At 37.9% G+C, this 576716-nt stretch overlaps 2 protein-coding genes, 2 long non-coding RNA genes and 1 pseudogene across 9 annotated transcripts; 3 read left to right on the forward strand and 2 right to left on the reverse strand.

The window, feature by feature from the left end:
- Window positions 1–98171: 98171 nt before the first annotated feature.
- MMRN1 (multimerin 1) lies at window positions 98172–175609 on the reverse strand. Of its 3 annotated transcripts, XM_019926421.3 has the most exons (10): window positions 170428–170526; window positions 169529–170248; window positions 163894–164731; window positions 141069–141188; window positions 138331–138437; window positions 126798–126899; window positions 125296–125469; window positions 114272–116257; window positions 100546–100698; window positions 98172–99304 (listed from the first exon to the last, which is right to left on the reverse strand). In XM_019926421.3, exons 3-10 carry the CDS (start codon window positions 164478–164480, stop codon window positions 98883–98885), a joined length of 3651 nt encoding a protein of 1216 aa, XP_019781980.2. In that variant the 5' UTR covers window positions 164481–164731; window positions 169529–170248; window positions 170428–170526; the 3' UTR covers window positions 98172–98882. The 3 variants fall into 3 exon arrangements, with proteins under 3 accessions (XP_019781980.2, XP_073661690.1, XP_073661689.1); XM_073805589.1 differs by lacking the exons at window positions 169529–170248; window positions 170428–170526 and adding an exon at window positions 175525–175609; XM_073805588.1 differs by lacking the exon at window positions 169529–170248 and having other exon boundaries at window positions 170428–170503.
- Window positions 119876–120683, forward strand: LOC117312452 (ras-related protein Rab-5B pseudogene; annotated as a pseudogene).
- LOC141278826 (uncharacterized) lies at window positions 148970–199404 on the forward strand. Of its 2 annotated transcripts, none has more exons than XR_012332180.1 (4): window positions 148970–149674; window positions 184302–184351; window positions 186891–187035; window positions 199383–199404. It is a non-coding gene; the product is annotated as an uncharacterized lncRNA (long non-coding RNA). The 2 variants fall into 2 exon arrangements; XR_012332179.1 differs by lacking the exon at window positions 148970–149674 and adding an exon at window positions 168629–168748.
- A 15576-nt stretch (window positions 199405–214980) lies between these two features.
- Window positions 214981–220398, reverse strand: LOC109548533 (uncharacterized). The gene is made up of 4 exons (XR_004526773.2): window positions 220199–220398; window positions 219279–219421; window positions 218975–219083; window positions 214981–215344 (listed from the first exon to the last, which is right to left on the reverse strand). It is a non-coding gene; the product is annotated as an uncharacterized lncRNA (long non-coding RNA).
- A 2175-nt stretch (window positions 220399–222573) lies between these two features.
- Window positions 222574–354367, forward strand: SNCA (synuclein alpha). Of its 3 annotated transcripts, XM_019926419.3 has the most exons (6): window positions 222579–222713; window positions 224185–224330; window positions 233849–233890; window positions 243670–243812; window positions 351538–351618; window positions 353778–354367. In XM_019926419.3, exons 2-6 carry the CDS (start codon window positions 224210–224212, stop codon window positions 353808–353810), a joined length of 420 nt encoding a protein of 139 aa, XP_019781978.1. In that variant the 5' UTR covers window positions 222579–222713; window positions 224185–224209; the 3' UTR covers window positions 353811–354367. The 3 variants fall into 3 exon arrangements, with proteins under 3 accessions (XP_073661691.1, XP_019781978.1, XP_073661692.1); XM_073805590.1 differs by lacking the exons at window positions 351538–351618; window positions 353778–354367 and adding an exon at window positions 250728–253166 and having other exon boundaries at window positions 222574–222713; XM_073805591.1 differs by lacking the exons at window positions 222579–222713; window positions 351538–351618; window positions 353778–354367 and adding exons at window positions 222761–223079; window positions 250728–253166.
- Window positions 354368–576716: the final 222349 nt, after the last annotated feature.

Here is a 576716-nt window from a genome sequence, read left to right on the forward strand (position 1 = left end):
CCCTCCTGCTCCTACCCTGGAGGATCTCTTAACATCCTAAGGATTTCAGGTCCATCAGCCTCAAGAGTTGTATGATATCACAGGTGTAAATTGCCTGACTTAAAAAAATCTAATTAATCAACTATACTGGAGACCTTAATAGCTGGGAATTGACTAATATCAAGCTATTGGCTTGATAGTCAATATCAATTGATAGTCAATATCAATTAGTCATTATCAATTGACTAATTGACAAGCTATTCTTACAGCCTGTTCCTGCCCAGGTAGGGAAAATCCTATTCTTTACCCCCTGACACCTGAAAGTATCGGCTGTTCCTTTTCTGATCCTTAAGAAACGGGTGCAGGCACAGGTGCAGGTACTCTACATCTGGAATATAGATTTCTAGTATTAATAAAATGTTTCTTAATCCCTTCAGATGGAAAAGCTTCTTATTCTGTATACATATATACACAGGTAATTGATGGCATGGAACAATTAAATTGAAGGGACTTTTAAGTGACTTTTTTTTTTTTTTTTTTTTTTTTTGCGGTACGCGGGCCTCTCACTGCTGTGGCCTCTCCCGTTGCGGAGCACAGGCTCTGGACGCGCAGGCTCGGCGGCCATGGCTCACGGGCCCAGCCACTCCGCAGCATGTGAGATCTTACCGGACCGGGACACGAACCCGTGTCCCCTGCATCGGCAGGCGGACTTTCAACCACTGCGCCACGAGGAAAGCCCTTAAGTGACTATTTTTGTGTGCAAGCCTACACTCTAAATTTTGTGAGAAAACACAAATATTTAAATGGTCCATGTGCATAATTCAGATTCACTATAAAAACATGGTAAATGAGATACCACTTTATCTTGAATCTTAAATTGATATTCAAATTGAGATATTCCATAGAATTGCCAATTTAAAAAAATAAGCTTGGCTAGTAAAGAAAACTATGTCTTTGAAGAGAAGAATGTTAAAGTGTTTCATTTAAGACAGTTTAAATTTAATAACCTCATTTATTCCTTATTTCCATTGTGATGGAAATCGCATATGCAGGCTTTGTGATTCACACCTGGCTAGATGCAAAGATAGAGACAGGTTCGCCTGCAGAAGTGCCACTGTATTTCTATAAACATTTAAGGGTCCCTCTTAAGACAAAAGACAGATTTTTCTTCAAATCTCAGAAGCATTTCCTATGAACACCAAGTCTTAAGCATCCATTTAGGCAAAATTCGTACAATTTTGATAGCACGCTAGATGTTAAGGAACGCACAGGATTCATTATTATTTGTGGTTTTGTCTCTTTTATTCTTAAAAATAAATACTTAAATGGTACTTTTGTTATTCCTCTTACTGCTCCCTTATCCCACCCCCATTCTAATCAGTAATTATTTACTATTTTTCAAGAATTCTCTTAGGATTCACAGAAATGCAGAGAATTTCTATGAATATGACTTCTTCCAGTGGCCCCCAATAAAAAGGATAAAACTAGCTTCTTCAGTTTTACTGCATGATTTCCATACTCCTAATTTCAAGAAAACATATAATGCTACTTTATGGGGGGACTGTAGAGCCAACATTCTTGGTGGTTTTTCCACATTTTTTATTTAATTAATTTATTTTTTTAACATCTTTATTGGGGTATAATTGCTTTACAATCGTGTGTTAGTTTCTGCTTTATAACAAAGTGCATCAGTTATACATATACATATGTTCCCATATCTCTTCCCTCTTGCATCTCCCTCCCTCGCACCGTCCCTATGCCACCTTTCCAGGCGGTCACAAAGCAGCAAGCTGATCTCCCTGTGCTATGCGGCTGCTTCCCACTAGCTATCTACCTTACGTTTGGTAGTGTATATATGTCCATGCCTGTCTCTCGCTTTGTCACAGCTCACCCTTCCCCTTCCCCATATCCTCAAGTCCGTTCTCTAGTAGGTCTGTGTCTTTATTCCTGTCTTACCCCTAAGTTCTTCATGACATATTTTTTTTTCTTAAATTCCATATATATGTGTTAGCATACGGTATTTGTCTTTCTCTTTCTGATTTACTTCACTCTGTATGACAGACTCTAGGTCTATCCACCTCATTACAAATGGCTCAGTTTCGTTTCTTTTTATGTTTAATATTCCATTGTATATATGTGCCACATCTTCTTTATCCATTCATCCGATGATGGGCACTTAGGTTGCTTCCATCTCTGGGCTATTGTAAATAGAGCTGCAATGAACATTTTGGTACATGACTCTTTTTGAATTATGGTTTTCCCAGGGTATATGCCCAGTAGCGGGATTGCTGGATCATATGGTAGTTCTATTTGTAGTTTTTTAAGGAACCTCCATACCGTTCTCCATAGTGGCTGTATCAATTCACATTCCCAAAAGCAGTGCAAGAGTGTTCCCTTTTCTCCACACCCTCTCCAGCATTTATTGTTTCTAGATTTTTTGATGATGGCCATTCTGACTGGTGTGAGATGATATCTCATTGTAGTTTTGATTTGCATTTCTCTAATGATTAATGATGTTGAGCATTCTTTCATGTGTTCATTGGTAGTCTGTATATCTTCTTTGGAGAAATGTCTATTTAGGTCTTCTGCCCATTTTTGGATTGGGCTGTTTGTTTTTTTGTTATTGAGCTGCATGAGCTGCTTATAAATTTTGGAGATTAATCCTTTGTCAGTTGCTTCATTTGCAAATATTTTCTCCCATTCTGAGGGTTGTCTTTTGGTCTTGTTTATGGTTTCCTTTGCTGTGCAAAAGCTTTGAAGTTTCATTAGGTCCCATTTGTTTATTTTTGTTTTAATTTCCATTTCTCTAGGAGGTGGGTCAAAAAGGATCTTGCTATGATTTATGTCATAGAGTGTTCTGCCTATGTTTTCCTCTAAGAGTTTGATAGTTTCTGGCCTTACATTTAGGTCTTTAATCCATTTTGAGCTTATTTTTGTGTATGGTGTTAGGGAGTGATCTAATCTCATACTTTTACATGTACCTGTCCAGTTTTCCCAGCACCACTTATTGAAGAGGCTGTCCTTTCTCCACTGTACATTCCTGCCTCCTTTATCAAAGATAAGGTGACCATATGTGTGTGGGTTTATCTCTGGACTGTCTATCCTGTTCCATTGATCTATATTTCTGTTTTTGTGCCAGTACCATACTGTCTTGATTACTGTAGCTTTGTAGTATAGTCTGAAGTCAGGGAGCCTGATTCCTCCAGCTCCGTTTTTCTTTCTCAAGGTTGCTTTTGCTATTCGGGGTCTTTTGTGTTTCCATACAAATTGTGAAAGTTTTTGTTCTAGTTCTGTGAAAAATGCCAATGGTAGTTTGATAGGGATTGCATTGAATCTGTAGATTGCTTTGGGTAGTAGAGTCATTTTCACAATGTTGATTCTTCCAATCCAAGAACATGGTATATCTCTCCATCTATTTGTATCATCTTTAATTTCTTTCATCAGTGTCTTATATTTTTCTGCATACAGGTCTTTTGTCTGCTTAGGTAGGTTTATTCCTAGATATTTTATTCTTTTTGTTGCAATGGTAAATGGGAGTGTTTTCTTGATTTCACTTTCAGATTTTTTATCATTAGTGTATAGGAATGCAAGAGATTTCTGTGCATTAATTTTGTATCCTTCAACTTTACCAAATTCATTGAATAGCTCTAGTAGTTTTCTGGTAGCATCTTTAGGATTTTCTATGTATAGTATCATGTCATCTGCAAACAGTGACATCTTTACTTCTTCTTTTCCTATTTGGATTCCTTTTATTTCCTTTTCTTCTATGATTGCTGTGGCTAAAACTTCCAAAACTATGTTGAATAAGAGTGGTGAGAGTGGGCAACATTGTCTTGTTCCTGATCTTAGTGGAAATGCTTTCAATTTTTCACCATTGAGGATGATGTTGGCTGTGGGTTTGTCATATATGGCCTTTATTATGTTGAGGAAATTTCCCTCTATGCCTACTTTCTGCAGGGTTTTTATCATAAATGGGTGTTGAATTTTGTCAAAAGCTTTCTCTGCATCTATTGAGATGATCATATGGTTTTTCTCCTTCAGTTTGTTAATATGGTTTATCACATTGATTGAATGCATATATTGAAGAATCTTTGTATTCCTGGGATAAACCCCACTTGATCATGGTGTATGATCCTTTTAATGTGCTGTTGGATTCTGTTTGTTGGTATTTTATTGAGGATGTTTGCATCTATGTTCATCAGTGATATTGGCCTGTAGTTTTCTTTCTTTGTGACATCCTTGTCTGGTTTGGTATCAAGGTGATGGTGGCCTCGTAGAATGAATTTGGGAGTGTTCCTCCCTCTGCTATATTTTGGAAGAGTTTGAGAAGGATAGGTATTAGCTTTTCTCTAAATGTTTGATAGAATTCACCTGTGAAGCCATCTGGTCCTGGGCTTTTATTTGTTGGAAGATTTTTAATCACAGTGTCAATTTCAGTGCTTGTGATTGGTCTGTTCATATTTTCTATTTCTTCCTGATTCAGTCTTGGCAGGTTGTTCATTTCTAAGAATTTGTCCATTTCTTCCAGGTTGTCCATTTTATTGGCACAGAGTTGCTTGTAGTAATCTCTCATGATCTTTTGTATTTCTGCAGTGTCAGTTGTTACTTCTCCTTTTTCATTTCTAATTCTATTGATTTGAGTCTTCTCCCTTTTTTTCTTGATGAGTCTGCCTAATGTTTTATCAATTTTGTTTATCTTCTCAAAGAAGCAGCTTTTAGTTTTATTGATCTTTGCTATCGTTTCCTTCATTTCTTTTTAATTTATTTCTGATCTGATTTTTATGATTTCTTTCCTTCTGCTAGCTTTGGAGTTTTTTTGTTCTTCTTTCTCTAATTGCTTGAGGTGCAAGGTTAGGTTGTTTATTCGAGATGTTTCCTGTTTCTCAAGGTGGGCTTGTATTGCTATAAACTTCCCTCTTAGAACTTCTTTTGCTGCATCCCATAGGTTTTGGGTCATCGTATCTCCATTGTCATTTGTTTCTAGGTATTTTTTGATTTCCTCTTTGATTTCTTCAGTGATCACTTCGTTATTAAGTAGTGTATTGTATAGCCTCCATGTGTTTGTATTTTTTACAGATCTTTTCCTGTAATTGATATCTAGTCTCATAATGTTGTGGTCTGAAGATACTTGATACAAGTTCAATTTTCTTAAATTTACCAAGTCTTGATTTGTGACCCAAGATATGATCTCTCCTGGAGAATGTTCCATCAGCACTTGGGAAAAATGTGTATTCTGTTGTTTTTGGATGGAGTGTCCTATAAATATCAGTTAAGTCCATCTTGTTTAATGTATCATTTAAAGCTTGTGTTTCTTTATTTATTTTCATTTTGGATGATCTGTCCATTGGTGAAAGTGGGGTGTTAAAGTCCCCTACTATGAATGTGTTACTGTCAATTTCCCCTATTATGGCTGTTAGTATTTGCCTTATGTATTGAGGTGCTCCTATGTTGGGTGCATAAATATTTACAATTGTTATATCTTCTTCTTGGATCGATCCCTTGATCATTATGTAGTGTCCTTCTTTGTCTCTTCTAATAGTCTTTATTTTAAAGTCTATTTTGTCTGATATGAGAATTGCTACTCCAGCTTTCTTTTGGTTTCCATTTGAATGGAATATCTTTTTCCATCCCTTCACTTTCAGTCTGTATGTGTCTCTAAGTCTGAAGTGGGTCTCTTGTAGACAGTATATATATGGGTCTTGTTTTTGTATCCATTCAGCCAATCTGTGTCTTTTGGTGGGAGCATTTAGTCCATTTACATTTAAGGTAATTATCGATATGTATGTTCCTATTCCCATTTTCTAAATTGTTTTGGGTTCGTTATTGTAGGTCTTTTCCTTCTCTTGTGTTTCTTTCCTAGAGAAGTTCCTTTAGCATTTGTTGTAAATCTGGTTTGGTGGTGCTGAACTGTCTCAGCTTTTGCTTGTCTGTAAAGGTTTTAATTTCTCCATCAAATCTGAATGAGATCCTTGCTGGGTAGAGTAATCTTGGTTGTAGGTTTTTCTCCTTCATCACCTTAAATATGTCCTGTCAGTCCCTTCTGGCTTGCAGAGTTTCTTCTGAAAGATCAGCTGTTAACCTTATGGGGATTCCCTTGTGTGTTATTTGTTGTTTTTCCCTTGCTGCTTTTAATATGCTTCCTTTATATTTAATTTTTGACAGTTTTATTAATATGTGTCTTGGAATATTTCTCCTTGGATTTATCTTATATGGGACTCTCTGTGCTTCCTGGACTTTATTAACTATTTCCTTTCCCATATTAGGGAAATTTTCAACTATAATCTCTTCAAATATTTTCTCAGTCCCTTTCTTTTTCTCTTCTCTGGAACCCCTACAATTCGAATGTTGGTGCATTTAATGTTGTCCCAGAGGTCTCTGAGACTGTCCTCAGTTCTTTTCATTCTTTTTTCTTTATTCTGCTCTGCAGTAGTTATTTCCCATAGTTTTTAAATAAAGAGGTTATTCATAATATGTGTTATTTGGTACTAGTTCCCTCTTGCACAAAATCAATGACTATGTATCTTTACTACATGTAAGGATCCCGGCTCTGTAATTAAGGTCTTCAGTGGTCATGGACTTCATCCTAATGGAGGACATTTCTTTTTTAGTTTATATAACTTCGCATTATAGGATCTGGTCTGTTAAATTTCTGACTGCATATGACTTAGACGCTTTGGGTATTCACAATGCTTTTGATGATTTTGGAAAAAGAAAGTGCTGGAAGGAGAGGAACAACAAATTATAATGTATCTGAGTATTTAAGTCTTGGCTCTGTGGCTGAATAGCAAATTATTCAACTATTTTTAACTTCAATTTATTCACAGTGGTGATAATAATAATTCCTCATGTTTTCTAAGAGGACTATTTTACAAAATAAGTAAGATAATATATGTGAAAATGATTTTTTAAATTGTTAAAGGATACACAGATATAAAGTGGCCTCCTCATTCTGTATTTCCATATGGGACAAAGTACATATAGTTTGACTAATCATTCACATCTTCAAGAAGAGTCGGGTCCTAAAAAATTATTGAAGTGTGGTTATATATTGATCAGGTTCCACTTTGTTATGCTGCATAATAAACTCAAATCACAGTGACTGAAAACAAAAGGTTTATTTTTCTCTCAAGGTACGTGTCCTTTGAGAATTGTCTGTGAGCTCCAGAGCGGCCAGCGTAGACACCTTCTGGAACATTGTATGATCAGGTTAAAAGGAAAGAGGACGACAGAGAACCCTCTATGCTCTGCCATAAAATTGGCACACACTATTTCCATTCACATTCCTTGGCCAGAACTAGTCGTATGATTCACCCAACTATGAGGGCCACAGGACATGCAATCCTATAAGGAGCCTAGAAAGTGGAGAGCAGGATTGTAACTAGATTGACTCCCCAGCTTACAGAAACTAATCCCATATCTTTCTTCCAAGTATTTTCCCCTTCACATAGTCAACCTGCATATCACGTTTGTAGGAGCTTAAAGATTTGTTAATTGGATTCAGCATTATAATCATGTAAACACCCACAGGATGATAGAAAGTTAAGGTATTTTATTTTCCAAAAGGCCTCTCTGTTTTAACAAATGGCTCTTAAACAACAACAATAAAACAATAACAAACAAAATTTCAGAAAACTGTTAATGAATCCTTACTCTCTACTTTTAGGAATCTGGGAATTTCACTTGTCTACTCCTGAAGGAGATATTTTTAAGCAAGTGAGTCTCGCCTTCCCAGTGCGGGTCACAACAAATAGTTTGTCCTCTTTACGAAACAGGAAGCTGGAATAGATGTGTTCAATTCTTACTTTCATTTAAAAGGTTGAACACAGCACCACTCCACAGATTTGTGAAGGCGTCTGAGAGTACCAGCTCTGACTGGGAGCTTGGACGTTGCCAACTCAGGCAGTCAATTAAAATACTGACTTCAAAGAATAGAATAAGAAGGTAAAATGGAACAAAGTTACTGCTTTCATTTCTCTGCTATTGTTCCAGCTATTGTTTACCCAGATGGTTCATACAAAGCAGGGGTTTTTTTTTTTGCGGTTTAAAATAGAGTTTTTTATCGCTTCTCGGCCTTTTGGCTAAGATCAAGTGTAAACTAGAGTTTTTTCTTTTGCTGTTTTATTTAAAAATATTGTTCACTTGATAAATTTTTTCAAAAAGAAAATCATGTGATAGTAATTTGTTCCTTAATAAGCACCCTCTTTCATAGTTTTTAAATTTTTGTCATTTTTCAAAGGTGAACATAAAACCAACAAGCTAAGTACAAATAATATTTGTGGAAAATTGTTCAAGACGAAGGTTGACTATTTTTTTCTCCCAAGGAATATGTAATATGGCAAGAGTATCCCTACTTCCATGGAAGCAATGGTAGTTGATTGGTATCCAGGACAGTGGTCTCTAGTCCTCTAACAGCCTATTATAACAATTTAAGAGTCCACATAGTTTTATAGGACTAGGCCAAGTGAAGGCAAAAGTTCACAAGTTAAATATGGTATGTAATATTTGGAGACAAATTATGAGGGTGTGGGTGAGATAAATATTATGGCTCAGTGAATATACATGACAGACACAACAGAAAATGTTAAAAAGGAGGTCTCTCTGTTTCTAAATAGCAAAACAAACAAGTATCACAAGTATTCACCTCTAGCTTCCTTTTCAAAGTCTAGCTTCACCTATGGTCAATAGCTTGGCTAGTTCAATATGTATAAATTTGCATTTAACAAAATGTGAAGATGTTAAGTGTTTTAAATTAAAAAAATTTTTTATTGAAGTATAGTTGATTTACAATGTTGTGTTAGTTTCAGGTGCACAGGAAAGTGATTCAGATATCTCTCTCTCTAACACCTTACAAAAAACCCGAACGAACTTTTTGGCCAATCCAATATATACTTTTTTCAGATTCTTTTCCATTATAGATTATTACAACATATTGAGTAGAGTTCCCTGTGCTATACAGTAGGTCCTTGTTTTTTATCTATTTTATATATATTAGTGTGTATCTGTTAATCCCAGACTCCTAATTTATCCCTACCTCCCTCCCCTTTGGTAACGACAAGTTTTTCTATGTCTGTGAGTCTGTAAATAAGTTCATTTGTATCTTTTTTTTAGATTTGTATCTTTTTATTTATTTTATTTATTTATTATTATTATTATTTTTTGCGGTACACGGGCCTCTCACTGTTGTGGCCTCTCCCGTTGCGGAGCCCAGGCTCCGGACGCGCAGGCTCAGCGGCCATGGCTCATGGGCCCAGCCGCTCCGCGGCATGTGGGATCTTCCCGGACCGTGGCACGAACCCATGTCCCCTGCATCAGCAGGCGGACTCTCAATCACTGCACCACCAGGAAAGCCCTGTATCTTTTTTTAGATTCCACATGTAAGTGATATTATATGATATTTGTCTTTGACATACTTCACTCAGCATGATAATCTCTAGGGTCCATCCATGTTGCTGCAAACAGCATCATTTCATTCTTTTTTATGGGTGAGTAATAAACAGTATGGTAATGGCACAAAAGCAGACATATAGATCAATGGAACAGAATAGAAAGCTCAGAAATCAACCCACGCACTTACGGTGCCTCGGCCTGTTAGGAACTGGGCCACACAGCAGGAGGTGAGCAACAGGCCAGTGAGCGAAGCTTCATCTGGGGCTCCCCATCGTTCGCATCACCGCCTGAACTGTCACCCCACTCCACCCCGGTCCATGGAAAAACTATCTTCCACGAAATCGGTCCCTTGTGCCAAAAAGGCTGGGGACCGCTGAGTTAATCTATGACAAAGGAAGCAAGACTATACCATGGAAAAAGACAGTCTCATCAGTATGTGGTGCTGAGAAAACTGGACAGCTACGCGTAAAAGAATGAATTTAGAACATTCTCTAACACCCTACGCAAAAATAAACTCAAAATGGATTGAAGACCTAAATGTAAGACCTGATACTATAAAACTCCTAGAGGAAAACATAGGCAGAATGCTCTCTGGCATAAATCAAAGTGTTTAAAAATTAATAGAATTGCCCTTTTAATCAAGATACATCTGTCTAAGTTTAACATAATGCCAAAAAGTCTGTAAAAAGAAAAACCCTCATTTTTACAATAAATTTTTTATTTTCTTAGTATTACTTACTATTGAGGATCTCATTACTCACTCAGGTTTATAGATCCCTAAGAGCTCTATGCTAACCTCAAGTGTTTTAAAAATACTTTTGTTTGCTTTTTGATGAATAATTTAAAAATTAATGTAAATATACTCTTTTTCATATGGGAAGGCACCTAATGACAAATTTCCAGTTTGTTTTCTTGAGAAGTTAGATTTAAACTATCACTAATATGGAAATGATTAGCTTTTTATGATGAATTAGATAGGCAGAAGTGAAGTCAATGGATGATTCCTTGGGAAAGATAGAGGGTAGTCAAAGGAGATGAACAACATGCCCAGTTTCTCATTCCAAACTCCTATCAAATTAACTTACTACTTCTCCCAGGGGAAGAGCTAATGTGAGGGTAGAGAAAGGCTGGCAGGGTTACTCAGTATAGTTCCCTCCTTATGAAAGAAAAACGGAAAAGTAACAGATATAGGGAAAAGGCATCAGCCACTGCCACATCCAAACTTCATGTGAAAAACAGAGCAAACACCCCCCATTTGAACAACTTTCTGTGCATGAAAATACCTTACCAAGAGCTACAAATATAGGTGAGGGATTACAGCACCTAAGTGAAGCATAGAAATAAGGAAAGATTCATTGATGAGGGTAGGAAAGATAGGTTAACCCCCCCCCCCATAGCTTCCCCTAGCCCAGACAGGCCAGTACAGAAACAGACATCCTCCTGGTGGGAGGAGAGTGAAGTGGGCACCCAACTTCACCACAGAGCCCAGCCCTGGAGCACTCTAGCATAGGCTGACTCCTTCTGAAAACAGTATGACATTTCCTCAAAAAAAATTTTTTTAATTAAATATAAAATTATGATAGGATCCAGCAATCCCAGTTCTGGGTATATGTCTGAAGGACATAAAATCACTATCTTGAAAAGATATCTGCACCCCCATGTTCACTGTAACATTATTCACAATAGCCAAGATATGGAAGCAACTTAAATGACCATCAACAGATGATGGATGAAAAAGATGTGGTATATATATGCAGTGGAATTTTATTCAACCATAAAAATGAAGAAAATTCTGCTTTTTATGACAAAATGAATAGAACTTGAGGGCATTATACTAAGTGAAAAAAGTCAGGCAGAGAAAGAAAAATACTGTATGATCTCACTTATATGTGGAATCTAAAAACCCCAAACACATAGAAATAGAAACAGGAGCTGAGGGTGGGAGGTGTGTAGAATGGGAAGGTGTTGGTCAAAGGGTACAAACTTCTAGTTCTAAGACGAATAGGTTGTGGGGACCTCATGTACAGCTTGGGGACTCTGGTTAACAATACTGCACTACATACTTGAAAGTTGCTAAGAGAGTAGATCTTAAATGTTCTCACTATAAAAAATGGTAAGTATGTGAGGTGATGGAAGTGTTAACTAACCTTATTGTAATAATTATTCCACAATATACACGTGTATCAAATCATCACGTTGTATACCTTAAACTTGTATATGATATATGTCAATCATATCTCAATAAAGCTGGGGGAAAGAAAAACAATTTCTTGCACTCACATATTACATTCTAATGTAGAAAAATTTTTCCAGTGACTAAATTATTTGTGTGTGTTGTCCAGAGCATTTCCTTCCCAGGGTAAAGTTAGTACCAGGAATTCTAAGTTAGTAATCAAAATATGGTTTTGTGAATATAAACAGAAAAAAGAGAGAGAGAGGATACTAAGATTCATTTCACTTAAGCCACAGGTAAAGCCTAAGAAATTATTTGTGCTTTAGAACAAGTGTACTCTCTCATGACTAGTTTAATGATGTCTTTGGGTTTAAGATTTCTCTATCTTGATCATTCCTGGATAGAAAAACATGGCCAAATCCTTGCAGATTCCTCTGTTTGGGATCCAGGTGAAGCATTTCAATTATAACACCTTTATTTTTTCCTTCATAGCATTATAGCAATTGTAATTATTTATTTGTATTACAAATTGTTTAGTATCTAGCTCTTTCATTTAACTCTATGGCCCATGAGGATGAAGACTGTATCTGTTTTGAACTGTATACTCAGCACCTCGCTCAGTGCCTGGCACAAAGTAAGCTTTCATTTAATCTTTCTTAAAATAGTGATTGAGTAAATTCATCTCTCACCCAAGTCCTAGGGAGAAGATAGGTAATAGGCAGTGGTAATAGACTTCCTTGTGTCAATCTCAAATTTCTAAAGAAAGATTAAAAAATGTATTTCATAAGTAAGTCAGATGTCCTTTGTATATTCTAGGCAATATTTAGATTAGCCACAATAACTTTCCTAGAACTTGACTAGAAATTGTACACATTGCCTGAATTATAGCTTTTGCCTGTATCAACTATATGTCTTGTAAGCTCCTGATTTCAGTTACCAGAAAATTTATTTTATTCCTAGGGAAGCAGGAATAATATGTTCTCTTTTATGCTGTCAGAAGGAGCTGGTTTTGAGGGTGGAATGCAAAGAGTCTATTTTTCTTTTCCCAGAGCTTATTTCTAACCCCTGGCAATACAGCTAGCTTTAAAAAAAAATTAAGCCTTGGTAATAGTGTTTGCAAGGAGCATGTCTAAACTGTTTAAGAGAATAAAATCTAAAGATGTTATTAATAATAAGTCATGATAAATGAGAAACTGCATAAATCATTCCCCTTTATCTATTAAGTTAGTGTTTCTCAGGACATTTGATATCACTTTGTTAACCTACTTTTGATATCTATATGAACATAATAAAACCATAATTCTTTAAACTATTTTTTTACGATTCTGAATTCCATCAATTCACTGTTCTTTCTCTTTCACTAGTGTAAATTAGTAAAAATTTTACTGTAATTTTACTATTAAGGCCAAAACAATGATTATTTTATTTCTGTATTTATTATATCATGACATTATTAGACAATAATATTAATAGAGGAAAAGTATTTTATTTCCCATGATCAGATTATTGAGAAATTCTTATATTCAGACATTGACTTCATAAAAGGTTTTCTATGAAAACACTTTTATTGAAACATAAAATTCAATAGACCAAACATATATATAGCTTTAGAATTAAATGATTTAACTTGGATTGTAATTAATAAGCTGATATTTATTTTTCATAGCATTTGCTATTAGCCAACATTTTATTTTAATATGTATGTATATATAATATGCATGTATATAATATACAGACTTAATTTTAATTAATATATCAACCAGTTATATGTCACATTAAAAATTCCCTAGTAAGACTTTTGTGGCCTTTCTAAGTTGGATAATTACAAAAGACATTTTCAATTTCTCTTGACTATATTAAATAAACGAGGTTTACACTAATTTGCTCCATGTAGTCAATTAGCCTAGTTAAATTTCTCATGGATAATAACATGAGATTTATTGGAATATTCTAAAAGATGCATATAGAGTTGCACATATTCAAGAACATTCTTATTTTTTGCCCCACTACACGATCATGCCAATGACAGATATCACAGTTCAGCAGCCAGGGCTTTGTGGCAAAAACAGCAAGACTATATATTATAATCTAGTTAAAATAGTAAAATTGCTAGTTTCCTCTGATTAAAAAATTGCAAGCTTGTCTCAGCTATGGGGAGGTAAATGCTGCTCAACTCAAGAATAGCAATGCATGGAAGTATAATAAATTCTCTACACGAAAATAAATTATCCTTATTAGGAAACGTTCTTTTCATTGTTTCTATTTATTATTTCACTTTGTAATGAATACTGTAGTCAATTTGCAATGCAATGAACAGTTTTATAATACTAGTGAGAAGAATACAGGCACAGTTTTAAAAAACATAATTTTACATAATATATTTTATTGTCTAGAAATAAACAAATTTTCAGTTTTAGAATTTATCACCCACCTCTTTAGAAATTTAGTCTTTTCCACCTTTCCAAACACATGTGCAGGAGTCTGCATCTTGTTGAGTGTTGTAGTACTAAAACATTTGCAGTATTTGCAAGGCACCATTGTCTCCTGCTAAAACATTAATGCTAAGTAAATACACAGAAGAATGAAAGCACTAAGTCATTGAATTATGGTTGTAAACATGCCTTTAGCGGAGGAGGCATGGTCAAGAAAGCTGCTTAGATTGAATATGTCCTTGTTAAACCTATTTGGATGAAAAAATGAATACTATGATTGGGTTAGCTTGGGCTGTGTCTTAGTCCTTTTGGGCTGCTACAACAAAATACCATAGACTGACTGGGTGGCTTATTAACAACAAACATTTATTTCTCACAGTTCTGAGGCTGGAAGTCTGAGATCAGGGTGCCAGCATGGTCGAGTTCTGGTGAGAGTTCTCTTCCTGGCTAGCAGACTGCTGTCTTCTCCCTGTGTCCTCACAAGGCGGGGGTGGGGTGTGAGGGCAAGAGAGAAAGAGAGAATGAGGGAGAGAGAGAGAGAGAGAGAAAACAAGCTCTCTGGTGTCTCTTCTCATAAGGGCACTAATCCCATCATGGGTGCCACACCATCATGACCTCATCCAACCCTAATTACCTCCTGAAGACCCCATCTCCAAATACCACCACACTGGGGCTTCAACATTAAATTTTGGAAGGCATAAACATCCATCCCATAATAATGATATATTCCAAGGAAATTGGTTAAGGAAAAGACACATATCATTTAAGAGAAAGAGAGGGAGGGATTGAGGGATGGATCTCTGCCGCTTATAATGAAGAATGATTCTATTTGCAAGCAATTGATACCTCTCATCAATAACAATGTAATGACAGGTGATGCTAGATATATATGTGTTTCATGCCTGATAGAAAAGATAGTGAGATTTAGTAAATAGGAAATTCACAAACTTGTATCAGCTCTACCATGTAAAGAGCACTCATTAGTATTTTAAAATAACTAAAGTTGTTTTTTTAATTTTTTAAGACTATATTTCTAAATGAATTATCTATCTACTCCAGGGATTACTAGCAGCAACGCTCTTTAACAAAATCTTAAGGCCTTTCTACCCCAGCCTTCAAATTGAGTGGAAATAAATATAACAACATTTTTAAAATAGAATTTTGGAACTAGAATGCCTATATTATCTAGTAGGAAGCTAAGACTCTTATATCCACTTGAAGATGTTAATTATGCTTTCCAGGAGTCTTTTCTTGTTAAAGAAGTAGGAAAAATAGGGCAGTGAGAAATAGCCCATGGAAGAAAAGCAATCAAGTGGTAATAAAGAAGAAAACAGGCAAATGCCAAGAAAAAGAACTTTCCCATAAATTAAATAATTTTCTTTGTCTGAAAGTTAAATAAAATCAACTTGTCTCTTTGGATTCTTTGCTTTAATTCCTTAGAAAATAGAATTCTGAATAGGTATCTGATCAAGTGTATTTGGTAAAATTATTGTATATCATATTATTATTTACTTTTTTTTTTTTTTTTTTTTTTGCGGTACGCGGGCCCCTCACTGCTGTGGCCTCTCCTGTTGCAGAGCACAGGCTCTGGACGTGCAGGCTCAGCGGCCATGGCTCGCGGGCCCAGCCGCTCCATGGCACGTGGGATCCTCCCAGACAGGGGCACGAACCCACGTCCCCTGCATCGGCAGGTGGACTCCCAACCACTGTGCCACCAGGGAAGCCCTATCATATTATTATTTAATAAAATAAGAATTAATTTAGTGTTTCTATGTGTAATTTTCTTGTAAATCAAAAACTAGCAAAGTTATACACTGTTTTATTAAATGTGTTTGTCTTTATGTTTGACCCATGTTTTGCTTTTCTTCAGATTCAGAATAAATTCTGTTCAGATATGGCTTTGCTATATTAGGTAGTATATGTGGTAACCTATAGCTTTACTTTCCAACATTATTATATTCTGGTTTATAAAATGGTAGACTTGGGACTTCCCTGGTGGTCCAGTGGTAAAGAATCCGCCTTCCAATGCAGGGGACATGGGTTCGATCCCTTGTCAGGGAACTAAGATCCCACATGCCTCAGCACCACAACTACTGAACTTGCATGCCTCAACAAGAGAGCCCACGTGCCATAAACTACAGAGACCACATGCCCTGCAGCCTGTGCAACACAACTAGAGAGAGAAAACCCACATGCCACAACTAGAGAGAAGCCTGTGCACCACAGTGAAGAGCCCACGCCGCAACAAAATATCCCACATGCCTCAACGAAGACCCCGTGTGCTGCAACTAAGACCCGACACAGCCAAAAAGAAAAAGAAAAAAAAGAAAATTAAAAAAATAAAATAAAATGGTAGACTTTATATGACTGGAAATCAACTAAGCGAATTAAACAAATTTAAAAGAAAGGTGGAATTCTCATAATTACGTTGTTGAAGAAATAATAATTGTCAGGATTAGCAAAACTAGAATATAAGTTTTCAGGGTTTCATTTAAAAGTGTAGAAAAATTAGGAATATTGGACAGTTTTCCTAAAGAATAAGTATGGTCATATTTCCAGAATTGAGCACTATATTTTAAGATAAAATATTAAGAATTAGACAAAGAAGAACAGCATTCCAGCTGTGATTTTTATGTCTCATGCAACTGTGGCCCACCCGCCCCAAGCATCAGTGATTTGGACACTGGGCGTTCTTGGCTCTGTAATATACTTGTTGGAAAATGTTAAGGCAATTAGCAGAGGCAATCTCAAATGAGAAGACCCAAGAGAATTATGTCAGTGAGGCTGTTGAATAAAACATATCATCTTAAAATCATTGCTTATTTTTTCTGTATAATACTAGCACAATTAAAAGAACATGCTCAATTTTGCCTGGAGTGAGCTATTTTTAGTCCCTCAATTAATCTCTATTCCAATAGTTATTATCATTTCCATAGCAATTTTTAACACAAGTGCTTTATAACAATCTTTAGAAATTTCTCTTTTCTGTGATTTATGAGGTAAAAGCTAATTCACATAAGATTCACAGGAAAATACAACAAATTATACAGAACCTACATCTCATGTGGAAACCACCTGCGGTTAGCTTTGCCACAAGCCAACATAGGTTGCAGTTCTTGCTGAATCAAGAGAAGGGTGACTAACTTATGGAGGGTCACATCTGGAGTGAGCCAAAAATCCAGGCATAAACCTCTGTCCTCAATATCCATGATCTTGTGCCCCCTGAATAATGTCATAAATATTCAGAATCCAATTGGCAATAAAACCACAGTGTGAACACATACAATTAAATATAGCATCAGAACTGCCAGATATCACTTAGTCTTGCATAATGCACGGCAACTAGGACATAATTGGAAATGAGATTTGATCCCCAAAGGCCAACGGAAACCGGAGCCTCAGCTCCAGGGTTGGGTAATGCCCTCTTGAGGATTGACTTTCTGTTACCTGCATCAGGTTAGATTGTTATAAGCAATAGACTGCTTCTCTGGTGGGATTTCGAATACAAAATTGAAATAGAAGTAATAATCAACGTACATACATGCCAATGGCTATTTTTTTTTTTTTTTTTTAGATCTTGGGGGGTAGGAGTTTATTAATTAATTTATTTATTTTTGCTGTGTTGGGTCTTCGTTTCTGTGCGAGGGCTTTCTCTAGTTGTGGCAAGCGGGGGGCACTCTTCATCGTGGTGTGCGGGCCTCTCACTATCATGGCCTCTCTTGTTGTGGAGCACAGGCTCCAGACGCACAGGCTCAGTAGTTGTGGCTCACGGGCCTAGTTGCTCTGCGGCATGTGGGATCTTCCCAGACCAGGGCTCGAACCCGTGTCCCCTGCATTAGCAGGCAGATTCTCAACCACTGCGTCACAGGGAAGCCCTGCCAATGGCTATTTAAAAGTCAAGCTCATTCATTAGAAAAGTCTCAAAACTCTTAGAAATGTGACTCTTAAAAATTCTCAAAGGCAATTCCTTCCCAGGCTCATAACTATTTTTTCTCCCCTATCAACTCCTCTCTTTTATCTTTACTTCTCGGAAGCTTCCGGGGTGCTAGTTCCTGAATCAGAGGCTCTCCCAAAAGACCTGCTTTGGCTCTCTCCTTTCTCTCACTTTACATCAGTAGGAAAGATTTGTCTATATAAATACGATAAATCTCTTTCCTCTTCTTTTCCATTTTAATGAGAGAAAAAGATTGGGAGAGTAGGAATTGTATAGTGATATTCTAGCTGTTATTTTCTCACTAAAAAATATAATCTTTTGGAAATCATTTAATTTTTCTTTGTTTTCATATAAAATGCCCCATTTCTGGGGGAGAAATGGATGTCCTCTACTTAGGAAGCAAAATGTGCTGAGCAGGGCAAAAAGTAAGGTATCTGGGCGTGGCATATACTAATATCACCCTCTATTCTAGTCACTAAAAATGAAAAACACTTGAAGATTCCCAACTCTCCTCATAATTTTCTCCCTAATGGATTATTGTAAAAGATACTAATACAATCCATATTAAATGGAAAAGAAGGAAGGAAAGAAAGATGGAAAATAATATATTCAAGCCCACAATTGTCTTAAAAAGCTGAATTCAGCAAAGTACTATTGACCCATGTGACATGAATCTGTTTCCAAAAACATCTTTCATGTTCCAAACCTTAAGTTCTCAGCTGCCATTACCACCTGGCATCTTGTTTTACCCATCTTTACACCTTTTATTTAAAATACAGAGAAAAGCTTCCAGTTTGACAGAGAATTGCCCAATCCACATAGAATGTAGTAAAGGATGGTCAAGTTCTGTGAGTTCATGGCCTCCTGACACAATCTCCAGGATCAGTCCTTTTCTGCTTCAGAACGCTGGGGCAGGTGTTGGCACACAAGCTTATGTTGCTCCTAAACCCACCCAGTAATGACCGCTGTTCTCCTAGCTTGTTTCCTTAAGTCTCTTTAGTACCAGTCAGACACAACACCCGGAAATTCCTCTGTATGTGCATAGTTCCCCCAATTCCCAGTGTCCTCTTCCTTTTTACTACTATATAGTTGAGTTCTACCACTATGTTTCCACCTTGGTCTCTATTTCTAAGTTTTCACTACTTTCACTCATGATGCCTCAGTCCCTTTGAGGGACTGGAACTCTATTTAGGTTTAATGACTGAATCGCTGTCTCCTGGATCTGGAGACTGAGATGGTACCAAGTCCCCTAACTGGGACCATGATAAGCGGATAGATTTTCTAAATGGAAATATTTACAATTGAAATTCTGCTGCCTGAGACTCATTATTTAATCTTTATTAACATAAGGATTATAGTCTATCTAGGAATCACTATTTCAGGTGAATCGTATCATTAATAAGATATCTCTCTCTGATTCCCTCATCTGATTCTACACAGTCTAGACTGTAAAATCCTTGAAATAGAGAACTATAGCATTCTTTTTTTTTTTTTACACTGCAGAGCCTGGCACGGTTAATGCTGTAGCTGAAGGCATGAATGAATTAATTCCCCACAGGGCAGGCTGAATCATGGTTCTCCAAAGATGTCCCTGTCTTAATCCCTGGAACCTGTGAATACATTATGTTACATAGAAAAAGAAAAAAAAAGGACTTTTCAGATGTAATTGAGGCTATGGACCTTAAAATAAGGAGAGTAACCTAGATTATCCAGATGGGCCCACTCTAGCCACATGATCCCTTAAAAGCAGCAAACATTCTCTGGCTGGAGTCAGATAGATACAGTGGAGAAGAAAGGCAGAACAGGAACAGCAACAGGTAAAGTCAGAGATTTCAAGTGTGAGAAGGATTTGATATAGGTGGCTGTTTGCATGAACTAGATAGAGGCCTCTAGGAGCAAAGGTTGTTGCTGATAGGAAACTAGGAAATGGAGATCTCAGTCCTGCAACCTCAAGGAACTGAATTTGGCCAACAACATGAATGAGCTGGGAAATAGAGTCCTCTGCAGATCCTCCAGTAAGAAATGCAATCCTGGTGAACTTCTTGATTTTAGCCTAGTACGACCCATGTGAGTCTTTTGATCTACAGAAACTGTGAGATAATTAAGCTGTGAACTTAAGTTTGTGGTTATTTTCTATAGCATCCATAGAAAACTAATACACCTCATTTTGGGGTTTCTCTGGTGTAATTCCCTAGTGTGGGTCGTGTTTTAAATCTATCCTTCTCCATGTATTCTTGGATATTATGCCTAAGAGGAATTGCTGTTAGAGGGGCTAAAGATATCCCCAATGCAGGCCAATTTATTATAAAATGTTTCTTTCCTTTTAACACACTCATCACAGATGAAAACTAAGCTTCTCTAAATACACCAAATTATTACAGCGTTCACTCCTTGATGCTTTTATTCCAGCAGTTGTCAAAGCTTAAAGTATATAAAAATCACCTAGAGGGCTTGTTAATACACAGATTGCTGGGCCCCAATCCCAGAGTTTCTGATTCAGTAGCTCAGGGCCCAGAGATTTTCATTTCTATAACAAGTGCCCAGGTGATGCTCATGCTGCTGGTTAAAAGAACATCCTTTGAGAACCACTATTTACTAAAATCAAATGATTTCTTTTGTTCATAAAATATTAACCTATTTTATTCATGCTCCTTTTTATAAACCTATTTCCATACATAGGAAATATTCATCTGGGTATGTACCCTTCCATAAGAGAGTAGAAAAAACTCAAATTAGCAAATTTTTCTGATGATGAAGTAGGCCACTGAAATTATTTGGAGATTAGTTATGACAATATTTCTGAAGAGGGAGGCTATTGGCATTTAAGGTAGGGTAATTCCTCATTGTGTCAAATTTTATTAAAGTCCAGTGTATTGCTTTAGTCCTTGTCCATCAAATGCCCATAGCATTCCCCAGTCATTGCGATAACCAACAATGTTCCCACACATTTCCAAATGTCCCTGTAAAGGGTGTAGAACACTAACGGAGAGCCATAAATCTATGTTATTCAAGTTTTTTTTTTTTACATCTTTATTGGAGTATAATTGCTTTACAATGGTGTGTTAGTTTCTGCTTTATAACAAAGTGAATCAGTTATACATAACATATGTTCCCATATCTCTTCCCTCTTACGTCTCCCTCCCTCCCACCCTCCCTATCCCACCCTCTAGGTGGTCACAAAGCACTGAGCTGATCTCCCTGTGCTATGCGGCTGTTTCCCACTAGCTATCTACCTTACGTTTGGTAGTGTATATATGTCCATGCCTGTCTCTCGCTTTGTCACAGCTTACCCTTCCCCCTCCCCATATCCTCAAGTCCCTTCTCTAGTAGGTCTGTGTCTTTACTCCTGTCTTACCCCTAGGTTCTCCATGACATTTTTTTTCTTAAATTCCATATATATGTGTTAACATATGGTATTTGTCTTTCTCTTTCTGACTTACTTCACTCTGTATGACAGACTCTAGGTCTATCCACCTCATTACAAACAGCTCAATTTCATTTCTTTTAATGGCTGAGTAATATTCCATTGTATATATGTGCCACATCTTCTTTATCCATTCATCCTATGATGGACACTTAGGTTGTTTCCATCTCCAGGCTATTGTAAATAGAGCTGCAATGAACATTGTGGTACATGACTCTTTTTGAATTACGGTTTTCTCAGGGTATATGCCCAGTAGTGGGATTGCTGGGTCGTATGGTAGTTCTATTTGTAGTTTTTTAAGGACCCTCCATACTGTTCTCCACAGTGGCTGTACCAATTCACATTCCCAAAAGCAGTGCAAGAGTGTTCCCTTTTCTCCACACACTCTCCAGCATTTATTGTTTCTAGATTTTTTGATGATGGCCATTCTGACTGGTGTGAGATGATATCTCATTGTAGTTTTGATTTGCATTTCTCTAATGATTAATGATGTTGAGCATTCTTTCATGTGTTGCTGGGAAAACTGGACAGGTACATGTAAAAGTATGAGATTAGATCACTCCCTAACACCATACACAAAAATAAGCTCAAAATGGATTAAAGATCTAAATGTAAGGCCAGAAACTATCAAACTCTTAGAGGAAAACATAGGCAGAACACTCTATGACATAAATCACAGCAAGATCCTTTTTGACCCACCTCCTAGAGAAATGGAAATTAAAACAAAAATAAACAAATGGGACCTAATGAAACTTCAAAGCTTTTGCACAGCAAAGGAAACTATAAACAAGACCAAAAGACAACCCTCAGAATGGGAGAAAATATTTGCAAATGAAGCAACTGACAAAGGATTAATCTCCAAAATTTATAAGCAGCTCATGCAGCTCAATAACAAAAAAACAAACAACCCAATCCAAAAATGGGCAGAAGACCTAAATAGACATTTCTCCAAAGAAGATATGTTATTCAAGTTTACATGCCATTCTTCCCTAATATTAGTAAGGATTTTCATATTTTATTCCCATATTTTATTCCCAAGTACTGGTTATTCTAAATATTTTAATTAATGGAAAATATTACTCTACTAAATTCCTGAGGCCACAACCAAGAAGAATATGTGGCTGGTACCATGAATTGGCTCACTCAGAAACACATTCCTTCCACTTTTAAGTGTGCAGAGGCTGGGAAGTAAAGGCCACACTTACCAGACTCCTTGAAGTTTCTCTGTGTGACTTAATTTCCACCAATAGCTACATCCTCTTGACCTGGAATCAGAAGAAGGACATCTATGAAGAGGAACTAACCAGGAAGCATCAATTTTATTCATACACATTATAGTAATAGTGATATATTTTGAAGTCAGAAACTGTAGCAATAGCTTCCTAATTTACTAGTCAACTCCCTGACTCCACAGATTCCCACCATTTCCAGGCTAGTAGACTCCTGAACTGTCCACCTCTACTGTACGGATTTAGGACCCTTTCCTGGAAGCTGTATGACTTTGGGATTCAAACCTCAAAGTTCAGCTTTAAATCAGTTTCTTTAGCATTCCCCCAAAGTCTGGAAGTCATTTCAGAGCCAGGAATAAATCCTCTTATTTTCAAACTAGCTACCAGGGAATCTGCTCTCTACCACAAAACTCCACTCAATACAGAATACAATTAGAACTAAATATTAGTGAAGAGAAAACCCATGGGTGTTAGTTTGTTTGTTTTGAAATCTAGAATCAAGGTAATTCAAAGGTAATTATTCCCAGATGCACGCATGGAACAAAAATGTTATAACAGGTACATAATATTTCTTCTGGATGGAAATCTAGTGGCAGTTCAGGAAGTCAAGAATAAAAAATATTTGACTGTGAGTGAGGTTGGAATTATAGATAAACAAATTAGCTTTCATCTTGGTAACTTCTCTTTATTCTCCCTCTACTTCAAGCTGTCAAAGTGGAACATATCCTGTCATTGAAGAACGACCTATTTGGCTTTTTCAGACCTTTCAGTCAAAATGCAGTTCTAATTAGAATTGAAGATGTATCCAGATAGAATTTACCACTTTTTATTAGTGTCCCACAGTATTTAAGAATATGGAAGGAAAGAGTTAGATTGCATGTCTGGATGAATAAGGACGCTGAACTAAATCATTGAAAGTGAAGTTTGGTGCAAAGGTAGCCGTGAGAGCTTATCCAGACCCACCTGCCTCAGCCTAAAACAGATATACACGCCATATACACAGGCACAACCCCTGGTCACTAGGGAGGCAGAGACATTCTGGTGAGGTTCTTGAGCATTCTAAATATTAAAAGACTGACTTATCAGCCAATCTAGTGTTTAATGGGAGGTGTTATGCTATGACGGTATCTGGTTTTCCCTTATGAATCAAAACCCAACATTTAATGCTGGCTTTTTCCATAGGGGGCCGGCACCAAGAAAGCATTAAATTATATAATGTTTAACTTCATTATTTTTTCATTATGTTTGCTCTTCTTCCTATTTTACTAATATTCTAAATTCATCATTTATAATACACGCAACTATCCATTTCTAACTCTTCCTTTTTTTCCACTTTACACACTCAAACACACACACACTTACACCACAGTTACGCTCACAGGAAGACTTTCTGTGCATAACATCACAAAAGATTTGGGGCTTGAAAATGTACACTATTGCAATGCAAACTAAGCTGAATATTAAACATCATTTTTTAAAATCACTATAGATATTTCCGGAACTCATGCCTTAGCTTCCCACCATTCTGTTTGGCTTTCTTGTTGACTCTTCTGCTGTTGTTCTGGTTCTCCTTTCATCTTTCTCTTTTCCAGACTCATTTTCTGTTTTTTCCCTCCTCTTTTCTTCAGTGTTCCTTCCCTTTCTTCTCTACCTCACTCAGAGGTCCCCCTCCCCCAAAACCAAACCAAACCAAATAGTAACAATAAATCCTTAATTTTCTTACATACTCAGTGTTCTTTGGTTCCTACCCTTAAATTCAGCAGACTTTTGCATATTCTAAGAATTTATCTAAAGAATTCCAAGATCTCCATCTTATATTCTTTGATAATTAGGGTTGGGAGTTTGGAGGGTTGGTGTATGAGGATGGCGTAGAAGGATTCAAGGAGGGTGTCATGTTTTCCAGTTACAGAGGGATTTATCCTTCAGTTATTGGTGTTGGAATAATATAAATATTTTTCAATTGTACGGTGAGAAATATTTCAAATTAGAGAATTAGGGGGAAGGTATATAACTACAGGCTTTATATTGCAAAAACATCAAATTAATTTTAGCTGATATTGGTTGAGTGATTTCTTCCATTGTGTTTCTTTCCATAAGCAGCTCCAATCAAATCTTCTTATCTATCTGTGTATATGTTCTCATATCAAGCAAGTTCTAAAAGGGTATTAATATCTTAGTTTATTATTCTAATGCTGTAATGCTTTATAAAGTTTACTTGTTTTTTTCTGGTTTCTCGCTTCAGTGTATCTATCGCCACCCTGTAATTTCTCATGACTTATATTGTTGCCAAAACCATTTTGTTTTCTAATCACACAACTTGACAGTACGTCACTCTTCTTCACTTCAATACTCCAATCCAGCTGCATTTGGAATCCTCACAGATAATGAACATGAACTTAATAGACATGCTCCTCAAGTCTGGTACGAGAAGGGAAAATTAAACTATCTCATTCAGGAATTGAAATTATTAACTGTGAATTTCCTCACTTGTCTCATTTAATGAGGTAATTCATGTGCCAGCACATTTAAAACTATACAGTATTATGCAAATGTTGGTTATTATTTACAATAATAATAATAACATTGTTTTCCTCACGTAATACATTTTACATCAAAGAGAAATAAAACTTAACAATATGGACTTTTCTATTAGGTGCATACAATAAATGACCTTGACTGTCAAAAATGTCATTATCATTGAAAGGAAAACATCAATCAAAAGAAACAATAATATTTGAGCAAGTTATTCTTTTGCCTCTATGGCTACCTTGGTAAGCATTTTAATTTTTTAGAGAGATTTTGAATTAGCTTTTCTCCAAAGCCTTTAAGACAACATATATAAAAGTAAATAAACCTTAACCATTATAAAATTTTGAATGTTGAAACACAGAAGGGAAATGGGGAAGAAGGAAAGTAATAAAAAGCAACCAGTATGGGACATAGTATTCAAGAATCCTGCTAACATGGTAAATGTCAGTAAATAAAGCAATACCACCGTCTACTTCCTGAGTGAATATGTTTTTTGTGAATATTGCTTTCCGGTTCTTCTCAGGCAAAAGAGTAAGTGAGAGACTCGGGTTGGACCCTACGTGAGAACTGATTGCTTAAGGCCTTTTTAAGTCTCTTTGAAAATGAATTGGTCAATACAAGCCCCCTGTGTTTATTAGGAGGAAGGGAGGCAGTCAGGCCTCTGAGCAGAAGCAAAAGCAGGTGGTAAAGAGTAAACAATTCCCTTCCCCACCCCCCACTGTCCCCCTGATGCAAGACTTAGAAAGGTGAGGAAAATGTGAGTTCTCTTGATTTCAAATAGTTTCTATACCAGGAAAAGCTGGTGTTAAGACCCTTTCTAAAAGTTACAGGTGTTAGCATTCAAATGCAGTCACACAGCTACTGGCTGCCTTGGGATGGAAGTCATCCTCAGAAGGAATGTGTCACAGATTTTCCCTAAATCCCCAAACCGAACATCAGCTGTGGCTAAGCTTTTCCATTTTTCTTCCTGGATGTGAAGATCTCTCAGCTCACGCCCATGATTATCACTTTGTCACTTAAATCAATTGAAAGTAAAACTGGAAAAAATAAATGTCATCAGCAATTGCTTTACTGTGAATAAGGCTTGTCATACTGGATACAAAGAGATAACCAGGGTCCTATCAGGCCTATTTCCACTGGCTTAATCTCCTTAGAATTTGGGGCCTCCAAGTCCGCTCAAAACAGTTCTGCCGAGAGCAACCTAAGGGAAGCCCTATATCTGCCTTAATCCAGACAATTTTTATGCTAAGTATTTCTTCAGCAAAAACACAATGTGTGAGAGACTATTAATGCCCATCTCTTGCTGATCCCAAAATAGAAAACTGACTGCTCTCTCACTGCCCTGCATCTTCCTCTGGATTTTTCTCACATCTTTTATTTCTGGGGCCTCTGCTCCAAGAAAATATACATTTCAAAATATATAAAATCTCCTTCAGTACACCTTGAATTCCATGTTGAAATATTTAGGTAGGCTTTATTGATTTTTACCAAGTTAGTAGAATTCTTGAACACTGTGTCCTGTACTAGAGGCTTTCTTTCTCTGACACTTTTTGGGCTCACTCTGTGTGCATTCCTGTTCATTCTAATAGCAACCAGGTGGGGTGCCTATTATTAGCTGTAGTTTTTTTGAGATGAAGGTTATTTTACTTACTTGAGGTCACAGAGCTAAGAAATGAGGAAGCCAAGTTAAGACCACATTGTCTGACTACAAGGCTAGGCTGTTTCCTATAATTAGGTTGCCATCCAGAAATTTGGGCTACAGTTTCCATAAGCACTTGATTATAAAGAACCTAATAACTGGATAGAGATTGGGAAAGTGAATTTATTAAGGAAATATGGTTAGATGGTGTACATGAATTTAAATTCAAATCAGTTGTCAGGACTACATGTATCCAAGGAAACCATTTCACAAACAAAATTGTATGCACTTGATATCTCACAGTGTCTACTAGAAAACAGGGCACTTAGTAGTGACTTAATAGATGTAACATAATTGGCGTGACCTTCGTATTTTAATTGTATAACTAATATGCCTGGTGCCACTCCTTTCTGTTCCATTTCCCCCATCTATAGACATTTTGTCCACCCATATTCACCACTTACAACCCAATTCAGGAATTTCTCTCTGTTCCCTCATATCTTCATTACATGTAGGCCCACCCCTTGCTAACTTATCTTTATCTAACTCCCTGAAGTAGCTGTAAAGCCTAGAATTTCTATCCCAATCTAAAACTCGCTAAAAACAGATCATAAGGCATTGGCTTGACAGATCCATTTCCTGGTTCGGAGCAGATACTCAATATGTATTTGTGGAGTGGCTTTGGGGCCAGAGGTGACCCACTCCAGCCAGACTGCTAGGCAAGGGAAGATGAGTTAATTCAACACTTAAACATATTTTTTTTCCTAGCCAGTCAGATAACTGTGTTCAGGAATTATGATTTGGGTACACTGTTCTTATTTTACCAATGCTAACAAAGAAAAGAAAAAAATATGGGCAAAAGAGAAAATATAACAAAACCACTACATAAAAATTGAGACATTACAGTATGTGAAAACCGACCAGAATAACATAAAGTGGTTAGTGACGGAGGCAATTCAAAATCATTTTCTCAGAAGAACAAAATGATACTTGCAATTTTGAGGCAAATATTTTTGTATATTCTTATATGGCTATAGAATTGCTACCTGCTTTTTCTGTAAAATAGATTTACAATTTTTCACGTTCGAGGTAATATTTATAAATCCTAAAATGATTAGTTTAGTCTAAGATTAGGTTCTCAAACTGTTCATTCCCCAGAGTCCTAGGGTCCTAAAGAAGGGAACGCCTACAAGAGGACAGTTTGGGGGTGGACATCAAACTCTACAGTCATATGTCTCAAATGTGTTCCACATAGAAATCTATCCAAAAGAGGTTTGTAAAAAATGATCTTGCTGCTAGTATTTTAATCCAATTATGGAAGTTGTTTTTCCTTAAAATGTTATTCAAATGTTCTTAAACACTTAGTGGATTGTAATTCTCTTACAGATTTAAAGACCTTTTTAGTTTGCAGTTAGTGAATATTTAATAAAATATTTAATAACATTTTAATAAAATTTAATGATATCAAACTGAGTCTGATATTTCGGAAAATATTACGTAGTCTATGTATTATAAATGTGTTTCTAAACTTACGTATTCAACACTTGCTAAATCTTAGAACTTAACAGATTTCATTAATTCTGCATCAAACTGTCCGTTGTATATGGCAATGACAGCTGAGCATGACGGTGAAGAATCCAGACTCTGTAGAGCCAGTTACTTAGGGGACTTTGGTTGTGATGACTGATTTTATGTGTCAACTTGATGGGCCATGGGGTACTCAGGTTAAACATTATCTCTGGGTGTGTCTGCGAGGGTGTTTTTGGATGAGATTAGCATGTGAATCCGCAGACTCAGTAAATTGCGCTCCCCAGTGTGGGTGGGCGTCACCCAATCTTTTGAGGGCCTGAACAGAACAAAAAGTGAAGAAAGGAGGAATTTGCCCCTTGTTTTTCTGCTTCACTGCATGAGCTGTAACATCTCCTCTCATCTTCTTTTGCCCTTGGACTGGAACTTATACCATTGGCTTCCCTGGTTCTCAGGCCATTGGACTTGGACTAAATTACATCACCACCTCTCCTAGGTCTCCAGCCTGTAGACAACAGACCTTGAGACTTCTCGGCTTCCATAATTGTGTGAGCCAGTTCCTCATAATAGATCTCCATATATTTATCTTTCCTATTGGTTCTGTTTCCCTGGAGAACCTTGACCAACACATTTGTCAATTATTTAACCTCTCTATGTCTTAGTTTACTCATCTGTAAAATGGTAATACCATTTCCCATATAGGGTTATTGAAAACTTCAATAAGAGTATATGTAAATCATTCTTAGAATTTAATGGATGACTCAGAACAGTGTCTTCCAAGTATAATAGCCATCATTTTGAGAGTGTTTGCTATGTGCCAGGCAAGTAAGAGTTAGCTGTTTTATCATTTGTTTATTTATTCAAAAGAAAATGATGACACTGTGATAATTTACTTGTCAATAACCATTGGCAGCCGTGTATTAAGCAGTGTTAGAGCAATCAGGCACAGGTGAGATTACAAGTAACAAGGCAATAATGTCTTTTGTGATAAGGAATGTTTAGCTGAAGATTTGTGGTTATTAGCCATTAAATAGCTTTGCATGTGCTTTGGTTCTAATTTACTTTATCTTTTAAGAAAATGTATTCTACAGGAAATTCCTCTTCAAAATAAAATCACACCTTTGTATGAAATGGGGGAAAATTTTTAGATGATAGGTCAGTTGTCTTGCATTTAGTTGAACAAAGGTGATTTTGCTTTATAGCACAAGCATTTTTCTTCTCATTATGGTAAGTAATGTGGCATTTTTTTTGGACATCTATCTCAACCTTAGAATCACATTATTATCTCATTACTTTTCACAGTCTCTGTGAGAAAGTCAACATTATCAACTTTCACAAGGGAGAAACCATATGGCAAAAAGTCTTAGTAATTTATCCATTGTTTCAAATCAAAGAGAAAGGCAGAGTCTTTAATTCAAGTAAGGTGGTTATACTCTTAGTATTGTCACTTTGTAAGTATTACAAACTAATAATTACTTTTCTTCTTGGAAACTAGTATAGATGTATGTATGGGTCATCAATAAGAAACCTCTAGATTGTTCTCCTTTTTTCACTGCAGAACATTTGGCTATGACTGACCATGCTACATGTATGCCTATCCACCCACCTCTCTATATATCTATTTATCTGTCTTTCTATCCTTCTATTACCAATATTTTCATTTTTTTCTTACTTAAAATGATAAATCTGAATATGTTGAAAACTTGATTTTAATTTATATTTGTCTGCAATATTTTATATTTCTTCTTTGCCTTTTCCAAAACAAACAATATTTTTGGTCCATTTTTATTTGCTTTCTTCCGTATTCAACTCAACATGAATCCGTTCCATGCAGTAATTTTCTAAATTATTCCAAGTACGTCGAAATTTCTGCCTTAATAGACCTCATATAAAACTTCCTTCTATCAAGAAATAAGAGGTTTTCAGCTTTTCCTTTACAAACTCTGTTTCTCCTTTCACATACAGAGAAATGTTCTTAGGTAAACTTTTTTGTTTGCACACTTCTCAGCAGAGGCTTCGTTCAGTTGGATGGATGGTCAGATGGAAATTATTTTTGAAGAGTCCCCAGTTAGGGTTACCAGGAAGACAAAGAGCTTCTGTGGGTGCATAGGAAGCCAGAGACAAAGAAATAAATGCGTTATCGTGAACATACTGAAGGACCAACGAGATGTGGACAATTAGGCCAATGTATTTTTATCCCTCTTTTGCCATCCTAGCCTCCCCCTACCTTCCAGAAGGTAAAAGTGATTGAGTAAAAGATAAAGCAAAACACAGTGTTCTACTTAACTTAAACAGGATTTTCCCAGGATAATGAAATTACAGCTTTCTCATTATTTCACATGAACCATTAAGAGCTCTCAGACATACTTGAATTTGTGTTAAGAATTCCAGATCATGCATCAGGGATGTTTCTAAGGCACAACCTCTGTTATTTACTGCTATGTTACTAGAGAGTAGGAACTCTGTCTGCTTTGCTCGTATTTTATAGACTCATCACTGCCATTCAAAGCGGTTTTTCATGACGGTGATGACACATTCTCTTCTTTACGTGTTTCATGCTTGCACTATCAGTCACGTGCATTCCTTCCCTTCAAAGAACTCTGTGGTGCTGAAAACTATTACTGAAAATCCCTAAACCCACTTGACCTAACCCTCTTAACACAAAAGAGTGTCTTTCAATGAAGACTAAGTATTTAATAATAAATAAAGATAGAAAAAGAAAACACTGCTGCTTTATTGGCTGTATGCATTCATGTGCAAAACTATATATGAATGAAAGCAGGAAAGAGTCTGGTTTTCTTTTTGATAAAACAAGAGAAAATGTCCTTACGTTTTCTGTCTCTTGCAAGCACTTTTTTCCTGGCTCACTGAATGGAGGTTAAGGGAAAAGGAAACAGTGTAACACACCCTGTGTATGGGTTACTTCGATTGCCTAAATTTTATTTTATGTAATTCATAAAGTTTTATTTTTTAAGTTGAATATAAATTTATCATGTAATAATTGTTTATTGTGTTTAATTCAGAGACATATCCTGATAAATACTTATTAATTTTGTTATTCTAAGGATTTAAATTTATATATATATGTGTGTATATATACACATATATATATAAAAAAAATATTCCTTGCTCTTTTGCACATTTAACTGGAATCTGGGCATGAAATAAAAATGTTTGTTACATTGTTGGGGAAAAAGCCTTGGAAATTATAGTCATGTAGCCTTTTAATAAAAAATATTGAAAATTATTTTAACTGATATGCTCTAGAATCAATTAGAATTGTATATTTGATTAATCATTTGGTTAAAGAAAACCAGTCTAAGTAAATCACCTGAGGGAGGTAACATTTTAGACTATCATGTTGGCTTATAGTATACCTATTGATTGACAGGATAAACCTGATAAGAGCAAATTAGAAAATGCAAATGACATTCAATGGAAGATGAAACCTCAAGACTTTGGAATTAGAGTGGCAATGATACATATGGTTTAAAATTTTTTCAGACTTCTTTTATTATAAGTTTTCGTCATAATAATCCTGCTTTGTGGGTTAAAACTACTTTTAGACTCTGGCTTTCATTTTCACATGTAAGGAGCTTGGAGGTTGTCACTGTGTCCTAACAGCAAGTAAAAAGCTGAACAAACAGACAAATCAACATCTCTTCTTGGATCTGTCAGAGAAGTGAGGTCCCAGGGCAAACCACTGCCCCCCAAACTGGAGAGACAGATGGGCTGGATACAAAAAGGCACAACTTATTGGAACAGAAATACACAAGTAAATACCTTTGCAGGAACCAATGCTGGGGAAGGAAAACCTATTGTAATTGAAGAATCATTGGAGGCTCAGATGGGACAGGTCTGTGAGTCAAAAAGCAAACAAACAAAAGGTAGTTCTTTGAAAAGAGCAATAAAATCAATAAGCCTCTAGCTGTGCTAAGCAAAAAAGAAAGAAGACACACATTATTAATACCAGAAATGAAAGAGAGAATGTCACTACAGATCCCATGGACATTAAAAGGATAATAAAGTGACACCATGAACAACTCTATGCCCACAAATTTGATAACCTAGATGAAATGGACCAACTTCTTAAAAGATACAATCTGTCAAAACTCAGACAAGAAGAAATAGACAACGTTAATAGGCCTCTATTTATTAAATAAATTAAATCAACAATTAATAACTTTCTAAGACAGAAGGCACCAGACCCAGATGGGTTCACTGGTGAATTCTACCACATATTTAAGGAAGAAATTATACCAATTCTCTACAGTCTCTTTCAGAAGATGGAAGAGAGAGAATTTTTCCTACCTCAAAATCAGACAAAGACATTGCACGAAAAGAAAAACACAGATCAATATCTTTCATGAACATAGATGTAAAAATCCTCTACAAAATATTAGCCAGTTGAATCTAACAATGTATAAGAAGAAGTGTAGGCCCAAAGCAAGTAAGATTTATCCCAGGTGTGCAAGGCCGGTTCAACATTCAAAATCAATAAATGTAACCTATTACATCAACAAGCTAAAGAAGAATAATCATATGATTATATCAACAGATGCAGAAAGCACTTATCCATTCATGATAAAAGCTCTCAGTAAACTAGAAACAGAGGAGAACTTTCTCAACTTGATAAAGAATATTTGCAAAAACCCTGCAACTCACATTATACTTATAGTGAGAAACTTGAAGATTTCCCACTAAGATCAGGAAAAGGCAAGTATGTCCCCTCTCACTGCTGCTCTTTAACATCATACTTGAAGTCCTAGTTAGTGCAATATGACAAGAAGAGGAAATAAAAAGTATAGAGATTGAGAAAGAAGAATAAAACTATCTTTCTTCACAGATGATGGTCATCTATGTAGAAAATTTAAAAGAACAGGTAAAAAATACTCCTGGAACTAATAAGTGATTATAACAAGGTTGCAGTATACAAGGGTAAAAGTCAATCATTTTCCTATATGCCAGCAATAAACATGTGGAATTTGAGATTAAAAATGCAATATCATTGACATTAGGACCAAACAAATGATATACTTAGGTATAAATCTAACAATATATGTACAAGAGCTACATGAGGAAAACTACAAAACTCTGATGAAAGAAATCAAAGAAGGGCAAAATAATAGGAGAGATATTCCATATTCATGGATAGGAAAACTCAATATTGTTAAGATGTCCAGTCTTAACAAATTGATCTATAGGTTCAATACAATTCCAATCAAAATCCCAGCAAATTATTTTGTGGATATTGAATAACTGATTCTATAGTTTATATGGGAAGGTAAAAGACCCCAAATAACCACATAATATTTAAGGAGAAGAACAAATTTGGAGCACTGACACTACCACACTTCAAGACTTACTATAAAACTACAGTATTCAGCACTTACTGTAAAGTTAGTTTAGTGTGGTCTTGGTGAAAGAATAGACAAATAGATCAATGGAACAGAGTAAGGAACCAAGCTACAGAAATTTAGTCAATTGATTTATGACCAAGGAGAAAGGCAATGCAATGGATAAAAGATAGTCTTTAACAAGTGATGTTGGAGTAGCTGGACATGCACATGCAAAAAAAAAGGAAAAGAAATGAATCTCTTTGGAACATACTCAACTCTCAGTTAAATATTTGCATCTCCTTCGTAAAAATTTTTAACAGAAAAACTCTCTGTGGCCATATGTCCTACACACTGTATTCAAGGAGATTTTCACTGATAGAAAGACAAGCTAATACAACCAATGTTTTATCTATTCTCATGGCCTTTTGTGTCTCCCAGGAATCTCTTTGGCTCACAGGTTACTCTGACAATAGAAGGTCTTCAGTGAGCAATGCTAGTTTCTTGCCAGAGCCAGCATCATGAGCATGTGACCTATGCAGTCTCATTTGGTTTAATACTTATCTGTCTCCATCTCAAAATTCTTAATTTTTGAACAAGGAACTCCATATTTCCATTTCACATTGGGCACCACAAATTAATGCAGCTGACTGTAGATGTTTGCTGTGTATTACATTACCCAAATAACATGGAATGTGTGTGTGTGTGTGTGTGTGTTGTTTTTAGAACAAGTAAATGACTTTTTAAACGAATTACCAAAGAAACATAGCAAATAATTAAATTATACTAGCAGTGAATACATTTCAGGTTTTGTGTTTGTTTTGTTTGGTTTTGGTTTTGGTGTATTACAATTCTACATCTTCTTTTAAAAAGCAGAAATAGGAAAAACTCAGTTTAGATAGATAAGGGGAGAGAGTAGATTCATTTTCAAAAGTAAAAAGAGTAAAGCTCTGGAGTTACACTACTTATGTCCAAATACAGGATACATCATTTATAAGCTGTGTGACTTTGGGTAAATTAGTTAACCCTCTCTGTATCTCAATTTTCCCATCAATGAACAGAGATAATAGTAATACTTATTTTGTGCGGTTCTCTGAGGAAAAATGAGTAAAACAGTGCAATGTTTGGCAGAGGAAGGGCTTACTACTGAGATATTATTATCCCCAAATGCCTAAATCCACTAGTACAGTGGCTTGTAGGTGCTAAAATAAATATTAATTGAATTGTTATATTAAAAAAAACTAAAAAGACATTGAGATGTACCCAAGAAAAAAATTTTACTGACAAAATTATATAATGCATTTTCCTCTGTGTTTTATTTGATACGTTAGTCTTTCAACAGTGATCCAGTAAATAGAGACCTTAGAATATTGACATTTTTATTGCCTATAAAGCCCTTGGATTTCCTTAAAAGAAAGTATACATACATTTTTGGACATCAGACAGTATTATTGATGCTCTTTAAGTAATTTCCATCAGTTTTTAAAGCATAAAAAAACAAAAGGATATAAAAAATAACCACTAATCTTGACCAAAGTGTTATTTTTAGATATCAAATGTATAAAGTTGACTCAGATATACAATTAGAAATTGAAATGTTTTTGTGTGTGGCCTGCATCTACTCTGTATAGAATAAAAACAACTTAAAACCGTGTGCTAGGAAATATGAAGACGTTTCTTCAGGGCCCACTTGATAAAGGGTGCTGGGGAACTGGTGATCAGTGGACCTTTCTCCGTGGGTATGTGATTTGCTATAAAGGCTTTGAAAGCACAAAGCCTCCAAGGCAAATGAGAATAATAATCATAATCCCCGTCATAAGCCTAGTAACACAGGGGTGATTCAATGTCACTCTCTGGGGAAGAAATAGGTTGTTTCTGTTTCATACAGAGGAAAAAACCCTACATCTTCCTCAACTATGGCATTAAATATATGGCTAAAGTTGGGTTTCAAGCAGAGACTGGTAAATTGAAGAGAGATAATTAACTGCTTCTCTGAGGTATAAGCATTTACCACATGCAGTGGTGGTTATATTGACTAAGCATCTAGTTTGGTATTAGCACATTTTAGCTTCTGAATAGATATGATCTTCCTTTTGTTTCCAACACGCTAGCAACCACCTAATTAGGTCCTATCGTCACACCTCCCATCATCGCTACTAACAATGCCCTTCTGTCAACCTCAAGGTATATATACTCTCCATCTTTTAAATAGCAGACCTCCACGAACCTGCAACCTTCTGGTGGCCAGCAGAAAGTTCACCTATAGCTGGGGATCTCCAAGATGCTTTCTCTGCCTTCACCCAGCTCCATTTCTTTAATTCTAATAAATTGATTAAAACAAATTTCTTGCCAAGGGATACAGCACTTCCATGTGTATGCAAAGTACTCTGGAATTCAGTATTTATTTATGTAGTTATCACAAGCCCATTCTCACCCATATTTTTCTCATCTGACCATTGTTTAGGAAGGAAAGTATTAAACTGATCTCATTTATTCATGTTAGCTCTTGTAAGGATTTTATCACATTGTAATTATAACATATGTATTGTACTGTTTAATCATTAACACAAAATAATTACCATAAAAGCAACCAAATACCCACTTCCATATAAGAGGTTTAGTTTGCATCAAGGCAGATTTGAGATAGGACAGAAATAAATATATGTCCATAGTATTCACCCACTTCCAAAGTGAGTAATACCTCAAAAGTAATATGATTAATAAAAAGCTACCCAGGTAACTAAAGAAAGTATTCTTTTTTTAGCTCTTTCAGGTGCAGGTATTAATTGACTTATCCACTTCGGATTGTTTTCACACAAACTAAGAGGTTAAAAATAAAATATGAATAATAATAATTTAAAAATAAATTTATTGGTTAGAATGATAAATGCATTCATTTAATTGGTGTAGTAACAATGTTTATGTTCTAGTTCTCTTTCTCTATTTCAGGATAAATCATATCATGGAAAACCCCAGTAGGTTCACACCTTAAGGAACCACCACAAGTTTCTTGTTTTTGCCCACTACCTTATTGCTAAAGGAGAAGTCAATTGCTGCACATTTGAAAACGTCTGTAGGAGCCAGAGCAGTACAAATTTTAAATAATTTATGTTACACTAACAATTTAAGCAAGCCGTAGAAATTTGAAACAGATTTTGCTTTTGTTCTGTTCTTTTGTTTCAGGAAGTAAAGTAAACTGAGACTTAAAGAAAGATGATAGGTTGGTCCAGTTCCATAGTGTAAATTACAAAAAATTAGGAGCACTGAGTCCTGGTCCGATACCTCCTCCTTAAGGCCTCGTTGCTGCATGCATGCCATAGTAATAGCGTATTAATTTTCCATGATACTGGCCAGATTTTAAAGTAAAATGATATATACCTAAGGTATTAGCTATAAATTCAGCAAATTATGATTCTGTAATCCAGTTGAGCAAAAGGAGAAAGAAAGACAGAAAAGGTAGACAGATGAGGATGGAGAGAGAAAAAACAAGTAATGTTACCGGAGAAGCATTGTTTTGACCCTGATGTTTGTCAGCTAGGAAGGAAACCATACATGACTTATGTACTCACAGTGTGTACAGTCTGTTTCTTTGTGAGGCACTTAACCTTCCTGATTATTCTGTGTTCTTACAATTTATTTCTCTCTTTTCTACTCAGCATTCCAGTTCGTGGATGTTAGACAGATTCAAGTTTTTAAGACTGTAGAGTCTCTATTTTATCAAAGAGAGAGAGAGAGACATTAACATATTATGGGCTACAAGCAGTAGGTCTTTTTAAAGATCATAATTAAGCATTATTACTTATAATTATATATGTAGATGTTAACTAAAGCTATATATAAATATGTAAATTTTAAAACATGGCTTAAGATTTTTGGACCTGACGAAATGTTTGGTATCATTAATAGTAATCTCAGTGACCTTACAATTGGGGTTGCAATTGGAATTGGGCTCTATTGGAAAAGACTTTACTTGGAAAAAATAACTCTTTATGGAGGGAGTTATTGGGGTTCCCAATCAGGAAAGACTTTATTTGGAAAAAGCCCTCCTATGAATGGAAATAGTCTCATATTCTCAGGGTGTTTTTGCTTCTTTTGTCTGGAACCGTGTCTCTCCTCCTAGGACAATAACTTTTTTTTTCCATTTTTTAAAATTATTATTTTTTTAACATCTTTATTGGGGTATAATTGCTTTACAATGGTGTGTTAGTTTCTGCTTTATAACAAAGTGCATCAGCTATACATATACATATATCCCCATATCCCCTCCCTCTTGCGTCTCCCTCCCACCCTCCCTATCCCACCCCTCTATGTGGTCACAAAGCACCGAGCTGATCTCCCTGTGCTATGTGGCTGCTTCCCACTAGCTATCTACCTTACTGTTTGGTAGTGTATATATGTCCATGCCTCTCTCTCGCTTTGTCACAGCTCACCCTTCCCCCTCCCCATATCCTCAAGTCCGTTCTCTAGTAGGTCTGTGTCTTCACTTTTGATTATCTTTTGCTAGAAAAACTTAAAAATAGCAGAATCTAAGCTTTGAACTGAACTCTTACATTATTAGTAATATTTTTCTGTGTTTAAGTTTCAAATAACTTATTTTTTAAAGGAAGTCCAAAGTGTCCTGATTTATACATCTCAATAAAAACAATCACAGTGGCTCTTCTTCCACATATACTAAAGTTTAGACTAACCTGTAAAGACTAGTTCGCATCTTGACCTAATGCCTTAGAATTTTTTAAAAGTCGATATAACATTTGAACATCCATTTGTGAGTTCTTGGATTGGTTTTGGTGCAAGTCAGGCTGTACAGTGGCTTATACAAAATCCTTAAAATTTACGCTGCTGGAGATAGATATCAGCACATGAGCCTCTGACTTCTGCTTTTCTACATTACTTTTCCATTTTAAAAGCATAGCCTTTCGATGTGTGCAGGCACAACATATCTGCAGTTATATAATTACATGATGCATATGCATAATGTTGAAATTACAGATGCTCCACTGTGCCCACATAGCTGACAGTGTAAAAAATGCTACCATTCGATCCGTTCGTTGTAAGCAGCCAGAAGATTTAAATGTTCACGACTGTTGTTAAGCCATTAACCAACATGGTCAACAGACTGATTTTTATCACTCCTTCTCTCAGAAACATTTCAATAACTGTCCAATTAAATTCGATGTGTTTGTTATAGCAACTTTAGGCTAAAACATAGATGATTGGTTGTTTGAATTTTTGCTAATTCTACAAATAAATGAACACGTAAATAAATATTAGTTGCCCACTTCTTTGTTAATTCTAAGTCCGGAATTGAATACTAAAAGCAGAAAGGCCAGATCAAAATATGACCAAAACAAAATTAGCAGTAAAATCCCTCCGAAATTTCACAGCGCAAAAATAGATATATTAAACTGATGTTCTGGTTCAGTGGCAGTAGTATTCCAGTGTCTCTTGGTTTTCATTCAGGCATTAGACTTTTCAAAGAAAATCTTAGTGTGTTGTTTGTGTTGTTTTCTTTTTTTCAGTTAGACTCAGTTCCAATAAGGTAATATGTTATAGAACCTCAAATGAGGCTTCTTAAAAATTTCCTTTTTGTAGATTAGAAGAAACAAAGAAGGATATGTGTATGTGCCCTCTGCTGGCAAAGTTAAGATCAGAGTCTCTTTCTAGAGACAGAAATGAAATCCTGGAAGCAGAACAGCACATTATATTCAGTCATTTTACAGACGGAGCAAAACAGATTTGAATTAATTCAGTAAATGTCTTGAAAGAACTGCAGGCAAGTTTGGTATTGCAGTTTATAGCAAACGCTAAATGAAGTTATTGGGAAATAACAATGTTATTTTTTTACTGTTCAAAATTTTGTATTAATTTGTTTAAAAATAATGAAGCTTACACATCTAATTTGGTTAATTCCATCAAAGTTCTAGGAGACAAAGTAAAGCTAAATTACTTTGCAAGATGAATTTAAGCTTTGTAAGCCTCTGACAATAGCTACAGTCCATTTGTCTCTCAATCTTAAAACTAGATAAATTTGGTATTCCTGGAATCAATAGAATATTGATCTTTTAAACTGAGTTGAACTGATTTACCATTTCCGTCTTTTTAAAGTCTTGGAAATAAATCCGTATAAGCTCATCAATTTGAAAAAGCAAAACTTTAAAAAAATATATAAAGATACAGAAAATAAAATTAATCTGCCCCAGGAATTTTGTAAAACATCGACAGACAAATGTCCCCTGAACTGAAAACACTTAGAGAAAATATAAATGAATAATAGGGACGTGATCAATGCATTAATGTCAACTTCAGGAGAATGTGACAAATGGTGTCTTGGAAGAGTTGATTTGGGGACACTTCTCATCAAGTGTCTGGATGATAAAATACAGAACATATTTTTAAAATCTGAAAGTGGCATAGATTCAGTCCCAGTTTGGAAAATGGTGCTTTGGAAGTAAAAGGTGCCTCAGGAGTTCATTCACTCAAAGTCCCTTATTTTGCTAATGAGAAAACTGAGGCCCGGAAGATTAAGTAAGGTCACAAAGATTGCAAGAAACCATAGTTTAATAAAGAAATAATCACATACAGGATGTAGTTCAATAAAGACAACTGTGGAGCTGTGCATTAGGAGGGAAAACAAAAATACCCCATAAATCTGGCAGAGAAAAATGGCTATGATCATATAGTTCATGACAAGTTGACCATGAAGCATTAGTCTGAGAGTACAGCATAACATTTTTTCTTAAAAAAACCCCAACCCAACAATATTAACAGATTGGAGGGAATTCAGAAAGGAGGGAAATGTATAGCAAAAAACATGTAAATGGGAATCTATTCCTATGCTGCTACCAAATAGTTAAGAAGTTTAATCAGTTACTTAATCTATTTGACCCTCAGTTCCTAAATATATAAAATAAACAGGTCAATTAGGTGATCATTCCCTATCATTAGCTTTTTAGGAACTATGCTCTACTGGCTGGTATACCTAATGAAAGTGGATTTCCTGAGGGCACATACAATAATACATTATTTTTAATTAAAAATTACATAAATTTGAAGAATAGTCACAAAACTAATGTTAGAAAGAAACTGGGGAATTTTAGAGAATTAGGTTTAAGGGATAAGAAATAGGAGACGAGAAACGTGTGGTAGTTACGGCATCACAGAGTTGTATAACTGGGATATCAGATACTACAATCCTTTCATTTGGAATATGAAGAAATGGGGAATGGGAAAGTTAAATGATATGATTATAGTTGAAAGTTAACAAATGACAGAGAAGTAGAATCCAAGTCTAAGTCACTTACATTGCCCCTAATAAAGTAGCAAGCTGTGTTGCATTACTGTGGCTAGAATGATAGGATTGAGGAATAGGGACCTTAATTCCAAAGCATTCTCTCCGCCTCTTTTAGGAGGGGATGTTTAGTAATGTTAGTTAATGTTTAGTATCTAGCAGTCTGGATACTCAATGGAAATTGACAATCTTATATTTTAATTATTTTTTTAAATTTTCACTTCACTTTCATATTTTCTTAATGATGTTGGATATTTCTCCCTGTTAGGTATACCTGTGGTTAATTTTTGAACAGTAGTTAAGATTTTCTAAGAGAGTAATGGCTTCTATTTATAGAAGTACTGAGTTTACTATGTAGCCATACTAGTAGTCAATGAATCCGAGTGGAGCACAGTAACACGGATGTTCATCAGTGGGTTTATTTCTCAGTGGCCTAACATCTTTAACAGACAACAAGTTTATTCAGGTTTCATGTTTCTATTTCCTCAAAAAATATTATCTACCAAAAAGTAATGTTGAGGAGACAGGCAATGATTTTAATATATGTGGAAAATATACGTATGATAAACAAAATCTCCTGAACAAAGGAGCATGCCTTTCTTGATAAGTAAAAAATGATAAAAGACCATTTGCCAGATGGAAGGGTAATACTGCAAGATGTAAAGTGTCTTGAGACAGAGGAAATACGACAAGGGTTATGACACAGTTGGATCAGAAAAAGAACCATGCAGATGGGGGCTAAGTTCTGAAGAATATAACAAAATAGGGTCAAGCTGTGTACCCAATAAAGGGAATGGAACTCAAGGGGTGACAGCTTAGCGTTAGATGGCAAAAAAGGAAAATTACGGATATTACCACTGGTATTCACATTCTGTATGAAGATGTTGGAAAGGCTGAAAGCCAAATCTGAAACAACATGTAAAACCTATTAACAGCAAGGGGTGCCTCACTGAGGCAGGAACAGATCTCCACACTTGCAGGTTATCTACTCCATTTGCAGTGAACCGTAAACTGTGGTGAAATCTAAGTAACACTGAGGTAAAGGGAAGTAATGGCTGCTGTGTGGGAATGTGCATCTTCCACTTAATAGTATATACAGAGGTGAAATTTCTAATATAGCTAGACTTCCTCTTGGCACAGTCATTTCTTTAGGAGGGATTTGGTTGTGGGGCATGCTCTGTAGTAGTATACTTTGAGAAAGAGATGTTGCTAGTAGCTAGTTTTAGAGGGTCTTTTCCAGTTTGCTGTGTGAAGAAAATGAGACTGCTTTTTAACCTCATTTCAAATATCCAAGAAGTGCTCTGGGGACCCACAATTGGCCATCCATGTCGGAATATTATAGGCAGTTGCATGCTTTATTAAGATTAAGGATTCTGGGTTTTATTCCTTTTTTTTTTTTCGTTGTCTAGGTTATTTTGGTTTTCTATGAAATTCAGTGGTGCAGAGTAGTTAGTTATCATACTATTCATGCTAGTGAGTTTCATTTTTCTTTAGAAATAAATTAGAATGTTCAAGAAAGGTAAGTGTCTATAGTCAGAAGTGATTTTTAATTTTAAAAAATTAAATTAATTTTAGCAAGCAACCATACATAATGGGAAAAACCCACAGCCTTGTGTATTTAGGCAATCTATTTTTACAATGTACTTTTCCTTGGTAGATAAATCCTGGAGGTATTGGAAAACTTTAGAACCAAAGTTCTGTAGATTTTGATCAACAGCACTAATTGTTTCAAGAACCTCCGATTTGTTCCTGCATTGTTCCTTACCATACTTCATTGACAGTTTCCAGACAGCAGCTTGATCACACTCTCCACCTGGTCTGTCTTTGTCCGTACATCCACCCCATTCCCTAACAGCTGAGCATTTCTCTACTCACACGTATAGAGCTGTGCGTGAGAGGATGGGCTCTGGATGAGGTAACTGTCTCACAGGAGTGGCACAGTACGTGGGTGCTCCCAAACTTTAGGCTCTTCATTTGAAGCTCTATTTCCAGGCAATTCAGGAAAATCTTCACTCCCCTGAGAAGAAACAAAATGAACTTCATATTTTAGTACACTCTCGTCCATAATACTCTAATCATGTATATAATGAACTATAAAATTATAATTAACCTGCCTATCTTAGTCTATTTGAGTTACTAACATACAATTACCGTAGATTGGGTGGTTACAACAACAAACATTTACTTTCACTGTTCAGGAGGCTGGGAAGTCTAAGATCAGGGTGCCAGCAGACTCAGTGTTTGGTGAGGGCTTTCTTCCTGGTTCCTAGGTGGCCATCTTCTCACTGTGTCCTCACATGGTGAAAGGGGTAATGGAGATCTCTGTGGTCTCTTTTATAAAGGAACTAATCCCATTCCTGAGGGCTCCATCCTCATGACCTAATCACTTCCCAAAAGACCCACTCCATCACACTGGAGACTAGGTTTCAATATATAAATTGCGGGGGGGCGGGGGGGCAGCAGGCATGAACATTCCATCCATGACACCACCACTACTGTTTACTTTGGCCCACAGTGTCTAGATTACAAATTACTTTTTCCTGTCTGTTCTTGAGATTTTCCTCTCAATATTTAAATGGCTGGAGATATTCTACAAACAAAGACAGAGTCTGATTCGCCTGTTTGGGTTAAGTGCCCAAACTTTGGATTGAGTTAAAGTCTTAGCAAGACCATACACAGTGGGGTTGTGCCAGTTCCCTGAAATGAATTTTGGCTGCTTTTACCGGAAGAAGAGAGAAAAGATGTAGGGGAAACCTAAAAAACACAGCTTGTACATAGCAATCTTCTCGCTGTGTCTTCACCTGGTCATCCCTGTATTGTCTGTGTCCTAAAATCCTTTTCTTAGGACACCAGTCATATTGTATTTGGGTTCACCCAGGTTACCTGATTTTACCTTAATTAACTCGTTAAGGCTCTATCTCCACATACACTCACAATCTGAGGTATTGAATTTTAGGAAGTCAACGTATACATTTTGGAAGGTTCACAACTTGGCCCATAACAAAGTTTACTTAAAATAATATCTCTTTGTAAAAGCATTAGAACAACTACTAACTCTTTAATATATCAGAAGACAATATATTAAATGTTTCTCACAGAATCACCAAACTGTATATCCTTATGTGATCTTGGAGATAGCTCAGTCCAACTCCCCATTTAACATGGAAGAAGTGGAAGCCTGGCTCATGGATGTGACTTGTTCAGATTTACTCTGCTGTGTCACTCCATAGCAAGTGCTTAATATTTACCTCATTTACTGATTATCTCAACACAATTTAGTGCGCATCTATTGGATTTTTGACACTGTGATATGTGCTGTGGAGTTTGCGGCAGGCACAGGCAGAAATAGTCCTAGCCCTCATGGAGCTTACAGCCTCAGAGGATGTACAAATACTACAAAATAATCGTGTCAAAAATATAAAGCACACCTGTGATAAATAATACAAGAGAACTCCATAGTGCTGTGAGAACCTACAATAGGGTGCCTTACTTGACTTGATCAAGAAGGTCTTCTAGCAGAAGTAAACTTGAGCTCAGGGCTGAATTATGAGTAGGAATTAACCAAATAAGGGAGAGAACCTTGTAAGTAGAAAGGCCCCATGGTGGGTGGTCTACAAAGCCCCCATTACCTCTTAGACATTTCTCCAGTGTCCCCTTCCCCACTCAGTATCAGTTACACTGTCCTCCCTGCCATCCTCTGAGAAGGCTGAGCTTGTTTCCTCAACCCTTAACGCTCTAGCCCTCATCCATGCCATATCTCCTCAGACAGCTCCTTAACATACATCAGGGGGACGCTCTCAATGAAGTCTCTCCTGACCACCATACTTTCCATAACACTATAATCTGCTCCACTCTATCCTCCAGTACTGCTTTATGTGGCGTGATTACTCTTTTTTCTTCTCCCCATAAGATATCACTTTTCCACATAGTTCATAATTTATTTATATGTAAATATTTATCGTGTATTAACTGACTTCAGCTAGAACATAGGCTCTGTTGAGGGCAACAATATTTGTCTGCCGTATACCAAATTTTTCTGGTGTATACCAAATACCACAGACAGATACATAGTAATCATTCAAAAAATACTTACTGGTTGAATTGACTGATTTATTGATTGCTGAAGGAAGGCTTGTGTCTGGAGCATGAAGTTTAGAAAGGAAGTTAGGGGCCAAACCTGGCAGTCTTGTGATGTAACTGAGGTAGAGATAGAGAGAGAAAGGGAGGGGCAGAGAGAGACCATGAAAAGATTTTAGGAAGTGGAACATGAGCAGATATAAATTTTGAAAAAGTTCCTCTGGGATTAGTCACTGTAATAATCCCGGCGAAGGCTATCAGCTTGGGTTAGGGTGACAGAGGGCAAGGTGGAAAGCAGAGGATGGAGTCAAGAGAACTTAGGAGGTAAAATGCTGTGTCCATGAGGAAAGTACGTCTAGCCAAGAATGCATCTTTTTTCTCGATTCCTAGCCCATGTTCTTTCTATTACAGAGGAAGAGAGAGAAAAGAGCATAGACTTTATATTCAGTAGGTCCTCAGCTTAAATCCTGATTTCAAAACATGCTAAGTAACTTTGGACAAGTAACTTAACCCCTGAGACCCTCGAATTACTGTCTATGCAAAAGGAATAATACTCGCTACCTGGCAGATTTTCTGTAAATGTTAAATTAGAAAATGTAGTTAACAAATAGAAGCTATTCTTAGTAACCTCTTTCCCTGAAGAATAACTTTCTTTAGGAAAAAAAAAAAAGCTGTCTTACAAAGTTTGAGTTGCATTTTGGCTTTTCTTCAAAATGTCACTCATGAATGTTGCAATATTAAATGTCTTGTTGTTACTACTGTAAGAGAGAGCATCTACTGTCATTGTCACCTTCAGCAATGCTCTGTTTATGGTACTCTATTGCAGTACTGGCCTCCACTTGTCACCTCCCACACTGACTCCAGGCTTGGCCATATGACTTGCTTTGGCCAATGCAATAGCAAATATGACGTAAGCAGAAAAGCTTGAAAAGCACTTGCACTGTGGGGTTTCCCTTTTTGCTGGTCCTGCGATCACTGTGATTGTCCCCCGAAAAGAAGTCCACTCTAGTCTCCTGGAGGATGAGTGATCACATACAACTGAGCTGAGTTATCTCTGCTATAGCCCCCAAGCCCAAGCACACTTCTGGTGGTCATCCTAGACCAAACAGCCCCAGCTAAGACACTACCTGACCACAGAGATCACCCAAACTGATTCAGACCAGAAGAATTGCCCAGGGGATCTTGTGGCTCAAGAGAAAGAATAGAAGTTTGCTGTTTTTAGGTCACTACGTTTTTAAGTAGTTTATTAGCAGCAAAATCATTTAATTGATGTATCATTGTATCTCCAGTCCGTAGCAAGATCCCTGGAACATAATAGATGATAGATACATACTCCAAGAAGTCTGAATCTTTATTTAATGGCCTTAAAACACTATGTGGTTGGATTAGTTGCTAAAACTTAACGTTTTGAATAAGAAAACACTTTTCTTCAGCGGTTACTATAACATGAATTATCTGATATGATTTTTTTCTGCCTTGGTAACAGTGTGATAAATACTATTTTCTTAAACTTGTGTGTGATTTATAAGCCATAAAGATCAGGTATCATTTTGGTTCTGTGTTAATTTTGAAATTTTAGTTTGCATGAGTTAATTACTAATTATGAAAGACAGGAAAATAGTTTTGCATACCTATCTACATACACACTGAAAACTACATGTATATATGCATATGTGTGTATTTATGTGTGCATATGTGTATGTATGTATGTGTATAGATGCAAGTGGTTAAATTTTACGATGTGAGGATTAAATAAAATTATATGGTTTGGAGAGCAGTCACAGTTGAGACAAAAAGTTGGCTAAAACCAGCTGTGGAGAAATTTGAACATACCTTGAAGACTGACATCCCACTCAAACACCACAGTCCTTAGAGTACTTACTACGACTTATAAGGCCCTACATATAATGTTACTCTCTGACTCCATTTCTAATTACTCATCTCCTCGTTCTCTCCACTATAGCTCTGATGGTCTTCTTTTTGGTCTTTAAACTTGCCAAACATGCTCACCTCAGGGCCTTTGCACTTACTAATTCCAATGCCTGGATACTTTTCCCAAATAGATTTACGGTTAACTCACTCACTTCCTTCAGGTTTTTGCTTAATAACCACTTTCTCAAGAAGACCTTCCCTGGTTGACCTATTTAATTTCTCAACTGCCCTTCAGGATGTCTCTGATTTCTCCCACTTCTCTGATTTTTATTTTCTCCTTAACACTCATCACTGTATCACATACTATATATTTTACTTATTTATCTTCTTTATTGTCTACCTCCCCACACCAGAATATAGCCAAATAAGGATAGGAATTTTACATAAAGGTTTACTACTTTATCCTCAATACCTAGAACAGTGACGGACGTGTAATAAAGTCTACTAACATTTGTTAAATAAACGAAAGACAAGGGTTTTTATTCATAGGTGTTTCAGAGTCTTGTGAATTAGCTGGACATCTTACGGAGCTTTGGTGTAAATGTAAAGATAATTGCAGTTGTATTGGGAGAGGGTCTATGGTTTTCAGCAGATTAACAGATTACTTGGAGCCGGAACCCAAAATGCTGCAAAGAGTTGATCTAAAGAATTTAAAATATTTTTTGAAATGCAGAGTTGAGAGGTATTGAAGTTTTTGATAAAGAGACGAGCAAGAGAAGAATGGTGTTGAAGGAAGATTAAGCAGACAGAATGATGGATTCAAGTCAGGATAGATTAAAGGCAAAGAGACCAGTCAGGAGGTTATTATAGTAAATAAGACAAGAATTAATGAGGTCTTGAACTGGAAGCATGGTTTTGGGGAATGAAAAGAAGCATTCAATCTCATTATGTTCAAATACTGTCAGTAACGGCTACTATGTTACAGTGTGATAGCATTGCTGAAATGGAAATCAAGTATCATAGTAAGAGAAAAATATTCTTTTTTAAAACTAAACAAAAGTTCAAATAGTGGGATTTTGTGGGCTGAGATAACCTCACTGCATTAAAGAGAGAACGCTTTCACCACCAATGCCCCAACCAATTCCAACTTTAATCCAACGGTCATCTTTTCTCTCTGCCTACCAGCGCCACTGTGAATGCTTTTGACTGTCAGAAAGATGATGGGACATTATTTGCTTAGTCCCATTAGAGGTACTGGAATAAGACAAAATACTTACTGATGAGTAACACATTACTTACCAGTTTTTACTCTTTTGATTAGCCATGAATATACTTAAATATTTTCACTTTCGGCTAGAAAATTAATGTTATTTGGAAAATATCTTAATGGAAATTATTTGAAATATTTCACTGAATTGTTCCCTGCAGCAGAGAGAAATAAACATGTCACCTTGAGAACTGACCTCTCACCTTAATTCTAAGTCCTATGTTTTATGTGCATTTTGTGTTCTCATCAATAATTTATCTGTGTAATTTCAGTAGAAAATAATACTTAAAATTATTCATTGGTTAAATTCTCATGGAAAAATTCTTTAAGAATATTGATGCTATCTTTATAAACCACCACTACCATGCTAGATACTCAATTTTGGAAACAAAATGGTAACGAATTACTTTCATTTTCTCAAATTGTTGCAAAAGGGCCACAATATACGGTGAATCATGAGCTAACATAGTTAATAATCAGAAATGAACTAATGGCAATGTTAGCTGCTAGTATTTGAGAAATTGTTAGTATTGCAATGTAATTCAGCAGTTGGGAAGAAGATGCTCTGCACACTTGAATTTCTTTGCACACTGCTGTGAATTTGATGCCCTTCCTGCTCTGTTCCTACAGGCCCAAGTCAGGGGTCCCTTCTCTTCCTTGAGCAAGTCCTAGATTCTTATCTTGCCCCTTGAACTTACCTGTCCAGGTGCTATATTCCTTCGACTTCTGCAATTTGATATGTAACTGATCCAGTGCATATGTCCCCTATACTATGTTCATGGATGTTCTTCCAAAGGAGGTCCCCACCCCTAAACATAGGTATATCCCTTCCTGAATGCCTCTCACTTCAGGCCCTTCTTCTCCACTCTCAATGGTACTTCTCCATCTCAATCGGCTCTTTACATCTATGTCCTAACTGCTTTCTCAGCCCTCAGCATTAAAATTTACCTTCCACGTTGCTGGAAATTTGATCACACTATTAACTTTCTCATTTCCCATTACCTTCACAGGTTGTGCTATTTATTTTTTTCCCTGAAACATCATGCTTTTCTCTCTACCTGCTAAATGCACTCATTCCTTGTCTTAGTTTCACTGACTCCCTTCTCTTGCCTAAGCAGATTCTTTTTTTTAATAAATTTACTTATTTATTTTTAGCTGTGTTTGGTCTGCGTTGCTGCGTGTGGGCTTTCTCTAGCTGCGGCGAGCGGGGGCTGCTCTTCGTTGTGGTGCGCAGGCTTCTCATTGCGGTGGCTTCTCTTGTTGCGGAGCACGGGCTCTAGGCACACGGGTTTCAGTAGTTGTGGCTCGCGGGCTCTAGAGTGTAGGCTCAGTAGTTGTGGCACATGGGCTTAGTTGCTCCGCGGCATGTGGGATCTTCCCGGACCAGGGATTGAACCTGTGTCCTCTGCATTGGCAGGCGGATTCTTAACCACTGCACCACCAGGGAAGCCCCTCCTAGGCATATTCTTCCTTCCTGTGTTTCTACTGAATATTATCTCATTACATAGTAATGGTTAGACAATTTCTTGGTCATCTTTTATCTCCAATGTGTAACATAGTGATTGGTGCATAATTTGGTTTTTACAGTGATAATACCTTTAATCAAATGATGATTCAAATGATGGAAATTCCAGGTTACATATGTGAGAAGGGAAAGTAATGTCTTTCAAACTGTGCCAGATATGTTTAAGGCAGGCTTAATCACTACTATTCAACCGGTACATTTAGGAAACAATCAGCCCTTGGCTGACTCATTGTCTGGGTTCTGGCTCCCGTAGTGAGGCCATGTGGACACCTAGGAACGAAAGATGAGGGAAGGAAAAGTTTTCAGGAATGAATCAAGGAAACTGCTACTTGGCTTCTGCAACCTCATGCATAATGGCTTCTGGAAGTACAGACAGCTGGGCAGCAAAATCACTGGCTCTCAAAGGAGAGAAACAAATGCTAACTATTTTAATCCTTGCTGTGACTATGCAGGTAAAAAAAAACAAACAATAACAGCAAAAACCCAGCCTCTCAACAAAGAGCTACTTGGCTCCCTCTGTACCAAGGAAATGTCAGCAGCCATGACAGCTTCCTTCATCCAGGTACTGCTTTCTGGAACACAAATCTTGGACCATCTCAGGAATTCTTGGCTTCCTGACAAGACTCATCTAATTTCACTGTCTACTCAAGCTAACCATCTGGAAACGAACCTGCTTGCTAAGATGAGCCACCTTGTGTGTACACATCCAGACACACTGGCACTGTAGCCCTGGTCCAAAACCAGGGTTTCTGTATCTTGAACCTAGAAGCATATAATGGGTCCAACTGCTAGAGTTACAGAAAGTGCTCTACATTTCTGGAATGAACCCCTAATACCTATGAACTAATATTAAACTGAATTTCATTTGTTAAAGGGTCAAGTTTCATTAAAAAATGAAATGATTGTTATTTTAAAATAATGGCATTCAAACATTAATGAATGTATGTATTATAGATGCTCTTTAATATATAAACATAGTCTCTGTATTTTTACATAAAACCGAACTTGCAACATACAGTAAATCTACTTTTAAAAACATATTCCACATTTCTAGTTCCCTTTTTATGACTTCTATATCTTATAGGAGACAAGCAATGAAGCCATTTCATTAAGAGTTGTATCGAAAAAAAAAATTGTTACTTTTGTCCTCCCCTTCCCACAATCTCATGAGAATCTGAGGACTATGTGAAAAACAAAGTATTCAGTGATTATTGATTCAATGATTCCCTCTCTCCTTTCCCTTCCTGGCAACATCTGTAAATCATGCTTCATATAAGTTTTGAAAAAAATAAGAGGGACACTAAAATAATTCATATACATAAACATAACAGTATATTATTTGATCTTTACATTTTGCCCAGTATTTATTTTACTATGCTATCATTTGTTTATAAGTTTCAAAAATGGGTCTGTGTAGTTCTAAGAAATAGATTCTAAAATAGGATTACCAGAGCATCACCCAACAGAAATAGCACCAATTAAGGAATCTGTTTATCTAAAATTCATCTAGCTCTACTCCACTAGGAATGGAAAGATAAATCCTTGGCTCTCGTCCTCAATATTTTATAGAACCCTGCTTCCTTCTGAGCACGCTCTGTATTTTTAAAAGCTTGGGATCATATTACAAAGTTACATGGTAACTATATTTCCATTCTATGTAAATAGCTTAACATCTAAACATATTAGCTGAGCAATACTTTCCTTGATAAAGGAAGGAAGGAAGGAAGGAAGCCTAAATCGGAAATTAGAAGAGGATTTGCCACTGTGCTCCCATGCCAAAGCCACACCATCTTCAGTGGACAACAGCAGAAGTGCTCTCATCTTGGGACCTAGTGCCGGCATTTGTGGGTTTTGTTGGCATCACCCAGGTCAACCTCAGCCGGAAGCAGTGGTGATAGAGGTGATAGTAGGTGGCAGTGGTGCTGGTAGAGGCGATGAAGAGGTTTCCTATGGGTTACTCAGAATGGAGGTCTCAGAATAGACGGCTTATCCAAGGGTACACATGAGCCACTTCTTGGGACTCTGCCTAGTATGTGAAAAAGTCTTTGAAGAACATAAAATACTATGTTTTCAAAGAAATAGTTTTACTTAGTCTGAACATGACACCATATTTATACCTAGACTGGAGTAACTAGAAGAAATGGAAATTACATTTGTGAAAAAAGATTTTTTTTCTAGAGGAAATTAGACTGGTAAAAAATAAGACTTATATTTCAAAAAGTGATTTGGGGGGAAAATATTCACACTCAAGGAGGCCACAAAATCCAATGCCAAAAAAATAAAAGCCAATGTCTAGCTTTGAGATCACTTTTACTAGCAGTCAATGTAAGATATTTGTGAGAGATACAAAGACTCTGAGCACTCCTAAAATCACAGTACATTTTCCTCTGCCACAGCCCTTCATAAATGTAATAGTCCCATGAAGTCTACTGAACGGCACTGCTCTTCCAGTTGATAACTTCTTGTAGACTTTTCTTTACAGACATGTATTCATTCTTTCCCCTCTTTAAAAGTTTATATAATAGTTTAAAGCTTATTAGAAGAAAATAAAATCCTCCTTTCTTGAGAGAACTTACGGCTACTGATTAGAACTAAACTTCACTCTTAAAGGGAAGAAAGGACCGGTGAGAGCAGATGCAAACACTTCACCTTTTGCTTACTCATTTCAGCTCAGGTGAGTTTTATAGTAAACTAAACTCAAAGCAATTTCATTTGAACTTCTCAGTGACCTTTCTGAAATTGGGCATTGGCAGCTTGTGGTACTTCCTAGAGGAACTGGCCGTATTTCAAAACACCAGCGTAATTGGCGCTCCTTCCAATAACCTTTTCAGAGTCACAAAGGTAAGTGGAAACAGAGCAAAGCAAATATTCACAATGGTCTTTCTTGGACAAGGTTAAAGTCTTTTTTTGTCTGTTTGTTTTGTTTTATTGCGTGGTTGTTTTTCATAAGAGGGAGCTTTGCCCGTAATTCTGTCAATCTAGAACCTTTTATAAATATGGAGATAGAACAAAGTCAATCCGGCATTACATGTATTTCCTGTATTAGAATCACTATAAGAGACACACACACAGAAAAAGAGTAACCAGATCTGAACACAAAAACGCCCATTTATTAAGTCTCCTCGTGGTCAGAACACTACAAATGATATAGCTACGTGTTGAAAGCAAGAAACATCAGGGTGCTTTTTTATTTTTCTTAACTGGTATGCACGTCATGGGGCCGACAGTGACCGTTCTATTCCTCCATGACCTGCTAATTACTGGAATACACGACAGTAAGTTAATTGCGTATATGTTTTTGTTTAATCCTCGGCATAGGGAGAATTGAATGGCTCTTGCTTCTGGCCCACTGTGTTTTACCATCTGGATGCCCACAAACTGCAGGAAGTGCCCCTTCCTCCCGAAGAAAAAATAAAAGATAAATGCTTTTGAACACTACCTTATGCCTGTTTAAACATCAATTTCTGACTATACACAGTAGCTTCTTCTACCCCTCCCCCTCATTCTGTTCGTTTCCCTCCCTCCAACTATCCTGACAAGAGAAAGAAGGAAATCTTACCTGTACCGCATGCCCATTATGATCCCCGGTGGGGTGCCATTAAATAGTCCCCTTTCTGAGTGGGTCTAATTGGCCGATATATGGTGCTTTCTATTGATGCTTTTTCGTCACTACAGAGTTCGGTGTACTTACGTGTATATAATTCATCACACGAAAGTCACTTTCTTCACCCTTATTGTCCTGCCGTTTAAATAGTTATTCTATATGAATTTCCATGTAATTAACTGGTTTGGTCGCAATTTCAAGCACTTCAGAAAGACAAAGGGAAAACTGAAAAACGCCACATTTGTGAATTGGCTGACATTCAGAAGCATTACTTGTCGTTTCCCTAGACCACCAGATGTCAGCCTAAATTGAAGAACGGAAAAGAAACCCTGTATCATAGTGTTAGTGTCTAGTGTGCCAGATGGAGTTTTGCACAACCCTGCAGGAAGAGTTAGCCAGCAGTACTTAAAATTCAGCGTTAGAAATAGCACAAGTGACACTGCATGCACTGTAGCATTTTTTGATCATGGAACTTAATTGTATCGTAGATCACTGATAGCTTAATGTATGAGGATTGACTTTGTTAATTCAAGCAGTTCAAAAGTCACTGTTAAAGCTTCAGTCCATTTAATTGTATCTGACTTAAGCTTCACTCAGGCTCTCAGAAGACGAATGGCTGCATAGAGGTAATACATTTTTATCTTTTCTGCTGTTTATCCATTTATTTCTACATGTATCATTTACTGTGATTTACATTTCAATGAGCAGTATTAGATATATGAGGCAGATTTTTCTTTTAGCTCTCAGTTGAGCTAAAAAAAAATGCAAATATTAAACCATTTTAAAAATGTGTCACTTTTGATTTCACTACCATGGGAGAACCAACAGCCCTAGAAGGTTAAGGTTTTCTTTTCAAAATTATCATCCATCTCAAACTGAGAGATTACAGGTATTACTTCTTAGGACCAAATTGTTGTGGGCTAATCTAACAGAAGTGGTCTGCTATATTTTTCATTAATATATGCAACATTAAGCATGAGGGAAATGCCATGAACACATGCATTAAGAAAAGCAGTCAGGAATACGTTTAATTTTACTACCTTTTGAATTTAACATGGGAGCATGAATAATATATTACACATGAGCCAGTGCGTGTGTGTGTGTGTGTGTGTGTGTGTGTGTGTGTGTGTGTGAGAGAGAGAGAGAGAGAGAGAGAGAGAGAGGAGAGGAGATGAGATATGTATGTTTTGCCCTGTTGTTAGTTTATTTAGGATTCAATCTTGCTCAAGCTGACTCTCATCACTGATGTATCAGTGAAATGAGGTTTTTCTCCCTCTGTCTCTTCACTTTCTCCTTGAATTTTTAACCCTGATGTTTATTTGAACACCAGTAGCCAGCTTCTTATCTTTTTTCACCCCACTGAGCTATGAAAGCCAAATTCCCTTTGAAGCCAATGATAATAATGGTAATAAAACCTCAGGTTTGCTTATCATTCTGAAAATAAGAGCGCTTAAAATATGCTACAGACACAATCTTGTTAACCTCATAACAAAGTCCTTTTTGACTTAGTGAATGCGAATTTCATAAAGGTTAAAGGCCTGCTCCATGCTTGCACAGTATATCGATGGCAGGATCAAATCAAACTCCTTATTTTATCTCAACGGCGGCTTTGACATCTGAACTTCGTTTAAATCAGATCAGCAGGAAAGAGGGACAAAATAAGAAGCCGGCCCTTTATCCAGTTTTACTTAATCCTTAATAAGGAAGTCTTTTATAGTGATTTTCTGTGGTAGAAAATAAAATCTGAAGACTTAAGTTTGATTATGTCCTACATATTATGTTTGTATATTTTGAATCTCAAACATCTAATCTATATGTCTTCCATTTTTAGCAAATATTATAATAACCCAGAGGCATATTAATCTCTAGCACATTACAAACAGCCTAGGGTACAGATTTTGTATTATTTACAAAATAAAAAATAATCTTCAAATGGTAGAGATACTGCTATCCAAAAGAGGATAGAATATTCTTACTTCTTTCCCAACATAACCACAGCATACATTAAGGAAAAGTATAGATTTGATTTGCTAAATGTAATTTCAGAAATAAATTACAAAGAAAATCACAGGCAAAATGCCCAATACAAGCCTATGTGAATTATTCATGCCCACAGGTGTGGAGGGGACATAGGGGCCCTGTTACCACAGGTGTGATTAGAGACTGAGTCTGAACACATGCTTTCAGGAACAGGGAGGTAACAGTATACCACACATAGTGGTTTTAGTTTTGCTTTTGTTTGTTTTTGTTTTTCCTATCCAAAGTGGCACAAGATGTTGGGGTTTTGCCTTGCCTGTGCTTCCCCAAATCTCAAGTTGAAAAGAAAAGAAAAGAAAGAAGGAAGGAAGGAAGGAAGATAGAAAAGCTTCTTACTTTGTAGAAGTCACAAAATAGTAGATTATAGTTAAACCATTCTGAGTTTCACCAAGTTAATTGTTTATGATTTAGATCACAAATAGTTTTGAGAATTTCCCTGAGGACCTGTTCACTCCCATACTTCAGTTGCTTGATGCAATTGAAAACTGGGATTGAGGAAACTTCTATCCTTTTCCACTCAATTCAGCAACAGCCCAAGTCCACCACAGATAGAAATGCATGACGATTTCCCTCCCTGTCAACATTGTGATATTGACTAACAATCATAGTTCTTTTTCTCCCAACTCTCTGTGTAATCTCTCAGTTTGGGAAAATAGGTCTCAGAATGACTTTCATCCCTTTTGCTCTCTGCTCACCCACCTTTCCCATTATGCATCTTTGCATATATAATCTGCAACTTTCTTTTTCTCCTTTACATACTCAAAGCTATTCAACAAACATTTGCTACTAGGCGCTGCAGAGGGGATTCCAGGTGAGTTAGTCTTCCTAGAGTGCACAGTCCAGCAAGGACAGCAGTGGTTAGTGCTTTATCAAAGTAATAGCACTCCTGCAGGAGCCTAGCAAAGGCAACGATCTCTTCTTTCCTGGATGTGAAAGTGGCTTTGGGAAAGACCCAGCAAAACAGCCTTGAAGCAAGGATAAGATGTTCCCATGTGAATAGTTTGGGAGTGTTTATTCTAGATGTCAAAGGCAGAAATGTATAAAACTTCAGAGGATGTTTGAAGAACGGTATTCACAGAGTATCCTGGAAGAATGATAGCCCTCAACACTGACTTTATCTAATTCTTCTACTTTAGCTTATAAACCTTCTTTTTAAATGTGTTCATTTATTACAACCCCTGTTAAGCACTTACTAGGCATTAGACTCTGGGGGATATGCAAACTTCAAATAGCTGAACATTATAGTTCGATTGTCTTCCATTCTTTAGAAACCTCACAACTTCGTATTTTTATTCACTTCCTTCCATGATTTAGGGAAAGTTAGCAACTCCAACCTTTACTGCCCTTTGGAATCACCTAAAGGACTAAACAACAACAACAACAACAACAACAAAAACACCCCATACCCAGAGACCTCCTTGGACCAATTAAAGCAGATATTTAGGTGATTCTTGTGTAAGGAGCTCTGGTATAGGCTGTCTAAGGAGGATCCTGTTGGGTAAAACCAAGACCCCTGGAAAGAATTAGCAGTACAATCCCCTACCCTGCCCCAGGGCCATGAGCATGGAACAGATTAACCTCCATCCATCTTTTAAAGCCCTGGCTGCTTTTATCTTTCCTGAGTTAGATACTTAGAATATCTGGAATATCTTTCGCTGGGTCCCCATGGACTTCAGGATAAAGTTAAAATTCTTCACAGAGCATTCAAGACCCTTCGCTGATTTCTCACTAGATGTATATTCAGCCTGAGCTGCCGCCATGAACCCACACACACACACACACACACACACACACACACACACACACATCTTTTGCTCAAAGATGTAGACGCACTGGCCATTCTCAGTTTTGAACAGGCTCTTCCTTCTTCTTATCCTTGTCTTATTCCCTCTTTTCACTCCACACCTGTGTATGACTAACTTGTTCTTCTAGGCTCCATGAGCAAGTGTTTCTTGGTCGTGCCCCATTCCTCAGGATGAATTAGACCCTCCCTCTCTCTACTCTTTGTGCTAGGTCCACTGCAGTACTTTTCTCCCTGTGTTATAATTGCTAACTTTTCATTAGTCTCCTCACTAGAAGGTGAGCTCCTGCTGAGTGGGCAGGAGGTCATGTTTACTTCTGAAACCCTTTGTCCGCCACGCTTGACACACAGCAGAGGCTCAACTATGTATTGAAAAAAGAATTTTATGATTTCGTGAAGATGTTACTATTCCATAATATTTCCAGATCCCTGCATTGTCGCTAACTGGTTTTTAAACTCTTGGAACGTTAAGGAGCCAACTGCGTGTAGCACGTTTTGGCTATTGCTAGACATATGCACAGCTTTCTGTGGATAAAACGCTTCAGTTTTAGAGTTATGTTATTTTAAAATTATTCTATATATTTAAAAAAGTTGAAAATGCAGACTCAGAAAATGTTCAGTAGTGTAGTGATTTCTTCTCTACATTTATAAAAACTAACTGGATAACTTTATTTGGAAAAAATTCCATGCTGAGAAGGAAAGATCTTTTCTTTGTGTTTAATTAACTGTTGCTACTTCAGGCTTAAGGTACAGGGAAATGAGAAAAACAAATTTATTTAAATTGGATAAGCAATCTGCAGATCAGTGAGAAAGAACCTGACGTCCTTTGAAGAGCCCTTTTCTTCAGGTTTCTCCCATTAAAAGGGTAGAAGAGCATTGAAATTGCATAAATAATGCTAATTAATATTTAACGAGTGATTGACCAAATGCCAGATGTGAACCTACCGTGACCAAAACCAAGGAAATATCTTTCAGTGGTTTTCACAGTCAATGTCTCTGGGGAATCATTTTTCAAATAGGTTGTTAAAATATTCCTAGTTTTCATAATCAGGCATTTATCTTCTGCTTCTATATTTAGGTGCGAAGTAAGAATCTTTGGGCTCGTAATCAATAAGCCAAAAATTGTGTCTCATGGAAGTACAGCGTTGTGTGCTTCAAAACTACGGGAAAGGGCTTCCCTGGTGGCGCAGTGGTTGAGAGTCCGCCTGCCGATGCAGGGGACACGGGTTCGTGCCCCGGTCCGGAAAGATCCCACATGCCGCGGAGCGGCTGGGCCCGTGAGCCATGGCCGCTGAGCCTGCGCGTCCGGAGCCCGTGCTCCGCAATGGGAGAGGCCACAGCAGTGACAGGCCCACATACTAAAAAAAAAAAAAAAAAAAACTACGGGAAGCACAAAGATTATTTAAACCCTACTGTGCCACTCTGCCATTCTGAACTGCTGCAGAGAAATATTCCTGTTATGTAATGAAACTTTTCTCTTTGGGTCATTTCCTTTCTTACTATTTTATCTCCATCAATTGCTACTTGCTCTCTTAATACCAGGCTCATACTGCCAAGATGTTACAACTGAATTTTTCATTCTTAAATGTTGAAATTGGATTATTCCCCTTCACACTTCTATTTTCCTAAACAAATTTTTGGGTCTCTCCACAGTTTTATTTTCTCCATCTGTCTCAAGCATTTTTATCTTACTCATTTCATATTCTTAACTAGCAAGGGACTTTTGCAGGTTGGATTGGCTGGGAAGCAGACTCTAAGATCCAATTTTTTTCCATAAGGTTTATTAGAGAGTGGACTCTAGATTGACAACTGTGGAAAGAAAAGAGAGGAAAGCAGGACTGAGCAGAGGAAAAGATTGAGTGGCAACATAGCCACATCCAAGTCTTCAGCTCAGTCAGTCAGCTGGTCCCATAGGGAGCACAGGGGCTGAGATGACCCATCATCAGTCCTGAGTTTAAATGTGGGTGTTGCCAAAATTCGGTCTCTGTTCACTGGTGCTGGCTTAAATCTTGGAGACAAACCTTGGGGTGAAGTAGAAAGAAATAGCTTTATTGCTTTGCCAGGCAAAGGGGGCCACAGCAGGCTGATGCCCTCAAAGAATGTGTGTCCTGCCCTGGAGGGCGTAGTGAAGAGTCTTATAGTGTTCAAGGAGCAGGGAGTGGTCAGTTCGTGGACATTCTTCTGATTGGTTGGTGGTGAGGTAATCGGGAGTCAGCATCATCGACCTTCTGGTTCCAACCAGTCTGGGGTCTACTTGCTTGTGGGCAGTTCACATACAGTTCACTTCTCCCACCTGATGGGGGTTTCAGTATCTGCAGAACAGCTCAAAGGACATGGCTCAGAATATTATCTGTAGTCCTGAGGAAGAACTAAAGGTCCTTGACTTTGTTTCATGGCTAAAGTATTATTATTTTGTCTTGCTTGACTCTTTTCCTTTCTTTCTCCATTTTCTCACTTCTCTGATTAAATGTATTCTTTGACCACAGTTTTTCTACAGACAAAAAGCAGGCAGAGGACACGGGTGGGGATCTATTCTGGGAAGGTCTCATATGGTCCTGCTCGGTTACAAGGGGCCAAGGCCTTCATACACAGACCAATCATTAGCTCTGGGCTGCCCTTGGTCACGGAGACTATCTTCACCTGAGCCAATTCCGGGGCTCACAGAGACAACACTACCAACGGCTAGGGGAGAAGTCTTTCCTTCCTGATGGGGGATCTTTGTGCCACACCATAGTGTCCACTACAAGACCAAACTGGTTCAAATGTACCTTTTAGCGAAGAGAGTTAGGCCAATATTTCCTAAGGGAATTTAATGACTATTGCCAACTAAGGTCTTTAGATAATACCCTGATGTGCGACATGAAAGGTCTCCTTTAGAAAACAATTTGAGAGACTGAATTAGGTGGGGGGGGGGGGGGGGCGCCCAGGGGGAAAGAGCAGAGAAAATGAGGTGGGAATGAGAAGGACTGAGTGAGTTCGTTTAAGTGGAACAAAGTGCCAATGAGAAACCCCAAGTGGCATGGGAGCCAAAAGGATTTTAAAGAACATAGTTGTCAACATCTGATTGGAAGTTGTTGCTGTTGCTTCAGTGTCAGCCTCTCTCAGCTCCCTCACTCCCATGAAAGTCTTCAATGAAATTTACTTCATGCACGTGTCCTGCATGAATTATGTAATTTTAGTGGAGGTTAAGGTGTAAGTTTGAGATTCATAAATGGGCTGACAGAGCATATGTGCAAATAGGAGCTCTGTGGATCAGTAGTTTTTAAGGGGTGATAAAATTCCATGGATTTGATACATGTGAAAACATATATAGTAGTTTTAAAATAAATAATGAAATTATAATTCAGAATTTAGCGAAAGAACCGCTTTTTGAACTCATTTCCCTTTGAGATAGTGAAGACACACTAAATATGTTAGTACACACCTGATAGAACCTTACTGCCAGAATGTCTTTTCTTGCATGGATATTTGTGTCAACGATTTATTAAAGGACTAGAGCAACGAAAATTGGATGAGTAAAATCTGTTTGGGGAAGAAAATCATTGCAATTTTAAGATTGAACCTAGAACAATTGGAGGGATAAAAAGCAAACAAAAATCTGCCATTTTCCAAGTACCCATTCTTGGAAGTGGGTACAAGTACAAGTATCCAAGTACTCACCAGGCCTTGAGCAAGGTGTCCTGATCCTAACACAACCTTGGATGGTAGATAGTCTCATTTTGCATGGAGGAGCCCAAGGGTTAGAGAGGTTATGTCACTTGACTGAGGCTATAGAACTAAGATTCAAACCCAGGTTGGTCTGGCTAAAGGCCCATGTTTTCTCAATTGCTGAGAAGTTTTGAAACTTTCTCATTAATTCTGATAAAAAGGAAATGCTCAATCTGACTGACATGTTTCAGCAAAATTCTATGGTACAGATATTATATTATTTCCAAAATCCTATGTAGAATATAAATTATCACAAAATGAGGAAACAGAAGGAGAAAGGACAAAAGGATCCTCATAGAACCATTAGTATGTTGGGCTAAGGTGTTTTCAATGACTAAGTAAGAAGGTATTGGTGATTAGCAAGAATGTCATGGTAATTATATCTGCATATTATTTGAATTTGTTATACAACATCTGCTCTGGTTAGTAAATTATAACCTGTTCATTCCATTATCCAATTCCAAACCCATAATATTTCATCAATGATTATCGACATGATTGTGTTGACCTTGAGAGAGATATCTGAACTCACGTGCCAAACTCATAGTTGTAACCACAGAAACAGCCCCCATATTTGTACATGTGGGCTGACCAGGCAAGCAGCATCATTTACCTAAAGATTTCTGAATCAGATCTGTCTATGCTTATTTCTGTTATTACCTTAAACTTATAGATGTCAGAAATACCTTATTTTTAACGTATCTGTTAATGGCTATAATGGAAAAAAATTTATTCAGTGTGAAGAGCTAATCACACTGTGTCTCTGTATTTGTTAGATAAATTTGTTGTGAATCATCTTGGGTAGGTTTTATGTAAACTGGCTGTTAAAGAATGAATCCATGTGGTATGTAAATACAAGATTATATTTAAATTCTAAATAATTAAAGGTGGAATTTCTAGCATTAGAGGATATAGTCTTTTAAATTGTTATAATAGTCTCTTCTCCAAAGAGGTATTTTTAATAGTTCCTTGGCGCTTCTTACTCAAACTTCTTTTGATTCTTATGTGTTCACCACCACCTCCACTTTAGTACAACTACCCAATATTTTTCCATCCACTCTTCAGAGAACTATTTGGTCATTTTCTTCTAGGTCCATGGACTTTTGGGCTTTGTGACTTTATCTTTTTCTGTTCTGCAACTCATAAAAATTAGTTAGCAAGTGTAACACTAAAATCATTTTGTACCACAAAGCCAACTTCGGTGTCTTCACCAAAAGAAAATGTCACTGCTCAGTTTAGAGAGAGCAGACATGTACAAATCAAATCAGGGCTGTCCCCTGTAGGTTCCAGCATCACACAAAAGCTTGACTCTCCAGTTACCCAGAGTCTGGTCTCAAATATGCTTTCCTTCTAGGCAGGTTTTCAGTAACAGATCCTGTGCCCACAAGACTCTCCCTTGGGCAGAAGCAAGCACAAAGGCGCTTTGTCTTCCTCTTGAACAGGATTCAAGGCGACAGCCCTGGTTTCTTTGCTTGTAGGTTCTCCAAGCTGTTCAGCGTGACAGGAGGAAGCAGAATGTGTCTGTGGTCCTCCCACCTGCCACATTACTCTGAGTCACTTGGGAGCAAACTGTTGGGGACCCTCATCCCACTTCTGAAGTCCAGCTTACAACTCTTAACAGGAGTCTTGAAAGAAGCAAGCTTTCCTTTGGTTATATTTATGTGGTTTACTTGGTGTTATTTCCTGATAAGTACATCATACAGTAAAGGCACATTATTCTGTCTCAGAGGAAGGACACCTTTAGGAAATATCAACACACACAAATTAATATGTTTCCACAGGTTAGAAGAAGAAAAAAACGTTTTTTCTTTATGTTTTACATATGTAAAACGTATGTAAAACGTGTCTTTGTTTCTTACAGAACCAATAAATATTGATTGAGCTCCTGTAAGTGCACATGAGCAGGTGCTGATGAGACTGAAACCCTATGCTTCATACAGGGAAAGTGTGTTCTATCAGTGGACTACAGCCTCTAGGAATTATTCCTTTACTTGTGTTTCCTTGCTTATTTCTGCTATGTTAGGCTTTATATCCTCTATCCTTCCAACTTGTTTGGCAAAAATTGCCAAATGCTGTGTTTTCCCCCTTGTCATTTTCTGAATTTCTGTTTGCCATATTTGATTTTCATTGTTCATAATGTGGTACAGTATTTTTAACATCTCTTTTTAATTCTGAGGGCATACTCTTTATAATGTTTCTCTCCTGTGCTCATGGTTTTAAAATCTTTCAACACTTCTAACTTTTAAAGGTTTTATTCTGTGCTTAGCCACTTTCATGCTTTATTTCTCTCTTTTTTCATCCTTGCTTTTGGGTTTACATTCCTAGACTGTGATCCTGCTGGGCAACCGCCTGTTACAAACTGCAACGCAGGAATCTCCTGGGAACAGCCTGTCAAAATCGTCTACTTGGCGATCGGTTACAATGCTTGGCAGGTGGTGTGTGACTGATCACTGCTTGAGCAGAAATGTATTAAACTGATATGTGGCCACATTACTGTCACCTAAACAGCTGATTATAGATGATAAAGTAGCCGTGGAGCAGAAAAATAAAATTATATGAACAAAAAGCAAAATTACCAGTGAAATCACATAAAATAATGGTAAAGTGTCAAAAGATGGACCAAAACATTCATGTTTCATTGTTCTGAGACTACATTTTCTTGTGCTATGAAATAATTTGGTGTACATATGTGAAACAGCATATAGTGTGGATATACCTGTTCAAACTGTGATTTTTAAAAAATATTTTCTAATTCTCATCTTTGTGTTTCTGTTCCCTAGTCTCTCCCCATGTTCACTGGAACGGACCTAGATACTCTACAGCAAAGCCATTGAGTAGAGGATGAGAATGGAGTGGGAAGTGATAAAAACGACGAGGAATGTTGCCTAGGTCCCTACAGTATAACGGTATGGTATTCTACCTCTGGGCCTTAATAAAGTCAGAAACTATTCTTTTATATATGTTGAATAAAGAGGAGCAAGAAATTCAATTTTGGAAAAATAGCAAAGGAATTATATGAAAAAGAAAATCCTTTTTTGAATAATTTATTCTATTAAATCAATAATATTTAATCACAAAAATGTTTGATTATCCTGGCGAGGATATGGAGAAATTGGAACACTCATATTTTGCTGGGGGAATGTAAAATGGTACAACCACTGTGATAAACAGTTTGGCAGATCCCCCCAAAATTAAAAATAAAATTACCACATGACCCAGCAACATTCCTAGGTATATGCTCTGGAAAACTGAAAACAGGTACCCAAGGAAACACTTGTAAATGAATGTGCATAGCAGCACTATTTACAATAGCTAAAGGTGGAGACGGTCCAAATGTCATCAACAGATGAATGGATATATGCGATGTGGTGTATACAAACAATGGAATATTTTTAGTAATAAAAAGGAATAAAGTACTGAATATGCTACAACAGGGATGAACCTTGAAAATATTATGTTAAGAGAAATACATCAAATGGAAAAAGTCACATTTTTGCATGATTCCATTTATATGAAATATTCAAAATAGATAAATCCATGCAGTCAGAAAGCAAAGTGCTGGTTGCCAGGGACTGAGGAGAGCAGGAAATGGGGAGCGATTTCTTAATGGGCATGATGAAAATGCCCATTTTCTTTGAGGTGATGAAAATGTTTTGAGGTGATGAAAATGTTTTGAAATGGGGTACAGATTGGAGTCACACAACATTGTAAATGTACTACATGCTACTGAATCGATCACTTTAAACTGGTTAAGTTTATGTTTTGTGAATTTCACCTTAATTTAAAAAACAGAGAGAGAGAATCAAGTCTTTTTGGAGATCCAAAGAAAGATAAAATTTTTCCTGACAATGTGAGGAAATGTATATTTCCACAAAAGTTTAATAATCACCTTGCATTTGAATGAATAGATGAAATCGTAGTTTTACATCTTCTCCTGAAGGTTTATTCATCATTTATTTATTTAACAAATATTCATAGAGTGCCTAGTATATTCTAGTTATATTTTAGTATCACTTGGTTCATCCTTCTGGGGAAATTTTCTTTTTTTTAAGCAATGTTTTATTAGGTTTGTGTATAAAAACAAATAATTACATGTCTATTTAAAATCTATTTTCATGTAGTCTTAGACTTTAAGGGGAATTGTCAAAGAACGTTTGCTTAAAAGATGAATAAGTTGGAATTGGAATCCAGCCCAACATTTGTTTTCCTCGCTCCCTCCCTCTCTTTTTCTCTTTCTTACTTCCTTTTTATTTCAAAATTACTAAGTCAAATATATGAGAATTTTTTTTTGTTTTGTTTTGTTTTCTTTTTTTTTTTTTTGCGGTACGCGGGCCTCTCACTGTTGTGGCCTCTCCCGCTACGGAGCACAGGCTCCGGACGCGCAGGCCAAGCAGCCATGGCTCACGGGCCCAGCCGCTCCGCGGCACGTGGGATCCTCCCGGACCGGGGCACGAACCCGTGTCCCCTGCATCGGCAGGCGGACTCTCAACCACTGCGCCACCAGGGAAGCCCGAGAATGTTTTTAAATGATAGCTACAGATGTTTAAAATATTATGTTTTTGATATATATATAGTATATTTGAAAATAGTTGTGTGTGTATTTTTAAAATGTTCCTTTTTTCTATCCTTAGAAGACCAATGATTTTCTAATTCATTTTAGAGCAGAATCCTGTTTTTAAATTTAATCTCATGCAGGAGCTCAATATAGAAAACAGATAAACATGGAGCTGAGCAACTTGAAGCTGCCCCTGCTTTACCCTTCATCAAGTGGCCTCTGACCTTGGAACACAGTTTGAAAACTGCTACTTCAACCAATTCAATATATTTAATGACATTTCTTGTTCCCCTATTTCTATATAATTTGTTGAGCCTGTTACTACAAGAAAGGAACAAATTGCTCATTTTCAGTGATACATGGATTCAGGGATTCCTCCAGAATATTAGTAAATTACTTCTAGTGAAGTAAATTGTACTTTAGTAGCCTGAAAGAGATCATGAAGTTCAGAAGAGAAAACAACCTATGTCTCATTCCATTCTTTCTGTTAGGTTCTGGACATTCTGTACAGTTTGGGTTTTTAAAGGTTTTTGTTGTTGTTTGTTTGTTCATTTTGGTTTTTTGCTTATTCCCATCGGACTAGGTCACGGGTCACATGTTATTGGTCCCTCTTTCTAATTTTTTATTATTAACCTTGAAAATCATCTGCCAGCCATATCTTCATCTAAGCACAGATGATTTTAAAACTTATTCTTGGGGAATGACCAAACAACACATAGTTAATTATAGCAGGAAAAGGCAGGGACCGCATTCATTGATCTAATGACAGCCACCAGGAGAATTCATTCTAGCGAGATGCATCTCCGTAGGGGCTGGAGGAAGACAAAAATTGAGTTTATCGTAGCTGCTTGCATGATAATGCCTTAGGTGTCCTATCAAGACAACTATGTACTAATTAGGAATTCAAAAGCTGACCAATGTTTATTCCTATGGAGTCCCAAGACATCTATCTTCTGCAAGCATCAGAGACTGCTACTCTTTCCAAAACTTGGTAGAGGCCAGGAAATTACAAATGACATTATTTGCTGCCCAATAAAATTATTCAATACAGAATATGTAATTTTGGATAGGTCTAAGTCCTTTCGCCTCCTCGCTCTTTTCCCTCTCACCACCACCAGCAGCATATACTACTTTGACTAATAATTCTGGAAAGTTCATACCCATACCATCCTCCACGCTATGCACCCTCCTCTCCTGCTACCCAACTACTTTCTTGCCAATGTTCAAGAACAGCCTTATCCTATTATCTTTTTGTTGTGTCCGTTTGGCAAAATGACAACCCTAGATCAGTGTAGGTCCACCTTTCTTTTCCCATACAGGAGATACTGAATGGTCATAATTGCATAAATTGATACTGTAGCAGACTCATTGGGTCCAATCCTGATAGAACAAACTCCCATTGCTGACTGTCAGTCATTCTATGAGCAGTTCTCTAAATATTTATTAAATCTCTATCACGTGCCAGGAGCTATTCTATGCTCTGGTGAGGTAGCTGTCAGGAAAACAGGAATGGGTCCCTTCTGTCACAACACATTCCAGTTGAGAAGAGAGAATATAAACGAGTGAACCAGAATAAGAGAAAGTTTCAGTTACTGTTGAGTGCGGTAAAAAGGGTCACCAGGATGATATGATAGAGGTATATATATGGAGAGTGCCACTGTTGGTCATGGTCAGGGAAGGTCTCCTTCTTAGAGGAGGTGACTTGAGTTGAGCCAGCAAGACAAAAAACACAGGAAGGGCATCTCTAGAGCAAATAACTAGATTCATAATAGAACAGGGGCTTTCAAATCAAGGAAATGAGGCCAATGAGCTCACAATCGAATATATAACAGTAAGTAGAGTGAGCAGGACTGATCATACAGGGCTGTAATCCATGCAAATAATGTTCTGAGTACTAGGGGAAAGCCCTTTGAAGGGTCTAAATACTTTTTTTTTTACTGTCTGAGAAAGAGGTTAAGCAAAAGGGGAATGCTAGAATGCACCCTGTGGTACTGCATTAGATAGGAATCAGCGGAACTAATTACAAATAGTTATTTACAAATAGATAGATAGATAAAAAACATAAGTGTATGTATGTGAGTAAAGTTTCAGGGTACATGCATATATTTCCTAGCTCAAACACTGAGAGGGTCTGGAAGCAGTGAGTAGCTCTTTGTCAAAGAGCACACCCAGCATCTAGATCTTGGTTTTGAACACATTCTCCAATAAAAGAACCCAGAATTCCTTGGAGAAGCTGATTCCAGGGCTGTGCTGAGAAAAATGCAAGAGAAGCCTAGAGCATCTCATGGTGCCAGAATGTACAAACCCACGCACAAAAAAGAAAAAACGCTGGGGTCAGATTGAAAGGACATAAGAGCCAACCTGAAGGAGCTCCTAATGGTCATATCTGGACCTATTTAAGCAGCAATATACACAACTACGGTACTGGATTATAATCCGTACGGATCGGGAATCTGTTGATATTTACCAGTACTGATACAATCTGGTTTTGAAGCTTTTTATGGTTGGCCTTTGTTCGAAGCTGATTTTCACTCTTGGTTATTTCTGTGAGGACTTGCACAATGTACTCTTTTTTTTTACACGAGTGATATATACCTGGCTGAGTGCTTGTTGCATCCCCTCCCCACATCTATCCTTTTACTCCTACGGTCCCTTCAAGGTGACTCTGGCTCAGGGAAAGCATTAATCCTGAGCCCCCCTACAGACCTGCAGATATAGTTTTTCTTTCCAATAGCCGCCTCTATCTACTTTAAGATCAGAAAAGCTAGTCATCTCTAATATCTCATTTTAAAACTTTTCCAGATGTGAATGACACTGACGTAGTACCTCCCCAAAACTCTAGGCAGTACAAGTCAAACTCTGAGTAGTCCTCCTGACTACCCACTCGATTTGCTCATGTTAAAAGGCCAATAACCTGACCCTTGCTTCTGCTGGGAGAAAAGGGAAAGGGAGGAGAAAGTGCTGCAGTAGTTCACTAGCTTTCCTCCAAGAAACTCTTTCTCTCCTGTTCATTCAACTTCAGACTTCTAGAATTCAAAGAGGGAATGGCATAGGAAGAAGTATTGGCTAAGTGCACAAAGTTGATTTTTGATCACCTGCTTTACAAGTCCTGCACAGAGGTCTAGCACATGACTATGAAATGTGGAAATACTTGCAAGCTGTGTGTTAATTCTCAAACTGGCAACAAGTTCTCAAACTTTTGGGCCTTCAGCTATCCTCAAGGTCCAAAGAGGCCCATTTTCTTATTTTGAGATAAGAATAAACTTGCCTAATAAGAACTCATTGCCATTTTCCACAAGAGACTTGAATAATTTTCCAAACAATTCTTGTGGGCCTTGGTAGGAGACCTTACCTTATCTGAAAAATGAACTCCAAGAGAAATTACCTCAGTTTTGTCATTTCAGCTACTTTTATCCTTCCCTTCTTTTTCATGGAGTGCCCGAATTAATGGATACAAATAAATCCATACCTAGACACATAGTGAATATTCAGAACACTCTGGACAAAGAGAAACTTCTATAAGCTTTCAGAGAGGAAAAAAAAAAAAAATGGAGGGACACTAATAAAGGGTGAAGGGTCAAAACAACTTTGAATTTCTCCATGACCACATTGAAAGATCACGGACAACATGCTCAGATGGCTGAAGGAAAGTTGTTTTAAATTGAGAATTCGAGATCAAACCACACTCAATCAAGGATGGGGATAGAATAAAGATATTTTAGTCATGTGGGGTAGCAACGAATTATGTCCCTTGTACTCTTTCTGTGAAAGCCAGAGAAGATGATCCATTCACACAAAGGACTGAAACAAGAGAGGAAAACACTGAATAGATTCTGTTTGGAAAGACATGAAAGGAATCCCCACAATGAGAGTACAAAGCGTCTCTGGAAGACAGCTGTGCACCAGGCCAAGAGGGCAATGAGACTAGATTGGAGTCAAAAAATGAAATTGATAGAATGACATAAATCTGATCATTTAGGAGAAGATTTAAACATTTGGCAAAAGGTTTGGGATTGAATTAGTGATGAGCAGAGAGAAAACTAAGCAAACAAAGAAGATAATTAACTCCAGAGAAAACTCGTCTGTTACTAGCATTTGCATAATCATTGTAATGTAAACAAAAATATTAATCTAATCAACCAAATGACATAGCTATATTGGGAGGATTAGTAATGGGATGGTTGTGTATTTGTGGGACTCATCTTCCACAGTAGCAACTGATCAAATGATTCCTAAAACTGAAATATCAAGAAGTAGGAATACCAACATGTTGATGAAAACCATGGAGTTAAATACCACAGTAATCAGTTAAAAGTGATGAACATCATTGCCTATGAAAAGGAGAAATGTGGGGAAAGCGTCCACGGGATTGCTTTGTTACCAGACTTAGGCATTTATTTCTTTTTAAAACTTCTGCATATACCCGGAGAAAACCATAACTCGAAAAGATACATGCACCCCAATGTTCATTGCAGCACTATTACAATAGCCAGGACATGGAAGCAACCTAAATGTCCATCAACAGAGGAATGGATAAAGAAGATGTGGCACATATATACAATGGAATGTTCCTCAGACATAAAAAAAAGAATGAAATAATGCCATTTGCAGCAACATGGATGGACCTAGAGATTGTCATATTGAGTGAAGTAAGTCACACACAGAAAGACGAATATCATATGATATCGCTTATATGTGGAATCTAAGAAAAAGGGTACAAATGAACTTATTTACAAAACAGAGGTAGAGTCACAGATGCAGAAAACAAACTTATGGTTTCGGTGGGGGGATAAAGTGGAGGGGAGGGGTAAATTGGGAGATTGGGATTGACGTATACACTTTACTCTATATAAAATAGATAACTAATAAGAACCTGCTGTATAGCACAGCATAGGTCAATACCCTGTAATGACCTATATGGGAAAAGAATCTAAAAAAAAAAAAGAGTGGATATATGTATAGGTATAACTGATTCATTTTGTTGTACAGATGAAACTAACACAACATTGTAAATCAACTATAATCCAATAAAAATTAAAAAAAAACTTCTGTACACATAAAATTTTAATAACAGTGAAAAGAAAACACAGTAAAAACAAAACATTTACAGGGACTAATGAGGTCTCACCCCTGTCAGTCATGGGACTTACAGTCCAGTAAGGGAAACAGGTAAATAATAACTAAATAAATAAAATAATGGAACAATAGCAAACAGGATACCTGATAGAGAATAACTGGGGAGGTTTCTTTCTTTCTTCCTTTCTTCCTTCCTTCCTTCTTTTCCTTCTTTCTTTCCTTCTTTCTTTCTTTTCTTCCATCCATCCTTTCTTTCTTTCTTTCTTTCTTTCTTTCATTCTCTCTTTCTCTCTTTCTTTCTTTCTTTCTCTCTTCCTTTATTTCCTTCTGTATTGAGTGGTCAGGGACAATATCTCTAAAGAGGTAAAATGTAAGCTGAAGTTAGAATAAAAAGTCATACGTGGTGGGAATTCCCTGGCCGTCCAGTGGTTAGGACTCCGCACTTCCACTGCAGGGGGCACAGGTTCAATCTCTGGTCGGAGAATTAAGATCTTACAGTCCACAAAGCCAAAAAAAAAAACCCAAAAACAAAACCCCTGAAAAAAGTCATACATAGGAATAGCTGGAGGTGGGGTTGGAGGAATGTTCTATGTAGAAAGAAATGTCAGTTAGAAAACTTGACATTTACAGAAACTGAAGAAATTCGTAAGTGTTCATTGTGCATGTGATGAAGTGTTTGAGATGAGTTTGGAGAAACAGGAAGGGGCTAGATTAGGCATGGATTTCACTTATAAAATTATATCTAGAGGAAATTAGGATGCTTAAGCAAGCAAGTAAACTTGTCTAAAGATCAACCTGGCTGCCTAATGGAGAATGGGTTGGACACAGGCAAGATTGGAAGGAGGTAGTCCAGACAAGAAACAATGCTAGCCATGGAAATGGAGAGGCATGACTTAATAGAAAACATATTTGTCATAATGTACAAAATTAGGTGATAGATGTAACATGGTGTTTAAAGGAAAGGGAAGTATTAATGATAACAGGTTTCTGGTTGGAGCAAGCTGGGAGAGGACGGCAGCATTTACTAAGGCAGTGAATGCCAGAGAAAGAACAGATGGGAAGGGGAGCGTGCAAGTAGAAAAGTAGAGTCTTTTCTGCACAATTTAAATTTCAGATGCCTTTAGGTACTGAAGAGGAGCCGTGAATCTCGCAGATGGATTTGTGAATCTGGAGTTCAGACATACGTCAGGGTGCCGTCAGAGATGGGCAGGAGAGCACGGTGATGTAGAAGTCAAAGAGGAAATTGTTTCATGATTGAGAAAAGAAATCAACTATGTTCAATACTGCTGGGGGGAAGGTAAGAAGAGAACAGGTATGTGTCTCTTGTATTTGGCAATATGGAGGATATTAGTGACCTTGAAAAAAAATAGCTTTACCAGAATGGTGGAGGCAGCAATCAGAGCTGTTGAAGAGTGAGAGCTGAGTGAGGAATTAAAAACAGTAGAAAACAGAAAGGGTTATTTCCTAAGAAATATTTGTTGAATGAATTGGATATCCAAACAACTGACTGGTCCCTCAGTAAATGGGAAATGTTGAGTAGGCCACAGGATGAGTTGCAGGATAGGCAATAACAAAGGTCAGGAAAATCCTATATCATAGGAGATTGTAGTGTAAGCCTCATAAGTTAGACATTGGATCAGCTCCAGACTAGTAACAAATGGCTAGTTTTATTTTTCAAGTAAAAAGCATTCAAATAAGTGAAAAAAAAAACAAAATAAAATCAGAGCCAGTCTCTCCACCAGATTCATAGACATCAAGAAACCCAGAGCTCTTAACACCCAAGTAGTACTTTAGAATTTTAGTTCGTAAAAGCAAGCTATTTTGAATGCCTATTGACTCTCACATCTTCGATATGTTTTTGTTAATCATACGATTTTAAAACTGGAAAGATCCTGTGTTAGTTTCATAGGGCTGCTGTAACAAATTATCAAAACCATGGTTGCGGGGCTTCCCTGGTGGCGCAGTGGTTGAGAGTCCGCCTGCCGATGCAGGGGACACGGGTTCGTGCCCCAGTCTGGGAAGATCCCACATGCCGCAGAGCGGCTGGGCTCGTGAGCCATGGCCGCTGAGCCTGCGCGTCCGGAGCCTGTGCTCCGCAACGGGAGAGGCCACAACAGTGAGAGGCCCGCGTACCGCAACAAAACAAAACAAAACAAAACAAACAAACAAAAAACCATGGTTGCTTTAAACAACAGAAATTTATTGTCACAGTTCTGGAGATCAGGACTCTAAAATCAGTTTCTTGGGCCAAAATAAGGTGTCAGCAGACACCTGCTGACACGTGCTCCCTCCGGAGGCTTTAGGGAAGGATCTGTTCCTCCCTTCTTCCAGCTTTTTATGACCCGGGCATTCCTTAGCTTGTGGCTGTATCGATCCATGATCACATTGCCTCGTCCTCTTCTGTACCAACTATCCCTCTGCCTCCTTCTTATAAAGATGCTGTGATTACATTTGGGGCTCACCAGATAATCTGAGATAATCTCCCAATCTCAGGATCATTACCTTAAGCACATCTGTCATACATATTAGCTAACTTTTACACATTCCAGGGTTTATGTTCAGGGGAGAGGGGCATCACTTGGCCGACAACAAGTCCTCAGAGAACATTGAGTGTAACTCTCCTTGTTCATGAGGGAAAAGATGCAGAGTTGAAGGAACCTACACAGACTTACCTAATAACAGGACTGAAGCCAGATGCCAGCCCCTTGCTGCGGAAACCTCACATTGAATTAGAAGCAGAAGGACACTTTTTTTCTGGTGTTGTATAGGCAAACTAGAGAGTCATGAATTACAGAGACTGGAGATCAAAGATTCGAAAAGAAATCATGAGTTTGTGGTTTTATTTGGATGATAAACCGAAAAATTATTTTCAACAGTTGTACAGATGAAGCTTCTCATTTGTGGTGCTAATTCATACTTTAAAATGTTTTGTTAGATTAAGGATGTAGTGACTCCAATTAGTGTTTCTTAACTGGGATGTGTGGGCAATTTTCCTGAGGGTTCTGGAAAATTTTATTCTCTCTCTTTTTTTTTTTTTTGGTTAGACTTGTTCCAACTTTTTTTTTTTGAATGAAATTTTTTTTTCTTCTTTTGAAGAAACAGTGTTTGAAAACAGTGGTGTTGATCAGTGTGTCAATATATTAATCATTCAGATAATGAAACATCATTTCCCCTCACACCAGGAGAGATAGAAATAAGCCTTGTGTGGCCAAGATCCCTCCTGTTGAAGGAGCAGGGAACGTTAGCAGGGTTTTCATGCTTCCGAACCATTTTTTTTTTACAATCACTGCAGTACACTCTTTTCCATTTTATTTGTAGATTTGTTCCACACATAAGGTTTCCTAGCCAAAGGGAGAAAAAAAAGTTAAAAACAATGTCTTGGATGAATAAATCATACCACAGACGGTGCTGAAATGGTAAAACTGCTCTTGTCAGTTATCACTGCAGACTTTTCCAAGTGTCACATCATTCCTATTAGGTGAAAAAACCATATAGTACAAGAGGAAAATATTCAATTCAAATTGCTTATTTGACAGTTACTCAAAATTGCCACAGGGAGGGATGAAGAGATAATATCAGCATATCTTCAAAATAATTGGGTCAGTTCTAATGCTATTTGGAAACCTCATTTGTAAATATCTGTTGAAGAAACTTGTCCATTTCTTAACGTGTTCAGCCCCACCATACCTTGTCTGAAAGCTGAGCCTAACAAACGCCATGTTCTGATTCTCGTTTTATGGTTTTGTTTGCAAGAATGTGGGCTGCCTGGGTCCTTCTGTTCTGGTGGGCTGACTACTGTGGGTGGTCTAGCAGGTGTGGCTGGCCGCCGTCCCAGACCGTGCCTGGTTGTAGGGTCCGGGTCACCAGGTGGCGGGCTGTAAAGCCCAGGGGGCCCGGAGCTAATGCTGCTCACTGGCGGGCAGAGCTGCATCCTGGGGTCTGGTTGCAGGATCCAGGGCTCCCAAACCTGGTGTCGGACCACTGGTTGGTACGGCCAGTTCCTGCCACAGCTTGCTGCCAGATCTGGGGTGTCCTGAAGCTTGTGTGGACCTTTGGTGGGTGGGACCGGGGCTCATCCGGTCCAAAGGCTGGTGCTGGCCTGCTGGTGGGTAGGCGGGGTCCTGCCACCACAGGCTGTGGAGCTGTGGTTGTCCTGGGGCTGGCATGTGCCCTCTGGTTGGTGTGTCTGGTCCCAGAGTCTAGAGAAGGCTTGCTAGTGGCATCAGGCCCCAGGGGATTCTGGAGCTGGTGCCTGCCCGCTGGCGGGCAGAGCTGGGTCCCAGGCTGCACCCTCTGGTAGGCAGCATGGCGTCCTGGGCAGGCTGTGGGCTCAGGGGTTTTCTGAGAAGCCTGTGTGCTGTTGCGTGGGGCTGCGGCCCTGCTCAGTTAGTTGCTTGGCCTGAGGCTAATAGGCTGGAGGGAGGATTCCAAACCATCGCTTGCCAACACCAGTACTGTGGTAGAAGGAGCTCCCCAAGTGGCTGCCGCCAGGGTCTACGTCCCAAGGGTGAGCTCCACTCGCTTCCTGCCTCCCTGGGAGACTCTCCAAGATCAGCAGGTGGGCCTGACCCAGGCTCCTATCAAATGACCTCTGCTAGGGCTTCCCTGGTGGCGCAGTGGTTGAGAGTCCGCCTGCCGATGCAGGGGACACGGGTTCGTGCCCCGGTCCGGGAAGATCCCTTGTGCCGCAGAGCGGCTGGGCCCGTGATCCATGGCAGCTGAGCCAGCGCGTCCGGAGCCTGTGCTCCACAACAGGAGAGGCCACAACAGTGAGAGGCCCGCGTACAGCCAAAAAAAAAAAAAAAAAAAAAAGACCTCTGCTGCCCAGGGTCCTGGAGCACGTGAGATTTTGTGATGCTCTTTAAGAGTGGAGTCTCTGTTTCCCACAGCCCTCTACGTCTCTCGCAAGTAAGCCAGGTGGCCTTCAAAGCCGAACACTGGGCGGGGCCTATCTTCCTGGGGCAGAACTCCCTCACTGGGGAGCCTGATACGGGGCTCAAACACCTTGCTGCTTGAGGAGAACCTCTGCAACTGTAATCATTCTCCCATTCGTAGGTCACCCACCCAGGGGTGTGGGTCCTGACGATACCGTGACTCAGCCTCTCCTCGTCATCTCCTTGTGGTCCCCTCTTTATACCCTTACTGGAGAAGATCTTTTCTGGTATGTTCTTGTCTTTTTCGCTGATAGTTTTTCTGTAAATAGTCATCATTTTGGTGTGCTTGTGAGAGGAGGTGAACTCGGGATCTTTCTGCTGTGCTGTCTTGGGAACGCCCTCCAATCATTAATTTTAATAACAAAATATCAGATTTTTTCTATTGTGATCAGGCTTATCCAACCATTTTTCATGCTTGATTTTAATCACCTGATCAGCCAGTTGTATAATTTTAAATAAGGGTTTTCAACACCCTGGTTAATTAAATAACATCAACCTGAAAATAAAAATCTTACAATGCAGAACCCAAATAGAACTGATTCACAATTATTTTAGTGAGAGTTATGTATTCGTGTAGCATAGTAGGCAAGAGAGTGGATTTTGGAGTCAGACATGGTTCATATCTTTCCTCTGACATCTGGTTCAGATTAGTGAATAGTCTAACATTTCTGAGTCTCTCAGTAACTGCTTATGTAAAATCGGGATAATAATATCTTACTGGTAGGCTAATTTTGAGTTTTAAATGGTTATTGTATATAAGATGCCTTATAATGTCATTTTAAGATACCACGTATGTAAGATTTTAGAGAAGTAGAGTACCAAAATATTTGAAACCTGCAGTGTAGTAGAATCCAGTGAAGTTTCCTGCTGTCACTAAAATATATGAATCAAAATATCCCTATAACTATGGAGTAAATACAATTCCTATGAAAGTGAGAATTATAAAGCACCTTTCAGGTGATGGAATGATTCTCACAATTTTACTTTACAAATGACACTCAGGTACTTAATCAATTTTTCAATTGCTCTTTGAGAGATGAAAAATAAACTCACATATTATCAACGTAATAATGTCAGCTGAAACTGTACTTCAGATGATAGTCTTGGAAGGAAAATATAAATTAGATTCAACAATTCCGGAGCCACTTTTTCTCAAGAATTAAATCCCATGGGTCTTAACGATATCTTTAAAACGAATGGGAAAATGCTTGGCAATATTAACAATAAGGTACCGTATGTACTGCATGAGCAAAGAATAAGCTTTATTTAAGGAAAAACGTATGCTCTATGAGAATGTGAGGACCCATGATTAAGGATTCAAACACAATAGACCTGTCCAACAATGTGGAGGTTGACAGCATGCTGTTATCAGCATACGTGAGCGAATGATTGGTACATTCTTCTGAGAGAGGCAGCCACCATGCTGTGGGAAGATCAAAACACAGATAGAAATTTCTCATTAAGTTTGTTAGGTTGGAGGCAATTGTGTAAGTGTGTTGTCAGCACTCTTGAAAATGCTCTTGTCTAGAAAAGGCAAATTCCTTGGTAGCAAAGTAAATTATATGTCCCCTACAAGCTGTCTATAAGGAATGATCTCTGCATTCTGTTGTTTTTTCAATTCACAGTTAGTGTTTTCCAGGATAGATGAAAACTAATAAAAATTTATTACTGACATAAATAAGTTATACTGACCTTAATATTGTTTCTTCTAAGGGAATTCACCCCACTGGAACATTTATAGATAAGATATAGATGATATAGACATAGATTTAATGTTATCAAACTCTTTTAATTATCTATAACTAAATATATAAATATTAACGCTATATGTCAATTTATGTTAATTGTTATATATTGATGTATTTATTTATGTATATAATCAAAAATACATGTATATGATTGTATAATAATTATATAAATAATTATATATAACATACACGTATAGTTTCCTAGGGCTGCCATCACAAAATTCCACAGACTAAGTGGCTTAAGTAATGGAAATTTATTTCATCAGGAGGCATGAAGTCTAAGATCAAGATGTTCACAGGTTTGGTTCCTTCTGAGGCCTCTCCCATAGGTTTGCACATGGCCTCTTCTTGCTGTGTCCTCACATGGTCTTTCCTCAGTACAGGTGCTTCTCTTATTATGAGGACACCCGTCCGTGGATTAAGACCCACCCTCAAGACCTCATTTTAACTTAATCACTTCTTAAAGACCTTATCTCCAAACACAATTACATTCTGACGTGCTGAGGATTATGATTTCAACCTATGAATTTTGAGGGCGACTTGATTCAGCCCATAACAATACATTTTATATTAATTATGTGTATGACTACATATTAATTATGTTTATAACCACATAATTAATAGACTTTGATTATAGTTGCTAAAAGTTTTACATGAGTAAGTTTAGTGTTCCATTTTCTTTTGTAGAATATCTTAATGTGAAATGGCTCTAGACTCCTTTTAGGTCTCAGCTGCTACAATAGTGGAACAAGATGCCTACCGTCCTGTCAAATGATCCTTGAGTGACACTCCCAGGGAAACTGGAAGTGCTAAGGGGTGGACATTAGCAATCTCAGTGTCAAAAACCTGCCACACCCCTGACGATTCCTGTTAGGCATAGCTTCTGAGCATCCTACCACATGGTGTTTGAACTGGTCCTTGAAGCAAAGCATTCCCTTCTGGGTATGACATTCTACAAGAGATACTAACAAGCCACAGCAAGAATGTAGAGATTATTTTCTATATGACTGTGCATGGCAGAACTAAACTAACTTGTGAAAATGACAGGGAAATGTATTTTACCTCAATATTGGGAACAATCTATGTGGCTTAAAATAGAATGGGCTTCTTATTATGTGGTTAACCCCTTGTCCAATAAGTATCTAGAGGGAGGATAATCCCCAGGCCACCCTCCACGAAATACTCTACTCTTTCAATTTCTACTGTTATTGTAACTGGATCTAACTTGTGCACGTAATTACTGATTTGTTTCCTCCCAGAGAAAAGAAATCTGCAGATAAGTGGAAAGCTTACATCTGATAGCATCAGGGTTTCTGGAAGGTCAAAGACTATGAAATATAATGGGACAGTTATCATCTTATTCTCCTTCAGTTTTTCAATATTTTGAGGATTTTTAACTGTAAAACTAATTTAATAAATTTTAAAAATCAACAAGAGAACTCCTTCTTTTTAGTGATTTTTTTCTATATGAAGCAGTTATGTTATCCTCAATGGAAAAGCAAATATATGCTGGTGCATTATTTTTCTTTTTTTCCAAAGAATTAACTGTGCAGTCCATTGTATGGCTTAAGAGCTATGGTAGCTTAGTATAATATATAAATGGATTTTTTTGGAATAATTTCAAAAAGCTTGACACCCTCTGACTGTGCATCTTCTCTTTGTATTGTCTCTTAATTCATGACAAATCAAATAATGAGACCAAATTAACTGAAGAAATTTTTATTCCCAGTGATTTAGAAAGGACCCTGCTTGGGCAACTGCTCTCCAAAAGAGAAACAGGCATAATAGGGCAGAAGATGGGGGCATGGGGATTGAGAAGAGGGACTGAATTACATTTCCCAGAGTGTTGTGTACCTTGTATAGGATCATGAGTTCAGAAGTTAGGTTTAGCTTGGGCAGAACCAGTTCTAGGAGAAAGGGAAATGGATTTGACCCTGCATTCCTGGCATGAGAGTCATATTGCTACACCTAGCAAGTTATTTGATCCTTCTCTCCCGTATTTGATGTTGAGTTGAATTTTTCCCCAACATTTTGATATAGTAAAGGGAACAAATACCATATAATGAAACAAAAAATTGTGATTTTTCTCCAAATCTGAGATATATAACAAAGATAGTTTATTATTTTTTTTCCTGTGTTTATAATCTTTTTTTTTAACATCTTTATTGGAGTATAATTGGCAGGATGAGAATAAAAATGCAGACCTACTAGAGAATGGACTCGAGGACACGAGGAGTGGGGAGGGTAAGCTGGGACAAAGTGAGAGAGTGGCATGTACATATCTACACTACCAAATGTAAAACCGATAGCTAATGGGAAGCAGCCGCATAGCACAGGGAGATCAGCTCGGTGCTTTGTGAATAAAGATATTTTAAATCTATAAACACATGTTATAGTTCATGTTGATGTTATTACTTTAAATGGAACAAGGTATTTACTTGCTTTATACAACAGCATAAAGATAAGAAAATTCTGAATTTCAGAAAGTAATCTATTACATCTTCTTCTGTCTATGCTCTCATTTTAAGTACCCAACTTTTCCCCCAAACACAGAATGACTGATTTCCTAGGGGTTAATGATACATGTGCATTTCAAAAATAGATGGGAAATCTAGAGTGCAAAATTATTTTCTCCCAGTATTTTTTTTTCAATATTTCAACTTTTCAGATGTATATGTATATGACAAAAGAAACCGTATCTTCTGTGAATGTGTGTCCATTCTCACCTCGTTGCTCTTTTCTCTCTTTGCCAAATCACTAATCTGAATCAGTCACTAGACAACAGAGTCAGTCTCAACCTAGTTCTATTCCCATTTTACTCTATCTAACTGCATTCATTGTCAAGGTGTGTTTGACTGTTTTAATATGCTTATTCTTTCATCAATATTCCTTTGTTCTTTTTTTTCTAAATTTATTTATTTGTTTATTTATTTATTTTTGGCTGCATTGGGTCTTCATTGCTGCACGCGGGCTTTCTCCAGTTTTGGTGAGCAGGGGCTGCTCTTTGTTGCGGTGCCCACGGGCTTCTCATTGCAGTGGCTTCTCCTGTTGCAGAGCACAGGCTCTAGGCTCGCGGGGCTTCAGTAGTTGTGGCACACAGACTTAGTTGTTCCGCGGCATGTGGCATCTTCCCGGACCAGGGATTGAGCCTGTGCTCCCTGCATTGGCAGGTGGATTCTTAACCACTGCACCACCAGGGAAGCCCTCCTTTGTTCTTTATAGGGGTCTACTACTATGATCTGTTTTTACCTCCATGGAACACTTCTGGCATCAAATGTGTGGATTTTCCACACCAAGCAATTCTCCAGTTCTCTGTGGACACCAGCTCAGTTCCTACACCAATTCTGCCACTATCTACCCAGACCCACAGCTTAAGGGATCAGTCCCACATGACTGCCCTCCACCTTTAGATGCCAATCACACGTAGTAGGTCCCCAGGTCACCCACACTCTTGTCTGACTTGGCTACAAACTGGGGGTTTCCACAACCGCCTCCTCAGTTTTAATAATTTACTATAATGGCTCACAGAATTCAGGAAAAAACTCTACTTATTATTACCAGTTTATTGTAAAGGATACTCTAAAGGACGCAAATGAGGAGCCAGATGGAGGCACTGGAAGGGTCCCAAGTGCAGGAGCTTCTGTTTCCATGAAGTTTGGGGTACACCATCCTCCTGGCACTCAAGGATGCATTGACCAACCCAGAAGCTGTCCGAATCCCCTTGTTCAAGGTTTTTCCGGAGGTTCTGTTATCTAGGCATGATCGATTAAATCACTGGCTTATGGTGATTAGATCAGTCCCCAGCCCCTCTCCCATCCCTGGAGGTCCAGCGAATGGGACTGAAAGGTTCAGGTCTCTAATCATATGGTTGGTCCCTCTGGTAACCAGAACCTTATCTGAAAGCTATCTAGGGGTTCCAGCCACCAGTCATGTCATTAACATATACTCAGGTGTACTTGAAAGGGACTTATTATGAATTACAAAAGACAATCTACTCAGCCTTATCATTCAAGAAATTATGAGGGTTTAAGAAGCTCTATGCCAGGAACTGTGGGTAAAAACCAAATATCTATTTCTATTACATCACAACATCACAGTGGATTTAACCACTTTGTAAAATAGCTAATTAGATATTTTCTGACCTTCTGTTTGAGTGAAACATAATTAAATCAAGCATACAGGAATCCAAGTGGATTAAGTTTGAAATCTGTGACTTACCTGTACCATAGACTAAATACTGGAAAAGCTTCAGGTGGGCAACAGAGATAAGTGGAAATCATTTTAGTACTATCTGAATGTTTCTGTTCTACATTAGCTTACTCAAGATATTCTTAATAAAATATTTCCTGTAGTTTTTTCCTTGTATTTGTTTCAAGTGAGATTTTCTGGGAATCTCAAAATCTTTGTTTAAAGTGATATCTCTGAGATTAGAAACAAATATTTTGTTAGATAATAAATTGGAGTGTACAACTCTGAGCAACACTGTACTGATGTCCAAAAAGTTTTTATCATTTTTTTAACTTTAAGATTATTTCATTTATTTTTTGCCATCACCTTTAAGTGAAACTCCAGAAATGCTAATAGTGGATATTTCAAGAGTACTGATTATATGCCAGCTAATATTCTAAATGCTGTATGTCTATTAATTTAATCCCTGCACCAACCCTATGAGGTAAATATTATTACCACTCATTTTACAGAAGATGAAACTGAGGCTCAGAGAGATTAAGTAACTAACCTAAGGGCACACAGCCAGTAAGTGGCAGAGTCAGGTTTTGAGCTAAGCAATCTTACTTGTGAATATTATGCATTCTACCTCCTTAAAAATCTTTTATTTAATTGCTCCTGCTCTGCTTTTTCTTTCGGGTCTTTTCTAGTGTGCTAGAGCGGGGGAAAATATTTTTAATCCAACTTTTAAAACTTCTTACTTTAGATAAATCAAGAAATTTTAGGGAAGCATTTTACCACTACTGAACCAAACAATTCTTAGCAATATAAAATGATTTTCTTAACTTTCATGCAATTTTGATATATTAGAACAGTTTGTGAAGTTCAATAGTTTTAACTTCTATACGTTCTATGTAATCTGTTATCTTGACACTATGGTTAATATAATACCTAAAGAAGATATAAATACTATGGTAAAACTGATATTAAAAAGCCAAATAGGGCTTCCCTGGTGGCGCAGTGGTTAAGAATCCGCCTGCCAATGCAGGGAGCATGGGTTCAAGCCCTGGTCCGAGAAGATCCCACATGCCGCGGAGCAACTAAGCCCGTGCGCCACAACTACTGAGCTTGTGCTCTAGAGCCCGCGAGCCACAACTACTGAGCCCGCACGCACCACAACTACTGAAGCCCGTGCGCCTAAAGCCCGTGCTCCACAACAAGAGAAGCCACCACAATGAGAAGCCCGTGCACCACAACGAAGAGTAGCCCCGCTCACCACCAACTAGAGAAAGCCCGCGCGCAGCAACGAAGACCCAACACAGCCACACACACAAAAAAGAAAAAGCCAAATAATCAGGCTAAAACTTTATTTAGCAGCTTATTTCTACTTCTGAAACTAATATAATGTTATACGTCAATTATATCTCAATTTTAAAAAATTTACCTATATGAGAAATCCTTTTTCATTTCGGCAAGGTTTCTCTTCATATCCTTTTGTAGATAAAACTTTTTTACTTCCCTGCGAGGTTTGTGTCACTATGACCTAAAGAAACGTGAAGAATTAATATAGCGTTTGAAGTTGAACAAATAATTTCCTGTTGCATTTTCTTCTTCATATGCCCTCATTTTCTATGTTTCCCCCAAACACTGATGTATCACCACAGGCTAAGGATACATTTCAATTCAGAAGTATGCTATCCAGTGTGCAAGGGTTTCTTTGTACTTATTTTTCTTTCAGTTTTCAGTCTGTTACATGATGACTATGCAAGTTTCTTCTGGTAACAGGGTATATTTTGTCTTATCCGTTTTCATAAGCTTTCTTACTGTACTAATAATTGCTTTTTATTTCTTTGTTAAAAGTTGAATCCAACAGTAGTTGCGAGCTTGCTATTTGTCTCCTCCCCTTTTCTGTGCCTTCCCCTTTACCCTTCACAATCTTCTTTCCAGCATCACAGTGCTAAGCTCATCATTTATTGAGTACTTACTAGGTGTTAATCATTGCATTTAACGTTTTACATGAATCATCATATTTAATCTGTATACAAATCTTAATAATAAGTAGGAACTATTTTTATGTCTATTTACAGATAAAGAAAATGAGGCACAAAAGAGTCCAGTGCTCATAACTGGAGTTTGAACTCAGTAATCCATGCCCATAAGATCGGCCCCCCAATAAACTGTCTCTCCCATAAAATAGGTGTGACCTCTGGGTTTGACCAACTGACAACTGATTTCAAGCCTTGTTAAAGAAACTCCTGACCATCTTGGCTCCTAAATATATCATTAATTCTAGTCAGAAAATTTGATTTAAGGTAAATAAATAATGAAATTGGAACTTTTAGTTAGCAATATGCAAATAGTCAAGCTGTGGTTTACAAATGGTTTTTATAGCCTTTTATTGGGAGTAGACCCAGTTCCATAGGTTTAATTGTTACACAGAACAGACAGGTTACAGGGAACTCCAATTATATAAGGGAGATTGTTTTTATAAACGTTAAATATTACACTTACTATTTCACACACCTGCATGTATAAATTATGCAAATCTTTATGCATCTTTCTGTTTGAAGTCATTTTAGTTACTTTCTTAGACAACATGAAACATTTGTACTTACCTAAAACATGACCTTATGAACACTTTACTCAGACATTTTTATTCAAGTCAAGTGTTCAGTAAACAAATACTAAATAAATGTCTACTGTATGTTGACCATCGGGTTAGTCCTGTGGGTATTGCAAACAGGAAAAACCAAGATTAACTGTCTGTGAAATAACTTTAATAAATATAACAAATAAGTGAACATTGAAGATTTCTGATTCTGGGATTCCTTTTTTTTTCCCCCCTATAGTAGCGATGCCTGAATGTAGATACCAAATACCAGTGTTTCTTTGTAATGAAAAGCAACACGTATAGGGTTTCAGAAATCTTTTCTTTTTTAAAATTTTGGTTATTTGAGCCATAAGTTTGATTATTTAGAGAGGTCTATAAATTATCCTTTATTCAAAATGTCTATAATTTTAATCATGTTATTTTAGTTGCAATAGGTTGTAAATTTGCAATAAAATAACAGGAAGGCTGTAACAGATGTTCTGTCAGCACGTGTGATTTCATCTGAGACAATCAAGCATTCATCATGCTTAATCTTCATCGATTGAACTCTACTGATTTTCAATAATGTGAGCTCTGTACATTCAAAAGGCTTCGGATACTTAGGAAGAAAATCTTTTGACTGGGACATTTTTTGTTCAGTGGCTAATTTACCCCAAGGATTGCCTCATCTATTATGAATCATGTTATTTAGTTGTGTATTATTTTCATATTACTTGATTATAAAGGTGGCCATATACAGTCCTTTTTTTTGGTCATTCATTCCATATATTTTTTTGCACATGACAAATAGTTCACCTAAATAAGTAGAGTATTTCTCTGCATAAGATAAATATTTCACCTAAATAAGTAAAATTTATGCTTAAACCGGATGCAATTTGTAAATAACGATGTTAAATTATTTCTTTGAAATATACGACCCAGATGGCAGTTTAATTAATTTAGACAGTTACAGAATCCTATTGAACAACACATTAGTAGTAATACTTGCAAAAAAGAAAATACAATTAGGCTTCCCTCAGGTCTATTACACAATAAAATAAATTTCACTGAAAATATAGAATTTCCTGGAGAGTGTTTTGTTTTGAATTATTCTTGGACCTTAGAAAATATGGGGCGAAAAATAAAATAGGGAAAAAAGGGACAGCAGGACTTTATAATCTGTACATTCTTTAAATGATGGTTTATGGAAATGTGTGTAAGAAATGGAGAGTGGGGAGGAAAAAGCAGGACAAAGGAGAGAGCCAAAGAGATCATGAAAGTGAAAGAAGAGGCCAACAGGGGTAAATAGAGAAAACACAGGCAGTTAGAAAACCAAAAGAAGAGGAAGAAAAGAAAGAAGAGGAGAGGAAGAGGCGGAGGGCAAGGGCAAAAGGAAAGGGAAATAGAAGGGACCTGCCAAAGGAGAAGCAGAATCGTGAAAGTTCAAGACCAAAGCTCTTCCTTTCACTCGCAAGGCCAGACATTCTCAGACTAAGGCCCAGACGTTCCTGCAGCTCGCCAAGCTGCTGCGTAATGAGAAGGTGATGTCCTGCCTGGAGGCTTGCTTTCCTAGAAAAGGAGTGGTTGTAGGGGGAGAAATGAATGAAAGCTCCTGCCAATGGGACCTGGGGAGAGGCAATTAGGTCTTGGCTGGTTCTCAGGTCTTGCAAAGGCCGTTCGTCTGCACCTGGAACCGTCTTGGTTGCTGGGTAAATGACAGCAGTTTGAGAGGCTCCTGAGGAAATGTGGGGAGTTGCCGAGAAACACAGGAAGGGTGAATCTAGAGGTCAAAGTAAGATTTAAAGTGGGCAAAAAAAGGTATAGAGTCGCCCTTATTTCTTTGCCTTTTCCAACAAAAGGGTTGGAAAATAAAATAATATACCTTCCAGAATGTCTTTCCATTTATTCTGAAAAAATTGTTATTTTAATCCCGGATGATGTTATATTTCAGGGAGGGAAAATCAGAATTATGTGCTTCTGATACCTGTTCTGAGATTTTATAAAGAACTTCCTCTCCCAAACTCCACCCCTACAGTTAATTATTTATATAATGCATTTGATTATCAAATTCTTTCCTTTTCCAAAAGACATGCAGGCTGAAATCAATGAAATGTTACTTTAGGTGGAAATTTCTTTTATCTTTTAAGAAAAAACAGAGAAATTTGGGGGAGAGATGCATATTATGACATCATTTTATGATCTAACTATCTATCTATCTATCTATCTATCTATATATATATATATTTTTTTTTGTGGTACGCGGGCCTCTCACTGTCGTGGCCTCTCCCATCGCGGGGCACAGGCTCCGGACGCGCAGGCTCAGCGGCCATGGCTCACGGGCCCAGCCGCTCTGCGGCATGTGGGATCTTCCCGGACCGGGGCACGAACCCGTGTCCCCTGCACCGGCAGGCAGACTCTCAACTATTGCGCCACCAGGGAAGCCCCCTTATTTCTGTTTTGATCTTTCTTCTTTCTCTTGTCTCCATACATTTTCTGTCAGAAGCAAGAGGGAAAGGAAATATTTAGGAGCTTTCTCTTTGTAGTTTGTGTTGCTTTTGATTTTACAGTTGTAGGGGAAAAAATGATGTTATAACTTTTTTTTTAACATCGTTATTGGAGCATAATTGCTTTACAATGGTGTGTTAGTTTCTGCTTTATAACAAAGTAAATCAGTTATACATATACATATGTCCCCATATCTCTTCCCTCTTGCATCTCCCTCCCTCCCACCCTCCCTATCCCACCCCTCCAGGCAGTCACAAAGCACGGAGCTGATCTCCCTGTGCTATGCGGCTGCTTCCCACTAGCTATCTATTTTATATTTGGTAGTGTGTATATGTCCATGCCACTCTCTCACTTTGTCACAGCTTACCTTTCCCCCTCCCCATATCCTTAAGTCCATGCTCTAGTAGGTCTGTGTGTGTAGTGATACAAGGGAGGTTAGTAAGTTGGTGTGATGTGTACTTCAAAAAGAGAACGGCAATTCAAGTTCTGCATACTTACTTACTAGTGAAAGTAGTCGTTCTCCCTGAGGTGGTAGCTATTTTGCCTTCTTGCAAATAGTTTCCTCACAAGGTTACTTGCCAAGATAATTTTTCCATTGGTGTGAAGAAGACATAACTTGCTGGCAAAACTGCATCAGTGTATTAAGGATGTATCTAGGGCAAATAAGTAGCTGTTTGTTACAGCCCAGAATGAGAAAATTCGATGCCTTCATCACAGGGCTAAAACCTCTGTCTAACAAAGGTAACAACATTAGCCAAATATAGATGTCACATTTTAAATCTCTACATCAAAAAAAAAAAAAAAAAAAAAAGAAAATCAGGACTAGTTTTGGGGTTGGTGATCACAAATTTGAATATTCAAATTATTTTTGTTCCATTAAAGTAAGTAAAATGAATTTTACTAGAAAATTTTCTTTTAGTAAAATTTACTTAATAAATTTAAGACATTTAATTCTTTTCGGTTTACAGCATGTTCTATGTATTTACTGATCTCAGTGATCTCCCACTAGCTGCAGTGCCAAGAACTTTATTGATGGGCAAATGGTACCCGACCTCGTGGAATTCTATTGTAAGATGCTTTATAGGCATCTTAGTCTGCCCATTTTTCAGAATACACTACAGAATCAGTTTTCAGGTACTGGTACTGCTCTAGTAACAAGGCATTTCTGAAATATAAAAAGATAGGTTCCTTTGTGATACCCAAGAATGCCTTTAGGGATGTTGGTGGTCATTGTTGGTAATGACGATGTTGTGGTTGCTTTCTCAAATATGCTGTACTTTGAGTATACCACATGGGATGAGAGAAGCCAAAATTATACAGACATGCAGTGATGGTCTTTGTTTATTGCTTCCATTCACTGAGTGGGGTGGAGTTCACAGTTTGCTGTTAATAGGGAACTCTGTGAAAGGCTAAAACCCACGTATGACCTGTCAGTTTGCCAACCATTTAAAGGAATGAGAATTAGTGTTTATGAAATAGAATCATGATTCAAAAACTTAATGACAAGCTTCAGAAAGGGCAATGAAAGTAGCATTAAAAAGACATGTAATCTCTGGAGAATCTTTTAAATCTACAGAATAATTTCCACACTATTTAGCTGCCTCCTCAGCAGGATTAGAGAGCTAAACATGTTCGTTAAACAGCAATTCTGCGATGGTGGGATAGGGAATCAGTAGGGGATTGAAAGAGGGTTTCAGATTGCGGGAAGCATCTCTGTAGAGTATTCTGTGTTAAGCACAAGATTACTCTGTGACACATCTTGAAAAGTAGTACATGTGAGTATCTCTAAGAAATTAGGCTAAGAAAAGCACATGTTCTTGACATATATTGGATGTGTAAGTAGCAACTATCTTTGTTAAAGTTTAATATTTTTCCTATCATATATCATTCATCTAGCCACCTCAAATGATTTTTGGAAATGGCTAGGTGGTACAAATAAGTGTATTTTTTTCTCCACATGTTTTCTGGCAAATTATTGTCATCCTTAATTCACAAATTTCATATAGATGAAGAAATAGATATGCAGTCCTCTTTATACACATTGTGTACAATTAAATGCATTGGTGGTGATGATGGTGACAGCAAAGATCAATGGAAGTAAGTTACAAAAAAAATTTTTGAAACTATCTGTAATTTTAGAAACTATCTGTAACTGCCTGTTTCCTGGTAAGAAGGATCTAGTCAAATTCTTCACTAGTGGCTAAAGTAAGCCAAGTAGAGTAGTATTTATAAGAACACTCACCCCTCGGGTTGTGTCATGTAGTATTTTCATTCTTAACCTGAGTGGACTTGATACAGTTTTTGTTTGAATCTAAAAGATATAGGGAATTCAAATGTTTGAATACAAATATTTGGATGTAGATTTAAATACATTGAAAAAAAACACACTAACTCCTAGGTTGCAGTCTTGTAGCATTTTAACTGTAGTCTTCAATGGGCTTGGATGTAAGTATTTATTTGAATCCAACAGAAAATCGTGTTACCACCAGGATCTGCTATGGACTAATATTTTTTAAAATATGGGAATAACATTTTTAAATGTTCTAAATATTACTACGTAATACTAAATATTACTACAAATGACACTTGGTACCAGACCAAAGTCTGGGCTTTGATATTTCATGAAGAAACCCATGAATAAAAGTACTAAAAAGTACTAAAAGTACTAACAAAATCCTAAATTTGGACTTCTTCCAGAGTTTGGGATTGTTTAATCACGATGCCAGCCCAGAGAAATGAACACTACTTTGTTGTTGTTTTTCTCCAAGCACAAGCGCAGTATAGCTCATTGAAGATTCTCACTGAGCTGTGATAAAAGCTCCCAAGGGAAGGTGCTTTATAACACTCCTCTGCTCATTGATGAAACCCTGGCTTTGAAACCACTGGGGCAGCAAACATCTCTGCCTCTTACAGGGAGGATCAACCTAACTAAATGTACAATCTAGGAAGGGCGGGCTATCATTTCTGCTCTAATGCATCCCACACATGCTTGCAAGGATAGAGGATAAGCAAACTATTTTGAATAAGGAGAATTTTATTGCATCAAAAATTGCTTTTGAAGACAAAGATGATTACTCAGCTAGTTTCTAATGTGAAAAAGTTGACAGTAATAAACCATAGCAATTTTTTTTTAAAGTACCAAGTTGTATACCCATTTTCTTTAGACTTGGATAAAAAGTACATGATAAAAATCCTAAGTTGTATATGTATAATATACATAATTTATATATATTAGATAGAAAAATATTTATATTAGATATATATTAGGTAAGTGAAAACCTTAAGTTATATATATATAACATAACTGAATGTATATGTATTATATATAAAATGTTTCTATATAACTGAACTTCTGCAAATTAGAAATTCATTCAATTCAGTAAATTTCTATTTTGAAACAGATAAACAACTTCAAAAAATCCCCTTTAAGAGCATTAAACCAGTCAGCCAAAAATCAATATGGCTTATTTTTAGCATCTTAATGCCCAAATGATATTAGCCCATTCTACCAAAATGAGAAATTTGGTAAGAGACAGTAAGAAAGAGCAATGTAGGCACACTTGGCTTCGAATATGAAGTTTCTTAATTCTTAGAGTGATCCAAAAGCAAGTAATGGAAGTTCAGTCAGAGGTGCAGAAAAAAGAGGGGTTGGTTATTAAAGATACATTTCCTATCCTTATGGAATTACTCACGATTTGGCGGAGTAAATCGCAGCATGACTCTGAATAATGTATTTAAAATGCAGTATCTATCTGTGCTGATTTACTTGATACTTATTTTTACATTATTTAATATATGATTTATCCTGCCTGTCACAAAGTAGGTGTTTATTAAATAATTGATGAATGAATGGGTATGAAATTGTCATCAGTAATTAGAGTCTTAGTATACTTTGGGAGTTTGCTGGGCAAGAAGGTCTGGTGAGAGAGTAGAGCTCTGGAATTCAATCTAGGAAATAATATCCATTAAAGTCTGCTGTCTCCATAGGAAAAATCAAGAAAATCCCAGTGTTATATTTTTTTATACATGGGAAGTTTGATCATGATGATTAGAAATATATTACACAGCTGTCCTACATTTTATTGGGTGGCTTTTTAAAAGATACCGAGACAAGGTCACAGCAACTTAGAAGTGGCTGGAATGCTTTTTGGCTATGGGTGGCAATTTGTCATTTAACTGGGTATTTTTACAAATACGTATGAAAATAAAGAATAATATTAGTAATTAAAACTCCAAACACCGAAGCATCATTTAGTGCTAAATGTTCTAAATTATCTAATTACAAAATCAAAAATTAAATCGTGCAGGGCAATAAAAATATTGTCAAATGATTTACTTCCTTCTGTTCTTGCTAATATTACAGAAAAGGCAGGACATTGAAATCACTGGTATCTGTTGAAGTATATTTGGAAGAAAAAGATTCTGTTTAATCTAGGAGTACTTGAAGAAATTAAAAAAAATTATTTTTATTTATTTTTTAATAGATCTTTATTGGAGTATAATTGCTAACAATACTGTGTTAGTTTCTGTTGTACAACAAAGTGAATCAGCTATATGCATACATATATCCCCATATCCCCTCCCTCTTGAGCCTCCCTCCCACTTGCCCTATCCCACCCCTCTAGGTGGTCACAAAACACCGAACTGATCTCCCTGTGCTATGCAGCTGCTTCCCACTAGCTATCTGTTTCACATTTGGTAGTGTATATATGTCCGTGCCACTCTCTCGCTTCACCCCAGCTTCCCCCTCCACAACCGTGTCCTCAAGTCCGTTCTCTATGTCGAGGTCTTTATTCCTGCTCTCCACTAGGTTCATCAGTACCATTTTTTTTTGTTTTTAGATTCCATGTATATGCGTTAGCATATGGTATTTCTTTTTCTCTTTCTGACTTACTTCACTCTGTATGACAGACTCTATTTCCATCCACCCACCTCACTACAGATAACTCAATTTCATCTCTTTTTATGGCTGAGTAATATTCCATTGTATATATGTGCCACATCTTCTTTATCCATTCATCTGTCAATGGACACTTAGGTTGCTTCCATGTCCTGGCTATTGTAAATAATGCTGCAGTAAACATTGTGGTACATGTCTCTTTTTGAATTATGGTTTTCTTAGGGTATAGGCCCAGTAGTAGGATTTCTGGGTCATATGGTAATTCTATTTTTAGTTTTTTAAGAAACCTCCATACTGTTCTCCATAATGGCTGTATCAATTTACATTCCCAACAACTGTGCAAGAGGGTTCCCTTTTCTCCATATCCTCTCCACTAATTATTGTTTGTAGATTTTTTGATTATGGCCATTCTGAACGGTGTGAGGTGATACCTCATTGTGTTTTTAATTTGCGTTTCTCTAATGATTAGTGAGGTTGAGCATCCTTTCGTATGTTTGTTGGCAATCTGTATATCTTCTTTGGAGAAATGTCTATTTAGGTCTCCTGCCCAGTTTTGGATTGGGTTATTTGTTTTTTGATATTGAACTGCATGAGCTGCTTGTATATTTTGGAGGTTAATCCTTTCTCAGTTGCTTCATTTGCAAATATTTTCTCCCATTCTGAGGGCTGTCTTTTCATCTTGTTTATGGTTTCCTTTGTTGTGCAAAAGCTATTAAGTTTCATTAGGTCCCATTTGCTTATTTTTGTTTTTATTTCCATTTCTCTAGGAGGTGGGTCAAAAAAGATCTTGCTGTGATTTATGTCATAGAGCTTTCTATTTATGTTTTCCTCTAAGAGTTTGATAGTGTCTGGCCTTATATGTAGGTCTTTAATCCATTTTGAGTTTACTTTTGTGTATGGGGTTAGGGAGGGTTCTAATTTCATTCTTTTACATGTAGCTGTCCAGTTTTCCCAGCACCACTTATTGAAGAGGCTGTCTTTTCCCCACTGTATATTCTTGCCTCCTTTATCCAAGATAAGGTGACCATATGTGCGTGGGTTTATCTGTGGGCTTCTATCCCGTTCCATTGATCTATATTTCTGTTTTTGTGCCAGTACCTTACTGTCTTGATTACTGTAGCTTTGTAGTATGGTCTGAAGTCAGGGAGCCTGATTCCTCCAGCTCCATTCTTCTTTCTCAAGATTGCTTTTGCTATTCGGGGTCTTTTGTGTTTCCATACAAATTGTGAAATTTTTTGTTCTAGTTCTGTGAAAAATGCCATTGGAACTTTGATAGGGATTGCATTGAATCTGTAGTTTGCTTTGGGTAATATAGTCATTTTCACAATGTTGATTCTTCCAATCCAAGAACATGGTATATCTCTCCATCTGTTTGTATAGTCTTTAATTTCTTTCATCAGTGTCTTATAGTTTTCTGTATACAGGTCTTTTGTCTCCTTAAGTAGGTTTATTCCTAGGTATTTTATTCTTTTCATTGCAATGGTAAATGGGAGTGTTTTCTTAATTTCCCTTTCAGATTTTTCATCATTAGTGTATAGGAATGCAAGAGATTTCTGTGCATTAATTTTGTATCCTGCTACTTTACCAAATTCATTGATTAGTTCTAGTAGTTTTTTGTGGCATCTTTAGGATTTTCTATGTATAGTATCATGTCATCTGCAAACAGTGACAGTTTTACTTCTTCCTTTCCAATTTGTATTCCTTTCTTTTTCTTCTCTGATTGCCATGGCTAGGACTTCCAAAACTATGTTGAATAGCAGTGGTGAGAGTGGACATCGTTGTCTTGTTCCCGATGTTAATGGAAATGCTTTCAGTTTTTCACCACTGAGTATGATGTTTGTCATACATGGCCTTTATTATGTTGAGGTAAGTTCCCTCTATGCCCAATTCCTGGAGAGTTTTTATCATAAGTGGGTATTGAATTTAGTCAAACGCTTTTTCTGTATCTATTGAGATGATCATATGGTTTTTATTTCTTAATTTGTTAATATGGTGTTTCACACTGATTTGCTTATATTGAAGAATCCTCGCATCCCTAGGATAAATCTCACTTGATCATGGTGAGATCCTTTTAATATGTTGTTGGATTCTGTTTGCTAGTATTTTTTTCAGGATTTTTTCATGTATGTTAATCAGTGATGTTGGTCTATAATTTTCTTTTTTTGTGATATCTTTTTCTGGTTTTGGTATCAGGGTGATGGTGGTTTTGTAGAATGAATTTGGGAGTGTTCCTCCCTCTGCAATTTTTTGGAAAAGTTTGAGAAGGATCAGTGTTAGCTCTTCTCTAAATATTTGATAGAATTCACCTGTGAAGCCATCTGGTCCTGGACTTTTGTGTGTTGGAAGATTTTTAATTACAGTTTCAATTTCATTACTTGTGATAGATCTGCTTATATTTTCTAATTCCTCCTGGTTCAGTCTTAGAAAATTGTACCTTTCTAAGAATTCGTTCATTTCTTCGTGGTTGTCCATTTTATTGGCATATAGTTGTTTGTAGTAGTCTCTTATAATCCCTTGTATTTTTGCAGTGTCAGTTGTGATTTCTCCTTTTTCATTTCTAATTTTATTGATTTGCGTCTTCTCCCTTTTTTTCTTGATGAGTCTGGCTAAGGGTTTATCAGTTTTGTTTATCTTCTCAAAGAATGAGATTTTAGTTTTATTGGTCTTTGCTATTATTTTATTCATTTCTATTTCATTTATTTCTGCTCTGATCTTTATGATTTCTTTCCTTCTACTGACTTTGGGTTTTCTCTGTTTTTCTTAGTTGCTTTAGGTGTAGGGTTAGATTGTTTATTTGAGATTTTTCTCGTTTCTTGAGGTGAGATTGAAGTGCTATAAACTTCCCTCTTAGAACTGCTTTTGCTGCATCCCACAGGTTTTGGGTCGTCGTGTTTTCATTGTCATTTCTTTCTATGTATTTTTAACTTTCTTTTTTGATTTCTTCAGTGATCTCTTGGTTATGTAGTAGTGCACTGTTTAGCCTCCATGTATTTGTGTTTTTTACAGTTTTTTTTTCCTGTAATTGATTTCCAATCTCATAGCATTGTGGTCAGAAAAGATGCTATTTCAATTTTCTTAAATTTTCCGAGGCTTGATTTGTGACCCAAGATGTGATCTATCCTGGAGAATTTCCATGTGCACTTGAGAAGAAAGTGTATTCTGCCACTTTCAGATGGAATGTTCTATAAATATCTGTTAAATCTAGCTGGTCTGTGGTGTCATTTAAAGCTTGTGTTTCCTTATTTATTTTCTGTTTGGATGATCTGTCCATTGGTGTAAGTGGGGTGTTAACGTCGCCTACTCTGATTGTGTTACTGTCGATTTCCGCTTTCATGGTTGTTAGCATTTGCCTTATGTACTGAGGTGCTCCTGTGTTGGGTGCATAAACATTTATAATTGTTATATCTTCTTCATGGATCAATCCCTTGATCATTATGTAGTGTCCTTCTTTGTCTCTTGTAATAGTCTTTATTTTAAAGTCTATTTTGTCTGATATGAGTATTGCTACTCCAGCTTTCTTTTGGTTTCCATTTGCATGGAATATCTTTTCCATCCCCTCACTTTCAGTCTCTATACATCCCTAGGTCTGAAGTGGGTCTCTTGTAGACAGCATATATATGGGTCTTGTTTTTGTATCCATTCAGCCAGTCTGTATCTTTTGGTTGAGGCATTTAATCCATTTACATTCAAAGTTATTATCAATATGTATGTTCCTATTACCATTTTCTTAATTGTTTTGGGTTTGTTTTTGTGGGCCTCTTCCTTCTCTTGTGTTTCCTGCCTAGAGAAGTTCCCTTAGCATTTGTTGTACAGCTGGTTTGGTGGTGCTGAATTCTCTTATCTTTTGCTTGTCTGAAAAGCTTTTGATTTCTCCATTGAATCTGTATGAGATCCTTGCTTGGTACAGTGATCTTGGTTGTAGGTTTTTCTCTTTCATGACTTTAAATATATCCTGCCACTCCCTTCTGGCCTGCAGAGTTTCTGCTGAAAAATCAGCTGATAATCTTATGGGGATCCATTTGTATGTTATTTTTTGTTTTTCCCTTGCTGCTTTGAATAATTTTTCTTTGAATTTAATTTTTGTTAGTTTGATTAATATGTGTCTTGGTATGTTTCTCCTAGGGTTTATCCTATATGGGACTCTCTGTGCTTCCTGGACTTGGGTGACTATTTCCTTTCCCATATTAGGGAAGTTTTCCCCTATAATCTCTTCAAATACTTTCTCAGGACCTTTCTTTTTCTCTTCCTCTTCTGGGACCCCTATAATTCGAATGTTAGTGCACTTAGTGTTGTCTCAGAGGTCTCTGAGATTGTCTTCGATTCTTTTCATTATTTTTCCTTTATTCTGCTCCTTGTCAGTTATTTCCACCATTTTGTCTTCCAGCTCACTTATTTGTTCTTCTGCCTCAGATATTCTGTTATTGATTCCTTCTAGTGTATTTTTCATTTCAGTTGTTGTGTTGTTCATCTCTGTTTGTTTGTTCTTTAGTTCTTCTAGGTCTTTGTTAAACATTTCTTGTATTTTCTCAGTCTGTGCCTCCCTTCTTTTTCCGAGATTCTGGATCATCTTTACTATCATTACTCTGAATTCTTTTTCAAGTGGGTTGCTTATTTCCTCTTCATTTATTTGGTCCTGTAGGTTTTTACCTTGCTCCTTCATCTGTGACATATTCTTTTGCTGTCTCTCTCTTTTTTTTTTGGATGAGTGGGATTGTGTTCCTGTCCTTCTGAGTGTTTGGCCTGAGGATTCCAACAGTGGAGTTTCTAGGCTGTTGGGTAGACCTGGGTCTTTGTGCCAAGATGAGGACCTCCAGGAGGCCTCACTCCGATGAATATTTCCTGGAGTCTGAGGTTCTCTGTTAGTCCAGTGGTTCGGACTTGAAGCTCCCACCTCAGCAGCTTCAGCCTGATCCCTGGCTCATGACCCAAGATCCTGCAAGCCATACGGGGTGACAAAAAAAAAAAAAAAAAGGAGAACAATAAAAAATAAAATTAGACTAGGAAACTAACAGTTATGTTAGAAAGAATATAAAAATAAAAATATAGATGAAACAACAACTGGAAGGTGAAACAAAACCACAATAGTAAAAAAGGAGAAGAAAAAAAATGGGGGGGAAGGCCTTGCTGTGGAGGGTGAGGCCTAAGAAGGGGGTTGGGTGGTGGGCAGGGCCTATACTTAGCACCCACGGGGCTGGAAAAGGCCCTGGGGGGTGTGGAGTGTGGAGCTTAGGCTCAACAGAACAGAAGGGGCCCAGGCGGGTCTCCTGCCTCTGGTCTCAGAGGGTGGGGGACCAGCCTGGGTGCTCATCAGGTTTCCCGGGCTCGAGTGGGTGGGGCAAACATCCTCTGCTCCTCTCCCACTCCTCAGGTCCTGGAGGGCCCCTCCCACCTGCCTCTCTTGTAGATTGTGATGTAATTTCAGGCAGGGACTAAAGAAATTATCAAAACTTTCCCAATATTTTTGAAAATGACACATTTACACAGACTAGAAATTGTCAATCATTTGGCCTTTACTTGTCAGCATCTGGCTCATGCTCTTCCCCAGTGTCCTGAGTGAGGCTCAGCTGTGAAGGCACAGCTATGTTGGCTCAACATGAGACATTCTGATGGGCAATAGTCACTTCACACTTACCTGTAGGGTTCTTCCAGGTTCATTAGGCTGCAGTTTGAAATCTTCTACAGATTATCTGTGATGTGTGTTGTAGTGTGTTCATTCCTTTTTATTGATTGGCAGTCCCCTGCTGTATGGGTATGCCAGAGTTTGCTTAACTATTCATCTATTGCTGGACGTGTGGGTGGAACCTAGTTTTTGGCTATTATGAATAAAGTTACACTGAACATTTGTGTACAACTCTTTGTCCGAACATATGCTTTCAAGTTTCAGCAAATTTGAAAAATTTTTAAGTTTCTGCCATGAGGAGATAATATTTTCACTTTCGAGATTGGCAATATTTTTAAAAATTGTGAGTTTTGATGAGTATGTGTTGGGGGTAATGAGTACTCTTTAAACATGAGCAAACTGGGCCTATGGAGTGGTACAAATCTTTTCAAGGGCACCTTGATAGTACGTTAGAAAATAAAAATATATGCTTATCCTTTGTTCCTGAAATTCTCACAATTTGCTGAACTATTGGGAAAATTACCTTCTTCCTGCCTCTGTTCCTCATAAGTATAAGGAGAATAATACATGATACATATCTCACACGGTTAGTATGTTATACATAGGATTATAGTAAGCATTAGAGTAATTAATTCATGAAAAATGTTTGCCATACCAAAAACTTCTTACTTATTATTTTTAGGATAACTTATAGGAATCTCTTGTTCAAAACTATCTTGTTAAATACATAGGGAATATATGTTTAAGGGTGTTCACTACAATAACATTGTTACAATGAAACATTGGAGATAATGCAAATGGCCTTCATAAGAGATTATTAAATCAATTATGGTACATCTTAGGAGGTAACATACAGAAAGGATGGATGTGGGTGCTGGAGAAGAATGGCTGATTCTAAATACTGCCTCAGTCCTTCCTACTTGTGAAGCTTGGTCCATTCCTTAGTCAATTGCTGTTCAACCATAAAAATGATGATAATAATACCCACCTTATAAAAGCTTTTGTAAGGAATCAGTATAAGTTGCTTAGAAGAAAACCAAAGCAGAGGGAGCATCCCATAAATCCATAAATTGTAGTATCACCATGGCATATATGCACCTGTTATAAGAATAAGGCAGGTCTGCATGTGTTACCACAGGATACTCATTAGAGAAAAGTGTTATTTTTTTCCCCTGTAGATATTGTATGATGGAGGCAGGTAAAATGTCCACTTCTGTATTTTTAGACTTGGGTATAAGTGTTCAAATGTGTCAAGTACTACTTTATTCTCTAATTATAGGAAGGGAACAATAGTTTTTTTTTAAATTTTATTGAAGTATAGTTGATTTACAATGTTGTGTTAGTTTCTGGAGTACAACAAAGTGATTCAGTAATACATATATATATTCTTTTGTCAAATTTTTCATTATGGTTGATCACAGGATATTGAATATAATTTAGGAAGGGAACAATAGTTAAGCATATTTTAAGCTTCTAATTCAGCTTTAAAAATTCTCATTACAAATGAAAATTTTAATATGTAAAATTAATCAACTCAACAGGAAAGAATAAAAATCAAAGTTAAAAGAAACTTCTTGGTCTTTGAGTACTTTATTTGAATTTGTGAATTTAAGAAACATATGTTATATATTTATGTACACAGAGAATAACAAAGTTAAATGTTCTATTGGAAAGACTACTGTGACTGGCAATATTGAGTGATTGTCATTTTATAATATTTCTTTTACACTGAAATGCCTTAACATGAAAAGACAAAAATAGGAATGGTTATGCTAACAAATGCACTTTGTTTTCCATGCCTCTAAATCTCCTTAGGAGCAAGAACTCCATATACAGGTTGTCCAAAAGATAGTCAAATAATTTATGAAATAAACAAACTTGCAGCCTTACTCAGATTTTAAAAAGAAGTTGGTTTTCATTCATGTGGAAAAACCAAAAACAGAGCAAATGTGCATGCAAAGATAAATAAAAACACTGGCTGCTTCTCAGTAAAGGTGACAGTCTGTCTTTCACACTAATTTATGTACGGTATAATAAGTAACCACTAAATGTAGTAGCAGGGGGATATTTGGCTGGAATTGTTCCTTTTACAAGGTGCAACCACACTTCCTGCCCATAATTTAATTCTAATAAGGCATCCCCAGTCAAAACCCTATCACAGCATATCTCACCGTTAATACTTTCAGACTCAAATGCAAGCTTGTCTACTCCATCAACCACTAAAAATCCAGAGATATGAGCACTAAATGACTCAATGGTATACTTAAAAACATACACCCCAAGATAGGGGATTCTGAATTTTCCAGTTCTTGGAGTATATGAGGCTCCATAGTTGACATCCAAGTTATTAAATAAGATAGGACCAGGTGTGGTCATTCCATATGTATGAGATGCAAAAAATGCCACCATCGGTGCATATCTGTAAGATCCTTTTGAAAAATCTGTTAGCGGAAAAAAATGGAAAGAGTTAATTTTCATGTTTTGATCTTGTTCTGTTTATATCTTTATCATTTTATCTCGGTTACAAAAAGCGTTAGTAGAAGAAAAAAGGTCATTCATCAGACTTAACAAGGGCATATGTGTCTGGGTGTTTGCCCCTTTTCTTGCCTGAACTACCCAAAATTGCTTAGCCTCTCTGAGACTGTTTCTCCGTTTAGATCAGGATAGAATGGTGGTAGTAACACTCAATACCTTCCTCATAGAAATGCCTCAGAGATTAATTTGCATGTTGCTTTGATCTCTCCAGAGATGAAGGAATTCAAAGCACTCTGATTATTATGGTATGTCAGAATGTTTTAAAGCCTCTTGCAGGAATTAAAGCTGATATGATGCAGAAACAATTTTTCCAGCACCTTGTCAAACAGTTTCTAGAGGCTAAAACAGAAACCCAATGAAATTGTATGCACTATCGAGAAGTAGACAAAAGCAATCTTCTATGTAATTAATGCCAAATGTACTTACAAAGGCGGAGATTTAAAAACAGACTAAAAAATTTACTCTTTATTATGCAGCACACTATTAAGAAAAGCCTGATCTGCAACATATTTTTTGCTGTCATTTTAAAGAGAATATATTTTAAGCCCTGCACACATTTTCTTGTATAAAAATCAGAAATAGTACGCTCTGGAAGTAAATCTATAGCAACCAATACTTACTTACGAAAGTAAATGGGCAAAAAGGCATCTTGTTCTACTCAATACATCTGAGCATGTTCTAACAGCCCTTAGCCAGTCAAAATGACACTATGAACTTGACCTTCATAGAAGACATACTGCTATTCACTTATTATGGCTTCATTTAAAGGATCAGATCTGATATGAATCAAAGATGTATTCTTTAACAACTTGTTTGAGGAGAAGAAGTTTACACTAGTTCGACATATATATATATATATATATATATATATATGTATTTTCTTTTAAGATGCACTAGGAAAAAAATAAGTGGGGGGGGGGGATTTTCACTAAACTGCCTCTATTATACCAATATTGACAATTTCAACTTGTGTATATCAATGAGTTTACCTGACAAAATCATGTATGTTATTCACTTAATTTGATAAGTAAAAGGAATTAATCCTCAAGTGAGTCCAGATTAAGCAGGTCTAAACATTCATTCGTAAACAGTTCAAAAAATGTTTTTATGACCTTGAGCAAATCCAAGGATGCGTGTACTTTCTTACCTGGAGCTAAAGCATTTTCTTCCACCACCTTGACAGTACAGTTGTCACCAGTAAAAGGATGTCGGCAAGCACAGATAAAGCTAGTTCTTCCATTTATACATGTGCCCCCATTCTGGCATGGGGATCTACTACAGTCTGAATACTCCTCTGTTACTGAAAAAGAATCAAGATAAAAGAGGGTAAAGTGACCTGTTTTCCTGTTGATCTCAAATCATAGTTTGCAGCAGAATTAGAATTAAGGAAAATGCATTCCCAGGCCCAGGACACCCACCAATGTAATCATGGGACTTCATGCAAATCTCTGAACTACCTGAGCGGCTTCTTCTGAAGCCCTTTCCTGCTTTTTGGAAGTGGGACTAATTCTGTGATTCACTGCATTTATGTGTGGTAAATATTAAGATTTTGGTCAACTGTAGAACAGACAGACTATCTGGACACACAATCATGTATATTTGGAACCAGTACATGACAAAAGTAATATTTCAAATCATTGGAGAAAAAAAAAGTCTATTCAATAAATGGTGCTAAGCTAATTGGATATCCATAGAAATATAAATTCCATGTGTGTAAAAATACTAACTGTGAAAAAAACATATATGATTGCATTACAATCAAATAAAAGGAATATCTTTGTTGAGCTTTAAAATTTTGGAAAGCTCTTTCAACACAAACAAAATAAACAAAACCCAGAGGCCATAAAAGAAAAATCCTGACATTTGACCACCTAAGAATTAAAACTCATTTGCAGTGAAAACCACCCATATTTGAATTTCAAAGTGCCAGATTAAGAGAAACTATTTTTTTTAACAGCTACAACAATGTAATGACTAATTATAGCAAATGAAAACTTCTGACTAATCCCAAAGAAAAAGTATGTAAACCTGTAAAAATAGTGAAAAGTGGGCAAATAATATGAACTGGCAAATCATTGAACAAAAACTACAAAAGCTCATTAAAATTTTCAAAGCTTATTCAACCTCACTACTAATTAAGGAATAACAAATTAACACCACCAACATTTTATCAGGTGGCAACATTTAAAAACAAAATAATCATGCAATATGAAGGAAAATGGGCATTCTCATACAATGTTGGTTAGAGCTTATATTGCTGGAACCTTCGAATAGGAGGACACTTTGACCATATTTGACAGAATTAAAAAGGTTCTTTTGCTTTGGAGTCAGAAATTTCTCCTGGCCAGAATATATATTCCAGATACCCTTGCATATGTATACAAAGATAATTATTCAAGAAAGTTCTTTATGATATTACTTGCACTAGTGAAAAATTGTAGGACACCTACATGACCATTGATGAGGGACTTATTAAATGAATTTATAGTATCTTTTCATCCAGGAATATTAGACAGCAGTAAAAGAGTGGGGTAAATCCCCAATATGTTTGATTTGCTGAAGACGGCAAGTTTCAGTTCACTTATTAGGTATAGAATAATTTCAGTTATTTAGGAAGCCTCAAATTGTGAATACGGTTATAAACATAATTCATAATTACGTGGAGAGGAAAGGTTGGAAGAATACATTACTGGCCACAGTTACCACTGTGGCTCCACCTTGTGGAAATAGTGTAAACAGTTTGCAATTCACTCATTTCAAATCATGGTCACTGATGATTTTTAAATTTAGGGTTATTTGTTTTAACATTTGTCTCAAGAGTCAGATCTATAAATATTTTAAATAATTCTACCTCATATTTAATAATTCTAATTCATATAAAATGTGACCAAACTGCATGCCTGTATAATTAGAATTAAAAAAATTTTTTTGAAGTGTAGTTGATTTACAGTGTTATGTTATTAGTTTCAGGTGTACAATATAATGGTGTAATATTTTAACAAACTATACTCCATTTAAAGTTATGATAAAATATTGACTATATTCCCATTTTGAGAAAAATATTTAATGGATCAGTGTCAAGTACAGAGCCTTATAACATACAACCAAAGATTGGTTGGCACTGATTTGTCCTTTGAAACTATTTGTATTTCATTATGCAACCAGCTACAAATCTACTTTTGTATATCATCTGACTCATATTTTTTTACTTTATTACTACAATACTTTAAAAATGGTTAGCTACCTTTATAATAAGTTCCTGTACATATTTGTGCTCAATAGGCAATTTCTTCTTGAATTAACAGTAAAAAATCAGACTCCAATAAAGCATCATTTTCTTTTTGACATCTTTCCTCATCCCTTTTGATAGAATTAATTGTATGAATTCTCTTCTTTGTTGTCTGATGCTCTGAAGTTCTGTTGAATTTATCATACCCTACTGTAATTGCTCACTTGTCCTTACTTCCAATGAGTGTGGGCTTTTGTGAGGTGAGGGCTCAGGTCCTCATTTCTTAAACTTTGTGTCACTAATGACTAGCACAGTGCCTGACATATAGAAGTACTAAATTGTCTTTTTAAAGATGAATAAACAAATTAATGGAAGATGGAGTAGATGACCTCATCCTTAATCTAATACTCTTATCCCTTCACCACATGTTCTAAAACATCATGCAGAGTTCGATGCTATGATGTCACTGGCATGTTTTTCTAGAGACATAGAATTATTTCAAGCAGACTTTCCACAACTTCTACCTTGGGCTTCCATAACCTCTTAAACTCCTTCCAGTCCGTTTATTTTCTTTGTTGGAGATCGTACAATTAGTTAAGTTCTGCCAACTCAACATTCTACTGTCTTGTGCAAAGAGCATAACTAATCTTTTAATATTCATTTCCCTGCTCTGAACATGACTAAAATTCTTTTACCACTGTCTTGGAATGTTTCATAAGTCTCAATTTGTTCTGATCTTTGCTTTCTGTGCCCTAATATGTGCTCAAGTTACACTTTTCTATTAATCCTACTTCCATATTTCATAAATATTCATGTTAAATTTGAACTGACTGAAGAGCGCCTTACATTTTCAATGCACTGTCTTTGCCAGTATTTACCATTCTTTATTTTAATTACTTGCTTAATGTCTGAACTCCGTGAGAAGAGGGATTGTGTTGAATTTACCACTCTGTCCACTCAACCTTTCTTGGCGCTCATTCAGCACTTACTCAATAGGTATTCAATGAATAAAATGAAAGGCCACTTTATATTGATGTCTTCTATTTTTATTTATAGTACCCCTAACATGTCATATATAATATGTTTTACATAACATAATGTTTTACTTTTCTTAATTACTTATTTAAATTATTTTTAAATTTGTAAAGCTTAGTTCTATTTTAGCATCAGTATTTTATTTTTTTATTTCTTCATTTAAACAGTAACGTTATAGAGAGCAGATAACTCTGATGTCTGCTTAGGGCAGAAATGGAGTTTGAAACAGGTTAGTGAGGAGACCTATCACTGCCTCTGGGTGAGTTTTGTCATACACAGGAAAACATTATACAAATCCACCAGTATCTGCTCTAGATACTGTATCCACACAACATTAGAACTTTTCTTTATCTTTCATCCTGATGCCAATGCTCTCTAACATGTTTTCACCCTCATACCGATGGATGCATTAATTTTCAATGCTATTCTGTTGCATCATTTATCAAAATTATACCTATCAAATAATACCTATCCTTCCATTGCTCTAAAAATACTTCATGTCCCTTTTCAACAACTTCTAGAAATGTGAACAGTTGTTTATATCACATTTTCAGATTCATTGCTCTAATCACTCATATTCTGTTCATTGGTGTATAGACAGATGGCAATATTGTTTCCAACCATCTTTACTACTTTTCCTTCAATTGTCAGTTTTAATTTTTGTTCTTCTTTTTAAATCGCATCTGTTTTTCTTGATATTGTTTCTGGGATCTTTTTTCTCAACCTTTCAAATATAATTTAAAGCTCATTTAATCATATCAGCAATCTTTACCAAATGAAGTAGCCCTGTCCCAGATGATTTATTATAACCCTTGTCATTAAACTATTTTCATTTATCTTAAGCCATGACCCAAAAAATTTAATGTTTTTTATTTGATATTATCATCTGTTTTACCTTTTTCTCATAATCTTCAATCAAAAGAAGTATTAAAACAGCAAATATATTGAAATATGCTCAACAACGTTAGTCATTAGGAAAATGCAAAATAAAATCACAATTAGATACAGTAATACACTTAGTAAAATGGTAAAATAAACAACATTGACAGTGCCAAGTGCTGACAAGGTTGTGGAGCAATTAGAATTCTCATACATTACTCATGGAAATAGCAAGTGATTGGCCTGTCCTTATAAAGTTAAAACTGTACTTATCTTACAACCAAGCTATGCTACTGGTACATATTAGCTCAAGAGAAATGAAAACATATGTGTACACAAAAGCCTTTATGTGAATGTTTATAGCAGCTTTATTCAGAATCACCTCAAACTGAAAACAGCCAACATATCCGTCAACTACTAAATGTGTAAACAAACTGTAGTACAGCCATACACAATGGACTACTACTTGGTAATGAAGAGGAATACATGCAACAACATGGATGGATCTCAAACATACTATACTAAGTGAAAGAAGCCAGACTCAAAAGCTTACACACAGTGTATGATTTAATACACTTTGAAAATGTAAGGGAAGAAAACAGATCACTGGTTGCCAGTGGCTGGGAGTGGAGGTAGGGTTTGACTACAAAGTTACGTAAGAGAATTTTGAGGGGTGATAGAACTGTACTTCATCTTCATTGTTGTGGTGATTGCATGACTACACATCTGTCAGAATTCATAGACTGCACATCAAAAACAGTGACTTGAACTCTATGTAAATTATACCATAAAAATCAAACCTCTCCCCAATATTTTTACTTCTATTATTTTGTTTGCACAGGTCTCCTACATCACTATGTCTTCTTGTCTTTTTCTTTTTCTTAAAGACTTTGAGTTCAGAGAATCACGCACTTTCCTTGTTCTGATGGTTCTGATTACTCCTCCCCCAACCCCCGTGCTCTCTTCAAATAAAGGAAATCTCCATGTTTCTGTCTTCAGTTCTTTTCTTTTTCTTTAGCTACCTAATTCACTTCTTTGCCCCCAGATATCACTTCTGTGCAATAATTTCCACTTTTTATCTACAAACCCTCTTTTGGTTCCAGACCTACATTTGTAAATGACTTCTGGACATTTCTGTAGGGATAAGAGATCTTTAAACTCATGTATCACAGAATAAACTTCTCTTCCTGTGTACAACTGTACTTCCTCCTTAACCTTCCTATTTCCATTAATGGAATTGACCAACTTCCCATCACTGATGCTTTATTTAAACTTTGGTGTTATTCTTTATTCTAAGAGTTTGTATTTTCAATTAGCTGTTTTCTACTGAATATATATTCATTTTTAACTAACATTCCTAGTTTCCATTTTGTTCCTTTCTCTATCACTATTTGAAGTCTTAATCTATTCAAGCCAGGGCTGCTGTAATAATTTTCTGACTGATCTGTGGAAGAACGCAAAATAAATCGTAATAATGCACATACGAGGTGATGTCATACTCCTGCTCAAAAATGTTTAATTGTTAACAATAGGATGAATTTAAACATATTATACTCAACACAGTGTGTAAACGGTTGATTGAATAAATGCTCAGCCCAAAGCTACCTCTTCCGTGAGATTTGTCCAAACATCCAGTTCTCAATAAGACACGAAACTCTTATGATAATGAACTCCTATAACATTCATTTAGTGCTTAGTATATGCTGTGGCATGTTTCTTTTCTTTCACGTTCAAAACAGCTTTATAACAGCATAGTGTTCAAAAGCACATGGAAAAAATTTTAAAACTTAAAACATAACAACCAAATATCACATTACTCTGTAGGTACATCTTCCACTGTCAACTTTTGTTACAACAAAATAACAAAGTTTCCATTATATCCCTAGTTGCCTGCAGAATTCACTATTTTTCCCACAGTTGAAGCCTATCCCACCATCTTATTTAATAATACTGCACTTGGCTCCCAACACACTCAGCACATTCCACAAAACTCTGCTTCTCTACCTTTCTCTTTTTTTTCTTTTATGCATAATATTTATCACCTTTTAACATACTATGTAATTTACATTTTTACTTACGTTTTTTTTCTCTATCCTTGCTAGAGTGTAAACTCCAAGAAGATGGAATTTTTTTAAAATGTTATGATGTATCCAAAGCATCTATAACAATACCTGATTTTATTGGCCCAATATTTGTGCTGATGCCTCTCGAATCTAAATATCCATGAAAAATTTTAAATTTAACGCTTGCTTAGGATTATAAAGCCTAGAAAAGAGTTCTTAAAGGACTGTTGATTAACTATAAAAATTGATTTCCTTTTTTGTAAAAGTTAGGTGTGTATTTGAATTCCTATATGACTCTGGCACATTGACACACAATAACTTTCTTTCACTGATTTCTTTAGCTGTCCAAACACTGTGTAATAATTTTTCTGGTAATTTGTTCGAGAGGTGAAGAGACTTGAGTTTTCATTGATCCATAGTATCAACAAAGTGCCATGTGATATTTTCCCCTAAAACAATGATATTCAAAATAAACAGCTTTGAATAATTCAAATTAAATTTATAATAAAATACTTATTATTTCCATTCAGATCCACTTTGAGGCTGTGTATAGTAAAACTGGCAATTACAACTTTTAGGGTATGTTTTTCAAATTTCATACGCAGTTAATATACGGCAAAGCTATTTTTTTATGCTGCAATTTTTTTGTCAAGGTGCGAGTATCATGTCCACTCAGACTGCTGTGCCACATGGTCACAATCTGTGATTTAATAATCCCAGCACCTTCTTTTTCATGTTTGATAATCAATACAGCACAAAATAATACTATCATGTGCAATTTGGAACTTATAGTGTTGTCAGGGACTGGTGGAAAGACATCTATTCAGTGTATTTGATTACAGACCAGTTAATAATCAAATTTGGTGTCAAAACTTTGGTGTCAAAGAAACAGTCTATTGTTGAGAAATAGCTCCTGTGATTCTTGTTAGAAAACGAATCCCAGCATATGCAGTGACTATGTAAATGGAACCTGGTATCCTGTCCCATTTCCTTTTTATTGTCAGACCATGGGTCATAAATTTTGGTTCAGATGTGAGTGTCAAGTGCATGAGTTTCTGACTGTTCACCTTAGGTACCATGGTCACTTTATTGCAAGACATGAAGCAGGAAAGGATTGTTAATTTTGTCAGCATCCTCTCTTCAACTGTCAGCCTTCCATACAAAGGGGCATCCTCTGGAAAACTAGGGGAGTCTTTTCTTCTCCCAGGGAACAATGAACAAAAACTAGTTCATTTAATATTCTTTTCAATACTGATATGTTTTATTGACACAAACTGGGGAGGCTGTCTCCAGAAGACAGGTTTGCTAACCAACTCTGACACAAAGAATATCTTTAATATCATGAGCAGAAAAGAGTCAATATAACAGGCCTGAGACTGCTGCCTTTAGAAAGGCTGACTTGCAAGGATTTTCCCTTGATCTATGCCTGGGAACTTGGCTTGCCTCTATTCTCTAACTATTTAAAAAGTGTCTTTTGCAGTGCCCTGACTCTTCAGACAAGCTATATGGTTTATGCTGAACGTCTACTTTCCTTTTAGAGTATGGAGTTTTGGTATGCGCTCAATAGAGGGTACCTACGTGACCAGCCCTATTATGGAGTGAATGTTTGTGTCCCCCAAAAACTCATAGGTGGAATTCCTAACTCCCCAGGTGATGGTACTAGGAGGTGGGGCCTGTGGGAGGTATTTAGGTCATTTAGGTATTTAGGGTGGTGCCTTCACGAATAGGATTAGTGCCCTTTTAAAAGGGACCCCAGAGAACTCTCTCACTCCTTCCCTTTCTGCCATGTGAGAATAAAACAAGAAGTTGACAGTCTGCAATCCAGAAGAGGGCTCTCATCAGAACCTGACCATGCCGGCCTGATCTCAAAACTGTGAGAAGTGAATTTCTCTTGACTATAAGCCACTTTATCTATGGTACATTGTTATAGCAGTGTGAGCCCCAATAAAACCCTTGAGAGCTTAATATCTGATGGTCTTCTCTGGGCAGAAAAATTGCACACATGTGACTGCATTTTTTGGTGACTGGAAAACAGAACACATAGAAGTACACCCCCTCATGGGAGGGAGAGAGCATAAGAAAGCCTATGCATGGATTTCTCCAGACTCCGCCTGGGTCTTTCCCCCTTGCTGATCCTCTCATCTATTATTTCACTATAATAATCCTTAGCTGTGTGTATAACTAAATGCTGAGTCCCATGAATGCTCTAGCATAGCAAGCTTGTGTGTCATTTTGGATACCTTACAGAACACATCGTAAACTCAATTCAAGTAGCTATCCTTCAAAATTTAATTAGCTTATATTCAATATTTTGTATAGAAGTCAACTTATCCTGAGGTATATGTGAGAATGTTTATTTTTTTGATATGGAAAAGCATATAAAGAGTTGAAATACCTTGGAAAAAACTCTTGTTAACACTTTTGTGGATATTTTTTAGTGCTTGTGAGTACCCATGCATTTTTATACATTTAAGCCTTTATATTTTTAATCCTGTTCTTTTTGATTTATTATGTGGTAAGCATAAGCTCATTTATCAACATATGCTGAGTTTAAAACACAGTGACGTAAATTAAAGATGGAACAATGGAATACGATGAGCATTTAAATTACGTTGCTACGTGGAAATAATTACATATGAAATATTAAGTGAAAATTTTAGAGAAAATAAAATATAAACATCGAATATAGCTGAGAAAATTGTATCATATAGTCCTAACTACCTCAATAATACACTGTATGAAAGTTGATTTCCTTGATTCTCAAACTTTGTAAGGTAGATATGTTATTCTAATTTTATAAATGAGGAAAGTAAGTTTTAGAAAAATAAATGACTTTTACAAATAAACACATTGCTAGGCAGGACTTAAACTTTGTTTTCTTGATTCCAAGTTCAGTGCTTCTTAGTCATCACAACTGCCTCTGTGCTGTGTCACAAAATTTAGAAATGGTTTTAAAGTGATGTAAGACAGTAAAATATTCACTAGGTTCTTATTTTTTCTTTTAAATTGCTTCTATTCACAGAAATGATAATTTAAAAAGTTGTATTTGGTATACTGCCAAATCTGTTACAGAACGTAGTCTTTCTTAAGAAGAGTAGTTAAAGTGACAGTGATGAATAAAAGGTTTATTAAGGAGAGTTAAATATACTTGGTAAATACTGGAGGAACGGTTAAAATAAAAAGTCGATGGTCTCACGAGCAGAAGGAGCATCGTCAGCCATGCTGCTGACATTGTTACAACAATTCAATTCAGGATTCAGCTCCTCTTGCAAGGCAAGCAGCCCGACCTGCTCCGCGGGGACAAATCTGCCAATTGCTTCACAAACAAATCTTCAAAGAGGAAATAAAATCCTCTTGGTGTCTACTGGACTTTTGTTTAGAAACAAGTCAAATATTTAGGGATTCAACCAGAACAGTTTATCAGAATTGGCCTGAGAGGAATCATAATTAGCATAACTGGATGTGGGAATGGCTCAGGAGAAAGTGATATGGAAGAGAACTCTGAATGTTACCTCCCACTGCATCAGCTCAGAGAAGATGTGGTGAAAAACTGATGCCAACTTTCAATGACAACTGCCCACTGGCCATTAACACAGAAAAGCTAAACTGAAAAGTAGCCTTTTCACTTCCTTCTGGTCAACGCAGAAACAAGTGGTAATATTTGGGTCCTCAAGAAAGCAAACTCCCTGGGAATATCAACTCTGGCCATACGGAATATTCAGATATGGCCAGACTCTGAGATAGATATGATTCGTCAAACACAAGCAGAAGGAAGAGAAAGGCAGGTGAATAGACTTCACAATCTACTTCAGTACAGTAGTTGAGCGGAGCCCTGAGTCCAACAGACCAGGAGTCAGGCTCCATCACTTACTAGTTGCATGACCTTAGGCAGGATCCCTTAGTTCATCTCTCTGAGGGTTAGTTTACTCACCTTCAAAATAAGAATAATGATAGCTACCTCATAGGTATTAAATGAAAGAACATATGTAGTATAATTTGTACAGTGCCTGGGATGTAGTCAGTGTTAATACATGGTGTCCAATATTACATCATTATAGTATTACTATTATTAGGCTTCAAAGGAGGTTATCAGTTATTAAAATTAAGATTAAACAGAAAGAGAGTCACAGACATAGAAAACAAACTTATGGTTACCAAAGGGGAAAGGGGGAGGGAGGAGGGATAAATGAGGAGGTTGGGATTAACATATACACACTACTCTATATAAAACAGACAAACAGGGCTTCCCTGGTGGCGCAGTGGTTGAGAATCTGCCCGCTAATGCAGGGGACACAGGTTCGAGCCCTGGTCTGGGAGGATCCCACATGCCGTGGAGCAACTGGGCCCGTGAGCCACAACTACTGAGCCTGCGTGTCTGAAGCCTGTGCTCTGCAACAAGAGAGGCCACGATAGTGAGAGGCCCGCGCACCGCGATGAAGAGTGGCCCCCGCTTGCCACAACTAGAGAAAGCCCTCGCACAGAAACGAAGACGCAACACAGCAAAAATAACTAAATAAATTAATAAACTCCTACCCCCAACATCTTAAAAAAACAAACAAACAAAAAATCCAGACAAAAAACAAGGACCTACTGTATAGCACAGGGAACTCTACTCAACATTTTGTAATAACCAGAAGGGAAAAGAATCTTAAAAAGAACATATATGTATAACCGTATAACTGCATCACTGTGCTGTACACCTGAAACTAACACTATATTATAAATCGACTATACTTCAATTTAAAAAAAGAAAAAACAAGATTAAATTTTAAAAACTATGTTTCTGTGGTTTTTCTTTCTACAAACTGCATTTATTCTGCAAATGATGGTGGCTATAATCTGAATAATATTATTGTGAGATTTGTAAAATCGTGATAAATTACCTTCTGGTGTTAGGTAGGGGAGTAATGTGGCTAGACAGTATTTACAGTATCATAGCAAAGGTCAAAGGAAACACAGCCAAATTTAACTAGTATGGCAGTGTGTCTCACAGTTGGTATCCAAGGAAGTAGTTTATTTTGCAATTGGTTTATTCTTAGAGGAGAATTTAGCCTGAGTCCACTGGTTTCATTATCTTGCATAGACTTTACCTGCTCAGCTGTTCAATGAATACCATCAGTTTTACGACCCATAGAAGCAGAGCCGGCTTAATGAGCACGCATATCTACGCATCCACTTGAAAGGGCCTCACACATTTTTGTTGCTGATCCTGCCGTACAGTGAATATCTGCCCCACACATGAAATTAGGCCAATATACCTTTATTGCCCTGACATCATTATGGGTTATCTTTACAAAGATAAAATAAAGAACTTTTAATTAATTATTAACTTGAGGCCTAGAAAAATTCTACTTACAGTAAATAAAGGAACAAGAAACAATTATATCAAGGCATCATTAAAAAGAGAATCAGTACTAAGTTAATTATTAGCCCATTAAGCCCAATATTGAGTCAACTTGATATAAATGTCTCAATGCAATTTTTATAAGCTCCTAACATGCATTCTTTATACTCTGAAAGTTTATTAGTTCTTATGTTCTACTGAGTCTCTTAACTCAATTAATTTTGAAGCTATTTAAATTTATACTTACTGTAGAGATACGGGTATTTTTTGGTTTAAGGAAAAAAGAATGACCCAGTTTGCCTGGTGTATGATCACATATCCTGCAGAGTTTAACTGAAACTCATTTGCAGTGTCCACAAGAGAACCAAGGATTAAAGTAGTTTGGAGAAAGAGCAACTCAATATTTTTCCTAAAATGATTATTGTAAGAACATCTTGTACTGAAATACTACTTTTCTCTTGGAAACATGTAAGCCTAAATAATTTGTTCTGTGATCCCACATGGTAAGATTAGTCCTCCTGGGTCAGATTAATTTGGAAGGAGTCATAAATAAATACAATAGCTTAAATAGTCAAGAGACAACTCAACTTTGTATTATTCTGTGATTTTTCATATTCTCTGAACATTCAGAGATTAAACATGAAGGGTCATGTTAAGCTAGGATAATGATTACCCTTCTGTAATGAAAAAGCAATAAAATTCAAAATTCATCCAAATGAGTGTATATTTTAACAGCAGACTCATATGAGAGGTTCACTGTATTTCTTTTAATAAGAGTCCGTAGCTATTCTTTTCATTGTGGAAAGATTATTTAATATTACTCATATGCTAGACATCTTAATAAAACACTTCTTTCATACAGAGAGACTATTAAGTAGTTTATATGCACTACACTAAATTCCTCTTTCTTCCCAAATGTGTGCTTCTCTGGTGTTTACAACATCTGTCAATGGTACTTCGACCCTCTCATTTCCCAAATGCAAAACCGCAGAATATTCTAGATCTCTCCCCTCCCCAAGTGCTGTGTATTCAGGCTGTGAAAAGCTCATGTTTTTTTACAGCAATGCAGTCTGCAACATATTTCTACTAATGAGCTCAGAAAAATACCTACTGCAATCCCATCTCATAAAAGGAAGAAGCCGAGACCCAGAGAGGGGAATTACTCAAGGCTACACAGAAACATACGGAAATAACTAGGACCGGAATCATGATTTGTTGTTCCTTAGACCATTAATTTTCCCACAATCTTTCTGTTTCTGTTGATGTTACTTTCATGACACTATTCATACTCATCTCCTCTGATGCAACTACCTCTTCCTAAGATCTGGCTTTCACTGATCTTGCCAATAGTGTCCTAACTGGTATCTCTGATTTCTTCTTTGTAGTCATGCTACACGCTACTCCTAGCTTCGTGCTTCTGAGACACAGTTCTCACCATACCCAATGCTCTGCTTGAAATTTTCAAAGACCGTTCTTTACAAAATCATGTCTACATGCCTTGAATGTATCTCCCCAAAATTTATATGTTCATATCGTAACTTCCACAGTTGCTGATATTAGGAGGTGGGGCCTTTGGAGGTGCTTAGGAGATAAGGATGGAGCCCTCATGAATGGGATTAGTGTTCCCAGAGCTCCCTCACCCCTTCTGCCATGTGAGGACACAGCATGCAATTACTGGAACCAAGTGAACCAGAAAGAGGGCCCTGATTTTGGACTTTCCAGTCTCTAAAACGTCGAGAAATAAATTTCTGTTGTTTCTAAGCTACCCAGTCCGTGGCATTTTGTTAAAGCAGCCCAAAGGGACTAAGATACTTAGCTTGTCATTCAAGGCCTTCTGTGATCTGCCCAAACTAAATAGCTGCTCACTGTACCTTCACTCAGCCAGACAGTCATTCAACAGATATTCACTGAGTTCCTGTTGCATACTGACACTTTGCCAGGTAACACCAAAATGAATAGGATACAGTCTGGTCTTACTCATCAGGGAGCTCATTGTCTAATAGCTTCCTTTAATTACACATGTAAAGAAAAATGTTCTACAAGGGCAAACTTGATTGTTTTATAGGGGTCTTGTCAGAAAAAAAGTTAAGAAATATGTAGAAAAATATTTACACTATAAACAGTTGTTTTGTATTGATGCCTGCTTTATATAGGATAAAATCAGCTTCAAATAATATATCAGGGATCTTTGAATTTCTTAACTATTTACTCAAGTTTAAGTAAGTGTTCTTTATATCTTATGGTCTTGCTAAACCATACAGACCTACTAAATACCACTTAAATAGGAAAAGAGATTAAAAGTTAATTTTTAACAATAGCTTACCAGGAAGTAGAATGTTGTCTGTGTTTCTTTGGGTCCGGCCCATCAGGACAGTGGTCAGATTCACTGTTGGTTTCTTAAGTGTATTGGGTTTCTTCAGCAATGGTTTTATTTGCTTCTGTGACTTGACAATGTTTGCAAGACTACCAGACAATGATTGATTTATATACCGAGTTAAATTAGATAGGGCAATTTGAGTTTTTATTTCAATCACTGATTCCACAAATTCTGTCAGACCTTTCTGAAGAAGCTGAGTATCTGGTATGGAACCTTTTATCTTGGGTATGGTAGCATTCAGTTCTGATATACTTGTAGAAGCATCATGACATATTGTTAAAGCTTCATAGAGAGTCTTGTTAAGTAAAGAGAAATTAATGGAAAGATGAATGGATTTTGCTTCCAGTGCTTTAAATCTGGAATTTAGTACCTGCAGTTGTAGAGCCTGGTCTCTCTCATTTGTAGCCACAAAGCCTTTTTTTAGTGAAACATAATAAGGTATGAGCGTCTTGGTCACTTTAGACTCAACGCCTTGCAACCGAGTTTCAAAATTTTTGGAAATGTTTGTGGCTGAGAGTATTTTTTCCTCCAAATGACTCATAATTTGCTGGTATTTTATCACTTGGGAACTGGTTTCATTGATCATTTGAGAAATCTTTTGAAAGTTGGACAGACTTAGTTTTTCATCTTTAGGAATATTTGCAAGGGCCTTGGCAACTTGCAGAACAAAGTTATATTTCTGATTGTCATTGACCAAAATCTCAATAGAATCATTCAAACGTTGGAACTGAGAAATGAATGTCAAAATAGTCTCCATATTTTGGGTACATTTGTGATGGACCTCAGGATTATACTTTGTTGTATCTAAAGTCTCTTTTAGCATGTAGTTATCTTGAATGAAGTCAATGGCATTATTTATAATAGTTATTGTCTTATTTAGACCGTCTTCCATTTCTAAGGCATGTTCATTGATACGTCTGTCTAAGGAATCCCCACGACTCTGTACTTCATTTCTAAGTAAGTTGTATCTTTTTGTAAGTTCTTTGATAAGCAAATTTAGACTGCTAACAGCAGTCATCAGATTTTCCACTTTTTTCTTTGTAGCTACTACTTCTTTTGGTTGCTCATACGTCATTGTCTCTCTAAAGGATGCTCCCTGCTCGAGCAAGGGTTGAAGAATCTCCATATCGTAAGTCAGATCATTTAGTTGCTCATTCATTTTATCCATCTTAGTGTCCATTGGAAAGAGAACCTCAACCAATGTTTGGTTTAAAACTTGTAAATTCTCTTCTGTGTCCTTAATTTGAAATTTAAAATCATCTCTGCATTTGGATAACATGTGTTCACATTCCTCCCTGACAGATTCTTTCTCCATCTCCAAAGCAAGGGTGAGATTGTTAATCTTGCTATCTTGGGTGTGCAAATCATCGAACATACGCAGCAGCATCAAACCCTGCTTCTTTACAGTCTCATGTAGAGTAGACATGTATTCAGTGACGTTATTGCTAACTGATCCAGCGGCTGGAACACTCTTCTGATTTGATACTTGTTCAGTTGATAAAAGATGCTCCTGCATGTCCTTCATTTTAGAAAGGGTCTTGTTGAGGGATTCATGATACAGAATGCTCCTTGAGCGCTCCTGTTCTAGAGCACCTTCTAAATGAGTCTGCTTTGCTTCTAGTTCTTTAATAGGCTTCTCACATGTCAAAGTCATTTCTTGTCTTACATTCACAATGCGATTTTTTAGATCCAGTATGTCAGTCGAAGTGGGCCTATTTTCTTGCATTAAAACAGACTTTTGCTGGACTGCTGCTGAAACCACGGTTTCATTAACTTGTCGAATTATCTGTCTGGTGTTTTCAAGATCCTCTGAGAGAGTTGATACAGTCTTGAAGAGCTGCACTATGGTCTCCTGCATGTCATTTTGAAAAATTTTAAATTGTTCTCTTACTATATCTTTCACCAGATCATTAATGCTTTTGGATTTTAGACCTGGAGAAAGAAATAATAAACAACAATAAATGATACATGATTTTAATAATGTAAACTTTAGATAGCTCTAAAAAGATAAAAGTTTGAGACTAAACATTAATGACATGAAATAATGAAAATATCTCTTGACTGCATTTACTTATGAAATTTTAAAAAAATTACTAGAGTTCATATAAGGTGGTCACCCTCTTAACTGATAAGTCTGAGGGAAAAAAATCAGTTGCTGGGAACACGCTAGAATCATAGAACTAAGGTTCTCTGGACAAAGGCATAAAGGAACTACTACCGACTTCAGTTAATACACCCTTGTAGGCAATGATTCTAGCCTTAGTCTTGCATAAAAATAAATGGTTTGGGGCTTTCTGCCTTAGTAAATAATACCTGATGTTAGCTCATGACTGTTTATTAGGTTTCTAGTACAGTTGACCCTTGAACAATGCAGGGAATGGAGTGCCGACCCTCTGCACAGCTAAAACTCCACATATAATTTATAGCTGGCCCTCCGTTATATCCAGGATTCCTCTGAATCCACAGTTGCACATCCTTAGATTCAACCAACCGACTGTGGATTCTGTAGCACTATAGTATTTACCACTGAAACAAGTCTGCTTATGTAAGTGGACCCAGGAGGTTCAAACATATGTCGATCAAAGGTCAACTGTAATTAGGTTTCAGAACTTGTGTTTCGAGCTTATAAAATTTAATATATTGGGCTTCCCTGGTGGCGCAGTGGTTGAGAGTCCGCCTGCCGATGCAGGGGACATGAGTTCGTGCCCCGGTCCGGGAAGATCCCACGTGCCACGGAGCGGCTGGGCCCGTGGGCCATGGCCGCTGAACCTGTGTGTCCGGAGCCTGTGCTCCGCAACGGGACAGGCCACAACAGTGAGAGGCCCGCGTACCGCAAGAAAAAAAAAATTTAATATATTGACTGCAGAGACGAAATTTAATGAGGTTCCCAGAGGAGGAACAATATGAAGTAATAATCACAAGATTCAACAATAGTTCATAATAAAAATAAAATAAAAATAATGAGAGGTTTGAGGATCACAAAACTAAGTCAAATGACAGAAATTTAAGATACACATTGACTCTCATAATATGACATTAATTTTTTTTTTTTTTTTTTTTTTTCGGTACGCGGGCCTCTCACTGTTGTGGCCTCTCCCGTTGCGGAGCACAGGCTCTGGACGCACAGGCTCAGCGGCCATGGCTCACAGGCCGAGCCGCTCCGCGGCATGTGGGATCTTCCCGGACCGGGGCACGAACCCGTGTCCCCTGCATCGGCAGGCGGACTCTCAACCACTGCGCCACCAGGGAAGCCCGACATTAATTTTTTAGGTGATTTTATTTATTTTTAGTTTGATAATTCTTTTTTAAAATATTTCTATTGAAATATAGTTGATTTACAATATCATGACATTAATTCTTAACAAAAAGAGGAGAGGAAACTTGCCACTAATGAAGCACATACTAGTTATCTCCCCTTTAGAAAGAATAGACTGATCACGAGCCAGAATTATGGATAAACGTAGCATTAGAAAAAAAAAGGAAAAAGAAAAAAAGGGTCTTGAACTATTCAGAACTACTTAGAACAGGAAATAAATATTCAAACATGTAAAAACATAGAAACAAACCTGTTACATACAAAAACAGAAAATGGGAAAAATAAAACATGCTTGAGGCATATTTATAGTACATGGCAATGAAACAGATATAAATGGAAGATATGTTCATTCAAACATGTAGCCAATGTCTATAAGGTAAAATACAGGCAACATAATACAAAGCATTTTAATCAGGAAGGTCTGTACAATGGAGTATTGTGAAGTAAGTTATGGCTACTATGAAGTCTATTCAAGAAAGATGATTATAGGATAAAAATACATAGTCCCTACATGTCTCTATTTTGTAAGCGAGTTTTAAAAAGTATTTAAGTTGCTTGAGAGACCTCCATAAAACATATTGTGAAAGAGCAATTATACCAAATAGAATGATATATTGCTTGAGGGTCTTGACACTAATTAATGTGGTACAAAGACAAAGCTGTGAATGGATAAATATTTCCTTGGAAATCCTAGACCTTAAAGATGCATGTTTTTAATTGATCTTTAGGGTCTAGGATTTCCAGAGTACAAAAATTTATTTTACATTTCTAAACCTAGTGGAAACTGATATAAACTTAAAAGTCTAGAAACTATAAGTAAGTGAAAATCAACTTGTATGTAATAGAAAAAAATAATAAAAGCACATGAAGTATGAAATAGTAATCAGTGACACACAGCACCAAAGTACTAAGGAAAGGCTTAGAAAAGATTATATAGCTGCAGTTAAGATAAATTATACTGAAACAGTCCTAACTTTTGCATTTACTAACATGAATAATCATACCAAGAAAAGTTTTAAAGTATTTTTATTTTCTAAATTTTAGTTAGCATTTGACATGTCACTCATTTATACAACAAATCTTTGTTGAGTACATTCTAGATGCTACACAGAAAATGAAATTTGGAAAATTAGATTTCTTATGCTTAAAATAGAATATATTAGCTTCACTAAGTGTAAGTGCTATTAACTACTTAATACTACTTAAAGTGCTATTAACTGCTTAATTAACTACTTAATAGCAAAGTTATTTTTATTGCACTTTCTACAGGATCATTTAGTCATTTCCTGTGGGTTAAAATTGTCTTTAATTCTCATGATGAAAACAGCTAGATGAAACACAATAAAATAATTAAGGTTAGGAATCAGACTTCCCTAGGATTTATAACCTCATAATTCTGGCTTAAAATGTTTTTCAAGATTGACAAGGTAAAATAAAACTTAAGCGTAATTAAATTAATTAATTAATTGTGGACAATAACAACAGATTTTAACTACAGCAAGGGAAAAACTACATGATCTGAAAGTCAGAAAAAGAATGAAAATAGGCGAAAACACTGTAATAGGTAAAATTCAGTACAGAATCTTGATCAAATTAACTAGGAAAAAAAGAATCAAAAAAACAATCAAAGTAAAAATTAGAAGGTACTCTCATGCTTTAAAACTTCAGTGGAGGCCGGGTGCCCCGCCCCAGGGAGGGGAGGAGGAGAGGCAAGAGGGTTTGGTTGAGCTGCAGCTGTTTGTCTGTTTGACACGGGCTTGGGCCCTATGGCGGGGGAGACGAGGCCCAGGACTGTTGAAGCCTGGAAGTCCCCTCCCCTCCCCCTCCCCTCCCCTCCCCTCCCCTCCCCTCCCCTCCCCTCCCCCTCCCCTCCCCTCCCCTCCCCTCCCCTCCCCTCCCCCTCCCTCCCCTCCCCCTCCCTCCCCTCCCCTCCCCTCCCCTCCCCTCCCCTCCCCTCCCCCTCCCCTCCCCTCCCCTCCCCTCCCCCTCCCCTCCCCTCCCCTCCCCTCCCCTCCCCTCCCCCTCCCTCCCCTCCCCCTCCCTCCCCTCCCCTCCCCTCCCCTCCCCTCCCCTCCCCTCCCCCTCCCTCCCCTCCCCCTCCCTCCCCTCCCCTCCCCTCCCCTCCCCTCCCCCTCCCTCCCCTCCCCCTCCCTCCCCTTCCCCTCCCCCTCCCCTTCCCCCTTCCCCCCTCTGCCGCTTTGTGGCATCCCCCTCCCTCCACCCTTTCCCACTCTTACAATCTAGCCATGACTAGCAAAAGCACAGCCAGGCCCAGCGGGCAGCCCCAGGCCAGCAAAATATGTCAGTTCAAATTGGTCCCGCTGGGTGAGTCTGCAGTGGGGAAGTCTAGCCTGGTATGACGTTTTGTCAAAGGGCGGTTCCACAAGTACCAGGAGAGCATCACCAGAGCGGCCTTCCTCCCCCAGTCGGTTTGTCTAGAGGACACAACAGTCAGGTTTGAGATCTGGGACACAGCTGGGCAGGAGCGATACCATAGCTCGGCCCCCGTGCACTGCAGAGGTGCCCAAGCTGCAGCTGTGGTTTATGACGTTACTAATCAGGAAACCTTCGCCCGAGCAAAGACATGGATAAAGGAACTCCAGCGACAGGCCAGTCCTAGCATCGTTATTGCCCTGGTGGGGAACACAGCTGACCTGGCCAGCAAGCGCATGGCAGAGTACGAAGAGGCCCAGGCGTAGGCAGATGACAACAGGTTACTGTTTATGGAGACTTCAGCCAAGACAGCTGTGAACCTGAACCATCTCTTCCTGGCGATAGCTAAGAGGTTGCCGAAGGGTGAACCCCAGGATCTGGGGGGTGCAGCAGGCCGAAGCCGGGGTGTGGATCTCCATGAGCAGTCCCAGCAGAACAAGAGCCAGTGTTGTAGCAACTGAGGGGCGGCTAGCGGCAAACAAGGATGGAGCTAGCGCGAGAGCTCAGAACTAACCTCCATCCCCACCGCTCAGCACACAGCCCCTGCGGTAACAGCACACTGGGCCCTGGCTCCCAAGGGCTGCCGCTTGACAGCTCCATCACGGCACTTTGTAACGCTTCAGCAACAGGCAGCTGCTGCCACTGGCTTCCTACCCCTACTCTGGGGCTTGGGGGGCAGATCCCCCAGGACTTACCTTCCAAATCAAACTTTCTTCACTTTGTATTATAGGTGCAAGACCGTGACCTACTTATCTTTCCTCCTCCTCCCCATTTTTTCAGAAAACTCTCTTTTTGTCTCCTTCCCCTTCCCCTTCTGCTTTCGGTCAGTCTCTGTTCTTGATCCTCTTTTTCTTCCCCTCCCCGGGATGGAGAAGGTAGTGAACCCAGGAACTGAGGAAGGAGGTTTGCAGTTCAGTCACATTAGGGGCCCTGGGGGAAAGTAAGCCTCAGAGCAGAGGGGAGTAAGGAAATAGTTCCTTTTTGTTTTTATGCGGCTGGAGTTCTCATATTTGGAAACACTGAGTTGGCCTTGTGGAGGGTGTTTCTAGGTAGAGGCGAGAATGGGAAGGCAAGCTCTCAGGCACCAGGTTGGAGTCTTGTTGGTAGCTAACTGGGCAGAGGTGGAGATGCAGTGTCATCTGTGGCTCAGGAGCTCTTCCAAGGCTTACTGTCCCCTCACCCAGCCTCTTAGGTAGCTTCTCCCCCATAGTGGGGGAGATTCTGGACCCCAGAGTCCTCCAAAGAATCCTCACTGGCTGCGTGCATCTTTGGCTCTACTGTGATCTAAAGGGAGGGACCAGCCTCTGACTTACACACATGCATTTTTTTCTCTGTGGCGCTCAGATGGCCTCAGCCCCAGACACTATATCCCCCCTGCAGTTTGTACTTTAATTGATGGTAGTTCAGTTGTGAGACTGTTTTATGGGGGTTTTGATTGATTTACCTGCCCTCTTAACTTTTTAATTAAGTGGAATCCGAGGTGTATATGAGGTTTGGGGAGGGGCTGTAGAGAACAGTGCCGGTGGCAGCTACCCAAGCCCAGTCTCCATTGCTAGCTTCCTCCAACTCTGATTCTTACTTCACCTATGTTCTGGTCAGCCTGACTCTTGGGTGTACGTTTAATCTTTCCTGAGGAATTAACTGAGCAGCCGGAGAGCAGTCTCAGGATAGCACAGGCCATTGTAGGGGAGTGAAAAGGAGTCAGCAAGATGGAAGAGTTTTCTGTCCTTTCCCAGGGTTCCCATTCAATTTGATCCACCTATTACCATGTCTTTTCTACTTCCCTGTAAATGGGTATGATCTTTATTTCCACTGTACAGTCTGTTCTGCCCCCCCACCTCCCGTCAGGCCCTATTTCTTTTCTCCTTTGTTAGTATCTTCGGTTTGGTCCCTCCATGCTTACCCCCCAAACCCATTACCATGCAACCAGTGGTTTAATCCGCGTACCACTAGGAGGGTAGTACCACAGAGGCCTACTTGTGGCCCCCTAGTACCATAACACCTGTTCCTGTGGACAGGGAACGACTGGCACTGAGGGCCCCTCACAACTGTCTCACATCACCAGAGGATGTTGGTCCTTTATAATCTCTAGTCTCTCTTCACATCCCTCATCAGGTATTTTAAGATGTCTTTGGGAGGCCATCCAGGCAAGAGAGAACTCTAAATCCCTTCTTGTTCTAGCCCAGGGTTTTGAGGAAATTGGAGGGAATAAGAGAGGAGAGGCCATAGTGACCTAGGATTGGAACCTTTTGGCTTGCAGACTGCCTCCTGTCCCAGAGAAGCTGAGACATCCATGAAGCTGAGATTCTGAAGGACCCAGCTTAGGTTCTTCCACTTACACCTAAATTCCCTTTCTTTACCAGGGACAGCCTTAGTTCCCGTGGCCCTGAAACACGTACACATTTTCCCCTCCTTTTCCCAGTACCCACTAGCCCCCCAAAGCAGCCAGTGCATCCTTACAAGTGGAAGAACTACACGGGCTCCCTTAAGTTTCTTAGAAATGAAGCTCTTTCTCTGTGTAGTTTTCCCCATGGAGCAGTAGCGAAGATGTTTCATTGCCTTGGGGCTGGGAAACCATTTCTCCAGGCGTCTTCTCCCCCCGCCCTGCCCCCCTTAGGAACAGGATTGGCCTTAGCTTCTGGGCCTACCTGCTGCCTTCCTTCTACTTTCTATTAGCTCTTCTGCTTTCCTTTGAGCTGTTGGGCTTAGGGAATCTTAGTTTTTATTTCCCAGCTCTTCATTTTTTTCTTCTGATCTTTTTTTTTTAAGGGGGGGTATCATTTTTTCTTTTTTGGCTTCTAAGAAAGCATTTGCCTTTTTTCCCCTTTCCTCCTCTCCCAACATAATGATCGTGGTAACAGAATGCAACTGCTGATTTACCGATGTATTTAATGGAAGTAAAAAAGGAGAAAAAAAAAAACCTTCAGTGGAAAACTACATTGGGCACAGGGTAAAAATCACAGCAGTGTCTGAAAAGGAATCAAACAGATTATTAGCTTAAAAGCTCGTTTCAGGAAAACAAGCTTTTCAGATAATATTTCTATAATTTGTTACTAAAGAAACAACTGTGCAAGAATCTGATTTTGCAAAGATACATCAAAGTGCTTTATGTCAGTGTATGAGTGGGCACATCATTTTAACTCTATTTGATTCTGTTTCATGTGACTCAAGTGCTTCTACTTCCTAAACGATTTGATATTGTATTTGGTAACAACAGACATATTTGATTATCAGACACCTGGGCATGTCGCTTCTGTGGTTGTGAATGCATGGCCTATTCATAAGATTCAGATACTTCTTAAGGTGTTGGGGCATTTGATTTTGAACAGTTTCTCTGGCTACTAGCAGATGAAGCACTGCTTCTCAACTTGGATGTAGAGTAAGGGAGAGAAGGGGTGGTGGTTTCAGGAAAACACAGTGCCTTGGGGGTGAATTTAGTTTTTGTTTCCTGTATAAACATTCATTAACTGCAAGCCATCTGGTTCTTGTAATTGATTGTGCTCAGTAAATGATTAAGGTGTCCTGTTGAAGAGGGAATACTGTTGTTGCTGTGAGTGTGTATTTTTTCCCATGTCTGGGTCGGAATTTTTGTTAGTAGGTTCGCAAACAGCTGTTGACAGGCCTAATTCACTCAGGCTATGATAACCAAATTTTGCTAGACAAATTTCATTACTGTGGTTATAGTCAATTATGTACTGTTCCTATTTCACTTCTTTCTCATGCTCACTTCAGGGAAAATATATTCCTCTCTCATGCTTGCCATGGGTAAGTTTTAGCCATAGGGAGCATGCCAGAAACGTAGGACAGAGTCTTTCAGTTGGTTAATAGCACCAATAATTTACATGATTAAAAAAAAATCATGATTGCTCTGTACTGGTAAAGGATATGGAAATCACCTTTTTATTTCTTTTACATGTGAACCACATAAAATAGAGAAAAAATAACTTGTGAGTGATAGAAATGGGGTGTACAGTGAGTATGTTTTATGCATAAAACAAAGTGAAAGGGACCAATAATCCTGAAACTTGGGAACAAACAATAAGCCCAGTGAATTGAGATGCGCCTACTAACCAAAATACTTGTCTGGAATATCTGTGTGCTACCTGAAACCTCTGCCGAATTAACCCCCCCTGATCCCTTATCAGTTGAGATGGTTTTTCTTTGCAGAAACCTTCCCTGAAGTCTAAGACTGGATTTATTGAAACTATCAAGGGGCCCCACTGTATTGTACAGAACACTACCATGGCAATTTTTCACTATATATTCAGCATACATCTCTCTGGTAGGCAGAAAAATGCTGCCCCACCTAAGATGTTCACACCCTTATGCCCTTAACCTGTGAATATGTTACCTTCCATGACACAAGGGCCTGGACATATGTGATTAAGGTTGAGAACCTTGAAATGAGATTATCCCGGATTATCCAGATGGGTCCAATGTAATCATATGAGTCCTTACAGAGGAAGGAGAAGGCAGAGGAGTGGGCCTGAGAGCTGCCATGAGGGCTCAACAAGGCCACAAGCCAAGAAATGCAGTGGCCTCCAGAAGCTGGGAAAAAGCCAGCTTACAGTCATCAAGAAAATGGAATCTCAGTCCTACAACCGCAAGAAAATGAATTCTGACAACTCAACTTAGCAGGAAATGGATCTTCCTGTAGATCCTCCAGAAAGGAACACAGCCTGCTATTTTTAAGAGCACAAAATTCAGGCAAAACTGACTCACATTTCTATGAATAACAACCTGGTGTGTTTTAGAATATATTTTATTGATTATCTTCCATGAGCGAGATACTTTCTGGGATAATAATGCACTTTAGATTTATCCTCAATATCTTCATCAACATTAAGATAACCATGGATCTAGCTGTCCCTGACAATCATCCCTTAACCTCACCTTTATCTTGAGCTGCGAACCACAATTGGAGCAGATTAAGTACGGCTCATTTTAACTATAAAGGAATACGAGTTAGACTGTAACTAGGTACATAATGTCAATAAGTCAGATGAAATATTCAGACAAAAAGTTGACTATATTAGTAAACAATATTTAGATGCTTCAACTTATTTCAGAAATTGAGGGATTTAAAAGTATCTTATTCAAAAAAAATCTTAGACTTCTCTATCACCCAATCTAAAGCAAAAATCCCAAAATGATGTGAGAAAAGATAAATGAGTCATTTGCTGTTTGTCTCAACTGAATGAATAATTTATTTTACTTTTACCTTTTAGAAAAGATTGAAATTCCCTGCCTTTATCTTCACTGATTTTCCCTTCCAGTGAGGAGTATGTGTTCTTTATATCACTCACGGCCAAAGAAATATTGTCAATCTTCTTCTGCAGAAGGGTCAGTTTCATTGCCTGGTAGTTCATCTGGTCAGTCATTTTTTGTGTCACTGCTGCATATAGAAGAGGAGAAAATGGGAAACGTTTAAACATACATATTTAAAAACCACTTAAATTTCATGATAGATTGAAAGGTCATTCAAATAAGCCATGTTTGCACTTCATATTTGAAAATACAGATTATATGCACTTAGCAAATGGCATCCTGAATTTTATACTAATATTTAGGGGTAGAAATTTGTAAAAAGCATTCTAATATCTTAGATTTCTAAAATGTTTTAACTTTGTCTAGAATTTTCAGTCTCTCTTTTGCTAACCTGAAAGAGTCATTGTTAAACTTTCAATAGATGAGGAAATTGAGGGTCAGAAAACTGAAATACCTTGCTTGAGGTTACAGAGCTAATGCTTTATCTTCTGCTTTCAAATCCAATGCTCCAGCATTAAATAGATGTAACCACAGATATACACACACACATATGTATATATAATACATGTATGTATGTAGTTTGTATCTATATTCTGAGAATTGTATTCTTTACTGAGGTATTCTTTAGAGAGATAGAGAGATTCAGAATTTGGTTAGAATCACTTTATAAAGCAATGATACTTTGCATGCCATTACACATGCATTTCAATAACTCAAGGAGGATTTTACGGTATCTTGTGAAAATACTGAATTTCAATCCCTTAAAAAAATTTGAGTACAGATCCTAAGCTATATTCACCTGCATTCTTAGAGAGATCCCCTTAAATCAGATTTCTCAATTTGAGTGCCTTATTTTGTATGACTAGATATATGCCAAACATAGTGAGATGTTTTTAGCAGTAACCAACTTTATGTTTCTAAGAGATGAGGTTAAGTTTAAGAGGAATGGTAAAATATTTATGATTAGAAAGATGAGAAAATATGTAACATGCCAACTTTAGATCAACACGAGGTCCTCGTTGATTCTGAGCCACATTCTTTGCCCTACTCGGTGAGCAATACCCCTCAGTGATCTCTTGTCAACCAAGGGAAGGGAGCCTTCTTAGCTCCCTTAAAATGATCCATGTCAAGGTTCTTCCATGATTGTACTCTTTGCAGGACAAAAGTCTGATTTAATTTTGGAAACCTGTGATTTCCTTACAACCTAGTATGACAGCATTTTTATTCTCCTTCTGTGTCTGCACACAGAGCTCCAGTAATTACACATGTTCCCTTCAGGCTGGGAACCTGCAGCTCACCCATAGTTTCTCCCAACATGCAAATAGAAAAGGATCGAGAGGTATGTTAATGTCACCATCAAACGTTTGACAGCCAAGTGATGTCTTGTTTGGAAGTCATCATAAATAGTGTTGACAGTGATTGGGTTTAGGGATGACAGTAATTACAGTCTGTGACCTGGGTCACCACAGTCTTGCTGCTGCTGCTCGGGCATCCCTCTGCCACCTGCGGCGTGACTCTCAGCCTGGTTGCTGTGTATCAGCTGCTGTTGTTCCTGGGCTAGAGGGAAGCAAAAAGAGAAGAGAGAGAGTTAAGCACTGGAACCGCCTCATTTTTTTCCAGTCCTGAGCAGCAATATGGCTGCTGTGCATTTTCCCGTGTACTGAAGCTTGACGGTCAGCGATGACTGCAGAATAAGAGGCTCCGCCCCCATCCACAGGGTGATGTGCTCCCACATTGGTGTTGGAAGTGCAAGACTCTAGTTCTGTTTGGAAAAAATAAAATTATTAAGGTTTCCTTTTAGGTGAAAATGGGTGGTAGTTTGGGGAAGCCGTGTAAACCGGGGTACGTAAACTGCCGGCATGATTGAGAGGAACCTTAAAATCCGCTGTGTTAAAAGCTAGAGCAGCTTTCTAAGTGGACTGTCACAGAGATGGCTTGTTTAACAATGCAGTTTCCAACTGGTGGCCACTGGAAGTAAGGGAGAGCTACAGGTTCTTTACTAAAAGAATACCTGCGTAATAGTGCCACTTAAATGGGTTGTTCCCAGATTTTTAAGAAATGCATAGGCTCAAAACCTAAGGACTGCATGTAAAAGTAAACCATTATAGGGCATGTCTCGAGGGGTTCTATCTGTAAAATCAGTGAAATTTCAGAAGAATAGAAATTCTTGTAAAGCAAATTTACTCTATTAAAGAATTGCTTCTCATTTCCCATGAATCAAGTAATATTTTAAATGGTAATATAAGTTTTCATTGGGGAAAACAGTTTAGAGGGAAGATTTATTAAACATATTGAACACATCAAGTAATGTATGTCTGTAATTTGCAGACTTCTAATGAACAAATTTATTCATGGAAGTCTGCATATTAGACATGAGAAAACAAGCGTTTGGTGTCTGACTGTGCTTCTTCCCGTGTGAAATTATGTACCACTGAAACTGCACCTCTGGCACATGTTAATTATGCTCCCTAAGGCATATGTGGCTGGGACAATAATACTAAAGCATCGCTACTCCACAGAAAATATATTTGCCACTAATTTGAGTTAGTCTCTATTGCTAGATTGAATTTTGCATTGCTTTCTTCAGGGCATTGAGCTAAATTCATGAATCTCCATTCATGTCCAAGGTTTTTGCTTTGATTTTGTTTCTTCTTTTTCTCCACTGCATAATAGATGGTCCTGCATAACTGTTGATTTATTTGGTGGAAGAAAACAATCTGTAGCTTGGGGAAAAGTGTATGCATTTGAGGGCTGCAGTAGGTGGTGAGAAGTATTAAACTTCTGCTAGATCCTAGTAATAAAGTTCTTATAGCCCCAATTCCAATGAATTCATACAAATATATCTGCTAAATAATTGTATGGTTTTTAAAATCAAGGTTCCTTCTTAGATGATGTAATAAAGCATTTTCCTGGCAGCTAAAATCTATCTACCCAGGAGGGTTACCAGAGAGTAAAGCAATGATTCTCAAACCAGGCTCTCTGAATCAGCAGTGTCAGCATCACCCGGGAACTTTAAAAAATACAACTTCTGGGCCCCATCCCAGACCTGCTAATTGAAGAAACTCTGGAGTGAGGCAGCAATGTGTGGTTTAACAAGCTCTCCAGCTGATTCCAATGCACACTAAAGTTTGAGAACCACTGGAGTAGAGCATCAAGATACATCTTCCTTAGCAACTTCCCACCTCACTACCTTCCCTGTTTCTCTTAGCAGTGGAAGAGTGTTCAGGATACAGACTTGTCAGTATTACAGCAAAAGGAACAGGTGGGTTTAACAGAATGAACAAATGGGTCTTTTCATTTTTTTACTGCTTACCTTTCTGAGCTAGATCATAGGAAAACAAAAAGGGCTGGTGTATTGAAATGCATACCACGACTTGGTAGGCAGAAGACTTTGTTAGGAAGCAATGTGTAATTATGGTAAAACAAAGACCATATTGTTTTGTGACATACAAACAAGGTTGCTCTTCAAATTTCTTTTTCTATCATTAACTTTTAATGCATATTATGTTTTTGCTTTGTTTGTTTTTTTTTTACGTTTCTTTAGAATAGTGATTTTTCATCATGGGTGGAAATCAGAAGCATCTGTTAACTTTGAAACACTAAGTGTTAATGTTCTCTCCATCCTCCTCCCACCCATCTGAAGATTATGATTCAGTAACTGTTCTGGGGAACTGAGCATGTGTGTACAGAGTTTTTTAAACTCTGCAGGTGATTTCGATGTATGACCCTGGTTAAAAAGCACTAATTTAGAACAAATTTCAAATTTTCTAATTCTAATAAGTAAATTCAATGGTGTAAGGCAGAAAATACCAGATGTTTAAGTTAAAAATTGCAATCCAGAAATTGATCTTCAGAGATTTTTCAACAGCCGTAAGTGCTTGTTGATAGCAAGAGCATATGTTAAAGACTTGATTTATTAAAACTCTAGTGAATGAAAACCTTTAGTCTCCCACCATTCCATAGAGAAGCGGGCCTTTACAAGGAGTAAGTGAAGCGGGGTGGACGTGCAGGATGACTGTCACTGTTCGTGACTCCCTAGTATAGATGATATTATTCTCTCTGTTGTTAGGACACAGGATCCCTGAAGAGGGACTCCTAAGCATGGATGCATGTGAAGTGTCTGAGCCACCTCCCCAGAGATCAAACCCAGAGTCCACTTACAATTGTAGAATGTCTCAGAAATAAAAGGGCCTTTCCACTCAAAGCCTAAGCTATAGCTCCTGACTCCCACCTGGTAACATTCCACATACCCCAACTCCAAAACTGTATTTAGTCAGTATGCACCGGTGTGACCTAGCAATTATTAAAATACTGAAATACAGCCATACCTATTGGCAAATATATAAAGTGTAATAACTGATACAATTAATTAAAAAAATCAAAATATTAACTTATTCCAAGTTAATTGTGGATGCACGATAAAGAATAAAGATATATCTTGTAGGATACATGATAAATGTATGGAATTCCTATTATAATAACATCCGAGAACCGTTTTTCAGAACTAGCAGTTTGTTGGGCCCGTTTCACACACTACATAGAGTTTATGAAACATTCTATGTTTTGGCAGAATCATCAGTTTATCATTATGTGTGATTTATGTAGTAGTTAGAATTTCCAAATTGTTTGGTACTTACTTTAGTTTACTTGCTAGCACTAATTGTCCTCAGCACATAATTTTTGCTAAATATTATTAAAGAATTTATAATCAATTATTGAAAACACTGGAAGAGACAAAAGTTTAAATTTTCAAAGTATTTCTTTTAGATATCATGAGTTGGAATTTTTTGAATCTGAGAAAAAAATGTTTTCAATAATGAAACTAGTCCTGGATTATCTAATATACAGTGCAGAAATCAGTTAGTCTGGGACATCTTTTGATATATAAAATATCAAAGTCAAAAATATCAATATCAATTCAATTTAAAATGTAATTAGTATTTTTGAAATAAAATCAGCTTGATTTTCAATAAAAATTAGTGGGCTATTTTTACTTAATATATAAATGTTGATTTCAAATAATGATATGAATTTGTATCATTTAAAATAAAAATTGGGCTTCCCTGGTGGCGTAGTGGTTAAGAATCCGCCTGCCACTGCAGGGGACACGGGTTCGAGCCCTGGTCCGGGAAGATCCCACATGCCGCAGAGCAACTAAGCCCGTGAACCACAACTACTGAGCCTGAGCTCTAAGGCCCACGAGCCACAACTACTGAAGCCCACATGCCCTAGAGCCCGTGCTCCAAACGAGAGAAGCCAACGCAATGAGAAGCCCGCGCACTGCAACAAAGAGTAGCCCCCACTCGCCGCAACTAGAGAAAGCCTGCGTGCAGCAACAAAGACCCAACACAGCCAAAAATAAATTAATTGATTAATAAAAAAAGTAAACCCTCAATACTAATCTAAATAAAATTGCAATACAAGCCTATATGAAAAAAGTAAAATAAAAATTACTAGACTTATTTGTCCTCATAATGACATTCAATTTCTGTTAAAATTCATTTGTGATCAAGAGAAAAATATTAAAGAACTTCGTGAAATTAGTCTCATGAAATAAGCTTTTGTAATAATAAAAATTTTCAAGTTAAGCAAAGCTTTTGAAATAAAAAACTTCAAAAACACTTTATCAAGTATGTTAATAAAAATCAATAAAATAAAAATATTTAGAAAAAGTTAGAACTTTTAACATTATCATATAATTGAAATAGTAGATCATTTCAGCAAAGAAAAATATTATGGAAGTTACCTGACAAAATAATTCTGATATAAGAATATCATTTCAAATCAGTTTTACGTTTAGCATTTGGAAAACAAGTTTTTTACAAAAAGAAAAAAGAGAATTGGTTTTCAGAAATGACAGTCTAACAGAAATGTCAATCCTTTTTTATCTTTATAAGGGAAAAAAATATTCCCCTTTTTAAACTGGAGATAACTTGAAAACTGATAAAAGATATTTTATATATGAAAAATGTTTATACATACTATTTGACACAAAAATTAATAAGGGATAAACTACATGAGAAAACATAGATTTTCTAATAAATCATATGAAAATGAAATTTTTATGACAAAACTCAAAAGTATAATAAATGTTTAAGTTCCTTGATTTATGATGCCCTAAATTTGACCAAATGATGTTTGCAAAGCTCTATGAATTAATTAAATAGGACATTCCTACAAGAATTTTTATGATTTAGTTAATAATAAATATACTAAATATTTTAAAATGCACACACTATTTAAGGACTGAAAAAAAAGGAATGCAATCACTGTTAACTCAGTAGTGGCCAGTAGATAATTCAGCAGGATGGCAATATCATTGATGTTAAAAGAAATTATAAACATACTGAGATTTCCTGTCACCTAATAGCTCTAAATCTGATGGAGAAATCTCTAAAGGAGATGGACCTGTATTAAATCATCTCTCTGACATCATTTAGCTGGTGTCATCCATGTCAAAAGAAAGAGCACACCAATAATTTGTAGAAATTAATAAGCTGTTTAGAAATTATTTGAATGATACACGATGAGTGATTTGTGTTATGGCTTATATTACTTGGTATATAGTTTATAATATAGATAACATATGCATTAACTTAAGAAAATAAAAAGTAATGCATTCTTAATTTTTGATTTTTATATTAATGTATATATTAATTGATACTGAGTCGGTTGTCAAATGTTTGAATATGACCCCTGCCCCTTCTTACCCCATCCTCATAATCAAGAGGCAGATTGGTTGAGGCAGTCACGATCCTGACTAAGGTGGAACCACCGCAATAAAAATCACGACAGCATTTTACACAGGGTTTATTTCCAGGGGCTCAAAAATCCTACGCTAAAGCTTTATTATAAATCATAAGGCATTATTTTATATTGCATTATCATATTCTAATGAAATTGGGTCTCTTCATCTCTTTACAAAGTATTACATCTTGCATAGTTAATGTAGAGATTATTACATTGCATCTCATTGAATATTCTCCATTTGAAAAGTACTGGCAAAGCAGGGAATCACGCGCACACACACACATACACTCACACAAGAGGAAGTAGGGGGTATTTTACGTGTGCTCCATTCCTATTTGAGGGGGGGTAATTCATCAAGTCGTAGTTCTCGCTTTGCCACTCAGCCCAGGCAAGATCCTGAATGTGCAAGAAGTGAAAACAAACCTAGGTTAGAGGGAAAGGGTCAAGAACAGAAAAGAGGCAAACAAAAAGAATTCAAGAGTAATTTTCTATTGACCTTAGGGTCAAAAGAATTTCAAATAAGTCTTATTCATGCAATCTGGAAAAATCCTATTGCACGGCAAATGAGAGGATAGAAAGTGACATACCAGAGAAAATCAGCAAATTAGAAATAAAAACTAAAAAGAGAAGAAAAAAATTTTAAACCAGTGACAAGTAGGAGAAGAGAAATTAAATAAAGCTTTCAGGAAGAAAAAAAAGAAAGAAACTGAAAGGGATAAAAGATTAACACATATAAGTATTGAGTGGAAGTCTTCAGTTTTCTTGCACACTCGTTTTTGGTGATTCACTCCTCAGTATGTGGAAACAGAATATCTATGAAATAAAAATGAAAATTTCTCCATATTTTTGTAAAGTTTTAAAGAGACTGATTTGAAAGAAAATGTAATTGGAAAAATCCTTTCAATATTGAATTACAAAAACTAATGTGATTATGTGTGTGTGTGCATAAAACTTTCCATTTGCTCTTAGCTATAGTTATTTTTAAATTAATTGTTTTAGGAGGAAATAGGTGAGGAAATTATACTCCTAATTGTAAAAGAAACAACTATTAAGCATCACACAAAGATCTTTGAGATCCAATTGTCATATGAACCTCTTTTCTCTGGAATTCATTGGATGGGGTCTGTGAAAACCTGAAATACCTGTTTAGCAAATTCAATAGTTTGTTATCTTTTCTTAGCTCTGTTTGTTGACTGGAGTTCAATACTTGCATTCATCCCAATTTATTTCTCAGTATTTAGCTGGTGGAGAAGCACTGATAGAATCTCTGACAGCGGAGTCAGTTACTCTCCTGTGATAAAATTCCTGGTTGATCGATGCTCTTTTATTTTTTCATTTAGCAATCTTTCTGTCTTCCCCACGTATTCTCTACCACAGGACTGCCACGATTCTAGGTTTTCCAGGCAATGTATCTTATCTTGCACTTAAGCACAGACCTTTACTTTGTTCCACAGGGCCCAAATTTCTGTCTCTTCTTTTTTGATCCTTTCTAAGATATTGGAGCTGAGACAGAAGGGCATTTATTTAAGTCAAATAATTTCCAGAGATCTTTATGTACTTCTCATTTTAAAAAAAAATTCAATATATTTTAAACATTGGATTTCTTTTTTCTCTTCTCCCAATACAATTACTCTTTTTCCCTTGCACTAGAAACTCTGATCTTGGTGGATCAAGGACTTAGAGAAGCAAGGTCAGCAAGTGTCAAGAGCAACCGTTTTCTTATTAGGTGCTTTTTCTTTCTTTCTTTTTTTTTAATTAGACAGGTATTATTTGTGAGGTGTTTTTTTGTTTCCTTCCAGGCCTTTGAGGCATATCGTGGAAGTCATTAATGGCAACTCAGTAATGAGGAAGCTTGCTCTCTCTGCCTTAGAAACAAACTTTCCTGTGTGGCTTGACAAGACGGGTTTCCAACTGATTCTTTGATATCAACTGAATGCTTGCATGACGATGTTCAGTACATATGTAAAGATTTACCGAGATTTAGTAGTTAAACAGTAGAATGCAGTTTTATGCAACAAAGGTCCCTGGTGTTTTTTGACTAAATGTATCATAATTTTATTGAGCAAAGATGCTTACAGGAGGTAATGTTCTTTTTCAAAGAGGAAAGCATTAATCACCACCGAGGAGAACCAGATATACAAAAATATAAGAAATACAGGGTTTTTTCTGTTTTAAATATTATAACTTTTATGGCATAGTAATTGGAGTAATATTTAAAATAATCTTACTAGAGAAGCCCCATATTTATATTGTTAGTTACAATAGCTCTTACATAATTTATTGAATTAGTGCACACTTGTGAAATGAAATATTTTTATATATTCATAACATATGGCAGGGTTAGTTTATTCCAATTACTGCATAATTGCATTTTTTAACATTCATAATAACTGTGATAGATTTTATAAAGCACAATTTTATGAAATATCTTTTCCCTACATAGAGGATCTGATTAAAGCTGACTGGACTTTGTTTTTTTATTTTTTAACATCTTTATTGGAGTATAATCGCTTTACAATGTTGTGTTAGTTTCTGCTGTATAACAAAGTGAATCAGCTATACATAGACATATATCCCCATATCTCCTCCCTCTTGCATCTCCCTCCCACCCTCCCTATCCCACCCCTCTAGGTGGTCACAGAGCACTGAGCTGATCCCCCTGTACTATGCGGATGCTTCCCATGTGGCACATATATACAATGGAATATTACTCAGCCATAAAAAGAAACGAAATTGAGTTATTTGTAGTGAGGTGGATGGACCGAGAGTCTGTCATATAGTGTGAAGTAAGTCAGAAAGAGAAAAACAAATACCATATGCTGAGTAGATTTTTAAAAAACAGATTTGCAAAGAAGTTTTTTTTTTTCCTCCTCTCTGATCTAACATTTTTTGAACTTAAATTCCTGTACTTTGTGTCATTAGAGCAAAGCCACAATTTCCTTGTACTACTTGAGAACATTTTAGAGACATCTACTGGAAAAGCAAATTATTGCAATTTTTATAAAATTGGCTTAAAAAGTATGTTGTTACTGACATTTCAAAAAACTTTCTCGCATATCATATCACAAATCTAGCTCCCTTTCTGAGACAAACTCGTTGACCCTCAAAAAGATATAACAAATGTAAAATATATAAAAAGTGTTACTTTGCCATTGGACTTAATGCTCCTTTTTCTCCCAGCAAAACTCTATTCACTTAGACTTCTTAAAACTTAGTTTCTTCTTGACAGTATGACTAATATTTTTAATAAACTGATCTAGAACTTATTACCAGAATTTTGATTATCTGAGTTGCAGCAAAAAGAGCATCTGTGGAGGGTTAGTAATATTATAAACAGCATATTGGAGAATAAGACAACGGAATAATTGCCCCATGGATTCTTTTTTAACTCTTTATTTTATATTGGAGTATAGGTGATTAACAATGTTGTGTTAGTGTCAGGTGTGCAGCAAAGTGATTCATTTATACATGTACATGGATCTGTTCTTTTTCAAATTCTTTGGACCCGAATTTTGAATCACAACATCCTTTCCGAACAGGTCGGGGATGGGTCTATAGAGAGAGAGAGAGAGACAGAAAAAGAAAAAGAGAGGGTAGAAAGTGAAGGAGGAGAAATAAACAAGAGTACAGTTGCCAGCAATTCCATTTTATTCCTGATCTACCGATTTTTTTGTATATTTAAAAAGACCTCCCTACTGCAATTTAAATTAAAATGGTTACTTTTTCTATTATGAAATGAATTTTGTTGTGGGGAGGAAACTTGTTGGGGAAACAGGGAGTTGTGAAATTCGTGTAATAGTTTACAAATTTTCTGTGAATAAAATAATTTCCTCTTGTTGTAAAGGACTAGCACTGAAGTAATTATCACGGTAGCTACATAACCAGGTTTTCCAAACCCTTGAGGGCTCTGAAGAGCTTTAAAGGATGGATCAGTCACACTGATTATTCTTGCCATATTTGGAGCTGCTTGTCATATGAGACAGTGTGGAGAGTGCTGTCAAAGGAAACCTGACAATTTTCTCTGCCACATAAGAATAAAAGACTGTTGGCACATATATAAAGTGTGATGAAAAGGGGCGGGGGACCTTGGCACATAATTGGGTAGGAATCAGAAGGAAAATATGTGCACCTCCCCACCCCCGCTCCAAGGATAGATGAGATAATGAAGAATGGCTCAAGGGACAAAGGGACTCAGTAGTTCTTGATACTACCAGTGCATCAACTGCAGTAATAAAGAATTCAACAGCTTTTATGTACTTCAATAAAAGGGAAGATGAGGATGGTCAGGATGCCGTAGGGAGCAACAGTCGGTTCTTTTGGAATCACAGTTGTATTAGAGTTGATTGTATGACAAAATGACACAATGGGCATATCTGCCATCAGAAAATTATTCCTACCATAGATTTCAATAGAAAGAAGTCCTTCCCACAGCAGCTTAATCAGCACATACCTGAATTATGAGTAATTCTAGTTACAGTATTGTGACAGAGAGTCATAGAACTGTTCTGGGACATTTTTGTTAATGGGGATTCAAGATAACGATTTGTGAATCCAGTATTAAAGATATCCACAGGTTGCATCCATTAGAACATGAGGTGTTAGTAAGCAATCAAAGCTAAACTGTTTGAATTCATTTAAATATTTCATATAATACTTTTCTAAAAAAGGGAAAAATAGTACGTAGCAGGTATTCAAAACTGTCAACTCGTCTTGTCTCTTGTGTGTATATTTATAATGATGGAATTCTATGTTTTTCCCTCCTAGGCATATACAGTCCATCATAGTGATTAATAATCGATTAGCAGGTATAAAAGGAAGAAGCATGAAACAACACAGTCCTCATCAGCTGGACACCATGACATTCTTTGACATACAGACTTTGCTTCCTATCTCTTATGTACGATAGGGTGTGGAACGACATTCGAAATTTCTAGAAGCGTATATTGTGAACAAACACTGAATATTTAAGAAATGATCATGGAATTAAAATCCTTTTTCATAAGGAGAGAAATATAAAAATTAATCTTAGACTTTAGAAATATAATTCTAAATACTCTTAACCGTCTGACATACACAGACTATAAACAAATAGGTTTTACCGCTGTGAGTATATCTGTGCACCTCACGGAAATTAGAAATCCTTTGAAAGCAGGATCATATTTGGAGTTTTTCTTTTTTACAATATGGTAAAGTATCTTGTTTGCAAATATTTTCGGTATAGATGATATTTTGTTTAAAACTTTATTTTACCTGGTTATAAATGAAGTACATATTCATGCTGTACTCTGGAAATGTATTAAATTTTTATAACATCTTTGAAATTAAGGCCATATCCAGAATAAATAGCGTTACAGTGAAATTTGCCTATAGATTCTCAACGAATGGGCTAGAAGAACCATATATAATATCCTTAACTAAACTGCAGGTTTTCTAGAGCTTTTATGTTACAACTTTCTTTTTGTAAAATGTGCATCATAATGGTTTCTCCACACTTACATTAATTTTTAATCACAGTCTCTTACACTGCTGATTGAATTCCCCACTACCGCTAATAGCCTTCCTTGTACTATTCATTCATTTAAAATATGTATGCGGAGGCCATATCTTACGTTTCACAGGGAACCTGTTTAAAGCCCAAAGCAAAATAACAGCCACATGGATGCTACGCCACAGCAGGTTACCATGTACTTGATGAGCCTTTTGCCACCAGAAAATCCTTAAAATCTGTTGAAAAAATGGCTCCATTAGGAGATTTTTTTAAAAGCAGGATTATTCATGTCATATTGGTATATTCTTTACAACTGAATTTCATTTATAGACGATATTATTTCCAATAACTGCACTGGAACAAAACTAGAGGGTAATCTTATTTTTACATAAGGTCACTTCTAATGACAGTTTATTTAAACATATACAATTAGGATTTCTGATATTTTAACAAGGCATGTGTCTATGCCATATAGCTAAGAAACAGTAAGGTATGTAGTCAGGTCTCCAATTATTCATCCTGTGAAACCAACACAAAAATGATGAGAGAAGTTAAAGGACAGCTTATGAGATATCACAGCTACTAAATTAGGAAGCTCGAAGAAAGTAACAGTCTTGATAGTTTGGCTACATGTTAATTAACTTTGTTCAAAAGATAAATTGCAACTCTTTTCTTCACTGGAATCAGTCGCTTATTCTTTAGAAGTTTTATGCTTCTCATTGTTATTATGAAATTAAGATTAGAATATACCTTCTAACTGACATTTTGGTCCACTGAATCCAGGACAGCACTTCCATTCTAATGAGGTAACAATTTTATGTTGCATCCTGTACACAGGATTTGATATCTTCTGAGATCTAGAGAGGAAAGCAGTTGGGGGAAAACAGATTATTTGTCTCACATTAAATTATCAATTGGAATAAAAGTGTTTGGGATGATACCTGGAATATAATAAACATTCAGGGACTTCCCTGGTGGTGCAGTGGATAAGACTCTACATTCCCAATGCAGGGGGCACAGTTTCGATCCCTGGTCAGCAGATCCCACATGCATGCTGCAGTTAAGAGTTTGCATGCCACAACTAAGGAGCCCACCTGCCGCAACTAAGACCCCATGCAACCAAATAAATATTTTAAAAAAATAAGCATTCAGTAAGTGTTATCTGTTCTTATTATAATAATCTTCATCATCAATATTATTGTCAAACTTAGATTTCCTTACATTACAAAAAGCATTAAGGTTTATACTTTTTGGTATTTTAAATTTATACCTATCATTATGTTTTCTAAAGACTCTATAACTTTTCCCTTGGTAATGCTTTTCACTAAACCAATGTTAAAACTTATTGTAATTCTAATTTTTAAATAGTTTATGGGAATAATTTTTTTAGTTCTTATTTCTTAAATCATTATAGTTAAAAGGATGTGTTTTCCTCCAGATCAATATCAAATAACTCAAAACAAATCAGATATTCTACTGTGACTTCAACCTGTACTTTCTCATATCTCAAGTTTTTAAATTGTACCATCTATTATTTCTCTCATCTAGTATTTCTCTAAGAGGGAGGTGAGGAAGGGAAGAGGATCTAACATGAGAAAATGTTGTTTTTGAGAAGAAACCATGAAAGGGAAATAAAGAAACTATAACATTTCAAATTAACAATCAATATAAGTAGTGAATGGCCCTAAATTGCAGGCGTTATGTATGTAAATGGAAATCATAAATCCAATTTGGCCATATTAGCCTTATCCTCATGACTTCAACATTTAGCTAATACCTATCAAATGATTCTGTGAAATGGGTATGTATTATCTTGTTTAGTCCTCATATTAGTTCTATGAGGAAAGTATTATTATTATCTTGACGTGCTGATGAGGAACCCGAGGAACAGAGAGATGGAATACTTGCTGCAAGTCCCACATCTAAAAGTTATCGAGCTAGGATTTTAATCCACTCTGCATGGCTTAGCCTCTCCTGTCATTATCTAGAGTTTGTTATGTGTGACTATGGGGCGACCACAGTAGTCACTCTCATGGATTATGTATTATAACAGACTGGGTTTTAGTTTCTGCTATAACCTGATGGGCAATTAATTATGTGTGAAATTATTCCTCAATTTTAAAATGAGCTGTAAGACTCCTTCCATCTCTGAAAGTAGGCTAATCATTCATCTGTGTTTATTTCTGTAAATTATACTCAGCCAATAACTCTGTTCAGTGAAATATCATATCTAGTCCAACAGCTAGTGCTAAACAGGAAGTAAGGTAGCTTGGAAAGGATTCTTTAGAGTTTATTAGGGTGAACTCAAGCAGTTAGTTGCATTATTATTGGATTCAATGTTCCTGCTTTGGCAAACCGGATTGCTGGTGTATGTGGCTCAGACAGAAAGAAAAAGTGACAAACAGTGCATATGCGCTGAAATAGTGAGTGAATGGAGAGAACCATTCAAATGCAGAGAAAGATAAGAAATGAGAATAAAGATACCTATTCCTAGTTTGTTTAAAGAGAGAAAAAAGCTCACCTTGAACTCAGAAGGGCAGTATGATGGGGGTTACTGTAGTAATAGTTTCATTACTAAAGAATTAACAGTGCATTCTTTGTATCTCAGGTTGACTAGGAAATTGTCACAAAGGGAGTAAATGCCAGAAACAGAACTGGAGCTCAGCTCTCCCAAGTCCCTAAGATATGCTTAGTTCTCTGGACCATGAGCCCTAGCTATTTCTTTAGGGACTACGAAACACCTTGATTTTATGTATCCTTATTGCACACTGTTCCAGATTGCCAGTGTGTCAGATTCACTGCCTGAGTTACTTGTATGACTATTTGTATAACATTAGCCATCATGGCCTGAATGACAATTTTAGTTTTTATTGCAGGCATTCCTGAAACACCCCCAGCTGAGCTACTGTGACTGTATGAATTCAGAGAATTTATCAATTACTCAGCCCCACATTTTAGGACAATTACATAATTAAAACAAAAACCCCTAAATAAGTCATTACAATAGACACAAGAAGAAAGGCCCTACTTAGCTGCTTTACCATGCATAATAGCAATTAGTGGCTTGCAAAGTTATGGACTTCTCTTTGGCCTAGTATGAAAGGGAAATTATCAATAGCCCTTTAAAACTGTGTATGAATTTAATGGAATTAAAGGACAGGATTGTTGGTCAGGTCATAGAATAAAAGTAATAGTAAAAATAGAAAGACACATGAGTTAACATTCACTGAAGACTCACAGAGTACCAGGTACCAGGCTAAACATATTACTCCATTTATCTCACATATTCTAAAAACACCCACATGAGGCAAGTATAATTAGTTTCTGCATTTTAACTTATTTAAGATCATACTTCCAGTTTAATGTGATGACCCTACCCTGACCCTCCTATACTTACATGTACCTGGGATGATTAACTTTCTCTATATATTCCAGGCCACACATGATTATGGTACAAGAAGTAGGTATTTTCAAAAAATATTACATACCTCTGAGGACAGGATCCACTGGTCCAGCCACAGGGCCCTCTACCAGCTGGAACATAAGTGACTTGGTTGTCCAGTATCACTGTTGGAGATAATCTGGTATGTACATAAGCACACCAGTTCCTAAGGAAGAGATCATTTTTGTTAGAAAAAAATTGTCAGAAAGAATTCTTTTCATCAAAGTTATTTGCATAGACCTATACTGTCAGCACTGTGTATCAGATACATTGAAAACTTGATATCTGGCTTTAAAATATCTAGAAATGACAGAAAACATATGTTACTTCATTACTGTACTGATGGACAGTAAAGAAGCACTGTAAGGGGAGATTTGAGAAGATGGCGGAAGAGTAAGACGCGGATATCACCTTCCTCCCCACAGATACATCAGAAATACATCTACACGTGGAACAGCTCCTACAGAACACCTACTGAACGCTGGCAGAAGACCTCAGACCTCCCAAAAGGCAAGAAACCCCCCCACGTACCTGGGTAGGGCAAAAGAAAAAAGAATAAACAGAGACAAAAGGATAGGGACAGGACCTGCACCAGTGGGAGGGAGCTGTGAAGGAGGAAAGGTTTCCACACACTAGGAGCCCCTTCGCAGGCAGAGACTGTGGGTGGAGGAGGGGGGAAGCTTCGGAGCCGCGGAGGAGAGTGCAGCCACAGACACGGGTGTGGAGGGCAAAGCGGAGAGATTCCCGCACAGAGGATCGGGGCCGACCGGCACTCACGAGCCCGAGAGGCTTGTCTGCTCCCCCGCCGGGGCGGGCGGGGTTGGGAGCTGAGGCTCGGGCTTCGGTCGGAGCGCAGGGAGAGGACTGGGGTTGGCGGCGTGAACACAGCCTGAGGGGTGCTACTGCGCCACGGCTAGCCGGAAGGGAGTCCGGGGAAATGTCTGGACCTGCTGAAGAGGCGAGAGACTTTTTCCTGCCTCTTTTTTTCCTGGCGCGCGAGGAGAGGGGATTAACAGCGCTGCTTAAAAGAGCTCCAGAGACTGGCGCGAGCCGCGGCTATCAGCGCAGACCCCAAAGATGGGCATGAGACGCTAAGGCTGCTGCTGCCGCCACCAAGAAGACTGTGTGCAAGCACAAGTCACTATCCACACCCCACTTCCGGGGAGCCTGTGCAACCCGCCACTGCCAGGGTCCCGGGATCCAGGGACAACTTCCCCGGGAGAACGCACGGCGCGCCTCAGGCTGGTGCAACGTCATGCTGGCCTCTGCCACCGCAGGCTCGCCCCGCATCAGTACCTCTCCCTCCCCCCGGCCTGAGTGAGCCAGAGACCCCGAATCAGCTGTTCCTTTAATGCTGTCCTGTCTGAGCGAAGAGCAGACGCCCTCAGACGGCCTACACACAGAGGCGGGGCCAAATCCAAAGCTGAACCCCGGGAGCTGTGCGAACAAGGAAGAGAAAGGGAAATCTCTCCCAGCAGCCTCAGGAGCAGCGGATTAAATCTCCACATTCAACGTGATGTACCTGCATCTGTGGAATACCTGAATAGACAACGAATCATCCCAAATTGAGGAGGTGGACTTTGGGAGCAAGATATATTATTTTTTCCCCTTTTCCTCTTTTTGTGAGTGTGTATGTGTATGCTTCTGCGTGAGATATTGTCTGTATAGCTTTGCTTTCGCCATTTGTCCTAGGGTTTTGTCCATCCGTTTTCTTTTTTCTTTTTTTTTACTTAAAAATTTTTTTTCTTAATAATTTTTTACTTTAATAATTTTATTTTATCTTACTTTATTTTATCCTCTTTCTTTCTTTCTATTTTTTCTCCCTTTTATTCTGAGCCGTGTGGATGAAAGGCTCTTGGTGCAGCAGCCAGGAGTCAGTGCTGTGCCTCTGAAGAGGGAGATCCAACTTCAGGACACTGGTTCACAAGAGACCTCCCAGCTCCATGTAATATCAAATGGCGAAAATCTCCCAGAGATCTCCATCTCAACACCAGGACCCAGCTTCACTCAACGACCAGCAAGCTACAGTGCTGGACACCCTATGCCAAACAACAAGCAAGACAGGAACACAGCCCCATCCATTAGCAGAGAGGCTGCCTAAAATCATAATAAGCCCACAGACACCCCAAAACACACCGCCAGACGTGGACCTGCCCACCAGAAAGACAGGATCCAGCCCCATCCACCAGAACACAGGCACTAGTCCCCTCCACCAGGAAGCCTACACAACCCACTGAACCAACCTTAGCCACTGAGGGCAGACAACAAAAACAACGGGAATTACGCGGCTGTAGCCTGTGAAAAGGAGACCCCAAACACAGTTAGATAAGCAAAATGAGAAGACAGAAAAACACACAGCAGATGAAGGAGCAAGGTAAAAACCCACCAGACCTAACAAATGAAGAGGAAATAGGCAGTCTACCTGAAAAAGAATTCAGAATACTGATAGTAAAGATGATCCAAAATCTTGGAAATAGAATAGAGAAAATGCAAGAAACATTTAACAAGGACCTAGAAGAACTAAAGAGGAAACAAGCAATGATGAACAACACAATAAATGAAATTAAAAATACCCTAGAAGGGATCAATAGCAGAATAACTGAGGCAGAAGAACGGATAAGTGACCTGGAGAATAAAATAGTAGAAATAACTACTGCAGAACAGAATAAAAAAAAAAGGATGAAAAGAACTGAGGACAGTCTCAGAGACCTCTGGGACAACATTAAATGCACCAACATTCGAATTATAGGGTTCCCAGAAGAAGAAAAGTAAAAGAAAGGGACTGAAAAAATATTTGAAGAGATTATAGTTGAAAACTTCCCTAATATGGGAAAGGAAATAGTTAATCAAGTCTAGGAAGCACAGAGAGTCCCATACAAGATAAATCCAAGGAGAAACATGCCAAGACACATATTAATCAAACTATCAAAAATTAAATACAAAGAAAACATTAAAAGCAGCAAGGGAAAAACAACAAATAACACACAAGGGAATCCTCATAAGGCTAACAGCTGATCTTTCAGCAGAAACTCTGCAAGCCAGAAGGGACTGGCAGGACATATTTAAAGTGATGAAGGAGAAAAACCTACAACCAAGATTACTCAGCAAGGATCTCATTCAGAGTTGATGGAGAAATTAAAACCTTTACAGACAAGCAAAAGCTGAGACAGTTCAGCACCACCAAACCAGCTTTACAACAAATGCTAAAGGAACTTCTCTAGGCAAGAAAAACAAGAGAAGGAAAAGATCTACAATAACAAACCCAAAACACTTAAGAAAATGGAAATAGGAACATACATATCGATAATTACCTTAAATGTAAATGGATTGAATGCTCCCACCAAAAGACACAGACTGGCTGAATTGATACAAAAACAAGACCCGTATATATGCTGTCTACAAGAGACTCACTTCAGACCTAGGGACACATACAGACTGAGAGTGAGAGGATGGAAAAAGATATTCCATGCAAATGGAAATCAAAAGAAAGCTGCAGTAGCTATCCTCATGTGAGACAAAATAGACTTTAAATAAACACTATTACAAGAGACAAAGAAGGACACTACATAATGATCAAGGGATCGATCCAAGAAGAAGATATAACAATTGTAAATATTTATGCACCCAACATAGGAGCACCTCAATACATAAGGCAAATACTAACAGCCATAAAAGGGGAAATTGACAGTAACACAAACATAGTGGGGGACTTTAACACCCCACTTTCACGAATGGACAGATCATCCAAAATGAAAATAAATAAGGAAACACAAGCTTTAAATGATACATTAAACAAGATGGACATAATTGATATGTATAGGACATGGCATCCCAAAACAACAGAATACTCATTTTTCTCAAGTGCTTATGGAACATTCTCCAGGATAGATCCTATCTTGGGTCACAAATCAAGCCTTGGTAAATTTAAGAAAATTGAAATGGTATGAAGTATCTTTTCCGACCACAACGCCATGAGATTAGGTATCAGTTACAGGAAAAGATCTGTAAAAAAGACAAACACATGGAGGCTAAACAATACACTACTTAATAACGAAGTGATCACTGAAGAAATCAAAGAGGAAATCAAAAAATACCTAGAAACAAATGACAATGGAGACACGACGACCCAATACCTATGGGGTGCAGCAAAAGCAGTTCTAAGAGGGAAGTTTATAGCAATACAATCCTACCTTATGAAACAGGAAACATCTCAAATAAAGAACCTAAACTTGCACCTAAAGCAATTAGAGAAAGAAGAACAAAAAAACCCCAAAGTTAGCAGAAGGAAAAAAATCATAAAGATCAGATCAGAAATAAATGAAAAAGAAATGAAGGAAACGATAGCAAAGTTCAATAAAACTAAAAGCTGGTTCTTTGAGAAGATAAACAAAATTGATAAACCATTAGCCAGACTCATGAAGAAAAAAAGGGAGAAGACTCAAATCAATAGAATTAGAAATGAAAAAGGAGAAGTAACAACTGACACTGCAGAAATACAAAAGATCATGAGAGATTACTACAAGCAACTCTGTGCCAATAAAATGGACAACCTGGAAGAAATGGACAAATTCTTAGAAATGCAAAACCTGCTGAGACTGAACCAGGAAGAAATAGAAAATATGAACAGACCAATCACAAGCACTGAAATTGAAACTGTGATTAAAAATCTTCCAACAAACAAAAGCCCAGGACCAGATGGCTTCACAGGCAAATTCTATCAAACATTTAGAGAAGAGCTAACACCTATCCTTCTCAAACTCTTCCGAAATATAGCAGAGGGAGGAACACTCCCAAACTCATTCTACGAGGCCACTATCACCCTTATACCAAAACCAGACAAAGATGTCACAAAGAAAGAAAACTACAGGCCAGTATCACTGATGAACATAGATGCGCAAATCCTCAACAAAATACTAGCAAACAGAATCCAACAACAGATTAAAAGGATCATACACCATGATCAAGTGGGGTTTATTCCAGGAATGCAAGGATTCTTCAATATATGCAAATCAATCAACGTGATACACCATATAAACAAATTGAAGGAGAAAAACCATATGATCATCTCAATAGATGCAGAGAAAGCTTTTGACAAAATTCAACACCCATTTATGATAAAAACCCTGCAGAAAGTAGGCATAGAGGGAACTTTCCTCAACATAATAAAGGCCATATATGACAAACCCACAGCCAACATAAACCTCAATGGTGAAAAACTGAAACTCCACTAAGATCATGAAAAGACAAGGTTGCCCACTCTCACCACTCTTATTCAACATAGTTTTGGAAGTTTTAGCCACAGCAATCAGAGAAGAAAAAGAAATAAAAGGAATCCAAATCAGAAAAGATGAAATAAAGTTGTCACTGTTTGCAGATGACATGATTCTCCACATAAAGAATCCTAAAGATGCTACCAGAAAACTACTAGAGCTAATCAATGAATTTGGTAAAGTAGCAGGATACAAAATTAATGCACAGAAATCTCTGGCATTTCTATACACTAATGATGAAAAATCTGAAAGTGAAATTAAGAAAACACTCCCATTTACCACTGCAACAAAAAGAGTAAAATATCTAGGAATAAACCTACCTAAGGAGACAAAACCTGTATGCGGAAAATTGTAAGACACTGATGAAAGAAATTAAAGATGATACAAATTGTTGGAGAGATATACCATGTTCTTGGATTGGAAGAATCAACATTGTGAAAATGAGTATACTACCCAAAGCAATCTACAGATTCAATGCAATCCCTATCAAACTACCACTGGCATTTTTCACAGAACTGGAACAAAAAATTTCACAATTGTATAGAAACACAAAAGACCCTGAATAGCCAAAGCAATCTGGAGAATGAAAAATAGAGCTGGAGGAATCAGGCTCCCTGACTTCAGACTATACTACAAAGCTATAGTAATAAAGACAGTATGGTACTGGCACAAAAACAGAAATATAGATCAATGGAACAGGATAGAAAGCCCAGAGATAAACCCACGCACATATGGTCACCTTATCTTTGATAAAGGAGACAAGAATATACAATGGAGAAAAGACAGGCTCTTCAATAAGTGGTGCTGGGAAAACTGGACAGGTACATGTAAAAGTATGAAATTAGAACACTCCCTTACCGTACACAAAAATAAACTCAAAATGGATTAAAGACCTAAATGTAAGGCCAGACACTATCAAACTCTTATAGGAAAACGTTGGCAGAACACTGTATGACATAAATCACAGCAAGATCCTTTTTGACCCACCTCCTAGAGGAATGGAAATAAAAACAAAAATAAAGAATGGGACCTAATGAAACTTAATAGCTTTTGCACAGCAAAGGAAACCATAAACAAGACCAAAAGACAACCCTTAGAATGGGAGAAAATATTTGCAAATGAAGCAACTGACAAAGGATTAATCCGCCAAATTTACAAGCAGCTCAATGACAAAAAAACAAACAACCCAATCCAAAAATGGGCAGAAGACCTAAATAGACATTTCTCCGAAGAAGATATGCAGATTGCCAACAAACACATGAAAGGATGCTCAACATCATTAATCATTAGAGAAATGCAAATCGAAACTACAATGAGATACCATCTCACAGTGGTCAGAATGGCCATCATCACAAAATCTAGAAACTATAAATGCTGGAGAGGGTGTGGAGAAAAGGGAGCCCTCTTGCACTGTTGGTGGGAATGTAAATTGATACAGCCACTATGGAGAACAGTATGGAGGTTTCTTAAAAAACTAAAAATAGAACTACCATACGACCCAGCAATCCCACTACTGGGCATATACCCTGAGAAAACCATAATTCAAAAAGAGTCATGTACCAAAATGTTCATTGCAGCTCTATTTACAATAGCCCGTACATGGAAGCAACCTAAGCGTCCATCAACAGATGAATGGATATAGAAGATGTGGCTCATATACAATAGAATATTACTCAGCCATAAAAAGAAATGAAATTGAGTTATTTGTAGTGAGGTGGATGGACCTAGTGTCTGTCATACAGCGTGAAATAAGTCAGAAGGAGAAAAACAAATACCATATGCTAACACATATATATGGAACCTAAGGAAAAAAAAAAAAAGATGATGAAGAACCTAGGGGTAAGATGGGAATAAAGACACAGACCTACTACAGCATGGACTTGAGGATATGGGGAGGGGGAAGGGTAAGCTGTGACAAAGTGAGAGAGTGGCATGGACATATATACACTACCAAAGGTAAAATAGATAGCTAGTGGGAAGCAGCCGCATAGCACAGGGAGATCAGCTCGGTGGTTTGTGACCACCTTGAGGGGTGGGATAGGGAGGGTGGGAGGGAGGGAGACGCAAGAGGGAAGAGATATGGGAACGTGTGTATGTGTATAGCTGATTCACTTTGTTATAGAGCAGAAACTAACACACCATTGTACAGCAACTATACTCCAGTAAAGATATTAAAGAAAAAAAGCACTGTAAGATAAAAGTAAATTAAGAATAAATCAGAGCTAAAACCAGAATCTCTATTGTTTAGCTATAAGCTAAGTCAAATCCAAAATTGCCCTTATGCAGATATCAATATTAGACTGAGGTAGTGACTCAGACGTAGATCTGTTACTTCCACTGAACAATGTGCAGTAAGATGAAAATAAATAAATGATGTAAGGATCTAAAATGAGGGAAAAAATAACTTATTAGCAGCAGGTGATATGATTGTGAAGAAAGAAAATATAAAGGAGTCTATATGTAAATGATAATAATGAATGAGTTCACCAATTTAGTGAAGATCAATATAAAATGTTTTATAATTAATACAAAAGTTTAGCCATACAGTTAAGATCAGTTATAGTTTGATGTGCTAACAACAAATTTAAGAGAGATACTGTTTATAATAGGAAAAATAACATTGTTCTTGTTAAATTTAACAGCATGTAAAACATTGACCAGCTTAAACTGGTTTTGCATCCTTAAAGAGGACGTTGATTAATCAAACCTTGAGTTATTTTACAGACAGCCCCGGGCATGTGCAAGACAGGAACCCACGTGTGCAGTATAACCCCAGAGCCGAGAATCTTCAGTCTATGGAACTCAGAGAATAGACATGTTGAGGCTTTTATGAAATGAGAAGTTCTTCAACAAGGAAAACCTGGCTCCCGGCAACAGTGGGAGCTTATATGGACTAATTCAAGCCTAGCCAATCAGCTTCCAAGTTTGAAATTTCCCTAATCCCCCTAAACTTCACCGCGAGCCCTGGATGGAGAAGACACATGCGAGAGCCTTGCTTCCTGTTTCCTTGCCGGTCGATCTCGCAGACAGATGCGAGAGCCTTGCTTCCTGTTTCCTTGCCGGTCGATCTCGCAGTAGAGCTTTTATTTTCTCCAAAGCCGGTGCCTTGGTATTGGCTTCTGTGCACATTGGGCAAGGAGCCCTTGCTCGGTAGCAGTGTTGGTCACCACAAAGGGACGTAAATCTCATGACTACCTGCCAAAGGCACCACAGCCCCTGGCAGCGTGCAGGCCCTCGTCACCCACCCTGAGCGGCCACCCAGACCAAACTTGTCTAGAGGGTCAGCTGTCACATTGCTGCTTCCCGCTGCTGCTCTCCAGGCTCCTTGGTGCTACTTTCACTTTTGAGAGAAGAAACTGCACCTGGATCAGACGTCTTTTGGGTGAGTAACATCGTTAAAACGTGCCAGCACGTAAAGTTGTCTAATAACCTTCTCAGGATTGTGAGAAGGGAGGGAGACAATATAAAAGGTTACAGCTGCTGAGGTACTCAAAGGATGGAGTCCTAAGACTTTGGATTTCTTTGTCCATGTTTGTCGATGTCTATTTTGTTAGGATTGGTTAAGAGGGGTTGGCTCGCGGATGACTGTAGCAAAATATTAAACCTGATATTAGTGGGGGTCCTCTGAATCAGGCAGTAAGATATTGCTCCCTGACTAGAAATCTTGCCTTTACGCAGGGGTTGGTTTTTCACCCATGCCTAATATGATCGCCTGGAGGTATCGATACAGGTGTGTGTCCTTAATGGAACCTGCCCCGATTACCATGTTGTGTGAGAGGGTAAAGGAGAAATGAGGGAGTGTAAATCAGGAAAACTCTCCACTGCAGAACGTGTTCTGTGCCTAGGTTAGAGGAATTTCCACCCAAGACGCCTCCTTGGTGTCATTTTGCTCTGGTCATCCTGAGAAAAAGCCCTTCCAAAATGGGGTATGTCGACGATATACCTGCTAATTTAACAGGAAGGGAAAAGAAGAGACATGTGATCATACCAGTCAGTCTAAGGAGTAAGCACAGTAAAAATAAATAGGAAATATAAGAAGTAAAATTAGTGAAATGGGAGCTAAGAGAAAAATCGTCTATTTCCAAATTGGTGGCCAGCATGGAATAAAAAGCACACCTGTGTCTTTAGAGTGAGTTAATGAAAGGCAGAGACTAAAGAAACAAAACAGGTGGGACAATGTTATTAGACAAATAGGGATTTAAGGAAGGTTGAGATTGTTAAGGCAGTAACAGGACAAAGAGGAATTGTGTATAATTACTTGCAGTTGAAATAATAAATATGGTGGTCAGACTTGGCCTACATTTAGCCGACTGTAAAGCAAAGCAAAAAAATCTTCCAAAACACAAACAAAACTTGATAAGAGCTATTTTCAACAGTCTCACTAAGAATTCTCTTACGTATTAAACACATCTGAGAGTGGCTGGAGAGGGCTGAAGTATTTTGAAGATGGAGATAATGTTTTCTAATGGAGATAATATCTAAGAATCAACTGGATATAGAACTCGTATCAGTAAGTTTGTACCTGTCCTTTCTGATAATGTGGCTCTTTTAGCTACGTGCTTTTATTCTATAAATGGTAACGTATTATGTTCTTAATTCTGTATGACTTCCTACTGTATGTGGTATACTGGAGTTACGAAAAAGAAGAAAATGACTTTCTTTTGTAACACTGCCTAGCTCCAACATCGGCTAGAGTCAGGGGGAAAATGGCCTGAGAATGGGTCTTCGAATTACAACACGAACTTACAATTAAGACTTCTTTTGCAAAAGAGGAAAAATGGGAGGAAACCAGCTGTCTCCCTGTTTCTTGCAAGGAAAGAGGCCTTTATACAATTGGACACATTTGGGTTTTTCCTCAGTGAGAGTTTTAACCCTCTGGTATGAGCCAAGCTAGCAGGCATTGAACTGCTTTTAAGTGTGTAAATATGTATGTTAAAAGGAAACTTTTCCAGGAGGAGCAAACCTTGGTGGTGCTAAATACCATGGGCTACGTGGAGGCCTAAATGCATTCTACCTGGAAATTGCCCAGACGTCTAGATTAGCTCGTCTGTGATCTCTGCTGGGGAGGTAAAACGTTTTGATCTTCTCCCATGAAGATTAAACCCCAGCGTGCTCAGAAAGAAGTGAGGCCTTGATTATTTCAGCCTATATCCTCTGTCAAATTCAGCTCTGAGTCTCGGGCAGACTCCCCACTTCACTTTCTTCAAGGGGATACAGTCACCTCTTCCACCCTCCTCCCTGTTGGGTACGTTTTTCAGGGTGGCGAGCGAAACAGAGGCTGGACTTTCCTAGGCTCCTCTGCGGTAGGCAAGTCCACCTCAGCACATGGGGGAGAAATACTAGCAGGATCCTCTGACCAAACTGGCTACAGTCTTGGAGCTGCTTGGACGGATTCCTTGGCAGCTGGGAAGCATGCGTGTAGGCTACAGTTCTGACAACCATCTCCAATGGAAAGCTTTCCAGGGTTCCCTAAGTGAATCCTCAGGTCCAAGCTAGTCAGTCGTCTTGGAGGCTTGGTCCTCAGTGGCTTCTCAGGGAATTCTTATAGCCAAGTTATAGATAGTCCCTGCTATATTGGCTTGCTTCTTTCCAGTAACCGAACTAGGAGATGGAATGGGTTCTTAAACCCTCAGGTTCTTGCTTTCTCTCTCACGCCTCTTGAAGCTGTTTGATTTCCTTCTGCTTTTTTTTTTTTTTTTTTTTTTTGCGGTACGCGGGCCTCTCACTGCTGTGGCCTCTCCTGTTGCGGAGCACAGGCTCTGGACGCGCAGGCTCGGCGGCCATGGCTCATGGGCCCAGCCACTCTGCAGCATGTGAGATCTTCCCGGACCGGGACACGAACCCGTGTCCCCTGCATCGGCAGGCGGACTCTCAACCACTGCGCCACCAGGGAAGCCCCTCCCTCCGCTTTTTGAGGGGAGTGAGGGAAGGTCCTTTTCTAGAGATTTGCAGCCCACAGACTGTTCTCAGCTCTTGCGTTTGAAATCTGGGATATTGACCGAGCTGTGACCTCGGAGTCTCGTGCTCACACACGTGCTCTCTCTCTCCAAACCTCCATTCTCAGAGGGGATGGCTAACCCCTCAGAACTAGCACTAAGGGGGAAAGCCTTTGAGGGGGCAAGCCTCTAGTGTGCCGAGGTGCTTCCTATAAAGGAAGAAGTGGGCTTTGAGTCCCCGGATGTGCCTTCCTTCATCTCCCGTGAACTCAAGGGTTTTCCAGGTGCAGCCAACATTGCTGCATCACACAGACCCCGAGTTTCTGGTAAAGCTGCTGGTTGACACCAGGCCCAATTCATGAAGGCTAGGAAAGGCCTTTCCAGGCTCTTGGTGTATGTCGCCAAATAAGCAAATTTTGAGAATTTGACAATCTCACGTGTTCAGAGGATATAGAGAACTGGAATCTCATATATACTGTTCGTAGAAATATATGGTAAAACCACTTTGAAAAACAATGTTAATATCATGTAATAATGAACATGCGTATACTGACCCAGCAGTTACACTTGTAGATATATACTTTAGAGAAACTCTTGCACATGTGTTCAGGAATCATGTTATCTGAGTATTTATAGTAGCAAGCATTATTCATAACTATCAAAACCTAAAAGTAGTTTAAATGTCCATTTACCATAGAATGGAGAAATACATTGAAATATTTACACATAGGTATTATTCACCAGTTAAACAAATGAACTGTACTATTCAATAACCCAAATATAACTTATAATAAACTTGTGTGATACAAGCAAGTTACAGAAATAATACCATACGATGCTTTTTTCTTACATAAAGCTAAAAAATAAAAGTGAATGATACACTGTTAGGGATACATATGGTAAAATTAGGTATTATAATACATCTATTTCGTATCAAATATAGCACAATTTTAAATGATATGATTAAGAATAACAAATAAATCCTGCCTTACAGAAAGATTTAGCTGAATTGCTCTTCTGATCCACATGTCTTATCAATTAGACCATATTGTAGCCATAACTTTCTCAAGCCCGTTTCTAAAAACCTTTGTTTATATCCATCCATGTATGCTTACTGTCTTCAACATATAAGATAGTAGAGGAATATGAATTGACCACGCTCCAGTGAAGCTGAGAAACTTTAACACATCAAAGTAGGCCATTTGCCACAAAAATGCCGTGATCAGACAAAAACAGCCTTTATTAAAATACCTATTTTTAGATGACATTCTGGTAGAAGCCAACCAAAATCATATAGATACTGTTTAGGAAAACAAAAATCAGCCTCATTTCTGGTTGTAATACCAGTTATTTTATTATAAAACATCCTATACTAAACTGTAGAAAGTTCTTAATAACTATAGATTGAATGATTGGATTATAGCATGATTTTTTTCTCTTTACTTTTCTGTTTCTGTCATTTTTTCCCTATTGTGAATATGTACCTTGTTATGTTAAATTTATATTCTTCCCTCTCATTTGTTTTCTGAGGTTTTTTTATCGAGGGTAGAGACAGAAATGATTTACAAAATCTAGTACTAAAGGAAATGGTACATGACTGTAAAATCAAATCACTATGAGTTCAAATTAATATGAGATGTACGCCACTAAATCAGTGAAACATAAGAACTCTATGCTGCTTAAAATAATAATTATTATTATAATTAAAATAATGCAGAAGTCAACCTAAATGTTAAAAAGCAAAGAAGGAACACATTTTTCCCCAGAGTAGAGTCACTAAAGTTAGTAAACATCTGCTTTGGAATATTTAGGCCTCTTTGGACCACATGCTCCTCTACAAATAAAGCTGACTCAGCCATTCATCTGTCTAAGGCAGATAAATTGAGCACTGTACAGCTTATTGTGCAAGGTTCTCTTGAATGAGAAGTTTGAAAATTCAGCTCCATAAAGGCATGAAAAGACACGTTGGTATATTTTGTTCAAGCGTGGTGATACTTGGCAAAATAATGTGAAACTAAGTACGGCAAAAACAGGAAATAAAAATTTTAAAATTAATAAAGACACCATGATAAAGGGATATTTTAAAAATAGATTTCTCCTGCAAATCCACTGATTATCCTAATTACAGAGAACGTCTAACTTCATCAGAAGCACACATTGTCTGTCACGTGAGCACTGGCTGAATGACTATGGAGGGCACAGGGCGAGGCAGGAAAAAAATACCACCGTCCCTGCATACCCTGGATACTGAAAAAAAAAGAAAAGAGATGGTTGTTAGAAAGACAGACAGACAAACAGAAAGATATTGTTTGTGAGAATAAATCAGTGTCACCTGCAGAGATTGTTTAAAACCCTAAATAGTGAAACCATTTCATGACTAAAATAGTTGAGTAGGCAGAAAAGCAGATTGCCAGGGGCCCAGCAATCTTTGATCCAGTGTAAATTGGAAGAACAAGCCACAGCCAGAGCCCCTGGTGTGACTTGTAATTAGGTTTATGCCACCGATGAAATAAGCTCATCAAGAGATGTTAAAAATGTAAATATAAATTTAAAACTAAATAATCTGAAAATATAAGTTTAAAAACAGAAAATTCAGCATGGTGAAATGGTGACAGGCCAGTATAAAAGCAAATGTAATGATCCCAGACAAGTATTTTGCTTAAATCTAGAGATCCTTTGTACCTTTCCAGAGTGATTATGGCCGACGGAGAGCGGTTTCTTTGAAGTATTGAGCTTTCCGTGGGGTCCGAACACTCCTAACAGCAGATTGCATTTGGGATTCTCTTTAATGGTTGCTTTTGTGCGGCAACATGTACTGAAAAAAGCTTGTATTGATCCTTTGGATTTTCCAAGTTAATAGGTAAAATGTTTGTTTGAAGAAAAAGCAGACATCTTTTGTTATTTATGAACGTGAGCCTGGCTTGCAGAACTTACAAAAGGGAGCAAAGGATTCTATTTTGACAGAGACAACTTGAAGTCTTGTGGATAATGAACTAAGAAAAGCATTGTAAGTAAACAATCACTGTACTTTTGGTTGAAACATTTTAGAAATCCGGTCTTCCAAGGAGCCGTGAAAACACTAAATTAAAAACAAAGATTTCATTAATTGGTCATTTGCCATTTGAAGTGTACCCTGACCAAACCCTGGTCCAAACATATCCATTCTTATCCTGAATTGAGAGTGGACTGAAGCAACAAAGGATTCATTTAAATAATGACCATGACAAGTATTTTCCTTAAGAAATAGAAGATATCAATCTAAGAATTAATGTTATTTATTTATACTAGTCCTTCGAACACAGATTAATAAATTGCTTGTCATCCTGTTCGTAGAAGACAATGTTTAAACATTTATATTCATAACCTGTGATTTGAATTGACACCATAGCATGAAAATACCAAGTCCTGAGGCTATTCACTAGAAATCAAGGTGAACCAGCAACATCCCCTCCATAAACTAGCCAATGATATGTGATTTTCTCTTGGAAGTTGGAGAAGATTTTCTGCTTGGGGAGATGATGTGTTTAAGGACATTTTGACTTTGTTTCCTGTCATCCCGTTATTGAGATGCACTTAGGGATTCAACGAGGAACAAGAGAAAATGAAACAACTTATTAGCCATTAGCTTGTTTGTTCAATGTGGCTTCCTCATCGATACAATGAATATAATAATATTACCTACCTACCTCACAGGATTGTTGTGAGATTAAATGACTTAATATATGTAAAACACTTGCTGCTGCTGGTAATGCCTAGATGATTCAGAGAGCTCAGTAGGATTTTTTATGAAGGGAATAGATACCTATATAGCTATATATATGTATGTATATATCTCCCATTTTGTTTCTGGCCTCGTACACAAGTAGAGGTTGCTTCTTTCTTGTTTCTGTAATGACCTGATAAATTCATCTTAACCATAATTGCTTATGTATATCAGGTCAATAATAAGTTCCAGAAAACCATGACAGAAGACTATTATTGGTGATGTTCAATTCATATGATGAGGCTTAGCTCTCAGAAGAGATATATTCTAAATGTCTTTATAGTCTTAAGTAGTTATGAACAAAAATACTTCCTAAATGTTATGGAATCTTTATAGGAATCTTTATTTTTTTCAATCAAACTAAAAAGAAAAGATGAAATTATTAGTTATTATGAGAGACCAGGATTTACAGGTAGTTCATCAGTCATAAATGAGAAAGGAAGTATACCCAGTGTGAAAGAAATATTAACAGAAATTGGAAGTAAGCATTTAGATATAGTAAAAAGATTCTTAATATGTAAATCACACACAAATAAAGCATCAGACTTTTTATATTTAGTTTTGGCTATTAGTCCAAAAGATAAGTCCATCTTGATACGAATCGCCTTAAGAAAATTACTATTTTCAAATTAAAAAAATATTGTGGTTCATTTTATTTTAGTGTAAATACCTTTATATAGTCCATCCTTTTTCAAAAGTCTATATAATATATAAACTGGGATAGAAGTATTAGTTTTATAAAAGAATCATGTAAATATTTGAAACAAATCTTGAGAGGCAATCATGAAAAGCTCAGATTATGGGGAATTTCTGATACTTTAATTTTCTGGTTAATTTAGGTTTTAAGATGAAACCCCTTTTATATACCAACTTTTGCAATGAAAATCTTTGGTCAGGCACTGATTTGCCTTCCACGGTGGGCACAGTGTAGTATGTAATTGAGTTTTTAATGATATATGCCGTATAGTACCTCAGAGTCACAAGTCATTGTGTACATACAATAATAATACTACTAATAATTTCTCAGTGTAAAATTTTAGGAGAATGAGCTGAGTGTGTCCCCCTCTCAGGATGTGCATGGAGTTTGCTTTTTGGATCCAACCTATTTTCAAAGTTTTAAAGCCAATGACAGTACATTTTTAAGAGGTACACTGAGTTAGATATAAAAATACATATATTATACCTAAGAAACAATTCTTAAAGTTACCTTAATTAAAGTTTTTTCACAAATTTGTTTTCTTTTACCTAACTTTATTTTTTTGTTTCTTTTCCCCATCCTGTTACTTCAACGTATTCAGGGACATTGTAAATTCTATTCCAGTAGGTGTCAGACTTTCCCAGTGTGCAGACCACAGAGCCTCGGGAAAGGCAAGCTAATAGGTGCTGTGATGCTTAATTCTATACTTAAACCAGTTGTTCCTGTAAACTGACTCTTTTAGCATTTCCCGAAATAACACATTTTTAAATTAATATTTTGGTATTTAAAGAAACAGAAGGTGTACAAACGTTTCTTGTTTAATCACCTAGACGGTATAAATTCTGGCATGTATCATACAATATGTGTGTGTATATTCAGCGGCAATTTAGTGAGTAGAAATATCAAAGAAATAAAAAAGGAAACGATTAATGAGAAAAAAGCTGAGATACTGAATATACTTTAGTATTTTCACTGGCAGTAATGTAGTAGATACATTTAATTTCTCAAGGACATAAAAAATACTCTTTAATATAATGGTGTGTTTCTTTTTAGAATTTAACAGCATGTGAGAATAATCCCCTTGGATGCTACTAGGCCACTGATAAGAACTTTGCAAACTATACATGATAAAGACTGAATGTTTGTGTCCCCCCAAAATTCATTTGTTGACATCCAAATTCCCATTATGATAATATTGAGAGATGGGGATTTGGGGAGGTGGTTAGGTATAAGGGATTAGTGCCCTTATAAAAGTGGCCCTAGAGAGATCCCTCATGCCTTCCACAATGTGGGAGTACAATGAGAAGTCGGGAATCTGAAAAAGGCCATGCTGGCAACCTGTTCCTGGGTTTCCAGCTTCCGGAACTGTGAGAAATAAATTTCTGTTGTTTATAAGGAACCCAGTCGCTCATTTTGTTATAACAGCCTGAATGGACTAAGGTGGCATCTGAATTTAATTGACCAGATTTTTCACATGTAAAACCTCATAATTTACAGAATTAAGCAGAAAATTGCATATTACGATAGGCAGCAGAAGTAATTTAATGGTTAGTTTTTGTAATTTTAAACCATTAAATTTTAAAATTTAAATTTTCTATTTACAAGTGGTTTAATAAAAGACTTGTAGAGTTTATCATGTTAGACATATTAGAAATCAGAATCCATTTAACTTGAGCCACCTATTTGTACATAAAGCAAGTTACATAGCTTATAGAAAGAGTAAACAAGTGAAATTCTAAAATAAATAAAGTCAAACTCAGCAAATATAGGATTCATCTTGTTTCATATTCAACTTTTCCCTTCTGGCCCTTTCATTAACATTTTACCATATTTATGGCCATTCTATATGCAAAATCAAATACAATGACAAACAAGTAAGTGGGAAACTCTCTGGATGAGCTCTGATTTCTGCCCTCTCTCCCTCCTCCCTTTCGTTAAAAAAAGAAAGAAAAACTCCTCAATTGAGCATCCGTATTTCTATAGTTCTCATATTTCCCAGACTTATATTTCTAGTGTTTATCTCCGCTGTGAACTCCAAATCCATCCAATAATCAGTCATTCCACAGAGTTTTGTGGAGCTCTCTCTATGTGCATGGCACTATTGTTGGCAGTGAATAGAATAATAATAAGTAAGAAGGTCAAGGGTCCTATTTTCACAGAATGTATTTTGTGGAAAAATATAAAATACACAACTGTCTGCATAAATAGACCCAATAATTTCAAATAAATGCTCTGAAGAAACAATAAGGGTGACAAGATAAGGATGGCAACTTTCCATTCGGTGGTCAGAGAAGGTCTACTTGAGGGAGGGCCATTAAAGCTCAAATTGCATAAGAAAAGGAGCCACTTGTCTAAATGCTGAGGGAAGAGCATTCTCTCAAGAGCAAACAGGAGTTTTCTTGAGATATGTATTAACTTGGCATGGTCAGTAACCAGGAGGAAGGGCAGTGTGGCTGGACGAAATTGAGAGGAGTGAGCTTGGAGCATGGTAGAAAATGAGATCATAAAGATAGGCAGGGGTCATGTCAAGCAGGACCCTGTGTGCATGGTGAGGATTTAGGATTTTATTCTAAATGTATTGGAAAGCTACTAAGTGATTTTGAGCATGTGAGCAAAATACTAAATTTCACAGGTTTTAAAACGTCTCTGAAATCAGGAATATATTTTGAAATCAATGATATATTTTAGTCACTACTAGTCAGACAGTAGTTTTTGTCATTGCCTTAGAAATGTCTTAACCAGTTTCATTTATATCTTCATTTCAAGGAGGCAAAAGTGATATAAAATAAGATAAATAAGATAAATCTGAAAACTTTAAATAATGTCATACTTTCTGATTAGTACATAAAATCACATCACAATAGATGAAGTCTTACATCCAATGAAACGCATTAACCTGAATTAAAGTTTAAATACCTTAAATGTTACAATGTTCTATGTCAAATGTATTCAATAAAAAAAAAGTTTGAAAGATCTCACACTTGTGTGGAGGTAAGAGTGGAAACATGGACAAGTTAAGAGACTAAGTAGTAGATAATGGTGGCTAAGAATAACATGGTGTGGTGAAGGTGGAGAGAAGCTGGCAGATTTGGGGGATATTGGAGGGAACACCAAGAAGACTTCTTGATTGATTATATAAAGGCCGGGAGAGAAAAAGTATAAAGGGCATACCCAAGGTTTCTAGTTATGGAACTAGCCGTTCACTGAGATGAAGATTCAAGTACGTGTGTGCAGGGGTTGGGATTGTGAGAGGAGTTAGGTAGGCAGTTAATGCCAATATCTCGTTTCACCTACTGTCCTCTCAGGGAAAGCTCATAGCCTCCAGGTAGACCACTCATCCTGTTATGTTCTCTCATAAACTTCGTTCAGAATGTTTGTTCATCACCATTTTGATTCAACATCAGCATTTGTGATGTACTGTTTTTCCTCCCCATGCCCTTTTCCCACTGGACTGCAGATTCCGTGAGGACAGAACAGGTGGGAGTTTGTCTTCACTGTTTTACCCTCAGCACAAGCACAATGCTGGGCACATATTAGGTCCTCAGCAAATACTGGTTCAATACCTAAATGCATTAATCCCAATTTCTTCTTTTTATCCTGCCTGTTTCAAAGTGCTTGGTCACTGACCAACACCCACTGTTCCAGACAGGAAACCACAGCTCTGGTGTAGCCAGGAGTTCCTGTGGTGGTAAGATAAGGGAAAGTACAAGATGAGACAAAAATGTGCCAGAAAAATTCTATTGACAGAAGTATTCCTTTTACATAGAACCACTATAAAATTCCAAAAATAGTAAGGAAAAAAAACCCCAAACCTAAGATGAGTTTATCCCAAGTCAACAAGGTTTTATTATACAGAAATGTTTCTTTGGGAAGGGTTCATCTATATATTCACATATAGATCCATAAACTTTACATTCAGTTTGTTAAATACTGTGTACTTATTGTAAACCAAACACCTTACTAGCACTGGAAATACGTCCCTAAACTCAAGGAGATCACAAGTTCACTGTAATTATAACACTGTAAGTGAGGTGATAGAAGAATTCAAAGAGAGCTATATGAACAGTTAGAGGGGCCACATAACTGAGCCTGAGAAAGCTTCCTGGAGGTATTATCATCAGGTGTAAAAGAAGTAGGTGATGGGAAAAGAAGACCATGCTAGCCAGAGGGACAAGCAGGGAACAAAGATAGGTTTAACAAACAGCATATTGTGGACTAGAAAACTACAAATTTTCATGGCCAGAAAGTCACAGAAGATGAGACTGGGGAAGTAGGCAGGAGCCAGATCAAGGATGGCGTTGTATGACTGACTGGGAATGAAATCTGGAATTTATTCTGGAGGCAAAGAATAGCCTCCGAAGCCTGAGAAGTGGGGAAATAAACTGGCCACTCGTATTTTCCCAGTTGGGATAATAGACTGTATTTGCTGAAGGAGTATAATGTACGGATTGAGAGCTACGTCTCTGAAGCCAGCCAGCCTGGGTTTGAATTTTTGTCCTGGGATTTACTAGCTAAGTGACCCTAGTTAATTTTCTTAACCTCTCTATAATGAAATAGTAACAGAATCTTCTTCATGGAATTATGGTTATGATTAAAGGATTGAAAATATGTGAGAGTGTGTGTGTGTGTATACATATACACACACACACACACACACACACTCAGAATAGTACAGTACTAGGAAAAATGCCATAAAGTGTTTGCTATTATCATTATTTGCTAATCAAACAAAAATATGAAAGACCTCTTTTGACCTTACCAAGGCTTATTTGCATCAGCACTGTGGCCATAATAGATGGACCTAAGTTTTCTCTAATACCATTATCAATTGCATGGCTAATGAGTAAGAAGTCTGGGACTTAATGAAGTATTACTTAATGAATGAATACTTAATGAAAAGTATTACCGGGACTTCCCTGGTGGCGCAGTGGTTAGGAATCTGCCTGCCAATGCAGGGGACACGGGTTCGAGCCCTGGTCTGGGAAGATGCCACATGCCATGGAGCAGCTAAGCCTGTGCGCCACAACTACTGAGCCTGCGCTCTACAGGCTGCGAGCCACAACTACTGAGCCCACGTGACACAACTACTGAAGCCCACGTGCCTAGAGCCCGTGCTCCGCAACAAGAGAAGCCACCGCAATGAGAAGCCCGCACACCGCAACAAAGAGTAGCCCCCGCTCGCCGCAACTAGAGAAAGCCCACACGCAGCAATGAAGACCCAATGCAGCCAAAAATAAATAAAGAAATAAATTTATAAAAGAAAAGAAAAGTATTACCAAAGAGAACCTTAGCTCTGTAGGACCTCAGGATGTAGAATCTCTAAGTACAGTTAGTTCTTTTCTCTAGAAATAATTTAAGATTCTTTTCATTGGAAAATGCATGGGATGGAGTTTGGCTTAGCAAGTTACACCTTTAATATCTTGTTTCCTCCTAACATATAATGAATTTTTAAAAATCTGAGATATGTTGGTGCTTGCTTTTTATATAACACATTCCTTGGGAGCAGGAATTATTTTTATTTGAAAAATTCTGTTTCCCCCAAGACCAGCAATGTATAAACAGTCATCAAATAAGTAAGGGTTCATAAGCTTTGACAGTGAGGTCTTTGGATAAAGCAACTAGCATTTATTTAAAAACTAGTATTCACCAAATTATCAATTACTAGTTCTAATTATGAAACAACCATATGCCACTTTCTATATGCTATGTAAAATTTAATTGGTATTTTACTTTCAACTGTTCCCTTCTTTTGGTTATATTTACTAGTCTATTGAAAAATCCCTTTATAATAACATCTCTAAAAGGTTCAAATCATTTCCTATGAGTGCCTAAGACTTCTATATAATTGGTTTAAAAAATTAAATCATAGTCTAACAAAATATGATTAATAGAAATGATATTATACATGACTCAGAAAAGACTCTCAATAAATTACATTTTTTACTTAATAGACCACATTCTGTTGTTCCTAAACATGAGAAAGTTTAATTTATATCTGTTAAAATGTCTGTTTTAGACAGTCTATCTATCCTAAGTTGAACATTTTGTAATCTGTAGCATTTGTTTTTACAGTAAATTGGCATGTTCCAAATTCCACCATGTTAATAAGTTTTTATAAAATCAAATTTACTTTCATGTTTTAAAAAATGCCATAACCTTTGAAATACAGTGAAAAATGGATTTGAATAATAAAGAATACATAAATACAAATCTATTGGCTTATATACTTCCCAGTGTCTCATGTTTATATCAACAACAGTGTTAACACAATGCCTTTCATAGCAGGTGTTATTTGCTATTATTAACTTGAATTATTTTATATAGTCAGGTGTTTAACTGTGAACATTAAATGAATAGAACATTGATGCGCATTTTCCAGGGTTTTGTTTTTGTTTTTTGGTCCTTTTGAAAGACTTCTTTAATGATACTTCTTTAAGCTTTGTCTTATTATTTTGCTTCAACAATTCAAATTGAATTTTCTCTCATTTTAAATCAAAATCAATTTGAAAAATTGGCCTTTCTAGTCAACCCATTCATAATGATGGCATAATTTAGTATAATGGCCCTAGTAAAAGATGACTTGTTGAGTACCTATTCTGTGAGAAGCGTGTGTCTAAGCACATCTCATTAATTTGAATCTTGCATGATAACCCTGCAAAGTTGGTATTTTTATCTGTACTCCTTATACCATATCTGTCTTTTACAAATGAAGAAACTGAGATTCAGGGACATCAATTGACTCGCTCAAGTCAAGGATCTAGACAGTACTGGAGCCAGGATTCCAACCTAGCTCTGCTTAGTTTGAGCTTTCCACAGCGCAGGCTGTTTCAGTTTTTAAATCTGTTCACACCTTAACTGTAATGACATTTTTTCTTTCATGTTGTGTCTGTAGTTCTGAGCACAACCAACATACCCTTGATCTGAATTAACTAACAGTCACTGTGAGGTTACACTGTTTGTTACCGACTATCCCCAGTTAAAGCACCTCTATTAGTAACTTCGACCACTTCAATTACAATAAATCGCTGCGTTTTGTTTGTTCATCTTTTCCCTTTTAGATAAGGTAACACTTAATTACCTCACCTAACTGAAATATGATCTGGTTTCATCTTGGACATGAAATCCTTTTTTGGAAGTGAGACAACTGTTAGCTTGCAATCTTATAAACCTTATAGTTAGAAAGAAAAAAAAAGAATGTTTCTTACTTTCCTCTAGTTGTTTCAAAGCTTGATTTTTGGTAGCTGGTTCTTTGGCTTCCAGGGCTGTCACCTCTGCTGAGGTACGTTTCCCGTGGGGATCGATTTCCAACGCCTCTAACCGAGTTTAGAGAAATGGCTTGTTCATTCGACTTTCTGGCAAAGCTCTGAAGAAATTTCAGGGTGGAGTTGGAAAGGACCACTGACTCTGCTTTAGGACTGAACCTGATGCTCGATTTAGTCGGGAGGGCAAGAGTTTGTAACTTCAGTACCACTTCTGTCTTCCCTGTGGGTGTGAGAGTTTGGTTTCTCACACGCTCGGGAGATGCACTTGTCTCTGAGGGAAGCAATGTCGATTTCAGAAGACTCTCCTCGGAAGTGCTTGCCTCGGGAGCTGTGGCCATCTCCACTGATGTGATCTGGGTGGTTGGCAGCACCGGAAGACTTTGTATTTTGCTTAGAGGAGCCGGAGCAGAGGTCTGGGAGTTCCAGGAGTTCTCATCCTCGGGTGTAGTCCAAGTATGTGTAGTGTTGTTATGCCCAATCCCCCCACTCCATAAACTAGAAAGGAGGATGAATAGCCTTGCTCCTTTCATTTCAGTAGTTTGAAGCTAGAAAGCTCGTGTGAAATCGGGAGGGGGATAAAGTCCTTCTAGCCTCTTCAATGGCTGCTTCCACACTGAATCTGCCAAGACAGAGCTTTGCCAATTTGAGATGTGTAGAGGAAACAGGTTTCTGTGTTTTGCAGTGGACTCAGGAAGTTTGATTTCCTGTTTCTGTAGGTTCTGTGGGATCTGTGACCTCTGGGAGGATGATCTATGGAAGCAGTGAAGGGTGTCTGACGAGGCTAAGGGTAAATGGAAAAACACAGGCCATTATTATCAGGAAAACCCATGAGAGAAACATGAAGTAACTTTCCTTTCCTAGGTTCACTCATATTTCATGTGTTGCTGATTTTGAAGAGAAATTTCACGTTGATAATGGAATTTTGTTTGGATGGGCTGAATCAAGGAGTTTAACCTTTTTTTTTTCTACTATACAAGGAACTTGAGAAAAAGTTTTGTGGTGCTTCCTTTCCACTGTGCCCCATCCAGAGAGCCACATTTTGTTCAAGGACATATACGCATGTGCACGTGTAAACAAAAAGTCATCTGCAACGTCTCTGCTCTTTCACGCATCACAGGCTGAATTGTGAAATATATATATATACAACCTTATTTTTATATATACACTTCAGCTGTAGCATTATTTGAAGTTAATCTCGATGATAATAAAAAAGAAAAGCATACATTATTGAATTATGTGAGTATACAAGAAAATCACTTTAAATTATGCTCTCCAAATTTCTATTAGAACCAATTAATGGAATGAATAATCAGAAATTTACTTCCTCTATTTTCTAATCCTTATCTTCTAGTGGTTGGGGGGTGATTAGTATTTTACCACTAAGGAAGGGATGAAGAAAAAGTGGAGTCACATGAAAATAAACTGGGACCAGTTTTTGTACTTCTTCTGTAGTGCAAAATATAACAGCTGCAGAAAAGAGAGAACTAAATTGATCAAAGACTTTTCTGTGGTTGTTTTCCCAGTAGAGATGCTTCATGGGATTTATGATTTCACTACTCCAACAAATGTCTGATTCTCAGACTTCCATTAAGTTCTCTCATCTGTAAAATATTCCATAGCAAACTTTTCAGACATACAAGTAACAAGCTAGAACAGTTCATCCATCCATATACATTCCTTTCTTCCTTCCTTCATTCATGTGGTAATTACCCAAACCCTCAGTCAGCTTTAGTAAGGTACTCGCTTAGGTGCCGAGATTATAAAGCAAGAATATTCTTGGCTCTCAATTTGCTCGTGGCCTATATACATTATCTGAAGGCTAGATCTCTGTGTAATTAATCTTTCTGTCAACTTCTATGTGTGGCGTTAGGTTCTTGTTAAATATTCAGTCATGGAATGTTTTCTTTCGGAACTGGAAAATTGGAAACCTTGTGACTATTTGGTTATATATTATTGTAGATATATACTCTTGTCTCTAATCCTGGATACAGGACACCGGGGTTTGAAACAAGACCTAGTTTTCCTCTGAACTACTAACTTTTTGGTGTTAATACTCCTTTCTCCCCTTACTCTTTGCCATTCTCTTATACAAGCATATTGTCGACATATTAGAGAGTATATAGTATGAGGTTATTTAAACTACGATACACAGTAGTCAGCAGCAACCCCAGTTGACTTTGGCATGGAGTACAAACATCTGTTTCTCGGCTATATCACAGAACAATCCCACAAACTTTGCGTTAGTAAAAGAGCAGAAAAGTCCAGCACGGACAATCCAGGCAGCAACTAGTAACTAAAAAGAGTGATGAAACGGCATAATTTTCACACAAACATGGTTTTCAGTACTAAGAAAAAGACATTACAGCTTCTTAATCTGGGAAAGACACAAGCAACTATCTTTGGCTTAGAGCAGAATAACAGTTAGAAAAATCCAAGTAAAGTATTTCTGTTTAGTGTACAATTTTAAATCCATTTTCCTAGATTTAGTAAAAGTCGATGAAGAAACCATCTTGAAAGTTTAAGAAACAACCAGAAAAATGACACGTGTAGATGTTTTTGCTTCTGTGATTTGAAAAAAAACATCTTGATCCTGTTTAGGACAAGTGAACTTGAGTGGTAAAGGGTCACTCATTGGATCTATAAGTGATAACAAATGGCTCTCAAATGGTAATAAAAACTGAACTGAGCTAAGCAATTCATTCCTCCTCCCGTAAGGTATTGACCAATAATGATCTTGGTTACTCTTATCCTAGCCTACAAGTGACCTTGCAATCAAAAGCCTAAAGGTTCTGTATCTCATTATCAATTCACTAAGCCATCCTGTGCTATAACTCCTCAGAGAGTCCCCAGCTCATCTGATGGTTTTAGATGTATGGATCGTCCCTTAACTGGAGACGTAATTTATGTCTGTACTTCAGAAACTGTCAGAGAAACTGCTTTCTGAGGCTCATTAATACCTATCAAATAACAGTTAAAAAATAATATTCCTGGGATTATTGCCTAAAGAATACTCAATCATTTTTCTAACTACTCTAAATACTATCCTTGGATTAAACTATATCATCAGATTTTTGTATACCTGGACCCCATCATTCTGCTACATCCCTGTGCCTGCTAATTTTTTATATTAAATTATGTTTTACCCTATTGCCTTTTTTTCCACTGAGTAATTTATAAGAAAGAAACTATGAAACTCATTATATTATGTGCTATCAGGAGGTTTTTATGTCATTTTTCATTGTACCATAAACAAAAGATTGAATACGTATTGCAAAAGTGGTTCTCTCTAGGTGATGGTATAATGGGTTTATTTCAGTTTTCTTTTTCTTATGTATTATTATTATTTTTAAAAATAAATTTATTTATTTTTGGCTGCTTTGGGTCTTTGTTGCTGAGCACGGGCTTTCTCTAGTTGTGGCGAGCAGGGGCTACTCTTCGTTGTGGCGCGCGGGCTTCTGATTGCAGTGGCTTCTCGTTGCAGAGCACGGGCTCTAGTTGCTCAGGCTTCAGCAGTTGTGTACGGGCTCGGTAGTTGTGGCTCGTGGGCTCTAGAGCGCAGGCTCAGCAGTTGTGGCGCATGGGCTTAGTTGCTCCACGGCATGTGGGATCTTCCCAGACCAGGGCTCGAACCTGTGTCCCCTGCATTGGCAGGTGGATTCTTAACCACTGCGCCACCAGGGAAGCCCTCTAATGTATTATTATTTAATTTATTATACATTATTATTTTAGTCTTCTAATCATAAGAAAAAACAAAAATGTTATGAAGTTGAAACAAAAGTACAAATGAGTTAAAAGAGAATCTTAGATTAAGGATTTCCTGGTTTGTAGATGGTGCCACGTATTATTTAAAGCCATTTTTATGGCTGCAAGAGTTATTATCCTTTGTAAAATATTGGGAGTAAGGAATAACTTCCACTAGATTATTAGGACTTCTTAGCAGCTTCTTTCTTTCTTACATGAGAAATTATTATTTTCTTAAAATAGTATGAAACTTTTAAAATAATACTTCACTACACCCCTTCTCCATAAACTGTCACTGTCAGAAGATAATTGCAGAAAACAGTGCTCTAAGCTTTTTTCGATTTTATGTTGGTTGAAAGTATTAAAAACATGTTACACTTATATGTGGACCCAAGGGGGTTATAACCATACGGTAATAGGGCTGGGGGAAGGACTGAAACAGATTTACATGTGGTTTTGATGAGCTCAGCAATGTGCTAAATAAGTTAAATTTGGCATATTAGTTAATTCTCCTAATCATGCCAAGTAAGTATCCAACTCTCATTTTACTGAGGGAAAATCAGGCTCAAAGAAGTTAAGTAACTTCCTAGGGTAACACACTGGTAATCGATAGATATGTATGTCCAATTCTGGTTCTTTCCACCATCTGAAAATATGCCCCCAAAAGAAATAGTAAACATCTAAGTTTACAAAAATCTAGAGAAAATAATTTTCAAATTATCTTAAATTCATTTTCTCTATTGTTTTTAACTCAATATTTAGCTTTTATTTCACAGCTAAAACATATAGTGAGATAATGCTAGTAACATTATGATTTCTATTTGTTCAAATTTATGGAATTAGAGGGGAAGTGTTGTGTTTATAAGTTTGCTTTTAGTCTAATCTTTACTTTTTATTCTCTTTAGTTGGATGCCTTTTTCAATTCCTGTGCAGTATTGTAAGTGATGACATTGCCTTATCCTTGACAGCACAGATAATATGCTCCTTTCATTTGCTAGATTGGAACCTCCAGAACAGTATAAGACTGCTACATCCCCGGCATCTAGAACAGTGTTTGGTAGGCATTCAATAAATATTTATCAAACACATGAATGGATAAAACTATGAATGTAGTTCTATATATCTGTAGTAGCACCTGTCAGGGGTTAGAGAGGAGGATCTATTTCCCCAACTCATAACCACACAAAAGAAAAAAAAAAAGCAATGTAAATAAACACAAGTACTCCCTTTATGAATACAGCTTCAAAAGGTCTCCTAGAATACCCTTTCAATCAGATTACCTCTTGCAAGTCCTTCCTAAGTAAAACTCAGAAAGCCCATTTTTTCTACCTCATCTGTTTTCAAAGTATATTTGAAACAGTTTATTTTGAAACCATTGCAGACACAAGAGGACTATAGAGCAAAGTCTAAGAGCTGTATAAGAAAGGGTAATAACAAAGTAGTTAGGCCAGAAAAATCTCAGGTGTGCAACAAACTGAAATTAAGAGTAAAATTTAGGTCTAAGTAGGCTGGTAGAAAAGGGAATATGGAAGTATAATGAGTCATATAATTCTTAATATTAAATGAGAGAAATGTATTAGTTTGTCAGGAAAAAACACAACATATTTTGTACTAACATAAAAATTTTAACGCTATAATTAGGAACATTAAGAACAAATTGATAAAAGATGACCAAATATCCTTCATGAGCAAATGTTTATATTGGTAGGATGCAAAACTATACTATTGCTTATTTTATATTTCCAATTTAAGTAGAGCAATACACTTGAAAAAGTTAATTTAAAAAGTCTTTAAGCCTAATTTCTTTTGCACATTTTAGAAATAACATTTTCTTTACCTTCATGAAAGTTATGCCTGGTCATTGAGTGATTATCATTAGTGACTTCTGCTTCTGGACCTATGGAATAGACATACTTTTCCCTATTCCTCCTGCTAAGTACATCTAAAAATCCTGGACACTATATGTAAAACAAACATAAGACTCTGAGGTGAAGAAAAGGAGGCAGATTGGCTAGGAGACCCAAGGAACAACACAGCATTGGGTTCTCTGGATTTTCTTTTTGCCTCATACCTCCCAGACTGAGTGCTGGAGAATTTGGCAAACTAGAAACACCAATGGCACGAACAATAAAAAACCCAAGAAAAGCCAAAGGGCCAGAAAGCGGTCAACCTAGAAAGACAGAAATCTTATTAGACAATAACTGCTCTACTAGCACAAAATACCACAGAAAGAACTGTGGTGCTGCCCCGTCCCTGCCTGCAGAGCCTGAATGGAGAGCTTAGGCTTCCGCACTCACAAGGTTTGTAGAAGCAGCCTCAGCCCCCATCCCTTCCCTGGGGTAGTGACAAGAGAAGGCTAACAGAGGAGAACTTAGTCTCCACTAAGTCACTGCCATAACCCTCTGTAGGCTGGGTAAAGGGCAAGAGAATAGAAAAAAAATAACTTTGAGGCCTGCCAGGTCTTCACTGAGCACACTTCCATGGTCCCCCAAAGGTAGGTGATAAGGCAAAAAGTCGGAGAAATATCTTCCGTAGTGTAGAAATCCAGGGGGTGGTTCTGGGGAAGAAAGATAACTCATCAGAGATGAAAAAAATAGATTTTTTTTACTGTAAAGTAGGAGATCTCCCACAGTGTTTTAATCATCTCCTCTTCACTGGTGAGGAAGGAATGCCCACCCTAAGGTTATGGGGGTGGCTGAACACATGACACCCGATACTGGATGAATATATACTCACAGAGCTGGGAAGGAAGATACCACACACCATGCAGAGCGACACAGGGGTTGCACCTGAGAACAGAGCAAACAGCCAGGAGCTGTGAGAGGCAGGCTGTGTAATATTAAGAGTATAGGTTGCCCCCCCGGCTCTCCCTGGCGGATGCAATTGGCTTGTTTGAGTAATTCTACAGGCTGGCAGAGAACTGAAATCCACTACTCAGGGACAAGCAGGAACTGTGTCTGGTCCCCTTGATAAGAATTATTTGGCCAGGGGACCTTATCCGCTGGAGCAGAGTGGGGAAGGGAACTTGTGGTTAGGCCATATGAAGCCCTCGGGGTTTCACATGTCAAGGCAGCATATGATAGTAAACCTTAATTTTAGGTCTTATAACACACAAAGTTCAGAGAGCTTTTTTCTGTATTGCAAAGAATAAAGAACTCTCTGGAGCTTTGTTTCTGCTCAGATCTTAAGCTTAGTTGAAAGGAAAATACTGATCACACCCTCAAAGTATTTAAAAACTATAGTGAGTTAAAACTAATAAAAGATGCAACAACTTGGTTTAGATGAAACCGAGCTCACTACAAATTGGTGTGAATCAGCCTCCATGCTAGAGGCCTGACAGGAGAAAAGGTATGCCCTTCTCTGAGGTAAATATTATTTACTACAGTTCTTTTACACATAATGCCTCTCAAAAATTATGAGACAAATGAAGACACGAGAAAATGTGACCCGTAGTCGAGAAAGAAAACATCGGTAGAAAAAAACCCAGAGAAGGCTCAGATATTAGATGTATTGACAGAGAATTTAACCTAACTTGGCTAGAATGAGGGAAGCATGTCTGAAAGGGAATTTGAGCAGAGACAAAAACTGTAAAGAAAATGGAAATGCTAGAAACAAAAAATATGATATCAGAAATAAAGAATTGATTTGGTAAGCTTAATAGCACTGTGGAAATATCAGAGAAAACAACTGGCTAATTTGAAGACAAGTCAAAAATAAATTGTCGAAACTGAAACACAAAAGAGATAAAGGTGTAGACAAAAGGAACAGTGCCTGAGATCTGTGGAACGTTTTCATATGGTATAACATAGATATAATAGGAATAAAGAAAAGAAAAGAAAGAGATTAGGAAAAAAGATAAAATTTTAAAAGGTAATAGATAAGAATTTTCCAAAATAGGTGAAACACATTAACCCAAACACTAAAGAAGTTCAGAAAACCCTGAGAAGGAAATTGTGCCTGGACATACTGTTGGTAAAATCCTGAAATACCAAAGAACATTTTGAAAGCACTCAATAATTTTTCTAAAAAGTCACAATTACATAAAGGGTACAGCAATTATGGTTGACTTTTCATTAAATACAATGAATGAGAGAAGACAGTGGAATGACGTCTTTAAAGTACTCAAAGGAAAAAAACCAGTTAATTTAGAATTTTATATCTATCTAGTAAAAATATCCATAAAAGTAAAGGAGAAATAAAGATATCTACAATAGGCAAAACCTAAAAGAATTTTTCTCCAGAAGACCCACATGCCAATATGTTTGACAATTTAAATGAAAAAGATATATTATTTTTTTAAAAAACTTACTAAAATTGATAGAATCATAAAAAAATCTAAAAATCCCCATTCATAATAAACTTTCCAATAAAGAAAACTCCAGGCCCAGATGGTTTCACTAGTAGGTTCTATCAAACATTTAAAGAAGAAATATCATGTCTTCATGAGCTCTTTAAAAAAATGAAGTAATATATTCCAACTCAATTCATGAGGTCAGAAAAACACTAGTACAAAATATTACAAAACCAAATACTTCAATAAAAACAAAAGCACAGACTAATGTCCTTCACAGACATGAAAACAAAAATAACTAAATAAGAACACTATGTAAAAGGCTATTATATCATGACCCCATGGCAAAAAAAAGGTAGAAAAATGGAGAAAAATGGTAGAAATTCAGATATTTGAACAAATTAGCTATCCAGAATGTAAAATGAATTCCTGTAAGTAAATAATAAAAAGACAAATAATCCAAATAATAAGTTGGCAAAAGCCTGGAACAGACACATAACAAAAAAGATACACAAATAGCTAATATACACATGCAAAGGTACCCAGCATTTTTTGTTATCAGAGCGAAGCAAAACAAAACTATAATGAGATACCATTCTACCATTAGAAGAACTGAAATTTAAAAAGACAACACCCAATGTTGGAAGGGGGTAAAGCAATCAGAACCCTCATATATTTCCAGTAGAAGTGTGAAATGGTACTACCATTTTGGAGAACTGTGAGACAATTATAAAGTTTAAATATATATCTCACCCTTGATAGAGGAATTTTACATTGAGATATTTACCCGAGAGAAATAAAAACAAAAATCTTTACAAGAGTATTCAGAGCAGCCTTATTCATATTAGTAGCCCCAAACTGGAAACAACCCAAATGTCCATCAAGAGAAGAAGATATAAATGGAGACTGGAATGTCCATACAGTGGAACATTACTATGCAACAAAAAAAGAATGAAGTACTGATATGTGCAGTAACATGGATGAATCTCAAAATCAATATGTTGAATGAGAGATCTGAGATAGAACATATAGTAGAGAACACAGTTCTATCTATATGATATCCAAGAATAGGAAGCACTAATTTATGGTGGTAGAAATCAAACAGTAGTTTTTTCTGGGGGTAGGAGGATTTATTGGAAAAGGACATGAAAGATCTTTCTTAGATGATGTAAATATTTTACATTTTGCTTTGGGTTGTGAGTAATGATTATGCACAATTGTCAAATCACTTAAGAGCTGTGAATTTAAGTGTATGTAATTTACACATTAATTTTTTTAAGTGCAAGAAAAAGAATTTAATAAGCTTGAAATCAAGAACATTTGCCCCTTCTTAGCAGTGTGTTGAACTTTCTTATATTAAGTGTACAATCTTTCCTTTATCAAATACAACAAATCTAATATTTACGTTCATCTGTAGAGCAGAGATGATCTTCAGGGTAAAAGTCAACTTCAACTGAATTGATATTTACCAAAAATTTAGTATGCCTAGAACATGAAAGAAAAAATACAGTAGGACACTGAGAAAATTTTGCTGTTAGAATCAGGACTAAAATCCAGGGTTTGTAAAATGGAGTCAGTAATCCTTCTATACCTAATTTTGTCTTCATACACATCCTCTTACAACCATCTTAGTAAAATTTAGAGCTTAGAAGATTTGTTCTAATTTTATTAAACTGGAAAAAATTTTAAGTGCTTTTCCCAACTAACTAACCATGATATATATATATATATATATGTCATTTATTTTATATATATATAAAATAAGTAGCTGACTAGCAATCCAACAGTTTTTTTTTTGTTGTTGTTGTTTTTTACCGTGACAAAACTCACTTAAAATAGAAAAATGAGAAGCCAATAATATCCTCCCATCTTAGAGGAATTAAAGAATTATGGTCATTCTACAGAAATGTGATTCAAGATGGCGGAGGAGTAAGACGTGGAGATCACCTTCCTCCCCACAAATACATCAAAAATAAATCTACATTCCTATGACTATAGGCAAAGGGACTCTCTGGATTTGCATTGAAGCAGTCAAGAAATGACTTTCCCTTAAGTTTATCAGTACTTCTGCTCCTAAATCCCAGTAGATAAACCTCTCTTCCAAAAACATCTACCCTAACAAAGCACATAGTTTTTCTCATATTTTCATGGACCCCCTTCTCTCCAAATTCTTTAACTATTTCTTTTAGAACCATAGGCAGTGCAGTGTAGAAAGAAGGCAGCATGGCAAATTATCTCAGGTTTGAACCTGAGACCTTCTTTCTCATCCTTGCTCTGTCATGGACTGCTGGTATGATCTTAGACATGTCCCTCGATCCTGCTAAGCTTCAGTTATCTCATCTGTATTCTCCTTCCGATGATTACATGGGTCAGTGCACATGAGACTTTTTATACAATGTAAAGTAATATACTGGTCAAAGTTGGGATGTTACTATATCAAGAAACCAGAGCTATATTTTATCAACCCTATGCTTAATTTCCATTATATTCTCTCTACTCTTGACAAAGTAAGAGCTTCGACCCACCTATTCGTGAATTCCTTTGATCTTCAAGGAAAGATTATTCTTACTCAAAGCACCAGAAAGCCTTCTGTGTGGTTCATCTGTTTTATACATTTTTGTCGGACACATAAATTTTGGTTTTCCTTCTTATGCCAGTAGAAATATTAACGCTGATTTAACTTCTGATAATTATAATAATTGTTAGCTTAGTACGCACTGACTCTGTGCCAAGCATTATCTTAAGTGGCACATAAACTGTGTTGTTTTATTTCTCTCACACCCCCTGATATGTGACTCATAATCCCTATTTTTACCAAGAAGTCAAGTAACCGCCCAAGGCAGGGCAGCTGAAAAGTGACAGAACCGCCATTTGAACCCAGGTCCTTTAACTCTGAGGCTTTGCCCTCTTTCCAGGTTACCCTGATCTCATGTATTAAGTTAGATTCTTAGCTTTTGTCGACACACAGAGGTCAATTTCTGTTATATTAGAGAACTGGTTTAAATAGTTAACACAGAGCTTGGTTTCAAAACAAAAGAAAGCAGTCAAATTTGCAAATGCACCAAACGTCCTTGTCCAAGGTTTCTATATCCAGAGCAATCAAAATATCTGTAAAATTAAAGCCGCAACATTCTATTGTCCGAAAGAGTAACAGTTTCACAGTACAAAGTCTTTTGATTTAGGAGTTGATTTAGTCTATCAGTTAAAGAAATAGCTAAATAATTGTGCCATAAGCAATAATAACATGATAACACTTTTCAACATAAATGCTTTTTTTCAGGCTGTTTTCATATATATTGCTAAGTTCTGCCAAAAAGTTTTTCTCTACACAAGCTCCTACTGGATTATGATAAATGCCACATATTTTAAAGGAAAATTAATGCTTTAAAAAATAAATTTATTATATGTTCCACAAATACTAACACTATTAATACTTAAAATAGACCTGTAATCTCATTGGAGGCAACAGTAGCAAACTTCTGTTTAAAAAAGATTCTTTCAAGCAGAATGTTAATTGAGAAAAAATCCTTGGTAGCTCTTACCTTAAAATTCTTTGCCCAGGGATAGAAACTAGACGGAAGCATGTGGAAACCTCTGCTGGCCTCTTTGTAGGCTGCTTCCAAATAGTCACTTATCTTCAGAACCAGAGAAACAGCAGCTTAAGCAGGGCAAGGGGAAAAACGCCCTTACAATAGCCCTGCCATTATTCTTTCTGTGAGCGCCTAGCAACAGAAGCCCAGAGAGGGAGCAACGAAGGTGCCTGAGGGCACTGACCCCCAGCCTGCCTCCTGTCCTTTCAGCGTTGATGTGAGCCAAAGGCTCTTACTAAAAAGTGTTCTCCAACCTGGAGGTTTAGCCACTGCGATGAAAGTGTTCTTACTAATGCAAGGCTAAGAGGGTTTTCTCCAAAATCTTGATGGCATTATATTTTGTTAATAATATTTAAGCCAATATTGAAAACAGACATAATGTATAAATCTTATTTATTAAGATTTAGACTTAGTTCTACCAGATTTGGAAACAAGAAAAAAAAATGGTGGAAGCTAGGGTAACCTGCTCTAGCTTTTTGTTAGCACCATTACTGCAGACCTGGGTTGCATTACTGAGAGCATTTCTCAGTCAGCCACACCTCACTGATAAAATCTGCTTTAATTCTTTGCTAAGGCATTCTATAGTTTCTCACGCAGCTCCAGAGAGTGGATGGAGAATGAGTTCTTGCGAGTCTGCATCTCTGACAGAATTTTTCTAGAGTGTGGAGAAGTTTCAGTCACCTGAATATCTTTACACTTAGCTTCTGCCTCTGTTTCAGCATTTGTAGCATTTCTTCTGTTGAGTAAATAGATTTTCCTCTGCAAGCTTGTGGGAAGGGCCCTGTGCTTTGTTGTCTTTTGAATTTCTCAGGCCCAATCGTGCACATGATTGCTGATCAGTAAATAATGTGTAGTTCCCTTCTGTAGCTCGAAGCTTTGACATAAGTTTGAGTTCATTCCCATGTATATTTTGATCCCTTGAAGATTTTTCTCTCTCTGATCAGCTGAGAGCTTCACCAACCAAGAGCTTTACTGTTGAAAAAGTCTACAGATTATAGCACATGTAGGTCTCTGTCTAAAACGCTTTTGAAAGTTTAAAGGCATATGGATGGAAGTGTACCTAAATTCCAGTGAGTTTTCAATGTTCTGCTTTGGAGACACACACACGAAAAGTCTATTTAGCAATAAACAAAACAGAAAACAAAAAAACCAACTAGAACAGCATTCTTTTTTTAATTTAAATTCCATTTATAGTTCAAGTATTTGCATGCTTCCTGTCCAAAAATTGTGTATACCTTTTGAAAAGAAAACAAATCGTGTTCTTTTTTCTTTAGTGATGTAAGCATTCCAATAGCTACCCGACTACTATGAAATAGGTAGAACCATAACAAAGTATCATAAATCTCTCATGTGAAATAATCCAAAATTCATTCACAGATTTTATGAAAATACAACATCTAAAAGAGCCCTGCATTTAGCTCTACATTCCACTAACCTATCCTATTTAGAGTCAATCTAGAAAACTTCTGAATTGCTTTATAGGTATCTATCACAAATAGAATGAATTAAATAATAATTAGTCATAGGTAAAGGAAAATATTTTTGCCTTGACACTAACATTTGACTTGAACTTATATTTTAAAATAAGAAATTATTCTTGATTAGACACGTATTTTCACATAAAATTGAAAAAGAGGAAGATATTTAAAATAATAATTGTTGGAGCTTCCCTGGTGGTCCAGTGGTTGACTCCAAACTTCCACTGCAGGGGGGACTGGCCAGGGACCTAAGATCCCACATGCCATGTGGCATGGCCAAAGGATGCATAAATAAATAAATAATAATTTATTAAAATAAAAATATGAAACTATTTTTATAAAAACATAACACAAGTTTGTGATTTCAACAGAGAATATCCTGTGGGTTTGATATACGGTATTGGACATGACAAAATTAAGATTACACTATAAATTATTCTAGTAAAAATATTTTTACTCAAATATTTAAAAAACATGAAAACTCTATATTAATGCATAATTTAACATAAGCATATTATAAATAACATCTATGTAGTATATATATACTATATATAATATCTATACCGCATATACATAATATATACACATATATACATAATATACACATACAGCATGTAGGATATATACATAATTTAGTATATATAGAGATAGTGAGTGTGTGTTTGTATCCCAAATAACTCTAATACAAGGTAAAAGAATGACATTTTTAAAAAAGCAAAAATAAATGAAGAGCTATGGGAGTTATTCAGAGATTACTTTTCATCCATTCATTATTATAAATTCGTGTTTGTGCATAGAGAGAGTGATAGAGATAGAAAGGAGAATCTCTTTATGGAGAATTAAACTTCATGAGGCAAGAGATTTTGTCTTTTTATCTCATCACTGTATCTCTAGAGTGTGGCGTATTTATGTGTTTATTAAATAATTGTTGAAAGCAGTTCTCAAAAGTAATGTCAAGTTTTCTGAAATCTTTTTAATCCCTAAATATCACTTTCTCTACTGTAGCCAGAGGTAACTTATGTACCGTGTTAATCATATCATGTATGCTTTCATGGGTGTTAAATCATCGTCTTCCATTGTGCCTAGAATATCACCCAGATTCTCAGGCACTGAATGATCTTGTTACCACTCCAATCTCATCTCACACCACTCTCTTCTTTGCTACTGTGTCCCAGTCAAGCAGGTGCTCTCTTAGTTCTCAAACTTGTCACTTTGTCACTGAACTTTTTTTTAGACCCCTTGCTTAGAAATCTGTCTTCCTGTTCTTCCAGAGGCTGCTTCCTTCTCAAAATTAATTCTCAGCTTATGTAGTTCCCTCTTGCCTATGAGCATCTCCTTCAATATATATTTCACAATTAGTCATTCATTTACTGTTTATTTCCTTTCTACCACATGTCACAATTAGCTGTTATTTCACTTATTTACTTGTCTTCAGTCATTCTCCCAAATGAGTCACTAAATTCCGTGATGGCAAAGGAACACACCGTCACCTTCATTTGTTTTATCATATTGCCTAGCATGGTATCTAACATATAGTAGGTGCTTAATAAGAATTGTAAATGAGTGGATTAAAATTACCCTCTGAAAACCCATCCCTCTTCATTTGTATTTCTCTTTAAACACTTAATCCTTCCAACCTTACGTTAGAGTTCTTTGGAGTGTAACTGGAAGGTAAGGTCCTCATTTGTCCAGGGCAAAATGTGTTTTGTATTTCCTATTTTATCCTCCATAGCACAGATACTGCTAGCAGTCTGCTATGGTAGATGCTGTGATGTACGACCCAGGCCCCTTTTCAGGAATGGAGAATTTTCTCCCAACTGCTGGAAGACAGCCCTCAACTGTCAGTCTTCTTTGGGAATGTTCTCAGCTGAAGAGAACTGTCTTGCCCAATATCATACTTCCCAGCAACAGCCTGCAGCGAATGACCAAAATTGACATATAAAGACCGACCACTCCCCCTCACTCCAACTATGGACAACTCTGAGTGGGATTGGCTTAAGTCTTGGTTGGGACTGAAGAGCAGCTCAGCTTCTCCCTCTATCCACAGCCATTCCCTTCCCCAACCTTCCGTAAAGTGTTGATCCCAGGAACACTCTCTAATAAACTCCCTTGGAAATAATCTTCATCTCAGATTATGCTTCCCAGGGAACTTGAACTGCAACATCTGCAAATATTTATTTCCCTCTTTTCCATAGTAATAGAACACCTTATTTTTAGCTGTATCACCCCGAATGAAGGCTACACATCCTCATTTTCCCTGCAGTCAGTCACGGCCATGCGGCTAAGTTCAGTGTGTTGTAAGCAGAAATTGTGTGCCTAACTGCCAGAAAATATTTTAAAGGAAAGAAATGCACTTGCATCTTTCTTTACCTCTCCCTCCTTCCTGCTGGATGGACTATCTAGAGATCTGACAATCACCTGTTATCATGAAAATAACGAGAAATCAAAATTCACGCAGGGCAAAACTTTAGGATGGACACACCTGGGTCCCGGACATCATGATTATCGTTCCAATGCTAGGCTGACCATATCCAGACTTCCTGAGTAAGAGAGAGAAGTAAACTTCTATCCAGTTTAATTCACAGTTAATGAGAATTTCCAGTGATGGGCATCCAACTCAAATGCTAACTAACATAGTAACTGACACAGAGCTTCAAACATTGTAGACTGTCTTTGAAAATAATTTTGAAGGTTGACTCAATCAATAAATAAGTAATTATGGAAAAGTTACTATTTTTAAGGCAAGTTTTCACTATGATTATGACTAAAAGATAAAAGAACAAAAGAAGGCAAAAATATCTTAATAATGAGACTTTCTTGAATGGCACCTTAACAATTTATGGTTTAAGACAGAAAAAAAACATCAAATATTATGCTTTGGTTTAAATGACCTTGACTAGGACTATAAAAATATGCATCCTCTTCCCAGTGCCCCAATTTCCCTCTTTGCTTGTGTCTCTATTATAGATATAATTTCATACCTTCTTAGATATATTTGGTAAAGTCTAAGAAAAATGGAGTGTTCTATACAATCCTCTATTAGAATTATTCAGCTTCAAAAAGAATAAATCATGCTAAAAACTTGACATGTCTCTCTGCACTTGGTGAAAATCAGCTGGCTCCTAAGAAACCAGTGTACTAAGAAAATATAACTGAAATTTAATTTTTCATCTTATAATGGGAAAAAAATAAAATTTGGTACTCTAAAAGTTATTTATATCAGAAATGTCATCAAGATAAAATGTCATTATTCAAGGGAAGAAAGAATAGTCATGGGTGTTGAGTCTGGAATCAGTCAAATCTGAGGTCAACTGCCTATCACTTATTTGCTGTATCTTAGGCAAACTACTCAGGTACTTCTGTCTCAGTTTCCTCACCTCTTAAACGGGGTGCACATAATAATGTTTTCTTCACATATCATAGCCTGTACTGAGTTGACGTGGCTCTTTCAGTCTTTTCTAATTCTTGGTATTGATTGGCATAACCCACCTTACCAACTTTATTTACGTCTCCTCCTTAGTCAGCCTAGTCTATTCAGTATCTCCCCATCTTCTGCATCAACTTCTGCTCCTATGTGACTCCCAAACACACAAAGACATGCAGAATGTCTTCATCTTTTTTTATGACTTTGTAATGTCTCCCACTTCAGAAATTAAGGTATAATCCACATGCTATAAAATTCACACTTCTGAAGTCTACAGTTCAGTGGGTTTTAGTATATTCACAAGGTTGTACAACCACCACCGTTATCTATTTCCAGAACATTTTCATCATCCCATAAAGAAACCCCAGCCCGTTAGCAGTAAGTCCCCATTCTCCCCTGAACCCCTAGCAAAAACTAATCTACTTTTTGTCACTGTGGATTTGCCTGTTCTGTATATTTCCTATAAATGGACTCATACAATATGTGACCTTTGGCTGCTTCTTTCTTTTGGAAAACTTAGCATAATGTTTTCGAGGTTCACTCCTGCTGTAGCATGTACCAGTACTTCATTCTTTTCTTAGGCTGAATAATATTTACTTGTGTATATATACTACATTTTGTTTATCCATTCATCAGTTAATGGAGGTTTGGGTTATCTCTCTTTTTTGGCTACAATAAATAATGCTGCTATGAACATATGTGTATAAGTTTGTGTAGACATCTGTCTCAATTCACCTCAGAGTAGAATTGCTGGGTGATAAAGCAACTCTATGTTTTTGAGTAACTGTTAGATTTTTTAAAATTAATTTTTATTGGAGTATTGTTGCTTTACAATGTTGTGTTAGCTTCTACTGCACAGCAAAATGAATCAGCCATACATATACATATATCCCCTCCCTTTTGGATTTCCTTCTCATTTAGGAGACCACAGTGCATTAAGTAGATACTAGGTGTTTTTTCAAAGTGATTACAATATTTTACATTCCCACCAGCAATGTATGGAGGGTTCCATTTTCTCCACGTCCTCAACAACACCTGTAATTTTCTGTCTTTTTTATTATAGTCACTCTATTGGGTGTGAGCATCATTATTTTTGTTTTTTTGGTTTTTGTTTTTGCGGTATGCGGGCCTCTCCCGTTGCAGAGCACAGGCTCCGGACGCGCAGGCTCAGCGGCCATGGCTCATGGGCCCAGCCGCTCCGCGGCATGTGGGATCTTCCCGGACCGGGGCACGAACCTGCATCCCCTGCATCAGCAGGCGGACTCTCAACCACTGCGCCACCAGGGAAGCCCTTGTTTTTGTTTGTTTTTCTTTTCTTTTTTTTTTCATTATTTTGGTATTCCTGCTCTTAAACATATAACACAATAGGAATCAAGGAGAATATTTTTAATTAACTTGTTAACAAATTACTCTAAAATTTTCTTCTCTTTTCTGGGAATGTTCTTTCCCATTTTATTTGCCTTTCCAGATGCTACACATGCTTTTCATTTACTGCCCTTACAGAAGACTTAACCAGTGATTCTAGCTCATAGTTGTTTTGTTGTTGTTGTTGTTTGTTGTTTTTGTCCTGAACTTTGTGGCACTTACTGTCTACACTGCCCACTTATTTACTGCTTTGCAATATTATCTTCTTATTCATACTCCTTATCTTCCCAACTCTATCTGTATGTTGTCTGATGTGTAGAACCATGCCTCATACTTCTGAGTGTCTCCTATAGCGCTTAGCATATTCCCAAATTTATCTAGTAGGGCCAAAGTAAAAGCCTTTGAAGACTGCTTTATTATTAATTCGGGAATATCACAATTTCCTGGTTTTCTCTTGGCTTTTGTTTTTTTCTACATTATTTTCTAAATACTGTAAGTGTTATTTTAGCAATAAAGTTTAGATATTCTTAACTGAAATATTTATGGCCATGCTTTATTCTGTAGCCTTTTAGGATATAAAGCAAAACATTTTTTTGATAAAATGAAAGGAAATATTTCTTTCAAGTAACATTCAGCCCTTTAAAATTGTTTGTCTACTCTAAAACCATTTTTAACAACCTGAGTAATTTTGGTAAGATTTGGTAAATTACTTTCAATATATTTACCATTTGATTTGTGTTTCAGTGAGCCCTTGGGTAATGGTAGGTAAAATAAATAAAATAAAAATTTTTGAAGTTGGCAAAATCATATATTTCTTCATTAATAGATATCTCTGTCGATGTAAACATGGCAAAGAAGAAAATAAGAAAGAAAGAAAGGAAGGAAAATCCTTCCTAAACTTTGTGCTTTCAAAATAACCCAATTCTCTGTTCTTTTGTTCAGAAAACCAGTGGACTCTCCTCCACATGTCCACTTCTTTATCCCCTGGTCTTCCCACACCCCTACCAAGAGGAAGGTTTTTATTGCTTCTCATTTCAGTTGAATCAGATATTCTCAAGCTTGCCTTGACCTGGCTTCTTGGTGACCTCTTTTGGCCAAATACTAATGGTCCGTTCTCAGGCTTCCTCTTATTCCAGTGATCAGCAGCATTTCACATGTTGGTGCCACGATCTTTCTAGAAATGCTCTCTTCACTTGGAACGTGGGAAATAAGACTGTCCTGAATTTTCATCTCATCTCATTGGCCACTCTTTCCCAGTCTGTTTCTTACTCCTCCTATGCTCCCAACATCTAAAGTTAGAGCATCCCCTAGCTTAGTACAGTATATGGTCCCCTTGCATTCCCTCTCCCCATTTAGTACTTAGACGTCATCTCATATCCAAAAAATTTTAATATCACCTATGTCCAGTTGACTCTGACATTTATGTCTCTAATTCAGTATTTTCCCTCTGAATTCCCCACAGCCATAGAAAATTGCCTACTTGAAATCCTCATTTAGATGTCTAATGGGTAATTTCAAAACTGAACTTTTCATTTCTCCATCCCCATGTTAACAAAACAAAACATCTCTAGCTGTTTCACTCGTAGTAAATAACCATAATTCACCCAATTGCTTTCTCTCACGATGCACATCCAATATACAAACAAAAGTGATACTTCTATTTTCAACATATTTGTAGAGTCTAACCTATTCCTATGACCTCCACTATTTCCAACTTAGTATCTAAGTCACAGTCTTCCCTCTCCTAGACCTCTGTGTTTCTCACTTCTACTCTGGCTTCTCTATTATAAGTACTGCACAGCAGTCAGAGTGGAGTTTTGAAACGTAAGTCATATTATAAAACTGCTTTTCAAAACTACACACTGACTTCTTATTACATTCACTATAAAATCCAAATGCTTTGTCATAATCGTCAAGGCTCCTCATGACTGTCTGCCCGATCTCATGGCCTATAATTCTCCATCTGGCTTACTTCTCTTAGCCATATTGATATTCTTCCTGCTACAAAAACACATCAAGTTAATCCTATTTCAGGACTTCTACTTACTGTTTCTCTTGGTTTCATCTCTCTGTGCTTTTCTCTCTTACAGTTATGTCTTTTCTGACATATATCAACTTTTCTAAGGGTTCTTTTAAGACTAATCTATTACATTTATCCCTGTGTATCAGCCATAGTTCCTTGTTGCAAACAGTAGAATTCACTATAGGCAGTTTAAGAAGAAATAAATGTTATAGGATATTAAGTAACACACATTACACCAACACTGCAGCTCATACCAATGATGCTGGGGTCCCACTTGCATCAATATTTTTGGGAAATAAATACCAGAAATGGCCAGTACTGTTCTCCTGGACTGTGTACTACTACATCTATCAAGAAACTCAGTGTCCTGAATGAAACAAATATCTTCAAGGTGTTCAATTCCATATTGAAATCTTACGTTAGTGAATCTGTTTTACAGAATCCAAGATATTGCCTGCATTGCATCCTAGATGAAACGTGGCTGAGAAAGTAAGTTTTCTATTTTCCATTTTGGGAAAGGTCAAAACTCAGTGTAGAAAATTATCAAAATGTAATGCAAGTGCTCAAAAAACTGGTCATCCTTAAATGACACATTCATTGCATATGCAAATGACATATATAAATGTATTTACTGCTTTTATTTTTTACTGCTCTATCACTTTCTGATATTATAGGATATACCTATTTATTGCCAGGTTGTCCACCCATTGAAATACAAGCTCCCTGAGAGCAAAAACTTTGTCTGTTTATATCACTGTATATTCAGCTCCCAGTATGACACTCTTTGATATTCTATGATTCTGTTAGCACGCAGATAGATATACATTTCAACTTGGAATTGAATATAATGAAGATTTTTTTATTCATTTAAGTCATTGAATTTCTTGAAAGATAGAGGTGTCTGTGTCTTCAGGAGCAGTATAAGCAAAGTATCTGGCATCCAAGTTAATCTCACTTTGGCATCCTCAGTTGCCTCATCTGTAAAGTAGAGATCCCGGGAGTACCTGCTTCATAAGATTGTGGTGAAGAATAAATGAAATAACCTAGGACTTAGCAAAAGTCTTTCCATCTAGAAAATGTTCAATAAATATTAGATAAAGTTATTATCAATAATAATATCTATTTTATCTCTATCTTTGTATATTTCTAAGCCAAATCTCCAGCCTAGGGGGGAGAAATAAACCATCCATGTGAGAGATACATCCTTGAGTGAACACAACGACTCATTTTTTAAATTAAAGTCATAAGTTAGTTGAAAGCAAGTATTTTTCTCTATTAAATAATCCATAGAAATTTTGATAGAAAAGAATCCAGGGACTACACTGGATCATAGGAAAGAAAAAACATATCAGACCACCAAAAATTAATTGATGTGGAACATACGTATCAAGTTTATCTGTAAAAGTGGAGGACTGTACAATATTTTACAAGTCAAAGCGTACCTGCGAAGGTGGAAAAACAATTCTAGTTGCAGGAAATTGATGTTATAATATTCAATGTCAGTCAGAGATCAATTTATATTATGAAAAATTTATATGGTGACTTGAATATCTTAGAATTTTCAAATCCCCTCTCCCTCAAACTTGAATGACATGGATAAATTTACCATCAGTCAGCATATGATTGTGGGAAAAGGAGGAGGAAATGATTAAGGTTGAGTTCAAGTTCAGTAATGTGCAATGAAAAATGACACAAAATCATATTTTTCTGGTATTTGAAAAATGGGGTCATCAGCATCAAATAATTTTGAACATTCTCTACACCAACTGGTTTGCTCTTGAAGAGTGTTTAATAGAGAAAGGTAAAACAACACATACATAAAGAGAAAGTACTATCATTGACTTTGAGCCAGAAAGGGATGGAAATGTTTAATTTTTATAAAAACACATGTGTAACCTTTCAGGAAATATTTGAAGGAAAAAGGGAAGGCTTTGTACAAATCCCGACAGATTTTATTGCTAAGTCTTCATGTGACCTAAGTCAAATGCTGCTTTGTAAATGTGTCACAATAATACTGGAACTAAAGCCTACCATTTCTAATTGTAATATGTGGAATAAATGCTTATTTGAAAGAACTCTGAGCCCCCATTTATCCCTGCTGGGATCATTTTCATTTTCTATGCTGTTATCACCTGGTCTGCCTTTTCCATTTTCTTTTCTCTAGCTATTTCATGTAACATTTAAATGTATCTAAGCTTTATGTGTGTAAGCTAAGCACTCTATGATTTAAAAAAAATAATAACACAGCAGATATGAGATTTAGGTGATAGTATAACGAATTAGTTGCCTTAGTAGTAACAATAATAAAAATAATACCAGTGCATTAGTTTTGAGCCTCCTCACTTAAAGTTACAGATGATGCAGAATGTAAGATGCTTACGATTATAATTAACTGCCCAATTCTCTGATTTAGTGCTTAAGAAGATTAAAATACTTTAAAATAAGTAGATTCAAGGAAAAACTATATGAACAGTAAAATGGTCATTTCTATTAAAGAAGTACCACTGAGTTTGGGTATTGGTGTAAAGAAGCCAATTGCAAAACCCATTTCGAAAAATCAGAGAAATTTGGCTATGGGCTGGGTATCCGATAAACAGGAATAATCTGATATAGTTACATGTGATAATGGTTTTTAGGTACTTATGAGTATGGCTTTATTTTTAGAGATACTGATTAAAGTAGAGGGATGCAATGACTAGATCTGGAATTGCTTTAATATATTTCAATAATGGAAAAAAGAATAATGACCAGAATTTTGTCACAATCTTAATACTTTCATTTGGGTATAGGGCATGTGGGAGTTTATTTCATTATTTTCTTTTTTCCTAAATATATTTTTTAAAGGAGGACTGAACGCAAAAGCAATGAAAAATTGCTTAGAAATGCATAAAAAAGAAATGCTGATAGTTTTAAAATTGCCATTTGTTTTGCTTATTTACTTTACTTCTCGTGCAGAAGGTGATTTAGACCAAAGAATTCCACTGTAGGGATTTGTGTCACTGTCTGAACCACTTGATTGCCTTTATAGAATGGTGGATGAGGCCATACAGCTAAGTCCTGACCACATCTGACCACAACTCTCCTCCCTGTGGGCACCACACTGGCCTCCTTGGATGCTCTTACCTCAGCACTGTGCACAGGCTATTTCTTCTGCTAGGAACACTTTTCCCCAGGTAACCACGTAGCTTGCTTCCTTACTCCTTCAGGTCTTCCTTATTTGTCCTACCATTGAGGCATTCACTGATTATTCAATTTTACTTATCTATTTTTGTGATTTTTAATTTGAGGTATAATTGACACATAAAATTGTAAGATATTTAAAGTGAACACCTTGATGATTTGATATAATTATTCTCTGCAAAAGGATTCCCCCATCAAGTTAACACATCCATCACCTCGTAGACTTACCTTTTATGTGTGTGAAAACTTTTAAATTCTACTCTCAGCAAATTTCAATGATACAGTAGTGTTATTGATTATAGTCACCATGTAATACATTAAATCTTATTATTTAATTTAAAATAGCAACACCCACCTCCCCTGCCCTAATAGTTTTTGTTTCTCTATTTTTATCATCTCATATACTATACAATATACTTATAATTTTGTATGTTGTTGACCCCCTCCCAACAAGAATGTAAACTCTTACTCAGCCATAAAAAAGAATGAAATAATGTCATTTGCAGCAATATGGATGGACCTAGAGATTATTATACTGAGTGAAGTAAGCCAGACAGAGAAAGACAAATATCATATGATATTGCTTATATGTGGAATCTAAAAAAAAAATGATACAAATGAATTTATTTACAAAAAAGAAATAGACCCACAGACATAGAAAGCAAAACTGTGGTTACCAAAGGGGAAAGAGGTGGGTAGGGACAAATGAGGAGTATGGAATTAACATATACACACTACTATATATAAAATAGATAACCAACAAGGACCTATTGTATAGCACAGGGAACTATACTCAGTGTTTTATGATAACCTATAAGGGAAAAGAATCTGAAAAAGAATATATATATCTGAATCACTTTGCTGTACACCTGAAACTAACACATTGTAAATCAACTATACTTCAATTAAGAAAAGAATGTAAACTCTATGAAGGCACCCTCCATAGTTCCAGTATTGCTGACTAAGTTAATAGGGCAGATTCTGAAAGATAGAAGAGTAGAAACACAGCAATTGTTATATTTTTGCCAATGTTTACCAGACAAGAATTTGGAGAATGGGAGAGGGTATTAAAGGAAGAAGGGCAGTGTTGCAAATGTGGTTCATCCCAGACAGGCCAAGAAGCACAGAACCATTCTCCTGGTTCAAAAATATCTCAGACAACTTTTCACAGCACAGGATTCCATCTGAGAGATATTTTGGCTGGGTGAAGAATTCTAGGTTAATAGTTTTTTCTTTTAGTACTATAAAGATGTTACTCCAAAGTCTTCTAGCTTGCATTTTGCATTGTTTCTGACAAAAAAAAAGATCTATTGACATCTTTATCTTTGTTCTCCTATATGAACTTATCTGTGTTCTCTGGCTGCTTTTACAATTTTTCTTTATTACTAGTTTTAAGCAATTTGATAATGATATGCACTGATGTATTTTTCATGTTTCCTGTGCTTGCAGTTCTTGGATCTGTGGGTTTAAAGTTTTCATCAAATTTTGGGGAAAATGACCATTATTTCTTCAAATACATCTATATATATGTATTTTTTCTTCCTCTACCTTTAAAGATTTCAGTTACACATATATGTGACCACTTGAAATCATCCCACAGTTCACTGATGCTTTGTTAAATTTTTTTTCACTTGCTTTTCACTCTTTCATTATGGATCATTTCTAGTACTATGTCTTCAAGTTGACTCATCTTTTCTTCTGCAATGTTTAATCTGCCATTAATCCCATCCAGTGTATTTTCCATCTTAGATATTGTTCACCTTGTGTCTTTTTTATATATTCTATGTCTAGTCTATACTTATCATGTTAATCTTAACTCTAGCTTATTAATCATATGGAATACAGTTGAAAGTGTTCAATATCTTTGTCTACTAGATCTTCTGTGTCATTTCAGAATCATTTTAATGGATTTATTTTTCTCATCACATGAATTGTTTTTTATCTTTGCATGCCTCATAAATCTCAATAGTATGTCAGACATTGTAAATTTTTCCTTGTTGAATTCCTTTAAATATTCTTAAGAGTTGTTCTGGGATACAATCAAGTTACTTGGAAACAGTGCGTCCGTTTCAGTTCTTGCTTCTTATATTTGTGAGGCAGAACCAGAAAAGCACTTAGTTAAGGGCTAATTTTTCTTGACTGCTGAGGCAAGACCATTCCTTATACTCTGATGCCTCGTGAAGTAGTGTGTGTATTACACTACTAGTGTGAAGTAGTGTGTATACACTCTGTGTATTAGGAACACACACTATTCCTGGCCCTATGTGTTCTTAGGAGTTTGTTTCCTCTAACTCTTCTGCATGGTTTTCTCCCTGGCCTCAGATTGCTTCCTCAGATGTATATGTTCAGTAGTACTCAACTGAGCACTCGAGGATGACCCTCCGCAGGACTCTGGTGTTTTCTGTTTGTGCAGGTCTCTCTCTCCAGTACTCTGCCCTGCAAACTCTCACTGCCTTTGCTTCTCCAGTCTCCCAATTTCATTCACGTAACTCAAAGAGAACCCTCTGCTCCCTATGCCATGGCCTAGACCCTTTCTCCAGGTAGTAATCTCAGGCAACCATAGGGCTCACTTCATTTGTTTCTCAAATGTATCACTGATCACTGTTGCCTGATATCCAATGTCCAGAAAGCCATTGTTCCATGTATTTTTCGAATTTTTTTAGTTGAATCGACAAGAGGATAAAGCCAATCCCTGTTACTCCATCTTGGATGAAATCAGAAATTTGCTAATTCATCTTCCTTTGGGGTCTATATCTGCTTAGGACATGTAAGACTGAGGACTTGTTTAAACATTTGGATTCGTATACTGATTTGTCAGGTTATATTCAAAATACTCTAGAATTAATTCATTACTGTGAGATTATTACCAATGAATGTCATATACAGCTAAACATAAGAGAAGAAAATAATCTTCATGAAATCTTTCCTTACGTGAGCTATCAGTAGTGTCAAGGAGATGAACATGTTTGTTCATTCTGGAAAAAATAAATGGGATTTTTCTATTTTTTACCATTTCTGCTTTTAGAATAACTATAAGTAAGAATTTAATTCTAAAAAGTAGTTTTACAATTCCACCACAATTTCCATGTAATAACATTAGAAAAGACTCTGACTTAAGCCAAGTTGAAATTACCTACTATGGAATGTTAAACCACCTCTGTAAACAACAGCATAAATAATTTGAAATGTTGCTCAAACTATGGATAGTTTTGTAACATCACAAACCCAAATTGTTCAGAACTTTCCTGGATCTCCTTTTTTTTTTTTCTGGTACATGGGCCTCTCACTGTTGTGGCCTCTCCCGCTGCGGAGCACAGGCTCCGGACGCGCAGGCTCAGCAGCCATGGCTCACGGGCCCAGCCGCTCCGCGGCACGTGGGATCCTCCCGGACCGGGGCACGAACCCGTGTCCCCTGCATCGGCAGGCGGACTCTCAACCACTGCGCCACCAGGGAAGCCCCTGTTTTATTTTTTAACATACTGAAATAAACTCAGGATTTTTTTAGTAATAAATAATCACAGACAACAATCATGTATAATTTGAATTTTCTTTTTCCTCTGCAATACCAACATTCATTTAGTAAGTTGATTTTGCTATTATTAGTACTTAATATCTTCTGGCAACATAAAAACAAAAACTACAGCAATTAAACAGATAATCACATAAAAATATTTTTCCTGTATCATCCAAATAATTAAAATATATTTATATATTCTTATAAAAATTATTTTGTATAAGAATCTACAAATAAATATTTTCAGTGAATGAATAAAGTCATTCTTTAAGTTTTATCTGCTTCTATAATATTAATTACATAGAGTATTTGAAATTTTCTGATATTTTATTAAACAAGAAGGAAATTATATAACTCACATTGCTAAACAAGTTGAATATTTTAAAATACTGAATTTTATTCTTCCAAGTCTAAAATATATATTTATGTATTGCCATAGTTACATGATCGTTCGTAATTATCTTCATTGTTCAGAACAAAAAGTCATTCTCATCTTTAACATTTGTATACAAATTAAGGTTTATTATCTTTTGAAACAATCCTTAGTATCTCCTATATCTGCTATTTTGCTTTTCATTTTTAGTTCATTTTCATTGAACTAAGTATCTTTTTAAATAGTTGTTAACTTTTAAATAGATACTTACATAATATTTATATTTATAGCAATTTCAAAACTATGACACATGTTATACAGTATAAAAGAAATGGCACATGCACTTGAATCCAAGTTCAGAAATATAGTGTGAATAAAGCACCATATTTTTCTCTTTTTAATGGATTGACAACATGAGCTAAATTGATCCTATACTATTTTTTCTTGAAAATTAGAGAAAGAAATTGTAGGTTTAAGGCACATGAAATTTTGTTTTTAAATAACAGATGGCAGTATCAAATTCTATATTCACTACCATTTTTTTCTATTTTTTCTTGTTTTTACTCTTTTTTTTTAAACTGTCTTAACCTCAGAAACACAATTAGCTTTAATTCAGGAAATGCAGTTTTACTGACAATAAGTCTTGAAGAAGAAAAATGTCTGCAATATCTTGAACAAAATACTGTTCTTTCAGAATCAATGACTGACAGCAGTTGAAAAGATGATTGCTCAAATTTTAGAGGCATTAGTATCAAAACAAATGAAGTCAAAGTCATAATCTAATTGATGACACTAATAGCACTGGAATGCTCCACTGTTAAACCAGGATAATCTCCTCGGAGCATCAGTAGGGATTAGGATGGCTTGTGAGGGAAAAGGCTGCACTGAAGAACCGTAGGACTAAGTAGCCACTGGGAAGCCCAAGGCAGTCACAGAGATTTTAAAAGGTAAAATAAAATATAAAATTTGCCAAATCACCTTTTTTTTTCCCCTCAAGAACTATAGTCTAGGGTAGAATATGTGGAAAGAGTTGAGGACAAGGAAGAAAGATTGGAAAAAAGAAAAAAGTTTGTTCTCACAAAACAGAGACAGTCCGGTTTGGTGTAGGAAGAACAGATTCATTTACCATAGAATTTCGCCAAGAACATTAGTTCTTTAGTAGAAGAATTTAGAGTCAGCAACTTCATCCCGTTGGCTCCCCTCTTTTAGTCCATCCTGGAGCTTCAGGTAGCGCCAGAGGTAGCGGTGCCAATTTGAGGTGCTTATCTGTTCATGTGTTCCGTTACATCCCACTTTCAGTATTCCCAGTGATACGCCGTGCTGTCATGCCAGGTGTTTTTCTTAGAACAACATTCTGGAAATTTAGCGTCAAATATTCTCTTGAATGATTATAGTCATCCCACTTGTTTATATCCTTTTTCCTTAAAAACACACTTTTCCTTTCTATTTTCTTTATCACTGAACAGTGGATTATCATATGGCTCTGTTCTCATCACTTGGCAAAGTGTTAATAATTTATCCTTTTCCATGTTTCTTACCTCATTCTTTTCAAATTCTTATTATGCTTGACAGAATAGATTTCGAATATAACTAAACTGTTTTAATCCCCTTCAATGTATTTTTTCTATTTTCTCTTTTCTATGTCAGAATATTGCTGCATGTGTAGCTTAGAAGAGACCTCCACTGCAGTTTATATATTCTGTTTTCCCTTCTCTACTGCATTTATATAAATGGTTTGTTCAAGTATTTTGACTGTACTATAAACAGTGTAAATTTGCTCTGCTGATTTAATCACATCAAGAGTATTAAGAGTTGGGCTTCCCTGGGGGTGCAGTGGTTGAGAGTCTGCCTGCCGATGCGGGGGACACGGGTTCGTGCCCCGGTCCGGGAAGATCCCACATGCCGCAGAGCGGCTGGGCCCATGAGCCATGGCCGCTGAGCCTGCGCGTCCGGAGCCTGTGCTCTGCAACGGGAGAGGCCACGACAGTGAGAGGCCCGCGTACCGCAAAAACAAACAAACAAAGAAAAAACAAGAGTAATAAGAGTTAACTAAATTTATCTATTTTCCCAGAAATGAAAAACAAAAAGCTTTAAGTAAATCACTCCCCATTCTTGGTTGTGCAGAACTCTAGGATGTTATTATACTGGGATGTCATGATGTTTTCAAAAACAAACAAGCAAATGAACCAACAAACCAAGAGAAAACTCAGTAGTGTCTAAGGTAGATTGGGAGCTGAGGACGACCCAGGTAAGGGCAGGGGTGACAGCGCTGACACAGCTGCTGGCATTCTATTAACCATCTAGAATCCACCCAGAGAATAAGAGCAGTAGCAGAAGTAGCAAACCCAAGTGTTTACAGGTGACAGATAAGTACACATGTGAATGAAGAAAGAGCAATCTTTCTTGAAAAATATAGGTATCTAGTGCTACTTTCCTATTTATTTCCACTCTTCATACAGATGTGTCACATTAGGATTCCCTTCAACGGCAAACAATAGAAAAATGCAAAATGTCAATAACAATGGCTTAAATAAGATGGGAATAATTTCTCTCCTGTGGAGAAATTCAGAGACAGTCAAGTGCTGGGATGGCAACTCTATTCCAGAAAGTTCTCAGAGACAGAACTACATCTAATCCACGGCTCTGCCATCTCTAGAATATAGCCCATGTCCTCAGGGTCCAAAATGGAAGTGAGCATCAAAACACAAAGCGATAAAAAAACACAGCACCATATCTGTGTTTCAGGAATTATATGCAGAAATATATAAAGAAGAAAAGGAAGCCAAAAGGTGTGCACCAGCTGTCTTTTATGGATTGTTCCAGAAGCTGTCATGTGGCACTTATGCTAACATTTAATTGGCCAGAACTTAATCTTATATCACACCTAACTGCAAGAGATTATAGAAAATGAACCTTTCTCCACTCTGCCTGGACATTATCCCAGAGCATTTCTCAACACAGAAAACTATGTAACCAATGTCAAAAAACCAGAGTAGAAGTACAAATGCTGTACTAATTGTCTTTCTCATTATTGGTTGTGGCAATCAAATCCAAATGAGTTTGAATGAAACTGGAAAATGGGAAAATGCAGTATACTTTATTGTTATGGTAACTGGAATCGTTGAAATACGTGCATTATTTTCACAGCATAAATGATGCAGTTCTAAGCATGTATTTTGAAAAATTGCTGTAGGGTTTGCTTAATAGCCAGAGTATAAAGGAATATTTGTTTCTCAGTTGGCCAAAATCACAGTTTTGACTAATTTGACAAATTTTTAGCAGCTCTGTAATTTATTTGATTAAATGAAATTTTCATCTTATTTTCACAGTTAGTAATTTGAAATAAAATTTAAAGGTCTAAATGGGAGAAATTTAAATTTGAATGTATTGGTTGAACTACTTTTAATTTTCATTGGTAATTCAGTAACAGAATAAGTCATTTTACTAGGTGTGAGCCAACTCAAGGAGAACATGACCAAGTGCAAGTTCACTAGGTATTTAAAGTAACCTACAGAACTTCCCTGGTGGCATAGTGGTTAGGATTCTGGGCTTTCACTGTGGTGGCCTGGGTTCAATCTCTGATCGGGGAAGATCCCACAAGCCCTGAGGTGCAGTCAAAAAAAAGTAAAAAAAAATAACCTACAGATTAAGGTTATGTTTTTATAGTCCACAAAATGTTACAGTCCATATATTCAGAAAAACATTTTGTTTATTACATATGCATTAATAAGATGTATATATGGGTAAATGGGTATAAAGTTGTGAAAGATAAGGCAAGTTTTAAACTTTTGACCATAGTTGAAACTTTCAGATTTCAAAACAAAATTTTAAATATTTAGTTTTTTGATAAATGCACCATGGTTATATAAAATGTTAACTCTAGGGAAAACTGAGTGACAGATACACAGGAACTCTCAGTACTTTACAACTGTTTTGTAAATTTCATATTTCCAAACAAAAATGTTTTTAAAAATGTCTAGTCTTAAATATACTAGAAACACTTATTCAGAGTTTTATTGGTGTTATGGTTAATATATTAATGATATTAGATACAGAAAGACAGGGAAAATAGTTTGAATGTGACTTGTTTTTAGTCATTCACATTCAGCCTTATCAACTCTACCTCAAGTCAGAGTATATCACCCCCCAGCTTAGATATGGTTACACTCAGCATTTAAACTAAATGGCAGGAACACTGAGATATCAAGGACTCACTATGTGTCAGGAAATGACAAAGTCCCACCTCCTCTTTGCAGCAGCTCCAGGCTGTCTTAGAGAAAGCACACCCTACCTTCACAAGTGGTGATCTACAGCTTCAAAAGGCAAGTGTGGAAGGAAATATTTAATCCAAGGATTCATTAAAATGTTGAAAAAAAGAAAAACTATTTCAGCTTTCCTTATAGCCCAAGTATTTTCCTACCTTCTTTTTCACAATTGAAGCTACCACCGTTCCCCCAGATGCCCAAGAGAAAAACTAATTCAGATTAACGTATGATTTTTGTAGCGCACCTATGGGTTTGTTGTTTATGTTGGGCCACTCCTCTCCATGGAACCCTCCGGTTCAGTTTGCTCTTGATCTGAACTGTCCAGCATCGGCTTCCGCATAGTCCCTACCTTTTGTTGCTCGTACAACTCATTCCACGCAGACCATCAGCTTTTTCTAGTGCATGTCCATATCTCTGGACGTTCCCTGAAACATACACACCCTGCAACATACATACAAACATATTCAAGGATTTTAAGGCCCAACACTGAATCCTGCTTCTACTCAGTTCAACAAATCAAAAGCATACTTTACTCTAGGCTATAGACTAAACACTTTTTTTTTTGGCCACACCGCGGGGCATGTGGGATCTCAGTTCCCCACCATGGATCCAACCCGCTTCCCCTGCATTGGAACGTGCATTGGAAGCACAGAGTCTTAACTGCTGGACCACCAGGGAAATCCCTAAACACTTTTATTCACAGAGATTTAAGACCAAGTTCCTGCACTTGCAAAAGCAGTGGGGGAATTGGCCATCTAACATTATATATTTTTTTGGTATTGTCCAAATTTGGTCTATTTTGGTCCAAATGGACTGTGAATTTTCTAAATCTGTTCTACACACCTCTTTTCCCTTCATTTAAAATGCCTACCCTTTCTCTATCATTTTCTTTACAATTATCCATAAAGGTTGATCTGAAGGATCTCTGTTGTGAATTTTTCCCTAAACCATACAGTAACAAATGATCTCCTCACTTTCTTTTAAACTTTTTTACACTATTACTACATGCCCTATTAAGTTTCAAGATGCAAGAGGCTTGCCTTTACAGTTCCCTAATACCATTTATTTAGTGCTCCTTACAGAATTACTCGTGATGCTGCCTGTGAATACTAGCTTCCAAAGACATTCAAAGGTTGTTCCTGTGTTTTGTTGATGAGGACCACTCCTGCAAGTCTTTGGATATGCAGGGAAATGTCAACCACAGTTGCTTTCCCCCTTAACAGTAAACAGTTAAATTTACTGTTTGGAATTTTATGTTGTGAACTTAGAACAACACATCTTCCGGTCGTGTCTCCTCTTGGACTCTTTAGGATGTAACCGCTAAACTTGCAGAGTGTGATCTCCTTCAATGTTGACTTCACCCTGCCTCTTAACACACCACCACCAGAGGGAGGATTGGGGAAGGGCCAGGGACAGAGCAAGAATAGCAGCCATATTTGTGCCAAAATGTGCCTTCCACCCCCACTCGGCTTAAGACCATTCATGAGAACATGACCTCACCACGTTGAGGAGAAGCAAGAGAGGACCCATGGGTGATGTAGAGCAGATGTCTTGGAAGCCCTCAGAGGAGACAGGTGCAGCTACCCTGGAGTCTGGAGGTATGTCTGACTGGTGACACGGAGCCTGCCGAGTGAGTAGCACAGTGGCTGGAGGGCACACAGGGCAGAGGATGTCTTTCAGCACCTCGGTCTCTCCTAGTGCTGTAGACCAGAGGTGGCATCCTGAAGGAAACGTGGACAGGTGAGAGGGCTTGCAAGAGCTCAGACATATGGCTCAAGACCCTGGAGCCAGCCATAGCTGGTGGCTAGCCCAGAGCCTTGAACTGGTCCTATGTCCAACATGAGTGGGTCACCAAAATAAGGTGTATTAGTGAGATAGATTCTGACTGTGCAATTGGGCACAATCTCACTAAAGAAATGCTTCTCGAAGTGATACTGTGGTGCCCTCCTGAATCTGTCCTGACCATAGGGTCCCAGAACAAAGCTATAAACATGAGCCTCGGGATTCTTCGGGGCATCTGGTCAACTCCACATGGAAGAGGACTAGAGGGTTGGAGAGTAGGGAGAAGGGACTGATCAATAGGAATCCTCTTCTAGGCTGTGAGTGTCCCTTCTGGAAAGCTCTGTTGACAGATCCCAACACTGGAGGGAGAAGGATTTAGAGAATTTTGAGGAAGGTACTCCAAAGGGCAGCAGGGTTAAGGGTACATACAGAGTTCTATCATGAAGAAATTAAAAAATAACATCTTTCCCCGAAGTGGTAATAGGAAGAGGTTGAACAAAGCCTAATAAGGTATCTTTCCCAGTTTTACCATTGTTTAAATTACCCCATCTCTCCTGGGGCAGAGTAAGTGTTAGGGAAGGAATTCAGAATTTAGGAAACATCTCTCCTTATGGAAATGCAAGAAATGTGGGAAAACTGTTTGACCCTAATAATAGAAAGAGCTGCCTTTTCCTTCAGCCGCCAAAATGAAATCTTAAAAGTTCACGTACTTCTCCTCTCACCTGCTAATACCTTGGTCCCAATAATCGGAAGTAAATCTCAAAGCAATATGTATGTAATGAAGAATGTTTCGTTCACCCTCCCCACTCTCCAATCCTTGTTCTCTTCTGATCATCTTATAAGTAATGCCTATGAAACTGACTCACTTAAATCATCATTTTTAGCTCCCTTGCTACCCGTTTGAAGGTTCAGATACCTCAGTTGTACACATTTGCTTCCTATGCCAACAGAGAATGATGCATATGAAAAGCTTCCTAATTAAAAACCACCTGGAAAAATGCTCAATCTTACTTCTTCTCTGCTTTAAATAACCTGTGTTTTAAGATTGATTTCAACCACAGATCTCCCCTGACTCGTGAGAGGAGGTTAGCGTTCAAACTGGAATTTAAAGCATTGTCATGCATTCCTGAGGTATAGCTCCTGCTTCCCCATTTGGGCTCTTTCCACAGACCCTATAAACATGCATTTAAATGAGCCTCTATTATTGTCTACGGAACAAATTGTGGACCATAAGAGTAAAATACCCAGTGTGGTTTAAATATATAAATATGCACAGCAGCTCCGTTTGCTTTTTTTCCCCCCCACCGTGTGCTTTTTATTGGATTAACAACGTGCTGTTACACTGTGATACTGCCAAAAACCCCTGATATTTCAAAGCAGGGAACATTCGTGCTAGAACGAGAGGAGCAGTCGCTCCAGGTTATGTCCATGACCCCTGTGTGAATATGTTGTCGGCTTCATTGCCTAAAGCAAAACAAGAGTGTGTGGAAAAGAACAAGACTCTAGATCAGCCCGACCAGGGTCCTTCGCCCTAACCTATGGCTTTGTGATTCTGTTGCCTTATCTGCAAAGTGAATATCATTATTCGTACCCAATACAGTTCAGAGGATTGAATGAGGTTAATTAATTTAAAGCACTAAGGTCACTGCGTGAGCCATAATAGAATATGAATCAACGCTTACCATTGGTGTTAGCAACCTCTACTTTTATTTGAGTGGTGCAATCGTAGTATGTTTATAACTTAACATATCCACAGGATTAATAGAAAGAAAAACGAATTTTCATAGTCTAGGTGCTAAAAGAAACTTAAATTAAAATAGTAAAATTGTCATTTACTTTAACTTGTGTTTCCTTGACATCAGCGCCTTGGATGTTTCAACCAGCTTAGTTCAGTGGTTTTCTAAGTATCCTTCCTGGGCCAGCGGTGTCAGCATCACCTGGGGAAGGAGCTAGAAATGCACATCCTTGGGCCTCAGCCCAGGCTGACTGAAAAACACTGATTTAGTATATTCAGAGGAAAATCAACCAGAACACTTTACTTAGCATCATGTAGGGAGAAAAGGAAATCTGATATCGACATTTTCTTTATCTTTAAATATTTCTGCTTATAGAAATAAGATCTAACTATATGGTTAAAAATAAAGTTGTAATTTTTTTCACTAGGTATTTTCTCTATTGTATTCAATGTTAAGGGAAATGCTCATCCCTGAACCCTAATTTATACCCAGAATCAGCCTGTTTGCTACCTATATATCTCTCTTCTCACCCCCTCTCCTTCCCTATGGACCCCTAGTCTCCTTTCGGTCCTCATAGAGCTCTTTTCCCCAGAGCCGTTAGCCTGCTCTGCTTTACGTCCATCCAAATATACTCACCAACACAGTCCTCTTCTCCTTCCCATCCAAACAGCTGGAGCCCCCGCTGCTGCCGGAGAACCCAGAGAAGCTCCAAGTGCCAAAGACAAAGTCTCTGTAAGGAATGGAAGATGCTCCGTCTTAGTGGTATTCACACTATTCCTTCCGCCTAGATCGGTATTCGTATTTTTACATCTTCACTCTGTCTCTTCTATCGGTTCGCTGTTTAGTTATCACTTCTCAGGAGTCTTTCTCTGACCACTCCATCAAAAATGGCCACTCCCCTCCCTCCAGGAACTCTCCAATCCATTCTTCTGCTTTATTTCTTTTAAAATTAATTACCTCTACCTTATATTATATAATTCTAAATGAACTGCCTCTGACCTTAGATTGTAAGCAGGTCTTTGCTCCAAACCAGTACATGGCAAATAACAGGCACACAGTGAAACCAGCATTCTAACTTAAAACTTTGAAAAGCCACTTTCTATAAAATTGTCTACACCTTGCTTACTTCAAGTTACAAATAGTTACTGCGTGCCTAATGCCTCTGGGCATTTGACAAAGCACTGGGAAGAAAGAATAACAGGGTGTGTTCCCTGCATTGGAAGTGCGTATACCCCAATAGGCATACGTATTGTAACAGAATAGTATACACAGTGACCTGTGGATGCTAAGGCCGGTTTCACAGATCAGGAAAGGCTTTCAGGAGTATTTTAAGATAACATTTGCATCTAGTTTTAAACTGCTAAATATGTTTCGAGAGACAATACATTTATATGTTGTATAACTATTATAAATAGCATGCTTTGTTCAAATGAGTCCAGATCACATTTTCAATAGCAAAATAAATTTGTCTCATATACTTTCTTTTAAATAAAAAGTTGATTAACTTAAAGCATACCCAGTATATCTTGGAGCCATCTTCTTATTAGAGTTCCTTAACAACCTTACATACTTCCAACACAGAGATCAGAAAGTCATTTGACTTCTCCCTCTCCTTCAGTTCTCAGATCCAAGGTATCTTTAAATCATATCCATGGTATCTCCTATGTTTCTTAAATCTATTTGCTCCCTTTATATTCCCACTGCCAGTGCCTTCTCTTTAGTTCTCATAATTTCTTTCTAGACAATTATAACAACTTCCTAACTGATTTCCCTGAATGTAGGTTTCATCCTCTCTAAACATCTACAGGATAACTTCAGAGTGTGCTCTTTAAGCAAAATGAATCAGATTACATTGATTACATTTCTCCCTTGTTTGAACTCTTTATCATTCTCCCTATCATTAGGATAGACATACATCTCAAATGTTTGTCCCAATGTAGACAGTCCAGTTTTACATCTGTTGTGCTAGTGCAGTTATTTGTAGTGTTTCCTTTTGCTCTTAACAAGTATCTGGTTTGACTAGTAAATTATGTAATTACCCTTTTCCTTGCTTTCATTATTTAGTTTGAATTCTATATTTTGTATATACAAAGTCTTCACTCACAATATGGGTCCTTCTATTAGGAGAGACAAGCTTGATCTCACAGCCTGATTTGTGTGTTGTAAAATCTGAGTACATCAAAATCATGGATTGTGTCTTAAACATTTTTGTACCTCTAATATTCAATACCATGTTTGGCAGTGAATAGGCATTTAATGATGATTCTCAAATTTTGAATAGTTCTATTTAAAATTAAAGCTTTGCATTAGTGACAGTCTACGTGTATCATCCTCGGATTACTGGGTATAGCCAAATGGTTTTTGACCTTCTTTTTAACATGCAGATTTACTCTTTCACCAAACTGTTATTGACCACTTAATATGTACTAGTTGAGCAATGCCCTGGTAATGCTTGGAGCCAGAGAAACTGAAAAAACAGACACGTAACCAAATAAGGGCACAAGTGTTACAAGAAGACGCTGTAATTAGATTCAAGGTACAGTAAGGGCACAAAAGAGGAAGTGATCAAACATGAGGGAATGGAGAAAAAATAATGGCTTTATGAAAGAAAGGGCTCTTGAACGGAATCCTGGAAGATGAGCCATTGTTTCTCTGAGGGACAATTTGGGAGAGGCTATCTAGGGTCAGGGCATGGAGGTATGAAATATGCACACTCGGAAAGGAATAACTATTCAGTAGAACCGGCGGAGGACATAAGAGGAGCTATTGAGGAGGCTAAACAGGTACCCAGAGGCCAAGCCCAGAGAGGATTATTGGCCAGTCCCTATAAACGATGGTCAGTCTGTGATGTCTGTGAGTTGAGGGACGGGCATGAGAATTATGGAAATTCAGAAAGAGCAGCCTGATGGCAGTGTGGTGGCCATATTGAAGGAGGGAGGTACTTGTCTTGGGTGGAAAAAATTATTCCAGAGATCTACAAAGGTGAAACAGGGTATACATTTAGCCTCCACTCTGGAAAGTAGGAGGAGATCGATGATGGACAAAATATTAAGGAGGTAGATTTGAAGGACTTACTAACTGGATATGAAGGGTGAAGAAAGATGATCGTCCAGTAAGTTACAGGTTTTTATTTTGAAGAATTTATGTTTGGTGTATGCTGCCATTCAACAAAATGAGAACATCAGGGTGAGAAATACATTTTAGAGGAGTAATAAATACACAGAGAAAGAGGAGTCTGTAAAGAAGACCAAGAAGAAAAGTAGGAAAAGAATCATAAAAGTACCACGTTGTAGAAACTTAGGGCTGGAGATTTCGAAGTGTAGAGGATTATCAACAGTTAAAAATGCTATAAGCCGGCCATGGATTGTAAGGACTGAAAAGCATAAGAAATATATTAAGATATACACAGCTGAGTTCAATAGTGCCTTTGACAGAACCTTGGCATAATGAGTAAACGTTTATTCAGTTACAACCCACGTTTATTGGAGTTAGTTCTTCTAGGTTTCGAGTTCTGGGCAAGGAACTGCGAATACCGACCTGGATAAGCCAAGCTCCCTTCAAGGACTCCAGAGGGCAAGACAAACTTGTCAACCAAGGTAGCCACTTGACGGAGCCTTGATTGAATATAAATGTGAAGCCCTAAAGATATTCTTTATTGCCTTTAACCATAATGTGCCCATTTTCTCTTTCCGATACCTGAACAGAATCTGGGTAGAAATGATAACTTTCTGACACATTTCAGTTATTAAATTTAGTCCAGGAGACATTAAAGCTTCAGTAGCATAACCACTTCAAACTTCCTCTTCCCCCACGTTAGGCCAGACCTGTAGATCCAAAGACCTGTAGTGAGAAGAGGGAGGATGGTGTCTCTGGAGATACCCCTCCCTCCCTGTCCTTTGGAGTACACAGAGATGAATTTAGGCACTGGTTGCCTGTACATGGTGTGTGCACGTCCCAGGCCCATTTGTTTTCTTCGGATTCTATCAGTTATTTGTAGCCTTTGCCAATACTCGGCTCTCTGCGTAGCATTTGTGGGCAGTGTCACTTATTCCTGGTCTCTTTTCCTGACAGAGGAGAGGTGTCGTCCCTCACGTGATAGCCCTGCTCCACGTGCCTCATTAGTGACTCTCCCAGGAGCCCTATAGCGCCCTCCTGCAACCTCTGTGCTCCATCACTGGATGCATAGGAAGTACGGAGTATGATCTCACTTGCTCCGGGGCTGCTGCAGGGAACTCTAATGGAGAGATGCTTATCCAAGTCTTCTCAGGCACACACCACCACTGTCCCTCCAAGGACTTCAGGTGACATGTGGTTTCCACCTTCAAAAATGTCTAAATCAGAAACGGTAACCATGGCTCCAGTCACCATGTCTACATCCCCCTCTTAACGTAAATGGATCCATGTCAGAAGTCAATTTTCTTGGCCACACCAGGTAAATCTGTAGGTCCTATAGCTCAGCAACCATCCAACAAGGGCAATAGACACAGCCTCTTGTTCTGGACATCTTTTCTTGGAGCAAGTTCCAACTTAGCTGTCCAGATCTCTCCTTATCTCCATGATATAGAATTAAAAGAAATAGTTCTGCTTTAAGTAAATTCTGGAGAAAAGTGTCTAACCCGAGTTGTTGGTGAATCTCTTTAGAATGTGGGTGCTGGCACTGTTTATTCTTCAGCTTGGGGTCTTTGACAAAATTCTGGGAATACGGGAAAGTCACAGTCAATAACCTGTTAAAGAAATAATTCTAAAATGCTATGTTCTATATAATTATATATGAAAAGTATAAGCATATACCATCTATAAAGAATAATACCGAGGAGGCGGTAATTAAAAATAGGGAAGACAAGAGGAAAGAAATTATGCAAATCAGAATAAGATTCCCAGCAAAAGGCAAGTCGGAGTTGGGTTTTCAAGAATGAGTAGGAATTCATTAAGGAGATTATGGTGTTTATGCTAAGAATATTCTTTTAATAATCCATTCTGGCTACCCTATGTAAAGTGGAATTTAGGTATGCGGGATAATATTGTATAACTTAGTTCTGGGAAGCATAAACAGGTCCATGAATTTGGGAAGGTCACTGGGCAGCGATGCTCTGTCACTCTCATTCCCTCTGTGTGGCCAAATGACTTGCCCTTTGATTCTTCTCTTCTCTCTCTGTAAATGGGCTTCTTGGCTCACTCAATCTGCTTGGCCATGACTAATCATGGCTACCTCAACAGGAAAACCAGACTGACCTTCCAGTTTAGTTCCCCAGGGACAACTGACTAACTATTTGTCCTTCTGTCTCTAAAATTCCCTGAAGAAAAGTGCTGACTACCTGGACAGATGCCGCGAATCCACTCCTAATCCAATTACATAAGGCCAATCACTAGAAAGCGGCATAAAGTGGTTCATGGGAGGAGGTTGTGGACAAAGAAGAGTATCTGCTGGGAGGCGTGCATAGAAAGGAAATGGCCAGGCGGCGTTCAGACAAGAAGAAAAGGAACTTCAGACTAATGAAGGATTTCGGCTCAGGTGTAGGTTTAAGGAAGTTCATTGTATGTTTGTATGTTTCCCAATAACTTGGGAACTCCAGGTTAGACAGGATTTCACTGCTAAAGAAAATTTAGGGGACCCAAAAGGATAACGTTTAAAAAGTTATGTTTTATTTCAGGAAAGTGGTGCAGTATAGCAACAACGTTAGAAGAAGTACAGCATCTGAGCCAGAGACTGTCTCCTAACAAGGGGTCCAGAGAGGTCAGGTGTGAGCTCCTCTCCTTCCCCCTCTGAACCAGTGAGTATAAACAAACAGGGGGCATGAACATCACCAAGCTTCACACATTTTTTATGAACACTCTGCCCCATAATAGCTAATTCCAGTGACCCTGGAACTGGCCTTCGTGGGTGGGCTGGAGTAGGAGATCTACCTGCATGTCTCCGACGCCTAGTCAAGGCATGAAATGTGGTGATGAGTAGTATTGTTCTGTAACCATGAGGGTGAGATAAGTTTCAGGGGGTTTGTATCAGCTTGTCAGTATTGTTCGTTAAGAGCTATGCGTTCAATGATTTCCACCTAGTCTCCGTGAGACCCCTGAAGTGGTTACATAACAAGAATATACCTACATGACCAGCAAAGTATGAGAAACCTGACCTAGATTCCATATTACACTCCCTGGTTCAGAGGAATTCTGTGCCCATGTAGGTTGTCGCTAATCCAAGAGAGGCAGTAGACAGCCCTTACAGAGGGGACGACGGTGGGAGCCTGCACTTGACCTTTGTGGACCCCTTATTGGAAGACAGTCTTTGGCTCTGATGAATATACTTACTTTACTGTTCTTGCTATATTGTATCACTTTTCTGCAATGAAGCATAAATTTATAAATATCATTTTAGGTCCTGTAAGGATTTTCTGGCAGCTACAGTTGGTAATGATATTTATTGAATTTTACCCGAGTAACAACAGCTTAGCTCTTCTAAACATGTGCATATTTATGTTACCTAAAGCATAAAGCTTTCCGATAGTGTGTACATTTTTAAGGTTGGTTGATAAACTGGTCTGGACTGCTCCTAACCTAAGAGCATAACCTACTGGATAGTAAATGTCAGTTAGATATGAGGCTTGGGGAAGAAGGCATTTGTAGATAAGAGAAGAAATACTTGCTCATCCTGGTGATGACACCATCGTGAAAGGTCTTGAGCCAGTAGTCTTATATGGAGTTATTACTCTGGGGAAAAAAATCCGACTTTAACCACTTGAAATGTTATCCCTTATAAATTATTCCTTATATGTTATATGTTATTCCTTATAAATAAGGAATATTCCTTATTCCTCCAACACATTCTGTGTTGACTTGAGAAAGTTGCTGGAAGGGGCCGTTTTTCATTTTGATCACTTAAGGTCTAGCTTGAAATCTAGCATTATGAATTCAGTATGTTGACTGCTGGTTCCTCTGAATCCAGCATATTCCCTGGATGAAAACTGTCTGGCACTTTGTCTGGTGGGAGTTGTCCATATCTGAAGTAAACACTGAGTGTTAATGCATGTCAGATCTCCTCTTGCCACTTTGAGATTTTTAACACCTGCTAGCTCTGAAAGTTAAAATGTGAAATCAGATGAAAAAACACTACAATGTTTTTAAAATAAAGAACTGAGGACGCAGTTCAAGAATTTTAAAAGTTCAAGTGTTTTGTCAATAAACAATAAAAAGTAATTTGTTGTCTTACAGAAGGACAACAACAAATATGTGATACAACTGAAACATTCGAGCAAGGGCTCTATTAAATTACTAAAGTCAGTTCAAAGAAACATTAGACCTATGTATTAATATACTTGACTGTTTCTGAAAAGAGTATGAGTTAAAATTTTTCTCAAAGATTGATACTAAATGAAATGTCAAACACAAATGAGGATTTAATTTGGTATTCTTTTTTTTTTTTTTTTTTTTGTGGTACGCGGGCCTCTCACTGTTGTGGCCTCTCCCGTTGTGGAGCACAGGCTCCGGACGTGCAGGCTCAGCGGCCATGGCTCACGGGCCCAGCCGCTCCGCGGCATGTGGGATCTTCCCGGACCGGGGCACGAACCCGTGTCCCCTGCATTGGCAGGCGGACTCTCAACCACTGCGCCACCAGGGAAGACCCTAATTTGGTATTCTTAATGTAAGCATGTACTTTAATTTAGACTGTATGCCAGTTAAAAAAGCAAATGGATCTACTGTGAGACCAGCCATTTAGGAAACGAATATAGCTGAGGAAATTATGACCGTTGTTATGAATTCCTACTCATCACCGTAAACACATGTACTTATATACACGCGTGTATATTTATATGTCCACATACACTTACAGATATACAGATATATTTCAAAGCTATATGTTACATGATTTAAAAAAATGACTATACATTAGTAGGAAAGCAACTCTTGAGCTTTTCACAGATCTTAAAAACAAGCATTTGAGAAATGAATAAAGAGGAGAAGCAAGAGGGGAGAAAAGGGAGGAAGTGGGAGGGAGATGGGGAATGCCCCTGGGATAACAGTGTGATAACTTGGTGCATTCTGAAAACGTTATGTAACAGAGAAGTGACTCATGTTGGCAACTACAAATTGGACTCACAGTTTCATGTCATAACTGTGCTAAGTACCAACCAGGCTAGAAATGCATTCATAGAAAAAGCACTGGGATTGGAGGCAGGAGATCTGCTTCAGATCCGGGGCTGTTACTTGAAGCCCTCTAAGGACTCAGTTTCCTCATGTTCCAAGTAAAAGAAAGAAAGGGACTAATGATTCATACCTCAAAATTTAATGTGAGGGTTAAGTGCTATAATGAAGCAATGAGAATATTGCCTGCGGTCAATGCGTGTTCAAGAAATACTATCCCTTCTCTTTTTCCCTATGAGAGGTGGTGAGTTCTTAATCTGTACATTTTGTTTGTTTTACATCCAGATAGGGAAAGGCAGGAAACTATCTCAAGTTTTTTTTTAAATCTGTGATTTGGAGAAAACACGTTTTCAGTCAAATTATCCTTGTGCATTGACTGTGCTATACTAGATAGTGAGAGCGTTAGTTTTCAGACTTTTGTGCAGGAATAGTAAAACAGAATTCTATACATCAATACGTTTAAGCAGAATTTCCACTGAGCAGTTCTAAAAGAATTAAACTTTTTTGTTCATATCCTCCTAATTCAAATTTTTAAATCAGTTACTGAGGCAGAGACTAAAGATGGCTTTTTCTTGCCTCATTGAAAGAACTACAAAAATAACATTTAAAAAACACTAAAATATTATTGTGCATTTGATTAATTAATGTCTAATATTAATTATTTTAGGTATCAGATAAGACCAATAACCTAAAAACTTTGTTTATTCCATCTGTTTTTTATGTTCCTAAGATAAACTTTTTGTAAACTCTTCTATAATTTTATTTTCACTAGATCAGAATAATCTTAACTTTGTTTTACCTAAATCACTCAGTAGATCGATAAAGTTTTAGTCAGGAAAATGGGAACAATAGTCAGTTTTCAACAGAGGATATTTAATATAAGAATTGGTTAAATTGTATTGAAGGACTGAAAAAGGACATAATAGGATAGCACAAAGATTGCTGAGTGCAAGAAGCAGGTATCGCCCCCGAGACTGGGGCCACAAAGGCCCGAGTTTGGAGTTATGGGAACCTAAAATCTGAAAGCAGGCCTCCTGTCGAGGTGGCATTCACGCTTCTGAGGAGATGGTGCCGCCAGGCTTGTGCTGGCATCACAGGAGCTCAGAGCTGCGATCAGACCCTTGAGGAAATCAAACCCATCAGGAGGAAGCACTGCCTAGTGGCTGGTTCTGAAAAGTCAGAAGCCCAGGAGAAGAGTCCCTCATTGTAGGGCCTCAGACATCTGAGGAGAGGGTGCTGCCCTCCTGGTCCTGGAAACCCAGAGGGGAGCAATGAGGTTGGTTCTGGAAATTAAGAACAAAGCTAGAGATGAGGACCGATTGCTGCTGCTGGAATGAACGAAGATGGCTGGAGTTGGGTGACACTGACGACAGCATCAAGTAAGAAGGGTCAAATCTCTTCTCCCCTGCATCTGCTCTGCCTATAAGGTCCCCATTTGGCAGAATCCAAGCAGAAAGTCATCAGGCAAGGGACCGTGATCTGTGGATCCTAGCCCCAGTACCAGAGAAAAAAGAAAGGAAACATAAACTTGGACTTAACGGCAGTAGCTTTGTAACTGGCAGAGTGACACTTCATAAGTTTAGCAAAATCTTTCTTATCATCACTTTTTTCCAGCAAATTTAGTTACCCAGGTATTAATATGTGCTTTGTTTGTAATACTCCATCAACAAAGAATTGAGTGTCTGGTATTCATGGAAAACAGTGTTGTCGTATAATTTTCAATTCAATGTTAAATATCTTGATTTAAATACAATCAGAGAACTGTTGAATTTTCATCATCTGTTCAATTGATTACCCAAATACGAGGAGGTAGTGCTAAAGTCAGCATTAGTTCTGATAAATTATTGCTTTTTTATCAAAACTCTACAAATATTCATTAATAAGATGTACCTTCTTTGAAGACTCTGTAAAATGATGAACAATTTATTATTATAAACTATTGTTATTAATTATTATTATTATCATCCTCTGCACAAATACTTTGCTTTGGTATTTATTCATACAGCAGAGTCCTGTATCCTGAATCTGCGCAGTGTTGAAATCAAGCTCCTCTATCTACTGCATCCAGTGCTGGAAAATGTGATAGTGATTTGATTAGGCACATAAATATATGCTTTTAGTATATAAAGCAACTAGCCCTTCATGTTGCCAACATTTTTCCTGCTTCTGTAATCGTCTCTGTTCCTGGTGTCTCTTTTTAGCACCTATGAGGCTGAATTTATTTTAAAGTTTCACTTGAGTCACAATTTTGTCACTGAATATACATAGCGGAACACAAAGCACATTCTATCACGGTTGGAAGGACAGGAAATTTGAGAAATATAGTATAAAATTAACACAATAACCAAGAGTATTCTAAGTTTTCCCAAGGAATACATGGATCTACACCCTACTGGATGGCAGCTGTCACATTTTCATTTTCTTTTCAGCGTTTCCAATAATTCTGTCTTTGAAAAGTGTTTTTGTCAGGATTGACAGCTGCAGAACTGAGTCTGGGAAATAAACAATCCAACATCCAGGTAAAAAGAATGAAGAAAGATGAGTGAGTGCTTCAAAGTTGTTCTTTACTATTCTGATGTTTCTTTACCCGATAAAAATAAACAATTTTATCATCTGGATAAGTTTGTTTTATTAATAGGAGAGTAAGAATAATAAAAAAGAGTAAAGTAGAAAACTGGATAAGAAAAGGGAAAGAATTAAATGCCTGAACCAATCTTATTCTAATGAAAATTTTAAATAGCCAAACTAGAATGATACAATATTTTTATTGAAGTATAATTGATTTACAATATTATATTAATTTCAGGTGCACAGCACAGTGATTCAATGGGCTCTATAGATTATAGTCCATTAAAATTATTAGAAGATAATAGGTATAATTACCTCTGCTTTACAATATATCCTTGTTGCTTATCTATTTTGTACATAGTCGTTTGTATATCTTAATCCCATACCCCTAATTTGTTCCCCCGTTGGTAACCACTAGGTTGTTTTCTATATCTGTGAGCCTGTTTCTCTTTTGCATATACATTCGTGTTATTTATTAGATTCTACATGTAAGTGATATCATACAGTATTTGTCTTTCTTTGTCTGACTTATTTCACTAAGCATAATATTCTCTAGGCCCATCCATGTTGCTGCTAATGACAGTATTTCACTATTTTTTATGACTGAGTAATATTCTGATACACACACACACACACACACACACACACACACCACATCTTATTTATTTGTCTGTTGATGGACACGGGTTGCTTCCAAATTTTGGCTTTTGCAAATAGTGCTGCTGTGACCATTGGGGTGCAGGCATACTTTCAAATTAGTGTTTTTATTTTTTTCCAGATATACCCAGGATTGGAATTGCTGGCTCATATGGCAGTTCTATTTTTAGTTTTTTGAGGACCCTCCATACTGTTTTCCATAGTGGCTGCACCAATTGGCATTCCCACCAACAGTGTACAAGGGTTCCCTTTTGTCCACATCTTCTCCAGCATTTGTAAACTTTTTTTTTTTTTTTTTTTTTTGCGGTACGCGGGCCTCTCACTGTTGTGGCCCCTCCGGTTGCGGAGCACAGGTTCCGGACGTGCAGGCTCATCGGCCATGGCTCACGGGCCCAGCCGTGTGTGGGATCTTCCTGGACCGGGGCACAAACCTGCGTCCCCTGCATCGGCAGGCGGACTCTCAACCACTGCGCCACCAGGGAAGCCCGCATTTGTAAACTTTTTGATGATAGCCATACTGACATGTGTGAGGTGTTATCTCGTTTTTATTTGCATTTCCCTGATAATTTTTTGAATAATATTTTGGATCAAAATTAAAATAACATTTAAGTCATCTCACAAATGCAGCAGTCTGCCTTTAGGAAGCTTCTGGAGCAAATTGCCAGGTTTTCAAGATAAGTACTGTCAAAATCAAAGCAGAACCCTGGTCCCTGGCAGGATTCCCTTGGGTAAGTGGACAGTTTCCTGCAAAAGGAAACATTGGAATCCAAGGAGAGACTGAATCCTGTAAACTGGAAATCAAGGGGTGAAGAAGTGCTTGGGGACCTCCTGGATCCTTCCCCTGGACACATATGCCAGGCACCAAAGATAAATGAAAGAGTGGGTCTCATTTGTTCAATAAATAGCCATTGTATGAACTGAATATTTAGTAACACATAGGTCCACAATCAGAACTTCAGCCCAGAAAAATACATGTAAAAGATGAATGCCTTAGAATATAAATGATGCTCTCTGTCATCCTATTTAGCAGTGAACATGCACACCTTCTATTGAATTGTCTGGACAGTTTGGAAATGAAAGTCCTACAGGCTAGAAAGTTTAAGAGCTAATGGATGCTTTTGACCTTCCAGCTGGTTATAATAAGGGTGGTGAAATCAGACAATACATTCTTTATAACCTGATTATAATTCAGTTCTTCAAATTCTCAGTCCTAAACACCAATGCTTTTTAGGTTAACCTGTCCACCACACCTTTTTTAAGAATGAGAGCTGAAACGATGTCATATGATATTGGATAGAACGGTTTTAGAGCCTTCAATTCAAGCTTTGAAACATTAGTTTTGGTTTATTTTAAAATATTTATTTTAAAATATTTATTCTTATTTTGCATATTTATTTTAAAATATTCATAGTGCCAGTTTTTGTTCTTTACCCCCAGATTTTGTTCTCCACCCTCTGAAGCCTGTAAAATACAACACAAGCACTTATGAAGGAGGAGATGCGCTGGTGCTAATTCTATGTATTTTATTCCCTGGCATATTTAATTATGAAAGAGTAGACGAAGGGATTAGTACGTGTAGGAAAATTACAGCCTCCACATCATCCACTGGGGTGATACTGGTTGGTTAATCTCGGGCCAGTCCCATAGTTTCTACAGACTTCAGATTTCCTGGGAAAAGTATGATGACAAGGCTCATTGTGTAGCTACGTAGTTTTATTTGAAAATATGACTGGCATTCTGAAGTATGCTATCTAGAGCTACCGTAACGAAGTGCCACAGAGTGGGTGGCTTAAATAACAGAAATTTATTTCTCATTTTTCTGGGGCTAGAAGTCTGAGATCGATGTGTCAGAAGGGTTGGTTCCAGCTCAGGTCTCTCCCCTTGGCTTATAGCTGGCTGTCTTCCTCCGGTGTCCTCACAGTGTATTCCCTCTGTGTGTGTTTGTATCCTAACCTCATCTTCTAATAAGGCCACCAGTTATATTGGATCAAGCCCACTTCAATGACCTCATTTAAACTTAGTTACCTCTCTCGAGATGCTGTTTCCAACTACAGTCATATTCTGAAGTGCTGGAGGTTAAGACTTCAACATCCAAGTTTGGGAGGGACATGATTCAGCCCATAACACTTGGGATATTAATTCTACTCGTTTTTAGTGCCTTGGTAAATGAAGACCAGTATTTTAGAAAGAGAAAGTCATGAGAAATAAAAAGACAAAACTGAAAGAGAGAAAGGTTAGGGTGAAAAGAGGGAAAGAAAAATCCTGACTGAATGACAGGCTGGCTAATTATGTAAAGCTTCTGCATTCTATCCTCTATGTATTCAGAGAGAGATTTCTGTATTGCTCTTTACCTTCATCAAAGGTCTCAATATGTCAATCAGAATACACAGTTCACATATGGGAAATTTCTTCATGATGCCTTCCCTAAATCCATAGAAAAAGTAAATTTTCATATCTGGCAAGCGTGCAGAAGTTCAACGCCATTCTAGCACTGATAGAATAATTCGAAAGGATTTTAGATGAGACCTGTCATATTATTAGCATCTCTAATTAGCACTCTAAAAGGTATAACAGTCTTTCTACGCAATTAAGCTCTACTCAGAAAGGTGTTAAATTCACTTTTTCCTGGGGAGAGGAACGATGTGGAAGAAATCTTGAGAAGTAGGATTATAGTAATCATGAGGGTATACATCATCCAGGCCAAAAAGCCAATGCTTTAATAGAAAAAAATATCATGTAAAAAATAATTCCATGGATGTTATTAATTAGTTACTATAAGCAGGAATCAATAGAATACATATTCTGCAGTGTCCTCTTGTTTGGGTAGGAGTTAAAGGGCATGCTCCTCTCTGATAGGGAAAAGTGACTTTATCTAGACATTTCTCCTTGGAGAGCAGTCTCGCAGATTCTGACCCTTTCCCCAATGGAGAGAAGCACTTGCCTTGCTTCGCTACTGCTCTCCTCTGCCACTCTGCTGGGTCATTTTTAGGCCATGATAATAAAAGATGCCTGAGAAACTCTGCGCATGTTCAGATAAGTCTCTGTGTACCATTGCAACATGCATCCCATAGCTTTGTAATAAAGATAGGGGACCCTCACCACTGGCAATATTCTCAGTCAAGATTTTAAATTTCCTGAAGAAAAACAGTGTATTTCAAATACACTTAATGTTAAACAACTCTTTAAATTACAGACATATATATATGATTATTAACTAGATATTGTATATATACAAACAACGTTGAAAGCTGTTCAGCTGTTTCAATTGATGGCTCCCAAGATGCAGCTGGCAGTACTGATGCAATTTGATAGATTTTGGGGGAAGCTATTCTAATAGAGCTGACTTTAATGATAGGGAAGGGAAGAGAATTGTCTTGGACAAAATAATTTTTAATGTCTTTAAATATTTTCATCTCTGACAACTTTTGGCTCTTCTAACTTGTTTCAAATTTTCAAACTTCCTTAGATATCTAGTTTAAAATACAACAGCATGTACTATGTATATGTTATGAATGGCTGACTCTACCTCCTTCAGCTTCACTTCTTGATGCCAATCACTTCTTAAAGTTTTAATTTTACAGACAATAAAATTGAATGGTTTTAAATAAATTATTTTGAGAAATTAGTAATATACTCTTGGGCTAATTCTCCTTTGCTTCTAAGTAAAAAAAAAAAAAATTGTTGCTTGACCTTTGTCTTGGTGTTTTTCTGCTTAACTGGAAAAGTTTTTATAACCTCATTGTCTTTTTCCTAAAGTTAGTAGCTCTTCTATGTCCAGAACTAAAATCTGTCTCTCACTTCTGCAAGCAATATTTCACCATATGCAGCATTTGTCTCAGGAGAAGAGCAGTAAAATGATTGATTAGCCTGTTTTTTTTTTTCCCCTAGAATATGCTGTATAAGTTAAGTAGAATCAGTTCTTTCACATACCATCAAAATAATTATTTATATATATTATTTCAATCCATTTTCACCAAGTTGTGAGGTTGGTACAGATAACCCTTATCTTTTCAAGAGCAAAGAGCAAGCAGAGAAAAAGGTCAGCCACAAGCATTTGGGGCTGCATTGTGTGCTGCTTAAGAAGAAAGAATATGGAGACAACACGGCTCATCGTTTACTAGTTGTGTTACATATCACATAAAGAGTAAGTGACCTTACTCTTTACTCTTTATGTGACATATCACATAAAGAGTAAGTGACGCGGGCCTCTCACTGTTGTGGCCTCTCCCGTGGCGGAGCACAGGCTCTGGACGCGCAGGCTCAGCAGCCATGGCTCACGGGCCCAGCCGCTCCGCGGCATGTGGGATCTTCCCGGACCGGGGCACGAACCCGTATCCCCTGCATCGGCAGGCGGACTCTCAACCACTGCGCCACCAGGGAAGCCCATAAAAGGTAATTTTTAATAGGAGAGTCAACAGGTTATCTCATGTTGCTGGACATACTGATATTTTATTTTTTTCCTTTTTCTTATATGCATTTGTGTACTTTAATGAGCATATACTTTTCATGTAACAACAAAAAATAAAGGAGAATTATATTTATAGACTATCATTTCAGTCTGTCCTGTCATGGCAATCCATTGATTTTTAACATATCTTGAGAGTGTTTTTTAATTATTTAAATGTTTCCTACAGGTTAAGACCATAATCCAAGATGATCAAGAAGATTGAATTCTCAATTAATTGATTGTTGCTAAAGACTCTCATACAGAGATAAACTAAGACATTACAGTTTATGTAATGTCCTAGTTTGTAAACAGTTATGTAAACAGAGGTCCCTTTTATATTGAAAGCACCTGGCAAATAACTTGACTACTATTCTTTCTTTACTGTATATAACATCTGCATTATGTGTATATGTGTGTATGTGTTTGTGTATTATATTTTTTTTGTCTACGTCTTGATGATCTTGTAAGTATATGCTATTTCCTTACTTGAAAATCAGCCATACACATTTGAGTAATATCAGTTAGATTTTTTAATATAAATCAGTTTTTCCTTTTTGATGATTACATTATGTGAAGATGTCTGAATATTATTTTTTTCTTTCTTAGACATGTATTTGAAGACATATCTATGAAACATCTAGATTTCCTGTAGAAATTGGACATTTACATATTTAGGCAGTCTATTTCTGCACTTTAAATGTTGGTAATGTAAAATAAAAATACACAACTTTGTTTTTTAATCATTTTCATAAGTTTAATAGCCAGTACTATTTAAAAAATCCTTTTTTGTGGTAACCTGATTACTTGGAGGTTCTTCTTATCCTGATCTAAAAAAGAAACAGAAAGCATTTAGTCCAATATTTTAAGGAGGAAAGTTAAGGGGAATTTAAATGGAAATAGGCTCAGAAAAGAATCTGTGACTTAACGAACAATCATTGTTTACCACAGAGAAGTTGATTTAAAAGGAACTCATTCATAATACTTTATATATGAAAAAATTATTAGACTGAATATATAGATAAGTTCTTGTCCTACTTTTGTGAAGATAATAGAAAAAAACTCGTTATATTAATAAAAATAAATTAAAAATAGATGATTAAATACATGATACAGTGTAATATATTTAGGCAAAATGATATTACAACTGTGTGTTTATTTACACGGATATGTTTTGATGTTAACGTACTTATCAAGTAACCATTAAGAAATAATTTCTTATTTTCTTGTCTTTCTTAATAATATAAATTTCCAATTTTAGGTGGGATAACTAGCTTTCAAAACATTAGTGATGTGCTTTTTATATAGTGTTGAAGAAAATTTCTTAAATGTCACTTCATACTGTTAAATTACCTACGGAGGAAGGTACATCAGATGCCTTGATAATTATGGTATTATAAGAAACATAGTCCTTTTGCTAATTTGTTATGATTTCTCTGTTTATGAAGGCATTAAAACTTGTTTAGGGCTTCCCTGGTGGCGCAGTGGTTGAGAGTCCGCCTGCCGATGCAGGGGACGCGGGTTCGTGCCCCGGTCTGGGAGGATCCCACATGCCGCGGAGCGGCTGGGCCCATGAGCCATGGCCACTGAGCCTGCGCGTCCGGAGCCTGTGCTCCGCAAACGGTAGAGGCCACAACAGTGAGAGGCCCGCGTACCGCAAAAAAAAAAAAACACACAAAAAACCCCCAAAAAACGTCAGTTTAACACATCATACGAAAACATTATAAATTTTCCTGAAACGTTTCTTCATCCATTTATTTTGTGCCTTTCTGCACACAGATGCTGTTGAAAAGTATAAGTCGATCTGTCACTGTCCCATCAGTCTGTCCATTCTTCACTCAGCTGGAACATGAGAGGCTGAGTTTATCTCTGAATCGGATATTCATTCTGAAGCCTTCAGGGTTGGTGTCACAATGAGTCTGGCAAACTTGGAACACCATTTGTTGTAGCATTTTATTTTTCTCCCTTAGAAAATTAACATAATTCAAACAGAACTCTGCCACCACCCCTTTAAAGAAACCAGGTTCCAAGAATGTAAAACTATCAATAAAGACAGTGATATATTTCTATTTCTCTATTTTTGCAGGCTCCTGAAGCAAATTGCCATGAGTGATGTTGTTACTGTAATCTACACATTAAGGAGAGAAAAGAGATATTGGCAGATTTTCTGCTAATGACCTCTATCAATGTCTCTAGACTCCCCACACTCTCATCTCCCCACAACTTCCATCCCTGGTTGGAAATGTTTTCCTTGCCATAGTAAGGCAAAGTTATTGATGGGGAGGCATCAGATACCTCGGGCGTGTTGTGGTGGGAAGGGAGGTTGGGGAGGGCTGGTAATAATGTTGAAAACTTCTGCAAGGAAAAAAGTGTTTCCTAGGGCACCCTAAAATATAGAGGCTAGATAACAATAATTGCTACTTGTATGGAGAAATTCCACTGTGCTTGGTTCTTTCCTAAAAAGCATATTATTTATTCCTTACAGCAATCACACGAGATGTCATCCCCATTTTACAGATACGAAAATTAGAGGTTAGAGAATTGGGATACTTGCTCTCAGTCCTGCTACCAAGTAGTAGAGCCTAGATCAGTCCCTGCATTTAACCTGTACCCAGTTCCTCTACTTTCTGAAGTCTACCATGCTTACTCACTTCTTGAGTTCATAAATATGTTTTCCCTTCAAATATTAAAGTTATTTGAATTTTTTTGTTGGTTTCATTTTTAATTAAAAAAAATTTTAAATTGAAGTATAGTTGATTTACAATGTTTCAGGTCTACAGCAAAGTGATTTAGAATATATATATTCTTTTTTTTTTTTTTTTTTTTTTTTGCGCTTTGCTGGCCTCACTGTTGCGGCCTCTTCCGTTGCGGAGCGCAGGCTCCGGACGCGCAGGCTCAGCGGCCATGGCTCACGGGCCCAGCCGCCCCGCGGCATGTGGGATCTTCCCGGACTGGGGCACGAACTTGTGTCCCCTGCATCGGCAGGCGGACTCTCAACCACTGCGCCACCAGGGAAGCCCAAAAAAATATATATTCTTTTTCGGATTCCTTTTCCATTATAGATTATTACATGATATTGAATATAGTTCCCTGTGCTATACAGTAGATCCTTGTTTTTTAAAATCTATTTTATATATAGTAGTGTGTATATGTTAATCTCAAATTCCCAATTTATCCCTCCCTCTGCCTTTCCCCTTTGATAACCATAAGTTCATTTTCTATGTCTGCGAGTCTATTTCTGTTTCATAAATAAGTTGATTTGCATCCTTGTTTTAGAGTCCACATATAAGTGATATTATATGATATTTATCTCTGTCTGACTTACTTAGTATGATACTCTCTAGGTCCATCCACGTTGCTGCAAATGGCATTATTTCATTCATTTTTATGACTGAGTAGTATTCCATTGTATGTATATGTTGATGGACATTCGGGCTGCTTCCACGCCTTGGCTATTGTAAATATTGCTGCTATGAACACTGGGGTGTGTGTATCTTTTCAAATTAGTGTTTTCGTCTTTTCTGGATATATGCCCAAAACTGGAATTGTTGGATCATATGGCAACTCTATTTTTAGTTTTTAAAGGAACCTCCATACTGTTTTCCATAGTGGCTGCACCAATATACATTCCCACCAACAGGGTAGGAGGGTTCCCTTTTCTCCACACTCTCTCCAGCATTTATTATTTATACACTTTTTGATGATGGCCATTCTGACCAGTGTGAGATGGTACCTCATTGTGGTTTCGAGTTGCATTTCTCTAATAATTAGTGATGTTGAGCATTTGTTCATGTGCCTGTTGGCCATCTATTTGAACTTTTGGATCCCCCAATATTTAAACATCTTTTCTACCTAGCTTGAAAGGCTTTAACCATAGAATCTTGCATGTCTTAATATTCTTAGCACCAAAAGCCACAAGGATATTTAAAATGATGCCCAGTTGAATTTTACATCTTTCACATGGCACCTTCTTGTGGTTACAAATTATGGTCATTCGACATTATTGAGGATATACTACAGTGTTAATAAGTATGATAAATACATCGTGCTGGAATAAATGTCCATTATTTTTTGCTGCACGGGGTATCGCAGAAACAACATGAAGTTTGACCGTGGGGTCAAATTAAATAATCTTCTCTGAACCCTATATGTCCTCTTTATTGTTTTTCATATTTCTTTGGAGTAACCCTGTCTCAAGTGCAACCCCTTTCCAAAATCACACACAATGCCATCCCAACTGTATGCATTAGGCTTTCCCTTCTGTGCCCACCATGAAATGACAAGAGAAGGCTACCAAGATCTCACTACCTCCTGTTTTCCTACATCTACTGAAGATGAGAGGAAGGTGCAGACAGAGAGTGAGAAACAAGAGGCCCAAGAATCCACATTACATTGCTCCTTGTGTTTCACCACAAACATGGAATATTATTCAAAGACAGTAAAGATTGTATTTTCCTTACTTAAACACATTAAATCAATTCTTATCCTTCCTTTAGTATATGGTCACGGGAAGCTTCCGTATTTTTCATGTCGTTCCACTTTGCAGCTCAAGCTTAGCACGTGGCACACCTAAAAAATCAGTTGTTTTATGGGGAAGATAAAGAGAGCCTAGGTTAATCATGCATTTCATAGACTGTTAATCTTTAGCTAAATTACTCTATTAAACTCAGATAAAACAATCCTATTAAAAAGTAGCAAAATATTTAGATTTCATTTGTCAAAGAGAAAAACAAACATGAGTGTAGTCATTAACAAAATACGCACATCAGTAATGCCTCCCAATAGGTTATCCTTCCATATTCCTTATGAGGTACAGGCCATTCAATGAGTTAATTTGGTTTTTTTGTAGTTTGAATTTTAAAGTTATATTCAAACAGTTACAGATTTTCTCAAGGCTATGTTGTCACCTAATGATGAAAAGGAAAAAAATATCTATTAACTTTCGGTTCCCTTCTTTGCCCTTGAGTAGTTCTGCCTCCTTAGGAATGCTGGGCTAAGAGAATACAGGTAGAATATAAGAAATGTCACTATTAATATCACCAGTAATTAAAAGTTTATTGAATGCTTACTTGTTCAAGGCACTTTAAGAGATGAAAAGAGGAGTACGCAAGAGGGAAGAGATACGGGGACATATGTAAATGTATAACTGATTCACTTTGTTTTAAAGCAGAAACTAACACACCATTGTAAAGCAATTATACTCTAAGAAAGATGTTAAAAAAATAATAATGCTAATGTGAAGAGTTTTGAAAGGTAAGAAAAAAAGGAGTAAAATATAGACTTAAAATTTTAAATGACAAAAAATTATTTTATAATTTTTCTTTTTTGTGGGTGATGGAATCATCTTCCTCTATAATTACCAATATAGAAATGGCAACATTTCAAATATGAATGCAGTGTTTTAGAACATAAGTTCTCCTTGATTTCCATTGTCACCTCCAAATTCAAATGCTATTTCTAACAGAACTGGGTCCCACTTTTTACCTCCCACCCTATGCCGTGCCCAATCTGCAAGGTTCTAGAGATTACTGCCAGTTCAGGAGACAATTGTGCCTTTTGGAACAGTTCCTGCTGGACTATCTCAGCTTTGCCACTTAAGAGCTATGCAATTTCTGCATTTTACCAAAATTCTTTGAGCTTCAGATTCTCTGTCTACAAAAGATACATAATAAAACTTAACTTACCCACTTGTTATGATTAAATGATCATACATTAGTCCTTTGCCAAGCATAATGTACCACATAAAGGTGTGGAATCATACCTATAAGAAGCACAAAAATGTAAAAACCGCTCGAAAATCTCTCATTGGTCTGCACAGGGCCTAAAATATCTGTCACTTTACTCACCCCTTTGACTTCTCAAGGAGGTCCCTGTTAACCTATAAATAGGTCATATAATTGAATATTAAATATTCATCAAATATTTATATTAAATAACTAGTTGTGATGGGTCACAATGGAAAACATTTATTATTGGCAGTAATAAAAAACATTCGGAAGCAATAAAACGAAACTTGATTCATGCAACAACATGAATGAACTTCACAGGTATTGTATTAGGCTGAGTGAAAGGAGCCAGAGACATACAAAAAAAATGTTCATAATGTATGGTCTTATTTTTATGAAATTCTACAATATGTACAACTAAAAGGGGCGTGAGGGAACTTGCTGGGGGATGAAAATGTTTTATTTCTTCAAAATGGTGAGGATAACACTAATGCATATGTTTTTCAAAACTGATCTAAAGGAACACTATAAAGAGATGAGCATACCACTGCATGTAAATTTTACTTATATTTTATAAAAGGCCATCGAAACATTATTGTGTTTATTTAAAAATAGTTCTTATATTTTATGGATGCATGCTTAATTGCTTACAGATGAAAAGATATATGCAATTTGGGGGATTTAGTAAAGAAAAATGGGGGAAGGGAGTTGTGGTAAAAATGGGGAGTGGATGAGAATATAGATGAATCATGCATTGGAAAATAGTGGAAGTTGGGTGATATTCCACTGAGAGTTCTTTATTCTCTCTACTTTTGTATATGTTTGAACATTTCCCATAATAAAAAGTTGAAAAAAGAGGGATCATTTTGGTTCATCTCCCTTCACAAGAGAAAACCGAACAGAAGAAGAAGGACATAACTTGTTCAAGCTCTCAAAGCCAGAAAGCAATCCAACTCCCAAGTTTAACCTACTTTCTCTGATCCCAAGGAAACAAAATATAAGCGTTTTGGAAAGGCTACTTTTCAAATGCGCCCACGGATAGTGCAAGGAGTTGTTTAAGCAACAAATATACTTGCTCCCAGTCTCTTTTGGTTTCAAATGGCTGTTTTGTAGATTTAAATTCCTTTTTACTCCCATTTCAGAATGTGAGTGCAAGGATCAGAGAAAGCTTTTTTTTTTTCTTACAAAAAATAAACACAACACAAACAAAACATACAGCAAAGACTTCTTTTCCCCTTCCAGTTCTAAAAGCATCCTCCCATTCCAGGCAAAGAAAGCAGAGGCAGATCTGTTACGGGGAGGCTCTTGGGTCTCCATTCCGGTGTGATCCAGAACACCTGTTTTCCCTCCAGCTCCTTCCAATTAAGCAATGCAAAAATTGTCTTGAAACCCGTGCGAGTGTCTGCCTGTGTGTCTGTGTGTGGGATGCGGTAGCGTGTCAGCACCGAGGACAACGGGAATCAGAAGTCGGAAAGGTGAGTGGTGTGTAGCATCTCCCTTTGCAGAAGGGGCGGAAGAAATTGGATCTGCTGGGTCAGGAGACTCAGTCACGCTGGATTTGTCTCTTCCAGCCAGGCCCTTGAATCTGGAAAGTAAATTCCACTCTGAGAACGAAAAGCCTTACAGCCGCTTGGTTTCGACGGCTGGGGAGACTATTCCTTCCTCGTTCCACTGATGGGAAAATCAGCGTCTGGCAGCCGCTGGTTGGTGGAAAAGAAAATGGTGAGGGTGGGGGTGGGAAGAGGATTTGACGCGCCTCCTCTTGCCTCTTCAACCTGTAACTCTTCTTTACTCGTCTTCTCTCCACCCGCGAGCCCATTTCGGGCTCATGAGAGGTTAAGAGCAAACGTACATCTGGAGGCTCTTTAAACAAAAGCATCGTTAACGTTGTGTCCTACGACCATTAATCAAATTTCAGCGATCCGAGGGAAACATGCTCTTGGCAGTGCCGATGGGAGCACCCTTCCTATGCTGCCTGTCTCCTTCAGCAGCTCCCCGAGAGACTGGCTCTATCTTTGGTGGTCGATCGCCCAGACTTCCACTTCCCCAGGCCGGTTCTGACGTGGGGGTCCCCGTGAGGAACCAGAGGGAAAGGCGGAGACTGGGAAGGGGGGGATGGGAAAGAGGGAGAGACATCAGTCCAAGCCTAACCGCTCCGAATCTCCGCAAGAGCCCCCGTGACTTGAAGTGAGCCCCAGAACACCCCCACCTTCCCGTCTCCCAGGACCTGGCGGGCTGCCGGAGCTGGAGGGCCAGCCTTCCTCCACGGCCCATCCCCAGCCGAGAAGAGGAGTGAAGAGCACGCGGCGGGGAAAGCGGCGAGCGCCGGGAGAGGGGCGGGGAGAGGAGCTGACAAATCAGCTGCGGGGGCGGTGAGCGGAGGAGAAAAGGACGAGGAAGAGGAGGAGACGGAAGGACCGGGAGGAGGAGAAGGAGAGGGGGCGAGCGAGCGCGCGCGGCCACGCGGGGTGAGGTGTGTGCCGGCCTTCGAGCTGACCCGGGGACCGAGCCCCGCCTTGCGCGTCCTTGGCGCTCTTTTCCCTGCCTTCCCTTGAGACCTTCTGTCTTCTTCTCTCGAATCCTCCCGTGCGGGGGACGGGGAGTGGCAATTCGACGCCGGGTTCGCGGGTTGGCGTCCCACGCCCCCAGCCTCTCCTCGCACGGTTATGCTGACAGCCGCCTCCTCTGGGGACCATCCCTCTTCTGGTGCCACCTCCACCCTTCCTGTGCGCTCTTCATCCTCTCTCCTCCCACTTAAATAATATTTGGGAATTGTTTTACATTTTTTAAAAGTGCGGGTGGGGGAAGAATCCGAGTTCTGAGGAGTCGAGGGAATCAGGTAAGTACCTGTGGATCTAAACGGGCAGCTTGGGAAATCATGGAGAAAACCTGGTGGGAGAAGAGTCATTGCGAACGCCCGGGAGGCGGGGTTGGTGCTGCAGTGAGGACCCGCCGTAGTCGAGTCTCTCCCGGAGGTGGGTTCTTATACCTAATGGTGAGCTTGCGGAAAGTAAATCCACCTGGCTTTCCTTCTGCTTCCGGTACTCCCCGCGTCTTGTCCTCAAAGGCTGAGAGGTCCGGCTTCTCAGGGGTAAGCTGTTTCTTTGGGAAAGGCGAGGATGCTCGGTGGAGTATGAGTATTCAACTTTTATTTTCCGCTTTCCTTAAATCCCGCAGCCCGTTCTCTCTTGTTAAGTAAACAAGCTATGCTTGGCAAATCATTAAACGGAAGAGCAAAGCGGGCAAGCCAGCAGGTGGTAAGGGGTTAACAGGTGCGGGCGCCGGGTGGCTGGCGGGATCGGCGCGCGGAGAACGCCCCCTCAGGGAGCTGGCGCGCATCCCGAGACTGCCCGCGGGTGTGAACGCGCGCCTGCTTGCGCAGGGTAGATGGCCGAGGGCAGGGTGCGTGGTGGGGTGGATTAGGGCGAGTGCGGGGGGCGCTGAGGTTCAGCCACACCCAGAGTGAGTAGTTCCCTCCCTTGCCCTCGTCACGTTTGACCTGTTAGCCGCCTTCGGGGATTTATTTTAAGAGTGTCCCTGACCCCGTGCCCCCAGCTCCCTTTACCTTTCCTGTAACCTGTCTTCTAAACGCACTTCTAAGTTCTACTGTTACCCTTTGGACCCTGGGAAGTTAAAAGAGGGGTCCATCTTTTCATGTAATTCCACTTCGGAAGGGCTGTAAGAACAGCTGAGATGATTCATCCTAATCCATGTTTAGGCGGCTAGACTTTTACCAGCCAAGATGGATGGGAGATGCTAAATTTTTAATGCAAAAGCTAAAAAAAAAAAAGGCTGCTTTGTCCGATGGTGGAAATGGAGGTACACTTAAAAGAATCCCACACTTTTGGGGAGTCTACTGATCTTTCAGTGGTTTTTACCTTGGGTGGTTCTAATTTCGTTTTGTTTTACCCAAAAGTTCTCAAAGTGTATTTTGTGTTCTCCAGTGCGGTGTAAAGGAATTCATTAGCCATGGATGTATTCATGAAAGGACTTTCAAAGGCCAAGGAGGGAGTCGTGGCCGCTGCTGAAAAAACCAAGCAGGGTGTAGCAGAAGCAGCAGAAAAGACAAAAGAGGGTGTTCTCTACGTAGGTAGGTAAGACCCAAGTGTCACTTCGTTATTTATTTATGACTGATGGCGTTAGGATGACTGATGTTTTATTTATTTATTTATTTAATTTATTTTTGCTGTGTTGGGTCTTCGTTTCTGTGCGAGGGCTTTCTCTAGTTGTGGCAAGCGGGGGCCACTCTTCATCGCGGTGCGCGGGCCTCTCTCTATCGCGGCCTCTCTTGTTGCGGAGCACAGGCTCCAGACACGCAGGCTCAGTAGTTGTGGCTCACGGGCCCAGTTGCTCCGCGGCATGTGGGATCCTCCCAGACCAGGGCTCGAACCCGTGTCCCCTGCATTAGCAGGCAGATTCTCAACCACTGCGCCACCGGGGAAGCCCTGACTGATGTTTTAAATGCTGGTGTTTCCCGCTTGATTCAGTTTTGCGTCTTCACTTGTCAAAATGATGGACTGAATCAGAGGTATGTGTAGGTAGGTAAATGTGTGTGTGTTTGGGCTATAGTAAAAAGTGGGGCTATTTTGTTTTTCCAGATCATTTAGTTTTGCAATAATACTTAGGACTTGGTTTCTTTTTTAAAATGAATGTTTCTATGCATAAGTAACTATAGCTCCGAGGACAGTTTTTCAAACTCAGTCTTAAAAAATAATCGAGACTATTTTAAGAATCAGACTCGTCCATGGGCCTTTGATTTCTTTTATCATCATGTATAATATATGCTAATTTCAGTGTATTCTAATTTAAAAATAAGACTTTGATATGACCTTGAGATATGTAAAGACAGACCTTCTGTGGCCCTAGAAAGGAAAGGACAAAAAAGTCTTTGGTGGAGTTACTTCTTGCTACCACTTGGTAAGCCGGGGACTAAGCTCAGGAAAGTGGTTGAAGGCTGCTGATATCTCCGAGACATTTATATATTTCATTTGTGTGTCAAGCGATACACACAATAAATGATGAGATTGATGCTTATTATTTCTACTTGTTTATAAATTCCCACCTTGGAGTATTCTTACAGACCCTGACTCTCTTGAACTGTGTTAGGTTGGGTGTTATTTTACAAATCACCTCAAACTCTTTGGGGAAGAAGTAGGCACACGCTCATGCATAGGGATAGACACATGCGCACACACACGCATACACTTACCCACTGCCCATTCTGCCTCTCCTCTTTCTCCTCTGAGCTCTGCCACATTCTCTGGTGGCAGTTGTAGCAACAGTAGCCGAAGGATGAGCAATAAAGTGGAGGATGGCGTATTTAGAATACTCTGCCTGTGTCTGTGGGGTGAAAGAAAGCTACACCGTCTCTCCAACATCGATGGGCTGGAGAAAAGTTATACTTGGAATGATTTTTATGAATCCTTCTCATATTTTTTTCTCACTGTTCGTAGACTCTTTATGTTGGCTTAATCTTACCACAAATCTCTAGTTAAATTACTCTTTACTTCAAAACATATTTTCATTGGATTAAAAGATGTTACAAGAGGGAAAAAATTGATGAGTTAACTTCAAGTTTTTTTGTGAAGTGCGATTATATCTTTTCAGATGGAATTTGGGATACTGAATCAGTGACATGCAGATAATCAATATCTTTATATTTGTCCTCAGTTTTCCAAGTTGTGCAAGTGCATGCTTGCAACTATTCTTTGATTTCAGTTACTTTATAACTTACTAACTTTAAAGATTCTTTTAGTATGATAATATCCACTTTATTAGTTTGTAAGGAGACCAGAAAATACTGAATATTAAGTTAATACATTGCAGTTTTCCAGGTAATAAGCAGGATTATCATCTGGAAAGCGTTGTATTTGTTTTCATTGTCAACTATGAGTTTGGGCAAATAAAATTATTTTACTTTTTAGAGATTAATTCTGTTATTTGTTCTGAGATTATTATATGAAGTTTTAATTTGTTTATGTGACACGTGTTTTTTAAAAATCATCTTCAGTGTTTATTTTGGTATTTAAAACAAGGTGCATTCTATAAACTATCAGTTATGTTTTAAAGTCAATTAAAAGTTGAATACAAATACAGGATGAAGAGTGACCATGTGAAGACATAGTAATATAGTTCAGGTGTTGGCAAGCTTTTTCTGTAAAGGGGTAGATAGTGAATATTTTAGGCTGTGATATATGTTTCATCTGCTCAACTTTGCTCTTACAGTGTGAAAGCAGCCATAGGCGATAATTAGGGTGGCTATGTTCCAATAAAACATTACTTACTAAAACAGCTGGGGAGCTTATCTGGCTCATAGGCTGTAGTTTGCTGACTCCTGATAAAGGAGAAAGAAACATAGATTTGGCGTCAAACTTAAATTCCACTCCAGGCTACACCACTTATTACCTCTAGGATACTGGGGAAGTAACTTAACATATCTGAGCATCACTTTCCTCATATGTAAAAATATGATTTGGATAAATGCAACTACCTTGCAGAGTTTTTGTGAGAATGTCATAATAAAGCAGAACATACGAATAATAATACATACTTTTAAAAAATTAAAGACTTTATTTTTTATAGCAGTTTTTAAGTTAACACAGAAATTGAGAAGAAGGTACAGAGGTTTCCCACGTACCCCCTCCCCCCATACATTCATAGCCCCTCCCATTACCAACATCCTTCACTAGATGGTACATTTGTTACAGCTGGTGGACCTACACTGACACATGATAATCATCCGAAGTCCATAGTTTCCATTCGGGTTTGCTCTTGGTATAATATATTCTGTGAGTTTGGACAAATGTATCATGATATGTATTCATCATTATAATATCTTATAGAATATTTTCAGTGTCCCCCAGCCCACCACTGATCTTTTTCTTTCCATAGTTTTACCTTTTCCAAAATGTCGTATCATTGGAATCACATGTAGTTTGTTCAGATTGGCTTCTTTCACTTAATAGTATGCATTTAAAGTTCTTCCGTGTCTTTTAATGGCTACACCTGGTTGCTTCCAAGTTTTGGCTCTTATGAATAAATCTGCTGTGCAGGTTTTTGTGTGGACATAAGTTTTCAGGTCCTTTGGGTAAATACCAAGGAGCACAGTTTCTGGGTCATATGGTAAAAATATGTTTAGTTTTTAAAGGAACCATCAAACTGTCTTCTGCAGGGGCTGCACCATTTTGCATTCCCACCAGCAATTAATGACAGTTCCTGTTGCTCTAGAGCAATATTTGATGTTGTCAGTGTTCTGCATTTTGGCCATGCTAATACATGTGTAGTGGCATCTCATTGTTATTTTAATCTGCATTTCCCTGATGACATAGGATGTGGAGCATCTTTTCAAATGCTTCTCTGCCATCTGCACATCTTGTTTGATGAGGTGTCTGTTAAGATCTTTGGCCCATTTTTTAGCCAGGTTATTTGCTTTCTTGTTGATTTTTAAGAGTTCTTTGTCTATTTTGGATAACAGTTCTTTTTCAGATATATCTTTCATGAATATTTTCCTGTCTGTAGATTGTTTTCTCATTCTCTTGACATTGTCTTTCACAGATGTTTTTAATTTAAATGAGTTCCGGCTTATTAATGATTTATTTCATGAAGCGTGTCTTTGGTGTTATAGCTAAAATGTCATTGCCATACTCAAGGTTATGTAGATTTTTTCCTATGTGATCTTCTAGGAGTTTTATAGTTTCACATTTTACATTTAAGGCTATGATATACACTGGGTTTTTTGTTTGTGAAGGGTGTAAAGTTGGTGTATAAAATGATTTTTTGCATGTAGATGTCCAGTTGTTCTAGCACCGTTTGTTTAAAAGACTGTCTTTGCGGGCTTCCCTGGTGGCGCAGTGGTTGAGAGTCTGCCTGCCGATGCAGGGGACACAGGTTCATGCCCCGGTCTGGGAAGATCCTGGGAAGATCCCACATGCCGTGGAGCAGCTGGGCTCGTGAGCCATGGCCGCTGAGCCTGCGCGTCCGGAGCCTGTGCTCCACAACGGGAGGGGCCACAACAGTGAGAGGCCCGCGTACCACAAAAAAAAGACTGTCTTTGCTCCATTTTATTGCCTTTTTTCCTTTGTCAAAACTCCACTGATTATATTTCTGTCGGTGTATTTCTGGGCTCTCTTTTCTGTTCCCTTGATCTATTTGTTTATTCTTTTACCAATATCACATTGCCTTGATTACTGCAGCTTTGTAGTAGGTCTTGAAGTTTGCTAGTGTCAGTCCTCTAATTTTGTTCTTCATTACCATTTTGGCTATTTTTGGCCTTTTGCCTCTCCACACAAACTTTAGAATCAGTTTGTCAACATTCACAAAATAACTTGCTGGGATTTTGGTTAAGATTACATTGAACTATAAATCAAGTTGGGAAGAGCTGACATCTTGATAATATTGTATCTTTTATCTATGAACATGGAATAGCTAGCTCTCCATTTATATAGTTCTTTGATTTTGGTATCAGGGCCTTGTAGTTTTTCTCATATAGATCTTGTATATATTCTGTTGAATTTATATGCAGGCGTTGTATTTTTTTGGTGCTAATGTTCGATGGTATTGTGTTTTTAATTTCAAATTCTACTTGTTCATTACTGGTAGATAGGAAGGTGATTGACTTTTTAACTTTGTATCCTGCAAGCTCTCTGTAGTAACTTATTAGCTCCAGGAGATTTTTTTTGTTGATTCTTGACAGTTTTATTTCTTCTTTCCCAGTCTGATACCTTATATTTCCTTGTTTTATTGCATTAGCTAGGGCTTCCTGTATGATGTTGAAAGAAGTGGTGAAAGGGGATATTCTTGCTTTGTTCTTGGTCTTAGTAGGAAAGCTTCTAGTGTCTCACCATGAAGTATGATGTTAGCTGTAGCTTTTTTGGTAGAGATTCTTTATCAAGTTGAGAAAGTTCCCCACTATTTCTAGTTGACTGGAGTTTTTTTTTTTTTATCACAAATAAGTGTTGGATTTTGTCAGATGCTCTTTCTGCATCTATTAATGTGATCATGTCATTTGTCTTTTTGAGCCTGCTGATGTGATGAATTACTTAATTGACTTTCAAATGCTGAACCAGCCTTTCATACCTATGATACATCCCATTTGACTGTGGTATATAATTCTTTTTATACATTGTTGGGTTTGATTTGTTAATATTTCATTGAGAATTTTTCTAAAGCACACTTTTATATATAGGAGCCATGGTTATTACTGTCAAATAAACTCTCTAACAGAATAATTACTTTGTCAATATATTTTCTTTCTATTGTTTCGTCCTTCATTACAAGAACTATTATCAGTAAGTAGCTTGAAAGATTAGAAATGCCTAAGGAAATTTTTCTAATTTCACTTATGGCTGAAGAAGTTTGGCACACGTTTTTCCTAAGCCTCATGAAAAAAGTAACCTCATTCCTTTACAATATTATGCTTTTGACAACTATCTTTTAACTAATTGAAGAATCACCATAAGAATCAGTGTTGGGGCTTCCCTGGTGGCGCAGTGGTTGAGAGTCCACCTGCTGATGCAGGGGACACGGGTTCGTGCCCTGGTCCAGGAAGATCCCACATGCCGCGGAGCGGCTGAGCCCGTGAGCCATGGCCGCTGAGCCTGCGCGTCCGGAGCCTGTGTTCCGCAATGGGAGAGGCCACAACAGTGAGAGGCCCACGTACTGCAAAAAAAAAAAAAAAAAGAATCAGTGTTATTTTTGTGATTTTTTTTCTCCTTTTGTGATATCTTTGTACATAAATTTTCAATCAACCTACTTCAATTTAATGGACAAAAAATTTCTCAATCAAATAGCTTAGAAATTATAAATTAAGAGTCAAATTCAAAAGCAAAAAAAAAAAGTGGTTCTTTTTATAGAATGTCAAGTATTGTAACAGTAAAGGCAAGGTAAATCTTCAAAACCCTTCCAGTGACATTCTGCTCAGGAAGTAGCAGTTGTCAAGACTGTGGATTGATATCAAACTCCCAAGTCACAATAGGCTTCACCTCCACCGTATTCAGATCGTCAACATAACATGCAAAATAGCATAACTGAGTCCTTGCAAAGATGAGGCATGACTTCTGACCTTCTCCACTCTGTAGCTTTGTGAAGTCCTGACAGACAAGAGGGGAATGGGTGTGGGCCACCTCAGCTCAGGGAAGCCATCAGATCTAGTGTCCGTTCAACTGTATCTATTATGAGATCTACCTACCTATCTACCTACCTATCTATCTATCTATCTATCTATCTATCTATCCATCCATCCATCCATCCATCCATCCATCCATCCATCCATGTTACTAGTCACATAGCCACTTGACACCTATTTGGTAGCTATATCTTTTCAATTACAGATTATTCATCAATTAAAGGTTAATCATCAATAACATATACTAATGAACAATTATGACAGCAAAAAAAGTTCATTGGTTTAAGCAACCTCATCAAGACTTTCACATATCTTAATTCAGGATACATTCCGTGATTTAGCCAAAGACCAAATTATCAGTTATAACTGAGGTAGAGAGGAAAGACCACAGGCCAACTGTTAAAAATTTTTTTACTAGTCATTTTTTGAAATAAGGGGTTCGAGGAGTGGCAGGTGGGTAGTGATAAGAACTGTTCTCCTAAATACAACTGCATAGTTCCAGTGTACATGAACTTCAGTTACCACAGTCAGTTAAATAAAACCAGTCCCTAACTGTACAGTTCAAATTTCTATCACCGCAATACATAAACTGTGAGTTATTACATAAAGTATAAACTTTGCTCCTAGCTCTTTAGCCCACAGTCACTACATAAGTAACAGAAACTCATTATTTATGATCCATGGCCAAATCACATGACTTCTTTCAAAGTTTATTTGTGATCAGTCCGCTGTAACAGTCAGTGGCTCTATGATCTGTTATTCAGTTTGTACAGACAGCAAAGCCCATGGTTAAGTTACCTCCTTGCCTCCCAATGATAAACACAGATGATATTTTACAAAGATGCATAATTGAAAGAGAAAATTGACCAAAGAAGGGAATGTCAGCAAAGAAATAAAGTGAAAAATGCTGAAAGTAAAATTTGAATCAGACATAAATGTATTTATAGAAGGAATAGCTGACTGTGAGAATGTGGATACTGCTGCCATTCAGGAGACTGGATATGCAGCCAGAGGAACTTGTCGAAGGTGAAGGTATCAACATAAATGGAAAACGTGTTTGTGATGAGTAGGCTGAAGCTGTCCCAGAGGAAGTGGTGCTATATAAACACCTCACATGAAAGAAACCATCAGAGATATATCATGACATTAAAAATACAAAAGCTAAGATTTTGGAAACTGACCCAAACTTATGAAGGAGTATTACAACTTTCTAAGACCTAGAAAAGATGCTCAGCTTAATATTGAAAGTTATACAATGGGGAGAAGACAAGCACTCATTAGTTTTTTACAAAGAAATAAAACACTTGTCAATGTTTTAAATTACAGTACACAAAATAAGTATTACTTTACTTAGTTTTTAATTTCCCTGTACATTTTTAAATGACTAGAAGAATTTTTAATGTTTTGACAGAAAATTTTAAAGGTCATGGAACAACAGTCATTTTTATCACTGATTCATCAGAATTTTCCTCATTGATTATTAAGATCACTTTCTATAGCTTCACCTCAGCTTGTGTGCAGTCATTTTATGATTCCACAATACTATGCAAAGTGATCATTGCCTGAAAAATACACACACACACACACACACACACACACACACACTTCATATTGCATATATGTAAAATACTATCCTGTAACCTTTAACATATTTAACAACCGCACAATTTCATTTATATGAGTTTATGATATGGTGATTTGTCCTGTGTTTTAAACTGAAAATCTCTTTACAAATATTATATAAGAAAAATAATAACAATTATCACTTACTAAGTACTATGTACTAAACACTGTTTTAAGACCTGTGCATGTATTATTTGCTTTGATCTTCATGTTGATTGTGTGATGTGTATTTGTTTATTATGTAGTGAAGTGAAGATTTAAATCCAGAAAATCAGAATCCAGAGCTCACTTTCTTAACTACAAGGCTGTATTTCATTTTATGCTCTATATTTATTAGAGGTCCTTAAATATATTCAAATTGGAAGTTCTTAAAGATACTTAAATTGCTTTATTAAATGTAGAAACTTAGCTGGACTGTTTTGTACAGTGTAAGTTTAAATATAATGCATGCAAGTTATACTTAATGCCTTATTTATATATTTTTATTAAAAAATTCAATGAAAAAGTTCAATATGATCATGTATATTTATTTAAATCACCTTATTGATCATCATATAATTTATATCATTGATACGTACTTCTAAATAAATTTGGAACTAGAAACTGCCTCAGACCAGTGTTTCTCAGATTTGATCCATGTATTACCTGCATTAGATCATGAGGATTATTAAAAATGCAAATATCTGTACCTGATATTTACTGAATATTGAAACTCTGACTCAGTAGTCAACATTTTTTAACCTTGCTTCCACTTAATTGATTCTGCTGCACTCTCCAGTTTAAGAACCAGCTTCTTAGAGATTATTTAATTAATCTTATATATTAATTTTGTTGGTAAGGATTTTTATTTGATAAGGAACTGAGGCTCTCTTACACTTTTTTCCTGTTGTAAAATGTGTTTACAGTTATTTCTAGTATACTCAGTAAGAACTACTTTATTTGACTTATAGGGTAGTTTTCAAATGAATCTTCATTTTGTTGTTATTCAAAAACATTTTATGAAAAAGCTGGTATCAATTACACTAAAAAAATCCAACATTAAAGGACTTATGAATAAAATTGTTCACAAACTTAGTTTTAATGACACATATTAATAAATTACTTGTGTAAAAGCTTAGTAATGGTCAAGAATTGGGGAAAATTCCTATCTTGCCACTTCTTGAAGCTGGCATTAATCATACTTGAATGATAAAGTACTGCATTCCTTCTAAAGGTTTGCCTGGCTTCGTAGAAAATATGGGCTTAGGGTCATAGAGCCCTTAATTTGAATGTGGTTGTAGCCGGTTATTACCTATGTGACTTTAGGCAAATCATTTAACTTTAATTTGTAATTGCTTCATATGGAATAAAATGGGCATGATATGAAATGGGTATTACAAAGTTTAAATGAGATGAGATGTAAAATACCTTTTACATAATAGGTGTTCAACAAATGTGAATTCTTTCTCTCGCTCTCCCATCTGTTTATGTTTCATGGGTTACCTAATCTCTTTGGTATTGTACTTTGGTAGAACTTCTGCAATTCTGAATGCAAAATCACCTGCCCACCCAGCCCCAGTGTTATCTCAACATTTTTTCCCCCTCTGTAAGTTGATGTGGGAAGTGGGACACAAGGGGTTGAAAAGTCATCACTCTGTGCTAAAATCATAATTGGAAAGTATCCTGTTAGCTTTGCTTTCTTCTATTTGTTGTAGTGATTGCTGTATTTCTTTGTTTTAGATTTTTTTCCCCCCTGAGGATATCTTAACACATGGGCTTCTGAAGATTGAGATACTGTTTTTCCATTAGATGTATTTCAAAGTAGCTCATTAGCAGTAAAGGCGACTTTGACACTTACGGTTTCAATTTCTTTGTTTTTATAGGATCCAAAACTAAGGAAGGAGTGGTTCATGGTGTGACAACAGGTAAGCTTTGTGGAGCTTATATCCAGGGATGATATTGAAAATATCTAGTAAGCAGTATGGCCCTAGCACTGATCATTCAGAATAAATGTAAATAACCACTCTGCCCATAGAGGAGCATTCTAGGGAACATCAGCTTTGTTTAATCTTGATTCTTTTTTTTAATCCTTTTTAAAAATCTTGATTCTTTATTAAATATTTTTAAATAGTTTAAGTATTTGTTGTAGATAAATAAAGCACAGTGTGTGTAACTGTCAAGAATGATGACTGAATTAACCAGTTTAATTGTTTATAGTAGTGTAGATTTGAGTATTCAGACCAACTTAGTGTTCTTGGCAAACCAATAGCATAAATATCACATAAGGATTGCCATTTTCAAGGAATGAATTAAAATTTTCTGTAGTGTATAATGAAATATTCTGACACTACAATATATGAATTATAACATTTCCTTGATGATTCAGAAGACATTTTAGGAAACACCCTTGGGATGATCAGTAAATTACTTATTGTCTCTTTTTGGCCTAATTTCACCAAGATTTTGAATAAGTCTGTAAGTACAGTAAATGAATAGTAAAAATTATGAAAATTATGGTGGTGATAATGAGGAAGAGGAGGAGGATAATGATAGAAACAGAAAAATCAAGGGAAAAATCACAATTTAACAACCTTAAAAGCCCACAGACTTGCTGTGATTGAGTTTCATTTTGTACGTTCTCCAAGCTTTCTGACAGGTGTGGTAAAACAAGAGATATAATCAGAAATATAATTCATATCATCAGAAAACAGTAAACATAACAAGCCTTCAGAAAAATAACATGCTCCTATTGATAAATTATAAAATAGAAATTGGGAAAATCAAACGGGAATATTGGTTTTTTTTGTGTGTGTGTGTGGTATGCGGGCCTCTCACTGCTGTGGCCTCTCCTGTTGCGGAGCACAGGCTCCGACTGTGCAGGCTTAGCGGCCATGGCTCACAGGCCCAGCCACTCCGCGACACGTGGGATCTTCCTGGACCGGGGCACGAACCCATGTTCCCTGCATCTGCAGGCGGAATCTCAACCACTGCGCCACCTGGGAAGCCCCAAACGGGACTATTAATACTGTATTGTGGTTAAGGCCATAAACACTGGAGCAAGACCACTTTAGTTCGAATTTCTGCTTACCCCTTACTAGCTGTGTGATTATTCTGCAAGATTCATAACCTCTATGTGATTCAGTTTCCTCATCTGTAAAAGAATTCAGTGAATGAATATATATAAATATATAGAATACTGAAGGCAAATAGTATATATTATCTAGGTGTTACTTACTGTCACTTTATAGTGGATCTATCTTGAGCTACATTTTTGCAGCTAGTGGAGAAAAGTATTTACATGACTATTTTATACATATTTTTGATAAAAAATTAGGGTATAAAATTAAAACGGGGAGTTCCCTGGTGGCCTTGTGGTTAGGATTCCCAAAATCGAGGCTGTGGACTTTGGGAGCAAATGTAGACTTGGGGTTTACTGTATGCTAAAGACTAGTTTTTGATTTTTATGTTTATCTTAGTATAGTTTTTAGTGCTTGTTATCATTGGTGGATTTGTTTATTGGTATGGTTGCTCTCTCTTTTTATTTTTTTAAAAATTTTAATAATACTTTTTATATTTTATTTTAATAACTTCATTTTATTTTATTTTATGTTTTTTCTTTCTTTCTTTTTTCTCCTCCCTTTTCTTCTGAGCCATGTGGCTGACAGGGTTTTGGTGCTCCGGCCTGGTGTGTCAGGCCTGAGCCTCGGAGGTGGGAGAGCCAAGTTCAGGACATTGGTCTACCAGAGACGTCCTGGCCCCACATAATATCAGTTGGTGAGAGCTCTCCCAGAGACCTCCATCTCAATGCTTAGACCCAGCTCCATTCACTGACCAGTAAGCTCCAGTGCTGGACACCCCATGCAAAACAACTAGCAAGATAGGAACACAACCCCACCCATTAGCAGAGAGGCTGCCTAAAATCATAGTAAGTTCACAGACACCCCAAAACACACCATCAGACGCGGTCCTACCCACCAGAAAGACAAGATCCAGCCTAACCCACCAGAACACAGGCACCAGTCCCCTCCACCAGGAAGCCTACATAAGCCACTGAACCAATCTTACCCACTGGGGGCAGACACCAAAAACAATGGGAACTATGAACCTGCAGGCTGTGAAAAGGAGACTCCAAACACAGTAAGTTAAGCAAAATGAGAAGACAGAGAAATACGCAGCAGATGAAGGAGCAAAGTAAAAACCCACCAGACCAAACAAATGCAGGGGTAATAGGCAGTCTACCTGAAAAAGAATTCAGAGTAATGATAGTCAAGATGATCCAAAATCTTGGAAATAGAATGGAGAAAATACAAGAAATGTTTTAACGAGGACCTAGATGAACTAAAGACCAAACAATGATGAAAAACACAATAAATGAAATAAAATATTCTCCACAAAGAATCAATAGCAGAATAACTGTAGCAGAAGAACAGATGAGTGACCTGGAGGTTAAAATAGTAGAAATAACTACCGCAGAGCAGAATAAAGAAAAGAGAATGAAAAGAATTGAAGACAGTCTCAGAGACCTCTGGGACAATATTAAACACAACAACATTCGAACTACAGGGGTCCCAGAAGAAGAAAAGAAAAAGAAAGGGACTTAGAAAATATTTGAAGATATTATAGATGAAAACTTCCCTAATATAGGAAAGCAAATAATCAAGTCAAGGAAGTACAGAGAGTCCCATAAAGGATAAATCCAAGGAGAAACATGCCAAGACACATATTAATCAAACTATCAAAAATTAAACACAAAGAAAAAATATTAAAAGCAGCAAGGTAAAAGGAACAAATAACATACAAGGGACTCCCCATAAGGTTAACAGCTGATCTTTCAGCAGAAACTCTGCAAGCCAGAAGGGAGTGGCAGAACATATTTAAGTGATGAAAGGGAAAAACCTACAACCAAGATTACCCAGCAAGGATCTCATTCAGACTCAACGGAGAAATTAAAATTTTACAGACAAGGAAAAGCTAAGAGAATTCAGCACCACCAAACCAGCTTTACATCAAATGCTAAAGGAACTTCTCTAGGCAGGAAACACAAGACAAGGAAAAGATCTAAAATAACAAACCCAAAACGATAAGAAAATGGTAATAGGAACATACGTATTGAAAACTACCTTACATGTAAATGGATTAAATGCTCCAACAAAAACTCATACACTGGCTGAATGGATACAAAAACAAGACCCGTACATATGCTGTCTACAAGAGACCCACTTTAGACCTAGGGACACACAGACTGAAAGTGAGGGGATAGAAAAAGATATTCCATGCAAAATAAAAAGAAAGCTGGAGGAGCAATTCTCATATCAGACAGAATAGACTTTAAAATAAAGACTATTACAAGAGACCAAGAAGGACACTACATAATGATCAAGGGATCAATCCAAGAAGAAGATATAACAGTTGTAAATATTTATGCACCCAACATAGGAGCACCTCAATACATAAGGCAAATGGTAACAGCCATAAAAGGGGAAATAGACAGTAACACAATCATAGTAGGGGACTTGAACACCCCACTCTTACCAATGGACAGATCAAAATGAAAAGAAATAAGGAAACACAAGCTTTAAATGACACATTAAACAAGATGGACTTAATTGATATTTATAGGACATTCCATCCAAAAACAGCAGAATACAGTTTCTTCTCAAGCACTCATGGAACATTCTCCAGGATATATCATATCTTGGGTCACAAATCAAGCCTTGGTAAATTTAAGAAAATTGAAATCATATCAAGTATCTTTTCTGACCACAATGCTATGAGACTAGATATACCTTACAGGAAAAAAAACTGTAAAAAATACAAACACATGGAGGCTAAACAATACGCTATAAATAACCAAGAGACCACTGAAGAAACTAAAGAGGAAATCAAAAAATACCTAGAAACAAATGACAATGAAAACAAAATGACCCAAAACCTATGGGATGCAGCAGAAGCAGTTCTAAGAGGGAAGTTTATAGCAATACAGTCCTACCTCAAGAAACAAGAAACATCTCAATTAAACAACCTAACCTTACACCTAAAGCAATTAGAGAAAAAAGAACCAAAAAAACCCCAAAGTTAGCAGAAGGAAAGAAATCATAAAGATCAGATCAGAAATAAATGAAAAAGATATGAAGGAAACAGTAGCAAAGATCAATAAAACTAAAAGCTGGTTCTTTAAGAAGATCAACAAAATTAATAAACCATTAAACAGACTCATCAAGAAAAAACGGGAGAAAACTCAAATCAGTAGAATTAGAAATGAAAAAAGAGAAGTAACTGACACTGCAGAAACACAAAGGATCATGAGAGATTACTACAAGCAACTATCTGCTAATAAAATGGACAACCTGGAAGAAATGGACAAATTCTTAGAAAAGCACAACCTTCTGAGACTGAACCAGGAAGAAATAGAAAATATAAACAGATTAATCACAAGTAATGAAACAGAGACTGTGATTAAAAATCTCCCAACAAACAAAAGTCCAGGACCAGATGGTTTCACAGGCGAATTCTATCAAACATTTAGAGAAGAGCTGACATCTATCCATCTCAAACTCTTCCAAAATATAGCAGAGGGAGGAACACTGCCAAACTGATTCTACGAGGCCACCATCACCCTGATACCAAAACCAGACAAAGATATCAAAAAAAAAAGAAAACTACATCCAATATCACTGATGAACACAGATGCAAAAATCCTTAACAAAATACTAGCAAACAGAATCCAACAGCACATTAGAAGGATCATATACCATGATCAAGTGGGGTTTATTCCAGGAATGCAAGGATTCTTCAATATACGCAAATCAATCAATGTGATATACCATGTTAACAAATTGAAGGATAAAAATCATATGATAACCTCAATAGATAAAGAAAAAGCTTTTGACAAAAGTCAACACCCATTTATGATTAAAAACTTTCCAGAAAGTAGGCATAGAGGGAACTTACCTCAACATAATAAAGGGCATATATGACAAACCCACAGCCACCATTGTTCTCAATGGTGAAAAACTGAAACTGTTTCCACTAAGATCGGGAACAAGACAAGGTTGCTCACTCTCACCACTATCATTCAACATAGTTTTGGAAGGTTTAGCCACAGCAATCAGAGATGAAAAAGAAATAAAAGGAATCCAAATTGGAAAAGAAGAAGTAAAACTGTCACTGTTTGCAAATGACATGATACTATACATAGAGAATCCTAAAGATGCCACCAGGAAACTACTAGAGCTAATCAATGAATTTGGTAAAGTAGCAGGAAACAAAATTAATGCACAGAAATCTCTTGCATTCCTATATACTAACGATGAATAATCTGAAAGAGTTATTAAGGAAACACTCCCATTTACCATTGCAACAAAAAGAACAAAATACCTAGGATTAAACCTACCTAAGGAGACAAAAGACCTGTATGTAGAAAACTCTAAGACACTGATGAAAGAAATTAATGATTCAAACAGATGGAGACATATACCATGTTCTTGGACTGGAAGAATCAACATTGTTAAAATGACTATACTACCCAAAGCAATCTACAGATTCAGTGCAATCCCTTTCAGACTACCAATGGCATTTTTCACAGAACTAGAACAAAAAATTTCAAAATTTGTATGGAAACACAAAAGACCCCAAATAGCCAAAACAGTCTTGAGTAGGAAAAACGGAGCTGGAAGAATCAGGCTCCTGGACTTCTGACTATACTACAAAGCTACAGTAATCAAGACACTATGGTACTGGCACAGAAAAAGAAATATAGATCAATGGAACAAGATAGAAAACCCAGAGATAACCCACGCACATATGGTCACCTTATGCTTGATAACGGAGGCAAGAATATACAATGAAGAAAATACAGACTCTTCAATAAGTGGTGCTGGGAAAACTGGACAGCTACATGTAAAAGAAGTAAATTACAACACTCCCTAACACCATACACAAAAATAAACTCAAAATGGATTAAAGACATAAATGTAAGGCCAGACACTATAAAATTCTTAGGGGAAAACATAGGCAGAACACTCTATGACATAAATCACAGCAAGATCCTTTGTGACCCACCTCCTAGAGAAATGAAAATAACACAAAAATAAAAATGGGACCTAATGAAACTTAAAAGCTTTTGCACTGGAAAGGAAATCATAAACAAGACAAAAAGACAACCCTCATAATGGGAGAAAATATTTGCAAATGAAGCAACTGACAAAGGATTAATCTCCAAAATATACAAGCAGCTCATGCAGCTCAATATCAAAGAAAACAACCCAATCCAAAAATGGTCAGAAGACCTAAATAGACATTTCTCCAAAGAAGATATGCAGATTGCCAACAAACACATGAAAGGATAGTCAACGTCACTAATCATTAGAGAAATGCAAATCAAAACTGCAAAGAGGAATCACCTCACACCTTTTAGAATGGGCATCATCAGAAAATCTACAAACCATAAATGCTGGAGAGGGTGTGGAGAAGAGGGAACCCTCTTGCTCTGTTGGTGGGAATGTAAACTGATACAGCCACTATGGAGAATAGTATGGAGGTTCCTTAAAAAACTAAAAATAGAACTACCATGCGACCCAGCAATCCCACTACTGGGCATATACCCTGAGAAAACCATAATTCAAAAAGAGTCATGTACCACATTTTTCATTACAGCACTATTTAAAATAGCCAGGACATGGAAGTAACCTAAGTGTCCTTTGACAGATGAATGGATAAAGAAGATGTGGCACATATATACACTGGAATATTACTCATCCATAAAATAAACAAAATTGAGTTATTTGTAGTGAGGTGGATGGACCTAGAGTCTGTCATACAGGGTGAAGTCAGTCAGAAAGAGAAAAACAAATACTGTATGCTAACACATATATATGGAATCTAAAAAGAATAAATGGTTCTGAAGAACCTAGGGCCAGGACAGAAATAAAGATGCTGACCTCAAGAATGGACTTGAGGACACGGGGAGCAAGAAGGGTAAGCTAGGACGAAGTGAGAGAGTAGCATTGACATATATACACTAGCAAATGTAAAATAGCTAGCTAGTGGGAAGCGGCTGCATAGCACAGGGAGATCAGCTCTGTGCTTTGTGACCACCTAGAGGGGTGGGATTGGGAGGGTGGGAGGGAGACGCACAGGGAGGAGGTATGGTGATACATGTATATGTATAGCTGATTCCCTTTGTTATACAGCAGAAACTAACACAACATTGTAAAGCAATTATACTCCAATAAAGATGTTAAAAAAATTAAGTTAATCATCAAATAAAAAAAACAAGTATTCAGCTTATGTTTGCTCTGGTCCAATCCAAGGTATATATAAACTGCCCTCTAGGGACCTTCTGTAAATGGGATGTTATGAAGCATGATTTTTATAAGAAATGGATATCAGACCGTTGTAGACTATGCTGTATGAAGGGAGCTTATGTAGAGTAACAGCTTTCTATTTTAATAGTTGAAGGAGAATCCATGCGGTTGAGAAAGCAGATAACCACGTTTCAAGGTTCAGAGCCTGTGGTAAAAATTAAAGAATACAACTAATACTACCATCTAATGGAGGCTGTGGAGAGGTCCTGCAAGGATAACTGTTGACAAAGTCAGAATTTTTGAGTTTTCTCCAGAATGACAAAATGTAAACATGGGTTTTGGGGTTCGTGTGTGTATGTGTGTGTGTGTGTGTGTGTGTGTGTGTGTGTACATGCATGCACATATGTGCATGCTGGAGGTGGAGAGACATACTGGGCAAGGAACAATTATGGTGCAAAACAACAGTTCAGTAGTAAAGATACACCTAAAATTTTATGGGATCACAGGAGGAGGAACAAGGACATTTGTTGGGAGGAGAGGTTTTTTAACATGGAGGTTGACATTTGAGGTTTTAACAAAGGAGTTCGAGGTCAGTGAATAAGCCACTAGATAAATCAAGTCCTACAGAAATCTTTTAAAATGTGTGTATCTTTGCTGTATGTAAACTCTACCATTTTGTAATGTTACTAATTTACTTACTCTTACAGTGATAAAATCTAATAAAATTATAATGAAGTACAAAGTGCATTTTACTGTGCAGTTTATGTGCATTAAACAAGTGTATATGTATGTAAATCTCGAATTATAAAAATAAACTTTTGTGGCTGGCAGAAAAATGAATCTGTAAAAAGATCAAAATTTATATTTGTCTTTGAGATTTTGTAACAAGAAATGTTCATTTTCAAGTAAAATTTTCTATTCATGTTCTTAGAAAAGAAAAAAATGAAAACTTAGCGCCCATCATTCACTATTTTTAAAGCATCAACATTCTGTAAATGTTTAAAAACATGAGATTTCCAGTACAGCTTTTCACTGGCATTTAAACTGAACTTTGCATTGAGAATAGCCATGACTAGTTAGCAGGCATCAACCATATCACCTGCTGTGAACTCTTCCTGGTTTTAGACTCTAGGGTCACATCTGCTTCCCCACATTGCCTTGGACTGAGGAGTGAGGGTCTTTGTCCTTACAGCCTCTTCAGCTTCCTTGACCTACATAGTGTTTTCAAAACCCAGTTGTTTTGTCCACACGATTACTGTTTAATCACTGGCCTCTCCCAACTGGTGACATGAAATCTGTACAATAATCATGTGACTAGCACATAACACTTAACAGCTAACATAGTGCAACTCTTCGGATTCCTCAGAAAAGAAGGCAAATGTTACATAGATATAGGTAAGAATGCAAGACCAAGGCTTTATGAGTATAAATGTTATAAAGTTTAGGTGAAGGGTTGTTTTGTTTCTCTGTTGACCTTGAAATTGTTAACAGTGCAGAATCTCATCTTTTACCTCTTTAACATAAAACTCTTCATTTAATTGAAACAAACTTTTTAATTTCAACTTCCTTTATTTGATATTTGTATGGAGGTAATATAGAAAGATTAAATTAACAGTTATATCAGATACAGTCTTAGAGAAGTTTTGATGTGAGATTAAATCTCTTCTAAGTCTAATCCCGAACTGTTTATACCCTCTTAAAATTTTAACTTATTTTTAAAAATCTACTGAATCACCATATTATATATTTTTAATGAAAAGAAATTGTAAGTGTGCTCAACAAACCATTTCATTTTCATACTTTATGTCTAGCTCTTTTGTTCCCATTAAAATGGTTGAAAATCAGTCTCATCACTAAAACCCCTTCTGTTTCAACTATCTGATGTTTCATAAAAGGATCAAAGTTCCTTCATAATCTTCCCTTACTCTATTGTTTATTTCTGATGGTAACATGTGAGAGCACATATGTGTTCTGTGTCTCAGAAGGTGTGATGAAATAAACATCCTGAGTGAGATCAAAGAATTGGCATTGAAATTGAAATAAATTTCGTGCTAAGTTTGATACAACTGCCCCTGTAAGCATTGCTTGCTGTAAACTTTCCTTAATAAAAAGTAAACCAAACTGAAATTGCTTAGGGTTCTAAATTTGTGATCATTAAGCTTGAAACACCTCTTAATATCTGCATGATTACAACAGACTATCTTAGCAAAGATTCTATCGATATGTTTGGCTAAGCCACGCTCACTTAGAAATCTTGGGAGCTTTTATTTCTTCTTACTCTTTAGTTATCTACGTGTGCAAATATAGGCCTTTAGAAGTTGATGTCTAGTGGAAATGAAATTATTTTAAGTGGCGATCGCTCCATCATCCCTTAATCTGTCATTCTTGATTTATTTCAGTGGCTGAGAAGACCAAAGAGCAAGTGACAAATGTTGGAGAGGCAGTGGTGACAGGGGTGACTGCGGTAGCACAGAAGACAGTGGAAGGAGCAGGGAGCATTGCAGCTGCCACTGGCTTTGGCAAAAAGGATCAGCTGGGCAAGGTATGGCTGTGTACATTTTTTTGTTTTATACGTAAGCTTGTGGATCACGGTGAGTTTTCAGGGCAAGGCACTAGGCAGGAATAAGATGCTTACTTGTGGGAGGGCTGACTGACCTTCCCTCATAAAAAAGTACTACCTTTATATGTGTATTCCTTTTGGAGGTATTCACCCAGATAAATGCCATGAAAATTGTACAATAATCATGATTGTTTTATTTTCTGGAAAAAAAGTTAATGAAATGGACAGTTTAACAAATGCCCAAAAGAACAGTGACATTCAGAAAGAATGGGTGCTTTTATGTTAGCTATGAATCTTGGAATTTCTCTTTGTTGGAATATAGCAAATGCTTTGTGCCCAATCTCTAAATATTCAAAAATGAAGATCTTTTACTTGATTTCTTTATAGTGACATCATCTCTTATTAAAGGGCAGATCTGCTTATTGCATAACAGTTCATTGCCAAATATACGTCTGTGGAAACTGAGAGACTTAAACGACGTTACCAACCAGAGATCATTGTTTTGGGGTGGTTTTTCAGTTCTCAGAATTCTGACTTTGCCTTTCTTGACAAATATGAGACTCTAGGAAGATTATTCAAGAGTTATTATGACTTTCATTTTAAACGAGTAAGCAATAGAAAATGAAGTGTCAACTGGAAGATGAAATTTTACCAATTTCCTGACCGCAGCAGCAGAATGATTCTTTTTTTAACTGAAGTGCAGTTGATTTACAATGCTGTGGCAATCTCTGCTGTACAGCAAAGTGACTCAGTTATATCCATAAATACATTCCTTTTTAATCCTCTTCTCCATTATGGTTTATCCCAACAGATTGGATATAGTTCCCTGTGCTATAGAGTAGGACCTTGTTGTTTATCCATTCTTAATGCGATAGTTTTCACTTACCAACCCCAGACTCCTAGTGCATCCCTCTCCCTGCCCCCCTTCCCCTTGGCAACCACAAGTCAGTTCTCTATGTCTGTGAGTCTGTTTCTGTTTTGTAGATGGGTTCATTCGTGCCATATTTAAGATTCCACATATAAGTGATATCATATGGTATTTGTCTTTCTCTTTCTGACTTACTTCACTTAGTATGATAATCTCTAGTTACATCCATGTTGCTGCAAATGGCATTATTTCATTCTTTTTTTTATGGCAGAGTAGTATTCCATTGTATATAGGTACCACGTCTTCTTTATCCATTCATCTGTCGATGGACATTTAGGTTGTTTCCATGTTTTGGCTATGGTGAAGGGTGCTGTTATGAACATAGGGGTGCATGTAATATTTTTGAATTATAATTTTGTCTGGATATATGCCCAGGAGTGGGATAGCTGGATCACATGGTCATTCTATTTTTAGTTTTCTGAGGAACCTCCACACTGTTTTCCATAGTGGCTGCACCAACTTACATTCCCACCAACAGTGCAGGAGGGTTCCCTTTTCTCCACACCCTCTCCAGCATTTGTTATTTGTAGACTTTTTAATGATGGCCATTCTGGCTGGTGTGAGGTGATACCTCATTATAGTTTTGATTGGCATTTCTCTAATAATTAGTGATGTAGAGCATCTTTTCATGTGCCTACTGGCCATAGATCTTCTTTGGAGAAATGACTATTAAGGTCTTCTGCCCATTTTTTGATTGGGTTGTTTGTTTTTTGTTGTTGAGTTGTATGAGCTGTTTGTATATTTTGGAGATTAAACCGTTGTCAGTAACATGATTAGCAGCAGAATGAGTTTTGCTTTTTCCCTGCCATAGTGCCTCCTTGCTATTCCTTGAACACATCAAGCATACCCTTGCCTTGACTCTTCCCACTGTCTGGAAAGCTCTTCCCCAAGATTATACATTTGCCTCACTCCCTCATCTCCTCAGGTCTTTACTAATCAACACCTTCTCAGTGAGGCCCTCTCTGACCTATTTAAAATTGGAACCATTCTCCTCATCTCTGGTATTCCTAATTTCCCTACTCTTTCTTTCTTTTATTTTTTTTTGGCCAAAGCATTTATCACCTTTAAAAATAATAGCTAACTTATTTTTATGCATATCGTTTATTTCATTTCTCCCATTCTGAAATGTAAGCACCACGACAGCAGAAGATAATAGTTTGTTCACTGATACTTCACAAGTGTCTAGAAGAGTGCCCTGACACATAGGAGACAATTAAGGAATGTTTATTACGTTAAGAAGGGAGAGAAGGAAGGAAATCAGTGATAAGAAAGTGACTTTTATTTCTGTGTCTTTAGTAAATATGTGTGTAGTATAGCAACCGTGGCTCTTCAGCCATCCAAAAGTTATCATCAAAATGCTTTGGAATAGATATCCTGCAAACTATAAGAAAGTATCTTTATTTGCTGACAGACTACTCTGGATTGTTTCCGCTCCATGTAATCCTATGTAGCAGACCTATCTTGATGGGTCATTAAAACATCAATAAACAGGAAGGACTGAAAACCTGTGACATATTGAGATTTTATCCCATGTAGTTACATTTTCTGGAACAATGGATGGTACTTCTGGAAAATCCGGACTGGGCTTCCAGTGAAGTTCTTCAGCTAATACTTGAATGTATGGTTGATGATAGTAGTATTCCTTTGTACAGACTGTGCTTTTCAAGCTATCTTATTACTCATGCTAATAATTATACTAATTCCTATTTCCATCTGAAATTGTAATTCTATGTATAGCTTTATTCCATTTCCAAAGTTCAGAGGGACCCTCAGATTTTAGCACAAACGCAGTTAATGTGTTTTGTGTCCCAGATCCTTGCCAACATCATAGAAACTATGGACCCTCTTCCCAGAAAAATGTACACTCACATACACACACCAAAGGGCTTAGTGGGATCATGGAAGCCCATCAACAGACAGAGCCCATGATTTAGATCAGTTTCCTGATTGTACAAACGAGGAAATTTACAGAGGGGAAGTAAGCAGTCCAAGGTCACATAGCCAATTGTAACAGCCTGGGTACCAGCAGAGCTCTTCCATCTACTAAGGTCATTTCTCCAACCCCTTCCTCAAAATTTACCTTGCTTTTGGCTTTTCATAAATGAAATTTGGACAACTAGGTTTAACTGGGAAAATTCTTTACTTCAGAATATTAAGAAACCAGGGAAGCATGTACCTTCTGCATCCCACCCTCACCCTGCATCTCACCTCACTTAAGGCGAGGCGTACAATGTGAATTGCAAATAAGGCATGAAAATGTTTCATTTCTTACAAAATTGGGCTTGCTTTTTACCTTTCTAAAAATATTGCTCTTTGTTTTAATGTTTTTTAAAGCAGAAACCTAAATGATGTGACAAAATTAACCATTTGGAGATATTTCTCTTATGGGTACTGGTAGGGTCTTACAAATTTCTAATATGAAAATGAAGCCATAAACCTAGAAATTACAGCATAGTTGTAGCCAAAAAAAATTGAACTGGGAGTTTAAATGGCTGATTTTCATCCCTGCTCGGTCACGAACAGGCTAAATGACCTTTTGAAGATCTCCTAAGACTCTTTCTTGTATAATGAGGGATATACTAGAAAATTGTTAAATCCCAATTTAGCAGTAAAGTTCTGAGTTTCTGTAGTAATTCAGGGAAGATGCTACTAAACTTTCATTTTGGCCACATCTACGGGATGCCCAAAATTCCCGAATTTAAACAAAATTGTTGCATTTGTTCGTTATGCAATTTGAAATAATTTAATCCTTCAAACTCTTATCAAAGTGATGCTGGTGAATGGCAGTAAGCTCTTTATTGTTGCTTTAACCGCTTGTTAATGACCCCCATTTTGACACTCATTATTCATTGAAGAAATAATACTTGCTTACTGTGTGCCAGAAACTTTGCTAGATATTGAGGTTAAAATGATAAGAAAACCATACAGTTTTTCTCTTCATTGTGCTTATAGTCTAGTGACAGATATCAGTAGTAATCATCTAATCACCACACAGTAAGTGTGTAGTTATAAACTGTGATAAATGCAATGGAGTACCTAATGCCAAGAATATCTAACTAGAGACCTGACCCAGCTACTGCAGGGTAAGGGGGAGGGGGAGGCAATACAAAGGCTTCCCTGGGGAAGTGATGTTTGAACTGAGATCCAAAACATGACTAGCAGTTTTCAGAAGTGAGAGTTAGAGGAAAAGCGTTCCAGGCAAAAGCATCAGCAAGAGGAAATCTAACGTGGTAGGAGGGGAGCATGGCAAATCAAAGAGGACAGCTGAGACCAGAGAAAATAAGGATGTAGCCGGGCCACGTCACAGTTGGCCATGATAAAGACATTGTTCTTTGTTCTAAAAATAAAGGAACCTATTAAAGCATTTTAAACACTTAATCTGGACGTCAGGTTATAAATTTGCCTGTGGAAATGATGTCTCTGCCTGTAGGGTGGGAAACAGATTAAAAAGAGGAAAGAGAGGAAACCAGGGACCAGTTAGTGGGCTATGATAGAAAGAGGAGATGATTGTGAATACCAAGGTGTTGGTGAGGGAAAAAGAAAGAAATGGATTAATTCAAGGGCTACACAGGAAGTAATATCAACGAGATTCAGGGATGCATTTCACACGGCTTGGTGGAAGAGGAATGTGATAAGCAGGGCTACTAGGTGTTAGCTTGTTGAAGTGGATTCGTGGCTGTGCCGTTCTCTTGGTCATTGGTTTCTCCCTTTGAATATCAGGAACACTGCAAAAGGACTGGCTGCATTGGTGTTCAGCCCGTATGCCCTTTGAGGGTATTTGGCCCATCATTCCCAGATTGATGAGGGGACAAATCTTCCTTCCTTCCTCCCTCCCTCCCTCCCTTCCTTCCTTCCTTCCTTCTTTCCTTCCTTTCTTTTTCTTTCTTTCTCTTCCTTCCTTCCTTCCTTCATTCCTTCCTTCCTTTCTTCCTTTCTCTTTCCCTTCCTTCCTTCCTCCCTCCCTTTCCTTTCTCTTTTCTTTTTTCCTGCCTTTTGTGATTTCTTGTGTTTTTTTTAAACCAAGAGGTCTAGTACTCATTTTTATTTTTCTATTTGCTAAATTCATCTCTTCGGGAATGCTTGTTCTGGTGTACTCATCTCTTTTTTTTTTTTCTTTTTTTTTCTTTTTATTTATTTTTTATTTAAACATCTTTATTGGAGTATAATTGCTTTACAATCGTATGTTAGTTTCAGCTTCACAACAAAATGAATCAGTTATATATATACATATGTTCCCATATCTCTTCCTGCTTGCGTCTCCCTCCCTCCCACCCTCCCTGTCCCACCCCTCCAGGCGGTCACAAAGCACCGAGCTGATCTCCCTGTGCTATGCGGCTGCTTCCCACTATCTATCTACCTTACGTTTGGTAGTGTATATATGTCCATGCCTCTTTATCGCTTTGTCACCGTTTACCCTTCCCCCTCCGCATAGCCTCAAGTCCAATCTCTAGTAAGTCTGTGTCTTTATTCCTGTTTCACCCCTACGTTTTTCATGACATTTTTTTTTCTTAAATTCCATATATATGTGTTAGCATATGGTATTTGTCTCTCTCTTTCTGACTTACTTCACTCTGTATGACAGACTCTAGGTCTATCCACCTCATTACAAATAGCTCAATTTCGTCTCTTTTTATGGCTGAGTAATATTCCATTGTATATATGTGCCACATCTTCTTTATCCATTCATCCGATGATGGACACTTAGGTTGTTTCCATCTCTGGGCTATTGTAAATAGAGCTGCAATGAACATTTTGGTACATGACTCTTTTTGAATTATGGTTTTCTCAGGGTATATGCCCAGTAGTGGGATTGCTGGGTCATATGGTAGTTCTATTTGTAGCTTTTTAAGGAACCTCCATACTGTTCTCCACAGTGACTGTATCAATTTGCATTCCCACCAACAGTGTAAGAGGGTTCCCTTTTCTCCACACCCTCTCCAGCATTTATTGTTTCTGGATTTTTTGATGATGGCCATTCTGACTGGTGTGAGATGACATCTCATTGTAGTTTTGATTTGCATTTCTCTAATGATTAGTGATGTTGAGCATTCTTTCATATGTTTGTTGGCACTCTGTATATCTTCTTTGGAGAAATGTCTATTTAGGTCTTCTGCCCATTTTTGGATTGGGTTGTTTGTTTTTTTGTTATTAAGCTGCATGAGCTGCTTATAAATTTTGGAGATCAATCCTTTGTCAGTTGCTTCATTTGCAAATATTTTTTCCCATTATGAGGGTTGTCTTTTGGTCTTCTTTATGGTTTCCTTTGCTGTGCAAAAGCTTTTAAGTTTCATTAGGTCCCATTTGTTTACTTTTGTTTTCATTTCCATTTCTCTAGGAGGTGGGTCAAAAAGGACCTTGCTGTGATTTATGTCATAGAGTGTTCTGCCTATGTTTTCCTCTAAGAGTTTGATAGTTTCTGGCCTTACATTTAGGTCTTTAATCCATTTTGAGCTTATTTTTGTGTATGGTGTTAGGGAGTGATCTAATCTCATACTTTTACATGTACCTGTCCAGTTTTCCCAGCACCACTTATTGAATAGGCTGTCCTTTCTCCACTGTACATTTCTGCCTCCTTTGTCAAAGATAAGGTGACCATATGTGCGTGGGTTTATCTCTGGGCTTTCTATCCTGTTCCATTGATCTATATTTCTGTTTTTGTGCCAGTACCATACTGTCTTGATTACTGTAGCTTTGTAGTATAGTCTGAAGTCAGAAAGCCTGATTCCTCCAGCTCCATTTTTCGTTCTCAAGATTGCTTTGGCTATTCGGGGTCTTTTGTGTTTCCATACAAATTGTGAAATTTTTTGTTCTAGTTCTGTGAAAAATGCCAGTGGTAGTTTCATAGGGATTGCATTGAATCTGTAGATTGCTTTGGGTAGTAGAGTCATTTTCACAATGTTGATTCTTCCAATCCAAGAACATGGTATATCTCTCCATCTATTTGTATCATCTTTAATTTCTTTCATCAGTGTCTTATAATTGATACCAAAACCAGACAAGGATGTCACAAAGAAAGAAAACTACAGGCCAATATCACTGATGAACATAGATGCAAAGATCCTCAACAAAATACTAGCAAACAGAATCCAACAGCACATTAAACGGATCATACACCATGATCAAGTGGGGTTTATTCCAGGAATGCAAGGATTCTTCAATATACGCAAATCAATCAACGTGATACACCATATTAACAAATTGAAGGAGAAAAACCATATGATCATCTCCATAGATGCAGAGAAAGCTTTTGACAAAATTCAACACCCATTTATGATAAAAACCCTGCAGAAAGTAGGCATAGAGGGAACTTACCTCAACATAATAAAGGCCATATATGACAAACCCACAGCCAACATCGTCCTCAATGGTGAAAAACTGAAAGCATTTCCACTAAGATCAGGAACAAGACAAGGTTGCCCACTCTCACCACTCTTATTCAACATAGTTTTGGAAGTTTTAGCCACAGCAATCAGAGAAGAAAAGGAACTAAAAGGAATCCAAATCGGAAAAGAAGAAGTAAAGCTGTCACTGTTTGCAGATGACATGATACTATACATAAAGAATCCTAAAGATGCTACCAGAAAACTACTAGAGCTAATCAATGAATTTGGTAAAGTAGCAGGATACAAAATTAATGCACAGAAATCTCTGGCATTCCTATACACTCAGGATGAAAAATCTGAAAGTGAAATCAAGAAAACACTCCCATTTACCATTGCAACAAAAAGAATAAAATATCTAGGAATAAACCTACCTAAGGAGACAAAAGACTCATCTCTTTTTGATGAGAGGTATGACCACAGACACCTAAGTGTTTTTGTGAATTTGATCATATGAGTGAAGCCACCCTTAGTAATAATTTCTAGTTATAAGATACTAGATTAAAGGACAAATAGGATGTCCCGAATTTTAAGAATTTTTTGTCATCAAGTATTATTAGCTTCTTTATTTAATACATCAGAATAATACATCTCTGTTTTTACCTATGTACACACAAGAGGTTACCAGCCGTACAAGTCATTTCCTGAAGCTTATTCACCTGATTAGCACAATAGAAACGAGCTACAAATGCATTGGCAGAGGTGTTCAAGTTTTAAGTTCAAACAAACAGTGATGTTATATAAATAAAATTTATGTTTCCCACTTCTATTGAGAACAAATGATCTTCTTGTACCAAGAATATTATAAAAGAAAGGCCCTTGAGTAAGAGTTATTACGTAGTGCGTCTGTGTTTACAATATAGAGCGGTTCACTACGGTGTTTGCTCCATTCCAACCCCTCAGTAGTGCTCTGCATGTGTTTGCTGCTCAAATAAATCCTTACTGAATACATGAGCATCTCTTTAATGCTATCTGGAATGCCCTAGAACAGTTGGATCCTTGGTGTCCCTGAGGTTTATATTTTTGTAATTTTCTGCACATGTAGAGAGTGAAAGCTCTGAATAAGCTATAAAGCCACTGCCTGACAGATATAGTACAGCAGTCAACTTCATTATCACATCCCGTCTAGGCGCTGCCCTATCTACATGGAGATGAATAGGTTTTATGGAAGAAATAAGCTTGAAATATTTATGGCCTCAGATACTTGAAATATTCAGGTTTCATCTGTTTATTTTTTTCTTCAGAATCATAATAAAGTTCCTAATCAGTGCCATTTTGGAAAAATTAGATCATATTATAAACAATTTTTAATATCCCCAGCACAGTTACCCAGAAAATACTGATGTCAGATGGATAGAAGCACGTATGATCTGTAACCCTGCCTTAATTTGTAAGAGGACAGCTCACCAAATGTGTGCTAGGTGACTAAAACAAAGCAGAAATGAAAAAGTTCAGATTTGACACTGTGATCTGTAACATTTAAGGGTCCTTATTTCCTTTGACTTACCAGAGCTGTTGTGTTTAGCTTGATCCAAATTTATTTCTAAACACTTGAGTGTTACGGACCTTCTAACTAAATGATTAATCAGATGATGAATGTTGGCATCAGCTAGCTCCTTTGATGCTGATTTCACAAATAAGCCAAAGGTCACAGGTGACCTTTCAGATTTCTTTGAAGAAGCATACGCATATCACAGACGTGATCTTAGTATTGTTTATAAGAAGGTAATACGAGATGTCAACGTTAGTGAAGTATTTTAATTTACAGTAAACTTTTTCCTTTGATATTTATTAATGATTGATACAATGTATTTTCTCAAATAATTAGAAGTTTGAGTCTTACCTTGTGCTTGACCTTAGAACATAACCAACATGACTGTTAGTTGTATTTAACTAAACTAAAACTTCTGAGGCGCAATGCTCTGCCTGATTTGTGTTTGTGGTGGAAGCAGTGTATACGGCTAATATCACTGTAATCTTAGATGAAAGCATAATGTGGTAAATAAAGAAAAAAACGAATTGACCTAATTGATTTGTTTCAAAATGAATATGATCAGTAATAGTTTGCAATGTGGTATGTAAAAGTCAATATTCTATACTCGTGTGAAAGTCTGCTAGTGTTACGTAAACTGTCTCCACTAAGAAACTCGTCCAGTATGATGGGATTTCTGTGTATTTAATAGTATTTCACTGGGTTCAGGATGGATGAATCACGATTCTTAATGACCCTTAATCTTGTAAGGTTGTAAGTAGGAAAGCACCCTATAATTATATATAAGATTGTAAGGGACATAGGCCTACGGTTAACTTTTCATTAAAATTCAATAGCATTCAGTCATTTAATGGGTACTTTGTATGTGCTGATGCCCAGCTGGGCACCATGGGGAATACAAAGGCGAATGACACGTGGATGGCTCCTGCCTTCAGGAAATGTGCAATCCAGGCAGGCGACCGATGTATTTACCCCTGGGAAGAACGAGCATCTCTGGTCTTTGAGAGCATATATTTGTAACAAGTATATATCCATTATAGGGAAAAAAGTGCTTTCTGTTAGTCATGAGAGAGACTTTTCCTCTCAGTAAATATTATCTTTAAATTTTGTTTTTGTCAGTGGACTGTGAAATTACCGCACACAGAGATAAGAACTACAATATTTTAGCTGTTTAGACACAGCTAAAATATAAAACACTTCCACCTGAATCCTAGGACCAGTGTACGCATTGTGTAATACAACAATAAACAATAAATTTTAAAATTGTCATAGAACAATAATGTGTAAGCATTACAACCCTGCAGTACATACGTGAGTACAGATCCAATTTCAGTCTTCAGAAAACCAATTGTGATGATAGTTTTGTTTGTTAGAGAAATATATTATAAGAAGGGTATGATAGAACTGCTCTAGGGCACACCAACAAATAGCTTTAAATCATATTTGTGCGATTGGTTTATTCCTTCATAAATGCTTAACATGGATTGCAATTTTGCTGAATGCAGTGTGAGAGCAATACCCGTACTTTTATGAACTCATTGTCATTGTGCTTGTGGCTAACGTGTATTGCTACCGTCCCTTCACATGCAGAGATGACATGATATTTTTGATAGTGTTTCGTTAATCAGATACTATTATGTGTCAGATGATTTCAAATTTAGGTGTTTCTTTAAAGGCTCTATTACCATCTGAGCCATATTTCCACCTTGTAATTCAATGAAAAACAACATTAGTAACAATAATGTTAAGTGGCAGGAATAAAAGGAATAAGGTGTGTTTATTTATTATGATATACAGTAATCTTATTCCACACTTCAATGATGATCAACTTGTGTGTTCCTAAAAAGTAAGAATAATTTGATTTTTTTGTCCCTTGAAAGAAAGGCTTTTAGTTTTCTAATTTTCAGGGAGATGTTTGATGGTGGTGTTTGCTTTATCAAGAGACAATAGAAAAAGAGGTCCTAGGTTCTCAAAATATTCAAAATATACACAAATCTAGAACAAAATATGTTTACTTGAATCTTAGAGGAACAGAAATAAGATAAATGAGATGCCGATTTGCATGCAAATACGTAGTTATGGGAACTAGAGTTGGGCGATTCATCGTATCTAATTGTTCTTCTGTGAGGGGAAATGAGTAGTTTGTCAACTCAAATATGAGGTAAGTCTTTTATTAAAAAACTTCATTAAAACTTTACCAAACATTTGTATATCTTACAATTTAAATATTCCCCTTTACCAGGTAATTCTGGTGTCACTAAACAGATGTATTAAGAAAAGTATTATTTAATTCTTACTAAAGCTATAGTGTACATTAATAAAAAGAACACTGAGACAGAAATTATGTTTGTTGAGTAAATAAACGATCGAATGAACAAAAAAAATAGAAAGAATATATATTTTATCTTCCTGATTAGAGGTGGAAGCTATCTTATTTTTCTTGTGTGTTCTTCACAACTACATAGTACGATGAATGTATTTGGAGCTCCAATCATAAGAATGAATTCAGTTGCAGCTTTGGGGATTGTGAAGAATAATGTGAATTTATAATTTAAGAAAATCACGTAGAATTTAACTGTCTATGCTTACAAGGGGATGATGTAAGTCTGAGAAGCCATATTAGCAAATCGTCTCCAATTAGCACTTATACACATTTTATCCTATTTGACTGTTGGGGATCCTCAAAAAAGCAGAAAATTGCCCTTTCATTATACACTGTACTGTTTCTTGCCACACGGGTTTTCTGGTACATACAGCTTTGCCTTAAGCCCCCAGATTTTACTCAGTGGATTGTGTATTATATACTATCTGTAGCAGAAATGGACGAGGCACATCCTTCCTACGTATGTCCCTGAATTTGTGGCTTAATATAATTATCACGCAAAGCATATGATGTCATTAAAAATGCTTCACCTTTAATTTCTAACATTGCAACATACGTAAAATAGGCACCTTTAAAAATAATAATCTCCACTAAATACTAATAACTGCTTATAGTAGCAGTCCTTCTTCCATGGTATTTTTCCTGCAAAGGGAAGGGAACATTTGTGTTTGACGCAGATCACGAGTGTTCTGACTAAAGCTGCTCTCTATCTGTTGTTTCATCTACCATGATAGCCAGCTGGCCTCTATCTTTGTACTGGGTTCCTGGTTTACCCACACCATTGGATTTGGTCAGCTATAGGAGAAGCATGGCTTAGCACAGAGGGCATGTGCTTTACGTCAGGGAACGTGGAGTTGGTCTTGTCTCTTTGGATGACGCCATTTTACCCCTCTGAGCATGGATTTTCTCCTCTGTGAAATAACAGTGTTGGATTAAATGAGTTCAAAATGTTTTGAGTCTTTGTTTAATGGCTTGAATTTTAGGCCAGTTTGTTCAATTTCGCATTGCCAGACTTCTGGCAACTCATTTAACCTTTCTAAACCGAACCTACTCATCTGTAACTGGCCAGTCACTGCACAGAGTCGGAGTGTGAATGAAATGAGGTATGGCAGACAAAAGATAAACAACCAACTGCAATGCATTGTAGTTACAACATTTTGCTAAGAGGAACCTACGTTTTCTCTAAGTTGTGTTAGATATATGATTATAGAAGGTCTCTTCTATAGTTGTTTATATTTCGATGATATTTAACAAGGAAATTGTAAACACAGAAAAGGGAAAAAACGTTCACTGAACAGTCTATTAAATAACATAAAGTCATACTACTATTATTTTGTGTTCGATTTCCCCCCAGTATGGTTCCACGGATTATTACATACATGTTATAATTAGAAAGAAACAATTTTGGGAAACACTGGAGGAAACAAAGTTAAAAATCTCTTTTAAACTAAAGAAAACCTAGAGCCCTAATATGTTGTGTTAGGGATATAGTTGCTGTCTTTCCTATTGCTTTTTTGACGCAAAACCCTTGGAGAGCAGTTCTCGGTATTCTGTGGAACACAGGTTTGAGAGCCCCAGGCTAACTGAAGCTGTCCCCACTCACTCTTTTCCTCCTCTTCTTAATACGCCTTGTTTCTTGGTTCTGGATTAGAGGAATTTAGAGAGATGACCAGGACTCAGCACCCCATATCCAAATCCTCTTCTTTTATACCCATTTTCTGTAAGATCCCTTGGGACAAGGCCAAAGAGAGGACTCTATTCATATGAAGCTTTTGTACCAAATCCTGACAAAGCTCCCAGATGGGGGCAGGTCTAAGTAGTTTGCAACTGTGAAAATTGGTTGAGGCATCTTCTTGGCCCTTTTCCCTTTTACTCAAAGGCAAGGAAGTCCTTCAAAGGGAAGAGGCCAGAGAGGTTCTCCTCAAGCTAATTTTCTAGAATGGGAGCAGTTCCAGAGGAGGAACGCCCCCATGCTCATCTGACTTTGGCACCTTCATGATAAGCGCTAAGGCCTAGTTTAATGTTTAAGGACTTGTATTTAATCTTAGTTTAGTTATTTTTAGTATAAAACAGACTCATTGTATAAATATTCAATCAAATTCAAGATTTATTTGTTGCCAGAGCTTAACATGAGCTCAAAGTTCCCTCTCCCCAAGTTCACTTAAAATGGGATGGTAGGTCTGCAAAGGGTGAAAGGACAAGGGATGGGGGCAGGAATATCCTTGCTCTTGATGGGTTTTGGTTTTCATTCCACACAGCCACTGATGTCCCGGGTGACTGTCTGATGTGGCCTCAATGTGCCCGGCCGGTCCCCTGCTCACCTCAGGCGTCTGGGACAACCATGTCATTGTCTCCACGTTTTGGCTGGCCAGAGCCTGCCAACACTTCTTTCCAAGGCCTGATTTGGACCCATGGGAAACCTAGGAATCCTTCCCACACCAGCCTTAACTCTTAGAAGTCAGGGTATGCAGGGGTGATGGAGATTGAGTCTGAACTTGCCAGTGTTGTACGTCAGCCACCAGGTCTCTGTAGTTGTTGCCTCACACTCTGCCAGCACTGGGAAAGCTCAGCAGGCCCTGTTCCTCAGGCAGCATCCCGCCAGGGAACAAGACACCAGTCTCCTTGCTCACAGACATCCCCAACCTCGCGAGGAGTTGCCTCCACAGAGGAGGGTTCACGGGAAAAGACAAACTGTAATGCTCCACTTCAAATCTGTTCCCCTGAAAATCTCTTTTTTCTTTTTATACTTTACTGATGGAATAAGAAGAAAGGGTCTGGTATTTGAACTTTAATGATTTAGTTTCACTGTCTCAGCTATGAGTCCCTGCACCTTCTACTTGGATGTGGGATAGGGAGGGGACCAGCTGTTAGCTGGGGTTCAGTTGGTGTTACATTTTCAGCAACTTCATGTTAGAAATGTCCTTCCAACAATACGGTTGGTGAAAAATTGATACAAATCGTTCTTGAGGACATGTTGGAAATCTCTATTAAAAGCATTGAACTTATGCATATTCTTTAAATCAACAATTTCATTTCAAAGAATTTAAATGATCATAAACTTAAATATAAGGATGCTCACCTCATCATTGATTATAATATTAAATTTAAAAAAAATACTAGAGGGCTTCCCTGGTGGCGCAGTCGTTGGGAGTCCGCCTGTCGATGCAGGGGACACGGGTTCGTGCCCTGGTCTGGGAGGATCCCTTATGCCGTGGAGCGGGTGGGCCCGTGAGCCATGGCCGCTGAGCCTGCGCGTCCGGAGCCTGTGCTCCGCAACGGGAGAGGCCACAGCAGTGAGAGGCCCGCATACCGCAAAAAAAAAAAAAAAAAAAAAAAAAAAAAAAAATACTAGAAGTGTGACAATAGGGACTTAGTTAAATACATTATGGTTGATCTATACGGTGGTTACTCTGAGCCGTCATCAAAATGTTGGTGTAAAAGAATAATTGATGGAGAGGAAGGAAGCTCTTGCTGCATTAAGTGGAAAGAACATATAATAAAACAATATGAACAGTTTGTATAGTATAACCTGTTTTTATCAAAAACAACCGTGTGTGTTGTACGTGTGTACAAAGATCTGCGGTGAATGCACCCGGCGCTCAGTTTTTCTCAGTGAAGCACTCTTTGCATTTCCAACTGGGTAATTCTTTGCTTTGGGGAACTCTCTCATTCACTGTGGGATGTTTCCCAGCCCTGGGCCTTACTTGTTAAATACTAGTAATGCTCCCCAGGCATCGTACCCTCCAAAAGCCCTCCTTGAGGAAACACTGCAACTGAGTGACTATTTCTGGGTCACGGATTATAGTCATTTTATTGTTTCCCTTTGCTTACTTACACTTCCTTCAATTTCCTTTAATAAGTATGTATTGAATTCATAACAAAAGCATAATAAATGGTATTTGTAATATTCCACACTATTCAACATTTATGTCACTAAGCGTTCTTCTGCTTTAACCATAATGAGACCTTAAAGAGACTAATTTCTTTCCTAGCGCCCTAGTTCCTGCTTACATTTGTTCTACTGATTTAAAAAAATCATCTTAGCTTCATAGATATGAAAATACAGTTGTAGTATGTGCTGTCCATCCTTCACCTGTCTATTTATTCATCCATTCATCTGATTCATATTTATGAGAATTATGCTGTGTGTAAACTCCTGTGCCAGGCATCATCAGAAATATAGAGATGTATAAGACCAATTTCTTATGCTCTAGGCTTTGACATCCAGCTGTTAATCATGATGAGTATATGTAGGAGTCTATTAATGTATTAATATTGTGGACCCTGCTTGAAGATTTCTTCCCCAACCTCCTTCTCTTCCCTTCAAGTTTGAAGGCAGGCTGTCTCTGAGTGAGGTATCATAGCACTCACAGTCTCTTATTATTTCTCAAAATATCTGGTTTAATACACTTCTTCCATTTATTCCTCTTGATCACAATTATCAAACCAAATTAACATACTATCTCAGCAATTCTATTTTGCTATCTAATAATATTGCTTTCCACATCCAAATTTCAAGATAAATTTTAACAAAGATTTTCGAGGAGTAATGGGGTGTTCTGTCCAAGTGAATCGAATCATTTCTTTGTTCTCTCATTTTTGGCAAGTATATCTGATCATTTAGGGCCTTACTCACAATCTGACTTTGCCAAATAGTATAACAAAATCTGATTATAAATATTTTGGGCTCTGAGAAAGCTGTTATCCTCTTATATTCATGTATCCTAAAAACTTGGCCTTTCTCATCTCAATAGGGTTTAGCCACAGCATGCCAAATCCCCAAGTTTACAAATAACCTTTCAATGTTTTCGTTAACCCATCTCATAATATCTAGGAAGTTGTAAAAGTGTCGCTTTTTTGATAGACTTTTTACTATAGTAGGTTTATTTCTGTTGGAATTAGATAACTCCATCCACAATGTTACGTAGGAACAAAGGCCTTGTCCCTGGACCGGGAGGTCCTTACATTCTTTAGACTCTGTAACCTCAGGTATCATCTCGTTAATAGGTACTGCCTTTGGTTAATAGGAACTAGCAGATCTGATCATTCCAAATGCCTAGGCTCACATTTTGAAATAAATGTATATTTTTAGACCTAAGGTTTATTGAAATGTAACAAGGATTGAACCATTAATGTATGTATTTGGAAGTAGAATTCAGTTGCAAATAGAAATTAGTTTTTCACACTTAAAAAATATAGGCAACTATAAGAAAGAAAATTAAGGCTGTAAGGGGGTAAAAAATTCAACAAAGTGCCTATTTTTTAGGTGATAAATATCCTGGAACTGTTTGAGAAAAAAAGTATATTTCTTATATCTAACAAATATTTGTGTTTTCATTCTTTATAGAAAGAATGAAATTTCTTTCCTCCTTTACACATTCCTTTTCCTTATTGGAAACTAATTGATTCCTTTATAAAAAGAAACTGCAAAGACTTATGGGGTGGGAGGTGCTCATGTTATGACGGGTGGTTCAGAGAGTGTGTGTGTGTGTGTGAGAGAGAGAGAATGTGGGTGTGGATTGTATGTGTGTAAAATGCGATTTATGGTAGCGTTTTCTTTAGAAATCTTCCTGATCTTCTCAGAATTCAACCATTTTATAAATGCATCTCCATAAATCTCTGTCTTTGGAATACATGAAATGGCTTTTGGCAGTACTTCCTTTAATATACTATACCGGAAATTTGAAAGTTACTAGCCGGGTTAGCCAGTGGCTGTCCGTTGCCCATAGAATGAAGCCCCAAGGTCTAATCCTGTTATTCAAGGCCCTTCTTTATCCAGCCTTCCTTTCTTTTCAACCATATGTTTCACAATTACTCAAGGAAACTCTTCAGGCAAGGCAGACAAGTGTCTTCAAAATACCTTCCAGTTACTTAACAGAATATGTAACTTTTAATTCTGCCTTACCTTTGAGAGGGCTTTATGCCTCCCGTCTGAATTTTATCCAGGCTAAAAAGCCCAGCTCAAGCCTTCAGAACTCCAGAAACTTTCCCTGACTACTGAAAGGCACACTATTTTCACCTCACTTAGTCCTCTTAGCGTTTGCAGATAGAGCGTACATATTTGGTTGATCGGGCCCAAACCTTGATTCTTTTCCTTTCACATCCTCCATCCAGGTCTTTAGCTAATCAGTTTACCTGTATTTCAGAATATATGCCTGATCTCCCCATGTCTCCCTTTTCCACTGCCACCACCCTTGGTCAGGCCCTCATCATTTCTCACCTACATTCCTTCCCTCGCCTCTTAACTGATCTCCCTAATTCCACTCACACAACCTAGATAGTCTGTTCTTCACCACAGTAATTCTTTTGAAACAAACCAAATCATCCCTGCCCTGTTCTTAATCATCCAGTGGTCCCCCATCACACATAGAATGAATCCACATCCTTCCTGTGGGTACAGGCCCCATGTTGTCTGGTTTTCATTAAGTTTCATTTCCTGTCCCTTTACCCCTTATACACTGCCCTCCAGCTACACTGGGCTTCTTGCTGTTCCCCAGGCCTGCCAAGCACATTTCCAATACTTACGAAGTGTACGTAAAATGAGTTTTATTCATTTAAGTGTGGACTGTTTCCTTCTTCTAAAAGCAAATACAAATGCTACAGTTTCCTTTAAAAAAAAACAACTACCCAGAATTTCTGATCCTAATTTTAAAAAGACAAACTGTAAGAATGTGTGAAATGAGAGGGTGTGGAGAAAAAGGGACCCTCTTGCATTGTTGGTGGGAATGTAAACTGATACAGCCACTATGGAGAACAGTATGGAAGTTCCTTAAAAAACTAAAAATAGAACTACTGTATGACCCAGCAATCCCACTACTGGGCTTATACCCTGAGAAAACCATAATTCAGAAAGAGTCATGTACCACAATGTTCATTGCAGCTCTGTTTACAATAGCCAGGGCATGGAAGCAAACTAAGTGTCTACTGACAGATGAATGGATAAAGAAGAAGTGGCACATATATACAATGGAATGTTACTCAGCCATAAAAAGAAACGAAATTGAGTTATTTGTATTGAGGTGGATGGACCTAGAGTCTGTCATACAGAGTGAAGTAAGTCAGAAAGAGAAAAACAAATACCATATGCTAACACATATATATGGAATCTAAAAAACAAAAAAAAAGGTCATGAAGAACCTAGGGGCAGGACAGGAATAAAGACGCAGACCTACTAGAGAAGGGACTTGAGGACACGGGGAGGGGGAAGGGTAAGCTGGGACGAAGTGAGAGAGTGGCATGGGCATATATACACTACCAAATGTAAAATAGATAGCTAGTGGGAAGCAGCCGCATAGCACAGGGAGATCAGCTCAGTGCCTTGTGACCACCTAGAGGGGTGGGATAGGGAGGATAGGAGGGAGGGAGATGCAGGAGGGAGGAGATATGGGGATATATGCATATGTCTAGCTGATTCACTTTGTTATACAGCAGCAACTAACACACCGTTGTAGAGCAATTATACTCCAATAAAGATGTTAAAAAAAAAAAAAAGTGTGTGAAATGGCAGATATTCTCTCCTTCAGATTTCCATGTAATTTGGGTGCATATTATTAATTTGGTATATTATAGAATATGAGCCTCTTCTAATGAAATGACTTGTATCCTTCATACTTATCACAAAAGTTTTGGCTTTTCCATACTTTTATAACCACTCTAGTTGATGGTACATGGAGACATGAAATTAGCTTTCTGAAGAACAAAGCAACTGTTTCACTTAAAAGGTAAATCCTGGAGATTTCAAAACTGCTTATCACTATACATTATTCATTTTGCAATAAACATTTTCTTAGTAAACCACATAAATTAGAACGACTGTTGAACAGATGGGCAGAACCACAGGCATCCAATATTAAGCAGTTGGTGAGCATAAGATGCCAGAAAGAAGATTTAGACCAACAGGCAGGAAGTTTCCCATTGCTCTTGAAAAGGGATGATCCTTTGCGATGATCCTTTGCTTCTGACTTTTCGCTATATGTTTTCCTTTGAAAGTAATGCCTTCCAAAACAACTTTCCATGTTTTATATCCAAACACACATTCAGGGCTTTCACATGGTAATTGATATATAAATAATAAAATGAAATGTTTAGGAAGATTGAAAAAGGAACTTCCCCCCTGCTTTTGCCTTTTATGCAAGGATAACAGCTCTGAAATGTCTTTCCTCTGTATGGAAATCTAACAGTGTTCAGTCGCAAGACGATGAGAGGGAGGGAAAGGCTGCACACTGAGGAACAGGGTGTCATTTGTCACTGCCTGGATTCATCAGCCGTGTGGAACTCTGAGCGGTGGTGGCTGAGACAACAGACTTCTTTACTTATTTCTTCTGGAATACTTCAGCAATACAGATTTCACTAAGCAGAGAAAAACATTAAGAACTAGATAGCTAAACTTAAAAGCTTTTACACAGCAAAGGAAACCATAAACAAGTTGAAAAGACAACCCTCAGAATGGGAGAAAATATTTGCAAATGAAGCAACCGACAAAGGATTAATCTCCAAAATTTACAAGCAGCTCATGCAGCTCAATAACCAAAAAACAAACAACCCAATCCAAAAATGGGCAGAAGACCTAAATAGACATTTCTCCAAAGAAGATATACAGATTGCCAGCAAACACATGAAAGGATGCTCAACACCATTAATCATTAGAGAAATGCAAATCAAAACTACAGTGTGATATCACCTCACACCAATCAGAATGGCCATCATCACAAAATCTAGAAACAATAAATGCTGGAGAGGGTGTGGAGAGAAGGGAACACTCTTGCACTGTTGGTGGGAATGTAAATTGATACAGCCACTATGGAGAACAGTATGAAGGTTCCTTAAAAAACTAAAAATAGAACTACCATACGACCCAGCAATCCCACTACTGGACATATACCCTGAGAAAACCATAATTCAGAAAGAGTCATGTACCACAGTGTTCATTGCAGCTCTGTTTGCAATAGGCAGGACATGGAAGCAACCTAAGTGTCCATTGACAGGTGAATGGATAAAGAAGATGTGGTACATATATATAATGGAATATTACTCAACCATAAAAGGGAATGAAATTGAGTTATTTGTAATGAGGTGGGTAGACCTAGAGTCTGTCATACAGAGTGAAATAAGTCAGAAAGAGAAAAACAAATACCATATGCTAACACATATATATGGAATCTAAAAAAAAATGGTCATGAAGAACCTAGGGGCAACACGGGAATAAAGACACAGACCTACTAGAGAATGGACTTGAGGACACGTGGAGGGGGAAGGGTAAGCTGTGAGAAAGTGAGAGAGTGGCATGGACATATATACACTACCAAATGTAAAATAGATAGCTAGTGGGAAGCAGCTGCATAGCACAGGGAGATCAGCTCGGTGCTTTGTGACCACCTAGAGGGGTGGGATAGGGAGGGTGGGAGGGCGGGAGTCACAAGAGGGAAGAGATATGGGGATATATGTATATGTATAACTGATTCACTTTGTTATAAAGCAGAAACTAACACACCATTGTAAAACAGTTATACTCCAATAAAAACGTTAAAAAAGAAAAAAGAACTGGATAGCTTTTGTGATGTGGAGTAGTCATCTCTGAATTTTGATCAAAATTCAAGAGAGAGGCTTTGTAACTTATTTTCTCTCTAGGTTATACTGGTTTATCCAGAATATTCTAATTTCAGGGCATATCTTTGGGTGTGATAGATTTTCTTTACAGTAAATAAGATTCATTGAAAATCACAGATAAACTCTGCCTCTTGTAACGTCTGATCTGGCTGAAACCATTTTAGTTTAGCAATTCCTCCTTTGTAGGAGGGAATCAATAGATATCCTACCTATAGGAAAATTATGTGTAAGGGCCACTAGCTTCACAGCCAAAGCAAAATTGGCATATATTTGCTCTTTCTTAATCCAAACTATATGTCTCAGACTTAGATGCCAGGGAAAATTGTGTGAGCAAGATGACTTGAGGACCACAGCCCCTTTCACTTCCTGTGCTCAGACCCCTTCTAATTGATGGAGTCAAATTTGAGGAGCCCGAGAGCAGACCATTGTGCCCCTGTCCGTACAGCCTCACAAAGGTAGAGGTCATGGCAACCACAGTGATGGCGATCATCTGTACATTTTTTATGCCCAGATAAATTTGGATATTTGTTTGGAACTCATACTTTCTGCCACATCAAAAATTTTGGGGAATCGGTGATGTGAAATCAGTGTGCCAAGTTTTGTTTGATTTATTCATTGTATTTTTTGTGGAATTATTTCAGTCCAAGATGTTCATGTAGTTGATCTCTACCCAAACTTTGAACCCAAATCAGCCAAACACATAGAAAGAGATGGTTTTTGCTGCCCTCATGGTTAATTCCTTTTTTTTAATAATGAATTTTTAAAATTTAGTAAAATGTGCTTTTGAAAATGTTTATTCATGTACTGTTTTTCATGACTTCTTCCCTTTTACTTTAATTATATGTCTATATTATTTGTTGTTCAAATTGATTTACAGCTTGCTTTTTTTTATTGGGATATAGTTGCTTTACAATGGTATGTTAGTTTATGTTGTACAGCGAAGCGAATCAGTCATATGTGTACGTATATCCTCTCCCTCTTGAACCTCCCTCCTGCAACTTGCTTTTAATGTTAGTACCTATGAGCTTCTCTCTCAATTCTAAATATTTCTTTCTTAATGTGTTTTCTATGTGTTCCTTTTCAGATTATCGATAGAAGTTTTATTAGTTATTTTTTTAGAGTTGTATTTGTTACTTTAGGGAATCTGTTTTAAAATATTTAAAATGCAGTCCCCAGTTAATATAACATTGGAGTTTTTCCTGTTAGAGATACGTTGTTTTCTCTACATCTCACTGGGAGGAAAGTCGGCATGATACTGTTATAGTGTCCTTGGCTGATATTAACTTTTCTAAGGTGCATTGTTTCTGAGAATACCATTGTCTGGTTTTATTCAGGCACACGTCTCACTAGTTGGTACAGTCAGTTCTGCTTTTTAGAACCAGTTATTGTCTAGATATTAAAACTTGCCATTTTTTATCTGCTCATTTCAGATCCTTCATGTGATCTATGTTAAACACAATTTGCATTCTCAGTTTTCATTCTTTTTAAACACTGTATTTTCAATGAAGGTTGAAGGTGATTCCCTAGATAGCAACCAGTAATGACTGTAACAGCAAAACTCTTTAAAAAAACAACCTTATAGGCAAATATAGAACTTAAAGAGCCCATGCAAATTATATGAGGTCCTATTTATATTACTACCTCTTTTCACATCTAATAGTCAACTAATATTTAATGAATTTCTGTGCAGTGCCATATGCTATGGTAACTTTTAGAATATAAGAATGAACAAGAAATGTTCTTACATCTTAGGAAAAAAGAACATCCATCTCTGTGTAACAGTTATTCTGACAAATCTCAGTAACGCTAAAGGAATAGTTTTCCCAGATCTATTTTAGGCTCTAGACACTGAGTTCCTTGTCGTTTTCTCCTTGTCAGGCTGGAATCATTCCAAGCCGCCTAGCTTCTGGGCAACCATGAAAATGAGACAGGGAGGATACTAAATCTGCAACAAATTTATCTTGATATTCTGTTCACTCTTGATCGGTAATGAAGGTCGCAGATAGAATGAGGTGGTTGTTCTGTGTATTTTTCTTATTTTCCTTTTCTTTTTTTGGTTGATAGGAGAAAAATGTAAAACAGCAATATGAGCACAGGGCCAATCTCTAAAACTAATTCTTGAGTAAATAGGCATCTTGCCCTTAAGGATCGCCATGTAAAGAGTTCCCACATTCTCCTACTGTCAACAGAGTAATCTATGGTATGTGGTATAGTTTGAGTTCTAGAATTCTGAGTTTTAGAAATGGCCACTGCAGTTCAGGATAGATGATGTAGCCTTCTCCACTTCTCCATGAAGAATGGAATTCCACTATAGTCATTAGCTGTGTAACCATAAACAAAGTGCTTTGTTATTCAGTCACATCATTTGCATGCAATGAGAATAATAAAATTCACATCTCAGAGATGTGGTGACCACCTGGGGTACATGTGGGCCCAGAACCTGGCACAAGAGAGTTGCATATTTATAGCTGTCTCCCGTTCTTCCTTAGTGCTCCAGAGGACATGTGTAGTACCACAACTACGGCACTGATCATACTGTGCGGTACTTAGTTGTGAGCTTCCCTGCCACACGGTGAACTCTTTAAAGACCATCACTGATATGACCTTATCTTATACGTGGTGCTTTGTGCTTTGTGTCGCCTAGTGTCAGACATACAGCACAGTTATTAAGTGCTGGTTGTTCTTGTTACAAGAGCTTCACAGTTAGATGGGTAGAAAAAAAGAATGTATGTTCCATTTTACAGATTCATTTTTGAGGCTTGAGGAAATCAAGCGAACCAAGGTTACATGATTAGTGAGTGGCTCAGATGGAACAAACCAAAACTCAGTGATGCAAAGCTCAGTGCTTGCCCCACTACATCATAGAGATCGTTGCATGTCCCAGGAGAGTTTCACATCTTGTATCACATGATTCTCATCTGTGTATTCGTATGTACCAGGAAAAGTGTCCTGCTACTCAAACTTGCTAACAGTTAGCAGGTACTGACAGCCATTAGTGCTTAAATCTTCACCGAATGAAACACTGATATCAATGCAAGAATGCACGGGGAAAGGTTTATATCCTATGTACATCATTCAGTCAGCTTTTTTCAACCACTCCTTAGCTAAACAGCTTAACTGTTAGAAAATTCTTTATATTTAGCATACAGCCTTTTTATAATTTCAATACATTTCCTCATCACCATCATAGAAAAGCAGAACCTTTGGCACCCTGATCTTTCCTTGACCATTTGCCTATCCACAAAATAGCTATCAAACTGTAAAGCCCACTACACACCTATTAGAATGACTAAAATCCAAAACATTGACAGTGCCTAGTACTGGGAAGGATGTGAAGCAACAGGAACTACCAATTGTTGCTGGTGGGAATGCAAAGTGGTGCAGTCACTTTGGAAGACAGTTGGGCTGTTTCTTACAAAACTAAACATACTCTTCTCATGTGATCCAGCAGTTTTATCCTTGACATTTACCCAATGGAGTTGAAAATATACTCCCACAAAATCCTGCACATAGATGTTTCTAGAAGCCTTACAGATAAGTCCCAAAACTTGGGGAAAACTAAGACATCCTTCAGTAGGTACATGGATAAACTTTGATACATTCAGACAATGAATGATTATGCTGTGAGAAAAAGAAATGAGCTATCAAGCCACAAAACACATGGACGAACCTTAAATGCATATTTCTGAGTGAAATAGGCCAGTTTGAAAAGCCTACATACTATGTGATTCCAACCATATGACAGTCTGGGAAAGAAAAAAGTATAGAACAGTAAAAAGACCAGTGGTTGCCAGAGGTTGGGGTAAGGACAGAGGCATGAGTGAATAGGTAGAGAACAGAGGATGTTCAGGGAAGTGAAACTATTTTTAATGATACTGTAATGATGGATACATGGCATTATGTATTTATTAGAACTCACAGAACTATACAAGACAAAGAGTAAGCCCTAAGGTAAACTCTAGACTTTAGTCCTAATAATGTATCACATCATTATCACCACAGAATAAGAGTAGGGTGGAGAGAGTTTCTGAAGGGTAAAAGGAAGAAACCAGTATATCCACAAAAGAAACCAATAAAAATGGAAGACATGGGAAGAAATAACACTGAAAATATAGAAGTCTCAAAACTATGTTTGGTAACGTTGTATGGAATTTATTAAAATTCAACCTGGAGTGTATAATATTTGGCAGGCCAGGTTTGTCTTTAGAAAAATCCTTGTGAGATTTATACAAGGATTTATTAATAAAGAACACACACAATACTCAGATAACAGGCAGTCATGTTATACAAAACATGGACAAGAATATAATAGAACAAAGGATTTCATGACCACACAGGCAATCCTCGATTGCTTTCATTTATGTACTGTTAAAGGCTATCGTGTACATAGTAATCTAGCCACATAAGATGGTAAACTTGACATTTATGCAACTGTATGCTTGCACACACCAGTATGCATGGCCTTTCTACCTAGCTGATATTTGGTTCATTTTTTTCTTCTCTAGTTTATCCCCTAGAACATTCTCTACAAAAACTGTTTCTCACATTTTCACAATGTAGGCCTTTATTTTAATGTTAAATAGATTCCTGACTCACTGTCTTCTGAGTTTTGCTTTCTCTCTCAGCAATGTCAGATATTCTCATGACTGTTTTTTTTGCATGTTTCTAGCAGGATCTCTTTCCTAATATACACTCTCATATGTCTTTTGTCCACTGAACATATTTACTTAGATATCACACTATCACTTTGAGTTCATCAGCTCTAAAGTTGAACTTAATCTTTACTGCAAACAAGAAATCCCTCCATTGATTTATCACCATTGACACAAGTATTTTCCCTTTGACCCACAATATAAACCTTTGGTGTATTCATAATACCCTCTTTCCCACATTTAGCCATAAAATGATTCCGGGATCCTTATCTTTTCCATTATTTCTCCCATCTCTTCCATTGTGGTTTGGATGAGACTCTCATCAGCTTATGCCTACATCAGTGCACCAGGCTCTCAGCTCATCAACCTGTGGCTTTCCTTTTCCTCCCAGTAAAGGTTTAGCTGCCGTATGTTCCACCTCACACGTCATATCCCATTGAAACACATTTAACTGGCTCCTCATTCATTAGAAGCCAACGTTTATGTCATTAGACTGATATTTTAGTGTTTACATTTTTTTGTTACAATGCTACATCTTTCCTCATTTGTTTATTCATATGCTTAAGAGCTGGCTAACCTTTGAACACCCACCAAGTTCAATATCTAGCTTATGAAGTCTCTAATGATGGCTCATCCACTGTCACCAGATACATCAGGCTTTTCCTACTTCTGTGTATGTGTGTATCTTCTATACCTAAAACCCCTTCTTAAATCTCACATGTTTAAGACACACGTTTGCCCAGGATCTCAAAAACCCCTGCCATAAATTCATACAGAACCTGCTGTCTACTACTTCTACTGAACTTCTCAGAGATGACTGCATTGCGTCAATTATCTTTTCAGTACAAAAGCTTTTTTTCCACTTCCTTGTAATTACTTTAGTGGTGCACTGTGATTTTTTTCCTCTTGGTTTCCTTAGTAGCTAATACAATTTTTTTTTGCATATGATAGGGACTTAATCAATGTTTCCTGTTGATTTCTACCCCTGTACTGTCCAATACGGTAGATGTTAAACTCGTGTTGCTATTAAGCACTTGAAATGTAGTCAGCCTGAATTGAGATGCAGGTGTAAAATGCACGCTTGATTTCAAAGACTTATGGAGTATGGAGAAAAACCCGTAAAATTTCTCAAGAATTTTTATGTAGATTACAGGTCAAAACTGTAATATTTTGAATGGTATGTTAAACAAAATATAAAATTCATCTTTTTTTTTTTTTTTTTACATTTTAAGGTGGCAATTAGAAAATTTTAAATTACATATATGACCCAACATGGTAATTATATTGGACAGTGCTGCCCTAGACAGTAAAGCACATGAGTAGTGTGTACTGCGAGGAATGTGATGATTAGATAAGATATTACTATTTCTTGATGGTACATTATTTTTAACCTTATTCCTTATGTGGATGTGTTTAACAATGGGAATATGAGAGTGCAGGTTAGTTACAGGTTTTCATCTTTGGACTAACTTGTAAGGCTACAGGAGAGGACCCAAGTTATCTGAATCCTTAAGAAATTTTTTCACGAGCAGAATTCTGAGCGTCTTTATACATCTTCATATTCCTTTTAATCTGCGGTCTCAGTAAAGATTTTCCTTAAAATGAGCACATAGTATTCAAATATATCCTTGTCTTCTAATTACCTTTTTATGGCACTGAGATTTGCAGGAACACTTCGGGTTGTGTGCTGCATGTTGCACAGTTTGGTTGCATGTATTAAGTGCTCATTATTCTTCTAATGGTTCAAATCCCTGGGGTGTTTGAGTTTGTGTCCCAACTCTTACTGTTTTTAACCTAAATGTTAACACTTTGATGAAACATTGTGGAATCTCTAAATGGCTCAGTAAAAATAGGTCTTCTTCCATAAGGAGTGATACAGTGCAGAGTGCTGGATATAGAGCCAGGAAGCCTGTGCCGCCCTCTGGTGCAAAGTCACATACATGCTGTACTTGTGGTTCTTCATCTGAAAAGTGATAATAATAATAAATTCCAGAGTGTTGCTATGAGGATTCAATGAGATTAAGCACTTAGAATATAAATGGGGCATAGTAAGCTCTCAAAAAATGTTAGGTATTGCTATTGGTATCTCGGTCCTTTAAAAATCTTAGCTTCTTCTCTATCAATAAAGCTAAAGTTAATATTTCAGATAAAACTTGTAGGTAAACAATGGAAAATTACCGAGTGTGTCTTGGTAAAACACTTGTATGAAGAATATTTAAATGACTCTTCCAACTCAATATGAAAAAAAATTTTTAATGGGCAAAATAAGACATATAATGCTCACCTTCATTGGTCAATAGAGAGATGTAAGATAAAGCCACAGTGAGATACCACTACATATCCACTGTAATAGCTAGAATGAAAAAAACCGTTATTACCACGGTTGTCAAAGATGTGGAACAACTAGAATTTTAACATACTTCTGATGAGACTGTGAAATGCTGTAGTAACGTTAGAAAAGCAGTTAGCAGTTTCCTATAAAGTTGAACACACAATTCATGACCAGTAGTTTCACTGCTGCGTATTTAACTAAGATTAATGAAAAATATGTCTGTACAGACAAATATGTCTGTGTTTCTTTCTAAAATTTTCCTTTCAATAATCATCCTAAATATTTTTCCATTAGATGAAAAGTAAGAGAAAAAAATTAAGAGCTTCAGTATCTTTCCATGAAGTGATATTTTGATGAAGGAGGCTCATGAGTTACTTGAATCTCACCCCTTTTAATAGGGGCAGATATCAAGCTAGATTTTTCTATCTTAATGTAAATTAGTTTCATTGAAGGCTTCCAAATTGGACTTTTTTTGCCTGTGGTGAGGAGTTATTTTCTCTTGTAATATTAAAGAAGAGAAATTTTAAAAATGTTAGTCTATCCCGCCAATATATATTAGAAGCAATTTTAAGTGTCAATCCCCCATCCAAATTGAAAAAGACTTACCCGGACCTGTAGGCAGTAGTGGCCATGTCCTGTGAAATGAAACAGCTGATTTTTCCTCTATCTGATGATCAAGTAGCTCAGGGTCCTTCCTGACACCCTGACAATGGAAGTAGGAATACTATGTTCATTGCATGACTTGGTGATATTTCTAGGTATAATACTATATTGCAGTGGTACTTGAAGCAGTTCCATGGGACCATGTATTATGGACTTTTTAAAAAAAATTAATTTATTTTATTTATTTATGTTTGGCTGTGTTGGGTCTTCCTTGCCGCACACGGGCTTTCTCTAGTTGCAGCGAGCGGGGGCTACTCTTCATTGCGGTGTGTGGGCTTCTCATTGCAGTGGCTTCTCTTGTTGCGGAGCACGGGCTCTAGGTGCGTGGGCTTCAGTAGTTGTGGCTCACGGGCTCAGTAGTTGTGGCGCACGGGCTTGGCTGCTCTGCGGCATGTGGGATCTTCCTGGACCAGGGCTCGAACCCATGTCCCCTGCACTGGCAGGTGGATTCTTAACCACTGTGCCACCAGGGAAGTCCTATGGACTTTTTTAACAGTTGTCAAGTCCACTGTTTATAGATCAGAGAATCCCCAAATAATAATCATGTGGTGAATGAGGCCTGGATTGTAATGTGATGAGAACTAAAATAGCTTTAAGCTTATTATGTGGGAAGTAAATAGAGGAAAAGTTCATTAAAATGCTCCTGAACTTTTATTTCTTTATTCACAGGTTCTTCTCATAGCTAATATTGTTAAACTGTTTTCATTTTAAGTAAAAAATATACAAAATACGGATCTGCGGAAGATAGCAATGTTGGAGTCAGGGACGATTTTTTTCTCCCTCACTCCAGAACACTCAGACCACTGACTTGACTTTGCTTAAGTCTTTTCTCTAACTCCGCCATGACAGTGTCAATTCAGGTCTGCAGAATATCTCACCTGGACTCTAATAATAACTTGCTGCCTGCTTTCTGTCACCATAGCCTATTCCTGCTACATCAACATACTGTATCGTATTAGTAACACACTCTAACCTGTAGGTAAGAGCCTGTTTTAAGGTTCTTTATCTGAGACTTGTGAACATCTGTTTGATCAGTGGAGAGTCTTTAGGACCTGAGTGGTCCTTTGGACATTTATACAAAATACTGTGCTGTGGTAGGGATGTGAAATTTGAGGGAAGTGTTCATGGCTTTCATCAGGTTCTACTAGGGTTAAGTAACGCATAAAACACGAAGAACTTTTACAATAGGGAGAATTTAGAGCTTCTCCCATCCCCGCCATCAACTCAACCACCACTCTACATCGCATTTTAGGTTCTGAAACTGAGTCCGTATGGACACACAACAGAGTCAGCATAATAGTGGGCACCGCTTTAAGTGGTAGAATAAAAGGCCCCTAAGGTTCTTTACCTACACAAGTAGCATTAATTCAACATTCTTCAACTCCTACTTTGTGCCAGTTCCTACTCTGGGTACTAGAGGTACAGAGGCAAAGCATATAAGATTCTGCTTTCATGGGACAATTAATAAGTGAGTAAAGAAATAAACAAGGTAATTTGGATAGGTGTAGGTGTTCTGAAGAAAATGAAACAGAATGCTGTTATACTTAATAATAATAATACTATTTGTTCATACTATATGCCAGGCTCTATGCTTCAGGAATCCGCAAACGTAACCTCAGTGAATCCTCAAAACAACATCTTGGTGTTAATACCCCCAGTTTACATATGAGAAAATTAGGCTTTAACAGTCTGTATTCCCCCAGATAACATAGCTATTAAGTGACAGAACAAAACTTTTGGCTCATTCAAAATGTAGACTGTGTGCCCATTATGTATCAGACATTGTTTTAAGGCACTAGAATACAGCTACAAACAGAACAAATAAAAAGTCCTGCCATCAAGGAACTGACGTTTTCACAGAGGTTAGGCAAACAGTAAATAAAAAATAGTATAATATAGGGGATACTGTGTCATGATAACAAAGAATGGCCTTAAGAAACTAGAAGAGGCAAAAAGAAGCAGATTCTCCCCTAGAGCCTCCAGAAATCAACACGTCCCTGCCAACACCTTGGTTTTAACCCAGTGAGACGCCTGTCAGATTTTTACAGAACTCTGAGCTAATAAATACGTGTGGTTTTAAGCCACTGAATGTGTGATAATTCATTACAGCCACAACAGAGTAAAACTCTAACAAAATACTTACATTATAGAACAATAAAATGTAAATGTGACAAATAATATCTATGGTATTATTGTAAATGCTAAAGAAGTGAATGGATTCAAAGCACTAAGAACAGTGTTTGACATAAGTAATAGATGCTATAATATTATCATTATAATCAAAATTTAGGCACTAAAATAAATGGCATACACGTAAGGAGGTATAAGAAGATTTCCTTGCTGAAATAGAAGTTATAACAGAGGATATAACGGTAGATAACAGCTATCAAATTAAGGAAAACTGAATGTCTTATTGGGTTAAATCTAATTTAAAAGGCCATATGAGATGTATGGTAGGCTTTTAAGAGGAAAATGCAAGCTAAATGATAGATTAGACTCTGACTACTCTGTGTATAAGAATAAAGAGATGATGGAAATATCAAGAGAAAAGGTTGACACACTTTATATACAAGTGACAGGGTCATGACCAGGGAATTAGCAATGGGAATAAATAACTATACCAGAAATAAACCAAGGAGGTGGTGTTAATATCAGGGAGTGTCCACAGAATGACTCTCTGGCCAGATGCTGGGCTGCTGTGAAGGAACTGCATCACTAGATTTCGCCAGGGAGAAATTGAACGAGATAGGCCTAATAAGTCAGTTATACCACTAGCTTATGGCTTAAGCAGGTCACTCAGATTCACATACCCTGTTTCCATTTGTAAAAATGAGGATGTGTGTTACAGGATCTCTGAGGATCTTTCCAGCTGTAAAATTGTATAACTTTTCCTTGTCTCCACAGTGGAAATTTGCTGTTATATTATTTGGGTTGGCCAAAAAGTTCATTTGGATTTTTCCGTAACATCTTAACAGAAAAACCTGAACGCACTTTTTGGCCACCCCAATACAAGTATGAGATCAGAAACACTCATTTAAAAAACATTAAATATAGGGACTTCCCTGGTGGTCCAATGGTAAAGAGTCCTCCTTCCAATGCAGGGGACACGGGTTCAATCCCTGGGGATTGGGGAAGCTTGGTTAGGGAACGAAGATCCCACATGCCGCGGGGCAACTAAGCCCACACGCCACAACTACTGAGCCCACACACCTCAACTAGAGAGCCTGTGTGCCACAAATTACAGAGCCTACATCCTCTGGAGCCCGTGCGCCACAACTAGAGAGAGAAAAAAACCCGCAGGTCACAACTAGAGAGAAGCATGCGTGCCACAACAAAAGATCCCACATGGCACAACGAAGATCCCATGTGCTGCAACTAAGACCCAGTGCAGTCAAAAATTAAATAAATAAATAAAATTAAAAAAATAAAAAAATAAAAAACAAAATATTAAAAAATAAGCATTCTACAAATAAACACAGATAACAGTTAGATTCTATATGTCTGTTTCTCTTCAAAATGTGTCCACAATACAAACCATCCAAAGGTGAGAAATTTTTGTGATGTATTAGTACAAGTGAAAGATTTTTTTCCTGAAGCTGGAAGGCCCTTTTCATTTTTGAGCCCTTTTAATTTTTATAAATAAAAGCAATTTGGAGGGCTCAATATTTATGTTTGAGGGTAGTCAGGTCAAAATTACTTGTTTGTAAGACAGTTTTACCTGTAGGAACCATTGCCGTATAACATAGAAGCCAACAGTTCGGCAGTAGGTATATTTACACAAAGCTTGAAAATGTTCATCAGCATGATTTTGAGGCAGCAGTGTATCATTACCTTTGCAAATGGTTGGGGTAAAAAACCCTTCACCAGGCTAAGTGTTTATGATGGGGGAGGGTGATGAAGGGAGGAGATTGGTACTTTGTTTTCTTTGTGGAAAAGGAAACGCATTCTTCGTGTTTGTCACACTACTAAATCACAGCTGTGCAGAATTTATGAATATATTCTTCTGAGACACGAAAACTGCCACTGAAGGAAATCAACAACTTGGTCTCCTCACATCCGGAGAACAAGATGGGAAACATATCTGTCAGTGACATTAGTGTTGACCTGTGGAGTAACTCCTCTTAAGAAAAACAAATTAATTCAATGACTGTCGTACTTAATCTTTGACCTTTATTTTCTAAGAGATTTTTCCATATGACATGCTGAGCTGTTTCAATTTTGTCAGTGAGTCCCCTGAGAAAGGTGAGACAAGACCACAAATATTACCTAGCACAAAATCTTTAATAGGCATTATACACCAAAGCATCACTTAAGTACATAGAGTACAAATCATTCTCACTAATGGCAGAGAGCATAGCATAAAATACTGAATTAGGGCAGATAAAAATATTGAATAGTAACTAGTATGTTGAACTAGCTTGCAGTGTTCCATTTAGGGTATTGAATTGATACCTGCTGTGTGTGTGCGTGTGTGTGTGTGTGTGTCTGTGTATGTATGTATATTCATGGCAGAGGTGATTCTCCCGAGGCTGGGATTCAGTTACCCACATAAGCTACTGCTAGAATTATCCTTCCACCCTTCCATTGTCCTTATTCATTGCCTGTAGTTCTCACTTTTCTTTGACCATCACTTGTCATCAAAGATGTGGTCCTTTACCTGCCAATTGCTGCTAAAGACCTAGCACACAGAGATTTAGGTAGCATTCACACTACCTACCAAGAACCAGACCACAGGTACTGCCCATGGTTGCTCATAAAGACTCAGTCCCTATCTGCAGCATCTTTCCTTTTACCCTGGGACCCCCCTCCTGCCTAGAACCTTGGGACTTCTCATCTTCCTCTTGAGACCTAGAAAAACTTACTACTGAGAACTAGGACACCTAGGACAACTAGAGCTAGTAGAGAAACCTGGGTCTTGAGAATGAACTTTTGGGTTTATTGGTTAGATAGTAGTACCAATAATACAGTGTTGTAGTCCCATGACATGATAAATAAGAGAGACTGTTTTGGATTTGCCTTGGGAACTAAAAAATCCCCTTCATTTAATTCCTGTGTTGGAAATACAGTCTTCATTCCAGCACATGACTTACAAACACATTTTTGGAGGAAACACATTCATAATTGAGGAGACAGTGCCCTAGGTAACAATGTTCTCTTCCTGTTATAATTGTTAAGTCATAATTTGTTTTCTTATTTATCCTCACATGTATTGGTTCTTTTCAGCCCAGTTTGGGCTGAAAATACAAGAAAACTTGTATTTTTTGTTAATTTATCAAAGTACTTGATAACATTTTGTATGTAGTACATTAATCAGGCGATTTTTATAAGATTATTCAACATAATGGATAAATGTTGAAATTGTGTATAAAATCTAAATGATTATTGCATCTTAAACAAGATACTGCCCTGTCAGCCCTGTCTTTGTGAGAATTTTTGACGTCTATTGTGAATAATCAAAGAAGAGAGTGTATTTTTAGCATGAATCTCATACCTCCTACATAGAAGTGAAGCATTTACCAAAACATTTATGAGGCAAAATGTTTCTGAATGTGTGCGATACACCTCCTATAAACCTCTTTTCTTCTGTAGCTAGATTTCAGAGAAAAGCTTTGCTTTGACCAAAAAATCATGCACCACCAGGCTTACACATATATTTTACAAGTAAGCAGTGTTTTGGTTTGTGATAAAGGACATAAAAAGGTGAAAACATAAGGCCCACATAATTAGGATCTTGTTGGTCATCTGAGTTATGCTACTGGACAATTGAAATAAATGTTCAGTGTCCTCATGCTACCTTTAGACCATCTCAAGCTCAGGAAGATACTTCACAGTTAAGGGAACAAAAGAAGAAAGATTTATCTTTCATTCTGAGTGAAGCATTCATCTTTGTGTGCTTAATCCTGCTATTTAGAGAGGTAGTAAAAAGATGCTGGTCATCAAAGAGAATTATAAGTCCAGGCAGCCAATTCCGGTTTCTCAGTCCTTTCAGCTCTTCTTTTCAATTCAGATAGAATTTTGAAAGAAATATACATGTCCACATTAGGTAGTCTCTGGGGGATATTTTTACTACTAACTTTCAAAAATGTCACTTGCTAACATTTCCTTTCATGTAGCTTTAATTAAAAATTAATTAATTCATCGTCTTCCCTTGCTCTTCTCATTTTCCTTTCCTTCCCTCATTTCCCTTCCCTCTTGGTATGGGGACATGTTAACATGGGTGCTGGATGTCTGAGCAAGGCTGTGGGAAGGGATAGCCCTGCAGGGGTTAACTGCGGTGTGCCCAGAAGCCAAAGAAGTGGGAGAGGGGATGGAGGGGTGAAGAGATGGTGGGTGAAACATGCAGCCAGAGTGATCATAATATTTGTCACACTGAACAAGTACTTGAGCAAACAATAAATATATAATAATTTCAGTGTACTCTGCCTTCATGGTAGTGTTGTATCACTGTTGACTTCCTGCTTTTGAGTTGTATTGTGTCAGTGTAGAAGAATCTTTTTGTTTGGGGGATGTACATATTGGACAATTTAGGTTAATGTACCACCATGCCAGAAACACACACACACACACACACACACATAGGTGGGCAGGGAAAGCATATATTGTTTGTGTGTCTTTTTCTTTTTTTTTTTTTTTTTTGGAGTAGTATAGGAGTCCAGTTTCATTACTTTGAATGTGGATATCCAGTTTTCCCAACACCATTTATTGAAGAGACTATCCTTTCCCCATTGTGTGTTCTTGGGGGTCTCTGTGAAAAATTACTTGGTCATATATGAGGTGGTTTATTTCTGGACTCTTTATTCTGTTCCAGTGATCTATGTGTCTGTTTTTAATTCCAGTGGCATACTGTTTTAATTACTATAGCTTTGTAATATAGTTTGAAATCTGGAAGTGTGACGCTTCCAACTTTGTTCTTTCTTACGATTGCTTTGGCTATTCAGGGCCTTTTGTGATTTCAAGGAAATTTAGGATTATTTTTCTATTTCTATTTCTGTGAAAAATGCCACTGGAATTTTAATAGGGATTACATTGAATCTGTAGATTGCTTTGGGGAGCACTTGACCGTATTAATTCTCTCAATCCATGAACACAGGATATCTTTCATTTATTTGTCTTCAGTTTTTTTCATCAATGTCTTGAAATTTTCAGTGGACACATCTTTCACCTCCTTGATTAAATTTATTCCTAAGTATTTTATTCTTTTTGATGCTATTGTAAATGGGTTAGTTTTCTTAATTTATTTTTTGGATAGTTGTTGTTAGTGTATATAAACACAACTGATTTTGCATGTTGATTTTGTAAACTGCAAGTTTACCGAATTGTTTATTAGTTTTAACAGTTTTTTTTGTGGTCTTTAGAGTTTTCTATATATAAGATCATATCGTTTGCAAATGGAGGCAATTTATCTTCTTTCCAATTTGAATGCCTTTTATTTCTTTTCCTTGCCTAACTGCTCTGGCTAGGATTTCTATACTGTGTTGATAAGAAATGATGAGAGTGGGCATACTTGTCTTTTTCCTGACCTTAGTGGGAAAGCCTCAGGTTTTCACAATTATGACGTTAATTGCTGGCCTGTCATATATAAACTTTATTATGTTGAGGTACATTTCTTCTCTACCTTGAAAATATATTTAATATGAAATGTATTATCTAGCATTTGGTACGTGTGGCAGCATAGCAACCTACTGTTTTACGGCTGTGCTATAATCTATTTACCCTCCCCTTACTTTTAACTTAAAAGAATAATAATTTTAATCACAATTACACATAAATCCATACCCATATCCAACAAACAATTAAGCAAACCATCAGTTCTGCAGTTAGAGTTCTGCAGTTCTGCAGTATAAAGAGTGTCCTGTTACAGAGAGTTCTATATCTAGAGATGGCTAACATACATTTGAGTTCCAGATCTGTCCCTAACTACTACTGTGCCTATGATCAAATTACATGGGTCTCAATTTACTTATGAATACAGTACCACACTTTGTTTGTAATTTTATGTATTATAATGTTTTGATGAACATCTTTAAATTAAAATTTTTGTTTATATCTTCATTAATTCTTAGAAGAGATTGGAGAACATTGAAGATGCATATCTGCTGCTAAAAATATTGAAAAATTTTTGATGTACAATGAATGTATTATACTTAGTAAATATTTCTCTTTTTTTTTTTGCGGTACGCGGGCCTCTCACTGTTGTGGCCTCTCCCGTTGCGGAGCACAGGCTCCGGACGTACAGGCCCAGCGGCCACGGCTCATGGGCCTAGCCGCTGCACGGCATGTGGAATCTTTCCAGACCGGGGCACGAACCCGTGTCCCCTGCATCGGCAGGCGGACTCTCAACCACTGCGCCACCAGGGAAGCCCAATATTTCTTATTTTTAATGTATTCACCTTCTTGTTTTTGCAGTAGTTTCCTGAACAAACACATACGAGGTCACTAAAGAATTAGAAGAGGGCTTCCCTGGTGGCGCAGTGGTTGGGAGTGCCTCTGCCGATGCAGGGGACGGGTGTTCGTGCCCCGGTCCGGGAAGATCCCACATGCCGCAGAGCGGCTAGGCCCGTGAGCTGTGGCCGCTGGGCCTGTGCGTCTAGAGCCTGTGCTCCGCAACGGGAGAGGCCACAACAGTGAGAGGCCCGCGTACCGCAAAAAAAAAAAAATTAGAAGAATTTTACAAAGTCATGTAACTAAATATATCTTTTGATATCAAAGGAAATAGCTGATCCTATAGAAATAATTTAGGAATTATAATCATCACTTATTTTGAGAGCTCTCTGACTTAATTCATACCATTTACCCTCTGTAAATTTTCTGTGTTATAAGAGGATAATATTATCTACCTTGAACAGTAGTTGCGGGAATCAAATGAAAACATATGCACTTTACGAGTGATAAAACACTATCCCCCATAAATTTTCTGTTATAAGAGGATAATATTATCTATCTAGCACAGTGGTTGTGAGAATCAAATGAAAACATATGCAGTTTACAAGTGGTGAAACACTGTATATTTTTTATTATTATCGTTAGTTTTTGATAAAATGCTCAACTTCATTGAGAGACCTTTAGTATCACTTTCAGGTTATATTAGTTTTCCTTTAACATTTCTTAAAATTAATGAATAAATATATTGACCTCTGTCTTTCAATAAATAGGATATATTTCTACAGTAATGTCAGAACATGGTGAAATTTTCAAGCTCTTTTTGGAGAACAGATTTATGCACAAGATTAAAAATAATAAAATGAACAAATGGACTTATATGAAGCATCTTCAAAAACATTTAACTCCAAGAGGGCCCAATTTCAGGAAAAATCTGACTTGTTTTTCACGGACATTTCAAAATAAACCTAGCTCATGTGATACTGTTTCAAAGTGGGGAAAGGAAAGAGCCATCTGAGAATCTCTGGAATATTGCCGAAAGGGTAATTTGGTACCTGATCCCACCTTCTGGACGCCGTTGATTGGCAGCAGTTATATGATGCCAGAGGCATAGTGGGACTAGAAGGAGGAAACCAGAGAATTCAATGTTCTGGCTCTAAAGAACAGATTGTTTCTTTACTAATAAAGTGTTGCCACCCCATCTCCCAAATCTGTATTACATGATGTGTGGGATCAGTCTCTCTTATGTTGCTAGACTTTCACATTCTCTTCCCTCACTCTTAGAAGAAACATTGCTTGATAAATATGGTTAATAGTGCCATTCCATATTTCTAAAAAAGAGTTACTTTAAGGTGAATTTATGCATATGGATGAAAATGACTAAATTGCTCTTCAGATATTTAAAATAAAATATATTGTTATTCTAAAAGGAAGATTGTTGGATCTTAAATTTAGTCAATTAGAATGATCACGAGTTCTAAATGAGTTTCTAAGATTTGTTCAGCTTCCACTACTTTGGGAAGGAACAACTGAAGAGAAATTTTAATGAAGACATCTTTTACACACGTGGTAGTGTTATGTTTAGAAAATACCACCATGAATATCTTATAAACATATACTAAATTCCTGAGAGCCTTGGGAAGCTTCAGAAATGCCAGGGAAGTTTTCAAATGTAACAGTGAATGCAGAATCTTCAGTCTTAGCATTGGAATGGTCCACCACAGGCCCTCATCTTCAGATTCATTTTTAGACCCAGAGTAATCAAGTGACTTGGCCAAGGTCATAAAACTAGCAGGTAGTAGGATGGGCACTAGAATAAGTATTGCTTTCCCTAATGCTATAGTCTTATTACTAAGGCTCCTTTGTTTTGAAAGTAATGAAGACCCTTTCTGCTGTAGACATCCTTTCCTTGATGTTTCACATTTTTAAGCAGTGGAGATACAATTCCTCTGTCCCCCATTTCCAACCCATTTCACAAAGAACTTAAAAAAAAAATGATTATCATCCTCTCTCCTTTTGCCGCAAGATGATTGATAGTGACAACATCCAGTATAAACATTTCTCTCCAAGGCAGGGTTTCTCTGTTGATTATTAGAAATGTTATACATTATCAAGTGTACAAAATTTTTCTTCAAGAACTTTCAAGTTTTTTTCCCTTCCCCTTATTATAGCAATCTGAGTGTTGCAGTCCCATGTTCTCCTAATGCCTGTGCTTATGTCCATTTTACTCACAAGTGAAAGAAGCACGTCACATGGAATTTGTCAAAGAGGTTTGGACTGCTTGTGCAAGATGGCCAAGGGTCACCGGACACAAGCATCCATCCATCCATCTGTCCACCTGTCCATCCATTCCTTCAGCTGATAATTACTGACTGCTATTGAGTTGCCCTTAGGTGTAGTTTCTCTCATTCTGTCATGGAGGAATCTGGGGAGAGCCATAGCGTATACTCTTTTCTTTTTCTTCCTTTTTTAGTGTATTTCCTTTTATCTTGTCTAGCCCAGACCCTGGCCTCTTTGTTGTACTTCGGGTTTCTTATTGTTCAAAGTTATTTCTGTACCATAGATTATTCTCTTGGTAACTTTGTTTCTTCACTTATGAAAGTAACTCAGAAAAATGACCCAAAGATTACTATAAATCATAGACCATAATCTATAATACTGTCTGTGTCAAATTTATAATTTAAAGTGTTTCAAATACAGACATTGAAAAATATATGCCTCATATAAATAAGTAGATTTTATTATTCCCCACCCCATACTGAAAATCAATGTTTAAAAAAAGGAAAAAATAGCTGTCTTAAGACATTTATCCTGGAAAAATGCCTGTTATTAAATAAAGGTATCTTCATACAATTTACAAACGCACAGTTAAGAATATGTTTTCCTAAGCATCTATTTACATGTTAGACTTTTAAGATTGAATGCGAATATTTGTTCTTCTTCCAAAGAAATATTTTAAAATTTTGGTAAAGGCAGATATAGAAGCTAGAGATAATGAAATGTTTAAATTATTTTTCATCCCCTTTGTTAATGAAAAATGATGAAAACTAGTTCCCACAATGTAACCTTAACTATACCTAAATGTAGACTCTAGAAAATATAAGATATCTTTTCTGCCATTCAGAAGCCACACTTGTAGATGCTAAAACTGGGTCTGAAAGCAGAATTCGTTGGGCTTGATTGCCAACGGCCCATTCACTTGACCATAAGAACAATAGTTACAGGTAATGATATGCGATCACCAGGCTCAAGAAAGAGTGTCTGATCCACCCAAAGTATGTATTTCATGATTCGGAAGAAATGTGTATTTTCTCCAGTCACCTTTGTAAAAAAATTTAAATAGCAGAGTAGAAGTCTGACCTTGAAATTTCATTGCAGACCCAACCTGTGTGTCATTCCTGTTCCCTGGTGAAGTATATCAAACAGCTGGAGCCTGGAACTACCATTCTCATTCTTAAAAATCTTTCTTTAACATTCTGTTGATAACTGGCATAAGCATAATTTTTTGTCTTACCTGATTCTTCCAACATTTTATGATAGAAAGTTAGAGTAACCTTAGTTAGCAGATAAATAATAATTTAACCATTGATGGAGGGGGCAGTTAGTCCAAGGGCAATTAGAAGTAGGCTTGGGATGATAAGAAATAAAATAGTTCTAGAAGAATTTGTAGTTAAGGTGTTAGCATGACATTACCTGTGTCCCAAGCATTCAGAAACCACCAAGTCCATGTGGGTGCACCTTGGATTCGCAAAGGACTAACCACATGGGTTCCTGCTGTCGCTCCAGAGAGAGACCAGTGGCAAGAGTACCGTTCTAAAGGTTTAAAGAAATTTTTAAAAAAGGCTTGTAAGTGTTGGTTCAGCTAAAACCAGCTATTTTCAGTTGGTAATGGCTTGTAAAAATTAAAAGAAGTTCAGCATGTAGGTCATTAACCTTGGTTATTTTCTTTGCTGTCGTGATTATTAACCATCTGTTCTCAGATCTAAAGAGTTTTCTCTTTTCTAGATTGTACTCGTTCCCACATTACTAAAATAATTTCACCATGTTTAAAGACAAGAAAACTGTAGAAGTAACACCTTCCACATCATTATTTTTAATGATGAATTCGAATGAAATACTCCCTTCTGAGATTGAGAGAGGAGCCAGATGACATTTTTGCTACTTAAGTTGACGAGTTTTAAGTGTTTATAAAAGACATGTATCTGGAAGAAAAATAGCAGAAGTCAGGTATTTGGCAATCTCTCCTTTGAGAATTAAGTTTATAAAATAAATATTAGGAAATGTTTTCCATTTATGTGCTTGTTTAGAAACAAAGCGTGAAGGATTTTCTAAAAATATCTAAAGCCAGTGTATAATCCTAAAGTGAAAGAAAGTGGGGTGCCACTGTCATTAGGTACAATACTGCACTATTGTCTTACTGTAGAGCCATTTAACTGAGAGTATAACAGGGCCTCTTGTTTAACATGAAGTGTGAGCTCTAATCAGGTTTCTGTACTCACTGGGACATATAATTTGCTTTTTCTGTGAGTGGTGTTGAACGGTACTGAGATATCTACCTCTCTTGTGACCACAGTTTGTGTGGCAGTGCAACTAGTCAGGCTTAGAGATGCTCTCCCCTTGTGTCGAAGAGTGATACCTGGTGTGAAGCTGTGAGTCAATAAAGGCTTTGACTTTATAAACAGAGTATAAACTTGGAAACCACACGACTTCCAGTTGCATTTTTACAGGATAGTGAAACATACTTCACACTTTTCCTACAAGATATTGTTAATGCAAGCCTTGTTACAAACTATAGCCAGTTGATGAAGCAATCAACTGATTGGCTATTGATTTTGTATGCTATGTAAGTACATATGGGAGCCCCTATATGTGAGGCTCTCTATATAAAGTATAATTGAATTCAGCCATCATTTGGGCCTCTACTCAACTGCCCTTAAGGCTTTATACTCTAATTGATAAGGGGAGATGAATGAATGAATGAATTTTTAAAAATCCCTTAATATGACTAATATTTTAATTATTTAATAAATAATAAAATCAGTGCATTCATAAATAAAATAAATATGTGAGTGTTATGAACAATAATTTTGGAGAAAAATAAATAATTACAGTAAAGGATTTTTTGTCTGGGAACGACATACAACAGGGAAGTTTGATCAGATCCTTGAAAAATTTTAACGAGAGAAGTAACATGATGAAATTGAAGCTTTCAAATAATGAATCTGATGGCAACGCACAGAATGCTTTGGAGAGAGAAGTTAGAGGTAGGAATGATAATTTGAAGGCCATAATAGATTCATCTGAAATCTCCAGATTTTGGAGTGACTATTTACATGTTCTAACTGGCAGTCAAATAATTAAAAAATTGCTCCTTTTAAGATAAAAAAATTTTGCTAACAATGGCCCGTGCATAATATTGATAATTTTTAAAAAGTATTTTTCCTATTTTATGAAATGGATTTAGAAAGACTTTTGAAAAATAATCTGCATGATACTAATTGATGGACTTTTCCAAAATGATAAGCTGATGTAGTGTTTCTTAAGGTCCCCATTATAAATAATGTGTGAAATATTTGTTATTGGTTTTGAGGTTTGACCACAGACTATTCTGTACATTCAGATGTTTCTTAAAAACTCTTTAGAATTTTTGTCATCTTTGACGTTTGTTATCTTTGTGTTCAGGTTTGAACGAGGGATGTACATCTCATGATAGGCAGCAAGAAGAACCATTGTCTAAGATGTATAGCATTGGTCAGAAAACTCAGTGGCATCAGAACTCTGCACTTAGGGTTCACCAAAAGGTGGCAAAGCACATGGATGAGATCCATGAAAGGTCTTCCTCAGGAAACCAGTGAAAACCACACACGCACATACCAGTAAACACCTGTGCAGCAGGGAGGGAGGGCCATGATAGTACATCCTGGATGGTCATTAAGGAGTGGGTTTCTGTTTCCACAGGAACGTGGCATGGACCCGGCCTAATAAGTGGGCACAGGTGCTTGGCATTGAGAAGCAGAATTCAAGGCAGGATCCTAGGTGTACAAATGGAGGCATCTCAGGCAGGGGAACTACGTCTCTGGAGTGTAGGCTTAAAAACACCCTCTCGGGACAGAACCTTGTATGCCATACAGGGGTTTTTATGTGTATTATGGGGCACAGATAGCAAGGAGATGATTCTGTGAGCCAGGTGGCTACTGTTAGCTTGTAAACAGATAATTATTCCAGGAGACTTAGATAAAAAGGTAGATGTCCAGTGATCAGTTCCCAGGTACTTCCATGATGAGCCTCATAGGAAGGTGACTTGGTGTCTAATGTCTCCCAGGCCTGACTTCAACAAAGAGGAGTTAATTAAGGACCTATTATGGACAGAGAAAAAGGGGAGAGATCCAATATATCAATAGAAATATCGTAGGTAGGCATTTGAAGCTGCTTAATTGTCTAGAGCCTTAAGTCAGGCTGGTTTTGGAAACTGAGAAGTAGGTAAACCTCATGGGAAATCAGTGGGTCCAGGAATTACAGGAGTTTCAGAGAAATGGTGAGGGGTCATTTGTTTTTGATTATAGCTAATCTCACAATAGTTTGAGACCCCAAATATCTAGTTCTTGGGAATATGTTTTTTGATTTTAATCTTTTAGCCTCTGATTTTTAAACATCATTTTCAAGATTTAATATAATTACGAGGATAGTTTTTTTTTTTTTTTTTTTTTTTACGAGGATAGTTTTTGAACATGTGCTTCTTAATAACAGGGACTTTTATCTCTATGAGTCCACAATAGAAGGTTTTAAATTTCCAGACCCACTGAACCACCCAATCTTATGCAACCTCTACATGCACAAAACACTTGTGCAGTTCACACTATGGGTTTGAGAAACGATGAGTGGTGTCATGGCATCTCAAAGTATTAGAATAAATGTGAGGGTACAATAATGGAAGTAAGTATAAAGTGATGCGAGAACACTGAGAGTCATGATTTGAACTCTGAACGAGAAGTTCGTAAAAAGCTTCACAGAAGGGTTATTGAACATTAGCAGCACCAGACTGCGTCTAACCAGGCTCTTCCTACCTTGGTGCCATGTGCTGCTTTCCTTTGCCTTCTTTCCCCTTCTCTCAACAACTCTTCCCTGCACTTCAAACTTCCCGCAGGCATTGCCTCCTACAGGAAGTCCTCCTGAACCTCTCCTCCTCCTAGTCTGGCTTATTATATACACCTTCTCTTTGCCCCCACGTGCACACTCCTGACCTTGCGCTTGCCAGACTGTTTTACAGTGATCTGCTTATTCATCTCCCCAGTCAGACTATGAGCTCATTGAGAGCAATGGCTATTGCGTTCACTTTTGTATCCTCAATGGCTTGCTGAGAGCCCAAGAGGGGATACCCAGAGGTGAAGCTGGGAAGTGGCTTGGGCCACGTGGTGAGTGACTCTTTGTGAGATGTGAATTTGAACTCTAGCCAGTAGGAATATGGACGCATTGACAATTTTTCAACAGAGGTGTGGTGAAATCAAATTCAGTTTCAGAACCAAAGCTCTGATGGCACATATTGAAATAAGAGACTAGAGATGGGAATTCCAACTAAGAAATGTAAGCACAAGTATAGGTGAGAGATCACTGAAGGTCTGAACCAGATTACAAATGTGAGAATAGAGAAAAAAGTTAACAATTTGGGTGTGAGAAGGGTGAGAGAGAGAGAGAACGAGAGGTGTGAAGAATGACTAAGTGTCATTAGGAGTGAATGAAAATTTGAGTAGTTGAGCTAATCAGGCCTAATACTTGCTTTTGGACAAAGTAAAATGCTTGCAACGTACCATCTCAGCCAAGGACTGTAAAAAATACAAATCTTCACGACCTTTTTCATATACCTGATTTGACAAAAGAGTAGTCCAGCCAGTTCCATTGCCTCTAAACTCCACTACAATCCTAGGCCAGTAAAACGAGTGAATTCTACTTATCCCCAGAACTCTAGATGAAAAGTTTTATTGACTTTTTTCTCTAGTCGTGTGTCTAAGTGTGGGTAGAACTTTTGCCTTATGTTTTAATAAATTTTTACCATTACCATTTATCTTCATAAATACTTCAAGCAAATAAATTGTTTCCCTAACCTGAAAAATTTACAACTGTATAAAATTATTTTTTCCATAAAAAATAGAAATGTTATAATAAATATTTTTGGAATTAAGTAATTATAATTTTGAAATATTTATTATATAAAATATTTCAGGTCATTTGAAATGTGATGTGATTATAAAAATACTTCAACTTTGTCTTTTATGTGTTTATAATGATGCTATCCACATAATTACACATTTTTGTACCACTGCTAGTGATCTTTTCTCCAGACCTTGATAAGGCATACTTCTGTGCGCTCTAACCACCGTACTGGAATCTACATTTACATCTGAATAAGCAATATTAGTTTAAGGCTATTGCTAAAATAGTAGTAAGAATATGCATGAATTTTACCTTCAAGTAAAAAGTTTTATAGTATTTTATATGCAATCACACAAATATAGAATTCATTTTCAAACCTTCAGAATGCCGACAAAGGAATGGTCAGAAGACTCTGGGTTGATTATTACAAATCTCATGAACTTTCATAGGTGGATTAGTGAATATCCTATAGGGAGACCCCAAGTAACAGTTCACTCTGGCTGCGCAATCAGAGGGTCAAAGGGACCCTGAACTATGCGTGACCCAGCAAATCATCAGTACGCGTGCTCTCCTGTAATGTTTTCCTGAAACTTTAAAAGACAAAGAAGACAGCTTGGGAAGCACTAGATATTTATAGCCGTGGATCTTGAAGAATAAAAATATAAATGGTCAGAGTGCTAGTGATTTGTCCAGTCAGGGCTGTCTTGGGACTGCTTTGCAGCAAGGCTGACTCTGAGAGAGACGAAAGACACACTTGCTTTAGTCCCTTGTTTCTTCAGACCACACTTTTTTCCCCTCGCAATTAATACCTCTAGAAGTGAAGGCTGAGAAAAGGTACCTGTCTTGCTTTTCTTTCTCTCTTACAACTTATCAGAAGTTACACTGGGGCAATCTATCTTTTTTCCAGACTTTGGCCATGTCTCTTCTTTTGGTGAGTCAGCTTCCTTCATGTTCCTTCGTTTCATAAATATTTTTGAGTTGTCAGTACTAGGTGCTCTAACACGTACAGGTGTGTTTTACAGGTCTGTATCTGTTTCCTAAAGTTTGCAGTTTAACAAAAAGTCCGTGAATAAGAATTATGAGTTCCTTATTTAGTCGTCATTTCCTGAACATTTGTAGTTTGTCAGGGGCTGGATTAACACTAGAGATTCAAAGACGAATGAGAGAAACCTCACACTTAAAGAAATTTCTGTGATAGGTTCCATAATAGAAGTAGGTTCAGAGACCTGGGAGCATGGAAGCAGGTTGTGTTCTGGGCCTTCTCTTAGCTTTGTCAGATTCTTCCAAAGCAGAGTCTGATATACAGTGCAGAATGCAGGTAGTTGATTTGGGTGGTAACCCCAAGGAAAAGGAAAGAGTGTGGCAGGTCAGGAGAACAAAGCCAGTGTAAAGGTATGCTGTTGGATGCAATGGGGCCCTTTAGTCTCGGCGGCCTCTCAAGAACCATGTAGACAGCTTCCCTGAATTACCTGCCTGAAGGAAAAGAGGAAGAAACATTTATCCATCAGGTCCTGTGTCCCATTGTTTGAGAGCTTCCCTTAGGGTATTAGCTCTGCAGTTCTGCAGGGGTCCCATCTTAACTTTGGCACTGGAGAAACCCCTATGCAGAGGCGAGAAGGCACAGCATACTTAAGGCAAGGTGCTGGCACAAAGTGAATCGAAGCCCTTAAGAAATTGTGCATCCGGCACTGGCTGACATCAGAGGAACTGGCAGGCAACTAAGGAGTGGCACTTTTGATGCTCCTTTTGTTCTGAACCGTGGTTCCCCTTGTATACAGGTTAGTGAAGGCATGCTGGACCAGTGGATTAACATGCACAAAAGCATGGGCGGCAGAGAGCACAAATTAAATTCAAGAAAAGGTAAGCTGTGTTGTGCCTTTACTGACTCTGAGTCAGTTAGAAAGAGCAGGCATGTGGAAGAGAGGCCGGACTTGAGATAAGAATGCTGGGGGCCTAGATATCCGGTTAGAGAGAGTTAACTTTATCCCACAGGTGACGAGAAGCCCCTGAAGGGCCTTAAGATTTGTGTTTTAGTGGTGCCTTCTCACCAATACTGAGGTCTGACTTACAGGCAGCAAAAACTAAAGTCAAGAAGACCATTCTGATGAATAATGAGGCAGGTATGAGAAACATGTCATCTTAAACCAATGCACGATGCTTATGATATATAATCAAGAGGATTTAACAGACTTGATATGAAAGGAGAGGGGAAAAAAAAGAAGTAGTTTATTTTTTATTCTCCTTTTTTTTTCCTTTTTTTTTTACTTACCCCTCCATCTGAGTGTGGATAAACTTTTAAAAAACTTATATCAAAAAATTCTGGGTGTCCCTCCCACTTGTCTCTTAGATGAAACAAATAAACCTTTATATATTTGGAAGTGTGTAAACAAGTATAAATATTAGGAACAAACATTTTTTTAAAGCACTAAGCAGACTCCTTTGGGCGGGGGGGGACCCGGTTCAGTTCTTTGCCGGCAGTGAGCTTTGTGACTTTTGTCCACGATCTTTACATCTATACTCATATTTTGCTAGTTGGAAAATGTTTCTCTTTCAAATTAGTGTTGTTATGTATTTTACTATTTACTTTTCTACAATCAGAAATCAGTGATCCAAGTAATTCTGAACACTTTAAAACATGCAGTCTTCAGGGCCAGTATGTAGTGCATGAAGAAGAAAATGCCATCAAAGTCGAGAAAAATCTATGATTCATCCGCCTATAAATGTGCTCGTAGCTCAGGAGAAACACAGCTGTTTATGTGTTTCAGAATCAAACTTCCCTAAATGAATACAGAGGAACAGTTACGGGTGAAGTACTGTTGAAGCAGCAGTCAGCTCTCAAACACGAAGGCCATCCCAGTAAAAATTTCTCAGCTTTTATTGCCTCAGTCTAAAAGTTGATCTTTTCTATAATGGTTGAAAGCAAAATAACTGAACACGATATGTTGCAGTTTTGAAATATCTGGACAATATATTGAGGTGAAGCCAGCTTCCCTTAAATGGGGGACAATTTGCTGGTTGTTTGCTCTCCAGGCAGATGAGAGTAATGACCTTTCTCTCCTTTGTCTCAACATCTCATCTGTTACTATGCATCAGGAAAGCAGGACATCGTAAATGGAGGTACTACTGAAGGAAGTAATTTGACAAGGGACCGGTAGGCAAATAAGAAGATTGGTGTGGACAGCATATATACGGGTTTTGTTTTTGTATCCATTCGGCCAGTCTATGTCTTTTGGTTGGAGCATTTAATCCATTTACATTTAAGGTAATTATTGATATGTATGTTCCTATTACCATTTTCTCAGTTGTTTCGGGTTTGTTTTTGTAGGTCTTTTCCTTCTGTTGTGTTTCCTGCCTAGAGACATTCCCTTAGCATTTGTTGTAAAGCTGGTTTGGTGGTGCTGAATTCTCTTAACTTTTGCTTGTCTGTAAAGTTTTCAATTTCTCCGTTGAATCTGAATGAGATCCTTGCTGGGTAGAGTAATCTTGGTTGTAGGTTTTTCCCTTTCATCACTTTAAATATGTCCTGCCACTTGAGGGTGTGGAGAAAAGGGAACCCTCTTGCACTGTTGGTAGGAATGTAAATAGATACAGCCACTATGGAGAACAGTATGGAGGGTCCTTAAAAACTAAAAATAGAACTACCATATGACCCAGCAATCCCACTACTGGGCATATACCTTGAGAAAACCGTAATTTGAAAAGAGACATGTACCACAATGCTCATTGCAGCACTATTTACAATAGCCAGGACAGGGAAGCAACCTAAGTGTCCATCAACAGATGAATGGATAAAGAAGATGTGGCACATATATACAATGGAATATTACTCAGCCATAAAAAGAAACGAAACTGAGTTATTTGTAGTGAGGTGGATGGACCTAGAGTCTGTCATACAGAGTGAAGTAAGTCAGAAAGAGAAAAACAAATACCGTATGCTAACACATATATATGGAATCTAAGAAAAAAAAGGTTCTGAGGAACCTAAGGGCAGGACAGGAATAAAGATGCAGACGTAGAGAATGGACTTGAGAACACGGGGAGGGGGAAAGGTAAGCTGGGACGAAGTGAGAGAGTGGCATGGACATATATACACTACCAAATGTAAAATAGATAGCTAGTGGGAAGCAGCCGCATAGCACAGGGAGATCAGCTCAGTGCTTTGTGACCACCTAGAGGGGTGGGATAGGGAGGGTGGGAGGGAGACGCAAGAGGGAGGGGATATGGGGATATATGTATGCATATAGCTGATTTACTTTAGCAGGAACTAACACAACATTGTAAAGCAATTATACTCCAATAAAGATGTTAAAAAAAAAAAGATTGGTGTGGACACAGGTGATTTAGGATTGGGGGATGATTTGTAACCAAAGAAATGATAATTAGCAGAACCTGGTGTGTGTATGTGTGTGTGTTTGTTTTAGTAGAATGCCTGAGAGAGAAAAACAGGCAGACTTCTATCTCCAATGCTTAGTCCTCGGTGAAATCTTGGAGCACTTTTGTAATTTGGGGGATAAATGAATCCCTGACCACTTCAGGTAGAATATTAGTCACTTGAAGATATGATAAAACATAAATTTATACTCTATACTAATTTAAAACAAGGAAAGAATTCCAAAAGAAGGTGGCCCAGTGGGTTTTAGATCTACTATAGTGTAATAGTTCCAGTCATGGAGGCTGTTGAAGAGAAAGAATACAGAGAAATGGTGAGACGATGACTTTTTAATTTGTGTCGTAGTAGACTCTTTTCTGTGTTTGTGGGAAAGACCTGGAGTTAAGAAAAGATAACCAGATATAAATCATCTACTGATAGGTGAGAACTGTAGTAAATTAGTGTCAGATGCAATACAAGTGCCATTACTTAATATTATTAAAATATTAGGATCAGTTTGTATGTCTTCCTGCTAGTACTGGTACTTTTTACTATTTAATTAATATTTATTAATCTTAATTTCTAACTAAATTGCTGAGTGAAGGGAAGACATAATACTGAGAAAAAGTATTATTTACAAAACAGACTTTATCTTTCTTTTAAGAATGATATATTAATATTGTAGGCAGACTAATGCTCCCTCTTCACGGTTTCCCACCCCCTAAAGAGGTCCACATCCTAACCCCTGGAACCTGTGAATGCATTATTCACAGGGAAATAAGGTTGCAGATGGAATTAAGTTTGCTAATCAGCTGACCCAGCGATGGGGAGGGTACTAGGATTATCCAGGTGTGGCCAATGTAATCACAGGGGTTCTTATAAAATGAGAGAGGGAGGATGCAGAAGAGTCAGTGTTAGAGTGATGATGCTTGAGAAAGACTCGAACAGCCATTGCTGGCTTTCCAAGAAAAGCCATACGCCAAAAGAGGCATATGCCAAGGAATGTGGGTAGACGCAGGAAGCTGGAACACATGGGAAATGTTTTCTACTCTAGAACTTCTACAAAGAAGTGCAGCCCTGCTGACACCTTCATATTAACCCGGTGAGACCCATTTCAGACTTCTGACCTGCCGAACTGTAAGATACACATTTCTATTGTTTTAGCCACTACATTTTTGGTATTTTGTTACAGCAGCAATAGGAAACTATATAATTAGAAATCATAAAGGAAAATTAAGTAGGCAAGTACTAAAAGAATTTAGAAAAGCTTATGAGTTTTGTTGCCAAAATAGGAATTTAAAATTCATTATTACTTTTAAAATGTAGTTCTGTGAACTGTGTGATGATCTCTTTTCATTTCATAAAGTATTATTTGATGAATTGTGAAAAACAGAATGAACTATAATAATTTGAAATGTAAGTTAATGCTATTGAAAAAGAAACAGAAAGAGCATACCACACCGAAAGTCTTTCTAATGGATCTTTGTGTTATCTACCTATACACATGTTCATGGATTCAGAGGTGGGTTATGAGATATGATTATAAAAACAAAAAATTTTAAGGGGAATATATATTTTATTCAATGAAAACTCAATACAACTGTTATAGGCCAGCAAACATGACATGTTTGGAACATCAAACCATATTTATTATATTTAAAATTTTAGGAGAGATTAAATTAAAGTTGGTACTAGATATTGACTTCTAATTTAAGACATAGCTAAGATGTGGAACAGTTTCATATTTGGAGGGGGAAAAAAAAGCTTAAAGAAATTCAGCTACACAGTTACACCAGGAGGTAGAAGATACTTTGTAACTCTAAATTTTATCAATTATACATTAAAGGAAAATGCTTCATTCTACTATCATTTGGAAAGAAAAAACAGAATTTTTACATAGTGTCAAAAGAACTGAATATCAGTATTAAAAGCAAGAAAGAGACAAAGTGTTTCTACTCACTTCTTTCTCCTGCCCCTTTTAGACATAAAAGTCAAATTTTACTTTTTGTAAAAACTGAATTGAAGACTCAGTCTAAGCAAAGTCCAAGATTTACATTTTAAGTGATTCACTATAGTAGAAGTTTTAATATTTTGTTTAAAATGTCAATGCTTCTACCAAGTCTAGATTTAAAAACAAAGAAACCAAAAAAACGGACCCGTTTGGACTTTAAGTTGGAGGAAACCGATTAAGTGGCTCATAATATCCCACTTTCTTCCCTCAATATCTTTTTTATTTTTTAATGCAGAAACAGGGATTGTATGGATTTAGTCTCGGGATCTCACAAGCGTTGGTATTGATATTTCACTTTCCCCCATATCTTGACAGCAACTTGAAATAGGATCTCAGTAGTCGAAGCAAAACTGGGCTCTGAGATTTGGTTAAAAATTATTGGGCTGAGAGCCTGTTGCTGAGGAAAGAAATAACAAATTCTGAGCATATTTTTGGAACCAAATGCCAAATTGTCTGTGCTTAGTATCGCAGCTCCAGGCTCACCCTTCAAAATGATTCTAGACCAAATACCGGAACTGTTCTGGTTCTGGGTATAGAATTCTGTTCACCAGTCATAGGAAGCAAGAAGCACTATCACGATTATACGTGACCCCTCTTGTTTTTCACAGTAAGGGTCCTTTGCCTTTTTGGTCATATACCATTCTGGTTTTTGTTTTTACATTTCATAATTTTAAGTTGATTATTTCAATAATAAGGACTTTATGTATGTACATATTTTCAACATTCAAAAATTTCTAAAAGTAATAACAAATTTTGTAATGTAAAATAGATACAGAAAAAAGTAACTTAGAACATTTTTTTCCCTACACTGCCCTACTTTGGCATCTGCATTTTTAAAATTTTCCATTATTAACTCTCAGTTTGATGAAAGTAGCTGTTACCAAGGCAACTCTGTAACTCCACCCAGATAAACATGAATCTTGAATCTTGAAGATAAGTTTCTATGCCTCTGAGCATAGATTCAAGATGTTTACAATTGATTAAGCAAGAGCAGATTTGAAGATAGAGAACCATATAATATATACATAATATATATGTATTATATATATGTATATATGTGTATATATATGTATATATGTATTATATACATATATATAAGTAGAACAAGAAAAGGGTTAAACATATCTAAACTTTTTTTACCAGTTTATAGCTATACATTCATAGCTATGCATTTTTATTTTAAATTTAAGTAACTTTATAAAGCAGTTCTTCTCCATGTAAATATCTGGTATATTTTCAATAGACTGAGAGACTTATAAGGTCATTTTTGTAGCCAGCTATTTGTTTACTTTATTTCTTTCTCAATTTCACTACCCAATATTTTTGTTTAAATATTTCAGCAAGCATTAAAATGCATGTGAAATCAGGTGACAAAAATGCAATTTCAGCCTAAGATGAAATAGAAACAGAATGCCAATTGTTCATGGAGGAGAAGAATCTACTTCTGAAGTTAAAACAATTTTTTTTGTTCTGTATTTTCAAATCTGTTCTTGCTTAATCAATTGTGAGCATATAAACCTACAGAAGCAATGATAACTTAAAAGAGGTTATCTACAAAGAATTAAATGAATTACAGTAAATTCTCATCACTTTCAAACATAGGTCCACACTCATTTTTCTATTCCTCAGGTTTTGTGGGAGGAATGTCCAGCAAGAAATTTAGTTCAGTGAACACTTCAAATGTCAAGATTCTTACCCACATGGGCAACAGCTATCTAAAGATTGTGCCTCTTGGTCTGTGCTCGTCTATCTGCTTCTCTGACACCGGAGATACTCTTAGATCAGCAGGTCCTTCCCTCCACACATTAATCTGAGGCTCAGAGAGATGCTAGGAGGCAGGGAATCTGTGATTGGGAGCAATATCCCTTTAATGTAAGGATTAACAGTGTCACCATATTTGAGTGAGAAAGACCCTCAATATCTTTTAAGACCAAGGAGATCACATGACTTCCAAAATCATAAATTTGTCATCTACCAGTGGCTAGACACTTTAATTATACTCAAACATGTAGCGAGAATTCCTCAAGGAAATCCCTCACTCCTCCAAATAGTTTCATTCCTTGGATCCCCATCTATTGCTAAAGAAAACAACTATGTTGTAAGACTGTCTTCATGTGTGTGTTACCCCTACTGGACTTCGAGATCCTGAAGGTCAGGGATAGCATCTTATTCTTCCCAGAATCTCCCACACTTTGTGCTATGCTGGTAACAAGGCAGACGTTTGCTGAAGAGTTGAATAAGAATATGTACAAGGAACAGAATTAGTTTTGTTGGAGGTGATGTAATAAAATACATAGCAGCTTTGAAGCGTAAATCTTCAAAGCGACCAAGAATCTCTCTTTATGTCTTGGTTAACTGCCCTTAGATTTCTGCCATTGAACCAAACATACAGCATAATACTAATTCTATGTGTTCTTGAATCTGACACCTAATAATAACGTATACTATGGACTTAACAGTATTACTGTAAGAATTTGAAGAGATGGACAGAGAGGGGAATACACACACTTATTTAAAAAATGTATCTCAATAGCAGAAGCCAAAAAAATATGGACAATTGTGGGTCATTGAACCAAAGGAACACAGTATTTTAAACTACTGAGTTTACTATGACTTGTTAGCAAATCATTATGATCGCTGACATATTGAGCATTCAATATGTAGCAGGCACTGGATTATGTCCTTTACATGTATTATTCCATTTAATCTTCACAATAACCTAGGATGTAGGCGTTTCGAGAAGTTAAAAATAACTTGCCTTTGATCAAAGACCTAGTATTTAGAATTCGCAACATGTCCAGCTCAAAGCTCATGCTTTTAACCATTAGCTCCTAGATTCATTTGCAATCCAAACATTAGCTCCCAAATTTATTTGCAATGCGAACATTAAAAGGCAAGTCATAAACTTAGTGTTACCCATGTATCTACTTACTTAGCTTTATTTTCAAATGGTGGTTTTATCTTAGTTTATAGATTAACCAGTATGGCATTGTTTCATCTCTTCGCATTATATAACAAGGTCTTATTTATAGATATGGAAGGGCATGGTTACAGATACACCTGTTTCCTGTGCTTTTTCACAATGGTGAAATGCAACAACAAAATGAAACCATTTGTAGATACCTGTAGGCCTGTGGTATCTGAATCGAAATAAACACACCTACAACAGAGGGAGAAAACATGTGAAGTATTTCAGTGAACAAAGGCCACTCAGTCACAGATTAGGAAAAATGATAACCAAAGCACACCTAAATTTTTTCATGCCAAGTTCATAAAAAGACCACTGTGTTTAAACAAACTGTGTTTTATACTTAATGTTTCTGTTGAATATCAGATTTTTTTCCCCTAAGATTTCTTCTGCCTATTTCAAATTAATCGGACATGGTGTACTTTTAATTTGCCCTGATTTCTTGGGAGGCATATAGTACAAGTGTTAAGACAAGGGTCTCCGGGTTGCATTACTGGTGTTAGAGTTCTGCTTTCCCATTTACCAACTCGGCCATCTTGGGCGAGTCATCCGCCAAGCATCTTGGCAGACGTTTTTAGGACATGACTGTTTCACTCTAGCTTCAAATGAGAGAAGCATACCTTGAGTCTTTAGAACCCTAGATGGCAGGCTTCTTGCCTCCACGCTGAGATAAAGATGCACTGATGGGGAAGAGGTAGAGACCTTTATTTGGCTGCAAAGAATTTCTTGAAGGATGTAGACACCCTCCAGCCCCAGCTTTGAGAGTCACCTGATCCAGCCCAGGTGCCTAGCTAAGTGAAAGCAGTTTTCCCCTCTAAGCAGTCTAAATTCTTGTGATGTGGAGAGATACTAAGTCCAGGGAATTCTGCGTGTAGTAGGTTTATATTATATAGGCCTGTGCTTCCCGGGAATATTCTAAGTCAGCACCTGAGTCAAAGCCACGACTTAGATGCAGCATGTTGCCAAGTCAACGTGTGTGTCACCTGCATAAAAGCCCTAACTGCTGCTACCCTGACTTTCATTCCCAAGCTATTCACGAACTACCTACTCCGTGCTGGTCTCTGTGCTCGCCCCTGGCTTGATCTGCCTTTTCTTATATTGTTCTCTTCTGTTCCCCCTACTCCCCAGGCCATAAACATATGCAGTAAACCATTTTTTAAAACAAATTATATTTTCATCCAAAATACGTATTTTATTTTCTTAAAACTACTACTATAAGTTTTGCATGCACCATTCCAGAAATTTTTCTGTATGTGCACATAGACAAATATACTTATGTACCTAACTTTTTTGTTGTTGTTTTCCATATTATTGTTTTGCATCCTGAGTTAGTTCATTTTGCTTCTCACCCGATCTCCTGATACTTTCTTGAGCTAGTTGAGCATTAACTTATGTGACTCTGGACTTCTTCTAACAGGGGCTAACCTGCCTGGTGTGAAGCATGGCTTGTCACAGGATTGCATAAGTAGAGCTAGGAAAAATGCATTTTAAGATCAGCTTTTCTGCTGAAGTAACAGAGGTAAATGAGTTGTGACACCTATCTTCTTTTGCAACTAGGCAGGTGTCTTGCAAGTCACATGATTTTAATTAGATAGTATTTGTGTGTGTGTGTTTTAATTTATGGATCCCCTGAAGTTACAGAAGCATGACTATGATAATTACCGGAATTGGGTCAGCATCCATGGTATTCTGAATACTGCTTTGATGCAAAGAAGAGTTTTACTTGTAGATATAAGGAACCATTTAAATCCTGTTTTTGACCAGATTTTTGTTGTAAAGAACATTATTTGGAACAGATCTGTCAATGACTGAGATATTCACCAATACATAAGCAAACATACAGCCGAACTACCTGATCACCCACAGCCCAGCAGCCTCAGGCTTAATCACGTTCTTTCCCGTTTCTACGACCCAGCTCATTGGGTGACTGAGAGATTGGAGCTCAGTTGCATGGGGAAGCAGCCAATGGGGGGAGGAGGGTGGTGAGTCTACGCTGAGAGTGGGACTGACAGCAGGACCAGAAGCAAACCACTTTTCTGATGCTATGGCCATGACAGTCCTCAGTGTTTAGGATGTGGCAGCCAACAGCTCCCTCATCCTCCATCCAGTCAGTCACAGGTGCCTAGAAAATGTCACTTTCCAAGTGTTTTCTGATCCTGTCCGTCCTCCCAAGCTTATCAACATTAACATAGTTCAGGGCCTGCTCCCCTCTCCCGTGGCGAGTTCTCCACAGTGCGATACTGCACATCCCTGGCTAGAACCCCTCAGTGACTTCCCACCCCAGGCAAAATAAAGTTCACACCTCTTGTTAACACAGTCAGTTAACACAGATACGCTAGGCCTAGCTTTATTTTCTGCTGCAGACTCATGTTTTGCTATTGACTTCCAATGCCATTGAGGACGTCGTATGTCATGAGTACATGATGAATAAATTTAAAGCTGAAGATCCCAATGTAAAGACCATGCAGTGAAAGGTTTATAGGGAGACACAGGAAGTCTTATAATACAGTGGTTGAAAGCTTCATTTTTACAGTCAGACCCTTTGCCAACTATGAGATTTTGGGCAAGGTGTCTTAATCTTTATGTGCCTCAGTTTCTTCATGTGTGGGATGAGGATAGAAATTACCCCTGCTTCATAGGATTTAAATAAAGAGTGGCATAGTACACTTCGTAAGTGTCAAATAAGTGTTTAGGGTAACAACTGCAAAGTCGGTGGTGGTTATTACTATTAAGGCAAGATTATTTCTTTTAATAGGCCTTTATTGGAGTATAATTGCTTCACAATACTGTGTTAGTTTCTGTTACACAACAAAGTGAATCAGCCATATGCATGTACATGTCCCCATATCCCCTCCCTCTTGAGCCTCACTCCCACCCTCCCTATTCCACCCCTCTAGGTCATCGCAAAGCACCAAGCTGATCTCCCTGTGCTATGCGGCTGCTTCCCACCAGCCAACTATTTTACATTCGGTGGTGTATATGTGTCCATGCTACTCTCACTTCGCCCCACCTTCCCCTCCCGCCCCATGTCATCAAGTCCATTCTCTATGCCTACCTCTTTATTCCTGCCCTGCAACTAGGTTCATCACTACCTTTTTTTTTTTTTTTTTAGATTCCACATATATGCATTAGCATATGGTATTTGTTTTTCTCTTTCTGACTTACTTCACTCTGTATGATAGACTCTAGGTCCATCCACCTCACTACAAATAACTCAATTGCGTTTCTTTTCATGGCTGAGTAATATTCCATTGTATATATGTGCCACATCTTCTTTATCCATTCATCTGTCGATGGACATTTAGGTTGGTTTCATGTTCTCGCTATTATAAATAGTGCTGCAATGAATATTGTGGTGCATGTCTCTTTTTGAATTATGGTTTTCTCAGGGTATATGCCCAGTAGTGGGATTGCTGGGTCATATGGTAGTTCTATTTTTAGTTTTTTAAGGAACCTCCATACTGTTTTCCACAGTGCTTGTATCAATTTACATTCCCACCAACAGTGTAGGAGGGTTCCCTTTTCACCACACCCTTTCCAGCATTTATTGTTTCTAGCTTTTTTGATAATGGCCATTCTGACCCGTGTGAGGTGATACCTCATTGTAGTTCTGATTTGCATTTCTCAAATGATTAGTGATGCTGAGCATCTTTTCATGTGCCTCTTGGCCCTCTGTATGTCTTCCTTGGTAAAATGTCTATTTAGGTCTTCCGCCCATTTTTTAACTGGATTGTTTGTTTTTTTGATATTGAGCTCCATGAACTGTTTGTATATTTTGGAGATTAATCCTTTGTTTGTTGTTTCATTTGCAAATATTTTCTCCCATTCTGAGGGTTGTCTTTTCGTCTTGTTTATGGTTTCCTTTGCTGTGCAAAAGATTTTAAGTTTAGTTAACTCCCATTTGTTTATTTTTGTTTTTATTTCTGTTACTCTAGGAGGTGAGTCAAAAAAAGTCTTGCTGTGGTTTATGTCAAAGAGTGTTTTTCCTGTGTTTTCCTCTAAAGGTTTTATAGTGTCTGGTCTTACATTTAAGTCTTTGATCTATTCTGAGTTTATTTTTGTGTATGGTGTTAGGTACTGTTCTAATTTCACCTTTTACATGTAGCTGTCCAGTTTTCCCAACACAACTTATTGAAGAGACTGTCTTTTCTCCATTGTATGTTCTTGCCTCCTTTATCATAAATTAGGTGCCGGTACGTGCGTGGGTTTGTCTCTGGGCATTCTGTCCTGTACCATTGATCTATATTTCTCTTTTAGTGCCAGTACCATACTGTCTTGATTACTGTAGCTTAGTGGTATATTTTGAAGTTGGGGAACCTGATTCCTCCAACTCCGTTTTTCTTTCTCAAGATTGCTTTGGCTATTCGGGGTCTTTTGTGTTTCCATACAAATTGTAAGATTTTTTGTTCTAATTCCATGAAGAATGCCATTGGTAGTTTGATAGGGATTGCATTGAATCTGTAGATTGCTTTGGGTAGTAGAGTCATTTTCACAATATTGATTCTTCCAATCCATGTACATGGCATATTTCTCCGTCTGTTTATGTCACCTTTGACTTCTTTCATCAGTGTTTTATAGTTTTCTGAGTACAAGTCTTTTGCCTCCTTAGGTAGGTTTATTCCTGGGTATTTTATTCTTTTTATTGCGGTGGTAAATGGGATTGTTTCCTTAATTTCTCTTTCTGACTTTTTGTTGTTGGTGTATAGGAATGCCAGAGACTTCTGTGCATTAATTTTGTATCCTGCAACCTTACCAAATTCACTGATTAGTTCTAGTACTTTTCTGGTGGCATCTTTAGGGTTTTCTATGTATAGTATCATGTCATCAGCAAATAGTGACAATTTTTCTTCTTCTTTCCCAATTTGTATTCCTTTCATTTCTTCTCTGATTGCTGTGGCTAGGACTTCCAAAACTATGTTGAATAAGAGTGGCAAGAGTGGACATCCTTGTCTTGTTCCTGATCCTAGTGGGAATGCTTTCAGTTTTTAACCGTTGACTATGATGCTTGCTGTGGGTTTGTCATATATGGCCTTTATTATGTTGAGGTAGATTCCCTCTATGCCCATTTTCTGGAGAGTTTTTATCATAAATGGGTGTTGAATTTTGTCAAAAGCTTTTTCTGCATCTATTGAGATGATCATATGGTTTTTATTCCTTAATTTGTTAATGTGGTGTATCATATTGATTGATTTGCATATATTGAAGAATCCTTGCATTCCTGGGATTAATCCCACTTGATCGTGGTGTATGATCCTTTCAATGTGCTGTTGGATTCCATTTGCTAGTATTTTGTTCAGGATTTTTGCATCTATGTTCATCAGTGACATTGTTCTATAATTTTCTTTTCTTGTGATGTCTTTGTCTGGTTTTGGTATCAGGGTGATGGTGGCTTCATAGAATGAATTTGGGAGTGTTTCTCCCTCTGCAGTTTTTTGGAAGAGTTTGAGAAGGATCGGTGTTAGCTCTTCTCTAAATGTTTGATAGAATTCGCCTGTGAAGCCATCTGGTCCTGAACTTTTGTTTGTTGGAAGATTTTAATTGCGGTTTCAATTTCATTACTTGTGATAGGTCTGTTTATATTTTCTAATTCTTCCTGGTTCTGTCTTGGAAAATTATACCTTTCCAAGAATTTATACATTCCTTCGTGGTTGTCCATTTTATTGGCATATAGTTGTTTGTAGTAGTCTCTTATAATCCTTTGTATTTCTGCAGTGTCAGTTGTGATTTCTCCTTTTTCATTTCTAATTTTATTGATTTGCGTCCTCCGGTTTTTTCTTGATGAGTCTGGCTAAGGGTTTACCAATTTTGTTTAGCTTCTTAAAAGAACTAGCTTTTAGTTTTATTGATCTTTGTGTTGTGTTCTTTGTTTCTATTTCATTTATTTCTGCTCTGATCTTTATGATTTCTTTCCTTCTACTGACTTTGGGTTTTCTTTGTTCTTCTTTAGTTGTTTTAAGTGTATTTAGATTGTTTATTTGAGATGTTTCTTGTTTCTATAAACTTCCCTCTTAGAACTGCTTTTGCTGCATCCCATAGGTTTTGATTCATTATGTTTTCGCTGTCATTTGTTTCTATGTATTTTTTGATTTCTTCTTTGATTTCTTCAGTGAGCTCTTGGTTTGTTAGTAGCACATTGTTTAGCCTCCATGTAGTTGTGTTTTTTTACAATTTTTTTTCTGTAATTCATTTCCAGCCTCATAGTGCTGTGGTCAGAAAAAATGCTTGATACGATTTCAGTTTTCTTAAATTTTCCAAGGCTTGATTTGTGACCGAAAATGTGATCTATCCTGGAGGATGTTGCATGTGCACTTGAGAAGAAAGTGTATTCTGCCCCTTTTGGGTGGAATGTTCTGTAAATATCAATTAGACCTATCTGGTCTATTGTGTCATTTAAAGCCTGTGTTTCCTTATTTAATTTCTGTTTGGATGATCTGTCCATCGGTGTAAGTGGGGTGTTAAATTCCCCTACTATTATTATGTTACTGTTGATTTCTCCTTTCATGGTTGTTAGCATTTGCCTTACATATTGAGGTGCTCCTATGTTGGGTGCATAAACATTTATAATTGTTATATCTTCTTCTTGGATTGATCCTTTGATCATTATGTAGTGTCCTTCCTTATCTCTTGTAACAGTCTTTCTTTTAAAGTCTATTTTATCTGATATGAGTATTGCTATTTCAGCTTTCTTTTGATTTCCATTTGCATGGAATATCTTTTTACATCCTTTCCCTTTCAGTCTGTATGTGTCCCTAGGTCTGAAGTGGGTCTCTTGTAGACAGCATATATATGGGTCTTGTTTTTGTATCCATTCAGCCAGTCTGTGTCTTTTGGTTGGAGCATTTAATCCACTTACATTCAAAGTTATTATTGATATTTGTGTACCTATCACCATTTTCTTAATTGTTTGGGGTTTGTTTTTGTGTGTCTTTTCCATCTATTGTGTTTCCTGCCTAGAGAAGTTCCTTTACCACTTGTTGTAAAGCTGATTTGGTGGTGCTGAATTCTCTTAGCTTTTTCTTGTCTGTAAAAGTTTTAATTTCTCCATCAAATCTGAATGAGATCCTTGCTGGGTAGAGTAATCTTGCTTATAGGTTTTTCTCTTTCATCACTTTAAATATATCCTGCCACTCCCTTCTGGTCTGCAGAATTTCCACGGAAAAATCAGCTGATAATATTATGGGGACTCCTTTGTATGTTACTGTTTTTCTCTTACTGCTTTTAATATTTTTTGTTTGAATTTAGTTTTTGTTAGTTTGATTAATATGTCTTGGTGTGTTTTTCCTTGGCTTTATCCTGTGTGGGACTCTCTGTGCTTCCTAGACTTGGGTGACTATTTCCTTTCCCATGTTAGGGAAGTTTTCCACTATAATCTCTTCAAATATTTTCTCAGACCCTTTCTTTTTCTCTTCTTCTCTGGGACCCCTATAATTTGAATGTTGGTGTGTTTAGTGTTGTCCCAGAAGGTCTCTGAGACTGTCCTCAATTCTTTTCATTCTTTTTTCTTTATTCTGCTCCTTGGCAGTTATTTCCACCATTTTGTCTTCCAGGTCACTTATCCATTCTTCTGCCTCCATTATTCTGTTATTGATTCCTTCTAGTGTATTTTTCGTTTCAGTTATTGTGTTGTTCATGTCTGTCTGTTCTTTAGTTCTTCTAGATCTTTGTTAAACATTTCTTGTATTTTCTCAGTCCCTGCTTCCATTCTATTTCTGAGATTCTGGATCATGTATTACTATCATTACTCTGAATTCATGTTTCAGGTAGACTGCCTGCTTCCTCTTCATTTGGTCTTACAGGTTTTTACCTTGCTCTTTCGTCTGTGACATATTTTTTTCCCATCTCATTTTTTTTTTTTTTTTTAATGAGTGGGATTGTGTTCCTGTCTTACTGGTTGTTTGGCCTGAGGCTTCCAACACTCGAGTTTGTAGGCTATTGGGTAGAGCTGGGTCTTGGTGCTGAGTTGAGGAACTCTGTGAGACTTAACTCCAATGAGTATTCCCTGGGGTCTGAGGTTCTCTGTTAGTCCTGTCGTTTGGACTCAGAGCTCCCACCGCAGGAGCCTCCGCCCAACCCTAGGCTCGCCCATCAAGATCCCACAAGCTGAGTAGGGTGGCAAGAAAAAAAAAAGAACAATAACAAAGTAAAAAATAAAATTAGACTAGGAAACTAACAGATATGTTAGAAAGAATGTAAAAATAAAAATATAGATGAATCAACAACCGGAAGGTACATCAGTACCACAATAGTAAAAAAAAGAGGAGGAGGGAAAAGAAAAAAAAAAGGAGGGGGTGCTGGAAGGCCTTGGCTGTGGAGGGCGGGGCCAAGCAAGGGTGAGGTTTGGGCAGTGGGCGGGGCCAATGCTGAGGACCCACAGGGCTGGAAAAGGCCCTGGGGGCCATGGGGGGTGGGACTTAGGCTCAAGGAACAGAAGGGGCCCAAGCGTGCCCCCCAGCCCTGGTCTCAGAGGGCAGGGGACCTCACCTGGGACCCCAGCAGGATTCCTGGGCTCTAGCGGGCACGGCAATCACCCTCTGCTCACCAACTCCTCCCGGAGGGCCCCTCCTGCCTGCCTCTCCTGATCTCCCCTTGGCCACCTTCCTATGCCCCCAGGACCCACACAACCTGGAGGGGGCTTGGAGGGCAGGGGATCGGCCTGGGAGCTCAGCAGACTCCCTGGGCCTGAGTGGGCAGGGCAATCGCCCTCATTCCTCTCCTGCCCCTCCCACGGGGCCCCTCCGACCTGCCTCTCCTGATCTCCCCAGCCCCAGAGGCGCCGATCTTGTCTGGCCTTCACTCTCCTCCCACCTCGGTCCCCCTACATCCTACAGTTCACTGTGGGGTTCCTCCCATTTCCTTGGGGGTCAGAGTCCCCCACCAGCTGCTGGCAGGCGCCCTAGTTGTGGAGAGACGCTAACTCCGTGTCTTCCCACACCACCATCTTGACTCCTCCTCCTAAAGAATGGGAAGACTATTAACTTTATATCCATATTTAAAATGTTCTGATAGATAGAGAGGTATAGCTATAAAATAGAGGTTAGAGAATGCCCTGGAAAGAATTGGCTACAGGATGATTGAAGAGAGTGATGGAAGAATAAAAGGTGATGGTAAAGGGTAAACCCTCAGTGAGAGGAAGAATGCAGCCCCAGGTCTTGCAGGATCTTGGAGAAGGGAAGGACAGATCAAAGAGACTATTCTTGGGTTTTGGGCCTCTTTTGCCAAAATGCAAATTAGAAATTTGGGATTTAAAAATTAGGGCAATCGTAGCATTTGGTTTCCACAGAATACTTATCCCTAAAAATAATCAATAAGAAGCCCAAAAGATAAGAGGCCACCATGGGGAGCATTGAATTTCAAACTCATCTGTTAATTATTAATAGTTTAATTTTCCAATATAAATTGCAAATGAAAAGAAATGAGTTCCAAATTTGTGACAGATAACGTAAGGATAAAACCTATTAAGATATGAATTCCATCTCTTTAGAGATCAAGTCTGTGATTCATCAGTATCCAGTCAAACCTTCAGCTAGTACATTTAGACTCACCATCATTTCAGAATGTTACTTAATGATGCCAGTTAACAGTACAATATCTCTAGGTACCACATAGCCCTAAAATGATTTGTGCAATTTGATCACCAGTAAAACTGATCTACAAGGAATATTTATGCTCCATGTGAATTTATACATACCTGGAATATCAATGAAATAACATCTGCTGGGATTAGAAAATGAGAACTTTCATATCTCCCCAGTTCCTTTTTCTTCAAGGGTATGATCTTGTATAGGATAGTTCTGCATAGCAAGGTGCATATAAATATTCTTTAGCTAAGGTTAAAAAAGACAACTTACTGGTTCCAGCATAGCTATTAAAATAAATTAGTTTGTTGTTAGGCAGCAATTCTGTTACCAGTTACAGCTTTGGTCCTTTTATCATTTTCCATTCTATTTTCCACAGGTGGGGTTTTTGAAGCTGAATGTCCTTTGGTACCTATAAGCTTTATTGAAAGATGTATTCATTTGTTTGGGTCTGCTGGTTTTTATAATCATAATTTCACTCTTACAGATTTCTTGCAGTAGTACATATGATTTATAAATTTTGTTATGTTGTACATATTAATAGGCTTTTCCTTATGGAAAGCAAATATTGAAGTTGATCTGAAGTTTCTTAAAAGACTAATCAAAAGTGTTACAGCTTTAAATGTTCTGGAATTTATATTTTAAAAGTTACATGTTAGGAAAACTCATGTTCTCTGGGTATATTAGAATCTATGGATAATCCACCCATCAACTCTATAACTCTCCAACACCACCTTTCCTTAATAAATAATGTGAAATTTAGTAGTGGAAATTTATCAGTGAGCTTAACCCTATGTAATTCAGTTGATTTAGAGATTAACTCTCAACCCATTTTAAATTCAGTTTACAATTTACAGTACAATTTCCTATTCAAACTTCACTTATTCACTTACTGAAAAAATATTGGAGTGCCTGCAAAGTATAAGGCATTGTACTTAGCCTAGAGTTTACACTGTTACGTAGCTTATCCTTTAAATATTATCAAAGACCCTAAGAAGGTGAAGAGAAAATATCTGAGAAAAGACAAAGGGTTGATTCATTTTAGAAAAATGTTTGAGGATTTTTCTTGTTTTTTGTTTTGCAAGGCATAAAGTTACCATCTTTGTTAAAAAGAGACATTTCAGATTTAGGATGTGAGACTCAAGTTCCAGTAAAGCTGATTGAATAGCTGCTCCACGGATGACACTGTCACGTGAACTCTGAGCGGTGTTGCACAGCAGCTGCGTACTTCAGCTTTCGTGATGGTTAATTCCTTCCATTCTCATTAGTGAGTTTCTGAGCTTTGGGATTTCCTGTAGTACCTAGGGTATAAAGGCCTATTTATCTAAATGAAAAACAAAGAATAAGATGTAACAAATATGCATAAAGTGCAAATGGCTTCATCCCTTTATTGTCACAGAAAATGGATGTGGGAGACATTAAAGCTGATGCTAGAACTTATGACCGTGTTTTTAGCTGGAAAATATCTCATGCCAAGTTTTATGTACTTTGGGGTTGAGAAAGAAATGAAATTTTATGCACTGTCCTCTCTTTTCTTGGAAGAGCTGTCTGATGAATGAGTGCTGTGTAGACGGAGTAGATATGTAATTACAGGCTCTCTCGACCCAGTTCCCAAATAGTAGACGCCATTTTAGGAGTGCCTCTAATAGCCGTCCTTTGGCTCCAAGCCGTATCTAGACACACATCCGGTCTGCTCTCCATTTCTATCCACTGTGGCCATACTGTTCAGATAACACTTGTAGTTCTCTATTCATATAACACGTATCAACTAGTCTTTCAGGATAGTGAAAGCTGTGCCTACCCAGGTTCATGGTGTTTGTCTATCATTATGGATTTATGAGGAAAGGCAACAATCCTAGGTCAAGTGCCACAAGAAAGAATAACCCACTGGACATTCGACTGACCCATTCATTTGCCCTCTCTTCACTTCAGACAGCCCTCTTCCAAACCTGCAGCTGGCACAGGTCAAGGTTAAGTTCAAAAAGCTTGTGGTTCTTGGCCAACCACTATCTTTCTTGGCATAAAAAAGTTTGGGGTCTCTTAAATATTTCCTGCCTAATGCTGGTAGATTGTATTTATATATAAAGATAATAAATATACCAAAATATTAGCAAATAAATAGGATTAAAAGGGTAAATTAGGTGGAAGATGTGTGTAACTATAAATAATGGAAATGATGATAGTATAATTGTATAAAACCATCCTATTATAGAAGAGAGGGGCTAGATTATAAATGAAAGCATTACTTAAGATGAGTTCAGTCACAGGTCTGGAAACATATGAATAAATGTGTCTATGATTTAGATTGTTCCCTCTCTGTAGATATAACCTTTGGCTTTTTTTTTCTTCTCATAAAAGGAATGCCAAAGTAAACAACATAACTTTTTTTCTATAAACATTTCTGTATGAATGCCTCAAAAGAAGGATTATTGGTTAGATTTTCTTATTACATGAGATTATGAAAAGTGTCTCTCAGCACTACTTATTTCCAAGGGCCCTACGTGGGGGAGCCATTCCCATATAAATTACTCCAAAATTCACAAAGTCAGTGTGGACGTGTAGGCAGAGATGCTGATATAGCCCAGCAAGGGGTTTGCCCACTTGCTTGTGATTATGCAAGCACAGTTAGAGAAATATGTAATGTATGTCTAGAATCCTATAATAGGGATTTTTTTCATGCACTGTATTATAAAAAGATTAAATGTCAAACAGATTAGGTAACGGAATTAATTGAGTGAAGACTTTAGACAATGCACCTTGAGCATCACTGTTTTAAACCACAAGTCTGTTTTATGCATTGCTCACTTACACTGAATCCAGTTGGATTTTTTTTTTTTTTTTTTTTTTTTTTTTTTTTTTTTTTTTTGCGGTACGCGGGCCTCTCAATGTTGTGGCCTCTCCCGCTGAGGAGCACAGGCTCCGGACGCGCAGGCTCAGCGGCCATGGCTCACGGGCCCAGCCGCTCCGCGGCATGTGGGATCTTCCCGGACCGGGGCACGAACCGGCGTCCCCTGCATCGGCAGGCGGACTCTCAACCACTGCGCCACCAGGGAAGCCCGATAGTATCCTTTTTCTGGGATAAATTTTTGTCCTCTCATGTTTCTAATGGTGCACAGACCAGCATTGAACAATGGTTATTTTCTATGGCTTCCAAGATTTTCTATAATCATCTTAAGTGTTTTAGAGATCATTCTTAAAAAGAACATCCACGGGGGGGACTCACATAGAAAATTTTAAAGGGGTTTTAATTGAAGGTCATTTTTTATTGTCATTAGATAATGTTAACAGATTGAAAACAAACCTGTCACTGAGCAGAACTCAAAACACCAGAGCCATTTGCCAAATGTAATCTTTTAAAATAGGAGCGCTTGCAGTTAGGATGAGTATTCCGTCACACTTGAGAGAATCTGGGTCCCTGAAGACTTCTATGAATGCTCAGCTCTTACTGAACCGTAATGGCTTACAAGTGAATCTCCCCCTGCTCCCCATTACACACACACACACACACACACACACACACACACACACACACACACACACACACACACACACACACACACACACACACACACACACACACACACACACACACCCCGCTTCTTCCCAGACAGCTTATACAGTAAAAAGGAAGACTTGGATTTCTGACTGTGTACTTGATGATACCACACAGCCACCTGCTCATCATCTGCTCATCACACTGGCAGAGTTTGCAGTTCCAAAGACACTGAAAACTGTGCATATATTAGGAAACTAGCAGTTTTCTGAAATAAGTTTTATTGTAGTCTTTTAAATTACCTAACTTTTTTTTTTACCTCATGTTTTATAATATTTGATAATAGAATTGACAAATGCAATTTTGAACTCAACTGTTTAGAATAATTATCATAATAGCAACCCCCTAAATGCCTAAATTTCAGGTCTTTCTTCCCTGCCATAAACATTTTGACTTGTAGCAGGTATCCTGCCCAGCTCCAACAGATTTCATGTCGGAATTCATTGCCTTAAAACAGACATTGTTTTGGGCTTCCCTGGTGGCGCAGTACGCCCACGCACCACAAAAAAAAAACAACAAAAAAAAGACATTGTTTTAAAGCCTATTTCAAGCAAAAGCTGTCAGTTTTGATTCAAGCATACCTTAAGAAAGTGACACAGAGCAGTGAAGTCCAACCTTTCAGAACACACACATACTGTTTTTATTTAAAGATAGCATTGCTCTTTCCTGATAGATTACATTATGCATGTATTCCTCATAGAGAGTTTTTATAAACCATTTCAACATCTCTGAAATAAACATCTATATTTTATTCTTTCTCATTCCGTCAATAATGTCTTATCTAGAGGTATTTCTGCAAGTGTGATACCAGTGCTTAAGAGACTGTGAGTGAAGAGAAGTAATAAACCAAACCCCCCAGAGTAAATGTGTATGAAATGTTTAAGGACTATAGACGGAAATGGTTCCAACAAGAAATATATTTGTCCAGTCCAGATTGCCTTAGCCTCAAGGTAAAGGTCTTTTCTGGTATATAGACCTGATTTTATTGAATGACGACCTGACTTTATTATATACACAGAATTTCCATTTCTGGCCATCTTTTGTAATTAGTGCCTAAAAATTATTTGGAGAATGACTAGAATAAGAACAAATATATATAAAAAGGACCTAGTTTATAAGCCCAGATAATGCATAAAATTCTTATCTCACATTACTGAGTTATCAGATATTGATTATTTAATGGTTCTTTCCAATTATTCCACTTAATTTTTTGCTTACCCATTTGCTGAATGTCAAGATATCACAGGTCAAAAATGGGGAGAGTATTGAAAACTTTAGACACTTACACTTAAAAGGAAAACAAAATCGTTATTTGTAAATATACTTATATTGTGTGACATCTAGAGCTTTAAAAACATATTATTCTTATAAGTCTAGGTCTCCTATAATATCCATTTTACAGTTGAGTACTTTAAAATATATATATTTCCTTTTAATTTGCCTTTGAAAATGCCAAATTAAAAATAGGGTAGCTAAGTCTGCATTCTACATTTAGGTCCAAACATTTAATTTTAGCAATTTTGCAGGCTCTCTGGAAAACTGTCTACCGTTTACTCTTTAAAAATGTAAGGAATAGATAACAGGCCATCTTTCAACTTTCCCTGAACTCTATAAAATCTTTGCTTCTTTCTATTCCCTTTTGTCAAGAGTTCTGAGGGACTATAGTTTAAGTCTGACAAAGCATTTAGGAGAATATTTAAGCCTAAATTCTTTTAAAGCTGTTATTTTTCAGGACAAAGTAACATTGTATGTTTTGAGGTCACATATATATTTAAGGTTTCAAGTTATTTGTAATATAAGATTTCCTTTCTATTAAATATATTTAATAATTTAAAATTATGAAAAGTATCTACCTGTTTACACTTTCCCCATGCTAATAATCATAAAAAATTTTACCCTGTGGTCAGAGTATACTTCCTATAGGGTTTTTTTTTTTTTTGGATACAAAATATCATGTATTTGCCTTAGTAGAACTGATGAAATGAAAATAGTATATAATATTAGCAAATATATGCTGAGCTATTTTCTATCAAAATTTTATCATAATTCTGTTTAAAACGAGCATTTTAAATCTTCCAGTTTCTCTTGCATTTGTATATTTGAGCATTTTTATTTTCAAAATAGGAAATTTTCTAGTTCCACTGAATAATTTTTAACATGGTCTACAAATACTGCATTGTTTTCGGAAATTTATCATCATAAGTACAAATTACAGTTGCCTGAGCTCCAACTGGAGACTAAATGGATGACTGAACTTTATTACCCTGACACCCCCCCCCCACCCGCTATGCAATATGGCCACACAGACGAGTACATACCCCATCTGATTCACTCTCAGTGCTGTAAATGTTTTAATAGTTTTCTTGGAATCTGGAAATGGAGCTGTGCACAGATGATGCCTCTTCCTTTGAATCTCATTGTTGTCTCCTTTACAAATCAATTAATTAAAACTTAGATGTTAAATTAGCACTTGATGAAATTTTACACAGCCCTGTTATTATGATTCTGTGGGTCAATAAAAATCCCTGGAGAAATGAAAATCTTGCTCAGGTGCAGGAACACCCACACATATCAAATACATTTTTAAAGTTTAAAAAAAAATTACTATCCATTTTAAAACATGTTAAATGTGATTTAGATATGAAATACTATTTGCTTTGTTTCCAGATTAAAAAGTAAATGCTTACTATCTATTTTAAATGGTAATCCTAGTGATTAAAACAGCAATTTGCTTGTCATATCTCAGCTAAAAATAATCTTTACTATCAGTTATAGAAGATACAGTGTCTTCATTGACTGGGGTGATGTTTCAAGTTGGTAAATTTATTTAAAAAATAATAAAAATTATTCCCATGCTCTGTTGAGTGTCTGTAGAAGCTAATTTGTTTCATATTGAGGGAGAAATCTAACCAGTGGCCACAAGCTCTACCATGTTCACTTGCCCCTCAAATGCATCCTATTAGGCCAGAGGAAACTAGGAGAGATATAAGATGGTTCGTGAAAGTCCATCAGTATCACAAGAAAAAGATACTGAAAGCACATGTTGTACTGACAGCATCATATGCAGGCGAGTGAGAGCACATTACTAGTGTCAAATCAGTTGCAGTTTTTCACGGTTGAGAGTCAAGTGAAATGCTTAAATGTATTGAGTCATTGAAGTTAGAGACTAATTACAGCTAGATGTATGGCTGTGCTAAAATAAAGTTGGCTAAAAACCAGACTAAATTCCCTGACCATACCGAGTCTGACTGATGCCTCACCTTATATTTGGGGAGCATCATTTATCCTCACTTCTGTTTGTTTATTTGACAGCTTGCCAGTATCCGTTAAGTAGCCATGAGGAAAGGGAAAAGCACTGTGTGATTCATGATAAGACACTGGGATTGATTTGTGGCTTTTGATAATTCCCGGATGCTGTTATCTGGTTTAGTATAGAGACAGATCTGTAACTGTAGATAATCGCTGACTGTTAGCGTCCCAGGGGTCATTTACTTGACCTAAGTGTCTTTGGATCTGAACAGCCTGAGGATAAACGATATTCCTCTCCATTGCAGAGTTCCATCTGCAGGGCCTGAACCTCCCCGCAGTCTCCCAGTGATTTATCGCAGTCTCCAAGGTTATCTCACATGTGCTCACGAACAAGTCTGCCCACTTTCATCTGCTTTCCTTTCCTTTTTGGAATCTGCTGCCCTTGAGTTACTAAGGGAGGAATCATGCCACTGATACCCTTGCCAGTGACCTTGTCTCTTGTGCCCTGAGTACTTCAGTTACTCAGTCAATCAAACGGGCACCTTCAGCATTTGTTGCAGTTTTCTCCCTCTCTTCCCCTCCTTAAGATCCCTAGAGCCAGGTGGCGGAACAGATACTGTTTCCCCTTTTGCACCTTTACATCAGTACTTCTGTTCTCCTGAGACCACCTCCTTCTCATTTTTTTCCCCAAAGCGTTATAAAATAGATGCACAGAGAATGCGTAATAAGAATGGAAACCCATTAACCGTTTGGATTCAGTCAGTTCAGTTTATGGAAAGTTTATATAGGAAGGTCACATTTAAATTGAGATCAGAAAGGCAAGAAGGGGTAAACCATGTGATGAGAGAATGTTTGGGGATGTGGTGTTTAGAATGTGAGACAGAAGTGTAGGGCAGAACAAGCTGACATGTGAAGGCCCTGAGGATGGGAGAATCTGGTGGTTTTAATGGCGTGAAATGGCCAGAGTACCTAGAATATAGGGAATATGAGAGCGGAAGGAGGAGACGGAGGCTGTAGATATTTCAGATCTTATAGTGAAAAAGTTTGGATTTCTGTATAAGCTATGCGAAGGCATTGAAATTTTATGCAAAGGGAATTAAGGTTGCCCTATTTATGTCATCTATGATTTATGACCAAAATTGTGCAAGAAAGAAACAAACAAAAAAGAAACAACAACAACAGTGGAACTGTGTGATGCTTTTGGCCACAAAATGCTATATATCCATTTTCACAATGTAAAAATCTTCTAATGGAAATTTGGATATGCATGAGTTTATAAATATTAAGGTTTATTGGGGAACATTGCTAAACATGGGATTTATTGCATGCATGCAAGTTAGCAAGTGGGAAACATCTCAATACCCATTGAGTTTACCTTCCCGGAAAGAAATTGCTAGGTACGTACAGAAAACACTTTGTTTCTTTGAAGAAAGTAACTCTATAAATAGAAAAATTATAACTGGTATGTCCTGACAGCTTCCAAAGTCATCACTCAAAAGTGAGTGTGGAATTTGATTATTGAAACGGATCAGATAACAGCCAAGTTCTCAAAGGCATTTGCTTTCATAGTTTCCTGCAAAAAACAAGGACTCTTGAATTTAAATTGTCAAGTGTTCGTCTCAGAGTAGAGATATTTTAAATCTGACTGTATTTTGTTTTGAAAAAACAAACTATACGTTTATATTATATAAAATGATTTATATTATACTTAAAAGGAATACCATTCTACTTGTGCATCTATAGTTATGTGTCTGCCTGTAGGATCACAGCCATCCATTTGTTGAAGGTTGTCAGATCTTCAGAGCATGCTATAATAGTAGATGTTCTAGATCCAACTGTTCATTTTATGTAAGCCTTTTAAAGTGACAGGCCATTGCCACGAAAACAGTAGATACTTAGTACAAAATTTCATTGTTCATATTTCTGTTTTTCAAAAAAAGTATGTTTTGTTCATACTTTTACCACAGATACCAGTTTCTTTTGACTTTAAGCAATAAAGTCCAATGCTTGTTTCCTCTCTCAAAATATCTCCCTCTCCCTCCATAAGTTTTATACTGATTCACCAAGGACTATTCCAATATCGGATGCTAGTGTCTGTGTTTCTTCCTGGAATAAGTGTTAATTAATCTCCTTGGGTGTGTATGTAAACTGGGGAATGTGGAGGAGAGGACGAGTAGTTGTCTAGGGAGTTCCCTCATCTCTGTAGGAGAGCAGATAGATGCTCCATATGAAAAGCTTTTGAAAGAGGAAGTGGAGCCACTTCCCTAGAGCTTCCTCAGTGGTCAGACTCCTTCATGGCTTTAGATCCTCTGGTTTTTGTCCTTCGGAGGCCACTTGATTGGTTGGGTAGCCATTGTTCTTGTCCATACTTTGTCACCCCTGTACTCTCCAGAAAAGATGCTTGGAATGAGCTACATGCTTTCTCTGAAACCACTAGAGTATGTAATACGTTCCAAATAAAAAGGGAAATGAAAGAGACAATATAATTTATAAAAATAATTTACAGCAACACCCTGTGGGATGTATGTTTTTTAAAAAATCCACCTATTCTTGCTGAGTTTCTAAGTAAGGAGTCAGTATATTGAGTGTGGCTTAGAGATTTGGAACATAGCTCTTTTTTTCAATGTATTTTTACCTTTAAAGGATGAAAATGTTCAAGGAAGTTTACTTACCTAATTTAGGTAACAGATTATACTACTTAGGAAGACTATAAATATGAGCCCCAAATATTTTCTGAGTTTTTAAATAATCTGAAATAATACAGAATGTTACAATTAAAGGGGAAAAAGACGATTCAACATTGCTCCAAGTAAACTTAGCAATTGGTCTTTCTATAGTGTGTTATAGTTTTCAAAAAGTAAAAAATATGTTTCACACAAAAATAAAATGAATGCATGTCAAAGGTTTTGTTCAGCTGGCTAATTAATATTGGAACCACTAATCTGGTTCAAAGGAGAATTTGAGGAATAAAGGTTATAGAAACGGTGAGTCAAAGGAATTCTGAAATGAATTGGCTAATAAATACAAAACCAGTTAATATTTTACTGGCCAACAAGCTGTAACCCTTGGGATTACGTATTCTACTGGACAAAACTTAATTTACAACTCCAAGGTATTTGGGCTCAAATCAAATAGTTAATCACAGTCTAACTGAGATGTTTTCTTTTAGATGTTTTAATAATCATTTAAAGGACATTTAAATGTTATTTTTAACAGGCTCACCAATGATTATTAAAACATCTCCTTTCTTTATTCCCAAGTTTTTACTTTTCTCATGTGTGCAAGCACTATGAAAATTTAAATAACAGACATCACATAGGCCCCAAAACCCCTCCAAGAAAGCATTCTAGTCTATGATATATATATATGTGTATGTATGTGTGCTTGTGTGTGTATATTTACAGATGCATTTGTGTATTTGTGTATTAACAGAACTAAATATGCCGAGAAACCATTAACTAATTTTAGAGCAGGTGGTATGCTCTAATGAGAGATAATAGGAGAATGAAACAGTATTATAATAGAGGCTTGCATTGTACTCAAACTTTTTTTTTTCTTTTTCTAAACCCTTTCTTAGAAGTCAGTTATAAGATAGTTTCTGAGAAATGTGGCACGATTTAACATCAAATCCAGAGGGAAGGAGAGACTTAGGAGTAGATGGTAATTGGAGAAAGTTTGTTTTTTTCTTCAATATTTCTTGTACTTGTGTTTGAATCACACAGTTATAAAAGTTCCCATCTAACTGTTATATTTTAAATGTACTGCTGAGATACACAGGGATAAAACTGTTAACGAATTCTGCTAAAATTTTAACGGTATTCAAGGTATAAATATTGTCCCATTTGCCTAAATTCCAACCATTAAGGTAAACAGTAGTAGACAGTTTTGACACAAATAGCTCCCAGGTATGCATACATGCCTAAACACACACCCACATACACCCAGGCTTGTTCTGAGAGGCGATGTGGCCTGGTAGTTCAGAGTATATCTTCTGCAGCCAAGCTTCCTGGTTCCATTCCCTAGAAGTTGAGAGAAGTGGGGTAAACTAGTTATGTCTGTAGAGTGGACCTCATCCTAGCACCTACCTCCTACAGTTATGGTAAAGCCCCCAATAAGGATCTAACAAGTGGTAAATTTAAAAATGTATATATATTATATATTATTAATATCTAGCCTACAATTTCATTCTATTGTCAAGACACTTTCAATTAAAACATCGTGTATACCCATTCATTTTTTGTAATTCTGAAAGGCTGCTCTTTTTATTATTAAGTACTTTAAGATTGGTACTTTCTTTCTTTATCCAGATTCCTAAGCTGCTGTGGGAGTCCCGTAGATAACGCCAGGAATAGAAAATGCACCATGTGTAATGAGTTTCGGGAGCTTCTGCAAGGGAGTAAGGGCTAAAGAGTGACTTGGGTGATAGAGCCACGAGGATCAAGGCTTTTCTGGAAGCACGTTCTCTCAGAAAAGCTGATTATCTTTTTTTCCCCCCAGATAAAAGGTCCTTTTCTCAAAAAAAGGAGACTTACCAGTCAATGTGTATGCAAAAGCCTGGGACTCTGCATTTATAATGAGGACCGCAGGTGTTACCCATGCATATTGGTGTTAATGTTCTATACCTAACTATACATAAAAGGTAAATAAGTTTTGACAATTGTGTAAAAACGTAATATCACACAATATATTTTTAACATATTATACAACAAATTGTGATATCTTTATGGGGTGATAGTATCTCTTCTTACTTGGATCTGAATCCTAATTTCTGCTATATAAATCACTGAGGGATTCCTATTTTAAAACAACTAAATTGAGTTAATTTTTTAGTAACTCTGACTTTCTGTTTTCTCCACTGGTGTTTTTTGTTTTTGTTTTTCTCTGTGGTATGCGGGCCTCTCCAGTTGTGGAGCACAGGCTCCGGACGCGCAGGCTCAGTGGCCATGGCTCACGGGCCCAGCCGCTCCGCGGCACGTGGGATCTTCCCAGACCGGGGCAAGAACCCGTGTCCCCTGCATCGGCAGGTGGACTCTCAACCACTGCGCCACCAGGGAAGCCCTCCACTGGTGTTTTATATACATTAATGTATTCATTTTTTAAAAAAATTTTTACTTGGTATTATTTGCTAGGCACTGGGCAAAGAACTATAGAAGGAAAAGATGAGTATGATGTCATCCCTGCTCTTGGGAACTTAAAACCCAGTAGAGGACACCAGCCTACACCAATAGTTTCGAAATGGGCAGCTTCTGCTGAACTACCTCTATGGGGAAGGTGTTTAGGGGAGCACGCAGGAGAGAGATTAGCTCTGACAGAGGATATCATGGAAGAATTCATAGGTGAGGTACAGTCATTCTAAGAAAATTTACAAAGCAAGTACTAGGTGCAATGCACTGTTCTGGGATCTAAGGGTGCTTAGAAGAAGACTTTTAGGTTACTTCTCTCAGATCCTTTCTCTTCTAGTGGGCATGTGAGCTGGCCTTAGAAAAAAATAAGGAAATGAAGGAAAATGAAGCAGCTCTTATCACTCAGTTTGCTTGCTTTTGTTTGTATTTTTATTTTAATGCAGCACAATGTAATGATATCCTCCAAAGGTTAGGACTGGATGTACTCTGGTTCCTATCCCTACAGCCAGGAGCCAGGATCTCCTATCACTGCCTTCAGTGGGGAAGGCCCCTCTAGGGAAATCTGAATTGCTCTGGGGCTAATCAATTATCAGTTTTCTTCTTGTCTACCTAAGCTGTGATATATTGTAAGTATAACTTTGGCATCCTGATTGCAGCAAGCACCTGATTCCTATTTCTTTACTAGCTCAATTGAAATCAAATCAGAAAAGTACATTACAGGTTAAAAAATATGTGTAAAATTCATAATGACCTTCTTTAAAAAAAAAGTGCAGAAATAAGATTAACGCCCATTCCAGAGACCTTTTTGAGAATATCTGTATATCAGAAAATTTGGCTGAGAAGCGACCTGTTTCTTAATGCATTTTTTTCTTTTGATGATGAAGAGCTAAAAATACTTAAAGATGCAGAACAGCAACGTGTCTCCAATGATCCTGTCTTAATTAACGTGGTGATCTATGTAGAGAAAAGGGACAATTGCAAGAGTCCCTTCATGATTATCTAGCGAAGGCCTTCAGATAATTACAGCAGGAAGGTTATCAAGACGTGAAACACCCTGTAAAAATTTGACCTCTCATTTTGATTCAGGCATTTTATTTTTTTATTTATTTATTTTTTTTGCGGTACGCGGGCCTCTCACTGCTGTGGCCCCTCCCGTTGCGGAGCACAGGCTCCGGACGCGCAGGCTCAGTGGCCATGGCTCACGGGCCCAGCCGCTCCGCGGCATGTGGGATCTTCCCGGACCGGGGCACGAAAGGCATTTTATTTTTAAAAAAATCTTTTCTTTCATGTTGATGTCTAAGCTTCACAAATTCAGCCTAATGTTAGATGGATCAAATCAAAACATTGCTGACTTCATAGTTGGAGGATTTCAATATAGTAAACCAGGCTTTGAAAAATCCTATAGTGAGAATAAGAGGACTGAATGAAAAGAAAATCAAGAAATTTTCAGGTAGAAATAAACAGAGAAAAGTGGAGTGGAATAATGAAACATATTCAAAATAAGAAGTATTAACTCGTGGCAAAGAAAAAAAATAGTCTGAATGATATGTTCCGTTCGTAAAGATGATCATTAATTAGTGGTCTTGCTGGCGGAAACATTGGAGAAAACCCTGAGCCATCACATTCATGAATATTAAAATCACCCATTAGCAAAACTTCCCTTTTGCTTAATTTCACAACTGATAGTCCAAATAATATTCAGGTTTCCCCCATTGTAATTAAAAAAAAATAAAAAGCTTAAGCTATCAGCTGAGTTTCTGGACTTTATAAATTCAGTCAGTCAGGAAATGCATAAAAATATTTTTTGTTAAAGCCAGCTTGCCTTCATGATCTTTCTAAATCTTAAAAAAAATAAATTTCCCATCAGCCGTCTTTCTAACTTGAATAATGGTAGTGTTTTCTGAAAATGATAAACTCTCTCCTTGGTGTGCCTCAAGATAGAGTGCATAAACCATCCTTAGAGACTGAGCTCTCGATTCTAAATTGTCCTTTGTGATACCAGGTAAGGACACTGCTTCGTATTAAGTGGCCACAGCATGAAGTACAGCCAGAGGCAACACTGACTTTCTAAACACCTTATATTCTTTTTAAAATGACTGACATAGATTAGATTATAAGCAGACAAATGCATAGATGTTATATTTCCAGCTCCCTGTCTTTTCCCTATCTTGGCATCCTCTTTTCTCAGGTGCCTTGCACTCCACGGTGGTGTGTATTCACACTCACCAAGGCAGTTGTCCTTCCTGCCAGAAGTAGCTGTGAAATTTAAAGAGAAGACCAGAGGAGAGAGGTGTGCTTAACACCTAAGGCTGAATAGCTACTAAGAGTGAAATTGGGCTGTCAGTTAGAGAGGTTTCAGGGTAATGGATGTGCAGGTTCATCTTTAAATATTTATGGACATGATTTCTGTTCTGAATGTGATTCAGATTAACCCATGTCAGTCTTGTTCGTTAATTTATTAATCCATTCAATACATATTGTGCTTGTCCGTGAAGAAGGTAAAATTGAAGATCTAAGCTTTAACATTTAGATACTCGGGGAACACTTGTTTTAAAACACCTGTGTGTAACTGGTGGGTATGTGTGTTTTGAAAGTCTCATTTTACAGGTGTGCAGGTGACATATAGATTAGATAATCTGTCAAATTACAATAATTTAGCAGCAGTACCTTGAAAGTGGCTTCAAGAAGTTTCTTAACTAGTGATATTCTATTATATCAGGCTGCTTTTTTCCTGAAGTAAAATGTTGGTATCTCTCTTTTGAGGGAAACATTGATGTAGTTGATCATTGCGGTTTTCACACCTGCTCCAAGGAGCTCCATGAATTCCTTTGATGTGCCTAAGTCCCCGGTACTGGGGGACAGGGGATGATGGGCAGGAACCACTTTTATCTGTTTACACAGCGATTTTTTTTAAGTTTCTTATAAAAAGTAGTTATTTTATACTTCATAGTAATTACACTGTGATGATGATGAAAAGGTTTAAAATGACTGGATTGTCAGTTCTGGGCAGGAATTGCACTGTGATACCGATTAGTCATAGGGAAGCTCCAGCCTGCTACTTTCTGGGCATAAGCACGTGAGAACACCAACACAGTTCTACCACCTGGCTTTTGTTTTGTTTAGTTTGAAATATCCAACGGCCTTCAAATATTCCATTTGCCTAGTACAATTCAACAGAGGCAGACGTTCTTTTCCAGGGTAAGGTGCTGAGTCTGCTAGGAAAGTGAATTGTGTACACTGGCTCTTCTGCTCTAGTGGACTTTCTTATAAAATTACCTTTCTGCTGCCTAGCTCTTGGTTTCCACAGAGATGGGATTCATGGGTACTCCACACCAAATTATGGTTTGAGATGTAAAAAATGGAAATAGGAAAGCCACACAGAATAAAAGAATGCCAGCACTTAGAAAGCTTAGGGTGAAAGAAGATGGAATAGTTCCCTAGACTTAAAATTCAGAGATATCAAAATTAAACAAAATTAAGAGGAATCTAAAGGTAACCAAAACAATAGAACTTTGTTTAGAAGGAGGTTAAAACATATATAATATTCATTCAGAATAATTACATATAGATTTATATTGAATTGTTTTTATCTTAAAAATCAAATTTCAAGTTTGAATTTCATTTAAAAATGCAATATGCACAGTCTCCTTTCTATAGGTCGATTGTATGTCAAAGTGACTTTTTTCTTGTTTCCAAATGCTTGGAATTATTTTAAAATTTTTATTGTATGATTTAGAAATTTGGTTGACTAGACGGTGGTTTTGTAGACACGTATGGTATTATTTATGTGTTTTAGACTTGGCTTTTAGTTAATGTAAAATAATCTGGGCCAGCCAGATTCTTTGTTGACAAACTAGCTATAAGGCCCAGAAGGTCAGCCTAGAGGAGAAACTGGCAGTAGAGCTCTCCGAGGCAGTGGTGGTTTTTCACTTCTTTATCTGTTGAGGCCTCTTACATTATTGCTGTACAACAGTTCACAATGAACTCAGCCCATGTGAAAACCTCAAAATTTAGGCTAAAGAAAATCAGGATATTGGGCTGGTTGATTCAACTAACAAGTGATGATACCCAGATTCCACTTGGCACTCCCAGCTTCTCAGCAGTCGTTTTCTTTCTTTCTAATTGATACTTTATTTTTCAGAGTCCATTGTGGTCCACTTCCCTAAAGACCACAACAATTAAAAACTTAGCTTTAGCATAAGATTGATAAGGTTTTGAACCCTGCTTGACTATTAATCATCTTTTCATGACTTTAGGCAAAAATGTAATCTCTGACATTCATGTTTATCATCAATAAAATGGGATGATTGATTACAAGATTAGTTAATAAATATAAGTTCCCTCCCCTGTCTTTTCCACCCCTAAACATTTCATCTGTGTGATCTCATTACTGTCTTACCTAGAAAATAGGGACTCCTTGCTGCAAGCTCCTTTGAGTTCTCTTGTCTCCATCTAGAAAGGTCTCTCTCTGCATGTTAATGTGTCCTGCCTCTCCCAAAGTAAACATCACCCGTGTTGTTGACTCCGTCCCTTTCTCTGTCTTTTGAGATCTTATTCTATGAACCAACCCCTCTCTGCCTTGTACTGTGAAATTCTGCTCGCATTGAAATCATTAATAAGCCTCTTCATTTCTTTAGAATAGCAAACAAAAACCCTACTCATCTCAAATCCTGTTGCTCTCAAAATTAAATGTCCCAACAACTTTCCCTACTCATAGCCTCACAAAATTTTGTCTGCTGTCATGGCCTCCAGTGGTCTTGCTTATTTCTTTATCCCCTGAAATTTGACTTTTTCCTCCATCTTCTTCTGGACTATTCAACAAACTTAAACAAACATTTAATAAACATACATGCATCCCTCAAGCAAAAAATGCTTAATACTGAAAGTGCATGTAATATGGTTCTCTTCCTCATTTTCTTTTTTCATTGCTTGACACTGCTAGCAATAGTACCAATCCATTAGTAAAAGGCCTGTTTCATTTAGCTACTGAAACATTGTTGCTAGCTGTTTTTCATATTCCATCTCTTACTTTGCCTTAGCTTTTTCCCTCTCTTTCCTGCCATGCCTCCTAACTCAGAAGGTTCTTCATGTGATGCCAGCTTGTCTTTCTTCAATTGCCTCTGTTTCTTAGTTTTGTGAGCCCTGACAACTTCCTCAAATACCTCTATGGAGTAAATATTCAAAACATATCTCTATGTTTCTGAAGTCTTAACTCTAGTATCACATTTTCAACATATATTTACAGAAGCACCTCAGACTCAACATAGCAAAAAATGACTTGGCCCTTAAAATCTACTTCCTCCTCTTTTACTGTATTGCTATAATAACAGTCCCCATTTTCCCAGTCAAACTCAAAACCTCGTTGTTTTTATCCCATGTCCCGTGTCATTTGCCCACATCCAAGCAGTGCTGAGAGAACAAGTATCTCACATTTCTGCACATTTTGCAAGCAAGGCACCAACTGCCTTGTGTTTGAGGCCATGTTTCAAGGATTTTTGTATAGTGAACAGCTTGGAGGAGAGAAATAGTTTCTCTCTCTAAAACAAAGGGCGGATGTGCTTACAGCCTTGGTTAGAGATAGTGTCTCTTTCTGGGGCAAAGGAAAGACATGTTAACTGGTGATTATAAAAGATTCCGGTTGCCTAAGCCATGGATTCTTCTTCTATAATGCAACCCACTGGCTGTGCAGGCATTTACCTGAACCTCTCTGTGGGAATTAGGGCTTGGGGAATCTGGTGAAGAAAATGATCATACTCTGGCTCCTGCTTTTATTATGAGGAATAAAGTCATTTGTCTCTGACCCAAGACTCTTGTGTCCTTGGCCAGCATCCCTAAAGCTGTGGCAGGCTAACTTGTTAGCTTGCAGGTAGGATAAAATCTGAGTTGTCACAGTCATAAATAACAGTTGCTAAATTCTGTCCATTCAGCTTCTACAGTAGCTCTCAACACCAATCCCTTTGCTCCATTTCCAATCCCATTCCTCTAGTCATCTCATTACCTCTTTCTGGATTACTGCTATGACTAATCCCCTACGTGACCCATCCATCTCTGCTTCCCTTCCTTCCAAACTGTTCTGTACATCGTTTGCAGAACATTCTTTTTCAAACAAAATATGTACCGTATAACTTTTCTGCGTGATACACAGAACAGTTCTTGAATGTTCAAACCTTTACTAAATGGCTATGAGGATACTCCTCTATCTCCATACCCTATTCTCCAGCCAGACAGATTCACTTCCCTGCCACTCTGTTTTGTCCATGATGTGTCCTCTCCCTGAAGTTCCCAGTCTAACAGGAATATTCAGACCCAGTTCAAATGATGTTTCCTCTAGCCAGAAGTCATCATACCCCATTCTGAACATTTTACTTTAACTTTCCTTATGCCCTTTTATCACATTTACTACCTTGTGTTTTACTAACTTTTATGTATCTTTTTTTATTTATCTAGCATTTATATAGCATTGTACATTCTATGATTCTTGATATAAGTACTATACGTAATTATGTTTATTGGATTTATACTGCTAATTACTTTCTTTTGATTAGTTGAGGTTAATATTGGCAATATGATTGCATATTTGGTAATATAACACGAAACATAGAATCTCTATCTCTGAATTAGGCTGTAGAGAAACATTTTTCTGTATCACAGTTTTTAATCAAAATTTGGAGGTGCTCATGGATAAACAGTATGACAGAAATCCATCATTTTAAGGTCAGTTCTTAATACAGAACAACTTAATTCTAAATTTGCCTTCCAAAATCTTATAGCCCTTTAAACGCAAATATATTGCACATTTTTGGAAGCAAGTCACAGTGCTACCAGTGATTGTATTTATGACAGTATATCACAGTCCCTGACTTATGATGGTTCAACTTAGGATTTTTTGACTATATGATGGTGTGAAAGTGACATGCATTCAGTAGAAACCGTATTTTGAATTTTGATCTTTTCCAAGGCCAGCAATACGCAGTACGATACTCTCTCATGATGCTGGGCGGTGGCAGCTAGCACAGCTCTCAGTCAGCCATGCGATTAGGGGGGTAAACAACCAATATACAACCATTTTATAGGCGTACACCCATTCTGTTTTTCACTTTCATGACAGCGTTCCATACACTACATGAGATGTTTAATACCATATTATAAAATAGGCTTTGTGTTAGATTATTTTGCCCCACTGTAGGCTAATGTAATTGTTCTGAACACATTTAAGGTAGGCTAGGCTAAGTTGTGATGCTGGGTAGGTTAGTTGTATTAAATGCATTTTCAATATAGGAGGTTGTCAACTTACGTAGGGTTTATTGGGTTGTAACCCCGTTGTACGTCAAGGAGAATCTGTAGTAATGTTACAGTATTGGTATTTGCCACTTCTAAGATCTCAGTTCTCTATATTTTCCCTGTGCTTTATTTTTTATGGCGAGGTTCTAATTGACTGATCTAGCAGTCTAAGTTTCACAGGTACAGTACTGACCCTTTTGTGAGGTTGACCCAAGAGTCTACAAAGGAAAAGTCAGGGATTTTAATATATAACTTGTTCTGCTTCAATTATGAGAAGCTAGTTATTGCAAGGATAAGAGGTGTTTCTTTACCAACATTATAAATATCAAGAAAAGTATATTTATCTTCAAGTACTGGTTCTGTGAATATTTCTCACCCTTCATATGGTCTAAACATAACACTGCTTCTGCTTAAAAGTCTTCATTTAAACACAATTAGAACATTGTACTTGTAGCATTTGCACTGATAGTTCTGTAGCATTTGCCTCTTATCTAAAATCACAAGGATGTACTCAGGGTGTAACAGGCCCATCTATCATTTAGTACAAAAGTTTTCGGCTGTGTTTCTAGGCAGCTGAGAGAAAGGGAACAAAGAGGAGAGCCTGTGCACCAGTTTGAGCAAAGCAAAACACTGCAGTTCATTGAGGAGTCAAAGGTGGCTAGTCAGTTAAGGGAAAAGCAGTCATTCTTAAGAGTTTTTTGTTTCAGTCTTTTCCAAGAAAAGCATTAAAAAAATAATTAGCAAGAAGATGAAAGTCTAACAAAAACAATAGGTAATATGTATTGAGACAATATATGATGTGCATTTATTAGGGTATTTAGATAACAAAAATAAAGTACTTAAGACAGTTTAGCAGCCTAGTAGATGCTCAGTAAGTATCTGGTACTATGTGTGCTGTGGTCATTATAGGCTAATTTATGTTTATCACCTCATTTAGTACAACACTCTGAGAAATGTTTTATAATTACCATATTCCAGTTGAGACATCTAAATTGCTCAAAATCTCATGGATATCATCTGCCACTAGTTCAGTCTGCCACCAAATCCCATGTTCTTTAAAGCGTATTTTCTTCTGTGCTTCCAAACTACAAATAGTACATAAGTTGTTAGAGGAAAGGGACTATTGTACAAGGTGTTTGCAGTGATTGTGCAACCAGTTTCAGTTTCTCAGCAGAACTAGAATTAGGAATTATCCTCAGTATACAGTTTTCCAACACACACACTCATACAAACATTCACACACAAGCATGTACCCACCCCACCTACTCCTTGAGACCATTGAGACAGTTGCAGCATCTTAAATACAGAATATTCTGTGTGTTCTTTGTTTTTTCTCCCTCTGACGTAAAAATCAGGAGTTCTACTCAAAAAAAAAAAAAACAAAAAAACAAAAAAAACCCAAAGGGAGATATAAATGGGCCAAATTAAAGAAGCGAGAATGGTTGAAAAAAATAAATACAGAGGTCTATATTGATTTACTGAGAGTTCAATAATGTAATCTAGAAATAATGAATGCTTTAAAAGTAATTAAAAAAACACAAATAAACATTTAGTGTTTAATTAAAGGTAGAAAAAAGACAATGTTAGACAAAGCAAAGGCTATTCATTTGTTGTGATAAGGAAATAATCTTTTATTCCTCTCCAAATTCTCTGTGGAATAATGCGAGGTCAATAATACATCATAACTAAGTGTAACACCTGCCCAGAGACTTACTGGATCATTACCTTTTTTAAAAAATATATATATTTATTTATTTTTGGCTGCATTGGGTCTTCACTGCTGCTCGCGGCCTTTCTCTAGTTGCAGTGAGCGGGGACTACTCTTCGTTGCGGTGCATGGTCTTCTCATTGCGGTGGCTTCTCTTGTTGTGGAGCACGGGCTCTAGGCACGCAGGCTTCAGTAGTTGTGGCACGCAGGCGCAGTAGTCGTGGCACATGGGCTTAGTTGCTCCGTGGCATGTGGGATCTTCCCGGACCAGCGCTTGAGCCTGTGTCCCCTGCATTGGCAGGGGGATTCTTAACCACTGCGCCACCAGGGAAGTCCCTGGATCATTACTTTTTATTATGAGAATGATAAATTCTATCGCTGGGGATTGGGAGAGATGACCATTTCCAGTGTAAAGCTAGGAAGAGTAGGCCTGTGCCCCAGGCAGAAGTTTCACTGACTGGTCCAAAGCAGTGAAGAAAGAAACTCAGGTGATGATGTTTCAAAGCACTGTGAAAACTGTAATTTCTGTGCCATATATTTAGGGGAAAAAATGAACAATTTATTTCTGACAATTTTTTCATTATATTCTGTAAGAACCACTCTAATGGAAAGGTCTAAACCTGAAAAATGTTATGCATTGAATTCATAATAAGCTATTTTACCCTGTAACAAAAAGTTAATCAGTTTAGTGTTTGCAGATTTAATAACCATGTGGTTAAAATGATATTCTGATTTTTGCTCTTGTAAATATACCACACACATATATATCAACAGTTCTTTCAGCCTCTAACTTTTTTCTGATAAAATGGTGACAAACATTTAAATAATAATAGAGATGGCTCAATATTTACTCATAACATATTTTACATTGCATATTGAGAGTATTAATTTTTTGAAACTGAATTTTATCTTCTGTAAGCAGCTCAACTTAATGTTTTAGTAAGAAGTTTTTGTCAAGAAATTCGATAAATAATATTGCATTGTAGCTAGGAGTTCGGGCTTTGGAGCTAGACGGACCTGTCTGTTCATTCATTGAAAAAGTAAATAACTGTAGTTGTTTGTTTGTTTTTTTTTAACATCTTTATTGGAGTATAATTGCTTTACAATGGTGTGTTAGTTTCTGCTTTAAAACAAAGTGAATCAGTTACACATATACACATGTTCCCGTATCTCCTCTCTCTTGCGTCTCCCTCCCTCCCACCCTCCCTGTCCCACCCCTCCAGGCGGTCACAACGCACCGAGCTGATCTCCCTGTGCTATGCGGCTGCTTCCCTCTAGCTATCTATTTTACATTCCATAGTGTATATATGTCCATGCCTCTCTCTCACTTTGTCACAGCTTACCTTTCCCCTCCCCATATCCTCAAGTCCATTCTCTAGTAGGTCTGTGTCTTTATTCCTGTCTTGCCCTAGGTTCTTCATGACCGTGTTTTTTATTTTCTTAGATTCCATATATATGTGTTAGCATACGGTATTAGTCTTTCTCTTTCTGACTTACTTCACTCTGTATGACAGACTGTAGGTCCATCCACCTCACTACAAATAACTCAATTTCGTTTCTTTTATGGCTGAGTAATATTCCATTGTGTATATGTGCCACATCTTCTTTATCCATTCATCTGCTGATGGACACTTAGGTTGCTTCCATGCCCTGGCTATTGTAAATAGAGCTGCAATGAACATTTTGGTACATGACTCTTTTTGAATTATGGTTTTCTCAGGGTATATGCCCAGTAGTGGGATTGCTGGGTCGTATGGTACTTCTATTTTTAGTTTTTTAAGGAACTTCCATACTGTTCTCCATAGTGGCTGTATCAGTTTACATTCCCACCAACAATGCAAGAGGGTTCCCTTTTCTCCACACCCTCTCCAGCATTTATTGTTTGTAGATTTTTTGATGATGGCCATTCTGAAAGGTGTGAGATGATATCTCATTGTAGTTTTGATTTGCATTTCTCTAATCATTAATGATGTTGAGCATTCTTTCATGTGTCTGTAGGCAATCTATGTATCTTCTTTAGAGAAATGTCTATTTAGGTCTTCTGCCCATTTTTGGATTGGGTTGTTTTTTTTGATACTGAGCTGCATGGGCTGCTTGTAAATTTTGGAGATTAATCCTTTGTAAGTTGCTTCATTTGCAAATATTTCCTCCCATTTTGAGGGTTGTCTTTTCATCTTGTTTATGGTTTCCTTTGCTGTGCAAAAGCTTTTAAGTTTCATTAGGTCCTATTTGTTTATTTTTGTTTTTATTTCCATTTCTCTAGGAGGTGGGTCAAAAAGGATCTTGCTGTGACTTATGTCATACAGTGTTCTGCCAATGTTTTCCTCTATGAGTTTGATAGTGTCTGGCCTTACATTTAGGTCTTTAATCCATTTTGAGTTTATTTTTGTATATGGTGTTAGGGAGTGTTCTAATTTCATACTTCTAAATGTACCTGTCCAGTTTTCCCAGCACCACTTACTGAAGAGGCTGTCTTTTCTCCACTGTATGTTCTTGCCTCCTTTATCAAAGATAAACCCATGCACATATGGTCACCTTATCTCTGGGCTTTCTGTCCTGTTCCATTGATCTATATTTCTGTTTTTGTGCCCATACCATAATGTCTTGCATTACTGTACCTTTGAAATATAGTCTGAAGTCAGGAAGCTTGATTCCTTCAGCTCCGTTTTTCTTTCTCAAGATTGCTTTGGCTATTCGGGGTCTTTTGCATTTCCATACAAATTGTGAAATTTTTTGTTCTAGTTCTGTGAAAAATGCCATTGGTAGTTTGATTGGGATTGCATTGAATCTGTAGATTGCTTTGGGTAGTAGAGTCATTTTCACAATGTTGATTCTTCCAGTCCAAGAACATGGTATATCTCTCCATCTATTTGTATCATCTTTAATTTCTTTCATCAGTGTCTTATAGTTTTCTGCATACAGGTCTTTTGTCTCCTTAGGTAGGTTAATTCCTAGATATTTTATTCTTTTTGTTGCAATGGTAAATGGGAGTGTTTTCTTAATTTCACTTTCAGATTTTACATCATTAGTGTATAGGAATGTTAGAGATTTCTGTGCATTAATTTTGTATCCTGTTATTTTATCAAATTCATTGATTAGCTCTACTAGTTTTCTGGTAGCATCCTTAGGATTCTCTATGTATAGCATCATGTCATCTGAAAACAGTGACAACTTTCTTCTTTTCCGATTTGGATTCCTTTTCTTTCTTTTTCTTCTCTGATTGCTGTGGCTAAAACTTCCAAAACTATGTTGAATAAGAGTGGGGAGAGTGCACATCCTTGTCTTGTTCCTGATCTTAGTGGTAATGGTTTCAGTTTTTCACCATTGAGAACGATGTTGGCTGTGGGTTTGTCATATATGGCCTTTATTATGTTGAGGAACGTTCCCTCTATGCCTGCTTTCTGGAGGGGTTTAATCATAAATGGGTGTTGAATTTTGTCAAAAGCTTTTACTGCATTTATTGAGATGATCATATGGTTTATCTCCTTCAATTTGTTAATATGGTGTATCACACTGATTGATTTGTGTATATTGAAGAATCTTTGCATTCCTGGGATAAACCCCACTTGATCATGGTGTATGATCCTTTTAATGTGCTGTTGGATGCTGTTTCCTAGTATTTTGTTGAGGATTTGTGCATCTATGTTCATCAGTGATACTGGCCTGTAGTTTTCTTTCTTCGTGACATCTTTGTCTGGTTTTGGTATCTGAGTGATGGTGGCCTCGTAGAATGAGTTTGGGAGTGTTCCTCCCTCTGCTATATTTTGGAAGAGTTTGAGAAGGATAGGTGTTAGCTCCTCTTTAACTGTTTAATAGAATTCGCCTGTGAAGCCATCTGGTCCTGGGGTTTTTTTTGGTTGGAAGATTTTTAATCACAGTTTCAGTTTCAGTGCTTGTGATTGGTCTGTTCATGTTTTCTATTTCTTCCTGGTTCAGTCTCGGCAGGTTGTGCATTTCTAAGAATTTGTCCATTTTTTTCCAGGTTGTCCATTTTATTGGCATAGAGTTGTTTCTAGTAATCTCTCATGATCCTTTGTATTTCTGTGGTGTCAGTGGTTACTTCTTCTTTTTCATTTCTAATTCTATTGATTTGAGTCTTCTCCCTTTGTTTCTTGATGAGTCTGGCTAATGGTTTATTCATTTTGTTTATCTTCTCAAAGAACCAGCTTTTAGTTTTATTGAACTTTGCTATCATTTCCTTCATTTTTTTCATTTATTTCTGATCTGATCTTTATGATTTCTTTCCTTCTTCTAACTTTGGGGTTTTTTTGTTCTTCTTTCTCTGTTTGCTTTAGGTGTAAGGTTAGGTTGTATATTTGAGACATTTCTTGTTTCTTAAGGTAGGATTGTATTGATATAAACTTCCCTCTTGGAGCTGCTTTTACTGCATCCCATAGGTTTTGGGTCATCGTGTTTTCATTGTCATCTGTTTCTAGGTATTTTTTGATTTCCTATTTGATTTCTTCAGTGATCTCTTGGTTATTAAGTAATGTGTTGTTTAGCCTCCATGTGTTTGTATTTCTTACAGACATTTTCCTGTAATTGATATCTAGTCTCATACTGTTGTGGTTGGAAAAGATACTTGATACGATTTCAATTTTCTTAAAATTTACCAAGGCTTTATTTGTTACCCAGGGTATGATCTATCCTGGAGAATGTTGCATGAGCACTTGAGAAGAAAGTGTATTCTGTTGTTTTTGGATGGAATGTGGATGGAATGTCCTATAAATATCAATTAAGTCTATCTTGTTTCATGTATCATTTAAAGCTTGTGTTTCCTTATCTATTTTCATTTTGGATGATCTGTCCATTGGTGAGGGTGGGGTGTTAAAGTCCCCTACTATGATTGTGTTACTGTCAAGTTCCCCTTTTATGGCTGTTACTATTTGCCTTATGTACTGAGGTGCTCCTATGTTGGGTGCATAAATATTTACAATTGTTATATCTTCTTCTTGGATCGATCCCTTGATCATTATGTAGTGTCCTTCTTTGTCTCTTGTAATAGTCTTTATTTTAAAGTCTATTTTGTCTCACATGAGAATAGCTACTCCAGCTTTCTTTTGATTTCCATTTGCATGGAATATCTTTTTCCATCCCCTCACTTTCAGTCTGTATGTGTCCCTAGGTCTGAAGTGGGTCTCTTGTAGACAGTATATATACGGGTCTTGTTTTTGTATCCATTCAGCCAGTCTGTGTCTTTTGGTTGGAGCATTTAATCCATTTACATTTAAGGTAATTATCAATATGTATGTTCCTATTCCCATTTTCTTAATTGTTCTGGGTTTGTTATTGTAGGTCTTTTCCTTCTCTTGTGTTTCCTGCCTAGAGAAGTTCCTTTAGCATTTGTTGTAAAGCTGGTTTGGTGGTGCTGAATTCTCTTAGCCTTGCTTGTCTGCAAAGTTTTAAATTTCTCCACCAAATCTGAATGAGATACTTGCTGGGTAGGGTAATGTTGGTTGTAGGTTTTTCTTCTTCATCACTTTGAATATGTCCTGCCACTCGCTGCTGGCTTGCAGAGTTTCTGCTGAGAGATCAGCAGTTCACCTTATGGGGATTCCCTTGTGTGTTTTTATTGTTTTTCCTTTGCTGCTTTTAGTATTTTTTCTTTGTAATTAATTTTTGATAGTTTGATTAATATGTGTCTTGGCATGTTTCTCCTTGGATTTATCCTGTATGGGACTCTCTGTGCTTCCTGAACTTGATTAACTGTTTCCTTTCCCATATTAGGGAAGTTTTCAACTATAATCTCTTCAAATATTTTCTCAGTCCCTTTCCTTTTCTCTTCTTCTTCTGGGACCCCTATAATTCGAATGTCGGTGCATTTAATGTTGTCCAAGAAGTCTGTGAGACTGTCCTGAAATCTTTTCATTCTTTTTTTATTGTGCTCTGCAGTAGTTATTTCCACTATTTTATCTTCTGGGTCACTTATCCTTTCTTCTGCCTCAGTTATTCTGCTATTGATCCCATCTAGAGAATTTTTAATTTCATTTATTGTGTTGTTCATCACTGTTTGTTTCCTCTTTAGTTCTTCTAGGTCCTTGTTAAACATTTCTTGTTATTTTCTCTATTCTATTTCCAAGATTTTGGATCAATTATTCTGAATTATTTTTCAGTTATTCTGAATTCAATTATTCAATTATTCTGAATTCTTTTTCAGGTAGACTGCCTGTTTCCTCTTCATTTGTTTGGTCTGGTGGGTTTTTTTTTTTACCTTGCTCCTTCATCTGCTGTGTGTTTTTCTGTCTTCTCATTTTGCTTAACTTACTGTGTTTGGGGTGTCCTGTTCACAGGCTGCAGGTTCGTAGTTCCCATTGTTTTTGGTGTCTGTCCCCAGTGGCTAAGGTTGGTTCAGTGGGTTGTGTAGGCTTCCTGGTGGAGGGGACTAGTGCCTGTGTTCTGGTGGATGAGGCTGGATCTTGTCTTTCTGGTGGGCAGGTCCACGTCTGGTGGTGTGTTTTGGGGTGTCTGCGGCCTTATTATGATTTTAGGCAGCCTCTCTGCTAATGGAGGGCGCTGTGTTCTTGTCTTGCTAGTTGTTTGGCATAGGGTGTCCAGCCCTGTAGGTTGCTGGCTGTTGAGTGAAGTTGATTCTTGGCATTGAGATGGGGATCTCTGGGAGATTTTTGCTGTTTGATATTACGTGGAGCTGCGAGGTCTCTTGTGGACCAGTGTCCTGAAGTTGGCTCTCCCACCTCAGAGGCACAGCACTGACTCCTGGCTGGAGCATCAAGAGCCTTTCATCCACACGGCTCAGAATAAAAGGGAGAAAAAATAGAAAGAAAGAAGGAGGATAAAATAAAATGAAATAAAATAAAGTTATTAAAATAAAAAATAATTATTAAGAAAACAATTTTTATAGTAAAAAAAAAAGATAAAACAAAATGGACGGACAGAACCCTAGGACAAATGGTAAAAGCAAAGCTATTCAGACAAAATCACACAGAGAAGCAACACATACATACACAAAAAGAGAAAAAGGGGAAAAAAAAATATATATCTTTGCTCCCAAAGTCCACCTCCTCAATTTGGGATGATTCGTTGTCTATTCAGGTATTCCACACATGCCGGGTACATCAAGTTGATTGTGGGGATTTAATCTGCTTCTCCTGAGGCTGCTGGGAGAGATTTCCCTTTCTCTTCTTTGTTTGCACAGCTCCTGGGGCTCAGCTTTGGATTTGGCCCTGCCTCTGCGTGTAGGTCGTGGGAGGGCGTCTATTCTTTGCTCAGACAGGACGGGGTTAAAGGAGCCGCTGATTCGGGGGCTCTGGCTCACTCAGGCCGCAGGGAGGTAGGGATACGGATGCGGGGCGAGCCTGCGGCGGCAGAGGCCGGCGTGACATTGCACGAGCCTGAGGCGCACCGTGTGTTCTCCCGTAGAAGTTGTCCCTGGATCACGGGACCCTGGCAGTGGCGGGCGGCACAGGCTCCCAGGAAGGGAAGTGTGGAGAGTGACCTGTGCTCACACACAGGCTTCTTGGTGGCTGCAGCAGCGGCCTTAGCATCTCATGCCCGTCTCTGGGGTCCGCGCTGGGATCCAACCAAAGCCTGAGCCTCAGCTCCCAGCCCCGCCCGCCCCAGTGGGTGAGCAGACAAGCCTCTCGGGCTGGTGAGTGCCAGTTACCGATCCTCTTTGTGGGCATCTCTCCGCTTTGCCCTCTGCACCCGTTGCTGTGCTCTCCTCCGCGGCGCCGAAGCTTTCCGCCTCTGCCACCCGCCGTCTCTGCCCACGAAGGGGCTTCCTAGCGTGTGGAAACCTTTCCTCCTTCACAGCTCCCTCCCACTGGTGCAGGCCCCGTCCCTATTCTTTTGTCTCTGTTTTTTCTTTTGCCCTACCCAGGTACGTGGGGAGTTTCTTGCCTTTTGGGAGGTCTGAGGTCTTCTGCCAGCATTCAGTAGGTGTTCTGTAGGAGTTGTTCCACGTGTAGATGTATTTCTGGTGTATCTGTGGGGAGGAAGGTGATCTCCGCGTCTTACTCTTCCGCCATCTTGGAGCTCCTCCTCTAGTTGGTTTTTAAAATGAAATAATGCATTTGAAACTCTTGGAACAGTACAAATACAGAGTACACACTAAATAAACCTTACCTATTATTGTTATTCCATGTAAGAGTAAGATGGAAAATTAAGCACTTAACAATACTTCATTTGAATGATCTTCTGAGGATATACTCAGCCCATGATATTTCTTGATAGTCTTCTAAGTAAATGTCCGTTTTATCTCAGATTTGTTGAGACAAGGATAGAGGAAAGCTTTTCTAAGTAACCAAAAGAAACAACCACAACTAATGTGAAAAGAACTTAATGGTAGAAATGATAGGGTAGAGTAACTGCAACACCTATTGAAATTGACTACTGTGGTCTGTGGGGCATTGTTCCCTCTGCATCCCATCTTAGATGCTAAACAAAGATATTCCAACTTGCAGGCTGAGATCCTCTTGAAGAGTTTTCCTTCCAGATCTTGAAAGCCCTTCACACTGGACTGGCATCTGTTCCCAGTAGCATGGAGACTCCTGGAACCTCAGGTTACCACCTGTGCATGACCGTACTGTGTTCCTGCTCTGCCTTTCTTACAGCTTTTCCTAATCTTTGCTCTCTTAGATGAAGAAGGCAGATCTTTACTCATTCTTGAAGCTTCTTTTTCTGCGTTTCACATGCACCAATCTTGAAGCTCTTGCCTTCTCTCTCTGCTTCAGAGCCCTATGGGTCCTATCCACCTTTTCCTGTATGAGCAGTTTGTTTTGCCTGAAGTATTTTCTCCCAGTCAGGTATTAAGACCAGTTTCCCACTTGTTTTTGAAAGCAGACACCGAAGGCTGGTTCACTATGCTCTTCACAGGAATTTCCTCCTTCCCAGGAGCCTTTCAGCTTTCCCTAGGTTCACTAAGATATGAAAGCAGACTCTCTATCTCTCTCTTTGTCAAAACCTGCACTCCCCACTGATTCCTCCCCCAGTTGCTAGTTTTAAAGACTTGCCTCCAAATATCAATGCATTTGCAAAGATGAAAGAACTGTCAACAGAAGAGTAGCTCTTCCTCAGGCTGACCCACTTTCACTTTGATGATATCTTATTCAAGCACTAGCCAAGGGGCTGATCTTCAAGAATTCTATCCATGCAAACTTAAATAATCAGCAAATATAAATATATATTTAGACATATATAATATTATTTTATTAATGGAGGATTAATCTTTGAACACGGAAACTGAAAATACTTTATTCCCAGACTTCCTACTGTGTATTAGTATTTGCAAGTAGGTCTGTATCCAAGTAACATAAGAAAAGGTTTTTCTGCTCTGCTGTGAAGTCTTATTAAGTGAGTCAGCTAATTATATGCCACTTTCATAAATATGGCAGTCACTGAGCTACTTGTTATGCTTACCAAGGGTGAAGATTTAAGCTAGAATACTATTTCTTTGCTGTATAATGAAAATTTCTTCTAAAAAATGATTTCACACTGATTCCTGATTTATAGACCAATTAATAGACTAGTTATTTTATAATTTATGGCTGAATGTGTTTAAAACTAGATTTAAGGATACTGATAAAGAATATCCAAAAATAATGCTAAAATAGATTTAATGTATTAGCTTTACTCTCTCCCCCAATCCCAAACCTTTTATTAAAAACAGTCAAACTTGGGCTTCCCTGGTGGCGCAGTGGTTGAGAGTCCGCCTGCCGATGCAGGGGACGCGGGTTTGTGCCCCGGTCCGGGAGGATCCCACATGCCGCGGAGCGGCTGGGCCCGTGAGCCATGGCCGCTGAGCCTGCACGTCCGGAGCCTGCGCTCCGCAACGGGAGAGGCCACAGCAGTGAGAGGCCCGCGTACCGCAAAAAAAAAAAAAAAAACAGTCAAACTTTTTCTCATTTCATCTGTTCACTTTATCTTCCTCTCTCTCCCTCTTCCTTTCTGAAGGGATTGCCAAGACTAAAGAGAGAGTTAGAAGAGCAAAAGGCAAGAAAATGAGTAATATGCTAACAGATTATCCAAAGTAGAGCATGAATAGCTTCTAAATATGTATTTCTATATAAGACTGGTTTCTCTAAAAGTATCATTTAATTAAAATGGGATTGTATTTTTAAATTACTTTTTAATTTATTATTTTCTTAATTGAAGCATAGTTAATTTACTATGTTGTGTTAATCTCTGCTGTACAGCAAAGTGACTCAGTTATATACATATATATTCTGTTTTATATTCTTTTCCATTATGGTTTATCCCAGGATATTGAATATAATTCCCTGTGCTATACAATAGGACCTTGTTTTGTATCCATTCTATATGAAATACTTTGCATCTACTAACCCCAATCTCCCAGTCCATCCCTCCCCCACCCTGCCTTGGCACTTACAAGTCTGTTCTCTGTGTCTGTGAATCTGTTTCTGTTTTGTAGATAGGTTCATTTGTGCCATATTTTAGATTCCACATATCAGTGATATCATGTGGTATTTGTCTTTCTTTTTCTGACTTACGTCACTTAGTATGATAATCTCTGGTTGCATCCACGTTGCTGCAAATGGCATTATTTCATTCTTTTTTTATGGCTGAGCAGTATTCCATTGTATATAAGTACCGCATCTTCTTTATCCATTCATCTGTCGATGGACATTTTGGTTGGTTTCATGTCCTGGCTATTGTAAATAGTGCTGCTATGAACATAGATAGGGGTGCATGTATCTTTTTCAGTTATAGTTTTGTCTGGATATATACCCAGGAGTGGGATTGCTGGATCATATGGTCATTCTATTTTTAGTTTTCTGAGGAACCTCCATACTGTTTTCCATAGTGGCTGTACCAACTTACATTCCCAGCAACAGTGTAGGAGGGTTCCCTTTTCTGCACATCCTCTCCAGCATTTATTATTTGTATACTTTTTGATGATGGCCATTCTGACTAGTGTGAGGTGATACCTCACTGTAGTTTTGATTTGCATTTCTCTACTAACTGGCTCTGTTGAGCATCTTTTCATGTGCCTATTGGCCATATGTATGTCTTCTTTGGAGAAATGTCTATTTAGGCCTGCTGCCCATTTTTCGACTGGGTTGTTTGGTTTTTTGGGTTTTTTTTGATATTGAGCTGCATGAGCTGTTTGTATATTTTGGAGATTAATCCCTTGTCAGTCGCTTCATTTGCAAATATTTTCTCCCATTCTGTGGTTGATCTTTTCGTTTTGTTTATGCTGTGCAAAAGCTTTTAAGTTTAATTAGGTCCCATTTGTTCATTTTTGTTTTTATTTTCATTACTGTAGGAGGTGGATTCAAAAAGATATTGCTGTGATTTATGTCAAAGAGTGTTCTGCGTATGTTTTCCTCTATGAGTTTTATACTATCCGGTCTTGTATTTCAGTCTTTAGTCCATTTTGAGTTTATTTTTGTGTATGGTGTTAGAGAATGTTCTAATTTCATTCTTTTACATATTGCTGTTCAGTTTTCCCAGCACCACTTATTGAAGAGACTGTCTTCTCCATTGTATATTCTTGCCTCCTTTGTTGTAGATTAGTTGACCATAGGTGCATGGGTTGATTTCTGGGCTTTCTATCCTGTTCCATTGATGTATATTTCTGTTTTCATGCCAGCACCATATGGCAGTGATTTCCACCAATCTCTTCCAGCTCACTTGTTTGTTCTTCTGCCTCATTTATTCTGCTATTGATATCTTCTAGTGTATTTTTCATTTCATTTCAGTTATCATATTGTTCATCTCTGTTTGTTCTTTAAATCTTCTAGCTCTTTGTCAACACATTTTTGACCGGAGATGTGTTACAGCCACAGGCATTAGTTTCTGTAAAAATCCCCCAGTCAATAATGTGTTAAACATTTCCTGTATTTTCTTGGTCTGTGACTCCATTCTTTTTCCAAGATCTTGGATCATCTTCACTATGACTACTCTGAAGTCTTTTTCAGGTAGATTGCCTATCTCCACTTCACTTAGTTTTAACTTGTTCCTTTGTCTGGAGCATATTTCTCTACCATCTCATTTTGTCTACCTTTCTGTGTTTGTGGTCTCCATTCTCTAGGCTGCAGGATCATAGTTCCTCTTGCTTCTGGTGCCTGCTCCCTGGTGGGTGGAATTGGGTCTTGCCCCTCAGGTGGGCAGGGCTGGGTCAAGTGGTGTGTTGGAAGTGGCTGTGGCTCAGGATGACTTTAGGCAGCCTGTGTGCTGATGGGTGGGGCTGTGTTCCCACCCTATCAGTTGTTTGGCCTATGGTGTCCCAGCAGTGGAGCCTGCAGACTGTTGAGTGGGGCTGGGTCTCAGTGCCAAAATGGTGACCTCCAGGAGAGATCACGCCAATGATCATTCTCTGGGGCCTCCACCACCAGTGTCCCTGCACCCACAGTGAGCCACAGTTGACCCCCATCTCCCCAGGAGAGTATCCAGGACTCGCAGGTAGGCCTGGCCCAGGCTCCTATGAAGTCACTGCTTTGCCCTGGGTCCCAGTGCACGTGAAACCTTGTGTGCACCCTCCAAGAGTGGAGTCTCTGTTTCCCCCAGTTCTGTGGAGCTCCTGCACTCAAGCCATTCTGGCCTTCAAAGCAAAATGCTCTGGGGGCTCCTCCTCCCGATTCCAGACCCTCAGAATGGGGAGCCTGACGTGGGGCTGAGAACCTTCACTCCAGTGGGAGAACCTCTGTGATATAGTTATTTTCCAGTTTGTGGGTCACCCAACTGGCAGGTATGAGATTTGATTATATCACGAAAGTGCTCCTCCTACCATCTTGTTGTGGCTTCTTCTTTATCTTTCGATGTAGACTATCTTTTTTGGTAGTTTCCAGTCTTTTTTGTTGATGGTTGGTTGTTGAGCAGTTAGTTGTGATTTTGCTGTTTTTGTGAGAGGGGGTGAGCTCAAGTTCTTCTAGTCCACGTCTTGTCTCCTCCCCTCCCTGTCTAAATGGTTTTAGGCAGTTAAGGGCAGGGGCAGAAAGCTCTTCTGAGTCTGCTGGGCCTTAATTGCTTTCAGCTTAAAATAATCTACCTGCCAAAGTAGCACATTTTGGGGTGGCACATTCTGCTCCTCGTCAGTCCCACCTTTAAAACTTCTCCAAGAAGTTTCACAGTCCAGAAGCTGAGCTGGTAGATTGCTCCTCTCACTGAACCAGTGTCTTGAGTCCTGAGAATAGGTCAATTCCGTTAAAGAGTTGTCTCATTTCAGAAGGCAGTGATGCAATTGGGCTCCCACAGTTAGGCCTATATTGTGCAAGCAATTAGATATTCAATAAAAAAGCATTTCTGTGGAAACAAAAGAAAAACAAAGGTTAATGTTTGGAGCAGACTGTAAACCCAGTTTGAGTCCTAAGGGCAGCCAGTTAAGAAGATTTCTAGCTGTCAGGGCCAAAACATCTTTTGCAGTTTGAATATTTCTGATGGCATTGGGTGTTCAGGTAAACTTTCTGAGGGGCCCACACAGCAACAGGCATAAAGACTATACATGAGCTGCTGTGATGATTTCTGGGAAGTTTATATCAAGTTGTTCACATTTAGTTTGCAGAGATTCAGGAAGAGAGCAGTTTTTGTTCATAGTGATTCCAAGTCAAGAAGTGGGTAAAAGTTGGAACTATTAGCTTGGTGAGTTTTAGCCAAATATTGAAGGAAACTAGAAGAATCCAGGATCCAGTCCAGTTTACAGGTAGAAAACAAAACCTCAAAGACAATTAACAGCACTAGAATATGATATCCACAAAGGTATATTACTGAGACATGATGTTTCTCTCTACAGTTAGCTTCATTTCTACCAAAGATAACCATGGTAAGACTAATGTCTCTGCAAATTAAGTCTAGTTTCAACAAACTTGGCCTTATTATTTACATAAGTGCAACAAGAATAGTGGCTGACCATATAGGCTCTTTTAAATCTGCTTTGTTGGAACCTTTCATAAGGAATCTCAGATTTAACTTTTAAATGCCTCTGGAGGCTAGGCAGCCAAGCCAGGGACTTACCATCAGACTTTGCCTGCAGTACCGATACATTCGGGGTAATTCTTCTCCTCTGGAGGTCCCCAAGATATCTTGAGGTTCCTGCACCTGCCAGGAAGTGACTTTCCTTACTCATCTGATACGGCTTCCAGGAACCCTGTAAGGAAAGTACGAGGCTGGTTTTTCAAGGGGCATCATTGGCTCCATAAAGTCAACCTTAGTTCCTTAAACCTGTCTGGTCATATCTGACGCTGTGCACATTCTCAAATATGATATTCCAGTCAAAGCCTTGGTGTATAACCAATGTTTCCAATTGTGTCATGTTATGAGGACAGATTCCTATTGAACTTATGCCAATAATTGTAATGCCATGAAAATAAGAGTACTCACTAAGAGTCTCCAAATTCTGAAGGGATCAGATAGTGAGAAAGAGTAATTGTTGTATCTTCGTTCACAAAGGTATATTTACCAACTTGCTAATAGCTTAAGAGAGAAAGAAAAAGGTTTCCTTAAATCTAGAAAAACAAAACCAAGGAACCAAGAATATTTCAAACAAAAAGTCATAAAAGTTGTTCTCATCCTCATCAGTCATTCACTCCCCTGTAATTAATTCTTACTGATATTGATCTTCTGTTAGCAGTTTTATGAAGCCGTCAGTTTCTCCATTAGATTAATGCAAATTCTTACCCAGTTTAGTGGTATGATCAGAAAGTTATCAAAAACCTGTACTTGTTAGATTCCTTTCCAGGAGTTTCTTGAAGGTGAAGCACTTTTGCAAGAAACCTTTTCCAGAGCATCAGAGTAAAAGAGTAACTGTCTGTAAATGACAAAAGAAAAGTTACAGTTAAAGATTTGATGAGAGTTCATTATAATGCAGTTAATAAGGAAATTTGATTATTTTTGTGACATACATCATCTTTTTTTTTTTTTTTTTTGTGGTATGCGGGCCTCTCACTGTTGTGGCCTCTCCCGTTGCGGAGCACAGGCTCCGGACGCGCAGGCTCAGCGGCCATGGCTCACGGGCCCAGCCGCTCCGTGGCATGTGGGATCTTCCCAGACAGGGGCACGAACCCGTGTCCCCTGCATCGGCAGGCGGACTCTCAACCACTGCACCACCAGGGAAGCCCGACATACAACATTTTAAAATAATAACTGGAATTGTGACTGAAAACAATACATATCATTTTTAGGAATTTTATACAATTTCTGGAATGCATATTAATGACATACATCCATAGAAATACAACGTAAAGAAGGGCTAGTACTTCTTGCCTGACAATACTTGCCATGGAATTAAACATCAAATAAACTTAACTAGTTTAACATCTCTCTTTTTTTTTTTTAAATATAAGGTGAGAGAACCAATCTTTTGAGATGTTCCAGGGACCCTCTTGAAAATCCCAGTTATTTCAAGGACAAAAAGATTTCATTTAGAATTTGGTTTGGGGGATTCAAATAGGATCATAGGTCATTGTGGTACAATATTTAGTCAATCCATTTAACCAAAGTGACAACAAAATACTTTGCAGGCAGATATAGAAAGTTATATAATTGTTAAAAAAAATGAGTTCTTCTAATAGAGAAGACTGTTTTCGTAAGTAATCAAAGACTTGATAAAGAGAACATGAAGCACAATAAATTATTTTGATAAAATACAGAATCTTTAACCTCTCACAATCTTATGAAGAGCAGACTAGTCTAAGAAAATCTTGTTCTTGCAGATGAAAGAAAATCAAGTTTTAGTTTTACACAAATATAAGTAAACTATTGTTATTAAAGCTTATTTTTTAAATATTTATAATAAATGCATTCAATTTTAGCCAGTTTGACTACACAAGGCAAAATTCTCTTTTCCTATCCCTCCCTCCCTCTCTCCCCAACTTTGTATATCCACTTAGTTTGTCTTTTATTTTCTGCTTTCTCATTCTGAAATAATTACTTTATTTTAGGACAAAATTAGTCTTTTTCTCTTAATAAAAACATATCTCCATACCTCATACCTTTTCTTAGCCAAAAACACATCTTATTCCGTTGCATACAGAGTTTTTTTTTCTTTCTAGTAGTTTCAATTATGTATATTAATTAGAATTCTTAACTCTTGGAAACTTTAATATCTAGTGAAAACTAAGTACGCAATTGTGAACTGTCACACTATCATTCCATAGACTGGCAAATTTAAGAGTACATTTCATAATTTCTACAAGTATATGCTTTCTTATAGTACAACTTTTTTTTAATGTGACACAAGACATTTTACTGACAGATCTAAATACCTTTAGCTTCTCTGTAATAAGAAGCCAAAAGTGGATAAACCTATGTTCTGTATTTTATCTTATTTGGAAAAGACCTCAATGAATTTCCATCCTTTAACTTAACACAGCAAAACTCTAAATTACCAAAGAGATTTAGAAAACTATTTAAGTAGACATATCATAAACCATAATTATTTTTGAAAAGTTCACTTAAAATTTTTATCTCCCCTAAAATTATTTCATTCACTTGTTCTTAACAATCATATTTAGATTACTCATAAAATGTCATGGGACATTAAAGCAGCTAGCCATCATCTTAGGTTATTTTTCTTTCTGACAAATTCTGTAACAGAGACACATGAGCTTATTTGACTTTTAGTAAACCTAGGTCGAATAAATTATATTTAATGCTGAAAACTCTATTTACCAAAGATTGTCCCAGACCACATGAACTTGAAAAGCATTTGGGTTAGTGTCTATTATACTTCAGAGTGTTTAAAAATATTTAAATTGATAAGTGCCTGTTTTTCTTTAAGCCAGTTAAACAAAGTCAGTTATTTTTTATTTTTGGGGTTGGGGGCAAACTAATTTTGGCAATACCATCCAGAGGTAGAAATATATCACATACACATAACATACATCCATAGACATATATAAACACACAGATACCAACAGGGACCCTAAATTTTAGCCAAGAATCAGGTACAACAATACAACTCATTAGCTCGTAAATAACAGTTGAATCCAAATTGTGTCTCTGGAAGATGGAACAAGTGAAGGTTACCACTCAAATGGCTAAAGCATTTTATTAATTTTTGTGGCAAGGACTTTCATTTGTCCGAAACAAGTAATCTTATGGAAGATGTGGATTAAATTTTCCACAAGGGAAATTTTATAGCAGTTTGTGTTTTATTTTAAAAAGCCTTTCCCCCCACCCCGCCTTTTGTTTACTTCAGTCTCAGAGGATGGTGGGCTGTGTTATTAGTTATATCCTTGGGGTGTTTACATTTCAAAGACATGGAAGATTTACATCTTCAAGGGACAAAGAAAGAATGTGAATTCTTTTGGAATATGTTTCTCTATAATTATCAGAAGTCTAGGGTAATTACTATTTTCCTTCTTTTTAGAACACTTCTGTTCCAATGTCCTGAGTTTTTACAATATGTGCAAGCATTTTGAGATGAATTGGGGAGGTTTGGGGGATGGTAAAGATAGGTGTGTTTTGAATTGTTTCTAGAGCTGCATTTCTGGTTTTGCAAAGGTTTGCAAGATAAGGACAGTTGATTTTAATTCCTCAAAGATTGGGTTGCAGCCTGAATACTGTCAAGGGGCTGGCCCACCCATCCAACTACTTTATCTTTAATTTGCTTCCTTATATCAGGGAGATTTCCAAAGAAGACGGAGCTTCAGGGTTTAACACAGTATGCCTTTTAAAAGTCTGGAAAAAGTCTTTAACGAAGGCCTTCAAATGTTTTCCTTTTCCTGAATGTACAATTCAGTGTTGGACCAGTTCACGTCAGGAGGAAAAAACTTCTACTGCTGCTTCTGTTGGCCCCTGAATATTGGCCTCAAACTGATCCATTTCCTGATTATTTACAGGAGGGCCTGGGTCCTCTGCTTCTTCTGTGAGAGTTCCCCTCCACCCCGCCACTGCCAGGAGCTGTCTGTTAACTACAACATAATTTTATTATATATAATCCAAAATAATTTTTATGGAGGGGAAGAACACACCTTGGCAGCTGTAAGTGGGACTGTGAATGTACATTAATCTTTTTAACTCCTCCCTAAATTTGGTAGGAACTGAAAGTAGAGGTAAAAGGGTTTTGTAATTTAACAGAACTACCACCATCCATAGACGTGAATTCTTGCATTGGGGGTCCAGAAAACATTTGCGAGGGACATTGCATAGGAAAGCCTGAAGCTGGCAGAACCCGATTACAGGGTCTTGTAATCAGAAAAGTAGATGGAAAAGTACAAGGAGTTGTAAGGGGCAGCGAAGCCAGCCCTACCACCCATCCCAAGTGATTCTGCTAAATTCACCTCCTGGCTTTCATGATTTACACAAGGAATCTTTATACCCTGGGCCTGGTGATCTGGACAGAGTGCTTTCTGCAGATCTTAACAGGAAAGGGAAGTTAAAACAGGCAGATGGGGCTGAACAAGACAAAAAGAATCCTTCATCTCTGTTGTTGTTGTTGTCTTTAATATAGGGGAACCACAGCAAAGCTTGTCTAAAGAGATGCCAGTCTCATGAGAATCATGAACTCACCAGTCTGTAAGCCTAGCTCAGACAACAAGCTTATAGGACCTATGCCTGTATTCAACCCTATGATTTTCCTCCTTATGACAAACAACACAAAAGACAAAAGAAAACAATGACCTAGGAGGAAAGGAATCAATAGAAAGCAAGAATACTCGTAACAAATCTTTACCAGAGTCACTATACCAAAGGAACTGACTCACACAAATAGTGTCTCCTGCTAATCTGAATCTAGAAAAAGGAAAAGGATTCTCCCCACTCTTGCTTCCACCAGATCCTGCAGGCAGAGATCCAGGAGACTGATGTGGTAAGAATTCTTACCTTCTACCAGAGCTTCCAGGATCTCTCAGCTGCAGCAACCCCAGAACAAGCAATGTCCAGCCAAAGGAGAGCCCCACATTCGGCAAACTATTGGGGAGGACAGATTTTCCCTTCATTCCTTATACGCTCTTTGGTTGGTCTCGTAACTAAATTGACATAAGACAGATTAACAGGAGAAAAACAAATTAATTTCATATGTTTGAGAGCCCCACAAAGATACGGAACTCAAAGGCAGTCGGGCAATTGAGGTTTATATGCTACCCTGAGCTGAAGAATGGGATAGGGGCCCCAGCTTCAGAGGGGAGGAGGGCAACTCACAGGAAGGTGAGATGAGCAGGTCTTTGGTAATCAGATGTTTTCCCTGCCATATAGATGACGCTTTCAGGTAAACAAAAAGTTCTCTCTGGTGAAAGCTCTCTTTCTGGTACAGGCCTCTAATCTACGTTCTTTTAGGCAGTTATGGAGGATGTAAAAAGCTCTTCCCGAGTCTGCTGGGCCTCGACTGCCTTCAGTTCAAATTAGTCTACCTGCCACATTTTCTCCCCTTCAAATGCAACCAGTCACCACCCCATAGACTCCTGTTTCTTCTACAGCCTATTCATTTCTCCCAACCCAAACCTGGATAATTTCCAAGCAATGCCTAGATATCTTATTTGATCTAAAAACATTTGATTATTATTTTTTAGTTTATGGACTTTAAGTAAAACCCAAACGTAATATCACATTTTAAAAGTAAACAGGAACTCTTTAATTAAATATCCAGTCAGTGTTTAAATTCCCCCATCTCGTGTTTGTTTCTCTTTTCTCAAAACAGGATTCCAAATAAGAGTGAAATAAGGTTCTTAAGTTGTAATTTTCGAATGCTCTCTGAAGTCCACTTTAATCTATATGTTTCCCCAAACTTTTGTTTTTCTTGCAGTTTACTTGTTGAAGTAGTTATTTGTCCTGTATCATTTCCCACAGTCCAAAATTTGCTGATTGCATCCAATGACGTGCTAAGGTACAGTCTGTACAGGAAAGGCAAGATACATGTTTGATGGTTTTCCTGTGATTGCATTTTTTCCTGGTCGATTCTGGTTCTAATTTCTTGCTTCCATTATATATATAATCCGTCTCCTTACCTATGCTGTGCTTTCCTCATACTGCAGCATCCTATTCTGACCACTGGGTAGCACTTTAGTGAATATTTAGGGCCAACAGGCTATGTGTGAAGGATATGGTAGGATGGTGAAATTACATTGCAGCACAAGACTGGATAGAAAAATAGGAAATTGAATATCATACTCCCCTGTTCTTAAAGGATTTTGAGTAATTTTCTTTTATTCTGCAACTTCATCCCTACTATTTCCTTAATCCTCACTAGTTTCTCTAGCCATGCCCTTGGGGTGGTTTCTTTCTACACACTAGAGAATTCATCAATGTTTTGATAAACAAAGGCAGTTCTCACTTGTGCTTTAACTAATACTTTTTGTTTTTTTTCCTCCTGGGTAAACTATTATAGCATGAAAGGTATAATGGCCCCACAGAGCATACAGTGCTTCTGAATAAACTTCTTTGATGGGTTTCAGCAACCAAATTATAAGATAATTTTGTTTAGCAGGAATAGACTCTTAACTGGGTCTTAAAGGAATAGGCAAGGCACAGTCAGGGACGTGAGAGAATGTCCTATTTCTCAGTTTCTGAACTCTATAACTAGTTAAAGAAAACATTTTGAATGCCAGAATTCTTTTGGAGAAGAAGCTCAGGATAGTGGTTAAGGGCACAGAGTCTGGAGTCACCTCTGCTAGTTTGAGCAAATGACTAAACCTCTGAAGCCAAATTTCCTTGGCAAGATGTGGCTAAGGATAGCCTGCCTCATGGGAGGTCTATGAGCTATTTCCACTTCATATAATACAGTTAAAACCTTAATGATAGTTTATGAATATTCATGTATTTTTATCTTAATGAAATCAGTAATCTCATTCACCAGAGAACAACACATAAAGTCTAGCAAACTTGTGAAAGCAACACATATTTATTCCTTTAGTGAGTAAAGATGCCTGAAAGTATAGGCGTCTTCTTGTGACATGCTGATACGTATTGACCATCCTGGTATTTATATTGCACTTGATTCCTCTTTTTCCCATTTATTTATGTGTCTTTACTTTTGTAGCTGACTTTCTGTCTCATCACTTATTTGACTTCTTTTTAAATATTATATTAGCATTTCCTCTGTGGCTTCTCAAATCCTTACCCACAAGTGATACATATTTTACTTTATAAACTGTAGATATTTGGAGTATGGTTTTAAAGATTAGGTAAATACATGCTCAGAAATACGTATACTTCTAAAAATAGCAGTTATTATGTACTTGCAACCTAAGTAAGTCATTATTTAAAATTAATAGGGATGGATTTTACTTGATCCCAATACATGATCAATCTAGCCAAAGGATTCACCAGCAACATTGACCATTACTTGGATGACCTTTGAGAATGCAACAGACACACCCAAATACACATACACACACATATCCAATAACATTCACCAGTCTTAGCACCTCATTTGTGATAGAAAGCAAGTCAGTTCTGCCTATTTACTTGTCCAGTCTATATCAAAATCTTTTAACAAATTAGGTTAGAAAAATAAATCCCTAAAAGCTTAAAATGCAAAGAAACAGGAAATTACCTTATTTTCCTCATACCTGACTATCACTAAAAGTTATCTAAATACTAATGAGAGGACTAATGATGTCATTGGCTCCTCCCAATTTAAAAAAGTTATTGCTGCCCCATTTTATCACTAAGGCTATTTGATGCTTAGAGAAAGCTTAAGAAACTTGTTCAGCATCACAGAAGATCTAGAATCTGTAGAAGCTAGCATCTGAACTCAAGTCTTGTGGTATTACAGCCCTGGTGTCTAACCACCAATCAGCAGAACCTATGTTCTTGACATGAACCAAGAGGTGAAACACTGAAAACAGTACCTTTACTCCATGTTTAGAAGTCAGGTATTTGGGGGATGGTTTATATCTTATTTAATTTATAATTAACTTGGACTTTTAAAATTTATAAAACAGGAGTTAGGCAGAGGTGGATGACCTATAAGCTTCTCTGCCAGCTAATGTAAGAATGAGCTTTAGTTTGACGTTTTCTCACCGTCATCCATTTCCTTATCCCTTTCCCTACCTGTATTTTCAAGATGAAGACATGGGGAGATGTTATTTACATCAGGCATAGTTTTAGACAGAAGCCACATTGACTGAGGGACTATCTGATATCTTGGAGCAAGTTCATATAGGCTCACATTGCCTCCCTGCTCTTTTAATTTTCAGTCACCTCTTTTTACAATTCCTTTTCTGGAATAAATGCAAAGCAACAAAAGGTATTTAATGAAGAACACTAATAAAACCATGACCACAACAGGTTGAATTTGTGGTATCCTAAGGAGATATAATTGGAAAACTGACCAAATAGTTGCGTTTTCTTCTGCCAAATATGTATGGTTTCAGTCTTGAAATTTGTTTTTTAAATTTGTTTCTTTGCCGTTATTAGAAATAAAGTATAAAATATGTATGCTTTTACATTATAAATGGTTATATAAGTTAAAAACTTACAAAAAGGTAAAAAACCTGCACAGCTACCCAACAAAAAGTACTTTTCATATTTTGTTGTGCCTTCCTCCAATCTGTTTCACCTTTGTATCTGAATTCTACCTAGGCTGTATCCATAATATATACAACAACATTTATATACTGCTAAACATCGTATCCTAAAGAGGTTCTTAATTTTTATGTCGTAGTAATAGATGTTTTAATAATCTATTGAATTGTTGAATGATAATTTTCCTAATTCTTCACCATCCATTGAGCATTTAGGTTAACAATTTTTACTGCTGTCACTGATCCTGTGAGAAACACCTTTGTTCTCTAGCTTGGGACTGTTTCCCGAATGGTGCATTACTCGGCCAAAAAATTGTACATTTTTAGCGTTAATAACACCTGTTGCCTCAGTGTTTTAGCAAAGGCACTGTATAGTTTAGAATGCTAGCAGTGACACTAAGGAGTGCCGTTTTTATTACATCCCTTCCATACTGTATATAAGATTTTTTTCAAAATATGGTTGTGATTTTTAGAAGTGAATAATGGTACCTCCTCAAAGTCTTTGAATGCTTTTCATTTAAATATTAGAGTGAAGGAGCCTCCCAGGAAGGAATTCTGGAAGATACACCTGTGGATCCTGACAATGAGGCTTACGAAATGCCTTCTGAGGTAAGAGTTTATACACGTGAAACTCCAAAAATAAAGTTTAAGAGTTCAAGTTGGGTCCAATAATCAGTAACCCAAATCTGTCACTGTCAGATTTCCCTGATGTTTGTCCTTAAAGAGAATGACTTACTCTCTAGATGCACAAGTTAGCCAAATCCAGGACATGTATTGTGTGGACAGCTTTCAAGCTGTGAATGGTTTTTACGTTTGTAAAGAGTTAAAAAAAAAAAAAAAAGGCAACAGCACTGATAGAGACAGTATGTGGCCCACACAACCTAAAATATTTACAGCCTGGCCTTTTACAGAAAGAGATTGCTGGCCCCTACACTGAAGAATTATTTCTCTAGACACTTTACCTTCTAAAACAAATGCCAAAATGGAAAGTTAGAGAAATCAACTAAATGCCAAAGGTAGTAATTATTATTTGCCATCCATTTCTAGTGAGATGTTTGCATAGTAAAAGTTACTCAAAAAAAATTAGAGAGTAGAAATATGATAAATGCATAGTTTGCAATGGATCAGTCTAACATTTTAAACAGCATACTTTAATTTGAAAGTAAGTTTCTTTAATAGAAAAGGTATCACAAGAGAAACTAGAAAATACTTTTAGATGAATGAAACTGACTCAGGAAGAAATAGAAAATCTGAATACATGTCTAATTAAAAAAGAATGAATTATTAAAAAATCCAGCCAAGGAGAGAATTCCAGGACCAGATGGCTTCACTGGTGAATTTTACCAAACATTTAAAAAAGAAAAAATACCACTAATTACAATTAATGCCAATTAACTTATCATCCAAAAAAATAGAAGAGGGAGCACACCCTAACCAATTCTGTGGGAACAATATTACCCTGATATCGAAACCAGACACCACCACTAAAAATTGAGTTAACGTGTGTTGTAGTTAGGTTATTCTTCTTCTTCATGGCGTTATTACAAGGCATATTGATAATCATTCCATTTGCAGAAATTGAGCTTAAATTATTTGCCTAATTAATTTTACCAATATTTGGGGGTCTTTTTATACATGGCACAATGCTAATAAACACTACAGAAATACAGGAAGAGTAACTGCTAGTACCCGGATGCAAGGAGTTTACACTCTAGTAGGTTTGAAAAACAAAAACAAGTGCATCCCTTCATTTATTCATCGTGATACCCCTAACAAACACTATTGACTGCCTTTTATGCACCAGGCATCACAGGGGCAAAAATATACACGATGCACAGAAAAGGTTAACATTTTACAAGATTTCTTTAGATCAGTCGGGAGAAGTTTTATAGCAGAGGTGGTAGTGATCTGCGTGGGAAGGGGTGGGAGGTATGATAGGCCAAAATGAAGGGAGGACATTCTAACACAAGGAAAACTCCGAGGCATCCATGTCTGAGAGTGCATGTGGATATGTCTGAGGCACAGTGAGTAATTAAATGTGGTTCAAGCTTTGAGAAGAGTGACAGATGAAGGATGCAGAGATGGGTCACAGACAAATTGTAAAGTACTGTAAAAGCCTGGCCATTTAAGTTTGTACTTCATTCAGAAAGCAGCTTGAGTTATTGGAAATATGTTTTTAAGCAGGATTCTGCTATTATTAGAGTTGTTTTTTAGGAGGACTAATCTGGCCCCTTTGGTTAAGACCATCAATATTTTTATTGTCTATGTTATCCAAGTTCTAGGGAGAGAGAAGGAGCTTTGGAATAGTAATAATTGAAGCCACAGATGAAGATGATATTCCCAACTGGGAAAGTAAAAGGAGAGAAAATGTGACTTGCCTTTAAATGTTGTCGAACCAAATCAGGTGATTTCTTAGAAAGAAACTAACACTTCAGTTGAAGAAAATGAGAGCCAGATAAGATAGACCGGCTACTGTGTCCTACAGGACGAGGTCATATGATTATTAAATGGCGCATGTGGAAGTAGAGTTCAGACACCCTAACGCTGATCACAAGAATAATAATTCACTTTTATATTTGACAGGAAGACAAAACTATTAAAAAGAAGAAAATTATACTGGATGTAGCAGAATAGTTCCAGAACTGTTAAGACTATAACCTTTATTCAAAGTGGCAAGCCATGTCCCATCTCATTGTTGCCCTAAAGCCCTGATCACTGGTCACTTATACTAAAACTTCGTGTTGTCTTTCCGATTTTCCTATTATTAGGAAGGGTATCAGGATTACGAACCTGAAGCCTAAGAAATATCTTTGCTCCCAGTTTCCTGAGATCTGCTGACAGATGGACCACCCTGTACCAGTGCTCAGTTCCAACGTGCCCAGTCATGACATTTTCTCAAAGTTTTCAGTGTGTCTTGAAGTCTTCCATCAGCAGTGATTGGCGCATCTGTACCTGCCCCAACTCAGCATCTCGGTGCTTCCCTCCCACCTAATATATGATAGCAGGGTCTCTGTGTGCTGTGGATACTGTGGCTTCAAATCTAAAGTGTTAAATTAAATTAAACACACCCAAGTGACTGCCACTTATTTCTAAATCGCCACTAAGTTTTTGTTGCTGATGTTGAAAAATTGTGAGTGATTTACTATAATATATTATAAGATTTTCAGGTGTCTTTTAATGATTCTAAATATATTGATGTATTGTGAAATTTAATACATATAATACTTAAATACGTGAGCATGAAACTATGCACCTATAAATATTAACTATAAAATGTTAGTTTTGTGATGTGTTTTATCTTGTGTTTGTATATAAATGGTGAAAATTAAAATAAAATGTTCTCATTACAAAAATCTTATTTTTAGCCCATCTCACTTGAATAATAAAACCATGCTTATAAACAACATGCAATGAGAGCTGACACGATTAACTTGAAGTTCTTGATGGCCATTTGAAGGAGGATGGATTTTAGAGCAGTTTAAAAAGATGAGATGAAACATTAACCTTTTACTGTGGGAATTCCCTGAAGCACCACTGCCCAAAATGTGTTCTGATGTGCACTAGTACCTTAAGAGACCCTACTAAAAAAGTGGGTTCCCCTCCTACACTGTTGGTGGAAATGTAAGTTGGTGCAGCCACTATGGAAAACTGTATGGAGGTTCCTCAGAAAACTAAAAATAGAATTACCATATGATCCAGCAATCCCACGCCCGGGCATATATCCAGACAAAGCTATACTTCAAAAAGATACATATGCACCCCTGTGTTCATAGCAACTGTTCACAATAGCCAAGACTTGGAAGCAACCTAAATGTCCATCGACAGATGAATGGATAAAGAAGATGTGGTACATATATACTGGGCTGGCCAAAATGTTTGTGTGGGTTTTTCACAAATGAACTTTTTGGCCAACCCAATAAGCCATAAAAAAGAGTGAAGTAATGCCATCTGCAGCAACAAGGATGGACCTAGCGATTATCATACTAACTGAAGTAAGTCAGAAAGACATATGATATCATGTTGTGTAATCTAAAATATGACACAAATGAAACTAACTACGAAACAGAAACAGACTCACGGATATAGAGAACAGACCTGTGGTTGCCGAGGGGGAGGGAGGGAGTGGGGAGGGATGGAGTGGGAATTTGGGGTTAGCAGATGCAAACTAGTATATACAGAATGGATAAACAACAAGGTCCTACTGTATAGCACAGGGAGCTATCTATATCCAATATCCTGTGATAAACCACAGTGGAAAAGAATATGAAAAAGAATGTATATATATGTATAACTGAATCACTTTGCTGTACGGCAGAAATTAGCAACACTGTAAATCAACTATACTTCAGTAAATCAATAAATAAAACAAAAAAGTGGGTTCCACAGAATACAGAAGTGTAAGAAATGATACTGACTACATCCTCTTTAGGTAATCGTAAGGCACATTAACATTAGCACATTAAAGGCTCTGAGAGAACCTGGTTAACTTTAACCCAGGATTTTCTTTTTTTAAATCAAATCTTTTCCTTGCAGGAAGTACCTTGAAACATCTCTGGGAACTACCAGAGAATCGCCTTAATGTCTCTAGATTTATAAAAATCTCTTGGACTCCTTTAAATTCGGGTAAACATATGAGTTCTAGGATATTTCTTTAGGAAAGGTTTTTCTACTTAGGGAAAATCTGTTAACTCCCCATAGGTGCTGACAATAAACTTGAATGTCAAAAGACCTATACAAATCAATAATTTTTTTAAATCTTTTTAATTATTCAGGAGACAAATGGCATAGCCACTTTAAAAAGTCCCCAACAGAAAGTATAATTTTAAGAAACTATTCTAGAAGTGCTAGGCAGCTCAGATGTAATCATGAGTAATTTGATGTATATTAGGCACTGGCAAGGAGGGAAGGCAGAATGCATATAATGACTCTCTGCATGATCACCACAGAAACTCAGTCTTTTGTCTAACTGGAAAGAGACTACAGAGTGTTAAGCTGTTGTGTATGTAGTCTTAAACTGGAGAGAAGCGGTAAGTCTCTTGTTTCATTAGATACATTCATGAGGAAACCACATGGAAAATTACAGCCTTTCTGTACAAGGAGCCTTCGAGTACCAATGTGTGCATAGAAAATACCATGGGAAGATAGACACCAGTAGCGGTTGTCTTGAACCAAGCACTTAAACAAAATTTGTGCAAGGCACGTAAGCCTTTTCAGGATTCTTGTCTCACAGCCACTGCTGAGACATCTACCTGACAAGTGGCCTGAGGGTTAGTCTGCTCCCAGGCTTATTTTGCAGACATCATCCCCCCAAGTCTGAGTTATTCAGCCTCATACGCTCCATGGGGCTTTAGCAAAACAGGTCAGGATGGGCTTTGGCCACAGTTGGCAGCACAACAGTCTAATGTATGGTTTGGCATTCCAAGTCAGATCTTTTCAAAATCTCCCACCAGTATGAGATATATTCCCCAACCTTCTGGCTCATCCAGTGGCTAACTATTGGATCAGCACACAGACACATGCACATGCTTCAGGACAACCATTAGTTCTCAGGGATAATGCTTTCCACATCCACACTGAGGAAGAAAAACGCAATGTTCTGACTGAAAACTTGACAGACTCCTCCGTCCACCACACTGACACCATACTCTTTCTATGTGGGATGAGTTCATCCTACTGTGTTGTTTCTGTCTTGGGCAGGAGCACAACAGGGCTGGTACCTCCCTGTTTTCTCTGTCCCTGGAATTTAAATTGGAGATACTTTTTTTTATTACTATGTGTCAAATATAGATGTAAGTAATTTATCAATCGTAACTTGTTTAATTCTCAAAACAGCACTAAGTTCCAGTACTATCCTCAGTTTATATATGAGCAAACAGAGGCACCTGCAGGCTAAGTAATGTTCTCATAGCCACAGAGCTAAGAAGTGGCCAAAACAGAAGTTCGATCAATATGGGGCCAGAGTCTGTGCTCTCAGCCCCTAGGTCACATCATCTCTCAGAGTGGGGACATACAACTATGTCAGTAACCCCCCAGAAGTCTAGAGAATGTGATAGTAGCCTTGCTTTTCTAGATATAACTATTAGTATATTTCTAGCCTTCTTCAGGCATCTATGTCTAGAATAAGTCATATTCATGTATACGGAGATTTATTTCTAATTCTAGGAGAAATTAGCCAGCTCCTGACTAACCTGATTGATCCTTCCTTATAACTAAACTATGCACATCCTGTTGCTAGAAATAAGTTATTTATTTTCAGTAGAAGATAAAAATATCAACATAGTAACAGTAGTCTACAGTAAGGCAGGCTTTTTCATCTTCCTGTTGCATCATGGGTACTTAGCTTCTGTCAAATGGCAAAAATACATATACATAAAGTATAAATAAAACTGTTCAATTATACATATTTATTAATGTAATGGCTGAATTTATAAATGAATAAACTGGAAAGTACATGAATTAATAATTTATATTTTTAAATTATATTAAGCCTTGATTTTCTAGGTATATTTTTTGATATAGTAATGCTCTGTTTTATCCTTTGAGTAAACCTAGATTTCAGGAATCCAAATGCAATAGAATAGCTATAACACCAAAACTATTTCTAAATATTATTCTAGTTCCAGTATCTCCTGTATAATTATCTAAGATTTTCTTTAATGTTTCTTTGCTGCTACAACACTATCTTTGATTATTTTAAAACCAGTGGTACAGATGGTATATTGGAAGCAGTTAAAAAGCATTCCTTCAAAAAGTCCAGTTTGAGCCTCTAGTAGGTTTTGCTGATATAATATGCTTCTAAAGTCAGGAAGGATTGCATAGGGGATTTCCAAAGTTGATCCTACAACTATGGTTAATACACTGAGCTAGGTCTTCTTATGAACCTTATGAAAATGTATTCTCTGATTCCCTTAAAGGTCAGTGACCAGAAATTCCCACTGTTTCTATGGCAACACAGCAAGATACAGTGCCTTGGAAATGTGCTGCATTTTAATTAGGTTCCTCTAGGGCTTCCTAACTGCGTTTTGCAGGTAGACTAAATACCAGGTTGCTTTATATCTTGAAGTGAGATGAAAGCTAGCCCATCTGTAAATGTCAAAGCTAAACTGGGCTCCAGTAAAGTCAAATCTAAACAAATATAATAGCAAGTCTATGTGTTTATATTAGAAAAGAATACAACATTCTTTTCCAAAAATAATCAGGGGTGCTTGCTTAACTAGGTTGGCAGGAGTAGTAGTGAGGATCCTGGATTCTAAAAGTAGACTATGTAGGTTTGACTCCCAGTTATGTCATTTACTACCTGTGTTACTTTGAACAAGTTACTTAATCTCTTGGTGTTTCTGTTTCCTTGTCTGTAAAAATGCAGATGACAATAATAGTACCTCATAGCAGTGTTGTGTGGATTAAATGAGTTAATATAAGTAGAATGCTTAAGACTATCACTTGCCTATGGTAAGTGATCAATGAATCAGTGATGCTATTAGTAGTATTAGTACAAGTGGTGGTGGTAGTGGTGATAGTAGTAGTAGTAGAGAACACTATATTTTTAAAGATAAATAAGAAATAAATATTTTAAATGTGTAGATATATTCATTTATATATCCTAATATAAAAGTTATAATAGCCAATTAAAGATGATATAAATAGATGGAGAGATATACCATGTTCTTGGATTGGAAGAATCAACATTGTGAAAATGACTCTACTACCCAAAGCAATCTATAGATTCAATGCAATCCCTATCAAACTACCACTGGCATTTTTCACAGAACTAGAACAAAAAATTTCACAATTTGTATGGAAACACAAAAGACCCCGAATAGCCAAAGCAATCTTGAGAACGAAAGAAGGAACTGGAGGAATCAGGCTCCCTGACTTCAGACTATACTACAAAGCTACAGTCATCAAGACGGTATGGTACTGGCACAAAAACAGAAAGATAGATCAATGGAACAGGATAGAAAGCCCAGAGATAAACCCATGCACATATGGACACCTTATCTTTGATAAAGGTGGCAGTAATGTACAATGGAGAAAGGACAGCCTCTTCAATAAGTGGTGCTGGGAAAACTGGACAGGTACATGTAAAAGTATGAGATTAGATCACTCCCTAACACCATACACAAAAATAAGCTCAAAATGGATTAAAGACCTAAATGTAAGGCCAGAAACTATCAAACTCTTAGAGGAAAACATAGGCAGAACACTCTATGACATAAATCAAAGCAAGATCCTTTCTGACCCACCTCCTAGAGTAATGGAAATAAAAACAAAAATAAACAAATGGGACCTAATGAAACTTCAAAGCTTTTGCACAGCAAAGGAAACCATAAACAAAACCAAAAGACAACCCTCAGAATGGGAGAAAATATTTGCAAATGAAGCAACCGACAAAGGATTAATCTCCAAAATTTACAAGCAGCTCATGCAGCTCAATAACAAGAAAACAAACAACCCAATCCAAAAATGGGCAGAAGACCTAAATAGACATTTCTCCAAAGAAGATATACAGACTGCCAACAAACACATGAAAGAATGCTCAACATCATTAATCATTAGAGAAATGCAAATCAAAACTACAATGAGATATCATCTCACACCAGTCAGAATGGCCATCATCAAAAAATCTAGAAACAATAAATGCTGGAGAGGGTGTGGAGAAAAGGGAACACTCTTGCACTGCTGGTGGGAATGTGAATTGGTTCAGCCACTATGGAGAACAGTATGGAGGTTCCTTAAAAAACTACAAATAGAACTACCATATGACCCAGCAATCCCACTACTGGGCATATACCCTGAGAAAACCAAAATTCAAAAAGAGTCATGTACCAAAATGTTCATTGCAGCTCTATTTACAATAGCCCGGAGATGGAAACAACCTAAGTGCCCATCATCAGATGAATGGATAAAGAAGATGTGGCACATATATACAATGGAATATTACTCAGCCATAAAAAGAAACGAAATTGAGCTATTTGTAATGAGGTGGATAGACCTAGAGTCTGTCATACAGAGTGAAGTAAGTCAGAAAGAAAAAGACAAATACCGTATGCTAACACATATATATGGAATTTAAGAAAAAAATGTCATGAAGAACCTAGGGGTAAAGCAGGACTAAAGACGCAGACCTCTTAGAGAACGGACTTGAGGTTATGGGGAGGGAGAAGGGTGAGCTGTGACAGGGCGAGAGAGAGTCATGGGCATATACACAGTAACAAACGCAGTAAGGTAGACAGCTAGTGGGAAGCAGCCGCATGGCACAGGGATATTGGCTCGGTGCTTTGTGACAGCCTGGAGGGGTGGGATGGGGAGGGTGGGAGGGAGGGAGACGCAACAGGGAAGACATATGGGAACATATGTTTATATATGACTGATTCACTTTGTTATAAAGCAGAAACTAACACACCATTGTAAAGCAATTATACCCCAATAAAGATGTTAAAAAAAAAAAAAGTTATAATAGCCAATGCAATCTAAAAAAAGAAGAGCAAAACTGGAGGCACCATACCCCCTGATTTTAAGCTATATTACAAAACTATGGTAGTCAGAACAGTATGGTACTGGCAGAAAAACAGACAGACAGATCAATGGAACAGAATAGAGGGCCCAGAAATAAATCTATGCATATAGGGTCAGTTAATTTACAACAAAGAAGCCAAGAATATACAATGGGGAAAGGATAGTCTCTTCTATTAATGGTGTTGGGAAAACTGGACAGCCATATGCAGAAGAATGAAACTAGACCACCATCTTACACCATACACCAAAACTAACTGAAAATGGATGAAAGACTTGAATGTGAGACCTGAAACCATAAAATTCCTAGAAAAAAACGTAAGCAGTAAGACCTTGACATCAGTCTTGGCAATTATATCTTGGATTTGACAGCAAAGGTAATAAAAGCAAAAATAAACAAGTGGGATCACATCAAACTAAAAAGCTTCTGCCCAGCAAAGGAAACCATCAACTAAATGAAAAAGCAATCTACTGAATTGGAGAAAACATTTGCAAATCATATATCTGATAAGAGGTTAATATCCAAAATATATACAGACTCATACAGCTCAATAGCAAATAATTCAATTGAAAAATTGGCAGGAAATCCAAACAGGCATTTTTCCAAAGAAGACGTACAGCTGGCCAACATGTACATGAAAAGGTGTTCAATATCACTAATCATCAGGGAAATGCACATCAAAACTACAAGGAGATATCACCTCACACTTGTTGGAATGGCTATTATCAAAAAGACAAGAGAAAACAAGTGTTGGCAAGGATATGGAGAAAAGGGAACCCTTGTGCACTGTTGGTGGGAATGTAAATTGGTATAGCCATTATGGAAAACAGTATGGAGTTTCCTCAAAAAATTAAAAATAGAACTGACATATGATCCAGTAATCTCACTTCTGGGTATTTACCCAAAGAAAACAAAAACACTAACTCAAAAAGATAGATGCAGGACTTACCTGGTGGTCCAGTGGTTAAGACTCCACGCTTCCACTGCAGGGGGCATGGGTTCGATCCCTGGTCAGGGAACTAAGATCCCTCAAGCTGTGGCACTGCAGACAAAAGAAAAAAAAAAGATAGGTGCATCTTCACATTCATAGCAGAGTCATTTACAATAGCATAGATATGGAAGCAACGTAAGTGTCCATCGATAGATGAATGGATAAAGAAAATTTGGTATATACAGTTGACCCTTGAACAACATGGGTTTGAACTGTGGGAATCCACTTATATGTGTTTTTTTTCAATAGTAAACACTACAGTACTACATGATCCACAGTTGGTTGAATCCACAGATATGGAGTCGAGGATATGGGGGGGTTGATAAATTGCATAAAAATCTTGACTGTGCAGAGGATGGGCACACCCTAACTCCTGCATTGTTCAAAGGTCAACTGTATGTACAATGGCATACCATTCAGCCATAAAAAGAAGGAAATCTTTCCATCTGTGACAACATGAATAGAACTTGAGGGTATTACGCTAAGTGAAATATGTCAGGCAAATATTGTTTGATCTCACTTATGTGTGGAATCTAAAAAATAACCCCCAAAATGGAACTCATAGAGAATAAATAGGTGGTTTCCAGAGGTGGTGAGTTGGGGGCGGGGGGGTGGGGTGTGGAATGGGTGAAAGAAGTCAAAATGTACAAACTTCCTTCCAGTTATAAGATAAACTAAGTCATGGGAATATAATGTACAGCATGGTGACTACAGTTAATAATAGTATATTTGAAAGTTGTTAAAAGATCTTAAAAGTTCTCATCACAAGAAGAAACATTGTGGTAATGAATGTTTACTAGACACTGATCATTTCACAACATATACAAATATCAATCTTTATGTTGTACACCTGAAACTAACATAATGCTATATGTCAATTATATCTAAATAAATAAATCATACATAAATAAAACAATAATCAAGATTAGGATAATGGTAGAGCCACTCTGGAGACTTGAGCAGAGACTATTTACTAATAGCTATGGGAGGGTGTTAATGGTTTAATAACCAGTATGAGTATTCACAGAATATCACCTAGCATCAAAGAAAGTTACTTACTACGAGATAAATATGTACCAAATGCAAACACTGTATTTATGGGACACATCTATCTTTAGACCCAGCTATACTCATCAAGTCATACATCTTCACATCCAAGTGAGATGTGTTTGATATTTATATTTATATGATATATTCATATGTTCACTACTTTTGGTTCTGGTCACTAGAAAAAAAAAGTGTGTGTGTGTGTGTGTGTGTGTGTGTGTGTGTGTGTATCTATCTCACTAGTCTAAAACAGATTATTATCAACCACAAAGGAGAAAAACAGCCACTTGAATTTCCATCTATTTCCCAAATCTCATTCATTTCCCATTATCTTCCCCCATACTCCTCTCACTTGGTAACTCTCATTTTTTACCTAAAAGGAGGCAATATTTTACATGAAAATGTCTGCATTCTAAGAGAGGTAACAGAAATACCAACAGTCACAATGGAAAAACATTGTTTCTTCCCTCTTTGTCTTTAGCAAGTGCCTAGGACCACTGCTGAAAAAAAGCAAGTGAGCTGCTAAGATGCCTGCCAGGGTTCTGTGCTGTCAGATCATCCTCTGCAGCATACTCGGAGAGTCAATCAGTCGGACAAAGCACACTTGTCCTTTTACCCACTGGACTGTCTGAAACAGCCTAGGGAACTAAGTTAGAGTGGCAGAAAATTACTATTCAATACTACATTTTATAACAATGATCAACTCTTGGGGTAAAAATAACCAAGGACCAAATCCAGACAGATGAGCATCTAGAACATATTTTTTTGTCATATAAGGCATCGCCCAGATCTCTATAGAAATGATCAGGGCAAGTCTTGAGAGGCTGCCAAGCATTTGTAGTTCAGCAGGACAGACTCCTGCTGTTGAAGATGGACTGCCATGTTGAATGATGACAGATCTGGCAAGTCTCCTTGGCATGCTTCCCCAGCAATCAGCCGTGGGCACCCCCAGCAGCTTGTACCAAGGTTTTAGCTAGGCCATTTGCCTGAGAATGATGAGTAAAAGTACGAAGCTAAGGTTAAAAACCTTTTCCACAATTTTCTTAATGTCATCGAAACCAAAAAAAATATGATTTAAAGCGTTTGTGTATTATATATTGTTAATAACTGATGCTGAGTTCTGATTATCAGAGCAATGGTTGGAGATGAAATATTGTTGGATACTTGGTGTCATTCTGAGAAAGATTCTAGTACAACTCAAAGCCGTGTCAGTCATGTCTAAGAACAGCTCTGCAAATCAATATTAAGGAGTTTTGATCTAGCTGCTTTGTACTGTCCATGGTGAGAACAGACATTCAAACGCTACACTCTTGGTTTTACACTATCATACCTAGTTCCAGGTCATTAGACATAGTTTTTAGTCACTGTTTTCATGCCAACAATTCCTGGATGCCCTAGGGACAGTTTACTCAAAGCAATTCTTTCTGGAATAACAGTTTCCACATAATAGTCACCTTTTTATAGATGACAATTCATATTGACAGTTTGCAATTGACTTGAATTCCTGGAGCAGTTTCTTTAGGGATAAACCTCTCCATCCCTACTCCCACACACACCTATCATCAGCTTAAGACAGACCAGTCTTGCAATCTTGCATATTTAACTATAGAATGCATTCAATATGAAGTTGTCGATGCTTTACTCTTCAACAGTTAATATCTATAAAATGTTTCTGATTTCTGAATGCATTTTTTGTTCATATCTAACCTACATCCAAAATATTCAGACCTCACTTACAATAACAATGAACAAAGTAAAAAAAATCACTCTGGACTGTAAACTAAAGCTGAAATTTTTTAAAAAGTGAGACATCACTTATAGAGAGTGGAGAAATAAGCCTACTGAGAATATGGTGTGGAACAATACATTTAAACCCTACATTTAGATCTAAGTTTCTTTGTAGCCAAAATCTGAACGTGAAACACGCAGGCTGTATAACTTTCAGTGCCTGCAGGAAGAAGATATTTTGTTATTGTTGCTACTTGTGATTATTTTTATTATTATAATTTTGCAGAGGGGCAGAAGAGCCATTTTTTTTCTATTTTATGTCTAGTAGAAATGTATGACCAAACAACTCTTTTAAAAACGTAACACATTCAAATAGAACCCTTCCAAATCATTACCACCCACAGTCAAAGACATTCATAATCAGGTTCTTTCCTGAGGAAGAAATAGTCAAGGCCCCAGGCTCTCCTAAGGATGGGTGACTGGGCAAATTACACTGACTCCCTCTTTAATGCAGGCCCACATTACGACCAGAATAGACAGAGATGGATGTTTTAATTTTTAGAATTTCTAGGTTTCTAGAGCAGTGAGGAAAAGCCCCAAGTGATGCCTACGCAGTGGCAGAATTAAAAACATTACTTTTCCTTAAGGGAGAGGCCCGGTGGAGTGATCGATACAAATTGTGAAGGTACCTCACAACAGTCAGGTATAGAAGGCTCAGATGCTTTGTAGTACAGAACATATTGGGAGAGAAAACATTTTGAAATGCACACATCTGTGGGAAGAAGTAAGTGCTGGGAAGAAGTCTAGCTATATAGGTAATAGGGAAAGAACTATCCAATAAATGATAACACACTAATGGTCCGTCCAGGCAGCGTCAGGGAATGCTGACAGCAGCACTACTACAACCCAAAGCCAGGGAGGGGTTCTTTAGCGAGATTCTGGAGGCTTCTGTGAATTGGCAGGACCAAGGTCAGGCTACAGATCAAAAGGCTGGAGTTCTGAAGAGAATAAAAATAAGCTCTACTTAAAATGCCTTATCATCATGTCAACTCAGTAGCCTAAAATGTCAGCCTTGACTCAGAGGTGTTTGGCAAAATAATAAGCCAAGTTCTTACATGGTCTTGATACTTTGAAAAATTTAAAGTTTTAAAGAAGGATTATATAGAGAATTTTGTTCAGAACCAAATGATTTCATACGTATCTTAGGCTGAAGTAAGACAAAAATATGAAAAATGTATTTTTTTCATGTATTTGGACCTCACAATCTCTGAGATACAATACTCCCTTTGCAGAAGTTCACTCTTTGTTTTGTTTTCTTTCGGGGAAAAAAATCAAAGCCTCCTAACATACGAATTCCAGGAATCTGATTGATTGGCATTGTGCTTTCTGAAAATCCTCAAAGCACACATTTGAAAAAGTTCAAATTCCTAGGTGGACTCTTGACTGAATTTATGTTGCCTGTGGTTATCTAGTTAGTTTTCTTTTCGGTGGATGCCTTCATTCTGTTAAGTTCAGACAGAAGTTGGGAATGGAATTGCTATAGTGAAATTCCCCAAGTGGTAGCAAAGAGAGAACAGTTCAAGAGAGTCTAGATTGTTAAAAGGTACAAAAAAATTAGGAGTGAGACCAAGTCAAGATCTAGGATCTAACACAGATGTAGGAAGACTAACCAATCTCAGCAGTTCTGTATATCAGAGTCTAGCAAACAAATTAGTGCCGACAGCTCTCGGAGAAGACTGATCCCACCTTTCCTCCCCAATCAGACCTTCCCAGTGGTAAACAAACAAACAAACCAACAAATAAAAAACCCTGCCTGACAGCTGAGGATTGGCTGAGGATCAGAAAATCACTTTATAATGGTCCAGTGCCTTCATTTTATAAATGAGCAAACACCCAAGATTGCATGCACTTGCCGTTTTGGCTAGAATTAAAATAAACTTTCAACCAATAATACTTTATTGCTGCAAAAACTATTCCACGTGAAATCCACCCTAGCTCATGACAATATTCTAGTATATGTGTCTAGAAAGGATAAAAGTTATTAACACTAAAACCAAACGTACCCTGGAAACATAATAATGCTTCGAAACCTTGACAATTCTCCTATACAACCGACTTAGGATTCACTATCTCCTTCCTCCAAACCACTATATCCATTATTACTCATAACAACTTCTTTATTGCTTGTGGGGAAAAGTATATAATTTTAAAGTAATTTAAGCATAATAAATTTACATATAAGTGTACAAGAAAATAAACACAAAATTCAATGTCTGAATTTTAAGCAGAAACAATAGGAACTTAGTATTTAAGAATGACCCAGTATACTCACACAAATATAATTTCATCAAGTTCTTTACTGAACACATTTTTAAACTTTCATAGTACAGTTCCAGGCAGAAACTTGCTCAGAGTAAATATCTGAATGAATGACTCAAGCTATTAGATGTTATTTCTAAGTATCAAGTATCTTGTACTAGATGTATTAAGACTGAGATGGAAAGAAACCCATTTGTACAATTGACAAATATGAAATCATGACTAAAACTTGTTATATAACTCAAGTAAGAAACTGATAGCATAGATAACCTTTCAAGTGCCTACTATCAAGTAGAATGATGTTTATTTTCAAAATGATATTTCTCTGTTCTTTAAACCATGACCAAGTTATCTTAATCCTTTAAATAATCATTTAAATAATTCTTAATCCTTTAAACTCTAAATCATTGAAAACAAAAGAGGGGAGTGCTAATCTTAGGAAAAGAAAAACCTCAGTCATCTCAGGACACCATCAGCTTTAAAAAAGACTACTTTTTTGGGAGTATGTTTGACATTTTCCACGTATTTCAAGAAGGTTCTATACTGATCTAAAATTGTAGCAGATGGAGAAGCAGCAGGTGTGAACTCAGCAAATATACAAGAGACAAGATTCCAAACTAGGCCAGCTACATAAGGCCTTTCACATTTGAGGTTAAGTAATGGATATACTTTAGAAAAGATATAAAATTGTGTGTGTGTATGTGTAATGCGTTAAAAATTATGAGAGTGTTTTTCTATATGACATGCCATGGATCTAGATCCTAGGACAGGGAATATAAGCAAGAAAAAACAAAGGTAAGAGTTAGACACAAAAGTATTAAGAAGAAACATATCCCTGTCTATTGTACCAACTAAATCAATACTTATTGTGCCTTTAACCACAGGAATATGCTTCTCTAAAGGCAAATTTTAATTTATTTCAACAACCTCATCCCCAAAACTTGTTCCACCGGTTATTCTGAAATTATTTTAAAAATAAAAACATACTAACTATTTTAAAATCAGAATCCCTGGGTTTAAGTTACAGCTCAACCACATGCTAGCTATGTAATCCTAGGAAATAGGTTTGTATCTCTGAAAATTAGATGTAAATTAGAAATAATGGTATTTACTACATTTGGTTATAAAGATTAAATGAACTCTACTATATTAAATTACTCTTTATTACATATAGTATTTCTTCATTGCTTGTCTTCAATGTTATAAAAAAAAGTGAAATTTTTAAGAGTAAGGTGTAATAGAATTAAAATGATATAATTAAATGATAATTAAAATGATATAAATATTATCCAAATAAATATACACATTTGAGCTTAAATGTAGTAATTCCTTATTCTACTATGATGAATATTATAAAAAGAGAAGAAAAAAACCCAAACCCCCAAAACAAAAAACCAAACAAAACCTCGACAAGGGACAGGAGCTTCAACATGGTGGAAGAGTAAGATGCGGAGATCACCTTCCTCCCCACAGATACCAGAAATACATCTACACGTGGAACAACTCCTACAGAACACCTACTGAACGCTGGCAGAAGACCTCAGACCTCCCCAAAGGCAAGAAACTCCCCACGTACCTGGGTAGGGCAAAAGAAAAAAGGAAAAACAGAGACAAAAGAATAGGGACGGGACCTGCACCAGTGGGAGGGAGGTGAAAGGAGGAAAGGTGTCTACACACTAGGAAGCCCCTTGGCGGGCGGAGACTTCGGGTGGCGGAAGGGGGGGAGCTTCGAAGCCGCGGAGGAGAGCACGGCAACAGGGGTGCAGAGGGCAAAGCGGGGACGTTCCCGCACAGAGGATCGGTGCCAACCGGCACGCACTAGCCCGAGAGGCTTGCCTGCTCACCCACCAGGGAAGGAGGGGGATGGCAGCTGAGGCTTGGAACCCAGGGAGAGGACTGGGGTTGGCGGTGTGAACACGGCCTGAAGGGGCTAGTGCACCACACCTAGCCGGGAGGGAGTCCGGGAAAAAGTCTGGAACTGCCCAAGAGGCGAGATACCATTGTTTCCTGGTGCGTGAGGAGAGGGGATTCAGAGCGACCTTAAAGGAGCTCCTGAGATGGGCGCGAGCCGCGCCTATCAGCGCAGACCCCAGAGACGGGCATGAGACGCTAAGGCTGCTGCTGCCGCCACCAAGAAGCCTGTGTGCGAGCACAGGTCACTATCCACACCCCCCTCCCGGGAGCCTGTGCAGCCCGCCACTGCCAGGGTCCCGGGATCCAGGGACAACTTCCCCGGGAGAATGCATGGCACGCCTCAGGCTGGTGCAACGTCACGGCGGCCTCTGCCGCCGCAGGCTCGCCCCGCATCCGTACCCCTCCCCCATCCCCGGCCTGAGTGAGCCAGAGCCCCTGAATCAGCTGCTCCTTTAACCCGTCCTGTCTGAGTGAAGAACAGACGCCCTCAGGCGACCTACATCCAGAGGTGGGGCCAAATACAGAGCTGAGCCCCTGGAGTTGAGCGAACAAAGAAGAGAAAGGGAAATCTCTCCCAGCAGCCTCAGGAGCAGCGGATTAAAGCTCCACAATCAACTTGACGTACCTGCATCTGTGGAATACCTGAATAGACAAGGAATCATCCCAAACTGAGGAGGTGGACTTTGGGAATAACGATATATATAAATTTTCCCTTTTTCTCTTTTTGTGAGTGTGTATGTGATGCTTCTGTGTGTGATTTTGTCTGAATAGCTTTGCCTTTACCATTTGTCCTAGGGTTCTGTCTGTTATTTTTTTTTTTACTTAAAAATTATTTTCTTAAAAATTATTTTTTATTTTAATAACTTTATTTTATTTCATTTTACTTTATTTTATTTTATTTTATCTTCTTCTTTCTTTCTTATTTTCCTCCCTTTTATTCTGAGCCATGTGGATGAAAGGCTCTTGGTGCTCCAGCCAGGCATCAGGGCTGTGCCTCTGAGGTGGGAGAAACAAGTTCAGGACACTGGTCCACAAGAGACCTCCCAGCTCCATGTAATATTGAATGGTGAAAATCTCCCAGAGATCTCCATCTCAACACCAACACCCAGCTCTGCTCAATGACCAGCAAGCTACAGTGCTGGACACCCTATGCCAAAAAACTAGCAAGACAGGAACACAACCCCACCCATTAGCAGAGAGGCTGCCTAAAATCATAATAAGTCCACAGACAACCCAAAACACACCACCAGACTTGGACCTGCCCACCAGAAAGACAAGATCCAGCCTCATCCACCAGAACACAGGCACTAGTCCCCTCCACCAGGAAGCTTACACAACCCACTGAACCAACCTTAGCCACTGGGGACAGACACCAAAAACAATAGGAACTACGAACCTGCAGCCTGCGAACAGGAGACCCCAAACACAGTAAGTTAAGCAAAATGAGAAGACAGAAAAACACACAGCGGATGAAGGAGCAAGGTAACAAAAACCCCACCAGACCTAACAAATGAAGAGGAAGTAGGCAGTCTACCTGAAAAAGAATTCAGAATGATAGTAAAGATGATCCAAAACCTTGGAAATAGAATGGAGAAAATACAAGAAACCTTTAACAAGGACCTACAGGAACTAAAGAGCAAACAAACAGTGATGAACAATAAATGCAATTCAAACTCCTCTAGAAGGCATCTATAGGAGAATAACTGAGGCAGAAGAACGGGTAAGTGATCTGGAAGACAAAATAGTGAAAATGACTACTGCAGAGCACAGTAAAGAAAAAAGAATGAAAAGAATTGAGGACAGTCTCAAACACCTCTGGGACAACATTAAATGCACCAACATTCGAATTATAGGAGTACCAGAAGAAGAAGAAAAAAGAAAGGGACTGAGAAAATATTTGACGAGATTATAGTTGAAAACTTCCCTAATATGGAAAGGAAATAGTTAATCAAGTCCAGGAGGCACAGAGAGTCCCATACAAGATAAATCTAAGGAGAAACACACCAAGACACATATTAATCAAACTATCAAAAATTAATTACAAAGAAAAAATATTAAAAGCAGCAAGGGAAAAACAACGAGTAACACATAAGGGAATCTCCATAAGGTTAACAGCTGATCTTTAAGCAGAAACTCTGCAAACCAGAAAGGAGTGGCAGGACATATTTAAAGTGATGAAGGAGAAAAACCTACAACCAAGATTACTCTACTCAGAAAGTATCTCATTCAGATTTGACAGAGAAATTAAAACCTTTACAGACAAGCAAAAGCTAAGAGAATTCAGCACCACCAAACCAGCTTTACATCAAATGCTAAAGGAACTTCTCTAGGCAGGATACACAAAAGAAGGAAAAGACCTACAATAACAAAAAATTAAGAAAATTGGAATAGGAACATACATATCGATAATTAACTTAAATGTAAATGGATTAAGTGCTCCAACCAAAAGACACAGATTGCCTGAATGGATTCAAAAACAAGACCCGTATATACACTGTCTACAGGAGACCCACTTTTGACCTAGGGACACATACAGACAGAAAGTGAGGGAATGGAAAAAGATATTCCATGCAAATGGAAATCAAAAGAAAGCTGGAGTAGCAATTCTCATATCAGGCAAAAGAGACTTTAAAAAAAAGACTATTACAAGAGATAAAGAAGGACACTACATAATGATCAAGGGATCAATCCAAGAAGAAGATGTAACAGTTGTAAATATTTATGCACACAACATAGGAGCACCTCAATAGATAGGCAAATACTAACAGCCATGAAGGGAAAATCGACAGTAACACAATCATAGTAGGGCACTTTAACACCTCACTTTCACCAATGGACAGATCATCCAAAATGAAAATAAATAAGGAAACACATGCTTTAAATGATACATTAAACAAGATGAACTTAATTGACATTTATAGGACATTCCATCCACAAACAACAGAATACACTTTCTTCTCAAGTGCTCATGGAACATTCTCCAGGATAGATCATATCTTGGGTTACAAATCAAGCTTTGGTAAATTTAAGAAAATTGAAATATCAAGTATCTTTTCCGACCACAACACTATGACACTAGATATCAATTACAGGAAAAAGTCTGTAAGACATACAAACACAAGGAAGTTAAACAACACATTACTTAATAACCAAGGGATCAATGAAGAAATCAAAGAGGAAATCAAAAAATACCTAGAAACAAATGACAATGAAAACACGATGACCCAAAACCTATGGGATGCAACAAAAGCAGTTCTAAGAGGGAAGTTTATAGCAATACAATCCTACCTTAAGAAACAAACATCTCAAACAAACAACCTAACCTTACACCTAAAGCAAACAGAGAAAGAAGAACAAAAAAAACCCCAAAGTTAGCAGAAGGAAATAAATCTTAAAGATCAGATCAGAAATAAATGAAAAAGAAAAGAAGGAAATGATAGCAAAGTTCAATAAAACTAAAAGCTGGTTCTTTGAGAAGATAAACAAAATTGATAAATCATTAGCCAGACTCACCAAGAAGAAAAGGGAGAAGGCTCAAATCAACAGAATTAGAAATGAAAAAGAAGAAGTAACAACTGACACTGCAGAAATACAAAAGATCATGAGAGATTACTAGAAGCAACTCTATGCCAATAAAATGCACAACCTGGAAGAAATGGACGAATTCTTAGAAATGCACCACCTGCTGAGACTGAACCAAGAAGAAATAGAAAATATGAACAGACCAATCACAAGCACTGAAATTGAACCTCTGATTAAAAATCTTCCAACAAACAAAAGTCCAGGACCAGACAGCTTCACAGGCGAATTCTATCAAACATTTAGAGAAGAGCTGACACCTATCCTTCTTAAACTCTTCCAAAATACAGCAGAGGGGGGGGACACTCCCAAACTCATTCTACGAGGCCACCATCACTCTGATACCAAAACCAGACAAAGATGTCACGAAGAAAGAAAACTACAGGCCAATATCACTGATGAACATAGATACAAAAATCCTCAACAAAATACTAGCAAACAGAATCCAACAGCACATTAAAAGGATCATACACTATGATCAAGTGGGGTTTATCCAAGGAATGCAGGGATTCTTCAATATACACAAATTAATCAGCATTATACACCATATTAAAAAATTGAAGGAGAAAATCCATATGATCAACTCAATAGATACAGAGAAAACTTTTGACAAAATTCAATATCCATTTATGACAAAAACCCTCCAGAAAGTTGCCATAGAGGGAACTTACCTCAACATAATAAAAGCCATAGATGACAAACCCACAGCCACATCATCCTCAGTGGTGAAAAACAGAAAGCATTACCGCTAAGATCAGGAACAAGACAAGGTTGCCCACTTCTACCACTATTATTCAACATAGTTTTGGAAGTCCTAGCCACAGCAATCATAGAAGAAAAAGAAATATAATGAATCCAAATCAGAAAAGAAGTAAAGCTGTCACTGTTTGCAGATAACATGATACTATACATAGAGAAACCTAAAGATGCTACCAGAAAACTACTAGAGCTATTCAATGAGTTTGGTAAAGTAGCAGGATACAAAATTAATGCACAGAAATCTCTTGCATTCCCATACACTAATGATGAAAAATCTGAAAGTGAAATTAAGAAAACACTCCCATTTACTATTGCAACAAAAAGAATAAAATATCTAGGAATAAACCTACCTAAGGAGACAAAAGACCTGTATGCAGAAAATTATAAAACACTGATGAAAGAAATTAAAGATGACACAAACAGATGGAGAGATATAACATGTTGTTGGATTGGAAGAATCAACATTGTGAAAATGACTCTACCACCCAAAGCAATCTACAGATTCAATGCAATCCCTATCAAACTACCACTGGCATTTTTCACAGAACTAGAACAAAAACTTTCACAATTTGTATGGAAACACAAAAGACCCCGAAGAGCCAAAGCAACCTTGAGAAAGAAAAACGGAGCTGGAGGAATCAGGCTCCCTTACTTCAGACTATGCTACAAAGCTACAGTAATCAAGACAGTATGGTACTGGCACAGAAACAGAAATATACATCAATGGAACACTATAGAAAGCCCAGAGATAAACTCACACACATATGGTCACCTTATCTTTGATAAAGGAGGCAAGAATATACAGTGGAGAAAAGACAGCCTCTTCAATAAGTGGTGCTGGGAAAAAAGGACAGATACCTGTAAAAGTATGAAATTAGAACACTCCCTAACACCATATACAAAAATAAACTCAAAATGGATTAAAGACCTAAATGTAAGGCCAGACACTATCAAACTCATAGAGGAAAACATTGGCAGAACACTCTATGACATAAATCACAGCAAGATCCTTTTTGACCCACCTCCTTGAGAAATGGAAATAAAAACAAAAATAAACAAATGGGACCTAATGAAACTTCAAAGTTTTTGCACAATAAAGGAAACTGTAAACAAGACCAAAAGACAACCCTCAGGATGGGAGAAAATATTTGCAAATGAAGCAACTGACAAAGGATTAATCTCCAAATTTACAAGCAGCTCATGCAGCTCAATATTAAAAAAACAAAGAACCCAATCCAAAAATGGGCAGAAGATCCAAATAGACATTTCTCTAAAGAAGATATACAGACTGCCAACAAACACATGAAAGAATGCTCAACATCATTAATCATTAGAGAAATGCAAATGAAAACTACAATGAGATATCATCTCACACCAGTCAGAATGGCCATCATCAAAAAATCTAGAAACAATAAATGCTGGAGAGGGTGTGGAGAAAAAGGAACAATCTTGCACTGCTGGTTGGAATGTAAATTGATGCAGCCACTATGGAGAACAGTATGGAGGTTCCTTAAAAAACTACAAATAGAACTACCGTACGACCCAGCAATCCCACTACTGGGCATATACCCTGAAAAATACATAATTCAAAAAGAGTCATGTACCACAATGTTCATTACTGCTGTATTTACAATAGCCAGGACAGGGAAGCCACCTAAGTGTCCATCAACAGATGAATGGATAAAGAGGATGTGGCACATATATACAATAGAATATTACTCAGCCATAAAAAGAAACGAAATTGAGTTATTGTAGTGAAGTGGATGGACCTAGAGTCTGTCTTACAGAGTGAAGTAAGTCAGAAAGAGAAAAACAAATACCGTATGCTAACAGATATATATGGAATCTAAGAGAAAAAAAAAAGGTCATGAAGAACCTAGGGGTAAGACGGGAATAAAGACACAGACCTACTAGAGCATGGACTTGAGGATATGGGGAGGGGGAAGGGTAAGCTGTGACAAAGTGAGAGAGTGGCATGGACTTATATACACTACCAAATGTAAAACAGATAGCTAGTGGGAAGTAGCCGCATAGCACAGGGAGATCAGCTAGGTGGTTTGTGACCACCTAGAGGGGTGGGATTGGGAGGGTGGGAGGGAGGGAGACGCAAGAGGCAAGAGATATGGGAACATGTATAACTGATTCACTTTGTTATAAAGCAGGAACTAACACACCATTGTAAAGCAATTATACTCCAATAAAGATGTTAAAAAAAATATAGAGAGAGAATATATATATATTCAATATACATACATTTTCAAATAGATACACACACACACACACACACACACACACACACACACACACACACATATACTTGAATAACCACAAAGCTCAATAGGCTTTAATGTTTCTTTTTTCCTGTTTGTTCTTTGCACGTGAAACGTAATGATTTAACTCTATTAAATTTTACAGAAAATTGAAAACGTAGTGGTATGATAAAAGAATAACCTAACTTTTCTCAATAATATATATACCAAAAATACATGGGGTGTTTCCTTTTAGAAATAAGCTAGGGTTTTCTTTCATACATTACAAGATATTAGAGGCTCTGACTACTTTTAAAGATCTTTACTCTTACTGACTGCTATTGGAGTTAGTAAAGAGGTTTTTTATTTGCTCTCCAGGAAAATTAATAGTCATATGTCAGCCTTACTTGCCTTTATATTCAGAACTTACCAAGAAATTCAGTGATGATACAAGCGGCACATAAATAAGCAAAGAACAAAAGAAAACAATGAGTTCTTCAAATAATTACATAATTTGTACTTGGTTTCTTCTGCCCATTCTACGCTGGCATAATGCAGTGACCACTAGAAACCATGGCTGATTTTTTATGATTACTGTAAGTGAGGAAGAGCTGACTTCAGTGGCTGTTGTGAAAGACCTCTGTGGTCAAAAATAGCTCAATTTGTTTTCCCTCCTCTGATAATAACCAAACACTTAACTCCTTTAATGAATTCCTTTTGTTGGATCATGGGAGTGGAGAGTGGGAAACAGGAAATTGCAAGATGAGGAGACAGGCTCTCATTGTCTGAGCAGCTGACTGCTGAGCTGAAGCAACATCAGTGGGGCTCAAGCAGCAACAGAAATGCCCAAAAAACAACAACAACAGATTCCTTTGTACATTCAGTGGTGTGTTAGATTCAGGGCCAGATACCAGCAGTGCACAGATGACAGGAACCAAGCATGGATGTTGGTGAGGAGATGAAAGCCGTGCTGTTTTGCACACTGGCAAATGACATCCGTGCAAACACCAGGGGTTTTCCACTAGCCTCCATATTTCTTGTCCTTTCTTTCTTTGGAAGAAAGAAATCAATTAAACTTGGAGACCTTGCCCTTCAACCTCAAGGACAAAAACTAGCTAGAATGGCATCCCTGCTGTGAGAGCATGCCATTCCGCCTTGAAAGAAATTACACTGGGAAGGAGAGGCAGATGTCTCTGTGAGTACAGACAAAGGAGGCTATGAAGACTGATTCCATTATGTTCCACAGGTTAAGGCAACATTACCAGAATTTTGCTGGTGTCCATTGTGAGTCATAATTCAATTTTAAAATTTTAACAGGAAACTCTGTGTGTGTGTGTGTGTGTGTGTGTGTGTGCGCGCGCGTGTAAAGGTGATGACTTCTCCATGTAAGTAATATGGTTGATGAAACTAATATTGACACAGTTGATTCTAATTTTAACCTTGAAGTACAACTGAAACTTATTTCATTACACGCAGAGAGGCTCTGTCTAGAATCCTAATGTCTACTTCTGATAAGCTTGAGCAAAAGCTATGGCCTGGAGCCATCTTGATCAGACCCTAACCCATCACATTGGCCTGACCAGGCAGATTTTTGATCAATGATAACCACTGGCTTAGCTGCAATCTATTTCCAATAGACAGAATCCAATTCCAACATAGAGACTATTAAAATTAGCCTGGTTCTATGTGCACTATATTAAAAAGGAATAAATTATTGGAATTAGTGAAAATCATCACACAGACCCTAAAAGAAATCTAATATTTACACACTTAATAATTATGTTGTGCCCAACACTGAAGTAGGGGCTTACAACTCAGTTTGAATTTTGCTTAGTGGAAAAGAAAGGTATCAAACAAGAAAACAGAATGAAGTTTGATGCAATTGGTCATTATTATACTTTCTCCAGATGAAATGGACGAAACACCAGAAAAGGGAACAGTACTGGCTGGTTCAACACGTGAGGCTTTTGGAAGGTTCAGTAGAAGCACTAATTTTAAGGACAATGGAATCAGATGGCTCTTGGTGAGTGTAACTGATACATGGAGAAGGACACTGAAAGACTGAGGGTAATTTCACAAATCAAAAGCAAAATGTGACAGTCAGAGGTCCTCTTAGGCCACATATAAAGTAACTCTTATCTTTTACAGCCTAGAACAGATAAAGCAGAGGATCTGGGCTAGTAGCTTGTCTCTGAAGAAGGCTGAAGTCTCAACTACATCAAGTCAAGGGTCCAGCGGGAGAGCAGTAAGACTCTGAGTCATGGGGTGGGGCCATGTGGGTGGATATTATTGAAGCTTCAGATCCCCTTGAACCCTCTGGATCTACAGGAAGTTTCCACACCTCCCTGTTAGAGGAGGAATCAAAAGTTCCCAGTTTTCTCTTGCTTGAAGACAACGCAGCAGCCTCTAGATTGTACCCCTGCCCCATCATAAGAATCTAGCCCCACATCCGTTCCTAGCCACCAGACCAAGTAGTAGCATCAGCTGCATCAGAGTACGGCCAGTGTAGTGCTGGGCCTGGAAGAGAGGAAATGGACTATATCTTGAAAAACTGCATGATTTAGCCTACAGGTACCAGCAGGAGCCTGGAAATGATATAAAGAACTGGATCCTGAGAGTGCTAGACTGTGAAGTTGGGGGGCCGAGTGGATGGTACAGAAGGATGGCTAATGGAGAGTCTATTGACATGAGTATTCTCCCATCATACAAAATCTAATAATCTGGAGAGGACCCTAGATGATGGTGCTAATATGCTAATTCTTAATATGCTAATTAGATGGTTCTAATTCTAATTTGGATGACACTCAGAAGTTTGGAGAGAACACTGGCCCACAGTAAGTGAAATAGAAATGGAATAACTGCAGACAGTGGAAGTAGGCATCTAGATGGATATGGACATAAAGTTAGAAACTCTACCAGCTGAGCATGTTCTGTGGGTGGAGTTGGAGGATACTTCTACAAAAGTGATAAATTATGCTCCAGTGAGAGGGGCACCAGCGTCATTGAGACACTCAGTGATGACTTTTCCTCTGTAAGTAAGGGAAAACAGAAGGAGATTCTATTACAAGTGGGTTCAATAATAGAATTAGGAATGACAGAATTCCAAAATACTAGAGGCTAGGTAATGGCACTTAGCTGTCAGAAGTTACAATGAACTCAAAGCCAGGCTGTTACAATGAACTCAGTGAGCTGCAAGGCTGGAGTGCCCTGAACCACAGGGCACCATGGAAATGGTGAAAAAAAACATAGCTTCCCTGAAAGCAACCTAGGAGGGTAACCAAAAGGGTATTACTCAATCCACATAATCATAAGAATTTAAGAAAGAAAGCTGAGGGCACCTTCCAATAAAATATTTCAAATTCTTGCCCAGTCTCTAGACCTGAGCCATTTTGCAGATCTGAAACATATTGACTGAAGAGCTCAGGAGGAAGGGCCCTGCAAAACCATGCAAGTGGGCAGCATGTAGACAAATGGTCCCCACAGTCTTTCCTCAAAGAGACTTCCAGCCATTTACTCAAGTAACCATATACTAAGAGGAAGGGAGTATGGAAATATTTCCAAGATTAGACACTGGGTCTGAGCTAACTTGATGCTCGGGAATGTGAAACATAATAAATACAATATTGTCCCAGTTTGGCTCACAGGGAGTTCCCTGGGTCCCCAGAATCACCCAATGGTCATTTCTCTGGGACCCGGCCCTGAATAATATCATAGGTCTGGATATACTCGGTTGTTCTTAGACTCCAACGGAAGTTCTGTGGATGAGAAATGTCACCTGCCACATCAGGAAACAAAGGATGTTGCAGCCATCAAGCCAGCAGACCCTACAGCCACACCCAGCTATGCACCCTGAGGGGACCCAAGAAGAGAAAAGCAGGATGCTGGCCCTAGGTAGCTGAGGTGCATATCAAAGGAATGATTTCAATGAACCCAGACTCGAGCATCTTCCCATACTCAGAAAAGCACTAAATTCATTAACTTGAGATGTCTGGTTTTCTTTAATTAACATTAATCTTTTGATATTCTGACTCCCTGGTTTTCGTTGCAAAAGCTCCTATATATCCTGGCTCTTCTTTTGCCTCTCTGGAGCAGTCCCTCAGAGCTATCCGGGAGGCCATCTTTCGGGCTTCAGTCCTCAGAAAATCCACCAAATAAAACATAATTCTCAACTTTTAGGTTGTGTGTTTTGTTTTGTTTTTCAGTTGACAGCTCCTTCTCCCGATTAGTAGATTGTAGTGGGAAAGGCCACACGGAAACACCTGACACTGTCACCATCCCAACCCACCCCCACTGGCCAAGTTAGTAAATCAAAAACAGTATTGCATCTTGGAGGGAATGGCAGATATCAACGTCTCAGAAAATGCAGGGGTGAGAGTCCCCACTATATCCCAAATTAATTCACTAATCGAGCAAATTCTGTTTGCCGTACAGAATGTGGATATTTAACATGGGCTCAGATACGTGGTGGGTGGCCACTGATCTAACAAACTGTTTTCATTCCTATTTCTATTAAGAAGGAAGGTGGGAAAAAAAAAAGTTGCAGTCATTTGGAACAGACAGCAGTATACTTTTATGGTCTTGCTTCAGGGCTACATTAACTCTCCTGCCATCTATCATAATATATTTAGAAGAGATCCGGACCATCTGAACATTTACAGAACACCACATTAGTATGCTTTACGGGCAACATCACGTTAACAGAACCAAATGAGCAAGAAGTTGCAAATATGTTAGAGGTTTTGATTAAATGCATATGAACTACAGAGGATAGGAAATAAAACCTATGAAGAATCAGGGCCCACTATATTGGTAAAGTTTTGAGGGGCCCAATGATCCAAGCTATGCTGGGATGTCCCCTGCAAAATTACTGCATCTCACACCTAAGAGGACTTAGGAGTGTAGAAAGCTAAGAAGAAAGCATCTTTGGGTCTGTGGCAGAATATTCCATTGGTAACAATAATGCTCTGACCCGTAGTAGAGGTCATGAAAGACTGCCAGATGTGAGTGGGATCCAGGGCAGGAAAACGTGGCTATGAAAGCAGTTCTACCACTTGGGCCAGAGTCTTGTGAAACTACTATTGTTCTCACATTTCTGGACGGTCCTGGCTTTCTGAATGAAGAGTGATTGAATAGCAGTCTTAAATACAGATCTCCCCTGAGGCCATTTGTTTATATGCCAAAGTGGTGGATAAAAGCCAGAGACTTGGGGGCACCTTCAAGATGGCAGAGGAGTAAGACGCAGAGATCACCTTCCTCCCCACAAAGACATCAGAAATACATCTACACATGGAACAACTCCTACAGAACACATACCGAACGCTGGCAAAAGACCTCAGACCTCTCAAAAGGCAAGAAAGTCCCCACATACCTGGGTAGGGAAAAAGAAAAAAGAAAAAACAGAGACAAAAGAATAGGGACGGGACCTGCACCAGTGGGAGGGAGTCGTGAAGGAGGAAAGGTTTCCACACTCTAGAAGCCCCTTCACGGGTGGAGACTGCGGGTGGCAGAGGGGGAAAGCTTTGGAGCCACGGAGGAGAGCGCAACAACAGGGGTGCGGAGGGCAAAGCGGGGAGATTCCCGCACAGAGGATCGGTGCCGACCGGCACTCACCAGCCTGAGAGGCTTGTCTGCTCCCCCGCCAGGGCGGGCGGGGCTAGAAGCTGAGGCTCGGGCTTTGGGCTTCGGAGGTCAGATCCCAGGGAGTGGACTGGGGTTGGCTGTGTGAACACAGCCTGCAGGGGGCTAGTGCGCCACGGCTAGCCGGGAGGGAGTCCGGGGAAAAGTCTGTAACTGTCTAAGCATCAAGAGTCCATTGTTGCGGGGTGTGCGAGGAGAGGGGACTCAGAGCACCGCCTAAACAAGCTCCAGAGACGGGCGCGAGCCGCGGCTATCAGCACAGACCCCAGAGACGGGCATGAGACGCTAAGGCTGCTGCTGCCGCCACCAAGAAGCCTGTGTGCGAGCACAGGTCACTATCCACACCTGCCTTGCGGGAGCCTGTGCAGCCCGCCACTGCCAGGGCCCCGGGATCCAGGGACAAATGGAGAGAACGCACGGCGCACCTCAGGCTGGTGCAACGTCACACTGGCCTCTGCCGCCGCAGGCTCGCCCCACATCCTGTACCCCTCCCTCCACCTGGCCTGAGTGAGCCAGAGCCACCTAATCAGCTGCTGCTTTAACTCCGTCTTGTCTGGGTGAAGAACAGATGCCAGAGGGTGACCTACACGCAGAGGTGGGGCCAAATCCAAAGCTGAGCCCCGGGAGCTGTGCAAACAAAGAAGAGAAAGGGAAATCTCTCCCAGCAGCCTCAGGAGCAGTGGATTAAATCTCCACAATCAACTTGATGTACCTGCATCTGTGGAATACCTGAATAGACAACGAATCACCCCAAAATTAAGGCGGTGGACATTGGGAGCAACTGTAGACTTGGGGTTTGCTCTCGGTTTTTAAGTTTATCTTAGGTTAATATTTAGAGTTTATTATCATTGGTAGATTTGTTTATTGATTTGGTTGCTCCCTTCCTTTTTTATTTTATATATATATATATATATATATATATATAGTTTTTATTTTTTCCTTTTTGATTTTTGGTGAGTGTGTATGCTTCTTTGTGTGATTTTGTCTGTCTAGCTTTGCTTTTACCATTTGTCCTAGGATCCTGTCTGTCTGGTATTTTGTTTGTTTTTGTTTTTTCTTTTCTTATTTTTAGTATAGTTCTCAGCACTTGTTATCATTGGTGGATTTGTTTATTGGTTTGATTACTCTCTTCTTTCTTTCTTTTTTATTTATTTTTTATAATACATTTTTAAATTTTTTCTTTTAATTATTTTATTTTATTTTTCTTTTTTCTTTTTATTTTTCTCTCTTCTGAGCCATGTGGCTGCCAGGGCTTTGGTGTTCCAGCCAGGTGTCAGGCCTGAGCCTCTTAGGTGGGTGAGCCGAGATCAGGAAATTGGTTCACCAGAGACCTCCCAATCCCATGTAATATCAAACGGCAAAAGCTGTCCCAGAGATCTCCACCTCAACACTAAGACCCAGCTCCACTCAACAAACAGAAGGCTACAGTGCCGGACAACCTATGCCAAAAAACTAGCAAGCCAGGAACACAACCCCACCATTAGCAGAGAGGCTGCCTAAAATCAACATAAGTTCACAGACACCCCAAAACACACCACCAGACATGGTCCTGCCCACCAGAAAGACAAGATCCAGCCTCATCCACCAGAACATAGGCACCAGGAAGCCTACACAGCCCACTGAACCAACCTTACCCACTGGTGGCAGACGCCAAACACAACGGGAACTACGAACATGCAGCCTGCGAAAAGGAGACCTCAAACGCAGTAAGATAAGTAAAATGAGAAGACAGAGAAATACACAGCAGATGGAGGAGCAAAGTAAGAACCCACAAGACCAAACAAATGAAGAGTAAATAGGCAGTCTACGTGAAATAGAATTCAGAGTAATGATAGTAAAGATATCCAAAATCTTGCAAACAGAATGGAGAAAATACAAGAAACATTTAACAAGGACCTAGAAGAAGTAAAGAGCAAACATACAATGATGAAAAACACAATAAGTGAAATTAAAAATTCTCCAGAAGGAATCAATAGCAGAATAACTCAGGCAGAAGAATGGATAAGTGACCTGGAAGATAAAATAGTGGAAATAACTACCGCAGAGCAGAATAAAGAAAAAAGAATGAAAAGAATTGAGGACAGTCTCAGACATCTGGGACAACATTAAACACCAGCATTCGAATTTTAGGGGTCCCAGAAGAAGAAGAGAAAAAGAAAGGGTCTGAGCAAGTATTTCAAGAGACTATACTTGAAAACTTCCCTAATATGGGAAAAGAAATAGTAAGTGCAGGAAGCACAGAGAATCTCATACAGAATAAATTCAAGGAAAAACACGTCAAGACACATATTAATTAAGCAATCAAAAATTAAATACAAAGAAAAAGTATTAAAATCAGCAAGGGAAAAGAAACAAATAACATACAAGGGAATCGCCATAAAGTTAACAGCTGATTTCTCAGCAGAAACTCTGCAGGCCAGAAGGGTATGACAGGAGATATTTAAAGTGATGAAAGGGAAAAACTTACAATCAAGATTACTCTACCCAGCAAAGATCTCATTAAGATTCAATGGAGAAATTAAAACCTTTACAGACAAGCAAAAGCTGAGAATTCAGCACCACCAAACCAGCTTTACAACAAATGCTAAAGGAACTTCTCTAGGCAGGAAACATAAACGAAGGAAAAGACCTACAATAACACCCCCAAAACAATTAAGAAAATGGTAATAGGTATATACATATCAATAATTACCATAAATGTGATTAAATGCTCCAACACAAAGGTACAGACTGGCTGATTGGATACAAAAACAAGACCCATATATATGCTGTCTACAAGAGAACCACGTCAGACCTGGGGACACATACACACTGAAAGTGAGGGAATGAAAAAAATATTCCATGCAAAAGGAAATCAAAAGAAAGCTGGAATAGCAATTCTCATGTGAGACAAAATAGACTTTAAAATAAAGAATATTACGAGAGTCAAAGAAGGACACTACATAATGATCAAGGGATCAATCCAAGAAGAAGATGTAACAATTGTAAATATTTATGCACCCAACATAGGAGCACCTCAATACATCAGGCAAATAGTAACAGCCATAAAAGGGGAACTCGACAGCAACACAATCATAGTAGGGGACTTTAACACCTCACTTTCACCAAGGGACAGATCATCCAAAATGAAAATAGATAAGGAAACACAAGCTTTAAATGACACATCAGACAAAATGGACTTAATTGATATTTATAGGACATTCCATCCAAAAACAACAGAATACACTTTCTTCTCAAATGCTCATGGAACATTCTCCAGGATAGATCATATCTTGGGTCACAAATCAAGCCTTGGTAAATTTAAGAAAATTGAGATCATATCAAGTATGTTTTCTGACCACAAAGCTATGAGACTAGATATCAATTACAGGAATACAAACTGTAAAAATTTACAAACACATGGAGGCTAAACAATACACTAGTAAATAACCAAGAGATCACTGAAGAAATCAAAAAGGAAACCAAAAAATACCTAGAAACAAATGATAATGTAAACTCGATGACCCAAAATCTATGGGATGCAGCAAAAGCAGTTATAAGAGGGAAGTTGGAGAGATATACCATGTTCTTTGATTGGAAGAATCAACATTGTGAAAATGACTATATTACCCAAAGCAATCTACAGATTCAATGCAATCCCTATCAAACTACCAATGGCATTTTTCACAGGAGAACAAAAATTTTCACAATTTGTATGGAAACACAAAAGACCCCGAATAGCCAAAGGAATCTTGAGAAAGCAAAATGGAGCTGGAGGAATCAGTCTCCCAGACTTGCGACTATACTATACTATTAAGCTACAGAAATCAATACAGTATGGTACTGGCACAAAAACAGAAATATAGATCAATGGAACAGCATAGAGCACCCAGAGATAAACCCATGCACATATGGTCATCTTATCTGTGATAAAGGAGGCATGAATATACAATGGAGAAAAGACAGCCTCTTCAATAAGTGGTGCTGGGAAAACTGGACAGTTACATGTAAAAGAATGAAATTAGAACACTCCCTAACACCATAGACAAAAATCAACTCAAAATGGATTAAAGACCTACATGTAAGGCCAGATACTATCAAACTCTTAGAGGAAAACACAGGCAGAACACTCTATGACATAAATCACAGCAAGATCCTTTTTGACCTTCCTCCTAGAGAAATGGAAATAAAAACAAAGACAAACAAATGGGACCTAATGAAACTTAAAAGCTTTTGCACAGCAAAGGAAACCATGTAAAAGACAACCCTCAGAATGGGAGAAAATATTTGCAAATGAAGCAACTGACAAAGGATTAATCGAACATATACAAGCAGCTCATGCAGGTCAATATCAAAAAAACAAACAACCTAATCCAAATATGGGCAGAAGACTAAATAGACATTTCTTCAAAGATATACAGATTTTCAACCAACACATGAAAGGATGCTCAACATCACTAATCATTAGAGAAATGCAAATCAAAACTGCAGGGATGTATCACCTCACACCAGTCAGAATGGCCATCATCAAAAAATCTGCAAACAATAAATGCTGGAGAGGGTGTGGAGAAAAGGGAGCCCTCTTATACTGTTGGTAGGAATGTAAATTGATACAGCCACTATGGAGAACAGTAAGGAGGTTCCTTAAAAACCTAAAAATAGAACTACCATATGACCCAGCAATCCCACTACTGGGCATATACCCTGAGAAAACCATAATTCAAAAAGAGACATGCACCACAGTGTTCATTCCAGCACTATTTACAATAGCCAGGACATGGAAGCAACCTAAGTGTCCATCGACAGGTGAATGGATAAAGAAGATGTGGCACATATATACAATGGAATATTACTCAGCCATAAAACGAAACGAAATTGAGTTATTTGTACTGAGGTGGATGGACCTAGAGTCTGTCACACAGAGTGAAGTAAGTCAGAAAGAGAAAAGCAAATACTGTATGCTAAGGCATATATATGGAATGTAAAAAGAGAAAATGGTTCTGAAGAACCTAGGGGAAGGACAGGAATAAAGACACAGATGTAGAGAATGGACTTGAGGACACAGGGAAGGGGAAGGGTAAGCTGGGATGAAGTGAGAGAGTGGCATGGACATATATACACTACCAAACGTAAAATAGATAGCTAGTGGGAAGCAGCTGCATAGCACAGGGAGATCAGCTCGGTGCTTTGTGACCACCTAGAGGGGTGGGATAGGGAGGGTGGGAGGGAGACGCAAGAGGGAGGAGATATGGGGATATATGTATATGTATAGCTGATTCACTTTGTTATACAGCAGTAACTAACACACCATTGTAAATTATACTCCAATAATGATGTTAAAAAAGAAAAAAAAAAAGCTAGAGACTTTTTCTTCTCCTCCCTGGAGAAAATGTGTTTATATTCCAGAGCAAAAGTCTCTTTCTGGAGAGGAGGAAGGCAGATGTGTCAGCTGCCCTATAAGTTCTAGTTGTCCTAATTTCAGGGATCATATTCTATAGTACAACCTCTGCATGCAGAAGTGATCCTTGGCCCTCACTGTGTTGCCCCAGGGGGAGTTAGGGCACAGCTAAGATGCTCTGTGGGTAAACTGTCTGTTCTCTCATACAGAAGTCTGCAGTTTCTCTTAGGAGAGAGATAGATGGTAGATAGATGAATAGATGAAGAATGGCCGGCTAACTTATAAGTAGAATAACATAGATCCTTCACAGTTTCAGACTTAAAAATGTGAACCACAAGTTTAGGTGGAAAAAAACCACGTTGTGTGGAATTTTTGGAAAGCCCCAGTAGGAACTTCAGAGCATAAATCCCACGGGTTTTGGAGCTAGACCATGTTAGCTACAGAAAAGAATTAAACACCATGTTTAAAAACAGCTTCTGGGTTGCTTTTTAGTCCTAAGAGAGATGGAGATCACGTAGGTGATTGGCATGAACCATGAAAGAGCATGTAATTTTTATAAGAAGGCAGAGGACGAAGAGTCTAAAAGTGACAGTGGAGTGCATAGATGTTCAGATGCTGCCTCTCAACTCAGAGATAAGAAGAGAGAGGATATGTAGATTTGCTTGGAAGAAGAAAAGGTTAATCAAGGTCTTCTAGGGAAAACAATATTTCATGTAACTCCAAAGTGCACAAAATATTTTGAGAAGAGTTTTAGGATCTCTGAAGTTCATTACTAATGGAGTGGTAGATTTAGGGAAAGAATGTAGGGAAATAGAAGAGAGAGAGGATGGGGTCAGGAAACAGAAACTTAAAGTAGTATTGACATAAGTCAAAACACTATTTAATCCCAGGAGTCTATGTTTGGGTGACAGGTGAAAAAAATAAGGACATAGGACAGGTTGACCTTGGGTCCCAAAGATAAAAGCATGATAGTGAATGAGAGGCATTTGGTCAATAATGATAGGTGATTTTAGGTGTCACCTTGACTGACCTAAGGGATGCCCAGACAGCTGGTAAAACACTATTTCTGGGTGTGAAACAATGTGTGTATTTCCAGAAGAGATTAGCATTTGAATCAATAGATTGAGTAAAGAAGATCCACCCTCACCAAAGTGGGCTGGCATCATCCAGTCCTTTGAGGGCCCAAATGGAATAAAACATGGCAAAGGAAAGGTGAATTCTTGCTCTCCCTTTTGGAGGTGGACATCCATCTTTTCCTGCCCTCAGACTCTGGAGCTCCTGTTTCTCAGGCCTTCAGACTCTGGGACTTACACCAATGGTCCCCTGGCTCTCAGGACTCTGGCCTGGGACAGGGAATTACACCACTGGGTTCCCTGGTTCTCAGGTCTTTGGGCTCAGCTTGAATTATACTATTGGCTCTCCTGGTCCTCTAGCTTATGGGTGAGAGTGTGGAACTTTTTGGCCTCCCTAAACACATGAGCCAAATTTCCTCAGTAAATCTCCTCTGATATTATCTCTATATAGCCTATTGCTTCTGTTCCTTTGCAAAGCCCTGACGAATACAGTCAGCTTGGGACTTAACTGTCACCAGGATGGAAAGCTGAGCAGAAGCGGCTACACGGGAGAGTAGGGCCATTTATAAGCAGCCAGTGACTGACAAGGGCATCAGAGGGAGGGAGTCCTCACCTCTCTGGGGTGGATAGGAACTCAGCTGTGTGTTCTTTTTTCCCAAACATGCCTATTTTCGGACAGAACTTATCAAACTTTAGAAGTCTGCCAGGCCCACTTTTCCCTTTTAAGCACAAGCGATTCTATATTGAGCCCGTGAGACAAAAGCAAAAAACCTCAATTGCTTAGACACAGAGTTAAAGTAACTATGTCCAGGTGAAAATGCAGGGGCCATTGCGGATGATAATGGAACTAACCCAATCAAATTCTTGGGCAAGTATGAGAGGTCCAGGTGCACAGAGAGGCCCGTGTCGCATGCACTTATGCCATCTCCCAATGAAACTAAGCTACTCTCCCAGGGCTACCTGATGCCTATTGCACTGGAAGACTAGATGCTGGACAGTATCCATACGGTAACACCCACATCAGCCTAGATCCCCACGTGCTCACCCTCACTGGTACCATTTTCCTTATTAATAAAAATAATTATGGCCTAAGAGCTCACATTTCCTGAGGGCTTAAAATATGCCAAGCACTAGGCTGTGTTTTATAAACTTTATCTTGTTTTACACTTAAACAACTTGATTTTTTTGGTTCTATTTTTAAAACCTTATGTCACAGAAAGGAAACCAGGGTACAAAGAAGTTAACAAGTCACCCAACTGATAAACTGTAGAACTTGATTTCAAACTCAGGTGGTTAACTTCAGAGCCCGCGCACTCGACCACTAACAACGTTTTTCTGTTTCTCCTTTCTCTCTGCTTATTCCCCTTTTTCCTTTGAGAATCTCTCTGTTAGGACAGCTGCAGTTATTTGTTGCAGTCGTAATATTAGGTTTGCTCACCCAGGAATAAGTGGCAAGACAGAGGTCATCAATGAGAAAGAAGTGAACGTGGGTTAATGTGAATGGAGCTAACTCCTTTAGAAAGCAAATAATTTTTTGTTCACAGGAGCAGAAAGTGGAGGACAATTAACTGCTATAGTTCAAACCTATAAAATAGGGCCCAGTTCAGCTGCTATCCTAACCCTTTTAGCCGAGTCGTAAAAAGTTGCAAGTCTATTTTGGTATTATAGATACAAAACCTAAATTTTAATTCCAGACTTTTTATTTAGTAAAAACAGGAATATTTATCACATATGTAATTTTAGATGTTTTAATGTCCATTTGCTTGTTTAACTATGTGTCAAATATCAATCATATTGACCTCTAAGGGACAGATTTACCAATAGATTTATCATGCATTAACTCCTCCCTCATTCCTCATCCTTGAAATCCAGCCACCATGTGGTGCAGAAGCTCAGGCCACAAGGAGAGAACATGTGTAAGAGTTACAGCTGATAAACCCAGTTAAGGACTCAGTGGACAGCAGGAATCACTGGTAAATGAATGGGCAAGCATTCAGATGAAACCAGCACCTGGGCCACAAGGCCTCTTTCTGAGCAAGAAAAGCTATCCTTTCGACCTTCAGTTCCCATATTAAATGTTAATTCCTTAAACAGTTTTCTCTGAACTCTCAGATTAATTTGCCCTTTTATGCATTATCATAATGCCTTATGGATTCCCTCCATAATGCATATGGAATATATCTATTTGTAGAACTATTCATTAAAATTCTGTGCCCCCCTTACAAAGGCATTAGGGGCTGTTTTTGTCCCCAGTATTCTAATTCTGACACTCAGTAGATGTTCAATGCATATTCATTGTGTAAATTAATTGTTACTCCAATATTGTACTGGTAAGGGGCTGAGTCCCTAGCAGCTCAGAAAGACTTTGGTGTTTGACACCTCAGAAGATTGGAAGGGTGATCACAGAAGACTGTCCAAATAGCATGGTTTTCAGGTTTGCATTTATAATTTTGTAATATAGTGTGTGGTTTTTTTTTTTTAACATAAATAACTCGTCTGAGCAGATTTTATTGTAAAATTACTTTTCTTCCTTTGGAACATACAAATGACTCCTTCCACAATGTCCTTGCTTCTTTCTCTGCTGCACTCTGCTATCATTTATCATTCAGAGAATGAGGCTATGGTACAAAAGGTGAAAAAGAAAGGAGGGCATCCAGAAGACAGACACTGCAGATTTAATCCTGACTAAACGGCTGATGGGCTGGGTGACCTAGACCTGGGCATGTTTTACGTCTTCCTAGATCTGAGGCTCAGCAAAGCTGCAGAAGCAAAGCTGCATAAGCAAAGTTTTCCTGATGGAAAGAGATGCCCATTTATTCCCAGTTATATATGTGTAGTGCAGTTTGATGCCACGTAAAGCAATGGCAAGATCTTGGAGATTTTTTTCAGGGGCAGCATGCTGTAGTAGAAAGAATGAGGGCTGTGATGTCAGCTAGACCTTGAACCTGACTCTTCCACTTGCAGCTGGGCCTAATCTAAAGTGGTCTATACTTAGAATTAAATAAAAGAAAGCATGTAAAACACACCATACAGTAAGCTCTCACTGATTGTCATCCCTTTACCTGATAAATATTAAGGAATCAAAGCTATAGTGAGCTGTTCTGTATTTTAATTGAATCAGTGTAAGTATTCTGGTTGTAATATTGTACTATATTTTTACAAGATGTTACCTTTGGAGGAAACTGGGTAAAGAGTACATGGGATCTCTCTGTGTTACCCCTTACAACTGTGTGTGAATCCACGATTATCTCAAAACAAAAAGTTTAATTTTAAAAAGTCTCTAGAGGGAGGGAGGAGAACCTCAATTGCTACAGTGGCAGAGCTGGGGGAGACTTTAGAAATGCAATTATTCATTCCCCACCATTTCACAAATGGTATAAAGAGTCATTCCATAAATGATGTAAGGAAGCCCAATGTAGTTAGTTAAGTGACCTGGGTAACACATATCTAGTAACTGACAGAAGCCGCAAAACATGCTCAGGGTCCCAGCTGAAGGTCGGGTTTATAACACAAATCCAAGTGTATATTTGAAGAGGACTCCTTGACATCTAAGTATTCTTTATTGTTCTAACTCCGGGGCTGCTGTATTTGTATCTACAGCCTTTATAGAGATGACTATTTTTTTCTGAACAGTCTTAGTGATTCTCTGTACTATTGGAGAATTTCATAAAGTCCCTTCATGTTGTACTTTAAGAAAGCATCTTTTGGCAAATAACCTTGAAATCCTGAACTCAGGCTTAAATAAGTAACCAGAGCTTAGGATTTCTGCTGTCAATTTTCTGTTGCTGCTCTTTGGCAGAAATGCCTTTGATAGGTCGTGTGCATCAAGTCTTACGGTCTATAGGACAAAAATAATGCTGTAGCTAGTAACATATCCATCTCTTCTTTGGCTGGAATATGATGAATGGGAAAAATTCAACATTGACAAATAAAACAAGTTGGATATATTAATTTTAATACTTAATTTAAAACATCATTCAGGGCCAAGAAGGGCTTTTGTGTAGTATGTCTTAAAGACCCCAGTGATCTCCCTCTCAAAAGGTTCTACATCTTTGGGTTCTCTTTCTGTAACTTTGCTATTGTTTTTGTTCATATGGGTTACCTCTAGATATAAGCATCTCAGAAAAGGATTTTTGTTGTTGTTGTTACCACCAATGTTTTACACTGCTTTCCAGCAGAAAACCTGCTGAAACTAACATCCTGTGGTTAGAAGACACATGATAATTTTGTTGGAAGAAGCATTAAGCCACAGTAAGGAAGGGCTGTTTTTCACGGGCCATGGTGATGGGAACCTTAACGCAAGAGCACACCTGAGTTAAGGGTGTGTATGCGGGGGAAGCAGTAAATGAAAATGGGGAGAGAAATATTAAAAAGGCTTAAGAGAAGGATGTCTCAGAAATACATTCTATTATTTTACTGTTTTATTCAATGTAAGTATTTACTATCAACATAATGGTGTTAAAAATACACAGATAGTATTTTCCTAAGAATATCAAGGGGAATTTAATTAAGAAATATAAAAGTATGATGTATATAGTAAAATAAATGTCTTAACAAATGTTAGGTGTGACTCATCGGAAACATACTAAAATTATTAAAATTAACATGCAAGTGATGACGAGGTACAAGATGTAAATGTTTTCCCACCAGAAACCATTTGCACATATTAAAGAACCAGACATATGTTTTAATGCCTTAACTGTAAGCTCTGATGTTAAAATGAAATCTTTTTCTCCATTAGTTGACTTAAAAATCCAGCTAGAATAATTTATGTATATTCCTTACTTCTACAAAAACAATTATTCAAATTTCTCTTCCGTTCTTTCTCTTCCATTCTTTCTTTCTCTTCCATTCTTTTGGTTGTGTACTAGCATAGCTCTGATTAAGTGGATATATCACCCTGAGCCCTCAACAGATGAATCACACTTAAAGCTAACAGCACGACACAGCAGTTAGAGGTGAAGAACTGCATAGTAGCTCATTCTGTGGCTGTTTTGGTATAGCTACAATCAAGCCACTGATTGAATTCTATTTGAATTCACTGTGTGTAGAACTGCATTAGAAAATATGAAAGCATTCTTTTATGTTTTTTCTCAAGTATGTGCAATTATTTATTATTGAGAATTCCACATCTAAATGCAACAGTGTTTTAGGACAAAAGGATGCATGACACTCATGTCTTAGCATATGTGGCAATGTTTATTACCAAACACTATTTTCCTGATATGAGTGAAATCTCTACAATGGCGGGAAAAAAAATTAGGACATTGTTTCCACCACTACCTTGCTTCTTTAACAACCCTCCCCATTTTTTTTTAATCATAAAAGGAATAAAACTCTAACACCTCAGAAAAAGAGCAAAACGCAATAGTCTCTTTCAAACTTTAACTCCATTTAAGGTTGACCTTCATCTCGTTATACAAGTTTACTGTGTATCCTTAAAAACCAATTTCTTTCAAGTTATAAACACCTACAGATCTTATACAGACAGGCACCTACATGCACACACACACAGATTTATTATATAATTTATATTGTTTTGTGACTTGTTTTCTTCACCTAATAGGTTATATAAATTAAAATTTTATTAATCATATTTGGGGTATTTCCAATTACTTGCTATTACAAACATGATGGTATGAGTATCCTCCTCCTATATTTTATATATATGTAAAAATATGATTATCATACAGTTTCCTAAAACTTAATGTACTTAATCCATTTTTAACTTTGATAGATATTACCACATTTCTTTCCAAAAAGACCAGACACATTTATACTCTCACCAGTAGTAAACCAGGGTCCCTGTCCCACCACCTCATTTTAAATCTCACAGGCCAGCTCTTCCCAATAGAATTTTCTGCAATTATGGAATTATGCCCCTAGCTATATGTAGCTCTTTATTACTTGAAATTTGGCTAGCACAATTAAGGAATCAAATCTTAAATTTTATTTCAATTATTTTAAATTTAAATAGCTGCATGTGGCTAGTGTCTACCATATTGAACAGCACAGTTATACACAGAATGGGATCTGGTGTAATTTGTATTTCTCTGTTTATTCACAAAGCTGATCCTTTTTCACACTTTTAAAGTGGTTTATTTTTCACTTTAAATTATCTGCTAAATTTTGTTTGTGTACTTTGCGATTTTTCTACTGTATTGTATGTCTTCATCTTATTGATTTACAAGTAATATTTCTCTTATATGCTTATTTCTACGGCATGTTTATTAACACTTAATCTACTATATAGGCTGCAAATATTTTGTTCCAGGCTCTTATTTATTCATAGATTTTTCTCCCACTAGGTACTATCATGAATTATACATTTTCTTTCTCAGTATACTATTGGCTGCTAATGACTTGTGTGTATGAAAACTATTGGGTTTTGTATATTTATTTTATATTTTGTCACTTCACAACTATTAATACTAATTTTTGGTATTTTCATTAAAATTACTTTCTACTAATTTATTTTATAAGTTCTTCTGTCTCTTTCTCTCATTCCTCTCCTGTTGGAACTCCCACTTTGTGTATGTTGTTACACCTGAAGGTGTCCCACAGGTCCCTTGGTCTCTACTCATCTTTTTCATTTTTTCTTTCTGCTCCTTACACTGAATAATCACAACAGATCTATATTAAATTTCACCTATTCTTTCTTCTGCCATTACAAATCTTTTATTGAGTCCCCCTAGTAAGTTTCTCATATATGTTATTTTAGTTCTTAAGTAAAATATTTTTTCTTAACTATGTTGTTATTTCTCTCTCTTTATTGATATTCTATTTGAGACATCATTCTTATATTTTCCTTTCATTCTCTAGGAAATGACATAGTATCCTTTAGTTCTTGAAGGTATTTATAATCACTGATTTAAAATCTTTGACCAGTAAGTCCAATGTCTAGCCTTTCTCAAGGGCAGTTTCTGTTGATAGTTTTCCACCCTAGGTATGAGGCACACTTCTATATTTTTGTGTGTTTCAATTTTTTATTGAGAAATAAAACTTGCAAAAATAACATATTGTGGCAAATCTGGAAACCAGATAGAAATCAGACTTCCTCCACGCTCCAGGATTTTTTGCTATTGCTCTTTGTGGTCATTTTTTCTTTTAGTTTATGACTTTCCTTTTGCTCGTTTGTGACTTTCCTGAACTAAGTCAGTTAATCTGTGTTCTCTGCTATGCGTAGCCACTTAAGTCTCTGTTCAGTTAGTTTAGTCATCAGCTAATGATTATACTGAGATTTCCTTAAATGTCTTAGACCAATACGTTTTCCAGCCTTGGCAAGGGCATCTGTGTTTATGTTTGGGCACATCTTCAACACTCCAGCAGACAATTTATAACTCTCTCTTCACCTTCAATTCCTGTTGTAGAGACTCAAAGTCAGCCGTAGGTGAGAGACTTGGGCCTTCTCAGGTGTTTGCTAGGCAAGCTCACAACGCTGCACCTGCTTGTGGCTTTCGAGATTCCCAGGAATACAAGGAGCTTTACAAAGCCCTCTAAAGTCCTCTTGTTCCCCAGCTTTCGTTTTACATTTGTCAGCTTTTTATTAGCCCCAAGTGGTATTTCTACTTCAGGAAGGTATGATTTTTAAACAACTGTCAGTGATTATTTTAGACACATACTCTGGGGATATGACTATTCTTACAGAGCAAATTCTAAATCAGGCCAAATAAAGATAAGCCCTAGATGCAAACTATTACATATAGAATGGATAAAACAACAAGATCCTACTGTATAGCACAGGGAACTATATTCAATATCCTGAGATAAACCATAATGGAAAAGAATATAAGAAAGAAGTATATATATATATATATATATATATATATAGTAAATCAACTATGCTTCAATAAAAAAAATAAAAAACAGAGGGGAGGGAGAAGATATGAAAAAGAAATGATGTTCAAGACTGCATAAGGTTCTTATTCAAGTGAAGGATACGTGACTAAAACAGAGTTCTAGGAGGACTTTCACTTCCAGCTACGTCAGTCAAAGTCACCAAGTACATTATGTCAGTAAAGCTTACTGAATTAGCTGGAGATTAGAGATTTAGCATTTAAGTAAAAAAAAGAAAGAGCCTTGAGAGTGGAGCTTTTCAGGTATCTTCCATAAAGGTCAAATGATGACAATAAAATGGGATGGAATTCAGGGGGAGTTCCAAGCCTATTTTTCCCCCTCTACTTCTATACTGGTGGTTTTCACAGCTACCATGGCTGCAGTTTTGAATCTGTTCCTTTTTTTTTTTTTTTTGAGGTATGCAGGCCTCTCAAGGTTGTGGCCTCTCCCGTTGCGGAGCACAGGCTCCGGACATGCAGGCTCAGCGGCCATGGCTCACGGGCCCAGCCGCTCCATGGCATGTGGGATCTTCCCGGACCGGGGCACGAAGCCCGAATCTGTTGCTTTTTAAAAGTGACACAGATGGGCTTCCCTGGTGGCGCAGTGGTTGAGAGTCGGCCTGCCGATGCAGGGGACACGGGTTCGTGCCCTGGTTCAGGAAGATCCCACATGCCGCGGAGCGGCTGGGCCCGTGAGCCATGGCCGCTGAGCCTGCGCATCCGGAGCCTGTGCTCCGCAACGGGAGAGGCCACAACCGCGAGTGGCCCGCGTACCGCAAAAAAAACAAAAACAAAAAAAACAACTGACACAGAGCTGGTTAGAAGGGAATGGGAATGAGGCATCTAAAACACCGTAAGGCTCACAGTTTTTACCAAGATTCAGTGATTTTTCTAAAATAAAATTTCTTCTGATTGTTAAAAGCTTTTGGTTAGTTTCCAGAGTTCTAAAAAAGTTAATTTTGAGAATTTTTGCTAGTGTCTCTGCTGCTTTTGTGAAGGACTGGTTTTGGAGGGTTTTGCTCCACTATTCTATAAGTGCTTCTCCTTCCTCCTTTTATTTTAAAACAATTATAGAAGATTAGGAAAATATATCTAGCTATAGGTAATAAAATCAAAGAATGTATAATTGACATCATTTATATCCAACAACAAAAAAATGCCAAGTGAAAACATTAATGGCAACAACTGGACATCTACATGATAAATAACAAATCTAGACAGAGACCTTACATGCTTTATAAAAATTAACCTAAAATGGATCATGAACCTAAAATGTAAAACATAAAACTCTAAAACTTCTAAAAGATAATATAGGAGAAAACCTCAATTATTTGGGGTATGGTAATGGCATTTAGATATAACACCAAAGGCATGCTCCATGAAAGAAATGATGGATAAACTGGACTTGATTAAAATGTAAAATTTTTGCTCTGTGAAAGATAATGTCAAGAGAATGAGAAGACAAGCCACAGATTGGGAGAAAATATTTGCAAAAGACATATCTGATAAAGGGCTGAAATCCAAAATATACTAAGTACACTTAGAAGTCAACAATAAGGAAACAACCTGATTAAAATATAGGCTGAAGACCTTAACAGACACTTCACCAGAAAAGATATACAGATGACAAATAAGCATCCGAAAAGATGCTCCACATCATATATCATCAAAGAAATGCAAATTAAGACAAGATACCACTGCACACCTATTAGAATGGCCAAAATCTGGATCTCGAACACTGACAGCACCAAATGCTGACAAGGCTGTGGAGCAATAGGAATTCTCATTCATTCCTGGTGGGAATTCAAAATAATACAGACACTTTGGAAGACACTTTGACCATTTCTTATAAAACTAAACATACTCTTAACATGTGATCCAGCAATCCTGTTCCTTGGCATTTACTCAAAGGAGTTGAAAACTTATGTCCACACAAAAACCTGCACATGGATGTTTACCACAGCTTTATTCATAATTGCCAACACTTGGAAGCAATCAAACTATCCTTCAGTTGGTAAATGGATAAATAAACTGTGGTACATCCAGACAATGGAATACTATTTGGCACTAAAAAGAAATGAGCTATCTAGCCATGAAAAGACATCTTAAATGCATATTACTAAGTGAAAGAAGCCAATCTGAAAAGCCTACATATTTTGAATTCTAACTACACGGCATTCTAGAAAAGGTAAAACTGTGGAGTCAGTAAAATCATCAGGGCTTGCCAGAGGTTGGGGAGAAGGAGGGATGAATAGGCAGAGCACAAAGGATTTTGGGGGAAGTGAAAGTACTCTATGAAATACCATAATGATGTATATATGTCATTATACATTTGTTCAAACCCATAGAATGTACAACACCAAGAGTGAACCTAGACGTAAACCATGGCCTTAGGATGATTCTGATGTGTCAATACAGGTTCATCAATTGTAACAAATGTACCTCTTTGCGGGGGGGAAATGCTGATAAGAGGAAGCTATGTGTTTGGGCGGGGCAGGGGGTATATGGGAGTGCTGCACTTTCTTCTCAATTTTGCTGTGAACCTAAAACTGCTAAAAATAATAGTCTTTAAAAATGGACAAAAACTGTTGATGACTGAAATAGATATTTTATTTTTATTAAATAGGAAATTGTTATGGGTCTTTGTTTTGCAAACAACATGCCTTTGAAATATAAAAATTTTGAGGGAGAAATAGACGAAGCTACAAGGCTCAAGGATTTAACATACCACTCTCAGAAATAATTATATGTATCTTGAAATAATACAGTATTTCAGTATTATACAGTATTATAATAGAGCTAAGTTTCAGAAACCTTTATACCTGACAAAAAAAATAATTTACTTTTTTTAAAAAATCTCATGAATAGTTATAAAAATCTCTCAGCTACAAAGAAAATCTGTAAAAATTCTCAAAAGTAGAATTTCAATGCATTACACATTGTCTGAGCACAATAAAACTCTAGTTTAATGGAGAAAAGATAGAAAAAGTAACAAAATAAACCTACCTAATCTGAAAAAAACACTTCTCAAATAACTCTTAGATTGAAGAGAAAATCGAACCTGAAAAAATTTTTTTAGGAAGCTATGACACTTTTAACTTTCAAGAAAACTTTTTTCAAATAGTAGCTATTATTCTTTTTTGGATACATTAATTTCTTGACATTCTCTGAGGATACAAACTTCAAATAAAAAGTTGTTCTCTTTATATCTCCTCTTTGTTAAAAGCAGATTTTGATAGTATAAAACATAATAACATCCATAATTACATTGCTCAGAGGTAATTACTTTTTCTACTTCTATTTTATGCTATTCTGGTGGTTATCTCCTTAACTCTGAATAAAATAATATCTGTTTTTTGGATTAACAATTTTAGACATTATCTGTTGTTTCCTCTCTTTGAAAGATCAGGATTTGCTCACATTAGTCTCTTCTTGCCTTTGTCATTTTTAACTCCTCTGTGGTTACCTTAGTAATTTTAAATAATATTCCTAAGCCAATCTTTCTTATGATAATAACTTTAGACAAGGATCTGAACTACCCTCTGTGTAATAAGACATTATTGATCCTACCATTTAATTTTCTTCTCATCTCAAACTTTCATGTGGATACCTTCATTATTATAATTTCAAAGGACAATAACATTACACTTAATTTATCTGTGCTTAGTCAAAAATGTAACCAAAACATTCAAATTCAACAAACTATAATTTCATTATTATGTCTCTGTTCACTCCTGAGCCAGGTAGTGTACTAGAATTTACCTTTCCTTCTCAATAGGTCTAATGCCACGACCCCTGAGACTCTAAAAACATCAAGCTCAGATGGAGTTTTTATTCTTATATTCCTTTGACAAGTCAAAATCAGGCCACATTTTACACTTTGCTTAATATGAGGACCATTCTTTGTGCAGCTTTTTTTCCTAGCATTTTTTATTATCTTTATTTGTGTTATTAAAAAATCATAGATTTTAGCAACATTTCCTCAAAATTTTCCAGTCTTTTAGAGACCTTTTATAGGTCTCTTTTAGAGACCAAGTTATAATCTGGTTGTGTTTCTCTTTTGTGCTATTAATTTTTTGCACATGTCTGGGGGTCATTTTTTTTTTCATTAGAAAGGGAAAACTAATTTAATTAATATTGGCGCTGGCACAGGGCTCTACTGTCTTTACGTATATTTGTTTCTCAAAGTATTTTCTTTCTTGAAAGGAAAAAAAAAGCAATCTCTGTGCATAGAAAGGCATGTGAATTTTTAAGCTTTATTTTAGAAGACTCATGGGCAGGTAGCAGCCAGGCACACTGTCCCCCATCTCAAAAAAATGGATTTGTATTTGCTTCTGCCATCTTGGGGAACTACTAATTGGGGACCACTTTAAATTAAATTTGTATTCGGGCTGTTTTGAGTCCCAAAGGCATTGTGAATTCAAAACTCTACTGGGAAGAACGGCTCCCACATCTGCTGAAATCTCTTTCTGTCTATTGTCTAGCTTCTGATTTCTCCACTCAATTTTTATCATTGTGTGTCATTTAAATGTGGCTCTTAAAAACAGCTAATTATGTTCTTTGCCTTTGATGGGGAATTTAATCAATATGTTTAAACTTTTTGCTGCCATCTTGTGTTATATTTTCTATTGTTCATGTTTTTGACTGTCATTTAAAAATTTTTTTTTGTATTTAATCTAACTTTGTTACTTCTTTCTCCCAAATGAATTGCATATTCTATGTCTTATTTCTACTATTCTATTAGTTATCCTTAAATTTGAAGCAAAATATTTCAATCCATTTTTTCCATCAATGTCAAGAATTAATCACTTGAATTCTGATAAATTATTATAATTATTTAGTTAAGTAACTGTTTACATAAGTTTATGTAATCCTCTTTTAAGGATTATATTAAATTTTGGAACGGCAGCCTCAGTAATTAGTTAGGTGACCATTTTTCTGGCTCCTTGCTCATCACTGCTTCTTGAATCCAAAATTTTCCTCTTCCTTGGTTTGTAGCTAGTTTTCTGATAATGTTTCCTCAAGCCAAGTGTATGGTTGCCATCACTAGGCTAAACAATGGCTGTAGAAATACTCGCAACTATGCTAAAGTTTTACTTAAAATTCATGACTATGAACCATATGTGGATGTTAATGCTGATCTCTGATCACAATACATTTCCCTATTCTATTCATTCTCCTATTTCTCTAGATCTGTGCTATCCAATAAGGCAGCCACTATCCACATTCAGGTATTTAAATTTTAATTTAAATTAACTAAAATTAAATACAGTTAAAAATATCCTGTTCTCAGCTGCACTAGGCGTATTTCAAATGCCCAATCACCATTAGGGATAGTGGCCACACTGCTCGAATCACTGGGTGATTCCTAATCACCCCCCAAAGTTATGTCCACACCCTAATCCCCAGAACCTGTAAATATGTTACCTTACAAGGCAAAAGGGGCTTTGCGATGTGATTAAGGTTAAAGACGCTGAGATAGGGATATTAGCCTGGATTATCCAGGTGGGCCTACTGTAATCACAGGGTCCTTAAAAGTAGAAGTAGGAGGCAGAAGAAAAGATCAGAGTAATGAGATGTGAGACGTACTCAACAAGCCTTCCTGCCTTTAAAGTTGTAGAGAGGCACTGAGTCAAGAGATGCAGGTGGTCTCTAGAAGCCAGAACAGGTGGATTCTCCATTAGAGCCTCTAGAAAGGAATGTAACTCTGCCAACATCTTAAGTTTAGCCTGGTGAGACCATGTTGGACTACTGACCTATGAAACTGCAAGATATTAAATTTGTATCGTTTAAGCCACCGAGTGTGAGATAATTTGTTATGGCAGAAATATAAAACTAATGCAGCTCTATATCATATAGTACAGATATAAAACATTTCCATCATTGTATGAAGTTGTATTGGAGGGCACTAATTTATAAGATTTTAAATAATTGAAGGTGTGGTAAAGGGAGCTCTCATTCACTTTCATAGTCTCTTTTTTATATATGCTCATTTTCTGGATGGTCTCCTGTAGTCTCATAACTGCATAGATAACCATAAAAGCTGTTGATTTCCAAATTTATATCTCCAGTTTGGTCCCCTCTTCTGAACACCAGATGCATATATATATATATATATATATATATATATATATATATATATATGCATGTGTGTATATATATATATATACACACAAGGGAAAATTTGACATCTCCAATGAGGTATGTAATAGACATCTCAAACATAGCATATCCAAAACTGAATTCCTGATTTCCTCCTCTGTACACTTACTTTACCTACATCTTTCTTATCTTAATGGAAATACTATTTTTATTTCTCAGGCAAAACACCAGAGTAACTTTTGACTCCTTGTTTGTCTCATAAAACTCATAGAACCCATCAGAAATCTTGTTGAATCAACCTACAAAATGTATCTTGGATCTGATGACTTCTCATCACTTCCATTGCTACCATCCTTTTCCAAGCCACCATCATCTTTAGTCTAGACTATTTGAATAGCCCTCTCTATTAGTCAAGGTCCAGTGGAATAACAGAACCTACTTTGGGGGAATTAATAGAAACCAAGTAGTTACAAAAATGTTTGACTATCTGAAAGAACAAATAGAAGAGTTAAAATAATCTGGACATTAGTTACTATAAGCAGCTGTTACCCTAACCCTAGAGGCAGTGTTACTGGAACCCAAGAGCCAAGATCACCCAACTGAAGTGGCAACCAGACTGGTCTGTCCAGCAAGGACTAGCCATGGACAATGTGCAGCAGCCACTAGAGGTACAACCCAAAGTAAACAGAGAGAGGGAGCTTGGTTCTCCCTTCTTCCTGTCTTTAACTTCATGACAGTGTTTATTCTTAATCAAATTCAGTTTGAAACCTTTTAGCAAAGGAGCCCGGGAATTCTACAGATCTGATCAAAGGAAGGACAGGGAATGGATTTAGGAGAAAAGAGCACACTTCTTAATGTGTCCCCCAACTTCCATTATATAGCGGTCTATCTACTACCACTCCCCAACACATAGATTTCATTCTGACAGAGCATGCAAAAGTGATCCTTTTATAAACAAAAACATATATAGAATGAATAAACAACAAAGTCCTACTGTATAGCACATGGAACTATATTTAGTATCTTGTGATAAACCACAATGGAAAAGAATATAAAAAAGAATATATGGCTATGTATAACTGAATCATTCTGCTGTACAGCAGAAATTAACATAACATTGTAAATCAACTAAACTTCAAAAAAAATATCACTCCAGGATTCTGCTCAAAATCCTAGAATTGTCTTTCCATAACTCAGAGTAAAAGTCAAACGGATTACAGCACCTATATGAGCTGCCTCCACTTTGCCTCTTTGACTTAATCTCCTCTTTTTTTCCCCAACTTAATTTTCTCCAGCTTCAGTGATCAGCTTGTTGTTCCTAGAGAACACAAAGAACCTGCCTAAATCTATCTTTCCAGCTGCTGGGACTTTCTTCCCCTGATATCTGCTTGGCTTACTACTTTACCTGCTTTAGTCACTCAAATGTTTTCAGGCTAAAGAATAACCCTTGGGCCTCATAGCAACATGTGGAGAACAGTTAACAAATATTGCATTGTAAAGGAACAGAACTGGGAGATCTATGTAGTGCCCACTGCTTTTATCGATGCTGATGATTCCTTTATTAAACTATGCAAACTTAACTCAGCTTTGCTGTCTTCCTCTATGAGCTAATACCTAATGAAAAACATTACATTCTTATCAAAATAATAACTCTACAAAGAACTGAACAAACAAAATTGAAATGAAAATTTAGATGACACCCAGAACACTTTTGTTGTTGATCTCGTTCAATACATTCATTTCATGATTCAATTCAGCACAGTATCCTGCTTGAACAAAATAATAATAGAGGAGAATTCAGTAGACTAAAGCAACAATTTCATTATTATACCAAAAACAAGTACTATCTGAACAAATCATAGACTTGACAGATTTTCAACATGAAGAAGCTAATCTAGTAAAAAAATCTTGATTGTCTAGGTAGCTCTCTTGTGTTTTTTTCCTTTTTTCAAGGAAATTCTTATTAAATACTGACTGAAGCATAGAGTTGCATGCTGCCACATTTTAAAGATATTCCTGAGTTTCTGTCAATAAAACAGCAACAACAAAACAATATGTGATTTAAAGGTAAAATCTGTAGACAAAGCAGAAATAAATGCATAGGCACTTCTCTATAACCAGCCCACACCACGTAAGTAATCTCCTACCTGAATGTGGTATCAGCTAAGTCTCTGCCTTCAACCAAGATCAGTTTTTCCAGTGTTGACCTGCAAACAATCTTCCTGGCCAATGGCAAGTGGGGTAGTTTGCAAAAGTGACACAAAATCTTCACTCCTTTCTGTATCTACGCCCTTTTCAATGTGATTTTCAGCTCCTCCCCTCAAAAGGTGGAAGCTTTTTCCTCTTCTCTGGATCTAGGCTGGTGTGGTAGGAGTGACAGTATGCCATTTCCAACCCTAGATCTCAAGAGGCCCTGCGTGTAACACTGCCTTTAAAAGTCCGCCACCACCATGCATACAAGGCCAGAGAGGAGAGATGAGAGAATCTCACATGAAGAGAGGAGCTATCTCAGCTCAGGCAACCCTGGACCAACCAGCCCACAATCAACCCAGCAGCATATCATTCACACATGATTAGCCCAGAAAAACCACCCAGCTGAGCAGAGCCCAAACTGCTCATTTGGAGATAGGTGTGCTAAATGAAGAGTTGCTCTTTCAAGCCGTTATGTTTCGGGATTGATTGTTACTTGGCAATTATTAGGTAATGTCTTCGTTCGCTGGCAAATAGGGGTAAAAAAAGCTCTTGATTTCCTCCTAAATTACAGCTTGGGTACTGACTGGAAGATGCAGCAGTTCTCTTTTAGCATCAACAGATTAGATGAACGAAGTGACTTGTTTGTTCCCCCCAGTATCTCCTCACAGACTACAACTCAAGATGCAGGTGGCTGGCACCGAGGCACCAGGTGGCAGCACAGGGAGTCCATCCCCTTAGTGCAGAGTTGCTATCAGAGCAGAACTGGCTCTGTCAAAGCTGCTCAGGCCGCCAGGTGAAAAACTCCGAATTCTATCACTGTCACACAAAGGTATTGCACTGATTTTTAACTTTTGCTTAATTGAATCACCTCTTTTGTGAATAAGGAGGCTAAAATCCTCCAAACACAAGTGACCACACAAACTGAAAAAAGGAATGAATAAATCAAACACTAGAGCTAGGACTCAGCTATTTCGACAATACTGAAAAGGGAAATAAGTGTATTCGACAGAGTCTCAGACTGGAATATAATTGTTGCTGTAGCTACAACTTTGAGAGGGGTAGGAGACACCCTCCTGATACATTCTGAAAAGAAATGGACTATGCCAATGCCAACCTTGGTAGAAAAGCCAGTATACAGCACACTAAAATTAATAATGGAATAAGCTTTGAAAAGCAAAATTAATCTTCATCCAAAAGAATTTCTGAGTGGAGAAACTTCTTGCCATGAACTTCCTCAAGTCTGATGGACTATCCTCTGCCTTAGGCAGTGCCATTACTTGATATTCCCCCCTGTCCCCCAGGCTCTTTTCTGTTTCTTTCCAAGTTGTTGTTAGATTTTCATTTAAAATGCTGATTGTTTTCTTATGAAGAGCCTTCTGGCCTTTGGTAATTAATTTCTGATGGTAAAATTATTTCTCTAATTATAATTTCATTTGAACAAACCAGTTAAATCAGATCCCTTTAAAAATCTTCCTGCAAGACCCACACACTGACTTCCACTTATGAATCACTGGTCAGGGCTGTGTCATCTGACCACTCTTAGCTTAAAGGACAATTGACATTCTCCATCAAGGTGGTAGAAACCCGTTTTGTACTATGAAAATAGAAAAATTGATCATTAAACTACAGAAAAGGGCTTCCCTGGTGGCGCAGTGGTTGAGGGTCCGCCTGCTGATGCAGGAGACATGGGTTCGTGCCCCGGTCTGGGAAGATCCCACATGCCACGGAGCGGCTGGGCCCGTGAGCCGTGGCCGCTGAGCCTGCGTGTCTGGAGCCTGCGCGTCCGGAGCCTGTGCTCCGCAACAGGAGAGGCCACAACAGTGAGAGGCCCGTGTACCGCAAAAAAAAAAAAAAAAAAAAAAAAAAACAGAAAAATAAAATATATAAATGAATAAATAAATACAAACGTGTGCATAGCTCTCCTTGCTCAAATTTGGGCACGCTGTAGTCTCTCTGTGATAAAAAAGTATCAAACTGACAGGAATTGACTTGAAACATGATTGGTTTCCTGAAAAAATTTCAGTAGGGGGAGGAAAGTGATTACATTCATGAAGATGGTAAATTATATTAAAAATAGTATAATTTTTAAATAATCTCTTAATAAGCTGCACAAACCTAGCCACTACAAATGTGGCCTATTCATCTCTCCATTGCTTTAGGGCTGCCCAGATCCCCTCTGCCTACCCAATTTTCTCTATTTTTAGTGTAAAAATTATCCATCTTCTAATCTCTCAGTTTTTAGTACCCTTTATGCTGATCAACAATTACCAAACAAACAAAAAAAGAACTTGAGCTTAATAAGAAAGACACAGAACATTTGCCTCAACTGTCAAAACTGTGCTAAGAGTTGAATTAAACCAATAATTGAAGGCTAGGTCTTTCACTCTGTCTTAAAGCATTTTTATTCAAGAACTATGCTCACTTTCCAGATATAGACTTATCCTTGGCTTTGTAACTTATCATTCCGTACATCACATTTACTTTTTTAAAAACACAGTTGAAAGAAAATCATCCAAACTTAGAGAAAATTTATTGCAAAACCAATTGTCAAGAAAGAGATAGATGCCCTTTTACTAAGCACGATTACAGATTCACTCAGTTGAATCACTCTAACCTCAAGCTGTACTGGTTCTTCTAAGATGACAATCACCTCAGCTTAGGTCTCATTATGGGTTGTCAACCTTAGGCACTTATAGACCACATTTATATTAATGTGTAAAATGGAAAAACTTTCCATATAAGACCATAATATAGGTCATCTCATATATGTCTTTCTAATTTTGTAATATGCCAGATTGGACTCTTGCCTTTTAAGTTAATGTAGTTCAAAATAAGAATCAGAATCAAAGAATGAAACCTAGAATCTTAGAAGTCATTTGGTAAACATGAAGCCAGTCTGTCTCAGTCAGTAGGCTTAAGGTCTGAGATCAGGGTGCCAGCATGGTCGAGTTCTAGTGATGGCCTTCTTGTGGGTTGCAGTCTGCTGACTTGTCATGGCATGCTCACATGGCAGAAAGCAGAGAGCCTGAGCAAGCTCTTGAGTCTCTTCTTATAAGGGCACTAATCTCATTCATGAGGACTCCACCCTCATGACCCAATTACCTCCTGAAGGCCCAACCTCCTAACACCATCACATTGAGGGGTTAGGATTTCAACAAATGAGTTTGGGGATGGGTACAAAGACATCCTATCCATGATATTTCATTGAAGACTTCTATTATTGGTTCACTATCTCTTATGAGGTTACATCCTTGACCTTGCTTTAATGGCTATAATCGTTTTTCATAGCTTCTTTGCTTAGAATCCAAAACTGTTTCACTAATATTATAACTCATGTCTTCTGCCAGAATCTGTGAAAATGGCAGGACAACTTATTAAGTTTCAAGAAGAGTAAAATCACAGACTTCTTACAGTTCTTAACACAGAAATCAGAAAGTGGTTGCCTTTGGGAAGAAAAACATTTGACTGGAAAGGAACACAAGGGCACTTTCTGTGGGAAGTAAATGTTCTAGTTCTTGTTTTGGGTGGTGTACACATTGTTAAAAGTGAACAACTTAAAAATTAAGCATTTATTATAAATTTTAACTAATTACAAGAAATAAAATTAAAAATAAATAAAAATGAATAAATTTAAAGATTTAAAATTATAAATTGATTTTAAAATAGACACAAATAAATTGAAAATAAAATGTAATCATTTTTTAAAATTCCTCAAAATGCTATATTAAATGGTATTAAGCCAATTCTTCTAGTGATAATTTTAAAATATACTTGAAATAGTACCATTGGCATACACAATGTTAAGTGACAAACATTAAATAAATATTTATGAACAGTAACAAAGTAGCAGTCACCAAATGAATTAGACAATTCAGAGGAAGAGAAATATCTGTTTGATGTGAGAGGCTTAAATGATGAATAACTCTTGATAAGTTTTAATGTTCATGTTTGGGTTTTGTGAAATGTCTAAAACTATAAGCAGGGAGGTTTTAGTGAGGATTCTCAACATGTGGCTACCGAGGGAAGGCTGGAAAATATGTCAGCAGAATTTTGTAGAGAAACAAAATAGCACTATTTGCAAAAATATCCAAATGCACCAATGACACATTGAAACCAAACGTTCTATTTTTGCAAAACTCAGTAAAAATTAACATGGGAAAAAACAGAAAAACATATTTTAAAAGAAATTGTAGTGTTCTAATATCCAGTCCTACATGTAAGAAGCTTGGAAGGCACCACTCCTTCCTAACAACACTCCTTAATTTTTTACCTAGTAAGTATAAAAAGCTGAATAAACTGAAAAGTCAACATTTCTTAGAGCTGTAAGAGAAGTGAGAGCACAGGTAAAACCACTGCCCCCCAAATTGGAGAGACTGACAGGCAAACACAAAGGATCACAATTTACTGGAGCAGAAACCCATGAGCAGCATCCTCCATGAGAACCAGTACTGAGATAGGAAAATCTGAACCATAACTAATGAATTGCTGGAGTCTCAGTGTGAACAAGTTTGAGAAATAAAACCTCCAAGGAGACCAAGTCATTGGTGGGTGGGGGAAATGTGCCCATACTTTTGTGAATTTTTACCTCCTGGAGCTCTACCAGGTTCTCAGAGTATCAATGAATATCAGAGAAAAAAATTCTCCTCATGCTTCCAGCAGGGGGAGAATAAAGGATTTAACCTGAAATACACCAGAGCATTCTATTCTCCTTAACATGGTCTACCCTCAGGAGAAACTATTTTAACAGAGCTTAACCTGCTGGGGTTTTGTCAGAGCCTAATCCATGACCCCCCATGTGTGCACCCCAGCTTGAAACACACACCCACTCCAACCCCTTTTGCTCCATGTCACAGCTCCACACTAGGGTAAGGGCTGCACCAACGGAGGAGAGTGCACAGTGCATATGGATGGAGCCAGCTCAGACCCAGAACAGAATCTGAATGGGGCAAGGGCAGCCACTGCTGGCACTTCTGGAGGCAACACACTGGGAGAGGTTTGGAACTCTGACTGGGACCAGGACCAATCCAGTCCAGGCCCTGACCCATGCTGAGCACCCATCCAGCTCTTCTTGCTCCAACACTACTCCCCTATGGGTTGAAGGTGCCAGGGCTGGGAGAGTGGAGAGCACACACTTGGAGGGAATGGAGCCATCTAGGACCCAAACATCAGGACCTCTGCTCCAGCAGTGTGGGACCAGATCCTAAATCAATACAGTAATGTTGGTCACTGAGCAGAGGAAAAGCCCCAGCTCACACCAGCCTCTAGCTCTAGCCCCTCCACCTCCAGCCCCACTGCCTACCATGATGATAGCTGCCATCAAACACTGGGGGAAGACATGGCTCATGCTCACTTCAATCCAGCTCTTCCACAAAAGACACTGGGTACATACATACTGCATAGGGATCCCCCCACACAAAGACACCCCTTCAAGGACACCCACACAAGACCAGAATAGGTAATCATTTCATGTAATTTCAAAGAAAAAGAGAAAGTTAAGCAAAATAAGAAGACAGAATTTGTTTCAAATGAACAAGAGAAAACCTCTGAAAAAAAATCTAATAAAACAGAAATAATTTACCAGATAAAGAGTTCAAAGAATTAGTAATAAGAATGCAAACTGAATCAGTGAAAAGAGTAGAAAAACACAGTGAGAATTATAACAAGGAAACAGAAAATATAAAAGAGTCAGTCAGAACTAAAGGATACAATAACTGAAATGAAAAGCACACTAGAAGGAATTAACAGCAGACTAGGGGTAAAAGAATGCATAAGTGATCTGGAAGATAGAACAATGAAAATTACAGCATTAGGACAGCAAAAAGAAAAACAAATATTAGAAATGTGAACAGTTTAAGGGATATCTGAAACAACATCAGGTGCACCAACATTCACATCATAGGGATACCAGAAGGAAAAGAGAGGGAGAAAGCTTTGGAAAATGTATTTGATTTAATTATAGCTGAAAAATCCCCAAACCTGAAGAAGGAAACAGATATCCAGGTAAAGGAAGAACGGAGATAATTAAAATGGCAAAAGTTAAAGATAAAGAGAGGATTCTAAAGGTAGCAAGAGAAACCAAAGTGACAGTTACAAGGGAACCCCCATGGAGCTATCAGCTGATTTTTCTGCAGAAACTTTGCAGGCCAGAGGCAGTGGCATGATATATTTAAAGTGCTCAAAGGGAAAAGCCTGCAATCTAGGACATTCTACCCAAAAAGATTATCATTTACAATTCAAGGAGAGATAAAGAACTTCTCAGACAAGCAAAAACTAAGAGTTCATCAACACTAAACCTACTCTAAAAAAAACATTAAAGGGTCTTATGTACATGGAAAATAAAAGGCTACAACAAGAAGAATCTATAGGAAAGGAAAAATTCCACTAGTAACGGCAAAAATATAGTAAAAGCTGAGGATCAGCCAGTTAAATAAGCTAGTACGAAGCTTAAAAGACAAAAAAAAAAAAAAAAGGTAAAATCAACTACAACGACAGTAATCAGTAAAGGGACAAACATGAAGATGTAAAATATGACATTAAAAACACAAAAGGTGAGGGAGGGGACTAAAAATGTAGATGTTTTAGAATGTGTTTGAACTTAAAAGACTACCTGTTTAAAAGAAGTAGACATATTTATAAGTCAACACTTACAAACCCCATAGTAACCACAAATCAAAAACCTACTCACAAAAATGAGAGAGAAAGGAATCCAAGCATACCCCTCCCCAAATCATCAAACCATAAGGTAAGAAACTGAAAGAAAAAGAAAAAACAGAGATACACAAACAACTGGAAAATAAGTAACAAAATGGCAATGAGTACATATCTATCAATAATTACTTTAAATGTAAGTAGACTAAATATTCCAATCAAAAGACACAGGTTGCTGACTGTATAAAAAAATAAGACCCATCTGTATGCTGAATACAAGAGACTAGCTTCAATGCTAAAGACACACACAGACTTACAGTGAGGGGATGAAAAAAGATATTTCATGCAAATGGAAATGACAAGCATGTGGGGGTAGCAATACTAATATCAGACAAAATGGACTTTAAATCAAAGTCCATAACAAAAACAAAGAAGGGAATTATATAATGATAAAGGGATCAATAAAAGAAGAAGATATCACATTTTTAATATATATGCAGGTAATATAGGAGAACCTAAATATATAAAGCAAATATTAATATACGTAAAGGGAGAAACTGGCAATAATACAATAGTAGTAGTGGACTTTAACTACATTAATGGAGAGATCATCAAGACAGAAAACCAATAAAGCAACAGTGGAATTAAATGACACGATAGACCAGTTGAACTTAATAGATATCGACAGGACATTCCATCCCAAAACAGCATAATACACAGTCTTTTCAAGTGCACATGAACCATTCTCCAGGACAGACCACACGGTACGTCACAAAACAAGTTTCAACAAATTTAAGAGGATAGAAATTATATCAAGCATGTTTTCTGACAACAATCATATGAAACTAGAAATCAACTACAGAAAGAAAAATGGGAAAAACACAAACGTGTGGAGACTAAACATGTTACTAAAAAAAAACAATGGGTCAATGAAGAAATCAAAGAGGAAACAGAAAATACCTGGAGACAAATGAAATTAAAAACAAAACTTACCAAAATCTTTGGGACTCAGCAAGAGCAGTTGTAAGAGAGAAATTTATACCAGTACAGACCTACCTCAAGAAACAAGAAAATTATAAAATAAACAACCTAACCTACCGTGTCTAAAGAAATTAGAAAAAGAGTAACAAAGCCAACTGTCAGCAGAAGGATGGAAATAATAAGGATTAGAGAGGAAATAAATAAGATAGAGACCAAAAACACAACAGAAACATAAATAAAACCAAGAGCTGGTTTCCTGAAAATATAAACAAAATTGATAAGCCTTTAGCAAGGCTCATCAAGAAAAAAACAGAGAGGACCCAAATAAACAAAATAAGAAATGAAAGAGGAGAAATAACAGCCTATATCACAGACATACAAAAAAGCATAAGAGAACACTATGACCAGTCATATGCCAACAAATTGGACAACCTCGAAGAAATGGACAAATTTCTAGAAACATACAAACTGCCAAGACTGAATCAGGAAGAAATAAGTAATCTGAATAGACCAATCTCTAGTAGTAAAATTGAATTTGTAATTAAAAAAAAAAATCCAGCAAACAGAAGTCCAGAACTGGAAGGCTTCACAGGGAAATTCCACCAAACATAAAGAAGAGCTAATACCTATCCTTCTAAAACTGTTCCAAAAAAAATGAAGAGGCGGGAATACTCCCAAATTTATTCTATGAGGTCACCATTACATTGATATCAAAACCAAATACTATGATAAAAAATAAATTAAAAAAAACTACCAGCCAATATCTCTGATGAATATAGATGCTAAAATCCTCAACAAAATATTAGTAAACCAAATTCAACAATGTATAAAATACACAATGATCAGGTGGGGCTTATTATAGGGAGCCAAGGATAGTTCAACACATGAAAATCAATCACTGTAATACACTACATTAACAAAAGGAAGGATAAAAATCACATGATCACCTCAACAGACACAGAAAAAGCATTTGACAAAATTCAACATCTATTCATGATAAAAATTCTCATCAAAGTTGTTCTAGGGACTTCCCTGGTGGTCCAGTGGTTAAGAATCTGCCTTCCAATGCAGGGGACATGGGTTCGATCCCTGGTCAGGGAACTAAGATCCCACAGGCTGCAGGGCAACTAAGCCCATGCACCGCAACGAAGAGCCCGCATGCCGCAGCTGAGACCCAATGCAGCCAAATGAATGATAAATAAAATTTTTAAAAAAGTTGTTCTAGAGGGAACATATTTCAACATAATAAAGGCCATTTATGACAAACCCACAGTCAACATAACACTAAATGGAGAAAAAGCTGAGTGCTTTTCCTCTAAAATCAGGAACAAGGCAAGGATGCCACTCTCTCCACTTATATTTAACATAGTATTGGAAGACCTAGCCACAGCAATCAGAGGAAAAATGTCATCCAACTGGAAGTAAAGAAGTCAAACTGTCCCTATTTGCAGATGACATGATACTTTATATAGAAAACCTTTAAGTCTCCACCGAAAAACTATTAGAACTAATAAATGAATTCAGTAATGTTGTAAGATACAAGATTAATATACAGAAAACTGTTGCTCTTCTATACACTAATAATAAACTATCAGAAATAGAAAGCAAGAAAACAACCCCACTTAAAATCACCTGAAAAAGAATGAAATACCTAGGAATAAACTTAACCAAGGAGACGAAAGACCTAGACACTGAGAACTATAAAATATTGAGGAAGGAAATCAAAGACAATACAAAAAAATGGAAAGATATCCCTTGTCTGTGGATTGGAGAATTAGTATTGCTAAAATGTCCACACTACCAAAAGCAATCAACAGATTTAATGCAATTCCTTTCAAAATACCTATGATATTGTTCACAGAACTAGAACAAATAATCCTAAAATTTATATGGAACCCCAAGAGACCCTGAATTTCCTAAGAAATCTTGAGATAAAATAAAAAAGCTGAAGTTGTTATTCTACCTTTATTCAGACTATACTACAAAGCTACAATAATCAAAAGAGCATGGTTCTGGCATAAAAACAGACATGTAGATCAATGGAACCAAATAGAGAGCCCAGAAATAAATCCATGCACTTATGGTCAATTAATCTACAACAAAGAAGGCAAGAATATACAATGGACAAAGACGGTCTGCTCAGTAAATGATGCTGGGAACACTAGACAGCTACATGTAAAAGAATGAAAGTAGAACATTTTTTTCACACTATATACAAAAATAAACTCGAAATGGATTAAATACCTAAATGTAAGACCAGAAACCATAAAACTCTTAGAAGAGAACATAAGCAGAACACTCTATTTTTTAAAAAATTAATTAATTAATTAATTTGTTTTTGGCTGCGTTGGGTCCTCACTGCTGTGTGTGGCTTTCTTTAGTTGCAGTGAGCTACTCTTCATTGTGGTGTGTGGGCTTCTCATTGCCGTGGCTTCTCTTGTTGTGGAACGTGGGCTCTAGGCGCACGGGCTTCAGTAGTTGTGATTTGCAGGCTCTAAAGCGCAGGCTCAGTAGTTGTGGTGCATGGGCTTAATTGCTCCACAGTATGTGGGATCTTCCCGGACCAGAGCTCAAACCCGTGTCCCCTGCACTGGCAAGCAGATTCTTAATCACTGCATCACCAGGCAAGCCCAGCAAAACACTCTTTAATGTAAATCATAGCAATTTTTTTTGGCTTTGTTTCCTAAGGGAAAGAATACAAAAGCAAAAACAAACAAATGTGATCTAATTAATCTTAAAAGTTTTGCATAGCAAAGGGAACCATCGACAAAGTAAAAGACAACCTACTGAATGGGAGAAAATATTTGCAAATGATGTGACTGATAAAGGATTAATATCCAAAATATAGAAATAACTCATATGACTCAATATCAAAAAAACAAACAGCCCAATTAAAAATTCAGCAGAAGATGGGAATAGACATTTTTCCAGTGAAGACATACAGATGGCCAACAGGCACATGAAAAGATGCTCAACATCACTAATCACCGGCGAAAGGAAATCAAAACCACAATGAGTTATCACTTCATACCAGTCAGAGTCACCAAAAAGACTAAATAACAAATGTTGGTGAGGATATAGAGAAAAGGAAACCCTAGTACTCTGCTGGTGGGAATATAAATTGATGCAGCCACTATAGAAAACAGCATGGAGGTTCCTCAAAATCAAAAAATAGAACTGTCATATAACCCAGCAATTCCACTCCTGGATATATATCTAAAGAAAATGAAAACACTAATTCGAAAAGATACATGCACCTCAATGTTCATAGCAGCATTACTTACAATAACCAAGATATGGAAGCAATCTAAGTGTCAACCAGCAGATGAATGGATAAAGAATATATGGTGTACCTACACAATTAAGGATTACTTATCCATAAAAAAGTGAAATGCTGCCATTTTCAACAATGTGGATGAACCTAGAGGGTATTATGCTTAGTGAAATAAGTCAGACAAGAAAAGCAAATATTATATGTTATCACTTATATGTGGAATCTAAAGAATTAAACAAAGAATGAATATTACAAAACAGAAACAGTCTCACAGATTTAGAGAATAAAATTAGTGGTTACTAGTGGGGAGAGGAACTAAGGAGGGTCAAATAGAGGTAGGGGATTAAGAGATACAAACTACTATACATAAAATAAATTAGCTACAAGGATATATTGTGCAGTACAGGAAAATGTAGCAATTATTTTATAATAACTGTAAATGGGGTATAATCTTCAAAAATACTGAATTACTATGCTATACACCTGAAACTAATATTGTAAATAAACTATATATTAACTTTTTTAAAGTTAAAGAAACATACAGAATTTCTCAGACAAACAAAAACTGAGAAGATGTATTGCCAGTAGACATGTCTTGTAAGAAACTGTAAAAGAAGTTCTTTAGGTAAAAACAGTATGATATAGATCAGAAACTTGGATCTAAATAAAGAAACAAAGAGCACTGGAGAAATAAGGTAAAATTAAAATTTTTTCTTATTCTGAATTGATCTAGTAGATAATAGTTTCTTCAAAATAATAGCAACAATGTATTTGATTAGGTATGCATATATGTTTGTATGTGTGTTTGTATGCATGTACACTCATATGTATGCTCATAAATAAGTGAAATAAATGATAGAAATGATATCAGAGATGGGAGGGAGGAATTAGGATTATTTTGTTATTATAAAGTACTTGCATTACCCATGAGTAGTATAGCATAATTTGAGGTGGACTTAGATTAGTTGTAAATGTAAACAGCAAACCCTAGAGTGAGCAATAAAAAAAATAAATTATAAAAAGAAGTACCAGCTGACATACTAAGAAAGGACAGAAAATGGAATCAAATAAATGTTTAGTAAAAGGTAGAAAAAAAGACAAAAACAGAAAAAATAGCAAGTAACCAATATGGTAGATATTAATTCAATTACGACAGTAACCACGTTGAGTGTTAACTATATAAATGCACAAATTTTAAGACAAAGATTACCAGAGTGGATCAAAGAACATGACTCTACCATATGCTGTCTACAAAAAACACAGTTTAAATACAAAGATACATATATATTAAAAGTAAATGAATGGGGCTTCCCTGGTGGCACAGTGGTTGAGAGACCGCCTGCCGATGCAGGGGACACGGGTTCGTGTCCCGGTCCGGGAAGATCCCACATGCCGCGGAGCGGCTGGGCCCATGAGCCATGGCTGCTGGGCCTGCATGTCCAGAGCCTGTGCTCCACAATGGGAGAGGCCACAACAGTGAGAGGCCCACGTACCGCAAAAACAAACAAACAAACAAACAAAAACAGTAAATGAATGATATATCATGCTAACAATTATCAAAAAGTTTTCAGGGATGAAAAAGGTCATTACATAATGCTAAAGGGTCCAATTCTCAAGAAGCCTTTACAATCCTTAACATGTACACATTTAACAACAGAGCTTCGAAACATATGAGACAAAACCTGATATAACTGCAAGGAGAAACACATAAATCCACTATTATAGTTGGAGACTTCAGCATTCCTCTATTAGAAATGAGTATGTCCAGAAGGTAGAAAATCAGTAAGAACGTCGTTGAACTCAGCAACACCATTTATCAATGAATATAATGGACACCTATAAACTGTTTCATTGAACAACAGCAGGACCCACATTCTTCTCAAGATCACATGAAATATTCACCAAGATAGGCCACTTTCTGTGTGATAAAATAAACCTTAAGAAATGTAAAATTACAGGAGTTATACAATGTCTTTTCTCAAACCACAATGGAATTGAACTAGAAAATAATAACAGAAATATAGCAGGAAAATCCCCAAATACCTAGATATTAAGAACACACTTCTAAATAGCACTTGAGTCAGAAAACTTTGAAAAGAAATTAAAAATTATCTTGAACTAAATGAAAATGAAAACACAACATCAAATTTTGTGTGATGCAGCAAAAGCAGTACATAGAGGGAAAAATATCACAGTATTGAATGCATATGTTAGGAAAAAAGAAAGATCTAAAATCAATCATAAGCTTCTAACTTAGGAAAAAAGAGCAAATTTAATCCAAAGTAAGCATAAGAAAGGAAATAATAAAAATTAGAGCAGAAATCAATAAAATTGAAAGTAGGAAATCGAGAGATTTAATTAAGCCAAAAAATGGTTTTTTGAAAAGATCAATAATACTGACAAGCTTCTAGCTGAGCTAACTAAGAAAAAAAGAAAAAGGACACAAGTTATTAATATCAGAAGTGAAAAAGGGGACTTCACTACAAATCCCATGGACCTTAAAAGGATAATTTTAAAAATTCTATGAACAACTCTGTACCCACAAATTTGATAACCCAGAAGAAATGGATCACTTTCTTGAAAGACACAATCTGACAAACTCACACAAGAAGAAACAGACAATCTGAATAGACCTGTATCTATTAAAGGAATTAAATCAATCATTAATAATATTCCAAAACAGATAGCACCAGGCCCGGATGGGTTCACTGGTGAATTCTACCAAACATTTAAGGAATAAGTCTTATCAATTCTCTACAGTCTCTTTCAGAAAATATCAATAGACAAGAAGGGAATACTTCTTAACTCATGCTATGAAGTCAGCATTACCCTAATACCAAAAGCAGACAAAGAGATTACAAGAAAAGGAAAACTACAGACTAACATAAGCAAAAGTCCTCAACAAAATATTAGCAAATTGGGTGCAACAATATATAAAAAAATGTATACATCACGACCAAGTGGAATTTATTCCAGGTATGTAGGCCTGATTCAACACTGGAAAATCAATTAATGTAGTCTATTATATCAATAAGTCAAAGAAAAAGAATCAAATATCAATAGATGCAGACAAAGCATTTGACAAAATTCAACATCCATTCATGATTTTTAAAACCCTCAATAAACTAGGAATAGAAGAAAACATCCTCAACTTGAAAAAGAAGATCTACAAAAAAGCCCAATAGCTAACATTATAGTTAATGGTTGAAAACTCGAAGCTTTCCCACAAAGATCAGGAACAAAACCGAGCTGTCACTGCTGCTTTTTAACATTTTACTGAATATCCTGGCTAACGCAATATGACAAGAAAAGGAGAGGGGAGGAGAGGAGAGAAAGAAATAAAAGAAAATGTATACAGATTAGGAAAGAAGAAATTAAACTGTCTTTGTTTGCAGATGACATGATCATCTCTGTGAAAAATTGGAAAGAAATGACCAAAAAAACCTCCTGGAACTAATAAGTGATTATAGCAAGTTTGCAAGACAAATAGTTAATATGCAAAAGGCAATTAATTTCCTATATACCAGCAATGGACAAGCAAAATTTGAAATTAAAAATACAATACCATTTACATTAGTACCTCCAAAATGAAATATGTAGGTATAAATCTAACAAAATAAGTACAAGGTCTACATGAGGAAGACTATAAAACTCTGATGAACAAATTCATAGAACTAAAAAACAGAAATACACTTTGTGTTCATGGCTAGAAAGACAATATTACCAAGATATCAGTTCTTCCCAACTTGATCTATAGATTCACTGCATTCCTAATAAAAATCCTAGCATATTATTTTTTGAATACTGACAAACTGATTTTAAAGTTTATATGAAGAGGTAAAAACCAGAATAGCTAATACAATGCCGAAGGAGAGCAAAATCAGAGGACTGACAATACCCATTTAAGACTTACTGTAACCCTACAGTAATCAAGACAGGGTGGTATTGGCAAAAGAAAAGGCAGATAGATCAGTAGAACAGAATAGAGATCCTAGGAATAGAACCACATATAGTGGTTCTGTGCTCCTTGACAAAGGAACAAAGGCAACACAATGGAGCAGAGTTTTCAACTAATGGTGTTGCAACAACTAGAAATCCACATGCAAAAAAGTGAATCTAGACACAGACCTTAGACCCTTCACAAAAAATTAACTAAAAATGGATCATAGACTTAAATGTAAAATGCAAAAGTGTAAAACTCCTAGAAGATAACAGGAAAAAATCTAAATGACCTTGAACTTCGCAATGATTTATCATGATCCACGAAAGGAAGAATCTATAAGCTGGACTTCATTCAAATTATAACTTTCTGCTCTGCAAAAATGTCAAGAAAATTAAAAGAGGACTTCCCTGGTGGTGCAGTGGTTAAGAATCCACCTGCCAATGTAGGGAACATGGGTTCGAGCCCTGGTCCGGGTGCCACAACTACTGAAGCCCACGCGCCTAGAGCCCGTGCTCCACAACAAGAGAAGCCACCGCAATGAGAAGCCCATGCACCGCAACGAAGAGCAGCCCCCGCCCTCTGAAACTAGAGAAAGCCCGCACGCAGCAACAAAGACCCAACATAGCCAAAATAAATAATTATTTTAAAAAGCCCTTTAAAAAGAAAAGAAAAAGACAAACCACAGACTGGGAGGAAATATTTGCAAAAAACATATCTAGTAAAACAATGTTATCCAAAATACACAAAGAATCCTTAAAGCTCAACAATAAGAAAACAAACAACAAATAAATTTTAAAATGGGCCAAAGACCTTAATAGACGCCTCACCAAAGAAGGTAGATAGATGGCAAATAAGTATCTGAAAAGATGCTCCACATCATACGCCATCAAGGAAATGCAAATTAAAATGAGATAAACATATTAGAACAGAGAAAATCTTGAGCACTGACAACACCAATTGCTGTCAAGGAGATGAAGCAAGGGGTATTATTATTCATCGCTGATGGGAATGCAAATTGGCACAGCCATTTTGGAAGACAGTTTGGTGGTTTCTTACAAAACTAAACATGCTTTTACCGTATGGTCCAGCAATTATATTCCTTCGTGTTTATGCAAAGGAGTTGAAAACATGTCCACACAAAAACCTGCACACAGACATTTATAGCAACTTTTTTCATAATTGCCGAAACCTTGAAGCAACTATGATGCTCTTCAGTAGGTGAATGGATAAATAAACTGCAGTACGTGGGATATTATTCAGTACTAAAAAATAAATGAGCTATCAAGGCATGAAAAAACATGGGGGAATATTAAGCACATATTACTAAGGGAAAGACAAGGCTACATACTATATGATTCCAGCTATATGATATTCTAGAAAAGGTAAAACTATGGAGATTGCCAGCAGTTACTGGGGAGCAAGGGATGAGCAGGCAAAGAACAGAGGATCATTAGGGAAATGAAACTACTCTGTATGATTCTAGATACATGACATTATAGATTTGCCCCAATTTATAGAATGTACAGCACCAAGAGTAAACTCTAATGTAAACTATGGACTTTGGATGATACTGACGCGTCAATGTAGGTTCACCAGTTGTAACAAATGTGGCATCTGGTGAGGAAATTTTGATAAGGGGAAGGCTAAGCATGTGTGAGGACAGGGTGTGTAAGAACCTCTTTACCTTCCTCTCAATTTTGCTGTTATCCTAAAACTGCTCTAAAAAAGAAAGTCTATTAAAAGAAAAGGAATTTTATCTGAGCAACTAACTTTTTTGAATGAGATCAAGTCTAGATACATAGACAAAATACATAGATAAAATAAGGCATTGAAGAAGCCTAAGACATTATCATAGAACAAGAGTTAGTGAAATTTGAAGAAATACATGAATGGGATATATGTAGGAAGGTAGAAAGGGGGTAGATAGTAGATGTTTAAAAGAGGAAATATTAATTTTATTATGCTTATAATAATTTAGAATTGTTCCAAATAATTTTAAAATGGTATATTATAAAGATGTATATGAACACTTTGCAAACGGGGTGATTCCATGGAACCGGTACATATTCATTCTTTCAGTCAAAGCATAGCCAGCCAGTTTTAGTTTCTCTTTGATGGACTAATCTAAGCCAGTGATCTTCTAACTGCAGGTTCCAATCTATTAAACAAAAAAAATTTTTTTTAACTAAAAGAAGCTATTAAAGCACACTGCACGTGATCAAGGAAAGTATTGTTTTGTGAAGTTTTCATTTCCATTTTACATGTATGTGTATGTTTTCTGTTCCACAATGTAAGATATATTTCTCATTTTAAGTTCAAGTTCATAAATATTTGAAAGCTACTATTCTAGTCAGATTTCTACAGTATTTGAATAGAAAAATTGACAGACTGATGCTAGAGGAAGGTAGATACTATAACTGATTTGTTCTACCCATCAGCTTAAGATACAAAAATGTTATTTTTAATAAATAAAAACTAATTGACTCTAAACCTCCAATCAGCAAGAGTGATGTCTCATCTGTCTTGTCTACAACTTCCCAATAAATACCAGCTTCTGGCATTTACTTTTTGCAAGGTATTTGACCTTATTGGTATCATCCCACTAAGAGAACAGCAGCTATCTGATCGGCCCTTTACCTGGAGGGAAGGGTTCCTTGCTGGTTTCTGTTTTTTTTCTGAAGGCTGTGTGATGTTGCTGTGGGATGAGGGTGGTTGACCCATCAGCCACAATGACTGAGGCATACAGTACTATGGCTCCCCTAGCAGTAGTTTCTCAGTGGCTAAGGGAAATGTGAAGGTGCCTCTCCTCCCCAGAGTTACATTAAGCTATGGCCACTCCACGCCACCCAAGGCCCTCGCCCCCTGTGTTAGAGCAGTTCACAGATACAGCGTTTTTAGTTCTCCTCTTCTAGACAGACATCCACTTCCTCCATACATATGGATAATGACGGGGGAGTTGAATGATTATGCCACCCACATGCTCTGCTCAGAAACAGCCCCCTGCCTGTAGCCTCAGGGACAGGGTGCTGCTCTTCTAATGTCCAAAGAATCAACCTCACTGGTTACTCTATGATGCTGGAAGTTAGACATAACCTTGAGCCTAGGGTTGTTATCCTGGGAAGAAGGGGTGGCGAGGGGCATCCCAGAGACTCAGTGACAGCACTGTTCCCTCCTGGTTTGTCTTTGATGTCCAGAGCACTTCATACCCAACACTGAAACCATTCTTCCAGCTACAAACTCCATACCTCCAGCCCCAGTATATAAATCTATAGGAAGTCTCTTTTTCTTCTCCCTGCTTCAAGAAGAGCCAGGTCCACCACATTTCCTGTCACAGAATTATTGGCAATTGGGATATCCTCGCTCTCTCATCCGTTCATCTGACATGTTTTGGATTACCTAGGCATTCTCTCTGCTCTGTAGTCTTGCCTCTAGCTTTCTGTACTTTGAGAGATCTCTCTATGCCTGCAGGTAGCATGTTATGATGGGTCTTTTCTCAGTCTTCAAATTATACAGATTTAAACTTGATCTTGAATCTATTACTTCAAGGCTATATATCTTTATGATTTGGGGAAGCTGGCTTAACTTCTCTGAATTTCAAGTGAGCTATTTATTTTTAAGTGCTAAAGCTATAGTAGACACTCAGAAACAATTAGTTTCTTTCATTTTATACTTTTTCATCCAAATGTGAACACATGGTAGAAGCTCAATAACTAGTTGATTTGGCTGAATTTTTGTTACAAGAAAAAAATTCCCCAATTAATAATTGATATTAGGCTAGATACCATCTGTCATTGAAATTACCATTTTGGTACAGAGACTGTCAATCAGGGAATTTCTTTAAATTGCTACCAATGGTGAAGTCATCAGAGGTTAGTTTGAGAATGGAGAAGGGAAGCAATTGGATAGAAATGGGTCATGTTGTATGAACAGTTCAATAAGAATGTATATGCTTATTTTTAAAAATGGAATGTACTGTGCTTTGAAGAGTGACAGAAAGGAATTATTCCGGTAAGAATGACAATTACTAAAAATACCAATCCTAGCTGTGCTTGTTATACTTCTGTCTGCTGAGCCTTTGAAAAACGCTTTTCTTTTCTTTTTTTTTAAACAGATGGCTATTTTAATTTACCGGGCGAGTTGTCACAGCTATCACCTTTCTGGACTTCCTTCTAAAATAAAGAAAAGTTATTCCAGTGTAAAGAAGGAAAGCTATAGTCTGTTGAACTGTGTTCTCATGTCTCTCCTGAAAACTGTAATAGCATTTCATATGGCTTCTTTGCCCTGTAGGTAGAGGGTGATAAAATTAGTTGTTGGCATTATTTGCATTATGTATCTGATAGCAGTAGCTAGAGCTCGCCCTATGCACAGATGAGGTGTGTAGCTTTGTAGTAATCCTTTGTAATAGAATTAGGCATGCATCTGGAGGAAATGCATCTTCCCAATATCCCATAATGCAGATCAGCAGAGTGTTAGTTCCCATAGGGACTAAAAAGAAATTTTGGTCTATTTCTCTCGGTTTTTATAGATTAAAAATATCACACAAGAAAAAAATTTTTTTTCAATTTTGCATCTCTCTTTGATACATATAGCCTACCTGGGTACCTGAAATTCCACTTTTAAATATTTATTTGCACATCATAAGGATTTCAGGTATTAGGTATCTTTAGTTAAAATGCAAACATTCCTGCTAGGTATAATACCTTTATCATCCACAGGTAAGGTAAGGGTTTTCCCCAATGCGATTAGTAAGGGAATGAACAAGCGACAAGTAATTGTGATGACAGGAGGTGAGGTATACTTGGGAGCGACAGCATGAGTATTCTAGGCACTTGGGGGAGTGGGTCTGAGAAAGAAAGTTACAAGAATTGGGAAAAACAAGCCCAAACCAAATTTTTCCCATCTCACCATTATAGCTGGCTTTTGTCTGAAAGAAGAAAAAAATTAAGAAAATTAGATTATATATCAATAATAGCAGATATAAGGATCTGAGGAGGAATGAGTTTATTAGTATTTCAAATCTGATCTCAGAGCAGATGAATTTTTAGATGAAGACTCCAGGTTCACTGGAGGCCGGAATCCCTCCTTTGCCTATAGGCCTTCCACCTAAATTCAAGGATGTTCCAATCAACTTTTATTTCTGTACCAAGGTGCATAATGGAGAGGGAAACCCCACTGACCTGTCTGCTGGCCCTTCTCATCCTGTCCTCTGCTTCCTCTACAGAGGTCTCCCATTCTCTGCCCTACAGGAAGTCCCCCTTTAGGTCACCCAGTCTACCCCACAACACTTAATGACTCCTGGCTTAATATAATGTTCTCAAGCAGTTGCAACTCCTGGAAAAATACGGCCTTTATAGTAATGTCTGTTTCTAAGCAGAGCTACCTACATTCACAGCTGAACATGACAAAGTTTCTTTAAGTATGGCATTGCTTGGTCCCCACCCAGGTGACCACAGGAAACACAAATCTTAGGCAAAGTATCGATGTCTGCAAAGCTACATTTCTGTGTCTGCCCCGGTCACCCTTCTGTGCCATTTACCTGCCTTCCCACCAGCTTTCTCTTTCACATATCAAATACTCTTATTAAAGGCTCAACTCCTTTCTCACAGACAATGCGCATCCTATTTCTACCTCTTTTATACCCCAGATCGGTAGCTTCTCCCCAGACCTTTTCTACCGCCAACCAAACACTGTCACTTGCCATCTGCCTCTACAAGGATTAAGTCACTAGCCACTGTAGTCGCTGACCTTCAACATTCCCTGAAAGGAGTTCAGGGTGGAGATCAGGAATGAAGCACTCTGTGCTCTGGAAAGAAGTGGCAAAGTAGGCTTTCGGGTAGATATGTTCCTGCAGAATACTTTAGGAGCCCAAATCCTTGCATCTTCTCATAGGTAGAAGAGCACTAAAATCACTAACAGCGACACCTGCTTCTCATGACTAGCAGCAACCTACTGCCAAAATGTGTGCCTGATAGCACCCATCCCTCCTCGACTGAAATCATATATAATCCTGACTTTCTCCCTACCTCTTCAGAGCAGTTCCTCACAGCTATCTGAGAGGCTGTCTCCCGGGCTACAGTCCTCATTTTGCCCCAAATAAGACAACCCACAACTCTCACACTGTGCATTCTTCTTCAGTCGACTCTACTGATGGTCTGCTCGCCATATTCCGTTTGGTCCAGTCTGATTGTCACTCTCAGGGAGCTCCTCTCCCATAATTCCCACGTCCTTCTCCAGGATCATCAACTGAGAGCAACATCACCTGCCTGCGCTCTTCCCATCGCTATCCTCTCACAGACACAAAAAGAATAACGTGGAGTTTAGTTCCAGGCCTTCCATGTGCTGTAATTATAGTCTTTAGAGAAAGGTAATTAGTGTCTCTGGGCCTCAGTTACCCCATCTGTAAAATGGGTAAAAACGTTTACCTCTTAACATTAACATACGTGAAGTGCTTTCATGTAAACAGTTGACAGGCCAGTCTTCATGATAAATTGGTTCTAACAATGAATTGAAGGAAATGACAATTTCCAGTTCCTGGTTTTTACCAATGGCAGTTTTTGCTCACTGTGAGGAACACTATAGTATACTTTATAATTTTTAGATATTTTCAGGGTTTTCTGCTAAGTTTTTTTTTTTTTTTTACCATCATATTATTTTTCCTAGAACTCAGTAGATGCTCAGAAAATTATGGCTCTTTCTTGATTTCCACACATAGTCATTCCTATTTTGGTCCACCTACTGAACTTTGTTCACATCATTATTTCTATTCTTACTACACTTTAGTATTAAAGTATTATTAAGATATATTAACTCAATATAAATTAACTTGGTTTATTTTGTTTTGTTTTTAATATTTATTTACTTATCTGGCTACGTGAGGTCTTAGTTGTAGCACGCGGGCTCTTTTAGTTGCGGCATGCAGGATCTAGTTCCCTGACCAGGGATCGAACCCGGGCCCCCTGCATTGGGAGCGCGGAGTCTTAACCACTGGACCACAAGGGAAGTTCCCTAAATTAACTCAGTTTAAACAGAGTTCCCAAGGACAAGAATGCCCATTTTGCTGGGATGATTGGAAGTAAATGGGTCCTAATATGACAAATACAGTTGAATAAATCAAAAAGTTTGCTTTTTTTAAATGCAGGGATATTTCTTAAGTTATAGCACAAAATCTTATTTGTGGCAGAAATGAAACCATAATTTTATTTGAATAGGATAATATGGTGCTCAAGATCATGGATTTTGTAGACAGACTTCTACTTTTTAGTAGTTGTGTTACCTAACCAAGTTACTTAACCCCTCTGTGTCTTAAGACACTAATTTATAAATTGGAAATAATATTGATATAATATTTTTATAACAACAGTGATAATATCTAACTCATATAGTTGTTGTCCACAGTTATCGAATCAGTAGGGTTTTCTACTTCCTGAGTCATGTTGGTACTTTATATTTTCCTTAAATTTTTTTTTTTTCTTTTTTTTTTTTTGCGGTATGCGGGCCTCTCACTGTTGTGGCCTCTCCCGTTGCGGAGCAACAGGCTCCGGACGCGCAGGCTCAGCAGCCATGGCTCACGGGCCTAGCTGCTCTGTGGCATGTGGGATCCTCCCAGACCGGGGCACGAACCCGTGTCCCCTGCATCAGCAGGCGGACTCTCAACCACTGCGCCACCAGGGAAGCCTCTTTCCTTAAATTTTATCTATTTGATTTAGATTCTCAAACTAAACACTAAAAATTATATATAAATTTTTGTATTAAAAATATAAATTTGTATCAATAGCTCTGTCCCCTTTCTCATTCCCAAAATTTGACACATTTTTTTTCTTCTTTTTCTTCATTATCCAATGGTTGTCCACTTTCTTCATCTTTAAATTAACTAGTATTGGTTTTTATTGATTAGTCTATTTTTTGTTTTTATTTGTTTTTTAAGTATTTTGTATATCTATTAATTTTTTTCTTCTTACATTCTTACATTATGCGAGTTTAATATATTCTCTGAACTCCTTGGCCCATTTGGTGTTAAATAGTTTTATTCATAAATGTATTTATGGGTATAAGTTACAGCTTAACAATCTTGAGTCTTCCAATCCATGAACATGGTCTATCTCTTCATTTATTTAGGGCTTCCATTTTTTCCAACAATGTTTTCTATTTTCTGTAAGTATTGCACATATTCTGTTAAGTATTGATGCTAATGTAGACAAGTTTTAATATCACAACTGTTCTCAGCTTTTAAAAAATTTAGTTTAGGGCTTCCCTGGTGGCGCAGTGGTTGAGAGTCTGCCTGCTGATGCAGGGAACACGGGTTCGTGCCCTGGTCTGGGAAGATCCCACATGTCATGGAGCGGCTGGGCCGGTGAGCCATGGCCGCTGAGCTTGCATGTCCGGAGCCAGTGCTCTGCAACGGGAGAGGCCACAACAGTGAGAGGCCCGCATACCACAAAAAAAAAAAAAAAATTAGTTTAATACATTGTATATAGAAAAAATACTGATATAATTTCTGCTTTGAATAATTTCTTAGTGACTTAATGTACAGTCAACTTTAATAAAGATCCCTTGGGTGCTTTAAAAGATATAAAGTTGAATATATGACTATAAGTAAAGCTTTATGATGGCTTTATTCAATCTTTCACCTTCTAATTTATTTTTATATCTTTAGTCTGCTGGTTTCTGAGAAAAATATGTTTATGTCTTCCATTACAGTTGAGAATTTATTAAATTAACTCTATGATTCTATTAGGTTTTACTTAATTTGTCTTGTTATGCTATTTGATGTCAGAAATGTATGGAAGGTATACATTCTTTTGTATATTATTTATATTACCACTTCTGTTCTTGTTGCCAGTTGTCTGAGATTTTTATTTTCACCTTGTTATTTTTAGCTTTTTAGTTCATTTTGTATTACTTATGTCTCCTGCAAACAGCTTGTGGTTGTATATTTCACCCACTACCAAGTGTGACTAGCCTTCTTTTTCTGATAATTTACTGAATATTTATTATGGGAAGTGATATGTTCAGAATTATTTCTGTAGTTTATTTTACATTTTTTTATTCCCCACATTTTTTGTTCTTTCTTCCTTTTTCTACAGTTCACTGGAATAATTGTGTTTCCTTGATTGTGTGTTTCTTGGTTTAGAAGTTAATCTATTTTTTATTCTTTTTGTGATCACCTTAATTCTATGTTTAATTCTACATATGTACAGTTAATACTGACTCTTCAAATATATCAAAAACATTATACCATTTGTACTCTCCTTTACTACTTTCCCAAATTATCACCTGAAATCTTCTCGGATTTAAATTTTAAAATGTTACTAATTTGTTCATAATTCCATCAACACTTGTGTATATTTAACTATAAATTTACTGATTTCTTTGATCATCATTGTTTTCATCTTCCATCATATTCCCTCTTAGATTCTCTTTTTCATTTGCTGGATTAAATTTTCACATAATCATTTCAAAGGATCTAATTGTAATGTATTAATTAGGAATGTCCTGTCTGCAAGTGAGATACACATATAACAGTAGTTTAGACAAATAGGGATTTGTGTCTTATAACTACAAGATGTTGGTTCAGTACTACATAACATTAGGCCGACAGCTCTGCAATTTTCTTCTCCTCATAGTTACAGAATAGCCACTGTTACAGGTCTCATGTAAGCCTTAGTAGGAAAAGAAAAGAATAAAATCTGCATCAAGAAAGAAAAAAAACTTTCCCAGGTACTCAATGAAAAAATTTCACTTATTATTGGCCAGAAATGTATAATGTGGGCAACCTTGGCTGTTATAAGGCTATGGGAAAAGAGGATGGGAATGATGCAAGTTGGGCCTACCAAGAAACAGCAATTTGTCCAAGGGGCTAACTTTTAGAAGACTTACCTGACTGAAAAAACTCTTTATTTTGTCCTCAATTTGAATGATAGTTATTGGGGGTATAGTATTTTAGGTCCAAACTGTATCTTTTCAATACTTTGAAGACATTACTTCATTTTATTCTCCCATACAGTGTTGTTGATGAGTAGATGATTGTCAATTTTATTTTTATTTCTTTATAAGTAACCTGTCATTTTGTTGGTGATGATGATCATTCTGGAGGATTTTCATTTTTTTTAAATTGTTTTTATGTGTTGCGGGTTGAACTGTGTTCCTCAAAAAGATATATTCAAGTCCTAACTCCTGGCACTTGTGAATGTGACCTTATTTGGAAATAGAGTCTCTGCAGATGTTATCAAGTTAAAATGAGCTCATACTAGTGTAGGGTGGGCATTAATCCAATGACAGATTTCTTTATAAGAGGGAAATTTGGACACACACACACACAGGAAGAATGCCATGTGATAACAGAGGCAGAGATTGGAGTGACATATCTACAAGCCAAGAAACACGAAGCACTGTCAGCAACCATCAGACACAGGGAAAAGGTAAGGAAAGAGCCTCTCCTAGAGCCTTCAAAGAGAACATGGCCTGACCAACACCTTGATTTAAGACTTCTAGCCTTCAGAAATGTGAGAGAATAGACTTCTGTTCTTTAAGCCACACTGTACTTTGTTACAATAGCCCTAGGAAGCTAATGCATTATGGTTCTAAAACTTCTCTAGGCTCTGTCTAAGTATGACTCTTCTTTTATTGATCCTATTTGACACTAGCTAGACCCTGTAAATCTCAAGAAATATCTTTTCTTACTTCTGAAAATGTTGTTCTTTAATTGATTCCCTCCGTTCTCTCTGCTCTCTCCTTCTGGAACACACTGACTTACAAAGGGAACCTATCATCTGCACTGTTAGTCACCCCACATTCATGAGCATTATGAGCAGGAAAAAGGCCTGACTGCAGAGCCTGTTTGAATGCAGCCTTTACTGAATGATCCTGATGACTGTTCTAGAGGTCCTTCCTACTTTGTGTTTTTGTGTACTCTGAACATGGGATTTCTCTGAGCATTATGGGATGAACTGCCTTTTCCCAGCCAAAACCACATCTCTGCCTATAGTCTGGTCGTAATTTTCTCTATCCTTACTCTAACATCTGATCCCATTGAGTTTCTGTCTTCTAGATTTCTTTCACGATTCTGGCCTATTATCAAAATCCATTCTTGTTTTACAGGTTTATGCTTCATATTTCCTCTTTGTTACATGAATAGAATTGTCAATCTATCATTTTGAGTGAGGCCACTGATGGTTTTTAATCTATTTTTTTAATCCAGGTTTGCACTGAATGTTTTTTCCCATTAGGCCTTTCAAACCATGTTGGTATTCAAAGCTTTTCTGTAGTTTTGTTTTTACTTTGTCTAGGACCCAAGTATAATTTGTGACTGCCTCTGAAAATATTTTTTCCCTCCATAAGAGAATTATCAATTGGTTTTATGCAAGCTAAAATTTTAATAATCTCATTTATATCAGAAATCGAGGTGGCATGGTATTGGACACTATCTCCTATGAAAAATAATCCCTTAATATCCTTTAATATGCCCAGGTTGAAATTTATTTATGTTCCAAACTAGTCATGTGTATCTGTGTAAGCCCCTAAATTTGGGAGAAGGCTAGCTTGTCTTCTTTATTAAAACTGCCAATTGAGATGTTTTTTCAAAATGCCACAGTAGTCCAGTTAGATTTTCTGACTCATAGAAACACACACACACAATGCACAATTATAATACCTGCAGTATTATTTCCTAAGGCAAATTTAGTGCTTAGAGAAAGATTCTCAATTTGTACTTATGCAGGCAGATAATTTTAAGTATGTGTGGCAGGAAGTGCCCCAGTGATGATCTGCTTAATTAGCAGAAATTAATTAAAACAAATGTAAAATGAACATGACACTAAGGATTTCAAAAGTGAAAGGAGGGCTTCCCTGGTGGCGCAGTGGTTGAGAGTCCGCCTGCTGATGCAGGGGACACGGGTTTGTGCCCTGGTCCGGGAAGATCCCACATGCCGCGGAGTGGCTGGGCCCGTGAGCCATGGCCGCTGAGCCTGTGTGTCCGGAGCCTGTGCTCCGCAACAGGAGAGGCCACAACAGTGAGAGGCCCACGTACCAAAAAAAAAAAAAAAAAAAAAAAAAAAGTGAAAAGAAGCAGATAATATACAACATAAATTGAGCAGGTTTTATTTTTCATTTCTGTTTGTTTGATTTCTTTAAGGAAACCTATTTTTCAGGGATCTCCAATATATTAGCTCTAGGAAAATGCTTCATATCTCTTAAACTTCAGTAGTAGGGACTGAGAAGGGGAAGAACTGATGAATTTACAGTGTACATTTTTTTCATTTTCTTTTCCCTTGGTATTATTTTACATTTTGCAATATTTCCACCATTCAGAAAAGTACAGAGAATAATAGAAAGAATATTATACCTATGTACCTACCACCACATTCAATAAATGTTAATATTCTGGCATATTTACTTCATATATTTTGTCTTTTAATGTGTAAAAGGTTAAGACATAACTTGAAGCTCTTCGTTCACTTCTTGCATTTTGGTTTCCCTTCTTTATGTTTTGACTGTATATTTTTTCCTATGATATATAAAATTATTCCTTATCTTCCTCCTAAATCAAGCAAGGATCTTGGCTTTACCTCCCTCCTCCCACCCAACCAATCTGCTACTATTGACAAGCACTCTAGTTTCATCTCTTTTAGCTCCTAGATTGGTTATTCTTTTATTTCACAATTAATAGTTAAATTTGCCAATGTATTTTACCAGTTTTCAGGCTTACTATTTTTTCATGCTCCCTATTCTTTTTCTCTGGATTTTATCTTCTTGCTACAGTATACCTTTGAGTAATTCTTTCTAGAAAAATATGGATAGCAAATTCTTGTACTATCTGTGTGTGTGAAAATACATTTTCCCTTCTCTGTTGAATATATCCTAGGTGGAAATATTTATCCTCAGCACTTTAAGGGTAAGTTATCATTGTCCTCTGGCATGCTTTGTTGCTCTTGTGAAGTCTACCTTTAGTCTAACTGTGGTTCTTTCGTGGGGATCTGTCTTCTCTGGTAGATTTCAAGGCTTTTGCCTTTATTTTTGACATTCTGAAGTTTCACTAGGATGTGTCTTCCTGTGGATATACTTTTAGTTTTCCTGCTTAGCCTTCAAAGTTAATTGCCAAGATTATGACTCATATCTTTATTAAAATTTGGAAATATTTAATTACTATAATTTTGAATCCTACTTTTCTTTTCTTCCAAAACTAAAATAGAATGTTTCGTTGTTTAAATTGTTTAGCGTGTTGGCTTTCTTTCTTAATTTTTCCTCACGTGGTCAAGAACACTGATTTGCAGGCTAATGTCGACCAAAATTTCCATTTCAACCACACCTCTCCAGCCTACAAGTATTACAATGGCTTGTACTTGGCAAACAGCACAATACTGGTGATTCTGAGCCATTGTGCACAGTGATGTTGACAATATCTCAGACCAGCCACTGAGGCAGTAGACAGCTCGGCTCAGATCTTGACTGGGAGGCTTTTTCCTTCCTCCTTCTCAGACCACAGCTGTAGGGGCAAGTCCCAGCTTTTTTGAGCTTTCTTCCACTTGAATGGGAGTCTTTGATTTCAGGCAGAGAACGGGGTTCTGTCCCTTATCCCACAAGAGGTACATTTAGTTTCCATTATCCAAAAGGATCAAAGTTTCCTGACAGCATCAGCTTGTTTCTGGCCCCAAAGGCTGGCAGGCCTGCAGGTCCAACTTCATTTATCACTTTGTGTTTCAGTTCCATTGATTGTCTTGCTTCTGAAAATAGCTAAATCCTTATAATTTTTACTTTTCATGTTTAATCTACCACTATTTATATGTTGGGAGAAGAAAAGATCTTCAGAATATATACTTACTGCATTTGGCTGAAGCACTGGGGAAACAATTTTCACATTGTATCATATGACTGAATTATATTCAAAAATATATAAATTTGTATGTCTATATATACATATACCTATATTTTACATTTTAAAGGCTGACAACAAAGTCCTCAAATTAATACTTTTAAATTTATCATGTCTTTCCTTATACCATTATTTGAAAAACACGCTAAGTTCCAGAAGCAAGTATCTGTCCATCCTTGAATGAGGAAATCTGGGTTGATCTTATGACTCTTTGTGGTATGTGAATACAAATCAATTGGGGGAGACTCACAATATAATGTGAAGGATTCCACTCATTTTCAAATTCAACAATTGTGTATTTTTATGGCAAAGTGTACTCTTCTCACTGAAATAGTGCCATCTACTGGTTGAATTTTTGTCACCATTGTCACCAAGACAGAGTTGAGTAAAAAGAGTTGCTGGGAAAACTTGTTTTGCGTCTAAACTCCCTACTTTGACCGTCATATAATGGCTCAGTGAAGAGCTAGAAGTAGAACCTTGATCTAAAATATACAGCTGTTTCAATTTAATAATGGTACCATCGTTATGAATGACTGAGGACATGGGGACTTAGAACTAGCCATATCTGAGTTGGTAAGCAAGAATTTTTTCATAGCACATTAGCTTTCTCTAATTTTTAAAAAATTATTTCCTTCAGCAGAAAATTTTTATATTGACATGCAATAAATTAAAGGTACTGAGTGGTCTTCAGCATTACTGTAACATAAGAAGAAACACTTTAGCTTCTGGAATAAGGTGGTGGGACACAATGATCTGCATGTTTAGGGCATCCATCATTAATAACCTGCCTCTTCCAGAAGACTGGCATTGGGGCTACCTGGTATCTTTGTCAGCTTGAGGCTCAGTATTGAGTGAAAAGGAGGCAGAAGGTAGCATGGGTCAGTCCAGGAACTGACAAATACTAGTGCAGAGAAAACAGCTAAATTATATGGCAACGATATATCTCAAATAAAAGTTTAGTTCACAGGTTAATGTACTGGAGCTTTAGCATACAATGGTAATTTTCCTGTGAGACTCATGTTGGTGAATATTTATTTACAAGTTAGGCTCATTATGTCTCATTTGGATTTGATTTCAACCAGCAGCCCCAAATCCCACCCCTTGATAATTACCTTCCTGGGGTCTACAGCCCCTAAAGGCACTTTCATTGTTCACTGAACCATAAGATTAGAGGAGACCTTAATATTTCAGTTCGTCAATAATATGATTTCTAGGCAATATATCCCTCATCGCAAACCCCAGATATAATCAGCTACAGCTACCTAGAACCATAGCTGTAAGACTGATTAGCAATCAGTCAAATAAATCTAAGATTAGAGAATCTTGAAGACCCAATATCGTTTTTTTTTGTTGTTGTTGTTTGTTTGTTTTGCGGTACACGGGCCTCTCACCGTTGTGGCCTCTCCCGCTGCGGAGCAGAGGCTCCAGACGCGCAGGCTCAGCGGCCACGGCTCACGGGCCCAGCCACTCCGTGGTATGTGGGATCTTCCAGGACCAGGGCACGAACCTGTGTCCCCTGCATCGGCAGGCGGACTCTCAACCACTACGCCACCAGGGAAGCCCCCAATATCGTTTTTAAGGTAAATGTTTTAAATCTCAGCTTTCTCATAAGGGAAATCCTAATTTTATTTTAAAAATTATTTAAGGCATCAAAATATGTATTAATTTTAAAGACAGAATTAAAAGCTCTTCTCTTAGTCCATGATCATTAGGGCTGAAAGTCATAAATTTACATGGTAAATAAAACAGTAAAAATATCAGCTGTTTTTAGAGTTGAACCCTTGATGGTTCTGATCACTTAATACCCATTAAAGACACAACTGATATCTGGAGAAGAAAATCATTTCATAATTTTGTACTGAAGATGATGATAAAGCCCAGTTTGCTGTATCGTTAAAGTTGAGAAAAATATGAGGTAAACAAGAAAATATGATGAGAAATATTTAAAGAACTAATAACTCCATCTAATTACATAATTAAATAGTACTAACAACTACATCTCCATTAAATGCTAAAGAAAAATTTTATTAGTTTCCTGAAGGAATAGAAAATGAAGGTCAGAACAAGTAGACTCATTTTTCTCATCCAAGGGAGAAAATTTCCCAAGGAGTAGAGACTGAGGCTAGGCTGTCAACACTGGGTATCACAAGAGGACCCACTGGGCCGAGCCTTACAATTCATGCATAGATATTTGCTACCTGGGCTAAGGAGCCCCCCGCAGACAGCTTGAAATGAAAAGTTGGTCCCAAAATGCATGAATTCCAGTGATGACGAAGCTGCTGCTGTCAGTAGTCAAGCCAAGCAGTCAGCATAGTGACTGTCCAGGGTTTTCATTAGAATCAAACATTCTCCATGCGATGGTGAGAGCTTTGGCTGACAGGGTGGTAGCACCACAGCTTCTGGAGATAAACGTAACAGTCATAAACACTGATGGAAATTATAATTGTAAAATGGGAGAGGAAAAGGCCTTTTCTCAAGGAATAGGTGTCAATGTTTGTGTCTACTATGGAAAGTCAGCGAGAAAACCCTCACTGGATGACATTATCATTTTCCTTCAACAAATGAAATGAAAAATAAAGTTGTTAAGGGTCCATTATTTGCAAAATGATACAAGTGAAAAAGAACAACATGGGACAAGCCTTTAAATAATATTTCTTGCTGGGACAGGAGGTTGGTAAATGACATTGTGAATTAGAGAAACTAGATTTTTTTTGGTTTCTAACTAGTTTCCTTGCTTTTGAAGCAACTAAATTCTCACCAAAACTCCTATCCCCCTTTTTGCTTTCCACCCCCGTTCTGGACTGAATTTCATGCCCCCCAAATTTGTATATTGAAGCCCTAACCGCCAATATGACTATATTTAGACATTGAGCCTTTAAGGTTAAATGAGGTCATAAGAGTGGGACCCTAATCCAACAGGACTGGCCTCCATATCAGAAGCAGAAGAAACACCAGAGCTCGCTCGCTCTCTCTTTCCCCACATGTGCACAGAGGAAAGGCCATGTGAGGGTAGTGAGAAGGTGGTAGTCTACAAGACAAAATGAGGGGTCTTTTCTGAAACCAACCCTGTAGGCACCTCAGTCTTGTACTTTCAGTTCCCGAAGTGTAAGAAAATAAACAACGAAAACTGTCTGTCGTCTAAGCCATCCAGATTTCAGTGTTTTGTTATGGCAGCCAAGTCAGACTAACTTCCAAATCCCATGTTAATGTAATTATGCCTAAATAATACAAAAGTTAAAGTATTAAATGAAAACCATTTGGAGAAACTAAAAATTATTCAAATAAATGACTAACACGTAATCTGGCTACTTCTACGTGTTCTCTTTTCTCTTTCCGCCTCCTCTTCTTTCTCCCCCTCCATCTTCCGCCTCCTTCTCCTTCTTTTTCTTCATGGTATTGTTGTTATTGTTATTATCACTATTGTTAGTATGATATAGTGCTTAATGACTGTCATATTAACTCTGTAGCAACCCCCCAAGTGTTTAAACACATAATAGTATGGAAATTAATTTTTTTAAACCATCTATTGTATACTGTTCTAGGTTTATACGTGATATATTGTCATCAAATTCTGAATTATCATATCATGTCTATTTAAATGTAAGAAGAACAAACTGCCCACGGTTATAAACTTAGTAGTTGGGAAAGCTGGAAACCTACACGTTTAGGCTTTTCCTAGAACTGTGGCCTCACCACTATACCACTATGCCTCAGGAGCACAATTTGCCCAGACTATTTCCAAATTTGTATGTTTTGTTTGAGATTATTGCCTTAGCCCATTTAGTTACAAGGTAGCATTAGTAGGTTCAAGTGCAGGGGTCTGATTCCTATTAGCTTTTTTTGTTTTGTTTTGTTTTGTTTTGTTTTTGCGGTATGCGGGCCTCTCACTGTTGTGGCCTCACCCGTTGCGGAGCACAGGCTCCAGATGCGCAGGCTCAGCGGCCATGGCTCACGGGCCCAGCCGCTCCGCGGCATGTGGGATCTTCCCGGACCGGGGCACGAACCCGTGTCCCCTGCATCGGCAGGCGGACTCTCAACCACTGCGCCACCGGGGAAGCCCTATTAGTTTTAATATTCTACATGACCACAATCTTACCAGAAACACATACAACTGTTTTTTATGTTTTTAAACAAAATAAGTTTAAAGTCCAAATATCAACCAGTTATAGTTCTGAAAGGATATTTAATCTCTTAACTGGCTATCACTTTACTTTTGAATATGTAGATATTCTTGTGTCAAAACTGCCATTTGAAAAAAAAAAGGTGCCTAACAAGTATTTTATTTTAAATATATAATGATAGGTCTTAAAAAATAGTCAAAACTATTATATTTCAAATTACAGAATTCCTTCCTGATATTCATTTTTGGAAGTTGTTTAGTTCTACTAAGTTATCAATTCCTTGAAACTGATTTGATTTTTTTCTAAAAATAGAAATAGACATTTTAAAACTTCTATCACTACAGCAGGGCATAAGAAGGAAAACTGATAATTCCACCACCAAAATTATTCAGTTTATATTGATGGACTTGAACTAGAAAAAAAGCAAAAAAAAAAAAAAGTCATTTCTTCTACTCCAAAAATATTCAGGAAAATAAGTGATGATTAAGTTAAAGAGAAAATGTTCTATAATATCTTGTTGCTGTAGTTTATTTGGATATTGTTTGCAGAAAAATTTATGAGTTTTATAAATATAACTTTATATAAAATAGATATTTACACTGAAATAATGATCATACATTCAAAGCTAAAAACAATATCTGGAATACGTAAGCTGCTGTGGTTTTTTAGGGGGGCAATGGGAGAAGGGTCAGTTCTAGAATGTATTCTAGTGGTAATGAATGTCTTTCTAATATAATGTAACAATTAATTTTCAAATATCCCTTTAGATAACCTTTTTTCATTTACTTTTTAGATCTTTTTTCCCCTTTGTGTTATTATTCCTGTTCCTTCTGAATGATTTTATGATTGTGCTGGAATAAACAAGGACCTGAAAGTTATCAATTGCATTTCTTACTAGCAAAGTAATTAAAGACATACTAGTGCTCGCTCTCTCTCGCTCTCTCTCTCTCTCTCTCTCTCACACACACACACACACACACACACACACAAATAAAAATTTAAAAATAAAATAAAGACATACTATGGCCTTGTACTTTATTATAGCTCCTATATAGTACATAAAGAGAAGCTGAAAATTCTGTGGACAATGGAAAAAAAGCCCAGCCTTGGCCAAATAAATATAAACCCAAGGTATAAACTATGACTAGATGATATTTAAACCATTCAACTATTTTGATCTCAGTCCTTAATGTTCATTAAAAATGTGTATAGAGTTATTGAAAACTGTTACCATCCTATTACAGCAGAAGTCACATACCAACATGAGTCCAGCTAGGTCAGAGGGCAAGATCTGGAGCACAAATGCCGGGTTTATAACAGATTTGCCTCAGATGTGCCTAAAGACATGTACAACAGAATGAGGTGGTTCCATTCACTCTCTGTATGGAGCCTTCTGAAAGCAGGCTGCTATGCTCATAAGGCAACAACTTCCAAACACTGCTACAATATTGAGCCACATCAAACTAGCATTTAAACCAATCCAGGTCAATGATCAGGGTGAATACAACCTTTTAAAAAATACTTCCAGGTCAAACTACTCCAAAAAGCAAGTGTCAAACAGTAATCACTCAGAACTAAGTTTAAAAAATGGCTGCCAGTGAATTTCATAAATTGTCCAAGTACTGGTTCCATGAGAACTGATAGTAAAATCTCTTTAAAATAGTACTTCAGAACTAATAAGAATCATTTATTTTATTTTATTTTTTTTTGCGGTACACGGGCCTCTCACTGTTGTGGCCTCTCCCACTGCGGAGCACAGGCTCCAGATGCGCAGGCTCAGCGGCTATGGCTCATGGGCCCAGCCGCTCCGCGGCATGTGGGATCTTCCCGGACCGGGGCACGAACCCGTGTCTCCTGCATTGGCAGGCGGACTCTCAACCACTGCGCCACCAGGGAAGCCCAGAACTAGTAAGAATCATTTTTGCCCTTTCAGAATGATAATATATTGGTGTTGCTTAAGTTAAAAAAATAAAGCTTTAATTTTTCATTATAGAAGCTTTACTAATAAGGTTAATTCTACAAATTTATATTTATTTAATACTTTAAAAAAATCTTAAAATGACCGCAAAAGAAAAATAGTACATAGTAAGCAAACTAAAATGGATAAAACATTAAAGTACTATACATTGGCCTCAGGGTACATATATATATATTAATCAAGTCAATCAAATAAATATCTTTCAGGCTCCTAGTGTTGTGTCAAGGTGCGCTTCTGGTCCAAGTGATTTTTGGTTAGTTCTATCTTGGACCAGTACCACCCAGTTCTCATGTTGATTTGTGGGACAGTTGCCAAAGGATGGACATAATTTAGGGATGTATCAAATTTTGATTTTTCTTCTGCATTTGGCCAAAATCTAACATTTAGATTCATATTTGGCCTTAACCTTTGAAAGTCCAAAGAGCCAAATGCCTGCTGCAATGTTATTTTCTGCACAGTCAGCATATGTGTGATGAATGCTATTGTATAGATTACCATCACACCTAAGCAAATAAAATCAGTGATGTGAACAAGGAACAAGAATATATACTTCTGATATATTGTTAATGTCTCACTATTCACTTTCAAATACAGGTAACTTGGAGATAAAATAAAATTTTATCAGTTAATTTGAAGTATAAATGTATATTTATTATTTCAGTAGTAAAATGGAATCATAATTAATGATGGCTGTGAAAGTTGTTAATTATATTTACATAAGCCGTTTTAAGAACTTTTAAACAGTAAAATAAATAGAGAAATAGACTGACCATAGAAGAAAAATTTTTAAAGAAAAATATAAAATATTGAACAATAAAATAATTAACTATGGGTTTTCTTGGATTTAATGGTTATATATCATTCAAATTAGACAGTGTTTTGTTTACCTATTCTTATCAGACAGAATTCAATAAGAGAAGAAAGGATATAAGAATGCAAGTGAATGGTAAAATTAACTTATTAAGCTTGATATAGTTTTATATAATAGAATTTAAACATAATAAACAGAATTTAATAATAAATAGATGTTGAAGAGATCTCAAAATCATATAATTCAACTATGTTGAAGAGATCTCAGAATCATATAATGCAAACATAAAACTAAAGATATATTCCTCTCTTCAATATTTTGGCTAAGAAAATAAACCACAAACAAAACAAAAAGACAACCCACAGAATGGGAGAAAATATTTGCAAACGATGCAACTGACAAAGGCTTAATTTCTAAAATATACCAACAGTTCACACAACACAACAAAAAAACAACCCAATCAAAAAATGGTCAGAAGACCTAAATAGACATGTCTCCAAAGTAGAAATACAAATGGCCAATAGGCACATGAAAATATGCTCAACAATGCTAATTATTAGAGAAATGCAAATCAAAACTATAATGAGGTACCACCTTACACCAGTCAGAACGGCCATCATTAAAAACTGCAAATAACAAATGCTGGAGAGAATGTGGAGAAAAGGGAACCCTTCTACACTGTTGGTGGGAATGTAAGTTGGTGCAGCCACTATGGAAAACAGTGGGGAGGTTCCTCAGAAAACTAAAAATAGAATTACCATATGATCCAGCAATCCCATTCTTGGGCATGTATCCAGACAAAACTCTAATCCAAAAACATACATGCACCCCTATGTTCATAGCAGCACTATTCACAACAGCCAAGACATGGAAACAACCTAAATGTCCATCAACAGATGAATGGATGAAGAAGATGTGGTACATATATATAATGGAATACTACTCAGCCATAAAAAATAACAAAATAATGCAGTTTGCAGCAACATGGATGCAACGAGAGATTATCATACCGAGTAAAGTAAATCAGAAAGAGAAAGACAAATACCATATGATATCACTTATATGTAGAATCTAAAATATGACTCAAATGAACCTAACAATGAAACAGAAACAGACTCATGGACATAGAGAATAGACTTGTGTTTGCCAAGGGGAAGGGGATTGGGGGAGGGATGGAGTGGGAGGTTGGGATTAGCAAATGTAAGCTATTATATATGGAATGGATAAACAACAAGGTCCTACTATATAGCACCAGGAACTATATTCAGTATGCTATGATAAACCATAATGGAAAAGATATTTTTGAAAAAGAATGTATATACATATAACTGAATCACTTTGCTGTACAGCAGAAATTAACATTGTAAATCAACTATACTTCAATTAAAAAAAATAGTGGTTCAAATGTAAAAAAATAACAACAAAAAAACTTTTCCAATTTAAAATTTTTCTATGCTAAATGTTTACTCAATCCAATGAATAAACTCTCCATCAGGAATAGAAGTCATCTGACAGTTGGCCCCCTTTCTACCTCTTACTTCTTGAGATAGTGCTGGTGTAGGGGAAACTTATGTGTCCTCATGGAGGTGGGGCAAGAAGCCTCTGTCCCTGTGCTGTGCTTTGGGTTCTTCTGGGTCCCAATGAGGTGACTTTTCTCCTCTCTGGTTACTGGAAATCTGACAATAGGGTACACTGAGGTGTGGGCTGGTCTGTTTCATGTGGTATTTTGGCCACTGTCCTAGTAGTCCTTACTACTGTCCAGCCACACTGCCATTTGTCTCTAGTTATGGGGTACCTTCAATCTGTGGTCTTTGTCTCATGACACCAATCCTGGGACTGAAAAACTCCTTGATGGAATGTTTCCAACAATACATTTCAATTGTATTTAAAAAAAATATTTTGGCTAAGATACCTTTTAAAGGGTGCTGAATAACTATCTGTAAAACAGGTTTAATCTCTCCAGTTAGAACTAATTACTCCATCCTTCGTATATTTACAGGTTTGAAAAGATCTCTACTCAGACTACAGCAAATGCTTTTAGGCCATTATGTGCATATGTATTTCTAGAAATCGCCTTGAATTTTCAGGAGTTGTATAAGTATCTGGAATGCAGGTGAATCAAGGAATCTCTCCCAATAATAAGAATCATATACCCTTGGGAGTCAGCCCATTAAATAGCTCTAATTTTTATAAAGTGTTGTTACATTGACGTGAATTCTCTCTATAGGATCTGATTAGAGACCCTTGTTCTTTTCTTGAGACAATACACAAAACCTGTTTGACATGAATTTATTTCACATGCAATTATTAAGGCAATCGATGACATTTTCCCACCCTATCTCCCTCTTCTGCATGCTAAGTACCCCATCCCTAGTTACTCCAAACTGAAATCATGGGGCATGATTTCAATACTTGTATAAAACCTCTTGGTTCTTTTCATTTAAAAAAACTTTATATATGTCCAGATTACTTAGAAAAATGGTTCTCAAAACTGAAATAGTATGTATTTGAACATATAAAGCAGTACCCATCTTGTTCCAGAAACTTTATTCCCAAAAGGAATGACCTATTTGTTACAGGTTTACATGTAAAATCTGACCGTATACTTCTTCAGATAGAGCAGTATTGGACAAACTATCTTTCACAAGATGTTAACAGGTGCTATATACATATAGAACACGTAATTTGTTCTTTGGTCAAATTAGCTTGGAAAAATTTCAGTTAATTTAAGTTTCAGCAAATTTAAACTTAACAGGTTTTAAAGTTGTAGAACACCTCAGAAACTTTACTAAGCTATCGTGCCTGACGACCCTCTGAGGGATGAACATAGTTAGATGTTTCCCAAACGTTTTTAAAATCCTAAAACCGTTTTTATAGAGTGTCTTGCAAGACACATTTTCAATTAAAATATTGTTACTCTTTGGAGCACAAAACGTATAGGAGATACAGAATCGCCTGAAAGGTGAAGTTGACGTTATTTATGCAACATAAATCTGTCTAATTACTGTAGAAGATTCATGATTCTTAGTCTTAAATTCTGAACTGAATCGGAGAAGACTAAGATGTGTCAAGAGAACAAGGTATTCTGGCGGTTGGTTCCTGGAAAATGAATCAGACAGTGGCATTCTCCAAGGGGAGACAAACTAAGAACTAGAGGTAAGTGACTCTCAAAGAGAAAACTTCATACAGAGTTCTGTGAGCTCATTTAGGATGACATTTAGAAGACTTTTCTTTCCTTTGGGACAACATTTAGACCAAAGCAGTGTTTGAGCCTTGGGTTCAAATCTTGTGAGTCAACCTGTTTCTGTTTCTTGAGATCTCTGATAATTTCTTTTTCTTTCTTTTTTTAAAAAATATATCTTTATTGGAGTATAATTGCTTTACAATGCTGTGTTAGTTTCTGTTGTACAACAAAGTGTATCAGCTATAAGTATACATATATCCCCTTATCCCCTCCCTCTTTTTTTTTTTTTTTTTTTTTTGCTGTACGTGGGCTCTCCCATTGTGGAACACAGGCTCCGGACGTGCAGGCTCAGCAGCCATGGCTCACGGGCCCAACCGCTCCGCGGCATGTGGGATCCTCCCGGACCGGGGCTCGAACCCGTGTCCCCTGCATCGGCAGGCGGACTCTCAACCACTGCGCCACCAGGGAAGCCCATCCCCTCCCTCTTGAGCCTCCCTGTCATCCTCCCTATCCCACCCCTCTAGGTCTGATAATTTGTTTTCTCTTAGTGTTAAATAAAATCCCTGAAAATTCCAACCAAGCTCAGTGTTATGATGCATATGCAAAATAAATATTTTTGTCCTTGCTTGGATTGGAGGGGAGCAACGCACACTGGCATCCAAATTCATGATGGCCTCCGAGTCCTGAGGAAAAGGCAAAATGTATTGAACAATATCTTATGAGGTCTGTTTTATCAGCGGCCCTTCCCCCCTGGAGAGCCCTGGAAGATTCTGCATTTGTTAGTGGAAATGGTTCCTTCACAAACTGTTAGTCCAGACAGAAATTCTTTTTTTTCCCCTTCTTTGGTTTTATCTGTTTGAGAGAGCCACATTACCTATTGATGTACCTTGAGCTGATAATTAAAGGAAAAAAATAAATTTTCCTTTTTTTTCTATCAATACTTTCCTCACCTCTGTTTGTTATTCAGTAATCTTTTCCTAATATGCCAATTTGGAGTTTTAGAACCAAGGACAAAATTTTATACTAATTCCTTTTAAATGCAATTTCTGAAGATTTAGCCCAATCTTCTAATCTCTCTATAATCTCTCTCTATATCATTTCACCTTGCTTCTCTCCTCCAGTGTATTTTTGTCACATCAACAATCTTATCTGCAAATGTGATAAGTATGTTAATTCTTCATTCAAAGAATAAAATGGTAACAGATTGTGATCAATCCATTAATAGCTTCTAAGTGCGATAATATAAGCATTTTCTTTTCTCCTTAATTACATTAACATCTAGCCTGTATGTTTTGGTATTATCCTTAAATATATCTTGAGATACCTAAACAAATATCAATTGCAGATACACAAGGGAAATAGGAGAATTCAGGATTGAGTGATATTTTCTACAAATATTAAGATGATTGAAATTTTATAGTACTATTATTTCTTGCTTCTATAACAGTTTTATGATTTAGCTCAGAAAATATCCATATGCTCACATAACACCCATATATATAAATTTGTATTATTTATTACAAAAACTTTTCTGTCAATTCATTTAAGAGAACTGGTTTTCTAATCGTATAGACTTGGATACAGTCCTAGGTAGTCTAACACTTATTGGTTATGAGATCTTATCAAAGTTGTTTAAATATCCTGGGCTTCAGTTCCTTCATCTTTAAGCAGGGAATTAAATAAAACTAAATGTCTAAAGTGTCTGGCAAAATCCTGGTACTTAGTAGATTTTCAGCAAAGATAGTTTTCCTTACCAAAGTCATTATAACTATCTTAATATAAAGTATTTTTCTTAGTTAAAGATGAGCAGTGTGTGAGAAGACCCATTTCACTGGTGTTGGAGGAGGTCATCAAAAAGACATGACAGCCAGTTGACCCACAAACTGAACCCAGACAACTGGAGGCTCCCCACCCCCTCCCCGGTTCTTGGAATGTGCTTCTGCTTGCCTTCCTGGCTCCCAGAAGCTACTCTAAGGATACAGCCTTGAGATAGAAATGTGGTGTTGAGGCTAACTGGACTGAGTAGGTGACTGAACCCATTGGATGTCTCTATATAAACTTTTAAGATTCTGGTGGGTGGGTGCAGAAATCTACTTGTCTTGAGGCTGCCCAAGTCAAGCCTCTTAAGGAAGTTTCCTTACTCATTAAAATTGCCACCTTCCGGGCTTCCCTGGTGGCGCAGTGGTTGAGAGTCCGCCTGCCGATGCAGGGGACACGGGTTCGTGCCCCGGTCCGGGAAGATCCCACATGCCGCGGAGCGGCTGGGCCCGTGAGCCACGGCCGCTGAGCCTGCGCGTCCGGAGCCTGTGCTCCGCAACGGGAGAGGCCGCAGCAGTGAGAGGCCCGCATACCACAAAAAACAAACAAACAAACAAACAAAAACTGCCACCTTCCAATATGGGTCAGCCTGCCTCCTTCTTCCCTCTCTGCCCATCTTCTGTGTATGGAGGCCAGTGTCAGATTACTATATCTGGGAAGCTCCCAAAGATGTTGCAGAGCAACACTTGGATTTAATTGTCATTGTGAAGTTGAGCTTCATGTCTCCTAAGTGGCTTTATCTTTGAAAACAAAATGTTTTTGACTGATACTGAAAGGGGAATGTATAGCCATGTAGCAACAGCCTTTATCTTTACAATTATGTTAACCTTAAAAAGTAGATTTGTCTTAGGACCTTGAGTAAATCCTTTTGAGCCAAGGAAAATGTTGATATGATTTAGAGCTACAAACCCAAATCGGAGATATTCTGTGGTTTGCTTTGTGAATGTGAGTCAGTGAAAGGGAAGAACAAGAGGGTATAATGCATATGAAATATACCACTTAGAATACTAGTGGCCATAACAATAAAAGTATAAACATGTAAAATATAATAATAATGTTCATATTTTTACCACAGTTTGTTTTTCAAAGAAATTTCACAACTTGTTGAATAGGCAAAAGCTGATAAACAAATAAGCTTTTAAACAATGAGAGAATTTTCATAACACCTAAATAAAATAGAGTAGGAAATAAGTCTGGTAAACCTGATATATGAATTTCAAGAGAGTTTTAGAAATGTTATACTAAGCAACTACTAATACAAAATTTTGTACATGAAGTGAATTTATTTTCTTACCACATTTGGTTTTATACTATGTCCACCTTTAGTAAATTTACTTATTTTTGGAGTGTTTGTAATTATAGTATTTGAATTCCAGGGACTGATGTAACTCTCCTATATTTGCAGTTTATCTTGAAATACAAGAATACAAATCTTTTGTTATTAGTCTCTTGGATGACTCAAACACCAGGGAAATGCTGGTCATTTGTACAAATTAGAGAAATTATAATCAGAAGTAAAGAAAGGATTATGTACATGACTGTAGGACACTGTTGTCATTTATTCATCTCTCTTAAGACTTATAGTTTGTTAGAAAATTATGATTTTTTTTCAAATTCCAGCTTCACTTTCTAATTAGATTTACTGTCTTATTTTACTTGCTTTTATTCAATGCACCAAATTAAACACTGAACAAGAAGCTTTAGGGCAAAATAGTATTTAATCTTTTTATTACCTTTATGTCCTTTTCTCTTTAACCTACATTTCCAAAGTAAAAGAGAAACCAAAGTAAAAGAGGACCACTGAACATGAACTAAAAGATTTTAAAACAATCTAAAAATTTAATAAATTAGGGTTATGATAGAAACAGTCATAGACTCACTATATATCCATTACTGGGCACTTACTATGTGCCATTCAGGAAGCGAAGCCATATATATATATATATATATATATATATATATATATCTCCATTAAACTTTATATATATACAGGTTCAAATGTTTAACCAAATTGCCCAAAATTACATAGTTAACATGAGGTTTGAATCTGAATTTTTCTGACCCCAAAGCCCATGTAATAGCCATGAAACGAGGACAGGTTAGTTCATTGGTATCCGAGTGACTGAGAACAAGGTTGATCCCAAATGAAAGAAAAATGCGGCTGCCAGGAACCAAGCATCTCCCCAAGGCATTCAGCCCTTGACCATGTCTAAAAAGAGATGGTGAGGACCACAGGCCCAGTCCAAGTGATCAGACTGCTTTCCTATGAAATTTTTAAATCTAGTTTGACTTTCTCATCTATCTCTGACTCCACGGCCAATATCTGCTCAGTTTGATCTTCCCCTGACCCCTGCTTTTGCACCTGACTCATGCTTGCTTTCAACTTCATCAGCTACATTCTGTCCCCGCTTTCTCTGGAATATCTTGAGTCACCTGGATTATAATACTGAGTCCTAGTGTTGTTTACAGGGTTTTGGAAATTTGGATTATTTTATAATATCCCTATTTTTTATGCTGGATTTGTTTAAAATGAGAATTATATTCCTGCTTCTTTCCCATGCAGAGACTCTCCTCTCCTAGACAGTGCTAAATAAAATTGGCATCCTGGACTTGGAGTGGAAATAAAGCAACTGAGAAGCCCTATTCTGAACTCTGATCAACAAAGAAACATCCCTTAATGTCTCAACTACCCCAAAGAACTCTACTCTTGTTTTTTTCAGAAATTAGAGTTGGGTGAAATTAAATCAGCAAATATCTCTTTGGTGATTCATGGAGGAGAAGCATAATGTAGTGTGAAAATCAAAAGACCTAGTTTTTAATCTTGCTACAGAACAATCTTGATCAAGACACTCAACTTACGTAAGTTGTTAATGTCATTTGAGAAATGAAAGAGAGAAGCGATCCCTGAAGTCTTTAAAAGTCATATTATATAACGGCATGATTTTAACTAGCAAAGGGGGAATTTAAAGATTAGAAGTATGAAGGAGTGGGCTGATTAACCAGGCCTCTAGTGAAGTAAGGGCACCAAGTTAAGATGATACTTATAACTAGGTCAATTTTATTTCATTTACCCCTGAAGTTTCTACTTGACATTCTAAAATTGTTTTGTAGTCTTAATGACTGAGCATGAAAAATATTGAGAAATGCTGACAAAGCTCTCTTAATGCTCGAGGTGGTTATAGCAGAAAAATACACTAACAAAAATTGTTTCAAGGAGTATTGAACTTGAGTCCCCAAGCACATTTGATCACACATGATCCCATTTATGAGTTTAAGCTGCTTAAGATGAATTTTTTGTTGATTAGAAATATAAATGTGAGTAAACAAATTAAAATCTTTTCTACTGAAATAAAAATTACCATGAAATAGAAATGTAAATAATAAACTAAAGTATATTTTGCAATACATACGGCAAATAATTTAACAAAACACAAAACAATGAGCCAATATATAAAATGTTAACTCAAAAAATATAGTATGTGCAAATTCATTCATAATTGAGTAGATGAACATTTTAAAGAAAAACATACTATACTGTACTTCTCAGTTTGGAAAAGTTTTAGAAGCCTGGTAATATTAGGTCTTACCAAGGATGTGAAAAACTAATATTTTCATATGCTCTTGGAAGGAATGTAAATTGGAAGCATATTTCTGGCAGACATTTTTATAGTATGTATTACTCTGTTTGAATCAGCAAACTCTGATTTAGCAATTTCATTTCTAGAAAATTATTCTAAATATATATGTGTATGTGTGACAACATCTACGTATATTTTTCCTACACTAGTATTTATAATCTGGAAAATTCAGGAAAAGAAAACAAAAATATGGGTGAGGAGGAGCTCCAAGATGGCGGAGGAGTAAGACGCAGAGATCACCCTCCTCCCCACAGATACACCAGAAATACATCTACATGTGGAACAACCCTACAGAACACCTACTGAACGCTGGCAGAAGACCTCAGACCTCCCAAAAGGCAAGAAACTCCCCACGTACCTGGGTAGGGCAAAAGAAAAAACAGAGACAAAAGAATAGGGATGGGACCTGCACCAGTGGGAGGGAGCCGTGAAGGAGGAAAGGTTTCCACACACTAGGAGCCCCTTCGCGGGCGGAGACTGCGGGTGGCAGAGGGGGAAGGCTTCGGAGCCGCGGAGGAGAGCACAGCAACAGGGGTGGGGGGGGAAAAGCGGAGAGATTCCCGCACAGAGGGTCAGGGCCGACCGGCACTCACCAGCCCGAGAGGCTTGTCTGCTCACCCGCCGGGGCGGGTGGGTCTGGGAGCTGAGGCTCGGGCTTAGGTCGGAGCGCAGGGAGAGGACTGGGGTTGGCGGCGTGAACACAGCCTGCAGGGGGCTAGTGCGCCACGGCTAGCCGGGAGGGAGTCCGGGAAAAGTCTGCACCTGCCGAAGAGGCAAGAGACTTTTTCTTCCCTCTTTGTTTCCTGGTGCGCGAGGACAGGGGATTAAGAGCGCTGCTTAAAGGAACTCCAAAGACGGGCGCGAGCCGCGGCTAAAAGCGCGGACCGCAGAGACGGGCATGAGACGCTAAGGCTGCTGCTGCCGCTACCAAGAAGCCTGTGTGCGAGCACAGGTCACTATCCACACCTCACTTCCGGGGAGCCTGTGCAGCCCACCACTGCCAGGGTCCCGGGACCCAGGGACAACTTCCCCGGGAGAACGAACAGCGCGCCTCATGCTGGTGCAATGTCATGTTGGTCTCTGCCACCGCAGGCCCACCCAGCACTCTGTGCCCCTCTCTCCCCTGCCGGCCTGAGTGAGCCAGAGCCCCCGAATCAGCGGCTCCCTTAACCCTGTCCTGTCTGAGAAGAAGAACAGACGCCCTCAGGCGACCTACACACAGAGATGGGGCCAAATCCAAAGCTGAGCCCCGGGAGCTGTGTGAACAAAGAAGAGAAAGGGAAATCTCTCCCAGCAGCCTCAGGAGCAGCGGATTAAATCTCCACAAACAACTTGATGTACCTGCATCTGTGGAATACCTGAATAGACAACGAATCATCCCAAATTGAGGAGGTGGACTTTGGGAGCAAAGATATATATATTTTACTCTTTTTCTCTTTTTGTGAGTGTGTATGTGTATGCTTCTCTGTGTGATTTTGTCTGTATAGCTTTGCTTTTACCATTTGTCCTAGAGTTGTATCTGTCCGTTTTTTTTGTTTTGTTTTTGTTTTTATTTTTTTACTATAGTTATTAGGGCTTGTTATCATTGGTGGATTTGTTTTTTGGTTGGGTGCTCTCTCTTTCATTCCTTTCTTTTTATTACCCTTAAAAATTTTTTTAATTATTTTTTATTTTAATAACTTTATTTTATCTCCTTTCTTTCTTACTCTCTCTCTCTCTCTCTCTCTCTCTCTCACCCCCTCCCTCCTTCCTTGTCTCTCTCTCTCTCTCTTTCTTTCTTCCTTCTTCCTTTTATTCTGAGCCATGTGGGTCACAGGCTCTTAGTGCTCCAGCCAGGCAACAGGACTGTGCCTCTGAGGTAGGAGAACCAAGTTCAGGACACAGGCCACAGGAGACCTCCCGGCTCCACATAATATCAAATGGCAAACATCTCCCAGAGATCCCCATCTTAACACCAAGACCCAGCTCCACCCAACGACCAGCAAGCTACAGTGCTGGACACCCTATGCCAAACAACTAGCAAGACAGGAACACAACCCCACCCATTAGCAGAGAGGCTGCCTAAAATCATAATAAGGCCAAAGACACTCCCAAACACACCACCAGACGTGGAGCTGCCCACTAGAGAGACAAGATCCAGCCTCATCCACCAGAACACAGGCACTAGTCCCCTCCACCAGGAAGCCTACACAACCCACTGAACCAACCTTAGCCACTGGAGACAGACATCAAAAACAACGGGAACTATGAACATGTAGACTGCGTAAAGGAGACTCCAAACACAGTAAGTTAAGCAAGAGGAGAAGACAGAAAAACACAGAGCAGATGAAGAAGCAAGGTAAAAACCCACCAGGCTTAACAAATGAAGAGGAAACAGGCAGTCTACCTGAAAAAGAATTCAGAATAATGATAGAAAAGATGATCCAAAATCTTGGAAATAGAATGGAGAAAATACAAGAAACGTTTAACAAGGACCTAGAAGAACTAAAGAACAAACAAACAGTGATGAACAGCACAATAAATGAAATTTAAAATTCTCTAGAAGGGATAAATAGCAGAAAAACTGAGGCAGAAGAACAGATAAGGGACCTGGAAGATAACACAGTGGAAGTAACTGCTGCAGAGCAGAATAAATAAAAAAGAATGAAAAGAATTGAGGACAGTCTCAGAGACCTCTGGGACAACATTAAACGCATCAACATTCGAATTATAGGGGTACCAGAAAAGAAGGGAAAAAGAAAGGGACTGAGAAAATATTTGAAGAGATTATAGTTGAAAACTTCCCTAATATGGGAAAGGAAATCAAGTCCAGGAAGCACAGAGAGTCCCATACAGGATAAATCCAAGGAGAAACACTCCAGGACATATGTTAATCAAACTATCAAAAATTAAATACAAAGAAAAAATATTAAGCAGCAAGGGAAAAACAACACACAAGGGAATCCCTATAAGGTTAACAGCTGATCTTTCAGCAGAAACTCTGCAAGCCAGAAGGGAGTGGCAGGACATATTTAAAGTGATGAAAGGGAAAAACATACAAAAATGTTACTCTACACAGCAAGGATCTCATTCAGATTCGGTGGAGAAATATAAACTTTTACAGACAAGCAAAGGCTAGGCGAATTCAGCACCACCAAACCACCTTAACAACAAATGCTAAAGGCACTTCTCTAGGCAGGAAACACAAGAGGAGGAAAAGACCTACAATAACAAACCAAAAAACAATTAAGAAAATGGTAATAGGAACATATATATTGATAATTACCTTAAATGTAAAAGGATTAAATGCTCCAACCAAAAGACAGAGACTGGCTGAATGGATACAAAAACAAGACCCGTATATATGCTGTCTACCAGAGACCCACTTCAGACCTAGGGACACATACAGACTGAGAGTGAGGGGATGGAAAAAGATATTCCATGCAAATGGAAATGAAAGAAAGCTGGAGTAGTAATTCTCATATAACGCAAAATAGAGTTTAAAACAAAGACTATTACAAGAGACAAAGAAGGACACTACATAATGATCAAGGAATGAATCCAAGAAGAAGATATAACAATTTTACATATTTATGTACCCAACATAAGAGCACCTCAATACATAAGGCAAATACTAATAACCATAAAAGGGGAACTCAACAGCAACACAATCATAGTAGGGGATTTTAAAACCCCACTTTCACCAATGGACAGATCATCCAAAATGAAAATAAATAAGGAAACAGAAGCTTTAGATGATACATTAAACAAGATGGACTTAATTGGTATTTATAGGACATTCCATCCAAAAACAACAGAATACACTTTCTTCTCAAGTGCTCATGGAACATTCTCCAGGATAGATCATATCTTGGGTCACAAATCAAGCCTTGGTAAATTTAAGGATATTGAAATCGTATCAAGTATCTTTTCCAACCACAACGCTGTGAGACTAGATATCAACTACTGGAAAAAATCTGTAAAAATACAAACATATGGAGGCTAAACAATACATTACTTAATAACCAAGAGACCACTGAAGAAATCAAAGAGGAAATTAAAAAATACCTAGAAACAAATGACAATGAAAACACAATGACACAAAACCTATGGGATGCAGCAAAAGCAGTTCTAAGAGGGAAGTTTATAGCAATACAATCCTACCTCAAGAAACAAGAAACATCTCAAACAAACAACCTAACATACACGTACAGCAATTAGAGAAAGAAGAACAAAAAACCCCCAAAGTTAGCTGAAGGAAAGAAATCATAAAGATCAGATCAGAAATAAATGAAAAAGAAATGAAGGAAATGATAGCAAAGATCAGTAAAACTGAAAGCTGGTTCTTTGAGAAGATAAACAAAATTGATTAACCATTAGCCAGACTCATCAAGAAAAAATCGGAGAAGACTCAAATCGATAGAATTAGAAATGAAAAAGGAGAAGTAACAACTGACACTGCAGAAATACAAAGGATCACGAGAGATTACTGCAAGCAACTCTATGCCAATAAAATGGACAACCTGGAAGAAATGGACAAATTCTTAGAAATGCACAACCTTCCGAGACTGAAGCAGGAATAGAAAATATGAACCACCAATCACAAGCACTGAAATTGAAACTGTGATTAAAAATCTGCCAACAAACAAAAGCCCAGGACCAGATGGCTTCACAGGCGAATTCTATCAGACATTTAGAGCAGAGCTAACAATTATCCTCCTCAAACTCTTCCAAGATATAGCAGAGGGAGGAACACTCCCAAACTCATTCTACGAGGCCACCATCACCCTGATACCAAAACCAGACAAAGATGTCACAAAGAAAGAAAACTACAGGCCAATATCACTGATGAACATAGATGCAAACATCCTCAACAAAATACTAGCAAACAGAATCCAACAGCACATTAAAAGGATCATACACCATGATCAAGTGGGGTTTATCCCAGGAATGCAAGGATTCTTCATTATAGGCAAATCAATCAATGTGATACACCATATTAACAAATAGAAGGAGAAAATCCATATGACCATCTCAACAGATCCAGAGAAAGCTTTCCACAAAATTCAACACCCACTTATGACAAAAACCCTCCAGAAAGTCAGCAGAGAGGGAACTTACCTCAACATAATAAAGGCCATATATGACAAACACACAGCCAACATTGTCCTCAATGGTGAAAAACTGAAACCATTTCCACTAAGATCAGGAACAAGACAAGGTTGCCCACTCCTACCACTAGTATTCAACACAGTTTTGGAAGTTTTAGCCACAGCAATCAGAAAAGAAAAATAAATAAAATGAATCCAAATAAGAAAAGAAGCAGCAATGCTGTCACTGTTTGCAGATGACATGATACTATACATAGAAAATCCTAAAGATGCTACCAGGAAACTACTAGAGCTAATCACTGAATTTGGTAAAGTAGCAGGATACAAAATTAATGCACAGAAATCTCTTGCACTCCTATACACTAATGATGAAAAATCTGAAAGTGAAATTAAGAAAACACTCCCATTTACCATTGCAACAAAAAGAATAAAATATCTAGGAATAAACCTACCTAAGGAGACAAAAGACCTTTATGCAGAAATTTATAAGGCACTGATGAAAGAAATTAAAGATGATACAAACAAATGGAGAGATATACCATTTCTTGGATTGGAACAACCAACATTGTGAAAATGACTATACTACCCAGAGCAATCTACAGATTCAATGCAATGCTTATCAAACTACCCTTGGCATTTTTCACAGAACTAGAACAAAAAAATTTCACAATTTCACAGAGTACCCAAAGCAATCTTGAGAAAGAAAAACGGAACTGGAGGAATCAGGCTCCCTGACTTCAGAGTATACTACAAAGCTATAGTAATCAAGACAGTATGGTACTGGCACAAAACCAGAAATATAGATTAATGGAACAGGATAGAAACTCCAGAGATAAACCCACGCACATATGGTCACCTTATCTTTGATAAAGGTGGCAGGAATATACAGTGGGAAAAGACAGCCTCTTCAATAAATGGTGCTGGAAAAACTGTACAGCTACATGTAAAGGAATGAAATTACAACACTCCCTAACACCATACACAAAAATAAACTCAAATTGGATTAAAGACCGAAACGTAAGGCCAGACACTATCACACTCTTAGAGGAAAAAATAGGCAGAACACTCTGTGACATAAATCACAGCAAGATCCTTTTAGACCCACCTCCTAGAGAAATGGAAATAAAAACAAAATTAAACAAACGGCACCTAATGAAACTTAAAAGCTTTTGCACAGCAAAGGAAACAGTAAACAAGATGAAAAGACAACCCTCAGAATGGGAGAAATATTTGCAAATGAAGCAACTGACAAAGGATTAATCTCCAAAATTTACAAGCAGCTCATGCAGCTCAGTATCCAAAAAACAAACAACCCAATCCAAAACTGGGCAGAAGACCTAAATAGACATTTCTCCAAAGAAGATATACAGATTGCTAACAAACACATGAAAGAATGCTCAACATCATTAACCATTGAGAAATGCACATCAAAACTACAATGAGATTTCATCTCACACTGGTCAGAATGGCCATCATCAAAAAATCTACAACAATAAATGCTGGACAGGGTGTGGAGAAAAGGGAACCCTCTTGTACTGTTGGTGGGAATGTAAATTGATACAGCCACTATGGAGAACAGTATGGAGGTTCCTTAAAAAACCAAAAATAGGGCTTCCCTGGTGGCGCAGTGGTTGAGAGTCCACCTGCCGATGCAGGGGACACGGGTTCGTGCCCCGGTCCAGGAAGATCCCACGTGCCGCAGAGCGGCTGGGCCCGTGAGCCATGGCCGCTGAGCCTGCGCATCCAGAGCCTGTGCTCCGCAACGGGAGAGGCCACGGCAGTGAGAGGCCCACGTACCAAAAAAAAAAAAAAATAAATAAAACAAACCAAAAAAACCTCCCAAAAATAGAACTGCATACGACCCAGCAATCCCACTACTGGGCATATACCCTGAGAAAACCATAATTCAAAATGAGTCATGTACCACAATGTTCATTGCAGCACTATTTACAATAGCCAGGACATGGAAGCAACCTAAGTATCCGTCAACAGATGAATGGTTAAAGAAGTGGTGGCACATATATAAAATGGAATATCACTCAGCCATAAAAATGAACGAAATTGAGTTATTTGTAGTGAGGTGGATGGACTTAGAGTCTGTCTTACAGAGTGAAGTAAGTCAGAAAGAGTAACACAAATTCTGTATGCTAACACACATATATGGAATTAAAAAAGAAAAAAAAATGGTCTTGAAGAACCTAGCGGCAAGAAGAGAATAAAGACGCAGACCTACTAGAGAATGCACTTGAGGATACAGGGAGGGGGAAGGGTAAGCTGGAACAAAGGGAGAGAGTGGCATGGACATATATACACTACCAAATTTAAAATAGATAGCTAGTGGGAAGCAGCCGCATAGCACAGGGAGATCAGCTCAGTGTTGTGTGACCACCTAGAGTGGTGTGATAGGGAGGGTGGGAGGGAGGGAGATGCAAGAGGGAAGAGATATGGGGATATATGTATATGTATAACTAATTCACTTTGTTATATAGCAGTAACTAACACACCGTTTTAAAGCAATTATACTTCAATAAAGATGTTAAAAAAATATATGGGTGAGTTAAAATAGTATATGATACAGTGGGATAGTATGCATGTAGGAAAAAACTGTTGATGTATTTTTATATTTACTAATATTGAACAAAATTTGTGAAATATTATTGTATTTCAGGCTTATTATTATTAATATCAATATTTTAATTCAATTGTTGATTCATCCATTTAACAAAACTTAACAGGAATCTACGCATGCCAAGAGTTGTCCTCAGCTGTAAGGATACAGCAGTGAGTGAACTAAAAAAATTCCAGTCCCTGCTCTCATTCAAGAAGCTTATAGTCTAGTGGGGATGACAAGCAATAATTAAGTAAATAATAAATAATGAGTGAAGTGAGTTAAAATGAGATAAGGGGTACAGAGAGTAAGAAAGTGGGAGGTGGTCAAGAAAGGTCTCTCTAATAAATAAAGATCTGCTCACGGATCTCTGTGTGCAGAGATCTGAAAGCAATGAGGAAGTAGCCATGTGGATAGTTGGAGGAAGGATGTTCTAATTCAGCAATTAAAAAAGCAAGTACAAGGGCTTGCAGGAAAGCATGTGGCAGTATGTTCAAGAATGGCAAAGGAGTTAGTGTAGCAAAGAATGAGCAAGAGGACAAATAGTAGGGAAAGACAAGAAGTGGTATAGACATAAAGGCCTTCTGGGGAAAAATGTAAAGATTTTAACTATTCTGTGTAAGACGGCAAACCAGTAAAAGATGCTGGGCAATGAAGCTACATAAACTGACATACATTTACAAGGATGGTACTGGCTGCTGTGTAGACAATGGACTGTAAGGGGTAAAGGCGGAAGTAGGGACACAGGGACTTCAGTCAGGAGAAATGACAGTGGACTGAGCTAGAGCAGTAGCAGTGGATGTGGAAGGAAGCTGTCTGGATATAATTTAAATGTCAACTACATATATAAGAAAGAGAAAATTCAAGAATGACTATAGCAAGTAAATATTGCATGAATTTATGAGTATATATATATATATATACACACACAGAGAGAGAAGAAAAGGATAGAGAGCTATTATAAAATGTTTTAGTGGTTATTCAATAGCAGAAATTTTGATTTCCTAATTTTTCTTCATGAATATAAAACATTTGTGAAACAAAAAAGCAACAGAAGCACTTTGCTTCAGGAAGTACATTTGATCCAAGTTGCTGGTTATGTGTCCCACTTCCTTTTGCACTTGAATATTCTCTAAGAGGACTTTTAAGCTCCATAAAAGATCAAAATTTAACAATCTTAGTGATATTTCATTGACAGCAAAAATGACAACAAAAACATTGAGAAGTAAGTATGACATTCCTTTTCATAAATTTAGCAAAAAAATAAGGAAACCAAAGATATCACAAAAAGAAGATTGCAGGCCAGCATCACTGATGAACTTGAATGAAAAAATTCTCAACAAAATATTAGCAAACTGAATCCAGCAATACATCAAAAGGATCATACATCATGATCAAATTTGATTTATCCCAGGTATGCAAGAATGGTTCAATATCTGCAAAGTAATTAATGTGATACACCACATTAACAAACTGAAGAATAAAAACAATAAGATCATCTCAATAGATTCAGAAAAAGATTTTGACAAAATTCAACATCCATTTATGATAAAAACTCTCAACAAAGTGGGCAAAGAGGGATGCAAAGTTAATACACAGAAATCTGCTGCATTTCTCTACACTAACAACCGTCAGATAGAGAAAAATTTTTTTAAATGCCATTTACCATTGCACCAAAAAGAATAAAATCCTAGGAATAAATCTCACTAAGGAGGTAAAAGACATGTACTAGGAAAACTATGATGAGAAGAAAGAAATTGAAGATGACACAATCATATGGAAAGATATATTATGTTCATGGATTGGAAGAATTAATAATGCTGAAATGACCATATTAACAAAGGCAATCTACAGATTCAATGCGATTCCTATCAAAATACCAATGGCACTTTTCAAAAAATTATTTAGAATAATTCTAAAATTTATATGGAAACACAAAAGACCCCAAAATATCCAAAGGAATCTTGAGAAAGGAGCTCACAGCTGGAGGTATTATGCTCCCTGATTTCAGACTATACTACAAAGCTATAGTAATCAAAACAGTATGGTACTGGACCAAAAACAGACACATAGATCACTAGAACAGAATAGAGAGCCCAGAAATAAACCTAAACATTAATGGTCAATTAGTCTACAACAAAGGAGACCAGAATATAAAATGGGGTAAAGACAGTTTCTTCAAGAAGTGGTGCTGGGAAAATTGGACAGCTACATATAAAAGAAAGAAATTAGAACATTTTCTCATAGCATATAGAAAAATAAACTCAAAAGGGATTAAAGACATAAATGTAAGACCAGAAACCATAACACTCCTAGAATAAAACATAGGCAAAACACTCTTTAACATAAATTGTAGCAATATTTTTTGGATCTGTCTCCTAAGGCAAAGGAATAAAAATAGAAATAAACAAATGGGACTTAATTAAACTTAAAAGCTTTTTCATGGCAAAGGACATCATCAGCAAAACAAAAAGACAACCTACTGAATGGGATAAAATATTTGCAAATGTTATGATGAATGGAGGGTTAATATCCAAAATATATAAACAGCTCACACAACTCAATATCAAAAAGACAAACAACCCAATTTAAAAATGGGCAGAAGACCTGAATAGACATTTTTCCAAAGAAGACATATGATGGCAAACAGTCACATGAAAAGATGCTCAGCATCACTAATCACCAGAATATGCAAATCAAAACCACAGTGATATATCTCCTCATATCTGTCACAATAACCACCATCAAAAAGACCACAAACAGTAAATGTTGGTGAGGACGTGGGGAAAAGGGAACCCTTGTGCATTGTTGGTAAGAATGTAAATTGGTGCAGCCACTATGGAAAAGAGTATAGAGGTTCCTCAAAAAACTAAAAATGGAACTACCATATGATCCAGCAGTTCCACTCTTGGGTATATATTCAAAGAAAACAAAGACACTAATTCAAAAAGATACATGTACCCCAATGTTCATAGAAACATTATTTACAATAGCCAAGGTACAGAAGCAACCTAAGTGTCCATCGACAGATGAATGGATAAAGAAGATGTGGTATATGTGTATACAATGGAATACTCCTCATCCATATAAATAAATGAAATTTTGCCAATGGCAACAACATGGGTGGACCTGGAGGGTATTATGCTTAGGTGGAGTAAGTCAGACAGGGAAAGACAGATTTTGTGTGTTATCACTTACATGTGGAATCTAAAAAAATAAAACAAACAAATGAATATAATAAAACAGAAACAGACTCTCAGATATAGAGAACTAGTGGTTATCAGTAGGTGAGGGAAAGGGGGAGGGGCAAGATAGGGTAACGGACTAAGAGGTATAAACTACTAAGTTTAAAATAAATAAGCTACGAGGATATAATGTACCACATAGGGAATATATCCAATATTTTATAATAACTTAAATGGAGGATAATCTATTATAACTTGGAATCACTATGTTGTACACCTGAAAGTAATACTGTAAATCAACTATACCGCAATAGTAAAATTGTTAATAAATTTTTTTAAAAGAGAAAACATATTGATAACTGCAAATAAATAATTTTAAATTCATCAGTCTAGAATGTTGGAACACTTTCCATTCTCCCGAGCAAAACATATCTAAACCTATGGCAGGTGCCCTACCTTCTGAGACAGGACAGTCCTTGTTGCCTAACAGTGCATGTAAATGACATCTCCTCTTTTGATGTGAAGCTTTAGCTTATCACGGCTCTAAAGTTACTCTATAGTGGGCTATTTATGAGAAGACTTTTAGATACTGTTTAAACCCCCAACCAAATGACTTCTTTTTTCTGATTTCTTTCCTTAATTATTTAATTTTTCACCTTGAGCTATCCACTTAATTACTTTAAGTCCCTCTAGAATATGAGTTTCTTGAGCACAGAGTAGGTGCTCAAAGCTATTTTTCTGTGTGTGTTGGGCAGACTCTATGATGCTTCTCAGTGATCTCTGCCACTTGATATTTAAGCCTTTGCGTATCCCTCTCCTCTTGCGTGTGGGCTAACCTAGCAACTTGCATGTAACCAATACTAGAAAAGTAATGGAATGTCATTTCTGTCATTAGGTTACATAAGAGAGTAACTTCTGTCTTGCCAGCAGACTGTCCTTTGCTGGCTTTGATGAAGCTATATGGATAGTCCCAAGTGCAAGAAACTAAAAGCAGCTCTGACCAATGTTCAGAAAGCAACCCTCAGTCCAACAGCTCACAAGAAGTATAAACCTTGTCAATACTCATTAGAGCTGGTAGGTGGACCCTTCCTCAACTGAGCCTTGCACAAGACTCTGGCTCTGCCTGACACCTGGATTGGAGCCTGTGAGAACTTAAAGCAAAGGACTCAGCTAAGGCATGTCTAGATTCCTGAAACTGAGATAATAAATAAATATTATCTATGTTGTTCCAAGCTGCTATGTTGTTCCAAGCTGCTATGTTATCTATGTTGTTCCAAGCTGCTAAATTTGTGGTAACCTGTTATGTTGCAATAGATAACTATTTGTGGAATAAATGAATATCTCCCAGTTTCCTATCTGTAAAGTGAGAAAAAATAAAAATAGTCATATTATGGGCTTTTTGTCAGGATTTTAAAAAAGACCTAAATGCTATTCATGTAGTAAGTACTCAATAAATATTATTTGCCATTATAATTGGGTAAACACAATTTTTTCTCTATTAGTATCCTATCTAGAACGTCTAAAGCTGCTGTCTCAGGTGCATGCCAGATTAAGTAAAAAGTGGAATAGAAGGTATCACGCTCTGTGATTTCAAACTGTATTACAAAGCTATAGTAATCAAAATAGTACACGTTTGCACAAAAGCAGAAACATAGATCAATGGAAAAGAGTAGAGAGCCCAGAAATAAACTCATGCACACATTGTCAATTTATGACAAAGGGACTAAGGAAACACAATGAGGAAGATACAGTCTCTTCAATAAATGGTGTTTGGAAAGCTGGACAGCCACATGCAAAAGAATGAAACTGGGCCATTATCTTACACCATATAAAAAAATTAACTCAAAGTGGATTAAAGACTTGAATGTAAGACTTGAAACCATAAAACTCCTAGAAGAAAACATAGGCAGTAAGCTCCTTGCCATCAGTCTCGGTGATGATTTTTTTGGATTTGCTACCAAAACCAAAGGCAACAAAAGGCAGAAAATAAAATAAAGTGAATAATTAAATAAAAAAACAAATGGGACCACATCAAACTAGAAAGCTTCTGCACAGCAAAGGAAATCATCAACAGAATAAAAAGGCAATCTACTAAATGGGAGAAAATATTTGCAAGTCTTATATCTGATAAGGAGTCAATATCCAAAATACTCAAAAACTCACACAACTCAATAGCAACCCCCCCCCCAACAAACTGATTTAAAACTGGGCAGAGGATCCGAATAGGTATTTCTTCAAAGAAAACATACGGATGGGCAACAGGTACGTGAAAAGGTGCTCAGCATCACTTATCATCAGGGAAATGCAAATGAAAACCACAATGAGATATCACCTCACATCTGTTAGAATGGCTATCATCAAAAAGATAAGAAATAACTAGTGTTGGTAAGGATATGGAGAAAAAGGAGCCCTTAAGCACTATTGGTGGGAATGTAAATTGGTGTAGCCACTGTGGAACAGTATAGCAGTTCCTCAAAAAATTAAAAATAGGACTACCAACTGATCCAGCAATCCCACTTCTGGGTATTTATCCAAAGAAAACAAAAACACTAACTTGAAAAGATATATTCACCCCCATAGTCACTGCGGCATTACTTACAATAGTCAAGATATGGAAACAATGTAAGTGTCCATTGATAGACGAATGAATAAAGAAGATGTGGCATGTATATACAATGTAATATTACTCAGCCGTAAAAAAAGAATGAAGTAATGTCATTCACAGCAACATGGATGGACCTAGAGATTAACATACTAAGTGAAATAAGTCAGACAGAAAATGACAAATACCATATGACCTCACTTATATGTGGACTCTAAGAAAAGTCAAGCTCATAGATACAGAGAACAGATTGTTAGCTGTTGGAGGCAGGGGGTAGGGGGTGGTTGAAATGGGTGAAGGGGGTCCAAAGGTACAAACTTCAAATTAGAAAATAAATAAGTCATGAGGTGGAATATACAGCGTGGTGGCCATAGTTATTAATACTTTATTGCATATTTGAAAGTTAGAGTAAATCCTAAAAGTTCTCATCACAAGAAAAAATACATATTATAACTATGTATGGTCACAGATACTAACTAGACTTATTGTGGTGATCATTTCACAATATACACAAGTATGGAATCATTCTGTCATAACCTGAAACCAATGCAGTGTTATACATCATCTGTACCTCAATTTTAAAACAAATTGAACACATTTCTTGCCAGTTACCTCTTCCCTTGTATTAATTAGGTAGCAACGTTGGAGAAAATAGGAGTAGTGGTGAGGATCACTGACTGGATTCAAATCCTGGTTTTACATTTATGAACCACATGAATTTAAGGAAGCCACTTCATCTCATCAAGCCTCAAGGAACAGTGGTAGCAACAAGAGGTGCCCCACAGGCAGGACTGAATCAATGTAAGCACTTACTACCATTCCTAATTCAGAGTTAGTACTCAATCAACAGTACATCCTCCCTTTGTTACCCTGAATACCTTTGATAAAGGAAGCCTTTGGTAATTCTGGAACTTGAAAGTTTCCAAAACAAAATCGTAACAGAGAACTGGGACCATATTATTCTGTACGTTTCATTATGCACTTAGACTTGAATTGCCCCCTTGCCCTCTATCCTTGGCCTTCTATTATTTTGCACCTAGCAGTTATCCTTCCCCTGTAAGATAGGGCCTCTTTGGGTCAGTTTGTCACCATCCGATACGGTGCCAGTTCATCTTTGGTGAAGGTGGCCTTCCTTATAGCCAAGCTATGTGACCTATTCCAAGTGAATTAAAAAAACATATTGTAAGTCTGCTTTGGAGGCCATATCTTAGTTCTATGGTTTATGATTGTGTGACAATAAAAACATTGCCTTTGGGCCTAAGATATCTATAAAAAAGGAGATTATATCCACCTCGAAGAATTCTGGAGAACGCTAAATGATGTAAAATGCTATGCTGTCACAAAGTAGTTGTTCAATCAACGGCAGTGGTTATTTAGTTGTCGATATCAATGTTATGACTGTCATGTTTGCCCCTTATCATTTTTGTAATCCCAGTACTTGGCAGCGCCTAGAACGATATTTGCACATGAATGAATAAATGTAGTTACAGTCTTACTACTGCTCGAGTTGTGTCATCTGGGTCTCTGAGGGAGAACAATGTTTTCTATGGGAAATATGAATGTGTACATTCGTAGCACCCATAGAACATGTGCACGGTTATAAGTGGCACTTATTTGTAGCATCTGAGGACAGTGTAACTCAGCCATGTGGCTCAGCGCACTGGTGAGCCCTTGAAAATGCAGCTGGTTTAGCTCCTTTAAATAAAAATGACCAGAGAAGAAAAAGTGGAAAACAGATTTATTTATAAACCATCCTACATAGACACAAGGTGCAGTTTTGTTTTCACGACACACCAGCAACTCTTTAAATATTTATTGTCAACCTGGGGAATTCATGTGTAGACTGAAAGCATATTTAGGTCTTTAATATGCCATCTCAGCAGGGCCTGCGTAAGGCTGCCCATCTGGCAGATGAGACTTTAGAGCCAATTTGAAACATTTTTTCAAGGACAGATAAAACTGTTTCTAGCTGATTTTTACCATGACATATGAAAGCAAACCTGGGGCTTTTGTATTTGGGAGTTAACATTTAAACCAGAAAGATATTTCTTTTTCAGAACACCTGTAGCAAACTCCTACAGAGTCAAGCATAATTTAAATTCAGTTCTATAAGGCCAGCCTGAGAACAGTGTATAAATAGTGTAGAGAGATATATTTTTTCATTATGGCATCAAACTCAGTAAAAAATATAGTTAGAGAATTTTATTCTCATCTCTTCTCCTTAGACTTAATAAATAGGTTTAATATGTGTTTGAGTCTCTGCCAGTTGAATAAAATTACTCAGAACTTTATCGAGTATGTTTCTAAGTGTAATGAGGCAATACATTTCTCTTTTAAATGATCACTTTACCAACTTTTTAAATGTCTTTTAAAAACTTAAACTTCTGTCATAGAATCTCAAATGCCATAGGACTCCTCAGAATCAATTCATTCAGTCTCTTACAAACACATCTCCCATGATCTGAAGGGACATTCTTCCTTCCTTCCTTCCCTCCCCCATTCCACTTTCCCCTATTCTCTTCTTCCTCATCTTCCTACCTCTGTTCCATCTTTTTTTCCCTCCCTCCCTCCTTTCCTTCCTCTCTTCCTTTTTTTTTCCCTTGAACTCTTATGAGATAGTAAAGTTGGTATTCAAGTGAGAACAATGTCTAAATATTGAACCCCCTTTCTGTTCCTGATGAAATCTCCAACAAACTACTCTCTTACACCACACCAAAAACTAACTCAAAGTGGATTAAAGACTTGGATATAAGGCCTGAGACTATAAAACTCCTAGAAGAAAACATAGACAGTAAGCTTCTTGATAACAGTCTTGGCAAAGATTTTTTGGATTTGACACCAAAAAGCAAAGGCAACAAAATCAAAAATAAACAAATGGAACTGCAGCTATATAACAAAGGAAACCATCAACAAAATGAAAGGCAAACTTACAGAACAGGAGAAAATATTTGCAAATTATATATCTGATAAGGGATGAATATTCAAACTATACAAAGACTCATACAACTCAATAGCAAAAACCACAAATAATCCAATTAAAATTCAGATTCAGAGTATCTGAATAGACATTTTTTTTCACAGAAGACATACAGATGACCAACAGATACATGAGAATGTGCTCAACATCACTCATCGCCACAGAAGTGCAAATCAAAACCACAATGAGATATCTCCTCACACCTGTTAGGATGGCTATTATCAAAAATACAACAAATAACTGTGGGCGAGTATGTGGAGAAAAGGGAACCCTCATGCACTGTTGATGGGAATGCAAATTAGTGCAGCCACTATGGGACAGTATGGAAGTTTCTTAAAAAATTAAAAATAGAGAACTACCATATGATTCAGCAACCCCACTTCTGGATATTAAAAGAAAATGAAAACACTAACTTGAAAAGATATGTGCACCTCCATGTTCACTGCAGCATTATTTACAATAGCCAAGATATGGAAACAACCTAAGTGTCTACTGATGAATGAATGAATGAAGAAAATGTGGTATATACATATATATATACACACACACACACACATACATATGTATACATATATTCACAAAATGGAATATTTTCATCCATAAAAAATGAGAGAAATCTTGCCATTTGCAACAACGTGGATGGATTTTGAAGACATTATGCTAAGTGAAATAAGTCAGACAGAGAAACACAAATACTGTATGATCTCGCTTACATGTAGAATTAGAACCAAACCGAACCAAAACCCAAGCGTATAGATTCATAGATATGGAGAACAGATTGGTAGTTGCCAGAGGTGGGGTGGTGAGTGCGCAAAATGGGGTTAAAGGTACAAAGTTCTAGTTATAAAATAAATAAGTCATGGGGTGGATGTAGTGTACAGCATGGTGGCCATAGTTAATAACACTGTACTGCACATCTGAAAGTTGCTAAGAGAGCAAATCTTAAAAGTTCTTTCCACAAGAAAAAAAATTTGTTTGTAACTGTGTATGGCAATAGATATGAACTAGACTTACCATGGTGATCATTTTGCAATATATACAAATATTGAATCACTATATTGTATACCTGAAGCTAATATGTTTTAAGTCAATTATACCTCAATTTACAAAAAGAGAAAACAACTAATGAGCAAAGTCAGCCTCTCTAAAATGATTTTCTATAATCTGAATCTTAAAAAAGTTTTCCTTGTTCTAAAATAATCTTTTCAAGAATTGAGAGAAACATATGACGTTGCTCTCTTCTCTCAGCCCACTGAATATCCCTTTCTTGAAGTTAATACTGGAATCAAGGAGCCAATATAATCTGATAAAATCCAGGGCAGTAACAGTAGATGGCAGAAATGTCCCTCTAAATGTTATCTCTTTTTGAATGAGGTCTGATGCTGCTGAAACAAAGAGCAAGAGCTGATTTTCCTGTTTGCAGTATCTGGTTGTAGATGTATACAGTTTCCCAATGAACTTGACAGTTAGGACAATTACTCAGGAGAACTGAGTAAATGGGTTTATACTCACCTGTTACCCCAGAGCTCACGTATAGTGAACACTTGAACAACACAGGTCCACCTATACATGGATTTTTTTCAATAAACATATTGGAAAGTATTTTTGGGATTTGTGACAAATTGAAAAAACTCACAGATGAACCGTGTAGCCTATAAATATTTTTAAAAATTAATAAAAATTAGGTATGTCATGAACACATAAAGTATATGTAGATAGTAGTCTATTTTATCATTTACTACCATAAAATATACACACATCTGTTATAAAGGTTAACATTTATCAAAACTTATGAACACAAACACTTACAGACCTTACGTGGATCCATTTCCAATGTAAAGATGCAGTATTAAGTCATAACTGCATAAAATTAACTGTAGAACATACTGTACTATAGTAATCATTTTGTAACCACCTCTTATTGCTATTGCAATGAGCTCATGTGTTGAAAGAATCCACTTAAAATGCCATGTGATACAAATCATCTCCTCTGAGCAGTTCCTCTCTTCAGTGAATTGTATATCGCAGTAAAAAGTTATTCCTCATGGTTCTTATGTATTTTTCTTCATGTTTAGTACAATCCTATAAACCTTAAGTAACATCATGGGACCCATACAAAGTGCCACTTCCAGTGATGCTGGAAGTGCTCCCAAGAAACAGAGAAAAGTCATAACATTACAAGAAAAAGTTGAATTACTTAATATATACCATAGATTGAGGTCTGCACCTGGGGTTGCCCACCGTTTCAAGATAAATGAATCCGATGTAAGGACCGTTGTAAAAAAAGAAAAGGAAATTTGTGAAGCTGTCACTCCAGCTATGCCAGGAGGCCCAAAAACCTTGCACTTTTGGCGAAATACCTTTTTATCTCTTATTGAAAATGCAGCTTATGTGGGTGCAGGACTGCTATACGAAAGGATACCTATAGACTCTAATATGATACAAGAAAAGGCAAAGTCATTATATGACAACTTAAAGTAAGAAGAAGGTGAAGGATCTAAAGCTGGAGAATTTAATGTTAACAAAGGATGGTTTGATAATTTTAGAAAGAGGTTTGGCTTTAAAATTGTCAAGATAACAGAAGAAGCAGCTTCTGTTGAGCAAAGGGCAGCAGACAAGTTCCGAGGCACCATTAAGGAAATCATTAAGGAGACAGGATATCTGCCTGATATCCTTTTTTAATATAGATGAAAGTGCCCTATTCTAGGAAAGAAAAATGCCACAAAGAACATTTATTAATAAGGAATAGAAGCGAGCACCAGGATTTAAGGCAGGAAGGGACAGGCTTACTCTGCTGTTGTGTGGAAATGCAGTCAGGCTTATGATCAGGGCTGCCTTATCTATAAAGCTGTAACCCCTGAGCCTTGAAGAGAAAAGATAAACACCAGCTGACCATCTTTCGGTTGTACAACAAGAAGGCCTGTACTGGAAGAAGAACACTTTTTCTGGACTGGTCCCATCGATGCTTTGACCCTGAAGTCAGGAAGTACCTTGCCAGTTTTAAAGTTCTTTTGATATTGGACGATGCCCCTGGCCACCCAGAACCCCATGATTTCAACACCAAAGGCACTGAAGTGATCTACCTGCCCCCAAACACAACACCTCGAATTCAACCTCTAGATCAGAGAGTCATAGGACCTTTAAGACTCATTACACACAGTACTCTATGGAAAAGATTGTTAAAACTGTGAAAGAGAACCCCGACACAGAAAACATGATGCAAGTCTGGAAGGATTACGTATTGAAGATACCATCTTTGTTATGGAAAAAGCCATGAAAGCCATCAAACCCAAAACAATAAATTCCTGTTGAAGAAAGCTGTGTCCAGATGTTCTGTATGATTTCACAGAATTTATGACAAAGCCAATCAAGGAAATCACAAAAGAGACTGTGGATATGGCAAAAAAAGGTGGGGGATGAAGGGTTTCAAGATATGGACCTTAGAGAAATTCAAGAGCTGATAGACAGCAAACAAGGGGAATTAACAGAAGACAACTCCATGGAGATGAGTGCCTCTGAACCAGTGCCAGAGAATGAGGAAGAAGATGTAGAGCAGTGCCAGAAGACAAACTGACATTAGACAACCTGGCAAAAGTATTCTGATTATTCAAGACTGCTTTGGACTTCTTTTATAACATGGACGTGTCTATGACACGGGCACTGAAACCAAAGCAAACAGTGAAAGAAGGATTGGTGCCGCATAGAAACATTTCTAGAGAAACAAAAATGCAAAAAGTCAGACAAAAATTACAATGTATTTCTGTTAAGTTACACTGAGTGTATCTGCCTCTCCTGCCCCCCTTCCACCTCTGCCCCACCCCGAGGCAGCACGATGACCAACTTCTCCTTTTTTCCTCCTTCTCAGCCTACTCAACATGAAGACAGTGAGGATAAAGACCTTTACGATCCACGGCAGCTTAATGGATAATGAATAACCAACACACCATACAGTTAATAAACTTATCTGTTGTGTATGCATGTGTGTCTTTGTGTGAAAATCTAGTAACTGTAGGGCAAGAACCGTGTGAGATGTTTGTGTGTCATCATCATCACTGCTTAAGTATTCATAGTGTAGAACGTCATGTGTAAAACCTGTATTGAAGTAGATAGCCTACACTTACATAGGCATAAACTGAGTGATATTTAATATAAAATTACTAATGTGTTCGTTTTCTTACTGTTGTATAACTTTGCTTTCAAAAACTTACACTACCATACAGTATGTCTCTCTTTCTCATAATTAGAAAAACGGTATTAAGAGCCTATCATCACAGTTGTTTTTTAATGTAACAATGTTTCTAATATTGTATTATGAATATGACTGTAATACTGTATGCCATAAAAATTTTATAAGAATTCATTCATTAGTGTATCTGCTGGGCTACCATGAAGCAATCATATCAATTACACGAGCCTTTGTTATCAACGCATGAATGGTTATACCTGTAAATAAATATGAATTTCTTTTTCACATTATCTTTTCATTTTTGATGTCTTGTGTTGGAAATATGTATAAGAGCTACAGTGTTTTGTATCATATAAGACAATACTGATGTAGGCACTGACAGACAGATGATTCATCTTGTAAACAGACAACATAAAATCACTGTATCATTAAGTATGGTACAGTGCTGTAAATGTATGTCTTCTTCCTTATGATTTTCTTTATAACATTTTATTTTCTCTACCTTATTTTATCATAAGAATACAGTATATAATACATATAACATAAAAATATGTGTTAATCGAGTATTTATGTTATTGGTAAGACTTCTGGTCAACTGCAGGCTATTAGTAAAGTTTTGAGGGAGTCAGAAGTTATTTGTGCATTTTTGACTACACAGGGTTTGGAGCCCCTAACCCCTTCATGGTTCAAGTGTCAACTTTAGTTTGAAAATCCTGACCATCATTAGCAGACTCTTCATAGTACTCATGCCAGGTCCTCAAATGTACTTGCAATCGGAAAATCATATAATTGGACAATAATTACCCTTACTGGACAGGGAGTATTGGGAGAGCTATTTTTAAAGAGCTCACATAATTAGATTTCCTCTTTTACTACATTTCTCTATAGACTTGAAGAGAAAAAAATGTGTTTACCATGTGTCTCAAGTCTCTTTCCCCCACTTGTTCTTATTTCCTTATTATGTTTTTTAAAAATATAAAATGGTTCACTGTGGTTCAATATTATCTAATGACTCTTCCTTAGATATTTCTACAAGTCTGTAGAAACTAATGTCCCTCCACCTTAAAATTGTGACCTGATAATGCTAAGCGCTGCAGACCCCCTCTGCTTGGACCCAGGCTCCTAGTGCTCAGGGTGAGTTCATTCATTTCCTACAGGACAGTTTCTAGAGATTTGCGGATTTCCTAAGTAGATCCAATTTACATGAGAAAGAAAGAAACTTCTATCATGTTTTAACTACTCTTCTGTTGGGTTTTCTGTTTTATTCAACTGATCTTAATTCTAACAAATTCAGCTGGTTATCAAAAATAGGCACAAATCGTTCCTGCCTTCTCAAGGGAGGTAACACCTGACTTGAGTGTTGAACTAGATCCTTAGCCAGATGGAGGTTGGGTGAGGGAAAGAAGGTCGTCGTGACTTAGAAGAATGGAGAATGAAGGGGCATTTCAGGCAGAATTTAGGCTATGTTCAAATGTACCCTCGGGCTTACATCATTAGGGCTTGCTAAGGAGGCATCCTAAGAGGGACAGTGGTGGGTATGTCGGGCCTCCCCTCTTCTCCATCTTGCACTGTGCCCCAGGAACTGACCTTCATGAACTGAATCCACAAGCTCCTTTGCCTCCTGGCTTCTGGTTGGGTTCAATCAATGGGAGGCACCAGCAGAATATCAGAGCGAAGGAAGAGAGTGAGATTAAGGTAATTATCCCCTCACTTTTTTTCCTGCAGGATCACTCAAGGCTGGCTGCACCCCTCTATCAATGGTCACAGCTCGTCAGGTGGCCTTTGGGTTCCACTGACTGCTCTGTCCCTTTGGTTCGTTTAAACCTAGGGCTGGTAACAGCATCCTGTTACTAGCCCAGAGGACCTACTCCCTCTTGTGATTTCCCTACATCTTGCTGATACTTTCGTAAATGATACTTTTATTAAAAACTCCTCAAATAAACCCAATTCAATATGCTTTTTGTTTCCTTATGGGACCCTGACCAAGAAGGAGTTCTACATGTTTTATTTCGCTAATTTAGGGCACTTATTAAAAACAGTAGGAACAAGCTACTCAGTAAAAGTACTTACATCTTAAAAATACCTGGAAGGGTTCTGTGAACACAGCAAGAATTTTTTTTGAGAATAGTTAAATCACCACAAGAAAATTGTGAGGATCCTTCTCCTTTGGGTTCTGTCTCTCCTAGTGAGCACCCGGATCCAAGTGTGTGCTGTCTGTCAGGGACTCCCTTTACCATGTGGGAAGACTTCCTTTCCAGTCCCTGCTAATGCCATTGTTCAGTCTGTTTCAAAAATCAAGTCTTAACCAAGTGATTTCTACAGAGATTTTGCTTCCCTCTCTTACCCTCTCCTATCCTAATCTATCTGCTCTGCAAATTGCTTGCTGTCTAAATACTTTCCTTGTTAACCCCTAAAACAGCTTTCTTCCCTTTGCTCAGAGCTGTAGCTGTATTTGTTTTGTCTCCTTTACTATGTTGCTGGAGAGAAGGAAAGGGTTTTCTTCTTTTATTTTGGAAAGAGTCATTCCATTCTTGCAATCAGGGTTGAAAACAGACTGCCTATTGCTCAGCACTCCACAGTTCTCATGAACACCATTCTGGGGCTCCATGAACTGACAGTAGCAGCAGAGGTAGCTTAGGGTTATACCATATACATACACAGCGGCACCGATGCATGAGCGAGGACGTCACTGTTAAAGAAATGTACTGATTGCATGCAGCTAACGTTTAAAATGGGCATGAAGAGTCACAGAAGAAGATGCAGAGGTAGAAAGGTGCTTTTAGGAACATTCCTGACATACGTTATTTATTACTAAGGTCAAGCAGCAGAGATCTAAGCCTGGAAACTATTCTTGAGGACAGCAGGAGCTTCACACATTTACAGGACATCCACGTACAGCAATGTACTAAACAAAAGGACCAACAAGAATCCAAGTGGTTACTGAAACGTTGAGCACCTGCTATGTGCCAGAAATGAGGAGGAAATTTACCAACTTGGCTTGTTCTGCCACTACATAGTTCCTCTTCTATTCCTTAAAACTACTGGAAACTTTCTTTTCTATGTCTAACAATAGATGTTGGTTTTATTTCTCCATGCTCTCATTTCAAGTCATTTTGATGAAGTGTTATGATCTCTTGTGGAAAAACAAATCGTACCGAAAGGCCTGTTTTCCATTCTGCTCTTCTCATTTTGTCAGCTAGCTCTTACTGTGGTCTCCATTTGGGTAGAGCAATACCAAACAGTACGTGCATAAACAGCAATGTCCGGAGGCAAAACAAAGGAAAAACAAATCCCTCGTGTGCCGTTATCAGATCTAGAAAATCTTTTTCAGAATCCCTAGCCATCTTCTCTTCAGCCTTATTGACTCAGTTTTATTGACCTGAATTAGGTCACACGGTCCTCCTCAGTCAATCATCATCAATAAGCAATGAAATTACCAAAATTGGCTTAATCAATCCACAATTATCCAATAACATAATTGGTTTTATCAAGATTTCTGCCCTGGGTTAAGGACCAGGATTCCCTGAAGCATATCCTCACATGTAGGGATAATGACAACTAGAAAATGAACAAACATAAAAAAGAGTTCCATTAGTAAGAAGAGGGAAATAGCTATTAAGCAGAAAATCACCAGTGTCTGTGAGAGTGACTGACAAATGTAAAGACTGTGAAAACGCAAGAGGCTACAACTGAGCAAAGAAAACACCAGAAGTAGTGGTAAGATTTCATGTCATAATTGGGTAGAGGGGAAATTTTTTTTTCCTGGATAGTACCTTTACCCATCCCCTAGAGCTCTTAATTTAAGTAGCATTTTATCTTTTTTTTGGTAAGATAAAAGAGGGTGGCTGGGGAATATTTACGTTCCACATTAAAGAAGAATTGAATTTGTTTTTATTTAATTTCTTGTCCTGAAAGATATTCTGCCACTCATCCAACCATGGGTCAAAGTGAAATCTAATTTTTCCACTGAGCTCATTGACAAATTCTTATCTTAACAAGATTAAGACTTCATAGCAGAAACTTCTCTGATGCTTCAAAAGGCAATAGCTTTTCACTGATTTTCCTTCACCTTTGACCATTGCTTGTCTTGTTAAGTTGCCATTTGTTACTTAAATATCTTTATCATCCTTACATTCTCAGTCTTTTTCATTTTCTGAGGTAATAGTGCTTTCCATCTGCCCTTTAGCTGACTGTAAGTCCAGAGTAGCTGTCTCCTTGGATATGTGACACTGTATTCTGAAACATCTCTAAGATACCATAAATATTACAAGGAAAACGTGTAATGTAGGGCTGTCCTAACAGCAGAACTATGAATCCTGAGTCTAAATTCATGAGTATAGTATGGTATAAGTATATGAAGTACAGGAAGACCACGTATGTGAGTATAGTATACTCTAAGTACAACAAGTTCTTATATGTGAGTATGAACTTATACTTTCATCCAAAAAAGTAAATACCTTGTAAAAAACTGTCTTCATTTATCTTTCAGTGAGTAGCATGTGGGAAGATCGACTTTCTCAAAGGCTTTCCCGAAAGCCTTTTTGGTATATGTGAGTATCAGTCAATTTACAGATCCATCTCCAAATAAGGGAGCTTGGGTTCTCTGAAGAGCAGGCCCAGTTATGAAAGGAAAGCTTAAAGTAGCCTGTCTGCTTATGAGTAGAGGTTATCTAATGTTAGCTTCTGCATGATGGAAAACAAATTTCCCTAGCCATTAATCACTGCATAACAGATTTCAGGATGCAGAAAGGATGTTAAACTAGTGACAGTTTTATTTGAGGGAAATATACCAATTGCATTTTATCCAGATTAATCAAATACTCATTTCTTCTAATTAAATTATTCTTTTCAATTCTTCCAGAAAAATCTGGTTTTCAAGTATTCTGATTTTATTTGAAGTTTGAGAAAATATGATCAGGCGCACTGTAATTATTTTAATATCAGCAGGTGGCAAAAATAGGAATGCTATACAAAATACAAGGAAATGTTTCTGTTCCTAACCAGAAACCAGAAACCTAAAACAAAGTAAATTTAAAACAAAAACAGGGAGAGCCTAAAAGATGTTTTGGTCTGTTGGCTGGGACCTGAAGGAGTTCAATGGGAAGATTAGGGTAATTTGGTTAAATGTGTGTGTCCAAGTTAGACTACCTGGGTTCAAATCCCAGCTCCATGATTTTTTGGCTATGCGATACTAAAATGTTCTTTAAAGTCTCTGTACTTTAGCATCCTTATCTGCAAAACGGTGTTGATAACAATAATGACAGAATTGGAATATTGTGACTGTTAAATTAGATAGTATAAATAAAGTACTTTTGGAGCACATGGCTCAGTGTTAGCTACGATTAATTTTTTCTTACTCTTCAAGTCTCAGAATTTACTTCCAAATTCATTTTTATAATTTTTAATATGATTAGAGGTATTCTAATTCAAAAAGTGCTTAACTTTTCTTGCTTGGTATAGCCATACACTCATTGTTTTATAGGAAATAGAAAGCAGTAGGCTAGCCCCACTCTATCAGCAAGTTTTATTAAAATCCTAGTATGAGACAAACCAAGTGCTAGACATTAAGCAGAAATGAGGGAACCCACAAAGGAAACCAAATAAGTACTTTGTGCACAGAGTTTACACTGCAGCTTGATCAATACACATGAAAACAATAGATGATAACCTAGAATTATAATCTACACAATATGCATAGGTCTAACAGTGCACCTCCTCCAAGATTCAATAATTATCTCTATGTATCTGTCTTCCCTTCACCCTGAGACTAAAAGTTCTCTGAGGCAGCTATGGAGTTCTGCTTGTCAGAGGTCTAGGTGTAGAACAATGGACTCTGTGATACAACATGAAAGGATTAACCAAAAATCTAGATCAGTGGTATTCTTAGGGTTTTTTTTTTCTTTTTTCTCCATTTTAAATAGGGCAAAAACATTCTTCAAAAGAAATCTTATGAGTAAAAACAAATGAGAGTGGAGAACCACAGACAGCCTTGGGATCACAGAGAAGACGATGGGGATGAATCAGTGTTTTAACTGAGTCCTGAAGGACAAATTGGAGCTATGCAGGAGAAGAGTGTGGAAATGAGAGAAGATTGTTCCAGAGGCGAGAAAGAGCATAGATCTAAAGTCCTTTCATTCTGGTTGAATTCAGTAGTGAAGGGGGAGTAGAAAGAAACGGGGCATAAGAAAATAGGCAATGCCAGATCATAGAAGTCCATAGATATCGCTTTGAGAACTCTGGGCTTTATCCTGAGGGCAGCAGAGCTCCATTAAACGGCTTTAAGTGAGGGAGTGATCTCAAATTTGTTCTTCAGAAAATCGCTCCTGCTGTAGCTCAGAGAAGGGATTTGAGAGAAGCCGGATTCAGGCAAGGGTGCCATTTAGGAGACTGCTGCATTAATTTTAGTAAGAAAAGATGCTCAGTACACAGATGCCGGTGCTGTGAGCAGTGAGACTGTGCCCGCCGAGAGCTCCGCCCCCTCCCCGCAGAGGAGAACCCGGGAAAGCAGCTCTGCCTGTGGGGACAGCATGAGCTCTGGAGCGTGAGCTCGCACCTCTCCATCCTCTGATCAAAGAATCACGCTGTCCTTTGCTTCTGAACCAAAATCTATTGGTGAGACTGACACCGGGCAGGAGGACTCTTGTTGGAGCCCTACTTGAAAGGCTCTCTAGAACTCCGAAGCACGCAAATTTTTCCTGGCTTGGACCCCCCTCAATATTTGATTAGAAATGAAGAGAAAAAGTTTTTATTGAAAAATTAAAAATCTATAAGCATTGCACCTTCAAGATGGCAGAGGAATAAGATGTGGAGATCACCTTCCTCCCCACAAATACATTAAAAATACATCTACATGTGGAACAACTCCTACAGAACACCTACTGAACCCTGGCAGAAGACCTCAGACCTCCCAAAAGGCAAGAAACTCTCCACGTACCTGGGTAGGGCAAAAGAAAAAAGAAACAACAGAGACAAAAGAATAGGGACGGGACCTGCACCAGTGGGAGGGAGCCGTGAAGGAGGAAAGGTTTGCACACACTAGGAGCCCCTTCGCAGGTGGAGACTGCGGGTGGCAGAGGGGGAAGGCTTCGGAGCAGCAGAGGAGAGCGCAGCCACAGGGGTGCGGAGGGCAAAGCGGAGAGATTCCCGCACAGAGCATCAGGGCCGACCGGCACTCACCAGCCCGAGAGGCTTGTCTGCTCACCCGCCAGGGCTTCAGACGATCGTAGGGAGAGGACTGGCGGCGTGAACACAGCCTGAAGGGGGCTAGTGTGCCACAGCTAGCCGGGAGGGAGTCCAGGAAAATGTCTGGACCTGCCGAAGAGGCAAGAGACCATTGTCTCAGGGTGCATGAGGAGAGGGGACAGAGCACCACCTAAACGAGCTCCAGAGATGGGCGTGAGCCGCAGCTATCAGCCCAGAACCCAGAGATGGGCATGAGACACTAAGGCTGCTGCTGCAGCCACCAAGAAGCCTGTGTGCGAGCACAGGTCACTCTCTACACCTCCCCTCCTGGGAGCCTGTGCAGCCCACCACTGCCAGGGTCTCGTGATCCAGGGACAACTTCCCCGGAGAACGCACGATGCACCTCAGGCTGCTGAAACGTCACCCCGGCCTCTGCCGCCACAGGCTTGTCCCGCATTCCAATTATGACAATGGTACCCCTCCCTCTCCCTGGCCTGAGTGAGCAAGAGAGCCCTAATCAGCCGCTGCTTTAACCCCTCCTATCTGGGTGGGGAACAGATGCCTGAGGGTGGCTTACAGGCAAAGGCGGGGCCAAACCCAAAGCTGAACCCCGGCAGCTGTGCGAACAAAGAAGAGAAAGGGAAATTTCTTTGTGTAGCCTCAGGAAGAGTAGATTAAATCCTCACAATCCACTTGATGAACTCAGCATCTGAGGAATACCTGAACAGACAACGAACGTTCCCAAAATTGAGGCAGTGGACTTTGGGAGCAACTGTAGACTTGGGGTTTGCTGTCTGCGACTGATTTCTTTCTGGTTTTCATGTTTATCTTAGTACAGTTTTTAGCGCTTGTTATCATTGGTGGATTTGTGTATTGGTTTTATTGCTTTCCACTTTTTTTTTCTTTCTTTTTGTGACTGTGTCTGTTTCTTTGTGTGATTTTATCTGTTTTGGTTTGCTTTTACCATTTGTCCTAGGGTTCTAACTGTTGGTTTTGTTTACTTTTTATGAGTGTGTGGGTGTATGTGTGTGTGTGTGTGTGTGTGTGTGTGTATGTTTCCTTGTGTTATTTTGTCTGTTTAGTTTTGCTTTTACCATTTGTTTTGGGGCTCTATCTGTTCATTTCCCCCCCACACACTTTTTTTTCTTCCTTTTCTTCTGAGTTCTGTGGCTGGCAGGGTCTTGGTGCTCTGGCCAGGTGTCAGGCCTGAGCCTCCGAAGTGGGAGAGCCAAGGCCAGGACATTGGACCACCAGACACCTTCCGGCCCCACGTAATATCAATCAGTGAGAGCTCTCCCAGAGATCTGGGTCTCAACAATAAGACCCAGCTCCATTGAATAGCTGGCAAGCTCCAGTGCTGGACACCCCATGCAAAACCCCTAGCAAGACAGGAACACAACCCCACCCATTAGCAGAGAGGCTGCCTAAAATCATAGTAAGGTCACAGACACCCAGAAACACACCACCGTACGTGGTCCTATCCACCAGAAAGAAAAGATTCGGTCTCATCCACCAGAACACAGGCACTAGTCCCCTCCACCAGGAAGCCTACAGAAGCCACTGAATCAAAGTCACCCACTGGGGGCAGACACCCAAAACAACAGGAACTACAAAACTGCAGCCTGCAAAAAGGAGACCCTAAACACAGTAAGTTAAACAAAATGAGAAGACAGAGAAATATGCAGCAGATGAAATAGTAAGGTAAAAACCCACCAGACAAACAAATGAAGAGGAAATAGGCCAGTCTACGTAAAAAAGAATTCGGAGTAATGATAATAAAGATGATCCAAAATAATGGAAATAGAATGGAGAAAATACAAGAAATGTTTAACAAGGACCTAGAAGAACTAAAGAGCAAATAAACAATAATGAACAACACAATAAATGAAATTAAAAATTCTCTAGAGGGAATCAATAGCAGAATAACTGAGGAAGAAGAATGGATAAGTGACCTGGAAGATAAAAGAGTGGAAAGAATGGCCACAGAGAAGAATAAAGAAAAAAGAATGAAAATAATTGAGAATAGTCTCAGAGACCTCTGGGACAACTTTAAATGCACCAGCATTTGAATAATAGGGGTCCCAGAAGAAGAAGAGAGAAAAATGTTCTGAGAAAATATCTGAAGAGATTATAGTTGAAAACTTCCCTAACATGGGAAAGGAAATAGTCAATCAAGTCCAGAAAGTGGAGAGAGTCCCATACAGGATAAAACTGAGGAGAAACATGCCAAGACACATATTAATCAAACTATCAAAAATTAAATACAGGGGCTTCCCTGGTGGCACAGTGGTTGAGAGTCCACCTGCCGATGCAGGGGACATGGTTTCGTGCCCCGGTCTGGGAAGATCCCACATGCCGCGGAGCGGCTGGGCCCGTGAGCCATGGCCGCTGAGCCTGTGCATCCGGAGCCTGTGCTCCACAATGGGAGAGGCCACAACAGTGAGAGGCCTGCATACCGCAAAAAAAAAAAAAATTAAATACAAAGAAAAAATATTAAAAGCAGCAAGGGAAAAACAACAAATAACATACAAGGGAATCCCCATAAGGTTAATAGCTGATCTTTCAGGAGAAATCTGTAAGCCAGAAGGGAGTGGCAGGACATATTTAAAGTATTGAAAGGGAAAAACCTACAACCAAGATTACTCTACCAAGCAAGGATCTCATTCAGATTCAATGGAGAAATTAAAACCTTTACAGAAAAGCAACAGTTAAGAGAATTCAGCATGACAAAAACAGCTTTATAACAAATGCTAATGGAACTTCTCTAGGCAGGAAACACAAGAGAAGAAAAGACCTACAATAACAAACCCAAAACAATTAAGAAAATGGTAATAGGAACATACATATCAATAATTACCTTAAATGTAATGGATTAAATGCTCCCAGTAAAAGACATAGACTGGCTGAATGGATGCAAAAATAAGACCCATATATATGCTGTCTACAAGAGACCCACTTCAGACCTAGGACACATACAGAATGAAAGTGAGGGGATGGAAAAAGCTATTCCATGCAAACGGAAATCAAAAGAAAGCTGGAGTAGCAATTCTCATATCAGGCAAAATAGACTTTAAAACAAACACTACTACAAGAGACGAAGAAGGACACTACATAATGATCAAGGTATCACACCAAGAAGAAGATATAACAATTGTAAGTATTTATGCACCCACCATAGGAACACATCAATACATAAGGCAAATATTAACATAAAAGCCATAAAAGGGGAAATCAACAGTAACACAATACTAGTGGGGGACTTTAACACCTCACTTACACCAATGGACAGATCATCCAAAAAGGAAATAAATAAGGAAAGAGAAGCTTTAAATGACACAACAGACCAGATAGATTTAATTGATATTTACAGGACATTCCATCCAGAAACAGATTACACTTTCTTCTCAAGTGCTTATGGAACATTCTTGAGGATAGATCATATCTCGGGCCACAAATCAAGCCTTGGTAAATTTGAGAAAACTGAAATCATATCAAGTATCTTTTCCGATCACAGCGCTATGAGACTAGGTATCAACTACAGGAAAAAACCTGTAAAAAATAAAAACACATGGAGGCTCAACAATACACTACTAAATAACCAAGAGATCACTGAAGAAATCAAAGAGGAAATCAAAAGGTACCTAGAAACAAATAACGATGAGCACATGATGACCCAAAACCTAAGGGATGCAACAAAAGCAGTTCTGAGAGCGAAGTTTATAGCAATACAGTCCTACCTCAAGAAACAAGAAACATCTCAAATAAACAACCTAACCTTACACCTAAAGCAATTAGAGAAAGAACAAAAAAACCTGAAAGTTAGCAGAAAGAAAGAAATCATAAAGATCATTGCAGAAATAAATAAAAAAGAAATGAAATGAAGGAAACAATAGCAAAGATCAATAAAACTAAAAGCTGCTTCTTTGAGAAGATAAACGAAATTGATAAACCATTAGCCACACTCATCAAGAAAAAAAGGGAGAAGACTCAAATCAGTGGAATTAGAAACGAAAAAGAAGTAACAAATGACACTGCAGAAATACAAAGGATCATGAGAGATAACTACAAGCAACTATATGCCAATAAAATGAACAACCTGGAAGAAATGGACAAATTCTTAGAAAAGTACAACCTTCCAAGACTGAACCAGGAAGAAGTAGATAATACAATAGGCCAATCACAAGCACTGATATTGAAACTGTGATTAAAAATCTTCCAACAAAAAGAAGCCCAGGACCAGATGGTTTCACAGGTGAATTCTATCAAACATTTAGAGAAGAGCTAACACCTATCCTTCTCAAATGCTTCCATAATATAGCAGAAGGAGGAACACTCCCAAACTCATTCTACGAGACCACCATCACCCTGACACCAAAACCAGACAAAGCTCTCACAAAAAAGAAAACTACAGGCCAATATCACTGATGAACATAGATGCAAAAATCCTTCACAAAATACTAGCAAACAGAATCTAGCAGCACATTCAAAGTATCACACATCATGATCAAGTGGGTTTATCCCAGGAATACAAAGATTCTTCAATATATGCAAATCAATCAACATGATACACCATATTAACAAATTGAAGGATAAAAACCATATGATAATCTCAATAGATGCAGAAAAAGCTTTTGACAGAATTCAACACCCATTTATGATAAAAACTCTTTAGAAAGCAGGCATAGAGGGAACCTACCTCAGCATAATAAGGGGCATATATGACAAACCCACAGCCAAAATCATTCTCAATGGTGAAAAACTAAAACTATTTCCTTTATGATCAGGAACAAGACAAGGTTGCCCACTCCTACCACTAGTATTCAACATACTTTTGGAAGTTTTAGCCACAGCAATCAGAAAAGAAAAAGAAATAAAAGGAATCCAAATCAGAAAGAAGAAGTAAAACTGTCACTGTTTGCAGATGACATGATACTATACATAGAGAATCCTAAAGATGTTACCAGAAAACTATTAAGCTAATCAATGAATTTCGTAGAGTAGCAGCATACAAAATTAATGCACAGATATCTCCGGCATTCCTATACACTAATAATGAAAAATCTGAAAGAGAAATTAAGGAAACACTCCCATTTACCAATGTAATGAAAACAATAAAATACCTACGAAGTAATCTATCTAAGGAGACAAAAATTCTGTATGCAGAAAACTATAAGACACTGATGAAAGAAATTAAAGATGATACAAACAGATGGAGAGATATACCATATTCTTGGATTGGAAGAATCAACATTGTGAAAAAGACTATACTACCCAAAGGAGTCTACAGATTCGGTGTAGACTATCAAACTACCAATGGCATTTTTCACAGAACTAGAAGAAAAAATTTTGCAATTTGTATGGAAACACAAAAGACCCCAAATAGCTGAAGCAATCTGAGAAAGATATATGGAGCTGGAGGAATCAGACTCCCTGACTTCCAACTATACTACAAAGCTACAGTAATCAAGACAGTATGGTACTGGCACAGAAACAGAAATATAGATCCATGGATCAGGACAGAAATCCCAGAGATAAACTGATGCACATATGGTCACCTTACCTTTGGCAAAGGAGGCAAGAATATATAATGGAGAAAAGACAGACTCTTCAATAAGTGGTGCTGGGAAAACTGGACAGCTACATGTAAAAGAATGAAATTAGAACACTTCCTAACACTATGCACAAAAATAAACTCAAAATGGAATAAAGACCTAAATGTAAGGCCAGACACTGTAAAACTCTTAAAAGGAAAACATAGGAAGAACAATCTATGACATAAATCACAGCAAGATCCTTTTTGACCCACCTCCTAGAGAAATGGAAATAAAAACAAAAATGGGACCTAATGAAATTTAAAAGCTTTTGCACAGCAAAGGAAATGATAAACAAGATGAAAAGAGAACCCTCAGAATGGGGGAAAATATTTACAAATAAAGCAACTGACAACGGATTAATCTCTAACATATACAAGCAGCTCATGCAGCTCAATATCAAAAAACTAGACAACCTAATACAAAAATGGGCAGAAGACCTAAATAGACATTTCTCCAGAGAAGATATACAGAGTGCCAACAAACACATGAAAGGATGCTCAACGTCACTAATCGTTAGAGAAATGCAAATCAAAACCACAATGAGGTATCAACTCACACCAGTCAGAATGGCCATCATCACAAAATCTACAAACAATAAATGCTGGAGAGGGTGTGGAGAAAAGGGAACGCTCTTGCACTGTTGGTGGGAATGTAAATTGATACAGCCACTATGGAGAACAGTACGGAGGTTCCTTAAAAAACTAATGCTACGGAGCAGCTGGGCCCGTGAGCCATAGCCACTGAGCCTGGGCGTCCGGAGCCTGTGCTCCACAACAGAAGAGGCCACAACAGTGAGAGGCCCGCATACTGCAAAAAAACAAACAAACAAAAACCTAAAAATAGAACTACCATATGACCCTGCAATCCCACTACTGGGCATATACCCTGAGAAAACCGTAATTCAAAAAGAGACATGTACCACAATGTTCATTGCAGCACTATTTACAATAGCCAGGACATAGAAGCAACCTAAGTGTCCATCAACAGATGAATGGATAAAGAAGATGTGGCACATATATACAATGGAATATTACTCAGCCATAAAAAGAAACGAAACTGAGTTATTTGTAGTGAGGTGGATGGACCTAGAGTCTGTCATACAGAGTGAAGTAAGTCAGAAAGAGAAAAACAAATACCGTATGCTAACACATATATGGAATCTAAGAAAAAATAAATGTTCTGATGAACCTAGGGGCAGTGCAGGAATAAAGACACAGACATAGAGAATGGACTTGAGGGCACGGGGAGGGGGAAAGGGAAGCTGGGACAAAGTAAGAGAGTAGCATTGACACGTATACACTACCAAATGTAAAATAGATAGCTAGTGGGAAGCAGTTGCATAGCACAAGATCAGCTCGGTGCTTTGTGACCACCTAGAGGGGTGGGATAGGGAGGGTGGGAGGGAGATGCAAGAGGGAGGGGATATGGGGATACATGTATACATATAGCTGATTCACTCTGTTATACAGCAGAAACTAACACAACATTGTAAAGCAATTATACTCCAACATAGTTGTTTAGAAAGAAAAGATGGTCATTTAAGCTAAGAAAATGGCATTACATTCTTGATTCTCATCCTCCCTTAATTCTCTTGCTTCTTGTCCAATCATCTATAGGGTTAATGCCACAACCTGGCTAAAGCTAACTCTTTGTCAGCTCGAGTCCTGTACCCAAGAAGCTAAAGGTGACTGGCATAAACATACAACTAAGCCAACTGGCCTCAATTTAAATTCATAAAGATAGCTGCCAGTGGGCCCTTAAAACGCTGCTCAGGAATCATACTGCTCATCCTCCGTGTCCCTCTGATTGTCCTACAAACGAAACAAAACTAAAAACGATTTCACTTTTTCTCCCCTCCCTTCAAACTCCCAGGATCTTCTTCCCCATTCTCATGATGGTAAGATCGTCAAGAAACTGCAATAGTCAGAGACTTTCCCAGATTCCTGCCACTGCATCTAATCAACCGCCAACATCAGTACCTGCCCCGTTCCTATCTTCTATCCGGTTGCTACAGGTGAATTTTCCATGCTCCTGTCCAAAGCCAACCCCTCTGCTACATCCCTTCTCTCCTCACCCCCTTTATTACATCACCTCAGCAATCCTCCCCTCTCTCCTTCATTATTAACTTCTTCATTCGTGCCAAATAATTCTTATCATCATTCAAATATAGTTTTATCTTTCTCATCTTAGAGAAATATTTTCATGACTCCACTCTCTTTGCCAGCTATTCCTCTGATTACTTTGCCCATGTTGGAAGCAAAATCCTGTGAAAGATTTGTCTCTTCTTCCTTTTTCCAATTTCTCACATCCCTTTTCTTCTAAACTGACCTCAGTCAGGCTTTTGCTCCCACTACTTGACTCCAATCATTGCTACCAATGTCCCCAACGACCTCCTCCTTGCCTCTCAGTTATTGGTGTTACTCTTGCTTAATCTACCAGTAATAGTTGATTCGGTTAACTGTTCTCCTCTTCTAGAAAAAAAAAAATTTTAACTTGGTTTTCAGAATAACACATTCTTCTGATTTTTATCCTTCCTTATTTGATTGGTCCTTCTTGCTACCCGTTTTTGGTTTTCCACTGTCAACCTCTTAATATTAAAGGGATATTATGCTCAACCCTGGGCCTCCTCTCTCCTCTAGCTACACTCCCTTGGTAATCTTATCTAATCCCACAAGTTTCAATATCCTCTACATGCTAACAACTCCAAAATGTATATCTTCAGCCCAGTCCCCTCTTAAGACTTTTATGGCTGAAGCCATTCAGAGTATCTCACTGACTGGCCACAGTAACTGATTTAGGGGTGAGCAGGCAGTATAGACCAGTTCAATAAGAATAAGCCTTAGTACCTATTCTGGAATCCTGGGGCATAAATTCACATGTTCTCCACTGGGCACAAGGATTTGGAGCTGAAACTGCTGAAGTCGGTATTTGCAGGAAGCCTGCTCTATGCCTGAGTTTGGAGTCCAGATAAGAAGGAACCAGATCCTAGAGATGAATCCTGATCACCTTGCTTGAGTCCTAGATGAAGTCCGATCTCAGTCCAGAACTGCTCTTGGAATATTCAGTTCAATGAGGATAAAATTCCCTTTCTGAGTTGGGATTTCTGTTGCCTGAAAATACATGCGTTCAATTTGATACACATACATTTTCCATGAGTTAGGTACTATCTCCACTTTCAGTAAAAGGAACAACCACGCTAAGATGCCTACACGATTTTCCCAAAGGCAGTCATCCGGTAAGGGGTAGCGCCAGGACATGATCCAGGTACTCAGCCTTTATGCTTCACATTCATAATTACCACTCCCTGTGACTGGGACTCTGGATATACTGTAATTCAGCACTCCATGTGATGCGTCCCTCTACTGTGTATGTGTGTGTGGGTACACTCTCACTTTTACCACTACAGCAGAACATGAAACAGACGCTCATATTTCCTAAGAAAATACCAAAGAGCTGATTCTCATTCATTATTTAGCACAGTTTGCACTGAAATATCCTGAGAACAAAATCAACCTTATTCTTTGCTCTGTGTCCTCAACTTTTATTCTATTCTTCACAGAAGAATGAACATAGTATTCTTACCTATGGAGCTTGTGTTCTTATCTTTGCAGATCTGCAGATCATAACAAAGAATCTGGTTTCATAATGTCTAAGTTTTCTTTCTACCCCTGAAATGATGTTAGTATAAGTGAAGAGTCAATGAAGTGAGCACGGAACAAGGAATCCAGGAAACCTGGGTTTATGCACTGATTCTTTCCAGTGTGTGACATCAAGCAAGTTCTTTAGTGCACCGGGGCCCCTTTCTCCTCTGTAAAGTGTGAATCACAAACATCTACCTTACAGAACCATGGCGATGATTAAATGAGAAAACAAACGCTTGACATATAATGAACTCTGAACAAATCAGTCTTTTTCCCCTTTGTTTTTCAAAACTCTGTTGGAATATGTCTCTGTACTAGCAGAAAAAAGAAAAAGAAATTCCTAAGCAACACTTCATAGCACACTTGTTTCAATAAGTGTTGATTTTAACAAATGGTATGGTACATCATCACAAGACATACCTTTCCCCAGCCTTTTTATTTTTTTATTTTTTTTGCGATACGCGCGCCTCTCACTGCTGTGGCCCCTCCCGGTGCGGAGCACAGGCTCCGGACGCGCAGGCTCAGCGGCCATGGCTCACGGGCCCAGCCGCTCCGCGGCATGTGGGATCTTCCCGGACCGGGGCACGAACCCGTGTCCCCTGCATCGGCAGGCGGACTCTCAACCACTGCGCCACCAGGGAAGCCCGCCACCCCGCCCCAGCCATTTTTAACATGCCATTAACCCTGCTGACAGGAAGCACTGGAGTGTATTGATGATGAACCACGGGGAGTAGCTCAGGAATGACCTGAGCAGAAAGAGAAGGCATCCTGGGATTCAAAGAGTCCATACATGACTAAGAATGGATGAGGAAAATTGCCTCCATTGGCATTATGTAGAAGTGCCCTGCCCATTCTGTAGCTTAAAAAAATCCACTCCAAACCTTGCACCGCAGAGAATTCAATTTGACATTGTTCGGTATCCTATGGAGTGAATGGGAAACTTACTGCATCTGTTATTTTATCTCAGAATGGGAGAGTTTTTCTTTAAGAATTCTCAGAAGGGAGTGATTCTTTGATAATTGAACTCCCTGTGGTGTTGGTCAAGTGGAAACAGTACACAGAGACGTCAAAGAAATGAAAGCTTCAAGCACAGAACAGAAGCTTTTCTGGAGGTGATGAGAAGAGGCATCTCTTTGAACCTTTAAGTAATGAAAGGCAGTCGTTTAGAGGGAGCCTAGGCAGAAGTCCTGGAAGAGAGCAAAGGAGAGCAGCAGAGAGCAGAGCACGGAGTGAGGAGAAGTTTTGCTATAGCTCAAGGATCCTCATTAAATGGTTCCTACCCTTTTCAGCGTCATGCTCTTATTCTAAGAAATATTACATAAATCCAAAGTTAGAAGCCAGTAGAATTAAATCATATATTTTTTAAAAAGTTGTGCCACATGAAAGGACTGTTTCAATTCAGCAAAAATAAGAGAACTCTTAGGAGGGTAAATGGATAATTAGGTAGGCAGCAGAAGTTCTCTGCAGGAGGACGGAACCGTGAAGACAAATGCAGTTTCACTGAAGAAATTCCTTTGAAAATCAAAACGTAGACAAACAGGGTTGTGGTGGTAGTTTCGTTGTGTCTTCAGTTTTATTGCATCTTTACCTATTTCTTCTTAAAACCAGAATTAACCTGCACAGTTAGCTCTTCAAACAAAAACTCTAAGTGCCATTTCTTTTCTTTCCTTTTTTTTTTCTTTTTTTTGAAATTGAAAAGTGAATTGTTTTAACTACTTCTGGAGAACTAGAGCTGCTTTGTTCCTTGGCTACACTCCCAGCTGCCTAAGGGATTTCTCTGGGGCTTCCTCACTTGTAGCTGTAGACGGCCATTGCCTACCTGTTCTTCACAGCCTGAAGAAACCACACAGACACTTCTGGGAAATGGCATTTTTGTGTAAAGTAAAAACTTTCTAAAGTATTTTGCCAGAAATAACAAGGCACACCAATTGGTTTACAGGTTTCTGGGCCTGAAATACACTAGTATTCTCTGACAAGCTGAAGGTAGCTATTTAGCATGGCAAGACAGTTCATCTGTTACTTGGCTTCTTCATTCATTTAACAGACAGGGAAATATTACATGCCTACTATGTGAAGGACACTGTATTCTGCCCCATCTCCATTTTATTTTCAGCGTATAGTTTTCCTAATTCATGATTACAAGACTGTAGTACCACAGTGTTCATCTGTGGTATCTGCATCACCGAGGGCTTCATTTTCGAGGCGTAGACGGTACGTTTTGTTTTTCCAATAATTCTTTGAGAAGGCACTTTGTAACGCATTTTACAACAATCTCTCATTTACTGCTATCAGAAGTCCTAGAAAATTGAAATGATTATTTCCTTTTCATATGAAGAATGTGAGGCTTAGGAGAGCATTATGTAACTTGTCCTGGGCCACGGAATAGTGAGTAGCAGAGCTGGGGCTGGAACCCAAACCTCTCTGATTCTGAGGTTCCTGCTGTAGTTATCTGGTCTTTCAGTTCACAGAATAAATGAATAATGAACACCAAATTATTCCTTCCTCAAAACCCTCCTGGTGCTTTAGCATAAGTGCCATTTCCATCCTTTGTACTCTTGAAAAGGAAACCAGACACCTACATTTTACTTCCTAATTCTTAGCATGAGAGTGGGGAGAACAGGGTTTGGGAATGAAGTGCAAGCATGGGATTTGCCACAAAATGGGATCGTTGCTTAGGTTTTCAGCCCAAGAGGCTAACTTAGGGAAAGGTAAGTATAAAATTTCAGGAAAGAGTCATCCTATCCAGGCAAAAAAAATTAAAAGCCAATAGTGTACTCAGTGCTGGGATGGAACCAGAGTCATCAGAAGAGTTACGTTTTCCTTCTGCTGAATAAGGATGAGAAAACCTGACATACATCTCAATGGCTTTGTCTATCTGGTGTTATAAATATATTCCATTAGGTTGCTACAATTAGGTTTCTCACAATTAAACCATTCATCCACGGTGCTAAAACATTGATCTCGCATGTGTTTCACTATATGAGGACACTCTGAATATTATTAAAATATTCTATCAGAAAGAAAGTTTTACCTTTATGAATTTACTTACATTTTCTCCTCTGTTTACATTCTTCTTATTTAAGGCAGAAATAAAAGTGTCCCCACCCCTGCCATATAACAACGTAATATGTCTACGTCTTTTGTTTTGTTTTGTTTTTTGCTGTACGCGGGCCTCTCACTGTTGTGGCCTCTCCCATTGCGGAGCACAGGTTCCAGACACGCAGGCTCAGCGGCCATGGCTCATGGGCCCAGCCGCTCGGCGGCATGTGGGATCTTCCCGGACCAGGGCACGAACCCGCGTCCCCTGCATCGGCAGGCGGACTCTCAACCACTGCGCCACCAGGGAAGCCCTATGTCTACGTTTTAATCTCCCTTTGGAACGCTGTGGTACCAGCAGCAGCAGCAGTTTGGCATCCCTGAAGGCCTGGAAAGAGCCTGCACTACCTGAAGGGCAATAAACTGTGTCTTAATCTAATCTTCTGAAAGTAGATGAAGTATTTTACAACTGATCTGAAGAGAGCTACTGCTCCTAATAACCACAGCTCCCAAGCGGAATTCACACCGTGGTCTGGGTTCTATTGCTAAGGAATTTCATCAGTGTCAGAGCAACGTCAATCAACCAGTTTGGAAACAGCTACTGAATGGTAAAGCATCATCATAACCAACAGATATTCTTTACTGGGCTGACTAGGAACAGGATATACTATCAGGCAACGTGGCGACAAAATGGCTCAAGACCCTAATATCTAGCTGCAAAGCTCCTCACTTGTACTCATCTTACTGGTCAAATCCATGCCAAGAATGTATGAAAATTTCTGAAACATTTTCTCTCTTCTTATGTGTAAGCCAATGTTTCAAGGCAGCCATTATCAAATTTATAGGGGAATTAAATGGGAAAAACAACTTACTGTGTAAGTGCCTTTCCAGGAATATTATATATTGATTCAGTGAAGGGAAGCAACAAGGCTGGGACTTTAGCCATTTCACCACCCTGAGATTAGGAACAGAGTGAATATCCCGCACTAGAATAGTTCACGGTATTTACACTTATTGTATTTATGCCACCACAGTACATACATTTACCTGTGGGCAAAGAATACACACTAAACATTGCACTGGGACTAGAAACAGAGAAATTTAACCACCCATTTAACGTATGCCTGGAATACGAGGCAGGGTGAAGAGCTGTTCTGTTCTTTATAATACAAGTTCCAATACATTTTACCTTTCATCGTATGGAAAACAGTGTGATGCCCTTCGTGTCAGGAAGCATTCACCAAGCGTCCACATCAGTAGTCTGCCCCATCCTACGATGCACAGCTTAATTTGCTGCAGCTAATGAGAAAAAACCTGCGGCCAAACCCCTGGCTACCAGACTGGAGACAGAAATCACGTGCTTCTTTTGGTGGCAACAATCTAGCACTTATTTAACCTTTGCTAGTTGAACATGATCTAAAAAGGCATTTGGTTAACTCTGAAAGGAAGAATGAATTCTGCTCTGTTCATTAGTATTCCTAAGTGCTCCCAGATAATACCCGAATAATGATAATAATAATAGCTTACATGTCTTGAACATTTACTGTGAGGGAGACACCAGGAGAGGTACTTTACATACATTATCTCATTTCATCCTTACCACAAACCTATGAGGTAGGTAACCTTATTAAGCGTAACAAGCTTCAATAACTTTCACTGGGTCTCATAGCTAATAAGTGATGGAGCTACAAACCCAGGCAGTACCCAACCTTTTAAACTCTGCCTCTTCTGCCTCACAGAGCTGCTCAGATGAGTGGGAAATCAAGCAGGTTCCACATAGGAAAAGTGATTCTGTTCTATTTAAGAATTTGGCTCTAGTACATGAAGCTCCTAGCATTTACATGAGGTCCACTGTTTTCAGAGAATAAGTCCTTCTTAAAATTCAAACATGGTGTCTGGAATGGATAAATAATTTAATCCATTTGTACCAATGAGAAGAGGCAAATATTTTAAATAGGAAGGAGGATAGACGGGACGTGTCCTGAGAATGTCAACTCTTAAAGAGGGACAGTCAGAGGAGGGTAGACTGGGGTAGACAGAAGTCACTGGTCTTGATGCAAAAGTAGAGGATGAGGGGAGAGGAGAGGAGAAATGGAAAAGGAAGCAGCAGGTGGAACACTACAGTAGGTGGAAGATTAGAATAACCTCGGGCTTTTCTTTAAAATAAACACCTTTCCCGGATCAGTTAAAGACATAGCTTCACCACTTAGTATCCTATTCTTGGAAAAGTCAGCAAAAGACTTGAGAATTCCAATCCATTTTCCTTTGTAATATGAAATTCATACTTGTAACAACTTCTACTTTGAAATATCAAAATCTTATGTAAGGGAGAAAACATGGTGTTGGGTAATTATGTATTAAAATGATTAATTCAAAAATCATTCAAATTATTCCAAAATAAATGAATATAAATGTCTCATAGATTTTCCTAAAACAAAATATGAAAACGTCAAATGAAAGCAATCTTTCCCTTTCTCAACTCTATTTACTCACATGAAGACCATGTATACTTTTCATATGGGAGCAGTCTATGACCATCTTCTTATATGATGAAATGAGTTTGCTAACTTATAACTCATTAGCACTGTTTTGCAAATTGGCTTTCTGACCTAGTCAACTTTTTTTTACACTATAATGCTGATATTCAGGCTATGTGCAGAATGACTTAAGCTGTATCATATCTCCTTTGCAGTATTAATACAATTCTCTTTTTAAAGTTTATTTTAGTAAAATAGCTTTTAAAGTAGTTTATATTGAAACATATTGTTAATCCAACTTTTCTTGCTAGTTTAATTTTCAACATAAGAAAATCCTATGAATTATTTATAAAGTTTTCACAACAGTGTTGCCGTATAATGAATTTACACAATGAAACATTCTGAATGTACTGGTAAAAGTTTCCTATTGTGGATACAAAAAGTTAATCACACAGAATTTTATTCAGTCTTCAAACTGAAAGTATAACTTCATATCTATAGAAAATCATAAAGTATCACCACATGGTGTAATGGAAAGAGACTGGACTTTCATTTTGTACAAACCCAGGTTCAAAACATGCCCATCTTTCTTAGTAACAGGTGTACTGAGGAGTGAACTCAATCAAGAATATGTAATCATAAGAACATGAGAAAGAATATATATATATATATATATATTTATCACTGAATCACTTTGCTGTACACCAGAAACTAATACAACATTGTAAATCAACAATACTTCAATAAAGTAAATTTTTTAAAAGTAAAAATAAAAAATACATGCATCCCTATGTTCACAGCAGCACTATTTACAATAGCCAAGACATGGAAACAACCTAAATGTCCGCTGACAGATGAATGGATAAAGAAGATACGGTATATATACACAATGGAATACTACTCAGCCATAAAAAAGAATGAAATAATGCCATTTGCAGCAACATGGATGGACCTAGAGATTATCCTATTAAGTGAAGTAAGTCAGAAAAAGAAAGACAAATACCTTATGATATCATTTATATGTGGAACCTAAAATATGACAAATGAACTTAGTATGAAACACAAGCAAACTCACAGACATAGAGAACAGACTTGTGGTTACCAAGAGAAGGCAGGTGGGGGAGGAGTGGATTGAGAGTTTGGGGTAGTGGATGCAAACAATTATATATAGAATGGATAAAAAATAAGGTCCTACTGTATAGCACAGGGAACTATATCCAAGATAGTTCCATAATGAAAAAAGTATGAAGCCATAATAAACCATAATGGAAAAAATGTGAAAAAGAATATATAATATATATAAAACTGAATCACTTTGCTGTACACCAGAAACTAACACAACATTGTAAATCAATTATGCATCAGTAAATTTTTTAAGAATTAAAAAACAAACACAACAAAAAGAGAATATGGAATCATAAGCAACTCTCCATCCTCCCACTGACCTTCCATATCCTCTCATTGGGCTAGCTCTTTCCCTGTACTTGAATTTCTTAATCTCTCTTAGTTACATTTCACCAAAGCAGTGTCATTCCAAAATGACATGCTTTAAAATGACAACATCTGTGTAGTGAAGAATTAATGTTACCTATTTCCCTTCTTAAAATTCTGTCATACTGAGTGTAAAATCAATACTTTTAGACATATTTGAATTACTGAAGCTCAGGGAAGCCTGAGAGCTCCCATCAGTGGTATGAAAGGCATTTGATCACTGTTGTGGAAGCCAGATCGTCAAACGGATTTTCACCTTTGGATTGACTCAAAACTACATGACTGCATTAATCTGTAAGAATTTACATGTGAACTGATAAGAGGTTCAGGGTAAAGAATAACCCAGCCTAACATTTGGCCTAAAACAAATCCTAGTTATTTTGCAAATAGCCATCTGCATGGTAATGGAAAACACTGCTCTGTTGGAGCTGAGTAGTCAGATGGTCATCCCAGGTCTCATGCTGTCAGGAGGCACACTGAGAAGTGTCGGCTTTGAAGCAGCATTAGGGATGACTAGAAGCAGGGTCTTGAAAAGGCACCGCTAGCACAAATGCACGCTCTCTACATCAAAATGTCTGCATTTTCTTGCCTTAGCTTTGGCGCATGGCCCTTCATGCCAGTCAGGTCTGCGGAACGTTCAATGCGTCTCTCTCTCAGGATCTGGGCATTTTGCATTGGCACGCGGAGTCCAACCACATTCACCTACCACACATGCAATTGGTTCCTCTATCTTTAAATCCTCTAACCCAATCACTTATTATGTTTAAAATTATGTACAGCCCATAGAACATATACTAGTTGAGCATCCATCAGCTTTCTACCAGTGAGGACGTGCCCTTAAGGCTTCCTGCCCATGCTCCTGAGATGCTGCGAGACCTTGATAGACTCTCCAATTACCTCAGGATTAAGTGATACCACAGAGGTTCATGGAATGTTTATCATTACAAACAGTATATTTAACAAATTTTATTTTCCTTCACATATTGCATGTATTTCTGATGATGCAAAATATTAAATTATTTTTATTTAAATCCTAATAGTCAGGCATATAATAAAAAATGACCAAATATATGAATAGGCAGTTACTAGTTGTTTAAAACATGCAGATTACAGTAATAACTGCTATCACTGCTAGAAATGAAACGGTAATAACACCCACTACTGGCGGGGATGTAGGGAAAAAAGGTGGAAATGTGAGTTGTTGCAGGCTTTGGGGAAAGCCATCTGGCAGTGTCTATTAAAAATTGAAAAGGTACATATCTGTAAGCCCAGCAGTTCCACTCCTGGGAAATTACCCCACAGAAATAAAAGTATCAGTGAGTAAGGATAAATATACAAGGATGATTATTCCACATTTACCTTGGCAAAAGGATGAAACAAAGAGAATGCCATTCAGTAGGAGAATAGTTAGACAGACTGTAATACATTCCTACCATGGGGTTTTATACAACCATAAAAAAAAAATGGATTAGAGCCCCACCAAATGAACTGGAGGAGTTTAAAGAAAAACATCAAATTGCAGAAACATGTATATAATATAATCCCACCTTCACAAAACAAACAATGACTAAAACCCCTCATATGTATATATGATTTTGAGCATGAAGATACACATGGAAAGTTACACATGAGGTTTATAACACAGATCACCTATGGGGGTGTGGCTGACAAAAGGACAGAAAAGAAGAGGAAAGGAAGAGAGATGCTCAGAAAAAAAAGTTTGAAAACTTAAAGGGTTCATAGAAAATAATGTATTTGATATGACCCAAATGAGTAATATAATGTATGCATGTTTCTGTGTGGGCACATGTGTGTGCAAAAAGAGATGCACTAAAGGAAATAATCACCAAATGGTGAGTGGTTTTTTCATGGTAGAGTGATTCCAAGTAATTTTTACTACTTCCATAGAGTTTTTTGAATTTTGAGTTTTCCAAATGCATGTGTATAATTTACATAATATAAAAAGCATTTACCGTGTTAAAAAGAAGTCAGTGACTGTTAGAACCATTTTCCGTATCTATTCTGTACAATTTTAATGCCCCCCACACCATTTTTAAAAAGTGGTCCATGAATCTAAATTGATTTACTGGTGACCTTACAATGTATCCTGCATCACCCACTCTCCTCACTGTGGTTGTCTGGACAACAGTACTTGTTCACTTCCCTCTCTGTGTGTTCTTGAACCCCTAGTTCTAGTTGCAAATCTGTCAGATCAATCTTCCTAACTCTGGCTTTACTATCTATAATGTGGCTTGCTACCTACACTAGCTGTAATTTTACATGATACTTTACCATCTAGTTGTCCCTTTGCCTTTCTCAACCAATTTTGTCATAATAAATATCACTATTTCACCCTTCAATGCTTTCTACTAACTCAACAGCAGTCTCATTTTTTTCATTTCTCCTGACATGGACATTGTCCATGTTCCTAAGTGAATCCAAAGAATCCAGAGATGGGGAAGAATCTACAAATGAAAATATATAGGCAACATGTGCAAGATTTGAGAGTACTTAGTGTGGGAAAGAGGAAACTTTGGAAGAGCATTATATATGGATATAAATACTAAAATGGAAATGGAATCCAGAGAACAGAGCTAGGACAGATAGTTATAAAGAATAGCAGAATCTAAGACTAAACCTTTTCACAACAGAAGTTGCCCCAAAATAGGAACTGGCAGTCTGGAACAGAAGGGAAGAAGTTTATGCAGAAAGGAAATGTTCAAATGGAGACATGTTTTTCATTACCAAGGATGTAGTAAAAAGACTTAATTGGAAGATAGAAGGTGGATCAGATGATCTTTTATTTCCTTTTCACCTCGGAAATTCTGTGAAATCTACTTACTGTTTTTACACATATGCTTATTTATTTCAAAAGCTGGTTGGGTGAACTCATATCCTCTTTGTAAATATTGGAATTTGGATCAGATGATCCATGTGGGGTTATAGCGTATACATCTCACCCTTCTCTCTGCTCAGGAAATGTTCTCTGGTAGATCCCTCCTAATTTTTGGCTTTCATACTGCCCCACACTGTTGAAGGTCACTTCTGACTAACTGACCACAATGTATACTCCAGGAAATACATATTTGTAATCAGAAAAAGGGATTCAGATCTTAACTTTTTCCTCATCTTTATTTTCTATGCCTAAAATCTAAACTCAAAATCTTAGCAGTAAGACCCACAGTTAATCTTCCTAATTCTTCTCTTTTGGAAACTTCCCCTATCTTATTCAGTTTTTCAGAATAAAGGTCAACATCCAGTGCAAAGGCAACATTGGACAACACACATAGTCCCCAAAAATTTCCTCCAAAAATCTCCTTATTAGCTTCTTAAAAATATTCTTTGTTCAACATCAGCTCCTTTCACCCACAAACCTGTAATATCTTTGCCTGAGGAAAGTGTAAGACCATGAAGACAAAAGATGACTGCCAATACCCCATTGCAATCTTTCCATTTTTTATGTTGTCTAAATTGTCCTGAGTTTTTATAATGGATCATCATTCTCTCTGCGTGCATCTGTCTCTCTCTCTCTCAGTCTCTTCCTCATAACATCCCTTTTCTCTCTTTCTACTTTCATTTTCCTAGCTACTGTGGCTTCTTAGGACTGCCTGAATCCTCCAAAAGTGTTTCTGAGATGTTGGACCTAGGGATGGGGACTATGTTGTATTACATTTGCTCTTCTTGATCCATTTTCTTCTCCATTGTTTAAAACCTATTACTTTAACTAGGCAATTTCCTTAGCAATTTCCAAATCTTTGTTCCTCTACAATAATATGAATATTATGCTCTCCAACTAGCAGTTCTTGAATAGTTTTCACCTACTAAATAAATGGTGGCTCTATCTGACCAGTTATAAATATGAAATACATCTCTGGAGCCATTCTATACCAACTTCTTTATCCCAGTATATCCAAGTTTTTAATTCCCTGATTTCTATGTAATCCAAATATTTTAGAAATGACCCGTTAAATTCATTAACATTTAGGGATAATGACAAATACAATTCTATGATTAACTCTTCTCTGTAAGCTGTTTGTGATTTAATGTTATACATTTCTGGTATTAAAAAACTTGTGATTAGGGGTTAAAAAAGGAGAACTTGACAGAAGTTTCCCATAAGGTGGGAAGACCATATTCTGGGAGAGTATATCCTAAAGATGTAAGGTGTGAAGAAACAGGAAAAAAAAAGTTGAAGACGTTGTGGATTTAATCAAAATATTTATATTAGACTGTAGGGCTAAAATTTGGATAAATAGAGAGACATAAAATAGGTGATGCCAAAGATAGTCCATGAGATTATGAGGTTACAGTAAATATTTAGGTGAGACTCTTTAAAAAAGTGGGGTATCTTTCAGGAACCTGTTGAGATCGTGGGCCTGATCCTCTGCCCACCTAGGCCCCCCTGAGCCATGCGGGTCCTGAGGGAGTGGGAGGGAAGGAAGGGGGAGCAAAAGTAAAAGTCAGACCTCCAGAACCAGCACCCCAGATGGGTGGCTGGAGGAGGGAAGGAGTTCCTACAACCAGCGGGACCCACCCATGGTTAGGGGTCCAGCACTGATGGGGGAAACCCTGGGGGAGACAGTCGGGGAGGGCGCGAAGGAATGGAAGGGAACAGGGCCAGTGCTTTCCCTGTCCAATTAGGCACCGGGGAGCCTGTTGGGCTCTGAGGCTTAATCCTCTGCCCTTGGAGCCTCCCTCCTGCCCAAGTCCCACCATACACCCCCACCCAGGGCCCTACCTCCAAACTCCAGAACTCCACACTCCAGAGGCCGCTCCCCTTCTGCAGGTCCTAAGCAGAGGCCACACCCCATGCTCAAATGTCACCCCCCCACCCGCCTAGGTGCTTCCCCACCCTAAACCCCCTCCCTTGCCTAAGTTCCACCCCCTGCCTAAACTCCGCCCACATAGCCAAGGCCTTTTTTCTTTTTCCTCTTTTAGATTGGGGTTCTGTTTTACCTTGTTGATTCATCGTTGTTGATTCTTTTATATTTTTATTTTTCCTAATACATCTTTTATTTTTCTAATTTTATTTCATCCTTTATACTTTGATAGTGATCTCTCCTTTTGGCTTGTTCCCCTCCCCTTTCTCTTTCCTCTGTTGTGGTTTTAATTTACCTTATTGCAGTTGTTTCTATTACAGTTTTATTTTTCTTAATATATTTTTTATCTTTCTAATTTTATTTTGTTATTTATTCTTTGATATTGTACTGCTCCTTTTCTTCTTCTTCTTTTTTTTTTAACTGCGACACAAAGCTTGCAGGATCTTGGTTCCCAGGCCAGAGATCGGGCCCAAGCTCCTGTGGTGGGAGCTCTGAGTCCAAACTACTGGACTAACAGAGAACCTCAGAACCCAGGGATTATCAATTGAGTGAGGCCTACCGGAGGCCCTCATCTCAGCACAAAGACCCAGCTCTATCCAACTGCCTGCAAACTCCAGTGCTGAAAATCTCAGACCAAACAACCAGTAAGACAGGAATGCAGCCCTACTCATTAAAAAAAAAAAAAGTGAAATGACAAAAAAGATATGTTACAGATGAAGGAGCAAGATAAAAACTTACAAGAACAAATAAATGCATAGGAAATAGGACACCTATCTGAAAAAGAATTTGGAGTAATGACAGTAAAGATGATCCAAAATCTCGGAAACGGGATAGAGAAAATACAAGAAACATTTAACAAGGATCTAGAAGAAGTAAAGAGCAAACAAACAGTGATGAACAACACAATACCTGAAATTAAAATACTCTAGAAGGAATCAATAAGGCAGAAGAATGGGTAAGTGAGCTGGAAGATAAAATGGTGGAAATAACTGCCAGGGAGCAGAATAAAGAAAAAAGAATGAAAAGAATTGAGGACATTCTCAGAGACCTCCGGAACAACTTCAAACGTACCACATTGAATTTTAGGGTTTGCAGAAGAAAAAGAGAAAAAGAAAAGATCTGAAAAAATATTTGAAGACATCATAGATGAACACATCCCTAACATGGGAAAGGAAATAGCCAATCAAGTCCAAGAAGCACTGAGAGTACCATACAGGATAAACCCAAAGAGAAACATGCAGAGACACATAGTAATCAAATGACCAAAAATTAAATACAAAGAAAAAATATTAAGAGCAGCAAGGAAAAAGCAACAAATAACATATAAGGGAATCCGATAAGGTTAACAGCTGATTTTTCAGCAGAAACTCTGCAAGCCAGAAGGGAGTGGCAAGACATATCTAAAGTGATGAAAGGCAAAAACATACAAAAAGATTATTCTACCCAGCAAGGATCTCATTCAGATTCGATGGAGAAATTAAAACCTTGACAGATAAGCAGAAGTTAAGAGAACTCAGAACCACCAAAACATCTTTACAACAAATGCTAAAGGAACTTCTCTAGGCAGGAAACACAAAAGAAGGAAAAGACCTACAATAACAAACCCCCCAAAATTAACAAAATGGTAATAGGAACATACATATCGATAATTACCTTAAATGTAAATGGATTAAATGCTCCAACCAAAAGATATAGACTGGTTGAATGGATACAAAAACAAGACCTGTATATATGCTGTCTACAAGAGACCCACTTCAGAACTAGGGACACATACAGACTGAAAGTGAGGGGATGGAAAAAGATATTCCATGCAAATGGAAGTCAAAAGAAAGCTGCAGTAGCAATTCTCATATCAGACCAAATAGACTTTAAAATAAAGACTATTATAAGAGACAAAGAAGGACACTACATAATATCAAGGGATCAATCCAAGGAGAAGATATAACAATTGTAAATATTTATGCACCCAACATAGGAGCACCTCAATACATAAGGCAAATGCTAACAGCCATCAAAGGGGAAATCGACAGTAACACAATAATAGTAGGGGACTTTAACATCTCACTTTCACCAATGGACAGATCATTCAAAATGAAAATAAAAAAGGAAACACAAGCTTTAAATGACACATCAGACAAAATGGACTTAATTGATATTTATAGGATATTCCATTCAAAAGATGATACAAACAGATGGAGAGATATACTATGTTCTTGGATTGGAAGAATGAACATTGTGAAAATGACTATACTACCCAAAGCAATCTACAGACTCAATGCAATCCGTATCAAACTACCAATCGCATTTTCCAAAGAACTAGAACAAAAAATTTCGCAATTTGTATGAAAACACAAAAGACCCCAAATAGCCAATACAATCGTGAGGAAGAAAAACAGAGCTGGAGGAATCAGGCTCCCTGACTTCTGACTACACTACAAAGCTACAATAATCAAGACAGTATGGTAGTGGCACAAAAAAAGAAATATAGGTCCATGGAACAGGATAGAAAGCCCAGAGATAAACCCACACACATACGGTCACCTTATCTTTGATAAAGGAGGCAAGAATATACAATGGAGAAAAGACAGCCTCTTCAATAAGTGGTGCTGGGAAAACTGGACAGCTACATGTAAAAGAATGAAATTAGAACACTTCCTAACACCATGCACAAAAATAAACTCAAAATGGATTAAAAATCTAAATGTAAAGCCAGACACCATCAAACTCTTAGAGGAAAACATAGGCAGAACACTCTATACATAAATCACAGCAAGATCCTTTTAGGCCCACCTCCTAGAGAAATGGAAATAAAAACAAAAATAAACAAATGGGACCTAATGAAACTTAAAAGCTTTTACACAGCACAGGAAACCATAAACAAGACAAAAAGACAACCCTCAGAATGGGAGAAATATTTGCAAACGAAGCAACTGACAAACGATTAATGTCCAAAATACACAAGCAGCTCATGCAGCTCAGTATCAAAAAAACAAACAACCCAATCCCAAAATGGGCAGAAGACCTAAATCGACATTTCTCCAAAGAAGATATACAGATTGCCAACAAACACATGAAAGAATGCTCAACATCACTAACCATTAGAGAAATGCAAATCAATTCCACAATGAAGTATCACCTCACACCAGTCAGAATGGCCATCATCAGAATATCTACAAACAATAAATGCTGGAGAGGGTGTGGAGAAAAGGGAACCCTCTTGCACTGTTAGTAGGAATGTAAATTGATACAGCCTTTATGGAGAACAGAGAAGGTTCCTTAAAAAACTAAAAATAGAACTACCACATGACCCTGCAATCCCAGTACTGGGCATATACCCTGATAAAACCATAATTCAAAAAGTGTCATGTACCACAATATTCATTGCAGCACTATTTACAATAGCCAGGACATGGAAGCAACCTAAGTGTCCACTGATAGATGAATGGATGAAGAAGATGTGGCACATACATACAATGGAATATTAGCCATAAAAAGAAACGAAATTGAGTTATTTGTAGTGTAGTGGATGGACCTGGAGTCTGTCATACAGAGAGAAGTGAGTCAGAAAGAGACAAACAAATACCATATGCTAACACATATATATGGCATCTAAGAAACAAAATGGTTCTGATGAACATAGGGGCAGGACACGAGTAAAGACACAGACGTAGAAAGTGGACTTGAGGGCACGGGGAGGGGGAAGGGTAAGCTGGGACGAAGTAAGAGAGTAGCATTGACATATATACACTACCAAATGTAAAATAGATAGCTAGTGGGAAGTAGCTGCATGGCAAAGGGAGATCAGCTCGGGGCTCTGTGACCACCTAGAGGGGTGGGATAAGGAGGGTGGGAAGGAGACATAAGAGGTAGGGGATATGGGGATATACATATTCATATAGCTGATTCACTTTGTTATACAGCAGAAACTACACAACACTGTAAAGCAATTATACTCCAATAAAGATGTTAACAAAAAAGTGGGGTATCCTATTCCAAATCCATAAATTAAAATTGTCTTTAGAGAAATGTGGAAAACATAACTTTAAGATGCTTAGTGAACATTACTTGCCCATGAGCAGCCAGCTCTTACTACAATTTTTTATCCTTTGCTCTTATAAGATACTTAGATGTACTTTTAACTTACAGCAGTTTCCAATTATTTGTATTTCTGCAAAAGCATACAGAATGAAAGACAATTTTCAAAGCCAAGAACATGAAATACACACAGTTCAGTTTAAATGGAGATGGCCCTTTTTCTTCAACTCTGTGGATAAATAAATGTATAAATACGGGGAGGAAATAGACTGGCCATAAGGGGGAGAAAGTAAAAGCCATTTGGGGAAATTGCTGGGAAAAATATGTCACTAAAAGAAAAGTTTTAATAATTCACAAAACTTCTTTTCAGAATGTGAACATCTCTCATGATTTTAACATACCTTCTCAGTTAATTCAGACTGGTCCCCAAGTTTAATTGTGCCTTTATCAGCCTTTTCTATGGGTGATTATTTTAAAAATCATTAATATATATCTGGCTTGTGAAATCTTACAGAAATTACAAAAGGATGGAAGTCAAGTGAAAATGTATTGGAAACAGACTAGAATAAGTGACAGAGGACACCTAATGGTGCTCAAGATTAGTGCCATATTCTTCTGTAGCACAAGCTTTGTGTCTCACAATTAATTACACAAGAGAAGTTCACTAGAAGACATTGTCAGGTGCCTGCTCTCTAGGTCACTTTCAACTGGGCCACAGGTGCCACAAACAGAGAAGCCAACTAAGAAAAATGCTATTACTTGATTTCCATATAAGAACTTGTCCCAAACTCTTATATATCAGCTGATAGATAGCAAAACTGTACTATAACCATTAAACTTGCCAAGAGACTAGACCTCAATTTTTCCCATCGCTAGAAGAAATGATAATACGTGACACGACAGAGCGCTATATAATGCTACAGTGGCAACAACATTGCAATGTAAATGTATCAAATCAGTATACTGTATACCTTAAGCTTACGCATTACACTTCAATTCTATCTAAATACATACATACATACATACATTTTTTAAATGTGTAGTCTGGCTAGGAAGTTGTGTAACCTGTGATCACACAGTAGAAAATCCTATAACAAACAAACAAAACTTGCCCCTTTTTAAGAGCTAGATTAACGTCAACTATTTTTAAAATGACAAATGCACTCAGGAATTTCATAAAACAATGCTATCATTGTCATTATATGTTATCATTGTGCCTATTATGAACCAATCATTGTGCGAGGTACTGGGAATACAGAATGAGTGGACACAGCCCAGGTTCGAGAAGGCAGAAGAAGTAGACATGTAAAAAGAAAGGTGATACGAAGTTTTAGGGTTCCTGAAACAGAAGAATGTACGGTGAAAACACAGAGGAAGGGGCCATCGGTTTTACTTGTTGGGGAAATGAAGTCAGCAGATGCTTCAGCAGAGGACGTAAGACTTTTGGTTGTTATCCTAGCACCATGTATTGCATGGTCAGCCTCGTTGGATACCTCCTCTGCTGATGGAACAGGGAAGAAGGGATGTATTGTTACTCCTCGTTCTGGCTGCTTTAGCCTTGCTGTCTGACCATGGAGACTTGTCATTAAGTTTTCTAGGCCACCTTAAAACTAATTTAGCAAATTTTTATGCTCTTCCAAATGCATAGAAAGACTAGATTAAAATATTTTTTAAGCCCGTATATTTGGAAATGGAAAAAATGGGAGTCTCGGATCCAGAAAATAGGGATCTTGCCCCATCTCTGCCAGTAACAGTCATGAGTTTTGGTGAAATTGTTGAAACTCACTCTGTTTTCTTTTCTGTCAAATGAGGGTTTGGGACATGGTGCTGCCTCAAGTCCCTTTTCTAATTCTAAGCATTAAATCTCTCTCTCTCTATCTCTCTCTCTCTCTCTCTCTCTCTCTCTCTCTCACACACACACACACACACACAATCTAACACATCTGTAATAATTTTCAAATATTCCCACAAATCCTTTTTCAGTCCTCCTCTGAAAAGGTAGAGCCAAATTCTTCTCCCCTTGAGTATGGGCCAGACTTAGTGACTGACTCCTAACAAGTAGAATGTGGCGGGAGTGACAATGACTGATCTCCCAGATTAGGTCATAAAAGGTATTGTAGCTTTTGCCTGGCCCTCTCTTAGATTACTCATTCTGGGGGAAGCCAACTGCATGTCATGAAACACTGAAGCAGACCTCTGAAAGGCCCATAGGGCAAGGAACTGAGGCCTCCAGCCAACAGCCATGTGAGTGAGCCATCTTAGAAGATCCGCTCTCCCCAGTCAAGCACTGAGATGACTGCAGCCTCATTAGAGACCCTGAACCAGAGCCATCCAGGTAAGCTGCACCAGAATTCTTGACCCATGGAAACTTTGAAATAATAAACATTGTTACTTTAAACCTTGAAAGTTTGTGGTAATTAGCAGTAGATTACTAATACTCCATCTCCCAAGCCATCTCTTTCTTGGCTCAGAACTACTGGCATTCAAACCTCAGTGGACAATAATGTAGATGCAGAATTATTGTTTTCTCTTTAAAGGTCTGAGCATTTATTTTTCTACCTCCATCCCTGCCACAAGATGATAATCTTAATACTCACCCTCTCTCTCTAGGTCTTTCTTTCTCTAACAGTGTTATTGCTAAAAGGCCCAGTTGCCATTTGTAGTTTGTATAGCTCTTTTATCTAGTATGTTCAGTCTTCACAGTTTAAGAAAGCAAATTTGGACAATTATAGAGCATCATCTCCTCGCAATTTCTTTAGCTCTTTTCTGCCATTTCATCCAAGGTGCACACTCTCCTCCAAGCCAGGATAAACTCTCATCCTTCCCTAGATGCTTTCACTTACTGCAACTCCTGGTCAGCAGGCCTCACTCAAGAATTCAGAACATAAGGCAAAAGGCTCAGGTTATTTTTCACATTTTTTACATGGACACAGGGATTCTTTTCGACACACCAGGACATAGAGTCTCCCAAGGTAATTATAAACACTACATTTTTTTAATGACCCCAGGTTGCAAGGTAAAAATGGGGCAGTGGAAAGAATATCAACTATGTAACCAATGGTGCTATGACTGAATCACAACCCTGCTACTCACTTGCTCTCTGACTGCGAACAATTTATTAAACTGCTCTGAGCTTAAATTTCTTCACCAAGAAAATGAGAGCACTGATAGCTGCTTCACAGAATGGTTATAAGAATCTAGGAATACGCTGAATGTGAAAAGTCCTTTATCAAGTATTATATACATTGCAGTTGTTATTTTTTTATTATGTTGAGCCACCCATGACACATACAAATCACTTAAAAATTGGCCAAATTCCAAGATCTCAGAGACTTGTAACATCGCCAAATTTATTTCTGCTTTCAATCCAATGGAAGTGCAGAATGGCATAGGAAAGGAAGCCAGAAAGCTGGATTTCAGGGTGCCCAGCTGGCATAACCATGGCCAAGTTGCTCAGATGGGGCAAATGAGTTAGGGAATTTTAAGATATCTTCTTGGATGCTAGGAAGTATTAAATAATACTCGTGGTCTGATGGAGAAGGAAGAATTTTAAAAGTAAGAAAAATAATTAGCATATTTTTACCTACTGCATTAAGAGAAAATTTTTACTTTGCATTCATTTCATTTGAAACAGTAAGCATGAAAATGTTCTTATCTGTTTTGATAAATCACCAGATGGTGTCTAAGGATTCATTTTCTTTGTAGTTTAATGCAATTGAAATGAGTTTGCTAGTCACCTCTTCAAACCTACAGCGCTTTAAAATCAATCATTTAGAATATGAAGATCCTAGTGAAGCTGTTAAACTCTATGACTTTTAAATGTTAAAATCACCAAAGCGCCTTTAATTCTACTGGTAATGACATATAAATCCTTTTATACTGGATATTAAGTATTCATATTAAATCATAATAAATATTCATGCTGAACCATAACCCACCTGATATTGTAAATGGTTGTTTAGGTTGTCATTTATGTACCACTGTCAGATCTGATAGGCTAATGCTTATAACTTATTAAGCAATATGTCACAAGAAAATGTCCAATTCCACACTATTTCCATATTGGTATCAATGGATGTTGCCAGGGCATGGTGGAATATAAATTATTTTTCAATTTAAACATGAGGCTATCACAATAAAATGCCTGTGGCTAAGAAAGTCATTAGCATTCACTATAGAACAAGCTTGTCACACGTAATACACACACACACACACAAATAGAATATTTGGTATTATAGACAAAAAAGAAATAAAGAAATAAAAAGAAGTAAACATCAAAGCAGAAGGGCCTCTGATTTATAGCAAGCACAGTGGGGATGAGTAGAAGTCTTGCAATGAGATGCAAAGGGAAAGGTTAGCTCTTTGTAAGAAGCCAAATACCTTCCTTTTATCTACAAGGGAGCACAGTTCAAAGCCAGGGAAACTTGGAACTTAAGGGAATTAGAAAACAGAGATCTGTTGGAAAACGTTATTGCTTCCAATGGATGACTACGTGACTAATAAAAATGGAAGGTCTCATTAATTTTATTTAACTGTTAATCACCAGATGTTGCCAGCCATATGGAAAGAAATGTAATGTTTCAGAGCTGTGATGTATGTGTGGTATGGGGGAGGAATGAGGGACGGGATGTGTGTTTGTGATGGTGTGTGTGTTCGTGTGTGTGTAAGTACCATACAAACAGATATTTAGATGCTCCTAAAAAATATTTGTTTTATCAGGTCTTTTAGTTCAACAGTAAAGAAAGAAGCACTGATATTTGTGGTAATGTCACCTTAACACCATATGATATCTTCTACTTTATAACGTATTTCCACAGGTACTACTTTATCTGGTTTTTACGACAATGCACTTACTTTTTACAGAAGAAACTCGGGTCCAGAGAGCACAGAGTCGCAAAGTTCGTAAGTGGCAAGACCAGGACTTGAACCCAGGAGATCTGCACTCTCCACCAAAGTCTAAAAGAAAAGGTGGAGAAAAGGCATAAGACTGAAGCAGTTTCCCTGGTGCCTTAGAAAACTATGGTGGGTTATTTCTTACCACCTCTCATTTAAATTATTCAGCTCCTTCATCTTGTCCCACTGTTGTGACAACAGTTAAAGATATGGCTCCTTCATTCACTCAACAAAAATTTCTGGTACCTACTGTATGTCTAGAAATGTGGTAGGTACTGCAAATATGTCTCTGAATAAAACTCCATGCCTGGTTTTGGGTTGCATTTGCTTACAATCTACTAAAGGAGAGAGTCAAATACTTTTGGCATTACTACCCCAGAGGGTGTTCAGAATTCCTCCATCTCTTCCCAAAGATGCACCAGAAGCCAAGGCAATACTCTAGAGGGTTTGGGTAGCATGGGGATAAACAGTCTGTGATGTGCTGGGTTTAAAACTCAAAGTTTACATGTAGGTTCATATTCACATTCTCTCGTTTTCTTCATCCTCCCCTCACTTTTTTTTTTCCTTCTTTCTCTTTTACTCTTTCCAAATATTAATCAACACCACTATTCTACCTCATCTGACCAAACTGAGTACATGTTCAGTGATCAGGACTTTAGAAGATGAAGTCCCCACCAACAGTGAAGCTTCCTCTTTAGGGAGGCCTCTAGTGGTGATACCTGCAACTGCGAGGAATTTGACAGTGTTTCTTGCAGAATAAGTCAAGGTCTCATACTGATGAGGCTTGAGATTCCTTGCTAAGTCTGAATCTGGATTGTTTAGGAATGCCAAACTGTAGGGACAGCTGCATATATGGGTGAAGTTCCAGAGAGTACACAGAAATCTCAGCTTAGAATCTCAATAAGAAAGAGTCCAATATGTTTATTAACAATAACCCAACCTGATTTCATAAGTCAATCCTCACCTGGCCAGTCTGGTTTGAAAGTGAACCTCAATTATTTTAGTGCAATGACCCTCATGGTTTTATCATCAACAAGGCATTCTGGAGACCCTTCCAATTGTAAAGCATCTATGCCAGTTACCATGGAGATTTCCATGGTACCCCTGTCTCCCAAATTCTGCAAGTCTACTGCTCTCATTCCTGTGTAGAGCAAAGGATTCTTTGGGAAATCACACAGCCATTCCTCTCCCTACCAGCTACATGGGGGTCCCAAAAAGGAGCAAGGCATGTATGTGTGCCATTCGAGAAGCCCAGAGATTTCACCATCTCCCCATCTCAGAGAATCACTCTTTTCCTGAAGGAGATTCTTATTCCTCCAAGGTTCTCTTGCTCACCTTCAGAGAAGACCTACCACAATCTCCTCAGAGGGATTAGACTAAAAAAAAAAAGTCAAGGTATGATATGTCTTGCCTTTTTGCATGTAAATTCTGTTTTCTACCATGCCACAAACCTCCCATTGGCCAAAGAGTCTGACGGTTTTTTGAAGGCAGAGGATGGGAATAAGGAAATATAAGAAAAACTATGAATTACTATGTCAAAAATTATTCTACCTCACTAGTCTTAGCAAAGATAGAGTTGGACAGTCAGAGTTTTGCACTTCAAGATGCTAGTGCGTCACGGTCTTGATGGGCTATAAACTGCATGGTGTGAGATCTGGTTTTGATTGGGGAAAGCAGTCCCCCTCAAAGGTCACAGGCAGATTTTAGGCTGGTGGTGGTGCTGGTTGTTGGAGGGTGAAAGTTTCCTTGCCTCAGACCAAAGTGTTTTCCCTGCATATTTTGGTTTCATCTAGAGCTGAGATCCAAGTCCAAGTTCAGAGGGTCACTCAGGCCATTGCATGGCAAAACAGGTAGCCACAGTGAGATGTAAGCTGACATCATGATGAGAGAAGTTATTAGGACCTGGGAGATTAAGAGGCTGGGAAAAGCAAAGGTTCTGGGAAGAGTTCATGGCATAAGTCATTGCATTTCCTATGACATCTGAGGGTTCAGGCCTAGGATGTCAACAGACACAAGGATAAAAAGCCTTAGGAGGGGCTTCCCTGGTGGCGCAGTGGTTGAGTCCGCCTGCCGATGCGGGGGACGCGGGTTCGTGCCCTGGTCTGGGAGGATCCCACATGCCGCGGAGCGGCTGGGCCCGTGAGCCATGGCCGCTGGGCCTGCGCGTCCGGAGCCTGTTCTCCACGGCGGGAGGGGCCACAGCAGTGAGAGGCCCGCGTACCGCAAAAAAAAAAAAAAAAAAAAAAAAAAAAGCCTTAGGATTCATCTGGAATTAGAAAAATCATAAGAAAAGAACATGGATTGGCAATTTCAAGGCAAAAGAAAGTCCAAAATCTTGGCTTCTCTTCCCACTTCTTCCCACCAGTGTGCAGGCCACGCCCTAAAGAGAGCCTACACATTGAGGCCCTAAAGAGAAAATTAAGCTCAGGGAAACCTAGAGATTGGAGGAAATACCACAATAAATACCTGAATTTTCCCATGAGGTAGTAGTGTTTGGATGCTGCTTTAAGAGAAAGCCATTTGTATGAGAGTGGACTTTCAAACGCCTGCCCCATGTAGGTACATCGTTAATGGGAGGTTTGTTCAAATAACGTTTAAGCTGACAGGTGGTAGACTCCAAAGAGATGGCAAAGATTGAACGATAGCCTAATGAAGCTAAAACAACAAAGCTTTGTCTTTTTTTTTTTTCTCTCAGCTCTCTTTCCGTTTCCCAATTTCCTTCGAATAGTAAGAGTAGCTGGCGGTGGTGATACAGTGGTAAGCATAGCTGCCTTCCAAATAATATGGGTAAGGTTAATGTATTAGTTTGCCAGAGTAGCCATAACAAAATACCACAGACTTGGGGCTTAAACAACAAAAATTTATTTTCTCAGATTTCTGGGGGCTAGAAGTCCAAGATCAAGATGCCATCAGGGCTGGTTTCTGATGAGGCCACTTTTCTTGCCATGTAAATGGCCATCTTCTCTCTGGGTCCTCACATGTTCTCTGTGCATGTGTGGAGAGAGAGAGAGCAATCTCTGATGTCTCTTCCTTTTCTTATAAAGACATCAGTGCTATCAGATTTGGGCCCCATCCTTATGACCCCAATTAACCTTAATTACCTTTCTAAAATCCTTATCTCCAAATATAGTCATATTGGGGATTAGTCCCATAGGGGATGAATTCTGGGGGAGTGGACACAATTCAGTTCCAAACACTGAACACACATTTTTATTAAAATGTTTTTAGACCTTGGGAGCATCACTTCAGCTCTGAAAATGCTATTTTCTGAAGGAAGCAGTGGTTAAGAAGTAAGCTACAAAGAAAACTCTGGTTCTGAGTTGTATGGTAACCTGTTTACCCTGCAGAATTTTAGATTTAAGATACATGAAGATATAAAATTAGACTTAATCACCACTGGAAGTGATTAAGAAGTTCCACCAATTCAACAGGAAGGTGACCCAGTGTAGATGCTAAAGAAGGAACCAAACCACACATGTGGTTGGGCTTTGGGTGGGCTGAGAAGAATAAGAGGAAATGAAGGAAGAAAGACTATTTTGTACATATTTTAAAATTCTAATTTCTGAGTGGGTCAGGAGCCATACAAGTCATTTGAAGGACTTTCATTCTGTGGGAACAAGTATTTGGTTATAATATGAAGGGGGTCTGGTGTGATTGTGCGCAGAGTGTCAGCAAATTTGAGGCTTTGAATTATTTGAGCAATGGTAATAAATAGCGTAAGGGTTGAGAGCTTGGGCTTAGGAGGCAGACTGCTTGCTTGGATTCAAATCTTGCTCTCTACTCAACAGCTTGTGTAAGATACTCAAACTCCGTGCCCCTCAGATTCTTTATCTATAAAATGGGGACCATAGTAGTAATTACTTCATAAACTTGAGGCAAAAATTCCATGAGTTACAATATGTAAAATTCCTGGACTTCTCTCTAGCAATATTAACTGTTCAATGAAGTTTAACTTCTATTACTGGTTGAATATCATGTGAGGAGACAACATCCATAATGGTGATGTGAGCAGCTCTGCAGAAACTTTTTACTACAAAACCACCATAACTGCTGAAAATTACTTTTGAAAATACCATTAAAGTGTCTCTAAATTATCCTACAGGCATATAGCAAATGAAGAAACATTCATTTAATAAAATCTATTGAATGTTGGTAAGAATGACCAGAGTGTGTAACATTTGAACCATAACCCTTTTCCCCATCCCTCCACCAAGTAGAATGGAAACTCCACTTTGCATGAATGTGGCCAAGAAGATGAGGATTGCTCTACCCAACTCTCAGTCCAGGGCTACAGTATCTCTCAAAGAGGGTCAGGCTGAACAAGACTTCACTAAAATAATCTAGCCAAATCACTAAAATATTAAACAAGCAAACAATAACAAAAAGCCTCAGAATGGAGGGATCAATTTCCAGAAATGTTACGATATATTATCTAAAAAGTCCAGTTTACAACAAAAATTAGAAGACATTCTAAGAAACAGAGAAGTGTGATCTATGAGCAGGAAAGAAAGCAGGCAACAGAATCTGCCTTTGACAGGGTCCAGATGTTCAGCTTAGCAAACAAAGACTTCAAGAAGCTACTAATATGTTCAAAGAACAAAGGAAACCATGCTTCAATAAGTAAACAAAGGTATGATGACAATATCTGATTAAACAGAGAACATCAATAAAGAGACAGAAATTATATATATATTAAACTATATATATTTATATATGTGTATAAATAAATAAATATACAAACATACATATTATATGAAAAGTATATAACCAAAGTGAAAAATTTGTTAGAGTTGCCCAGTAGTAGATTTGAGCTGGCAGAGGAAAGAACTGACAAACTTGAAGAACCATCTCAAGAAGAGAGGAAAAAAGAACAAAAAAAATTAACAGACTCACAGAATGAGAGGGCAGTATCAAATTTACCAACATTTGTGTAATGAGAGTATCAGAGGAGAGGAGAAAGTGACAAGAGCTAAAAAATATTTTGAAGAAATGATGGCTGAAAAATTACCAAGTTTGATGTAAAACATGAACCTACACATCCAAGAAGCTCAATAACCAAATACAAGAGATCCACATCCAGACAGATCACAGTGGTAATGTTGAAAAGCAAAGAGTAAATCAAAGATACAAATAGGCTGAAAGTGAAAGGATGGAAAAAGATTCAACCAACAACCAAATCAAACTGGAAGATATATACTAATACTTGACAACATAGACTTTAAAATTTTAAAAAGTTACTACAGATAAAGAAAGACATTTTATAATGATAAAGGGGTCAAATAACTAGGAAGATATAGCAATTGGACATACATATATCTATCTATCTATATATATATACATACACAGAGCGTCAAAATACATGAAGCAAAAGCTGACAGAATTAAAGATGTACACAATTAATCTATAGCTGGAGACTTTAATAATGGATAGAACAATGAAGCAGAAGATGAATAAAGAAATAGATGACTTGAACAACACTATAAACCACTAGACCTAACAGACATCTATAAAACCCTCCACCCAGGAACAACAGAATATCATTCTTTTCAAGCACACGCTGAATATTCTCTAGGAGAGATCTCATGTTAGGCCATAAAACAAGCCTCAATAAATTTAAAAAGTATTGAAAACATACAAAAGTATTGAAAACATACATAAAATATTGAAAACATGTTCTCTGATCAGCATGCAATGAATTTGGAAATCAACTGCTAAAGAATTTTGGAGAATTCACAACTACATGGAAATTAAACAACATACTCCTAAACAACCAATAGGTCAAAGTAGAAATCACAAGAGAACCTAGAAAGTAACTTGAGATGAATAAAAATTAACTCACAAAATGACAAAGGAAGAAAGATTACAAATCAATATACTTGCATTCCACCTTAAGACACTTGGAAAAGGAGAACAAATTACAGGCCTCCCTCTGTACAGTCCTCCCTCTGATTAAAGGTTACATTTAGTCTAATTTCTTAGAAGGGCATAGACCACCAAAAAATGACTCAAGAAATTTTTTTAAATTTATAAGATCTATAATGTGTTAAAAGATTGAATCTGTAATAAAACTTCCCCCCCAAATAAGCTCAGCTCCAGACGATTTCACTGATAAATTCTACCAAATATTTAAAGAAAAATTCTTTGCAAACTCTTCCAAACAACAGAAGAGGGAACACTTCCCTCATTCCATTATGCCAGCATTACACTGATACAAATGCCAATACCAACACCAAAGGCACTACAAGAGAAGAAAATTACAGACTAATATCTCTTATGAATATAGACACAAAATTCTTCAACTGGATACTAGCAAACTAAACCCAGCAACATATAAAAAGGATTATATAACCATGAACCAGTGGAATCTATCCAATGTTAGCTTAACATACCGAAATCAATTAACATACCATACCAGTAGAATAAAGGATAAAAACTATGCGGTCATTCCAATAGACACGGAAAAAGCATCTGACAAAATTCAACATCCCTCCATGATAAAAATAATCAACAAACTTGGAATAAAAGGAAACTTCCGCAACCTAAAGAACTCTCTCCAGTGCCTGGGATGAGCCAGGGTCAGCAGTAACATCAGGGTGGTGATGCAGACCAGGACATCTGTGGTCACTGGTCCCCCTTTTCCTCCTTCAGGGTGTTGTACAACTCTACCACCAGCACCACTATGACAATGTATGAGATTGATTATGGAGGCATCCAGGGGTCCCTTGGCCCGATTTCAGGAAGTGGCCTGATGATAGGACCGCTCTCACTAGCCAGCATGGAATTTATTTGCTGGTATCACACAAGACTGGGCTGCCAGAATGATGCTAACGTGTCCACACTGAGTGAGTCTCACTCATAGCACACACTGGACAAGTTCAGGGCTCTGAGCTACCAAAGGTCCACCATGACCTTTGGGCATGAGCCATTTGTGTGGGCCACGGGTTATCCCTCACTCTTCCATATTTCAACTGTTATTGACTTCAGGTTCCCTCTTTGGTTTACAGAACCCAAGGAAAGTGGCAGTAGATTTCCTTTACCCTGAGTGCCCTGCGCTGCTGGAATCCAGGGCAGCTGTCCCATCCTCTCTGCAGGCTTCATGCTACATATCAGGCAGTCCTCCAGGTGTGGCTACACACATCTTCTATGAAGTGTTTCAGACGTTTGCCTCAAAATGCAACCAACCTTCTGATCGATGTCATCTCTTGCCTATAATCTCTGTAGTGACATTGTGCTACAGTGTCCCCAGTCTCAAGCTACACCAGAAAAAGGACAAACATTTCTAGTGTAAATAAGAGAGCTCTCGCTCAATCCAGAGACCCGCTGCCTACGTTTCCCACTGATGGCACAATGGGGAAGGAAGAGTTGCAGTCAACATTTAGAGAGATTACAGTCTAGGAATATTGTTATTACTATTCCCAGAGTTGTAGTGAAGACATGGTTCTACATTTATGCTACAAAATTCTGAACAGCAGTTTTAACATGATCAGGAAACAAATTATTATTCACACTTTTCCAGATACCCTGGGTAGAACCTGCATGTGTGACTATCAGCAATGAAACACAGCAACAACCTCTGAGAGAGTCATTGAAAGCCAGCATTCACCAGCAGCTCTGCCGTGAGATAAAACTACTCCGAGTTCTTAACCTTCCCGTGAAGAAACTTAGCCTCCTGAGATTTTTCATAGGCTATGAGAATTAGATCCGCAGCAGTCTGTCTAGTTAACTATTCTGATACAGCTTATTAGAGGTGCCCCAGGGTCACAGGAAGACTGAAGGCTACCTCCCTAAGTATTTAGATTTCAAGGAGGAAGGAAGCCCAGGAACTTGGAGATATTCTTAGGCTGGAAAAGCAGAGACACAAAGAGATTTTATTTACACACCCAAGTTTGAAGTTATAATTTGGTCTCATTACTTTTCCAAGGAGGAGGACAGTTTCTTCCTTCCCCTTTCTAAGCAGAGAAGTATTATAATTTTCCTGGTCTCTCACCTATGGTGTGTCCAGCTTCTTATGTAGGACATTTGATCTGGCCCCCATTGTGTCACCCTAAGAGTAAGCACTGGGGCTAGGGACCAGAGACTTCTTCACCTGTACCACAAATGCCCCTAAAAATAGTGTGCCAGGTAAATGATAAGGAGAAAAGCAATGCAGTGCGGAGGATAAGCGTTGTAGTGAGAGGATTACGACTTTAAATAAAGTATGCAGGGAGTTAACATCTGAGTGAAGACCTGAAGGAGGTGGGAGGCCCAGTCATTCCTACAACTGAGGGCAAAACACTCCAAACTCAGGGAAAATGAGAGCAAATGCTCTGAAGCTGGGCATATCTGGCATTCCTTGAGGAAAGCAAGGAGATCAGTGTGGTTGGCAAAGAAAAGAAGGAAGAGTAGAACGGTAGGAGAAGGGACCAGAAAGGTACCTGGGACTAGACCTCCTAGGGCCTGTAGGCCACCCTATTCAGATTCAGAAGGAATAGTATTGACTATTTATGGAAGTCATAAGGATTCTCTCCATCAAATTATTGCAACCAAACCAAAAACAGGATGATTTTTTTCAGTAATGGATTATTCCAAATTAATTCAAAATAAAAGTAATAGCTTGGGAAGAAATGTATGTATGTATGTATGTATGGCTATGCCACAAAGCTTGTGGGATCTTAGTTCCCTGCCCAGGAATCAAACCCGGGCCCTTGGCAGTGAAAGCACCAAGTCCAAGGGAAGTTTTCAAGTATAATTTCTTCAAATATTTTCTCAGTCCCTTTTCTTCGCTTCTCCTCCGGGACCCCTATAATTCAAATGTGGGTGCGTTTAACATCATCCCAGAGGTCTCAATTCTTTTCATTCTTTTTTCTTTATTCCTCAATTTTTATTTTTCTTTATTTTCTCTATTTTTCTTTATTCCTCAATTCTTTTCATTCTTTTTTCTTTATTCTGCTCTGTGGAAGTTATTTCCACTATATATATATATATATATATATATATATATATATATATTTTTTTTTTTTTTTTTTTTTTTTTTTTTTTTTTGGTGGTACGCGGGCGTCTCACTGCTGTGGCCTCTCCCGTTGCAGAGCACAGGCTCCGGATGCACAGGCCCAGCGGCCATGGCTCACGGGCCCAGTCACTCCACGGCATGTGGGATCTTCCCGGACCGGGGCATGAACCCGTGTCCCCCGCATTGGCAGGCGGACTCTCAGCCACTGCGCCACCAGGGAAGCCCTATTTCCACTATTTTATCTTCCAGGTTACTTATCCTTTCTTCTGCTTCAGTTATTCTGCTATTGATTCCTTCTCGAGAATTTTTAATTTCATTTATTGTGTTGTTCATCATTGATAGTTTGTTCTTTAGTTCTTCTAGGACATTGTTAAATGTTTTTTATTTTCTCCACTCTATTTCCAAGTTTTGGACATCTTTACTATCATTACTCTGAATTCTTTTTCAGGTACGCTGCCTATTTCCTCTTCATTTGTTTGGTCTGGTAGGTTTTTACCTTGCTCCCTTATCTGCTGCATATTTCTCTGTCTTCTCATTTTGCTTAGCTTACTGTGTTTGGGGTCTCCTTTTTGCAGGCTGCATGTTCATAGTTCCCATCGTTTTTGACGTCTGCCCCCAGTGGGTAAGGTTGGTTCAGTGAGTTGTGTTGGATTCCTGGTGGAGGGGACCGGTGCCTATGTTCTGGTGGGTGAGTCTGGATCTTGTCTTTCTGGTGGGCAGGGCTGCATCCAGTGGTGTGTTTTGGGGTGTCTGTGACCTTATTATGATTTTAGGCAGCCTCTCTGCTAATGGGTGGGGTTGTGTTCCTGTCCTGCTAGTTGTTTGGCATGGTGTGTCCAGCACTTGAGCTTGCTGGCCATTGGGTGGAGCTGGGTCTTACTGTTGAGACAGAGATCTCTGGGAGAGCTCTTGCCAATTGATATTACAGGGGGCCAGACATAATTGATATTATGCCTCTGGTAGTCCAATATCCTGAACTCGGCTGTCTCACCTCAGAGGCTCAGACCTGACAGCCAGCTGGAGCACCAAGACTCTGTCAGCCACATGGCTCAGAATAAAAGGGAGAAAAAATAATAATAAAATAAAATAATTAAAATTAAAAAAATTTTTAAATTATTAAAATAAAATAGAAAAAAAGAAGATAGCAACCAAACCAGTAAACAAATCCACCAATGATAACAAGCACTAAAAACTATACTACGATAAACATGAAAAATCAGACACACGTCAGTTGCAGACAACAAACCCCACGTCTACAGTTGCTCCCAAAGCCACCACTTCAGTTTTGGGTTGATTCATCGTCTATTCAGGTATTCCACAGATGCAGGGTGACTCAGGTTGATGGTGGGGACTTAATCCGCTGCTCCTGAGGCTGCTGGGAGAGATTTCCCTTTCTCTTCTTTGTTCGCACAGCTGCCGGGGTTCAGCTTTGGTTTTGGTCCCGCCTCTGCGTGTAGGTTGCCCTCAGGCTTCTGCTCCAGACAGGAGGGGTTTAAAGGAGCGTCTGATTAGGGGGCTCTGGCTCACTCAGGCCGGGGGGAGGGAGGGGCGCGGATGTAGGGCGAGCCTGCGGCGGCAGAGGCCAGCGTGACGTTGCACCAGCCTGAGGCGCGCCGTGCGTTCTCCCGGGGAAGTTGTCCCTGGATCACAGGACCCTGGCAGTGGCGGGCTGCACAGGCTCCCGGAAAGGGGGTGTGGATAGTGACCTGTGCTCACACACAGGCTTCTTGGTGGCGGCAGCAGCAGCCTTAGCGTCTCATGCCTGTCTCTGGGGTCTGAGTTGACAGCCGCGGCTCATGCCCGTCTCTGGAGCTCGTTTAGGCAGTGCTCTGAATCCCCTCTCCTCATGCACCCCAAAACAATGGTCTCTTGCCTCTTCGGCAGGTCCAGACTTTTCCCCGGACTCCCTCCCAACTAGCTGTGGCGCACTAGCCCCCTTCAGGCTGTGTTCAAGCCGCCAACCCCAGTCCTCTCCCAGGGATCTGACCTCCGAAGCCCGAGCCTCAGCTCCCAGCCCCGCCCGCCCCGGCGGGTGAGCAGACAAGCCTCTCGGGCTGGTGAGTGCTGGTCGGCACCGATCCTCTGTGCGGGAATCTCTCCGCTTTGCCCTCCGCACCCCTGTTGCTGTGCTCTCCTCCGCAGCTCCGAAGCCTTCCCCCTCCGCCACCCGCAGTCTCCGCCCACGAAGGGGCTCCTAGTGTGTGGAAACCTTTCCTCCTTCACAGCTCCTTCCCACTGGTGCAGGTCCCGTCCCTATTCTTTTGTCTCTGTTTATTCTTTTTTTTTTTGCCCTACCCAGGTACGTGGGGAGTTTCTTGCCTTTTGGGAAGTCTGAGGTCCTCTGCCAGCGTTCAGTAGGTGTTCTGTAGGAGCTGTTCCACGTGTAGATCTATTTTTGATGTATCTGTGGGGAGGAAGGTGATATCTCCGCGTCTTACTCCTCTGCCATCTTGAAGGTCCCTCCCCATATTTCTCCAAGGCAGAACAAAAGGCTTAAAATCAGAGCATTTTTCCCCCCATCTCTTTTATCTTGGCAGTTCAGGATACTTCCCCTCCAGTCAGAATGAATCATTCAGGCCTCCGCGCTCCCCAGCATTTTGCTCAAACTGTTAATACTGCACTTGTCACATTGCGTTACTGTCAGAGTTTTCCTGCTTCTTTTCTTGGCAGGATCATGAGCAGCTCTAAGGCCTCTCATTCTCCTTATCACCACTAGCACCTAACATGCTACCTAGCTCACAGTGGGCGCTCCATAGCCGCAGAGTTCACTTGAGCTGGCCCAGAAAGAAACAGATATGGTCAGCTCCTTTCGATAGATATCCGTCAATTAAAAGAGGGCTGCAGGGCTTCCCTGGTGGCGCAGTGGTTGAGAGTCCGCCTGCCGATGCAGGGAACACGGGTTCGTGCCTCGGTCCGGGAAGATCCCACATACCGCGGAGCGGCTGGGCCCGTGAGCCATGGCCGCTGAGCCTGCGCATCCGGAGCCTGTGCTCCGCAACGGGAGAGGCCACAACAGTGAGAGGCCCGCGTACCGCAAAGAAAGAAAAAAAAAAGGGCTGCATTTTGGAAAGCTAACAATAAATTACTTTTCTAGGTCACAAAAATATTTAAACAGTTCCTTCTATAATAAAATTCAAGTCACATAACAAATGCAACAAAAGAAGGAAAAGATGGAACCGTGAGATTTTGCCAAGGAGGTATAGAGATGGTTCACCTCAACTCTATGTTACCAGGAGCCTTAGTGCTTTAGGACTACTGGCCAAAGAGACTCTGTAGCTTTTTGGTAAAATGAAGATAATCATACCACCCTTACTTAAATCCCAAGGCTGATGTGAGAATTAAATGAGAAAAATGTTTCTGAAAGTCCTTTCTAAACTGTAACACCCCAAACAAATAAAAAATATTATTCTATCTACTGCAACTTACTTTGTAGGAAATTTCTAGTACTCCTATAACTTTGACATCTTGTCACTGCTTCAGTATTACCTTTGGAAGCCTGTGTCCCCATGCCAAGATATATACTCACCCAGAGTTACCAGTGAATGAAGTCAGTTTCCTATTTTCCTGTTTTTGTTTTGGTATTTAAAACACACCTGAATCTGAACTGTAATATCATACTAACTAGTCAGTACTGCCATCTAGTGACTTTAATAAACCAATCAGCTAACTCCAGAAAACTTAGCTATCGAGATATTCAAACAAATCAATTGCACAAATACTCAATTTTCTGAAAGTGACATTTACCTCTCATTGACATGAGGCATTTTTTTTAATGAAAAAGCTGCTGTTAAAATTTCTTTTAAAAATAATATGCCACTAGTACACCAATACCTTGGGGCATAGCAGCTCTGAAGCGTTATAGCGGTCATTATTAATTTTGCAAGTGTTTTAACTATTTCTGGCAGATTACTAAACCTTGATATCCACATTCGTAGCATTTCTCTGTCTGAATCAGGAGAGGAAGGGACGGTTTGGTGCCAACACAGGCAGAAGTATTCTGGATTTATTCAAACACTGCCAGTGTGTCTTTGCTTAAGCATCGAAATACCTGACAATGACAGTGATCAAGCAGCTGGAATCTGAATGAACCGCCATCCACCTTATCTGATTTCTCAGGTATGTCTGCTTCTTGCCCAAGGAGCACAGAAGAAATGGAACAGGGGATTGTGCCGTGCCCCGGGAAGTGCTATCTGAGGTCTGTGTGTTGTCATAGACGGCTTACACAGTAAGGCCAGGATTCAGGATGACATGAGGCCTGCAGCCTGCTTGCTACTTAAGGAACATGGCTTAGGAGATGATTCCTGGGAGAGCTAACAAACTTCTGTTCGCCCAAAACCTCATAAATATGGAACCTACTTTTTTTTTTTTTTAAATAGGGGTATAGTTGCTTTACAATGTTGTGTTAGCTTCTGCTGTACAATGAAGTGAATCAGCTATATGTATACATATGTCCCCTTCCTCTTGGACCTCCCTCCCATCCCTGCAACGTCACCACAGAGCACCGAGCTGAGTTTCCCACTAGCTATCTGTTTTACACATGGGAGTGTATATATGTCAATCCCAATCACCCAATTCATCCCACCCCATCTTCCCCCACTGTGTCCACTTTGCAGGGCAGGAATAGAGATGCAGACATGGAATCTACTTTAATCCCACTTTCCTGTTCTTGTATCTTGCTTTTTACCCAATGATAGTTTTAAAAACTTAGAGTATAATTTTTATCCGTGACCACCGATTTGTCTAAATGTAACATTGTATCATCTCCTCTATTTCAAGAGGATAAAGTAAAAAACAAACAAACAAAAACACACACACACAAAAAAAACCAGAAACAAAAATCTGGATCCCCCGAATGCTTAAGGGATTGTGCTTCGTGGTTTCACTCTAATTCACAGAAGAAAGTAGATCCCCCTCTCCTGTGTGCTTTCAGCACTCTTTCTTGCTGCCTGGAATTATTTATCACAATCATAATTAATGTGATTAAACATCTGAAACATGTGCACCCCTGCTAGAAGGAAGGCAACTTAAGAGTAGGGATGGATAGCACCTACCTAGGCCACCCCTCCCTCCCCAGAGCCTAGCACAGTGATTTCTTCATAAGCAGGCACTCAAAAGAAAATTTACTGAATGAAAAATAAAGAACTGCCTGAAGATTAGCCTTAACATTCTTTCTTCTGTAATCATCTCTATGCATTATAAATCACACACAAGACGTCTATCTCTACTGTTTGTTTCTGAACCCAGCTCTGTTAACCCAGATTTTTCACTAATGAGCTATTAAACCTTGTCCAAGCCAACCAATCCCTTCGTGATCAATTTCTCCATATGTGAAATTAGCATATTCTAGTGAAAGAGTGATAATTTTTTATCTCTTTCTTCTATTATTTATGCTTTATTTCTGTCTTAGAGCTTATTGCCTTGGCCAGGATGAAAAGAACAGTGTTAAATAACAATGGTGATAGAAGGATGAGACCCTAGGTTTTTGAAGACTTGTGTGAAAGGTCATTTGAAGTACACTGATGTTACCGAAGACGTGTTGTCAGGGTTCTTTTTGAGGAGTATCTTCCTAAGGATTCTAAGATGTTTTAAAGTCTCAGGGTCTAAGATCCAAATGAAGAAAACTGGATGGAGAAAAAGCATAGTTCCTTTTAAACAAGCTGCTATTTTAATACTTTAAACCTAAATCTTTAATTACAACGCAGCAATAAAATCATCTGAGTGATGGCAATTAGCTGAAAAGGAGAGATGATCACATAGCCTTCTGAGGTAATAATTTGTAGGAATGCCCATAGTTTTAATGTTTCAAGTACTCTTCTTCCTATTTGATCAATGTAATCTTCTTGTTCATTTTAATGATGATGTTAACATTAGGCTGCCTGAATCCTTTGATTTACTGCTAATTGCCAATTTCCAAGCCATGCGCAGCAGATGCTCATGCTTGCATTCATAGATATAATTTTGTGAACCATCTCTTTAGCAGTGAAAGCCACAGATTTAAAATGTAGGTAAAAGCGTAGCTTTGGGAAATGATTATTTTCAAAACCTAGGGTTTCTTTTCATAATTTTTAAAAATCCATCCAACAATGTATAGATAAATGCTTTGCCATTATAGAACCATCCTTAATTTTTTTTCTCCACATGCTTTCTGGTCTTTTCCAAATTATCTATAAAGGGTTCATAAACTTTAAATGATTTTCTTTGTCCATTGTCTCACAAGGGAGGCCAGTTCTTCTCAGCACCCCTCACAATCACTTACCACTTCCAGGAATGTAATGAGATTCAAATTCCTTTGTAGCTCCAGCACCCTGGTCTTTGCTCAATGGGCACATATACAAAGTAGCCATGGATCTGGGAGAAAGGCCAACTGCCAACAGCACAGGTTAAAATTAAGCCCCTGATGTAGAACCATCCCCAGCATAACCAGAGGCTGAAATACAGAACTTTCCATCAGGAAGGCAGCAGTCATTTTTGACACAGGAATAGATGCGTATTCTATAAACAAATTTACTTTCCTCACTCAAGATGTCTCTGCCAACACTGCAATTTGTGGAAATCCTTATTCATCATTACAGTTTCTCACATCTATAACCTCTGAGTAAGGAAATAATTTTATGGTGAAGGAAGTGCAGCAATGCGTCTTGCCCACTGGATTCCCTACTATAGAAAAAGAAAACAGGTGGAGTTACGTCAGCAAGATGGTGGGCTAGGAGGTCCCAGATTTTGTCCCGCACTAAAACAATGATTTAACCACTTCCAGGACAAAAATAGCTCTGGGAGAGCTCCAGAGACCAGTTAAGAAGCAACCCAGTGAAGGAAAAGAACCAGGATAAGCACATGGGAGAGAGCAGAAGGAAACGTTTGACTTTAACTACATCACTCTATCCCCCAGGCTGGCACAGCTCAATGATGAGTCCCTTCAGCCTCATGTTCCCTCATCGGGACAAAGGAGAGCAAGAGGACCCCAGCAGCCCTACCCACTGTCAGGGACCCCCAGAGTCTTTGCTGCTAAGCCCACAGTTTTCACCAAAGAGAACCCTAGCTTCTGGAGCTACCAGGAGCCCCAACTGCCACATTTTATTGGAGCCAGAACTATTATACCCTGACCAACCACCAGCGCCATAAACTACCGCCCAGCAGATGCCACTGCGCATCCTTGGGATTAGGTGCCCCCACACACTCACTGGACCCAGAGACCCCACACGCAACTGGCCTGCTGCCCTCATGGACCTCTGAACCAGGTGTCTGCCATGCCCCCCGGAACTTGTGCCCTTACATTCCCCTGAATCCAGCACCCACAGAACCTGTATGCTCCCAGACCCGGTGCTACAACATACGCCACCCAGCTGGCATCCTCATGCCCACCAACAGCTGAAAGTCTTTCCCTTCTGAAGCCAGTAGATAAAGTCTGACAGAGGTGCTGCTTCTTCTAATGAGCAGACACCAGTGCGGGCTACAAGGAACACAAAAAACTCAGGGAAATATGAAACCACTAAAGGAACACAATACATCTTCAGTAACTGATCTCCCAAAATGGAGATCTACGAATTGCCTAACAAAGACTTCAAAATAATTATTTTAAAGAGATTCAGCGAGCCTCCAGAGAACAAAGATAGGCAACTCAATGAAACTGGGGAAACAATACATGAAAAAAGTGCAACAAAAAGAGAGAAATCATAAAAAAGAACCAAACAGAATTCAGTTTCTGATAAGCGCTCTCTTCCTGGCTTGAAGAGAGCCACCTCCTTGCGGGTCCTCAAATGGCCTTTCTTTTGTGGAGAGAGAAAGAGAGCTCCCTGGTATCTCTTCCTCCTCTTATGAAGACATCAATCCTATCAGACAAGAGTCCCACCCTTATGAACACATTTAACATACATTATCTCCCTGAAGGCCCTGTTTCCGAACAGAGTCAGGAAGGAGGTTAAGGCTTCAACATAAATTTTTTTAGACGGACAAAATTCATACCACAACATTCTGTCCACTGGCTCCCCAAAATTCATGTCCTTCTCACATGCAAAATACATTCATCCCAAACCAAACTCCCCAAAAGTCTCAATACATTCCAGCATCCATTTCAAGTCCTAAGTATCATCTGCGTATCATCTAAATCAGATGTGGGTGAGACTTAAGGTATGATTCATCCTGAGACAATTTCCAGCTGTGAACTTGTGAAACCAACCAAGTTATGCACTTTTAAAATACAGTGGTGGCACAGGCATAGGATAGGCATTCCCATCCCCAAAGGGAGAAATAGGAAAGAAGAAAGGGGAAATGGGCCCCAAAGAAGTCCAAAACCTAGCAAAGCAAATTCCAAGGGATCTTAAGGTTTGAGAATAAACCTCTCTGGCCCAAGGATCTGCCCTCCAGGCCCACTGGGATGGCAGCATCACTTCCAGAGCCCTGAGGCAGCGACCTCACCTGCCTCATGTCTCTGCAGGGCAGCCTGGTTGCTGAAACCAAAGAAGCGGGCCCCCCTCTGAAACTAAGGAGGAAATGGCCTTACTCCTGGGCCTGTGGTATTGGTGGTAGCCCTGATGCTTTCCGAATTGCCTTTAAGGTTGTTCTTCCCTTTTCTTACAGGATATAGCATGCTGGCAGCTGGATGACTACTGTCCCATCCTGGAGAATTCCAGAGTCTGAAAGTCTTCCTTTATTCCTTCCTATCTCCGTCCCCTTCAGTTCAAAGTAGCAGTATAATTGGTATAATCCCATCCCTATTTCTGGCTTCTGCTGAGATTGTTAATTAAAATCATGGGTCATTTCTTTATGGAGTGACTGTCCAGCCACACCCTTGGTGTCCTCTCCAAGAACTTGCTTTCTCATTTTTTGCAATATGGATATGTTGAGATTTTCCCAAATCTTCAAGTTCTGGTTCCTTTTTGCTTAGCAGTTGCTTCGATTTCTCTCTTTCCTCTCACATTAATATAAGCAGGAAAAAGAAACCAGGTCACATATGCAACACTTTGCTTACAAATCTTCCCAGCTAAATAAATATTCATCACTGACAAGACTAAAGACAGGGAATTGTATATAAGCACTGTTCTTGAGTTGAGGAAGTTTTTCCTATGGGGTACATGTTAATAATTCTGAAACCACAATACATGTGTTGACCTGAAATAAACAGACTGCCAGATATTTCTCCAGAAGAGATGGGTTTATTCAGGATCAGCAGAGAATTGCATTTTGAGGTCTGCAACCATGACGAGCCATGTGTAAGTCTCCCCACAGCAAGGGAAGGAGAACACTACTACAGAGAGGAGAAGGAAGCTGGGAGGGCTATAGTAAACAAAGAGTCCGTGGCTTTTCTTTGGCTGAGTGCTTGCCAGGGAAGATGGGGAGTCTTCCTTCCTCCTGTCGGGCTCTGCTACGATCCAGGGCCTGAGAGCTCCCCCTTCTGGTCTCCTGTCTCTATTAACTGAGATTTCTGTTTATTAATTGTTTACAAATGTATAATGGAATTGAACACTTAAGTAAATGAATGGCAATGGTGGGAACCAGTTTTCTCAGTGTTGGAGTGGGAGGTTACAGGCATGCAACGGCAGAAGGCTAGACTGTTTCGTGTAGTAATGAATTCGAGTTCTAGACATCAGTATGAGTTCCTGTTTAGCCTATTATAGATACATATGGTTACATACAGCAATATTTAAAGATATGTATATATACACACACATATTTTGTTCTGTCAGCTGAGAGGACCTGAAAGAAATGACACCCTAGAAGCAATGAGAATACCCAGTGCTCAGATCTTGGGTTCTCACCCCATTCCTCTATAAAGAAAACCAGCATTCCCTGGAGAAATGACTAACTTTAGGACTGGGGAAGGAAATATACAAGAGGAGCCTTTGAGCAACAAATAAGTATTGGGTTGGCCAAAAGGTTCCTTCAAGTTTTTCTGTAAGATGCTATGGAAAAACCCGAAGGAACCTTTTGGCCAATCCAATAAGATTGTATTGGATTGTAACACAAAGGAAAAATAGATATCCACGAATTCACATTGGTTTAAATACATGACTGAGTAAATACGCAAATGGGGGGAGAACAGACAAATCAGCCATGCAGAATTACTGCAAATAATTTATATAGATACTTTACCAGATACTTCACTCTCTAGAAGGGAGAGGATAATTCTCCACTCCTTATGCATGTGCTACCCATGGTGACTTCCAAAGATTACAATATGGAAAGAGGGGAGAAGAGTAACTTCACAGTGGAGAAACCTAACAAACACGACCTCAGTCAGGAAACCAAGGTTAACACCAGCTGTAACCAGTTATGTGGATATGAGGTACCCTTGATAAGGTGTGATGACAATTGCACTTGACCTTTGTTTCCTTCCTCTCAAAAAGCCCTAATGCCAGTCTAATAGTTAAGAAAAACAGATAAATTCCAATCGAGGAACATTCTATCCAATACCAGTCCAGTACTTCTGACAACTGTCAAGGTCATCAAAAACAAAGGAAGGGGCTTCCCTGGTGGCGCAGTGGTTGAGAGTCCGCCTGCCGATGCAGGGGACGCGGGTTGGTGCCCCGGTCCGGGAAGATCCCACATGCCGCAGAGCGGCTGGGCCCGTGAGCCACGGCCGCTGAGCCTGCGCGTCCGGAGCCTGTGCTCCGCAACGGGAGAGGCCACAACAGTGAGAGGCCCGCGTACCGCAAAAAACCCCCAAAAAAGAACAAAGGAAGTCACTAAAACTGTCACAGCCAAGAGGAACCTGAAGAGACATGATGAAGAAAGGTACCGTGGGATCCTGTAGGATTCTGGAATAGGCAAAAAGGCATTAGGTAAAAACCAAAGAAGTCTAAATAAAGGATGAACTTTAATGTAAGATGTAAATAATAGAGGAAACTGGGTATGGGGTATATGGTAAATCTGTACTACCTTTGCAATTTGTAAATCTAAAATAATTCTAAAATAAAGTTTATTTTTAAGAAACCATCATTTAGATCCCTTCTCTCAAAATGGAAATATGTCCACCACAGTTAACTTAAAAAAGCAGATTTTAAAAGACACTGTAGTAAACAGCAATGACAATAATACTTAGATTTTTCAATCAAAGTTCTTTAGAGCTATTTATAAATGACGAAGAATTCCTAGAAATACACTCGCCAGAGGTTTTCAATTCTGCCACTGCCTTGCCACATAAACACAAACCACTACCAAGCTGGGTAACATTTTACTCTAGAACAACATAATTAATTCCTCTATGCATGAGTGTTTAAGTGGTTTTGTGTACTCATTATCTGAACTAATGATAAGATTTAGGACATTTTAAAAATTTATGAAAAAAAACAAAATTTATGTATGTAAGGCCATACATAATGTTACGGTATGATAATTCACTTTTTATCATTATAAATGGAGAAAACAAAACCCATGTGGCTTGGATTGGTGCCCCTCCTCCTTTGTAACATGAGCTATGTCTGTCTTTTTAACACACATCTAGCACCTCATGTAAATACCAGTACTGAGTCTGAGGCACATAGAGTGTTAACTCCACAATAAGTAAGGGATCACTAATTCCATCAGAAAATGTCAGTGTCCCTAAAAATGTTAAATGTGTGCTAGATGGAGGTAAACCTTCCAATAAGGCATAAAGCACTAGGTCATTTATAAAGCTAAGTGGTCACTTAAATCTTTTGGGGGACAGGGTGGGTGGATAAATGAATAAATTAAACAAAAAAATTTTCCATACTCTGAGTCCCTGAGCACTGGAATAACTTGAAGACTTACAAAAACTCGTCTTACTCACACTTATTTTTAGCATTTCTAATGTCTCAGAAAGATGTTAATTGGGTGAAAACGTATGTGTGTTGTTTGGTGGTACTTCTATATATAGTATATCACCAAATAGCAAAAGGAAACATGAGCAGAAGTATAAAATGATGGAAGAAAGATTAATTTTAGTTCTATAGTTGGCAAGAAGCTAAGCAAAGGCTATGAAGAACAAAATAAGAAATGCTATAAGACATATATAGTATACCAAATAGAATGGGACTTAGCTGCAGTAACCATTTAGAAATGATATAAAGATAAATTTGCAATTAACAATTACATACACTCAGATGACAGTTTAAAAAATGAGCTTACACTTATAAAGGACTTTTTCCATAATGCTAAGATATGATTAATCAGCCTTATCATTTGGGAAGGGGAAGAAACTAACCTTTCCTCTGTAATGTCAAAGGTCACAATTATGAACAAAACAGAGGGTCTTTATCTTAAAGAAAAATTAGCACAGCTCTCTCAGGCTTTGTTTCTACACATTCAGCAGTTTTAAGAATTGCTGAAGTTCAACAATTCAACCAAGCAGCTTATCTTGCACCCAAGAAATTGTTAGAATTGGACGCTTTTTATTTTGTTTATTTGCATTACTCTAACCTGGGTGTATTTATATAAATTCATGAAAGGTAAAGATCTCAATTATGTCAAAATTATTTGGCATTATGCTAGGCAATCCCTGGAGCGCTAACTGACGCCTTTCAGAGACCTTCAGTCTCCAGGCACTGCCCTGTGTGTTCTTCAGCCAATGCCAGCTGGGACAGGCCATGCCTTCATCAGAAGGTTTAGCTCTGCCGGCTGTTGGGATCTTGATTAATTTTTGCTGTCTTTGGCCCAGTTTAAACTACCCAGGGTTAGTGGTGTGCCTCATTTCCACTAAACCTTAGGCTTTCTGTTAAACTCACTAAGCTTTCTTTGTATGCCCATGACCAGTACTTTTGTTGTAACTTTCTGATCTATACTCTGGTCCCCACCGCTGAGACTAGACTGTTATCTCTGTCATATAAAGATTCATCCTGCACATAAGAACTGCTTCCTCAGACTTATACATTAGAACTCTTGCTATGACCAGTAGAGAAGAAAACTAGGGTACTGACCTAATTTGTTTCCTAAAAAGGCAGTCAGCACTCCAAGTCTTAAATGGCGTGGTCGGGTCAGGTTTGGAGTCTGTCAGTGTCAATATCTAAAAGTCCAATTCCAAACAGAATTGCAGTAAGTTCCATTCTATTTGATATACTATATACATATTTTATAGTATTTCTAACTTTTGTTCTGTAGAGTCTTTGCTTAGCTTCTTGCCATGCTGGAAGCTGGAGGTATTCTGATTTAAAAGGGAAGAGAAAAGTAAAAGAAGGAATGATGTCTGAGTCACGGCACTGTAGCTCCATGTGGTCCGTCTAATTTGGAACAAAACCATAGTGAGGGGAAGGGATGCAGCGCTACTCTGTATTTACTTTGGGTGTTGGGAAGTGCTCCTTTGATCTCAAACTCATTCTGAGACTGGACTGCATGGCTCATGACTTTAGAAGTGTTATAATTATTTTAGTTCACATAACAGTATGTGGTAAAGATATTTGCCGGACCCCAAAAATTTGCGTTCTCCTTTCCATAATACAGAGCTGTTGCCAGGATGCAGCTTCTCAAATAGGGGCTACAATCTCTAATCAATCTTGTATTCAGATGCGCCCATGTGTCTTATTCTTATCAATGATAACTTTATCCTACACCCAAGGCCCGCCTTAAAATTCATCATATGCAGTAGCCTGTGGGAACCAGGCTAGGGTCTCAACAGAATAGTGGACAGGTGTTTAAGCTGAGCTCTCACCAATGTATCAAGCCCCAGTTTGTCAAAGTTTATAAATAGGCCATGATTTTTAAAAATCTTAAAACATTTTTTTTTCTGAGAAGCCTCCATTTACATTCCTACCAACAGTGCACGAGGGTTCCCTTTTTCCCACATCCTCTCCAACATTTGTTATTTGTGTTCTTTTTGATGACAGCCATTCTGACAGGTGTGAGGTGATATTTCATTTTGGTTTTGATTTGCGTTTCCCTGATGATTAGTGATGTTGAGCACCTTTTCATGTGCCACTTGGCCATCTGCATTTCCTCTTTGGAAAAATATCTATTCAGTTTTTCTGCCCATTTTTTAATTGCATTGTTTGTTTTCTTGATGTTGAGTTGTATGAGCTGTTTATATATGTTGGATATTAATCCCTTATTGGTCATATCATTTGCAAATATTTTCTCCCATTCAGTAGATTTTCTTTTCACTTTGTTGATGGTTTTGCGTGTTGTGCAAAAGCCTTTAAGTTTAATTAGGTCCCACTTGTTTATTTTTATTTCCTTTACTTTAGGAGATGAATCCAAAAAAATTTTTGCTGCAATTTATGTCAAAAAGTCTTCTGCCTATGTTTTACTCTAGGAGTTTTATAGTACCTGATCTTTCATTTAGGTCTTTAATCTATTTTGAGTTTATTTCTGTATATAGTATTAGGGAATAGAACTACCATATGACCCAGCAATTCCACTCCTAGGTATATATCCCCCGAAAAAACAAAAATACTAATTCTAAAAGATACATGCTCCCCAATGTTCATAGCAGCATTATTTACAATTGCCAAGATATGGAAGCAACCTAAGTGTCCATCAACAGATGAATGGATAAAGAAGTGGTACATATATACAATGAAATTCTACTCAGCCATAAAAAAGAATGAAATTTTGCCATTTGTAGCAACACAGATAGACTTGAAGGGCATTATGCTAAGTGAAATAAGTCAGCTAGAGAAAGACAAATACTCTATGATATTATTTATACATGAAATCTAAAACATACAACAAACTAGTGAATATTAAAAAAAAAGAAGCAGATTCACAGATACAGAGAACAAACTAGTGGCTACCCGTGGTGGGGGAGGGGTAATATAGGGGTGAGGGATTAAGAGGTACAAACTACTATATAAAACAAGCTACAAGGATATATTGTATAACAGAGAATATAGCCAATATTTTTTAATAACTATAAATGGAGTATAGCCTTTAAAAATTGTATTAAAATTTAAAAAAAAATCTCTTCTACGCAATCATTCATGATATTCTCCCACATCTGATTCCCAACTCAATACTTTAAATTGTTTTCATAGCATCTGGCTCCTGCTTCCATATTCATCCTAAATACCAACTTCTGATTCTTGCTGGATCTAGTTACTCCCTGGCTACTCCTACTCTCTTCTTTGGGTACCCACGGACAGTATTCTCCTTTAGGACTCTATGACCTATTTCCCTGTTCCAAATACCCTATCCTGTAAAACAATCAAACCAATTTCTATATCTTTTTCTAAGAACAGAGTAAAATGTGGAGAGGCAGAGAATTCAAACGCTTTGATACAAGAAAACAATGTTGTAGAACATACTGGTATTACTCCCAGAGAAAAAGTTCAGCATAATTTTAATAGGTTAACAATTGGAATCCAGACTTGTGAGGAAATTAGGAATTAACATCAGGAAGCCTCTACCTTTCCTAGATTGAGGAAACGAAGGGCAGAGGGGGTATTATCAGATCTCAAAGGTTAGAGTCAAATGACAGTAACTGACTAGATGGCAGGCCTGTCCAGAGGGAGCTGGAAATGATGAGAAGAGGCAGCCACTGCTAGAAAAGCCCTTCAAGGCAGAGAGAGATGAAAAAGAAAAACAGCCTGGTGGCTTCCTCCCTGCCTGCCCTCCAATCGCCCATCAGTACCACCCATTAGCCAAATCCCGTTGGAAGGCAGGCCACTCAGGAGCTTGTGAAATGGAGCCGGCCGAGGTCAGCGCCCAGAAATAAGAAGCAAAGTACAGATAGGATAAACAATAAAGCTGAGTGCAAAAGGGCTCCAATTAACACAGCTGCAGATACCCCAGTGTGTGGATGCCTCTCACTGCATGGCGGCCGAAGAAGCTGGGTCTCTTCTTGGGTCACATCTCTTACTGGCAGCCACTGATCACTTTTTCATTCAGTGCTTCTGTTTTCTGGTTTTCTCCTGAGGTTTAATTGCGGCTACCACTTTCCTGAGTTTGGAAATTCATAGACTAATCTGCCATCTCTGATATGGGTCAGCTAGTTAATGGTTTGCTAGGTTATCCACCCTAACTCCTCACAGCCATAATATAAGAGAAACTAGATACATTATAATCCATTTTCTTTATAAGATGCTATCACATGTTCCCTCTTCTTTTTTCCTTTGTACCAGCAGAGGAGTCACCTAGAGTTTCCCTTGAAGTCTTTCTCCTTAATAACCTGGAGTCATTTTACCCCACACTAGATTGCAGTTTTCTTCAAATCAACAAAATCAGTCTATTTTTCAGTCTATAGACTATTTTCAGGCTATAGACTGAAAGACTGGCTGCCTGTATTGGAAAGATATCAAAATTTAACTTTTAGTTTGACTATCATAAACTACTGGATCAACAGATATACAGAGAGAGTAACTGAGGAATAGCCTTCAAAATGTCTAGAAATTCTTTTGTTTTATATAAAACTTTCATAAGGGGAAAAATGACTTTTTTTTCTAAAGGTAAAAAGTGGTTAAAAATAGTATTTATGCAGCATTTATGAAAGCATTCTTTAAATTTTTAGAGAAGCTTCCATACCTCACCTAATACTTGTTATATGACATTTAAACCATATCTATTCTGCCAAAAAAACTGCAATTATTTAGCTAAAAGAGGATTTTTATCGTGAGGACAAAACAATAATAATCTGACTGAGTTTAATTTAAAATGATGTTTCAATAATCCCATCAATTTTTAACAGGTGAGGACACAGCTTGATATAGGAAGACCCTCGTTGGTAGAGCCCTTAGGCTGGTAGAAAGAGAAACCACTGCTCTCTCTCTTAATGACAGTTTTAAAGAATCCACACCAATAGAGTTGCAACAAATAAGAGGTCACGATTTAAAAAAAGAAAATCACACAACACATAAGAAAATAAGCCACCAAGTGTGTAAGAAGAGCAGAAAATAAAAAACAACAAACTTAAAACCACAAAGACATCCAATATTGCTGTTTGGATACTGAATACAAAATAAGAGTGTTTACTATGGGAGAAGAAACAAAAATGAAAATTGAAACTATTGGAAGGAAGAAAATTAGATATCAAATCTACACTCCATCTTAACCTAGGAGCTTTGACATCATTTGTAGACAGGCACAGGACTAAGAATAGTAGAAAATAAAGTCACAGAGAAACCAAGAGATGGAAAATAATGAGAGATTACAAGACATGGAGAATTGTGATAGATGGATGGTCCAATGAACCTCTAATTGGAATATTAGAAGATATTGGAAACAATGAAAAAGTAGTAATATTGGAAGAGATAATGTTGAAAATTTTCCAAAATTGTTACAAAATAAAAATCAGCATATTGAGAAAGCATAAAATCCAAGTAGGATAAATAAAAAAGAAATCCACATCTAGACAGTGTGTGAAATCATACAGAATACCAAAAATAAAGATAAGATCTTAAAGCCAATTGGAGAAAAAGTTACATTAGCTACAGGGGAATAGCATCTAGACTAAAACTGATTATTCAATGGCAATAAAGCAACCAGAAAATAAAGAAGTCCATATATCAGTAATCATAATAAATGTAAGTGCAGTGACTCTCCAGTTAAAAGACTGGATAAAAATTAATCAATAATTAAATCCATAAATGTGTTATTTATGACAAACATCTACATCATAAGAACACGGGGAGTTTGAAATTAAAACTACAACCAAAAAGAGTTTATATATGTGTGTGTATGTGTGTGCATATAGATATAAAACTGTGTTAGTTGGCATCCTCCGGAGAAACAGAACTAAGAAGATATATAGATGATATAGATATAGATAAGAGATTTATTAAAGGAATTGACTCATGCAGTTAGTTATACAAGCCAAGAAATCCCACAATCTGCCAACTGGAAACTTGAGGACCAAGAAAAACTGTGGTATAATTCAGTCTGAGTCCAAAGGCCTGAGAATCAGAAGAGCCTATGGTATAAATCTCAGTCCAAGGTCAAAGGCTCCAGAACCAGGAGGTCCAAGGAGCAGAACATGGACATTCCAGCTCAAGAAGAGAGAACAAGAATTTGTCCTTCCTTTCCTTTTTGTTCCATTTGGGCTCCCAACAGAGTGGGAAATATCTGTCCACATTGGTGAGGGTGGACGTCTTTACTCAGTCTACTGAATCAAATGCTAATCTCTCCCAAAAACACCCTCACAGAAACAGCCAGAAATAATGTTTTACCAGCTATCTGGGCATCCCTTAGCCCAGTCAAGTTGACACATAAAATTAATCATTACATTACTATTTTAAAACTGACAAAGATATAATATAAAAGAAAATAGACTTAAAAACTGAAAGCAATGCCAGAGATTGAGAGCCATTATAATAAAAGTTTCAGTTCACAAGGCAAAAATAACAACTTAAAATCATTATGAACCTAATAACCTAGCTTCAAAAATGGAAAAATCAACTAATCCATTTCATACTGGTACATTTCAGCATCCCTAATTCTTTGTATATATGGACATATCTAGAACCCTGCACACAACAGCTATGGAATCCCACAGTGTCGTCAAATTTATTTTTGGAATATTTACAGAAACCAAGCAAATACGAAAACAACAGCAATCACCACCACAAAAAGGAAGGTTTAAAATTTTCCTATATATATATATATATATATATATATATAAAATATAAAATGTGGGGTTTCTTATAATCAGTATTTATTATAATCTGTATTTTTATAATGGGTATTTTATAATCTGTATAGTACAAGTTATGTGGGGTAGTAGGGAAGCATCACCTTGTGCAAGCACTTTGAAAGTAATTTGGCATTGTCTACTAAATTTGAAAATAAACATGCCTCATGACCCAACAATTCCCCTCCTATATATACTTTTATACATATGTACCAGAAGACGTGTATACAAACTGTTTGCATAATTTTTAATAACAAGAAAATTAGAAAGAACCCAAATGTCAATTGGCAAAAGAATATAGATAACTAGATGATGGTGTACTTATGCAATGAGATACTATAGCACAGTGAAATGAATAACTCATCATTAGAGCAATCCACATGTATGAATCTCAGAACTTAATGTTGCATGAATAAAGCAATATCAGAAAAAAATACATGCAGTATGAAAAAATTCATAAAAATACAATATAAAGCATTATATTGTTTTAGGAGATACATGAGGTAAAATTAGAAAGAAAAGAAAAATAGTAAACATAAATTTCAGGTAACAAGTTTCTTCTGGGAATGGAGGTTCACAGAGCTTGTGATATAGACTTATATATATATATAATATTTCATAATTCTGAAAGAATGAAATATATGCAAATAGCCAATAAGCACATGGAAAGATGTTCAGCGTCATTAAGGAAATGACACTGCAAACCAAAACTGCAATGGAATACCACTTCACACCTATTTGCGTGGCTACTGAAACAAAGGGAGGAAGGGAGGGAAGAAAGGAAGGAAGGAAGGGAGGGAGGGAGAGAGGGAGGGAGGGAAGGGAGGGAGGGAGGGAGGGAAGGAAGGGAGGGAGGGAAGGAAGGAGGGAAGGGAGGGAGGGAAGGAGGGAGGGAAGGAAGGAAGGAAGGAAGGGTGGGAGGGAGGGAGGAAAGGGAGGGAGGAAAGGGAGGGAGGAAAGGGAGGGAGAGAGGGAGGGAGGGAGGGAGGAAAGGGAGCGAGGGAAGGAGAGAAGGAAGGGAGGGAGGGAGGGAAGGGAGGGAGGGAGGGAGGGAGGGAGGAAGGAGTGAGAGAGAGGGAAGGGAAAGGAAGGGAAGGGGAGGGGACAGGACAGGAGGAGAAGGGAGGGGAGGAGAACAGGAGGGGAAAGGAGAGGAGAGGAGAAGTGTTGGTAAGGATGTGGAGAAACTGGAAGCTTCATGCATTGCTGATGGGAATGTAAAATGTCAAAAATAGTTTGGCAGTCCCTCAAAAAGTCAAACATAGAATTAGCATACAATTCAGCAGTTTCACTTATAGGTAAATATCCAAAATAATTGAAAGCAAGAATTCAAACAGATATCTGCATGCCAATATTCATAGCAGCATTATTTACAATAGCCAAAAGGTAGAAACAACCCAAGTGTTCATCAACAGATGAATGGATAAACAAAATGTGGTATATACATAAAATGGAATATTATTTAGTCATAAAAAGGAATGCAATTCTGATACATGCTATAACATAGATGAACCCTGAAAACATGCTAAGTGAAATGAACCAAACAAAGAAGGACAAATGTTGCATGATTCCACTTCTATGAGGTACATAATATAAGCAAATTCATAAAGACATTAAGTAGAATACAGGTTACAGGGACTGAGGGAAAGAGGAAATGAGGAGTTACTGTTTAACGGATAAAGGGTTTCTGTTTGAGATAATGAAAAATTTCTGAAAACAGACAGTGGTGACAGTTTTACAACACTGTGAATGTACTGAATGCCATTGAGTTGTACACTCAGAATTGGTTAAAATGATCCATTTTATGTTACACATATTTAAACGCAATAAAAAATTGAAAAGGGGGCAAAAAGATTCTGCATAAAAAAAGAATGATTCAGATCTAGAAATAATGACAAGGAATAATCTCCTGGACATATCAGTAAATTAAAAAAGCAAGAGGTAGAATGACATGTGTAGGCTACCACTTTTAAAGAAAAAATATCAATAGTCAGGACATGGAAGCAACCTAAATGTCCATCAACAGAGGAATGGATAAAGAAGATGTGGTACATATATACAATGGACTATTACTCAGCCACGAAAAGGAATGGAATTGGGTCATTTGTAGAGACGTGGATGGACCTAGAGACTGTCATACAGAGTGAAGTAAGTCAGAAAGAGAAAAATATTGTATATTAAGGCATATATGTGGAATCTAGAAAAATGGTATAAATGATCCTATTTGCAAAGCAGAAATAGAGACACAGACTTAGAGAACAAATGTATGGATATCAAGGGGAAAGCGGGGGTGGGAGGACTTGGGAGATTGGGATTGACACATATACACTATTGATACTATGTGTAAAATAGATAACTAATGAGAACCTACTGTATAGCACAGCGAACTCTTCTTAATGCTCTGTGGTGACCTGAATGGGAAGGAAGTCCAAAAGGGAGGGGATATATGTATATGTATGTCTGATTCATTTTGCTGTACAGTAGAAACTAACACAACATTGTAAAGCAACTATGCTCCAATAAAAATTCATTTTAAAAAAATAAAGAAAAAATACGAGGACTTCCTACACACACCTGCATATAGATGTATATGGAGAGATTCTCTGGAAAGACACTTAATAAACTGATAAACTATTTCCTATGAAGTAAAGGACGGGGTGGGAGGGTGACTTAGATTTTTAATTTACTTATCACATATCTACTTTACTTACCAACTGTCACATATTTTAAAAATAGATGTGAAATCAGAGACTTTTGTCAATAGAATATTAGGTATTTTAGAAAAATTAAATGGTCAGAAACATGTGATTGATTGGATGGGGAAAGACTAGAGTTAAGGATACCAGTTCAATGATTATTTTGATATTGCAAACACATGACTGTTGGTATCTGAACAAAAGCTCTGGCACTGGAGAAATGTCTTAAATATAAATATTTGTTTATTTAATATAATAAATATAAATACATAATAAATATACTAAATTATAAATAATAAAAATATATATTTATTGATTTGATATAAGGGATAAAGAAGATATGAAAATATAAAGATAACTTCAAATTCTGAAGTCTAGTTGACTGAGAAATTGCCAATCCCTTAATCAATATGAATAAATGATAAACAAAATTCTCTACATTCACAGATTCATTCCTCAAACATTTATTGAGCATCTATGTTGTGTTGCCAGGCACTGAGCTAGCACTGGGGCTACAGAGATGACCAAACACAACCGCTACTATCAAAACACAGTTTCCTGGGGAAGGCAAACGTGAATAGAAAACTACAGTATAATGAAATAAATATTGTTGTGGTATCTTAATCAATGTAGAGAGAGCACAGAGTAAGGGGAACTCCTTTTGCCAGGGGCAATGACAAGAGGTTTCAAAGAGGAGGTACAATCTGAGTAGCATGTTGAGGGACGTCTAGAACCACACTAGACACAAGGACCAGAATATCAGGGAGCAGAGAGGGCTGTGGCAGTTTTCAGCAGTGTGGGAACTTCAGGGCGCCGGAGAGCAGAGTGTAAGTACATTCAAGTGCAGAAGAGGGTTAGGAGAACATTAAGTACCCAAGATCCCTTAAATCAACATATCCAAAACGACAATTCGTGATTTATCCATGAAAACCTGCAGCTCCTGCTAAGTGAATAATTTGGTTTTAGTCATAACAGGCGAAGCATATCCATTTGTGATTTATAGTTTTGATTATTCTGTTTTCTGGCCAATGCCAGCTCCCCCTCTAAGTAATAATTTGTCTTCTGTCCTGAGGCCTTAAACTCCTACTTGTTAAGGTGGGGTGAGGGGGGAGGTGAACAATACGTGAGAATAATAATGATTCTGTCTTTGTGCTTCCAAGCAGGCTGAGGAAGAGGGAGATTTGAGGGGAGAGAGTGGGGACTTACTCAAGAATACATCCCTGAATATAGAGCCCCATTCATTGCTAAGTGCTTATGAAGAGCCAGCGGTGTGCTTGTCCAGGCAAGGGGAAAACAGATGGTGAGCAGATCACTGGAGTTCTCAGTCTCCTGCCTCACTGGTAAGCCTGCAAAATCACAGTACTCAGGGGCTTCCCTGCTGGCGCAGTGGTTAGGAATCCACCTGCCAACGCAGAGGACACGGGTTTAAGCCCTGGTCTGGGAAGATCCCACATGCCGTGGAACAACTAAGCCCGTGCACCACAACTACTGAGCCCATGTACCACAACTACTGAGCCCACGTGCCACAACTACTGAAGCCTCGCGCCTAGAGCCCGTGCTCCGCAACAAGAGAAGCCACCGCAACAAGAGAAGCCACCACAATGAGAAGAAACCCGCACCGCAACGAAGAGTAGCCCCCGCTCGCCGCAACTAGGGAAGGCCGTGAGCAGCAACAAAGACCAAGTGCAGCCATAAATAAATAAATAAATAAATCACAGTACTCAAATAATGACATGAATACTGAGTTGAGGCATCAGTCAATAATTGAGAGAATTAACATAGAGACAGAGTAAAACATACTCAGTGGGTGACTGCTGTATGCAGCAATATCATTTTATCATATCTGATATGAAAATGTTAATTTTCACAGTTCTCAGCCTCCCTTTTCCTTCTCAGCCTCCCTTTTCCACTCACCCTCCCTTTTCCTCTCACCCTCTCCTTTTCCTTCTCTGTTGTGCAAAAGTGTACACTAACACTGACACCACGGGATACAAAAGTATTTCAGATAAAGACCTAGTTGTTGCAAGTAATGCCTATGGGTAATAACAGTAAACAGTAATAGATGATACCCGAGAATTTACACTGTTCTAAGTGCTACTATGTTTTGTTTTGTTCAATATTCACTACAAACCTTTGAGGTAGGTATCATTATTGTACCTATTTATTACACCTGAGACACTAATAGTTTGAATGAATTGCCAAAGGTCGCACAGCTAATAAGTGGCAGAGCTGGGATTTGGACTGAAACAGGTGGGCTCCAGGGCCTGAAATGCTAAACATGCCACTGTGAAACTCTTGGCTAGCATCAGTTATTCTCAGCCATCAAATGAAACATGGGTATAACATGAAGAATGTTATGACAGAGACTCTCTCATTGGTTAACATTTGTAGTGATGGACTCATACAGGATCTATTACAGTATGTATCTCCTAGTTTGACCATGAAAATACTAGCTCTCAATATTCTTTAACTCAAACATACGTAATCCCTGAAGTCCAGACTTCTCTTATAAGGACCTTGGATATGCTACACTTTTGTGATTAGAACTGAAATATATTAAGTATCCTTTAGAAATAAATAGGAAATGAAATTTGGAAGTAAATAATTCAAATGATTTTTCTAATAAGTACTGTAAATTATATTTTTTATCAAATCATAATACCATAAAAACTCAAATTTGAAGAAAGTTAGATTTCCTTACCCTTATCCTCTCTGCAATAACTGTCATTATTTTTTGGTTAATAATTCAAAGGCAGTGGTAATATCCCTAAGAATTTTAAACTTGTGAAAATCTTAGAATAACTGCATATATTTATGAATGATACACTTTATTTTTTTCACTTTTTTTCTCAGTATTTTCTCTTTTCAAAAAGCCTTTATGCAGTTGTTAGCTTGTTAGAAACTAAGGTCTTCCAGTGTTTCAAAAATGCCACATGTCATGACATTTTACAAACGGCACATTTGCTTCAATGCCTGAGTTTAGCAAAATACCTCTCAGTACAGTTCATGATTCTCACTACGCAGACTGGGAACGGGATGCTGTCACCAAAAGGTACTCATTATATTTCAAGAAGGCAATATGAAGTCAAAAGAGGGAGACCAATTTTTTGACACTTTACACAAAGGAGAATGTCCTCAGAGATGTTTGGCTGAGATCTGTAACATATATGCTATAATTAACATCGTAACCACAGGTTCCTGATTTTCTACAGATACCACAAGCTACATTAATTAAGGTAGAATTTCAAATTAGCAAAGTACTATAATCAAAATGAGGAGGGTTATAATTAAATGTGCTCGCAAGGGAGGGTCACCAAGTGAGACAAAACCACATTCTGTCTGCCACTGCTGTCCTTCAGATGACTGAAAACAAAACTGTGATGTAACAATTTAAGCTAAAGTATTGACTTTAATGATTTATAAGTCCAGAATCCTAAAGACACAAGGTGGGATGAGCATAGCTAAGTGTGTAACATGCTCAGTTTAATCCTACTTAAAAGGAGAAGGGCAGTGGAGAATTTTGTTGTATATGTATAATTTATATATATGTATGTTACATATAAATTATAACATTTTTATATATTTATATCTATAAAGTATGTTTTAAATTTAAATATATATTATATTAAATATAATCTATATTTTGTTTTAATAAATCCTAACCCACTGCCCCATTGGGAATATGAACGAATGGAAAACGTCAGTGGTCATGAAAATGGACACTCTTCCTTTTGTCATTTTACTTACTTTTTCTTTTTTTTACTGTTAATAGGAGGAGAGTATGTTGGAGGAAAGCTAGAAGGTTCAGAGCTATTCACACTATTTAGTGGCTTTACAGCTTCAAGTTTCAAGCAAATCTTTTCCAGAGCCCTCTGCTGGACTCATAATAGAAATGCTTATTCAAAGGAAATGACAAAGCTTGCCTAGTTGCCAAAAGTGTTTGTGTGGAAAACACAAAAGTGAAGGAGATAGAGAGTAAGGAAAATAATTCTCTATTCCAAGATCTCTATTCCTCTACTCCTCTAATCTCAGCACTTGCAATTATTTTATATTTTCTGTCTCTCTCACCCACTAGAATGTACATTACATGGGGGTAGGGACAATCTTATCTTTCTCACCATGGAACTGCACATAGAAGATGTTTATATTAGAAAACTCTTTGTACCACTTCATGTCCTTTCAGCCTCTCCTTCATCCCAGGCATAGGATTCCATCAGCTTTCCCCATCTGTAATCTGTCAGTATCCCACACTGGCCAGTGCCACATACCTTCCCGACCCAGGGCTTCTTTGCACCAAGGTGCAGCTGGCCCCCATCTTGAAGGAAACTTTGATGAATCGGACAAACCCTCCTCCCAAGAGGGAGGATTTGAGTTCCGCAGGGAGTGGATTATATTAAACCCTTTTCTGTACCGCTTTCCTCTCAGTTCTACCTCTTATTCCATTCAAGAAACCAAATTTGTACAGGTTTAACTTGTAAGTAGTCATCTTGGCCATGACTACCTATTTCTCAATTCCTGCCCAAGGGCGTTTCTAATGCTACAGTATGGGTTTCCCAGGTCAACCTACTCAAACATGTACAAGCCAGAAGTATGAGCTGTTGAAAACCTGTGGGGTTACCATTGGCAAATGGAAGGCAGAATTTCATAGATAAATGTTTCTCCTTTTCATCCCTGGAGTGCACAGTCTTGAGAAACATTCATAGGGTTCCTCAGACGGTCTCAGAGGATTAAGCATTGCTTACAGGCAATGATGGCCATCTTGATAACGCACTTTTTTTTTTTTTCGGTTCGTGGGCCTTTCACTGTTGTGGCCTCTCCCGTTGCGGAGCACAGGCTCCGGACGCGCAGGCTCAGCGGCCATGGCTCACGGGCCCAGCCGCTCCGCGGCACGTGGGATCCTCCCAGACCGGGGCACGAACCCGTGTCCCCTGCATAGGCAGGCGGGCTCTCAACCAGTGGGCCACCAGGGAAGCCCGATAACGCACTTTAAAAAAAATTTTATTAATTTATTTTTTTATACAGCAGGTTCTTATTAGTTATCTATTTTATACATATTAGTGTATATATGTCAATCCCAATCTCCCAATTCATCCCACCACCACCACCAACACCTCCTGCTTTCCCCCCTTGGTGTCCACACGTTTGCTCTCTACATCTGTGTCTCTATTTCTGCCTTGTAAACCAGTTCATCTGTACCATTTTTCTAGGTTCCACATATATGCATTAATATACGATATTTGTTTTTCTCTTTCTGACTTACTTCACTTTGTATAACAATCTCTAGTTCCAGCCACATCTCTACAAATGACCCAATTTCGTTCCTTTTTATGGCTGAGTAATATTCTATTGTATATATGTACCACATCTTCCTTATCCATTCTTCTGTTGATGGGCATTTAGGTTGCATCCATGACATGGCTATTGTAAATAGAGCTGCAATGAACATTGGGGTACATGACTCTTTTTGAATTATGGTTTTCTCTGGGTATATGCCCAGTAGTGGGATTGCTGGGTCATATGGTAGTTCTATTTTTAGTTTTTTAAGGAATCTCCATACTGTTCTCCATAGTGGCTGTATCAATTTACATTCCCACCAACAGTGCAAGAGGGTTCCCTTTTCTCCACACCCTTTCCAGCATTTGTTGTTTGGAGATTTTCTGATGATGCCCATTCTAACTGGTGTGAGGAGTTATCTCACTGTAGTTTTGATTTGCATTTCTCTAATAGTTAGTGATGTTGAGCAGCTTTTCATGTGCTTCTTGCCCATCTGTATGTCTTTTCTGGAGAGGTGTCTACTTAGGTCTTCTGCCCATTTTTTGATTGGGTTGTTTGTTTTTTTTAATATTGAGCTGCATGAGCTGTTTATATATTTAGGAGATTAATCCTTTGTCCGTTGATCCGATACCAAATATTTTCTCCCATTCTGAGGGTTGTCTTTTTGTCTTGTTTGTAGTTTCCTTTGCTGCGCAAAAGCTTTGAAGTTTCAATACGTCCCATTTGTTTATTTTTGTTTTTATTTCCATTAACTCTAAGAGGTGGGTCAAAAAAGATCTTGCTGTGATTTAGGTCAAAGAGTATTCTTCCTATGTTTTCCTCTAAGAGTTTTATAGTGTCTGGCCTTACATTTAGGTCTTTAATCAATTTTATTTTTGTGTACCGTGTTAGGGAGTGTTCTAATTTCACTCCTTTACATGTAGCTGTCCAGTTTTCCCAGCACCACTTACTGAACAGACTGTCTTTTCTCCATTGTATATCCTTGCCTCCTTTGTCATAGATTAGTTGACCATAGGTGCGTGAGTTTATCTCTGGGCTTTCTATCCTGTACTATTGATCTATATTTCTGTTTTTGTGCCAGTACCATGTTGTCTTGATTACTGTAGCTTTGTAGTATAGTCTAAAGTCAGGGAGTCTGATTCCTCCAGTTCCATTTTCTTTCCCTCAAGATTGCTTTGGCTAGGGACTTCCCTGGTGGTGCAGTGTTTAAGAATCTGAATGCCAATGCAGGGGACACAGGTTCAAACCCTGGTCCAGGAAGATCCCTCATGCCACGGAGCAATGAAGCCCGTTCACCACAACTACTGAGCCTGTGCTCTAGAGCCTGTGTGCCACAACTACTGAAGCCTACATGCCTAGAGCCTGTGCTCCACAATAAGAGAAGCCACTGTAATGAGAAGCCCGCACACCGCAATGAAGACGAGCCCCCACTCACCACAACAAGAGAAAGCCCACATGCAGCAACAAAGATCCAATGCAGCCAAAAATAAATAAATAAATTTATTAAAAAAAATAGATTGCTTTGGCTATACAGGGTCTTTTGTGTCTCCATACAAATTTTAAGATTTTTGTTCTAGTTCTGTAAAAAAATGCCATTGGTAATTTGATAGGAATTGCATTGAATCTGTAGATTGCTTTGGGTAGTACAGTCATTTTCACAATATTGATTCTTCGAATCCAAGAACATGGTATATCTCTCCATCTGTTGGTATCACCTTTAATTTCCTTCATCAGAGTCTTATAGTTTTCTGCATACAGGTCTTTTGTCTCCTTAGGTAGGTTTATTCCTAGATATTTTATTCTTTTTGTTGCAATGGTAAATGGGGGTGTTTCCTTAATTTCTCTTTCAGATTTTTTATCATTAGTGTAGACGAATGCAAGAGATTTCTGTGCATTAATTTTGTATCCTGCAACTTTACCAAATTCACTGATTAGCTCAAGTAGTTTTCTGGTGGCATCTTTAGGATTCTCTATGTATAGTACCATGTCATCTGCAAACAGTGACAGTTTTACTTCTTCTTTTCCAATTTGGATTCCTTTTATTATTATTTTTTTCTTCTCTGATTGCCGTGGCTAGGACTTCCAAAAACTCTGTTGAATAACAGTGGCAAGAGTGGACATCATACACTTGTTCCTGATCTTAGAGGAAATGCTTTCATTTCTTCACCATTGAGAACGATGTTTGCTGTGGGTGTGTTGTATATGGGCTTTATTATGTTGAGATAGATTCCTTCTATATCCACTTTATGGAGAGTTCTTTTTATCATAAATGGGTGTTGACTTTTGTCAAAAGCTTTTCTGCACCTATTGAGATGATCATATGGTTTTTATTCTTCCGTTTGTTAATAAGGTGTATCACAATGATTGATTTGCATATATTGAAGAATCCTTGGGATAAATCCCACTTGATCATGGTGTATGATCCTTTTAATGTGATGCTGGATTCTGTTTGCTAGTTCTTTTTGAGGATTTTTGCACCTATACTCATTGGTGATATTGGTCTGTAATTTTCTTTTTTTGTAGTATCTCTGTCTGCTTTTGGTATCAGGGTGATGGTGGCCTTGTAGAATGAGTTTGGGAGTGTTCCCTCCTCTGCAATTTTTTGGAAGAATTTGAGAAGGATGGGTGTCATCTCTTCTCTAAATGTCTGATAGAATTCACCTGTGAAGCCATCTGGTCCTGGACATTTGTTTGTTGGAAGATTTTTATTTTTTTTATTTATTTTTTTGCGGTACGCGGGCCTCTCACTGTTGTGGCCTCTCCCGTTGCGGAGCACAGGCTCCGGACGCACAGGCTCAGCAGCCATGGCTCACGGGCCCAGCCGCCCCGTGGCACGTTGGATCCTCCCGGACCGGGACACAAACCCATGTCCCCTGCATCGGTAGGTGGACTCTCAACCACTGCGCCACCAGTGAAGCCCAACCAGATAGATTTAATTGATATTTATAGGACATTCCATCCAAAAACAGCAGATTACACTTTCTTCTCAAGAGCACATGGAACATTCTTCAGGATAGATCACATCTTGGGTCACAAACTGACACTCCCTTATGGCTTTTAACATTTCTGCTGAGAAATCAGCTGTTAAGCTTATGGGAGTTCCCTTGTATGTTATTTGTCATTTTTGCCTTGTTGCTTTTAATAATTTTTCTTTGTCTTTAATTTTTGTCAATTTGATTACTATGTATCTCAGTGTGTTTCTCCTTAGGTTTATCCTGCCTGGAACTCTCTGTGCTTCCTGTGCTTGGGTGGCTATTTCCTTTCTGATGTTAGGAAATTTTTCGACCATAATCTCTTCAATTATTTTCTCAGGTCCTTTCTCTAGCTCTTCTCCTTTTGGGATCCCTATAATGCAAATGTTGGTGAATTTAATGTTGTCCCAGAGGTCTCTTAGGCTGTCTTCATTTCTTTTCATTCTTTTTTCTTTATTCTATTCCACAGCAGTGAATTCTACCATTCTGTTTTCCAGGTCACTTATCCGTTCTTCTGCCTCAGTTATTCTGCTATTGATTCCTTCTAGTGTAGTTTTCATTTCAGTTATTGTATTGTTCATCTCTATTTGTTTGTTCTTTAATTTCTCTTGGTGTTGTTCTTTAATTCTTCTAGGTCTTTTTTAAACATTTCTTGTATCTTCTTGATCTTTGTCTCCATTCTTTTTCCAAGGTCCTGGATCATCTTCACTATCATTATTCTGAGTTATTTTTCTGGAAGGTTGCCTATCTCCACTTCATTTAGTGTCCTTCATCGGGTACATAGTCCTCTGCCTTTTCATTTTGTCTATCTTCCTGTGAATGTGGTTTTTGTTCCACAGGCCGCAGGACTGTCATTCTTCTTGCTTCTGCTGTCTGCCCTCTCTTGATTACACACTCTTATTTTACTCCACTAATTCCTCACTCCTGCTCTCCAGGCTCACTTCTAACGAGATTACTGAATGCAGATTTTCATCTCAGACTCTGAATTGGAGTCCACCCAGACTAGGAAAGCATTCAATATACATTCATAGAATAAACAAATGAACAAACAATGAATACTCATGAGTCTCCAAATTCCCTGAACAGTCCCTCTTTCTTCATTACTCTTTCTCTATTCAACCTTAAAATGTTGGTATTCTCCAGGCTTCTAACTTCCACTCTTTTTCCTTCTAGGCAAATAAAATTACCCTTAGCATTCCCATACATGGCAAGGTTGTAACTAATCTCTATTCTGCCTTTAACTCTTACCCTGTGCCCTCTCAGAAACTCCAGAACTATACATGTGTGCATGTGCCCATCAACATATAGTGAATATACGTACACGTGTAATTTCCTAGTTTTTCCACTTGAGTGTCCCATTAACACTCCAAACTCAATATTTATCAAGAAGAAATCATTATCTTCCTCCTGAAATCCACCCCTCTTTCTAGGTTCCCTATACTAAGGAATGGTAGCACCATCCACTTCACCCCACGAGTCAGGAATTCAAATCTTTCTTTATTCTAATCCATCATTATTACTCATATCCAAAGTCCTATCCATTCTATCTCTTTAATATAATGTAAATTTCTCTCCAATTAACAACTTTTATACTACTTCCTTAAATTAGAATGTTTGTATTGCTGTAATAATATCATAACTAGTTTCTCCAATTTCATTCTTAAGCCTATATCCAGATATAGTGAATTTCCTGAAATTCTTGTAATTTTCTTGTTTTAACTCCTTAGTGGTATCGCATGGCCTCTAGTTTAAAGGTGAAGTTTCTTAATCAAGCTTTCAAGGTCCTTCATCATATGGGTCCTGCCTACTTCTCTCATTCTTTATTACTGTCCCTATGTGTACTTCCGTATCAATCACATAAAACTTCCAAACAAGCCATACTCTTTTTTACGTTTGTGAATTTATATATCACAGGTATTTTTTTCTGTAATATCCCTCTCTTGTATCCACACCTTCTGTCATTCTTCAGGAAGTAACTCAAATCTTACTTCCTCTTAAAAGATTTCACCAATTTCTTTCATATCTTCTCAACCCCAGGGCTAGATTGGATGTTACTCCTTATCACACTCTTTCTTTAGCTCTTTTCCATTCAATGTCTTCTTATGTGATAGCATCATCACAATGTATGTTAACTACTGATCAATATAATTTTATTAAAATTTTATTAATTTTTTTAGACAATATGTGTCTTGGGTTAGGGACTTATCAACTTTGTACTTTTGAGATACATAAGAATGTCTGAATATAATAACTCCTCAATGTCTGTTGAATAAGATAATCAATGACAATAGAAGCTACTGATTGTGTAATATTTTCAAAAGTACACTCTAAACTAGGCATTATTTCCCATGATTTTCTGGAAAAAAGCCAAAAATTTTAGAGGAAGTGTGAGACTTCCTCAAGTACACAGCTGGGAAATAGCAAAACCATTTTGCAAATCTTTGTCTACATGAATACAAGGCCCATATCCTTACTCTATGCCACATCATCCAAAGGCCCAAATAAATTGTGTATGGAGAGGAAAGAGTCAGTATTATGAGAGGTAATGGAGGAAAAGAGATAAAACCTTAGGCCACCACAAATGTCTTTCTTTCTGTTCATATTATTGTTATTACTTTGTTGGTTTGTATTATTTAGAGGAGAAAGGAGTTGTCTGTCTCCTTTAACAAGCTAAACTGAAAGCAATATCTTCAAATCACAAAGACCCCAAATTCATCAAGACCTACCTTGTCATATTTATCATTGCCAAACTCTGGATGGTCAATAAATAGCTTGACCTGAAACACAACTGTTTCTTTTTAATACTCATTACTCTTCATAATTTGACAAATAGAAAATAAATAGACCAAAAAATGTTGTTAAGTATCAAAGAAAATAGGATCTAACACATGAAAACAAAGACACGTTTTTAGAAGAGAAGAAGTTTGAGCAGAAGTTTTGTTCTGAACCCAAAGCAGCATTTGTTTTCGGCACTCTGTTGTCCATCTTATTTTCTAGGTATATAGATTTAAAAACCTTTTGTCAGGCAATGCAAACTGTGTAGACATTCACAAAAAGAAGATGAAAAGAAATAATGTGACAGTTATTTTCCTACTGTATGGATTTGCTTGGAACTGTACCATGGAAAACAACCTTAACACAGATATTAAATTCTAGATGAGGATATACATTTGGAAATGTTTAAGGGTACTGATAAAGCAAACTACTATGAAAGCATCAAAAAATTATTTGATATATTGATAGAGGAATGACTATATGATGATAGTTGATAAATAATTATAGAAAAATATCAATTTTAGAATCTAGGTGATGAGCTTAAGAGTGTCCACTGTATAACTCTTTCAACTTTTCTGTGTTTTGGATGATATTCATAATAAATGTGAAAAAAATCAATGAAAAATTATAATTGATCCCATGCGTAATTTTCAGACATAAGCCAGTTCTGATTCAGAATTCATGACTGAAGAAAAATCTGGATTCCTGTGAGGAAGCGTCACACAAAACTATGATATATATACTCACTAGTAACTTCCTCCATTCTTCCCTAAAGAGACCCATAGCCATTTACTTAGTTAACCATACACTGGGGAAAAGAAAATACCTTCAAACCTTTTGAGAATAGTTGTATATGGGGTCTATATTGGCATTGATATTTGGGAGCCCAAAGTGCTACCATCACTCCCCTAATAGAATATGAATACATGTTATCTAGGAAATAAATATTATCTTGGAGCAGGTTCAGCTCATAGCTGTGGTCACACCCAACAGTTACTTCCCAGTCCCTAAATGTATACTTGTACTAGACATAGCTGGTAATTGGTAGAACACTCACATCAGTTCCTTGAGCTGTGGTATAAGAGAAATAATAAAGGAAAAGGCTAAGTGGAAGCCTCAAAAATTGCCCCACCACCTCTGGCCAAGATTGTAAATACAGTAAATAATAACATATTACCAAAGGAATCAAAGAGATTAGTGCCACACTTGAGATGCAAAATATGCAGAGATATTGGTCCCCATCATATGCCACTTAATTTGTAGGTCTGACTCCTACAACAATTAAATAAATCTAGAAACTCAACCAAGCAGATGTCCAAATTTCAGTTTCTATGTCAAACATGGAATCTATACTAGAGCAAATTAACACAGCCTCCAGTACATGTTAAGTGGCTACTGATTTGGTGAATGCATTTTCCATCCCTATCAATAAGGAGGGTCAGAAATAGTTCACATTCAAATAGGATGGACAACAGTGTACATATATGGTCCTACCCCAAGACTATGTAAATTTTCCTGGTTTCTTTAAAAATATAGTCCAAAGTGTCTTCAGAAATATAAGCATTCCACAGAACATCACATTGGCTACTATATCAATGACATTATGTTAATTGGATTAAAATGTAAATTGGAGACTAAGGTAAGACAAACGTGTTCCAGTGGCGGAAAATGCACTCTACAAAGATTCAACGTTATGCCTCATCAGTGAAGTTTTCAGGGCCCTAGTAGTCTGTGGCATGCTGCGCTATCCCCTCAATATAAAGGAGAAATTTTTGCATCTCCGATCTTCCAGCACAAAGAGAGGCACATAATGTCTGGTTCACATTTTCAGATTCTGGAAACAGCACATTCTACATTAAGAAAGAGTAATCTGACTTACTTACTGAATGACAAAGAAGGCTGCTAGCTTTGACTGGAGCCCAGAGAAGGAAGGATCCCTCAGTAGTTTCAGGCTGTGATTCAAGTAGCTTTGGTCCTTGAGATAACTAGGAAAGGAAAAGAATGCATGAGGAGTTTATAGTAAGTTCCAGTAGCAGAAAATTCTGAAGGTTCTAGGGAGGTGTTGTATTATCTACAGCATAGAAACTATATAGTCTCTTTAACAAATGGAGCTGTGAAAACTGGATATCCATATGTAAAGGAACGAAATTGGACCCCTATCTTACACCATACACAAAAATCAATTCCAGTGGGTTAAAGACTTGAAAGTAAGACCTGAAACCATGAAACCACGCGAAGAAACACAGGCAAAAATCTTCATGACATTGGTCTCAGCAATGGTTTCATGGGTATGACACCAAAAGGACAGACAACAAAAAACAAAAATAGACAAGTTGGACTACCCCAAACTAAAAAGCTTCTACATAGCAAAGGAAATGATCAATAAAATTAAAAGGCAACCTACAGAATGGGAGAAAACATCTGCGAACCATATATCTGATAAGAGGTTAATATCTATAATATAGAAATAACTCCTACAACTCAACAGCAAAAAACAAATAATCTAAGTTTTAAATGGGCGAAGGATTTGAATAGACGTTTCTTCAATAAAGACATACAGATAGCCAACAGGTATATGAAAGGATGTTCAACACCACTAATCATCAGTGAAATGTTAATCAAAACCACAGTGAGCACACATCTATCAGGATGACTATTACCAAAAAAAAAAAAAGACATTAAGTATTGATGAAGATATGGAGAAATTGGAACACCTGCACACTGTTGGTGGGAATAAAGAATGGTGCAGCCACTGTGGAAAACAATAGGTAGATTCCTCAAAAAATTAAAAATTAAACTGCTATATGATCCAGCAGTCCCACTTCTGGGTATTTATCCAGAAGAATTGAAATCAGGATTTCAGAGCGATACTAGCACTCCTATGCTTACTGCAACATCACAGTAGCCAAGCTGTGGAAACAACTTAAATGTCATTCAACAGATGAACAGATAAAGAATATGTGGTACATATGTACAGTAGAATACCATTCAGCCTTTAAAAAAAGAAGGAAAATTCTGCAATATGTGACTATATGGATGAATCTTGAGGACATCATGCTAAGTGAAATTGATCAGTCACAAAGAAACAAAAAATACATAATTCTTCTTACACGAAGTATCGAAAAGAGTCAAATTCACAAAATCAAAGAGTGGAATGGTGGTTGCCCAGGGCTGGGAGGTGCTGAAGGGAATAAGTAATTATTTATCAAGGGGTATAAAGTTTCAGTTAAGCAAAATGAATAAACTCTAGACATCTTCTTTACACCATTGTATCTACAGTCAATAATAATGTATCATACACTAACAAATTTGTTGAGAGTAAATTTCATGTTGTGGTCTCATCAAAATAAAATCATCCGATAAATGACTGTTAAATGGGCTTAATCCTAGATTTGCCTAATTTAAAATTCTATGTCCTTTCCACTAAAAATACTGCTACCCTAAAAACAATTTTTTTAATATTTTAAAATTATTTATTCTGTTTTTTTCTTTTGGCTGCGTTGGGACCACATTGTTGCGTGTGGGCTTTCTCTAGTTGAGGCAAGCGGGGGCTACTCTTCATTGCGGTGCACGGGCTTCTCACTGTGGTGGCTTCTCTTGTTGCTGAGCACAGGCTCTAGGCGTGTGGGCTTCAGTAACCGTGGCACGCAGGCTCAGTAATTGTGGCTCACAGGCTTAGTTGCTCCATGGCATGTGGGATCTTCTCGGACCAGGGATCGAACCCGTGTCCCCTGCATTGGCAGGCGAATTCTTAACCACTGCGCCACCAGGGAAGTCCAGAAATAGTATACGTAATGTACAAGTACTTTCCATTCCCTAAGGGAAAACTACTGTTGTTATTGTTTTGTTTTGTGTTTTAGTTTTGTGATGTGGAAGTATTGTTAGATCCTAACAATTCCTGGACAAAATGTCCTCTTGAAGCTACCTAATAACATTTCATAACTTTTTATTTCCCATAAAATTATTAGGTTTATAAGTGTGTTTCCTCAATCTCTTAAAAACAAGAAGGTATGCTCTAGATAAAGGAAATTAATTCTCTAGTCACTGAAGGTAGCATACTTTATTATAAATGAAGAATTAGGACTCTTTTAGTCATCAATATCTCATGAATTTCTTTGGTGAGTGAGATCTTTAAGGGGCCTATTCACAGAGTTTCTGTATCTCCAAAGCTGAGGACCAGCATCTAGGTAAACAAGATTCCATGTAAGTAAGGCACCCCCAGCTGGTGTTTTCTATTAATTCTCTGATTAGACTTTGAACTACATCTTACACTTTCACTGATTCAAGTTGAGTCTATTATTTTGATACTCTGCTTAATTATCCTTAATTGACAGGGATATAATTCTTCCCAATGAATCAGCATTTAGCAACTGAAGGCAATCAAGTATAACTTATGTCTCTATTAAAATGGGAGTGATTCAAATGACACAAACCAGAATCAATAAGACTATGTATTTCAGATAATCAACTAAGATTTTAACTATGTTATCTAAGTTAATGGAAAAGCAGAAAGGAGTTTTGTTGTATTCATTTTATTATTGAAAAGTACTGAAATACTGTGACTGGCAAGATGAAAGAAGGCACTCAGAGTGATTGGGACTGGACTATAAAGAAAAACCACAATATGTTAAACTCTATTTAAAAATATTCAGAGGAGCTACAAGATGGTAGAAGAGTAAGACGTGGAGATCACCTTCCTCCCCACAAATATACCAGAAATACATCTACACGTGGAACAACTCCTACAGAACACCTACTGAACGCTGGCAGAAGACCTCAGACCTCCCAAAAGGCAAGAAATCCCCCACGTACCTGGGTAGGGCAAAAGAAAAAAGAAAAAACAGAGACGAAAGAATAGGGACGGGACCTACACCAGTGGGAGGGAGCCGTGAAGGAGGAAAGGTCTCCACACACTAGGAAGCCCCTTCGCGGACAGAGACTGCGGGTGGCAGAGTTGGGGGAGCTTCAGAGATGCGGAGGAGAGCACAACAACAGGGGTGCGGAGGGCAAAGCGGGGAGATTCCCGCACAGAGGATCGGTGCCAACCGGCACTCACCAGCTCGAGAGGCTTGTCTGCTCACCCTCCGGGGCGGGCGGGGCTGGGAGCTGAGGCTCGGGCTTCGGTCGGAGCGCAGGGAGAGCACTGGGGTTGGTGGCGTGAACACAGCTTTAAGGGGGCTAGTGCGCCACAGCTAGCCGGGAGGGAGTCCGGGGAAAAGTCTGGACCTGCCGAAGAGGCAAGAGACTTTTTCTTACCTCTTTGTTTCCTGGTGCGCGAGGAGAGGGGATTAAGATTGCCGCCTAAAGGAGCTCCAGAGACGGGCGCGAGCCGCGGCTAAAAGCGCGGACCCCAGAGACGGGCATGAGACGCTAAGGCCGCTGCTGCCGCCACCAAGAAGCCTGTGTGCGAGCACAGGTCACTGTCCACACCCCGCTTCCGGGGAGCCTGTGCAGCCCGCCACAGCCAGGGTGCTGGAGTCCAGGGACAACTTCCCTGGGAGAACACACGGCGCGCCTCACGCTGGTGCAACGTCACGCCGGCCTCTGCCGCCGCAGGCCCGCCCCGCACTCCGTGCCCCTCCCTCCCCCCCTCCCCCGGCCTGAGTGAGCCAGAGCCCCCGAATCAGCGGCTCCTTTAACCCCGTCCTGTCTGAGCAAACAACAGACGCCCTCCGGCGACCTACACGCAGAGGCGGGGCCAAATCCAAAGCAGAGCCCCAGGAGCTGTGCGAACAAAAAAGAGAAAGGGAAATCTCTCCCGGCAGCCTCAGAAGCAGCGGATTAAAGCTCCACAATCAACTTGATCTACCCTGCATGTGTGGAATAACTGAATAGACAACGAATCGACCCAAACTGAGGTGGTGGACACTGGGGGCAACGATATATATAGTTTTCACCTTTTTCTCTTTTTGTGAGTGTGTATGTCTATGCTTCTGTGTGTGATTTATCTATATAGCTTTGCTTTTTACCATTTGTCCTAGGGTTCGGTCTGTCTGTTTTTTGTTTGTTTTTTTAGTATAGTTTTTAGCACTTGTTATCACTGGTGGATTTGTTTTATGGTTTGGTTGCTCTCTTCTTTTTTTTTTATTTTTAATAATTATTTTTTATTTTAATAACAATATTTTATCTTATTCTACTTTATTTTTTCTTTCATTCTTTCTTTTTGTCTCCCTTTTATTCTGACTGTGTGGATGACAGGGTCTTGGTGCTCTGGCCGGGTGTCAGGCCTGTGCCTCTGAGGTGGGAGAGCCGAGTTCAGGACACTGGTCCACCAGAGACCTCCCAGCTCCACGTAATATCAAACGGCATGAAACTCCCAGAGATCTCCATCTCAACACCAAGCCCCAGATACACTCAACCACCAGCAAGCTACAGCGCTGGACACCCTGTGCCAAACAACTAGCAAGAGAGGAAAACAACCTCACCGATTAGCAGAGAGGCTGCCTAGAATCTGAATAAGGTCACAGACACCCCAAAACACACCACCAGATGCGGACCTGCCTACCAGAAAGACAAGATCCAGCCTCATCCACCAGAACAAAAGCACTATTCCCCTCCACCAGGAAGCTTAAACAACTCACTGAACCAACCTTACCACTGGGCGCAGACACCAAAAACAACAGGAACTACAAACCTGCAGCCTGTGAAAAGGAGACTGAAAACACAGTAAGTCAAGCAAAATGAGAACACAGAGAAACACACATCTGATGAAGGAGCAAGATAAAAACCCACCAGACCTAACAAATGAAGAGGAAATAGGCAGTCTACCTGAAAAAGAATTCAGAGTAATGACTGTAAAGATGATCCAAAATCTTGGAAATAGAGTGGAGAAAATATAAGAAACATTTAACAGAGACCTAGATGAACTAAAGACCAAACAAACAATGAGGAACAACACAACAAATGAAATTAAAAATTCTTTAGAAGGAATCAATAGCAGAATAACTGAGGCAGAGGAACGCATAAGTGACCTGGAAGATAAAATAGTGGAAATAACTACTGCAGAGCAGAATAAATAAAAAAGAATGAAAAGAATTGAGGACAGACTCAGACACCACTGGGACAACATTAAATGCACCAACATTCAAATTACAGGAGTCCCAAAAGAAGAAGGGGAAAAAAAAAGGGACTGAGAAAGTATCTGAAGAGATTACAGTTGAAAACTTCCCTAATATGGGAAAGGAAGTAGTTAATCAAGTCCAGGAAGCACAGAGAGTCCCTACAGGATAAATCCAAGGAGAAACATGCCAAGACACATATTAATCAAACTATCAAAAATTAAGTACAAAGAAAAATATTAAAAGCAGCAAGGGAAAAACAACAAATAACATACAAGGGAATCCCCATAAGGTTAACAGCTGCTGTTTCAGCAGAAACTGCAAGCCAGAAGGGAATGGCAGGACATTATTTAAAGGGATGAAAGGGAAAAAGCTTTTCCCAAGATTACTCTACCCAGCAAGGATCTCATTCAGATTCGATGGAGAAATTAATACCTTTACAGACAAGCAAAAGCTAAGAGAATTCAGCACCACCAAACCAGCTTTATAACAAATGCTAAAGGAACTTCTCTAGGCAGGAAACACAAGGAAAAGACCTACAATAAAAAACCCCAAACAATTAACAGAATGGTAATAGGAACATACATATCAATAATTACCTCAAATGTAAATGGATTAAATCCTCCAAATAAAAGACACAGACTGGATGAATGGATACAAAAACAACACCCATATATATGCTGTCTACAGGAGACACACTTGAGACCTATGGACACATACAGACTGAATGTGAGGGTTTGGAAAAAGATATTCCATGTAAATGGAAATCAAAAGAGAGCTGGAATTGCAATTCTCATATCAGACAAAATAGACTTTAAAACAAAGACTATTAAAAGAGACAAAGAAGGACACTACATAATGATCAAGGGATCAATCCAAGAAAAGATATAACAATTGTAAATATTTATGCACCCAACATAGGAGCACCTCAATACATAAGGCAAATGCTAACAGCCATAAAAGGGGAAATTGACAGTAACACAATCATAGTAAGGGACTTTAACACCCCACTTTCACCAATGGACAGATCATCCAAAATGAAAATAAATAAGGAAACAGAAGCTTTAAATGATACATTAAACAAGAGGGACTTAACTGATATTTATAGGACATTCCATCCACAAACAACAGAATACACTTTCCTCTCAAGTGCTCATTGAACATTCTCCAGAATAGATCATATCTTGGGAAACAAATCAAGCCTTGGTAAATTTAAGAATAATGAAATTGTATCAAGTATCTTTTCTGACCACAACGCTATGAGACTAGATATCAATTACAGGAAAAAAAGTCTGTAAAAATTACAAACACATGGAGTATAACAATACACAACTTAATAACCAAGAGATCACTGAGGAAAGCAAAAAATACCTACAAACAAATGACAATGAAAACACGATGCCCCAAAACCTATGGGATGAATTAGAAGCAGTTCTAAGAGGGAAGTATATAGCAATACAATCCTACCTTAAGAAACAAGCAACATCTCAGATAAACAAACTAACCTTATACCCAAAGGAACTACAGTAAGAAGAACAAACAAAATCCAAAGTTAGCAGAAGGAAAGAAATCATAAAGATCAGATCAGAAATAAATGAAAAAGAAATGAAGAAAACGACAGCAAAGATCAGTAAAACTAGAAGCTGGTTCTTTGAGAAGATAAACAAAATTGATAAACCATTAGCAAGACTCATCGTGAAAATATCGGAGAAGACTCAAATCAATAGATTTAGAAAGGAAAAAGGAGAAGTAACAACTGACACTGCAGAAATACAAAGGATCATGAGAGATTACTACAAGCAACTCTATGCCAATAAAACGGACAACCTGGAAGGAATGGACAGACTCTTAGAAATGCACAACCTGCCGAGACTGAACCAGGAAGAAATAGAAAATATGAACAGATCAATCACAAGCACTGAAATTGAAACTGTGATTAAAAATCTTCCAACAAACAAAACCAAGGACCAGATGGCTTCACAGGCGAATTCTATCAAACATTTAGAGAAGAGCTAACACCTATCCTTCTCAAACTCTTCCAAAATATAGCAGAGGGAGGAACATTCCCAACTCATTCTATGAGGCCACCATCACCCTGATACCAAAACCAGACATGAATGTCACAAAGAAAGAAAACTACAGGCCAATATCACTGATGAACATAGATGCAAACATCCTCAACAAAATACTAGCAAACAGAATCCAACAGCACATTAAAAGGATCATACACCATGATCAAGTGGGGTTTATCTCAGGAATGCAAGGATTCTTCAATATACACAAATCAATCAATGTGATAAACCATATTAACAAATTGAAGGAGAAAAACCATATGATCATCTCTACAGATCCAGAGAAAGCTTTCCACAAAATTCAACACCCACTTATGACAAAAACCCTCCAGAAAGTTAGCAGAGAGGGAACTTACCTCAACATAATAAAGGCCATATATGACAAACACACAGCCAACATTGTCCTCAATGGTGAAAAACTGAAACCATTTCCACTAAGATCAGGAACAAGACAAGGTTGCGCACTCTCACCACTATTATTCAACATAGTTTTGGAAGTTTTATCCACAGCAATCAGAAAAGAAAAAGAACTAAAAGGAATACAAATTGGAAAAGAAGAAGTAAAGCTATCACTGTTTGCAGATGACATGATACTATACACAGAGAATCCTAAAGATGCTCCCAGAAAACTACTAGAGCTAATCAATGAATTTGGTAAAGTAGCAGGATACAAAATTAATGCACAGAAATCTCTTGCATTCCTATACACTAATGATGAAAAATCTGAAAGTGAAATCAAGGAAACACTCCCATTTACCACTGCAACAAAAAGAATAAAATATCTAGGAATAAACCTACCTAAGGAGACAAAAGACCTGTATGCAGAAAATTATAAGACACTGATGAAAGAAATTAAAGATGATACAAATAGACGGAGAGATATACCATGTTCTTGGATTGGAAGAATCAACATTGTGAAAATGACTCTACTACCCAAAGCAATCTACAGATTCAATGCAATCCCTATCAAACTACCACTGGCATTTTTCACAGAACTAGAAAAATAATTTTCACAATTTGTATGGAAACACAAAAGACCCCGAATAGCCAAAGCAATCTTGAGAAAGAAAAACGGAACTGGAGAAATCAGGCTCCCTGACTTCAGACTATACTACAAAGCTAGTAATCAAGATAGTATGGTACTGGCACAAAAATAGAAATATAGATCAATGGAACAGGATAGAAAGCCCAGAGAGAAACCCCCGCACATATGGTCACCTTATCTTTGATAAAGGAGGCAAGAATATACAATGGAGAAAAGACAACCTCTTCAATAAGTGATGCTGGAAAAACTGGGCAGCTACATGTAAAGGAATGAAATTAGAACACTCCCTAACACCATACACAAAAATAAACTCAAATTGGATTAAAGACCGAAATGTAAGGCCAGACATTATCAAACTCTTAGAGGAAAATATATGCAGAACACTCTATGACGTAAATCACAGCAAGGTCCTTTTTGACCCACCTCCTAGAGAAATGGAAATAAAAACAAAAATAAACAAATGGGACCTAATGAAACTTAAAAGCTTTTACACGGCAAAGGAAACCATAAACAAGACGAAAAGACAACCCTCAGAATGGGAGAAAATATTTGCTAATGAAGAAACTGACAAAGGATTAATCTCCAAAATTTACAAGCAGCACATGCAGCTCAATATCCAAAAAACAAACAACCCAATCCAAAAATGGGCAGAAGACCTAAATAGACGTTTCTCCAGAGAAGATATACAGATTGCTAACAAACACATGAAAGAATGCTCAACATCATTAGTCATTAGAGAAATGCACATCAAAACTACAATGAGGTATCACCTCACACCAGCTAGAATGGCCATCATCAAAAATCTACAAACAATAAATGCTGGAGAGGCTGTGCAGAAAAGGGAAGCCTCTTGCACTGTTGGTGGGAATTGATACAGCCACTATGAAGGACAGTATTGAGGGTCCTTAAAAAACTAAAAATAGAACTACCATATGACCCAGCTATCCCACTACTGGGCATATACCCTGAGAAAACCATAATTCAAAAAGAATCATGTAGCACAATGTTCATTGCAGCTCTACTTACAATAGCCCAGACACGGAAGCAACCTAAGTGTCCATCAACAGATGAATGGGTAAAGAAGATGTGGCACATATATACAATGGAATATTACTTTGCCATAAAAAGAAACAAAATTGAGTTATTTGTAGTGAGGTGGATGGACCTAGAGTCTGTCATACAGAGTGAAATAAGTCAGAAAGAGAAAAACAAATACTGTATGCTAACACATATATATGGAATCTAAGGAAAAAAAGTTTCTGAAGAACCTAGGGGCAAGACAGGAATAAAGACGCAGATGTAGAGAATGGACTTGAGGACACAGGGAGGGGGAAGGGCAAGCTGGGACAATGTGAGAGAGTGGCATGGACATATATACACTACCAAACGTACAATAGATAGCTAGTGGGAAGCAGCCACATAGCACAGGGAGATCAGCTCGGTGCTTTGTGACCACCTAGAGGGATGTGATAGGGATGGTGGGAGTGAGGGAGACGCAAGAGGGAAGAGATATGGGCATATATGTATACGTATAGCTGATTCACTCTGTTATAAAGCAGAAACTAACACACCATTGTAAAGTAATTATACTCCAATAAAGATGTTAAAAAAATAATAGTAATTCAGGTCCAAGGTCTACATGCACTCTTTACTGATGTGTAAGCACAGATAAAATCATGAGCAAAGTCAGCTGCATCAAAGTGATTGGTGCTGTCTGGAGTTTCCAGTACCTAAAACAACAGGGAAATATCATAGATAAATCCACGAAGCACTGGATCTGCCACATAATCATTAGCTTTGTGATCTTGGTTGTGTAGCTCAATCGCTCTGAGGGTCAGATTATTTTTAATCTCTAAATGAGGATAGAGTACTAATCTCCAAGGATTTTTAAGGATTATAGAAGGTCATCCATTTATCTGTTGTGACAGAGTTAATAGCTCCATTTCATCCTGGGAACACAGCTAAATTCTATTTTCCATCCACCTCTACAGGTAGGTAGGGCCATGGGATTAAATTCTGGCCAGTGGCTTGTTGGTGGAATCCACATATGCCATTTCCAAAAGAGGCTCCTAAATTATCCTCCACGACCCTCCAAGTTCTACCTCCCAAATTCTGGCTAAATGACTTCAGGTCTTTGATGAACACAGAGTACTCATCATCAAACTTGGCTTGCTATATAGTTCTAGAAGACCCTCATCAGACTATAAGGGGAACATAAAGTAAATGTGACTAGGGCTCTGTTTTCACAGAAGTTAGCTGATGCTGTCAAATACTACAGAAATCCTGTCGTCATTTTCTTTTTTTTTTTTTTTTTGCGGTACGCGGGCCTCTCACTGTTGTGGCCTCTCCCGCCGCGGAGCACAGGCTCCGGACGCGCAGGCTCAGCGGCCATGGCTCACGGGCCCAGCCGCTCCGCGGCATGTGGGATCTTCCCGGACCGGGGCACGAACCCGTGTCCCCTGCATCGGCAGGCGGACTCTCAACCACTGCACCACCAGGGGAGCCCTCTTTTTCCATTATTAACTAGTATCTGCTGAGTAGCACATAGAGCTAAAGGGAAATCTACTGACAACCCAAGCGCCATTTTATCTGACTTAATTAATTAACTACTTAAACCCTTATGTGCAAAGGACTCGTCTAGATACTGGAAATAGAGTAGTAAATTCAACTTTATCCATGCCCTTAATGTAGCAATATTCTAGTGAGTGAAACAGACAAAAAGCAAGCAAATTCCCATATACACAGACACAGACGTTTTATATATATCATATAATATGTATGTTACCTATCATATATATGTTGTGTGTGTATGTCTATATATAACATATTTTATACATATATAACAGGTAATAAGTTCTATGAAGAAAAATATAACAGGAGAAGAGTGTATATTATGATGGAAGACTACTTTAAACAAGGGGTGGTCCTGGGAAGTCTCCTTGGGAGATAAACTGAAGTGTGAATGAAGTGAGAGAATAAACCACTCCAAACAGAAGAAACTGCAAGTGCAGAAGTGTGAATAGAAATGTTTTTGATACATGTGAGGAATATCAAGGAGGAAAGAGTAATTAGAGACCACAGAGCAAGGGCTAGAATGGGATGAAATGAGCCCACAGACGTGGACAGGGGCCAGACCATGTAGGCACATAGCCATAGCTAGGATTTGGGATTTTATCTGAAACCTAATGGGAACAGTTGAAGAGTTGAGACAACGGAAACGATACGGCTTACCGTGTTTAAATGTAGCCACTCTGGCCACTGTGCAGAGAACAGACTGCAGAAGGCAATAGTGGAAACAGGAATAGTCCAGAAGCTGTTGGGATGATCCGCGTGAGAGGTGGTACTGCTACTGAACCAGGCTCGTTTTTGCCCGTCGCACAGTGAGCCAAAACGCCGAGACGCTGAGGTTTGCAGAAAGAGAGGGTTTAGTCACAAGGCAGCCAAGCAGAAAGACGGGAGAACTAGCCTCAGGTCCATCGCCCCAAAGCAAGGGGCTCAGCGTATTCATGGATTAAAGACTAAAGAAGCAGGGAGGTCCGAGGCGTGGGGAGAGTGGGGAAAAGTGATTGGGAAAAGGTGAGATAATTGTCCTTCTGCGCAGGCGTAACTACGCTACAGCCGTCGCATGCTCAGAAGGTCACTGAGCGGACACTCGCGCATGCCCAGTTGAAGGGTCGGTGGTCCCATTCCATCTTAACCAGCTCGGCTAGAACGAGACACAGCTGACTCCAAGTTCTTGGAGAGCCACTTCGGCAAACATCTTGTTTAGGTGATGTGCGGTTGGAGGACATGCAGGTGTTTTGTAGCAACAGTTAACAACCTTGATTAGTGAAGGCAGGTTACAGGATTTAAGTAATGATTACCTACAGTTTCAGGGCTGCCTGGGACCAGTCTGGTAGTGGAGGATGGGCGTGAAGTGGAGGGTTTAGAGTACACTGTAAAAGTGCGGTAAACAAGATTGCTGGTGCGCCGGATACGGAATAGGAGAAAAAGAGTTCAAGCATGGCTCCAAGGTATGATCTGAGAAACTGAGTGCTGTTTATTGAGAGGGAGTATACAGTTTTAAGGACAGTTTTGGAGTGATCATACGGAACAATTAAGGGTTTTAGACGTGTGAAGTTTTAGGTTCTTCAAGTCATACCAGTAAAATGTCCATAGTTTACTCTTCTATCCAATTGTCTTGGTTCAGAAAAGGAAGTTTGAAAAGATAAGGTCACTCCATGCCAAAGACCTTTCACTAGTGACACTGTAGGGGTCCAGGAGAAGGCCTACTTTTAGTGGCTTTGAGGGAGGCCGGGATGTGAGTTTCTGTATTGGATACTTCTCATACCTTGCCTCCTCTTGGCCCGACTTTTACTCTAACCTTTGCTTCCACGACTAGCTTTGCCTGCTTAGACCTGACAGCTATCAGCACCTCACCTCACCTGCCCCACTGTACTGCCCTGGGGCTTCTCTGAGGCCATGGTGTGGGACACCTTTGGGAACCCACAATCCCATGGGACTGGCGTGAATGGCTCTTGGTGTATGAAGGAGCTAACACGATGGGGAAACCCACAAGCAAAGGAGGAGGAGGGCTAATAGATGTTTCCTCCTTCCGTCCCTCAGGTGGTCAATTTTGAGGCTCTTCCTAATAGCTCCTCAGAAGTTCAAGGCAGGATCAAACTCCAGGAGCCCATTTTAGTAACTAACTTAAAATACACGTTCACATTGGCTTTCCTTCCTTCTCTGTTGTACTGTCTCCAGTCCCTTAGTCTTTCTCTCTGGGCTCATTTCCCAAATAAATATTCTGCATGCAAATAGAAAGCAAATCTTCATGATGAGACATTCATTCATTCATTCATTCATCTAATATAGGATGAGGGCCTCAGGATGTACTTATGTGTTTCACTAACCCTGTGCTATTATGTCTTTTACAGAAACTATTGTCTGATACTACCTTAAAGTCTCTGTGATAGATTGAACACGATGAATGAAACGGTGTGATACAAACTGTGAATAGAATCGAATGCCTTTTATACCCTCCCTCACATCTTCCTGGTCACCCACCTTCTCCAACCTTCTGAGGCAACCAACACACCAGCTACAACCTGACAGCACCTGCCCCAGCAACACTGCCTACTTTTGATTTCTTACCCAGGATCTCTAACCTTGAGGGACTCCTGTACAAACTTCCCTGACACACACACAACCTGAGGAAGCTGGTGGGTTGACCACTGGGGGCCAACTCTGAGTCATATTCTCGCTTCTCAGAGGCCGGCAGGGCAAGAGCCACTCCACTCACTTTCAATTACAGTCTTTGCATTTGCTCTCACTTCCTCTGTTGTACTGTCCAACTCTTACTCTTTATCCCTGAGATCACTTCCCAAATAAACCATCTGTATACAACCCTTGTCTCAGGTTATACTTTGAAGGAGAAGCCAGGCTAAGACAGTTCAGTAGACAGGCAAGATTGCTAACTAGCTTTGAGAGTAGCACTGTATTTCTTGGGTACACAGGTTCTACCTTTGTAAAAAGATTAAGGGGACTCTCCCTTTCAGGGCCAAATTTTGTTAATTACTGAATATGATCATCATGGTAAATGAAATGTAATTTAACCGCACTCAGCATTCATTCCCATCTTCTCCTAGTGGGCTTTTCTGAACTACAGAGGCTGGAAAGCTAAAGACCTTATTTCCCAGACTCTCTTTACGCCCACGGTTTGCAACAAGAATTCAGTTCCTCCAAAACTTGCAGACAGAAAAAAGAATTTTTCTTCCTGTTGTCTGGGGCTGTTTTCTGCTAGGAAGTGGAGTCAGGAAGGCACAGGCTTTTCTGCAGCATCATTTGCTTTCTGGTCACCAGCTGGGGTGGAAGCAGTAGCCTCCTGACTTTCTAGTGACCACAACAGTGGTATGTTCTTCAACTCAGTGGTTCAGGAGGCAGCCTTAATTTCCTACCATCAGACTCTAGCAGAGCTACCAGTTCCCCTAGTGAGTCAAGTGCATAGTGTTTAGCCCCACTCTGGTGGGGCTAAAACCCACACTAGTCCCACCAATAATTTTTTAATCACTGCTTCTCTGTATTATATCCCTTTTCTCTTAAAATACGTAAGACAGTAAATATATATATATATTTATATATATATTTGCACTGAACGTTGACAGTGCAAATGTCAACACAAATATGACAGTAAATATATATTTATATATTTTAAAATGTATATTTATACATATAAATATGTATAAATATATATTAGTATTTATAAATGTAAGTAAATATATACATGTGTTTGCACTGAACTCTGACTGATACATGCAGGTTATTCTTGTTCTAAGTAAATATTTCACTCCAGGAATCAATAATTTCTACATACAGCATCGAGATCTTATCAGGACTGTTGAGACATTCATATGGCAAGTCCTTCCCAACAATCCCCAACCCAGGAGTAAAATCTGAGGAATGATGATTGCTAGCAGAGCTCAGGAAAATAACACCCTGCCAACATCACCACAACCCTAGCCCCGGCACAAGCCTAGATCCCCATTCTTCTGGCAGCCACGTTAAAGAGGCAAATACTGAAACTCCATCTGAGACAGAAGGCACCACAGTCACTCCATAAATAAAACCATCTAGTTTTAAATTTCAGTGGAGAAACAAGAGTCGCACGTAATTAGGTTTCCTGACAGGGGAAGAAAACTGTTAGTGGGGGGTAAAAAGCAAGCTCTTTTAATTATCAAATGTCTCAAAAACAAAAAAAAGCCTACTGAATTGAAAAGAAAATCTATTTGTATTACTCATGTTTTTATATTCTTAGGTGAAAGTTTCTGGATATTAATTAACCTTTATTGAAGATCCATGGTGAGTCATATATCAAATATAATGCCTATCTCAAACATGACAATTTTATCCTCTACAGTTCTTTTATTAGTTCTTCCCTGTTGCAGACCCTCCCTACAATGGTCTGAGACTTCAGGTAATCACATCTGTCAGATTTTGTGTAAATTGTAATCAGGAAGATCTAAGTAAGGAATAAGCCTGGGGCTCATTCCTTGTTAATCAAGTAATTGATTTTGAAATGCAATTTGATATTGAAATGCAGTAATTTAAGTGCCTAGGTAATCTTTTAAGCAACAATTTTAGCTGATCAGAAGCTATTTTAGTTATTACTAGTGTTTTCCATATTTGAGCCTCTGATGGAGTGGGAGCCCTTGGGTTATTTCAAGGAATGCAGCTTGACAGACAAACCATTATGCTCTGCATATAAAGATGCTACTCATTTTAAAATGGATGTAGATGATACTTAGAGTCAAAAATAAAACTGGATCTCAAAGAGTGTCTGAATTCATAGTAGGGTTTGATTACCATGTATTTTCTCAATAAATAGGTAATAAATATACAACTACTATCTCAGAGATATGGTTCATAGAATGTTTTTTATGTTGAGAAGTAGTCATAATACTCAGAAATGTCAAGAGCTTTTGTGTCAGAGGATGGAGTCTGCCAGAAATGTATCCTATGAGAAATGTAAATATAAATACAAATTAAAATAAGAGGCTTAATTCTCCGTTAAAAATAAGAGAACAGATTTACCGTCACTTCTTTTTCTCAGAGCATTTACTTTAGAAAACTTGTAATTATAAGTACTTCTCTTTGAAATGTATATAAATCCTTTAGAAAACCAGAATAGGACTTTTGCCTCGGGCAATCTTTTTTTATCAACAGGTCAGCGCTACATTTCATTTGGCAATTATCAGCACCTCAGCTGACATAGTCTCGAGTTCTAGCATCCTGTTTTCAAACTGTCACCAGGACTGTGATATCCCAGGTTTCAGTGTCAGTAGCACTGATAGAAAGATCTCACGTGGCACACTGCATAGTAGGTGATGCTCATTAGCAATGACCCTGTACTTATTTTCCAAATGTGATTCCCAGACAGAAGTAACACCCAGAACATCAGCTTGTTTAATTGGACTGTTCCATTAGGCAGTGACTCAATCATGAAGGGAAGAAATAACATGTGTGCTTTCAGAATTCACTGTCTTCTGAGTCACACCACTCCACAGTGATTTAAATGATGCCTAAGGCTGCTTTTGTGCTCAAGAAATACCTGTTATTTTTGATGGAAGCCCCAGTTGACAGTCTCATCAGGGAATACTATATGTCCCTTTTTTCTGCTATTAGCTACAATATTATCAGAATTTCCTGACACATAAATCTTTTCACATTAAGATACTGCATCTAAAATCATGGTTCTTTTGCTTTTCCATAATAATGAAAAAAACCCAAACAGATCATTACAACATTTTTGAATTTTATATCAGTGATTCTTGGACTAGCTCCTCAACATATACTGTGGTACAGAACAAAGGAAAGCTATCATTTTCTTTTACCTGGAGATTTTTAGTGCAGCCATACATTAGGATGGATGTCCAGGCACCTACCAATGATGCTACCCAATTAGTATCTGGGTTCACTGAAAGTCAGTACCAAAAAAAATGTCGTAAGAAATCATCTGTTGTAGAGAAATTGGAATTCTTGTGCACTGTTGGTGGGAATGTAAAATGGCATAGCTGTTATGGAAAACAGTATGAAGGTTCCTCAAGAAGTTAAACTATCATAGGGTCCAGCAATCCTACTTCTGAGTATTTATCCAGAAAAGTTAAAGAGAGAGAAAAAAAAAGAATTGATATCTGCATTCCCATGTTCATTGCAGCATCATTCACAGTAGCCAAGATGTGGAAGTAACCTAAATACTCATCTGTAGATAAAAGCATAAACAAAATGTGGTATATACATACAATGGAATATTGTTCAGCCGTACAAAGGAGGAAATCCTGTCATCTGCTACAAAATGAATGAATCTTGAGGACATCTTGCTAAGTGAAATAAGCCAGTGACTGAAGAACACATACTATCCACACATGATTCCACTCATACGAGGTATCAAAAGGAGTCAAACCCAGCAAAGTAGAGAGTAGAATGGTGGCTCCCAAGAGCTGGGAGGAGGCAGAAGTGGGGAGTTGCTGCTCAGTGGATATAAAGTTTCAGTTACGCCAGACGGAAAATTTCTAGAGATCTGGTGTACAACATTGTGCTTAAAGTTAACAATACCCATTTGTTAAGAGGACTGAGCTCATATTACGTGTTTTTTTATCACAATGAAAGGAAAAAAGAAAGAAATCATCCTCGTGACCACTACAAAGTATAAATGCTTTTTACACTTGGATGAATTATGAGTTACAACCTCTACCCGCACACATAATGATGTAGCTACCAGTAACGCGCGCACTTCTCACCTCTTTCTGTGCTCCGTGACCGCCAGAGTTTGCAAGTTATGAAAAAGGGAGAAACAGAAAAAAATCACAAATCTAATTCTCACTTTCCTATATGTCTCAATGAATAATAATACTTATCTCTCAGATTTGCTAGGTATAATAAATGTAATGTATTTAAATCATATGTCCAATTTCTGGTAGATGAGAAGGGAGCAACTCTCACACTAAATAAAGTCATTTAATAATATCCTTACTTAGTTCGTACATTTAGATGATCAACCTTGATATCTATACATTTAATTGCAGTTTTATTCAAGGAGGTGACTCAGTCATGAAGGGGAAAAATAACATGGAGATTTTCACACTGGACATAGACAGCAGTTTCTATAAAAGGCATTAGCAGGGCTTCCCTGGTGGTGCAGTGGTTGAGAGTCCACCTGCCGATGCAGGGGACACGGGTTTGTGCCCCGGTCCGGGAAGATCCCACATGCCGCGGAGCGGCTGGGCCCGTGAGCCATGGCCGCTGAGCCTGCGCGTCTGGAGCCTGTGCTCCGCAACGGGAGAGGCCACAGCAGTTAGAGGCCCGCGTACGGCAAAAAAAAAAAAAAAAAAGGCATTAGCAGTTCTCAAGTCAATTAAAGTAAATTTCTTTTAATTTGTACAGTTGCTTTATTTTTCAAAATAATTTACAGATTGATTTTCTGAAAAATATCATTTATCTTTCCAAATGCCAATATGTATAGGTTATACCAAAGTTTGGTTTTGTCATAGGTACTACCAAGATATGGTGTTACTCTTTGGCTTCAACTGAATAGGAACTCATATGTGATCAATGGTTATATGATTGTGTAGGTAACCTTTACACACAGTCATGTTAACATCATTAAAAATATGAATAAGGTGCAGTGGATTTTCTGGTACATTCTTCCTGCAGCCAGGAGCATTGACTGCTGAGGCTCACTGCTGAGTCTTTCCACATGAGCTGCCTCCTACTGAAGGCAACTGTCTTATCCAAGGTTATACCCCCTCCCTGCAGGCAGACTACATCTATAACTAGTTGAATTGGGGTGCAAAAGCTTTGGTCCCTTGACTCAACTGGTATTCTAAAGAGCTATACCAGCTTCCAAACACCGCTTAGGATCAGCTGAAGCCTCTTGTGCAACTTCTCCCTGTGCCCAATTTTGCTTTCTTCATCCGTCGCAGGCATTGCATCTCAGCACTCCCAGTGAACTTTCTCTTGCAAATCTCAGTATCTTACCCAGAGATCCTGACCTACACAGTATAAGGCATATTGTTTGAGAATTATTATTTTTCCTAACTATAAAAATTTTCAAACATAAAGAAAGGTTGAAAAAACACTACAGTGACACCACTACACGGTGTCACTGTATTTGCATTTTAGATTCCGTATTTACATTTTACTATTGCTTTATAAGATGTCTATCCATCTGTTTTAAGTTCATTAAGAACACCTGAATATTTCATTTAAAATACTGGTAATCACCATAAAATGTAAAATTGCAATGAAAATCCACCTCAGCAAAAATCAGCTACATGTTATCAAGACATTTTAAACTGCCTTATCTTGCACTTATATGAGATGTTCAACCAAGACAGAATGAAAGCCATTACATGTTCAAGGCTGTTTGAACAAAAGAAGGCAAACCGTATTACATACTTTGCAGATTACAATACGAACCACTGAGGATATACTAACAACCAATGGTTGCTTGCCAAGCTTTCCTTTGCTGAAACCTGCTGAAGAAATCAAAACAATGTATCACGGGGTGGGAGTATTTCTTACATGCTACGTAATGGACAGACCTCCCATCATTCCTCTCCAGGGAAATGTCATACTTGCCAATGAGAAACAGACAGAAACCTGAATGGCAGATAGGAATTCAAGAAAAATTTTAGTATCCTGAAAGCCAATCATATTTTTCAATTGCCAAAGTTCTAGCCCCTGGATTAAGAACAAATTTTTCTCAAGTGATTGTGTGAAGCAGAAAATGCATGTGAAAACATTAGAGACAGGGGAGACTGTGCAAGACAGCAGAATAGAAAGCCACTGAGCTCAGCTCCTCTCACAAGCACATCAAAATCACAACTGTTTGCAAGAACAACCATCAGTGAAAAAGACCGGAACTTAGCAGATAAGATCTTCCACAACTGAAGAAGGAACTACAATGAGATGGGTAGGAGGGGTGGAGTCACAACACAGTCAAATCCCAAATCCCTGGGTGGGCATTTCATAAGCAGGAGAATAATCACAACTGCAGAGGCTCTCAAAGGAGCGAGAGGTCTGAGCCCCTCATCGGGCTCCCAGCCCAGGGGTCCTGCACCAGGAAGACAAGCCCGCAGGGCATCTGGTTTTGAAGACCAGCCAGGCTAACTTTCAGGAGGCCCAGATGGCTGAGGAAGATAGAGACTTCACCCTTCAACGTTGCACACAAAATCGCACACCCTCCAGAACGCGGGACAGAAGCAGTCATTTGTTAGGAGCCTGGGTCAGGCCTACTTGCTGATCCTGGAGAGTCTCCAGGAGAGGCAAGAGGCAGCTGCAGCCCACCCTCAGGACACAGACACTGGTGGCAGCCATTCATGGGAGCTCCTTCTACCACGTGGACTCTGGTGCCGGCAAGCGCCATTTTGGAACCTTCCCTCCAGCTTATTGGCCCCAGGACCCAGCCCCACCCTGGCCAAGCCATTGCAGGCACCAGTGCTGGGATGCCTCAGGCTAGGTAACTAACTGAGCGGGGGCACAGCCCCACACACCTGCCCACAGGCTGCCTTAAAAACCCCTGATCCCATAGCCACCTCGGGACATGGCCCTGCCCACCAGAGGGCCCAGAACCTGGCCCCATGCAGCAGTGCACAGGCCCTAGACCCAAGACCCCAGAGCCCTCAAACCAAAGAAGCAGACACCCAGCTCCACCCACCAGGGGGCAGACACCAGCTGCAAGAAAACCACATTCTTATAACCTGGCCCACCCACCAGTGGGCCAGATCCTACCCTGGGACCTGCTGTGCCCGGGCCTTGCCCACTAACAGCCCAACACAAGCTTCAGGACACCCTGGGCCCCGCGGCCAACTGCTTCAAGAGCCAGCCCACCCTCCAGTGGTCCAACACCTGCTTTGGAACCCATAGGCCCTGCAACCAGACCCCTTCTGCCTGCCAGTAGTCTAGCACTAACTCCAGGACCTGGCTTCACCCATCAGTGGTTAAGCAACAGCCCTGGGGTCTCCTGGACCCTCCCCAACAGTAACCCAGCACTAGCCCCAGGGGCCCCCAGGGTTCCACAGTCAGCTACTTCATGACCCTGTCCCACCAGCCAGCAGCTGGCAGCCTCCACACAGGCAGGCCAGCCAACCCTACCAGGCCACCCACATAGTCAGCCTGCCACAACAGAAAGACCCTCAGAGCCCTCAGGGGGGAAACCTTAGAGCATATACGTCGGGTGACAAGAGGGGAACACACTGCTGGAATGCACAGGACGACTCCTACAAAAAGCCACTTCTTCAATGTCAGGAAATGTAACCCACCCACCGGTTAAAAATACAAAATAAACACGGCAAGTTAGGCAAAATAAGGTGACAGAAACATGTTCCAGACAAAGGAACAAGATAGAACTCCAGAAGAAATAAGCGAAGTGGCGATAGGCAACCTTTCCAGAAGAAAGAGTTCATGGTAATAATCGTAAGAATGAGCAAAGAGCTCAGAAGAATAGATGCATAGAGTAAAAAGTTAGGAGTTTACAGCAAAGAGTTAGGAAATATAAAGAACAACCAAACAGAGATGAAGAATACAGTAACTGAAATGAAGAATACACTGGAAGTAATCAACGATAGACTAAATGATACAGAGGAATGGATCAGCAAGACAGTAGCAGAAATCATTGATACTGAAGAGAAAAAAAGAATGAGAAGAAATGAGGACAGTTTAAGAGACCTCTGGAACAATATCAAGTGTACTAATATTTGTAGCATAGGGGTCCCAGATGGAGAAGGGAGAGAGAAAGGGGCTGAGAACATAATTGAAGACATAGCAGGTGAAAACTTCCCTAACCTGGGAAAGGAAACAGACATCCAAGTCCAGAAAGTGCAGAGAGTCCCATACAGGATTAACCCAAAAAGGAACACACCAAGACACATTGTAATTAAAATGGCAGAAGTTAAAGACAAAGAAAGAATATTAAAAGCACCAAGGGAAAAGCAGTACATTATGTACAAGGGAACTCCCATAAGGCTGTTAGTTGACCTTTCAGCAGAAACTCTGCAGATCCGAAGGGACTGGAATGATACATTTAAAGTGATAAAAGGGAAAAACCTACAACCAAGAATATTCTACCCGGCAAGGGTCTTGTTCAGATTTGATCAAGAAATCAAAAGCTTCACAGACAATCAAAAGCTAAAAGAGTTCAGCACCACCAAACCAGTTTTGCAAGAAATGTTGAAGGAACTTTAAGTGAAAAAGAAAAGGACACAATGAGACATATGATAATCATAAAAGAAAAAGGTCATTGGTAAGGGCAAACACATAGTAAAGGTGGGAAATCATCCACCCACAAAGCTAGCAGGGAGGTTAAAAGACAAAAGTAGTAAAATCATCTATATCCACAATAAGCAGTTATGGGATACACAAAACAATTAGCTGTAAAACATGATATCAGAAACAGTAAGCATGAGGGGAGGAGAGTACAAATGCAGAGCTGTTAAAAGCATTTGAAATTAAGAGATCAGCAACTTAAAATAGTCATACACACACACACACACACACACACACAAATTGCTATGTTTAAACTTCAGGGTAACCAGAAACCAAAAATCTATAATAGATACACACACAAAAAAGAGAAAGAAATCCAAAGTAACACTAAAGGTAGTCATCAAATTACAAAAGAAAAGAACAAGAGAAGAAGAAGGGAACAAAAAGACTTACAAAATAACCCCCAAACAATGAACAAAATGGCAATAAGAACATACATATCAATAATTACTTGATGTAAATGGACTAAATGCTACAATCAAAAGACACAGAGTGGCTGTATGGATACAAAAACAAGACCCATATATAAGCTGCCTACAGGAGACTCACTTCAGATCTAAAGACACACAGACTGAAAATGAGGAGATATAAATGGTATTCCATGCAAACAGAAATGAAAAGAAAGCTGGGGTAGCAATACTTAAATCAAGCAACTGGATTTTTAAAAAATGGGCAGAAGACCTGAATAGCCATTTTTCCAAAGAAGACATACAGATGGCTAAAAGGCACATGAAAATATGCTCAACATAGTTAATCATCAGAGAAATGCAAATTAAAACCACAATGAGATATCTCCTCACACCTGTCAGAATGGCTATCATCAAAAAGACCACAAATAACAAATGTTGGCAAGAATGTGGAGAAAAGGGGACTCTTATACACTGTTCATGGAAATGTAAATTGGTACAGCAAATATGGAGAACAGTATGGAGGTTTATCAAAAAAACTAAAAATAGAACTACCATATGACCCAGAAATTCCATTCCTGGGTATTTATCCCAAAAAAACCCAAAACCCACTAATTTGAAAAGATACATCACCTCAATGTTCATAGAAGCATTATTTACAATTGCCAAGATATGGAAGCAACCTAAGTGTCCATGAACAGATGAATGGATAAGGATGTGGTATGTATACACAATGGAATATTACTCAGCCATAAAAAAGAATGAAATGTTGCCATTTGAAACAACCTTGAGAGACTTGGAGGGTATTATGCTAAGTGAAATAAATCAGATAGAGAAAGGTAAATACTATATGATATCACTTGTGGAATCTAAAAAAATAAAACTAGTGACTATAATAAAACAGAAACAGACTCATAGACATAGAGAAAAAACTTGGTTACCAGTGGGGAGAGGGAAAGGAGGAAGGGCAAGATAGGGGTAGGGGATTAAGAGGTACAAACTACTACATATAAAATAAATGAGCTACAAGGATATATAACACAACACAGGGAATATAGCCAGTATTTTATAATAACCATAAATGGAATATAACCTTTAAAATTGTGAATCGCTATGTTTTATAATAGTACATAAGATTCAGGTATACAACAACTATACCTCAATTGAAAAGAAGAAAATATTAGATATTAAGATATGTGAGATTCACAATTGCAAGACTGCTTTTGAAAATATCCAGAAAGCATCTTCTTCAGTGTTGATACAGAGCATCAATTTGGGGGACTACCTCATCAGCATGACCTTAGCATCACCTCACCCTCACCATCTAGTCCAGGAGCTAAAGAGGCGGGGAAGTTAGTTACAATTGGTGGAGGGGAGTTAATAACTTGGCCACATTGTTACATCAGCTGTGCCCTAGATGCAGGAGCTAAACAAAGGAATTTGTTTCTCCACAACCTCAGTTGAAAATAAATGTCTATTTAGCCTCCTTAATGTGCAATGTAATTACCACAGGAGCAATCTACCAGCTGCCATTGCTGACAAAATGTTTCTGTTGTATAATGTCAAGCGTTAAAGAACAATTACTAAAATTATTTTTAAATTTTCATGACTTGACTTTATTTAATAATATTTCAGATTTATTTTTGCATTTGACGTTTTTTCTATGTTATCCATCTTGGCCAACTGTTGATTTTAACATTTGACCATTCAACCTCCAGCCAAAATGTGCTTTCAGTACAAACACCCCCAGTGAATTTGAGAGACTGTTTTCCCTTTGTTAAGATGCCAGGTTGTTTCTATGTTGAAAAACTATGTTCTATATTTTTATGTTTAAAAATTATATAATATTCCTATAGAACCCTATTCTATTTTATTCAGAACCTTCAAGTACTTTTGAAAAGCACTATTAAAATTCATTCTCTCAATTATCCCTTTTGGAGTTAGTGTAAGCTTCTGTAAAATTTCAACAACAACGAAAAAGCCAACCAGATCTTATTAGTTAGAATATGCACATTGATTTTAGAGCTTGTGTGGAGTAAATTTTGGTTGTGAAACTTTTGCTAAAATAATATTTTTTCCTACCTTTTGTAGACCTCATGGTTTGTATTCAGCTCTATGTTTTATTTTGTTAATGCAGACAATAATCAAAGAATAGGTTTTAAATGCATTGCTTTACTAATTAAATATCCATTACTAACCAAGTGTGGAAAATGAGAAAGCATGAACCACAGAGTACTCGTAAGAGAAATGGGATGTTTGTGCCACAGGAGAGATGCTGCTGTGAGGACTGTTTGCACAGTGAGCCCTGACTCACTCTTACTCTGTCCATTTTTGAGGCTGTTATTCAAAACATCTGGACAAATACTTCATGAATTGCAGGAAAGCAACCAGAACAGAACGCCTGATGGAAATAAATAATACAAAGGGCAAAGGGTATTTGACTAAAGTACGGACATAGGGCAATTTGCCAGTTTAAACAGGAAACAGAAAGAGAAAGGAATGGTAAAGACCAGGAAGAGAGACTTTGTTGTCCAAAAGGAGTTTCACCTTCCAAGTGACAAAGTGGTTGGTAGGTAAAGAGCTAGCTGACCCTAAATGTAACAGTTTTACTGACCCAGAAGGAAATCACAAGTCCTAACGACACGTGATAGGTGGTTTTCAAAGGAGCTGTTGATACTGAAGGTTGTCAAAATGGCTTAATGAGAGTGTTGGCATACAATAGAGCATCAGTGCACACAGACGAGTACGTGGACAAAAATCTCTTTTGTTTTAGCTAATGAGAGAAAGACTGTTCCACCTTGCTCTTGCCATAATGGAGATGTAAGCCATTTTCCGAGTAAGGCATATTGGTTCTTCAAAATAATGATAATAATAATAAGGATTTCTACTTTGTATAAAAGAAATTTTAATTTCTTGCTAAGAACCAAACAATCACGTGAAAGACTCTGAGTTCTATATTGTGGTGCAATTAGGCTTTCTCAAAACAACTTACTGGTAGTGGGTATTGGCTCACGATTTGTTTTAGAGTGGTAATAATATCTATCGAAGTTTCATCAATAACCTTGCTCAGGCATATGAATGGAGTGTAAAGATACTAGGGCATTTCTTTGCCCAGATGTCAAATATGAGTGTCAATTTCTTGGTAGCACAAATCTGATGATCCCAGAGACCTCCAAGAGGAAAATTCTCCTTCTCTGTCCAAAGTATTCACATTGTCAGAGCAGATGCAATTAGGAATGCTAAGAGCATATGATCTCTAAGATTTTGGTTTCCCTGTACAGAATATATTTTAGTTTTCGTTGGTTCCAAATTTTACCAGTTTTTCCCATCTATGTTACAGCCACTTTAACGCCTTTACTTTTCAAATGCCTGCCTCTGCTGCCGCGTGTTTTGAAGTCGTAATGACAAATAAAGACAGCACAAATACAATTCTCTTAAAGAGGGGTGGATCCAGGAATGGAGGCACAGATTAGACAATGCCCACCCAAGTGGCACAATTTGGGAGATGGTGGCAAAATCTCTCCCAAACTCCGATCTAAATAGCCTTGGACAACTGCCTTGTCTGAAATTATACTGGTAAAGATTCATTGGATGGAAGAGTTCAAAGCCCAGCAGATCTTCTGTGGCAGAGAACAATGTAGTAGGAAGCTTCCTGCAGGGTGTCCTGGGCATTCACATATGCACCCTAAGAGAGAACCAGCATTTGGTACCTTTCACTCAGAGGTCATCACCAAGGCAACTGTCACAGCCAAGAGAGGAAAAGACCAACCCCAACTAAATGAGAATAATTTGACTGACTCTTTTCTCCCATCTCACTTCTCTGTCCTGAATATACCGGAAGAAAAAGAGCTTCAGAAAAAGGAGGACGGGGAAAAGTCCCTAAATCAGACCTTTTCACCTCCCAATTCCAACTCCTTTGAGCCAAAAGTCTTGTTGCTAATGGAAGGAAGAGAAAGATTTAAACTGGATATAAGCTGATGTTTAATAACTGAGTGACAGGAAAGCTATGGGATTTGTCCCAAGATATCACTAAGGAATAGAAATGGAAATTCTATGGAGAACAGCTGAAGGAAGTGACTTTTAAAAGAAAGAGATTAACAACTGTACATCTGTGTCCCATCAAATTCACACTGTTCATTCATTTGTTTACACATTGTTATTGGTAATTCATATTTAAATTAGTTCATCTAATCCTTTCCTCATTTAGTAATCTGACATGAAGTTACAGAGGAAATGGGAGTACTGATGAGGGAAGAGAACAGAAATAACTGTGGAGTAGAAATGTAGTTTTAGGGGGACAGCTTGGGCAATGGTAATCTTAAGAGTCAGAACAATTACATACCAAGCATTTCATAAGCATCTTTTGGGAATCCTTACAACTTTGGAAATTAACTATTATTCTTCCCAGCTTGCAAGTAAGTAAAACACCTCAGAGAAATCAAGTGGATCATCTCAAGTAATGGGTCCAGAGTCTGGACTTGAAGATAGAGGGTTTCATTACAAGGTCTAATCTGTGGTCATTATATATACCTCTAGAGGGGAGGGGGGCAGGGGTATTTGGGGGGTGATAGTGGTGGGGAAAAAAGAGGAGACAGTAACCCAGAGAAGAAAAAGAAAACAGAAAGGAGAAGTACGGATATACTGGAGAAAATACTTTCTAACTTTATAATTACGGTGAGGGGTGACCTGAAATATTTAACCTCATTGCAGTTTATCCGTGGAAAACAAAAGCACTGCCTTAAATACACATAACATTCTAAGTGCTTTTCCCTTATCAACCTGCTCTTGGTTGTACATAAATGGCTTTCTTTCAGAAAGGGAATTGTGTGAGCCTTCAATATTTAGCCACAAAACCTGCTTCAAGAAAGGTCAGTGTTCCAGTTTCAGATAAGCTGTTTATTTCCATATTTGGGAAGACCTGAGCCAAGAAACAGAAGGGAGAATGGAATCAGTCCCTAGTCCTTCCTGTCATTTGGGTTCAGTTCAAGTATTATGTTGCCAAACCTCAGACATAACAGTATTTAAGTATGACCACATGATACATCATTCAGCAAAAATACTGTATAGTTTACACTGCTACAAAGAACCTCAATCTACTGCTTCCTTTCATTAATGAAGACGTGTGAAAGCTTTTAAAGTTCTTTTATATGAATATAATATTAAAAATATAGGCATAACATTATTCTCTCTCCAGCGCCTAACCTCCCCGTGAATATCTACAGGCAAACATAGAACTTACAATTAGATTTACCTACCAGCAAATTTATTTCACTCTTAGCAGCCCAGTCAAAGATTATGTGCCCTCATTGTGTGTGTATTTACAAGTTTATACGTGTGCACTTGCATGCCTGTGGAAAATTCTGCATCAAGAGCAGTATATTCTACTATTTACTGAATTACGTGGATAAATCCAGACATCATATCAGAAGAAACTTTTGTTCCCTCACAGTCACACTTCAGATCTTCCCTGTAATCTCATTATGAATATAAGTACTGCTTCTAAATCCGAGACATGAAATAACTGAAGGTGAACCTTAAGAAAACCAAGAAGTCACGTGATAACTAAACCAAAGATCTAAACTATAGTTGGTACGCTCTGTTCAAATTTCTTTTTTCCTATGTAATTACATGGAAGTAATGTGAAGTACTCTCTATGCATCTGCTGCTTACCAGAAAATCATTTGTTCCCTTACCTTGGGAACATAAGGACATGA

This window comes from Tursiops truncatus, chromosome 5, assembly GCF_011762595.2.
Source record: "Tursiops truncatus isolate mTurTru1 chromosome 5, mTurTru1.mat.Y, whole genome shotgun sequence".
Lineage (NCBI taxonomy): Eukaryota > Metazoa > Chordata > Mammalia > Artiodactyla > Delphinidae > Tursiops > Tursiops truncatus.

Excerpts from the sequence above, each read along its gene's own strand:
- MMRN1 (XM_073805589.1), bottom strand. The coding sequence starts at position 164,480 with ATGAAAGGAGCAAGGCTATTCATCCTCCTTTCTAGTTTATGGAGTGGG. Across the intron at positions 126,900-138,330 it reads ACCAAAATGTCAGTTAGAAG|CCCAGGAACAACAGCAGCTG; the intron begins GTATATTCTAAT and ends GCTTCCCTCTAG. Across the intron at positions 100,699-114,271 it reads AGACAACATTCTACTTCCTG|TAACAGAGGAGTATTCAGAC; the intron begins GTAAGCTATTGT and ends ATTCTTTTTCAG.
- SNCA (XM_073805590.1), top strand. The coding sequence starts at position 224,210 with ATGGATGTATTCATGAAAGGACTTTCAAAGGCCAAGGAGGGAGTCGTG. Across the intron at positions 233,891-243,669 it reads GGTTCATGGTGTGACAACAG|TGGCTGAGAAGACCAAAGAG; the intron begins GTAAGCTTTGTG and ends GATTTATTTCAG. Across the intron at positions 243,813-250,727 it reads AAAAGGATCAGCTGGGCAAG|TGTCTTATAATTGATACCAA; the intron begins GTATGGCTGTGT and ends TTCTTTCATCAG.